Source organism: Typha angustifolia, chromosome 2, assembly GCF_048772165.1.
Source record: "Typha angustifolia cultivar Huaian chromosome 2, ASM4877216v1, whole genome shotgun sequence".
Taxonomy (NCBI): domain Eukaryota; kingdom Viridiplantae; phylum Streptophyta; class Magnoliopsida; order Poales; family Typhaceae; genus Typha; species Typha angustifolia.
Genome location: NC_133240.1, coordinates 7,430,128 through 7,858,269, shown reverse-complemented (window position 1 = coordinate 7,858,269; position 428,142 = coordinate 7,430,128). Strand labels below are relative to the sequence as shown.

Sequence of the window (428,142 nt, the reverse complement as noted above, 5' to 3'; positions counted from 1 at the left end):
GATTGATCTGAGCATAACAGAATACTTGACACTGTTGAAGTAATATATCAAAGCTTGGAGCTGTAATTGAAACTACAATTAGGTGAGTTGCTCTGCATGACAATAACCGATCTGTTAAACCGTTAAAACTGATGAAGGCCATGAATAACGATCAGCAATTAAAGTTTAAGTAAAGATGCAACTATTCAGACAAGTACACTAACAGTGGTGAGCAAGAAGCCTACTTCAATTATGCAGCTAGCAACAAATTAGGCATTTCCTACAACATCTCATAGAGATGTGATACATATCCATTTTCTTCTCAATGTCTAGGGATATCCAATAATTAATAAGATGCAGAGGTTTGAGGGAGAAAAAAACCAATTATTACGTATGAATATGCCAAGATGTCCATAGACATGTTTACCTCAAACTATAGAGAATCTGGCTATCCTTTCGCCAACTTTAATGATGCTTTAGCAGCGTCAACCTTAAGGTAGAGGTACAGGGATCATGAATATGTCTGTAGATATGTTACTATGAATTAATATAGCAAAAAGAAAATGTATGACTCTCCTGGTGAGCTCAAGTAATTTTATCTAGTAGCTAGGAGAGAGAGCAATATTAACACAGAAGACTTGCCATCACAAGAACACCAGGCTTTTGAAAGTGATGGTATTCTATTCTGATGTAATATTTACACTGGCATAGCCATGTTTTGAAGGTTTTGCATCATTAACAGACATGGTTCTTGTAGCAAATCCAATTTTTCTTTAGGCTTCTCCAAATCTATAGCATTGCGTCGAGTCAAAAGCAATCTCTTCTCTTTACTTTTGAACTCTGTTCACCACCAAATCTCCAAGCACTGCATGATAGGCACATCTGACACATTGGAGTTATCTTGTTGCATAACCGAAGTCTTCCTCCCTCTCAGAAAAGCCAGATTTGGCACACGCATGCACACGCACACGCACACACAACCATTTCCAGGTAGGATTTATCTCAGAAACATCCATTAGTTGACCATAGAACACCATTACCTCAGAGAACTCCTCTTTCTCCGCTAACAGGAAAAGTTAACTGGAAAATTGAATGGTAAAATCTTTGAGCAAGATCTTTGTTGATTTCGTGGCAACCACACATGTTGGGCAACAAGATTTTCGCCTCTCACTTCTTCATGGGCCGGTTGGTCTTATACAAGAGCTTGATTGGTACATGTTTCTTTCTGGATGTGGCTTTAATACGAGAAGAACCCTTTTGGGAAGCTTCATTCCTTGAAATAGAAATCAGTAACTCTAATGCACTCTTCGCAGCAACCCTCGCTTTTGCTGCTACAACTGCTTTCTCAGTTGCAGCTGCCCTAGCAGCAGTCGCAGCCTCTGCGGCCATTAAAGCTACCAACTTGGCCTCCTTAATGATCTCTTCTGGCGATGAAGCTGCAGAGCTAATAACATCACGGAGGCGGGCGTTGAGAGTACCAGAAGATATAGGAATTGGTAGAACAAAATCACAACTTGAATTCACAGTCTTCAATCCAGAAAGCAGACGTTTCCGGGGAGGCAAACTAGTATTGTGGCCAAAAGGTTCCATCAAATGCCCTTTAGCATCGGCAACTTGTGTACTTCAATTAACTTCTCAAGCACATGTCGAGTTCGGATTTCACCACACAAACCATGAACTAGTTCAAATTAACATTCCAGAGCAGCAATTAGGTCTTGGAAGCCATAAATTCGAACTCCGAGGAACAACCAGAGCACCAGCAAAAGATGTGATTTGTGCCACCATAATCTAGCAATAAGACGATAAATTCTTCGAAATTACATGTAGACACAGTGATTTGAACAGAAATGCATCGATTGAACCAAAACATTCGAGTCCTCAAAATTAACACAATTTACCATTGAGATATAGCAAACCAAGAGAAGCAAGATCAAAGGATTGAAATCTTTACCCGACTTCATGTATTAGATATTCGCCAGGTGGAAATTAGGGTTTTCTCCGGCCAAAGACGATGCTTCTTCGCTGGAAGAGGGGAGAGGAGAGCGTCACCAAAAACTCGGGAGAATCGCAACTCCACCTCTGACGAGCTTTCGACCAAACTAGCCCTCTTTTATATTTTATTACCTAAATAAACTAAATATCAAAATTCGTCTAATTTACCATTTTACCTTTATATAAAAATATCGAAAATAGTATTTTATCTTTCTTATTTAGTATTTTTAATAAAATACTTAATTTTTTTTATATTTTTTTTGAATGAAATAGAATTATTTTGGTATTAAATTGGGGTATATGTCATTTTGGTAAAAAAATAATTAAAAACCGGTCAAGTTTGGTCAATAATCCACCTATGACGCTCTACTGCAGCAAATGACGGAAATGCCACTCCAACAGTCCAACTATATCCCCGAGGTGAGGTTATTAACACTGTTACGCGCGCCTGCCACGTGTACGTGGGATACGGGCTCACAGTTATATTGGTCGTCCGATTAAAGACTCAATTAAAATCTCTCAGTTAAAAGTTTAGGGTGCTTAATGCTAAAACAAAATATTCAGGGGGCAATACTGCTTTTGCGGCAACTACGGGGATGTAAATGTAAAATGTATTTAGCCAAAGTTATTTATTAGATTTTTCGTTCTGATTAATTTTAACATCTATATATATGCTACAGTAATTATATTAATTTTATTTTAGAGATAAAAAAAATAGGAGTAAAATTATCATTTAACGTTTTCATAATTTAGAATGTGTACTAAAAAAATATCTAGGATTTCGGTGTAAGTATTTCAAAAGAAAAAAAAAGGGCTTACGGGCCTTTGGGAAATAATAATAATAATAATAATAATAATAATAATAATAATAATAATAATAATAATAATAATAATAAAGGAAAAACTAAAAATAAAAATTGCACTTTAACTTCCAAATTTGCATCAATTTTACAAAATACCTCGTGTATTTTTAACTTAAACAATTAAACCTGAGTGTTATCGATTAAAATACAGTTGTTATATTTTTTATTATATTTTGATCAAATCAAATGTCAAAATTAAAGATACTTATTAGAAATAAAATTATAGACAATTAAATAAGCTTCATAACATTTTTAAAATAATATTAATTAAATTTTAAATAATAAAAATAATAAAGAGAATTTGTATTTTTGTCTCGCTGTGGTTTTGCTTAATTTATAAAACTACTTTGTACTTTTAATTTAAACACTCAACCCACTTGACTTAAATTTGAAGATCTTTATTATAAATTAAGTTGTATAAAGTTAGGTAAAATTTTCAATACATCTAAAATAATTCCGATTAAATTTTAAATAATAAAAATATAATAAATATATTGAATATATATATATATATATATATATATAGCTTATTCAATTCTCTACAATTTTGTCTTTAATAAGCATTTTCAAATTCAATCTTTAGTGTGGTCAAATACGATGAAAAAATAAATATTAATTTTTAGTCGAGACTATATGAGGTAAGTGCTTATGTTAAAAATATATAAGAATTTTATGAAATTAAGCCAAACAATATGGGGTTAAAATGCTACTAACTATGTCTTTAAGAATTTTGTTTCTAATAAGGATCTTCATATTCTATCATTATTTAACTAAATATAATAAAAAAGACTATACGAGGTTTAAACACTTAAGTTGAAATTATACAATAATTTTTATGGAATTATGTCAAATTATAAAGGGGGTAAAGTGTACTAAACCTAAATAAAAATAAAAGAAACCCTATTTCTAGCATAATTTGGTTGAGCTATGGCGGATTGCCACAAGGGGACTGCACTGTCTGCTAAATTTAGTCTGTTGCTAAAATGAATGTTAATGAGAGCATTCTAAGAAGAGCAAGTTCTTTTAGGGTATTAGTTTTGTAATGGTTGGAGCCACAAACTCGGACTCAAGACAGACTTTTCGCTTCCAATTGGAATTACTAAACTCTTTTCTCCTATCAATATTTAAGAGTTTCATTCACTCTGACTTGCAAACGAAAATATTTTTTAATATTTTTTTATTTTTTAATCCTAATACCTATCTATATAAGTACTTAAGCTGAAATTAAATAAAAATTAAGCCAAATTATAAAGAGTAAAGTGTACTTAACTCAACCCTAAAATAAAATAAAATAAAAATAAAAATAAAAATAAAAATAAAAATCATGCACACTTTGGGTTGAGCCGGGACGGACCGCCAAAGCCCAAAAAGGGATCGCACCGTCTGCTAAGTTGCGCCTCTGGCGCTAAAGTGAAGGATAAATGAGCATTCGAAGAAGAGCGAGCTCTTCCCGGGAGCAGCTCCTGCCTTCCCCCTTCTCGCGATTCGGTGATCCAGCGACGAAATCCTAGAAGATTAAGCAGCTCCGACTCTCCATCATTCACCGCTGCGTCGAGGAGGTGAGTTCTTCTCTGGTTCCCGACTCCGCTTTCGCCTTCGGCTCTCTTCTTGATACGTATCTCTTCTTCTCCCAAGATCGCGAGTTCACTCCTGGACGTTTTCTTGTCTTCTTGTTGTGTTGGTGTTAGTGTTTAACCCTCGTTTACAACCCGATTGCTTGCTCACTTAATCAGGAAGGTGATGTTGTAGAAGCGCAGTTAAATGTACGAGAAAGACGAACTTGTATGATGCTGAGATCACGAATTCTCTTCTAGGGTTCGCCACCGCTATTCTTTAATGTTGCAAAGGATGTAGATGATTTTACGTTCATTTCAGGGTTTCGCCTTATTCGAGAACCAAGAGCATTTGAAAAAGATGCACTCGTATAACTTTTGGTTTTCTTGATTTTTGTTGCAAGATTGTGAGTTATGTTCTGGTGTTTTCCACACCATTTTTTTAATCCTTGTTCATCCTTGTCTATTAACCAACTGATTGCTTACCTTGACAGCCAATTTGGTTGAAGAGGTGCAGATTGCAGAACGGAGTTTGAATGTTTGAAAAGTGAACTTGTATAATTGGAGAATTTATTTATTTTGATCCCCCCCCCCCCCATCCAAGATAGCAAGTTAGTTCTCCTATAGGTTTCACTGGGGGTGGTGGTCTTTGATGTTTGCTTATCGTTACGTAAAGATTTCAGTTTTTTATGTTCATATCAGGGCCACGTCTTTCTTTATATGAGTCGGTTCTTTACTGCTTGCTTTTTTTATGTTCATATTAGGGCTTCCCTTTTCTCTGCAATCGACTGGATTGCTTACTTGATGACGCATTTTTTTTTTTTCAAAATTTATGCATATTGCGACAGCATATTGGTAAGATGTTTAGAAAAATGAAGTTGGATGATGGTAAATTTTCTGTTTTTCAACTTTAGCTGGTATTCTTGATTATATATATTCCACTTTTTAGCTCATTATCCTTGAATGTAGCTTTTCCATTTCATGAATTGTTACTATTGCATCTTAGGTTCGTACATCATTGGTTTATATTTTTGATGTGCCATCATTTGGGTAGTGCTGAACCCTGTTGCTTGATTGACTTGTTTTTGTTTTTTCTGTCAGCCTTTTTGTAAATGCAGAGCATAAAGCGCTTGCCGAGAAGCATACATAGTCCACTACGTTCAAGCGTTTTCTTATTTGACTTGCCAAGGGTTGTCGAAGAGCTGATATATAATAGTGTGGATGCAGGTGCTAACAAGGTTTTTGCGCATCCCCTTCCCTACCTTTTGTGATTTTATCTGAATTGTGGCATCCTTTTTCTGAAGTCTATATTTCGATTTTCTTTTCCACCTTCCAGGTTGATGTCTCCATCAAAGTCAAAGCATGTTATGTCAAAGTAGAAGATGATGGTAAGAATCTGCTGTTTTCATTTTATGCCATTTAAATTTGTGTATACTGCCTTTCCTTATTCTCCTTTTCTACATATTCAGGTGGTGGTATTACTCGAGATGGATTAGTCATGCTGGGAGAAAATTGCGGTAAAAAAGAGAAGATTTTATTTCTTTTGGGATGCTGTAAAAATTCAACCTTCAATTATTTTTATCCTTATCTACTATTTATTTTATCTTAAGGACGCACCTGCCTGATTTGTCGACACTAATGTTCAGGGCTCCTTAAGTTATTAATTTTGACCATGGATAAGATAGCTGCTTCCATGTAATAATTATCATCTTTCTCAGTTTTATCTGTGAAGTTATCAAAATAATTTATTGAAAGTAGAGATGGTAGGTTTATGTTTCCTTACTTCATCAGAGTTTATAAAATTTATAGAGGAAATATTTATCTATACAAAATAATTAGTCAAGCTTTCAATTTGTAAACTAATTGGTCACGTGGCTAATAAAATCAAATATGTTTATCAAACTAATTTTAAACTTGTTCCAAGATTTTGAGGCTTGGTGAGATGACAGTGCTCAACCTCCTTTCAATCAAATGGTTTTGGGTTCGAGATGCAAGCAAGCTGTCCAATTGTAAGGATAAGGTTGTGTACATCTTGTTTGCTTGGACCTTTTGTTGGTGGGAGGCTCATGCATTAAATCCTGTTTAAATTTTCCAACATTTTAGGTACATCTTGTCTAACTTAATGTCCTTTCCCAGTTCCTCTTCCATTCTATTCCTAGTGGAAAGTACATTGCTTGTGTAGATGTCCGCGTGCATGCCGAACATCCTTGCAAACATGTCCTTATTGTCTTTATCTATATTTTGATGATTTAATGTGTTAACCTGTCTTCTGTATATATGAACAGCAACATCCAAGTACCATCTTATGCATGGCGAGGAAAGTAGTACCGGAAACTTGGGTTTCAGAGGAGAGGCATTGAGTTCCCTTTCTGATATTTCTTTAGTGGAAATTAGGACAAAAGCTCGCGGGAGGCCAAATGCCTATTGCAAGATAATAAAGGCACGGTATCCTATGGTTCTAAATTGAATACAGTATTTTTAACTTTTATTATCTTGAATTTGTTGTTTAATGAACTATGCAGGGTTCGAAGTGTTTATTTCTTGGAATAGATGATCAGAGGGAAACTGTTGGAACAACTGGTAGGTTGTTGATTCATGAGGATCGTTGATTGCCACCTGGATTAAATAATTTCTTGCCTTTAGAAGCTTTTATCTGGAGGTAGTTGATTCATGAGGATCATTGATCGACACCTTTGCCATTTGAAGGACACTAATTTGGGCTCAAACTTCACTTTCTTTTTGTGATCACGTTGTTACCAAAAATTTTCAGTGTTTTATTTATGAGGGAAGAAAAGGTATAGCATCCAAAAGTAGCATCATTTCATGTATGTATTCACTTGAAGAGTTGAAGTAACAGCATGACTTTGATCAATGATCAGTAGTCCAATTCCAATTAACAGAATATTTTTTTACCTTAGAAAACTATAGTTCAGAGTCTTAATCCTACCATTTTGGCCAATATTCAGACCTTGTGTCTTTTATTCTGAACAACACTATTGGCTTCTCTCCCAAGTCCTTGAATATTTTTTGCTGCTTCTGCTCGTATCCTTCTGTTTGGTTGATCTGACCTGGCTGATGAGTCACATTTTGAAGTGCCTTTGTTTCTACTTTGTTCCAGATTGCTACACTTCCATGCTTCAGCTACTTAAATCTGTTGCATACATCGACCTCTCTATATAATTGAGATTCTATGTACTTATTTGATGATATCTTTCATATGTCTTTGATAAATAATCTTACGCATGTATTTTGATAAATTGGTGATGAGTGTGTTTTGCACATACATCCCTCAACTGTAGGAAATACTTATATGGAGGCTTTCACATATGCAGTTATTGTTCGAGATCTATTTTATAACCAACCAGTTCGACGAAAATGCATGCAGTCAAGGTTTCTGTTACCTTTTCAATACATGCACACATCTCTTATTAATTGGTTTGGTAACTTGGTATCGTTCATGATTTGTACTGATGTAATATTCTTTGATTGGTCGTATCATTATCTCTGAAGCCCCAAAAGAGTGCTCCATTCTGTGAAGAAATGTGTATTTCGAATTGCTCTTGTCCACCCACATGTTTCATTCAAAGTCACTGATATTGAGAGGTGGCTCTTGTTATAATGTTGACATTTAACTTGGTTCATGCAAATTCACACTAGTTATTGACATGATGCCACTCATGTCTGCAGTGAGGAAGAGTTGCTTTACACTATTCCTTCCTCATCTCCTCTGCCTCTAGTATCTGATGGTTTTGGGAATGAAGTTTCCAGTTGCCTACATGAAATAGTTTTTTCTGACCAAATATTGATTCTTTCTGGATACATCTCTGGATCTACTGATACACTCTCCACGAAGGTATGGACTAAGACACATAAGGTAGCAATTTGTATCATGTCCAAGATATTTGAGCAAATTAAATTTCTATTTTGCAGGCTTTCCAGTATCTATGTATCCTTTTTCCATCTATGGTTAGTTAATTGATTTATTACATATCAGTATGTGTGCATGACCTTAACATTTTTCAGATATTAACTCGAGATTTGTCAACAAGGGCCCGATACATAATTTGCTTAATAGTCTGGCAGCTAGTTCTCAGTTTTTTTTGGCCCAGCAGAGGGATGAGCCAGATTTCCACAGCAGGAAGAGGCACAAGACTCTTGGGTATCCAGCCTATCTGCTTAACCTACGCTGCCCGCTGTCTATCTATGACCTAAATTTTGAACCGTCAAAGACAGCTGTAGAATTCAAGGTGATGCCCTTCTGCGTAAGAGGCTTTCTTTCTTGTTTGCTTTGTTAGTGTTGCTATTCAGTGATTTACCACAGTGGATCAAACTACTTCTCCATTAATCCTGCAAAGTAATACAATTGCATATCTGCAATGCATCGGAGAGATGATTGTTCCTACAGTACAATCCTCACTGATGTCACTACTTCTAGTCTGTAAGTTGATGTAAATTTGATTGTCATAAAGTCTACATTTGAAACAACATCAGCATGGAAGTCCACTTCATTTTGGAATGTAATAGGAGCACAGGTTGTTAATATAACCTGTGTTTTAGCTTTTGTTGGATCATCAAGTAGTGTATGTAATAGGAGCACAAGTTGTTAACACAAGGTCATTATGGTCTTTTTGGGTTACAGTAAAGTCTCTGTGTCTTTGCTTGTATTTTTTGTGTCTTATTTAGCATTTTAATGGAGCATCAGAAATGGTATAAAAACTTGAGTCTGATGGGTAGTAAGTCTTTTGGCACTTTAGGAGATCAGAATTGAATATAATTTTCTTCTCTGTAACATTTCTTTCTTCCTCTTCACTACGCTATTTCAAAGACAAAGCTAACTGATGAGGAATTTTCATTTGTCTCCGTGATACTCTGTCTGATCTTGCAATTTGCATAACGCCTGACATTGATGTGTGTAACTCGAACGTTTTAAATATAGATGAAGTGGAGGTGCTTTAGCTTCTCTACCAATGATTATGCTCTTTCACTAGATCTTCATGCTGTTCTCTCTCTCTCTCTCTCTCTCTCTTGCAGGATTGGCGTACTGTTTTGTCCTTCTTTGAGCAGGCCATTACAAACTTCTGGAATAAACTATTGCAGCAGTCATCGCAAGGTCATCTCTCTTTGATATGATATTGCATCATATTTAATGTTCATCTGAAATTGAAATGCGTTTTTTTAGTGCAGGAAATAGTACTGCTGACAGAATCGACTTGTCTTTAAAAGATAAAGATCCGATAGAAGGTACTTATGTTATACTGAAGGTAGATATTAGAGAACATAAATATTTTTAATTATATATAACATTATCTTTTTTTTTATACATATGGATAGTACAGTTCATTCTTTATCTAGTTTTGCCATTATTTATACTGTTAACTTTTCCATACATGGATAATACAATCCATATTTTATCTATTTTGTTCTTCATGTAAATACTAAATACTAGATTTTATTCTTTAGATCCATTTCTGCTATTTAAAATATCCTTCAGTCTACCATGTGAAACTTCATATATTCTGGGATGAGGTTGTACATGCTTCGTCAGTGTTTATTGCCTGATTGCCAGGCACATCCAGTATGGACTTCCGAAGGAGCACTGCTACGAGAAAGAAGAAATCTGCTGTTGACTTATGCCAGAGCTCCCAATCTTCTAGCCTCATTGCTGATGCACTGGATATTTCAAAAGAAGATACCAATGCTGATTGGATTCATGAAATGCCATCTAAAGATCTGCCCAGTCTTTCCTCAGAGCTTAAACTTTGTGGAAGTAGTACTGGTTATTCTCATGGTGATGCTCATATTGACAGCGATTGCCATCAGTATATAGATGAAGGTTCTTTTATGATAAAAGATCATCTCCTTTCAGATCTTTCTCCCAAGGTCAGGCAAAAGTATGAACTACTTAATTTAATGCCAGGGAAAGAACCTCCTATTAGTGTTATTTTTAGAAACTCAAAAGAAGATCTAAGCAAGAGTATAATGACCGGTAATCAAAAGTTTGAAACAAATGCTCAAGAAATTCGATTTCCACTACAGTGCTCAAATATTCTCAGCAAACCAAGAATAGAGAGATGCTCTTTTATGGAGAACAAGCAGTATGTGAAGGCATACAACCTATTTGATAGTACTTTTGGTATTAAATTTGGTGATTCAAGAGGAGAATTTTTTCCTGATGATAATTTGTGCCGGATGGATATTGATCAATCTGAAAAGTTAAGCTTGAAGGACAAATTTCATCAGGAAAATGTTGACACCTCTAGAGGCTCTTTTGGTTTGATCAGAAAATGCCAGACAAGCTGTCCATCAGATCGATCTCAAAGTGTCCGAAGCAAAGCTCGTCTATCTATGAAGAACAACTCGCAGCAGGATATGCTAGAATTTCGAGAAAGTGACTACAAATTTGGACCTTGTGTGAGAGATTGGTGTCTTGATTCGCCACATTCATCTTATGCTAGATTGAATGAGATGATTTCTGACAGTAAAAGAGGTATCTCAGAATGGGATGTCAAGTCAGTAAAAATTGTTGATTCTTGGTACCATGAGACAACAAAAGACATGGATGGAGTTTCTGGATCTACCCAGGATGAATTCAATAAGGATCCACCAATAGATATCACATCCTTCATTAGACCTGAGATAAGTATGCACTATAATTTTGGTTCAGATGAGATTACATTTGAAAGTGTCTTTGCATCTGGTAAGTCAGATGGTGAGATGTGTTTGCCATATTTAGGCTTTCCTAACTTTAGAAATGCTGAATGTCTTTTGAAGTCATCTTGTCAAGTGCAAAAACACCACATGATGATGGGAAGTTTCTTAAACAATCTTGAATTTCGAAATTGTCATCTGTTCCCAGCCCACAATATCAGATCAAGGAGAGGCCATTCTGCTCCACCATTTTACAAAGGGAGGCATAAATTTTCGTTCTTAAATAATTGTCTGACCAGAATAGCAGGAAAAGGACATGATTTTCAGTTTCCCAAAGTTTTAGCAGGTAATTTTTATGAATATAAAAAAGTGTTATTTTTTCTAACTTGTTATTGGGTTCAAGACTTTCTCACTGTATTCATTAAATGATGATGTTGTAGACTCCCAGAATGATGTTTCACAAATCAATTCATCCCAGCCATGTCTTGAGATTTCTCGCAGTGAGTTTTCGGATATGAACTCCAGGTATTTCACTTATTGTCTGGCTGATGCAGAATATGGCATTCATTAAATTTTACTAACTTCATATGCTTCTTTGTGTTTATTAGAGAACACTACAATGAGAAGGTAAGCACACATGAAACAAAGTGGCGCTGTCCTGGTGAGTCTGAATATGCTACAACTGAACTGACTAAGTGGCAAGCTGGTGCAATGCAACCTACAGTTGAGCATGTCTTCATTATTAAAGTTTTTGTCAATCTTATAATAAATTAATTGTTTGTTCCAAGGGCTAAACATCTTTATGTGTTATGTTTGCTTTTCATAGGTTGGAGACTCGTCGCATAGCTTTCTTGAAAGCAATAATGAAATACTTGATATTCGTTCTGGAATTTTACATCTTTTTGGTAGCTCATTAGTTCCTGAGCGCATAGATAAGGATTGCCTCAAGGATGCACGGGTTCTTCTCCAGCTGGATAGGAAATTTATTCCTGTAATAGCAAGTGGAACACTTATCATTCTAGATCAGGTTTCCATTTTCTGACACTTGTCTAACTTGAAAGTATTACTTCATTCCACCCTTTTCTGTTACTCTTTCATTTTAGAATGTGGAAACAGTTTCGTGGTATGATAAAATTTTTAAATTCAAAATATTTGATAACACGAATCCTTAGTAAAAGAACAGAAATCTGGAGAACTTGGCTGTGAAATATTATCCGGCCGACAAATTATACATGTCTATTGTATTTTCCTGTGGTCACTGACGAGGACTTTGTATCCAAAATTACAGCATGCTGCTGATGAAAGGATTCGTTTGGAAGAACTTCGCAGAAAGGTTACCAATTTAAATGGCATAATTTTGAAATTTTTCATCCTTTTCGTTTATCAGTTTTCATGTGTCTTGCTGTTGGAAATCACAGGTCTTATCTGGTGAAGGCTGTGAAATTACTTATCTGGATTCTGAGGAGAAATTGGTTTGTCAGCGTTTTATTACCGGCATTTATTTCCTTTGATGTGATCTCTAAAGTTTTTTATCTTTGTTCACTATTTCACTATTAATCTGTTCCTTTTATTTTTTGCCTCTGTATCAATGTCAGGTTCTTCCAGAGATGAGCTTTCAGCTATTGCAGAAGTATGCTGAGCAAATTCAGAAATGGGGTTGGATCAGCAATAATTGTAGTCAATCCTCTGAGCAATTCACAAAGTAGGTATATATGTATGGAACTTTGCTTATGCACCAAAGCTGTACTTGTATTTCTGTATCTACTTGGGGTCTAGTGGTCGAAGGTTTTGCTGCATAGTAAAATGATGTTTTCTATTATTTACAGCAAGGATGGTCGTGTCGATAGTGGCATGGCACTTGGTGTGTGGTGTGTCAGTAGTACACCCTCGTGTTGAACTGTGCCAACTGGCCCATGCATGCCATCTGGCACGACATGTTAGAGTATTTTTTAAAATTTTTTTTCTATTTTCATCAATCATCATTAAATCAACTTTAGTTTTTGTGTATGTTCAATATTCATATCATATCATAGGAGAATTGTAAAATTTCTATTTGTATAAAAACTGTAAGATGCTATAATAAGTAATATTATCAGTGAAAGAGTTTTGAACATCATCGATAGTATTTATTATAACATTCTTATGTTATTCTTGTGCTGACAAATGAAGTCTTTGAACTTCCTCATCATACTACATTCAATTAAAAAATTTGTTATAGTTTTTTAACTATATCAATTAATATTATGTGTTAATACTATTATGTGTTTAATTATATTATGGAGTATTTAATCATATTATTAAGTGTTCAATCATTAATGTTAATTTTAATAAATGTATTCAACATTTATATTTAACTGTTGTCTTATCTTTAATAAAATAGGTCATTTATAAAATAATCTAAAAATAAAAACTATAATGTAGGTCAATACATATATTTAAATTAAAAAAAATCAAAGATTGACATGCTGAAGACCTATGACATATTTAAATTTTTTATTAAAAATATTATAAATACATGCCAGTGGTATGTAGGGGCAACGTGCCGCTCGTCACGCCCTATGCCGATTGGCACGGCCGTCATTGATTTACAATATACAAGTCCTTTCTATGTCAAGCCTACTTTTTTTCATTCTCATCCTGATGGCTTTATCCTTTATCTTTCAACTTATATAAATTACTGACAGTGATCTTACATTACATGAGTATACATCACTAACTAAAGTACTAAACATTTTTGAATTGAGAGCTTATAGACTATAGTATTCGATATTTGTTGATGTCATCTTACTGCAAGTGATGAGATGCAATAAAAACATAGGAATAACAGACAAAAACAAAGTTAAAGGCTTTAAGATGAATAAGTTAAGCTCAAATTCAATTATGTGTAATGCAAGTAAAGTTACTGTTAGGCAGTGAAATAAAAGGATGTGCTTGGTAGGTGAGAGATAGAAACCGGAGCATTTTTTTCATTACATTCTGTTGTCTATTTAACAGGAATGGATATTGAAAATACTATCATCATGCATAAAATTATATCATGATGGTTTTTGTAGACACATTCTTCTATTGTAGGAGAAATTATAGGATTGATTTTCTTTGTGGGTTGCAATGCTTGAAGAAACTATTATCACTGTAATCTTTTCTCAAAAAAATATTGGCTCATGGAAAAGTACCAACCAGATTTTACGACTCCATATTTAGCTTTGGTGCTTTAAAGCCAGCCTTAGATGGTGTTATAAAACAGTATGAGTTTGCAACACTACGTCAATGGTTTGAAATGCTTTTTAGCCATAGCAAAATCAGGCATGAGAGGTCTTGCAATTTGCAAAGAATTTGAAAGGCCAGTGGTCCTTAATGTGAAAATACTTTGAACCGGAGAAAGATGATCAAATATTTGAGATGTGAAATTGTTTAAGTCAAAAATAAGCTAAAGAACCAAATGAAACATATTATACAATATCTTCTAATGAACAGGGTCAGAAATTGACCTTAGCATAGATGAGGAGTTCAGATCAATGAGCGGCCAGGAAATGCAGAGCAAGAAATTACTTAATTTGCAAGTTTAAAGGTAGATAGGACTCAATGCCATAAGATTGCTCAGGATGGATATATCTATGATTCATCTCCCATTATTGAAGGAGGGGCTGTCCAAGCTTCGTGTTTGATTTATTCAAAGTTGGCTTGATTTGCCAAGTCGTAATATGTATGTGATGAAGTTTCAGCAGATCTTTTTTCCTTTTCCAGGAACATGAGGCTTCTGAAGAGACATGCATGCGTTGTCACTCTTGTTGCTGTAAGTACCCTTTTTGCCATTATGTTGTTCGTACTGCAGGTATAGTTTTCTAGTTCTGTTGGATGTCTAATCTTTCTGTCATTTTAATGTGTTAGTCTCACCTTTTCCATTTCGACCTTAATATATCTTTAGATATCATTCTGATTTCTTCCTTTCATGACTCATGATTTCGTAATATTACCAGAGGTATTTTGAATTCTAGTTTTCTTTGAGGGAACAAAGATTCTTGCTGCTATTAATTTCTGATTCTATGATTATTTATTGGCTTGTAATATGCTAAAATCTGATCCGTAGTAATGCAATGCTAATAATAAGTGTTATGTTGGATCTTCGTGGCAAGGCTAAAGCTTGGAGTTGTATCCTACATATTGTCTTAGCCCAGAAATTGGGGAGAGTGTTAAAATATAAATTAAAATAGAAAATTTGTCATCTAACAATTTAAGTTTTTCGAACAGCTGGTGAGTTAACATGCTCATATATTGGCTTTAATTGAAACATGCTACTCTTTTCATGCACTATGGAGCTCAATTTTTAATTCTTACCCTAGTTTAAATTTACTAAAGAACAGTTCTTGGGATAACAAAAATCGGATCACCTACTATATTGAAATGGTGGAATATATAGTTTATCTTTATGGGATAGTCCACTGACTCCACTTGGTTGGTAAGTATGGGCAATGATTGAAATTTTACTTAGAGTAGGTCTGTTCTTTGCTGGTTCTAAAATCAATGCTTAAGATGGTCATTTTTGTGGTGGAGATTCTTGCAGTGCCATCTTAGTGCTTGGATTGTGCAAATCTGTGATGAGTTTGATCTCTCTTTTTGCACATGGGCATGCTTTTGATTTTGGTCATTCAGTTTGTTGCATCAAATATACATGCAAGGATTACTGCAGAATTGTTTGCCTTTGCTACTATTATAGACAATTCTCATGGGCTTTTCTACTTGTTTTCGAAAATTTGCAATGCAGGTACCGTGTATTTTAGGTATCAACTTAACTAGCAAGGACCTTATAGAATTCATTGAGCAGGTAATAATTAACATGGATTTGACTATCCTTTTTTCAATATGCTCTGTGCAAATCTCTTCCATATGAGCTCCTTTCTTCTTTGCATGTTATTTGTCATTATGACAGCTCGTGGAGACAGATGGATCATCAACCCTCCCTCCTTCTGTGGTTCGTATTCTTAATTTTAAAGCTTGCAGAGGTGTGTTCTTTGTACTCGATGCATATTAAGATTGATTCCTTTCTGATTTTGCATTGTATGGCTAACTAAAGATCTTTTGCCATGAGAAAAGGTGCAATCATGTTTGGTGACACCTTATTACCTTCAGAATGTTCTCTGATTGTTGAAGAATTGAAGAAAACATCACTGTGTTTCCAGGTTAGTTTTTGGAACATAAATTTCACAACCATTGTTTTTATGTTTGATTCCATCTCGTGAAGGATGCAGCTTAAGATAAATGTTAGATTTTCTAGGATTGTTCTCTTCTTGAGCACTTTGCTGTGCCATTTGCAACTAAAGGTTTTTGTTTTTAGTGTGCTCATGGGCGACCAACCGCTGTACCTATTCTGGATATCAGATCGCTGCACGAGCAGTTGGCAAGGCTTGGAATGCAGAAAGAGGCTTTACGTGAAAAATGGCATGGACTGTCCAACCACAAACCCAGCTTTGGACGTGCTCAAATGCATCTAAATCGTGCCAAAAGTTCACACGATGGATAATGAGACAAATGGGATGCCTTGGTTGGTTGCACTGGGCGGCGGCATAGTGTTGTATATCCTGTATGTAAGAACCGTTGATTTGCAACAACGAATAAAGAGATGATCGTCTGGTTAACACATTAACTAATCATGTTGATATCACTGTTTAGCCAAGTGGAAATTGTACAGATATTACATGTTATGTGTAAATATTCTCTTTTACCTTGTTTCGTTTAAGGCTAAGCTTCGAGCTATCTAGATTAGCTAGTGGCATTTTTTAGTTTTGAACTAGTTTAAAAATATATATAGTGTTTGATTTTGAATAAGACTAAAACATAATTATTATTTTTGATGTGATTTAAAAAGGTAAAAATTATATTAGTTTTGGAGAAAAATAAATAATATATAAAATTAATAGACGAAAATGCTTTTTAACTTTTGATGATAGAGTTAAAAATATTATTATTTTTATAATAATAAAGCTAATTATTAATTTGTAGGCTTGTATGTCTTGTTTGCGAGCTTATGGATATAAACTCGCAAATGGGCTTATAATGCATGTAAGCCCGCAACGATTATTTTTATTATTTATTTTTCTAAATAATATAAAGTTAATATTTTATTTTAAATAATAATATAATCTTACCTTTTATTAATTTTTTTTCTTCTTTGAAGCCCACGTAATGCTATATTATTTTTTAGTAATTTTAATAATTTTTAAATATTAGTTAAATAATTTTTGAAAATATTTTATTTGCTATTTTCTCCCTCTTACCTCACCCTATCTTTTATCCTCGTTATTCCTCTCTTTTCTCCCTCCTATTCCCCCAACCTCTCTCCCCATTCCAGTTCCTCTCTCTCCTCTTTGGTCACCGTTTGCTCTTGCATAAGTTTCTTTCAGTAAAAGTAAAAATAAATTAAACTAGTTTTAAAAGTCTATGTAAGAGTATTTTAGGAACTTTTTATTTTTAAGAGTAAAAGTATATTTCTATTTTGATAACTTCTACTAGGGTAGAGGTTTCCAATGATAACTATTCATATAAATAGTATGTGAATTACAATAGAAACAAAATGCAAGGTGTATATATGATAATTTTTATGAGGTGTCAATGATAATAAAAATAAAATACAAGGTCTGGAGAGCATTCTAGCCCACCAGGCCCACGAAGTAGGACTGACCATGGAGCACATCTAACCATGGCGGTAAAATTGAAATCGAAACAGAACTACTTCAACAATTTTCCCGCCAACATCTACCATTTTCTAGTTCCTCTTCCTCCTCCGTTCCCACCGACATCGTCACCCTCACTCCACCCTCTCTTCCGCTCCAAACCATGGCCGCCCCAAACCCTAACCCTACTTCAAAACCGCCCAACGTCTACCAGATCGGCGGCGTTCCGGTGGAGTTCCCCTACAAGCCCTACGGCTCCCAGCTCGCCTTCATGGGCCGCGTCATCTCCACCCTCGATCGCGCACGCCGCAACGGCCACTGCCACGCCCTCCTCGAGTCTCCTACCGGCACCGGCAAATCTCTCTCCCTCCTTTGCTCCGCCCTCGCTTGGCAACAACACCAGCAACGCCGCCCCCAGACCTCTCCTTCCCCGAATCCCCTAATCCAGTCGGATCATGATCCTCTCCTCCACGGCGGTGGATTTGTCCCCGAACCCGAGCCATCTCGTAAGTAAAAATCTCGTATCTTGCCAAATTCATGGTTTCTTGGTCAAGATCGAAGGTTGGATCATGAACGCTGTGTTGAATGGTAGGGAATACGGAGCAGGCTCCACAGGCTACAAGTGCTAGGGCGCAGAGGAAGCTGACGATGCCTACTATTTATTATGCCTCGTGAGAGTGTTGCTATTTCCGTTAGGGTATTTGTTCTGTCTGTTGTTCTTTGAACGAGTTATTTAATTCTTAATCGGTGGATAATTTGGTGATAATAGGAGGACGCACTCTCAGATAAGCCAGGTGATTCGGGAGTACAGGAAGACATCGTATAGAGTACCAATGGCTATTCTTGTAAGTCCTATCATGCAGTTGTCTAAAGGTCCATGGAAGATATTAGAAATTGTCTTTCATTCTTATATCTGCATATGTAGTAATAGTTTTTGTAAATGTTGAGTAAATTTTTTCCTTAACTGTTTTACCTGATAATGGTGGTAAGAAATATATATTTCTCTGCACGTAGTACGGGTATCCTCATCACTTATCCACTTGTTATCTATATAACTAATGATTCCTTTGTCCGGTTAATATAGCTCAATGATGCCTTAACTCTGATTAGCATTACTAGATTTTTTTTCTCCTTCATCCAAGAAAGAAGCCACCTAGTCTTCACGCAATGATGCTTTATGGGGTGTTTAAACTTTGAAACTTCCTGTGACTAGGATTGACTTAATTTTCTTTTCAACTGTTCATAATAGGCCTCAAGAAAGCATTACTGCACCAATAAACATGTCTGTTCGAGTGAGAAAGTGGATGAACAATGGTAGTGGATCTAATCTGGGCTCTCCTTTTTCTTTGTCCATTACATTTTTTTTTTCACTGTAATGTGCTATTTTGTTTCCAGTAAATTGCTCCTAAAGGATGCCGGTCTAGGTTGTCTTGAATTCAAGTAAGTTTCCTCTTAAGAGCAAATGAGTGATTAATTAAATATGCCATTTTTTTATTCCAATGTGACAAACAACCCTGTGCTGGATGAAACAGGAATGCACATAAAGTTAAAGCTCATCCTTCACTTCAGAAAGGTGGATCCCATGAAGTTCATGATATCGAAGATCTTGTCAAAGTTGGTCGAACTGTAAAAGGTCTGCTTCTTGTTATTTGTTTTTTTTTTTGGTGAGGTATACAAAGTGAGATCTAATCTTATGACATCAGTGCTAAATCTTTATCTTCTTTTCTTTAATGTAGGGTGTGCCTATTTTGCTGCACAAACTATGGCAGCTGAGGCTCAAATAGTTTTCTCCCCATACAGCTACATTGTAAATCCAATTGTTCGGAGGGCTATGGATGTTGATATAAAGGGATCCATTGTTATTCTTGATGAGGCCCAGTATGTCATTATGTTTCTCTTTATGCAAGATTTGCTCCATAGCCTTCAAATAACTAGTCATAATATATTTGCAAGATAACACATGACCTGTAAAAGAACTTTCTAGTTCTTTATAAGTTCAAAATCTTTTAGTTTTCCTACTGCTTGGAGAAAACATCATGCAGTTGGACTATTGCCACAATTCTTGGCATTTTCTGAGAAGGTTAAATTGACCCCATACTATTTCCTTTTTGTTTTGGCAGCAACATAGAAGACATGGCACGTGATGCTGGCAGTCTAGATGTTGATGAAGAGGTTCTTTGCAGTAAGTTGTTTTACATGAACTTCTTATTTTTTAACCTCTTGCAGAACCTAATCTGATGCTTGCTGTCATTTTATCAAAGCACTGGAAACGGAACTAGGGCAATTATGCTCGGATGACAGTGTTGCAATGATATACCAACCCTTATATGACGTGATTCAGGTACTTATGAGGGAATCTGTTGGCTAGTTAACTGACTCTCTATTTCACACTAAATTATATGAATTATACAGGGACTTATAAGTTGGATAGCTGGCAGGAAAGACAACCTGCAGAAGACAGAGTTTGAGCATTACTCTTCATAGTAAGTGGAAACTGCTTCTTTTTGCTTGTCACTAATGCTTTAGCTTTTCTACTTCGAGACTTTTGATTGAATTGAGCATGGGCTGTAATACTGCCCTTTCAACTGGAGCCTTTATTGGTGTCTCAGATCATAATGCAAAATCCAAATAAAACTAAAAAGACACTTAGTGCTCATTATTTTAATCTCATAGTATGATCAACATAAAAAGCTGCTGATTATATAGTGAACTACATTTGGGCTGGAACAGTGGTATCATTTTCTTTGGCTTATGTTTTACTAGATTGCTATTGTTTGAATTGCTTTCCACAAATAATACTGTGGTTATCTCTTTATGCTTGCCTTGCTAAAATTATAAAGAAATAAGTCCTGGGGCGGGAACTAAATCAGCAGTGGAACATCTCTGTACTGTAAAACAAAACTATAGTCAGTCATTTTCTTCTATGTATACAGAAATTATCTACCGATCCTTCAAATGCTGGATGATAATAGAAAGATAACCATAATGACCTAGTAGACTATGCTTTCTTTGGTTGATTTGGTTATTTTTTATATTCATTTCTTAAATATTGACTTATTCTGAAAAATAATTTGGTTTGACATTAAGATGCAATCATCTATTTATTTTCGGATACTTTTGATCCCCCAGTTGGACTGGTGATAAAGCTATGAGAGAACTTCAACATGCCGGAATTACTCAACAGTTGTTTCCAATTTTGCAAGAATGTGCCACTAAGGTGCTTACTAAAAGTATCATTTTGCTTATAACATGTAGTCTATCCAATATCAGAATTGCCCTGAAAGCATTTAAGTTGTTGGTGTGCCCTTTTACTGTAAATTAAAGCAGAATATTTGTTCTTCAAGGCAGTTAAAGCTGCTTCAGATGCGGAGTCAGATGTAGCTCATTTAAGTGGCATCTCAGCTATCACACTGGAAGGTAGTTGCTATTTTAAGTTCTCAATATCTAACTTATATTATGATAACACTTCTCATCATAACGTGCAGAAATATTTTCCTCACTTAGCTACTTCTTCTCTGGGACTGGCTGCCATTCATCTGATTACCAACTTGCATTGCAGCGATATGTTAAAAGAGATGACAGTAAGTAACAGTTGGTCTGCCTTCTTATACATTTTGATTTGTTGAGCTATACTTTCAGGAAATTCTGATTGTTATCACTAGAATGATGGAAGTTCTTTGTGAATAAAATGATTTATACTTTTACATAATACCTTAAGTAGTCAGAATGGTGACACAAGCCACACATAAACAAATGTCCACTTGTAAAAAGGTGCTTATCTGTCAGCTTAGCAGATTTTTGCAGCTCGGGATGAGCTATTGAAATTTCTATCAGTTTCTTTCTTCTGCCATTTGATCATTTTATCCTATCATATATGTTGATGAATGGCCTGCATTACAAGAAGTCAGTAACTGATTAGTATAAAGAACATAATGAACCAAAAGAATTTTACTTGACTTCAAGGGCTACAAACAGGACGCAGTGATGGATAATAATTTATTAGGCTTAGCTTGGAATGTTTGGGCTTATTAAACTTAGAAAGGAGCTCGTACTTGACTCTGAAACTTGTGCTCGAGTTTGGCTTTTTACCCAGCACAACCTCCAAAACCAAGCTGAGCCTAATCAGAATTCTTGACCTTGTTTTTGTATTCCAGCTTAGTAGTGAGCTTATGGTAAGTCAAGTTTGAGCAGTTGATGAACCCCGTTCATTGCAACCCTAACCACTTTTCTATTTGATCACATCTTATGATTATGATGCACTTATCATAGTCTTAGTTATCTCTCATCTAAGCTCTTTATCCACAGACAAACTATATCAGCTTAGGGATTTGCCCAGCATAAGTTTGTTTATTGCATACATTTTCTTCCAACTCCTATATACGTCCAACTTCATCGATGTGAAATATTTAAATAATACCAAGAGAGTTTGTCCACCATTTAATTTACCATTTTACCTTTCGCATATTCTTCTGTTTAACATTTCCAATGTCACTCATTAGCACTTCTTATTCATAATATTTGAAAAAATGGCATTATCTGCAGGTAATACTGCAGCTGGCTGGAAATGCACTATGAGTTTGTGGTGTCTAAATCCTGCTGTTGTTTTCCGAGAGATTGCAAATCTTTCTCTTTCTGTAATCCTTACGTCTGGGTGAGTATCTTTTTTGTTTTGCTTGCCAAAAAAGAAGAGACTCTGGGGTAGCTGTTCTCCTAATTACGTTCTATTGTATCTACATAACACTAAAACAAGAGAAAAATATTGCCGTAATATGATGAAGATGTGCAGGGTCTTTTGGCTGGAAATGTCAATAATTCAGTATCAGAAGTAATATGTTTCTTGTACATCAAGCCAGTTTAACTCAAAGCTTTGCTCAGTTACTGCTAAATGTTTCATGGGCATTGAGGCAACCATTACATGCTTTAAATATTTCTCTTTATTTTTTTCCTCATGTTTTGATGGACTTCAACATCTGCAGTAGTGCAAACCAACAAATTATCAAACCTGCCAAAATGAACTGTCTCAGCTTAACACCATGTTTCAGCTGCTTTATAAACCATAAGTCAATGTTTGTTTACGAATGATGATATAGATCAATTAAGTGGGCTTTCTCTTTCAATGGTGTGACTTGTAGTTTGACGTAAAGATTTTCGATAACTCTTGCAAACCTACTGGTGTTACACATCTCTCTCCTGACGCAGGACGCTCTCTCCAATGGGCTCTTTTGCATCCGAGCTTGGAGTGCAGTTTGAATCTTGCTTCGAAGCTCCACACGTGATTGATGTTGAATCACAGGTAAATCCATTGTTTTCTGTAAGGCTTCTCTAGTTTCCTTCATCCCATGCTCGTACGATAGGATTAGGTTGGCAATCTCCGAAATTGATTGGCAAACCTATGAGATGATATAATGATACATGTGTTGGCTATTGCTGTGCTACCCTAAAACCCAGCAGGTCATTATAGATGTATCAATTAAATATAAATCAGAAGCATGCCTAAGTGTGCAATGTTACAATGGAGAGCTGGATGGAGGTAATAGTTGCCTTTCGTAATTCTTGGTCAATTTATTGGAATCTATTCCTAGCATTTTATTTTCTTTCCTAAATTGGATTCATTATAAATCAGTTAATACAAGCTCACAGGACTTTACCGAACTCAAAATTGACCTGCCCTGATCTGCCCGCCACCCCTATTAAGAGTAGAGATCAGGATTGAGACTTGAGAGGAGTTGCTTGGTTTGGCGGAGCTGATGATTAGAAAACAGCAGAACTAAAAAGATGGCTCGGCCCTATAGTAAAAATGACGTTTGTTTCATGCGACCTTCCCAATTTCCTCGTGAATGTTCATCCAACCCTAGCCAATGAGCCAATCCTTCCAGCAAAAAGGGCAAATCTTAACCTCCGTCGGCTTCTAGCCTTCTACCAAATTTTCATCAACTGTCTCCTGAAACCTAGTCCATGGATATGGTGGAGCATATCAATCTGGCAATTAAAATGTGTACAATGTTGTCCTTGATGAGGAAGTTATTAGAATTAGAGGGCATGCACGGTGCCAATACTTTGGTGTGTTCATCAAATGATGAAATATTAGTCAAGAAGCTAAAACTTTGTAAGTTTGTAAAGTAACATGCAACAGAATGTCAAATTTGAAGCAGTTGAGATTTCACTGGCATGGATGGCCTTTATAATTGTAGTCCATTTTGATGTCCTGTATCCATTCTTTTCTCTTTAAGCAATTATATTTTACAGCTTTGGGCTGCCGTGATCTCGTCTGGTCCTGCAAATAGTCAGTTAAATGCCAGCTACAGAACTGCGGATGGATATGCTTTCCAGGTATCGGTGGAGTGAATACATCTGCTTTCATTTTAGTTTTGAATTTTGATTAGGCTTAACTGATTGAGTGCTGATATTTCTGAAGGATGCACTTGGAACTACTTTAGAAGAAATATGTGGGATTGTTCCCGGTGGTGCTCTTGTATTCTTCCCAAGTTATAAGTTGTTGGACAAGCTGCGTGCACGTTGGTGTCAGACAGGTCAATGGTCACGATTGAATGCTGCAAAGCCTGTTTTTGTTGGTAAGAAGCTGCTAAAGATGGCAAATCCCATACTACATTATCCCACTCTAGACTCTTCTTTTTGTGGTTCAGATGATACCGAAAAAGATTTTAGCACAGTTCATTGATCTTTTCTGATCACTTAGATTTCTTGTTTGCAGAGCCGAGAGGAAATACTGAAGAATTTGAACCTGTTCTAAAAGGCTACTACAATGCAATTCTTGGGAAAAATAAAGCTGTCACTGGAAAAATGAGAGGTGGTTCAAAACGAATCTTCAAAAGTCCTAGTACCAAGGGTTCATCACAAAATCATGTTAAGAGAGGAGCTACTTTACTTGCAGTTTGTCGAGGAAAGGTGGTGAAAAATTTAGATGTTACTTTACTGTTCTTTTGCATTCATTGGCTTTTGGAAGCATTCGATGATTATTATTTAATTTTTTCAGTTAAGCAAGGCTGTTTGGCATGCTAGTCTGCTTTTACTCTAAGTACTTTAGATAGTAAAACAAATTTAGCTCCTATTTTGGTTGTTCTTTTTTTTCTTTCTGAGGCCTATTTATTTTCACATATATGATTACTTCTTGATTTCGTAGTTTTACTTCACAGGTATCAGAAGGGATTGACTTCTCTGATGAAAATGCCAGAGTGGTTGTATCCTTCATATGCTTAATAACTTTCGATGTTCTTTTCTTGCCCCTTATATTAAATTTTATTCCACGTAATGCCAACTACAAACCTCTGGTAGTTGATCTTTTACTAAATATTCTATCTGGTAATCAGTTTTATAATAATAATAATTTGATGTATTATTTTGCCTTCATAGTTCATTAGCAAATATCTGTTTGTAGTGTCTAGCGTGAATTCCTTGACTGAGCTAAGGTGATTGTTGGTATTCCATTTCCAAACAAGTAAGCTCTCCCTTTGGGTAATTTCTTCAAAAAAATATAGAGTTTTATGTATTCATCCCTTATGTATTTGGGTTGAATCAGAAATGACATTCAAGTCACACTGAAGAAGAGATATAATGACACTCACAAATCATCTAAAGGTCTTTTAAGCGGGAGCGAATGGTACTGCCATCAAGCATTTCGTACTCTGAACCAAGCTGCTGGCAAGTGACACTCTAATCTCATTTTTTAGTTGGGTTTCTACTCATGTTGTTATCCTCTGCTATGAATTTCATGAAACTATAGAATAGTAGGCAGACAGTGAATAATGGCTTTTTGCCCATACCATAGAGATGAACCAAATGAGGTTCCTACTTCCTAGTTTGCTTGTTCTTATTTACTTTGGAGCATGGACATGGAGTCATGGACATAGGATATGGAAACAGCACATGTTGATATGGCTTCTTAAAAAACAAGGAAACGTTACATTGAATTCTGCATCTTCTCTAAAAATATATTGCTAATGTTCCTTTATTTTGTAGGTCGCTGCATTCGACATAGGTTTGACTATGGAGCAATAATATTAATTGGTATGAATCTTAATGTGAGATCAATTTTTCTACAGTACCAAAGATTTTTAGGCAATTATTCCCCTCAAAAGAATCTAGATATACTTAAATTCAAGCATTGGAAGTTATGTAATATTGTGTTAAGTATTAACCATAAAGCTTTCAATTGACACTGTTACCTCTGATCATTAATATCATGTAAGTAGACTGTAAAATAAATTGTGTATCTCCTATAACACTTCTATGACAGTGGCATGCGGTAGATTTTATATCTTCGTAGTAATAACTTTAAGTGCAGACCTATCATGCTTTAGTCTTGTTGAACTTTGTCATCATCTTTGTGTTTGTGATTATCATAATATGAATGCAGATGAGCGGTACAAGGAGGAGAGGAATCTCACATATATTTCAAAGTGGCTTAGGAACTCAATCAGGCACTATGGAAGCTTTGAGGAAACAATAGATGGGTTGCAAACCTTCTTCCAAAATGTTGAGGTCTGATAGTCAATACTATCAATGTTTCTTGCAATTTTAAATGCTGGTAAGATTGTGCTAGAAATTGATACGTCCACAGACACAGGCTAATGCAGAAAGCAAGGGTGCTAGTGCAACTAAGGACGAACTGCCAATAGATGTACTCCCATGTGATAGTAACAAGAGAACATTACCATGGTCAGAGCCAAGTTTCTCAATTGAGGGAATCCCACAGAAGAAGAATCAGAAAGTAAAGAAGCTCGATCATCAGAATAGGAAGAAGATGATCCCTGATAATGAATCAGCTACAAAGCCTAAACAGTCGAAGTCAACTACAGTAGCTAAGGAAGCCCCACTCTCTCTAAAATCTCAGTGCCAGCTAGACGTTAAAACATTTCTCAAGACAAATGATGAAGTCTTGAGAAACTACAGAGATTATATCAATTTGGAGAATGATACCCACCGGCATTCAAGGTAATCTCATCTAGTTGTGTAATTCGTTATTCCTTTCACTTTATTTCTCCTTTACGTTATTTTAAACGAGCTCTATAGCTAATGCAGATATCTGGAGGCAACCTATGCAGCAACTTCTGAAAACAGCTTGCATCCATCTCTGATAGTTGAACACACTACAGTAACAGATCAAGTCACTATACCGAGGGAAATTCCTGAGGCTGAAAACTTATTTGCTGAAGTGGCAAATTCCTGCAATCAGTGCTTGGACAGACCGGCCTTTTCACTCTCGGCTACCTCTTCTAATGGAAATCTTTCTGATGAAGCATGTATCTCAGCAGTCACTCCTGAAAGAGTTGCTTCCGTGGATTTCTGCAATTCTGGACAGGAATCATCTTTAAATAAGAGCGTAGATTCTCACTTCCAGAAAAGAAGAAAGTCGATAGGTTCACAGCTGACTCGTTGTACATATATGAATCACTTCAATTCACCTGGTGTAGATTCTTTATGTGGTGTTGATCGTGTCAACAGCAGTATATCTCGAGATACTGGTAGAGAATCTGAATTACCTTCTCTAACCAATTGTTCAGGACGGAAGAATCGAAAACTAATTCAAATGTTCCTCGATGGAAGTTCTGGTACATTACCTTTCTTTGAGCAGTTTATGCTAAAGAACCTCCATATTTGTTGCTTGCGCTGCAAAATCCCGCTAGGGTTACCTAAACATAATTTTATCGTTCCATGTAGTCTGACTTCATTGTCGAAAGCTTATTTGACATATGTTTTGAAAAGTGGAACCCCAAGTATCTGTTTGTCAGATGATCTTTCCAGGATGCCACGGGAAAGTGTTTATACTGTAGTCTGTGATACATCATCTGTTGACCAGCGCATCTTTAACAGATGCAGCAATGAAGGTGTTGCACTGCATGACGTCTGGTGTGAGGAGGATGGATGTGTGTTCCGGATAGTGACCTGTCCATTCTGTACCACCTGCGACACTTCCCTTGGGGTGCAAATTATGGCAGCTGATGCATCAAATGTCCATTTATTAAACAAGGTAGTCTAGTAGATTACTACTTAGTAGTTGCTTAAATCTAAACTAATTTGCTTCTGTTTCTTATGAAGGTGCTCTTTTATGCTGATTATTTGGATATAATTGATCAACAATCAAGCAGAAAGGTATGTTTTGCCCATGGTAATTGATACTTGGCGTATTGGTTGTTTTATTTAGTATTTAAGTTATGAGTTTGCAGATTGAGATGATGTAACATAGACAATGTAATTGTAGCTGGAGTTATATTGCAAGATAATCTTATCTCTAAAGAAAAAGATTTCTGAGATGACTTTTAAGTGTCCATTGTTTATCTCTGTAGGATAAACAGCCCAATTTCATAGATATGACTTCGCAAGGTAAACGTGATTGAGATCGAGAAATATGCATCCAATGCAGAGCTTCAGGATTCTGGGTTCTTGATCACAAGAAAAGCAAAGGTTAGTTTGTTATCCTTCTGTACTAGTATACCTATTCATCCAACCACTTGCTCACTAAACATATTATTTCTTTTATCAGCAGCCCAAACTACCAAAAAAAGGATGAAAGCGGTCTTTATTATCAAAGCAGATAAGCAATGTGATCTTCCAGAGCTTCTTCCTTCGGTGTAATTAAGGTTATTTACAGCCAAACATGAACTATGACTAGTAGGAAGAATTTCACCACTATCATACAGGTAATTAGTGAGGTATCATTCCGGTTGCAATTTGGCATGAGATATATTGTACATGAACCTGAACGCTGTCAAGTATTCGACTCATAATTACTGTACATATTACAACAGGAACATCACAATTGTGCCCACTTAAATTTAGGAGATATGGGTTAAAAAGAAGCCGAGTTATTTTGGACATTCTGGGTTATTGTCAATTTATTCAAGTTTTAGGATACGACCCAGAATAATAGCAGGGCCAGTCATCTGCGCATGAGATGCAGTATTGCCTTTATTTTTCATCTGAGCCTGTAAGATGGTGTGAAGCCAAATTTGTTCAGTCTTATCCCAGTCAATGCCCTCACAGTTAACATTCTGCTCCTCTGCCTTACCACTGGATTGCTGGAAGCAACAGTGGAACCAAGAGTCTAAATCTTTTGCAAAAGCTTGTTCGTATGGTAAATCTTTAGGCTCTTTACTATGAAATAACTTGCTGACATGTTGTCAAGTATAATTCTCAAATATTCTGAGTTATTTTTGCTTAAAAGAAGCTTTTGTTTGGTTGTAAAATTCTTGTTTTGCTTGAATTCCCTGATAGTATTCAGAAAGGCATAGGGGTGGTGGCGGTGGTAATGGACACGCATAATTAAGTAATAGCCTGCCAAACTGTCCCACATGTCACTCCACATCAGTAGCTAATAGAACATTTAAATATTGCCATCCTCATTTTCCAGGCTATGTTCTCAGTACTTATTTAGGAACATTGATCATCCTTGCCATCATTCGGGCATGTGGGATAGAGTGAAGACCACTAGCTTGTTTTTATTATACTATGCTCAATCTTCATCCAGAGAGCATAAGCCAAAATAAAACCAGTGTAGAAGAAGAATAACTTCAGTGGCAAGAATGAAGTTCTCAATCTGATGATCTATCTCGGTGAGAGAGATGTAAGGAACGAAATTAAAAAGCTCATGAACAATGCATTGCATTAGGACGTAATAGACCTAACTTTGAAGATGCCCCACAATTTCTCACACACTTGTACAGCAGAAAAATCCACTAAGATGAACCAAGCATTTACTGTTCTCTGAAAGAAAACTCTTTTAGTTCTTGCTAATTTTTCAGCGCTTTGATCAGGCCCAAGTAGAATTCTCATCCAAACATGTCATAGCTTTCTCCGGGCCGAAAATGGCAAAAGCTTCCAGAAAATTCCATCTTTCCCATTATGTGATCCATTCCTGCATTAATCACCTCAAAACTGAAAAAATCATCTTCCAAACGCATTATCTAGTGGATATTTAATTCAATCAAAAAGACAAAAGAGAGGACATTTGAGTTTAGCAAACGTACTCGGGGTTGACAGCATATTCTCATAGAAAGGCATTTGACCTGGACTGCCTGAAGACTTTGAACTATTATCAGATGCATAGATGCCTTGAATTCTATTAGTCTCTGGTTCAAGATGACGCCCTTCCGAGTTCATTTCGGCACAAGGAATTGAAAGATCATCCATCCTGAGAGGCATGCTTTCATAAGGAGCGTTCGTCGCTTTTGGTTTCTTTTCAGTTGGGGATTCGTCATCCGCCTCAATTTCAGACTCGGTGTTATTTGGTAATACAGCAGTCTGCTTCCGCTTCGATCGAGCTCTTCTATTCTGGAACCAGTTATACACATTTGTTTCGGAGATCTGGCCATGCTGCGAGAGTTCGAGTGTTATCTCCTTTATCTTTTGCTTGCTCGGTGTTCCATTCCCTTGATCAAATATACTCTCAAGAATTTGCAGTTGCATCGGCGTGGGTGTCCATCGCTGTCTTGCAGTAATCTTATGGCCCCCAGGCGTCATTAGAGGATCACAGTAGAGGTTCCCAAGCCTCATTCCTAGAATAGCAAGCGAATAAGCACAGAGGATACTAACAAACCACATCTAGAGTCAAGATCATGAGGATATACATAATTAGCATACACATAGAGGAGAACAGGACTTAGATTGTTCACTTCTTCATCCAAACACTGGAGAGACATGAATTTAAGGTAAAGTAGCATGCCAAGTGTTCCGGAGGTGAACTCGAGATTGAAACAGACGATATATGTCTCCATATGCATAAGATTCAGATAAAGTCATAGCTTAAGACAATCTATAGTTTGCAACAAAATTATAGCTAGAATATCTTGCCTCATCTATCAAACTTGCATAAGATTCAGATGTCTAGAAGAGAGAACCATATTGAAATAGGAGCTCATCAAAGAGCAACAATGATAGAAAGGGTAGAAGATCAGAATAATATTCATAAAATCCTAATATAATTTCATGGAGGTCTACGTATATAAAAGGTGATTTTCCAAACAAGGGAATTGAACTGACGAAGATACGAATCTAAATTCTATCAGATTCAATGCGTTAGGGTTTCTAACAGGGTGTGAGTAAATGCCCCCCGAGGAGAATCTTGAGTCATTTAATGATCATAACTTCCACCGGGGCAGTTACAAACTTAAATTTAATGAGGCCTCAATCACCAACTCTCCACATTGAACAGTATCCTATTGATCTGCCCTGTTTTGCTTTTCCTCTTTTTCTTCTTGCATGATCCAACTAAATCCAGTCATTAACTCGTCAAAGAAGAGTATAAATCACGATCGAAATCCACAAACAAAAAGGAATTCGAGCAGGGGAAATTGTCAAAAATAGCATATCTAAGGGATAGTAACACACCGAATTCCAGGAGTAAATGTGGGAGGAGGAGGTGTCTCACCTGCGATCGAATCCCTCTGGGCCATGACGGCCTTGTGCATCTCGACGAGCTGCTCGCAGATGGTGGCGTAGATGGAGATCTGCTTGCGAAGCACCTCCATTTGCTCGTCGGTCATCACCTTGACGTAAAGAACCCCCCCTTCCCCCATGGCTTCCCCTTCTCCTCCACCGCCTCCTTCGCCTCTCTCCTCGCCCAACTCCATCTCTATTCTCTACTACCTTACCTTCCTCTCTTCCTCAAAACCCCACCTTTCGCGGACCCATCTCGTCCCGGGCTCTCTTCCTACGCTGCTCGCGCGAGAGACGCATCAAAATCGCAACTTTTTGAGAACCATCCTGTACTTGGCTCTGTTCCTATCGGTTTTCGACTCAGAGAGGCAAGCAGCAGCAATGGCAGGGTTGCGAACTGAGAAAGGGAACGGAGGAAAAAAAGAGAGGGAAGAGAGACCCAAGTACAAAAGGAAAGAAGCGAAACAGCACGCGTGGCCTTTACTCTCTCTCTCTCTCTCTCTCTCTCTCTCTCTCTCTCTCTCTCTCTCTCTCTCTGCTCCTTTGGTAACTTAATCTTTACTATATTAGTTACCGAGAGGATTGGTCGTATCGTAGTCTATGCCGATGCCACGACGAGGAAAGACGAAAGGGAAGGAGATGAGAGAGAGACTGAGAGAGAAAGAGGTGGTGGGATATTGGGGTCGTTGGCTGGCGATTTTTTGGGTTCAAATCAATCTAATCTCATGATTATTGAGTGAAGAGTGTGTTGGATTTTATGTCGATGTGATGGGATTCCAACTGCTTGGTGTTGGTGCGTGACGTTGGGGTCAAGCCTTCGATTTCTCTCGCCATGGAAAGAAAGTCCATATCATAGCATTTCTTTTGCTTTCTTTCCTTACAAACTTAGGCCAGCCCCCACCCCCCCCCCTACCCCCTGTCCCCTGCTCCCCAATTAGAGCTTAATTAGAGATAACCAGCCCCACTAATTCAAGGGATTTTCTAGATCATTAACAAAATAACCCGTATCTTGTAAATTCTATATCCGAACTTATTTTGTTTCAAATTAATATTATGTGCATACCAACCAGAGTTCATTATTATAAATTAAAAAAAGTTAAATTTAGAAAAACAACTAGTGAACGAGTCATAAAGAATATTTGATGTTCATATTACACTCCCTTATAATTACTACCTCTCTTATGACTCTAATTTTCTTTTTGTTGAAAAGGGAGCTGCGAACAGACATGTTGCACGTGCCATTGGGGAAGAGGAGCGATGCATGTACATAGAGAATACTGGCCGGTCGAATCCCACAAAATACAATGAGCCTCGGTCTTACCTGTTTACTTGCTCAATTCTCATCCCATAGGACATGATATATTGATATATGAACAAAAGAGCCAACCAAGGAACAACACTCAGTAACTAAACCCCCTGACCTCCAAAGGCAACTAACTTAGCTCTTTTTTCATGATCTAGACCAACTCTGGGGAATTCGACTCAATTACCAACCGGTTATGCTCTTTAATCAGCCACAATCCCAGCCTAAGGGCCTAAACTTCAACATGCAATGTAAACTCTCCCGGGATTATTTTCCAAACCACGGCTGAAAGAAAACCTATTCGTCGCCCTAAGAATTGCACTGACGCCGCTTTGGTAGTCTATTTTTGGGTAAGCTCCATCCACATCGACCTTAGGCCATCTTGATTGGCTTCTATCTAATCCCCCATAATTCTTGACATCTTAGACATCCTACCTTCCGACTTGGCATAGTCATGCATTAGTCGACCACGGTTCTTGGTTGTTTTCTTAATGTTTCTTTGCTTCCATATCATCCAAAGATTTGAGACCTAAAATTTTAGTAGAAGATGGAATAGATCCAACAAAGTTCCTCCAAACTCAGTCCTCTCTTAAGTACATTCATTCATTCATGCTAAAAAAAAAACCTATCAAGAAGTATGATAAGAAGAAAAAAAAGATATTCTTTGTCCTTTATCAATAAAACTTTCCTCCTTTGAAAAGATCTTAAACTTTGGAAGTTTTCCATGACTCCAAAATCTAGACACAGCCAGGGTCCTCTTCTTTAAGCTGAGGGCTCTGCAGGAGATGGTGAAGCATTTGGTAATTATTCAAAGCACTGCAAAAGGGTGTGTGTTTGTGTCCTTCCTTAGCTTTTTGACTAGGTATGAGTTGATATGATGTCTTCTATGACTCTATGCACTTGCCACCAAAAAGCCCAAATGGGCAATGCATGTGCATGCCTTCCAAATTGATATCAAGATGAATTGATACCCTAATGGACAATTGAGTAGGTGGTGAACCAAAGTCATAATGAGATACACTACAAGGGCACTGTACCAAATTAATCTATTACATTTATTTGTGTTTTATCTAAGATCATTTTTGCATATTTTTCATAATTTCAACCAAATAAAAGAAAACGCTGATAACCACCGGGATAATACCGGCCAATAGGATTGTGCTCAAATAGTTAAAGATGCTCATACTATACGAGTATTCTCAAATATAAATTTCAATGATATCGATTGAACTAAGATACTATTCTTCGAGACTTAGATTATTACTCATTGGGCATTGTAATTAGGATAGATGCGCATATTATTCGGTTCACGAGCTATTATCAATAAAAAAAATAATAACACATATAAAATCTTCTTATGTAAGAAGAATAAATCTCTTTATTCTTTTACTATGAATGTAGCATGTGGTGCCCAAATTTAAAAATATGTCATCAACCAACCTAAAGATGACTCTAGGCAGGAGACAAGCTTAATATTACATAATATTCAGGTTTGAAGATGACAATCATATTTTCTTATAAATTTGTAATGGAAAGGCATATGACTATAGAGAAGAACAAGACAATGTTCCTTTTAGTTTATAGAGTGAGAAGATTCAATGCCTCCACCATTAGTTTCCCTCCTAACTTTGTCCTTACCTAAAATTTTATTTCTCCTCTCTATAGCAAGTGAACTATCCATATTCTACAATCCAATCAAATACTAGATAAATTTCAAATATCACAATCACTCATAGTTTTGTCATGAGTACCAAAACTTATTTATAAGATGAATCACCAACCAACTTTGGACTATACACACCACTAACCTAGCTTTGGTGCATTATATAATTAGAGTGAAGTCCAAATAATATACCCTAATGTCTAGTTTTCTATTGACCTAGGTCTTAAGTATTCTTATGTTTTAGGCTTGTATAATTCCAAAGTAGCCATTAGGGCTTGCATGTGGATTGGTGCCTTATTTCTGTTAGGCATTATAAAAGTTATAATGTTAAGTTGTTTATATATATATATATATATATATCCTTGTATATCTTCAAGGTAGACATGCATGCATCTAAAATTTTCTCTAAGGTTCCAACTGACCTAGAATTCCTAGGGTCAGCCATACTTATCTTTGCCAACATCCACATGGTTCATTTCTTTGTTATCTCCATAGATAACCATATGCTTACTTACAATATATATATATATATATATATATATATATATATATATATATATATATATTAAAAATATAGGATTTTTTTTTTTCATTTCATACTCTCATTTATATGAGATTTTTCAATTTAACATATAAAATTAAGTATATATAGTTTGTATAGTTGCGATGTTATAATAAAACGCATACAACTTATATATACGTGGTGGTGTACGCCAGAGTCCATTATTATAAATCAAAATATTAAATATAATTTATGTGTCTATTATATTATACACTCTATCCTTTTACATTTATATTTTAAATAAAATCCTAAAAGCATCTTAAACCATCCCAAGTTGCCTTTTTTTTTAAAAACATATATAATTTATATTTAAAAAAGTAATAATTAAAAATAATAGAAAGATATAGACTGAAATAAAAACTTATAAGGTAGGGTATGGAATGGGGAAAAAAATAATTAAATTAAAGAAATAGAAGAAGACTTTGGCTAAGATGATAAATTTAGGCTCAAGTCCCTTCCATAGAAGAAAAAGAGTTTAGGGATTTATCTAAGAACTTAATAGGTATAAACTATAAAGGCCATCATGAGTCGTTTGACTTTGTATGTGGCATTAGGTATGCCGTTGAATTTAAACTCTACTATCCATTTTCCTGCTCACACTTGTTTTGTTGCTCTTCTACCTACCATCTTCTTTCTTTGCTTGAGATCTTAAATCACCCAACCATGGTTGAAGTACCTCTCACAATCTTAGCATTACTATCACAAATAATAATAATAATAATAATGCATCGTAATTTATTCGAACTTGTTTTAAGTCTAGATTCATTATACTCTTCCAAATGTCTTTATTATTGAATATTGTCGTGCGAAGACTAAATTTTTTAAGAGAAAAGAAAGAGAAAAATTAAGATTAAGATAGTTATTTAATGTTTTCGGAATAGAATCCATCGAGTATAAATGAAAATAATCAATAAATTTAAAGGATCCAGATGTAATTAAAATCATTTTCTAAAAAAGAGGCGATAAAAACCCTGACACGTGTTGCATGTGGATATGTTTACCTGCGGCTGAATTTATTCAGCGAATTATATTAAAAAATAAGGAGAAGAATTATATTATCTCTAAGATTATTATAAAATAGAATGAAATGAAATTAAAAAAATAGTGGATAATGAGAACAAGAAAGTAGCTTTTGATCAAATTAAGGATGGTGTGCTTAAAAGTACTCCAACATGCCATGTGCCGCCGCGTAGTCACCACCATTGGCCAATTTTTAAGTTAGGTGCGGTCTATATCGCAAAAAGGGATTAGCTTAGGAGACAAATTAGTTGGCTAATGACCTAATTATTCCCCTTAAATCCTCTCTTTATTATTATTGTAATCTGCCTACTTGCTCAGTGCAATTAAGCTGTGGGGGCCATCGGTTTAAGAATATAATTAGAATATTGGGGAAAGGAGGAATAGAAGAGTGGCTGCTACAAGTGTCATTAGATTGGATCTTATTGGGCCTTGGGCCAAATTTAGAAAATTAAACATAGCCTAGTTTTGAGTTACTTGGGCCTTGCAACAATTATTATTAAAAAGAAAAGAAAGGAAGGAAAGCTCCCGGCGAGGATCGAACTCGCGACCTTTCGCTTACGAAGCGAACGCACTACCACTATGCTACGGAAGCTGTTATTAACATTTGGTTAACAAATTATATTTTAATATTATATAAGAATAGAATATTTATGATCACTTAAGTAAGGTTAAGTTTAGAATCTTTTATATTTTATCTAAGTTGGCTAATTATATTTAGTTTTATTTGATTGCCTCTGAGCTACTAGGGTGTTGCACAAACATGTGATTTAAGATCACTTCCCTTTTTAGTGTAAAGTTTGCAATATAAAAGTTGTTAATGTAACTCATCCTACTAGAAAATGTCTTTTAACATCTATTTCTTTGGGACACGAAGGCAAGGGAAATTATCTAGGCATTGTGCAGATGCCTCAGTTCGGTAATTGAGACAAGTCCCAGTTTTAACTTTCCAGATCACTTACCTCACTGTCATATATTTAAGTAACAACTAATCAAGAACATCAACTATTTGCCTAACTCTCTCACTTATAGGATGTGGAGCAAATCTCCCTTTTTCCAGTCTGATGAGGGTCTGCTAATTAATAAACATAAGATAGTTAAAGGATCATCATATTGCCCCTGTGCTTTTCAATCTCAAAACAGTCACTGAAGGGCTCACTTACCTTATGAAAGTTCTTGGTCAAAATACAAACCAGGCCATGTTAATAAACTGCAGTGCATCAGCCCACAACAATATAGTCAAAAGCAGAGGCCTTTGTGGTTACATACCCACTTTATTCCAACACCAAACTAACCCCATAGATAATATGCAGCAGACTCTATTCCCTCCAAAACTTATGCTGCATGCTCTTAAGGACACTATAATATTGCATCAGGGATAAATAGATCAAGCAGCATATTCCTTGTATGCACACAAGACAACAGTTTATCCTTGAATTCCACAATCCACAAGAAAAGATATTCACATGAATAGCTTGAGCACAATCAATCACATTTCACAATCCCAACCAAAAGCACCAAAAATAAGCCAGAAAAATAATACAGCAAGGCCAGACAACATTCTAATATTTCAAACTCTTTCCCCTTCAGATGGACATCACAGCAATAAGTTCTATAAAATATTATAGGATAGATTTTGCAATCAAACTAATCAAATCATATCACCTAAACGTATTGAATCATTTTTTAGAACAAGAGCCTATGAAAATAAAAGATCAAAACAGAAACAAGTAATTAGAGACAGATATATGCCTTTTTAAATCAGATCAGCACTTACAAAAGAAAATTAAGTACATGTGGAGGTGGATGGCAGAGACAAAGCCACTCTCTGTCCAGCCACATGGCTGACAAAATGGTCTCCGATTTCTACAGTAATTAAGTAAGCTAATCCCACTTTTAAGGCTTTTCATTTCCAGCAAAAGTTATAAGCTAAAGGGGGGAAAAAATGAAATGTAAGATGACTTCATTCACTGTCTTTTTCTTCTTCCATGTCCATGTTAGACTTAGTCATCCTCCTCCTCTTCCTAAGGAATAGGACAACCAAAAACAAACATTTAGAACAGCAATATACTGGATGTTTCTTTTATAAATAAAAGACAGAAATGGGGAGATTAAAAGTTTAACACCTCCTCGCTTCCTTCTTCATCATCATCATCATTAATCTCAGACTTGGACTTGTCAGATTCCTCTTCATCATCAGCATTACTGTTCCCACCCTCAGACTGTTTCATCAAGCAAGATAAATATGATCATTTTAGTAATTCATGTTACCAAATAGCTATGATATCTAAGATTCTTTTCAGATCAAAAGATGGATGTAGTTCACTCAAATCAACCTGCTTGTTGTAGTATGCTGTAAGGATTTTGGTGTATTCGGACTTGAGTTTATTGGCCTTAGCAACAAAAGGAGCCTTCTCCTGTATTCAATAATTCCCCAAAAAGGCTGCCTTTAAAACGAAATTAGAGGGGAAAAGAGAAAAGAATGCCTGAATCATGAGAGCATAGTGACTAATACTATCTGAAAGAGGAAGAAAAAAGAAAGGGAAAAAGAAAAAAAGAGATACTCACGGCCTCAGACAAGGATTTCCATTTATCACCTCCAGCTTTCCCAACCTAATATTGTTGATATGTAGGAAAAATACATATTAATTGTAAAAAAAATGGAATATTTAGCAAACAAAATTAACGGTAAGATAGATAGAAAGAGCTCTTACAACTGAGACAAGTTTATTGTTAGGGTTCTTCTCCTTAAATTGCTTCCTGAAATCTTCCCTATTTATCGTTGACAAAAAAACAAAAGAGAGAATAAAGTTTATAATACATCCAGATTAAAAATACCACAATATTAAAAGAGGAGATCACAAACTCACATAAAGACAAAGAAGGCACTCGGAGGCCTCTTAGGCTTGTTCGGATCCTTCCCGGCCTTTCCCTTCTTCACCGGCTTCTTGCTCGGCTTCTCGGCCGCCTTCCTCTTGACGGAAAGCCTTCAAACAGATCAAGCCACAAAATAACAAAAATTAAGACACGAAAACATCTCCAAACACCAGATCCGATCACGCACCGGTCAAAGCAGTAGCAAATCTAAAAAATTAGAAAGAAAATAGCAAAAGATCGGAGACAAACTTGTTATCAGCCTTGTTCGCCTTGTCGGACTTCGATTTCCCTCCCTTCATCGCGAGAACTGCGAAGAATCGACCGGATCCGTGAGAAAACCGCCAGAAATCGAGCGGGATCACGCAGATTACGGGGTCTTACCTGCGAATTAGCGTTCGGGTTGGCCTCCAGGGTAGAAAGGGAAAGGGGGGACAAGAGAGAGAGAAAGAGAGACAGCTAATAGTCGTCGCGAATAAGAGAGTGGAACAGACAGAGAGAGAGGGATAAGAAAGGAGAGAATAGAGGGGTGAGGGGTGGGAATGGGAATTGAATCAAATATCCAACGGTCGGCGATAGACGAAAGGGAAGTTTGGGCGGGATTTGAAATTGTGACGCCACGTCAGCGATCCGTGTGATGGCGTGCCATTCGACAATAGTAATACCTCTCACTCTCTCCTCTCTATGTGTTTCCTTTGTGTGCTTTCTCGCTCTCGTAGTTTTGAGGATAGAGGATAGAGAAGCCTGGGAAAGGGTGGGGCCGCATCTCAAGCAGCTGGGAAGGGTGGGTAGGGGTATAATTTTATTATGCACCTATATTTGATGGAATTACGAATCCGTCCCTCGTGATAATGTTCCATTGGCCACCCCACGTTTCTTATTGCGGTGTTAAAATAGAATGCTTTGGTTTTGCATTTATACCCTTCTGAAATCTCTCATTTATATTTATACCCGTTAAAAGTTTATACTTACATATATACCCTTCAGAATCGACTTTGGAATCCAAAGTATAAATACAAATAAAATATTTTAGCAGGGTCTACATGCAAGAAAACCTTATTTTTCTGGGAGAGAATTATTGTTGGATTAATTATTTACTAAGCCTTAAATTATCGTACTAAGCCCAATTAAATTCTAACAGTTAAGCCCAATGTGAATTTGTGATTTGGGCCAGAATCAAATCTAATTTGGGATTACGAGGGAAGGTAGCCCATGGAATCCTCAGCTAAGAACTAGACGGCCCCGTAGGAAATCCCAGCTCTGCAACCATGGGCGGTGGATTCCTTTCGCCTCTCTCCATCTTCCTCCTCGTCGCCGCTCTACATCTCCTCGATCGACTCCTCGAGTTCGTCAAAAAGGTGATCGCTTTTTGTTTCTTTGGCACAAATTAACTTTACTCTTTTCTTCTATCTTCAAAGTGATTAGTGTGAATTTATCATCTGCAAGGCTGATTTGTGTAAGGTATGTTTGGATTAGTATCATTTGCAAGGCATATATCCATGCAGAAATTTCAGCGCCTGTAAACATTAATTTCCTGATGGTTTAGGAATTTTGGTGTAGCGGGACGTGATGAATCTCGTGATATCGTAGATGATTTCATGATGAAAGAAGTGATTAGAAGATGCTACAATCTTTCCTTCTATTAGCATTATTGATTGTTCTCTTACTAAGAGTCGTATACATTATATATTTCAGAGGGGATCAAGAAGTGGCGAACAACGTCGACTGCGGGAAGAAATCAACAAACTTTTGAAAGAGGCTAGCTCCTTGTCGACGTGAGCAATTCAATCGAATTTGATAAAGTTGATGTGATTATTACCTTTTCTTTATCCATCTGTGACCTAGGAATGTTTTAATTACATCTTTATGACGCGGTAGGTTCTCTCTTTCTGGTTGCAGGCCCTCAACATTTGCTCAGGCTGCAAAACTTAGACGGTTGGCTGCTGCTAAAGAGAAAGAATTAGTAAGAAGTATGCCTAAATCTCAAATGTTAATTCTGCCCTCTTTTTATTATTTGTTTCTTGTCAGATTTTTCTTTTATTCACTTGCTACTTGTTCTACAGATCAGGAGGAGGAAAAGAAGGAGAAGAAGTGGTCATATGATTCGTATGCGAGAGTTCTAATGATATCTAAGGTATATCTTCGTGTATGTGATGTTTTTTGTGCTCTTTCATCTGACAATATCAAAGAACATTTCACTGGATGGCTACAATAGGTACTAATTTATGCGGGACTCATTTGGTTGTTCTGGAGTATTCCTGTCGCGGCAGTTCCTCAACATCTCTTGCAGCCTTTTGGTATATACCAACAAGCCTTCCATTTTATCACCACATAGAAACTATTTTACACTGCTTGTGCTTACTTATTGAATATCTCATTTAATATATACTTGCTTTAATATGACTAGGCTACACTATGGTGTAGTGTGAATTAGATAGTCTCTGGATAAGCTTGGACCCTACTTCCAAAGCATTTACGACATGGCTCTTGCCTCGTAGCAATCGCCTCTAGCAAATTTCTGCAGAAATCTGAGTGTATAACTGTTTGATTGAATGGTTATTACTAATTATTGTATTCCAATATAATTTTGAAATAGAGACTTTGAAAATAAAGTTTTGCAAAACAATCAATTAAACAATTGTAACAATTCGATAACTCAATCAATTAGTAGTATCCCTAAAATGGTGCTGTTAGTATCAATTGAGAAAGAAAATGACAAACTGTTGCTCTTGATTTCCAGTGTCTTGATATTGTACAAAGTTTCTTACTGAACATGAGAGCAATGAGAAGTACATAATAATTGGTATTACGAGGTATTATTTGTTGAGGATTCTAGGGACTTTGCATAAGCATTGCACTTGCTATGACATTGTCTCTTTAGTCATAGTCAGGTTAGTTTCCTAGATGGTTTAGCAGGACATCCTTCAACTGAGCTGGCTTACTGTGATTTGTAGGCACAGTAGGACCTTTATGTTCCTTGCATCTACTGCTAACACTTGTTTACACAGGAATTCTACTTTGCCATTTTGCGCATTCAGCATTGTTGTTTATTGATATAGATAACACTTAAATCTTCCTACTTTTGTTGTATCTACACTTTGCTTTGTATTATTCTAGAGGAAGTTCTCTTCTTAAGGTCACTTTCTTAAAGTTATCTGCCATGTCGTTTCCATACTTACATTTGCTTCAAGAATTAACTCTTAGTTAATGTTTTCTGTCAGGGAAGATATTTTCTTGGAGAGCTGGAGATGCTACCAGTGGCCAAGTCATGGTAAGATATAACTCATCTCAATTACAATTTGTCATGAACGTTATAAATCATTTATTGTTTATTGAGCAATGATATGAACCAATTATTTATTAAAAGAAATTTCAATCCATTGATAAATCAAGGGTATAACAGATAATCTGGTTACGAGATAGGATTGTTAGGATTTTGAAAATTATCAATAAATGGGGTGTGGATTCACCTTTCTATACATCTATAATAAATTTAAGAGAAAATTATAAATAGCACCCTACATTTTGACTCTCTTACAAATAAATTCTTATATTTTATTATTTATAAGTAGAGCTCTTCATTTCCTACCAATTTGGACTCCGTTCAAGCTGACTCGTATGACGGTTAGTCCAAACACACAGTGCACCATATTTTTTTAGCAAATAGAGGGTCCTATTTGTAAATACTAATACTAATACTAATACTACTACTACTACTACTAATAATAATAATAATAATAAAAGAAGTTTTATTTGTAATATTGTCAAAATATAGAGTGCCATTTATGAGGAATTTCCTTTTAATTTGATTTGTTTTAATATATTTACAAATTGAGCCCTATGTTTAATTAAATATTTGTAAAACATGGGGCTAATTATATATATTACAAACATAACGTGTAAATTGGAATAAAATAAAATAAAATTATTTTGCCACTTTGGAGGTAGAGACCGGTATTTCAGGTCATACTAACGGTACTTCTGGTTAATTTTTTTAAAGTATTATACTTTGTGAACCGTTAGATTAGGAGAGAAATTAATGGAATATTAAACCTTTTGTCTTATTTATTACACCTTATTGTCTCACTGATGTTTATGCAGGTTGGAATAATACCATGGCTAGTTTTGACTTCTCGAGCCAGCAAGTTCTTGTGTGAAAAGCTCTCGAAAAGCTTCTTTCATGTGTAGATCCGCAAACTCTCCAATGAGGAACATGTAGTTGTAACTTTTGACTCCAATTTTGGTTTACTGTTGCTATGCAACGCTAAAAGTTTTGTGTTTATCACTTATTGTGCCATCATCTCCATGCATCTATCATAGAATAGATTTATTGTGCTTCAGTCAACTAATGATCTGTTACTCCAAAGGAATTGAATTGGTTGTGCGTTGTCGTCAGGAATTTATAGAGGATGCAATCTTGCAGAACCTCATAAAATGAGAAAAGAGAGCTTGTTTTCTTGTCTGCCTAATTGATCATCCATTAGTTTTTCTTTACTTCATTTTCAGTGATTGGCACCATCGACATATACTTGGTACTTCTTGTTCTATTATGAAATGCAATTTTGTTGAAAAGTTACTATTGCCATTATTTGAAGATGAGTGATTTGGAGTTACCTCAATCAGAAAGATGAATTGCATTTACTCTGCTTAGCTTTACTAGCTCCAGTTATGAATTAGTTTCCAATTATATATGTATACAATCCATTTCGGCCCACTGCAACGCAATGCAACTTTTAATGATGTACTACGAAGAACATAACAAGAGAAAAAAGAAGAGCAAAATATACTAATTGGAAGAAGAAAGCAAAACTAAGCTACAAATAGTCGTATGATTATAATGTTGAAAATATTAAAGTAATTAAATACTATACACTTCTTACTTCTTTTAGTTTAGGCGGGTTAACGGGTGAGGTGGCTGAGTTTATCGATCCGCTAGCATTCGGATCGGGCCTGGTAGGTCGGTTAGCTTGAGGAGGTCCGAGAGAGAGTAATGGTTAATCCGACCCGATCATGAGCTCTCCCTGTTTCGATTTATAAACTAGACGAACTCGTTCTGTTAAACGCGAAACTAGGGTTTCGATCTCGGTCGCGTGTTCCTCCATTTCCCCTATTCTATTGATCAATTTGATCTCCTTCCGAGAAAGGAATTCAACGCTAGGGCTTCGGCGACGACGGCTTCTGGTTTTCCGAGCAGAAGCGAATAGGGCAACGATCATGTACGGGTCGAGGGGGTAAGTCGAGAAAACCCTAATCTTTACTTTTCTTGTTCTTGGCTATGGAAATATAATATCTGTTGATTAATTTTTCTTGGTCGTGTTCTTTGGAGAATATTTGCTGTATTAATCTAGAATTTAGGTTCTTTGATTTCTTTGACCTTCCTCGCTGCTACTATTCGTGGGCTAAGGGTAGGGTCGGAGGGATGTTGATCATGATTGTTCTTCTCGTTATTTTGCTGAGGCCTTGGTTTATAGGGTTATTGGACCAGAAAATTTTTAGGTACGAATTGTAGCTTCTCAATAAAAAGTATGTTTTGAATGGGCAGCCAATTTTAGATAAAAGGATAGATTGTTGTTTTTCAGGATTCCAGTTTCTCTGTTGAATATTGCAGCTTATGGAGGATCTTTTAAACTTAATCGGCATTGAAATTATGTTCGTTGGAGGGAAACATAGTGAAGTCTCAAATTTCTCATTTTTCACCCTTTATTTCCAAGAGATGGTAGAATCTAAATTTTAGTTAGGAGATGTTGTCCTCTCTAGATGCAAGTAACTACAATAGATTGGCTTCTTAGTAGGACATTTGATATGTAAGGCCTTGTTCGGTTTGAGACTGAGCTCCGAATTTGATTAGTTAGTTTTATTTTTTAGTCTTGATTTTTTTTAAGAGTGAACTTGGTTAGATATAAAAAAGATAAAAAGATGTTTAGTTACTAAACCAAGTTAGAGGTCTCTAAACTAGTTCAAGGGATGGTCCATGAATTCAAAGCAAATAAGGCCAAATATTTTATTGTATGGTGATTTTCAATACCATGATGGTAATTGATGTTAATGCCGTACTTGAGCATCCACTTTTAGTACCATGAAATTGCTTAACACAGTCAATTTTATGGAACGTACTATAATCCTATAAAAGCTTGAAGTCATATTAAGTTGTTCAAAACTAAAATTTAGATATTATAAAAGCTTGAATGTTGACACAAAAGGCCCATCTGAAATTTGCAATGGAACTAATACCTCAAATTTGGGTATGGTTGCTTTGACATCTTAGAGTTGAATATTTGTTGGATTTTCATAGAGCTGGACCCGGTCTCATCCTCAAGCACTTTCTATAAAAGGAATAAAAGGTTGCAGTTGCATCAGTTGAACACAAGAACATAAGACAATATTAAAGGAAAGGGAATCTTTATCTTGCTTTGATGTGCCAAATAGTACCTTAGGTTTTTTCTAGTAGACCAAAAAAATGTTGTGATTATTCGCATGATGATAAGCATGTGGAGGCATAGAATCAATTACTTGAAGTCCTCTAATATGTCAATACTTAATAAGAGCTTACCTTGATAATTAAAATATCCCTAAGAAAGTTTCTCAATGGAGATGCTTGAAGTCTAAAATATTAACAATTCTTTGAATTGGCAAAAGAATTATTGATGCAAAAACAGTTATAGAATAGCTTATGTTGATATACTAATTCAAGTGCATAGGAGTTTTACTGCTTGTAAGAAAGTGCTTCAACTTGTATACATAGTTGTCTTCAAAAGGTAACATTTGACTACTTCCAAGGCAACTAATACCAAACAAAGGCAAAGAAAAGAGATTGGTATCTTTGCATGGTTTTTGGATGACCAACTAATTTTTCCTATCTGATTATTTTGTCATAAGGAATGGGTAGAACATAAAATTAAGAGGAATGTTTTGCTGACAAATAGGAGAGTGAGAAAGTGAAAGATCTTCAATGCCTCAAGGTTCCTGGCGTATATGCAATCTGGATGTCCATTAGAAACTGTGACAGTGTGAAACTGAACTTCTGTCATGGGTCAATTGGAAAAAGGAAGATACTGTACAATGCAGGTCTCAAGTAGGATCTCTCTTTAGATGTCGTTATCCCTTCTCATGCCACGCAAACTGTGGACTCACTTATTTGTTTCAGATAATTATTGTGACCTCAGTTGCCTTAATTGCAGCAACCTGGTTATGCCTGTCCCATTGCTTCTTTATTATCTTCTGCATTTGTTAGAGTACTTTTTTGGTGTCACTGCATGCAGTAACTTTAGATATCTGATGGCATGTTGTTGGAACCAGGCATATTTTGACTGTAGATAGTTGGAAAACGTGTTTGTTTTGGTGCTTGTGTGGTTTTTCTCTCACATCATCTGCTATGGGTACTTCTTGGTTAGCACGTTTTTGCTAGTTTTAGATGTTCCTGATATAAGGGGGCCTGTTATTTCTGTATCACCAAAAACAATTTTAGGGTCTACTGCTAATTTATCGATAGTACAATTGAGTTTACTTGGGTTGGGTCAATTTATTAAATGGGAATTGAGTGTGGGGGGTACTCTCCTTTTCTTGGGATGTCTTGAATAATGTGAAGGGCAATGATGGGAAGCGGGGGGGTTTCGGACGGGTACGAGGGAACAAAGAGGCCACGAATGATGGAATCAAATCCCTACTTCGCAGTGACTGGTGCGAGTGCTTCAGATGGCTACGATGTTGGCTCGAAGAGGCCAAGGATGATGGAATCAAACCCCTATTTCGGTGGGATAGGCACCAGTAGCTTCTATCAGCCTTACAGCGGCAGCTACAGCGGAGCTAGCGGCAGCTTATACAACTTTCCTGTGGTTCGTCTCAGAGGACTGCCTTTCAACTGTGATGACCTTGATATCTACAAGTTCTTTGCAGGACTGGACATTGTGGATTGTTTACTGGTTCACAAAAATGGGCGTTTCTCTGGTGAGGCTTTTGTTGTTTTTCCCTCACAAATGCAAACAGAATTTGCTCTCCAGAGGGACAGGCAGAATATGGGGCGGAGGTATGTCGAGGTCTTTCGGTGCAAGAAGCATGAGTACTACAGTGCAATTGCCGCGGAGGTGAATCATGGGGGTGCCTTTGATAGTGAATACCGTCAAAGCTCACCTCCTGCCCGACCTAAGAAATCCTACGAGGACAAAGACCAGATGGAGTACACCGAGGTCCTTAAGCTTCGTGGGCTTCCATACTCCGCGACCCAGTCTGACATCATAGAGTTCTTTGGGGACTTTGAGCTGAGTGAGGACAATGTGCACATTGCTTGCCGCCCAGATGGGAAAGCTACTGGCGAAGCGTATGTCGAGTTTCCATCTGCAGAAATAGCAAAGAAGGCGATGTGTAAGGACAAGATGACAATCGGGGCAAGGTACGTAGAGTTGTTTCCATCAACACCGGAGGAGGTGAGGAGAGCCAAATCTAGATCCAGACAATGAAGCTTCTTCCAGGAGATAATTTTTCTGTCCCTAAGTTGAACTTTCTGCTTACCTTGTAGTTTTCCTTAACCTTGGTTGTAGGTTGTTGTTACGTTTCATGGTTCTTTCTTATCTTCAAAGAGGTTATAATGTGAGGAATTTTGTGGAATCTTGGGAATCTCTATTCAGTGGCGTATTTTGACATTAGAAGTTCCTGTACCCTTATCAGATAAAAGATATTGTGTTTCAAATGGAGAGATTCTGTGAAGTAGAATCTATCTAAACAGACTATAATTCTTTACCTCCTACTATTCATATTATGTATCGTATCACTTGTCTTGCATGACAATTTATTGTTAAACATTGATTCTATTGCCTGGGTGGGATAGTAAATTATCTTAACAATTGCTAGTGGTTGCAATTTAGAATCTATGCTACTTCATGCTTATTGGTGTTTTATGGAAGTGGCAAAATGTGTCACAGACAGGGGAATAAGAAATTTTGGGGTGATCATCCTCGCAAAAGTAAACGAATGAAGAGGATTAAATATAGCTAATAACATTTTTGAGCAGTAGTAGACTATCACCTATAATAATTCTGAAGTAAATAAGATTAAAAATCCAATTTAAATAGAAAATTAGTAATTAGTAGAAAATTAAATAGTTTGACATCTGAGCCTAAGTTCATGCAAAAATTTGATGCTTTTTTGCCAACAAATTTTGCAAACCATTTATAAAAAAAAACTGCCTCCATAAAACGCCTTTGTTTTCAATGGTCTTGAAGCTGGAAAGTGATAGAATAACAGATGAACAAATTGAAACAGTTGGATTTGCTTCTGGATGAATACAAAACAAGAGGAGAAAAGGAGGAACCTCTAAAGTAAACCTCTAGTTATTACAACTGGCTACAGAACAAGTACTTTGTGACATCTTGTACCAATTCATCAAAAAAATTAGTGTAACAAACCTTTTAGCATAGGAATACTTTGACTACTTCTTGATTACTTTTATACAAGTATTTAGTCACACCTCCACTGTATTTTAATAATTTCCTCTTATAATTCTTTCTCCTTTTCTTTTTCTCCTAATTCAGGTCCATCACCAGCAGCATCAACAGGGACTACAGGGTTGAAGAGCCCCAAAATTATTTTCCTAAACAAGCTTCTGGACAGGTGATGATTGTCTAAATAATTATTTTGGATAATCACACCTAGACCCATGAATTGACTCCTTACCTTATAGCTAATATATGCCTCGTAAAGTCTTCCCTTTTATTTAAGCAGTGTTTCATTCAATAATCTACTTTCAACATCGACTTAAAAATAAGATTAGATATTTGATATTTTCTTTTAACATTGTGAAGAGAGCAAGAGAAGTTAGATAGTTGAGAGAATTAAAGTGTCACGGAGAATCTATATGAATTGTAATTGATCCTAATTATTTATATATTTTAAAAAAAAATCTAACACTATAGTATATTAAGTTAGTTCTTAGATCAGTTGATGATGGAGTGCTAATATGAACCTACTCATTTTATATTATATTTTTATCAATAAAACGAGTGAGGAAACTGGATGGAACCTTGTTCCAACCTATAGATTTGATTAATACTCTATTGCTATACCTAATAATTATTAATTTTTTTTGGCGTGTGGGTCTTTAATTTTTGACCATTGGACTAGTCAACACGTTCATTATGAAACTGTGCCCTAATTTTGACCCTATTCTTTTTTGTTCTTTTCATTTCGCCATTGTTAATCGAGGGTATAATTTCATTAATTAAGCTCTAAATCAAAATTAAGCCGTAAGACAGCATATCTAAGATAGAAAAAAGACATGCATAATTCTAGAGAGCACTAATTAACTAAAGTCCATGTTTGTGATTTATGATCCACATTGTGTAAGATTATAAAAGAAGATAAAAAAAAAATTTAAAATTCTCAGAATTGAATTTTGATTTAAATACGAAAGTCTTGTATTTTGAATGATAGTTTATATCCCAGAGAGACCCAACAAGAGAATTAAATGGTATAACAAGTACACTACCCATCAGAGACTACTTGGGTTAATGAACTAAGTCATGATACAAAATTAGATGCATTGTAATACTATGGCTTCCTTTGGTGCATAAGACTCTCTTATTTGCAAATTAATTCTCTCTTATTTAGATATACCATTTCAATATTATATTTTCTCTAAAATATATATAAATATGATCGACATGTATAACTTTAAGTTATGTATGTTATTTTATCTCAGCAGAGGGAGTGTGCTAAAATTATCACACATTTTTTTATTATTAAAATATGTAAAATCTCAGATTTATTCATGATTAAGACTTAGACTAAATGAGATCTATATCTATTTTGAGTTAATAGGTAATAAATATAAGTGATCATGTATGTATTAATGATATCTTAATAGCAAGATACAATGAATCATAATATTTATGGAGGAAAGGTTGGATATAAGACAAAAGCAAGTAGGATGGGTGAAAGTTGACTAGAATTGATAATTCAATATAATAATTTAATTTTTAAATCTGTTTAATTTTAATTTAATTAAATTTGGATATAAACGGGTTAATTCGTCTAGCCCAATTATTAAATAGATCATCTTCAAATTTATTACCTTTGAGCTATTTAACATGTTTAAGATTTGACACATTAATTTATTTATGATACGCTAAACTAATTTTGTTTGAAATAACTCGAAAACCTATTTATAATATGAAAAAATTAACTTATAACCTGAATAATTTATATTAATTATAATAACTTATACTACTTGATAATCTATTTATAATCCCTATGAAGCTATAATTTATTTAATAAAAAAAAATCATGTTCATATTTAAAATTTTTAACCCGCTTAATAAATGAGTGATGTTTATGTTCGTATTATTATTTATGTTATAATAATTTGGTCCAAACTTAACCTAACCCGACCCGCTAACCACCGACTATATTAACACCCCTACAACTAAGTACAAGCAACAATAAGGATGGGCCATCACTGTTCACTAAGTTAACTGCAAATTATATTCCCCTCTCCTCTCTCTCGTATTATACGTGCGTCACAGATATAGACATGCATGCATATGCCTTTCCAGTTTCCACATGCATACATACATACATACATACATATATATGTATATATATGGCAACGTCAAGCAATATTGATAGCAACTCAACACATCATATATAGTCATTGAATACATCACAAAATTGACAATTCTACGATCATATATTAAAAATACCATATTTAATTCGTATTCTATCATTCTCCATTATTTTTCGTAGAATATTAACAGTAGCTTAATGCCATTTCCTATCCACAACTCCCCCTTTAGTTGATTTAAAATATTATGGACAGGTAGCCGTCTTAGTTTGTTTCGATTGGGCTCTCTTGTCTGCTTCCAGTGGTTATGACAAGGGCCACCTCATCTATGACTTGGACTCATGGATATCCTGTTACAGTGACAGCTAGATCTCGCCAACATGCGTATCTTTTCGATTATACTCAGGTAGCAGCAACGATTACATGAATCGAATTCGTAATGTTATATACAAAAAAATTGTCACAAAAATAATGAGTTGGATAAAAGAAGGGGGAAAAAAAGGAAAGAGAGAAAGAAAGAATCTTTACATCACCTATTCTTTTTTTCTTTTCTTTTTTAATGTGTTGGTAAAGTGGTATTAGCTATCATAATTCCCAAGCCATTCGACGGCGTCCGTCGGAATCCGGCACCGCCGCGGCGAACCACTTTTGGGTTGTGTTCTTGAGGCGAGTATCTTCCACATCGCAGAACATGTTACTCCATTTGGTCGGCTCGACCGCGCTGAACCCTAATCCGGGCGTTCGATCTTTAGATTGGGGGTTCACTGGGTCCGTCCAATCTGCCACGTAGGTCGATACCCGGCGCCGGAACTTCACCTTGAACTCTGCCCATGCCTGGTACTTGTAGTGGTTGACCCGAGCCGACGCGATTGGGACCCGCTTGGTCTCGAACCCGTCCGTTAACCCGAAGTGATGGACCGAGTTAACCAAGGACCGGTCCAATGCGTCGAGCTGGACAAAGGACTTGTGCCTCTGCTCCTCCCGCCTTCGACACGTGTACCCTTGTGTGACCCCACCTTTCGGGTGGACACGGTTTCCGGAGGGCCCGAACTCATAGCAGCCGATAGAAACCTGCCCAATGTCCGGCTCACTGGGTAAGAGAGAAGTTAGCATGGACCGGTTGGGTTCGGCCGAACCGGACCAGGCCGGGGAGAAGACGAACTCGTCCACGTCGAGGAAGCCCATCCATTGACACGTGTCGCGGTTTACAGCAGCGCAGTGGGAGAAGCCGGCCTCCTGGGTCTTCGGCCAGGGCCAATGGCGGGTCGACACGTTGAAGCCCTCCGAGTTGAGTCGGGCGACCACCGATTCCAAGTCGTCCTCGCTCCCGTTGTCGTAGAAGATGAACCGCTCGACGCCGACTCCAGCGTGGTAGACGACCCACTCGGGGAGGAACTTGGCGGCGTTGTACACCATCGTGCAGGCGCACATTAGTGCGCGGCTGTCGCGCGGCGTGGCACGTGGCGGGCGGTAAGTGGCCAGCGAGGGGATCGGGTCGGGATCCGAGGTGATCGAGAGCGAGACCCGAAGAGTCTCGGATGTTCCAGAAGCCGCCTCCTTGGGCGGGTGGGGGCAGCGGAAGACCTCCTGGGCGGAGCTCGTGGCGGTGGCGATGGCTACGGCGGAGCCGTCTCCGGAGAGATAGACGCAGCTGACGTCGGCGGCTGGGCGGCTCACTCCGCGGCGGTTGTTAATGCCCTTGGCAAAGACGATGACGTCATCGGGGGTGGAAACCGCCTCGTAGACGAGTCTCGTCCACCGGATCATCTCCGGGGGGCGATTCCAGACGTCGGATTTGAGGATCGGAGAGCCAGGCCAGATCAACCGGGGGGAGTGGAACGGCCTGATTCCGCGCACGCTCCGAGGCAGGGGGCATCGGAAGGCGGCTAGGTCGGAGCCTGGGATGACGCCCGCGGAGCTCGCGGGAGAGGCGGAGCCGTCCTTAAAGAGGCAGCGAAGCTTGCCGCCGCCGCCGCCAACGGCGCCGCGGGGGTAGAGGAGGAGCGCCTCCCAATCCGGCAAAAGTACGGCCTGAGCCGGATACGGCAGCCTGCTCTGGCTCACTCGGGGGCTCGGCTCTTGGTGGAGCAGCTCACGGACGGCGCTGCTGGAGGACATATACACGGACTCACTTACGATTGAGTTGAGAGTAGAGGATGACAGCAGGTCGCGGCTGACGTGGAGGGACATGGAGGCGACGAAGAGGACGACGGAGAGAATAAGGAGTGAGAATAGTGACGTCGTCCGCAGCCTTAGTCGCATGGTTCCCAAAAACAAAGTGAGAAAGCGAGGAAGACAACGAAATAACAAGAAGAAGAACGAAGAACGAAGAAGGAAGAACGAAGAAGGAAGAACGAAGAGGAATCTTGGTCTATAGTTGAAGGGATTTGATTTGGTGGCTAAGGAAATAAAGTAGGATGTTTCCGTTTACGTGATTAATGTATCTCGAGGATTTCTTGATTAGGTAGGTATTTATAAAAACCAAAGTAGTACAATTCCCATTCGGAGAGGGAGGGAGGGGGGGAAATAGACGAGAAGCCGAGTCGGACTCGGGCCGACGTCAAGCCTGACTGCTATTAGGAGTAGTGTCCGATTGCCGTATGATTTGCGAGGGAGCAGAGCAGTCAACGCTGCCGAAGAATATGCATCTGTTGGTCAACTTAATTCTGATACACGAGGAAATAATTATTACTTAAGAAAAAATAATTTATCTTCCGTTACACGAGGATTTTGATTAAATTCCAAGTGTAATGAGATTTAACATTTTAAACCTTGAGAAAACAAAAAAATCATATTTTCGTCATTTAGGTATATCTATTGATCTTTGAAGTAACCTACGGAAATATTTTGTAAGTATCTCTATAATAAATTCAGTAATAAATTTGTGTTTGAAAGTGGGGCATTCTAAGAATTCTAATCATAATTATGACACTTTGAAAAAAAAATTCAGACAATGGAATTCCCTTAAATTTAGGGTGTTGTGTGTTACTTTCCTGGGATTAATTAGCAAGCATCATACTACTCTTCGAACCCAAGTCTAAGCTTCATCATGTGGCGCAAACTAACCAAAATTGACCAAATAACGACAAGCAGATGGGATATAGAACGATCCATCCTCGCCGTCCATCCGCATCACATCATTGGAATATCTTATCCCGAGCAGGCTGCTATCCGAGTCGTTATCGAGCTATATATACTGTGTTCCGAAAGCTTTCCCGGATATCTGAACTTATCCTTACAGCATCGACCGTCCATCCGCCATCCGACGGCGGTGATATCAACAAACGCAAGAGGCACGACATCGTTATCGGGCAGTAGAAAGAAGCAAGTTGGAGTACGCAAAGCAGCCAGGAATAAAGGTGGAGAATAGAAAGGGATAGTTACACGAAACGAAGGTTATTCCAAACGTGGATATGTGGAAAGCCAAAGGCGAATATCTTGTTGTTGTCCAAGTGGGTCCCAGGAGAAGGATAGATTGTGATTGGGCAAAAAGGGGTATAACACACCTGTACAAACCCAGCATAAAGATTCTTTCCAGAATTTATAAAGGAAAAAAAGATCTCATTCTGTTGTGCTCGGTGCCTTCCGTGTGTAATTCTTAATGATAATTTAACTATATTCTTAATGATAAAGTTTAGGGTAAATTATGCTTTACCCCATAAAAGATAATATAACTATATTCTGGTTTGATGGTGACATGAATAATTTAGTTAGCAAGTTGTTTATGGTGAAAAAATATCAACACCAATAATTGATAGCGATATTTTTGGATCGAAATCTTAATGAGTTTATCTGAATGCTTACTAATTGTGATTTGACCAAGTATCATTTTGTCAATATGGATTCACAGTTTGTAACCTATAAACCTCACTAGATCACTAATGCTTTCAAGTCAAAATGAATGTTTTATTTACATTTGCTCTCAGTACAATTTCAGTCAGTATTAACAGAATAGAGAGCACTGCACTAAGAGCTACATCCTGAGTGAACCATCTAGAAATCTACAGTAGAAATTCACAGAACTATAGCTTGTTCTCCTGTTGTCACTTATTAGTATCTAGGCTGAAGACTTTGCTTTCTAGCATTCTAACAGATGCATTGAGTTACTGGATTCCTTGATGCTAAGGTTTGGAACAAGGTGAACTGAAATTTTGATTGTTGGAGCATTAGCTGATCTTGACACATGAATGCACTCCTGTAAATCTGCATCGCATGTAAGTAAAATCCACTCTGAGTCATCGTCCAAATACTTGAGATTCAGAGAACTAGAATTGGGTATACTAAAGCGCCTGGCGATCTCTTCTTTCATATTTTTGAAGCTCCAAGTAGGCTCCAATCTGAGCCTTACTTTATCAGCCCCATACATGGCTTTAACTCTCATGCATTTGTCTTCATTATGCTGTGAAGAGAGTGGACTTACAGAAGAACGACGCTTGCCAATGGACTTATGGTTTTCAGATCCTGTCAGACATATTGGTGCCTCTGGTACTGGGAGATGCACATCTACGTCACTATTTTCTATTCGGGGATCTGCAGTCTGTGATGACTGCTTAGCCCCAGAACAACAAGAGCGACTGGAAGCAGAATTTTGGCTGCCTGACGTCGGGGAGGGAGAAGTTGATGAGGTATGATGACTAGACTTAGGATGTTGCTGTTTGGTGGCATCTGGATGATCTTTTTCACTTACAGGGGGAGAAGTTCTGTTTCCTGAGACATTATTAGCTGATTTAGAGGCCTTTGCTACATTCTTGCGAAGGGAAGTAAGAAGTTCTATGTCAGCACCATGAACCGAGTCAATCACGAGCTGCAACTTCTTTAATGAGTGATCTACTTTCTTTATCTTCCGTGATGGCCAGCGTGCTATTCCATGCCGCCTGCATATTCTCTTCAGAGTTGTAGGACACACTGGAAAAGAGAACAAGGTTTAGAGAGAAAAAAGAAAGTCAAAATTCGAGGACATGAGATTGTTGTTTAATAAATTAATGCACTAAGAATTTGGCCATTCACATATCTGAAAATTTTCATAGTGGCATGAAACAATTAGAGATAATGATATAAATTATCACAAAAAAATGCATTCATCACTTCAAAATCTTCTACAATCAGAGGGAAAGTATACACTGAGTGCTTCAAGAACATCTGAACCATTTCCAAGAAGAAAAAGAGATTCAACAGTGTGAAAAAAATATTCTACATGAAATGAATACTGATACACATGGTTATATTAACTAAAAGTTCATGTATGAGATCCTTATAGTCCATCTGTTGCACTAGACCAAACAGCATCTATATAATTAATGTTCTAACAGCATCCTATATTTTTATGTATCCTTCCAACATGTTCTAGGTTTATGTTTTGATATTCATCCATACTGAAGTAAGTATCGCCCCTATGACTATGACCAATTGTCTTTATTTATACAGTGATATCACTCGAGGAAATGATACTGAAATATATTATAACAAGATATGACTGTCGGATTGAAGTTTAATTTTATCAAGCAGACGATAAGTCCCATTTGTTATTCACCGTCATACAGACCATATAACATATAATGCTGCTACATGCCTACATTTTGTTTAATATTTACGGAAATAAAAATACATAAAAATACAGTTGTATCTAGGATCTATTTGGTATTGAACACCACTAACCTCCAAGGCTCTTAGCAGCGTCCTTCAGGCTACCGGCAAAGTATTGTCGAAGAACTTGAAAACTGACAGTCTTCTCTGTCTTCATTTGTCTTTTCTCTTTTGTTTTCCTAGAATTTTGAAAGCTGTGAATACCATTTATGGATTCTTTGTTACTTTTAACCAAATCCTGGTGAAGCTGACTAAACTCTGTGAATACCTTTTCTGAAGGTAGTAGCCCCTCTAACTTACTAGTATGAGTTGAGACAGTGAATCCTCCAATTTCATTCTTACCAAATTCCAAAAGACTTGGTTCTTTTTGCTTGGACTGCAGTAAACTCGTGATCCAAGATGATCCCTCCACGAATGGCTCTGCCATATAATTTCTAACTGAAAAGTGGTCAATAATTTCTTGTCCTTGAACTTCATTAGAAACATGCATATCAAAAGGAGCATTGGATGAATTCAATTCGCTTATTTCTAAGTTAGCCTCATCCTCCAGTTCTTTGGATGTAACAACACGTAAAGTCTGGCAAAAACTTTGTAGCGTGCTAGACAATGAATCAAGCATCAGCTTCTGTTCCTCAAATTCTATGCAGTTAGTGGGTAGAAAGAACTCCAATACAAAGTCAGCTGTCCCAGTAAGAGTACTTCGCAGGCGGATTGCAACTGCACCCTTTAGATTGAACATCCTAGCATGATGAGACAGGGGATATTCTGACTTACTGGAAGAAGCTATATCCGACGAAAAACATGGTTCATTTGTCATGAAAGCTCTGCCTGCCACACCTTGTCCTCTTAACAAGTGATGTTCAGAGCATGCCTCGTGAAAATTTAAAACTGAAGGGTCATTCACATAAGATGCAGCATCAACAGTAGAGAAGCAGTACTTGTAGTTCTCATCGGAATGTCGGCTGCCTCTTTTACCTTGTTGAGCACATGAAATCCAAGTTTGAGCTAATGGCAGTTTGTGCGTCTTACAAACGGCAGTTAAGACTTCTAGTATCTCAGGTAGAATAGCTTGGTAGGACGCACTATTTATCTGAAAAAGGAATAATTACTCTCATTACTTGAGTAAACATAAAGGATTTCCTATCTCAATTTGTGGCATGTCAGCTCACCTTTACATGAGGAATACTTGAAACTCCAGAACTTCTGAGATCAACTGCCTGAAATAATAGCTTCATTTAGCAAAAATCTAGAAAAAGAAAAAAATTGCCACCATTTGACCATGTCTTGCATTTTCTATTACCATCCAAATATTACATTCTTCACAGAAGAAGTTATAATCATGCATACACTATATTGGCAGTTATCTGGGATCAACAATGCAAAACTTTAAAAGTATGAAAAGTATCTTAAATATAAATGAAGCATGGCTACCTAAGTCCTATATCCTAAGATTTTGGCCAAAGGTTTCCTCTTTGAAACTAGCATAAGAAAATAATTCTGCTCAATAGAAGATAAAAGTACTTTCAGGAATTATAAAGGGGAAGAGTCAGGCATAGGAAAGTAGAAAGGAAAACAGCAGCAATTTACAGCATTAGAGTCAACATATATATTGCATGCATGGTACAAATAACATGAGACATAGTATGGCGGAATTATATATGAGAGTACAGTACATAGAATCAGAAGGACAAGATGTATCTGAACCTGGAGAGCACTGCAGATGCTATTTAATTCAGAAGTGTAATTGGTCTTCTGCATGGTCATGATAACTTCCACAACACCCAGGCAAGAGCAATTGCCTTGTTCAAACACAGGAAGCGCTACCGATCCACGAACATTAAAATGTTGAGCATAACTAAGACGCGGATACTCATAGCTGCTAAAGAATTGAACATCTGGTGTCCATTCAGGCAACTTTGCCAAAAAGACTCTTCCAGGCAAGCCCAGTTTCCCACCTGAGCTCCATTCGACTGAGAACTGGTAATTTGTGGATACCTCCCTATAATGCACAAGCTTCTCACAGTTGGGATCAAGCGAGAATGGTTGGCCACAAGTCGTCAGAACGAGTTGGTTTCCGCTCTTTATAGGCACCCATAGCTGAACAAGAATATTAGCAGCTATTTGGGTCTCCTTAATATAACTTAGAGCGTTCATGAATCTCTCCTTTACAGTAGTAGTGGAGCAGCTCGGCTGGATCCACCAACTAGTTCCAAGATCAGTCCTTGAGCTGGTGTTTTCCAATTCGCATGGCTGATCCGAGTACATTACTTGCTTGATGGTATTCGAATCAAGTACTTGTGTTCTATCAAAGTCCTCCATTTTTGTTTCGCCTATTAGTGGATTTGCAGGCATAGCTGACCTTTGTGTATCAACTTGGCTATTACTTTCCAGGAGCACAGGATCCGCACTATCGCTGACTTCAAAAAGAGGTGAAAAGTTCAGCAATGAATCCAAGGAATTTATCGACCGAGGGGTATCGATTTGCAAGGCATCAGAAGAATTCGGGAACTCCAACCAGCCATCTCCCAATAGAAAACTATCTAGCATGTTTAAATCCACTGAGCCATTCGAGAGAGCCAGTCCTGATGAGCTACCAGCCTGAGGACCCTCCTCCATGACTAAACTTCTTTAGAATGTCATCAAACAGTTTCGACCATATCAATACCTATAAAAGAACCATCATATAAGATCCACCCCCAACCCCAAAATAAAAAAAGAACAGATAGAAGGAAGACAGAAAGAAGCTAAAATGGTACTAAGAATCCGATGGTAGAAATGAAATGCAACACCAATACTGGCTTGATTTCCCCCATCCACAAACCATGATCTAAGGAAGCCAGAACTACAGATAAAAACCTATCATCTCAGCAAAGAGCAGTAGAAAAGGAAGCACAAAGCTAGTTTCCGAAATCTCTCTTATTTTTTCACTCTGAAACCAAGGCCAAAAGGGCTTTTGCTGGCCAAAACTCCATCAGGGTAATCTTGCAGTAGAAACCCAGAGCAAGTGTAAGAAAGGAATCAACCAACTTACTATTTTTCCTCCTCTCTGGACTCTACTTATGAGATGGATCTTCTCCTCTTGTTCATTCCCAAAAGCATCTCTGCTGAATCCTGGAATCAAATAGGCGGTCTCTCTCTGATGCACCTCAGATAAAATAATACTTCTTCCAACCAATCCCAGTTCTTACTAAAGTCAAACTAATATTAGAATTGAGTTGTGTGGAAGAGGTGGATTCTCAAGTATCAGAAAAACTTCTCTTCCCAATTTCAAATACAATGAATGAATGGCAGGGTCAAGAAGGAGAGGCTAGAGCAATCGAACAGGCGGTTTCTTAGAAGAGGACAATGATTGGGTCCCTACTTTGCTGACCTATCGTGTCCCGTGGTGGGGCAGGTTAGATTCTGTCTACGTTTGGATCGAAGAAGGGGCCAATAGATTTCCAAGAGTTTTTTTTTTTTTTTTAATACCAATTAGACCTATTTTTAATTTTATTTATTGAAATAGTTTACCCCCTAAATTTAATAGCAAGGGTTTCAATTTCACTGTACCTCAAATAAAATGCTAAATTATTAAATATTTTATCCAATTAGAAAATAAAATATTAATCAGATCAATATTTTTTAAAATAAACGTATTTATAATTAATTTTTTATTAAAAAAATAAATACTAAATAATTCGGGGATTTACTAGAAAAAGTATATGCATATAAAACGTTGGAAAGCAAGTGTTTTATTATTGAAAATACTAAATAAGAAAGATATGAATAAAAGTATAAAAAAAAGTTTATAATTGTGGTACATTTATATTTGATTATCTATTTTTAGTTATAAAATATATATCATCGTAAAAATATTGAATAGATTTATAAATCAAAATAACATAGTTATTTCTCGAAGATGCTCAAAATCACACACACACAAAATAAAAATTACTGGAGCTCCTCCAAATTATATTTTTAAATTTATTTTTTTAGTTTTTTTTTAAGAAAACGCTCAACTTTTCAGCATTTTTTCATATAAAACTTAATATGATTAGTCTTTTACTTTGGCCAAATAAAATGCTAAATTTATCGGTGTTTTACACGTAGAATTTACTCATTTTGGTATTAAGTTGACGTAGGTTCTATTTGAGAAAATAAATTTTAAAGAGGGTTAGTTTGGTCAAAAACTCATATTTTTTTAATGAGAATCACTTTATTATTATTATATATGATCCCCTAAAATCAAACCATGGTTCACACTAATGTGATGCTTGGAATAAGGGCAATTATGTAATATATATTTTTATTTGTTTGTCTCAAATAAGAATTTTATTTTATGACTAATCATTTTATATTCAGGAATAAAAGTATAGTAATTATCTAAAGGAAGAGATAGAAAAAATATATTTTTATTTTTTATAAATTTAGAATAAATATTTTTTTATTTGATATATAGTAGGGTGATATGATAAATATATATATATCATGGAGTAAATTAGTAATTGAGTTAGTATATAATATAAGATATAATTTGATAAATAGTATTTATATTTTGTAATAGCCGTTATTTTGGAATAAAGGATTGTATTATAAAATTTAAGAAAAAAGGTTATTCCTAAACAAATGAAAGGAGACTATTACCTGCCATCCAATTTTTCACATTAGTATAAACCACAAGGAATGCAAAATAATACAAATAAAATTTAAATTTAAATTTAAATGATTGGTTATTATCTTTTTGAACTTACGGTTCTATATTTTAAAATTAAGCAGTCAAATTAAAAAATAGTTAAGAGTCTTTAACAATTTGCTTAAGGCAAAAAAAAGTATTAGCACCAGTAATAAATTAATTGATTCTAATATTTACATCGTTAATTTTTAATTAAAAAAGACTTACAGCATTCTTCATCTTTTTAGTTATGTTGGTCGCCTTTACTTTTTCTATTTAAGAAAACTAATGAAATTATGTCCTGGTGCAACTCAGTAACACGATAATATAGAGTGTTATCTTAGTGCCATTTAATTTGATGTAATAATATATAATTTGATAGAACCTAAGTATATATATATTTAGGGAGAGTTAATCACTTGTCTAATATATATCTAGTCTTCGAACTTAAGAAAAGAAAAATTATTGCTCATTTTCATATAGACCCATTTATTTATTTATTTATTGTGACATATTAACCTTTTAACTATTTTAAATTCTGAAAGATCCCTTCTATTAAGTATTTATTATATTTTTCCAATAAAAAAATATATATTATATGAGTAGTATGGTCATTGCCTAAGTATAATTAACCCAAATATAAAAGGATTATTTTAATTACTTCTACTTATTCTTCCAGACCTTTTAACAATTTTAGTTGTCTATAGGGGGCAACCTACAAAATTGTTGCAAACCTTCGCATTTATAAAGAGGAAGGAAACTGGATTAATTATAATCTGAGTGTGACAACTTCTATAAATAGTTCTACTAACATTACAGAGCAAGAAAAAAGACAGAGAAAACATCATGAATCAAGATGCCCAATCAGAATACCACAAACACATGAAGCATAATGTCATGAGGGAGGCAAGCAAAGGAGATTGCACTTATAATACAACAGTACAGAACAACTGTGTGTTGAGAATAGGGAAGTAAACACATTGGACTAGATATTCATGTTTGATAGTGTGAGGTGGAAACACACATCAACATGAAAAAGTTCGACTAGATTTTCATGTTGGATAGCGCTATTAAAATAGCACACTTTGACTCTGGACTGGTATGCCCCTGTAAACATCATTGTGGCATTTTTTCATGCATTTGAGATTGACATGGAAATCCATTGGTTTCTCACATGCTTGGTTTGATGCTGAGTCGAGTTGCCAATTTTTGACCCAGAGACTTGTCGCACTGTGTCAACGGTAGAATAGAGGTCAAGAAACCAAACCTTTAATGTTAATTGTATAAAAGTTCTGATTACCACAATCTTGCAATTGGAGCTTAACTCGATCTGATACAGACTTAGATATCTTCAAAGAGATACAGAAATTTACCTTAGACCAGTATGAGATCCAGATACTGCAGAGTTCGTGGGTGACACGAGGATCGGATAACGCCTCAATCCAACGCTGGATGAAACGCTCTTGCCTATTAGAAAATAGAAGGAAAAAAGAAGTGATCCAAAGTTCAGGAAATTTGCTATGAAGGAAAAAAAAATCATGAAAATAAGAGTGAAAGAAGTCAAAAACCTGGCTGGATCAAAGGAACGATATCTTTCCCCAGGCTGTTTGAAATTATCCTCCTTCTCAATCACACACTGCATTCACCACAAAAGAAAAATATAAAGTCTCTCCCTAAATAAGCAAGCATAACCATATCCAATTTGGTTGTTCACTCTGAAAACTTCAGGCAGGGGGGCGACCAACAAAATAATAAATAATCCTTCAAGTAATTTGCACCTACTAAGTGGGTTCAATAACAAGAAGCTAGTTTAACATGAATTGTCATACTAATAAATGTACTATCTTGGTGAGCAACATGCATAACAATTGTACTGACAGATAGAACATAATAATAGCAACAGCTTAGTAATTCAAAAAATCATCATATGAGTGCATTTTAAGATGGGATGGGATACCATCCACTTTACAGAATTCACATTGGAAAGAATGGAGAAGGCACCTAGCAGGCTGTGGCAATCACAACCATGTAGACAACATAGAATCAAGTAACAACATAAGACAAGGAAAAAAATTTATTGAGCATTGGCGGCATATGAATTTTTCCGATTCTCAAGACTTAACATGAAAGAGATTTTCTCCAGTAAAAATCATTTAGTATTTACAGATTCTATGCAAGTATTTTAGAAGAAGTCATACTAGTGCAAACAGATGGGTGCAGAAGAATTTTAGAATAAGAATGTGCACGAGGACTAGCAATTCCTTCAACAAAGAACTATTTCAATGCAGAAAAATATCCTAAGAAACTTACTTTCTCACGCTTCCCAGTGAGAACACGGGGAGGAATCGGGAACATCTCAGCATGTCCAACAGGATCATATCTTGAAGGGAAATAATTGACCTACAAACCACATTAGATGAGTGCAAAAGGATTCTCATATTTGAACTAGACAACTACATTAAGTTCGCCATCCCTTTCCAACTATCCTGAAAGCAACGAAATAGAAAGAAATTGGAAGGACAAATACCTCCTCATCCCTGTGCATAAAATTCATAAAGCCGTCATGGTGATTATTGTGATGAGCACATTTTGGTGCATTCACTGGAAGCATCAAATAGTTTGGCCCCAGTCGGTACCTCTGAGTATCAGCATAAGAGAAAATTCTCGTCTGAAGTAATTTATCATCCGAGTAATAAATTCCAGGCACTATAATTGCTGGACAGAAAGCAAGTTGTTCATTTTCTGCAAAGAAGTTATCAATGTTCTTATTTAAAACCATTCGCCCAACTGGCTGGAGAGGAATGATATGTTCTGGCCAGATCTTGGTGACATCAAGCAGGTCAAAGTCAAATTTATCTTCATGTTCTGGATCAATGGTCTGGATGAAAAGCTTCCACTCTGGATAGTTTCCAGCTGCAATAGAATCATACAAATCCTTGGTAGCATGACTGTGATTACTGCCTCCAACAGTCACAGCCTCGTCCTCCAACAAGGACCTCACACCACACGTTGGTTTCCAGTGGAACTTCACATAATGAGCTTTTCCGTCCTTATTGATTAAAGTGTAAGTGTTCACACCAAAACCTTCCATGTGCCTATAGTTTGCAGGAACACCAACATCATCAAATAGGAAGGTGAACATGTGCAAACTCTCAGGGTGGTGTGAGAAGAAGTCAACAATTCTCCAATTTTCTTGGATGTGGGACTTTGGGTTTGGCTTAAGAGAATGGACCATGTCAGGAAATTTCATTCCATCACGGACAAAAAACACTGGGAAATTGTTTCCAACAAGATCAAAGTTACCCTGGAACAATAGGACATAACACATGAGACAGAAACGAAATTTAACACTTGAAAAATATTGTAGCCTTTTGGTTCAAATTGCTCCAATGAAACAAGCAATCTACTTTCAGATCAGATCTATAGCTTGATATAAGTAAGTTCTAGAAACATAAGAAACCATATAAATATGAAAGAAGCAGAAAAGGTGACTTAGTGCATGATAGAAGAAATCAATTCCTAAATCGATAGTGCAACCTACTGTAATGGAGCATATGCATATGATGATCCAAACTTTACCTCTCTGGTGTAGAATTTCACTGCAAAACCACGTGGATCTCTCAAGGTTTCAGGACTCCCACGCTCGTGAATAACAGTAGAGAATCGAACAATTAGTGGAGTCTGGACTCCTGGTGCTCGAAGGAAATCAGCACAGGTAAGGTGAGAAATATCATGAGTCACCTCAAAAAAGCCCTTGGCACTAGCTCCCCTAGCATGAACAACACGCTCAGGGATGCGTTCCCTATCAAACTGAGCAAGTTTTTCAATCACATGATAATCCTCAAGGAGTATAGGTCCTGTTCAATGGAAGCACACACAAATACATAAATAAATAAAATCAGACCATGATAATTTCATACACAGATTGTTTCTTCATAATTTTAATATAGCCATCTCCATAAAATTGTACAGAAACCCACTAAACATTATGTAAATTACCTCATTATAATTTTAATCTATGAGAAAGCAAACAAAATTGACCCCCCCACCCACCCACCCCACCCACCGCAACAACCGGAAAAAAGGGGTTTTCATTTGTAACAATCAATTAAATTCGTGAATCTGTCGCTAAAATCCGATTTCTTTACCTCTAGATCCGACCGTGAGGGAAGAATTGTTGTTCCAAATGGGCGCGCCGGAATTAGTAGTCCAGAAATTGGAGTTGTTCACACTCGATGGGCGATGCTGCGATAAAAATAAAAAATCGAAAGAAAAAAGAGCACAGCGATTCAGTTAAAAACATCAAACCAACTCGATCATAAAACTCCACCGGAAACAAAATAATTAGATCATCTGAAACTCAAAACACAAACGCGTAGTAGCCCAAAGAAAACCTTCGAGGGCCTAAAAGTATCTAGTTGTTTTAGAGGGGAGGAACGAGGAAAAGATGGTACCTTGTAAGGATCCATGGCCGATCTCTATTCCTCCTGTTCCTATCTTGGGGCTCTCTCTTAGAACGATGACTCTTTAGCTTAAATCTCAAGATAGAGTAAGGACAAATTTGCGCCGTTTTCTGTGACATCTCTGGGTCCCGCAAAGAGATCGGCACGACTGCGATCGAGGGATGATACCGAGAAGTTTTGCATATACACCCCTTCGAGTTCTTTTATTTGCAATTAGCTCTATAATAGAATTCGTTTCGTATATATTCGGAAAAACTAATCCGAAATTGCAAACATGCTCTTCTGAACGGCTTTTACAATTTAATTATATTAAATTTTGTAATATACCATATAAAATTGAGTATATATATATTTTCTATCGGCAGTATATTTTATTATAATCAAACACACATATATTATATTATTTTAAATTAAAAAATAAATATAATTGAATTGCAAAAGCCTCTCTAATATAATTTTATTAAAATTTTACGTGTACCGTATATATAATTATATTTATTTTTATTATAAAAAATATAATATAATTAAATTGTAAAAGCTCCCAGTAAAACAAGAGCTATTTTACTTTTACAGTGCAGATAAAGTTAAGAAAGAGAGCAGGTTTTGTTTAAGTGGAATGTATACATCTTTATAAGCAATGTGCATTTTTTTTAAATATATAATGCATACCTAAAATCTAGTCAATATTTGCTAATGTAATTATAAAGTGGAATTAACTTGCAAATTATGGAGTGCATTTTTTATAGGGTTAAGGTACTGGAACTACTATTGGAGACATAATCTATATAATATCATGAATTGGATTCAAAAATCTTCTCTACCAGTGGAAATAGCCCACAGAATAATTTCAGCATCTTGTTTTCTATTTTCTTTATGGTGCCAGTGGAATGTATGTGAGGGTACCACTACAAAGTTTTCAGTATTGTTCCTTTGTTTCTTCTTTTAAACAATGAACGATAAAATACATGGCATTCAACCTTAAACCACTTGGATTATATTTGATATAAGAAACAAGCTAAGTAGATTAATTTATGACATCTTTGATTCTCTGTGTAACCCTGTCATATTGACTACCAACCAATTTCATTCTTTCAGTGGAGTATTCATGTATGAGTGGAGGTTCTTCCGTCGAAAAGAACGTTAGAAAACTTTGAACAACTTTCCTCTTGAAATTTTATTGCTTTGCACTATGAAATCTTACATATAACTTGATTACATTTAAATTTAAACTTCTGAAGTGTTACAGATTAAATCCCTGTGCTGAAAGAATAATTAGTTTCTGCTATCTGCATTGGATTATGATTTATGACGGTCCTTCCATGCGTATATAGTCGTACATAATTCCTTGAAAAGGGCTTGAACACCTTGGTTGAGTGAGAAAGATTGTATTTTCACCTTCAACAAGCCAAGTACTTCGCACATCAACAGTGTACAGCCAATACAGCCCATGAATTCCATGTCTTGCAATCGAATTGTCCCTACCGATAAGCCCTGTCGTAAAGTGAGCAGGATTTGCTGCTGAATCATTGAAGCGGACCTTATTCAAAGAGAGGGATTAGATTAGTCTATACAATAAGAAACCATGGAATAAAAGTGATGATGAAAGAAAGATTGCTGAAATCTGAACATACTTGTAATTCAGAAAGTGCAGCAGATGCAAGTGCCACTCGAAGCTTATAACTTCCACTCTGGTTAACACTGTCAAGTTGGAATTTGATTTGCCAAGTGGTTGGTTGATACGAGTTCTGATCAGTCTTCCTGTAATGCAAAAATAGTAAGAAGCTAGTTTTCATAATTGTTTAGCTGAAATCTTTTATTAGCACACCTTGTTACATGAGCAAAGAACCAATCTGTCCTATAGTCACTGACGCCTACTGTGTAAATCAGATCAGCACTAGGATATAATTCTGCATATCTCTCCCATAGGCCATACTGTCGAAATCTGCAAGAACAGTATTTTAATTGAACACAATATTAGAAGTGGCAATCTGAACTTTTCAAACTTTATAAAGCATCAAGATTTTAATTGGCTCTCATCATCTTTGAATACAATTATAACAGTCAATTCATATGACCTATCTGGATGATTGACATATAGTCTGTTGGCGTATCTAGGATCAGGATCTGGGACATAAAATTCTGCAGCAGAGCGATCAGGGATGCCTATCTCCCATAATGTAGGACCATCTCTAGGTGGTTCATATACAAGGTCCCCCAGATAAATATCATCTCCTGCTTAACAATATGAAATAAGGTTATGGCATTGTCACAATATGGCCCAATATTTTTTCACCAACAGAAAACAGCCTATAGTGGCAGGATAGATAGTTCGACACTAACCTGAGGAGATAGTTATTGTTAGATCATATTTGTAATCCCCAATATAACCTGGAACCCATGCATAAAGATTATATTCACCAGTTCGTATATTGCTGATAGAGAAATTCCCATTCGTATCAGCTCTACTCCAGAATTGGTATCCCTGGAGAATGTTGAAGTGAAAGATAGAGACTACATACTTTGGCCTAGATGTGTATCTCATGAGCACACCCATATGATAAGAGTACCATAATTAGATACAGATAGTTTGTAATGTACACTTCTTTACCTTGCATTCTCTTTGCCACGATCCAGCTTCTCCAGGTAAAGCTAAGCCTACGTAAGCAGTGGTTGCAGGTGCATTTTCACCATCATTGTAATACCTGATTTGCATTTTTCCAAGTAAATCAGATGACATTAATTTCACACCAAGTAGATAAGCCAGTTTGATAATATGTAGATCCAGAGAACTGCACATACTATGAGAAGGATCTCTAAGAGGCTATATGAATTTTAGATCACATTATCAGGTATGGAGATTCCAACATCAGTTAATGACAATATCTAAATAAATCAAAATATAAATATTGACTGGATCATAAATCTGTTCTATTTAAGGAAAATAATGACTGTACATATGTCATCAAATTTCAACTTCTAGGTTTCTGACAGTGGCCGTAAAATGAAAAGAGAATAAATTATAATTCACTGTGCAGAACTCTACTCAATCATAATAAATTGCCAATATTAACTAATTTGTAAGCAAAAACTGTTTAAAAAAAGGAGCTACCTATCTCGAACGAACAGTCTACCACTTATGGAACCTCTTTCCTCAGACTTTTGGAAGTCCTCTGAAAGCGGAAAACTGTATGGCCAACTTTCTGCTTCAACCAGCATCTGAATTCATAGACAAGAAGAAGGAACTGGATAAGTATCATTACGTTCAAAATGTCACTCTGCCAGTGGTCATGCCAAACCTTTGTGCAACATTAAAGTATGCCTTACAAAATTCCAGTGTCTAATTAGTTCTCAAATTCCAAAAAAATGATTTCTACTGGTGTCAGAAATTAAAAGGAGCAATACAGACAATGTAGAGCTCGTAATCTTCATATAAGTTGTCAACGAATAATAGTTGAGAAAAGTTTTAGGAAGTGAGAATGCCCTAGTTGCAATAAAAGAGTTGATGTGAATGTACAACTATACTACTGTGGATGTTAATAATTGACAAACTAATTAAGTTAGTACATGCAAAATAGTAATTTGGTAGAAGATGACCTTTATCTCATTAATGAGCCATTCTGTGACATAGGAATCATAAGTTATTTTAAAAAATATACTCCTGGTTTAATCACTTCACAAACGCAACACCAACAATTTTGGCATTCAACAAAATAGTATTTTTCTTTCCTCTGTAAATAGCTCCACCTATACCAAGATGAGACATTTAATAAAATGAACAAGAAAGGCTGAATTACAACCTGAACTTTTGCATCCTCCCAGAGTAGAGTTGGATCTGTTCCATCCCAAGAGGAGTTGAAATAAATAAAGACAGGCCCAAATACTTTCTTCCAATATTCTCCATTCGTGAACTTTGGCACAAGATCATCCCCAGCATAGTGAGCACTTAAAAACATCTGAAATGAAGAAAATGGACCAGTTTGATCAACATTGTGAACTCAGACTAGCATCTCAAATAAATTGGTTAATGTACAACCAAAAAGCAGACGGCCAAATTATTTCACTATTCATACAAAATGACTGCAATGGATAGAAAGTCTTCTATTGTGACTAATTGGGTCAGCCGCATGATCCTTGTTCTCTAATGGTTTGAGAAATGGACATAAAGGAATTCCACGAATGGCAGCATATTGATGTTGCATAACTTCAATGTCTAGTTGGAGAAGAGAGCCTGAAAATAAGAACAATAAATTCGGGAACTTACAGCTAGGGTGGTAGGGCCAACATGAGAAGTTAGATTCTGCTTGAGGGGCCCTCCTGTTCGGAATTCGTCACTGGGTGTTATCTGCCAAAATCCCGTAGGAGGATCGAAACATATCCATCCATGGACATTGATGTCCTTATCGTCAAACGAGTATTGATATTTGTCATCCACCTTACCAAACATGGAAACTGTGATTTTAAATTCACTACTTGGGAGGGAATTCTTACATTACTAATCAGATTAATTACCTCTCCTGCGAGGTTCGGATTGAGGGGATTTGTGAGGAGAACAGCCTCAGGGTATGCTAACTGTTGACACCTTCCAGGCATGCGATCATCAGGCATGGGCATTATCCTCTGCCTGTTGTCAGCTATTGCCATGTAGTGGAACCTACAATTGCGTGGAAAGCACCGCATTCAACTGATATGTAAGTATGAAGACAGAGGAAATTAAAGAGCATGGTGCTGTCAATGTAAGATGTAAAAGGAAAAAAGTGGAACCCAAATACAGATGACTGTGACATTTGAGGCAACTTGGATCAACACCATACTTCTTAGTTTTAACAATCAACTTAGTATAATGTAACACAGGTAGATCAATTGTTGCAATTCACACAGTTGTAAACTAACTACAAAATTCACAAATGTAAAAACTCAAAAGGAGGAGGTGAAACTTGATTTACTTGTCTTTCCTCAGCTTGAAAGCAACCCTGGTTTCACCCATACTAAAGTCTGGCCAGCCTTCCTGGTGTTCATAGATCCCATAAGTGTAGAATCCCGAAGAGCCACGAAGCACAATGAACCTACAGAACTCTGAGGAATCAAATATCTTGTGACTAACTCAACTGCATGAAGAAAGGAAGATTTTGATTCTGGCTCACCTTTTGTCAATGTTCAAAGGCACAAGTTTGCCTTTGAAGGAGGGATCCCATGTTCTTGTGAAAGAAACTTCAACCTGGTCGTCAGTTTGAATTATTACTCTAAAATCTGTACCTTTAATCCTGTAAGACAATGACAAAAATCATCCATACGGAAACTTGTAACCACGTTAGCAGAGGAGGAGCTTACACTTACACATCAAATACACCGGTGCTTCCAGGGTCATTCCAAACAAGATCCCAGTACCTACCATAACCAGGAAAACCCAGGTCAGTTACACCTTCAATTTGCAATTTGGCATGACCCATTTACATAATTGTTATTTGTGATGCTAATTAGGAGACAACCTATAGAAAACTTCATGACTATGATCAAAATATGCCATACCCTCTGTTGTCTTCTTTGTTAAGAGTCTCCAAAAGATTATCAACACCATTGTATCCAACTCCTGTTACGATTCCCTCAGGTTTCGACAATGTCAACTGGAAAATTCCGTTATCTATCACAACCTGCACGCCAAAATCTTATTGCACATCAACAACCGACTACTTGAAACAAAGAAACAAACAAAAGAACATCGAACAGCACATACATATCGATCTTGCACGTATAACCTCACGCCAATCGGCGACATTGGACAGGGAGGGGGTTTAAAACAACAAGGAAGCAAGTTCCTGCAACTATATCACTCACAGAGGTGTACACAATTAGATGTCAGATACTTATAACATAGACTACGAAGCTACCATGCGGCTTGGTATATATATTTATGTGTACCACTGAAGCTTGCGACGAGCTGCCATGGAGCCGCCCCACTCTCCTTCTTGATCTTATCCCTTGTTTTCGAAACTACGCATGCATATCTTGAAAGCCAAGACTCCAAGGAACAGAGACTTGGGGAATTAGCGCACTTGCTGCGCGTTGCATGGCCGATCACCAACTCCTATTCTGCAGGAGAGAGCAAAACGGGTCAAGATCCGAGAAGCTGATTCGGAGTCGGTTTCGGATCTATTTAGTTGTAACTGCATCCAGATTCGATCCACGAAAACTAACTAATTTTACTATTTCAGCATGCATCAGATTCTGGGAAAGGTAAGAGAGACGAATAGAAGAGCATTAAAATAGGGCAGAAGAAGAATACGGTAATTCGCACCTTGGATTCTCGAGCGAGCGAATTAAGAACGTCGCCATGCTGTCTTCTTTAATAAGGAAACCTCTTCATGGAGATTATATATTCGGAAGAGGGGTGAATTGGATAGCAAAAGAGGAGAGAGAGAGAGAGAGAGAGAGAGAGAGAGAGAGAGAGAGAGAGAGAGAGAGAGAGAGATTTGAAGGCGATCTTCTTTTTTTCTTCGTTGTAGATTTCAAGTCTTTATTTCGCTTTTTTTCTTCTTTCCAATAGGAATCGTTCACACCAACTAATAAGATGAGATGTCAGCTTTCAAGGGTTCATTTCCCTAAAGTCATCCAAATCTTTCTTGTTCTTCAAACAGAAAAGAAAAGAGAATTACTAATTTTAGTTGAGATTTTTACGTATTTGCCGCTAAATTCTTTTGATATTATGGTTAATTTTTAACAAAATATTTGTAAGGGATAATTATTAAAGTTAACGAGCACATACAAATAAGTAAATACTTCTCTTTTTAAGTTTAGGATATAAAATATTACTCAATAATTATCTTACATAAAATGTTGGATAAAACATTAGATAGCTTTTTAAACTATATTTTTAATAATTTATATAAGGATAACATAATCTAAGTTGTGTTTTAATTATCACTAGTTGGATTTAACTAACAGATATCTTTAAAAGAGTATACTAATTTCAATAGCAACCATAATGTTTTGAGGAATGTAGTGGTAATTATAATATTTTGAAAGTTTTAATGGCAATTATATAAAAATCTCTCTTTTTGTGACACATTTATATATCTACTCCATGGTAAGTACATTTCAACAATATTATATATTTTGCGTTAACCCAAGTCTAAACTAATTTTAAGCTACATATAAACAATATACTGAGGAATAACCACGTAGCACGTAATATGAGATGACTACTATCTTACAGTTAACAGTTACATGAAAAATCCCCCAGCATCCCTGGGATTGAAAAAAAATTAGTGCCGCATAGGCTGGCATGGCACAAGGAGTTTAAAACTCTCTGAGCAGAGCACTGGCAAAACAAATTTGATCTACGCCATTAAAAATGTTGAACTTGGAGCAGTCTCATACACTAAAAAAAAGCAACCAAATCTCCTTGCTCAGCAGCAATGGACTTGCATATAGCATTCTTCTCCGGGTGGTGTCTTCATCTCTGGAGCTGAGTCTGTAGAGAGAGGGCCTGAGTGGATACCAATGTGTGATCCTTTGGCGAAGCTCTCCCCAAGACATTCAAAACTTTCATACGATGCAACTCTTTCCCTGCCGACAAGAAAAGCATCAGCCTGTTGTGTGATGACTAACTCCCACAGCATGATATATGGATGAACAGTTAAAGAGTGGGTAATAAATAAATAAACTCTTAAAAGTAGGATACGGATGCAGATACGGGATACGGGATATAGGAATACAAAGATACGCATATGGAAATACGACAAATTCTTAAAAGTATGATAAGGATGTGGCATGAATACGCTAATAAATAAACAAATAATATATATTCAATCTATTGTCAATCAATATAATATATAGTAAAAAATGAGTATCTTAGAAATGATAAAATTAAAAAAAAAATCACTACATATTTAATATCTATATGCCTAAATCTTTAAAATAATATTGTTATAGAAACTTATATGAAACTCAAAATGTTAGTGAAATATTGAGACTTAATTCAACTATTAATCTATAACTAATTTAGATTTTTAAATGGCCTTCACGTTATATGTTTAATTCACTATAAAATAAGCAAAGCTTTAAAATATAAAGGATTGGATAATCGTATATATATATAAAGTATATGCTTTATATCATCTTTTAGCAAAAAAAAATGGAAAAGAAAAATAATTGGATGATCAAGAAATATATTAGATATCCGAACTGTATCAATGCGGTACTGAAAAATTAATATTTTTTTCAATTAAAATACTCCTCCAGCCATATCGATACCGTACCGATATCCAATATATCTGTGCTTCATAGTAGATTAGCATAGAATCACATGGAGGAAGGATTTTAAAGTTTGGATTACCTTCCTCCATTAATAGATGTATTGCCCTTTTCTCCAATTCCACGGCATGCTCGTTTCTTCCAACTGCTGATAAAGATCGAAGCACTAATACATTCAAAGGATTTCAGTCAGTGGCAATGGCATAAATCTTGATCCATCAATGATACGACTTCGGCAAAGTTGCTTACTTCGAATATAGTCCTCCTGGCTTGACTGGTCACAGTTCTTCAAGAACATCTGCAGCCGAAGAAACCTTTCTTTCCCATCTTGATTCCTTGGACTCTGTTGATCAGCTGAAAGGGGATTCCTGCTAGTAAAAGTAGACTCATGTGGCACAGACACTGCCAACCCAGTGACTGGCTTTCCAAGAAAGTGGGGATGCGACAGACCACCAGACGAGGCGGCAGTAGAAGCAGAAGACACATCTAGAGGTAAAAAAGGCATATTAGGATCATTGGCCTGCTCCTGATGTGCATTTTGATCTTCTCTCCCAGTTTTGCTAATTTTCCTCGGTTCCATAGGATCCATACTTTCCTCACTGATGGAAGTGCTTATCTTACCTTGCTCATTTTCAAGTTTTCTACGCACATAAACAAGATGGCCATTTATACCAGAATTGTCTGGGACCTGGTAGTTCAAAGGACTTGACGGATTATCAGGTTGCTGCCTCTTGGTACCCAGTAAATTCATGGAATCAAAACTGGCTCCTTTGTCTTTAGGAAGTGGAGAGGTACCTGGTGTCTTAGTAATGATGTTTTTAGATTCATATGGCAACTCCCTTAGAGCCATTTTCTTCCCTGAGAATGTATTTTGCTTGTCCCCAGCCAGCATGGCACTCCCACCACTTTCTAGTCCGTACTGACTGAAGTTATCTACCATCTGAAGAATCATATTACAATACAAACAGAACAAGCTGAAGAGTCCAAGGAACAGAAAGGATGGAATATGAATTGAAAGATTCAAAAACATATGCAGGAAATTGGACTTCCTAGCAAAGATCACTAGACTTATCAATAGTCAAACTTTAAGGGAATGCAAAAACTCTCATTGAAGAAATCAACCGATATGAAATACACACACACACACAAAAAAAAAAGGAGTAAAACAAAAATATGATATCATATTACTGCAAGAGAAAATTTGTAAGACTGCCAAATTGGAAAATCAGACGGGATTGAAAAATGAAATCGTGATCTCTTAGAGAAAAATTATGATAGTTAAAAGTCCTTTTTCTCCATTTCTGTTAAGCGGCTGGAATGAAGATGCGGGAAGGGAGATTGCTTACAAAAGATTGTTTCAAACAGATATCATAACATTAATTAGAAATGTACAAACAGGCACTCTGACAAAGGGAAGGCTAGAAATCCGGCAATGCTAAATATTAGGGTCAAAACCAACCTAGCCAATGTTGAATATCAGAGTATGTATCAAAGTTCAGTCATTCCTTTGAACATGATTGTTAGGAGTTCCTGAGAATAAGATAGGAATGTAGGAAATCATGTATTGGGAAAATTCGAACTCCATCGAACACTACTTTTGGTGTGGCATATCAAATTGATAGAACTCATTATTAGGAAGGACCAATAAATATATTGAGGTAAGGTGATCTAGCAATACTGGTCATGGTCAACCACTCTCAAAACATTAAGCTAAATATGGTTACTTCTCATAGCAGCTGTGTGATTGGTTGTCAAATAACCTTTTTAAATGATTGGCCTTGTTAGAAACCTATGAAAAGGGCTTTCATCTTCCTTTGTGTGAGTTAAAATTTTTATGAACGAAAAGGAGACAAGCCTTTGTTGTTCCCCTGGTTCTAGCATCTTGTCACAAAGGAGATGAAAGAACTGCAAACTTCACTCACAGGGGAGTGAGACCTTTCTGAAGTGGCGCCAATCTAATTTTTCAACTGCACCTTGTTGATAAGCTATTGTTGAATTGCCTTAAAGCTTATACTATCCTGCATTATATATGTGCCTGCTTCTATTTATCATCATTAGTATTGTGGCTTTTGCACATCTTCATTGTGCCAGTCCACCGCTAGCATTGAAACAATAAGTAGTTCATATTCAATTATAAAGTTTACAGCACTTTTCTAACAGAAAACAAATCATGCTGAACCTTAAATTTTAGTCGAAAAACTGCACACCAGAGTACTTAGGACCTAGCTAATTCTGCTATAATTACAAAAGAAGCAGACTTCAGAATAAGATTTCTATAGATCTGCTGCTCCTTATACCTTAATCCAGTTCATTTTGGAAAAGCCTATACCTATACCTCAACTCGATTGTGGTAGATCAAACGTAGATTGAGACTCAATACCTATGATAGTGCAGATTTACTTTTTATGGGATAGGGCATCTCGAACAGCCACTTATAGGGCGTGTCAGTTGGCTGCCAATGCAGTTCATGCATGCCAAAAACCCAGTACAGTTGCATGCCCCATTATAGGCCCCTTTCATGTGCAGAAAAAGAACATACACAAGAACAATTTGCAGGAACCTATTGAGCTAACTAGAATGGAATTCTTGATGGATAGTGTAAACAGGTCATCCAACTGAACTGCGCTCGCATGTTCTCTAATTGGACAAAACCCCGAGTAATAAAGTGAGCATGCATTTAGCATATATTATTGCATAACTTGAATGAAATGTACAAATAAATAGCAAATCCACGTACAGATATAAATCCAACTAACTATAAGTAATGCTCGGCACTCCTGAAAATTCACGAAACACAGTCAAGGCAGTCAATCGGTTCAAGTAAATAACACAATTCTGCACCTTGGATTTCGACCACAGGATGATTTACAACAACTTGGAGAGAGCTAATAGGATCACTCACCATAATTTAAATCTTATACTGGGCTTCTTGTATCGGGGAAAAAAGATGTCGTCTTGGATACCCAATTCTTCTTATTCGATCACTAGACTAAACGAAACCTAAATTGGAAGCATCCGACGCCCAATTTAACAGGCAGGAAGCATCAACTAGACCACTCTCACTCGTAGCTGACAACAAGAAGAAAAAAATTGAGGAGGAAAAGATAGGCAGAAGGTCACACTACCTCCAGTAGCAATGCCGGTCAACGCAGGTCCGAAATTGTCTTCTCCATTCCTCCTTTAGAGAGAGATTTCTTTATTTGTTACTCTGTTAGGGTTTACATAGCTTATTCGGGCGGGATACCGAAATATTTCTACGAGGGGGCTAAATCTACGGTCCACGAGGAGAGAATATCCAAGGAACGGTGGATGCAGCATGAGATGCATTTCTATATAACAATGGGGATATTATGCTACAGCTTACAATGACCGTGAACAGCAGCTATATAGTAGGGAACACACACACAAAGCCAGGAGCTATGATTACCGAGTGGTCAGTGAAAGATAAGACTTTTTCCCAGCGATCTTTGTCAAGGTCATAATTTCCTCCATATATTTTATTTGTTTTTTTAAACTTTAAACTTTAATTTTCTTAGTAGTGTTGTCTACTATAACTAAATATAAAACTTATGTCAAATGATTGTTGCCCTATTAATTACAATTAATGTATCGACTGTTTAGATTAATAAAACTGTTTGCCTACAGGCTTTCTCAAAAGAAAGAAAAACAGAAAAGGGGTTATGATCACTGACAAATTCAGAAGAAAAGGAACCCTTTTAAGTGTATGGTCTCAAGAAACAGAGACCAAGAAACCCCCCAAAAAAGAAGGAAAAAAGAACAGAGACCTCCAAAGCTCATGAAGCTCAATGCTCCATAGTTATACCTGTAGGACAATATTTCAATGGCAATTTCACTGTGAAGTTGACGCTATGCACATCTATGTAAGCTATGGCAATATTGCTGAGAACATCCTAACGTTATAGAATCTATTGACCCAGCTTCATTAAAAGCCTCTCAACTGCAGCGTGGACATCGCCACCGGAGGCAGTTAGCGCGAGGATGTTCTCTTGCCTGTCCAGGAAGCCCATCTGTTGAAGCTGAGATTAGCTGCGCTCCATAAAGCTGCCGTAAGGGAAACGCCTGCATTAGAGGTGTTGGGAGCATGAAGACCACCAGCCTCTCTCCATGTCCACTGAACACGTTCATCAAACGTGATAGTCTGTAGCCACCTGGGACGCCTGCAGCAATGCAGCATGAAGAACTAGTATGCTGTCAAAGAACTAGCTATATAGTGGCTAAATAAAGTCTTTTATACTGTTTTAATAGATGCACTTGCAGGACTTGAATTTTCATGTAACCTTCATTATTATCATTATGATATTTATAAGACTGAAAATAGAAGCAAGACGGCTGTTAAAAACTTCCCCATTTTAAAAGTATTATCACTCAATGATTTTGACGTAAATAACTAGGAAATTCATGCTAATGTTATATATCATTCGTTCTTTTGGATGTAAATACCCCTTCTTTAAAATCGAATGAAATGAAGTAATCAACTCTGCACAATCTTATTACCTGAGTCACCACCTGTCTGACACTGTCCCCTACAGTAAGGAGATTGAGGTCAGTTATTGAAACAGGTACCAAAATAAGAGAAACATGAAATATCTGTAATAAAATGATGAGAGGTTAAACAAAATTAATTGAACAGTCCAAAATCATAAATCTATCAGCTAAACAGGAAATCATTTTATCTATAAAATTGTTGCTATTCAAGCATAGAAAACAAAATGTTATAATGAAAAGCATCTCTCCAGAAAACTATTTAGTTTATAACGAAAAGAGACAACTATAACCAATCAGCTAATAAATATGTTGTCACTCAAAAGCTCATAGTTGTACCAATAAATTGTTCAAAATTGTGTATGTACCATTACAATGTTATACATTTAAGACATATCTCACTCTATTAGAAGCAGTATATCCTCAAGATCCACCTTCCGATTGCCACAGCCACTCATGCCATCTTCCTTGGCACATAAACTGACTTCTTCCTCTCCAATTGTCCCTTCTTCCCTCGCCTTCTGTTGCCGTCCTTCTAGTAAATCTCATCCATTTCTGGCTTCTCATCCTATGCCAGCATGCTCAGCTCATGACAGTTTCAACAACCTTGATACAAATTTGACAGCCATAGTTTAACACTAATCTTATAACTCGCTAAGCTAAGGTAAGCAAAGAAAAATATTAGGATGGTAGATTGCAAATGTGCTCTACTAAATGCAAACTTGAATATTAAATAACAAAGAATTTTGTCTATTAGTTGATTGGGATAGAGAGCTAAGAGGAAAAAAAGTTCTTTGTTTCCTTAAAATGAGAAGCGCTGTATAAAGCATAGCATGGAGCATCTCGCCTTGGAGGTCGACGAGGACCGAGGATATTAGATGAAGCTAGGACAATATCGTGGGGCCATCAGTCATAAATAGATTCTTTCTGCCACCGTTGCTCCCTGCAATGGGGCCACTGGTCCCTTCCACGGTCGATAGGGGTTGGTAGACCGGCCGGTAATGTACTAAGGCTGCCGCTGCATCAGCTCGAGCTTGAGCTCAAGTTCGGCCTTCCTCCGCTGCGAGGACTAGCCAGAGGCCAATTGCCGGCGACCCCCAACCGAACCCAGCTACTGTCGCCCCCAATGCACCCTGTGGCGGAGCCCCTAGGCCGATCCTACTTCAGTCTTAGGGTTAGGGTTAGGGTTATTGGAATAAAGGAGATGAAGCGCACGATTTTTGAGGCAAGCTAAATTTTTGTGAATTAGTTCGATCACCTCATGTGAGCCAGTTTGGAACCCATGAACAAGATCCCGAGCATGAGTACAAGCCCAAGGAAGAATGGTGGAATGAATCGATAGGCCCGCGTCGCCATATTAAGCCAAACCCGCGTGCAGCCCAAGTGCGACATGAGTCGAACCCGTGGGCCTATAACCCACGAGACCAACCTCAACCCCGAGATTACCTCGCCCGTGATAACATACCACATTTTGGGATCCAAGTTTGTATTGTCAAACTTGATTTTCAAAAATTCTCTGAAGGAAACCCGCTAGACTGGACCTATCTAGCGGAGCAGTTTTTATGTACGGTGCATGGTCATATGTTTGCACTAGGACATAAGTTATTATATGCTTGTAAATTTTTATTTTGCAGTGTAAAAACTAATTTATTATAGGTATTCAAAAATAAGAGTAAGTGCACAATTAAGCAAAGGAAGTTTTTGTTAAATACAACGTAGTGTGGATATATAAAATATTTTAAATTCATATTTATAATAATATTATTATCATTTCATATATATATATATATATATTACTACTATTTATCTCCAATCAATGTTATTGTTATCCTTTGGTATAGAATTAAACTAATTTTTAATACAAACTCACTATTTTTCAATGCTCTAACATTAAATTTATATCACCAAATATAATTATTAATTTTTATGCTAGTTTTAACTAAAAAATTGAAATAGATTATACTAGTATTAGCTCTCTCTTTCGTCGTTAAAAATTAGAATACTTCTATGGCTTATTCCACAAAAAGAATATTATATATAATGTTTCCAAACTTTTTTCTTTCTGAAAAAATAAACTTCATTAATAAATGTTCATATTCTTTATCCGTTTATCGACGAAGAGGGAAAAATAAAAGAAGTAAAGTGAAAAGAAAAGAACGGATTAGACGATTAGAACTCAAACCCTCTCCTCTAATACACCCGATCACTTGTTCTCAGTGGACGACGAAAGCAAACCCTTCATCATCTCCGTAACCCTTCGGTACTCCTCGTCTCCCTCCTCCTCCTCTGCTCTCCTCTCGAACGCTTCGATCTCCTTTCTCATCGATCTGAAGTTCTCTAACGCCGCCATTGCTCTCTCCCTTCTCTTGAACGGCTTAGCCATGGCCCGATGTATGCCCCGCTCCTTCCTCCTCCGTCTCCGCATAGAGTTCAGTAACTCGAACCTCCGTCGCCGCTCTTCCAGACGCTGCGTCCTCAGGATAACTGGAGGCGGCGGATAGTACACCGCGCCGCAGCACTCGTTTATCTCGGGCTTGTTCAAGTCGAGGTCGAAGTCGAACCGCGGGTACCTGTTCCCCGATTCGGATTGGGAAGCGACCGCTCTCTCCCAGGGTTCCATGTCGATCGATCGGGGGTTTCGGGAACTCCGAGTGGTTATGGTTTATAATGATTCGATATTGACAAATTAGTTATTAAAGATAATTTTTATCTGCTGATAGTATATAAGATATTTTACGTATCTGATTAGATTAATTGGTAAAAAAAAAAATTAGAATTTAAGTATTTTTTTATTGTTTATTCTCGTAATCGTCTCCATAACAGGAGCGCCAATTTCTACAATTTCGTATTTTTTTTAAATTTTTTATTAAAAAATAAATAGCTGAGAAAAATAAAATAAAATATGACTAATTTATCTTTATAATTTTAATATGTAAAAGATGAATTTCTATTTAGCTAATATTAGAGTTGAAACAAGCCGAATTAACAATAAGACGGCTTATAGTACTTTTATAGTTTCGACTGATCCATCGATATGTTTAGATGTAATAAGTATTTGGAATCCAAATTAGAAGTCTAAGAATAGTTGAAAAAAAGACAAAAAAGATCTACCTTTGAAAGCCATATGTAATCTTTGGACAACCTTAGAAAAAAAAAAGAGGCTTTGTTTTCAGCTAGGATTGTAATCTAGCCAAGCTTAAAAGCATCAGCATTAGATTCAATTTGAATGTATTTAGAGCCTATTATGACGTCAAGCTTTTATTACCCCTTGATAAAACCTATTTTAAATATGAGCAATGATTCCATAATAACCAATTAGTTATTAAAAATAATTTTTATCCTTTCTAAATTAAAGGGTATATATATGATATTTTACATATGTGATCAGATTAATTGATAAAAAAAAAATAGAATTTAACTATTTTTTTTATTACTTATTCTTATAACTGTCAGTAGGGCTGTCAAGACTATCAATTTATTATTATTTTTTATCTTTTATAAAAAGTAAATAGCTAAGAAAGAAATAAAATATGAATAATTTATTTTATAATTTAGAAAAATAATTAGTACTTTCAGTTGATTTTATTTGATATTATTTAATTTCAACCGTTCGAGAGAAATTGATAATTTTTATTAAATTATTTAAGAAAAAAATTAATAATTTTTATTGAATCATGTTGCTTTAAATATATGTAAGAGTATAAACAAAAGGTCAGTAGTAAAGAGTACGTGATTTGAACTGCGACCATTGATGCAGGCGATCCGCTACGCCGTGAGAAACTCCAAAGAAAGCTGACGTGGATCCAGATCCTCTGTAGCCGTTCTCATCTTCTTCTCTCGGGAAAAGTAAGAGATCCTCTGTCCCATGCGGAATCATACGCCTGTTGATCCACGTGTCGACTCCAGATCCATCGCTCCAAATTGCCTCTCCGTCCGTCGGAAGATCTAATAAGAAAATAGGATAAGGTGTAAAAAAGAAACGAAAAAGACCACGATAGCGTTGAAGTCCGTACGAAGCAAAGAGAGAGACGGAGAAAATAGAAGGGATATTGAGCCGACCGGATCTCTGATCAGTAAGTTGATTGAGTACCGTTAGCTTTCCGTTCTTCCGGCGATCCTAGCGTCATCCATGTTCGATTTTCTCTTTCCTCTCTTTTCTCCGCAGAGATTTTCATGGAAGTTCGACAGGAATTTGAGGTCAGTTTTCCTTGTGTGGGGAGGATTTTGGGTAAAAGATCACGATAACAAGTGATCAATATTTTTTCTTTATTGCAGAAATGAAGCCCTAGATTTGAGGCTTGAACTTTTTTTTAAATTATATAAAAAGTTATATGTGTGGAATTAACTCTAATACTATCTCGTGGTGGGGCATGGTTTCTTAGTCATATCGGAAGGAAAAGAATAGCTGATGTGGAGAATATTCTACTCGAGATGCTTCTAATTCAGTGATGTTTGTGACTAAGCTCAAATCTTTCCAGTTCTTATTTCTCTTTGATCTATTACAAGGTTCAGGGAAAATAATTCCTCAAATTATATATAATTTTTTTTTCTGGTGGGAGTTTTCTTCCATTTTCTCTTCTTTTTAAGGAATTTCATATCTCTTCGTTCATAGCCGAAAAAAAATTGAGAGCAAACAATGTTAAAAAAAGAAAAGAATAAAAAATCTGAGTGTCTTTTTCTGGGGAATCTGGTATCCTTATCTTCTGGTGGAAAAAAGGAAATTTTGTGGGTCCTTTGTTTTGACAGGAAACATAGACTAGTTGTAGTGCTACTATTTTGCAGCATTATTTTATTCTTTTAGTTTGCCCACTTGCTATAGATATTATTGTTGCTGGATAAGATGTAGGTTATAATTGAGATTATATAAATGTATGATACCTTCCTTCTCCTCATCTTGATTCATTTCAGAGATCGACCTAAGAAAAGCCCTTGTTTTTATATCTTCACTGGTGTTAATTCTTCCTTTTTTCGGTTTGATCAGGAGATATGGGTGTCGAGAAACAGAAGTTCCTTACTGTTGCTCCTTTCGAGTGTGCCTGGCGTGAGGAGCTGAGATTTAGGGAGGCCGGTCGTGGATGCATCGCCTTCGATGCTTTTGCTCAGAACGATGTTACTTTGGTTTTCAGGGAGCAAGTAGGAAGCCAGCACTACCATTACAAGATGGACAACAGTCCCCACTATACTATAATTTTGGGTAGTCATAGGAATCGAAGATTGAAGATTGAAGTAGATGGGAAGACTGTAGTGGATGTTGCTGGTATTGGGCTCTGTTGTTCTTCGGCATTCCAGAGCTATTGGGTCAGCATATATGATGGGCTAATAAGTATTGGCAAAGGAAGGCATCCTTTCCAGAACCTTGTTTTCGAATGGCGGGACACAGCGCCCAATTTCAACGTTCAGTATATCGGGCTAAGCAGCTGGGACAAACATGTAGGTTATAGAAATATCAATGTGTTGCCGTTGACACCACATCACAATAATCTCTGGAGCCATATTGACTACAGAGAGTATGAAGCAGATGCTAGTGGAGATGAAGGGCCTGAAGAAGCAACTGATGGCTTTGAAAAGTGGGGTCTTGCAAACTTTCTGGAGAATTGGGATCTTTCAGATGCAATATTTGTGGTTAGTGCTGAAAGAAAAGCTGTTCCTGCCCATAAAATTATTTTGAGTGCTTCTGGAGATTTTTCTTTTAATTTAGCTGATGGAAATGTCATTCACCTTCTTTCAACTTCATATCCTGTTCTTCATGCTTTTCTGGAGTATATCTATACTGGTCGGACTCAGGTAAATCAGTCATTCTTCTTGCTCACTCCATCTACCTGTATGCTTCTACTTTCAAGTGGTGTTGCTACTGTCTCTAATACTGCTTCCTTAATTTCTTTCTGGGACCTAGATAGTAGAAAAGCAGCTAAACTCTCTGCGGGACTTGAGCATACAGTTTAAAGTTTCTCCATTGATTAAGCATTGCGAAGAAATTATAGAACGTTTTAAGACGAGCAAGAAATTATTTGACTCTGGTAAGAAAGTGGAAATAACAAATAGCGGTTACCAAATTCGCCAATTCAATATGTTTCCATTTGAAGTACCAGTTGATGTGCAAAAGCTTAAGTATTGCCTTGAAACTGGTGAACATAGTGATGTAAACATATATGTAGATGGGTATGGTCTTGTGGCACGGTCACACAAAGTCATTCTAAGCCTGTGGAGTGCACCGTTTGCTAAGGTATGTCCATCTTTCTTGTCATCTTATTTTGTTTTGTTTGTACGCCTCTTCTTTTGTGACTTTGATTTAAATGCTTGTTTGTATAATTAGGATCCACTAACAATCATCTTTCCTTTTATAATTCTTGGGAATTTGATACAAGCAGATGTTCACGAATGGAATGATTGAAAGCAGTTCTTCAGACATATCTTTCAGGGATATGTCGTCTGAAGCTTTTTATCTTATGCTTCAGTTTATGTACAGCGGCCAACTTGACCTTGATACTGCAGAAATCAGTCCCTTATTAATTGAACTGCTCTTGTTGGCGGACCAGTTTGGTGTCACTATCCTTCATCGTGAATGCTGTAAACGAATATTTGAATATCTGACCGAGGTAATGAATGATTGATAAGTTGCCACCTATCCAGTTTGTTCGATTATTTCATTGGTAATGTAATATTCATATCTTTCCCTTCAATTATCTTATGCTCTGCTCATATTATATATAATGCCAATAGAAGAATGGTGAGGTAACTTGCTTGTGCATGTAATTCATATGCTCCAGTGAACAAGGTAAGTTTTCTAATGTTTAACTCAAGACATACTAATAAGTGGAAAAAAGAACTCAAAAAAGACTAAGACGATATTGTCTCCTTTAAAAAAAATGATAAAAATAACCATGTTTGATTTTCACTTTTTCAGCAATAGCGATGAGGTTTCACTTATCAAGGGACTAAGGCGAGATTATTTAAATATCCTTCTTTTGATTAAAACTTCTAATCTTTTTCTCCTGGAACTTATAATTCAAGAACTTTTGTTCTACCTATATGATTTACTGGAAAATATTTTATTTATATGCAAAGATATGGCAACTTACGTGGTGGTGATGAGCGTTTGTACATCAGGCCATTAGAATAACTGCCTCAGGGGTGACCTATACAAGATATTGATTCATTTTTTCATGTACATATATATGCAGGATTGGTGTTGTCCTACCGGAAGAAGCTCATCCATCAAGACTTATTTCTATTTTTCCAATTTAATGGACAAGGCTTCCTCAGATTTTGGAGAAGTTGCTAGGTGCTTGATTTGAGACTAACTTCTCAAAATTTGGTGCAGGATACAGTGTGTCCAATTTTACAATCAGTTTCATCAATCCCGTCTTGTAAACTGCTCGAGGAAACATGCAAGAGTAACTTCTCAATGCACTTTGATTATTGCACTACTGCCAGCACCGAATTTGTGCTGTTAGACGAGGCAACATTTAAGAGCATCCTTGAGGCAAGTTCTGTTTCCATGTTACAATAACTGGTTGGCTTGTTGCATAAATGGTTATAGTCACCTTCCCTTTCCCAGACCGCACACTAGCGGGAGCTTTGTGCAATGGGACACCTTAAAGGTTTCTCCAATTCTGTTGGCACCGACAAGAATGACATTGTTTCATGTTTAGTTTTAAAGGTGGTTCACGGGATGTAAAACATAGTGGAGTTTAAATCTGACTCCCAGACATTGTTGCATCTACATATTTTATGATTGCATATCTACTATATGTAAAGTAAGCTTATTCATTCACTCCCAATTAGTTTGATAAAAAGGGGGGAGTTCTTATAGATACAAGATCCTTGTATCAGGAACCTTGGGCACATGTGGTCATAATAAGGAACAAGATTCTGAAATGATCAATTATGAGATGGCATTTCTGATAATCATTATAGAAACTGTAGGTTTCATAAGTGGTAAATTGTTCATTTCTGTAATTCATCATGAGTTGTATCTAAGATATAATTCGAAGTAATCCAGGTAAACTCATTGATTAGATGTGTAGAACCCTGTTGCATTGTCCTTCTGTGAAAGGTAATATATATGTTGGTTAAGACAGACGTTAAAAAAGGCAATGCCATTAGTGTGTGATATTGATGAAATCCATATCCAGGTGAAAGCTGAAAGAGTTTAGTGTGGTAGAACAGAAGTTTGTACTATTACTCCACTGCATGCAAATTTACAGATACTTAATGATAGTACCAGTGCATATATCAACTACTAGTGCATCGTTCCTCTGAATCTAGATAACCCTGATTCCTTTTTTGGTTGTAAAGACTAAAGACCCATAATGATTGTGCAGTATCAGTTAATAGGATAAAATGTTGGAAATTTAGAACATAATGTGATAAAGAAAGTTTTATGAATTTAGGCATGGTTGTTTCTGTGAATTATTAGTCATGCTAAAAATGGATTTTGCAGCATGCTGATATGACTGTAACATCAGAAGAAAAAGTACTGGATGCAATTTTATTGTGGTGCATGCAAGCCCGTGAAATCTATGGCTGGGCCACAGTAGATGAGCTTTTAAGTTCTTCAACACCTGACCATATTTTTGGAGAGAGGCTTTCTTCAGTTGATATTCTGTTGCCTTTTGTGCGGTTTCCTTTAATGCCGTCTCTTCTACTTCAGAGGGTATGTTTTGCAGGCTATGAGCTTAGGGTTGGACCTTTCTTGATTAACATTTTCCGAATGTTAATGATTTGCATTGCCTTTCTGCAGCTAGAGAATAGCAGGCTTAGCAGCCAGATCCCTGTATTCGGGCAGTTGGTCAGTTATTGGCGTCATGAGCATATCATTTTGATAATGTCACTCTTCCTTGACGTTTAATTCAAGTACCATCTTTTTCTATGACAGGTGAAGGAGGCTATTCAATATTCTTGCACAGGATTGCCAATGCCAGCAATTGGTCAGAGGTGATTTTATACTTAAATTTCAACTAGGTGATTATTTTATACTAAATTGCAAGTTGAGTTAGTTATTTGAGCTGTATTCTTTTCTTTCATTAGTGTGAGGTTTCAACATAGACCGTCGAGCTATAAAGAGCTCCAATATATATGTGATGGTGATAACAATGGAGTTATTTATTATGCTGGAACATCGTATGGAGAACATCAGTGGGTGAATCCTGTTTTAGCTAAGGTAAATTTGAATGCACTTTCTTTGCTTGAATTCAAGATAAAATTTTCTTTCTGTAATTTTGACTTGACTTATCTTTGTATATTCCAGAAAATTGCTGTGACAGCTAGTAGTCCCTCTTCTAGGTACACTGACCCAAAAGTTTTGGTGTCAAGGGCATATCAGGTATGGATATTGATATCCTTTGATGACTAGTATTTCCTGTATTATCTTGGACGATAACTATGATCTAGCTTTCTAGGGGACCTCCTTTGCTGGACCACGTTTTCAAGATGGCCACAATTGCTCATGGTGGATGGTAGACATTGGTCAAGATCACCAGGTCAATTTCAGCAACCCATCTGAAATATTGAAATTGAGAATTCTTAATCTCTGATCAGGATGATCTTCTTTAAAGCACAACTTATGCATCAATTTTTTCTTTGAAGGAATTTCAGGATATTCTTCTTTCACATACACATTAAATCCTTAGTAGAACTGTTAGATTGTTCTGTGTTTCATCATTCATGCTTTTCAACTCAGTTTAATATAGTCAAACAAGTTGATAGATTTGATATAGTAACAGAAGCAAAATTCATTTCTATGCCTTTGGGACATGTAAATCTGTATGCTGGCTTGAAGTTTGAACCAAAACTGAGATGTTTCGCCTAAACTTCTCTTAGTGTTGCTCCCACCCGACCTGAAACCGGCAAAACAGCTCTAATAACAATTTCTTAAAGTATGTTTCAGATTCTGAACTGGAATTGGCTTGAATCTAGCTTATGTTTCTTCATGTATTTAGATCGCTATTCATTCCTCCCAGTGGTCTCAATATCTTGGTCATGTTTCATATTCTCATTCCTTCCAATTCTTGGTGTCTCTTATTTTGTTCTCAAGTACATATTCCTGAATGCTGTTTTCATGACTAGCTTAAGACATTATTTTTGTGCTCCTGCTCCATGATAACAGCTTATCTGCAACTACTACACCTTGAGACAGGATGGCTCCACAACTTTCATGAGATCGTGGGCTTTCCAGGTGAGTCATTTTGTTCTATAGCATTTCTATAAAGCAAGAAAGAAATAAATAAAAAACATCTTGAGATTCAGAAACTTTTGCAATCTTTATCAGGGATCTATGGATGGAGAAAACTGGACTAATTTGAGAGTTCACGACAACGACCAGACTATCTGTAGGCCTGGTCAGTTTGCATCATGGTCGATAAATGGACCTACCGCCTTGCTTCCATTCCGGTTCTTCCGTGTTGTTTTGACAGGCCCTGCTTCCGGTGATTCTAATGTGTGGAACCTTTGCATTTGTTTCATCGAACTATACGGTTATTTTCACTGAAAGAACCTGTGTTTTTCACTGTAATTAATCCCTAATTTTTAAAAAAAAAACAGAGAGTTCTTTTCTAATGTCTTGACTTTTGCCTGTGTACTTGTGTTTGGGAAGTTCTTTCGCACCCTGTCCCTGTGGGTTTTAAGCATGTGGGTTTGTGAGTTCTTGATTGGCTGTCTGTATATTGAAATGAATGTTTATGGGCTCCATATTAGCCGAAAATTTTGTACTCGACTCTATCCTTGTGGCAATTTTTTGGAGCCCCTTATTATGATCTTCCTGGACCGCAAAGTTGCAACTTCCGGAAGTCTTACTCCTTTCGGCTTGAAACATAGTCACATAGAGCAATGATTTGGAATATCGCAAAGAACAGGGACTTGCTCAAAAAAATTCTTTAAAAAGAAAAAGAAAAAGTCAACACAGTTGCAAACTGGAAGGACTAAAATAATATCTTTCATTACTCATGCACGTAATCTTTCTACAATTTATATTTATCTCTTCCATTCTCACCGCTGATTAACTTAACTTAGATTTACAAAAGGTTTAAACTGTAAATTATAAAACGTATTCTATTATTATTTTTCTCTCGTATAACTGAACTTATGCTCTAACTGTAACATTGGGGAATCCTACCGTAAACGAGAACACGACAAAGAGTCAAAGAGGAGATGACATCTATCCATCTGGCTCAGCGAGATGGCAGTCCTCGACCGTGAATTCCTCACACGTGTTACTTTCTGCTTTGCTCCGCGACCTTTCTCTTTTTTCTTTTCACTTTGGCCCCATATAAGATTCGTAAATATCACACCCACCCTGCTTGTTTCTAGCGGAAGCCTGAGCGCGATGGCGAATGGGTCCAAACTCCAAACTAGGAAACAAAAGGCTGAGTGAAACGCATTAAATATCCCTCTTGCGCTCCGAATGCCACAGCGAGAAGGTTGTGAAAGACTGCGAGAGTGTGGAGAAGAGTGATAGGAAGCGAAGAAATGCTCTGCTATTCGTCTCCTCTGTTCCTGCATCAAACACCTGGTCGGCATAGCAGGAAGACTTACCGAGAGGTATGATTTTGTCATCTTATCTTTCTTTTCTTTTACTCTTTTTTTTTTCAGGCATTTGGAGTGGATCACTTCGGGATTCTGTTGGTTTCTTTTGGTTTTAATGATTGATGAGTGCAGTCATGCTTAGATGATGGCATTTACGGAGTGCGGTAGTACGATCTTACTGCAATTGGGATTTGGCAATTGGCTAATTGTTTTTGGCTTTTTTATTGTTGTTTTTTGTTGTTGCAGTACGATCTTCCATTTGATCATAACTGATTAACTGGATCGTGCCTTAGAACAACAATAATAAAGAAGAATGTGTTATTTATTTTAATTTAATAGCTTCTTGAGCTGTGTTTTATTAAAGTACAACGATCTTAACTGAGTTTTGACATTTCTTCAATATGATGGCTATTTTTGTTGCTGTAATGTGCGTTATTGCTTAGTAATGTTTCGTTTGATCATTTATGGGTCGACTGAGTAACTTGATCATGCCTTATCTAGTAAAGAGTATATATTTGATTTTATACAGGTATAATTACACTAAGACACCATGAACTATCGCCCACTTTCATATGTACCGATATCTTCTTTTTGGTACACATTGATCCCCTGAATATGAAAAATATCTAACCTCTCTAACGGTGCTAACGAAAAACATTAAATAACTATTTTACCCTCAACTTTCGTCTCTTTTCTTTCCTTCAAATGAGGGTAAAAATGATTCCTAGAGAGCTTAAAGTTGATTACGTGACATTTGTATGCCATTTTTTAACAGAAATTCTGGCAAATAACTTGCGGAAGGAGTATTGTAGAGTTTTTCCATAGTTGAGGGAGCCAATATGTCATGAAAATCAAATGAAGGGGTCTATATTGAAATGGACAATAATTAAGGGGATTGTAGATGTAATTATCTCTTCTGTACATTGATTATATCGTGGCGATTGCGATAGGGACATGCTACATAAATATAAGTTGTAGAACGAGTGCCATATGCTAACTTGAGGAAAAATTTGCAACTAAAATTTTGTTACAAACCTCAGTACCTATATAAATCTGACTGTCGCTATAGTACCAATTTGATAACTTGCTTTAAGCAACAATTTTGATCTTTTAGATTATTTAAATTAGCACATGCATTATGCAAATGTCCTTAAGATGTTTCTTTCTTCTTTTTTTCATGGTGTCACCCATTCTCTTTCCACCACTTGCAGGGTTTAACTCCTCAACTGCAGTTAAGTGCCAATATATCATCCATAAGATTTCCTACAAAATATCCCTTTTGGTGTCCACATGGACTTTTAGTAAGTCGGAAGGTAAGCTGCTTGAGAATCTTGTCACTACAGATAACGATCTTCTAGACAATCATAGACCTGAACTTTCCTTTATATGGTTATGCTAATTGCTATTGAACTTTAATATGATTGCTAGGTTGAGCAGGATTTTTCTACTGCGACTATGTTGAAGGACAGGTCATCTATGACACCTGTAGAGGAAGATGCTGAACATCTTGGAATATTTGATGTGGATCCATCTTTGAGACAATTTGAAGACCATATGATAGATAGATCAAATAGATACACTGAGCAAAAATCATTGCTTGAAAAGTATGAAGTCAGTCTTCAGGATTTTGCCCAAGGTTAGATTATACTAGTAAGCACTGGACATACTTATTGCTAGATTAATCTGTTTTTAGAAATTAGAAGTGCCTCACAGGAGAATCATAGTCTTTACCATAAAACTGTCTCTGGTAATGTGGTCCTGTTTTCCTGTACCTTTTGTAGGCTACCTGAAATTTGGCTTTAACAGAGAACAGGATGGAATTGTCTACCGTGAATGGGCTCCTGCTGCACAGTGAGTTTTCAGGCCACATGCACTATTATCTTTTAAATCTGGTTAATTACCTTCTTTCCTACCATTAGCAACCACACTAAATTCACATATATCAAGCCTAGTAATTTGTGTGATGTTCAATATTCCACAACTCGGGGTTTTCACTTGGGCCAAGACATCTTGGTTGAAGCCAATGAAATTGGTGTTTTTTGGCTAGTGATGAACATGGTTAGCTTGTTTCTTACTGAACAAATAAGCCTTCTGAATAAATCGGTGGCCAATCTACAATCTACAAGTACATATTAACACTCAAAAGTATCTTAAGTTTACAATCTGGAGAGCAGAGACACTTTATGAAGTCTATGGATGACTTCATCTGTGTTGGTCGACCAACTCATGCACATCTTGATGGAAGACAACGAGATCAAATTTATTTCTTCATCTCACTGCCTTGACTTCGATGATTCTGTTCATGTACTTTCAGATTCTGAAGCATACATAACATTGTTGAGTGTTTCATGTTGTTAACATAGGGAAGCACAACTTATTGGGGATTTCAATGGCTGGGATGGCTCTAACCACAAGATGGAAAGAAATGAGTTTGGTGTTTGGACAATCAGAATTCCAGACAATGAGGGCAAACCTTCCATCCCTCACAATTCCAAAGTTAAATTTCGCTTTAAGCATGGTAATGGAATATGGGTTGACAGGATTCCAGCTTGGATTAGATATGCCACTGTTGATGCTACTCGATTTGCAGCACCATATGATGGAGTTTACTGGAATCCACCGCCTTCAGAAAGGTCTGAAGCCTTGTCCTCATGTTATATGAAAGCTGCATTGAAAAACACATTGTGTATAACTAGATTACACAAATAATTCATCAAGAAGCTGAAACATTATCATAATACATTCTCTTGCTGCTCTCTCATGCAGGTACATATTTAAATATCCCCGCCCTCCAAAACCTGCAGCTCCACGTATATATGAAGCTCATGTAGGGATGAGTAGCTCAGAACCACGTGTAAGCTCATACAGAGAATTTGCTGATGATGTGCTGCCTCGCATACGAGAAAATAACTACAATACTGTTCAACTAATGGCTATTATGGAACATTCCTACTACGCTTCTTTTGGGTATCATGTCACAAACTTTTTTGCTGTTAGTAGTAGATCAGGAACACCAGAGGATCTCAAGTATCTGATAGACAAAGCACACAGTTTAGGATTGTCTGTTCTGATGGATGTTGTCCATAGCCATGCAAGCAACAATGCTACAGATGGACTAAATGGGTTTGATGTTGGACAAAGCACTCAGGATTCCTACTTCCATGCCGGGGAAAGGGGTTACCACAAGCTTTGGGATAGTCGATTATTCAATTATGCTAACTGGGAAGTTCTGCGATTTCTTTTATCTAATTTGAGATGGTGGTTGGACGAATTCATGTTTGATGGTTTCCGATTTGATGGGGTGACGTCAATGCTGTATCATCATCATGGTATCAACATTGCATTTTCTGGAAACTATGGCGAGTATTTTAGTGAGGCAACAGATGTGGATGCCATTGTTTATCTGATGCTGGCAAATCAGTTGATTCATGACCTTTTGCCAGATGCAACTGTCATTGCTGAGGATGTTTCAGGTATGCCGGCTCTGTGTAGACCTGTTTATGAAGGTGGAGTGGGTTTCAACTACCGTTTGGCCATGGCTATTCCTGATAAATGGATTGACTTCTTGAAGAACAAAATTGATACTGAGTGGTCGATGCAAGATATTGTTTCGAGTCTAACAAACAGGAGATATAGTGAAAAGTGTATTGCATATGCAGAGTCTCATGACCAGGTACATCAATGTAGTCCATTTGAATTATCCCAGAAAAAATTGTGTAATAGATTTAGTACTCAGAACTGTTTATAGGGCAAGTTAAAACTGAAAACTTGAAAAGTGGCATGCAATAGATTCTTTAAGATTTAAATAATTAAATCCTTTCAAAAGGAGTTCTGATGTGCTAACACCTGATATAACTTGATCTCCAAATTTACAACCTGGAGAATGTTAAGGATTTCACTTTTATCTCTATGAATAATTTTCAAGAAGTCCCATCTCTTTTTGCAGTCTATTGTAGGAGACAAAACAGTTGCTTTTCTGTTGATGGATAAGGAAATGTATTCTGGCATGTCGGATTTACAACCTGCTTCACCCACAGTTGAACGAGGGATTGCACTCCATAAGGTTTGCATCTGGGCTTTTATGAGTTTATCTAAGGAATTCATTTAAAGTTAATAAATGTGCTGGTCATAACTCGTAAATAATTAGTTCTAAGTGCTTTATCTATGTTAGATCAATAAGTAATTTCACAGCCTTACTATTACTGTGCCATTATTCAGATTATGAAATCCACCTATCTTTTTTTATTCTACATGTCCTAAGTCATTAAGAATTCTTTGCAGATGATTCACTTTATAACCATGGCTTTGGGAGGTGAAGGCTATCTTAATTTTATGGGAAATGAGGTAATATTTAGGATTTCAATATCTTTTGTTAGATTATCTTGCTAGTTGCTCGTAACTTACTGAATGTGAAAGTTTTCTTCTTTTACCTTGTTTGTATAGATTATTAGTAGGTGCTTTATCTGGTAGATGTTTATTGATACCTGTAAGGAAGGTGACATAAATAGGAACTGGAAGAAAGTAATCATAATTCTTATTATGTGAAGATTTCTGATAGGTAAAATTCACTATTTAATCATGATTATCTGCATTTAAGAAAATCTTTACTTCATAATTAGGGAAGAACTCAAGAAAGCCTCCTACGTATCTGCAATTTGAATAAATCTACATCACAACTTACTATGAAGTTTTTTCAACCTAGTTTTTCTAAGAGATAGAGTCTATATGACTGTTCGGAGCAAGTATTACTGGATGGGAAAACAAGAAATTTTCAGAAACAGATCTAAACCCTCACATGTTTCCTCATGAATAAACAAATTTTGCATAGAGCCATAAACTGCACAAAGTTTGTGGGTTATATTAACTTGAGATTTGTACTCACTTGTCTTGGCAGGTTGCCCGATATTTAAAGGGGAAGTTTGACAACCTTTTTTGTGCTACTTCTGCTTGAGAATTCGTTACGTTTCATGTATTATGTGTTTTTCTTTTGAAAGTACACATCATGATTCAGTCTGATTATATCTAAAAGATGGTTGGGCTGCTTTCCTTGTTTGCAACCGTAATCCTCTTCAAAAATTTAAGTTCTAAACAAGGAATAGAGGTACAAGAGTATTAGCATTTTCTCCTTTGTTCTAACTGTTGAAGTGGTGTATCTGATAGTTTTTCAGAATTCTTCTGGTAATAGTACATAAGAGAATGAGACTGGAAATGTGGAATTTGTGATGTTTACTGAAATACTGGAACTTTAATCAACATTGGTTGGTTTTTTTCTACTTGTAATCTATTTACTCCATATGTCTAACATGCGCTTGCTATAGTTTGGCCATCCAGAATGGATTGACTTCCCAAGAGAAGGCAACAGTTGGACCTATGATAAATGCAGACGCCAGTGGAACCTTGTTGACACTGATCACCTCAGATACAAGGTCTATATATGTCTTCAGACTCTTCACATCAGTCATGAATTCCTTGTACTGGGTATATGGTGCATCTTTGCTTTATGTGTTAATTCATGCTCATTGACGAAATCAATTTTTCTATTGATTTTTTGAAGGCCTTATATTCGTATTTATTGGTCTAGATTTGCCTTTACATATCTTTATAATTCTTGGTGGCTTGTGTTTAGCTGTTGCAACGAGGATAGCACCACTGTTTGTCTTGAGATTTTTAAACCTATTGATTAACTCTATCAATCTTTTCGTTACTTGTGCTGGATTGTTTCTGTCATGCAATGTGAAATACAATGTGGCTTGTCCTGGATCATTATGTTCATACAGATGCAAATGGCAGTGGTATCTTTATCCAAAATGCACCACTATAATAGACTTGAGACACCCTTTTTCACAGAACATTTTAATGTTTGTTCTGCTTATTCTATCACACTGTTTTATTTTCTAGGCATGCTTTTTCCCATGTAGAGTATATGTCTGATAAAGCATCTTTCTTTTGTTTGGAGTGGAGACAGTACATGAATGCATTTGATACGGCGATGAATTTGCTTGATGAGAGGTTTTCATTCCTGTCATCAACAAAGCAGATAGTGAGCAGCATAAATGAGGAGGACAAGGTAAAATGTTGCATTTATATTTTCGTACATCTTTCTTTGTGTGCTTTTTTTTATTATCACATTTCTTTAGTACTTTATTCTTTTTGACTGTACCTCACAATGACATTATCTCAATGGGTTGGTTCTATTCTATTTTTTGAGAGATAGGAGGTTCTATTTTATATTTTTATTACAATTGATAAAACGCTATTGATTCTTTTCTCATTGTAGCTATATGAAATACTTGTTTATGAATTCACGATCTAGAATATTTGCCTTGCTCTTTTTTCAATTATTAAATTACATACTGATTGGGCCTAAGATATGAAATGATACGAAATAAGAAAGTACCAACTATCAAGATTTCCCCTTCCCCTCCCCCACCCTGCATCCCCCTCTCCCCTTTCCAGCCCTGAATCATGGTAAACAATTAATTAGGAGCTGACACGTCTAATACATAGTGTCTATCTTGTTTCTATGCTTTTTTTCTAATCTGAGGTGTTTATGTTAGTGCGTATCTATGCAAGATTACATACTTACTATAGTATTTGCTAAAAACTCTATAGAATGAGACTTTACTTCCTTATTTTCACTTCATTTACTATTAAAGATTGTTTTATCGACCATATTTCATCTTCAGGTAATTGTTTTTGAACGTGGAGACTTAGTTTTTGTGTTCAATTTTCATCCTGAAAACACCTATGAGGGGTATGTCTCTATATTTGTACTATGGCCTTAGGTTTCTTGCTCACTGTTGATTAACTTGAACAACATATCTGCCTCTTTTACAACACATACAGGTACAAAGTTGGGTGTGACTTGGCTGGAAAGTATAGAGTTGCATTGGATAGTGATGCTTTTGAGTTTGGTGGATTTGGAAGAGTAAGTTGTTATTTTGTTTTACAACATAGTTTGCTACAAACAGCTTGAATTCAATTTCTCTGTTGTCGAGATCGATGTTAGGCCATAAATCATGCAGCCATCAAATTGGATTTGATTCTCAATAGGATTGAGAGAGTAGTGTTCTTTATGATTTTTTCACAACATTAAGAGAAAGAGTGTGAAGAATATAGATTTTAAGCCAGATGACTAAATCATCTGATAAACTAATACACAGAGAAATACATATATCAACATAACTATCCATTGTCTAATAAAACTAAATTTAAAGGTAAATTATAAATTAATCTTTGTTTTAAAATCAAACTACTCCTAAACTTTCATTCGTATTACTTTGCTTCCTTGTGATCTACACTTTATGTTTTCTATCCAAATTAAAGTGAAAAGACACCATAATATTTCGAAATACTCTTGAGGGATTGTCAAAATTGTCCGTCTCCTATTAAAGTTACTCATCATATCCTATCCTTCAAACTTAAACCCAAATATATTTTCACTCTCTTCTATCCTCTATCACCCAAGATTGCAACTCAACTTTTAGTTATTGTTTCTCTATCACTATGTAATACATGATTATAAAATGAAATATTACAATCATCTTAAAAATATGGGTAAAGAATTTATTGCCGCTCAAATAGTGGGATAATTAATATCACATGGATATTACAATAATTTAATTACTCTATTAACTGACGCTTAGTTTTTTCAGACTAGTCTAGGCTACTGGGGGCAAAATGATATGAATAAAAGTTTAGGGGCTATTTTGATTTTAGGCATAACCACTAAGTTGTAATTTGTAATTTATCCTAAATTTAAATTAGTATCTTACTTTAACCAAGATAGATCATGTAGGAAAAAGTCCACAAAATTATCAAATAGAATGTTGTTCCATCGATGCTTCTAAGCAATGCTCTTTTGCTCATCTTGTAGTCTTCTTTTAGACTTCATCACCCTATAGTTGTAGTGAACTCCATTAGCTTTATCTTGCATTTCCAACTTTTTCGTTTTCATTCTTAATAGTTTGAAGCCTTAAACAGTTTTGTGCACAACCATTCATAATTTGCTCTTCGAATCTTAAAAAGAAAAGAAAAGAAAAGAAAAGAAAACGAGACACTTGATTTAACATGTACACAGAAGATTCACCTTAAATCAAGTTGGATTTTCTGATTTCAATACTCTATGGACAGAAAGTGCATTCTTATTTTGTATGTTTGCAGGTTGGTCATGATGCAGACCATTTTACAACTCCTGAAGGTATACCAGGAGTGCCTGAAACAAATTTCAACAACCGACCCAACTCGTTTAAAGTTCTATCGCCACCGCGCACCTGTGTGGTATCGTCAACATATTATCATCTTTATTTCAATTTAGTTGTCAAATAATAGACGAACTCATTTCATGAGTATCTATTTTCTGCATTATCAGGTATATTACAAGGTTGAAGAAGAGCCTGAAACCTTTGGAAGGACAAGTAAGACCGAGCAGACGGCTATAACAATGGTGACACAAGCGGCTCCTCCGGAAGAAACTAAGATTCTGGTTCCAGGTGACAGTGGCGAAAAGAGTGTTGCAGAGGAGACTGGAGCCAGTACTCTACTAAAGTGAGCTTTATCATATAATGGAACTGGGATATTAATAAGCTTATCATATTAGCTGTTCATATGTATTACAATAAGGTCGTCAACATTTTAACCTTAGTATATGTTGACTTGTGAATATGTAATCAGTTATCTAAATATATGCTAAACTATCCCTTTTTAGCTGTCATGCTTCAAATTGACATTCTGAGTCTGAGATATAATTAACGTTCTTATCATTAAAGCAAGAAAATAATCTTAGGACTGTCAGTAAAAGACTAAATGAGACATGTTTGGAATCGTCCCTGATCGTGATGAGGGCTTCCATGGCGTCCTCTCGCATCTCCTCCAGCAACTCGATATGCCTCTTCATATCCCTCATCTTGTAGATCGCCACCTTTCCCCCCAATGTCAACCCGACGGTGACCAGATCATCTCTTCCGACTTCTCCTGTGCCAGTCCGCCGTCGATATCCCGCAAACACGATTGGTCGAAGAAGCTGACCAGCGCATGGATGTGGGCCATCAAGTAGCGGCTCCAACTCCCGGCAGCTGGGCCCCTCGCTGGTTCCGGAGGCGATAGATGAAGGCGGGGGGAAGTGGAAGGAAGCTCTTAAAAGCTTAGCAGTGATTTAACAAAATCTCAATAAGCTACCTCATACAACACAATCTGATAATTTCGTAATTTTGATTGAAGACTTATGTTGCAATATAGAATGCCCAGATGTTATCTGTCTAGTAAGCAGTTGCATTCAAATACATGCTTTTGCAAATGATTTCGAAAAGCAAAATGATATCAAAGAAATAATTCCACTCTTCATATGATAGATAAGAAATGCACATAATTCCGTTTCATATGACTTGGCGCAGTTCTCCGGTGAACAGGGCAAAATTTCGGTGTTTAGATAAGATGGAAGATACCGTCACTTCCTTTATTTTTGAGACAATATCCTCCTTACTGGAAGACGGGTTTTCCTTCACTGCATTGAGTACTGCTTGCAATATTTGAAGAGGATCACCATGACTGACAATAAGAACTGTACATCTGCAGAGATTAATGTGATACCTCTTCAAATTTAGATTGAATGTTAGTAATAGATCAAACTAAGGTGCAGCAAAGAATTTGAGAACTTGAATAGTGCATACACAACTTGGGAAGCGGTGAGCTAAGATATTTCAAGATGAAGCTCATGCTTGTATCAAGAAAACAGAGAAATGATATCTGAAGAACACTTGATCTTTGTTTAGCTTGAGAATGAAACTAATGGAGAATAGATTTCAAGGAAAAAGTTGCATACCCTTGAAACTCTGCCTCAATAGCTGACAGAGCAGTAGCAAGCCGAGAAGCAACATCAGCAACACTTTCGCCACCTTCAGGTGACCTGAAAGGATCTTTCTCATCGAGTGCCCATATCTCAGCATACTGACAATGAATGTACAAGTTTATTACTAACTGAACAAAGATACATACATATATATACAAAGTTAAACTTCAAATGAATTTATTTATCATTCTATGATTCTGCTCTGATTCATTGTCTTTACTTTTGAGGTTTATATACGCCCACCGGAATGGGTTTGATTAGGTAAGCATGTTTGATTTACTTGAGTTTATCCACAAACCCTACACAGGAAATAGTTCAAGCCATCAACATGATTATTTTATTATATAATAAAATTTAAATTAAGCTCACCTTATCATGTGAAAGTAGCTCAAATGATGGTCCAAAATACCTTTCACGGATTTCTATCATTTCCTACAGAAAATATATGCAACAGAACAAATAAGTTCCAAAAACAAGAATAATGACAGTATTAAGGTAATCAGGTTAAAGTGAAACCATGAATCATGACTTCTAGGAGATTTCAAGATGAAGATAGCATTAGCTTAAAGATGAAAAGCCTTCTCTCTTAGGCAAATCAGTAACCAAGATTTCCATGAATTATACTTCCAACTTTCATGGTTTGTCAGGCTTTGTCAAAATAATAAGCATTTCAAGAATCTTCAAATCAAGTATTGAAGGAACAATCAAGTAGATGCAAATGCATTCTGGTCCATGCACAGAGTGTTTAAGAAGCAATAGGAACTCTTTCCAGCTGTGAAAAGTGGAGCTTACTTGAAAATGGATGGTTCAAGACAGTAGAAGAGATGATAATGCATAAACATATGGTACTGCAAAAAAATGGTGTACATAAAGGACTTACAGGAATATTTCAAATACAGAATAACAGAAATAAAACTAGGTAGATCTATCATAGAAATGATATTTTATCTTACTCCATATTATGCAGGCATGATGTCAATTCAATAAGCTCAAGGATCTCTAAGAGACTATTCCTTTGTCATTGAATTAGTGTAAGATGTCCTCTCACTTGTCACACTATAATAGCCTTCTCACGACATGACATATATAGGCTGCGAATAAAACCAACAAGATGAAATCTCATTGCTTATAATTATATTCTGTGACACATAAACCAAGATGTAAAAAGGTTATTATAAGCCATTTATATTCATGCTCAAAATTGCCTCTGCCTCTCTTGATTCCAAAAGTAATAACCAGCCCTAAGGAAACAAAGTACTCTATTGTCATGAATTAAATCTATGAATGTTAAGATAAGGAGTTCCAATGGAAATCACAGCCAATCTAAGATGTGTGGATGTAAGTTACTTACTTTGCACCTAGAACTTTCAAATGAGATGCCCAATACACTAGCGACTACTTTAGCAGTATCAACAGTTCTTGCGAATGGAGAATAACAAATTCGGACATCATCTGACAGAATATTCCTTTCCTTCAGGACCTGCATACATACAATCTTCTTGAGTTCTAAGATAATAAGTATTAAGGCAACTAAAAGCACATTCAGACACTGTCCCACCGTTTTCTATAACTCGGCCCAATAATATACAACATAACCATGAACAAGTATGGTTCAACTCAGTAATCATTATCAATGCAAGAAACTCAATGATATCTTATAAAAATCACTACCTTTTGAAGTAATTCTCCAGCCAATCGTGCTTGGTCAATACCTTCAGAAGCCAATCCAAATTCTGGGTTTGTACCATTTTCCTGCAAAGGATCGTACTGAGTATGCAGGGCCAACAATGATAAAAGGGCATTCCAAGGACACAATGTAATATATCACGTAAATACAGAATGAAAATTTTCAATCTCATGCATGTGAAAGAGGGAGTAATATAGGAAATATTCTTTTTTTTTTTCATGATTTGGCAGCGTGATCAATTTACTGGAAACAAGTAAGGTGAATCCACATGATTTGAAATAATCTCTATCAGATACATTAAGCTTGCATAGTCGATTCCAAGAATTTGGGATGCCAATAATGGCCAGATTAACAATTCTGCCTTGCTGCTGTTATTATCCTCTTCCCTGTCCCATGAGTGAAACAAAAATAAGGCAAGCAATAGGAAAAATTATCATCTTTTGTGTGGATTCCATAGGAAAAATCGAGCTTCTACATATAAAATAATAACAAAATGGTACTTAGATATTTCTTAAAAAAACTAAAAATAACAGAAAGAGAGCTCCTGGAATTAGATTAAAGAAAGAAGCAACTACAGATGTATACACTGCCTTCTAATCCAAATCAATTCAAGGGAAAGAAAAAGGAGAGAAGGCGAAGAGATTTCTTGGAGAAACGAACCAAGGAAGAGACGATGAGGCCTCGTTCGTTGGGAATGCTCTTCCCATGCCTCAGAATCCAATAGTTATTGCGAAGAAAGCTGGGCCTCTCCGCCATTTCCACAAGCCAAGCTTCGGAGGAGAGAAGAAGAGAGACGAGAGAAGAGGAGAGGAGACGAAAAGATTGGGGGGGGGGGGGGGGGGGGGGGGGCTTGTTGCAGTACAAGCTCACTTAGAAGGACACGGATGTCATTGTGAGAATAAATACGTAAGAGAAGCATCTGAAGTCGGTGGTGCTTTAGATAAGTTGACGACTTTAGAGTAAACTCCTGTGCGTTTATGTTGTTGAAATTCCCAAAATAACCGCGGGTTCGCTCCATTCCATCCCCTTCCTCTTCCTCTTCGTCTCCACTCTTCTTCCCCGTTCCCAAATCTCCAAGATCTAGATCTAATCCTCTTCTGCCTTCCCCAAAACCCTAATCTGATTTGATTCGGGAACCCTAGCTTCTCCTTCCGGTCATGGCGCTCAATCTCCGGCAGAAGCAAACGAGTAAGTACCCGATCTCCTCTACTCTCTCCTTTCCTCTTCCCCCAAACCCTAACTCCTTTCTCCTCATTTTTCCCAGGTCTCATCATTCGTATGCTACACCTAAATCAATCCCCAAACTCTAGCGGGATCTCTTCACAATCCACAAATGAATCCGAGGAAGTTTACAAGATCTTGATCATGGATTCATTCTGTCGATCCATCCTCTCCCCCTTGATCCGTGTCAACGACCTCCGCAAGCACGGGATCACACTTTTCTTCTCCATCGACAAGGAACGGCAGCAGATCCCCGACGTCCCCGCCATCTACTTCGTCCGCCCGACCCCCGACAACGTCGAACGCATAGCAGCCGACGCCGCCCGATCCCTCTACGACTCCTTCCACCTCAACTTCTCCTCTTCGCTCCCCCGCTCCCTCCTCGAGCGCCTGGCCTCCCGCGCCGTCGAGACCGATTCCGTCGCCCGCATCTCGAAGCTCTTCGACCAGTACATGGAGTTCATCTCTTTGGAAGATACCCTCTTCTCGCTTGCCCAACCGCAAACGTACCTCCAGATCAACGATCCGGCTGCCGGTGACCGTGAAATCGAGGAGATCATCGAAAAGATTGTGAATGGGCTTTTTGGCGTTCTTGCAACGCTTGGCATTGTGCCGGTGATCCGGTGTGCACGAGGTGGGCCAGCGGAGATGGTCGCAGCAGCGCTGGATAACCGGCTACGTGATCACTTGCTCTCAAAGCAGAATCTTTTTACAGAGGGTGGTGGGATGGCCTCCGCCTTCCAGCGCCCTGTTCTTTGCTTATTCGATCGTAATTTCGAGCTCGCTGTTGGGATCCAGCATGATTGGAGCTACTGCCCGCTGGTGCATGATGTGCTAGGTTTGAAGCTGAACAGAGTTACTTTGCCCGGTGAGAGAGCCGCCGTTAAATCTTATGAATTGGATGACTCGGATCCCTTCTGGGTTTCGAACAGTTGGTCTCCATTCCCAAAAGTTGCCGAGGAGATTGAGATCCAGCTGAGTAAATATAAGCAAGACGTTGATGATGTGAACCGGAGGACTGGCGGGAAGGATGGCATCGAGTTTGACGGCACAGATCTGATTGGTAATACAAAGCATTTAATGAATGCAGTGAACTCGCTTCCAGAACTCACAGAGCGCAAGAAGATGATTGACAAGCATACCAACATTGCAACCGTGCTATTGGGTCATATCAAGGAGAGGTCTTTGGATGGCTACTATGACTGCGAGAATGACATGCTGACCAAAGGCAGTGTGGATCGGAATATGTTGTTGGGATTTCTCAAAGGGAAAGGAACTAAGGAGGACAAGCTTCGGCTTGCTATTATTTACCTTCTTTCTTTTGAGGCACCGCCATCAACTGAATTGGAACAGATAGAAGCTGCACTAAGGGAGTCTGAGGTGGACATGTATGCATTTCAGTATGTGAAGAGGATTAAGTCTTTGAATACATCATTGGCTGCTTCTTCGAGCTCAGCCAGCAGGAGCAATATTGTTGATTGGGCTGAGAAACTTTATGGACAATCCATTAGTGCTGTGACTGCAGGTGTGAAGAATCTCTTATCTGCTGGGAGACAACTGGCACTGACGAGGACGGTGGAAGCCTTAATGGAAGGGAAACCAAACCCTGAGGTGGATTCTTACCTTCTATTTGATCCTCGAGCCCCAAGATCAGGATCTGGAGCACAATTCAAGGGACCATTCAGAGAAGCTATTGTCTTCATGATAGGTGGTGGTAACTATGTTGAGTACAGGAGCTTGATGGAGCTAGCGCAGCGTTCACAACCGGCCAAACATGTGATATATGGGACAACAGAAATTCTCAATGGGGTGGAATTTATTCAGCAGCTTGCGGATTTGGGGCAGAAGATGGGATTGGGAGGTGGTGGAAACAATCCACCCAAGTAAATAGCATGTTTTGGATATGATATTATCTTGTAGGTGGTGTGAAGGAAAATTTGTTCAGATTTACAGACCACCGGAGGGTATTTTTATCTGAAAACTCATATTCCCTTTAAATACTGTGACCTGTTATTTTTGTTTCTTTTATCTTTCCTCAGTTGGAAGAGTTTTTTTTGTTACCTGCTATTGATTTTTTTTTTTTTTAAAGTTTAGATTCAGAATCAGTAGATTGCAATAATTAAGAAGTTACCCTGTTTCTAATTTAGAGTTACTGATTTCGAATTGTTATTGTGAAATATAGAAGAAAACAGTTTACTACTGTCATGCTTCTTTATATTGAGTACACTATTTCATTTTGGGCAGCATGCAATAAGTTTTGAAACTCTGGAATAATGCTTATTTTACTTATTTTAACATTGTGTCTCTTAAGTTTCCTGCAGAATTATATGATTTAGGCAGGTATTCAGTTTCTTGCAGAATAATATGATTAGCCATGTTATCTCTTTTGTAGTTAATACCAAGAGTTTTCTAAGAGCAAACAGATTCTTTTGTTGTTGTACTTCTGGATTTAATATTGCACTTGGTGATACAAAACCTGTGCATGGCACTTGGCTTCATGAAATTTCATGTAACATCTTTCAATGGTTTACTTATATAGCAAAATTACCTTTATTCTCCTGCTTAGTTATTGTTAAATTGACCCAGTCAGCTATCATCTTCCCCCATCATTGCATTGTGCATGCAGATATATGCATGACCTGCTTTTAGCCGATTATTTATGAAAAAAGGAACTTCCATTCATGAAATGGAATGATTGGTATCCATAGGTAATAATTTTCAGTAAATCCTATCAGCAGTGAGGCTAAATAGGAAAAGCATATGCAATTCTTCCTTTTAGATGGTGTAAACAGTGCAGCAATTATCTAGAGATCAAAGATATGAGGAGAAGATTAATTGACATAAGTGTTTATGTATATGAATTGCTCCCTAGATATATAGTCCATTATAGGTAATAATGCTTTTCCTAGGATACATATTAGAGAGGGACAGGATAGAGTTGCATCCTTTTATAGTTACTTGTCGAAGTCTTAAATGTTCCAAGTCTTGGAATATCTGCTTAATGTTTTCAGAGGTTTTCTCTTTTGCTGGGCTGCTACTTTTCACTTTGATCGAGATTTTTTCTCAGTTTTCATAATATGGATGGGCCAGATTGCACAAATTTCTAGCAGTATTTCCAAATTTTCTCCGCTTAAGGTTTGAAACCTCAGAACCCTTTGTCTCTGGATAAATGAGTCCATTACAATTTGGAGAAGTAGGAGAATAGCTGCTATTGCAATGGTAGTCTGAAAGCATTGTAATTATTTGGAGGGAGCAAGTGCACTACTAGGTCAAACAGGATTTAGACAGAAGAACCAAATGTCGATGTTGAAGAGTAAGTATATGGTGAAATTCATTATCTTCACATATAGTGCTTAGGAAGTCGAGATCTTTTATCTTCACTTATAGTTGACGAAAAGAAAAATGTGAATCTAATTTCATTTGGGGTTTGTTTGTTTGTTTGTTTTGATGTTGATGTAAATTTCTGGAGATGGAGCACGGCTGTGTTCCTTTCATTGTAGATATGCACCTTACAAAGAAACGTCCTTTAGCAGCATATCTGCAGTACAATTTGAGTTGAACTACTCTGGGATGAAAGCTTGTCTATTTTCGTCAATGTGCATTACTTGATTTAAGTCATACATTTTCTCATATAACGTTTTCTCTCTCCTGTAAAGTTGTTAATTCCTTTGCATAGGTGCCTGCATCTCCCAATGATAAACTCCGTCGATGGCCTACCAGGTGGCTGGGATCCAATCTTGCTATTGCCAGTGTACCAGCGCTTGATGGGGATGAAAGGTTTTTGGCGATGGGATTTTACCTAGCCAGCAAAGTTGTGATAAAAGGAGAGATAAAGGGAAAAGAACCAAAGAATGGCATTTCAATTCGTTCTTCTCAAAATTTTCTTGTGTTGTGATTTGTATCGGACTTGGCTTCAGATTTCATACTTCACTCCCATTTTTTCATATTTAAAGTAGTTCTCTTCTCCATACAGAGCAAGGAGTGACTTTTTTTATTCCGTTCTCTTGAATTTGATCGTCTTTCTAGACTGTAGCGTTAATGTGCAGGTTGTTAATTGCTGAGTCCATGTCCATTTTTGTGCAGATTCCTTTTTTTCCTTTTGATTTTAAGAAAAACCATCTTTGTGCACAAATGTTGATACACAATTGGGCCCTAGTTTCTCTTACAATGTGAAACAAAGTGGCCAGAAGCTATTCATAGAGTTTATATGTGATCAAGTTGTTGGCTCCTAGAAAGAGTTTTTTCTTTTTTTGTTGTTAGACTTGGATGCATTTAAGTGGATGCGTAAGCAGGGGTGTAGACAAGCCAGACCCTGCTCCAAATTAATTTCGAGCCTAACTTAGGATTCTCGATACAAGCATATGTTAAGTTGAATTCAAGTTGGACCAGACCTAGCTCTTGCCGAGCGCAACCAAGTTTGAACTACACTATTTTTAAGTAAGGCTGAATCAAATCTATTATTCAAGCTAAATGGTCGAGCTCAAACAATTAAACCTTAAAACGAGTCAAAAACTTTTGATATATTTTTAATATATATATATAATAATAATTATATTTGAATCGATTCTGGTTCAGGCTCGGCTCACCTAAGGTTTACAACAAGCTCACAAAAATTGGCAAGCCCATAAAAATTTACAACCCTTTAGGAGCAAGGAAAAGCACTGAGCTAAGACGTCCACACGCAAAAAAGCTCACATTAACTCTCTCTCTCACACAAACTTGATTTATTGAAATAGACTATAAAGTGCATTTTTTAATCACATAAAATATTAATATATTTAGCATTTTCTTTTTCAAGAGACACTAAACATAATAGCATTTCAATTCATACTTAAATTGGGTATACTAAATTTATGTCTTAGTCATTTTTTGAGATGTATTGCCCATTTGCCTTGCCACTATAGAAACATTGATAAGATAGTCGACAGCGATTCATCTTCCAAGTAAAAAGTACTGATTAATTCAGTGATTTATTCCCGATCTAGGTCGTAATTAAAGTTTAGAGGAGTACTAATTTAGTCGAGAAACTAAACTCATCAAACATAAAACCACGAAAAGAATCGAAATGAAATAATAAACACTGCTAAAATTACCCTCTTATTGAGGCATATCCCTCACTTTCTCTCCAATGAGACAAATCGTAATAAACAACTGAAATTATTATTATTATTATTATTATTTTAACAGATGAAATTATAATTCAAATTTGATCCGATCTATGTCGCCATTGGAACAAAAGAGGGTAGGGTGCGATTTGTGGATTAGTTAAATGCCAAGGTTCGAAATGCAAAATAAAAGGAGTCTGAAAGATTAGAACGAGGAATAGCTGGCATGGAAAAAGGAAATGAAAGCGATCCGAAGCGGAAGAAAAAGAAAGGAGAAGAATAGACGAACGAGCGAGGGAAGAGCCCTCTCGTCGCCGATGGCCTCTTTCCTCTCTCCTCCTCCCCCCTCCTTCTTCTTCTTCTTCTTCTTCTTCGTCGTCGTCGCCCTTCTTCTTCGGCTCCCCACCTCCATTAATGGCGCCAATTCTTCCGACCATTCTCTCACTCAGATCCCTCGCGATCTCTACCATTCGAGGTAAGCCGGCTTATTTACCCTTCCAAGTACGCTTCGCCCTTTCTTTTATTGGATTGGTCTCTCCTTTTTTTTTTAAGGTCTCTTCTTGATTCCAAGTGGATGCGTGTTTATCTTGAACAATTTTCTGAGAATTTAAAGATTCTTACAACCAGAAAATCATTTCTTTTATTGGATCCTTTTTAGATCGATATCTTTGACTCAAAATGGATGCGTGCAATACTTGCAAGTTTTTATTGCTATTGGTTTCTTTGGATTGATTGCTTCGTTCTTCTAACGTTGGGCGTGCGTGTAGATTTGAGCCAATTCATGTCATTAAGCTCGTGCAAGTTTCTTGCCGTATAGGATGGATTAGTAATTCTTTGATGGACATAGCGTTAACAGTGTTTCGGTTTATCTAGCCTTTTCTTCTTATGCTGAATTCTTTAGATTGATATAACATTTTAGGCTATCGTTTCTGACCTCCTCTTGATTTAAAGCGGGTATTTAAGATGTTCGATTTTTCATAATCTACTAGTAGAACACATTATTCTTGCAAGATGTTATCCCTATAGGCTTGTGGATTGGATGGTTCTTTGATTGAATTTGGATCGTTTCAATTTCTCTTGCCTTTTCTTCCTATCAAAAGGCTTCTCTGGAGTGATTGTGCTCATTTAGGGTATCATTTACATTCTCCTCTTGATTATAGGAGGATGCTTGTAAAGTTGACCGAATCCCTTTCATAAAACAATTCTTGAAAGTTGCTCTCTTATATGTGATAATGGACAGATCCGCTCTTCGATTGGCCTTGATTTGTTTTTGTTGAACATAATGTTAACAGACAGCTCTGCTCTTTTTTTTTTTTTAATCAAAATGTGTAAGCCTGTAGATTTCTTCCTGGCAGTGATGCTTTGTTGAGCGAGGTTAGCTCCTTGGTGAAACGGCATCCCGATAGGTTGAGCGTGAGTAGTTTTTAAGCCATTTCCCATTGGTGTTTGTTGGCTAACTTTCTGGGGACTAATTTGTCATTTGTGCTTTTGGATGATGTTTCATAGATGGAGACCATGCGAGCAAGCAACAAGGCCTATCTAGCTGAGATAGTGGTTATTACATACAATCATGTGGTGAAGCAGATAGATGAGAAGTCCAAGTATCGGATCCTTTTGGTGAGTTATCATTTTATTTTTGCTTTGCATCCCGCCATACAGTTTGAATGGACAACATCTTTTTTTGTTTTAGTATTTTGTATTATCCTGCAAAAGTTATTGGTGATGTTCATAATAAAGAGTGAAACAGATCGAAAAGTTCACGCTCAGAGTTTTTGAATCCAAATAATACAAATACAGTTTTCAGTTTTACAATCAATAATTGTTTGATGTTGCTTTGGATTTTTAATTGCTTGCAGTTTTGACAAAAGATTCCTTGTCTTCCAGAGCTTTGGTCAGCATGGAAGGGAACTTATTACTTCTGAGGTTGCATTCCATCTGCTTTCTTTTTTGACAGAAGAGCATGTTATTCCTGGCATCAATCTAACATCCTTTGAGAAAATGCTGGATAAACTTGTGATAAAGGTACAAGAGAGTAGTTTCTAACTTTGAATTTGTATATAATAGCTATGGTATTGTGTAGAATTGATAGAAATAAATTGTGAATTTTGGCATTGAAAACGGCAAATCATGTGTAATGTAATACTATTGAAATTCTTATCAAGCTAGCTTTCCATTCATGCAAGTTGTTTACTGGAATAATGAGATACGATTGGTTGCTAAAGCATAGTCAAAACTGTCAAAAATTATGATCTTCCATTTTTTTTTGGGATTGAAAGATTATCTTTTCTTTATTTTTCTACTTATTCTTAGTCATATGAATCATACTATGACCCAAACATTAGTTCAAACCCTTTAAATTGCTTCTTCCTTCTATCTATTCTCTTTCTTCCTCCAATATACTGCTCTCTCTCTCTCTCTCACACACACACACATACACCCTTTCCCATATTTCATTTTTGTGTATTGGCTCTCTTCATCTCTCTCATGGGTTTGTTATTTCTCTAAGAAATGACTCCCTTGGCACCACATTCTTTTCTCCCCATCAGATGTATATGGAGTTGAAGAATCCAATGCATCAGTTAGATTGATCTCTTAGGCATCTATTGATCCATATTTTGACTCTATTTGTAGCTTTCGTCCTTCTCTGATTGTTACTCCTGGGGCAAGAGTTCTAAGTTGTTAATTGAACAATTCAATATATAGGCCTATCAAAAAGAATTGAGCAACTTGTGGAGGCCAATCATTCTATACTCTTTTTATAGCTTGTCATCATCATAGATTATACGAGGACATTAGCTTTTTATTCTACAGTATAAGGAAAGTAACTAATTAATATAATATGTTTGACAGTTCTGTTTATGTAGAACAATGTCATGTTATTATATGTCTATTGTTTAGCAGTTCCATAGAATACTGCTGTTTAGATTGTCTTTTATATGAAATGAACAAATGGTTGTCAAAGCAAAATATAGATTTAGTATAACATGGAGTTTGATCTGTAGGTGGTGCCAATGGAAAATTTAAATGGTCGCAAACGTGTTGAAGCAGGAGATCTTTGTGAGAGGAGAAATGGTGCTGCATATGCTTTCAAATTATGCAGTTCATGAGCATGCATCATTTTGCTTAAATTTTCTCGTTTCCTGCAGGAAGAGGAGTTGATCTAAACAGAAATTGGAGTGTTGACTGGGGAAAAAAGGAGAAGGTTGGTCTATTACGTGTTGCTCTCTAATGCAGAAGCCTAATATTTCTGAACTTGGCCTTGTATATCAGTCAATTTTTATTTTGTGTTGTGACCTCTTTAAAAACTTGTCCTTTTATTGATCTCATGTCTCATTCAGATTTGTGAAAGAATCAGATAATTGAAAATAAGAAGACTTTTGCATAGCTAGGTCCCTTTTTTAATCTAAAGTAACACATTCTGCTTATTGTAAATGGCCACATGTTGCAGAACTTTACAGCTGTACTTTCTGGCTTTCTGCTATCTTGATCTGCCATAAGTTATTCGAGAACTATGTATAGACATCTAAGAAACAATATTCTTATTTAAGAATGATATTCTGTTTATGGTTTTACAGGACTATGATCCATATGAGGAAAATCCCGGTACTGCTCCTTTCAGTGAACCTGAGGTTCAAATAATGCGAATGCTCTCCAGGTCATTTGATCCACATATTTGGGTGAATGTACACTCTGGAATGGAGGTAATAATATCTTTCTCTTGCAAACCTTTATTTTGTTGGTCTGTGACAACTGATAAATTGACCCAGAGGTTGGTCAAGGTTTAGATGAGCTTTTGTCTCAGAACAGTTAGGCTGTTGGCCATGCTGGGCTTGGACTTTTGTATTTGAAATAGATGGAGTATAGAACTAGTTACTTTCCTGCCATTCCTTATTCCATGGGAGATGCATAGCTGCAATATCACGTGATGAGCTAATCACATAAAATATTGGTGCAAGTCAGCAAAAGCTAAGCTTATGCTCCACTGGTAAGAATTAAAATAAAAAAAAAAGGCTTGCCTAGACAAAGGCAAAATTTAGTTATTTTGTGTAATATATATGGAGGCAGTAAAAACCTTCTTTGCCTTTAGTCAGTTAGCCCTTCTCTTTGCATTGATCTATTCCAGATGTGTGTTCTATCGATATCCTGCTTCTTTGCATTAATCTTCTTTTCATTTTTACACATAATAAAAAATCCAGATGTCCATGAAGAGTATAAAATAGACATCCCTCTGAAAAGCATACTCTGAAGTCTGAACCAAAAATGGGACATAAGTTGCATATCTTGTGTTTGATTGAGCACCAGAACAATGTTCACAACTCAATCTATTATACTTCTTCCCAACAGTACAGAATAATTAATTTGGAATTTTACATATTTATGCTCTTCTTTATATTTATAAGTAGATTGGAATCTTACCATGCTATAAAGGGGGATAGTGCATAGTCACTAATGAAGGTGGAATGTTGCTATTATTATCCTTCATGTCATTCTTATATGAATGTTACAGGCTTTGTTTATGCCATATGATCACAAGAATACCACACCAGACGGAATGGCATCGCATTTGATGAGGTCGGTCTTAAAGGTCTTGAACCATCGGCACTTTCAGGACAAGTGTTTAGTTGGGTCGGGTGGGGGCTCAGTTGGGTAAACACTATAACAGAGCAACTTTAATTTTGGGCATCCAATCTATTGTCAAATTACAAGCAACAATGCAAATTTCCAGGTATCTTGCACATGGAACGACAACTGATTACATGCATGATGTTGCCAAGGTGCCGATGGCGTTCACCTTTGAGGTTCGCTAACACATGAATTCTGGATTGACCAGTTATTGCTACTAAATATTCGTCTTTAATTCACTTCATGATGCGCAGATATATGGGGATATGTTAGCTTCGTCAAATGACTGCTTCAAGATGTTCAATCCAGTTGACAAAATCATCTTTGATGTAGGCAGATCCTGTTAAAGTAGAACTATCTTATGTAAGTTGGATAAATGTCTAACCAGAATTTGTTTTGGTTTTCAGAGGGTTGTCAACAAATGGTGCATGGCATTTCTGATGCTTTTTGAGGAGGGGCCGAGCAGGCTAGATAATATCCAAGTGGCGCCCTCTACTGCAGCAGAGAAATGGGTTCCTATTGGTGACCATTCATTAGATGGAAGTAAGACAGGAAGTAGCAGAGAAAGCAGCAGGACGGAGGGCCTTGATTTTGGTATCCAAGAATTAAGAACTTATTTTAGGTTATTTATGCTATCTTCAGTATTATTAGTGTTCATGTTTTGTTCAAGAATATCAAAGAACAAAAGCAGACAGGGAAACTCCACTATCTCATCTGTTACAGTTATGACAGACTAGTTAATTTATTGAATGTGACTTTCAAACACCTTTGCAATTCAGAAGAAGCTCATTAACTTTAACTACACGATAAACAGCAAACATGTTTGCGGTTTGACAATGTCCAGTAGTTATATGAGTAGTACCAAATATTCTACTATCCTTCCGTATCTTTTTGTTCACGCGCGCCAAATAAGAACAAGAGAATGATATTGAAACTAAAAATCAGGAGCTAAACGAACGAATATTGTCCCTGTACAGAAAGCACCCCGATCCGACCAAGATTGACAATGTAAGACAGCTTACAGACAAAGAAATCATGATTTCTATATCCCAATGTTCCCCAAAAATGTAAGAGCTCCTGGAAAAGAATGTTAGCTCTTGCTCGCAGATCACTCTGAAATAGCTTGTTTTATTCAGTAGTGACTGCATAATCGTACACTACTGTGTCAGATCCCCATTCAACTTTCGACTCTGACTCTAGCTTGTCAGCTGCAATTGGCAGCACTGAAATCGAAGGTTGTAAAAGCTGCATAAAGAAGGTCCAGAAAATACCAACAATATTAGTACATCGGTATCAGATTGCAGTTCATATGACTCAATTAAAAAAAGTGGTCATAATATTACCCACTGTGAAGCAACATTGAAGTGTATATGATGTTTGCGATACGAAAAGAAGTATCTATGATGTTTGCGATGTGAAAAGAAGTGTCCATGATGTTTATGATATGAAAAGAAACTAACGTCAACGTTTATTTTATTCAAACCATCATTTTTGTTGTTCTTTCTGGCAAATGCTCTAGCACAAAATGTTCACAGATTGAAATTGTTCTCTGGAGTCCTGGAACCTGCTAAAGGATTTAACAGCAATAGCGATAACATGATTTTTTTAAAGAGCTCAAGGAACTATACAGTTTTTTTTGATTGACCTTCCGATCATCTATCTTCCCTACTTCCACATTATAACCCAAATTTTAGGAACAAATTTTGATCACCACTTAATACTCCCTTTACTCTCCACCAGATTCTGGAACAATTTGTACTCTGTTCAGAAGGTCCAGACGACCTAAAAGATTTTTCTCATCTCATAATCAGTTGGTGATAATACCAACTTGTTGTGAGTTAAAGTGGTTGTTGATTACCTCCCTCCAAAATTCCTCTATTAAGTAGCTATCTGCTTGTTATTGTACCCACCAAACACTTCTATAGACATCATTTGCTACAGAAGATATCTTTCTACAAGCATGAGAATGATCAATTTTTGAGGCAACAATTCACACAAAAGATCCACCCGATAGATGATAAATGTCAAGCAAAAGTGTAATGTTTCACGAACCTCATACTTAGGTTCCTCTTGGTGCAAAAACCACCACGGGCCTGCTTTCCACCATAATCTGTAAATAGAAACAAGCTCCATATCAGCTGACTGAAATATCATATACCATGATAATAGCATCAGAAAATTCTCTTAAAAGAACAAAAAAATTCTCTACCACCATGTGCTTTAAAAGAAGTAGGATGGAATATCTAACATGATAAATTGAAAAAAAAATATATGTTAACTACTAGACGACATAGGTTCAAAAATCTCCTGCTTGAAATGTTGAAACTCCTGGTCAAGCACAAGTATAAACTTCAACAATAAGTAATATCCAAGCATATGATACAACATGAAGATGAACATAGTTGAAGAAATGAAAGCATAGAGAACTTTCTTTTTTGCTGATAAACGGCATAACTAATGCCCTGTTTCATTGAAACAAAATGTAGCCCCAAGCCTACACCAAGTGCAGTCACAGGATAGCATAGAGAACTTATGACACACGAAACACAAGGATTGGTTACCTCAAAAATCCTGCCGCCATCCGCAAGCTCATGAAAAGGGTCAAACCAGCCCAAACTCCAGCAAGGCCAAACACTGACGGAGCATATAACAGAAACAGGGAAGATGTCGCCCCAACGATCATCTATAAAGCCAATAAAACATGTGATCATCAATGAAAACATGGAAGCCAAACTTGTACAACTAAGAAGCATGGGCCATTTTCTATTTTTCTAGTTTCCAGAAAGTGAAGCATACCATAGAGGAAGCTGCATATGAGAAATCAGAGACGCCATAGTGAAGACCATCAAAGATAAAAGCAAGAGCATTAATTGGTTGACTTGCACTGACAAACTGAAACCAAAATAAAACTCAAAAGAAGATCCAAACAATGTCCAAATTTGGCCAAACAAGATTAATGCACTTACCAACACTCCACTCTTCACAATCTGTAATACTCCAGGGTCTTTAGTGAAAAGTTCTGCAAGATTACCAAAAGAGGCACATAGGCCAATGGCTAAAGCTATACCAACAAGAACGCCAGTCTGTAAAAGAAAAATGTGGTTAAAACATTCTTTGAACAAAAGGAAGTGAGAATACCCCTTATTCATCAACACAAGCGGGGCAAGGAATTCTGATTTACCCAAAATAGAAAAAAAAATCATTACCTTAAGGACACAGGATGTAACTTCCTTCACTTTTTTGTAGTCACATTTAGCAAAGGAACTTGCAATCAATGCCTGAGACAACACACAAAAGATGGTTAAAATGAAGAAATCAAAGGCATGGCTGACAAAATTGAAACTACTTGCCAGAACATCCATCAGATTAAAGGGATTACAGATAGTCTAGATAGATGCACTAAGTCAACATAGTTGCTTGTCAAACTACATGTAACGTACGATGCAGACTAAAGTCACATTTATATTAATCTTTCAAAGAGATTGTATGCTGATGGTTACACATTGAACATGTTACATCAAAACTTAAATCACATTTGTTATCTATGAATGAAGGGCAGCACACTGCTTCCAGTTTCTTCTCCTCCTCTTCCCCTCCTCTTCCCCTCCTCTCCCTTTTGAAATCTCTCTCACACCACATTTACGAGCTCTTCACTGCACAATCCATGTATTTGTATTTAAAATATTTACTATGATAAGCATGGGATTTTGTGGAGAAGTCACAATTTAGATACTTATTCATCCGACATGATTGATTGCGTATCAAATTTTTAGATTAACAGGTATGACGGTAACTAATTATCCATTACCTACATCACAGGGTAAATCACATATCATCTAACTTCATGCCTCACAGGATACTGCATTAATAGAGATTCAGTATCTGTCACAAATACTGGTATAGTATAAATTCATCTGACAACAACATTTGGATGAGTATGACAAATGCTAATACTGAGTTTGATGAATGTGGAAAGAATGAAAAGTATAGGTAGTAAGTAGCAAATAAAGAGAAAGATATCCCAATGCACGGGTTCCTCTTACACAGGATACAAGGAGAGAAAATGTATGCAGTCTTAGGTAGTTTGTAGCTAATGAGGCATGATAATTCATTTGTATGGCAAGCAAGCACAAACAATGTCATAATGCATTCAAAGAAATCCTACAGATTTGGCTGCATACATCCCAAAATGATCAACGGTTTGATGATTAAAATAAGATTAAGTTTAATGTCAAAAGTTCAGAAACAATGATCTAAGTTTAATAAGCAGCATACCTGCGCAGACACAGCTAATGCATCCGAAAGCATAGATACTGCTAACCATACTTGCAGACATATCTGATGAGCAGCCATAGCCAACGGACCTTGTCGAGCAGCCATGGATGTGCCAAGAGTCATTGTTATGAGGACAGAAAGAGTCCTCCCCAGCAGCATGCCCCCTAAGAATTTCAAAATTAGTTAGAACCTTATATCAGCCAAAACATTTGTCAATTAGAGGAAGAAAAGGAACTACACAAGGAATACTATTTATGGAATTCTAAGACTTAATCTCAGGTGGGTCATAAGAATATTATCAAAGATTCAAAACTAAGTAATACAAGAAAAAGATCAATGCATACTGACGCAGAAATTGCAGATCTATGAAGTCATCGAAACGATCTTTTCAACAATGTAAGGTTGCATAAACCTGATGTTAGTGGGAGCCTCATGCATTTGGACGCCCATAGAGTGCTATTACACATGGAAACTTTTGACACAAGGTAATAGAAGACTGAAAAAGAAAGCAAGCAACTCTCATGTTGTACAGTATAATTTCTAGGGGAATATGAACTATATAGATGGTTCTGCATGCCGTTTAGGAGAATCTGTGAAGTGCTTTGGAAACTTAAATTCTCACATACAACATTTGATCTTTATTTTTTTTTATTTGCGGTATACAAACATGAACAGGTTAACCATCTTGTAGAGGAAAAGAAAATTAGGCTCACAACTTCACCAATAAAATGGATTTGTATAAGTAACTCAAATTAACTTTAGATTTATGGTGTATCAAGATTCCTACCTCAATCTTAAAGATAAAGGACAGCAGTGTTATTTGAATTTACATTCTCTAAAGAAGTAAAAATATGTCGATGCCACTGCATATGCACTTGGGAGTCCCTTGGTCACCCTACAAAGGGCTAACCCCTGCAGACCTGCATATGCACCAGCCTATTTTATATGCCCTTTTGCCCTAAGCAGTTCCTTGACAACATGTATCACCGCAGAAAACAATGTCAAGCTGAATAATAGTAACTAAAACAAGTAAATATCTCCACTGACCATTAAAGTAAGTTCTTAATATGCAATAAATTGTTCATATTTTAGAAAATTAGTATGGCTATAAGTACCACTAGAATGATAGAAACTTGAAAATATTATCAGCAGCCAGCTTCAACATGTAACATCTATTCAGAAATGAGAACATTACAAACCATTAATGACAGTTTCAACCCAGCTCTCCCTTGTATTCAGCACTCACCAGATTTTATATACCCGCCAAATTGCAGATCTCCAATCTTTGGAGGCAATATAACAGCTTTCTTACTCAGAGACCAAATAAGTAAAATGGTAGTGATATACCTGGACATCCACGGAAAAGGTTACATCAATCAAATGGTGATAAAAGTACTTCAGAGAACAACTGAAAGTCTGAAACAAATATCATGGAAGAGCTAAAGGAAGTGAAAATTTCTTTATAGATGAGTAACTAAATGACGGTTTCATGATCAATGATCAACATAAGCAGCAACTGAAAAGCCATTTGATAGTCTCTTCAACAAATTAGATTTCATATGCACTTGTATTCAACACAAACAAGATTTTCTATGCAGTCATATTTAACACAAGTAACTCAAAGGTGAAAGACCGTATTAGTAGTAGTTGTTGATACAAATGCTAGATCAAAAGACGATAAATTAAATAAGGTCCAGGACCCGTACTTTCTTTGAGCAAAATCAACTTAATTGAGGCATGTAGGACTGTCTAAGAATCTCTTGGTGCACCTAGTGGGGCACCATTCAAGAAGACAACCTCTCTCATGAAGGCTTATATGTTGCATAACACATACATCGTTGAAGTTAACACATGATCAACAATAGCCTCCTGTACTAGGAGGCTATTCGTGGTCATAACAAAAAAGAAATGGCAGAAATTCAATCATTTAGCCTGCAATATTTACTGATAGAGCCCTTGCACTGATTTAATTTGTGTACACATCTTGAGAAAAAGTAGAAAATTGAGATCTCATTCTTAAAATCCAGAAGAAAATCGATCTAATGCAGCCCAAAAAAAAAAGGAAGAAGAACACATGCATCAAAAGGAATTGCATAAACAAGTGTCAACATATGTTTAAGCATACTAAGACAATCAACGGATTACTATACATACACAGTCAAGCGTATGCACACAGACACATGTTGAATCAGAATTCAGAAGCATAATCAGATCAGAAAAATCAACTAAAGCGCATTGATAAACTAAAATTTTCTATTTATTTCTTTCCTTACATACTAATAGAATAATTTGGAAAACAATGTAGGACATACTGAGATGCAACTGTGGCAAGAGCAGCTCCAGTTACGCCAAGATGTAAAGAATATGCAAGTACTGGAAGTAAAACCAGAGATGAAAGATTGCCCAAACCTGCAAACATGTATCAAATGACTGAGTTACAGTGAAGATGCATGTTACACACTTACACATCGCAACTGACCAATTCACAAAACAGTTTCAGAATTGCCTGAAAATTGATAAGGAAATTCCAAAGATGAAAGGGGTAACACAAGTTAATATTAAACCAAAATGTCCTACTTTCAAGGAAAAAGAAAATATTTCTCCAATTTGATGTTAAGAATAGTAAATAAGCATATTCGACTAAATTATGAATTTTAAACAACTAACACTTCTTATCTGCAGCATAGAGAAATAAGATTCATGATAACTGAGCCAAACAATCATAACCATCATCATCCTCTCTTTCTCCAACAACTTAAAGCGAATGATGTATTTTATATATCTAAACACATGTGAATGGCATGCATCAGTATTGCAAATATTACACATAACTAAGCCTTTAAGGATAGTAACAACTAACAATAACTACTCTACTTAGAAGTCATGCAAAATAATGATTGCAATAGTTGTTGCAACTTGCCTACATAAAGTAGAGGAGTCTTTGTATCCTTAAAACCACGGAAGACACCTTGGATTGCCAAAGAAACTACAACTGCAGGAGCACCCAAGGCTCTTAATGAAAGAAATAGTTGTGATGGATACCGCATAGGTGAAGCCTGTTCAGGAAAAAAAAAGTAAAAAATTACAGAATGCTGAGAGTTCATTTTAAATAAGACACCATGCATGTGAAAGCTGAAATTACTGTTGTAATAAAAGCCTAAATGTCATGCATGGAAGAGAAGCAAAAAGAGGAATTATCAAGTACCAATAGTGTAACAATTTATCCTTTTAAAAAAATAATAATAAATTTGCATGGCACAACGTGGCCGACCTCATGCCATGTTGCAATGGCACGTGCTGGGGGTGCCACGCACTCCCAACCGCCGGCCTGGCCAGCCGGGCCGGGCTATCTGGATCTGGTGGGCCCGTCGCCGCCTCAGCATCAACGTCCTAACCACCTCTCTTTTTCTTTGCTCTCTCTCTCTCTCTCTCTCTCTCTCTCTCTCTCTCTCTCTCTTCGACGTTGACCTACCACCCCATAGCAGCCACCGTCCTTGGAACCCACTGCTTCCACCTCTACCGAGCACCGACTCCAAACCTCTTTATTTGAGACCCTGGGGACATTACTAAAGGATGAGTGACGGTTAATTGATGGACGTGAGGAATACGTGTGTTGAGTCTTCTGATCAGATGGTGTAGTTTTATTTCATAAACGTCTTTCTCAAATTATAGTATATTATATATTATGCACACGTATGTTTTAGCCTCCAACATGATTATATGATCCTATTTAGAGATGATTTCAATTGAGCATGTTTTATCATTCATATGATTAGACTGATCTTGGATATGAGTATACTAATTTCTGAGTTGCATGATTTATTATAGTACTGGATAAAATGCATATGATCTATCATTTAGAAGGAAAGCATAAAATCTGATTGATAGGATAGTTGATAGAAAGCGTAAGGATACCCGAGTGGGCGCGAGAGTTAGGACGTGCTTGGCGAATGATTGATCGCTCGACATAGTCGCGATCCCGTGGCGTTACATCCAAGGTTGTTAGTCTGTGTGTGTAGCAGATATTTAGACACATACTGTTCGTTAGGACATATGTGGCGAGTTATCCTCACGTAATTTCTATCAGCTAGAAGGGTACCCGATTTGGATAGATTTTAATACCCTTAGCGGATAGCAGGGTATGATTATGATTAAGATACCCTTTACAGATGGCAAGGTATGCTCTAAGCCTTCCGGCATATTGATGAGACTGAGTATTGAGTGTCGACTGTGTATAATAGTCTAATATGATGATGACATTCAAAGATGACATTGATGACTGAGATGTCGAAAATATATATAGTTTTATTATCATCAGATATACCTAATTTTTGAGTGATGAATATCCATTATATGTAGTTGCATTTGATATCATAGCATGGTTATGGTCGGCATGCATCATATATGTCATATTTAAAAGAGAGTTATGATAATGATATGAAGATTGTTTATATATTGTTGAGAATTATATACTTTGATCAGTTATAACATGATATCTACATTTCATCTATACATTATTGAGGATACATTTATATACTCATTCATGACATGATACTCCTATATGATTTATATTATTTAGTACATTATTTACTTTCTGTTTTGGCATCACTGATTCGGAATAAGGTCTATTCACCGAATCTTTAGCTCATAACTATCTTTATTTCTTTTCTAAACCCTCAGATATGTGGTACGTGATAACGATTTGAGATATCTTAAAAAATATTTTAGAGTAAACATGCGATGAGCTAGATGCGAAACGATATAGAAGATAGTTTATATAGATATTGAGTTGTACCATTTGTACTCCATTGCATTAGACAATAAATTATATAATATAGGTCGGATTATAATGTACTCGTGTATCAGTGATTTTATCTTCATGATTTGTCGTAGCCTGAGTGGGCCCTGCCAGATTGTGTAGCTGTCTAATATAGTTATTGTAAATTTAGATATAGATATATTAATAGGTTTAACTTGGATATTTATATATTAATGGGTCTATTTGGTTAATAATACGATTTCTTTGGTGATGGATTATGTGAGTACAAGTATGTATTTGTGCGTGGCGGACCCCACTTGTCCTGTCGCATGCGACGCGCATGTCATGTGGGTGTGTGGAAGTGCACGTGCTCGTGCCATTACATATAGAAAGTTAGGAACAAACTGTGCAGAAATAATGGTCAAAAACTAAAAAATAAGAGACATTTCATTGTAACTTCAACAACAATGTAAAATAATACCAATATACAAAGAAAGATGAGAACTTACAGGTGACACACCCATGATGTTGAGAAATAATCCAGACCCAAAGAACAAAGCAAAGGCTTCAATTATTCCAATACCAGCAGCTAAGAGTAAGGAAGAGGAAATAGAAGGTAGTCTCATTCTTTCTGCAATCTTAGTAGAAACTTTGGCATCCTGAAATGTCTCTTTCTGAGATGCCCTATCTGGGATTCAATCAAAGAGGAGTCAAAAAAAAAATATATATATTTAACAAACAATTTTCATTTCATCATGGGGTACCTGATATAAATTGGCCGCTGGAATTTTTTGAAATATCTTCTGCCACAAATGAGGTTGTGATGCTCAAAAGAGGAATATTGAATAGCTTTGATATGATATTAAAAATTGACACAGCAACACCCGCTGAAGCCAATTCCAAAGGACCTTCAGAGTTCAGACAGCACAGTCCACAATGAATAGAAAGACTATCACCACATTTCATCCACAAATAATAGAAAAATCAAAGACTAATAGTTCACATAATAAGCATAAGGAAACTCTTAAGCATCACCCAAATTAATCCCTGCTGTACAGTGGAAAAAGGTGACACAAACAACAGATAAAAATCAAGGCAAGCTAGCTTTGGAAGAGTAAGGAGACAGAAAAGTCTCTTTAATCAGATTGATACATCAGATTAAGGCATGCCTCTTTAAAAATTGCATGTCCAGAAAGTCATCTAGATCTACTCCTGTCAACCCTCTACCATCATAGAAACGGCAGATAGAACTGTTTCTTCATAGAAAAACTAACTGAAAGGAATCATATTATTTGAAATGTTTTCAATGTTATCTCAAATAAAAATGACTTTTGAAATTCTGCAGTAAAGGAGACAAATGATCCATCAAAACAAATATTAGTATATACACTATACAATAGTAATACATATGTTTATATCGATGTATGTTTTATCCACAATATATAAGAAAAATGGATAAATAGATCTTCAAATTGATAAAGAAAAATAATTAGATAAAAAAATTATGAAATTAGAGTAACCAACACCACAACAAATCATTAGCATGGATAAAAGTTAACTTTGTTAGCTGAATATATTATCCCTTCTGTGAAACACAAACAGGATATAAAAACATGGAAAACATACCTAATCTACCAATATATGCCGTCTCCATCAGTTGTGCCAAAGGATCAATAGCCTGCCCAACAATAGCTGGTAAAGCAAGAAGTAGAAGCTCATTTCCAACACTTCCAAGATGCAGTCCACCAAAAGGATCCCGAACTAACTTACTGAAAAGAAACATAAGTTAAGAAAAAACTTCATACATATAGATACACACACCCCTAGAGGGACAGCCAGTGATGGTTAAACTGGAAACCAGAAAACCTCATAAGAATTTGAAGAAGTTATAAAACAAGACAGGTAGATAATTTAATGGTAAATAGAGGTCAAGTTAATACGTCATATATCAATGCCTTATGCTACAACTGTTCGGTAGAAAAGCTTCTCCATTACTGAGGTCATATATCATTCTAGAAGTCAATTATGTGTGTCTCGACACAAGCGAAAGAAGAAAAAAAAAGATAAAAGATAAAGGTGAACAAGAAGAAAAAGGAAAGAAGAGTATGACAAAAAAATACAACTCCAAAATGAACAGAAAGGAACAAGAGAAGGAAGAGGATAAAGCACAGTACAAATAAAGAAAATGCATGTTTGGTCATGCTTATTTAATCACTACCTATTGGAGCACTAATGAAATTATTTCCTCTTCCTTCTGCGCCAAGACTGCATATTGATATGCATTACCAAAATTGCAATCATAATATCAAGCTTCACTGAGTTAATCTTTCCAATTTGAAAGAGATATCTGGTTTCCCTTAAATAAAACCTTAATAATTTGTTCACTTAGAATTCTATGAGGATATCATACACTACTTCCCTTATTACGGTAAAAAAGAAAGAAGGAAAGATGACAATTTTAATGACATCTCCACTCAAATTAGGAATATTTCAACTAAAAAAGACTAAGAAAGATGAACCACTAGAACAGAAAGGATAGTCATTATCGATATAATTGCATAAATGAGATACATGGTTAAGCAATTAAACTTGTATATCACCTGGCCATGCTGACACTTATTAATTAGAAGGACCAATAAGGTACTGTGCTGATATACTCCTTTGAGAGATTAATGTTTCACCAATAATTAACTTATTTTAAAACATACACAAAAGTATTCTCTCTTTAACTCAGCCAAATACTAATCATTCTGGATTATTATAAACTTGAGATTAAGAAGACTCACACGATAGCCTCCTTAATGCTCTCTGAAGAATGATCATCCTTCTGATTGAACTTTTCATCAGCATTATCTGGATCCGCACCACACTCTGAAAGTGACCGATCGTTGGCTACTAAGATGGAACGCTTTCTACATAAAGTTAGAGAGGAAAACTTTGCATGGTTTACAAGCAGAGAAGAACTTCTATTAATTCTATGGCTTCCAACTATGCAGTTCTGCATAGAGGAACAGTTAATTCTTTTATTTGTTGTTCGCTCATAATGGCTTGCAGTCAATCCACATAGAAGTCCATGTTTCTGTATTGTCTTCATTGAGGTAAATTTCTAGTTTCTGCCACAGTATTGAATGATATTGTATATTAGATCATTCACTATCTGCAAGGAAACAAAACAAAACAAAACAAAACTAAATTTGTTCAAATAGATCCTTCAAAAACTGCAACAACAGAAACTGCAAAATAAGCATAAAAGCCACAAACCCAAACCCATAGGTTTTAAGTTCATTAAATGGTTTAGTTAAGTTATTATTTGTCTGGCAAAGCATTTGAGAAAGTAAAGCAGCAGAATGATCATGTCTCACTGCCTCATCCAAGCCACTTTGGCGTCCTCCACAAATTGACTATAATCAAAATCAAGATCTCTTACAGGCTTCTGCTACAGATGACCCTCCCATTCCAGATATTCAGTATATTCTAAGTTTCTAACCATATACTTCACATAATTTTTGTTCCATTGCCACAGTATTTACTAGGCATACTATGATACTACCCAAATCCAAGCGCACTCTCTCCAACTCTCATCCCATGTTCATCAATTATGTAACATATAACTTCTACAAAATCAGAAAAAGGTTTAGAACAAGATGAAATACACAAACCACAAATCAGAAAACTGATGCTTCCCATGACATCCTCATTTGCCCGTCAATGCATAAACCTAACCAATACTACGAGAGGTTTTAAAAAACAACACAACATAGATAAGCAACATTGAAAAAAAAGAAGAAAAAAGATCCGACTCTCATCTCATGACAATCTGCCATCCCACACCTACACCAAATTCAGTAAAGAACTAAACCAAAATAGTAAGAAGTTCCGGAACAAGGTCGCATAGACAACCCCACATTGAAAAGAAAAGGTAAAAGGAAAATAAAAGGAGCTATATCATGATAACAGCATTTGCTGTGTACCTGCTTGTTTCCTATAATTAAAATAGCCATCATTATGATCAGAAATGCTAAACAAAGTAAATCACAATACAAGCATATTAACACATAATTGGAACTGTTCTTGGTAATGTCAACCACTCTCTGATTAGAGGTTTCCCGTTTCAAAACAACAACGAAAAAAGAATACAACATCTGTCTCCTAATTCGAGCAAAAGAGAAGGAAAAAAAAATTCAAACCATACGATCATATTACCAAACAAATTCTATATATAAAAAAAATTACAGCCAAGAATGTCAACATAGAAAATTCAGCAGAGAATCGCGAACAAGATACAAAATTCTAGCACGAGATAGGAGGATTAGAGCAGAGAAATTCTCGGTAGGTTACCGACACTAAGGCCTTCACTTCGCACTCGTCTCTCCCCTCCGCTTCTCTCCGCTTGGATGAAGTGAAGAATAAAGAACGGACCGGAAATAGGTTATGGGGAAGAACGGTGCGGTGGTTTCGGGAGAAGTGACGAATTTAGCAGTTAGGAGATGGCAAAAGCTCCGACTTGGGATGCTACTTCTCATTTCCCACCAAGGGTTTGCGGCTCGGACCGGCTCTTTCTTAGCAATTGAACCGGTCGAACCGGTATCCAACCGCCTCGTACTCGTAATGGCTTGCGGTACAAGTAATAGAGTAATTTTGGGAGAGGATTTGCCGCTTGGGAAAAAAAAAAATCTAACAAAAAAATAATAATTATATTTAAGAAATGATATTTAAATATTTTAATATATTTGCTTTTGCTCACGCAGATAATGGAGTATTTTTACTTTTCTATAACAAATTAATTAAATTTTAAGTACTTACTGGCTTTGTGATTTATCCATGAAAAAAAAAAAAAAAATCTATGTGAAGTGTTTTGCTGGATACACTCGAAAGTATCGACGTCATCGGGTATACACATTAATAAGATATTTGGAAGGGTAGAAGGTATCGACCAAGTCAGCACCAGCTCCGAATACGTCGCCGAATTTGCCTATTCGTCATAGGATTCGGCGCTTCTTGAGGAGTCTTCGGACTGTGTCAGTGACGACTTCTGGAAAGAGAGCCCATCTTGACACGTACAAAGGCCACCGAATTCGTCTCATATGAAAATAGTTGAGAGTCATGACAGCAATCTCCGCCGCAACTCGTCGGATCTCGTCGAAAGTCGAACAAATTTCCAGCTATTATTCCAATTCAACCCGTTTCCTACCAAGGTATCCTCTTTTTCCCAAATATTTGATCTATCGTTGTAGCTGCTGAGTTCTTTGTAATGCCGAAGGAAGTCACTTTGGGGAGAAGTAAAGTCTCGTTTTCCTATTTGAATTATTTGTTAATGACGTTCTGAATGGAAAAAGTAATAGTGCTTACCGAGATAGGAAATGGGTATTTGCCAAATATTCTATAGGACTAAGTTTCCAGGTACTGTATTAGATGCTTGGTTCAAACGAGAACATCTATTTGGCTGAAATCCTATGAGGACATAGAATTGAGTTAAGTATTCAAATGTTAAGCTCACAATAGGATGTTGAAGTTGTGGATTTTCTTACATTTCTTTTCCTTTTTTAAGCTCAATGTATTGATTTTAAGAAATAATAAATAAGATATGGCTCGTTGGATTCAAGGTTTGAGAAAGAAGAACGTGTAACAGGAAGTTTGTCTGTCTCCTGCAAGCTTGCTAAATTGGGTTTCCTCTTCTCATTGAGCAGCACTAAACTTGTTATTTAGCCAGATAAACACAAGAAGTGTATCGTCTTAATTATTTTTCACAATTATTTTATGCCACCATTTCTGTTCATCCAACTTAGTGTAAATGACATTTCCTTCGAAGGGATTAGTGGCTTGCATACCTCCTCATATTTGCGATTTGTAGAAATAGTGAAATACAGTTCTTGTTTTGCTGTTTTATCTTCCAAGTGTGTAATTAAGCTCTTATGCTTCCTTCTCTGCTAGATATAGTATAAAAAGGAACTTGTTGTCTATGTAAAGATGCTTAGGGAACAACTCTAACTACTAGCTTGTATAATCTTTGGCTGCCTCTTGCATCTGTCTTACAAGACTTGAGTTGGTATACTTTTTTATACAGCTTGAATCTTCTTTTCTCTTGCTGTGACTTTTCTAGTTGAAGACTGTTGCAGTCCGTGAAACTGATGTTTCCTGTTTCCATCTTTAAGAAAGTCAGAAACTTTAGCCAGCAAGGAGTTGGATCCATTCTCATTATTGTCTTTTATGTTTGCTCTCAATTCTTTTGCTTTTCTTTTCTTTAGTTTCTCTTTTTTCTTGTTTTTGTTTTTGTTTTTGTCTTTTGGTATCTGTTGGAACTGATGCATTTGTGACTAACAACAATTATAATATTGCTGAATGCCTGAATCTTTAGCTGGTTGAAGGAATGTCTTCTGTTTCACCGTGAGTACGATGACTGCACTTTACTCATGACGACTGCACTTCCTCAGTAGATGTTTTAGGTACAATAGGACAGTAGTACCAAGAGCTCAAAATGAATTGATGGGAGGAATTTGACTTACCACAGAGAATTTATTGGGGGAGTTCAATGGAAAACCCTCAATGAAGGTGGAAAAGGACCAAAGACAATCTAGGTAATAGTATTCCTGTATAACAACTACACTCATGACTGTTTGAGCTCCGCAACTTGTATTATGCCGAGGATGGGACTCTATAGGAAGTCAACAGAAATGGATCAGAGTATTAGACTTGGATTGTGGTCTATTTGTGAGACCTGAGGATCTTGAGTTGGAAAAGATTCTCTCAGATTAAAGGTTTTGTATATCATTCACTCCTGTTTATAGATAAAATCTTTCGTCACATTCTTTTTTGCGAACTGGAAGGATGTTTAAATCATCAAAGAGCATCTGTTGGTGCTTCTACTCTAAAACATAGAAGCTCAGTTTCAAAGGCAATTCAGCAAATTGCAGGAGTAGTTTGAGTTCCAGAAATCTCATTCTCCTTGTAGAGTGCTGTATTTTGGATTATAATAGTCCACCAGCATGTCCATCGCGTGTTGTAATATCTTTTCTTTTACTTATGTTTTTGCAAAGTCCTGGTATTTTGATTCAGATCTGATGTTGGAAAGTCAAGTCAGTAGTTTAAAAAATGCTTGTGTAGGAATTGGTCAGTTGAAAGTTGAAACACACAAATCAGCATATCATAGATTAGCCTTGAAATTAGATGTCCTGAAGAATCAGCAACCACAAAATAATACAGACTATTATGAAACTTCAACCTCAGATGTTGATTGAAACATCACGAAAGAGAACACAATTTTTTCGTACATTTCTTGGGAGCAAGAAGTCGATTCATCTGCATGTGGTTAGAAATGAGAATGATATCGTTTTCTTGTCTTTTGGAGCTTTTCTGGGATTTTCTTTTTCTTGTCTCAGGCGATTACCTTGTCCAGACAGGAAGAGTAAGATGCAAATGGAATCACGGTTCCTGTTCCGGTCCTGATATCCACTTTGCTAGATTGTTATTTCCTTACGTAATCATCTACAACTTCCTCTGGATTTATTTGTTTGACATTAAACTGATACTCTTGTCTTATTTCTCATGACAGATAGACACAATCCTGGGGTGTATCAGAAAGACAATTTTATCTACAGACCATAGATAAGCATTTTCTATGACTGTTTCACCAACCTCTTGATGAAACTGAAACATCTCATTGGGCCAAAAGAGAAGCAGAAAGTATATAAGAAGGCATGTTTGATCACAAAGGTTGGTGGTTGTAGGGAAAGGATTTCAACAATTGTTAGGTGCTTGACAAGCTGTTTGCTTACTCCTCCTGCATTTCATAGTATATATGATATTGAAGACTACGATCGTACTAGATTTTTTTACTTGTCTAAATACAAGAAGGATGTTCAACCACGGAAAGACTCGTTTGTCCTTTTACTTGTTACTTATATTAAGAAAATCCAATTTGATTTGGAGAAACTACTTGTCTACTTCTCACTAGATCCAGAAGAACTCAAAACGATATGAAATCTATGGCCAATGTGCTACAACTGTCTCTGTGATCAAGTTGCATTTTATGCCCAAAAGACAACTCATTCTTATCTGCTACAAGGCCGATAATAATACACACAGGCCCCATTGAATCAGCTTTGTTTTGTCATCACATGGAGCCGTTTCTGCTATGAGTACTATATGTTATCCTCCGTCTAAATAAATAAATAAAAACATTTCATAAGAATTTGAATGCAACTCCTAAAATTTATTTGTTTAGAAAACCTCAAAAATATCTCACATTTTGCTTTTATTATTATTTAAACTCTATCATATAAATATTTATTACATTTTATCTTGTATTTACTTGTAATGCCTCAAAATATCCTCCACAGAAGGTTATCAGCTAAACAACAATTCTTGTGAGCCACTGAGCAATTTACTTTATTGATGTTTAAGAAAAAGAGTTACTTTATATATAAACCTTTGTTTGAGAGAACTTAGAGTGATTTATATATATAAAAAAAATAGTTAAGAAAATTAAATCATGTAATAGTTTGATAATTTTCTATAATAATAGTCTGGTCAAAAACTCCTCGTACAATTATATTTACATATATTTAAGACTGTACCATGAAACTTTGAAGAAAAAGAAAAGTGATTAGTTTAAAGAGATAATGGCAAGTGGGACTCCTGCTGGGGAAACAAAGATAATAGGCAATAACAAGTGGGAAAAGAAAGATAATCGGGAAGCTGAATGTCATTGTTGTATTGCCTGTCGCGTATAGCCATTGATAGGTAGCCACTAGCCAACCAATAAATAGCCAGCTCTTTAACTGCTCATCTACAACCCAAACTGTAGGAATTCCTACTTGATCATCTGTTTGACGTTGCTCCACTGTGTGGGTCCCAGTTAGGTCCAAACCTAATGAATCCTATATGGGTTTTCCATACACCATTAATTAGTTAAAGATATTTTTATCCTTGGATTTGTTGATGGTTTGACGTGTGTAGTTTGTATTCCTGGAAAAATAATAGATCTTTTGAAGTGTAGGTACGGAGATAGTAGGAACGGCAGAAGGGCATGCAAAGTAAATAGAGAGTTTTCTTGCAAAAAGGAGAAAGTTATATAAATACGTTAATAGTTTGATAACCCAGTATGGAGATAATCTCGTCATTAATATTCCGGGTAAAAACGAGTCGGTTCAAGTTCGTCCAACCCACGTTTTATTCATTTCGGTCCGCACCCAATTTAAAAATTCGCAGGTGAGCTAACACGTGTCACGCAGCCGCACTCTGAGACGCGATTCTCCAACACACGGAAACCATGCAGTCTCGAACCCGCACTCCACTAAAAGACCATTTACCGTTATACTCCCTAGAAATCCCCAATTCCCACCTCCCCCGAGGAGAAAACCGTCCTTTAATTCCGCACCGCCAGTTTCCTCAGCGCCTGGACGTACTTATTAAAAGTTAAATACAGCGATATACATTATTTATAGCGTTCGCATCTGAAATCCCCATCGTTCTTCTTCGCCTCGATCCATCTCCTTCAAAACCCTAATAATCTCCTCGGCTCAACTCTAAATCTTCCATCCATGGCGGAATCCAGAACGAGATGACACGATGAGCTTCTCGACACGTAACGGCGTCTCGAAGAAGTGGATGGGATGGCGGTATTACGCTATCGTCCTATTCCCGCTCCTATTCTTCCTCTTATTCGCGTTATCTTATTCGAGCGCGAATTCGAGATTCGCCCTCTCGCCTATTCGATCTCTCCTATCCGGTAGGCTCCGCTCGGCCAGCTCCTCTCCGGAGTCGGAAGCGGATAAGAGACGGATAGGGAAGCGGGATCTGGATAAGGCCCGGATAGCGATCTGCCTCGTGGGAGGTGCGAGGAGGTTCGAGCTCACGGGCTCATCCATCGTGCGGTACTTACTAAAGCAGTATCCGAACGCCGATTTGTTTCTCCATAGTCCTCTGGATGAGGACTCGTACAAGTTTGGGATCCTCAAGGACGCTCCCCGGATCGCCGCGGTTCGGATCTTTGCTCCGGATCCTATACCGCAGACGGAGTCGCAAGTCCGTGTTCTAACTCCCAGCAACTCCCCCAATGGCATCCAGGTATGCTAAAACTCTCTCTCTCTCTGTCTCTCTCTCTCTAGCTCTATCTAGCTCTATCTCTCTATTTTTTTTTTCTCCGTCTCTCTCTCTAGCTCTATCCCTCTATTTTTTTCTCCCTCTCTCCCTCTCTAGAAGTTGTTGAGTTTGCTAATTTCGGTAGGGATTGCTACAATACTTCAATTTGGTGGAGGGGTGCATCGACATGATCAGATCGCACGAATCTCGAAACAGCGCGTCGTACGACTGGATCGTGCGGACACGGGTGGACGGTTACTGGTCCGGCCCGCTCATGCCGGAGGCGTTCCGACCGGGCGCTTACGTGGTCCCCGGAGGCTCGAAGTTCGGCGGCCTCAACGACCGGCTCGGGATCGGGGACCGCGCCACGTCGGTGGTGGCCCTCGCCAGGCTATCGCTGATACCGCGGCTGGCGTTGGCGGGGTACAACAACCTCAACTCGGAGGCAGCCTTCCAGGCCCAGCTGATCTCGGCTAACGTCACCGCCTACGAGCACCCGTTCCCCTTCTGCGTGGTGAGTAACCGCCAGTACAGTTACCCCCCCGGTCTGTACGGCGTGCCCGTGGCGTCCATGGGAAGCCGGGGCCCACTCAGCGGGGCCAAGTGCCGGCCTTGCCTGGCCGTGTGCAAGGGCTCATGCGCGGCGCAGGTGGGGAGTCAGATGGATGACGGGTGGGGATGGATCGAGTCGCGGAACGGGACGGCGGATCTCTGCGACGGGAGCGGGGAGTGGGCGGAAGGGTGGGAGAAGGTGTTCGATAAAATCGCGGGGCAGAAGGCGGCTAAGGTAAGGCGAAAGGTGGCCGAGATGAGAGAGCCGGAGTGCGTTAAGGACTTGGAGTACCTGCGGCATAGAACGGCCAAGTGGGACAGCCCAACCCCGGAGACCATTTGCGGTTTAAGCTTTGGTCACTCTAATTCCACGTCAGACAAAGTAGTCTCAGTTTAAACAGTGATAATAATTTTTTTTTTCCTTTTTCCTTTCCCTTGAGTTCATTCTTTTTAAATCTTAGAAAAAAAAAGAGGATACTTTTGGTGGTGATAAACATGAATGACATCTTTAGAGATCTGATAGGTGAACAAAGGTCAGACGTCGTTGTCGAGACACAGCTTTTAGAAATTTCCTATAGAAGAACTGCATGTGGAATTGTGGGCTCACTGTTCTCTCTTTCGTCCATCCCTTATTTTTTTATTTCCTTTTATACGAATAATGGGACCATTAAATTTGGATGCTGAGCACATGCATGATCCAATGGCAGGAGTTTCAAAGTTAAATTCCTATTTTGGGAAGGCGTCGGCTGGTGCTGAAGACGTGCATAGTGCACTCCAATTGTATGATTTAATAATCAATGTATAGAATTGTAAACTATAGAGATCATCTGTAGAGTTGAAGGGAAGCATTATTAAAGCATTATTAATGTACACACTTTGGCTTTTGTGACAGTGGTCTTACTTCCGCCCATAATGTGTCATTTGAGAACCTTTCTGTTGAGATTGTGTTGGTCTTAAATGATGGAAAGGTAAAACGCCAGTCTTTTTTTATTATTATTAGCGGTTGGTGGTCCGCATAGGTTAGGGATATACTAACCAATAATTGATATTTGGAATCTTTGCTTAAGCTGAACGGAAACATTTAAAAAAGTAAACTTTTACCATTTTATGCAGATTTCTGACAAAGTGATCAGATAAAAGGGTGCTTAAATAGTTTCAAAATACCATAATTATCAAACTATTCTTCAAAATAGCATAATTACCACTGAGATAGTAGTACTCTTTCAAAATATATATATATATATATATGGTAGTTAAATTTAACTAATCTTAAGTAAAATTAAACTTAAATTAAAATAAAAAAAATAACGATAGTCGTGCTATAAGCATGGCATGTGTCATGGTGACTCGTCGGTCATGCCATAAGAAAATGAGAGAAAAAGGTAACACTTGCGCAGTCGTCGCTCGCTCAAGCTCGCATCGAGTGACCGATAACCTCCCCTCCCCTCTCTCTCCGTGGCTAGGGCGTTTGACACAAGCAAATGGCGACGACGACAGTGAAGGCAAGCGATGACGATGAGCAACGACAACGAAGGCTAAAAGCGACGGCGAGCTCGACAACAAAGTCGATGGCGAAGTTACTAGGAGGGGTGATGTGTGGCATGTGTCGACACGGTAAGTGCCGTTGGTACGGCCATCCATGATAAAAAGATTATCTTTCTTTTGTACTAATTATTTTAAATAGTTTTAACCCCGGACAAAATTTGTTGATAAATATTCTATATTCTAGATTTCACAAAAATTAATTTTGTCATTTGTATGTGTTTGTTCACTTTAACAATAAATTGTTAGGAATATTTCTTTAAAAAGCTTACTGCAATGACAATTCTAAAGTTGTCAAAACGATTTTAGTGACAATTAATTTTTTTTAAAACATAATAATAATTATGATATATTGAAAGTTTCTACTGGCAAATATATGTAAAGCTCTCTAATATAAAATCAACGTAGACATATAACATATAGAACAAGTAATGAATTCAATAATGAAATTCATAGGATATCTTCTTGTGCTGCGTTGTCGTTCAACATGTAATTCACATTATAAACGAGTTCATTTTCCCAGAGTATATAGAGCATTTCTCACCAAGAAAAATGCTTGAGTGATGGCTATCTAGATCTAAAGATTTTTTTCATCCTTTTTAATAATCTCGAGCGCTAATTATAGGCTGAACAAAGCAATTAGTACTCATGATATGTAAATTACATATCTAGGTCAATCTTCCTAAGAAACGAACTACAATATATTTAAATTATATGAATTAATGTTTCGGTAAAAAAATTATTAAACATCAATCTCAATATATAGGAAAATCAAACACACTATTCTCAGGTTAGGTTAGGTCATGACTCATGACTAATTCTAAGTTCGATTATACTGAAAAGGTCTAAACCTAACCCAATTCGATGTAATTTTAATTACTTCAGGCCCAAACCCAATCCTTAGATCAAATAAGCTTTATAAAACTCTCTCTCTCTATATATATAATAGTAGGTTAGGTCGAGTGAGGTCTATGAGTTCTACTCATGATCTGTGTTCTGGGCTGAAGATTATTAAGAACAGAGAAGCAGTAATTGGAGCTTTAATACAGCCCGTTGGGCTTTTCCCACTATCAGGCCCAGGCTTAACTTACTAGATACACTGGCAATTGGGCAGCGATTAAGATTTTCTTCTACCAATCTTAGATCAGCATGCATGTGAAGGAATGCCAGATTAGATATTGATATCAGCCTCTTGTTGAGATCTTTTATGGTTTTAATCTCGCTTATGTATAAGATAGATTCATTGGAAGCATTCACATATTTTCTTATATGTTGCACCTGCGCCTAAGACTGGAAAAATATCTATCTAATTTGAATCACCTTCTTTGCTGTGAATTATCTACTTTTAATCTATTTTTTGGAACATAGGATAATTAACCTTAATACGAGTTACTGCACCGATAATTGGACATTTAGAGCAGCTTTGAAGAGTGAGTCTCCTGATAATTAACTGAGTTTTCAAGCAGCTAAAAATCATTAATATTGTTTTATTATCTACTTGCCTTAGTTAGAGTATGTCTGACTCTATTTCTACTTGCTCTGCTACAATACAAGTGAGGAATTCTGTAGGCAATAAATAGCGAGAATTTATCTAAATAATGATTTCAACTGAGGTGTTTCAGAGCGAAGGGTCAGTAACATTCTTACACTGAAGTCATTTCTTTCAATCAAGAAAAGAAGCAAATGGGAGTTTGATCTTTAAACAAACTAAAATTTATGTAAAAACTCTTCAAAACTGAGTATTTGATTCTTCTTCTTCTTCAATAATAGATATACATTTGGACACATGTACAAAATAATGGTAAAAGAGCCATTAGCAAATCCATAAAAATGTGGATGCTAATGATGGAGTTTAAATGGGTAGAGAGGCTCATGGAATCTTTATAAACTTTGGATGTTAAGAAGAGAGACCCTGCTTTGAATCAGTCTCCTGAACAAGCATTCTAATCCCATCTCGAGATTGTTTAGCATACTCTCCAGTGTCTTCAATTGGTTTTCGACCTTCAGGACCCTTCCATCATCAGTATCTTTGCAAGAACAAAATGCTAAATCTATGCTGCGCATGTAATTAGTATCCATGTCCTCCCCCTCGCAGGCAACCTTCCTCTTGTTCGTCACCTTTGAGACGAAAGACCATCTAGTAGCCTTGGAACTTTTCGAAGCAGAGAAGGAGGCGATAACTGATTGAAGTGTGTAGATGGTAACTTCCTTTGCTTCTTTCAGAATTCTAGTAAGATCATCATCAGAAGTAGAACAAGAAACTGATGTGCCATTCATTTGCTTCAGTAATCTGTAGCAATTCTTGACATCCTTCTGGGCCTTCTTTCCAAAACGAATGTAAGAATTCACCTTAATTTTGATATCTGTCTCTCGTCGTCGAAGGGCCAACTGAAGGTCTTGAACCTGCTCTTTTATTCTGGCAAAGCTATCTCGCATGATGCCACAAAGATCCAAGACCTTCACAGACACCTCAAGCTCCTCTTCCAACCATTTTCTTTGATGTGGATGGCAGAGAGCTTCTCGGTTGTGAGGCAAGCGAAGAAGCTCATCTATGCAGTTGTATAGTTCTCCTAGCCCTCTCAGCCCATCGCATGTTGTTAGCGCTGACGGAGCGGACAAAGCCATATAATTCTTCATCTTCTGTAGCTCTTCTTTGATGGTGTGAGCAAGGGGATGAGATCCTAAAGGTGCACTGAATGATCGAACATGGCGAGGTTGAACTGGAAATTCGGCAAAAGATGCCATCTTTGATATGAAGACACTAGCTTGAATGGCAATCGAAAGGCAAGAAAGAGAAGGATGATGATCTTGGATTGATCCTTGATTTTCAGAACCCCTTACTTATATACCAGATACCTAAAACAGCCTGGAGAGACAAGTAGAATCTGGCCAACTAAGCTTCACTTTTGTTGTCATCAGCCTGCAGGGGGGAATTTGCTATGTTTCTTCCAGGCAGGTAGCAACTTGTCTGGTGCCAGATCCATATTACAGGGGTTGGTTCTGTCATCAGACCTGCAGTTTTAATGTATTGATGTCAATTGCACGAGGGTCATATACCTGCTAGTGTTGACAAAACCCTGTAAGGTTTCCAACAAATTCAGTTAGATGCCTTATCATATATTGAAATATGAACTGTAATCCGATAGCTATTAGGCATGACTGCAAAGGAAAAAAAAATTGCAGCAAAAAACATATGACAAGCAAGGTCAATTCACAATGTCAACAGTCTGTTTTCCTTCTTTGTTCATTTATCAGAATTACATCCGGGGATCAAATCAGAAGCCCTCAAGTAGACCATGGTATGAAAACTCTACTACGAAAAAAGAGTGAACAGAGAGATATTCCAACAAAGAATTAATAATTTTCAGGAATAAGTTAGTTGGAAGTATATATATGTGAGAAAATTGTAAGTTTAACATGTCAATAATTCCATCATTCAATATTATAAGTTCAGCACACTGATTTTGCAATGGGCCACTTATCCCCATTACCTGAAACAAATTGCGATCATTGCTTTTCCTTTAGTTCAAGAATTGAATTGATTCCTGACTCTTCTTCGTCGTAGGTGATCATACATGTTTCAATTATTAGCAGCAAAGATCCCCCACATAAGACCCATATGTTGCTCCACAGCCTCTTAGGATGAATCACAAGCAACATAAAGATGCTGCTGCTTCTTTGGTCCTATGCACATAGGGAGCGTGAAGTTTCTCTAGCAATGCTTCAAACTGTCCCTACATCTATAATAAGGATCACTCCATGCAAAGTAAAATAAAATCAGGTCTGTACTCTGTAGACAGCTTTTCTTCAAGTCATCAAATGAGTAAACTCATACATGTATGATGAATGTAAGATGACATCAGTGGAAAAACAGAAGTCTGCATGCATCAATACCTTTGAATCGCCTCATGCCACCTTAGGTCGCAACCCATGCTTTTAGGGAAATCTCTGTCAATATCAATGACATTTTAGATCTATAAAACCTTAATCCAAAAGTTATTATATCTAATGCCTCATTTAAGGTCCGTAATTGTCTCTTTGTCAGCATGTAATAAAGGAGACCCTCTAGTGTCATAAAAAGTAATCAATGTTCTTCAGACCAAGGAACAGAGTGCAATAAGAAAATAAGAATACCAATTTTCAGAGAAATCAAAGACTAGAGCAGCTAAAAAGATCTATGAACATATATTTCTAAACAAATAACTAATATTAAGCACTTCCAGAAAATAAAAAACGAAGTATATAACTATCAGTAAGGAGACGTTGAGGATAAGAGAATAAGGAATTACAAGGGTTATAGATACAAAATGAGACTACTCAAGAATACATGTATATTTTTTTGAGAAACTACTTAACCAAATCATACGGTTGAGAGAACCCTCGAAGAGGATAAATCGTTAAGCTAAAATATGCTTCGGATAGATCTCAGTTCTGTCCTTTATTAACATAACTAATGATATGCCCCTACCTATACAGATCATTGGGGAAAAATAAAGTGAGGCGGTTCTAAGAGTTAACTATGTAGTTTTCAACAAAAACATTATCAAGTATTATTTCGCAAGCTTAACGGCAATGATTAAGCCATTCTCTGTACTATTAATTACAATGCATATAGTCATGGTAAATTATCATCCAAGTTGAGAGTGACACGAAACTTTGCATTGATGCAAGCTTAAGTATATATCATTTGAGGAAGAACAACAAAGTATACAATATCAAACTTATGCACATGGGAAAATTTCGAAGGTGATGAACCAATCCTTCAAAAAATTGGATGGCTATCACTGGATATTGGAGATCTAAAGGAATTTTATGAGCTAAGGATGTTTAGAAGAGAAACTCGACTTTGGATCATTCGTCTGAACAAACATTCCAATCCCCTTTCTAGACCTTCAATGCTGACCTCCAATGTCTGCAATTCCTTTTGCACCTTCACTATCTTCCCCTCATCATCCTTGAAGGAATAAGGAAAGAACAAGGCATCATCCTCATCCTCTCCTTCCTCGCATGTCACTTTCCTCTTGTGCAATGTCCTTGAGATAAGAGACCACTTGCTAGTCTTCGGTTTCACCATTCTTGTGGACAAGAATGTCAAAATGGTCTGGAGGAATGAGATAGTGATCTCTCTTGCTTCTGTCAATAGGCAAATTGCATTTGATAGACCTTGGTCTTCTTTGATGGTAGAATTTGCTCCAGACTTGCTACATATCTGCTTCTTGATATCCTTGTTTGCCTTCTTCCCTGATCGAATATAAGCTTGTACTTTGCTTTCAATAGCTGCATCTCCTCGTCGCAAGGCTGATCTAATATCTTGAACATGCTCTTTCATGGCAGCCAAGTTATCCTTCATTCCACCACAAAGGTCCAACAATCTGATAGAGCCTTCCAGCTCCACTTCTACCAATTCCTTTTTCTGGGATTGATTGCTTGGTAAGCGAAGAAACTCCTCGATGCATCTGTACAAATCTCCGAGCCCCATGAGCCCATCGCACATCATCTGGGCTGTTAAGGGGGATGAATTCATGCAAGCCCTCAACTTGTGGAGCTCTTCTTCAACCTTGAGATAGGCGGAGTGAGATCTTGACGGCAAGCTGACGGATCGGATATGGCAAGCCATCTTTTGGTCTAGGTAACAGAGACTGTTTTAGTCTGAAACAATTGAAGGGCAAGAGAAGGAAGTGGTTGTTCCATTTGATCCATGAGCTCCTCTCTATTTATAAACCATCAAGAAACCTTTGAGATGAGGAGACACCGAGAATCTTGTGAAAAGTGGGTCTTGTAGTCACTACCACAAACATCTCGTGTGCATTTATTCATTGTTAACGTTGTCATGCTTCAACTACTAGCTGCAATGATCCACCAAACGAGATCATATTATGGACTGGTGGTAGACCCAACTAAGCCTTCATTGACGAGGAGACACCAAGAATCTCTCTCTCTCTCTCTCTCTCTCTCTCTCTCTCTCTCTCTCTCTCTCATGTCTATGTGGGCGTTGGTGCTCAACGTGATTCTTGTAGCCATTACCACGAACAGAGTGTCACCTTCATGTTTCAGCTGCAACAAGCTTATGATGCGGCGGCTTTAATCAAAGCATTTTGGAAATATAGTAAAGCATATGTATATTATATTTTCTTGCATGTATACTCCTCAAAAGCTCCTTATGTTCTTATATATCCCTCCAAATTTCGTATTTGCATGAGTACTCTTAAAAATCTATTGTTTTTGCATGAATGCCCTCTTAATTACTTTCCAATAATTATATGTTAAAATTTGAAGCATTTAATAGGTGATATAAAAAAAGATGCTCTTATTTGAGAGTAATGTATCCAAAAAAGAATAAGAGATCAAATTTTAATTTAACTTTCATGGGTATGCCAATATATAATATATATATAAAACGTAATTTTCCATATCAATTTACTAAAGCAGATAAACGAATATGAAACAATACTGGCAGGCAAAGAGCTATAAAGATCAATTGAGGCCTCAAAATTTTAAAACCTATGAATTGTGAATTTAAACAAAATAATATCTATTATTATGAGAAGTTGCTCAATAAAGAATAACACATTGCCCGGAAATCATTCATGTAACTGCGAAAAGGAAGTAAACCACAAGGCTAAAATAAACATATAGTGTCAAAATTGAGCAGTCTTATGAGGAATGTAATCATCACCGGGAATATCATCCAGAACATAATTGTGAATCTGTCACAGGATTTGGAGCTGGAATATCTCTACAAGCAATAATCGATATCTAATCATAACTTCATAAGCTATTCCCCGAGTCATTAGGAACTGACGAGCAAAAGACAACGCATAAGAGTATTAGTAGGAAACCAAGTCAACAATGGGAAGGACCCTTGTATATAATCAAATGTTTGACATTAATTACAACGGTATATGGTACATCAAATTTGCGTACAAAATTGGAAGAACTCATAACGATTGATGAATCCTATAAAAGATGGATTCCAATCATCGGATATTGGATGAATAAGGCGTAATGAGATCTTTTTATGAGCTAAGGATATTCAGAAGAGCAACTCTGGTTTGGATCAGCCTCCTGAATAAGGATTCTACTCCACTCTCTAGACCTCCAATGCTGACCTCTAATGACATCAATTGCTTTTGGCCTTTGGTAGGCTTCCATCATCCAAATCCTTGCAGAAGTAAGAAGACAACGCAAAGATCTCATCCTCTTGCTCCTCATTGCGTGCCACTTTCTGCTTGTGAAACATCTTTGAGACAGGAGACCACTTGCTAGTCTTCGGCTCGACAATTCGTGTCGACAAGAAGGACAGAGCAGATTGGAGGATAGAGACGATGAGCTCCCTTGCTTCTATCAACAATCTAACGACTGTTGAAAGATCATTGTCGTCTTTGATGAGCGAAATAGGTCCACACTTATTACGCGTCTGCTTCTTAATATCCTTGTTTCCCTTCTTTGTGAGACGAATGAAAGCTCGAAGTTTGCTTTCAATTGCAGAAGCTGCTTCTCTTCGAAGAGCACATTGGAGGTCTTGGATGCATATCCTCATTGCACCGAAGTTATCCTGCAGTGCCCCGCAGAGGTCCAGGAATCTGACAGACACTTCAAGTTCCTCCTCCAGCCATTTCTTACACTGTGGATGGGAGACAATATTTTGGTTGCTTGGCAAGCAGAAAAGCTCCTCAATGCGCACATACAAATCTCTGACCCCTTTCAACGCATCACACATCATCTGCGGTGCTGAGGAGGAAGCTGCACAAGCCTTTAGCTTCTGCAGCTCTTTGAGTACAAGGGGATTAGGACTTGAGGGAAGGCTGGCAGATCGGAGGTGGCAACCCATCTTTGCGCCGTAATGTTGCAAGGACTCTTTTCTATCAAGGTAACTCAAGGAGTGAAACAGAGATGGAATGGTGAGATTCGAAGCTTGGCTCCCTCTACTTATAAACCGAAATCAGAACCGCAAGACACCAAGAATCTCAGCAACCAAGCTTCCATGTGCTGTCGATGCAGGTCTTTGTCTGCAGCGTGATTCTTGTAGCCAATTTTGCAAACAATTTGTATTCTTTAATTTTTCTTGAGTACAAGAGATGGTTGGGCATCTTCATAATTCAAGGCCATAATGTTCCAAAAAAAAAAACCTTTAATGATTTCATAAGAAAACCTTATATAATGCAAAAATCGGGATTCTTCAGTACCAGCAACATCTCAATTAGCAAGACTGCATGAGCTGTCCATGTGGGTCTGGGTCTGCAATGGGCTTCTTGTAGCCATTACCATGAACAGCTCGTGTTCATTTCTTTCTTCTCAGGATCGCTGTGAATTAGATGCCCTACACTTCTTCATTTTCCGAGCTGTCATGCTCCAATTGTTAGCAGCAAGATCTTGTAGCCATCACTGCACGAGCATCATATGTTAGGTGGTGGATCCAAGAGATGATATAAATATTAGCAATTTAGCAGCAGACTACCCACCAGAACGTATTTCCTGTCGGTGTTCTGTTGATTAAAAGAAGCAGTGACAACTTTCATGGCGATTATAGCATCAGAAATTGGTCTTCTTGCAAATCAGTAATGCATCTACCAGCTCTCCCTCACCTTCAGATGATTTACGTGCATCTCATCAAACAATAAGACTAAGACTACGTAAGCGATGGTCCAAAGAGAGCCCAAGTAGGCATAATAAAATGTCCAATTTACATGCAATCATCTTATTCATTCTTCGAGTACCAGGCTTCCCCTTTTTTTTCTCCCCTCTTCTTATGAATCAAGGAATAGTATCATGTTGCACGAAGACTTAGAATGTCTTCTGCTATAAGAACTGTGATCTAACATGATAAAAGAAAAAAAATTCAGTTTTCTGATATGGACTTAAAATATGCATAATCAGAAAGAATAGCTGTTAAAGGAACAAACAACAACAAGAATGTAATTCCCAGGCAGGCAAACACTAGATATCACTAAAATTAGGGAGCACACATCAATACTGAAGTTGTAAGAAGATAGGCAGTGTAACATAAACAGGATAATAAATACACTTGTGGAGGAAAAATAATGTTAACGATGCATATAGAATTGCTTTAGAAGCATCATTCCGGAAGATGCAAAATAATTAAATTGAAGGATCAAGTATGCTAATTATCTGTAATCTTCTTGATGAGTACCTTTATCAGTGCTTAAATGATAGGTTTCTATCCATATAAGGGTTTTTAACACAATTTTGTGCTAGAACAGCATCCAACAATTTTGTCAAATCTTTAAAGAACACAGGTTAGGAAAAATACCTATACACCATAAAATTTCTACATGAAAATGAAAAGTATTTCATAAGCTAGTACAAGCAAAAGATGAAGCATGAAAATGTTACAAGTATCAACTAACAGAAAAATCCCTGTATTTTTATAAGATAAAGTATCTGATTTCAACTGTGACAATTTTCAATTGTAGACAGAGGCAGAATTGACACTGATCAGAATCCTTTAAAAGGCAGATTCTGATCATTGATCACAAGAAGTACAAGGTCTGAGACTCTGAGCACACTTTTACAAGCTAAGCGTATTTAGTAGAGAAACTCTACTTCGGATTAGTTGCCTGAATAGACATTCTAATCCATTCTCAAGACCTCCAATGCTGAGCTTGAATATCTGCAATTGCTTTTGAGCCCTCACAACCTTCTCGTCATTCAAATCCTTGCATGAAAAAGAAGCAAAGATGAAGATATCATCATCTTCTTGCTCTTCCTCGCATGCCACTTTCCTCTTACTTAATGCCTTTGAGACAAGAGACCACTTGCTAGTCTTTGGTTTGACCATTTTCTTCGACAAGAATGACAGAACAGATTGGAGGAGAGAGATGGTGATTTCCCTTGCTTCAGTCAACAGTCTAACTACAATAAAAAGATCATTATCCGATTTGTTCTGAGAAATATATCCACACTTGTCACCCATCTGCTTCTTGACATCCTTGTTTGCCTTCTTCGTGAACCGGATGTAGGCTTGAAATTTGCGCTCAATAGCTGAAGCTCCTTCTCTGCGTAGAGCAGATTGCAAGTCTTGAATGTGCATTTTCATTGCACCCAAGTTATCCCGCATTGTCCCGCAGAGGTCTAGCAATTTAACTGATCCTTCAAGTTCTTCCTCCACCCATTTATTTTGTTGTGGGTGGGAGAGACCATTTTGATTGCTTGGCAAGCAGAAAAGCTCTTCGATGCATTCATACAAATATATGATCCCTTTCAATGCATCACACATCATCTGAGCTGTTAAGGAGGAGGAAGCTGCACAAGCCTTTAGCTTCTGCAGCTCTTCTTCAACCTTGAGCACAAGGGAATTGGGTCTCGTGGGCAAGCTGATGGATCGCAGGTGGCAAGCCATTTTTTCGCTGTAAGCGTGTAAGAACTCTTTTCCTGTATGGCTATTGAAGAAGAGAGAAAGGAGAGATTGTTCAAGTGATTGGCTTGATCCATGGACTTCCCCCTACTTATAAACAAAACTAAGAACCAATAATGTATACATGTAGTTAGATGAGGAGACACAGAGAACTTAATAAGAACCCAAACTCCCATGTGCTATCAATGTAGGTCCTGCTCTTGTACGTGGTTCTTTCAGACATGATTGCAAACAGGTTGTCTTCTTTAATATTTGCTTAATGCAACAGATTGCATGGAAGCCTGACATTTCCCCGCTGTCCAGGGCAATCATGTTTCAATTATAAGCAGCAAGATCGGCAGAACGAGTGCCATAATTTGGTGTTGAATTGAATCCAAAAGGAAAAAGGAAATTCGCCAATAGTTTTAAAGAAACAACCATTTAATGATAGAATCAGTATTCATTACCAGGAACGTTTCAGTAGGTGAGCTCGCATGTGGTGTCAATATGGGTCCCGCTCTGCAGCATAGTTCTTGTAGCCATTTCCACAAACAGGTCGTATTCACTTCTTTGTTCTTTACTAATCCATGTGAATTGGGTGCCCTGCACTTGTTCAAGACTTCGTCGTTCCGGGCTGTCATGTTTCGATTATTAGCAGCGAAAAAGTCTTGTAGCCATTACCGCACGAGCATCATATGTTTGGTGGCGGATCGAAGAAATTACTCAATTATTAGCAGCAAACAACTCCCAAAGCCTATTCCCTCGTGCTCTTATATTGGTCGAAACAAGCGGCGACAACATCTGCATAGCCAATTAGCCATTATAGCTGCATCGGTATTGTTTTCTTCCTTTTTCCTTTTTCTATAATACAATTTGAGCCTGAACCATTTCATAAGTTGGAAAATTCCAAATAACGCCCTATGTTTCATCATTTTCCAATTAACAACCCGTCATTTTATCACCCAACCCTCCTTTTTTTCAATATATTTTTCTTCCGACATGTGAGTTAACGTCTTAACCCAACCATTTTTAAACAGATGGGTATCAAACAAGAATTACCCTCCATTTTGTTTTAAGGGCTTATAACCAATATTTATGGTTAGGCCCTCTTTTCATTTCTTATGGGTTTGGCTTGAAGAAAGAGACTAGATTATGATTAAAATGGAGAGTTTTGATTTGGTGTGGTAGGATAAGGTGATTAGATTTTAAAAGAAGTTTTAATTTGGCGAAGCGGGGTTTGTTAAGATATGACTTGAAAAGGGTTTAGTTAGTGTCTTATCCCTCTCATTAGTTCGGCTAGAGTTGCGTTAGGGAAGGGGAGAGAAGGAGGTCATCGGCGACGGAGAAGAAAGGCGGCAGCCAAACCCTAGTAAAGCTAGGCTCGATTTTTTTTCCTTGGAGTGAGGTAGAACATAGGAAATGGTTCATTTGAGGTAAATATAAAGAACCTTATAAAATGTCTAGTCATGTGGAAGTGAAGAATGAATTTGTTAGACAAGTGATTATAGAAAAGTATTTAAACAAGAAAAAAGAGATTACTTTTCTCTCGCCATTATAAGAATTACATGGAGTCGTTCTCCTTTAGCTTTCTCTCCTTTTGCCATTGCAGGAATATCACACCCCCTGCGTAATTGAATTCATGGTTAAGGAACAATTCGAAGTGATAATACCTTTGGATACAAAATTAGAGCTGTTGCTAATAAACATACGAACATTTCCATGAAGATAGAGCTTCAGCATGTAGGAAATGTAAGAAAACTTAAGAACTGTGACTAACAGTCTAACATGATATAACAGAACTTTCAGCTTTCTTATATGGACTTAAACTTAAAAAAGATAATGATGGAAGACTAGAGCAGAAAACATCAATTTAACATATACAGAATATCAATAAGAGTAAGTAGCCCACATCAAAACTCAGGTTAAAGATACATATACAGGATAATTGTAAACTTGTGAAGGAAAAAGTTAATGATACATATACAACTGTACAGTCTTCTCAGTTACTACCTTTATTAGCATTTAGATGATATGTTTCCAACCAAGGGTTGAAAACATAATTTAGGACATCAACCAAAAATTCTGTAATATATTTAGAGGACTCGAGTTAGAATATATCTTCAAGTTAATATATCTAAAAGAAAAGTATTTCACGAGCCAATACAAGCGAAAGATGAAGCAATAAATCATTTCATGAATTGATCAATTGCAAAATCTTGTTTTTTTCATAAGATAAGCTATCCAATTTCAACTGGAACAGTATGCTATACATTTTCAGTTGTAGACAAAAGAGGAAAAATTGATGCTGATCAGAATCCTTTAAAAGGCAGATTCTGATCATTGATCGCAAGAGGTACAAGTCTGAGCAGACTTCTATGCGCTAAGCGTATTTAATAGAGAAACTCTACTTTGGATTAGTCGTTTGAACAAGCATTCTAATCCATTCTCAAGAGCTCCAATGCTGACCTCAAAAATCTGCAATTGCTTTTGAGCCCTCAAAACCATCTCGCCATCCATATCCTTGCATGAATAAGAAGCAAAGATGAAGATATCATCGTCATCCTCTTGCTCCTCACACGCCACTTTCCTCTTATGTAATGTCGTCGAGACAAGAGACCACTTGCTGGTCTTTGGTTTGACCAGTTGCTTCGACAAGAATGACAGAACAGATTGAAGGAGAGAGATGGTGATCTCCCTTGCTTCAGTCAGCATTTTAACCACAACAAAAAGATCATTGTCCTCTTTGTTCTGAGAAATAGATCCACACTTGCCACCCATCTGCTTCTTGACATCCTTGTTTGCCTTCTTCACGAAACGGATATAGGCTTGAAGTTTGCTCTCAACAGCTGAAGCTCCTTCTCTGCGTAGAGCAGATTGCAAGTCTTGAATGTGCATTTTCATTGCACCCAGGTTATCCTGCACTGTCCTGCAGAGGTCTAGCAATCTGACTGATCCTTCAAGTTCTTCTTCCACCCATTTCTTTTGTTGCGGGTTGGAGAGACCATTTTGATTGCTCGGCAAGCAGAAAAGCTCTTCAATGCATTCATGCAAATATCTGATCCCTTTCAATGCATCGGACATCGTCTGGGCTGTTAAGCCGGAGGAAGCTGCATAAGCCTTTAGCTTCTGCAGCTCTTCTTCAACCTTAAGCACAAGGGTATTGGGTCTTGTGGGCAAGCTGATTGATCGCAGATGGCAAGCCATTTTTTCACCGTAAGCTTGTGAGAACTCTTTTCCTTGTATGGCTACTGAAGAAGAGAGAAGGAGAGATTGTTCAAGTGATTGGCTTGATCCATGGACTTCCCCCTACTTATAAACCAAACTAAGAACCAATAATGTAGACATGTAGTTAGATGGAGAGACACCGAGAACCTAACAAGAACCAAACTGCCATGTGCTATCAATGTAGGTCCTGCTTTTGTACATAATTTTTTCAGACATTATTGCAAACAAGTTGTCTTCTTTAATATTTGCTTAATGCAACAGATGAAGTGGAAGCCTGACTGCCTGACTTTTCCTCGCTGTCCAGGGCAATCATGCTTCAATTATAAGCAGCAAGATTGGCAGCACGAATGCCATAACTTGGTTTATTGAACCCAGAAAACAAAAATATTCGCCGACACTTTTAAAGAAAAAACCATTTAATGCTGGAATCAGTATTCATTACCAGGGACATATCAGTAGGCGAGCTCGCAGTGGGGTCAGTGTGGGTCTTGGTCTGCAACATAGTTCTTGTAGCCATTTCCGCAAACAGGTCGCATTCATTTCTTTCTTCTTTGCGATTCCATGTAAATCGAGTGCCTTGCATAGTTGCACTTCTTCAAGGCTTCATTATTCCGGGCCGACAACTCACCGAAAGCCTTTCCCCTCTCGATCTTATCTTGGTCGACACAAGCAGCGTCAACACCTGCACGGCTGCACGGCATTGTCTTCATTTTTTTATGTCTACTTTTTTTCTTATTACACTTTGAGCCTGCCTGAACCATTCGTAAGCTGCAAACTGAGCCTCGTATTTAGAAATAAAAAATAAAAAATTCAAATGACACCCTACATTATCAGTTTTTTTATTAACGCCCTGTTTTCTGAGCTTATAGCCTCGCCCTTTCTTCTCATCAACGGTAGTTTATCGTAGTAATAGTAAAGATGATGAAATTATAGGGTGTTATTTGAAAATTTTCCTTACGAAAAAAGAAAGGCTATTAAAAGCGCGAATGACTCCAATCATCCATCGGCATTCTAACGACGAAATAGAGATAAAACTCTCCTATTTCTCTCAAAATAAGCACCACACAAAGGCTTGGATAGAAGTACTCCAAATTTTAGTTTAGAATTTAGATCACTAATTGTTAAAGTTAGTGAACAGTTTGGCAAGGCGTCATGAAGGTAAGACTTGCACATTGTATCAAGAGGATATGATTCCAAATATTCAGAACATCCTCTTCAATATTAAGGTAAAACTATGTAGTAATGTAGTATGTACATATAAAAAACCTTATAACATGTCTACTCAAGTGGAAGTGAAGATTGAATTTGGTCAGACAATTGATTCTGAAAAAAAAAAACAAAAAAAAAAGATATTACTTTTGCTCTCGTGGTTAAAGAATTACATTTAGTTGTTCTCCTTTAGCTTTATCTCCTTTTGGCATTCCAGGAGTATCACATCCCCAGTGTAATTAAATTCATGGTTAAGGAACAATTCAAAGTGATAATACTTTTCGGCGGTTTCGAATAAACATATGAACATTCACATGAAGATAGAACCTAAAAAACGTATGCAGGTCAACATGGAAAGAAATGTAAGAAAACTATAAGAACTGTGACTAACATGATATAATAAAACTTTCAGCTTTCTGATATGGACTTAAAATAGCATAATCAGTGAAGTTTTTCTGTTAAAGGAACAAAAAAAGAACTTTAAAAGATAGTGATTGAATTTTGTCAAAGAAAGAGAGATAATGATTGAAGACTAGAGTAGAAATACATTAATTTACATATACAGAACATCAATAAGAGTAAGTAGCGCACATCAAACTCAGGTCGTAAGAAGACTGCAAATATAATTGCAACACATACAGGATAATTGTAGACTTGCGAAGGAAAAGGTCTTCTAAACGAATGCCTTTACCAGTGTTCAGATGACACAAGCATTGATAATATAATTTAGAACATCATCCAACAACTGTAATATCTTTACAAGACTCAAGTTAGAATATGTTTTCAAGTGAATAAAAGTATTTCGCGATCCAGTATGAGCAAAAGATGAAGCATGAAATCATTTCATGAATCGACTAAAAGCAAAATCTTGTTTTTTCATAAGATAAACTATACAGTTTCAACTGGAACAGTTATGCTATACATTTTCAGTTGTAGACAAAAGAGGAAAATTTGATGCTGATCAGAATCCTTTAAAAGGCAGATCCTGGTCATTGATCACAAGAGGTACAAGGCCTGAGCAGACTTTTACAAGCTAAGAGTATTTAGTAGAGAAACTCTACTTCGGATTAGTTGCCTGAACAAGCATTCTAATCCGGTCTCGAGACCTCCAATGCGGAGCTCGATTCTCTGCAATTGCTGTTGAGCCCTCAAAACCTTCTCGCCATCCAAATCCTTGCATAAATAAGAAGAAAAGATGAAGATATCATCATTCTCTTGCTCGCCCTCGCATGCCACTTTCCTCTTACGTAATGTCTTTGAGAGAAGTGGCCACTTGCTAGTCTTTGGTTTGATCATTTGCTTCAACGGAAATGAGACAACAGCTTGAAGGAGAGAGATGGTGATCTCCCTTGCTTCAATCAGCATCTTAACCACAACAAAAAGATCATTATCCTCTTTGTTCTGAGAAATAGATACACACTTGCCACCCATCTGCTTCTTGACATCCTTGTGTGCCTTTTTCATGAAACGGATGTAGGCTTGAAGTTTGCTCTCAATAGCAGAAGCTCCTTCTCTGCGTAGAGCAGACTGCAAGTCTTGAATGTGCATTTTCGTTGCACCCAAATTATCCCGCATTTTCCCGCAGAGGTCTAGCAACCTGATGGACCCTTCAAGTTCCTCCTCCACACATTTCTTTTGTTGTGGGTGAGAGAGACCATTTTGAATGCTTGGCAAGCAGAAAAGCACTTCAATGCATTCGTACAAATCTCTGATCCCTTTCAATGCATCGCACATCATATGGGGTGTTAAGGAGGTGGAAGCTGCACAAACCCTTAGCTTCTGCAGCTGTTCTTCAACCTTAAGCAGAAGTGAATTGGGTCTTGTGGGCAAGCTGATGGATCGCAGATGGCAAGCCATTTTTTCGCCGTTATGCTTGTAAGAGCTCTTTTCCTGTATGGCTGTTGAAGAAGAGAGAAAGGAGAGATTGTTCAAGTGATTGGCTTGATCCGTGGACTTCCCCCTACTTATAAACAAAACTAAGAGCCAATAATGTAGATATGTAGTTAGATGGGGAGACACAGAGAACTTAATAAGAACCCAAACTCCGATGTGCCATGAATGTAGGTCCTGCTCTTGTACATGGTTCTTTCAGACATTATTGCAAACAAGTTGTGTTCTTTAATATTTGCTTAGTGCAACAGATTGAATGGAAGCCTGACATTTCCTCGCTGTCCAGGGCAACCATGCTTCAATTATAAGCAGCAAGATCGGCAGAACGAGCGCCATAATTTGGTGTTGAATTGAATCCAAAAAGAAAAAGGAAATTCGCTAATAGTTTTAAAGAAACAACCATCTATTGATAGAAACAGTATTCATTACCAGGAACAGTTCAGTAGGCGAGTTCTCATGTGGTGTCAATGTGGGCCTTGGTCTGCAACATACTTCTTGTAGCCATTTCCACAAACAGGTCGTACTCATTTCTTTCTTCTTTACTAATCCATGTGAATTGGGTGCCCGCACTTCTTTGTCGATCCGGGTTGTCATGTTCCAATTATTAGTGACAAGATCTTGTGGTTATCACCGCACGAGCATCATACTTTTGGTGTTGGATAGAGGAAATGATTCGACTTATTAGCAGCAGACAACTAACCTATCTCGGTCTAATCATCTTATGTTAATTTCAGCAAGCAGCGTAGTTTACACCCTACTATATAATAAATATTTATCATTAAACTTTTATATTTTGCTTAAAATACCTCAGAAATAGTTTGTTGTTAGTTTTATTAATTGTCAGTCATAAATGTCCGCAATACTATTAAATAAATTTCTTAGATTAAGATATAAAAAATAAATAGAGAACTTGATTTAAAAGTCGAATAAAGGGCATTTTAAATATTTTAATTTTTTTTATTATCATAAGTAATGGGATATTCTCAGTTCCACCGTTGTTTAGGTAAAACTAATTCAGAGTGTTTTTGTGACATTAAAAATAAAATGCATGGGTCGAGTAATAATGGCATCTAGCAGCAAGAACAGAGGTAGTCAAGGAGGATAAGAACAATATAAAGCCACAAATGGCAAGTGAACAGGCTAACAGTAATAAGCAAACCAGATAGCTATTCTTGTGAAGAGGATTAATGCCTTCTTCAGCTTGCTGGCCATAGAGAAGTTATAAGGATGCTCCGAGGATATGTTAGCATCATCCATTGCTATTCTGGAAAACTTTCATAGGATTCATTATCCATTATATATCCAATTGCGAAATGCTTGCGGTTGCATAAAATCAAATATCCAATTTCAGTTGGAACAGAATGCTGTGCATTTAAGTTGTAGACAAAATGTGAAGGACGAAAGGTGATCAGCAAATACTTTAAAAGGTGGACTCTGATCATTGGAATGACAAGCTAAGGATGTTCTTGTGAAGAAGAAGTTAGCTAGTGATGAATAGGGTTTGCTTTGGAAGTATGTTTCCAGCAGCAGTGCTAGATAAGTAAATTAAAGGGCTGGTATGCTACCATATGAAATATTCTAAATAAATGATTTAGCAGCAATATTGAAGATATGGTTCTACCCCCAATTTGATCGTGGAGAAGTATTTATTGCTGTTCGACGGATTGATAACTTAATTTTTAATAACATATCCAATGAAAGTTTGCAAGATCTACACAGGATTAGGCTTAGGGTATATCCTCACACCTTAATGTGTCAGAATGAAAATTATCACCCAAGCCAGTACAAACAAAAAGACTGAGCATGAAATCTTAGAACAGTCATGTAACAGCAAAGTGATTGTGCTTGTATAAAATCAACTATCCATTTTCAAATTGAAAAGTATGTTATACATAATTCATTTTAAGTTGTATACAGAAGGGGAAGTTTTGATGCTGATCTGAATCCTCTAAAAGGTGGATTCAGAACGCTGCATACAAGGCACAAGGTCTGAGCATACATTTATAAACTGAGGATATTTAGAAGAGAAACTCTACTTCGGATTAATTGCCTGAACAAGCATTCCAATCCGTTCTCTAGGCCTTCAATGCTGAGCTCTAATGTCAGCAATTGTTTTTGAGCTTCAAGTGCCTTCCTGTCATTATCCTCTTGCACCACACATGCCACTTTCCTCTTGTGAAGTGTCTTGGAGACAAGAGACCACTTGCTAGTCTTTGGTTTGATGATCTGGTTTGACACAAGTGAGAAAACAGACTGGAGGAGTGACATAGTGAACTCCCTCGCCTCTATCAATAGCCTAACTGCTAGTAAGAGATCACAATCCTCTTTGATGGAAGAAGTAAACTTGTTACCAATCTGCCTCTTGACATCCTTGTTTGCCTTCTTTGCAAAGCGAATGTAAGTTTGAACTTTGTTTGCAATAGCCGCAGCACCTTCTCTGCGAAGGGCAGATTGGAAATCTTGAATGTGTATTCTCATTGCACCCATGTTATCCCGCATTGTACTGCAGAGATCTAGCAACCTGACAGATCCTTCAAGTTCCTCCTCCATCAACTTCCTTTGTTGTGGGTGAGACAGACAGTTTTGGTTGCTCGGCAAGCAGAAAACCTCCTCGATGCATTCATGCAAATGCCCGATATCTTTCAATGCATCGCACATCATTTGCGTTGTTAAGGAGGAGGAATCAACACGAGCCTTTAGCGTCTGCAGCTCTTCTTCAACTCCGAGCACACAGGAATGAGGTGCTGAGGGAAGACTGGTGGATCGATTATGGCAAGGCATCTTTGATCTGTATGTTGTATCGGCACTCTTCTGTAAAGCAATTGATGAAGAAAGGAGTTGAGATGGGATCAATTCTTTGGCTTCCCTTACTTATAAACCAAACTCAGACCATAAATATAGTTAGATGGGAGACACCAAGAATCTAATCAACCAACTCACATGTGCTGCCAATGTACGTCTTTGTTTGCAGCGTGGTTCATGTAGACATTGCTGCAAACAAGTTAACTTCTTTAGTCTATCTTTGGTACAACAGATGAAACAGAAGTAGACACTTCAATACTCAAGGCTGTCATGCTTCAATATCAGAAGCAAGATCCGCTGCATGAGCGCATCAAGTTGGTATTCGATCCGAAATGAAAGAAAAAGTCATTCAGTGGTTTCATTAAAAGAAATATTTATGGACGATTTAACAATCATTACAAGGAGCATCTGAGTAAGCCGGGTCTGGATCTGCGGCCGGATTCTTGTAGCCATTTCCACAAACATGTCGTACTCGCTCCTTTCTTCTTTAATCATCAATAAATTGAGGCCAACACTTCTTCACCGTTCAAGGCTGTCATGTTTCAATTACTAGCAGAGCAATGGTTTGTAGCCATCACCACGGGCGCCATAAATTAGGTGATGCCCACTAATAAATCTTAGCACACGGGTGTCTAAGTTGGTGATGGGTTCATCAATATGATAGAAATAAATCAAGAGCCATTACTACGAAGATCTGATTTTTTAAGCTCCCATGTGCTCTCGGCGTGGATCTACACAGACTACACTTGCAACTTGGTTTTTGTCGGCATTACAACAAACAGGTCGGCTTCGTTCCCATATTGTTTAATGCTCCGTACTAATTAGATGCCCAGGACTTCTCTCCATCCTCCGAGCTGTCATCTTTCAATAATTCTCAACGAAAAATATCTATTGCACGGGTGCCATACTGTCATATGTTGTTGGTGATCCAACTAATGTTTGTCTATGATTTCAATCGTGAGATGTATACCCCTTCGACATTTCCTGAGTCAGTTGCGCGTCATGCCTCGTTTGAGGAGTGAAGAAGTATCAACCTCGTACAAGAATTCGGCAGGAAGACTTCTCTCGGCGACGACTTTGTTAACCCGGGCAAACTCTGTTGACTGCACTGTAGTACACCGACTTACGTATTAATAATGGCTAGTTACACTTAGTGTTTGTACTGTTCTCAAGCTTGTTTGGAGGTACTGCATTACTCTTTTGTTAGTTGTGGTTCTGACTTCTGAGATGCAAAAAGGGTTACAGTTTTGTAATGAAACAGGGCCATAATTTTGGTTAGTTATACTTAAGACTCTGACTATTGCTAATTTTCACATTGATTTTTTCCTCTGTGTGTCACTTTGATCCCCTTCAGTTACTTTTAAGCCGAACAGATAGAAAGATTTCACTTCTGTGATATAAACTTCAGATGAAAAATTAGCAAGAACTTCCGAGTTAAGGAAGAAATGATGCCAAGTGACTGTTTTCCATGATACTAGTTGAAGCTTGCATAATTTTTACAGCCATAATTGTAAGACAAATGAATCAGCACATTAACTATGATTCATATGATATTATTTTGGTGGATTTTTATCAGCAGCAGTGCAAGAAGTAAATTGAAGGGGAAAGATATGCTTCTGCTGTTGATCTTCTAGACTGATCCAATTCTCATCATGCTTAAAATCGTTCCAAGTGTTAAGGACATTGTCAACTAGGACTCCTCTGACAGATTTTGTAAGTTGTTCACAAAATTTGGAGCTGAAACATATCAAACAAAACTAGAACCAATAGAAGCAAACACCAATGCAGAAGATAAGGATAAGAAATTGGGAAATAGCAAAGCTTTTTATAATCATGTGAAATCAAATATCTGATTTCAATTGGAACAGCTAAACGTTTCAACAGACAAGACTGGAGGAGAAAGATAGTGATCTCTCTAGCTTCTATCAACAGCCTAACCACGACAAATAGATCACCATCCTCTTTTAGTGCGTCGCACATCATTTAGAATGTTAAGGAGGAGGCCGCCATGCAGGCATTTAGCTTCTGTAGCTCTTCTTCAGCCTTTTGCACAAGGGAATGAGGTCTTGAGGGGAGGCTAATGGATTGAAGATGGCAACATTCTCTTTGGTGCAATGATAGTTCTCTGTTGGGAAATTAAGTTGTGACAGGCTTGATCCTTCAGCAGCCCCTACTTATAAGCCAAATAAGAAAACGTGAACATAGTTGAATGGATAGCCATCAAGAATCTCCATAAACCAAGGTCCCATGTGCTATCATGGTTCTTGCAGCCATATAACAAGCAAATTCTGTGTATTCCACTTTCTTTACTCCTACAGGTGAACTCGACGTCTGAACATTTCAATGTCCAAGGCTGTCATGTTCCAATTATCAACAGCAAGATCCACACACCCACACACACAAAAAGAACTTCCTTTTTGGAAGAATCAATAGCCATCGTCATGAGCAAATCGATCCTCAAGTCCCCATGTGCTGTTGATCTGGGCCGTCTAGGCTCGCAACGTGGTTCTTGTTGGCATTACAACAAATGGGTCGTCTTCGTTCCTTTCTTGTTTAATGCTCCGTACTAATGGCACCCCGGCACTTTCCCATCCTTCAATCTGTCATGTTTCAATTGTCGTCACGGGCGTTATATGTTGTTAGATCAATAGAATCTTTGCTTAGTCCTAGAAGCCTATTCACATTTCTTAGTAGGTTCCACCGCAAGCTGAGTTGTGTAAGTTGGTAGTTGATGTAAAAATAAGTCTTCAATTATATGATGAGAAAGATGGTTATTTGAGAAATGAACACGAGGTTAAGGTTATAAAAATTCTTCAACTGCTTCATGTTATCGTGTAGTAAGGAATCATACAGCTAGCTCACTGCAAGAGATTCCCCTACTTGCTACTTAATTATTATGGCTTTAATTACACTCGATGTAGCTTCGTGCGTTGATTCTTTTAATATTAAACTACTAAATCCCCAGTTTGTAATTTCCTGGAATATTTCCATTCATTCATCCATGTTTTCCCTTTGCATTTGACAGAGCACAAATCAAAGAGGAAATCAGAACTAAGGAGCAAATTAGGCTCAGAATTTATATTCCAAGATAATGGTTAAAGACTGCAGAAGTTCTACACAAACAGAATGAATAGATTAACCTTTTATTCCTGGAGAACAAAATTACAGATGCATGCAACATTGTTTCAGAAGAGTTCTTTCAGCAGTATGACAAATTAATTTACGGGTTAAGATCTGCATGTTAACTATGCATCTTAATTGGTGCTCTGTTTGTCGAAATATAAGAAGATCGAAAGGTTAACGACATAACAGTGAATTAGTACATTGTTCAGTGTCATCCACAAGCCTAAAGAACCAAACAAAGGCATAACAGAGGAGTTTATGTGATAGTAATAATATAAAATATCGATTTTCAATTGGAATATCTATACATTTGAGTTGTATACAGAAGAGCAAAATTTATGCTGATCAGCAAACTCTTAAAAGGTGGATGCTGATCAGCATACAGGAGGTATAAGGTCTGAAGAGAAGTTTTATGAGCTACAGATGTTTAGAAGAGAGACTCTGCATTGGATCATCTGCCTGAACAAGCATTCTAATCCATTCTCCAGACCCTCTATGCTGGCCTCCAATGTCTGCAATTGCATTTGAGCTCTCAATGCCTTCTCATCTTCCAAATCCTTGCAAGAATAAGAAGAGAAGATGGAGGAATCATCATCCTCTTTCTCCTCGCCGCATGCCACTTTCTTCTTGTTAAATGTTCTTGAGACAAGAGACCACTTGCTAGTCTTTGGCTTGATCATTTGTTTCGCCAAATATGACAAAACTGATTGGAAGAAAGACATAGTGATCTCTCTAGCCTCTACCAACAATCTAACGACCTTTAAGGAATCACAATCTTCATGGAGAGGAGAACTAGATCCACACTTGGTAGTCTGTTTCTTGATATCCTTGTTTGCCTTCTTCGCCAAGCGAGCGAAAGCTTGCACTTTGCTTCCCATAGCGGCTTCTCCTCCTCTTCGAAGAGCAACTTGTAGGTCTTGAACATTAATTTTCATTGAGGACAAGTTATCCCTCATTGCACCACAGATGTCCAGCAATCTGATGGACTCTTCCATTTCTTCCTCTACCCATTTCTTTTGGTTGGAGTGGGAGACACCGTTTTGGTTGCTTGGCAAGGAAAGAAGTTCCTTGATGTATTCATACACATCTCCCAGACCATTCAATCCATCGAACACCATTTGTGCCGTTGAAGAGGATGAAGCCACACAAGCTCTTAGCTTCTGCAGCTCTTCTTCAACCTTGAGGACAAGTGAATTGGGTCTTGTGGGCAAGCTGATGGATCGCAGATGGCAAGCCATTTTTTTTGTAGAAAGCTTGAAAGCTAGTGAACAAGAGAGAACGGAAAGATGATTGTGATGGGATTGAACCTTTGGCTCCCTCTAGTCCCCTATTTATAGAGCAAGATCAGAACCGATGACATAGAAATTTGGGGAGACACCAAGAATCTCGTTGAACCAACTCCCATGTGCCGTCAATGTAGGTCTTCATTTGCAACGTGGTTCTTGCAGACATTGTTTCAAACAGGTTGTCTGCTTCATCACCGCATGGCTGTCATGCCTCAATTGCTAGCGACAAGTTCCACCACACGGGTGCTGCAACTGGTGATAGCAACGGGAGAAGAGCCAATAATGACCCGATAAGAAAAATATATTGCCATGACTCAATCACGAAGTGTAGACCTCAATTTAAAATTTCATCAAGCGCTTGGTGTTTTGAAGAACCACGCAGATCTCGATCTGGCATCTTCTTGAGCGGATCCTTTTGGTCCCCTACTTGTGAATTAGCAACAATAGATTAATCCCACTAACCCACCTCTCATATGCTGTCGGTGTTAGGTGTCGACTTGCAACGTGGTTCTTGTAGTCATCACCACAAACAGGTTGTGTACGGGATTTATTTTTCTTGTAATACACCTCGTGCATACCTGGCCTCTTTCTTACTCATGTTTCAATCATTGCCAACAAGATCCACCACACAAGCTTCATATATTTAGGAGTTCTAGGTATTTTAGTTACCAATTTACCATGGATTCGCCAAGTTCCTACGTGCTTACTTGGAGGGGGGCCACACGTGCATTAGAAGCAATTCCGAAGCATCCTTAGTTTGATGACTTGGAAGCCAAACCGTAATCAGAAGAACTACTAATGTCAATTAAATTCTATTGCCAAGCTCAATTAACTGCAACGATCTGGTAGGGATATAATTTCTGATAACTACTTATATCAACACATTATAAATCACAATTCTGAAAACTAGAATCACCGAGACGACAGCGATCTAACAGAGAATTACGTGAGCATATCTCCTCTAGTTGCATTTCAGACCATCTCAGCGTTAAAATAGAAGTTCAGCGAGACGATGCAAGCAAAACAATTCACAGAATCAGATTGAAGAACTTCTCATGATCAAAGTTTTTTTTTTGATTGTGGAGAACTTTTAATTGGAACAGGAACTATACACATGATCTGTATACAGGAGGGCTAGGAGTATAATAAGTGATCAATGCATCCTTTCAAAATGCGGATACTGATCACTTTGTACAAGAAAACTGAGTTCCAAGAGACTCTTCATGAACAACAGATATTCAGAAGAGAAACTCTGCATTGGATCATTTGCCTGAACAAGACTTCTAATCTATTCTCTAGGCCTTCTATGCTGATCTCCAATGTCTGCAATTGTGTTGGAGCTCTCAATCTCGTCTCATCATCCTCTTTCTCCTCGCCGCATGCCGCTTTCCTCTTGTGCAATGTCCTTGAGACAAGAGACCACTTGCTAGTCTTTGGCTTGATCATTTGTTTCGCCAAAAATGACAAAACTAGTTGGAAGAAAGATATAGTGATCTCTCTGGCCTCTACCAACAACCTAACGACCTTTAAGGAATCACAATCTTCGCTGAGAGGAGAACTAGATCCACACTTGGTAGTCTGTTTCTTGATATCCTTGTTTGCCTTCTTCGTCAGGCGAGCGAAAGCTTGCACTTTGCTTCCCACAGTGGCTTCTCCTCCTCTTCGAAGAGCAGCTTGTAGGTCCTGAACGTTAATCTTCATCCCAGACAAGCAATCCCTCACTGCACCACAGATGTCCAGCAACTTGATGGACTCTTCCATCTCTTCGTCTACCCATTTCTTTTGGTTGGAGTGGGAGAGACCACATTGGTTGCAAAGAAGCTGCTTGATGTATTCGTACACATCTCCCAGACTATTCAATCCATCGAACACCATCTGTGCCGTTGAAGAGGATGAAGCCACACAAGCTCTTAGCTTCTGCAGCTCTTCTTCAACCTTGAGGACAAGTGAATTGGGTCTCGTGGGCAAGCTGATGGATCGCAGATGGCAAGCCATCTTTGTTCTAAGCTTATGGAGAAGAGAGAAAGGCAAGACGAAGTGTGATGAGATTGAAGCTTTGGCTCCTCTTAGGCCCCTATTTATAAAAGCAAGATCAGAAACTATGACATAGATAGTTGGGGAGACACCAAGAATCTCATTGAACCAACTCCCATGTGCCGTCAATGTAGGTCTTCGTTTGCGACGTGGTTCTTGCAGACATTGTTTCAAACATGTTGCCTTCATCATCTCAAGGTTGTCATGCCTCAATTATTAGCGACAAATTTCCACCGCACGGGTGCTACAGGTGGTGACCGTATTGAGAGAAGAGCCAAATGATCTGATGAGAGAAAAAAAAGAAAACATATTGCCGATGACTCAATTACGCGGTGTCGACCTCGTTTAAAAATTCTTCAAGTGTTTGGTGTTTTGAAGAACCACGCAGATCTCGATCTGGCATCTTCTTGAGCAGCAATAGATTAATCGCAGTAGCCCACCTCTCATATGCTGTCGTTGTTAGTTGTGTACTCGCAACGTGGTTCTTGTAGTCATTACGGCAAACAGGTTATGTACGGAGTGCATTTTTCTAGTAGGACTCCTCATGAGGGTCGATTCATGAACTCTTACACATGTTTCAATGATTGCCAACGAGATCCACCACACAAGCTGCATAGACTAATAAAGGACCCTAATCAGAACAACTTAATGTCAATTATATTCCATCGGACACATTTAAGCACGAAAAACTGCAGTTGTATGATAGGGATAAAATTTTCCAACTATGTATATGAACACCTTACTAATGCTTCTGACAACTAGCACCAAGAATTAGTCCCAAAAATAGTTGGAGTAAAATAATTAATCCTTATCACTTGTAAAGACTTAATGAACAAAGCTCAAATTTTAAGATGGCATAATTGCTGGCTCAGATGCTCATCTTAGAAGAAATCAAGTGAAAAGAACATCAGTTGCTGCTATAAATGGATTCAAAAAGAAAAATCCACTTTCTGATTTGGAGTTGTATAACTACATGTCTCTGAGAAGAATATCTCTGCATTAGAATGGAAAAGGTTCACTACGACAATGCAAGAGAAAGAATTCATGGAATCATGTACAAAACTTCGCATGACCATGAAGTTTTTGGGATTGTACAAAATTTTAATTGAAACAGAAACTATCCACTTGAGATGTATACAGAAGGGCTAGGAGATCAGTGAATCCTTTAAAATTTGGATACTGGTCACTTTGTACAAGAAGTCCAAGGTCTGAAGAGACCCTTCATGAACAACATATATTCAGAAGAGAAACTCTGCATTGGATCATCTGCCGGAACAGGCATTCTAATACATTCTCCAGACCTTCTATAACGACTTCCAATCTCTGCAATTGCATTTGAGCTCTCAATGCCGTCTCATCATTCAAATCCTTGCAAGAATAAGAAGAGAAGATTGAGGCATCATCATCCTCTTTCTCCTCGCCGCATGCCACTCTCCTCTTGTTAAATGTCCTTGAGACGAGAGACAATTTGCTAGTCTTTGGCTTGATCATTTGTTTTGCCAAGACTGATGAAACAGATTGGAGGAGAGAGATGGTGATCTCTCTAGCCTCTGTCAACAATCTAACCACCTTTAAGGAACCACACTCCGCTTCAACAGGAGAACCAGATCCACATTTGTTGCTACTGTGCTTTTTGATGTCCTTGTTTGCCTTCTTCGCCAAGCGAACGAAAGCTCGCACTTTGCTTTCCATGGCGGCTTCTCCTCCTCTTCGAAGAGCAACTTGTAGCTCTTGAACATTAATTTTCATTGCGGAAAAGTTATCCCTCATTGCATCACAGATGTCCAGCAACCTGATGGACTCTTCCATTTCTTCCTCTACCAATTTCTTTTGGTTGGAGTGGAAGAGACCATTCTGGTTGCTTGACAAGCAAAGTAGCTCCTTGATGCATTCATACAAATCTCCAAGACCTTTCAATCTGTCGAACACCGTGTGCGCGGTTGCAGAGGGTGAAGCCACACAAGCTCTTAGCTTCTGCAGCTCTTCTTCAACCTTGAGCACAAGGGAACTGGGCCTTGTGGGCAAGCTGATAGATCGCAGATGACAAGCCATCTTTGTCGCCTTAAGCTGATGAGGAAGAGGGAGGAGAAAGATGCTGTGATGAGATTGAACCTTTGGCTCCCTCTAGTCCCTTTTATAAAGCAAGATCGGAAATTATGACATAGATAGGTGGGGAAACATCAAGAATCTTATTATTAAACCAACTTCTATCTGCTGTCATATGTAGGGCCTTTGTTTGCAACGTGGTTCTTGCAGACGTTGTTTCAAACAGGTGGTCTTCTTCATCATCACAAGGCTGCCATGCCTCAATTATTAACGACAAGGTCCACCGCACGGATGCTACAAGTCGCGAGCGGATTGGTGGATGAGCCAATGATGATCTAATGACAAATATATATTGCCCACGATTCAATGAGGAGGCGTGGAGCTCGTTTTAAAAATTCTTCAAGCGCTTGGATTTTTACAACCACGCAGATCTCGATCCGGCATCTTCTTGAGCTGATCCGTTTGTTCCCCCTACTTGTGAATTAGCAACAATAGAAAAATAGATCAATCGCAGCATCCCACCTCTCTCATATGCTGTCGATGTTAGGTGTCGACTTGCAACATGGTTCTTGTAGTCATTACAACAAACAGGTTGTGTACGAGCTTTATCTTTCTTGTAATACTCCTCGTGGATACCTGATCTCTTTCTTACTCATGCTTCAATCATTGCCAACAAGATCCACCACACAAGCTTCCCAGATTTAGGAGGACTAGGTATTTTAATTACTAATTTACCATGGCTTCGCCGACTTCCTTCGTGCTTACTCTCAGGACCACACGTGCATTAAAAGCAATGCCAAGGCATCCTTGTTTTGATGACTTGGAAGCCAAACCCTAATCAGAAGAACTAATCTCAATTATATTCTATTGCCCACATATAATATAACCAAAAATAATTGCGACAATCTGATAGGGATATAATTTCTGATAACCACTTACATCAAGACATTATAAATTACAATTCATAATATCTTTGTCATCTTTTAGACCCAATAAAATTATGAAACCTTTGCAGCTTGTTGTACATATGTGCCTCTGCAACATAGAACTAGTCTTAAAATTTTTGGAGAACAATGACTTGGGCTTGTCACTGCAAAGAATTGTTAACATGCATTACTCAACAAATCTGAAAGTTGAAGATGCTTAGCTTATGCATGATAAGTACATCAGTGCTGCTATATGTGGATTCAGCTTCCTAGACTCTTCAAGTATTTCAAGCCAAAAGAAATACAAAAGAAAATTCACTTTCTGATATGTAGTAATAGGAATTCAGAGTTAAGAAACAAAGAATGCTATCAATTTCCTCTCTAAGATAACAGTTGAAGAATGCAGTAGTACTATGCAAACAAAGCATGTCAATAGAAGTAAAGAGGCAAGAGTAAAAAATATATAATTATATTAATCATAAATATGAAGTTCGGCTCAGAACAACTGGCTCTACATGAGCATATCTCCTTATATAAGAATTTGGAGCTGGGTATCTACATGCCTTTGAGACTATCCCCGCATCAAAATAGAAGTTCAGCAAGACAATCCAATCAAAACAATTCACAGAATCAGGTAGAAGAACTTCACATGATCAAAGTTTTTGTGATTGTGTACAACTTTTAATTGAAACAGGAACTAGATGAATTGTATACAGGAGTGCTAGGAGTAGATGTGATCAATGCACCCTTTAAAATGCAGATACTGATCACTTTGTATAAGAAAACTAAGTTCCAAGAGACTCTTCATGAACAACAGATATTCAGAAGAGAAACTCTGCATTGGATCATCCGCCGGAACAAGCATTCTAATCCATTCTCCAGACCTTCTATGTTGAACTCCAATGTCTGCAATTGCATTTGAGCTCTCAGTGCCCTCTCATCATCCAAATCCTTGCATGAATAAGAAGAGAAGATTGAACCATGATCATCCTCTTTCTCCTCGCCGCATGCCACTCTCCTATTCTGAAATGTCCTTGAGACAAGAGACCACTTGCTACTCTTTGGTCTGACCATTTGTTTCTCCAATACTGACAGAACAGATTGGATGAGAGTGATAGTGATGTCTCTAGCCTCTGTCAACAATCTAACAATCTTTAAGGAATGACAATCTTCATTGGAAGGAGAACTAGATCCACATTTGTTCCTTGTCTGCTTCTTGATATTCTTGTTTGCCTTCTTTACCAAGCGACCGAAAGCTTGCACTTTGCTTTCCATGGCAGCTTCTCCTCCTCTTCGGAGAGCAGCTTGTAGGTCTTGAACATTAATTTTCATCATGGACAAGTTATCCCTCATTGCACCACAGATGTCCAGCAACTTAATGGACTCTTCCATTTCTTCCTCAATCCATTTCTTTTGGTTGGAGTGGAAAAGACCATTTTGGTTGCAAAGAAGCTCCTTGATGCATTCATACAGATCTCCCAGACTATTGAATCCATCGAACACCATCTGCGGCATTGACGAGGATGAAGCTACACAAGCTATTAGCTTCCGCAGCTCTTCTTCAACCTTGAGGACAAGCGAATTGGGTATTGTGGGCAAGCTGATGGATCGCAAATGGCAAGCCATCTTTGCCGTAAAAGCTAATGAACGAGAGAGAGAGAGAGAGAGAGAGAGAGAGAGAGAGAGAGAGAGAGAGAGAGAGAGAGATGATGCGATGGGATTGAATATTAGGCTTCCTCTAGTCCCTATTTATAAAGCAAGATCAGAAACTAAGTCATAGATAGTTGGAAAGACACCAAGAATCTCATTGAACCAACCCCCATGTGCTGCCAATGTAGGTCTGTGTTTGCAACATGGTTCTTGCAGACATTGTTTCAAACAAGTTGTCTTCTTCATCATCTCAAGGCTGTCATGACACAATTATTAGCGACAAGATCCACCGCACGGATGCTACAGGTGGTGAGCATATTCATAGAAGAGACAATAATAGGTATGATGAGAAAATTATATTGCCCATGACTTGATGACAAGGTGTAGAACTCGTTTAAAAATTCTTCATGTCCTTGGTGTTTGAAGAACCACGAATATCTCGATCCGGCATCTTCTTGAGCTGATCCGTTTTCTCCCCCTACTTGTCACTTAGCAACATTAGATTAATTGCAGCAACCCACCTCTTATATGCTGTCGCCATTAGTTGTCGACTTCCAATGTGGTTCATGTAGTCATTGCCGCAAACAGGTTGTGTACGAAACTCTTTTTCTAGTAATAGTCCACTCTCATGACCACCCATGCTTCAATCTAGGTATTTAATTACCATGGCTTCGGTGAGTTTGTATATGTTTACTTCAGGGCCACTCGTGCATCAAAAACAATCCTTGTATAGACTGCATCTTGATTTGATGAATCATGACTGACTAATAGATGACCTCATTGAACACATACAAACACACATAAATGCAGCAACCTGAAAGGGACACAATTTCTAACCATTTATATAAATTATATCACCGCATAACTTAAGCTTCTGACAAATAGCCCCAAGAGTTATTATCTCATAAATATTTGGAGTAAAAGAAATCATCCTTACCACTTGCAAAGAATTAAGAACATGAATTAATCAACAAAGCTCAAACTTTAAGATTCTTACCTTGAGCATGGCATGAATCGCTGGCTCAGATGCTCATCTTTGACACATTTAAATGGATGCAGCTGCCTAGTTTCTTCAAGTGCTTCAAACCAAAACAGATGCAAAAGACAATTCACTTTCTGAGATGACCTAATACAGGAGCGAGAAGCAAAGAATTCAAGGTTAAGTAACTAAATCAATCAATTTCTTCTCTAAAATAAGAGTTGAAGACTGCAGCAGAACCATGCAAACAAAGCCTGCCAATAGAAATAACCAGAGAAGAGTAAGAAAAATTACAAAAAGTCATAAACATTAAGTCTAGAGATTAAACATTTTCCCTTTTGTTTTAGATAATGTACAATATACTATCTCTGAGTACCTCTGCATGAGAAAATCTCCATATAAAAAACCTTGGAGATTAATTTGAATTTATAAGGATAGAAACAGGATATTTGACAAATAAAAGCAGTAATATTGTTTGCAATAACTGTGTAGAAAGTACACTAATTTGAAATGTTTTGTGACTTACACCTTGTTATTTGCATCACATATAAGAGAGGAAAAAAATGGTCTTTGCAAGACAATACAGGAATTATAATCTTAACCACCATTATGCTGGTCAGTATAATGGATCACACTTAAGCTTTTTCTCATCATTATCAAGGTTAGGATAAGTAAAATACCCTGTTTATGGTGACAGTTTTCACAGTTGTGCAGGGCATGATATATTGAGACTAGTACTTGAATATATTCTGCTCAAAGATAAAAGAACTTGATAAGATCAACGATTTTGTTATCGTATAAAAAATTTCATTTGAAACAGGAACTATACACTCGATTTGTATACATAAGAGCAAGAAGTAAAGGTGATCAGCGAACCCTTTAAAATGTGGATACTGATCACTTTTGTGCAAGGAGTCTAAGTTCTGAAGAGACTCTTCATAAGCTGAAGATATTCAGAATAGAAACTCTGCACTGGATCAGCTGCCTGAACAAGCAATCTATTCCACTTTCTAGCCCTTCAATGTTTATTTCCAATGCCTGCAATTGCTTCTGAGCCTTCAACAACATCTCACCATCCAAATCCTTGCAAGAACAGGAAGAGAAGATTGAGGCATCATCATCCTCTTTCTCCTCGCTGCATGCCACTCTCCTCTTGTTAAATGTCCTTGAGACAAGAGACAACTTGCTAGCCTTTGGCTTGATCATTTGTTTTGCCAAAACTGACGAAACAGATTGGAGGAGAGAGATGGTGATCTCTCTAGCCTCTGTCAACAATCTAACCACCTTTAAGGAACCACACTCTGCTTTAACAGGAGAACCGGATCCACATTTGTTGCTACTGTGCTTCTTGATATCCTTGTTTGCCTTCTTCGCCAAGCGAACGAAAGCTTGCACTTTGCTTTCTATGGAGGCTTCTCCTCCTCTTCGAAGAGCAACTTGTAGATCTTGAACATTATTTTTCATCGCGGACAAGTTATCCCTCATTGCACCGCAGATGTCCAGCAACCTGATGGACTCTTCCATTTCTTCCTCTACCAATTTCTTTTGGTTGGAGTGGGAGAGACCGTTTTGGTTGCTTGACAAGCAAAGAAGCTCCTTGATGCATTCATACAAATCTCCAAGACCTTTCAATCCGTCGAACACCATGTGTGCGGTTAAAGAGGGTGAAGCCACACAAGCTCTTAGCTTCTGCAGCTCTTCTTCAACTTTGAGCACAAGGGAATTGGGTCTTGTGGGCAAGCTGATAGATCGCAGATGGCAAGCCATCTTTGTCGCCGTAAGCTAGTGAGGAAGAGGGAGGAGAAAGATGCTGTGATGAGATTAAACCTTTGGCTCCCTCTAGTCCCCTATTTATGAGATAGATAGGTGGGGAGACACCAAGAATCTCATTAAACTAACTTCCATCTGCCGTCAATGTAGGCCTTCGTTTGCAACGTGGTTCTTGCAGACATTGTTTCAAACAGGTGGTCTTCTTCATCATCTCAAGGCTGTCATGCCTCAATTATTAGTGACAAGTCGTGAGCGGATTGGTAGAAGATCCAATAATGATCCACTGCGATAACTTTATTGCCCACGATTCAATGAGGAGGCGTGCACCTCGTTTAAAATATTCTTCAAGTGCTTGGTGTTTTGAAGAACCACGCAGATCTCGATCTGGCGTCGTCTTGAGCTGATCCTTTTGCTCCCTCTACTGGTGAAATGATTGGAGACAAGAATCTTAATGATCCACCTCCCATGTGCGCTCCATGTAGCTCTGGGCTTGCAACGTGGTTCTTGTAGTCATTATCACAAACCGATGGCGTACCGTCCCTTTTGAACTTTTTCTAATTCGCCACATGAATGAACTGTTCCTCGTGTTTCGAATAAGCTTCATGCGCTTTCGAAGCCTAGCCGTTTTAATTACCATTTCACCCTTCTATCAGTTTGCACGTGTATCTTGTACTACCACACGCGCATAAAAAATGACTCCCTAGCGTCCCCGCACATCCATCTGTATTAAGGAAAAATTTTATTTGAACTCCTTGGCAGATTACAAGTATCATTCGCGAGTGTAAAACCCAAATGGAAAGAATTGTGGAGTGTACTGTAGGGCACGTAGGAAGGAGGTGTAACAGGCTGGCCGATTGGGCGGCGATGAGGGGATTGGGTGCAACCCGGGTCGGAACGATCCGAGAGGGGGACCCAATCCCTCAAGAATTGTATGTTTTGGGCGAAGTGGGCCTAAACCCACGGGAGCCGATCATCAATAGCTAAATACAGCTCATTCAATCAAAAAAAAAAAAAATTTATTTGAACCCCTCTCTTTTTTTTTTCTTTTTTTTAATGGACTCCAAAACTTCAAATTTAGAGTCCCATCTAAAAATTTAGAACCCAGCTCCAATACTATTCAATTTTTAGAAATACTAATTTTGCCCTACAAAAGTTTCATTTAAAATTTTAAATTCCGTCCGTATCCTTTATTAAATAATCTAATTAATTAAACTGAATATATAATTAATTTTGCTAATCAATTTTTAATAAAAATAGTGTCATTAGAATGCTCTCATCGAGATCTTTAAAATGAGTCTAATATTAAATTATTTAAGTTGTTTTAAATATTTTATTTTTATTTTATGTATATGAATTAAATAAAAAGCTAATTCTCATTAAACTTTAGTTAATATATTAAGCCGTATATTTTAAATTTCAAATTTTATATTTTGTTGAGACATATCTTTAATCAAACCTCCTTTAAATCACACTATCGAGTTATCAACTAACCTAACTAAGCAGTTGAACTAAGCAATCAAATCATAAAGTTCTTCACAATAATTGTCTAGGATCAGTAAAAAACTTAATTGTTTTAAAGGATTTAGACAAGCATATGGCATTGTTTAGACTTATACACTCTCCTGTTCATCTTATGATCAATCACGAAAACTTTAAAGTTTAACAGTTTAATTGCCAACAATGATGCCTTCCAATACCATAGAGTAGTTCACAGGATTATTGAGTAGCAAATGGCAATTAACAAGATCATGAGAAGAACCTGAGAATAACAAAGATTCTCGTGATTGTATAAAATCAGATATAAATTCGAGTTGTATACAAAAGGATCAGTGAATCCAATAAAACGCGGATGCTGATCTGTGTACAAGAAGTATGAGGTCTCAAGAGAGATCTTATGAGCTGCAGATATTTAGAAGAGAAACTCTGCATTGGATCATACGCCTGAACAAGCATTCAAATCCATTGCCTAGACCTTCTATGCTGATCTCCAATGACTGCAATTGCTTTTGAGCTCTCAATACACTCTCGTCGTCCAAATCCTTGCAAGAATAAGAGAAGATTGAGGCATCATCCTCCACTTTTGCCTCGCCGCATGCCGGTTTCCTCTTGTGGAATGTCATTGAGACAAACGACCATTTGCTAGTCCTTTCTTTAACCATTTGTTTTGTGAAAAATGATAGAATAGATTGAAAAAGAGAGATAGCGATCTCTCTAGCATCTATCAAGAGTCTAACCATCTTTAAGGAATCACACTCCTCTTTAACAGGAGTAGTAGATCCACACTTGTTACTTGTCTGCTTCTTGAAATCCTTGTTTGCCTTCTTCGCCAAGCGAACAAAAGCTTGCAGTTTGCTTTGAATAGCAGCTTCTCCTCCTCTTCGGAAAGCAATTTGCAGGTCTTGAATGTGAACTTTCATGGCAGACAAGTTATTCCGGGTTGCACCGCAAATGTCCAGCAACCTGACAGACTCTTCCAGTTCTTCCTCCACCCAGTTCTGTTGGTTGGAATGGGAGAGACCACTTTGATTGCTTGGCAAGCAAAGAAGCTCCTCGATGTATTTATACAAATCTCCGAGCTTTTTCAGTCCATCAAACAACATTGGTCCTGTTGAGGAGAACGAATTTATACAAGTTCTTAGCATCTGCAGCTCCTCTTCAACCTTGAGCACAAGCGAATTTGGTCTTGTGGGCAAACTGGTTGATCGCAGATGGCAAGACATCTTTTCGCCTTAAGCTTGCAAGGACTATCTTTTGTTGTATGGCTATTGAAGAAGAGAGGAAGAGATGATTGCTGAATTGATGCTTTGGCTGCCCCTACTTATAAACAAAGATGACAAATTGTGATATAGTTAGATGGGGAGACAACAAGAATCCCATTAAACCGACTCCCATGATCTGTCCATGTAGGTCTTGCTTTCCAACACGGTTCTTGCAGACATTGTTGTAAACACCTTGTCTTCTTAATTTATATTCTACTGGAAAATGTTTGCAACAAGGCTGTCATGCTTCAATTATCAGCAGCAAGATCCACCACATGGGTACTACAAATGCTCCATTTATGATCTGATAAGGGAAAACCTATACCCCCTTGTGTTTCTTATAAAATTCTTCAATTGCTTGGTTGCTGAAGAACATGTAGGTCTCAGAATCTGGCATCTTCTTGATCTGACCCTTTGCCCCCATGCTTATGTATTAGCAACGATAGATTAAAACAAACTGTGCTGTCTATGTATGTTGAGGCTTGCAACGTGGTTCTTGTAGACAATTCACCAAGCAGGTCGTGTACTTTCGGTCTCCTGTTCTTGCAATTTTTCTCATGAAGTGGGTGACCGAACTCTTTCTACAGGTTTCAATCATTGGCAGCCATCCACTGCACAAGCTTCATATGTTAAATTGCAATTGCAAACGTGCAAATGAGCATTAACCTAAGTGCACAACTAAAAATAACTCTTCCAAGATTACATGACTTTGAAAGGACTTGAAGATAAGTCTCTGATGTGGCCAATGTCCATTATATTTGTACTTTTAAGAAATGAACACACAAAGGCAGCAATTCGATGTAGCTCAAACTCTGATAGTAATAATACATACTAAGAACATTGTAATCATAAATCAGAATTAAGATCTTGCAATTTGCTTGGATCAGAATGTCAACTACTTTTAGAAATAGGAAACAGATACCTTTCTTGTCTTACAGACCCAATAGAAAACTCGTGCTGTACATATGTCCATCACTAGTTTCCTTTGTTACATATGACATTTTTAACACTTCACGCACATGTAAGATTAAATCAAAATGGAACACAAATAGTAGCTTTATGCTTTGATATAAATAGCACCAAAAGTTACTCTGACAAAGGTGGGAGTAAAGTAGCTCATTGCATCAGTTACACATACAGGAATTATGAAAAATCTCTAATAAGAGAGATGGTAAACTTCACCATGACACCTGCTGGCCCAAATGTTCATCTTAGATCTCAAGTGCCATGAACATATAGCTGCTCCAAATGACTTCAGCCATCTTACTGCTTTTATGAATGCCACAGCTCATGGTGCATGGAGAATGCCTCCTAAGAAGAGTTTCTGATAATGGTTTGATGGACAGATATAATTGTTTTGCCAGGAATAAATCAGCACTGTATCACCTTTTGTCGTATGATGCTGTAAATAGGGGCTGGATTGTAGCCAATATCAATCATTCCATGCAAACAAGAATCTGAAATGCAAAATTTTGCCTCGGTTGACGTTGCAGTATACGTCTTCTAAATTGACATGGTAAAGGAATACCAGATTATGCTTCTATTTCACCAAGAATAATACCTTCAAAAATGGCTTGAATCTGAGTTTGACTGCATTTCTTCAACCTTGAAAAATGATTCAGTGAACCACCACATAAGCTTTGCCTATTTATTCCTCGCTTATTCAGCTGCCAAAGAAACAAAAAAGGAACAAGACTAAGAGCCCATCTTTCACAAATGAAATATATACCAAACAAAATAAAAGCACAACCAAATTGCTGAAAGACAGCAAGTTCCTGCCTTTGAGCCTTTCATCTTACACAACACCTATAGCCCATATGTCTCAAACATCTTACACAACACCTATAGCCTATATGTCTCAAATATTTGGGCATAATTGGGTCATGGAAGCGCCATTTTTCTACAATCAGCCATATATAATGTTGCACTATCCAATAATATAATGAAATGATATTCTTTCACATGTTACAGAAATGAATAAATGGAAGGATAGAAAAATATCATCGAAAAAAATTGGCATATCTGGATCAACTACATGGTCCAAAAGAGAAAAAAATAGTACCCGCTAACTAACATATCAAACAGTGAAACATATAAACAGCTCAGGTTAATGTATGTGAAAACTCATTAAAATTAAAGTGTCCAAATGAGACATTTTCAGCGTAGTTTCCAGTATAACCATGCCATACACCAAATGTTGCTCATCTTTCCACAAGAAATTTAGATTTTTATAAGAATTGAAAACTAAGAGCCTAACGAGCCTGAGGCCTTAGCACATATCTGGGCTTAATTGCCTGATTCTAACAAACACAAACTTCAGCATAATCAGTTAGCAACTAAGAAAAACAACATAAAACAAGGTGGTCCATGGATCAAAACTAACCAATGATAAGCTATGCTTTTGCCTTTCTCAGCCACTTGAGAGAGCTCTCCAACGCCGTGTAAGCAGTCACATCCGTTAAGCTCTTGCTACCAAGCACATAATCAAACACCTCATACGCCTCGGAGACCCTATTTGCCCGACACAACGCCCTCACAAACGTCGCATAAGCTGGTGAATCCAGCTTCATGCCCTTCGCTGTCATCACCTTATACAGTTCCACCCCCTTCTCCAAGCACTTGGCCTTGCACAATCCCATAAGAAGGGTGTTATAAGTGCACTCATTTGGGCTGCAACCCTTCTCCTCCATCTCACCCAGCAGTGCAACTGCCCCCAAGGCGTCACCTTTCCTACACATCCCACTCATCAGCGCTGTATACGTGACCGTGTCCGGGAAATGCCCCATCTCGGCCATCACATTCAAGAATTTCCTCGCCTGGCTGACCATCCCGGCCTTCGAGAGCCCGTAAACAAGCGTATTGTACGTCACTAAGTCGGGTTCCACACCCTCGTCCTTCATCCGATTGTATACCTCCATGACCCCGCCGCACTCATCCAGCATACAGTACCCCTTCATAATCGTATTATAAACATAGCAATCAGGCTTGAACCCGGCATCCGCAAGAACGCCAAGAAGCCGCATTGCCTCACGGAGATTCCTCCCGTGGCAAACAGCGTCAATTAGGATGGTGAACGTGACAAGGTCGGGTTTAAGGCCGGCGTCACGACAGAGCTCATCGATGAATGAGTATACGGAGGAGACGGGGCGGGCACGAGCGAGGCGGCGGATGAGGAAATTATACGAATACACGTCGGGCATGACGGGTTTGGGCTCCAGGCGGATCACTCGGCGGATGAATTCACAGGCGTCGTCGAGGCGGGAGGCGGAGATCAATGCGCGGACGGCGAGGTCGATGGAGGAGGCTTCGGGAGGAAGGCCGGCGGAGGACATGAGATTAAGAACTTGGAAGGTTGATGAAGGGGAGGAAGAAGAAAGGCAGGAGTGGGCGAGGAGGAGGTGGAAAGTGGAACGGTCGGGGAGGAAAAAGGAAGGTGAGAGGTGGAGGAAGAGGGAGATGGCGTCGGCGGGGGAGGCGCCGGCGTCGCAGAACGATTGGAGGAGGGAGTTGGGGGAGATGGAAGGGGAGGAGGAGGAGAGGAGGGAGGTGGATAGGGAGATGGCATCGGCGAGGAGAGGGGAGTGGAAGAGGGGAACCGGCGCGGCTTGGGTTTGCGCTTGAACTTGGGGTTTCTTCTTCGTTTTGGTCTTGAGAGAGGATCTGGGGACTGGGAAATAGGGTTTAGGAGGAGGAGGAGGGGAAGAAGACGAAGCAGAAGATTTGAGGAGCGAGAGGGGAAGCTTCGCGGATCGCATGGAAGGAGGAAGCTTACCCATTTCGTTTTGCTTTCCTTCTTCTTCGTCTTCTAGGTTTTGGGTTTTAGATTTCCGGCGAGGAAGGAGAAGGGGTTTAACTCCTTGAGACGAGGTTTATAGTGGATCCGAATCCGATACCCGGCCCAATCGAATTTGGATCCAAGTAATATTATGCCCTTCTTTTACCGGGAACATTATTGCAAATAACCACCTATACTTTAACATTATTGCAAATAGCCACCTTTGGTTAGCTCGCACGGCATACTGTAATGAACACAGTCCTCTTCTTTTTCTCACCTTGTAGTAAACCTCTTGAAGGGCGTTATTGTAATAATTGAATATTCTAAGTATAGCATAATAATAATAATAAAAAGTGGAATTTGATTAACAAATATCTAAAGGGGAGGAGGTATTAATAAATAAATCCAAAACATGGGTGGTTATCTATAAAAAGATTATCCAAAATTTTAGAATAAACATTATATTATCTTAAATAACGCTTGGCCCTTGTGATGCTCATAGCTCATATGCATAAAAACATTTACGTCAATGAATAAACTTTATACAAATACATATATTCCTAGAATAAAAACATGAAGTTAAAAAACACGAGAGTGAAAATATAAATAAACCAACCATCACTCAAATCATTACATGCATATTATTATCATTAACATTTTTTGAAAAAAGCTCTTCTCCTTTGCGGCTTCTTTATTTTCGATCTCGTTAATTTTCTCCTCCTCTTCTCCTATCTTTTCAATGGGATCTAAGAGATTCTTCTCCTCTGCATCTTCATCCTTTTTCTTTTCTTGATTTATTTTTTGTTCTCTCGATTCTTTCAGTATCTTATTGTCCATCTCCTTGAGCTTATCGCTAGATTTGTCATCGTCGCTCGACTATTGTAGAAAAATAGGAAACAAAAAAAGGTAAAAGAATAAGCCATATTTTTATTTCATATAAGTTTAACATAAAACTTTAAATTCTAATTAACTTAATTTTACCGAGTTAGATTTAGAGTCGGAATCGCTGTCTGAGCTGGCACTTTTACATTCGAGCTTGTCAAGACCACCCCGATCAACATTTGCTATGATTTCCCCTCTTTTCTTAACGAATTTGCTGTTCTTGCTCTTCGCATTAAGGAGCTGCTTTTTCTTCTTCTTTTCATTCTGATTTTCTCCTTGAGTTTTTGAGCTCTTTTTCTGTTTTCAAATAATAAAATGATAAGAACATGAAGTACATAATATTTTGATTTCTCAAAACTTCTAATTTATTTGAATTTAAATTTACCTTATCAGAATCAGAATTCGAGCCAGAATTAGAATCAGAATTCGAGCCAGAATTAGAATCAGAATCGGAGCTTGAATCCGAGTCAGAGGAGTGGCAAGCAAGCTTAGTAGGAACAATCTCGCCTTTTGTTACACCTTCTCCTGCTTGAGCCTTATCGACGGCAACAACAGTGGCGGCCATGAAATGCAAGTAGAAAAGTTTATAATATTTTTAGATATTTTTCGGAGTACTAAGTTTTTGGCATATGAGAGACTATTTATAAGGATGCAAGTGAAGTAAATGCCATCTTTTGATCATTGAGAGGCTATTATGAAGGCATCCAAAATAATTAACAAACCAATTGGATAAAAATAAGACAAAATTCACAAATAATTAAGGGAGAAAAAGGTTATAGGAGAGAGGGCGAATAGGTTATTTGATGGGGCATTGGATACTAGGGCTCCAAGGTTGGATGGAAAAGATTCTCACATAATTACTTCGTGGGAAAATAATTAATACTTTGCGGTAGCATTGGATGCTAGGATTTGGAGGATGACAGGCAAAGGAAGACACAAGGCCACATATGTAATATTTCATTTGATTGGCATTGGAATATGATTACATTATTTTGTGAAACCTAGGGCATGGACTCGGTGCGAGCTAACATGCTCGAGTCAGTCTGGGTGTACTATCGGATGCACGCTATTGCATCGATTGCATGTAGGGGTTTAACCAGAGCTAAATTATTCGATACTAAATTCGATCGGAGTTCTACTAATAAATTTTGTTATAATAAATTATTTGAATTCAGTATAAGTTAGTTTTGAGTTCAACCAGATTCGGATTAGAGTTCATATCGATAAATAATTTTCGGAGAAATTTGTATAAAATACCCTATTTTTTAATAAAATTGTGGTTTACACCTTATATTTTCACTATTTACAAATCGAGCCATATAATTTAACGAATATGTGTAAAAAAAACACCATGATGTTAGATTAGTTAGTTAAATTTAACCAAATATCCGAGTTAAGTTAACTAAACTAAAAAAATTACGAAAAATATCCTCAACCAAGTCATACTAAGAGCATTTTAGTTATTTTAAAAATAAAATATCTCTATTTAACGGAATATGTTAGCTCAAATCTAACATATGGTATTTTCTATAAATATTCATTAAATCATAACACTTAATTTATAAATAGTGAAAATATAGAGTGTAAGTCATAATTATGTTATAAAGCATGGTGCTATATACAAAATTTTCCTTTTTTATAATCTAATACATAAATTATATAATTAGAAGTCTTAGATTACTCTAATTCTGATAAGAGTATGAATGATCTCAAAGTCTCTCGGGAACATAATCTTTCTAGTATTATTATATTTACTTAACATGTTAAGCTCGTATTATTTTATGTGAGATAATTAAAGTATTATGCTCTAATTTTTTACTTTGGAATAAGATTATTATATTATTTAAAATTTCATAGTATATTGATTACTCATAAGGAATCCGAAATTGAATATGAATTTGAATGCGACAATATAGGATGATAAATGGGTGGAAAATATAATAATAAATTTAATTTAAAAATAGATCTGAGTTCGAATTCAACAAAATTAAATCGACACGGGTCTGTGCAAAGACCGAACCCATTTTTTATAACGAAATTTGGAAAATAAATTTCTTTATAATAAATGGGTTGCAGTTGTTTTGCAAATAACCACCCACATTTTAACCTTATTACAAATCTACGAATCTACTCCCAGACTCCCAGTTAGTATATTTGCAAATAACCGCTCATTTTTTTTATCATTAAAAGAAAAGAATATTCTGCAAATATACACATAGAAAATATTTTTTGCAAATACAACCATAAAAGTAAGGTTATTTTTTATTTATACCATTAAATTTTCACTTTGCTCTGAAGAAAAAAAAAGAAATAAAAATAAATTATTTCTACTACTTATTTATGGAGATATATAATAAAAAACCATGACCAATTATAAACTTTGTATAGTACTTATTCATATAATGAAAACTTGCAAACCACACACAAGAGAAATAAAACAACAGCCATCACTCAAATGCTGCTCCTTATTCTGGCAATTTCCTCCATGCAAATAGCTTCTTCATTTTGCTTTGCAAATATAATTCTTTATTTTGTAGCTTCTTCTTTCTTCTCAGTTTCACTTGATGGAGTTGCTTCCACATTAACTTTATTCTCCTCCTTCCCTTCTTCTTCAATTGGTTTCTTCTCCTTTGTAGCTTCATCGGTTTTCTTCTCTTCTTCTATTTTTCCTCCGGTAGGTTCTTCCTTTAACGCCTCATTTTTCCCTTTCTTTTTCTTGCTGGATTTATCATCACCGCTCGACTGTCGCAGGAAAGTAAGAAATAAAAATAAGAAAAGATTAGAATAATTTATAAAAAAAAATCTAAGAAATTGCGTTAGCATTTTGATCGTCGTAATTATATTTAATATTACCGAGCCGGATTTGGAGTCAGAGCCACTGTCCGAATCAGAGCTTTTACATTCGAGCTTGTCAGGATTTTCTTCGTTAACATTTGCAGTGACTCCCTCTATTTTCTTGCTCGACTTGCTATTCTTGCTCTGCGCCTTCAGGCTCTTCTTTTTCTTTTTCTTCTTGTCATTTTTGTCTTTCTTGTCTGACTTCTTCTAAAGATGAGAACAATAAGCAAACAAAAAAAAAAAGATTGGATTAGTTGAGTTTTCGAAACTTCAATTTAATTTTTTATAGATTTAATTATGCTCAAATTTACCTTGTCAGAATCAGAACCAGAATTAGAACCAGAGCCGGATTTGGAGCTCGAATCCGAGTGACACTCAATGTCAGCAGGAACACCATCATCTTTCACTTCAACTTCTTCTGTTTGAGCTTTGCCGACGACAACATTGGTGGCAGCCATTTGAGACGAATGAGAATATAATGCAAGCTAACGAAAATATCTATGTATATATATATATATCTTATAATGTTTTATGAATACTTCTTGTAGTGCTAAGTTTTAGATATGGGGGCTATTTATAGGGAAGTAATTGAACGAAATGCCACCTTTTGATCATTGAGAGGGGGAATTATGAACACAAATAATTTGAGGGAGAGAAGGTCTCATTCTAAATAATTGGAGCAATGGCGAATCGGCGTTCGACACTTGGCATCGGATACCAGGGCTCAAGGGCTGGATTGCAAATATTCTGGAGGAAAACATAATTTTGCCAGAGAATAATTTAACACCTACAGTAGCATTGATGGAAGCCAGGACTGAAGGGTGGCAGGAAAGGAAGACTGTGGGGCTTAAAATGTGCATTTCATGCAATAGGATATGTTGAATATATGAGTGGTATTAGATTTAATAAAGAATAACTTAATTAGTTGATCAAGTATTATGAATATACATTGGAGAGAATTATTATTATTAATGTCTCTAATGGTAGAAGATGTTGGCATAATATTGCATGGCATGAGGATGGATTTCTAAATAGGAAATAAATTTAGGATGGCATTAAAATCCTTTGACTGTTTGGAAATTGCCATAATGTTTTATTTTCTTAATAAAATATTAGTAATAGATTATTATTAAGGTTTGTAAATATATGTAAATAACTAAACTATCCTCCTTCTCGAGTTTGGAATTTTTTTATTATCTATGTTGTATTTTAAATATTTGGTTAGAAACTCAAGGATTTATGTTATTAAGAGATCACAATTATTTCAGTGCAATTGAAATATTTTGAAAAATATAGTGGCAATTTTATGATGTTTTAGAAATTTTCACAAATGCCTATTTGTAGCAATGCTGATTTTATCTGATAAAGAATTATAAGCTGCAACTCTAGCATTTCATTATTTAATACATAGAATTAATCATTTATTCATATGTATAAAGTACATAATTTCTCATGAGATAAACCTTGTACAATACTTTATTTGAAGAATAAAAGCATCCAAACCACACACAAGAAAATAAAAGATATAGATACATAAAAATATATAAACACAGCAATCATACACACACTATGATCATGGGAGGCTGCTTCTTATTAAGATCCTGACATCTCTTTTTTTTTCTTGTATTTTTATTTTGATATCTTAATTCTTTTTGTCGACGAAATCCTCTTTCTTATTATCGTCATCAATTTTTGTGACTTCAGTGACCGCTAGTGCTTAGTCTATCTTCTTCTCTTCTTCATGTTTTTCTTCTTTCGGAAAATCCTTTTCTTCTTCGATAGCTTTATCATTTTTCTCCTCGACTTCATTTTTATCTTCTAGTGACTTTTCCTTTACCACGTCTGTTTTATTCTTGTTGATCTTTTTCTTGGACTTGTCATCATCGCTCGACTATTTAAAAAAAAGGAAAAAATTAGTAAATAAGTGAATAAGAGGTACATAAGCACTTATAAAATTCACTTCACACTGACATCTCTAAAATAAGTATACTAAAAATTAAGCGAGAGATAATATAAATGTATGCTTACCGAGTTAGAATCGTCACTAGACTTAGATCCGGAGTCACTTGACTTAGATCCAGACTTGCTCGATTTTGAGTCAGAATCACCACTTGATTTCGAGTCAGAATCACTGTTCGAATCGGAGCTTTTACATTCGAGCTTGTCAAGACCCTCTATAGTAACATTTTCTGTGACTCCCTCAATTTTTTTGCTTGATTTGTTATTCTTGCTTTTCCCCTTGAGCTTGAGCTTCGTCTTCTTCTTCTCCTTCTCTCCTGAAGTTTTGGAGATCTTCTTACTGCTTGACTGCTTCCAAGATATAGATGTCAAAAAATCTAAAGCATAACTTGTATTGATTTAGGTTTTTTCTACACGTAAAATAAGCATCTAAATCTTAACCTTTATGACTAAAATCCACCTCCCTTTTTCTAAATTTATGAATCGATTCCTTGTTCTTAAGTCATATTTGTAAATAACCATCTCTCCCGCATAGCTAGTATTCTAACAATTTTTTTCCTCTGCAACATACTTCTTTTTCCTTGCAAACAAACCTACTCGAACGCATTTTTGGTAAAAGAAAGAAAAGAATAATCTAATTGTATACCTTCGAAAGAAATTTTTCCGCAAATACTCATAAAAAGGAATTGATTTACCAATATCTAAAAGCGACAAAAGATTTCATAATAAATCTAAAATATAAGCAATTACTTATGAAAAAAAGATTTATCATATCAAGCTTACGCTTACTTTACTCGAATTAGAACCAGAACCTGAACCAGTATTTAAGCCCGAGTCTGAGCCGGAGGAGTGGCAGCCAAGCTTAGCAGGAGATATCTCTTCTTCCTCAATATTCACAATGCTTATGGGCACTTGGTTCACCTCAGCCATGAGACTACTAAATATAATATGCCAATCCAACACTTAAAATATATAAATAAAATTGATATTATATGCTGCTCTTTGTAGCTCTTAATATCTTGTGGGTGTTCAAGTAGTTTGTAAGGCTATTTATAAGGATACAATTGCATGCAATGCCAAGTTGTTTTGATGGAGAAACTAAAGACGTGAGTTGGAAGCATGAACACGTCCAAAATAATTAACAAGCTAATTAGTAGCACTAACAAGACAAACGATGAACAAATAATTGAAGAAAAAGGGGAAGTCTCATGGAAAAGGACGAATAGTTGATTGAGGGATTAGCATCGGATGCTAATTAAACTTTTGTCTCAAGATGATAGATATAGATAAATACCAAAAAGAAGTGCATGGCATGAGGATGGATTTCTAAATAGTAATTAAGTTAAGGATGGCACTAAAATCTTTTGAATGTTTGGAAATTGCCATCATGTTTAATTCTTCAATAGAGTATTTCTGCTAATAGATTGTTATTAAGGCTAATAAATACACATAAAATATTTACCAATTAGATATATTATTGCACTATAGTATTGAGCATAGTATCTGATAACTTTCAAATTATTTTTAATAATTTATGCAATATAAAATATTTTATCTAAGTTGTGTTTTAAGTATGTTTTTAAAATATCACAATATGTCGGTGCAATTATAATATTTTGAAAAATATAGTGATAATATATGATATTTCGAAAGTTCCCAATGGCAAATATATCAAAAAAAAACCCTAAAATGTTTCCTTGGGGATAAAAATTGATAACACCTTGGGTGACTTTGTGACTGACTTCGCCATTCTAGATTTATAATTTATATTGTTGAATCAAATACTCTAAAATCTTAAGTCGATAAAAAATAATTATTATTATATTTTATATTAAAATTTTAAGTAACAACTTTTTATAGAAAAAATTGTAATGATAATATTAAAATTTATTGTAACGAAGATTGCATCACATAACACTTTATATACTTCAAGAATAAAGTTAATTCTAAAATCTTTTATTATTTTTAAAATGAGTTTTTTTTAAGAATAATTATTTTTATGTTTACTTGTATTTTAAATAAGAGTGTAATAATTACCGTTCATGTGATATAAGTGAAGAAATTAATAAAAAAATATTTTTTTATTAAATTATTATAGATACCTTTTGATTTGATATAAAATAAGTTTGTGAAATAGATATTAAGAGTAAATTAGTATATAGTATAAGATGTAATTTTAATAAATAGTATTTGTATTCTAAAATAGGGTTATTATAATATCTAACTGTTATTATGAAATAAGAATATATTTCAGAATTTAAAAAAAAAAATCATTCCTAAAATAAAGAATAACAAGCTGCAACACTCGAATTTGATTATTTTATACATGGAACTAATTATTTATTCATATGGAAAACATACATATTTCCTTATGAAATAAACTCTGTACAGTACTTTACTGGTTGAAAAGCATCCAAACCACACACAAGAAAATAAAAGATAAAAAAATGAATAAAAATAAACAAACACACCAATCACACATACACACTATGTTCACAGACATCTTTTTTTTTTCCCTTTTCCCTAATATCTCAATTCTTTTTGTCGAAGAAATCCTCCTCCTTTTTATCGCTACTAATTTTTGTAATTTTAGTGACCGCTGATGCTTCCATATGATGCTTAATCTCATCTGTCTTCTTCTCTTCTCTGTCTTTTTCTTTCTTTGAAGAATCCTTTTCTTCCATAGCTTTATCGTTTTTCTCCTCTACTTTATCGTTACCTCCTAGCAACTTTTTCTTTACCACATTTGCTCTGTGCTTGTTGATCTTCTTCGTGGACTTATCATCATCACTTGACTATTTCAAAAATAAGGAAAAAGAAGAGATAAAAATAGCGAATAAGAGACACTTAGCACTTACAATATCCACTTGGCACTGAGACTCATATTTTAAATAATTATACTAAAAGTTTAGTGAGAGATGATATAAATTGATACTTACTGTGTTGGAATCGTCGCTAGAATTAGATCCAGAGTCACTTGATTTCGAGTCAGAATCATCACTCGACTTTGAATCAGAATCATCACTCGACTTCGAGACAGAATCACTAGTTGAGTCAGAATCATCACTCGACTTCGAGTCAGAATCACTGTCCGAGTCAGAGCTCTTAAGTTTGAGCTTCTCAAGACCCTCTATAGTAACTTTTGTTGTGACTCCCTCATTTTTCTTGCTTGATTTGTTATTCTTGCTCTTCTTCTTAAGCTGCTTCTTTTTCTTCTTCTCCTTCTCTTTCTCTCCTTGAGTTTTGGAGATCTTCTTGTCGCTTGACTGCTTCTAAGAGACACTTAGCACTTACAATATCCACTTGACATAGGGACTCATATTTTAAATAATTATACTAAAAATTTAGTACGAGATGATATAAATTTATACTTACCGAGTTAGAATCGTCGCTAGAATTAGATCCAGAGTCACTTGATTTCGAGTCAGAATCATCACTTGACTTCGAATCAGAATCATCACTCGACTTCGAGTCAGAATCACTAGTTGAGTTAGAATCACCACTTGACGTTGAGTCAGAATCATCGCTCGACTTCGAGTCAGAATCACTTGACTTTGAATCAGAATCATCACTCGACTTCGAGTCAGAATCACTGTCCGAGTCAGAGCTCTTAAGTTTGAGCTTCTCAAGACCCTCTATAGTAACTTTTGTTGTGACTCCCTCATTTTTCTTGCTTGATTTGTTATTCTTGCTCTTCTTCTTAAGCTGCTTCTTTTTCTTCTTCTCCTTCTCTTTCTCTCCTTGAGTTTTGGAGATCTTCTTGTCGCTTGACTGCTTCTAAGAGACACTTAGCACTTACAATATCCACTTGGCATAGGGACTCATATTTTAAATAATTATACTAAAAATTTAGTACGAGATGATATAAATTTATACTTACCGAGTTAGAATCGTCGCTAGAATTAGATCCAGAGTCACTTGATTTCGAGTCAGAATCATCACTTGACTTCGAATCAGAATCATCACTCGACTTCGAGTCAGAATCACTAGTTGAGTTAGAATCACCACTTGACGTTGAGTCAGAATCATCGCTCGACTTCGAGTCAGAATCACTTGACTTTGAATCAGAATCATCACTCGACTTCGAGTCAGAATCACTGTCCGAGTCAGAGCTCTTAAGTTTGAGCTTCTCAAGACCCTCTATAGTAACTTTTGTTGTGACTCCCTCATTTTTCTTGCTTGATTTGTTATTCTTGCTCTTCTTCTTAAGCTGCTTCTTTTTCTTCTTCTCCTTCTCTTTCTCTCCTTGAGTTTTGGAGATCTTCTTGTCGCTTGACTGCTTCTAAGAGACACTTAGCATTTACAATATCCACTTGGCATAGGGACTCATATTTTAAATAATTATACTAAAAATTTAGTGAGAGATGATATAAATTTATACTTACCGAGTTAGAATCGTCGCTAGAATTAGATCCAGAGTCACTTGATTTCGAGTCAGAATCATCACTTGACTTCGAATCAGAATCATCACTCGACTTCGAGTCAGAATCACTAGTTGAGTTAGAATCACCACTTGACGTTGAGTCAGAATCATCGCTCGACTTCGAGTCAGAATCACTTGACTTTGAATCAGAATCATCACTCGACTTTGAGTCAGAATCACTGTCTGAGTCAGAACTCTTAAGTTTGAGCTTCTCAAGACCCTCTATAATAACTTTTGTTGTGACTCCCTCATTTTTCTTGCTTGATTTGTTATTCTTGCTCTTCTTCTTAAGCTGCTTCTTTTTCTTCTCCTCCTCTTTCTCTCCTTGAGTTTGGGAGATCTTCTTGCCTCTTGACAGCTTCTAAGACATGGATGTTAAGAAATTTGAAGCATAATTTCTATTTATTAGGGGCTTTTTACCGGTAAAAATAAGCATATGTACATTCTTTGTTACTATAAACCACCTCCCTTTATATAAATGTATGAATCAATCCCTTATTCTTAAGATATATTTATAAATAACCATCTCTAGCTTATAAACAATATCATAACAATATTATATTTTTCTATGACATACCTTTTCGTTCCCTTGCAAATAAACTAATGAAATTTTTGTTGAAAAAGAGAAGAATCCGATTATATACCTAAGAAGGTTTTTTTTTTTTTGTTGGCAAATACTCATAAAAAGGAGTTGATTTACCAATATCTAAAGCAATGAAGTTTTTTCATAATCAATCTTACATATAATCAATTATTTATGAAAAAATAAATCAAGTTTATTCAATCAAGCTCATGCTTACCTTCCCTGATTCAGAACCAGAGTCAGAATCCGAGCCCGAGTCCGAGTCCGAGTGGCAACCAAGTTTAGGATGAGAAGTCTCTTTCTCTTCTTGTGCTTGGCCTTCAGTATTCACAATGCTTACGGTCACTTGGTTTTCCTCAGCCATGAGACTAATTAATGCAATATGCAAATGCAACACTTAAAAAATAAAAAATTGATGTTATATACTGCTCTTTGTAGCTCTTAATATGTTGTGGGTGTTCAAGCTGTTTGTAAGGCTATTTTATAAGGATGCAATTGCATGCAATGCCAAGTTGTTTTGCTTGAGAAACTAAAGATGTGAGTTAGAATTATGAGCACGTCCAAAATAATTAACGAGCTAATTAATAGCACTAACAAGACAAAGGATGAGCAAATAAGTGAGGCAAGAGGGGAAGTCCTATGGGGGGAAATGGAGGAGAAAAGGCGAGTAGTTGCTTGAGGGATTACAAATTAGCATCCGATGCTAATTAAACTTTTGTCTCTCAAGATGATAGATATAGATGATACCAAAAAGAGGTTCATATTATTGGAGGAGAGAGAGGAAATGGTTTGAATGAGAGAGAAGGAAACGTAGTAGGCGTTGTGAATCTTGTGATGAACTTATTAGCTTTGGATGCTTGGCCTGATATTGATTGGCAGGATGATTGGATTGCCCATCCATTGCATCTATGCAACGATATATTAGTAGAGACACTTAAGGGTGATCATTGAGCCGGCCAGGTTTTCTCGGCTTATCAAGTTTAAATATTTATTCACGAACTGACTCACCAATTATTCGGATCGGATCAGATTCAAGCCCGAGCTAAAAAATTATAGCATGTTACTGTTCTATCAAATATCATGCTTGGGTTAGGCATCATGGGCCTAATATAACGGGTCAAATTTAAAAGATATTATATCTTATTGGGCCAAACATAATGGGTCTCTATTTTAGTTATTTATCATAGAAATATATTTATATATTAATATCTAGTTTACTAAATATCTAATGTGAGACTAAGTAATTATAGGAATATGCATGCATAATAAGACAGGCAATGAAGGAAAACAAAGAGAGTTTGACTTAACCCCATGACGCCACTTACTATCTTAGGCTCTAATTGGGCAAGCAAGCTTAACCCATGGGCTATGATACCTACTATCATCTCGGGCTCGGACTGGCTAGTTAAAAACGACAGATTCAAGCCAGTCTTGTGCAGGTCGAGCCCAATAATCATATCTAGATATGTGATGACTCTTGTTTCTATTTAATAATGTCCTGCAACTTTATATGCCAATCAACGTTCTCCTGTCATTCAAAGAAAGTTTATAGTTCAACTAACGGAGAAAAATGGCCCAAGCTAAGGGCTAAGCTGAATATAATTGGCCTACAAGGAACCTCAATCTAAGGAGCAAGTGATAAATCTTGTCTACTTTTAACCAGTCAAATTGCTTGAAACTAATTTCAAACTTAGAGTTGGTCGAGCTCGGTTTGTTTGGATTTATTTCTCTAGAGAATTATGTGATGCAAGGCCTTATAGAGATTAGATGATAAATAGAAAAAAATTCTCGGGCGTTTGAAGTCGTTTGAAGTTGTTTGAAGTTTGTTCGAAGATCCTAAGGAAAAATAGGCTAATTTTTTATAAGAAAAAAAGAAAAGACTATATTAAAAATTAAACTTGGCGAATACAATAGTCTCCTCTAAAGTCAGAGATCAAAATTTGCACCAAAGAAGAAGGATAATCATCATCCCAAGTACACCGGAAACTTAAGCTTCTACCCTTACAAGCAAGCTAATCTACAATTTGATTACCTTGCCTAAAAATATGAGTAACTTTACAATTGATAAAATTGCTAGTTAGATATCATCAATGACAATGGAGATGGACCAAGGAGATGTCGGACCCTTAGCCAATATATTAACTAATACTGTTGAATCTGTCTCGAGCCAGACATTTGTGAAGTTTCTTTATGCAGTGCTCCTTAGTGCTTCCCTAATAACTATGGCTCCAGCAATTAACGCAGATTTATACGGCTCAATCGAGCACCTGCAATAATTGGGCTAGTGGATGGTAACATGCTATAAAATTCTAGCTCGGATCAGCTGATATCCAAGCATGATATCTAATGTGTTAGTGGACGGATCAACCAACAGATGGCCCAAGACTTGTAAAATTCTTTATTCATTAATATCCAACCCATGCCAGATACAACTTGGAGAATTATATATATATTAGAGAATTTTATAAAAAAACACCCTGTATTTTACTAATTTTGTGATTCATACCCGTCTTTAATGATTTTATAATTCGACCCCTAATTGTTCCCTATAATTCTTATCTAACACACTCTAACACACTGGCGTTATTTTAACTAACTAACTAACGTCGACCAAGTTATTAAAATACTCTATAATTCTTATAACATGTTATAAATTCTTAAGAGGCGGAGCGTAAAATATAAGGTGTGATTTATAAAAAATCCCTATTTATATTCTACCGCTTAAAAAGATTCCTTTCATAAGTTGAACTAATTGTCCCCTTGAATCAATGCAAGAGAATGGAAACCCTAGAGTAATCGGTTGAGAGCCAAAGTCAGTGGTCTCTTTGTCCTCCACCAGGAAGACTTCACTTTCCGCCGAAGACTCCTCCTCCACTGGTGCAGTCACCAGGACAACGTAATCCCACTGGAAAAAACAAACCTAAGTATTGACCAAAAACCATGAACTTCTTTGTAGAAAACAGTAGATCATGGCTCTTCCGCTAGCTTTGGCCTTCACTTTGATGATGGAAAGAAACTTACAACAAGACGACTTGGCCGGAGCGACGACGACTCATCCACTAAAGGAAAGTTCCTTTCTAGTGGACGTTGAATCATTCTAAGATTAGAGATAATAAAAAAAAAGCTGTACGATTTTCATACGATAGTTTCTCCGAATAACCTATAATCAGAATAGAGATAAAGTTGGACAATATTTTATATAGGATAGTTTCTCGGTATAAAGCCTTAAGCGTTAAAAAGGTGCACTTTTCGATACTATTATTTATTTATATGTTCTTTTAAAGTTGTTATATAAAAAAGGAATAAAAGAAAGATATAGGGATTAGTGTTCCTGGAGCAATATATATATATATATATATATATTGTATTAAATTAAAAAGTAGCCAGGAAGGTATCTATAATAAATAACCCTAAAAATACAAATTTTAAAAAGAAAAACCCTAAAATTAATAATAATAATAATAAAATTGTCCCTTTCTATCTTAATCTTAGCTCCCCTCTTGTCCACAAAGTTCCCACATTCCAAGAGCTGAAGACTTGACTCTTGACTCCTGTGAGAGAGAGAGGGGGTATAGTAGTAAACTATCTAGATGTAAAACCCTAGAAAAAAGAAAGAAAAAAAGAAGAAAGCATAAGCTTTGAACGATTCCAAATATTCACATCGTTAGTGGAAGAATAGGATAAGCGGCTATCCCAAGAAAATTTAATTCAGGGCCAACAGAACAACACCTTATCTTGGAGTTATCCGGAAGATCCCGTGAACTATGACCAAGTCCGTGGAAGATATTCCGGACGACTCAGTAAATGAAGAGAATAAATGCCAATCAGATTGTCCCTTATGCGGACAATCAATGTTTATTCTCAATCTTATCGGCTCTTTTAATTCCTTCAACCTTTTCCGGTCAAAGGAAGCGTCCCGGTTGAATAAACTTATTCCCTAAACGGTTATTATAGCAACTTATTCATGCGATCCTAGGAGGATTAGTATCAAATGATGATAAAATTATAGTTATCCTGGACTGCTAGATTATTAAGAGGATAAAAGGTTTTATTATAAATATAATTCGTTAGCTTTATTATAAATATAATTAAGATCGTTAAATATGTCTAATTAATTATAACTATTAGAATTTTGTACGACTTTTACTGATAGCTGTATAATAAGAATGTCAAATCTGAAGAGTAGCCATAGCCTTTTTCCCTTTTCTTTTCAACTTTTAGCCTAACCTTTAGAAACCATAAGATTAATTAATAATTAAACAGAGTTAGGTTAAAAGCGAATTGGTTTATTGATTTCAGATGATTCCAAAGGAGTTATTTCAAACAACAGCTGTAAACTTATCCAATCTAACGATGCCTAAATTATAACCACAATTTATTATTAAGTTTCCACAAGAAGAACAACCCAGGTCCATATATTTGAGCATTTTAGAGTCTAGTCGTGCAGGAATCATGACTCATGAAGGCGTAAAACCTTGGACCACTTGAACGATGGATAATAAATTATATTTTATATTTTAATTATTTATATTTTATTTTTAGTATTTTATAATGTGATCTTTTAATTTTTTTTATAATTATCATATTGACTAATTAACATCAATCAGGTTACTAAAATATCTCTATCATTTTCTTTTATTTTCTATATCAATCTATTAACTTCCCTACTTATCTCTTCCACCTTCGCCACCATCTTAGCCGTCTGTCTTTTCTCATCTTCCCTGCTCCCCTCTTCCTTCTCCCCTTTCTCTCATCTTCTTCCTTTGAGAAAAAAAATAATAATTTAAATATTTATAAATTATTTTATATATTATAATAAAATATATTTTTTAGTACCGTCTAAGTTAACCTACTGTGTTAAATAAAAATTATGAAAAACATAAGGTGTCAAATTATAAAATATTTCAAGGAAAGCTACATTTGAAATTCTAAATGAATTTCTTATTCGCACCTTGAAAGTCTTTCAGTGTTTATATCCTGCGGATTCAAAGAAAACATAATATATGAACCATTAAATAAATGCAATTTCTCAAAAATAAAAATAAAAATTAAATAAAGGAAGCCGCTTTACCTAACCCCGTGATTAAATTATCACTAATAAATCCAAGAAAGTCGTTCTCCACGTCGGTAAAAGTCATCGTAAATCGAAATTAGGGGATCGAGAAGGTCTCGTGGGCCCCACCCAACACAAGCTAATGGCACTCGCTGCCTATTTATTCCTCCCAGGGAACCCATCCAAGATCAAAAACCAAAGATTTTTTTCGAAGAATAACTAGTCTTCCCACTCCGATAACTATTCCTGTCCGCCATGGACTCAAGTGGCTCACAGGTCGATCTCCCCGGGTTCCGGTTCCATCCGACGGAGGAGGAGCTGCTCGACTTTTACCTCAGCACCGTCGTGAACGGCAAGAGGCTCCAGTTCGACGTGATCACCACCGTCAATATCTACCGCTACGACCCATGGGAGCTCCCCGGTGCGTATATATATATATATATATATATATAAAATAGATAACTTCCCTTTATCCCGATCAGATGAGAACTTATTCTCGAATAGCGTTACTTACCGGTGGATGAATAGGTTTGGCGAGGATAGGGGAGAGGGAGTGGTACTTCTACGTGCCGAGGGATCGGAAGCAATCGAACGGGGGGCGGCCGAATCGGACTACGGGGAAGGGGTTTTGGAAGGCGACCGGGTCGGATCGCCCAATCCGGTCCGCGGCGGACCCGAAACGGCTGATTGGGCTGAAGAAGACGTTGGTTTATTACGAGGGTCGAGCGCCGAGAGGGACGAGGACGGATTGGGTCATGAACGAGTACAGGCTCCCCGATGGAACAACCCCTCCCAAGGTACGATAATAACTTTATCGAGTGCATTGCTGCCATCTTTGCGGTTTAAACCCTGCGCTTTTCACTATTCACAAATCACTTCAAGGAATTAATATAATTATTTTCTCTTTTGGAAGCTAAAAGAATCTATTGGAACATGCAGGAGGACATAGTGTTGTGCAAGATATATCGGAAGGCGACGTCGTTGAAAGAGCTCGAGCATAGGGCGGCCATGCTCGAGGAGGCTCGATCATCGCAAACTTCTGGGTCTCCAGTGGATTCTCTTTCATGCTCCGATCAAGAGAGCTTTCAGAAGTTGACGGCATTAGAGAAGACTGGTAGTCGCGTGAATGCTGTGTTAGCTAAAGGGGAGGAGGAGCAGGAGCAGGACGTCGTGAAAATAGAGGTGGAGGCCATGACGACGACCACCGTCAATGTACAAAGCCGGCCGATGAGCCTAACTGAGCTAGAAGTTCCAATTTATAGTGGACTCGAGTGGATGCAGGATCCATTCCTAACTCAGCTACGTAGCCCTTGGATGGAACAGTGGTCTCCTTATTATACCAGCGTGCTTAATATCTAGAGTTGTAATTAAACTTTGGCAAATTAAGAGTGACGTTAATTGGCTTCGGCCTAGAAATTTGCATGCGTTCATGCAGCAAAGATGGAATTTTTGGAGAAGGGAGATGTGGCCATCTGTGCTTCTCGGTGATTACGAAAGAGAACAATTATCTTATCTCAACTCTAATCCTGCTTCATTCAAAAAGACTACTGGGAGGATTGGAGGAAAAATTATGTCAATTCTAGTTATATATATATATATATATAATTGTTTCTTTATTTCTTTATTTTGGTGGCTGATTTAGACTGAGAGAAACAGAAGAAACTTTAGATGAAGACTGCTGCTCTCAATCGAGATTAATTTTTTAGGGCAGATGGAGTGCAGTCTACCCATCAAGATGCAAAACTGATTTTATCACTTCTAATTCTCATATTAATTTTATAAAAAAACTTTGTAGTTTGTTCATTTTATTAATAAAAGTCTACGGTTTAATCCCCAATCTTTTCTCAAAAAAGAAAGTCGATTTAAAATTTGGTCCGGGGATTAATTTGGTTCAGCTCAACTAGGTTTAATCTGATTTAGGATCAACTAGATCCAATTTATCTCAATTGGGAAGATTAGACTTTGAGAAATTAATTGTTTTAAAAAAAATATTCTATATTTGGTTTTAATTATTATCAACACCCTATACTGTGGGCTTTACATTGGCTTTATTTTTCATATATATATATATATATATATGCATAATATCTCATCTTAAGTTAACTCTGCACTTAGACCTGGTCATCAAGCGGGTCGAGCCGAGTTCGGATTGGGCCAATCGAGCTGGCCATCGTGTTCGCCAACTCGCCCGTGAGTGGGTCGAGCCAGGCCAGGCCAGAATAGTTTAATCCGTTACTGTCTATTGACCCGAGTGAGAGCAAGTTGGTCAGGCTCGACTGGCGCAAATTTTTAGAATTTTTTTTACCGTTAGCTTAATTTTTTTTTAATTATTTTTGTTCAAGAAAAACATAATATGTTAAAAATATTTAAACAATAGAGAGCAATGAGGGCGGGCTTTCGTGTGAGCCGAACCGGTGGGCTTTTGTGCAAGCTGATGAGCAAGCTTTCATATTGAACTTTCAAGCCGGGTTGATGGACCGACTTTAGGGCCGAGCCGAGTGAGCAAAGGGCTCGCCCATGCCGCTCATTGATAGTTCGGGCTCGGGTTAGGCCAGACCCAAATCGGACCGCGTTGGGCTAGGCACTTGCGAGTTGGGCCATTTGATCAGGTCTATGTGCAGTACTATTATTTTTATCTTGGGCAGACAATTTTATGTATGGATAATTTAAACTATTTATTTTTTAATTTATAACTTAATAGAATATTTTGTATTATGTTAAATTTAACTCATACTGTTTTCTTCAACCAATAAATATAAAATGTGGGAGCCAACTAATACATACATACATATATAAAGCAAGGTGTTAACAATATCACTATATAACAAGAAGCCCCTTTTCAGTCCAGCTAAACATTATAATATTTTCGTTCTAGAATACAAATATTATTTATTAAAATTATATTTTATATAACAAGTTAACTCAATTATAATTTACTTTTTGATATCAAATCAAAGAGTATACATGTTAATTTTATAATAAAAAATAAAACATATTTTTTCTATCTCTTATTTATTACGCTTTTATTCTATAATATAAGTGAACATAAGAATAATTATTTCTAAAATAAAAATATCATTTTAATAATTACAAATAGAAATAACTATTCTAAAATCGACTTTATTTCTAAAATAAATAATACCTAAAAATTTTAAATAATTTTAAATTTAATATAATCAGATTCAGATCATAAATTACTTATTTAACTCGATTATTAAATGAGTTGTGTTTATATTTATTACCTCTAACTTGATAAATTTGTTTCTCACCAAATTTATCGAGCCGTTTATAACTCCATAATAATTTATTTATAACATGATAATCTAATTATGGGTTTATAATCCTAATAATTAGTTTATCATCTAAATGATATAGTTATAACCAAACTAATTTATATAAATTTAAATATATATACATTTTAGAACCGTTTTTGACATATATAATATATTTAATAAATGAACGGAGTTCATGTTGGCATTGTCTAACTAACTCAAACTCGATTAATCCGAAATAATAATAATAATAATAATTTGTTTATCTTTTAAGGACCGCAAGCAAAGTAGGCTCGAAAGTCTAAGTCCTCAAAGTTATATTTCCCACTTGTAGACTAAGAAATAATTTCGTACGTGGATTTTATAACTTGTGGATCCATAGTATAGCTTGGAGTGTCACTAATTAATTTTAGCGTTATTTAGACTATAGCACCTCCAGAAGACTCTCTATTTTAAAAGAATAAGATAATAATGTTATAATTAATATTAAATCCTACTAATCCATCATCGACATCAATGGTGTTTTTTTTAGAGAGAGAGAGGTCAACAGTTTTATTTCATATAATTGTCGTTACTTTTTTTTTAATTTTTTATTATTTTATAACTGTCATTATAATTATTTTATAATCAAATATTTATAATATATTTTATAATAAATAATTTACTAAAATATCCTTCTTTCTTAAGTTTAGAATGTTAAATATCTATTGATGAAAGAAGAGATTTTTTTAATATACTGTAATACTAGGTAAAAAATTAAACCATTTTAGACGATTTATTTAAGGGAAAATAGTCTTTCTTAAGCCTAATTTAGATTTTAATCCCTATTAGTTTGATTTAATTAATTAAATGGTGTTTCTAAAAGAGCACAATAAGTTTAGTGGCAATTATAATATTTTAAATTATATAGTGGTAATTATAATATCTCGAAAGATTTATGTGATAATTATTAATTAAAAAAATTTAAATTTTAAATATCGAATTATTATTTTATTCTCAACTTTATCTTTACTTTTTTCTTCTAAAATAAGAGTAAATAATCCTCATCACATTAAAATTAATCTGTGAAATTAGCTCGCGAAGAAAGGAACAGACACATATTATTGTTTATTACTTAATTCATGCCCACCTTCCATTGTTAATGGGCATATACGTGTGTGTATTTACACACATATATTCGATACATCAAAGACATAAATTTTAAAGTAGTAGCTTCCTGGCTTTATTTCACAAGTACAACATCTACTACAGAATTAGGTAAAGGGTTGCTGGCTGTAACAATCCAAATTATCCCCATAGCTAACACCCAGAATGTCACAATATCTCTTGTAGAACCCAATCCGATCTTCGACCCTACTATCTTGTCCATGCCCACACTCGAGTCCTCCATTGATGATATTGGTGATCACGCCGTAGCCCGGAAGCCTGTTGGCCGATACGTCCGCGGCCGACGGCGTCCACTGCCCGGTGATCACGTCATGAGACGAGGGCTTAGGGGATTGAGGAGTCATCCAGAACCAGAATGCAGTCTTGAACGAGATGGTTGGGTCCGTGGCAACCAAGTCTGGGTTATTCAGTAGGTCTGATCCAATAGCTTTCCCGGCCGGCCCATAATTGTAGTTGCTACAATAATTTTACATAAATTTATTAGAGGTAATGGACAAATATATGTATATGTTTAATTGAGTATTAATTTAGGTAGGTATTTACTAGGAGATTTGAATTGGTCCTCTGCCATAATACTTCTTTCCTGAAGCACAAGGCCATTGGGTGCTTTGAACGCAGTAGTCAGAGGTAGCACCTTGCTCTTGGAGATAACAGTAGCCCCAAGCATATGGGCCATCCGGTGCACTTGCCCATCCACCTACAAGTGTAACGCTCAGTCTCTAATTGAAACATAGTTACAAACACTTCAAATGCACTAATTCTTAATAACGCTTAGTCCCTCTTTTAACTGAAGTACTAGGCCAAGGTAGACTACTTCTATGAGCTACTAAGTACAACTAACTCACCAGTGGTCTCATGAGACGTCTGTGCTAAGAAAGCAGCGATCTCCCTCTTCTTAGTCGTCGTATCGCCGGTCGTCGCAAACGCCCCAAAAGAATTGGCGGCGGCGACGAAGGCGTCGTAGGTGTAAAACCCGTGCGCGGGGCAAGCAGCGTCGTTGCGGTGCAGAAGCATTTGGTCGAACACTGACTGGCTAATGAGCGAAGCGACGCCGCCGCTGCCTCCGCCACCTCCGCCACCTCCGCCGCCGCATTGGCTTTGGCAGCCAGTGCCGCAGTAGTCTGAAGTGGTTCCACACCAGCCGTATTGGCTGCAACATTGTCCATTAGGACATAGGGCACCACCAGCTTGGCTTCCGCATTGCTCGGCTAAGCAGCCCAGCGATGAGTATAAGGCTAAGATGGCTGCTACGAACCAAAACTTCATTTCTCTAAACTAATGAGGTTGTAGTAGTGATCATATTGGTGAGAAAGAGGGTGAGATTATATAGAGGAAGAGATGCGAATTATTCGTCGGCTTAGCGTGTGAGATCTAATTACTTAATTGGGCTACGTAGACTCTGACAAAAGACGAGCTAGGTTGATTAGGTGGCAAGACTTAATTATGGGCGAATTAATTAGGTTGAAGCTTACGTTTTACTCTGTTTTTGGGTAATAATCTTGAAAATATCGGGTACTAACCTGCTAACTCATAGCATAACTTCAAGCTTAAGTTATAACATGCATGCTAGTTAAGGATTAACACCTTGCTAACTACTCGTCAACTTAGTTAGGATTCTCCAAGAATTAATTCATTAATTCTAGAAGGCGGTGCAAGGATAAGAGAAGACTTGAGTGGAGACGAAGAAAGAAGCACATGCGGATGTGATGCCTGCTACTCCATCTTTCTCCATCTTTGTGGGAAATTTCTCGCCATTATCCTCTGCCCATATATTCCACGGATCGTCGCATTATTTTCATATTATCTCTCTTCCCTTAGTGCTGGTCAACAGCGAAGAAGGATATATGGTACAAAAAGTCCAAGAGATTGCACTATCTTTGATTCTTTTCGAGAGCTTTAAAAATTAAAGCCATGCACGTTTTAGGATATAAAAAACTACATTTTCTCTAGGATAATATAGCTCTCTTCTTTTTTAATCAAAACTTTATTTATTTAACACAGTAATGTCGTGAATCCTAGCGATGCACCCTCATCTCACAGAGGACCTTCTTTCCCCTTGTCTTCTCTCTATTGTGAGTAGCTCCTCAATAATGCAACGACAGACCCTCTGAGGATAGACTGTGAGGCAACGATGAGAGTTTTTCTAGTCAAACACAATCCCTTTCCCTGACCTCCTCCCCCCTGGCCTCCACCTTTGCGAAAAGAAGCTAATCTTCGAGCTCCGTATCCCCAAGTCGATCTTGGATTTCTGTGTGAACGCCTTGAAATTAATGTTGGAGGGCATTAAAGAACTTATCAAGGTGGGGGGCAATAAGAATGCTTGGCACTACTCGGACTGCCAGGGGCTGGTGATGGCCATCCATGGAAGAGACCTTTAGTGCCAGTATATTTATGGTATTTGTCTTTGTATCCTCGTATTATTATTAGGTTCATGAGCAGGGCTAATAATGTCGACGCTCACTCCCGTGCCAAGTTGGTGGTTTCAACCAAATACGGGGAAGACCGAAGACCTGTACCTGGATGGCCCTCGCTTTTTAGAATCTGAATGAATTATCCATGTCTACAGATAATTAAATTAGAAGAAGAAGAAGAAGAAGAAGTAAGTACAATAAATAAATAAATAACGGTGCAATATATTTTATTATTTTGTATTTATACTAAAATATTAGTTTATCTTCTGTACTTTCGGTCCTTTTGACAAAATTAAGTCTATTAATCTTCATATCAAACTTAATTGAGCACCGTCAAGTAACTAAAATATATATTTTTTTTCTAGGCAAAATAGGCATGGTTTTTCTTATTATCTATCAAACTTTATAATACTTAAATTTAATTATACTTACCATATAATTAACAAAATCTAAAAACCTTGTCCCATGTTATCATATACTTACTTATATCTAAAATGCTTAACAATTAATCATTTTAGTTTGGACAGTAAAATAGACTCTCTCTTTTTTTTGTATTATTTATTTTGATAAATAAATATAAAAATGCATTCGGTCAACAACTCGGATTACATATGACAGTATCATTTTGTGAAAACTAGGGCGTTGGATACTACGGCTACATTTTTCTGATTAGTATTATTTTGAGAAACCAAGCACTTGTCAGGATATATATAGATAGAGATCTATGAACTTGTTAGCACCTATCAAACAGGCTTTAATTATAAAATATGCTTCACAAAAACATGCAATAGCAACCTAACAATCCAACTTAGGACTTAAGGCTCGATTCATTTTGATATAAATTTGTATAGTAAGTAAGCAATAACTTATTTTAATATTAATTTACTAATACTTACTTTTTTTATTTTATACCACTAAATTAATAACAATAAAATTATATATTTACCCTCGAGAAGATAACACTCAAATCAATTGTGGTATTATAATTTTTTTTTATGTCTATAGAGATAGGGAACTAAAGTTAATCTAATTATTTTTATCTCTTATTCCAACTATTAAATATGGATGCAAAGTAGTACTCTTAATACCCCGAATAAAGAATTTCTAAGATAAAGAGAAAGTAGAAGGGAAATCGCTCCACTGAAACACATCGGGATAATAAGTTTCCAGAGATAAAGGAGTGACATTAAACATCACACTATCTCATCAATTCACGAAGAATTGAAGGACAGATACTTTTTATTGAGGACGCCATAACTGAAGCCCATGGCCTTTATTTCATGACATCTACCAAAGTGCCAAAAGAGCCCTGATTGTAGCAGTCCAAGTTATCACCAAGGCCAACTCCCAGAATGTCACAGTACCTCTGGTAGTACCCAATCCGGTCTTTAACCCTTTCATCTGGCCCATGGCCACACTCAGCTCCTCCGGTGATGATATTGGTGATCACGCCGTAGCCCGGAAGCCGGTTGGCCGCTACGTCGGCGGCCATCGGCTTCCACTGGCCGGTGATGACTTCATGGCATGAGGGCTTATTGTATCGTTCAGTCATCCAGAACCAGAGTGCAGTCTTGAATGAGATGACTGGATCCGTGGCAACCAAGTCTGGGTCATTGAGTAGGCCAACGTCAATGGCTTCCCCAGCGGGGCCGTAGTTGTAGTTGCTGATGATGAGATAATTTTTGTATCAAATTACGTCTTGGTCTTGATTAAGATATAAAGTGACTGCTAACTAGTACTTACTAGGAGATTTGAATAGGCCCTCGGCCAAAATATTTCTTGCCCGGAACGCATGGCCACTTTGTGCTGTAAGTGCAGTAGGCAGTACCGTCCGTCACTTGCTGTTCTACAAAACAGTAGCCCCAAGCATATTTGCCGTCTGGTGCAGTTGCCCATCCACCTACATAAATTCATATGTCGCTCATAAAATGCTGTTTAATTTGCCTAACTTCCTCTCTCTCTCTCTCTCTCTCTCTCTCTCTCTCTCTCTCTCTATATATATATATATATATATATATGAAAATTTGCATATGACACCTTATTCTTTTAGCAAAATTATACTTTACGTCATATATTTTTACTATTTATAAATCAAGCCTTATTATTCAATAAATATATGCAGAAAAAACTCTAAGTTATATTTAAACTAATATTGTGAGAATATTCTATTAAATAGAGATATTTTATTTTTAAAATAACTAAAATATTCTTATTTCTAGTATAACTTGGTTGGGGGTATTTTTATAATTTTCTTATTATAGTTAGCTTAACCTGGATATTTGGTTAACTTTAACTAACAGATCTAACAGTATAGTATTTTCTGTGTATATTCGTTAAATTATATGACTCAATTTGTAAATAGTAAAAATATAGGAGGTAAACCACAATTTTGTTAAAAGACATAGTGTTAAATACATTTTTTACTAGTATTAAAAACAATTTAAACCCAATTAATTAATTAAGGCGCATACACTATACAGAAATAGGGTTTACTAGTATTTTAAAAGATAACAATACTTGGGGGTGTGAGTTGACCTCTCTCATGCATTATTATTATTTATAAATGGAGTCCTTCATTTTTCTGAATAAAAATGGAGTCTTTCATTTTTTTTTTTTTTTTTGATATAAAAGGAATTGCAACTGGTTATAGATTAATCAACTTACACCCGCTACGGGTTGGTCCAAACCCAAAAGCCCACAGAGCTCCATACCCAGCCTCAGCACCACCTGCTTAGATGACGTTTTACCTTGGTTTGCTGCCCAATCAGCAACTATGTTTCTCTCTCTCCTTGTGTGGGAGATTTTACACCTCTCAAGATGGTCAAGGGTGGCCCAGTACTCTTCTACCAAGGACCTGATTCTCCACGGGCAGCCAGTTTTTTTTCGGAGTATCCTAGCCAATTCGAGGGAGTCGATGGACACCTTCTTCCCGCACTAGCCTGAGGCCTAGTCGAAGTCCCGAAGCCCATTTGCTATTAGAAAAATAGTAAGCTATACACTATTAGGTCTAGATTCCGTTCGAGCCGACTTGCATGAGGGTCAGTTCAAATGAACCGTCGATAGCGCACCAATGGTAGGATGATACTTAGATACGTTTTTTAGCAAATAGAGGACCCTATTTGTAAATAATAATAAAGAGGCTTTATTGACTATATATAAGATGTTACTCTTTTTAATTACGTTCCTTTTGATTTGTTTTAAAATTTAAAAATGAGCCTAATGTTTAATATAAAAAAATACAGGGTTCATATTATAAATATTATAACTATAAGGTGTAAATAAAAAATAAATGAAAAGGGGTTTAAATAAAAATCTTCCTCTAGACTTGTCAATTGGCCGTACTTCAAGTCATATTAACCCGTAATTTCCATTAAATTTTTCAGAGAATTCTACAATCTGAACTAGTAGATTAGAATAAAAAAAATTAATTATTAGTCTTAAATTATTTGTCTATATTTTTTTTTTAAAAAGAGAGTTAATTATACCAGTGGTTGCCTGAGAGGTTTGTCCCAAGAAAGCGGCGAGCTCCCTCTTTCTAGTGTCGTTATCTCCCGTACGTACGAAGGCCGGAAACGAGTCGGCGGCTTCGACGAAAGCCTCGTAAGTGTAGAAGCTGCCGGCGCAACGATGGTCAGTCCGTCGCTTCAACAATATCTCGAAATCTTCTCTGCTGATTAGGGAGGCGAGGCCGCCGCCGCGGCCGCTGTCGCGGCATAGCTGCTCATTAGGACGTAACTTGCCATCAGCTTGCCGTCCACATTGCTCGGCGAGGGTGCCGAATGGTAACAATGAGGAGAAGGTTAAGATGGCAAAGATGAAGGCCGCCATTGCTGTGGTGAGTTGGGAGGAGGGAGGAGGGTGGGCTAATATAAACTTGGGAGAGAGATCTACTGCGAGTATATACTGGGAGATCAAGATTAAATAATATATATATATCTAAAAGGACAAAGTAAAATAGGTGTAAATAGAGGACCACCATTTTTGCATAGGAAATCGTCAAAATGGTGCCCATGAAAACGTTAGTTGTCTCACAAAGAGGTGGAGATCGCCACAGAAACGAGCCGAGTGATATGAGAGATGAGGACAAGAAGGCTATATTTTTCTTCTGTGGATAGTATTTAGAAAGTCAATTTGAAAATGATTTCTTTGGATCAATTGTTACGTAAATTTGGCACCAAGGACAGACATGATATGTATGTTTCATGTGCTTACTTTAATATCAAAATATATAAGAAAGACTACACTTTTTTTCTTTTGACACATAAATGCTTTTACCTATGTAAAACGTCTGAAATGTTATTTCCGATAGTTATTCATTAGAATATTTTTTTCTATTATAACATGTCACGGGATCAATTTTTTAAGCTTTCTAGAAAACTATTTACCCTTAATATTTGAGAGTAAGATAATTGTTTAATATTTTTTGTTAACATTGTTGAGACAACGAAAGATATTCAGAGTGTCACAAATAAAATATAGGATTTATGTGAAAATAATTTATAATTTGGAAGGTCTGGGTGTAATTAATCTTTTATGTTTTCTTGGGGATAATGATGGTACAATCAAATTAAATTGAAATTATAACGCTATAGATAGATATATTCTTGAACTTAAAAGTTGTGGTGGAAAAAGCACAGTGAAAAAGTAGGAATATGAATGTCTTACAAAATGACAACATGCTGCCTATGTTGATAAAAGAAATAGAAATATGCTGCCTTTATTATTATTCACATATTTTTTTAATATCTCAGATACTACCTCACATTACTTCTCTTAAAAGAATAGTTACCATATAGGTTATCTAAATTAAGTATAGATGCAAAATAACCTTAATACTGTAATTAAATATTTTTAACATTAAGATAAAATAGAATGGGTGTGAACAATGGGTCGAATGGTAAATAACTGGATATCTATATGGTTGGGTGTGAATCATAATAAAGTCAAGTAGTAGGGTGTTTTGAATAAATTCTCCAAAATTATTTGTTATAAGTCTCCAGAAATATAGGATTACATATATAAACCTATAGAGCAAGTAAAAGGCCGGTGTGTGTACATATGAAGCCCAGTTTGCTATTATCCAGTCGGCCCAAGAAGGCCCAACTAATATCGTCCTATAAATCAATTTATATCTCAGAGATGAAAACATTTTTAGCAGTAAATTCCTAACGAGCATTTGAACTTGCAAAAGAAATGATCATATATGTTGATTTAACGGGCTTAGATGGATTTGAATGGATTTGAACAGGGCCTTAGGAGTGACATTAAACATCACACTATCTCGTCAGTTCAGGAAGAATTGAAGGACAGATACTTTTATTGAATACGACATAACTTAGCCTAAGGCCTTTATTTCATGACTTCTACGAAGAATGCCAAAAGAGCTCTGATTGTAGCAGTCCAAGTTATCACCATAATCGACACCCAGAATGTCACAGTACCTCTGGTAGTACCCAATCCGATTTTCAACCCTATCATCTGGTCCATGGCCACACTCAATTCCTCCATTGATGATATTGGTGATCACGCCGTAACCGGGAAGCCATCCGGCTGATACATTGCCGGCCGCCGGCGTCCATTGCTCAGTGATCACAGAATGGCATGAGGGTTTAGGGGGTTGTTGTGTCATCCAGAACCAGAGTGCAGTCTTAAATGAGATGATTGGGTCCGTGGCAACCAAGTCTGGGTCATTCAGTAGATCAACGCCAATAGCTTCCCCAGCGGGGCCATAGTTGTAGTTGCTGATAATTTAATTTTGCATCAAATTTGACTTGACTAAGATATAGATTTACTAATTTTACGTCATTATGAGGTACTTACTAGGAGATTTGAATAGGCCCTCGGCCATAATACTTCTTGCCTGGAGCACAAGGCCATTGAGTACTGCTTTGAACGCAGTAGTCAGAAGTAGCACCTTGCTCTTGGAGATAACAGTAGCCCCAAGCATATGGGCCATCTGGTGCAGTTGCCCATCCACCTACAGGTTTAAATGTGAATTAACTCGGTGAAGCATAGTTACAAACAGGTCAAAGGCATTTACTGATTTACCTCTTTAGCTAAACTACTAGGCCAAATTTTGACAAATACTATGACAACGAACTACAAGCTCACCAGTGGTCTCATGAGATGTTTGTGCCAAGAAAGCAGCGATCTCCCTCTTCCTAGTATCCGTATCACCAGTCGTCGCAAAGCCGCCGAAAGAATTGGCGGCGGCGACGAAGGAGTCGTACGTGTAAAACCCGTGCGCAGGGCAATTGGGGTCATTCCGGTGCTTAAGCATGTCCTCGAACAATGCCTCGCTGAGTAGCGACCCGACGCCGGCGCCCTGCGGCGTTGGCGGCAGTGAAGGAGGGGTGGGGGTCGGGCCGCCGCCACACTGGCTCTGGCAGCCATGGCCGCAGTAAGGATCAGTGTTTCCGCAGAAGCCGAATTGGCTGCAACATCGCCCATGAGGACACAAGGCGCCCCCTGCTTGCCATCCACATTGCTCCGCTAAAATGCCCAGCAGTGGCGAGCACAAGCAAAAGATTGCCAAGATCCACACCTTCATTCTTGTAGCATATCTTCTTCTAATTTTGGAGTCCAAGAAAGCTTGCAGTTGTAGTGAATTAGGAGGGTGAATGCGTGCTTATATAGACGGAGACCGGACGTTGTATGAACCGTATGAGTTATGAATTATGAGCTCTTGATCTTTTGCAAATAACACCCTAGTTTTTTAACCTTAACCCCTTGTACTTTATACTAACATCATTTTACCCCATAAATTTTATTTTGTGTCACTACGTTAAAGGAGATGACAAAATAATTTAAATAATCTATATTCTGTTAACTAAATACGCATTGTGAGAGAAAATTTAGAATGGCCTGGTAGTATAAAAGAGTGAAATTATTTTTATTCGAACAGGTAATAATTTTTAATTACTACGACAAGTTGAAAGTATTAATAGCATGATCTCAATTAATAGGACACATCTTTTTATTTATTTATTTAATCTTGTTCCAATCTCCAAGAGCCAGAGTACTATTTCATACTACAAAATAATAAAAGAGTCCTCCTTTGTACCAATATACAGAGACAAGGGTAACAATACCCAAAGGGGATTAGGAATGAACTGCTTCGCGATTCGTGAGAACATCTTGCAGTAGATTTCTCTGTCACATATTAGGGAATAATTGGAGAAAGAAACGGAGTAAAATTTTAAGTATGAGATGACAGCTCGCTTTGAATCCTTTGATGTGAGAAGGTTCATTAACCTAAATTAGAGGGCCTTATAGATTTCTTTCAGTATTTAGTTTGGAGTATAATTTATTTTAGTAAATATGTGAAAATGGCGCACAGTTTATCAAAAGTGTAATTATCTTGTCTCGATTTAAGGCCCATTTATTAATCTGCAGTTTTTTAGGGCAGATTTTTTTAGAAGGTCTAAGTTCCGAACTTAATTAATTAATCTTATTTTTTAGTCTTAATACAAGTTTGACGATTTAACTTAGGCTCTAAGTTAATTTCAAGTCCAACTTAAGTGTAGCTTTTGATTACACTCCCTAGTTAAGTGCCCAGATGAAAGTCCCGGGCCTAAAAAAAAACATAATGTAATTTTCACATTATTGGGAAATTTCATAAATCACAACCCTACCTTTCATGATTTTATATATCACTCAATTACTCTAATCTGTTCATTTCGAGCAATTACTTTATGTCTATACCTCATTGGAGAAATAGCTATTTAACAGTAACTTGGCCCAGGTCATAGTGAGCTTGAGCTGCATTTAACGGGCTTAAATGGATTCGAACCAAGCCTAGAGAAGAAAACATTATACAACATCGATAGAAACTTTATAGAACATCACACTATCTCATCAAATCATGAAGAATATAAGAAATATTTTATTTAATACAACTTACGTAGCGTAGCAATATGGCCCTTATTTCATGACATCTACGAAAGTGGCAAAAGACCTCTGATTGAAGCAGTCCAAGTTATTTCCATAGCCAACGCCCAGAATGTCGCAGTACCTCTTGTAGAACCCAATCCGATCTTTAACCTTACTATCTTCGCCACGCCCACACTCAACTCCTCCGTTGATTATATTGGTGATCACGCCGAAGCCCGGAAGCCGATTGGCCGCTACATCGGCGGCCGACGGCGTCCATTGCCCGGTGATCACGGCATGGCACGAGGGTTTAGGGGATTGAGGTGTCATCCAGAACCAGAGTGCAGTCTTGAACGAGATGGTTGGGTCCGTGGCAACCAAATCTGGGTTACTGAGTAGATTCGATCCGATAGCTTTCCCAGCTGGCCCATAGTTGTAGTTGCTGAAATAATTTTGTGCCAAATTAGACTTGATTAGGACATAAAATTGGGTACTAATTAGGTGATTATGAGGTACTTACTAGGAGATTTGGATAGGTCCCCGGCCATAATATTTCTTGCCTGGAGCACAAGGCCATTGAGCGCTCGGAGCGCAGTGGGCTCCTCTATCAGCTTGCTCTTCGAGATGCCAGTAGCCCCAAGCATAAGGGCCATCCGGTGCAGCTGGCCACCCCCCTACAAGTATAGGTGTGAATTAAATACGCCAACTCGAACTATTTCTATGACTACTAAATACAAACTCACCAGTGGTCTCAGCGAAGCATAGTTACAAACATCTCAAAGGCACTTACCTCATTAAGCTCAACTACTAGGTCAACTTAGACTAATTCTATAGCTACTAACTACAAACTCACCAGTGGTCTCATGAGACGTCTGTGCTAAGAACGCAGCGATCTCCCTCTTCCTAGTAGTCGTATCGCCCGTCGTCGCAAAGCCGCCGAAAGAGTTGGCGGCGGCGACGAAGGCGTTGTAAGTGTAAAACCCGCGCGCAGGGGAACCAGCGTCGTTGCGATGCTTGAGCATTTGGTCGAACAATGCCTGGCTAATTAGCGACGCTACGCCGCCGCCCGGTGTCGGCGGCGTTGGTGTCGGGACGCCGCCGCCGCACTGGCTCTGGCAACCTTTGCCGCAGTAAGGATCCGTGTCTCCGCAGAAGCCGAATTGGCTGCAACATAGCCCATTAGGACACAAGGCACCTCCAGCTTGCCTTCCACATTGCTCGGCTAAAGTGCCCACCAGTGACGAGCACAAGCATAAGATTGCCAAGATCCACGTCTTCATTTTTGTAGCATATATCTAGAGATTCTTCGTCTAATTTAGGAGTCTAAGAAAGAGATTGATTGGAGTTGTGAGCTTGGAGGAAGAAGTAATGCGTGCTTATATAGGCAAGAGCGTGGAACTGGTCGCAAATCTTAGTTACCTCTCGAAATATGTAAATTAAAGAAACAGATATTTGCAAATAACCCCCTATAATTTAGATATTTTCCGAAACGACTCTATCTATCACCGTCTATTTAGTAATCGACTGAGAATATTTCTCAGAATGCTACAAATAATATCTCTCTGTATCTACGAGAATATTTGGTATAACTGAAATCTATAAGAAAAGTAGCTAGATTAGTGATCAGTTTAAAGTACAAATATAGTCTTTTATATCCTTACTTAATTTATATGTCATACTGATATTGATTTGGATATTACTTTCAACTCAATTGCAGTCGTATTCATAATTCTGATAGCAAATACGAATTTGAATATCAAAATGAGTAGGAAAAATTAACTCATATCAGACAAAAATTGACGATATGAACTGTAATAAATAGCAGAAAAATAAAGTGGCTGTCCATAATATCCTTATAATATAGGTAGTTATTTGTGAAAACTCGAAAAAAAAAAGGAATAATTGAGGTTGCCAAGATGACGTGTACTATAATATTATCACTATAGAAAGGATAAGAGTCTTCGTTTGTAGCAATTAACAGCGACAGAGGAACTAAGAGAAGGTTATGGTGTTCTTTGTCACATAAGTAGTTGTTGAACAAAAAGGATTAAGAAGATATTAGGGCACGTATGAGATGACATCATGTTGGTTAATTTATGGGTAACTTTCTAATTAACCCTCATCAAACTACTCATGTGGTTTATATTAATATAAAACTCTTTAACTTTTCTAAATCAAACTTAACATAGAAAATACAAATTAACAGTTTTATATTATTCTAAATCATAAAAGGATAAAATAATATAAGTAGAAGTGTATGAGTGGTTTGATTTTAGGCAAAATCATAGGGGTAATTTATAATTTACCCTTAATTTATATGCCTGCTTGCTGTGATGTGGATTATGAACTATAGAGAAAAAGAAAATTAGCTCAAGCATTTATAATAATAATAATAATTCAACTAAGCTAGTCTATTTGAATGGATCTATTTAATCATTAAAACAACAATGGCTCACTGTTATCTATCTAATTATAATTACAAGTGTACTATTTCTTAGTATAAAAATGGTAAGAGTCTTCCTTTGTACAAATTAACACCGACAACAGAGAGGAAGTTTGAATGCAAAAATTAATAATTTTATATTATTTTAAACCATAAGATACTAAAATAATACAAATGGAAGTTTGATTTTAGACAGAATCATATGAGACAATTTTATAATTTATCCTTAATTTATATATTTGCTAGCTTTCTTTATCATCTAAAAGCCAAATATGGATCAAGTCGAATCTTTTTAAATACAAAGGCATAGTAACACCAAACTATCAATCAATTCTGTCAAGACATTACTTTAGACTATCGCACAACTGAACTATCAATCAAATCGAATTAAAGCTTTGAGCCAAAATATTAAATTATTAAATAATTTTCTCCTTAATAAATTGCTTGAGAATAGAGTCAACTTAGCGACCACCTTAGTTATACGAATTTTTGGGAAGGTGCTTACAATTTGACTGAAGTTAGTTGGTTATATCTGTAATCTATTAGATTTGATGTCCACTGTGGACTACAGATTGATATGGATTGTGGACAATAGAGAAACATAAAGTTAGGTCAAGCATTTATAATAAGAATTCAAGGCAACCAAGCTACTCTAATTGAACAACAATGGCGTCTTGGAGAGTCCTGTCAAAAATGGAGTGTGGCGGTGTAAGATACGAAAGATTAGTTCCTTTATAAATAGCTGGTGATAGTAGTTTTGGTCCAAAGAACATTTTTCTTTTTTCTTTTCTTGGGGCTTTGGACTTTAGGATTTCCAATTGAATGAAGTCTTTGACTATAAGCCCTGCTATAATGACCGATTAATATTCACTAGTTATTTGTTTTTGTTTTTTAATCATCCCACAAGGGCTATTTCGAACTAAACGTGAAGGGAAGTGTTATATTATAAGCGATTTAGTTCATCGATTTTTATCAGCTTAAATTTTTGTTGTCAATTTTGCATTTTAGAGTTAATATTTTACTAATTAGAGCCAATTGCAAGAATTTTATTTTTTATTTTTTAAGCATGGCTCACTGTTATGTATCTATTAGAATTACAAGTATACTAATTATTGTGAACTATTGGCTTCGAAGTATCTTACAGTTATGATGTTCTTCGTCACACAAATAGTTGTTGAACGAAATAAAAAAGGATTAAGAAAAGATTAAGAGATGTATGAGATGACACCACGACAATTTATTTATCTGCTTTGAAGGAGAAATTAATCGAGCATTTATAATAATAAAAGTGAGTCTTAATTTGATGGCATTTTCTATCATTAGATGAATAGTGGCGTGTTGGATTGATATCGTGTAGTATAATGCAAGAGAAGAAATGGAAGTGGAAAGCTTATTTATCTTATAATTAACTAGAAATTTTCTTAATTATAAGCCGTGCTATTATGACTAATTCATGTTCATTAGTGCTTTTTTTCAATTTTAAATTGATAAACTAACATGGAGTTTGCTGAGTTTTTCTTTTCTTTTTAAGTCCTACCGCAAAATCTATTCAGAAATTTACACTTTTATTTTATCTATATATATTATTTATTTTCAGAGAGAGAATATGGTTAGATTTTGAGGCCACTCTTAATCACACCTCTTTTATGAGGTTTGAAGTTAAGTTAGCCTTATCAAACTCTAACTAATATACTGAGTCGTTTAGTTTAAACTTCAAATCATGTTTGTCTGTCGTTGAGTTATTATTTCAAACTAAATATCGACAAACTACTCCACTAAACTACCGTACCAACTGTTCAGTCGTAGGAGGAGTAATTACCAACTTTATAAGAGTTTTATTGCTTTAGGAAGTGGTAAGTGCCACCCAGGTTCCTTGCTGATAAAGTGCTGGGGTTGGCTCGTGTGTTCTGTCCGACTGACCGCTCTGGGACTTTCTCTAACTCTTTGCAAGCTCAGTTTTCTTAGCTAGAAGCCCCCTCGACGTAGCTGGAGTTAATATGGACGAATCTTTTGATCCCTTGGTTCAACTAGGTGGATTGGGATTTGTTTTTGAGGGATTCTGACAACGAGTCTCTATGTGCAAGTGGGAACCTGTAAGCAAGGTTGTAGACCTCTCCGGGAAAAAGCTATGGCAACTGCAGCAGGCCTTTGTGTTGTGCAACTCAAAAGTGGGGTGCAAAGGAGGTGACTTTGGATGAGCTCGACTGCTTACAGCCAGTGGAGCTCATACATGGTAGCGAGGGAACTACTGTATAGGAATGCATCAATATTTTACACTATTTGTAAATGTTAACATTGTATATACTTGGCAACATGGCAGCTAAGTTAGGCCGTCTTAGTAGAGAATATTGGCTTTGGGAGAGTAGTTTTGGGATATGCCCCAACCTCTTAGAGGCTTCGTTCTCTTTGATCAATTCGGTGCTGAATTAGTTCGGATCTTGTAAGTAATTAAATGCTTCTTTTCATAAATAAAAAAGAGAGATAATTTAATTAGAAAAATTTCACTCATATTCCATGCACAATATTATTGTGGAAAACCTGTTCATCACACTGCACGCTAATTACATAAATATCAAAATAAGCATATTTATTCCAAACAACTTTATTTCACAGACGCCATAGAATTAGCTAAAAGGCTTCTGATTGTAGCAGTCTAAGTTTGTTCCATAGCTAACACCCAGAATGTCACAGTACCTCTTGTAGAACCCAATCCGATCTTTAACCCTATCATCTTGCCCATGCCCACACTCAACTCCTCCATTGATAATGTTGGTGATCACGCCGTAGCCTGGAAGCCGCCCAGCCGATCGGTCGGTAGCCGACGGCGTCCACTGCCCGGTGATCACAGCATGAGATGAGGGCTTAGGGGATTGTGGAGTCATCCAGAACCAGAGTGCAGTCTTGAATGAGATGATTGGGTCCGTGGCAACTAAGTCTGGGTTACTCAGTAGGTTAGACCCAATAGCTTTCCCAGCCGGCCCATAGTTGTAGTTGCTGAAATAATACAATCAAACAGATGTCGAGCTTAATTAATTAGCTAAAATTTCCTCACAAGGAGCGTGTCAAAAGACAAGTCGCCAATTACTGATAGTTTATAGATAGTTTTTAGGACAACTAACTCATTATTAAACACTTACTAGGATATCTGAATAGGCCCTCGGCCGTAGTACTTCTTGCCCGGAGCACACGGCCATTGCGTGCTCTTAACACAATAGGTCGACGTAGCACCCTTCTCTTTAAGAAAACAGTAGCCCCATGCATATGGGCCATCTGGTGCAGTTGCCCACCCACCTACAATTAAATCTAAATCTTAGACTAATTCTATGACAACTTATTATAAACTAATTCTACGACTACTAACGACAAACTCACCATGGTCTCATGAGACGTCTGTGCCTAGAAAGCGGCGACCTCCCTCTTCCTAGTAGCCGTATCGCCGGTCGTCGCAAAGCCGCCGAAAGAATTGGCGGCGGCGACGAAGGCACTGTAGGTGTAAAACCCGTGAGCAGGGCAAGCAGCGTCGTTGCGATGCTTAAGCATTTTGTCGAACGCCGCCTGGCTGACAAGCGCGGCGACTCCACCGCCGCCGCATTGGCTCTGGCAACCGGCGCCGCAGTAGGCTGAGGTGGTTCCGCAGTAGCCGTATCGGCTGCAACATAGCCCGTTGGGGCATTTGGCACCCTTTGCTTGAGTTCCGCATTGCTGGGCGAGGGTGGTTGCCAGGAACAATGAGGCAAAGGTTGTGATGGCCATGATCCTGGCATTCATTGCGATTGAATCCTTGATCATTTTAATGCAGGAGTTTGAGGAAAGGAGATAACATAGAGACATAGACAAACAGATTGGGAACGGTATATATATCTTATAAGTTCGTGTCTTGCACTCACGTCTCCAAAGTAGAAATTTGGTAGACCCAAAGTCACAACGCAAGTTGAATAGTGGGTGGCATGTCATGTTCTTGATATTTTCACAGGATGACATGCCACAATACAAGCAAAAGGATGTCTAGATATAAATTAAACCTAAATATAAATTTTCAATTTTTTTTCATATATATACTCTTTAAAAATCTTTTATTTGGCTTGTATGCACTGTAAAATTGATATCTACATTTATACTCTAAGAATATTTAAAATTCTTATTTTTGCATAAATACCTCTCGAAGTTAATTAATCATTAAAAAATAAAAATAACTTAAATGTAGAAAGATTTAAAAAATATCTTTATTCTAGTTTGTAAGAATTTTTTATATTTAAAATATTTTTCTTCTTTTCTGTTAGATTATTCAGACTTAGCTTAAAATTTAAGCAGGAAGATATCTACACAAATATATATATATATATATATATATATATATATATATGTTTGGAGAAAAGTATACATGAAAATATTAATTTTAGAATACATAAATATCAAAAGTCAATTTCACAGGATGATTTTTGTCAATTTTGTCAACGTAGGACAAAATAGAATTTGATGCAATAATTCGATCTCCAGGTACGAGAATATATATAGCTTTAAATGAGGTTAACTAATTTCACAGCAACCAAGAAGAGAGAATAACTAAAACGTGTCAAATGAGTTAGGCTCCTTTTAGTTGTCCAATGAAAGATACAGGACCCTCATCCTTATCATCTATTCGGGCTGTCAAAATAAATTACACGTTAGATTTTTAATCTATGTATATGTATATATTAATTAACTGTATACTGTTTATAATTTATAAATAATTAGATAAGAGGATTTGAATTTAAGACCGTGGAGGCGTGGATGGATGGGGTTTAATTGTATTTATGTTTTCCAATAGGACCCACGGAATTGAATGCAAACTTAGCTTTCCTCTATGTTTTGGACACATATCCCAGTGGGACCCATCTCATGGAGAAGAGAGAAGAAAAAAAACGCCGATTTACTTACCTCCCTTCCTCTATTCTCGACATATGTCCTAATATGACCCACCTCATTAAGTGCAAACAAACATGAAATATTAATCGTTCTTCTTACTTCTTTGAGCATTTAAACGTGAAAATAGATGGTGGTAGCACGCTGAAATAATGATCTCATTTGGGGAATAACGTCTTATCTGAATATAGCGAGAGAGAGAGAGAGAGAGAGAGAGAGAGAGAATTCAGAAAATAGAGATACTTGATTAACATCACACACTCTCATCAATTCATGCATGAAGAATTGAAGGAGCGACAGTTTTATTTAGTACAACTTAGGTAGCCCCAAGGCCTTTATTTCATGACATCTACTAGAATGCCAAAAGACCTCTGATTGAAGCAGTCCAAGTTATCCCCGTAGCTAATACCCAGAATGTCGCAGTACCTCTTGTAGAACCCAATCCGGCTAATAACCCTAGCATCTGTCCCACGGCCACACTCAAGTCCTCCATTGATGATGTTGGTGATCACACCGTAGCCCGGAAGCCGTCCGGCCGCTATGTCGACGGCCGACGGCGTCCACTGCCCGGTGATGACGGCATGGCATGAGGGCTTATCGTATTGTGGTGTCATCCAGAACCAGAGTGCCGACCTGAATGAGATGAATGGGTCCGTGGCAACCAAGTCTGGGTTACCCAGTAGGTCATACCCGATTGCGTCCCCAGCAGGCCCATAGTTGTAGTTGCTGATTGAGATAGTTTTATATATTAGACTTGATTAACACGTAAAAGTTACCATTTTTTTTAATCAGGAACTTACTAGGAGATTTGAATAGGTCCTCGGCCAAAATATTTCTGGCCTGGAGCACAAGGCCATTGGTCGCTCGGAACGCAGTAGTCAAGTGCATCACCACCTACCTCTCGGACGAAACAGTAGCCCCAAGCATAAGGCCCATCCGGTGCAGTTGGCCATCCACCTACAAATATAACGCTCAGTCTCTCAGTGACGCATAGTTACAAACACTTCAAAGGCACTTATCCTTAGCTAAACTTCTTGGCCAACTAACTACAAACTCACCAGTGGTCTCGTGAGATGTTTGCGCCAAGAAAGCGGCGATCTCCCTCTTCCTAGTTTCCGTATCACCAGTCGTCGCAAAGCCGCTAACAGAATTAGCGGCCGCCACGAAGGCGTCGTACGTGTAAAACCCGCGCGCAGGGCAAGCAGCGTCGTTGCGGTGCTTAAGGAACTCTTCGAACAGTGCCTCGCTAATTAGCGAGGCGACGCCACCGCCAGGCGCCGGAGGCGGCGGCGGAGTCGGTGGCGTTGGAGGAGGAGGCGGAGGCGGCGGCGGGCTTCCGCCGCACTGGCTCTGGCAACCTGGGCCGCAGTAGGGGGGAGTGTTTCCACAATAGCCGTATTGGCTGCAACATAGCCCATCATGACACAAGGCACCCCCTGCTTCCCATCCACATTGCACGGCTAAAGTGCCCACCAGCGACGAGCACAAGCATAAAACGGCCAAGATCCACGCCTTCATTCTTATAGCATATATGTATAGATTCTTCTAATTTAGGAGTCTTAAGAAGAGATTGTAGCTGTAGTGAGTTAGGAGGATGAACCAATGGATTCTTATAGAGAGAGAGAGCTCTGGGGTCGGCTTTGTAAATTGGTGAAAAAGGATTTTTTTTACAATTAACCCCGTACAATTATATAATTAGCACGAGGAGAAGAGATGTGGATAACTCTTGAGTTGGTAGCATCTACCCAGTGTGGTCCTATATTTGTGGATTTGGTTGCCTAAATGTTGCAGAGCACGTTTACAACGATTATAATCACACTGCCACGCATCTCAATATCACTTACAGAGATGTCATTGTATATTATTTGAAGCATAGCCAAAGTAGAGATTAAAAAAAAAAAGTGGGTTACGTTTCCTCGCCAAATATCTTTCATATAAGGGAATTTATAATAAACACCCAATAGTTTGCTTTTATTTGTTAAAACAATATTATATAGTAATTATTGTTCTGCTCTGTCATTTGCTTTTTTGCTGTCTCAAGTTAAATTTAAATTTAATTTAATAACAGAGTAGAGGATATTTTTACCTCTTCATTAGCCATTAAAATCTGATTTTTGTTTTACTTTTATTCAACTTAAAACTTAGTGAAAAGTATTAAGAACATTTTGCGTCTATAACTAATTTAACTCATCTATGTGATAGCTATCCATTAATAAAATTAACAAAAAATGTTTTATAAATGTTAAAATTAAAATGTGGGTTTCGAATAGTAAATACCCACATGGGATGGTATAAAATAATAATAAAGGCGTAAGGAACTATACAGATGATAATTTTAAAAAGTACTTAAAAATCCCATTGGTAAAAATTATATTTTTAATTTTAGGAATCATGGATTTGGTGTATTTGGAGGGTGTTTCCCTTTTCTTTTTTAGTTTTAGTTATTGGACTCGGATCTTAATCTAGCCAGCTGATTAATTAAGTTTTTTTCCCCTAAAATAATAAAAGAATATGTAAAAGCCTCGTGACGTTCTTATAGGTAGCCGTCCAGACCTTAAAGAGCCAAAGGCCAGACTTGTGACTGACATTGTACAACATTACAAGAGAACAAAATGGAAGTGGCAAGCAAAGATAATTTCCTTTTCCTTTTGAGAGCAAAAGATATGTTATTCAACATCACTATCTCATCAATTCATGTAGAATATAAGAGATGCTTTATTTAATACAACTTACGTAGCATGTAGTATAAGGTCTTTATTTCATGACATCTACGAAAGTGCCAAAAGACCTCTGATTGCCGCAGTCCAAGTTATTTCCATAGCTAACGCCCAGAATGTCACAGTACCTCTTGTAGAACCCAATCCGATCTTTAACCCTATCATCTTGTCCATGCCCACACTCGAGTCCTCCATTGATGATATTGGTGATCACGCCGTAGCCCGGAAGCCGGTTGGCTGATACATCGGCGGCCGACGGCGTCCATTGGTTTGTGATCACGGCATGGCACGAGGGCTTAGGGGATTGTGGTGTCATCCAGAACCAGAGTGCAGTCTTAAATGAGATAGTTGGGTTCGTGGCAACCAAATCTGGGTCACTGAGTAGGTTTGATCCAATAGCTTTCCCAGCCGGTCCATAGTTGTAGTTGCTGAAATAATTTTGTCCCAAATTAGACTTGATTAGGACATAAGTATTTGGTTACTAGTTAGGTAATTATGTGGTACTTACTAGGAGATTTGAATAGGTCCTCGGCCATAATACTTCTTTCCTGGAGCACAAGGCCATTGGGTGCTTTGAACGCAGTAGTCAGAAGTAGCACCTTGCTCTTGGAGGAAACAGTAGCCCCAAGCATAAGGGCCATCCGGTGCAGTTGGCCATCCACCTACAAATAAAATTATGAATTAATTAGGACTCAAAGACCCTGACTGGAGCATAGTTACAAACATCTCAAATCCACTTATCCTTAGCTGTTAGACTAATTCTATGGCTACTAACGACAAACTCACCAGTGGTCTCATGAGACGTCTGTGCTAAGAAAGCAGCGATCTCCCTCTTCCTAGTAGTCGTATCGCCGGTCGTCGCAAAGCCGCCGAAAGAATTGGCGGCGGCGATGAAGGCGTTGTAAGTGTAAAACCCGCGCGCAGGGCAAGCACCGTCGTTGCGATGCTTGAGCATTTGGTCGAACAATGACTGGCTAATTAGCGACGCGACGCCGCCGCCCGGCGTCGGCGGCGTTGGTGTCGGGCCGCTGCCGCCGCACTGGCTCTGGCAACCTTTGCCGCAGTAAGGATCCGTGTTTCCGCAGAAACCGAATTGGCTGCAACATAGCTGATTAGGACACAAGGCACCTCCAGCTTGCCTTCCACATTGCTCGGCTAAGGTGCCCACCAACGATGAGGACAAGCATAAGATCACCAAGATCCACGCCTTCATTTTTGTAGCATATATCTATAGATTCTTCTTCTAATTTAGGAGTCTAAGAAGAGATTGTAGCTGGGAGCTTGGAGGAAGAACTAACGCGTGCTTATATAGACAAGAGCTTGGAGCTGGTCCCAAAGTCTTGCCTTCCAAAATATGAGCCTTGACTATTCTTTCAGAAATTAAATAAACACATATTTGCAAATAACACCCTAATCATGTACATAATTTCGGAAACGACTCTATTACCGTCTAATTAGTACTCGGGCTTTGAGAAGATAATCGAAAATGGACTAGAGCCGAGAGGGATTGTACATAGCGGAAAATACAGCAAGTATAATATCATGACAAGATGGGTCGTTATTTGTTAAATCCCATGATTACTCTGTACCAATCTTATCGGATGCAGTAATCGGACCCAAATCCAATACCCGACTTGAGTTCTCATTTTTCATATCTTAAGAGTCATTAAGTACTGCCCACTGAGTCAAGTGCAAGGATAAGTACAGTTATAAGATATTAGTTGCGTGATTCCAATAACAAGACTTTTCCTCTTCTTTCTAGATGTGGCTCTCTTTGCTGTCTTTCTATCATAATTACTAGTGTACTATTTAACTCTATAGAAAGGATAAGAGTCTCCGTTTGTACCAATTAAAAGCGACAGAGGAACTAATAGAAGGATAAGCTAAATTTTGTGAACTGCTTCGGCGTAGCTTCCGGTTATGATGCTTTTTCTTTGTCAGAATTGGTTGTTGAACAAAAGAATAAGGATTATGAAGAGATTAAAGTATGTATGAGATGGCATCATGATAGTTAATATATGTATATAATATATACGATTTGATGTGGATTGTGGACTATAGGGAATGAGAAAATTAATCTCAAAGCATTTGTAATACTAATTCAAAGCAGTATATATAAGCCACTCTATTTGAATGGCAGTAATCCAATCAGACAATCACTAGATGGCGGAAGTTTTATCTCCTTTAGACTTTTTCTTTGCAATCGTGTAGCAAAATCCAATTATGTTTTTTTTTTCCTCTCTGGGGCTTTGACTTTATGGTTTCTTCGAATGAAGTCTTGACATCATTGTCACTCACGATCGGCAACAGAGCCAACACCAATAAATTAGTTTATAACCCAACCGATCATCTGTATACCAATCCATATACTCGGCTCAATAAAATAACATAATACTTCAATATACAAAGCCAGAGAAATGAATCGAATGAAATGATAAAAAGCACGTAATAAAAGAAAACTTTGAAAAAAGAAGAAGAAAAAAGCTGCAAAAGGAGGCCCAGGATTTTTACTTTCCTGCACTCATTAAACCAACAAAACATTCGCTGTCTTCACTCTTTTAAGGTTTGCATTGATTCAACGAACTCCTCCCAGGATTCACATAAGCATTTAAAGAGATCCTAATCATATTAATAAGCACTCGCTACTCTAGACAACTAATAATAACTCATGACTCATTAAACACGATAAATATTCGATCGCATGGTGGCCAAAACACTGACTATACAGAAACGCAGAGTCCTCGGACTGCGATATTATCCCCAATGCTAACAGATGTGAAAGACTTTGAGAATGCTGATCCCTGCAGTATTGATCCAATCTAGTTGCCCAGACAACAATAACTGTGATCAAGTTCAATGTGTGGAGTAGCTGATTAACTGCAGGCACTTACAGAGCTGATTTGGTCACTCGCCGGTAAGGGCAGCTGATATATTTATATATACGCACTGTTACTTGGCTTTCCACAATTCCTTCATCTTCTTACACCAATAGGCACAGAAATTGATGCTTCAATTTCTCTGCAATTCTCCACCAAAGTAGCAAAAAGAGCCTGAGTTACCCTCTTGGTGCCAATCTGTTCCACTAGGATGTAATCCAATTACAAATGCCGCGGGGTAAGTTGAGTAGCAATATCGTACATTACTGTACACCAGATGGCCCTGAGGATTAGCTGTAATGGGGCCCTGATGAACAAAAATATCTGAATAAAGCTTTTCCTAAAGTATCAGGAAAGAATCCCTTTTTAGCATCCAAATGAATGATCCAACAACTAGCTCCTCAAACTGGACAGGACACACTGCCCAAAAGCAACGTCCCCATGCAGCCATAATCTCCGGACATCTGTCGCTACTCATTCAAATGACAAGTATGAGTTCTTAACCATGGGCTGAGTGGCTGGTGAATCTTAATGTGTGACATTAAGCCTTGAATGAAACTATGGAACTTTAGCATTTTTTCTTGCAAACCTCTCTTTCTCTTCTTCACATCGCAAGTAGAGTCCCTCGTATGTTTTAGCAAAACCAGCAGTGAAATTTTCCATGGCTCCAAAAATTTGTCGCAAACTTAATTGCAAACTGCTAATTTCAACAGTAGGCCCCTGATTTACCACCTCTGCGGATAATGTGACACCACTCTGACTGGAGCTTAGTACAAGTTTCTTGTTTTGTGCTTCCAATGCCTTGCGCATCAGTTGTTCCTCCCTCTCCATTAATTTAAGTGTCCTGTCCATATCTCTATTTGCCATCAACCTCTGCCGCTGCTCAAACTTGTGCTGCTCCCACAGATGCAAAACCATGGTGGCAAAAGACTGCATATTATTCACCACTTCCATCTCGGAAATCCTATCCATACTCTCTGACCAATAATTGCAGATAACAAAAACAGGTGGCGCCCCTAATCTTCCTGGAGAAAAGGGAGGAACCCCGTCATCAGTTACTTCCTGTACATAATTAAGCCCTTTAACAAGCCAACCATTCAATGCTTTAACATAGCTCCTCTGAGCATTTATCCAAGCAGAGAAACTTGCAACCCAGTCCAGTAGCTCCAGCTCGAGCTGTTTTGTTATTTCCATATTAGCATCATTAAGCTTCACGGCGGATACAATAGAATCAAGGTTCTTAGCTTCTAATATGGCTTGGCATTGAGTTCGATGACATTCTAACATGTTACCCCACATTCTCATTAACCTGCAAGATTGTTGTCATCAATGTAGGTACTCAAATATACAAAATGAAATCAATTTTCTAATCCAGTACGGCACACTTCTTAGTTAGAAGCAAAGGTAATTTATGTGAAAACCATCATTCACTAGGATATGCTAGGTAAGACGTAGTATTATAAAATTAAAACAGCATTTGACATGAAATTTCTGGCAATATCCAGGTGTCGTGTTAAAGAAACAAGCTAACTCCAGCCTGATATATCGGGCGATTTGACAAAATGTCAAGTAATTTATTATTTAACAATGAAAAGTGGAGACTGTTCTCTCATATCAGTGCTAATGATTGGTTAAGCAGCATAATACTAGACCAATTTCTTTTTTAACATAAAGACCATGGCACCAGCAAACATACAGATGTTCGGACGTTTGCCAATGCCATAAGGAGGTGAAGAAAAGAAAAAATTGAAGGAGTGATATGTTGTGATGCATCATGTGATGATAAAATGACATAGGACCTTAGTTAAGAGAATCACTGCACAAAATTTTCTTCCAGGATATGATGTGCACCCAAAGATAAAACCTATAAAAAAAGAGCATACCCTTGGACCAGCTCACATATCTGCGGCCATAACTCTTCATCTCTCAGTTTACTGATCTTGTTAGAGATAGTGTTAACAACCTGGATTGCTATTTTTATCCTTGTGGATAGCTTCCTGATGAAAGTTTGAGCTGCTTCAACCTTATAAGCCTCAGCACCTCTCTCATCAAGGCGCTTCAGTTCCGCACGTTTCCTATCATAGAGCACCCGCATCTTCTCCTCAGCCTGTGTAGAGTGAAAAAAGGCAGTTAAAACTAGACAAAAGCCCAAGAGGGTCAAGCAACTGAAAACTGGAAAACACAGGGTATCATACTACCACTTTTGCAGGACTACTACTATCATCAGAGAATCATGAGATCAGGCAAGCTTTTGTTGAGCTAACTGACCAAAGGAATCTTAAGATCAAGAAAAAGAATTTCACAGTCCAAAAAGGTTCATAATAACATGTGGACGTAGCATTGCACACATATGACAAAACTGATAATTGGAATTAATGGAAGATGATGAACTTTTGGTAACTTGACAACAGACTCCTGCATCTAGATAGCAATGTAGATCAGTAAGGCGGACAGTTGGTCCATTGTCTTGCTGAAATAATCAATAAACGAGCAACAGAAAAGAGGGCATGGATAGAACCGAAAGTGCCATCCTTTAGATCTCGATCATAAATAGGAGGTCCAAGTCATCAAATAGTCTCAACTCACCTATTAATTTACCATCAAATGCCTCTTCTCAAAGAAGATTCTGACCGTGGCTTAATAAATCAATAGGCAGCAGTATCATGCATTGAACTTTAAAAGAAAGAGAGGAAAAATGCCACACCTTGACTTCCTCAAGGAGCTTCATTTCCCACATATACAGTTTCTGCAATGTCGAAGAAAGATTGCCACATCCCATCGCCATCTCTTCTTCAAATTGCAACAAGTTCTCATCCACAGAATTAGAGGCAGGAGGCAGTCCACAAATCATCCTCACAGACACTGTTCGTGAGACCAACAAAAGTTTCAAGTTTTTTGCAACAAACACAGAGATGAACAAAAGAGTTCAACTGCATATAGTTTAACAATTCAACAAAAGGAATTCACCTTTATATGCAGAATTCTTCTGGTAGTAGGGTTTCTTTCCAACCTCAAGCATCTTCGACACCTGGTCCGCCGCCTCTGACGCCCTTGCAAACTGGGTACTGATCTCCTGCACCACCTCCGAGTCATCATGGTAAGTTTTAGTCACCGCGACCGGAGCCACATTGCGCTGCTCGGCCTTCCCATGCACCTCATCACCCACCACATCCTTCTCCACCAAATGCACATCATGCTCCAAGCTACTACTAGTACTAATAGTACTACTACCACTACTAATATCCTCCCCCGCATTACTCATCCTCTCTTCTTTCACAGCTTCCACCGAGGTGGAAGGCGAGAACTTTTCGTCATTATAAACTTTCTTGACAACCGCGTGTTCCTCCTCTAAATCAGGGATGTCTTCCTCTTCCCTGACCTCCTTCGAGCTCCGGCTTGGCGTGTAGTCTGCGTAATAGCTATCATACGACTCGAATGGATTAAGAAAGTCCCAAGCGGAGGTCCGAGGCGGCGACGGAGGCGGCGGCGGCGGCGCCTCCTCAGCAGCGGGGGGAGGGATGTCAGATTGTGGCGAGGAGCGCCCGTAGTAGCCGTCGTTGCCACCGTAGCTCAAATAAGGATATGGGTAGTCGTTAAAATTCGATCTTGGGGCCGGATACGGGTAGCCGTAGTCGTGCTGGTAGATAGGTTCGGAGCTTTTGGGCTTCTCCTCGTAGGATGCAGAGGAAAAGTTCGACCTTTGGGCCGGATTCGAGTAGCCATACTCATAATGGTAGATGGGCTGGGGGCTTTTGGGTTTCTCTTCGTAGGAAACAGAGGAAGCAGTTGGTTGGTTGCGCGCATAGCTGACATTGACTTCCCCTTCGGAGTGGAGATGGAAGTGGGAATCGCCGCCGCCTCCCCTGTCGCCGTCGTCGTCGTCGGAGTCCAAATCGGAGGAGCGGAACTGGATGTGGGAGTGGGAGTGCTCCGAGGAAGGAGAAGGCGAGAGAGGAGGAAGCGGGTCGCCTTTCCTATGGACCGGAAGCGGAAGGTGAGGAGAAGAAGGAGAAGGAACGGCATGGAGGAAGGCGTCGAGGGAAGAGCCCATCGATCTCAGAGAGCGCACGTAGGAAGCATGGGCGTCGGCGAAGGCGTAGCGGTACATTATGGCGTCGGCGAGAAGGCGAGACCTCTCGCGGCAATGGGCCACCGCCTCCAACTCCTCCAGCTTCGAGCCGCCGCAACCCATCGGAGGCAGAGACCAAGAAGAGTGAGGAGAGAGGGTAGAGGTCAGATTCGATGGGACGATGCGGCCTTGGAAGGGGAATGCGGCGTCTTCCAAGCTCACTCTAATGGCGGAAGGAAGAGGAAAGGGGAAAAGTAGATGGGAATTATGGAGCACGAGACATGGAATTATCTTTTTCCGTTCTCGGGAGGAGGGAGACAAGGTTGGAGATGGGAGAAAGATAGAGACATCCGTACTTTGATGCCTGCTACCGACGTGGGATGCTCGGATTATTTTATTCTTGTTCTGAGGGAGGGATAGTACTCGAGATTTATCGGTGTGCGAGAGGAAAGAGGTGGTAGAAATCGCCACAAATTTGCAAATAACACCTTGGACTTCACCAATTTTGCGGTTCAAATCTGAATTTTACTGTGCTGTAAAAATAAGGATAAAAATTAAATTACACCCCTCTCTTTACTAGCCTCTTGAGATTTAGAATAATATGATATTATTATTTTGCATCTAAACTTAACTTAACGAAGAAAGTATAAATTACTGCAATATCTCTATAATATTAATAATTTAATTATTTGAGTAGATATGAATTTTCTATCAATATTTTTAATATATATTATATTCTTTATTCCATAATCATATATTTGAATAGAGGTAACAATTAAAATTTGAGTTTTATAATCTTATTAATTATGATAATTCTGAACTTAGGTTAAAATAAAATTATTTTGCTAACGTATAATTATTTAAATCATTCTTAAAATATATAAATGCCATTATTAAAAGAGAGTTTTATTTTTTTCATCAAAAAAGTTAATAATAAAATTTTATACTCCATACATCAAGAAAGAAAATATATTTCAATCTATTTAAAATATTCTAAGAATATTTCGTCAAAACTAACCGTACTAACCCGTTTTGCAAAATCCAGTGGTAATTATGATATTTCTAAAGGTTTTTCACTAATATATATTAAAAAAACCCCAAATAAATTAGGGTTCTATTTGACTACATTTCTCAAAGTCAAAACTATATTATTAGCTACCATTTAGGTAACTTCTTAAATCATTAACAATTGACATTTTAATAACTTCACAGACAAAAGTCAAGGATATCTTTTGACTTTTATAAAAAAAATTATAAAAAGGATATTTTTATAAATATTGTAATTTTTATAAAAAAACATAACATAATTTTTTTTAAAACTTTATAGCAAATCAAAATCAATTAGCATACTCTCATATAAGTGAACATAAAGAATATCTATTCCTGAAAGAAATAATTTATTTAAAAAATAACAAAGATGAAACAAAGTAAATGGGGCCTTATAAAATAGTGACGAGATAGGATTAGAACATAAAACTCCACAATATAGGGGCTTTCTTGCGAATTTCCCTAATTTTTGTTTCTTTTTAACCCCCTGTGACGGAGCGGCGTAACATCAGTCATCTCTAACCAAGTGGAAAGGGTAGTATATACGAAATTACAAAAATCAGTAGATTATAGGGCGTTATCTGCACATTTCGGCATAGAGTCATTTGTCCCTCAGACAAGTTAACCAGGTAGGACGGGGGGCAAATAGGAAAATAGCGTGGGCTGTCTCTTGGCATCAGCTCAGCTGTTTGGCAATAAATATTAGTACCAGTTTACCACCAAGTGGCACCAAAACCTCGAATCCAGCTCACTCGCATGTGACAAAATAGTCGCCTAATTGCATAATAAGTCCACTATTTTGGAATGCTCATTTTTAACTGGCACATAGTTTATGGAGGTGTTTCCAATTTTCTAACAAGGTTTCAGCATCAGTATGTCATTGTAAACTTAGTTATAGAAGGGCCTTTCTTGCACATAATATATATATATATATATATATGAGCTAAGGTTTCTCTTTTGTAATAATGGACTCTAAGTCAAAAATGGAAATTCTTAGAATTTATATTCTAACATCCAAAACTTTTCACTGAAATAATCTCACTGACACTGCTGCATCATACTCTTATCTCATTTAGATCTTCTAAAGATATCAGAATTAGTGATTTAGTTAACTTAAATCCTAATTATATTTTAGTTATCCTTATTTTAGAGAATAGATGATAATAGTACAATTAGGAGGGGGGTTTATATGAAAATAGATGATTGTTAACTTTAAATATAATTAGATTAAACTACTTAGAATGACACTTTTTAAAAAGAAACCACTCCACTGATATCAGTAACTAACTATTGGGAGTCAAGTATCAGTCAACTTAGGAGTTATCGATATATATATTATATATTATATATGAAGGGAATTAGGAATAGCTATAAAGGATTCCGTACGAAGCATTTTAAAAGCACTGGAGTGATAATTAATTTTTCTCACCAACTTGGGTACCCAAAGACAATGGTCATATTATTCTCAAATAGACGCCCCTCCCTCCTATTCTAAGTTAGTTAAATAATATAGGGAAAGTTTCAAATAACACCCTACATTTTTATCATTTTGTGGAGTAAACATTTTTATCTCTAATTTTTTTTTTCAATCTAACCCCTCTTTTTTCCCCTAAAAGTGAATTTAAGGCATAAACACATAGCATAAGGTATAATTTTCTATATAAAAATATATTTCTCTATTTTAAGTTGTCAAATTCTTTCATTCTCAAACGACCCAATCTAAAGTTTTCTCCACAGTTGCGTATCTTTTCCCATATAATCTTGTGGATTTGGTGGGACTTCTCAGTGTCCACAAAAGAGCTCAACTGGAGGTCCTACTTAGCTTGCAATACTTACCTTTTTCTTTTGTTGGTTAGAGTGGGTGGATGGATATTTATCCAAATATAATCTCATTAAGCATCAAAATGCAATACTAATTCAAGATAAAGTTGGTGGGTAGGAGGATGTAGGTTTCAATGGCTTCCTTAATATGGACTTGTGGATTAGTGATCTCAGTCTTTAAGTTTAGAAGAATTAAAGGCAAAAAAAGAAAGGATTAGATATGGTGGTTAAGCTACTATTCTCAAATCCCTTTTGAAAACCCTCACCCTGACTACATTCTAGATGGATAATATTTTCAAAATATTAGTAGTAATTATAAAAATCTTTTTATATTTTTTAATTTTTCTTTTAAAAAATAATATAATATTCTCTATTTCATCAACTGTGGTTAGAATAAAATGATAAAATTACCTTACAAACATATAAGATTTATCTGAATTATCTAGAAGGCATTGGCTAAACTATTAGCAAATAATTAGAGGGCCAAAATGGACAAATTAAAAAGAAAAATCACGTTAAGGATCTGAATGATATTGACAAGAAGTTTTTGTCACTTCTTGCTGCTGAATCCTGGAAACCTTTCCCCCTCCCTTTAAACTCAGATTTCTGCAGCAAAGCTGAGCAAATTTAACCCCTGAAAAGAATTACTCGCAGGTATTTGTGAGCACTAGTGATGAAATTGGATGCAGGATTGAGGAAGAAGCCAACAACATCTTCCTATCCCTCTGCCAAAATTTCTAACGAGAAATTTTACATTTAACACCACCTTTTTTATTATTATTATTTTTGGGCGAAAAAGTCCGTAAAAAAAAATATTCATTAGGATAAGGGTGGTTTATTAATTTTATTATGTTTGAAATTTTATTGCTCTTTAAACGTATTACCATGACTATTTTACTGTAGACGTATGAAAAACGTCTAGAGAACTTATAAGCATTTCACTTCTAGATAATAATACTATCAAGATAAATATTTTTATATAAAAATAAAAAATTTAACTTAAATTACTGAAACACTAACTTAAACGAAATCCTAAATATTTATGAGTCTAGAGCTTTAGTTATATCTACAGTAAAATATACTAATTTTAATAATAAATTTAAGAGCATTCTATTTTAGTACAGAAAAAACAAAATGAAAGATGACTAGTTTTGTCAATCACTCATCCAAAGTGAAGCATTTTGGGATTGCAGTGAGTTGAAAGAGAGAGAGAGAGAGAGAGAGATAGGAAGGGTGGCCCACTTAGTTCATGAGCACATAGTGGTGTGGAGTCGCAATAACTTTGTGTACTGCCCTTCCATTCTCTTCTCTTTCGTTATCTTTACACTGCTCTCTTCCCTTTTAGCATCAAATCCCACCATCCATAATTGGTGGGAGGAGTAGATGTTCTGGTAATGCCGGCAGGCAGCCGAGAAATCCACCACCTCTCCTCTCCTCTCCTCTCCTCTCCACTCCTCTCCTCTCCTCTCCTCTAGGCCACAAAAAGCACCATTAGTGGATTGTAGTGGAGTCCTACTATTTTATGAGAAAATAAATCAGAGAAGGTTATATTCTATCTTCGTCCCATTTAGACTAAAGTAAAATTATTATTATTTTTCTTTAAATTATGGGTTAAATTTAAAAACTTCATTCTAAAGAGAATTAAATAAAATTTACAGCATATCTAAACTAATATAAATTAGATTTTATTCTTTAAATTCTATTCATGATATAGTCAAATATAATAAGAGACATAAATATAATTACAAGAAGTAAAATTTGAATTCACCTCACCTGCCAGCATTAGGATTAATATTTTAGTGAATTGAAAATAATAATAATAGGGGTAAAACATAGGGTGTTTTCAGTAAATTTCCTTATACATATATATAGAACTAAGTAACTATATGAGTGCGCGATGGGACGTGATAAGGAACGTGGCTCACGTGCATTGGGAGCTCGCACGTGAGGCGGTGGACAGGAGGCAGCGTTACGTTGGAGTATCTTCCTTGCCATGTGGCTCATTAATTGAGACAAACACATACAGTCAAGAAAAGAAACCGCCTATCACATGATTGGCTTCTGACATCGCTTTTCCTATTCCATGGTTTTTTATTTTTATTTTTTATTTTATACAATTAGCACCTAAGTTAAATTATATGCATCATAAACTCCACCAACTTAGGCCATTAGGTCTTCAATATAAATATTAAAATATTATTAAATATGTGTGACGGATACATAAATTTAACAAAGACGATGAATAAAAAAATAAAATAAAATATTTTTTTTATCGGAATAAATTATCCTTAAATTTATTTACCAAATGTGATCTGATTCACTGTAGTTATAATAAAAACGCTGAACTGATTAGTATTTTAAAAAATGCTTATCAATTCAGAGTTTATCACCGGATAATTTTTTTTTCCTAAATTACTAAAAAATTAAGTTAAAAAAATTTACATACATAAAATATTGAACTGATTAGCGTTTTTGTCTAAGAAAAAATGCTCATCAATTCATCGTTTTTATTACGACTACAGTCAATTAGATCCTATTCGGTAAATAAGTTTAAGGATACTCTAGTTCTAGTTTAGTCAAAAACTCAAATAAAACTGGAAATATTAATTTAGAAATTAATCAACTTAGATTAATTTTGCATAAAAGAATAGGTGCAGAAGGGATAAAGGTTGGATTATTTTGCTACATATGATGGTACAAAATGGAGGTATTGGAAATGGTGCATTGATGTATGATTAATTGGCTATAAATTCTTGACGTTTTCTTTGAAGTCATTTGACTCATTTCTCTTATGTTGGCCTTTGAATAATATTATTTATGCTTTACTGGGAGTCAATAGTCAATAGTCACTGTTATAATTAAGAGAAACTCATTAAAAACATCCTAATATTTTATTTTTATTATTATTCACACTCTACCATATAAATATTTATCATATGACTTCCATATATTAATTTTAATATCTCAAAAGTATTTTAATAGTCGATTTAATACGATTGTGATGTGTTATAAAGATTAAAAATATAAAAAGAGAATTAAATTTTTATTTTTAAAACTGATAGATAATTTTTACTTGTTAGATATTGTTAGGTTAAAATTAACTCATAAAATTTTTGAGATGAGAAAAATATATATATATAATTAAATAATAAATATCTATAGGATAAAGTGTGAATATTAGTAAAGAGAAAACATTGGACGATTTTAATTAACACTGAATTGCTTTTGAATGCCTTTGATTAAATTCCTTATAATTAAAGCACAATTATCTTTTAAAAGCTATAAAAGAACACTCTTTTTTCTCTTTTTTTTTTTCTTTTGGAAATAGAAGACTGAATTGCTTTCGGATGTTATTAAGTGATTTTCCTACAATTAAAACATAGTATATATTTTAAAAGCTGTAGAATAATACTAAATTGCTTTTGGATCTTTATGAGTGATTTTCCTATAATTAAAGCACAATATATCTTTTAAAAGCTATGGAATAACAGTAAATTGCTTTCGAAGTTTTTGAGTAATTTTCGTATGATTAAAGCATAATAGATCTTTTAAAAGCTATAAAATAACACTGAATTGCTTTTGATTACCAAACAGTTAGAAAGCATCCCATTTATCATGATACATTTATTCGGAGAAATTATTTTTTCTCTTTCCAATCAAATCGATCGTATAAACTCACCCACGAACTTGATTAGGTATAAAAAAGATAAAAATATGTTTGATTATTCAACCAGGTTAGAAGTCCCCGAACGTGTTTAGAGACACTCCTCGAACTCAAACCAAACGGGGTTCCTAAATATTCCACCAAAAGTTTACCCTAGCTCCTAATAAGTAATCTTATTCTTTCATAGGAAAACATCTAAAAACACTTATTTTATTGGATGTTATTAACATAATGATATCTCATGAGAAGATGCTTCACAAGCAAGACTTCCACTCTTACCCCCTCATACTCAGATTATCCTTGGTAAGGATTTTGTTGTTATAGATCAGCCATAAAAGAGCTTTCACCTTGATAGGTATTTTTAGTCTTTCAAATGCTTGGAAGAACATTTGACGACTGCACAGCATTGTTCAAAAATATGCTAAGAGATCTAACCTAATAAATCCCCCTTAGAGTTGATCTCTATTCACCAAGTCTGCATAATATCCGAGGAGAAGTTAATCAACTACTCCTCCAACAATAACTAATCGACGCCTTAGTCGCTAGATTCTATTATTGTTGATATTATTAACTTAACTAGTAATTATTAAAATTGTATAGTTAAGTAGGATACATGTGTGTATCTTGTAACCGTGGTGGTTAATCTGTAAGGTCTCGTTTGCTTTGAGTTTAGGCACCTTCTCTGAACGAGTTCAGGAACCTTTAAACTAGTTCAGTAAGTAAGTATCCTTTTATCTTTTTTATATTTATTCAAATTTATTCTTAAAAAAATTAAGAATAAAATATGAGACTAAATTTTTTAGTCCCGTTCTTAAAAAAAAGAAGGCCCATAAATTTAATCGCCATTTTGATTATTTATTGAAATACTACAGGATAAATGTACGTCAGTGACAAATTGAAGCAAATTTGGGCTTGAGTCCAATGAGGCCCACAAAGAGGAATATATCTCGACGGCCCATCTCGAGATGGCACCTCGTATTCTCCTCTTTGGGGGGATTATTCTGAATATTTTGATTACCTAATACTTATTTCAAAATTGTCTTTAAAAAACAAAGGATTTGTTGGTTTCTATTACCTCGTACTAAAAGGTCGTGAATTTAAATCCACATGAATGTTTGAATTGGTATTTGATGGATTTTTATCACCATAGTATTATTATATGCCAAGTTGTCTAATATGTGTATTCAAGAGAGTATTATAACTCTTTTGGCTTAGTCTATATTTAGTCTTTAAGCTTATAATCTCAATAAAAGAAAGAGCTATCACTTTGTAATAGAAGGTTTTGCGAGGTCATCCTCGCTTATCATAGATTATTTTTCATAAAATTTGCCAATTTTTTTGATGAAAATCTCTTCGAGTCTTCGTCTAATTTATGATCGGTATAGAGGATTAAATTACTCGGTTATAGTTATGTCTAACTTAAATTACCCGCATCATTTTGCTTCTTATGATCTACACTAATATGAAAACCATTAAATGAGATTCCTCACAAAAATATATATTAAAATATCAAAATTATCCCAAATCTCTTTCTTTTAATGTACAACATGTATAAAATTACATACTTCAAATCTTAGTTATCATCTTTCTATCATTATATTAATTTCACCAAATGCATAATTGTAGAATAAAATATCCATATCATTTTAGACTTATGTAGTTGTAATTTGACAACCCCATCAACTACTATCCAGTATTTTTCACATTACTTTAAATCACAATTTGATTTATAATTTGTATATATATATTCGAAAAATGAAATACTCGTACACACGTAGGAAAATCTCGTTGGGCCCCACATGTCGTCATGAGTCAATACCCAGTGTCCGTACAGAATTATGGGTTCGAATCCCGATTCAAATGGAAAGAACGGACTCGCCCGTTTCTAGAGACGGAAAGCTTCCAAACTCCACCTGTCATACATTATAATAATTAAAAGGAGAGAAAATTAAAAAGAATTAGAAGAAGAAAAACTCCGACTTTACCGTTGCAAACTCCCCACGCCGCTCCCCACTCCTCGAAACTCCTCGCTCCTTCAAATGGCTCCCGATTCCAAATCCCCCATCCCCACCCTCCGCAAGCTCATGGGCTCGGCCATCTCTCTCTTCCGCCGCCGCTTCAACTCCTCGAAATGGTAGGTCTCCTCCCTCTCCCTCTCTTCGTCCTCTTCTTCTTCTTCTTCTTTTCGGAGATTGATCTAATCCTCCCGTTTCCCCCTCTCTTGGATCGAACCAATGGCAGCAAGGCAGAGGCCAAGATGGCGACGGCGCGGATGAAGTTGCTGCGGAACAAGCGGGAGGTGACGGTCCGGCAGATGCGGCGCGACATCGCCATGCTCCTCGAGTCCGGTCGGGACGACACGGCGCGGATCCGGGTGCGTGCTCTCCTACTGTCGATTCTAAGTTCTTCTCCTTTTTGTTCTTTGTCGCAGTTCGTGGTTGTTCGGTTTCTGTTCTCTAATGGCTAATGAATTGCTAGGGTTTTAGACTCAGAGGATTGCGAAGAGTGATTGATAATATTTGATTCTTTGTAGGTTGAGCATGTGATTAGAGAACAGAATGTGATGGCGGCTAATGAGATCATTGAGCTTTTCTGTGAGCTAATTGTGGTCCGTCTTCCTATCATTGCGAAACAGAGGTCTGTTTAAATGTCACCTGATTCTTTGTGAACTATCTTTGTTATGCAAGTAGATCCTGAATTGTGACCTACCTCTCTTCAGGGAATGTCCGGCGGATCTGAGAGAAGGTATTTCTAGTTTGATATTTGCAGCTCCAAGGTGCTCGGAAATCCCTGAACTTAGCCGAATTCGTGATATATTTGAAAAGAAGTATGGAAAAGATTTTGTGTCCGCCGCAGCAGATCTACGTCCGGACTCGGGTGTAAATCGATTGGTAATAATTTGTTATTGAGTTGCCAGGAGTCATTTTCTGACAATGTATTCTGAAGGTTAATTTGTATTGTTGATGCATTCTTTCGCAGACCTAGATTGAATCTTGAAGCTATGAGATGCCTAAGTATCAGACCTTCAATGCTTAATATTTCTTAGTTATCACTTGAAAAATAAAAGGAAAACCATGATCTTGTTGCATGTTTATTCATATCTCTACTTGCTTCTATCTGTTTGACTAGTTCAGCTCTCAACTTTGATTTCTTTTGTGTAAAGCTGATCGAGAAGTTATCAGTTAGGAAGCCTACTGGTGAAGTAAAGTTAAAGGTCTTGAAGGAGATTGCAAAGGAATATCAGGTTGAATGGGATACAAAGGAAACTGAGCAGGAGCTTCTCAAGCCTCCAGAAGAACTTTTGGTCTGTATAAAATTTTCTACTTCTCTCTTCTATGTTTATCTTCTTAGCTAAATTGTTTTGCAAATCAGTGGCTTTAGAGTTATGTTGGCTATGTTTAACAGGGAGGACCATGCTCATTTGTCAGTGCTAGCAGCATTCCTGTGAAGACAACTCTACCACCAAATAGTTTAGAAACAAATAAGACTAGCCGCAGGTTTTCTATTGCCTTTCATCTTTCCTTGACTGTTATTGCAGATAATCAATCATTTGATGTTTCATGATTTTTACTCTTCTTATTTTTGTATATATAATCATAGATATTGCGATGATCAAGATGCCACTTTGCAATTCAAAGATGCCGCTTCAGCTGCTCAAGCAGCAGCAGAGTCTGCAGATGAAGCAGTTTATGCTGCACGGGCTGCAGTTTATCTTGCCAAAAGGAACTCTTATCCATTTGATCAAACAGGTCGTTTTGATACACAAGTGGATGATTTCATTAAACCTGACCTGCAATCATCATGTTCTTCTGCTCAGTTCACCATAAAAAATGAGAATTCGGTAAACGAGTTAAAGCACCCAGGGAGGATTTTTGACTCACAGAGCTTTAACAGATCAAACTACATAGAAAACAATGACATTGATACTGCCAATTTGAGGAGTAGAGAGATATTGAGAAGGAACAGTTATGCTGGGCAAACAGCGCAAACATTGAATTCATTGACTGAGAATGAGTTCCCAAGAGATGAGGTGAAGCGCACACAGAAGACTTTCAATTCACAGGACTATGTCGAAAGTGATGGCGTGGATAACTTGGATTTGGATAGTAGAAAGATACTGAGAAGAAAGAGTTGTAGGGGGCGAAAAAAGCACTCCGATATTAAGTTCGATGACTCAGATGGGCTGGAGTCAGAAGGTGATGAATCATCTGAAATGGAGACACATTCAGTCGGAGTCCATGGCCCTCTTAAAAGGTTTCCTCGTGTAGTACCTCCTCCTCCAAGAGATCACTTTGAAGAAAAGTCAAGTTCTTGTAGTAACTCCGAGACACTCAAGGGAAACGTAGGTTCTCGTGTTCACCCAAAGTTGCCAGATTACGAAGAGCTTGCCGCCCGGTTTGAAGCACTCAAGTGTCGCAGGTCGTAAGTTCTTCTATCTAGAGAAGAGACTCCAAGTAGTTTCTTATTTTCTTCTCCTCTCAGGTCATTGGATTGTTTCACATAGATAGGTCGTAACTACATTTCATCACAATTAAACTCAAGAAAATTGTCTCATTTGTATCTCCATTTATATTTGTGGCATTATTCCAGCTTCTGTAAGGCATTATATAGTGAGAACTTAAGAATTCATTTCATACTACATATTGTATTTCTACTGCCATACGTTCTTAATTTCCTTACTATTGGCAACTACATCTTCTTGTTGGATCTTAGCTGTGGTTAATTCGATCGTTCAAAAGAATTCATGCTTGGATTGTAACAGGGAAATGCAGTTTGGGGGTAATAACAGACTTAGAAGAAATGCTTTAAACTTAGTTACTTGGGCAGGGGCTTAGCCCAAACTTTTCTGGGCAGACAAAATAATTGACTATAATTATTAGAAATTTACTGACATCTAATATAATATATGGTAAGATATTCTATAAATTATACTTTATATTTTATTTATTTTATGATTCACTTTATTTCGGAAGATAGAAATTATAATGGTTGAGATTCTCTGAGCCCTCTAACTAACTCAGCTTAGAAACGGATCCCTTCGAGCCAAACACTCTTACACGGCGACTATCAACAACTTTACCGGACGAGGCGAAAGATAGAAAACGAAGCAGTTCGTTCGCCCAGACGCCCAACCGAGAGAGACAAACGTATCTATAGATAAGAAAGAAGACGACGAGTTCCATACCTTGGGAGCTTTGGATACGTGCTCGCGTCACCGATATCCCGAAGGAAACAAAATGGATGGCGGATGTAAGTCCGACAGCGGCGATATCCTCTTCTCCGTCTGCCTCGAGATCGTCGTCCTCATCACCCTCTCCAATGTCTTCCACCTCGTCCTCAAACGCCTCGGCCAGCCCAGCATCATCTCCCAGCTACTTGTACGCATTTTATCCTTGAATCTTATCATTATACTAGAACATAGGGACTTATGCGCAAAACTTAAAAAGAAAAAAGAGGCGAATGGAGATCTTTGGTCGTGCTAATATGTAGAAAAGACCTTTAATATTACTTATTTACATAAACATCGAAGGCAGGAGTTGTGGCGGCGAAGATAGCGTTGGGTCGTTTGGAGTTCACAGAAAACGACAACGAGGAGAACCTAGACAGCCTTGTCATGATGAGCCGCATGCTCTTCATGTTCCTCCTGGGCCTCGAGATGGACCTCGACTACATCTGGCGCACGGGCCACCGCTCCGTCATCCTCGCCTCCGGCGGCGCTGCCGCCTGCGTCGCCCTCGGCGCCATCTTTGCCCACTCCGTGCACAGCATCCTCAACAACAGCCACGGCTGTGGGTTTATCTTCTTCTTAGACTTCGTCCTCCTCCTTTCCAGCACCTCCTCCCCCGTCGTCGTCCGCATCGTCACCGAGCTCAAGCTCACCAACTCCGAGATCGGCCGCCTCGCGATCGCTGCAGCGCTCATCGTAGACTTGGCGTGCTTTCTGATCCTCGCGGTGGCGGTCACCTTGCCGGATGGCGACGACTTGCGGGGCTCCGGGAGCCTGGCCGTGCTCAGCCTTCTCATGATCGTCATCACGGCGGCGGCGGTCGGGACCGTGCGCTGGATCGTCAAGTGTGTCAGATATCGAATTTGAGCCAAAAGCTTATTAATCTCGAATATAGATACTATTTTATTTTTCCAACATCACAAAATTTTATTTGCAAACGATGAATTGAATCCAATCAAATTTTAACCAGGAGGATGAACGCGTGCTGCAAGAGCCGCCGCAACGTCAGACTCTCCGCTGTGGTGGCTCTTCTCTTCCTGGTAATCGTGATCGCCATCGGGACAGAGGCGTTGGGGTACAACTGCATGATGTCGTGCTTCCTGATGGGATTGGTGGTTCCGCGCGAGGGCCCTACAGCGAGGACGCTCATAAAAAAGCTTAGCTACCCGGTGCATGCCTTCGTCGTGCCGGTCTACTTCGGGTCTACCGGGATGAGGATGGACATGGCAATGTTCTCCGGGGACAGGTGGGAGACGGCGGCGTCATGGGTCGTTCTCATGGTTGGGTTGAGTACGCTGGGCAAGGTGGCCGGGACGGTGGCGGCGTCGAGCTTTCTTGGGATTCCGGTCAAGGAGGGAGTGGTGTTGGGGTTCCTATTGAACGTTAAAGGGCAGGTGGATGTCATCACCATCTCCCTGGCTATCAACCAAGGAGTAAGTCATTTTCTTTATTATTATTATTATTATTATTATGTATATTTGACCAAAATGTGCATAAAAACTTGAAGTTTAAGACTTTATACAAAGATACACAAAGCAGTTATTCATAAATAGTATCGCTATGCACCGACTAAATGAGAAAGCACCGACTAAATAGTATCGCTATGCACCGACTTTGAGGAGCGAGCTTTGATTTGCAGGTATGGGATCCTCGAATCGTGGCCCCCGTTCTCGTTACCGTCTTCCTCAACACCCTCTTCGCCAGCCCGCTGGCCGCCATCCTCGTAAGAAAGCAGAGGCACGCCTTCCGGTACCGCTCCTACGGCCTCCAATGGTTGCAACCACAACAAGAGCTCCGCCTCCTCGTCTGCGTCCACGACCCCGACAAGGCCCGTAGCATCCTCTCCCTTGCCGAGATGTCCGCATGCTTCACTGGTTCGCCGCTCACCGTTTACCTTCTACACCTCGTCGAGCTCACACAGAAGTACGCCATCACCCGCCTCTACCACCAGCGCACCGAAGACGACGACGACGAGGAGGAGGAAGAGGAGGAGGAGGTGGAGGAGGAGGAGGAGGAGGACAGCAACTACAACGGCGAGGAAACACGAAGAGTTAACATCGTCGTCGACGCCTTCACCAAGGAGACCGGCATCTCTGTCCGGCAGATCACCGCAGCGTCGTCGTACGACACCATGTACGAGGACGTGTGCAACGGCGCGGAGGACGTCAAGGCGTCACTCGTTCTCTTACCCTTCCACAAGGAGCAGAGGTACGACGGAAAGATGATCTGCCGCAAAGAGGGGCGGCAAAACATTAATTTAAAGGTCCTCCGGCACGCGCCGTGCACGGTCGGGATATTCGTGAACCGGCGCCTCGAGAGGTTCGCCCGGGAAAAGGAGTCGGAGTCGGATTCAGAGTCAACGAGGCCACCACCGTCGTCGACAACGAGCACGTTAGAGCATTCCGCGCGCTACGTGGTTTGTTTATTCTTCGGCGGGCCGGACGATCGGGAGGCGCTGGCGTACGCGAGCCGGCTCGCGATGCACCCTGGGGTCGGCGCGACGGTCGTCAGGTTCAAGCCGGCGGCGACGTCGAGAGATGCATCCGCGAGTGATACCGTCGGGATGGGGTCGTCGTCCTGGACCTCCAGCGGAGTCACCACGTCCATCCCCGACGAAGATGAGGAGGGTGATGACCGTGTTGAAGACGATAAGTTCCTGTCAAACTTCTATTACAGGTATTTATTCACACTCTATCGCAAGGCTATTTATCAATTCGACCGCCCTAATTTTAGTTTTAATCATCTTGAAAAAAGATGTTTATTCGTGATATTTATTCAATTATCCCAGGAATTATTTGGGATTAAAAAAAGAAGTTATCCCACTCTCTTCTAATCCCAAACAGAAAATAATTATTTTGCTCTTGGTAATGAATTAGGACGACCAATCTCTATTCCAATTTAGATTCAAATGCTGACATAACAACAATGTGGCTGTTATGTATTTGATAATATATTAAAATATGTTTATAGATATTATTTGATATCTATATATTGTATAAATTATAGTGAATTAAGTTAAACAATTTTTTGGTAAATTAATCATGAGAAGTACATATAATAGTTGTAAAAATAAAATTATAATTTATATTTAGTTTTAAATTTATTTCTCATCTTTCTAGAAAAAGACATAAATTAGGAAGATGGCAATAAAATTAATTTGATCTTGAGTTTACTAAATAATTAATATATAAAAATTAAATTAACAATAAATAGAAAATATCCATAATACTCTTAAGTTATTTTTTTAAGACATTGAGATAAAAGTAAGAGGGGACTCGAGGATAAAATATATTTAATTCTTATTTTTTTTATATCAAATTTCACTAACTATATGTTGAATTTTAAAATACTAATTAGAGATAAAATTAAAAATAATTGGATAAACTTTCTAACATATCAAAAATAGTATAAAGTGAATTTCAGATAATAAATATATGATAATATATTTTAAACATATCTATGTATTTATTATATTTTAACGTTGAAAATTTCATCCTATATAAAGCTAATAATTTCAGTTTGAGAAATGACATAAATAAAACGCAGATTTAGGCTTAACTTAGTTTAAGAAATTATATCAAAGATTTTGAGGGGTTTATATGCAAATATTAAAGTTTGGATTAACTCGTAGGTTCGTCGCGACGGGGATCGTCTCTTACGAGGAGAAGCTCGTGAGGAACGGGCCGGAGACGGTGGCGGTGCTGAGGTCGATGGTGGGGATGTACTCGTTATTTATAGTGGGGAGAGTGGGTCAAACGCATATGACGTCGGGTCTCGGCGAATGGAACGAGTGCCCGGAGCTGGGGCCCATTGGGGATCTCTTGGCTTCCCATGACTTCATGGATACTGGCTCGGTTGTTATCCTCCAACACCATGACCGATCGAAGGATTTAGAAGATATAAGCCGAGCGGACGACATGAGAAGACGACGACGTTCAGTTTGATGCCATTCTTAATTTCTTTCCTTGTTTCTTTTTTGCCCCTCACTTAGAAAACGAAGATAGGTAGACACTTTTTATTTATTTCTTTTTAATTAGAGATAGGTCCCTCGGCTATATGCTAAGGGTATTTTGCGTGTATAGTGTATACCCTTATATTATAAGGCTTCTTATTTATGTATATATTTTTATTAATTTTTTAATTTTATTTTATTTGTATTAAAAAACCTCTCATCCTAAGTACACCTGTCTATAATTCTTTTTTTCTCAATTTGTGATCAATCTAGAGATAAATTAGATTAACACAAACAATATCAATCCCGGCCAGATACCCCAAACGAAGTATTAAGGAATAAATCCGTATAAAGAAAATTTATATGATAATACCGGATAAGGCCAAGTGGCGAACTACTTCTATTATGGGAGTCAAAGATATTGCATTCCCGTTTTGTTAGTCATCTCGGCGCTCCTTCCTTCTTCACTCCCTTTTCCCACGTCTCTCCTTAGAGGAGGAGGTGCAAACCCTCACCAAATATCGGGATCTCCAGAAGCCCCACGTCCTCCATGGATCCGGATCTCGTGATTTCTCACAAGTTCCCCGAGGTCATCCCTCTTCCTTCTCTCCGTTCTTCTCAATCTCTTTCCTACTGTCCCTTTTGTTTTCCTGATCTAATCAACATCTTTCTTCTTCTTTATTCGCTCGCCCGCAGACGTCGTTCTCGTACACCGAAAGGTTAGTTTTGCCACGCCCCCTCCCTCCCCCCACGGCGATCTCAAGGTGTTCGATGAAAAGGTTATGCGATTTTGTTTTCTTCGTCTAATTTGAGCTTCTAATTTTGTGGAAATTGAATGAAGAGATGTGGCGCTGTATGCCCTCGGAGTTGGAGCTTGCGGTGGCGATGCGGTGGACGAGAAGGAGCTCAAGTATGCTTACCACAGGGATGGGCAGGAGTATATCCAGGTCAACTTCGTGGTGTCTAATTTCTTATTTTTAGTTTTGCTCTGTTTCTTTGATCGAAGTTTAGTTCTTTGTTTTAAATCAAATAGAAAATTAAGCGATTGACTCGAGTATTTCTGTGAATAATTTACTATCTTGTTTCTATTTAGTCAAATAATTTTGTGACTAAAATTCTGCGTGCTGTTTTATCAGAATAAGTTATAATAAATGCCAAATATCTTGTTGATTCTGATGACTCCTCCGGATAATACGTCGCTGTGTGAGTGTGATATTACTGAGGATTAATTATCACATAAGTCTGTAGAAGAAAGAATATTAGCGGAAGTTCGTATTCTGGGATTAATTTCTTTAAGATTGTGATGATTGATCTTGAAATGGGAGTGAATTTAAGAGTTGGGACTAGATTTATTGACAGAGATTCGAGGATGTTGAGGGAGAGATCTTACAGGAGGCCGAAAAACTCAAGTTATATTTGAAGAAAATTTTAGTACATCATTGTTCTAACTTATATTTAGTACTGGAAGACTATTTATATGTTAACCTTAGTTAGACCTGATGGTTTAGAGACTTGATTTTCTTAACCTTTAAAATAGTATGCATTTAGAATATGACCAACCCGCAGCATGATGAATGATATACTGTAAGTCTGTCACTAATCTGAATCCCACAACATATTTTTCTTGGCTCTTTCAGTGGTCCTATAAAATTTATGGTGTCAGAAATTATTTTTATTCTGTTTATAGCATTGCTGTACACTAAACGCTTTGCTTTGTTGGTGACTTCATGCAGTGAAGTTTTGTTATCTATGTCCGCGGGTAATTGTTTTATTAGATACAATCTGTCTCACTAGTATAGATTTGTTTTATTTTCATTATTGTAAAGCAACTATTACATTATTGATGTGTTTGATGTTTTAACAAATTTCGTAGTATTCTTCACGGTGATGTTCGGATTGGAGAGTTAGATTACGTGTTCTTAATTGATTTGCAGGTTTTGCCAACTTTTGCTTCTCTATTTCCTTTCAAAAATGGCAACGGTCTTGGACTTGTAGATGTGCCCGGTCTACAGTAAGTACATTTCATGTTGCTGTTGCTTCCGGATCATGATTGTTTTCATGATGACTCATTGATAATCTTAGTTATTGTTGGGGTTGCATCTTGCATATATATATATATATATATATATATATATATATATTATATATATATTTCTATCTTCTTATGCCATAAAGTTAACTGGAATTGGGCCTTTTGATTTTGTCCAGATATGACCCAAGCCTGTTATTGCATGGTCAACAATACATGGAAATCTATAGGCCTTTTCCTTCAAATAGCAGTGTAAGCCATTTGCCAGCAAGCATTATTGTTGTGACTAATATGTTCGCTAAGTTTATTGATCTATATACATGGTTCATGGTTTGGAATTTTAGTTATCAAGATGACAAATCTTTGCACGCACTCGTGAAACAAATTGTACAAAATGGAAGAACCATTTTTTTCATGCACTGTAAAAAGTTTTCATGATTTTGATCCTCTTAGTGGGGTCACAACTACTATCCAATAATTTAGTGGAGCAAGGCAGTCTCGTCTATCACTTCTGACTTTCAGATGCTCTTTTTTTTCATCCTTTTTTACACAGATTAAACCACATCTTATTTTCTGAGAGGGAAAGTTATTTTAAGTAAAATTCTGAGATGCTAAAATATTGTCAAAGGGATACTATTCTCCCCAACTGAACTACCCAAATAGGGTAGCTATTGCTGTGTTCTTTGTTTAAAGCCAGCATCTAAGAAGTTCAATGACTAGTGTAATTTTATTTTCAGTTAGTGACAAAGAATTTGTTTGATTTTTGTTCAGATTCTGAACAAGGTAGCTATTGCTGGTTTGCACGACAAAGGTGTGTTTCTGGTATTAGTTACGTCTACATAATTTGGGCATTTGGTTCTATGTTTCACTTTCCTTTGTATTTATGGTTAAAAGGCAGAATGTGCCTTTTTCATTATATGTAGTAGCATCAACCACACAAATTCATTCCAATACTTTAACTTCAATTCACTCAATCTGGCTGCTGTTTCGTTCTTGGGGACCTACTGGAATGGATCTATATACATGCCTACAGGAACAACTTTATTGGCAGAATGAATTTTTTTTTAATACATTATCTGAGTAATATCATATGCTGCAGGGAAAGCCACTATTCTTGAGCTTGAAACTACTAGCTATCTAAAAGACTCTGGTGAAATCTTGTGCATGAACAGGTAAGTAACATGTCAGCAGAATTGCTAAATAAGGGTCACTGTGGAGTTACGTAATACTGACTTTTGCAGGAGTACTGTGTACTTACGTGGTGCTGGCGGCTTTTCAGATTCCTCACGACCATATTCGTATGCATCTTATCCAGCTAATCAGGTTGATCGTGTTTCAGTTCCAAAATCCAAACCATCCATTGTCTATGAAGACCACACTCAAGTATCCCAGGCATGCTACTTTTCTGCCTATCCTGTTGCATGTTTATTTTCTTGTAATGAAATTTATCTCTTTTCATGTCACTTTTATGCAATACATAGCCTTGAAGAAGCAAAGGGATATTATTGACTATCTTTGATATTACATTTGTTCAAATATATGGATCACTAAGGGATGCAATAGACATTTTGACACCTAGCCCTTCCTCCCTTATCTTTAATATCTGTTTTGAGTGAAAAGGTCAAAGTGAAACACATTAGTGACAAGGTCATAAAAAGTACCTTGCCAAGATTAAAAGCAAGATTAGTTGTACTTCAATTGACATGATTAGCAATATTCTCCATTTGGTGATCAACAATATCTTGCATTAAGATCTTTCTTTTATATATTAAGTTTAGCTCCTCTTCTGTTTTGACATGTGTTTGTCAACTATTTGTGTGATGTTTCACTTATTTATGTGTAAGGCTCACCTTTTTCATCGTGGCTAAATATTCGGATTTTTACTTAATTGCCACTAAATAATTTCAAAATATTATAATTGCCATTATATTATTTAAAATATCATAATTGCCACTAAAATCTTTTGACCTTTTCAGAATTACGATTATGGTTAATTTTTTAACATAATATTCCTAGTAGATTATTGTTAAAATTAACAAACACATATAAGTAACTAGAAAATACCCGCCTTTCTTGTAGTTTAAAGCGTAAAATATTTATTAGCATTTTTTGTCCTACTTAATAGAAGATATTTTTCTTTGTACTATGATAATAATAAAGTATTGGATAGCTTTTCGAATTGGAACTATTTGAAATAATTTATACGAGGGTAAAATGGTCTTAATCTAAGTTCGGTTTAATAGTGATTTGTTAAATTTAATTAAATGGAATTATATTTTTGAAAGAGTACAATGATTTCAGTTGAAATTATGATATTATGAAGAATGTAACGGTAATTATAATATTTTAAAAGTTTTTAGTGGCAATTATATAAAAATCCCTAAATATTTACACCTCTATCCTTTTACTTGTTTGGCATGATTATTCTCTTTAGAAATAGATTGTGTCTAGCTTATGCATTAAAGATCTCTATACATAGAAAAACTTCTGTCACACTGTTGCGACTGTTCTCTTGCTCCCAATCTTCAGTTAAATCTTGGACTGAATATATTACAAATTCGTACAATATACTATCAAAATTTCCTTGGGTCTTACACACTTGTATTGATATTTTGTTTTGATCAATAAATTAGTTAGACCTCTATATTTCCTGATGCTTTACTGCAGTGTGATGCAGGCTCTCCTGTACAGGTTATCAGGTGATTACAATCCTTTGCATTCAGATCCTATGGTTGCGCGGGTTGCAGGGTATGTAATTTGCATTTCTGATCTTTCTTGTGAGATCTTTTTGAGTAGCATGATTTTCCATTTCCTTTCTTTATATACTTTCATGCTTTGTGCATTGTTGTCAGTTTCATCTAGGACTTGCCCAATATCTTTGACTTTTGGGTGTTAAACTCTTACACTAGATGAACTTCTGCTTCTACCATTATAGTGGAGAGTCAATTTTGTGTTGCTGGCATTGTTAGATCTGGAAAGCTAACGGGCATATGTGAAATGAAGGTCCTAATGCATCAAAGCTTTTGCATGCGAGAAAGAGAATCTTCAGACATAGGAGAGAGCTCTGCCTTTCATTTAAATGAATTTTCTGATATTAATGTAGGAACCTTTATGTGTAGTTCTGGGGATGGTATATCATGATTGCCTCTTCTCCAATTACATTCTCAGTGAGGACATATGCGAATTTATGGATCATGCTGGGATGCTTTGTTATTCTCAAGCTCCCCTTTATGTCTTAGTTTTATTCTCGAGCATTATAAGAGAATAGAGATTTTGTCATTGGTTTGGTCTCTACCAATCAGATTTATTGGCTTTTGTTTTGAAGGTTCACTCGCCCAATACTGCATGGCTTGTGTACCCTTGGGTTTGCAGTCAGATCTATCATCAAATCTTTTTGCAATGGGGATCCGACAGCAGTCAAAAGCATCTTTGGCCGTTTTCTTTTACATGTATATCCAGGAGAAACTTTAGTCACAGAAATGTGGCCTGAAGGCCCAAGGTAATATTCCTCCTTGAGCTACATTGTAAGTTCTATTTCCTTATTTCAATAATCAAATCTAAAAGTTTCCTTTGCAGAGTCATATATCAAACTAAGGTGAAGGAACGAAATCGTGCTGTGCTCTCCGGATACGTATTACTCAAGCACATCCCTTCGTCACTTTGAAATCGAGGCTAGTTGCTTGTGTCCAAGAACATGAAACCTATGATGTATTCACCACTTTTATTGCTATTGCTTACCATCAGAATTTCAAAAGAATGAATAAGAGAACAGTTGAAATAAGCAACTAGTTGTCTACAGCTGCTGTAATCTAATAACTATGTTATACAGATCTTCAATGTTATACGGTGTCATTCTTCACATGGTGTATCATTTTTTTTTCCCTCTTAGAACTTGTTATATGGTACAATTGGATGTACATATGTTGAAACACAAAAGGTATCAAGGTTTGCCAAGAATAAAAATATGGAAGGCCATCTCTCAGTTTGGTGGAATCCTTAGGTGTGGGTTGTTGGAAATAAGGCCTTGTTTGGTTTGAGGTTAGGCCTTGTTTGGTTTTAAGGTTAAACTCCAAATTCGATTAGTTAATCTTATTTTTTAGTCTTAATTTTTTCAAAAATAATTTTAATTAGATATGAAAAAGATAAAAAAAATATTTAGTTGTTGAATCAGTTTAGAGGTCTCTGATCGGAATTACTTAAACTCAAAGCAAAAGTATTATTGCTGCTTTTTGTATGGGAAGATGAACAGGAAGCTCATAAATGATTACTATTCCGTGTTTGTCTTGCTTGGTGAATCAGTATTTACTTCTATATTTTTTTCTCCTGAAAGCTTACTACCTTATACAGTATTCTCCCAATTACTATTAATTGCTGCACCTTCTTTGTCTCACCAAATTGTGGGGTTAGTTTCCTTCCCAACATTTGGTAGCCCTTTAACTATACGAATTAAGTCCCTAACAATGAGCAATTACTCCTCAAAAGTATAAACCCCATTAATACCCGACCGATTGGTGTCTCCATGGAAATTTAATAACTTCATATATTTGCCAAATTTAATAAAGTCAAAAGGATTGGTTGATGGCCTCTAATATAGTTCCCATAAAATATGATCATCCACCATATCTTTTAAGCATGGCATCTGTACTTAATGTGATTTTTTGTGCATTAAACCTTCGGAACTCTAATAAGAATCTTGGACTTGAGTTAATCCCAAGCCCCACAAGTATGTTAATCTTTAATGACATATTACGCCCCTTAAAGTTTGCAACTTGAGGCATTCATTATGATCAAGATAACACCCAATAGTAAGAAGGAATCTACATATAGTTGACAAGAAAGTGACATTTGATTCCTTTTTCCCCCACCAATCTATATACTTGCCACAAGCTTAATCTTCCAAGCAAGGTGAGCACCAAATATTGGGATGCATTCAGAATGACACTCTGTACAATGGTCCTAGGATCTCCACCCCTGTACCTTATTTTATGCTACAAAACTAGAATTCTTTTAGGTCGGTTTCAAGATACAAAATACAGTTGGATGTATGTTGGCTTATCAATTATGCACATCCGACAATTCTGATAACATCCACACACATATATATATATATAACATCGTAAGATTTAAACAATAAGAATAATTATGGCATTACAATATCTGAATAACAGTTATTTAACTAGAATATTATTAAATCTTCAAACCTATTTTCTTATGAAAAAGAAGAAGAAGAAGAAGATAAACACTACTGTCTGCCCTTTGGCTTCATGCCACATAAAGAGCTCGTCACGCCGACGATTTGATCACCATTGGTTGGTCCCAAGAAAAAGAATGGCAAAGGTTCCAAAATCTCCATCATTCCCCACCCCGCCTTCCAACCCTCAGAGAAAGAAGAAATTATTATCTCCTGTAAGCAAAAGGGCATCTAAGGTCGATGGCTAAGTACGTTGTCATCTTTGCATTCACGTGAAGGCCGGTGGCCCTTCCCTTCTCTTGCAATTATACTCTTATTAAGTATATATAGTGATTCCTTTTTATTAAGTATATATTGTGTATACTAAATATTATGAAGATTTTTTATTTTCGAATATTTTTTTTAAAAAATAAGATAAAAATTAAAATGAGAGATATTTTTAGCCTTTTTTTTAATTTTTAAAAGTAATAAGATATCCCCTAATTCCATTGACTGTTGTTAGAATAAAATTAATGTATACTTTTTTTTGGTGAAGGAATTGGATGATAAATATTTTTACTAAGGCAAGATGTGTTTGAAGGATTCCTTTAATTTTTATGGCAGTGTGTGTACATAAAACAAACTATTTGTCAGTACTCAGGACGCATAATATGCGAAAACCTCTTCCCAAAATATCCCCTTGCTCTGATTCCGGTGGGTTTTTTAGTTTTCGATCCCAAAATACCCTTACTCCTCGGCCACGAGGAGCCTAACCACGCGAGGTATGTCAGAGGGGTAAAATGGGCATTTACCTATTTATGTTAGAGATGACTATGCTAACAATATTGCCAAGTATTATCGATTTTTGACCGAAGTAGGTCTCCTTGGAAATTTCTTATGCCCGAATCATTTTACCAAGACCGTCAATTTTTAGGTTTTTTTTACAAATTACACCGTATATTTTATCTATTTATAATTCATATTTTATTTTTGAAAATTTTATAGTTTGATTTTTTTTAATAATTTTTATTTAACATTATGATTAACTTAAACGATAGGAGGAGGAGGAGGGGGAAGATGAGAAAAGGCTGGTGGAGGAGGTAGATATGGAAGATGGTGGAGGAATATAGAAAATAAGAGAAAATAGTGAGTTGATATTAGTTAGTCAAAATAACATCAGAGTATTAAATAAGAAATATAAGAAGAAAAAATAAAAGACCGAGTTACAAAATTCTCAAAGACGAAGTGTGAATCACAAAATAGGTAAAATATAGGGTGTGATTTGTAAAAATTTCTTAATTTTGTTGTTAAATTTAATAGAGTACCTTAACAATTTTAATAATTTTGTTATATTATATCAAAATCTGTAAGTCTTCTCTCACAAATACGATAGATATTTTAGTCATTTTGATATCATTATGTTAAGTTTAATAAAAAAAACTCACAGTTTTACTTTAATTATAGGGACTGATTTAAGATTTTTAAAATACAAGGTAAAGTAATTATATATATAAGTACAAAGGATGAAATACATTTAATACTTTCATCCAAATGTTATTCTTGCTGAACGACGGGGGAATCGAACGTAACGGTCACGTTCTGCGGCATCCCTCGTGGCCGGGCGATTATTACAAACCCTTCTCACGTGACCGTACCCCTCGGCTCCTATCATCCTTTTCCTATTCAGTTTTTTTATTCTCTTCCGATCGAAAGCTATGGACACCAAACAGTGCACACGAGGATATATATATATACACACTTTTTCTTTTTAACCCCTAAAAAAGACAAAATTATATAACAGCGCAATAGCGCTTCACGTCCACGTCAGATATCGTCACTGCCTCTTTGTTGTCTACGTGGCACACGGTGTCAAGTGACTGTAGACAGTGATATCTTTGTCCCCCCAACACATCAAGGTAAAAAAGGTTAATAAAATTTGAATCATTCGCATAGAAAATTACAATAGGTTCTAATTTTTTATGACATCACTTCATTTTTAGATTTAAAATGGTTAGGAAAATTTAAAAATTACCGTCCTTTTTAATACTAAAATTTTAAAGTAGCTATTTAGATGATTGGAACAGGGAGTTATACGATATAAATCTACTTTTATTTTAAAGAACTCATGAAAGATAAAGGGATAAAAATAAGTAGAATAAAAAAATAAAATAAAGTACATATATCGGAGTATTTTTATCTTATGGATAATTTATATATAAATCCTACCTTTATTTACAGTAAAAATGCTTTAAATGTTATTTGTTACGGTGTAAATTATCTAAATTATGATGAATTAAATTAAATTATTAGTTTTTGCTAGGAAATCTAAAAATAAGTATGATAGGATATGTAGGATAAAATTATAACTTATATTAATGAAAAACGACGTGTCCATAATAAGAATCTATACGGCGACGACCAAATAAAATAAGAAAAATGGGTTGAGATCTCATCATAAACTTGCGTAACGTACACTAACGTGGCAACATTAGTATGCCAAGATGATGCCACATCATCACCATCGTCAAATTAGTATCAAGGGTTTGCAAGCATCAAGTAGAGCATCAATCTTGCCATAACGATGACAATAAAAGCAAGCCGGTGGCTCCCACAGGGCGGAATACGGTAAAGAAGCAGTCGCCTGCAAGAGGCTTCTCTTTTGCTTTTTGCTCCCTGCACCAAAGACTAGACTTGTAGAGAGAGAGAGAGAGAGAGAGAGAGAGAGAGAGAGAGAGAGAGGAAGAGAGGGAAGAGAGTGTTGTCGGCTCGCGCCTTCTTTTTTTTTCCCCCACTCCTACTCCAACTACAGTACTGTTCTTTTTTTCTCTCTATCTCTACCTCCTCCTTCTCTTGACAGTTTTAGGACTCTTTTCTCACTTGCTTCAAGAATCACGGAAGCGAACTCGAAGTTGATCCAAATCGAGTGGGTTCCATGGAGGAGATCATCGAAGGGAGCACCTGATCTGTGTGGCATTCTTGGTTTCTCGAGCTAGGGCTAGGGTTCGGGGGTTTGGAGAGCGGTCGGAAGCCGGCGATGGGGAGCGTCTCGTCGGAGGACGCCTCCGACGACCGCTGCGGGAGCTACAGCCCTTCCGCTGACGTCAGCGAGTCGGAGACCTCGAGTGAGTGCTCCGCCCGGAGGTACGGCGGCGGTGCCGCCGGCGGATCCGCCGCCGGAGCGTCGAGCTCGTTCGCGTCGTCGCCTCTGACGGTTAAGCCGCGGCCCGTGGCGGCGGAGGCGGGGAAGAGGGGGATTTTGCCTGGGGACGGGGTGGTGTTCTGGAAAGGGAAACTGGAGAAGAGGGAGACTGAGTTATCTGGTTCGTAGTGCTTCGTCGCGTATCTTTTGGTTTCAGATCTAGTAGAAGATCTACTTTATTTCGCGGTTTACTCTTCTTATTTCCTTTTCTAATCGAACTTTTCTTTCAGAGGTGGAGATGATGAAGGAGCGATTTGCAAAGCTTCTTCTCGGTGAAGACATGTCGGGCGGCGGCAAAGGAGTCTGCACTGCCCTGGCCGTCTCAAATGCTATCACAAATCTCTCTGGTGAGAGTAATCTCTTTAACCGGTCCCTTTTCTCGTGGATTTTACTACATTTTGTTGAGGTTTTTGGCTGGAAAATTTGATACAGCTACGGTGTTCGGGGAATTGTGGAGGCTGGAACCCCTGGCTCCGCAGAAGAAGGCAATGTGGCGGAGAGAGATGGAGTGGCTCCTGTGCGTGAGTGATTCCATTGTGGAACTCATCCCTTCGCTTCAAGAATTCCCCGGTGGAGGGACCTTTGAGGTGATGGTGCCTCGGCCGCGCACTGATCTGTACATGAATCTCCCGGCACTCAAGAAGCTCGATGCGATGCTTCTCGGGATGCTTGATGGGTTCCTTGAGACGGAGTTTTGGTATGTCGATCGGGGGATTTTGGTTGCCGATGCAGATGAGGATGCTGGCGGGGCCTATGCCTCTTCTTCTTTCGGGAGGCCTTCTTTGAGGCAGGAAGAGAAGTGGTGGCTCCCGTGTCCAAGAGTGCCACCTAATGGTCTGTCTGAAGGTTCGAGGAAGAAGCTGCAGCAGTGTAGAGATTGCACGAATCAGATATTGAAGGCTGCCATGGCTATCAACAGCGGGGTGCTGGCCGAGATGGAAATCCCTGATGCCTACTTGGAAACATTGCCCAAGGTATAGACTCGGACAATATGATTTATTATCTAATCTTAAGTTTGCTTTATTTAGAGGTATATATGATGCTTAAACGACTTAGTAGATATCCAATATTGTCATTTTTCTTTCTACTTAAAAGTTTTGTTGGCTAAAAGAACTAAATATACGACTTTTCTGCTTGTGGATGTCCAAACCTGTTTTGTCTTGTGGATGTCTTTGAACCTTGGTGAGATGGTTGCTGGTGCTTCTCATTGAAATCAGGGATTTAATATATGATACGTCTAATCATAATACTAACAGTTGTTATCTTCTATTTAAGTGTCATATTTATTCTGCTTATTTTGAACATAAGATATTTCTTCAATTACTGTTTCCTTTTCTGATTTTACCTAGCTTCTTATGATTCTTATCATCACTGGCAGTGACCCTATTATTGCCTGCATATTAGCAAATTGATCATCTCTCTCTCTCTCTCTCTCTCTCTCTCTCTCTCTCTCTCTCTCTCTCTATATATATATATATATATATATATATATAATGGTTGAGCTAGCATGTATAGAATTCAATAGATTATATTCATTTTATGGTATTTTACTATTACCACCTTTTCTTTTTCTTTGTTTGAAGAAAAGCTTTCTTCTATTAAGATTTGGCCATGAAAGTGTTATTATTTCTTAAAATTGATGCCTTTTTCAATTCCAATGTTCAGAACTATTACTTACCAAGACACGGGACACCGAACATGATTGCCTCTTTGTTCTTTTCATTCTCGTTTATCAAATCAACTGCAGCCATTTATAAGTGTTTGCAGCTATCTCGTTTTCATACTTTTATGTGAGGTCGTTCTGGATCTCAGTTTCATTATTGCTTATGGGATATGACATTGTTATTACATAGCACTGCCAATGCCATCCTTGCTTTCACATGCACCTTGCCTTTATGTTATTTGTGTTCTTTTAGTTTGCTCACTCATGTTGGAGTACAGATTTCATCATGTTGTTTTAAATGGATTACATTATTGGAAGGCTGTAGAATGGAAAGCATTGAGGGAAAATAGTGTATCAAATAATTTTTCTACTGTTCCTGGAACTTATGGAAAGCTATCTTTATTACTTGTTAACAAACTGCTGGGGCTTCTTCCCTAGTTTTGTCCATGATCTTATTTCTTGAGAAAAGGATCATGTTTTTTAAATGCATATATTGGCAAAGTTCGTGTTATGACTTTGAGGAGCTTTGGTGGTGGCACCAAGTCCAAAAATATGTCTCATGTTATTATTCTCTTCTGTCATTCCTTCTACTTAATGATGCAATATTTGAAGGTGCTTCTGATGTTTGTTCTCCAGATCTGGGGCATTAGTTATGGCTTTCTATGTAAACCTCTTATCTGTTAATAGTCAGATCTGAGTTTCTAGGAAACTACCATCCCTTAATTGATGTTGTCGTGTACTCATAGAATTTGTAATGTCTGATGTGAACTGCCAACTTGCAAGTAGAAATGATAATTCCGAGCTCAGGCTTAAAAATTCTGATCCAATAATGGAAAGCACCCAATGAGGATAAAAAAGAGTTTAGAAAATTTTAACAGCAGAGATAAAGCTGAAGTTAAACATGTGTGTTGGCTTTAAACACATCTAAATGCTGGAGGCATACGAGGAGATTTTTGATGGGTTATCAGATTTTTTTGAGAACCAATATGGTGATCCAGGTAGATATACCACAGTTACAATGTTTGCAGCATTATAATTCTATCGGAATAATACATTTAAGGGACATGCTTACTATTTAAGAACAAAATCTAATCAAAAGGACTTTGAAGAAAATCTATCAAGAGTCCAAGATAAATTACTTTTCTATGCTGTCCTTAATCACCTTTTTCCTACAGTTCCATTTGAGTGCAACTTGGTTGCATTGTGTTTGTCTTGGAGCATATTGGTGTGTGCTTGATCTTTACATGCCTGTTTATCTTGGAACCAGTAAAGCTAGAATGATGCAATATTCTTTTGGAAGGCACCTGTCTATTATCATTGAACTACGATTTTTCATGTGACATGGTGTGATTGTTAAGGCTTTCCCGATGCCCTGGTAAGCATTGGGTTTAATGATGAGAATGCCTGTTTGAATAATGGGGTTAAGCTATGCACATCTTATTGTGCTAGATGATTGATCGTTTGGAGTCTCTTGCAACTGGACACCCTTTTAGCTTTGATCGTTAGCATAAACTGTTTGAGATTTATTATGCACCAGCAGCTACTGGAAACACCTTTTCTACATTTCTCATGAAGCAACATGTCACAATGGCTGTTTCCAACGACCACTTCTAGAGCTGCCATTCATATCCATTGACATTATTTGCAATGTGTCGTTCTTAAGCTTTAACAAGTACAGTAATCGACAACTTGAAATAGGAGAAAATATTTTCTTATTACTTGATTATCCCTGATTCATGTTGATCACTGATGTTATTATGTTTGATCATACATGCAGAGTGGGAAATCATGCTTAGGGGAGATCATCTACCGCTATATAACAGCTGATCAATTTTCTCCGGAATGTCTCCTTGATTGCTTGGACCTATCATCTGAGCATCATACATTGGAAATAGCAAACAGGATTGAAGCAGCGGTTCATGTTTGGAGGCTGAAAGGCCAAAAAGGACAGGCTCAATCAAAAGCAAAGAAGTCATCTTGGGGTGGAAAGGTGAAGGGTCTTGTTTCTGACACTGAAAGAAGTCAACTTCTGGCCCAACGGGCTGAGGGTCTTCTGCAGAGCTTAAGACTACGGTACCCTGGTCTTCCACAGACTGTTCTTGATATGAACAAGATTCAATATAATAAGGTCATCCTTCACATTCTCTCACAATTGATGTGGTATTCTTCCTTTGGATAGTCTTATAACATTGCTCAGCTTTCCTGCTAGTAAAAAGGGAATAGTTTGTGAACCTTTTGTTGACAAATGCAAATTGCTGTCCATCCCTGCAGATCTTCTATTTAGCCAAACAGTTAAAACTAATCAGAAGCTCTTTATGCTTGTCGATTGTAGCTAGACGAGGATTGACACTAGTAATTAGACTTATTATTCTGCCACTGTAGCCTGTGCATATATAATCGGATCTGATGTGTCTTTGCCCTTTGTCCTTTGTTTGGAATTGCAGGATGTAGGACAGTCTATTCTTGAAAGTTACTCGAGGGTCATGGAGAGTTTGGCTTTTAACATAATGGCAAGGATTGATGATCTGATCTTTGTAGATGATGCAACAAAGAAGTCCGCAGCTGCTGAAGCCGTTACTATATTTAATCGAGGACTGGGTGGACTTCCGGTTCAAAAAAGGATGTCTCCCAGCCCCTTCTCAATTCAGAGCACCCCATATGCATCGCCGTTCGCAACACCCACATTTTGTTCCTCGACACCGGTTATTGGAAGCCCTAGAAGAGTGCAGCCTTCAATAAGTAAAAGCAGTTACCAAGGGCAAGACATGAAGGGGGCAAAACTCATTGCTAGTGAACTCGAGAAGGTGTGGTCATACACTGGAAACCTGAGTGCTAGGAAAGATGCAGGAGATGCCCCTGAAAGGGACTGATTGCTATGCACTAGCAATTTACGCCCTTTGTCACGTACAAAGGATAGTGGGGTGGCGTCAACTGGTGGCGAACTAAGTTTTCGTGGTTGATCTTGTACAGAAATAACACAATTCAAGTTTTCTTATTTATTCAGGTGCACTGAGAATCTTTTTGTCTACTTCTATATTAGAGGAACAACATTTCTGGTCTCCAGTTTGCTGCTTTCTGGATCTTTTAAGTATACTTCTTCCTCATGTTCATATTAGCTTATTATACCTGGGAGAAATTTTTTTGTTGTGGCAGGACAGAATACATGCTATTTGATTAAGGTGATGAGTAATAGCATTAGTTATTTGGTAAAAGTATCCTCAAAATCTAGCAGGATCTCTATTGCTAAACTTTCTTGCGCTTCAACCGCGCAAGGGTTCAATTCCAGTTATCATTGCAGGTCCTACCTCTATTCTTTGACGAGTCATTCTACTTTGAAGATTCCGAGTTTCTTCTTAATCCAACCTAGTGGCCCACCACTACCCCGTCTTTTTAACAACAGGAGACTCCTCTTCTCGTTCTTTGAAACAGAGAGAGAGAGAGAGAGAGAGAGATTTCTTCTTCTCTCACTCCTTTTTCTTAAATATCTTTCCCCTAGAGTCTTTCACGTTTCTCCAGAAGATTCCTTGGTCGACTGCTTTTCCCCACGTCAGGAGTACTTGGGATGCGCAATACAGCGATAAAGCCATACAGATCATTTCATCCCTTACGTGATGAAATAATCTTGTACTCTCCTCTGTAAGTTTTCGGTTGATGTGAAATGTGATGTTCACACCAAAAGTATGGTCGAGAATCGTGATCTAATCTCAATACCTCCTTTTTATCTTCATCTTCCAGGCTTTTTTATTTCCCCCTGCATATCTCATGGATGGACTTGCTATTCCTTTTTAATCAACAGTAAACTCGTAACCCCCGCCGAGATATAGACCGGCAATCTAAATCTTACACCCTTTGATTAATCCAATTTCTATAGCGAAATCGAATGCATGAGTTAGTAAGCTTCAACTAACTACTGAGTTACAATTATGATTTATATTTATTCAAAAGGTTATATTTTCTTCGATGAATTATATTTATTTGTTTTCTTTCTTTTTGAGAATATTTCAATAACAAAATATCACTGGGCTTGGGCCCATTCCCAGCATGGATATGAGCTAGCTCAAGGGATACCTTAGGCCCGGTTTCGGAGTTTTCCCTTCTAGCCCCAAACCCGGTTACCAGATGATTGGGATCAATAGGGTGCACCATATTGCATTCACTCAAATCCTGTACTTAATTTCCAAAACAGAGTCTTTTTTAAAAAAAAATATATCTTTAGAGATAATAAATTTAAGATACAAAATAGACAAATTTAAGGGAGGAAAAGAAGAAGAAGAAGAAGAAGTAAACCACATTTTCACCTCAAACTATGACCCTCACATATCACACCAACACCTCATATTTAAAAAATTACAAGTTTTGCCTCCTAAACTATTTGAAACCGACCAAATGCATGCCACCCCTTTAGGGCACCTACCTATTGTAAGTGTGAAGCTTGTTAGTTCATAAAGAGTTCAAAGAAGTAAATCATACACCTGTGTTGCTTACTACTTCACAGACATCATGTGATAATATTTCAGGGTTGGAAATGAAAAATTTATGCCCCAGGAGAAGGAAACAAAAGTTCTATGGGAAGGCGTTACATGAAACGATAAAGCAAATTGGTAGCAGAAGGAATGGGAAGCATCTCACATGTCTGTACTCCACCCCCCACCCCCCACCCCCCACAGGTGAAGCATCATGACCCATCTTATGTTCGGTCATCCAAGGACACAAACTATCTCAGATTTTGCAGTTACCACCCTCCAACCCTAGATAAGACAACACGCCCCACCAATCACCACCTCTAAATCCCAATAACATATTTGCATATAACACCCTCTCTTTTAACTGTTTTTTTTCAAAGGCATGATAAGAATTATTGGTAAATTTTATATATAAAATGGGTATATATATGCAAAAAAAAGTAAAAGTTATATATAATATACAATATAAATATGAGAATTTCGAAAGGAACCCTAAAAATTCTTTTGCAGTCCAACCAAAGATCTTAACCGTGGCAGAGAAGGGCACAAGAGCAAAGATTGAAAGGGCGCACCAAGGCGAGGGAATTCGGCAAAAGATATGGCAGCGATTCGGTTTCGTCTGCGACTACCGGTACGGCGCAGATACAACTCGCTGCCCATTTCGTACGGCCGCCATAAACCCCCAGCGAAGTTATTTTATTAGTATCGAGAGTAACGAGACACCGAAAGTGTTAATTGGAAACTCTCTCTCTCTCTCTCTTTTTTATTCTTTATTTTTATCATCATGTCTTAGGACTTGATAACTATATATAGTAATGTATAATAGGGTGCAGGTAGATCATATCATCATATAGATGTAGGGGGGGTTTAATAGATAAGATAGATAGATAGATAGATAGATAGATAGATAAGATAGATAGGTAGGGGAGCCAGGTAATGGCAGGAGACCCTCATAAATCATAATTACCTCCTGGGAAAAAATGAGACACTATAGCTTTAGTAGTTTTGTTCTGAGCTGTATGTAAGTTATTAACTCTTAGTTGCTGTGTCTAACTTTTGTTTGACACCCCTATTGTTGCTGTAAGGAGTTTGGGTTTTGAGGTAACCAGGCAGGGGTGTAATTTGACTTTTAGATAAGTCTAAGTTCAGTTTAATGAAATTTGGATCATAGTAAATGAGTCAATTCGTCTCTGTCTAATTATCAAATGTATCATATTTATATTTATAATCTAAAAGAATCTGTTTATAATCTGATTAACTTATATAAATTTTAATAAATTGTGCCAATCTGATAGCCTGTTGAACAAACCCGTTATGATTGTGTTTAAACATTATAATCCGTTTAATAGATGAGTTATAATCATGTTAGCGAAATTATGACCCTATCTGATTTAGACTAATCCAAACCTGACTGCCACCCAATAGTTAGGGTGTTATATAAAGCTATATTAGCGATAATTATACTTAGATTCTTCAAATTATTACTAAATTTTTATTTATTTATTTTGACAGATTGACCATCTTAATTGTATAAATTCTTTTGACTTTAAATTTTGTGGCAAAAGAATATTAGATGAGTATCGTGAGATCAATTTTAGTAAGACCTCTTCCTTCGCTCTCGCCTTCTTGTAGCCATTTAAGATAGGAGAGGAGAAGGAAAGAGTTTGCTAAAGATGAAGGGGGAGAAAAGATGGCAAAATACTAGCAGAGCTAGAGCCAACTCGCAAGGAAAAAGTGAATAAAACCATCCAAGCATACTTAAAAAAAAAAAAAATCGAAATTTCTCAAATTATAAATAAGAAAGTCGAGAGGTCTAGATCCAATTAACCCTCTAAGCCAAAGGGATCAAATTATAAATACCTTAAATAAAAGGTGTAAATAAAAGTTACTATAATATAGGTGCTATTGGAAAATTCCCCTTGATGATTAAACTGCTCGATTTCTACTGGCTGCTACGATTTAATGACATTTCATGTCCATCTACTCATTAATCGCTCGTATTTAATTTACAATGTACGCATGCTCTACTATAATATCCTATTTCTCTTACCAATAGTAGCCGTTACAAATCCACGCGTCCATTAGTGTTATTGTTAATAAAGTTGGCTGCGCAGCTCCCTTAGCTTGGTTTTGGCGAGTACCTACTCACCCCCATAAAGGTACATGCTAATTTGGGTTTCATTTGCTTAGCCAGCTGCTGCTCATCCCTGGAGTTAACTCTCCATCTGGCTTCCCCTTTTGTCCATTTTCTACTTCATTAATTAGTGGTGATAGGGGACGAGGAGGAAGTAGTAGAGAAGATGGAGTTGGAGAAGTTGGCCATGGCTGCAGAGGTAGAGGTGAAGGAGAAGGAGAAGCTCTACCCTTCACCACTTCACACCCATGATGGGATTGTAGGTGACAAAGAAGCCTTCATGGATACACTTCGTCGCTTCCACTCCTCCATGGGCACCAAGTTCATGTATGTTGTTGTTATACTTATATATGACCATCTCAAAGTTGTTAACTATGATCTAATTTATATATATGTATATTCTTGTGATGAGAAGGATTCCTGTGATTGGAGGGAAGGATCTGGACTTGCATCTCTTGTATGTGGAAGTGACCAAGAGGGGTGGACTTGAAAAGGTAACCAATACTTTTGAGTTTGTAGCAGCATCATGGAATGAGCTAGCTCTAACGGTGTTTAGTTTAGGTTATTGAAGAGAAGAAATGGAGGGAAGTCATTGCCGAGTTCAAGTTTCCACCAACTACAACCAGTGCTTCCTTTGTGCTAAGGAGGTACTATTTGAGCTTGTTACACCACTATGAACAGGTGTACTTCTTCAGGGCCCAGGGCCCACTCATCCCTCCTTCAGGTATATCAATCAATACTTCTCCTCCTCCTCAAAGATTGTCGTTAATTTTGGGTTTTTTGAGTGCAGCTTCTTCACAAACCAAGACTCCATTGAGCAAGCTTGATCATGGCCTCATCGTCTCAGACTCCACAATGCAGAAGCCTAGAAATAGGAAACGAAGCCTGAATCCTGAGCCACAAAGTAAAGGTGTGACTTTTACTTGATCTTACTAATGTTTTTATTTGTTCCTTTATGTGTGTTAGTCTCGCTGAAAATATTAATTAATCTAGTTGAATTTAACTTATAACCTGGTTACTTTTTTGTTTTCTTTGTGTGCTCTGCAAGTCATTAATTTCTAGCCCAAGGTTCTGGTTCCTACCTCATTATGTGTGCCGAATTTAAGGCAATCTTAATTAGACTTGTTGTAATTTGGTGGAAGTTAAAATCTCATGTCTAGAGTAGTTGCCAACCCATATGCAACGGCAGGCATATCAGGCATGCAATATTCCAGCCCAGAGTCATGGACTATGGCATATTTGATTGTAAAAGTTTCAGATATATTAGCTCTTGAACTAAGAGCTATTCATTGTTGATTCATGTAGGATCTTACAACTTCACTGTGAGTGGATCCATTGATGGCAAGTTTGAACATGGGTATTTAGTCACAGTAAAGATTGGCTCAGAGACGCTTCGTGGAGTGCTCTACCATGTACACCAGCCTATAGGAGTTGGTTCTGCATCAGTGGCAGTCGCTTCCGGCGGCACAACCGGCCCTTCCAACGGCGGGACGAACCACCTGAGACGGCGGCGGAAGAGGGGCTGGCGACACCGAGATCCAGCGCACCCGAAACCGAACAGGAGTGCGTACAACTTCTTCTTTGCTGAGAAGCATTCCAAGCTTAAAGCTCTCTATCCACACAGGGAGAGAGAGTTCAGCAAGATGATAGGAGAATCCTGGAATAAACTCTCTGAAGAGGAAAGAATGGTATATGAATGGATATTGATGACTATTCAATCTTTCTTTTCTCATATTTAGCTGAGCTGAATGCATCTTTGTTATGTTTTCTTGTAGGTTTATCAGAATTATGGGATTAAGGACAAGGAGAGATACAAGAGAGAGATGCAGGAATATAGAGAAAGTTTGAAGCTGGTGCAGCCCAAGGAAGTTGGACAGGCTCAGCTACCTGAAATGAAGGCTGATGAAGCTTAATGTTAATGATATATATATTAACTCTTGTCATACTACATAAATATTACAGACTTAGAATTTAGCATGCAACTGGTAGTACTATTCTTCAGAGATTAGCTGTTGCACTGTGGTTTAAAATTAGTGTTAGCTAATTAAGATGTGATGACCAAGATAAGATATCCCTGCTACCTCTACTGAACCCTCTTTTCTTTCCTGTAGTTTTAGTATGAAAACAAAGATACCAAGATGCTTTGATGATGATCTAATTCTAACTCTACGTTAATCGAACTTAAAATTCTCCTCTGAAAAGATGTTTCAGAAAAAAGCTAAGGGAGAAGGACAACTAAGTTAATACAAAAACTATAATAAGATAAACAAGAAATCTAGCACTTTCATAAATTTTAGTGCACAAATCTCCAATTGCCTCTTCAGAGTAGCAATGTAAAAGGACAAATAAAAGATATAGACGCAAAAAATATTAATAGCTCAAATTAATCTTATATTCTATTATAATATATAAACTAATTTTTAATATCTGAATTATTCTTTTTTTTTTTAGGAGGTCTGGGTGGTGAAGATTACAAAATTCTTAAAAACGAATATGAATAATAAAATGGATAGAATATAAGATATAATTTACAATTATTTTTTAAAATTTATATATTGAGGCTCGCTGGTAAGATATATTTATTTGCTTTCTTTGGTGACAAAGTGGTGTCAAACATGTGTGTGTGGGTTGGATCAAGATAATGTTTCTATTTATTAAACGAATTAAAATGTTTAGATACAAATGAGTTAATACTCTTAAAATAGCTTAGCTCAATGAGATCAGATTTAGGTATCTTTATCCAAGAAAAGTTGATTTCCAGTCCAGTCTATTTAATTAAGTATCTAATAACAGACGGATTCTTGAATGATAATTGATAATAAATGTAAACATACAGTTAATATAAGTTTTGTTCATGCATGCATACAGAACTTGCTGTAGACAAAATCAATTTAAGCAACCATGTGAATAGAAAGATTATGCACTCTCTTTTTGTAGATGTTTCCTTCTCCCGCGAGGAAGGAGAGAAATAAAAAGAAAACCAAAAATTGAGGCTGAGGATATGGTGGTGGACTGCGCCGAGATCTGCACGCCGCACGGACTCGGACGTAGTCGGGAAGTAAGGTAAAGATTGTCCGAGATGAACTGCAATAGCTCCGGGGGCAAGTCGTCGGCCATGATCTGGTCTCTCCCTCCATCGTGGCATCAGCTTGCTCTGTCGTGCGGTTATAGGTTAAAGCAGCCCGCAAAGTCTCGTAGTGTAATTTTTGTAGTTTTAATCTAATTTTGTATGCTTTCTCTCGTATTTGTTGATTTGGGTAATATTTCAATTGAATTGGAGATGGGATGTGATGATGAACTAGACGGTGGTGGGTTGTTTATTGACTTCAATATGTGCAGGAGACGTTAGCGAAGCAACTCATGTCCTTAATTTACTCAAAAAAAAAAAGAAGTGTCCTTAGCAAGGTTGTTTTGGTACTATTCTACTTTTACATGTTTTGCCTTCCAGGTTTATGTTAAAATGCCTCTGAAGAATAACGGTGTTCTTATTTACTTGATATGAAGGAAAAAGGCTTGCAAAAGAGCAAATGAAGGCACTGAAAATAAAGGTTTGGTTTCGTTCAAATACATAGACTATTACTATATCAAACTTTATATTTTTTAAACAACTATATGCTGTTTAGCACACAAGATTTTGAATTTGATATGGACATTTGAAGACGCATGTGATTTACCTCATTGATTTGACTTATGTCAAATAAAATTTCAGGATGACAATCTGGAAATTTCATCACACATTTGGGTATCTTGTTTAGATGCATAACTAGTAATTAGTTTGAGAAATACACAGATGATATCACATCAGAAAAAAAATTATGCAACTTATTTCGGGTAATGTGTGATTTATACTCTTTCCAGTAAGCCACATTTTTTTTTCTATCAGGAAAATATAAAGCAATAAAAGATAAATTCTGAAAACAAACACCATTGTGAAACAAAGAGGAAAACTCTCATTGAGTTAGACAGAACACTAGAATGGACCATTCAAAATAGGCAGGAGTGATTGGGAATTAAATGACCTGATATAGCAATGCATGGAAGTAGAATTCTTGGCTTAGGTGGATCTGCTTGAGGCTGGATATCATTTAGGGACAATGAGCCGGATATCACTTGATGGATATGAAGTGCTTAGCTGCCAGATGAGGTGGGAGATTTTGGTTTCCTAGTTGGATCAATTGAAGAGTCCAATTAGGTTGTTGGATTTCTGTTGTTAGGTGGTTGAGTAGACCCGGAAGTTGTGGAATCTTGAGCTGATCCAGTGTTTGGCTGATCACTAGGTTGTGACCTTATGGCTGTTCTAAAATTTGAAGATACTTGATTGCTCTGTTGAGCTTTTTCTAATTCTGTTTTTGTTGCTTCAGAGGTTGTCTGATCAGTGGTCATTGATTGTGTGCTGGCGAGCGAAGCAGTGGACGACTCGTCAGTTGATTGAGTAGCTGAATAAGTTGGCCCTGTTGTGATCTTCGAATTTGAAGCTGGTTGATTGTCTTGTTGAGCAGAAGTCGTTACCTTTCCTGCTTGAAAGGTAGTGGTTTGACCAGCAGGCAATAGTGATAAATCTGGTCTTGTGGTGTCCAAAGAAGTGGTGGATGAAATTGTGGTCGACTCAGAAGCTGAAGAACTCGGTTCTGTTGTAGTTTGAGAATTTAACACTTTTTGATTGCCCTCCAAAGTTTCTCCTAGTTTTGTTGGTTGAGTCGGAGCCACTATTTTTGCTTCTTGAGAGGTGATTTGATCTGTTGGCATTAACATATTTCTTTCCATATAAGCGGTGGATGATTGAGTCGGTGATTGAGTAAGTGAAGAAGTTGATTTTGTTGACTGACGAGAAATAATATTTTGGGCTGGTTCGATGGTGGTCATGTCAATAGAAGATGATGGTGTGCTGGACATTGAAGTGGTAGATGCTTTGACTATTGACTGATTAGTTTTGGAAGCTGGTTGTTCTGGCTGGGCGGAAGGCAATATATGATCAATTTGAGAGGTGGTCTCATCAATTGGTAATGATGGATTGCTGTATAGAGAAGCATTGATTTGACTTGAAGACAATGGTGCTGAATCTGGTTTTGTGGTGTCCAAAGAAGTGGTTGATGACATGGTAGTTGACTCAGTAGCCGAAGAACTTGCTTTTGTTGTAGTTTGAGAATCTAAAACTTTTTGATTGCCTTCCAAAGTTTCTCCTAGTTTCGTTGGTTGAGTTGGAGCCACTATTTTTGCTTCTTGAGAGGTGATTTGATCTGTTGGCATGGACATAATTTTTTCAATATAAATGGTGGACAATTGAGTCAGTGATTGAGTAAGTGAAGAAATTGATTTTGTTGACTGACCAGAAATAATATTTTGGGCTGGTTCAACGGTGGTCATGTCAATAGAGGATGATGCTGCATTGTGCACTGAAGCAGTAGATGCTTCGACTACTGACTGGGTAAGTTGTGGTTGTTCTGGCTGAGCGGAAGGCATTGTTTGACCAATTTGAGAGGTGGTCTCATCAATTGGTAATGATGGAGTGCTGTATAGAGAAGCATCGATTTGACTTGAAGACAGTGGTGCTGAATGTGGTTTTGTGGTGTCCAAAGAAGTGGTTGATGACATGGTGGTCGACTCAGTAGCCGAAGAAATTGCTTTTGTTGTAGTTAGAGAATTTAAAACTTCTTGATTGCCTTCCAAAGTTTCTCCTAGTTTCGTTGGTTGAGTCGGAGCCACTATTTTTGCTTCTTGAGAGGTGATTTGATCTGTTGGCATGGACATATTTCTTTCCATATAAGTGGTGGACGATTGAGTCGGTGATTGAGTAAGTGAAGAAGTTGATTTTGTTGATTGATCAGAAATAATATTTTGGGCTGATTCGGTGGTGGTCATGTCAATAGAGGATGATGCTACGTTACGCACTAAAGCAGTAGATGCTTCGACTGCTGACTGGGTAGTTGCTGGTTGTTTTGGCTGAGCAGAAGGTATTGTTTGACCAATTTGAGAGGTGGTCTCATCAATTGGTAATAATGGAGTGCTGTATAGAGAAGCATCGATCTGACTTGAAGACAATGGTGCTGAATATGGTTTTGTGGTGTCCAAAGAAGTGGTTGATGGCATAGTGGTTGACTCTGTAGCCGAAGAACTTGCTTTTGTTGTAGTTTGAGAATTTAAAACTTCTTGATTGCCTTCCAAAGTTTCTGCTAGTTTTGTTGGTTGAGTCGGAGCCACTATTTTTGCTTCTTGAGAGGTGATTTGATCTGTTGGCATGGGCATAATTTTTTCAATATAAGCGGTGAACAATTGAGTCGGTGATTGAGTAAGTGAAGAAATTGATTTTATTGACTGACCAGAAATAATACTTTGGACTGGTTCGACGATGGTCATGTCAATAGAGGATGATGTTGCGTTGCGCGTAGATGCTTCGACTGCTGACTGGGTAGTTGCTGGTTGTTTTGGCTGAGCGGAGGGCATTGTTTGAGCAATTTGAGAGGTAGTCTCATCAATTGGTAATGATGGAGTGCCGTATAGAGAAGCATCGATCTGACTTGAAGACAGTGGTGCTGAATGTGGTTTTGTGGTGTCCAAAGAAGTGGTTGATGACATAGTGGTTGACTCAGTAGCCGAAGAACTTGCTTTTGTTGTAGTTTGAGAATTTAAAACTTCTTGATTGCCTTCCAAAGTTTCTGCTAGTTTTGTTGGTTGAGTCGGAGCCACTATTTTTGCTTCTTGAGAGGTGATTTGATCTGTTGGCATGGGCATAATTTTTTCAATATAAGCGGTGAACAATTGAGTCGGTGATTGAGTAAGTGAAGAAATTGATTTTATTGACTGACCAGAAATAATACTTTGGACTGGTTCGACGATGGTCATGTCAATAGAGGATGATGTTGCGTTGCGCGTAGATGCTTCGACTGCTGACTGGGTAGTTGCTGGTTGTTTTGGCTGAGCGGAGGGCATTGTTTGAGCAATTTGAGAGGTAGTCTCATCAATTGGTAATGATGGAGTGCTGTATAGAGAAGCATCGATCTGACTTGAAGACAGTGGTGCTGAATGTGGTTTTGTGGTGTCCAAAGAAGTGGTTGATGACATAGTGGTTGACTCAGTAGCCGAAGAACTTGCTTTTGTTGTAGTTTGAGAATTTAAAACTTCTTGATTGCCTTCCAAAGTTTCTGCTAGTTTTGTTGGTTGAGTCGGAGCTACTATTTTTGCTTCTTGAGAGGTGATTTGATCTGTTGGCATGGACATAATTTTTTCAATAAAAGCGGTGGACAATTGAGTCATTGATTGAGTAAGTGAAGAAGTTGATTTTGTTGACTGACCAGAAATAATACTTTGGACTGGTTCGACGGTGGTCATGTCAATAGAGGATGATGTTGCGTTGCGCGTAGATGCTTCGACTGCTGACTGGGTAGTTGCTGGTTGTTTTGGCTGAGCGGAAGGCATTGTTTGAGCAAGTTGAGAGGTAGTCTCATCAATTGGTAATGATGGAGTGCTGTATAGAGAAGCATCGATCTGACTTGAAGACAGTGGTGCTGAATGTGGTTTTGTGGTGTCCAAAGAAGTGGTTGATGACATAGTGGTTGACTCAGTAGCCGAAAAACTTGCTTTTGTTGTAGTTTGAGAATTTAAAACTTCTTGATTGCCTTCCAAAGTTTCTGCTAGTTTTGTTGGTTGAGTCGGAGCTACTATTTTTGCTTCTTGAGAGGTGATTTGATCTGTTGGCATGGACATAATTTTTTCAATAAAAGCGGTGGACAATTGAGTCATTGATTGAGTAAGTGAAGAAGTTGATTTTGTTGACTGACCAGAAATAATATTTTGGGCTGGTTCGACGGTGGTCATGTCAATAGAGGATGATGCTGCGTTGCGCTTTAAAGCAGTAGATGCTTTGACTGCTGACTGGGTAGTTGCTGGTTGTTCTGGCTGAGCGGAAGGCATTGTTTGAGCAATTTGAGAGGTGGTCTCATCAATTGGTAATGATGGAATGCTGTATAGAGAAGCATCGATCTGATTCGAAGACAATGGTGCTGAATCTAGTCTTGTGGTGTCCAAAGAAGTGGTTGATGACATGGTGGTCGACTCAGTAGCTGAAGAAATTGCTTTTGTTGTAGTTTGAGAATTTAAAACTTCTTGATTGCCCCCCAATGTTTCTCCTAGTTTCGTTGGTTGAATCGGAACCACTATTTTTGCTTCTTGAGGGGGGATTTGATCTGTTGGCATTGACATATTTCTTTTCATATAAGCGGAGGATGATTGTATCGGTGATTGAGTAAGTGAAGAAGCTGATTTTGTTGACTGACTAGAAATAATATTTTTGGCTGGTTGGGGAGTGGTCTTGTCAATAGTGGATGATGCTGTGTTGCGCATTGATGTAGTAGATGCTTCGATTGCTGACTGAGTAGTTTGGTAAGCTGGTTGTTCTGGCTGAGTAGAAGGCATTGTTTGACCAATTTGAGAGGTGGTCTCATCAATTGATAATGATGGAGTGCTGTCTAGAGAAGCATCGATCTGATTAGAAGACAATGGTGATGAATCTGGTCTTGTGGTGTCCAAAGAAATGGTGGTTGACTCAGTAGCTGAAGAACTCGGTTTCGTTGTAGTTTGAGAATTTGAAACTGCTTGATTGCTCTCTTGAGTTTCTCCTAATTTTATTGGCTTAGTAGGAGGTGCTTTGTTTTCTTCTTGAGGGGTGGTCTGATCAGTTGGCATTGACGGATTTGTTTCTTGATAAGGGGTGAACGATTGGGTTATCGACTGAGTAAATGAGGAAGCTGGCTCTGTTGACTGAACATATCTTTTATTTTGGGCTGTCTGGGCGAAAATTTGGTCAGTTGAAGATGATGTCGTGCTGCGCAGTAAAGTGGTAGACGCTTTGCTTGTTGACTGAGTAACTGGGAAAGCTGGTTGTTTTGGCTGAGCAGAAGACATATTTTGACCAATTTGAGAGGTGGTCTCATCATCTGGTTTTATCGACCGAGCAGAAATAACTGTTTGTGCTGGTCTAGTGGTAGTCTGATCAGCACGCAATGGTGTTGAAGCTGGTTCTCTGGACTGAGCAATATCTCTTGAAGCTTGTTTTGTTGGGGTCTGAGTAGCTGCAGCTGTTCCAGTGGTTTGCTCAGAAGTAGATGTGGTTTCTTGTATTTGTTGACTTGCATCTTTTTGAACTTGCTGAGCAGGAAGTGGTTGTTTGGAAGCTTGAGAGGCAGATTGTTCTTCACTGTGAAGCTTAGAATTCAAGGATTCTGGTATTGTGGACTGAACAGTGGGCAGTTCTTGACCTCCTTGACTGGTGGTTTCTCCTGTAGCTAGTGGTGCAGCTGAGGAGGCTAATTCTGCTGGTTGAGTGGTGGTCTCTTCTGTTGGACTTTTCTGCAAGATAGTTTGGGAAGAAGTGACTTTTCCGGTGTCTAATTGAGCAGGAGAGTCTGGTTTTATATAGTGAACTGGAGTTTGAGCTGGTTGAATGAGGGTCTGATCTGTGGAGGGCATTCTTGTGGCGGTCTGAGAAGCAGTGGATGTTTCAGTAATAGGCTTAGTAGTTGATGAGTCTGCTTCTAAATACTGAACAGTAGCCTCTCGACCTTTTTGAGTGGGCTTTTCAGTAGGCGGGTACTCTTTTAAAGTTTGAGAATTGGGGGCTGGTTGAGTGCTCGGATTATCATTCAAAGATGCTACTTCTGTAGAATGAGCTCCGGAAACTGATTGTCGCACTTGCTCTGTGGACAGTTCACTAGTGGATGATGTTGTTCTGTGTTCTGAATCACTGACTTCTTTATTGGGCCACTGAGCAGCTGGGGAGGCTTCATATGTAGATTGAGCAGGAATTCTTTGAGCTTGTTTTTTGGTGGTCTGTGTTGTTTCTCTTGTGGTTTGAGAAGTTGATTGAGTAGTTGATGAAAGTTCTCTCATCTGAAAAGGAGCCTTTTGTGGCGGTTGATTGGTGAGCTGATCAGTAGAGGGTGTCTGCTCAGTGGCCTGAGAAGTAATTGCTGACTGAGAAGGCAAGGTTGTTTGTTGTTGAGATGAAGTAGGAGCATCTTGTTGTGTGCTTGTTGGAGTAGCAGCTGGAGGATCATGAGGAGCTGTATGAATGACTTGGTCCGGCTCTGCTGGTTTACTGGTTATCAACTTTTTGGTAGCATCTTGTTGTGTGCTTATTGGAGTGGCAGCTGGAGGCTCACGAGGAGTTGTATGAGTGACTTGGTCCTCCAATTGAGGTTTTGATGATGTTTGAGCAGCCTTATTAAGAGGTTCTTGTAAGGAAGACTCAGCAGAATTGGGATTTTGATTGGGTTGAGCAGTAGATGAAGATTGCTTATAAGACTTTGCAATAACAGATTGAGGACCAGCATGCTGAGAAGGACCTGATGGAGGATTCATTTGAACTGAAGAACTCATTGCAGTTGGAATTGTTTGGCGGATCATTAGAGGTTTTGTTGCAGAAGACATAGATCTCATTACTTGTGGCAAAGACTGCTGAGATGTGGGAGAGTCTTCAGCATGAATGGGCCCCTTCAATATCTCTACTTCATTTAATATTTCCACCACCTTAGTCCATGAAGGCCGACGAGATACCAATTCCCACCACCTCTGGACATTCTTCCTTTTTTCGAAAAGGTAAGCCCACTCACTGGAGTCTGCCAGGTAGTGAGAGTTTGGGAGGTGCGAAAGATCTGCTAGAGTGAATTCATGACCAGCCAAGTATGTGCTTTTGCTTAACCTTTGCTCGTAAACATCCAGGACCTTGGCTAGCCTCTGCTCATTCTGTGTAATTAGAACTCGATCCGGTTCAGTGAGACTTGTAGGCGTAGCAAAGGCCAGATGGAAGACCATGGCCCTGCTTGGGGGATCAAAGCTCTGTTCCTCTGACTTGAGCCATTGTTCGATGGAAGCCCTCTCAAGCATATCCCTTCCCAGGAGGTATTTATTCCCACGATCCACATACTTTCCTGAAACATATCTGCATATTGCTCTGGATTCTGAATTCACAAACCAGAACAGTTATATCCTTAGTTGTAATGTTTGAATTCTAGGAGAGGTTTGTGATGAATGCAGATCAAATATCATATCTACTTGAGATGCACATAAGAAATTATTCCTGGAGATGGTAAGCCTAGAAGAGAAGGTTTGAGAGGTAGATTCTCAACACTTTATTCATATATGATCCTGTTCTTGTTTTTAAAGCTTAGTTCATATCTTTAAACAGAACTTTCTCATAGAATCATCAGTAATGTAACTTAACATAAAGTGATCTTCTAAACATAGTATCTACCTGAAAATACAACAAAAACCATGCCTCAGTAAATTTTGTAGCTGTTAAATAGATATTTATATTTTCTCTATGTAGGTGCTTCTCCTGTTTCTCATAAGTTCTTATAAGCTTTCTATTTCTCCCATCCTATTGTTGTCTATTCTCCCAAAATTCCAATGCTTGCTAGTTAAAAACTAATTTGCAGGAGAGTGAATGATACGGGTCACAATCAAATTTCGACTCTTGAGATATAGTTGAGCTTTTGCTGAGATTAAGTTCGAGGCTTCGAGCTTATACTTCCTGACAGCTTTTGTTCTTGAGATATAGTTTGAGATCTTGACAGATATAGTCAAGATCTCAGATCAGGATGCTTTCTCCGTGTAACATTAATCTCCATAATTATGAACCATTTATCACACTCAGACAAACTGATGCAGGACAAACATGTAAATGACTACACTGCTACACTAAGAGAATCAGTAAATAAATAGTTTAAATCAAGGCAAACTAGTTAAATCAAGTGGATTTAGACTAAGATGGAACGGGATTAAATTGCATTTCGTCCTATAACTGGTTGTTTGTTTGTAGATGTTTTTGTAGTTGTGCTAGTGTTAATATTTTGCTGGTGCTGTATGTTGTTTGGCTAAGTAGGATTCTTGACACTGGTGGGTAGATGGTTTGGTTGTTGGAATTCCTATGCTATAATTGGGGTTTGATAGACTTGTGGATTAATATTTTTTTAGACTAATTTTGTTTTAAGTTTCAATAAAACGAGGGCTAGCGCATGTTTGTCAAAAAAATAAAAAAAAAATAAAGGCAAACTAGTTAAATAGGAGTCCTCTAAATAAACATACGAAATTCTGTTATAGTATATGGTCACAAGCAAGATACCTTGCTTTCAAGTTTCAACAGAATGACTTAGATTATTAGCAGCATGGATAGTTCCTCTGACAAGGGCCCTTCACTCAAAATCAAGATCAAATAACTAATAAGGAAGGTGCTAGATTAAGGATAACAAAATAGACAATTTTATGGGTTCCAGTAAAAAAAATTAATAGGTTTTAGAAAATTCCAGCACAAGGCTATTGTAAGAAAAAGCTAATGTGAAAACATATATTTTGGTGTAAGGGATAAGATTACCAGCAACATTTGATCTAAGGACAACAAATTAGATGTGAGGTCTAAAAAGATGTTATCAGATATTATACTCGTCAGTTGATTATGTCCGAAACAATGAGAAAGTGAAATCCGATCCACAATTGGAACCTCTTGTTGAAACTGAATCTAAAGAGGAAATCTGAAATTTAATACTAAGGATCAGATCTGGAAGCCAATGACGTCCAGGTGAAAATGTCTGTACGGTTGGGTTCTCAATGAAATCATAGAAGTCTTGTGGTGTCTTGGAAACGTTGAAGAATGCAAGAGAAACGAAAGAGGATATCAAATCCGTAGTCCAAGACCTTAGGCTTTGCGCTTCAAGGTTTCAATTTCTCATCAGACGAGATCTTTATAGAACCCATGGAGAAAGCTTCAAAATGTCTTTATTTCACCAAAAACTATCTTAGCGCTATGTATTTAACTACTTATAGTGCCAATAGAAAACCCTAAAATCTCGTTCACATCTAAAATAGGGTTGAAATATGAATAACAATTCCTATTTATTATTACCAAAATGAGAGATTTATTTTAGGAATAACTATTCCTTTGTTCACTTTTATTTTAAAATAAGGGTGTAATAATTATTTGTGATGTGATATAAAGTGATGGTAGAGAAGAAAAAATTACGAAAATATCTTTCAATTTGATATAAAGTAGATTGATAGGATAATGAAAATTAAAGCACTGTACTCTATGTATGCAATGCTAGAGTGTGAACCTAGCTATGCAATACAAGAGCGGGATGCTAGATATGCAATGTAAGAGTGGCGTGCTAGATATGCAATGTTATTATGTGTGCAATGTTAGGGTGCTTGATGCAAAGTTACGGCGCGGGCGTTACACATACAATGCTAAGGTGCGGGCATTAAGTATGCCTTACTTTATATTTTATATATACAATGACTATATAAAAAATATTATATAATATTATAATATTTTATAGTCGATAATAATAAAATTTTATTCTACATGGAAATATATTTTTCTTTTATCTTAAAACATAAGATTATTAATAATAAATATTAAGCTTTCATATATTATTTTTTTGCAAAATTTTTATTTTATTATTTAAAGAAAGAAAGATTTGATTAGGTTAGTACATAGTTTAAATAGCAAATATATTATTTTATCTTCGAATAAATATTTAACTGGAAAACATATTGGTTTGTTAATATTATATTTTTAATGCTATTAGTAGATATAAAAAATATTTTAATAATAAGATAATTTATATTTATATTTTGATTATATCAAATTAAGTATTATATTATCAATAATTTTAATAAATATTTATATTTGAATATATAGATTCGAAAATAATATCTAATAATAATAATACTATGTTTTAAAATATACTTATTTTCATGGAATATTAAATTATTGATATTTAAACTTTTTAAGTTGAATTTTACTTATTTAATGTAAAAGAAAAAAATATTATAAACATTAGATTATGTTTTTTTATATCCAACTAAATATCATATTAAGTAATTTTGTAACATATACTTAATTTCAAGAATTTATTTTTAAAATAATATTTAATAATAATATATTATTAATATATGAGGTAGTATTATGTATTATAGGTCAACAATGGCCATGCCAGTGGCACGGGCTATGTTGAGTGGCACATCTTATTGTGCTAGTGGCACGCCTTTACGTGCCATTGGCACATATTTATAATATTTTTAATAAATCTTTTAGGTTATTTAAAAATATTTTTGGGTTTTTGATATATCAATCTTTGGTTTTTGGTTTAAATATATGTATTAAAAATTTTAAGCCTACATTATAATGCTTTACTTTTAGATGATTTTTCTAAATGATATATTTTATTAAAGATAAATCAACAATTAAATATAAATATTATTCAATACATACTATGATTGAAGTCATTCATTAGAACTAATATTAATGATTGAACACTTTATTATATAATTGAACACGATATTAATTGATAATAGTTTAATAATTAAAATTAATATTTAGTTGAACATAAAATGACGAGGAGGATCAAATACTTTATTTGTCGTGAATAATACGAGAATATTACATTAAATACTATTGATATTTTTAAAATTTATTTACTGATAGTATTACTTGTTGGAATATCTCAAATAGTCTTCATACAAATAGAAATTTTATAATTCTCTTATGATATGATATAGATATTGAACATGCACGAAAATGAACGGTACAAATAAAGACACCATAAGTATATGCAGATTGTGGATATAGAGTATAATAAATATATTTTAGCTCTGGTGGGTGTGATTGGTATGATGGTAATAATGATGAACTCATATCATTCTGTAGGTGCATATCTCGTTCTGCTATCTACAGACTCAAATCCTCTGAAAAAATAATTCTTTTTGAGAAGGTTGTGTAATAGGGATGCATGTCCCATCATTATCATAACTGCTACCAGACTTAGTGTTGTTATTATCACCATCACTATCATCATCACCATTATCAATTTATCATATTTGCTCTCATTATCATCAATTTTATTTAAGCTTTTTAAATGATCAATTGATCAGTTAATTTGATAATGATTGATGAAAATAAAAAAATTTAAAAAAGGGCTTCGCATGGTACAATGACCAGCACGCGCCCGTGCCGCATGTTGGTCAGCACGTACCTGTGCCAAGTGTCGCGCCATTACTTGTACGGCAAGTGTTGGTTGGCACGAGGAGTGCCGACCGACATGTTCATCCATGTTATAAATGTTAGAAAGAGAGGAATAATGAATTACGATAAGACATTGATAAAATGTTTAAGAAGAGAAGAAAGTAGTAATGAATTATTATAAGACATTTGAGAGAACTTATAATCAAATCAGGAATAAATTAGTAATTAGATTAGTATGTGGTTTAAGATGTAAGTTTGATTAATAATATTTGTATTATGAAATATGACTATTATGATATTTAACTGTTATTCTAAAATAAGAAGTTGTATTATAGAATTAGGAAAAAGATATTCTGGAAGCGAACTTATCATAAGTGAACCATCACCTGACTAGACAAAAACAAATCAAAAGAGATGATTAATGTGCTAATAATTAGTCTGAAAATATTCTGAAGATATCAGAAAATGGGAAGAGATAGAGCAACTAATTAAAGTCTAACTAAGACTAAATGACACATTAATAACCATCCCAAAGTGAAACCAGTCGAGCGGTTCATCTCTGTCTACATGTGTTGGCCCGTATGTGTGATATTGTTTGGTTCGATGTCCTTATCACTTACCTTACCTACCGTGTGGTTCATTTAAAAGAGGTGATAGTTGCATTTGGGGTAAATTAGTCTGCATATCTTGAAGCTTTTGAGCTAGACTTCTCCCATTTCTTACTATAATGTGCTTTATCCATAATCATCATAGGCTCCGTTTGATTAAAGAATAATGGACCCGTATATGAATTAGGATCCGTTATTCATAGTTTGTAGCATAACATTACGAAATCTAGTATTACTAATACCATGGTTAGTATTTTATGATTTCACTAATACCATAGATACTGGACTCCTTATCTTTGTTTTCTTATTCAAACTCAGAATTAGGGAGAGAACCTCTATCCTAGTATTACACAAAACACAAAAAATATAGCTCTCTTCTAAACTACAAATAAAAAATAAGTAAAACACTATCTATGAATATTTTTATTTTTAATCAAATGAAGCCATAATGTCTCATGTAGGATGACCGGAGAGATTAAAGGTGCACACTAGTGGCATTTGAGATGGCGGAGATTCATCCTACTTATATATTAGAAGATTGCTTGAATTTGATTTAGAACTTATCTCAGCTGCATCCATTTAGCAAACACAGTTGGAAACAATGAATAGAAGATATTTTCTTTTCTTCATAGAAGAAGGTATGAGCAAAACAAATCAATCCTATCAGTATGAATTAAAAATTTTCAGTATGCTAGGATTCAATTTGTAGGCATTAAAAAACAATTGATAGCTTGAGAATTGACATGTGTTACCGGATAGGAATGTAGGTCCATCTTCAAAGCTGGGGACTGGAACTCTTGTTGATGCCTGCAAAGAAGGAAAAGAAGCATGATATTAGGGAGAAAACATTCATGGATCAACTATACTCAATCATGGAACTTAACTTACATGACATCATACATACTGATGAAATGTGGAGAGAATGACCACATTGGAAGAGACTAAGGTAATTTACCTGGAGCTTAAGCAAATCAGCAGGCATGCACTTGCCCTCATACATGTCAACAAGCTTGAACTCGACATCCTTCTCGTAGAGGCAAGCCAGTACCCTTGACACGTCAGGCAGCATTGGTCTGCCATAGTATACATTCACGATAGGCGCCCCTGGAGTCGCCATGAGCTCCCTCAGTCAGGTATGCATGAAAAGATGCAATAGCTCCCTCTCTTTATCTAACATTTTGCAGGTTCCTAGACTCAGCCAAGAAGCAAAGGAGATGCTATGAGTGAGGAATAAGAAAGTCATCAAAGAAGGAAAGAATTAGAAAAAGAAAAAGAGAAAGGGAAAGAGTAAAAATAGAAGAAGAGGAAAAAGGTTTGATGCAACCAAAGCTGAGTGGATTAGCATGTGGTAGTCGCAAAATTACATGGTCGATGGCATCGCGATTACTGCATGCATCTTGTCATTTCATGCATCTGAGCTTGCAGCCATTGTATTTTTCAGTTGTAGGTGCAGAGATTATTCTTAAAGGGAAAAGGGGAAAAGAAAATCGACATTGTCCAAAGGAAAGAGTAAGAAAGAAAAAGGCTGCAGAGATCCTTCCTTAGAGTTTGGACCCAACCTTCTGGATAGAGAGTTTTATACTTGGCTGATAAGCTTAATATATTCTTGAAAAGTACAAGTCATCTGCATGACTGAGGTACGTCAAGAATAAGTTGTATATTGGGGGTAAATAGTAGGCATATGTTAGCTTGGATTAATGCAACCAACGTTGACTGGATTAGCTTATGGTAGTTGCTAATCCGCGAGGTTATTCTTAAAGGGAAAGAATTAGAAAGCACAAGCTGAGCCTACGGGCTTCCTATCTATCAAAAAAAAAAAAAAAAAACCACTAGGGCTACTCACTTGGTCTTTCCTTTTCAAATTCAGTCAAAAGAACAAATCTGCATGTACTGTGCCTGTGTGAAACACCACTATGATCTAACCAGCTTGCTTAGTACCACGATGTTAGGAAAAATAAAAAGAAAAGAAAGTAAACTTAGAAACTCTATTATTTTGTTGTCTCTAGATAATGGGATTTTGCAAAACTAATTAGTGGTTAGTGATAATCTTACAAGTTTGAATACTATCATTAACATAAGCTAATAGACCTCTTGTCGGCTTAGAATACTGTCATCTAATAAATGCATTTAGATTATTAGCAACTATTTAGGTCTTGTACGAACCAAATTTAGAAAAATTAGTATCTCCTTTACAGTCAAGGTTGTCATAGAGCTGACTCTAACCCTAAGTAATTATTATAGAAAAAATTATTTGGTAGTTTGGTATAATGACTTAGCTCAATGGCTCAACTCAGCTTAGCGGTGCAGTGATTTGGAGTAGCTCGGCAACGTGGCAGCTTAGAGCTATGACTCACCGACGCAATGATTTGAAGTCTAAAGGTGACTTAGTATGTTGGTTAAAGTTTAGTAAGACCTAATCTTTGTATCAAGAGAGTATCGATCATTTGTTCAACCCACGTCTAGTATTCAGACTCTTAAGTTTTGTTTCAGTGTTTGTTTTCTAATTGCGTGGCATAATAATAAAGATGCCACAACTCTTAACACAAAAGGAAAGTTTCGATGAAAGCGCAAAGATATAAACTAGACAACTACGAAAGTAATCATGTTATATATAGCATGAGGGACAAAACATATTTGATGTAAACTATTGAGATGGATTGGATCCGAACCAAGATCTGCTCACGAATGTAAACAGAATCCCGATATATTGGCCATGATGACTCTGGATTTGTTATGGTGACTCGCCGTTGGTTGAGATAAGTTATTACATTTGAGAGAAATGTGGTTAGTCCCCTCATGATAAGGAGTTAGATCTCTCTCGGGATTACAGACGAGACGAAATTAGATGTGAATAAGGAAGCAAGATCAAATATTCGTGTTTGGTGGCAAGGCTTGTAATAAGTGAAAGATCCAAACTTAGGATTGCGATTGAGGTAATTCTGAACTCATTATCTGCATGTAACTTCATCAACATTGGCATTAGAGTTATCTTCTTGTTGATTTGTCAATCGTCATTAATATCATGCAAGAACCTTTTTCTGTGCTCATCTCTTTTTGGTGAAAACCACTATAATTTTCTGCCAAGGTGACCCTTGTGGACGGGTGAATTTTTGGAATTTCTTTTTATCAATTTGGAGTTTAGATGGAGAGGAAATCACAACATCATCATTGTATTAGGAAAAACTTTTCCGTTTCAGTTTTGTCTTGATACTGACTTTTAATCCATGAAAATTACATTCTTAGATTCCTCTTTTCAATAGCTTTCTATTATATGTTTTATTCGGATTCTCCATTTGAAAGTTATGCGGATTTGAAATTTGAGATTAAAAGAGACTCTTTTCATGTATGTAGGTTGAAGATGAACAGTATCGAGCTGAACAGGCTCAATGCAAAGTAGCTGAGGAAGCTGGTTCTTTTGATTGAGCAAAAGTCACTATTTGAGCTGGTATAGTGGTGGTCTGAGAAATAGACAATAGTGATGGAGCTGATTTGTGGTGTCTAGAGAAGTGGTGAACGAAATGGTGATCAACTCAGTATCTAAAGAAGGTAGTTCTATTGTCGTATAGAATTTGAAACTGCTTAATTGCCTTGTAGAGTTTTTTTTTTCTACTTTTATTGGCTGAGTAGGAATCATTGCCAATGAAGCAAACATACAACTTAGTGGACAATTAAGTAAGTTAAGGTGCTGATTTTATTGATCGAATGTAACTAATATTTTGGACTACTTTGGTAGTGGTTTGGTTGGTCTAAGGTGACATGTTGTGCATTAAAGCAGTGATTGTTCCGGCTGCCGATTGAGTAATTAATGAAGCTGATTGTTTTGACTTAGCAGAAGTCAATGTTTGACCTAGTTAGGAGGTGGTCTCATCAATAAGTAACGATGTTGTGCTGCTCAGAGAAGCAGTGGATTTTTCAACAACCAATTGAGAAAGCAAGAAAGTTTATGCAGAAATCACTGTTTGAGCTGGTATAGTTGTGGTCTGACCAGTAAGCAATAGTGATAAAATTGGTCAAGTGGACTGAGCATTATCTCTAGGAGCTTCTTTTGTTGGGTTCTGAGTAGCTGTGTCCGTTCCAGTGGTTTGCTCACTAGTAGAATTCTCTGGTTGTATTTGTTGACTTGCATCCTTTTGAACTTGAGCAGGAAGTGGTTTTTCCGAAGCTTGTAGGGCAGATTTTTTGTCAATTTGCTGCTTAGCATTCAAGTATTCTGGTTCTGTAGACTGAATGGAAGCTTTTTGTGCTGGTTGAGTGGTTGTTCCAGTGTCTGATTGAGCACGAGAGCCTGGTTTTATAGACTGCACTGGAGCTTGAGCTGATTGAATGAGGTTCTCATTAGAAGCAGTGGATGTTTCAGTAATAGGCTTGGCAGTTAATGAGGCTGCCTCTAAATGCTGAACAGTAGCTTCTCGATCTTTTTGAGTGCCCTTCTCTTTTGAAGATTGAGAAGTGGAGACTGGTTGAGTGCTCGGATTAGCATTCAAGGATGCTACTTCTGTAGACTGCGCACCAGCAACTGACTGTTCATTACTGGATGATGCTGCCCTCTGTTCTGAGCTATTGGCTTTTTTGTCAATACGAGTTGTTGCAGTGGTGATTCGAGGAGTAGATTGAGTATTCGATGAAAGTTCTCTTGTCTGAGAAGAAGGCTTTTGTGGGGTTTGCTTGGTGAAATCAGTAGAGGGTGTCTTCTCAGTGGTCTGAGATGAAGCAGGATCTGTCTTAGTACCAGATGCTCTTTCACTAGTAGGTTCAATTGCAGGAGCAACTTGAGTCACTGGCTGAGTTGTAGGAGTATTTGGAGCTGTCTCTGCTGATTTACTGTTTAACTTCTTTTCGGTAGCATCTTGTTGTGTGCTTGTTGGAGTGGGAGCTGGAGGCTCACGAGGAGTTGTAGGAGTGACTTGGTCCCCCAATTGAGCTTTTGATGATGTTTGAGTAGCCTTATCAAGAGGTTCTTGTAAGGAAGACTGAGCAGAAGTGAGATTTTGAGTGGGTTGAGCAGTAGATGAAGATTGCTTATCAGACTTGGCAATAGAATCTTGAGGACTAACAGATGGAGGACCATCATGCTGAGAGGAAGGACCTGATGGAGGACTCATTTGAACTGAAGCATTCAGTGCAGTTGGAATAGGTTGGTGGATTATTTGAGGCTTTGTTGCAGGAGACATAGATCTCATTACTTGTGATGAAGACTGCTGAGATGCGGGAGAGTCTTCAGCATTAATGAGCACCTTCGGTACCCATACTTCGTTCAATTTGTCCACTACCTTAGTCCACGAAGGCCGATGAGAGATCAATTCCCACCACCTCTGGACATTCTTCCTTTTCTGAAAAAGGTAAGCCCACTCGCTGGATTCTGCAAGGTAGTGAGAGTTTGGGAGGTGTGAAAGATCTGCCAGAGTGAACTCATTACCAGCCAAGTATCTGCTCTCGCTTAACCTTTGCTCATAAACATCCAGGACCTTGGCTAGCCTCTGCTCACTCTGGTCAATTAGAGCTCGATCCGGTTCAATGAGCCTCGTATGCATAGCAAAGGCCAGATGGAAGACCAGTGCCCAACTTGGGGGATCAAAGCTCTGCTCCTCTGACTTGAGCCATTGTTCGATGGAAGCCCTCTCGAGCATATCCCGTCCCAGGAGGTATTTATTCCCACGATCCACATACTTTCCTGAAACATACCTGCATATTGCTCTGGATTCTGAATTCACAAACCAGAACATTTAAATTCTTAGTTGTAATGTTTGAATTCCAGGAGAGGTTTATGATGAAAAAAGATCAAATATCGTATCTAATTGAGGCGCATCAGAAATTATTCCTGGAGATGGTAAGTCCAGAAGAGAAGGTTCGAGAGGCAGACTCTCAACACTTATATTCAGATGACCCTGTTCTTGTTCTTTATTCACTTGAAAGCTTGGTTTCTTATCTTTCAACAGCACCTTTTCATTGTATCATCAGTAATATAACTGAAACATAATTTGATTTTCTAAACATAGTCCCGCTGAATTTTGTAGCTGTTAAATATATATATTTATATTTTTTGTGTGAAGGTGCTTCACCTGTTTCTCATAAGCTCTTATAGGCTTTCTACTTTGCCCGTCCTAGTTGTTGTCTATTCTCCAAAAAATTTCAATGTGTGCTAGTTAAAAATCTAATTGCAGGAGAGTGAATGACTTGGGTCACAACCAAGTTATGAGACTCTTGGGATACTAGTTGATGTTTTGCTGAGATTAATGTAGAGTCTTTCCTATTCTTCCTGACAAAGCTTTTGTTCTTATTTCATGGTCTATCTCAGAGCAGGATGCATTCTCTGTATAACGTTAATCTACATAATCATGAACCATCTATCATACTCCAGACTTACCTTACCTACCATGTGGCTCAATAAAAAGCTTTTGGAAACAGATTGTCTCAAGAAACAGGATACAATGAATGGATGATGTGATCTTTTCTTCATAGAAGAAGGTATGAGCAAACTGAATCAATCCTTTCAGTATGCTAAGATTCGAGTTCGAGAATAGAAATGTGTTACCGGATAGGAATGTAGATCCATCTTCAATGCCAGGGACTGGAACTCTTGTTGATGCCTGCAAAGAAGGAAAAGAAGCACAATGTCAGGGAGAAAGCATTCATGGATCAACTATACTCATCATGGAGCTTAATTTACATGACATCTTACGTGCTGATGAAATGTGGAGAGAATGACCACATTAAAAGAGACTTAAGGTAAGTTTACCTGGAGCTTAAGCAAATCAGCGGGCATGTGCTTGCCCTCATACATGTCAACAAGCTTGAACTCGACATCCTTCTCATAGAGGCAAGCCAGTACCCTCGACACGTCAGGCAGCATCGGCCTGCCATAGTATACCTTCACGATAGGCGCCCCTGGAGTCGCCATGAGCTCCATCACTCAGGTGTGCTTGAACAGATGCAATACCTCCCTCTCTTTATCTAACATGTTGCAGGTTCATAGACTCGGCCAAGAAGCAAAGGAGATGCTATGAGTGAGGAACAAGAAAGCCTTCAAAGAAGGAAAGAATTAGAAAAAAGAAAAAGAAAAGGAAAAGAGTCAAAAAAAAAAAAAAAAAAAAAGAAAAAGAGAAAAAAAAGGTAAAGAGTGCAACCTGGAGGCCTGCAGCAGTTCTTGAACCCGGCCTCATGTTAGCTTGGTTTGATGCAGCCAAAGCTGAGTGTATTAGCCTGTGATAGTCGCCAAATTACATGGTCGATGGCAACGAGATTATTGCATGCATCTCGTCATCTCGTGCATCCGAGCTTGCAGCCATAGTATTTTTTAGTTGCAGATGCAGAGATTATTCTTAAAAGGAAAAGGGGAAAAGAAAATCGACGTCGTCCAAAGGAAAAGAGTAAGAAAGCAAAAGGCTGCAGAGATCCTTCATTAGAGTTTGGACCCAACCTTCTGGTTAGAGAGTTTTATACTTGGCTAATAAGCTTTAATATATTGTAGAAAAGTACAAAGTCATCTGCATGGCTGAGCTGCTTCAAGAATAGGTTTTATATTGGGGGTGAATAGTAGGCATATGTTAGCTTGGTTTCATGCGACCAATGCTGACTGGATTAGCTTACGGTAGTTGCTAATCATCGAGATTATTCTTAAAGGAAAAGAGTAAGAAAGCAAAAGCTGAGCCTGCGGTTCTTCTATATATATAAATTAAAAAAAAAAAAGTAAATCTAAATCTGGGGCTACTCGCTTGGTCTTAGCTCCACTTTACCCTTTCTTTTTTAAATTCAGTCAACAGAACAAATTTGCATGTACTCTGTGAAACACCATTATGTTCTAGCCAGCTTGCTTAGTACCACAATGTTTGGAAAAAGAAAGAGAACGAAAAAAAAAATGTAAATTGAGAATTTATTATGTCGTTGTATCTAGATAATGGGATTTTGCAACAGTAATTAGTGGTCAGTGACAATCCTTTCGTTCATAAGCTAAAGGGTTAATAACTTGTAGGCTTTGGATAGGCTGAAATTATGGGAATAAGCTCAATAGAAGTGGAGTTCATCACGAAATATTCGGGGGACACAAATTTAGTACAACCCCACTCTTGCTCTGTTTTACTTCTCTCTCTCTCTCTCTCTCTCTCTCTCTGTTCTTTTTTTCTCTCCATTTCCATCCCATATTTTTACGACACCTGCAGACAGGTGAACGCCATGAATTACTGATGTAGCATTCTTGTCTCGATTTGTCATTTTCTTTTTTCTTTTTTACATGGCAACTCTCTTAAATTCTTTTATTTATATTTGTACCTTTTTAAAGTTTATATTTATTTATGTAGTCCTCAAAATATTAGGTTTTATATGAATATCCCCTTAAACCTTTATTGCATTGATACTCATAAAAATTAACCGATAGTTAAATTTCAATTCATTTAATAATAAAATGATAAAAATACCCTTGCGTTAAATAATGTATATTTATTATTGCTCTCGCGTAAGGCGTCGTCTTTTTCTATTAAATGGTTCAGCTTTTGAACGTAGAGTAAACAAAAAGCAACTAGAAGGATATTGATGCAAAAAAAAAGGCTCTGAAGTGTATATATATACAGACAAAATAATGTTTTTGAAGGTTATTACAAAAAAAAAACCCCAAAAATACACCAGATAGAATATTGAGCATAAAGAACTGATAGAAGATTTGTTCTGAAAGGAAAAATAACTAGTAAAATGAGGAACACCTCAGGAATTGATTTCTAGCACAATAGCCATTTGATCAATCTGCAAACAGTGTGCATAAAATAACTTTTTCCCTTTTTTAATGGTAATCAAATATGGGGACTTTGAGGTTCAACGCAGATGAAAGATGCTCCAGATTGATTATATTACGCTACCAACTTAGGAGGAATCAGAAAAGGAAGACATCACCTGCCACAGTTTAAGGCAATGCCAAAAGCATCCTAAAAACGAATGACCGAGTTAATGATCACAGAAGTTTCATATCCACCAAAACGAAATCAAGCCAACAGAAGTTCTCTTAGAGAGCCCAAAGGCTAAGAGACATTAATACAACAAACTTGTTAGGAGAAAATTGATCAGTAATACTATCTATACAACATCTTTCCTAGTTATGGACGATGTAATGAGATAGTACAACAAATCAAAAGCATTAACATGATGAGAAGGCAATGAAAGAAAAAAGAAAGAATAATGGAACTGAATCATTTGGATCTTGGTCTGCGAACGAGGCCATTAAATAGAACACTGTACATATATTTAACGTACTACCTCTACCAAGGGACTGGATATTGCCTGTTATGAGATTATTCAGCACAGATTGAATTATGGACAGCATTTCGCTCTAGTGGACCCGTTTGAGAACCGAAAAAAACCCTCCTGACGTTTTCTCCTTGCGGCGATCTTCAGAGTCATCACCAACCTGTTTGATACAACAGTGAGTCTAATTTTCTTCTATAAAAAACTTATGAGGATAAGAGACAATAGGCCAAATAAGGAAGTGAAGAAACAAGTAGACAACAATTGAACACTGGATGCTGAACCTCTTTGGCAATTCGCTGAAGAGTCTCTAGTATTTCAGAAAAGTCTGGCCTTTCATTTGGGTCCTGCTGCCAGCATTTTTCAAGCAGATTAGCGATCTTTGGTCGAGTATTATTTGGAATTGTAGGTCTCAGGCCCTGTAGACAAGGAAGAAAGATCGTTGTAATAATTAAGTATGTAAAAAAAGTAGATAAAAAAAGAATATGCCAGGTTATGATGTAAATATGTAAGCAAGCCTATGGAAATGTCAATGAATAATATGGACAAGGATGTACAGTCTCGAAGATCTGATAATGTATAATCCCAAGAGCATAGCATATTTAGACATGGAATATGGATAGGTGCTCAAGTCTTTAGTTCATCTACAAAGTAATTAAAGGTTGCTGCATGTTATTTTTTGGAAAATCCAATAGAAAATTAACTTTACTGTATCAGCATCCTCAAGTGCAACATTGTAGTTAGTTTCTAATATTGAATAGCTCCAAAACTAAGAACAGAAAAGTAGAAAGGGAAAAAGTTACTATATTGATTAAAATCTTAAAGAAGCATGATCACTCAACTAGTAAAACTTTGACTGACTGATCATTAGTCTGAAACTCCTCCATTCAGTCAGCAAAAGCTGATCTGTTACTCATATTTAACCTCAAGTCAAATGAGCATGCCTTATCACTCTTTTCCTTAACCCCATCCATCCTTATAGGAACTAATCGATTTGCACACAAGGAATATTTAACACATTAAGCAGAGACAAGAAGAGATACTTGGATGTTTAACTTGCTCAAACCAGCATCACAGATATTATTCCTGGAATATGTACTATAAAGTTTATGTTGAAATTTGCTAGATGACGATTACAAATTTTTTGAGGGAAGTTTGCACCAGATTGACCACTTTATTTCTTAATTAACATTTAGCTAGTTGTTGTGACAGATGTATATACTAAACAAAGACAGTCCAACAAAGGACATGTAAAGACTTATGAAAGCCAACTATCACAGAATTGTAAACATCCTTTTGGAAGGGGAACCAAATATAGCTTCTGTCAAGTTAAAACTTTTTTCCTGAACTTGCACAACACTTCCTATAGACAACAAAGAAATGGATGTTTTCATACTACTGATTCAAACACAACCAGTTCCAGGAAGAGATTGGAACATGAGGCATACCTTTTGAACTACTCCTACAGCTGCTTGTAGTGGTGTCAGGTACTCGTATGGAATCTAGTACAGTAAAACATAAACACAATATCAAATAATTGAAAATGCACGTCAACCTTAATGACTGATACAGTATTGGGAAAATGCTAGAATTACCTTTCCTGTAATGAGCTCCCATAGCACAATTCCAAAGCTAAAAACATCAGCTTTGTGATCATAGGGCTTGTGTTCTATGACCTACAGTGAGACCATGAATAAGCAATATGTCTATGGGCAATACAGAATCTATACTGGGAAAATATGAAGCAAATGAATGCCAAAATCACCAACTGGAATACATAGAGCACAAAGTATTTTTAGCCGATAGAGTATAATATAATGGTAAATTCAAATTGCGTAATGCAAAAGATCATTTAGTCTTACCAAGTGATTGCAAAATTTCTATTTCTGATGTTGCAATTAAGAAGGGTATATAAGAGAAAAAGAGCCCAGCAAACTCAGTCAGTTTGCTTGCATTTAAGCATTTATTAAGTATTTAAAGCTGATGAAATTGAAGAGGTTGCAGTGATCTTTTTTCTTCAAGACTATTTAATGCTCTAGTCATCACATTGCAATAGGCAGAGTATTACCACGTACTTAGATGGCATCACCTAGTGTGATGGTAAGGTTTACCACCGTGCAGATGTAGTCATGGCTTTGAGTCACAACAACCTCTTCAGAAATGAAGGCTGAGCATATCGAATTGGTGCCTTCGAATTGGTGCCTTCTTTTAGTGTAAACACTCGCTTTCAGTCTAATAGGTACAGTCTCTACATAATGATAGGGCACTAACAAGTATTGGTTTTTATTGTAGGCCAACTCGTAAAATTGTCTCACTGTTTGCCTTATTCTTGCTTGCTGTACTGTAATCCAATGTAGGACATATATTTCAACAAACAAGATCATAATACTGAAGCATATAACTGAAACTTAAAAACATTAGCCTTTTGTTGCCTTATTCTTTGTTTACTCACACAATTTGAAAGATTAAACTTAAAAGACTTTTCTACATCAATTTGGTATAAGATTTCCAAATGAACTTCTTTAACAGCATGTAAGCAGTTGCTAAACCGACCACACAATCAGAATTCTCCCTACTTCAAGTTTGAACTTTATAGCAACAATTCTTCATAATAATGTGGACTAATAGACATATTACCTCTGTTAGTTCTCACCTCAAGACATTGCTTTCGTTACTATAGCGTTCAGTTGCATTTGATAAGTGATAAGTGATAACCTCTTTTCTTTTTTAAAGAATAAAGAGATAACTTAACCTCTTATTGAAACCTTTCTTAAAGTTGAGATATCTTTCATGAAACCTTTTAAGTGAACCCCTCTTAGGAGTCCAGAAGTATGTATTGGTTCCATCTTAGATGCAGGGGGAAAAAAGAAGAGAAAATACTGGCTTTCTTGAGCACTACATATGAGCAGCAGCAAAATTTTCAGAGAACAATCTCCCATGCTCTTCATTTAGACTGAGAATGAACCTGCTCCAATATTTACAAATGCTAAATAGGTGCATAAGTCCCATCTCATCTATTTAGGAAATCAAATGTATATGACCAAACTTAAATAAATATACCATCCTAGACAAAATAGAAAAGACCATATGATGGCAATTGTTCCACATCAATAAATATTGCAACTTAATTGATAAGTACAGAATATCTCAAAGATATTACCTCAGGAGCCATCCAACGGTATGTCCCAGTTTCTGCAGTCATGACTCCAGATTGAGCTTTGACACGTGCAACACCAAAATCAGCAACCTTCACAACCTGTATGATAAATGATTTATTTAGAGTCAAACTATACTAAGGGCGATGGTGGATTGCAAAATAGATGATGCAGCCACTAGACAAGATTGATATGGAAGAAGAAAAGTCATGTACATAAGTAATTAAACAAAAGAAAAAGACAAGACACATTGATTCATTTATTTTAATCAATTGAATCAGTGAACATGATACCAAGGCAAACCCATGGAAATACGAGCAGCCCAGCACCCCTGTTGATATTTGTTTTAATGCAGATTTGTTAACAAAATAGATACATACAAGAGGCAACGAATATAAATAGGTGAGTACAGAGTCTCTCCACATACAATGGATACACATGGCGAGTGCTAATGAAGGAAAATTATGATGTCGTCTGAGGATGGAAGAAGAAATGCAGCATGATTTAAACTCTCAAGTTGTTTAAAGATTAACATTGGGAAGATCTCACAAATGATCTGAAAAATATCAACAATTGTACGTTCATCCAGCTAAAGGTGACGAGCTAACAAAGTATGATGACAAGCTGAAGGAAAAGGATTAACAAAAAGGCATTTTCTCTTGTCTGGATATTTGGAAGCAATTGCATTCTACAGAAGAATCGATGGTATAAGAATTCCCAAAAGAGATTCAGAATATATGCTCCGTACAAGCAAGTCAATTTATTGAAACAATGATTAAGCTTGATGTGTCTTGACAAGAGTAGCAGGCTGCTAGAGAAAACATTAAAATGTCCATCAATGTGTTGAAACTACAAAGAAGCTAAAATATAATGCAAATAGAAAATAACTGCAGAGGATAGTGGTTGAAACTTGAAATGTTCAAAATAGATAATGATATCAAACATTTAAGGGACAGCAGCTAAAGCTACATGTGTCACCATAAAATATCTAAGCCATGACAAATGTCATGACTGATCCATCAGTTTATCCTGATCTTAGATTATTCTAGGTAAGTACTAATTACAGCATGTTCTTAAGTTACCTCATTTTCATCCATAAGAAGATTGGCAGCCTTTAAATCTCGGTGGATAATATTATTTTGGTGCAAGTAACTCATTCCCTTTGATACATCAATTGCAACTCTGAGTAAAGCTGGAAGCTTGAATACACCTTTTTGTTTGTGGAGAAAATCGTATACACTTCCCCCTGACATAAACTCTGAGGATAATACAAAGATTAAGAAGAAGATCCTCAGACTCAAAATTATACATGAGGCGACTATCACCTTTGCATTATATGCTCAGTGAGATGAAATCAAGTAACAATCTCAATTTCTAAGCTCCTACCTGTAACAATACATAAGGATGGAGCCTTGGTACATGCACCAATAAACTGCACAACATTCTTGTGACGAACCTTCCTGCAAGCATAGAAGTAAGGGAAAAAGGAAATTAGACAAAAGAGATATTTGACATAAATAACAAATAATTTCCAAGAGAGGTAAGGATTTTGTTCCTCTCTGTGGCTTAATAAACTTAAAATGCACTTAAAGTTCTAAAGAATAAGATCCTATTGACATCTTCCATGTCACTTGTATAAAAGTACATGCATTCAGATTTTTTTACAGAAAATCAGATCATATACTGTTCAAAAAGATACCAGAGCTCTGACTACGAAATAAAAGTAAATGACAATGAAAGGCGCATAGATATAGACTTATAGACAACTATGAAAGAAAGCATGCCACATATAGCATGAGTGTCAGAACATATTCTTTTATGACTGTAATGCATGTTTAGAACAAATAAAACATTGACAAGAAAATCACAAGTGCAAAACAAAGTAGGCATGCTGCAAAATCATCAACAACCATGTAAATCATATGACGTATTAAAAGTTGCATATGATTCTACAGCAATTGCCAAAACCATACGATGAAAGGAAAGACCAGCACAGTAAAACACAAAAGTTTGTCGGCACACAGTAGAAAATCAGAAACATCAAAACTAATGGCTCACCAGGTACACCAAAAAAAAATTGTATGATAAGAACATCATGATCTTAACTGCTGTTAAGCCAACCAAATGTGGAGCAAACAGATGTCATTTGTCAACCACAAAATAAAGGGAAAGCAGTGCTTCAACAACCTCATAATAAAGACTTCCTGAGCAAATTCTCGCTGCATATCCAGATTAATACGTTCAGGCTTGAGTACTTTAATAGCAACATCTTGACTACAGTATGTACCACGATAGCTGGGAATTGAAAAAAAAAACAGAAAATAAGAGAAAGTGACTATACAATGTTAAAGGAGATTCTATGATGGTCAGCAAGTGAAACTTACAGATCACCATAAGATCCAGATGCAACTTTATTTCCAAATTTCAAATGGTTGACATCAATTTCCCATACATCAGTCCCATCTGTAGGTATCGCTACATGGTCAGATGATAATTTCTCTGCAGCTTGTGTGTTCTCCATTAGAGGAGGCCATGAATTAGATGCTGACAACGTTTGCATCTGTACAGAATTCCAACAGAGTCAGAAACCTAAGAGAGCTAATGTATAAATAACTAATAACAGTTCAAGAAATGAACCAAGAAACTTGTGATGATTTCCAAACAGAATCACAAACCTAAGGATTGCTGATGCATAAATTTTTAACAGAAGTACAAGAGATGAAGACAACAAACTTCAAAGAATGCAAGTAAAAGATTAAAAGCGAGTGAGGGTGTACATGAAGCCAGTCACGTTTGTATGTAAGGCTATATTTTTGCGGAGTACACATGAGCATTAATGGGGAATGGGTCATCTAAAAAAATGAGAAGAGTTTTAAAATGGTTTTTGTGAAACAGACACAATATTGTCGTTAAAAAAGATTTAACACATACCATGATTTAGACAAGCAAATAATAAAAATAAGTGATGGAAAACCAATGCTGTTAGCATCAAAAGCCAATTCTCAGGAAAAGGATACCCTTTAACAGTCCAATAAATTACCCTGCACATAGGTGAACTGAAGAAAGACCAGAAGAGAGAGAGAGAGAGAGAGAGAGAGAGAGAGAGAGAGAGAGAGAGAGAGAGAGGATTACCTCAATCTTGTGAATTTCCTTCGCCAGTTCCCCTTTTAGCTGCTCAGTTTCCTAAATATAGTCAAAAACACTAAGCATGTTGCTTGATGAATTAATGCAAGTATACATATATATACTGAAGTAGGAGAAAAGTTGATTCTTTTAACAAATACAAATGTTTGCTTCATCAAAGACCACCAACTCTTTGATACTCATTGTAGTATTGAGCAAGTATATCAGAAATGTCAATATATAGCTTGCTCTGGATGTGTATAAATCAAATGCAGAACACATTTTGCAGATAAAACTATCCATAAAATGCAAATGAAGAAGAAATAATATATACATAGGCATGTTGAACATGTGGGTTATTTTTTTTCACAGACAATTAAACAGGGACCACAGAATAGAGATTCAGAATTTGAGACATGAAGAATACCTCATAGTGCCAGCCAACAACAACAAAGACATCTAATGAGTAACCATCAGTTGTTGAAAATGCGTGTGCTTCTTGGATGTTAAGACTGAGCTCACCAAGCAGAGAAGTAAGCTGCAAATATCAGAGTAATATATATTATTGCAGAATAAATTTGTGAAACAAGTCATCAACGAGAGAAAAGGTACAAAATGGTTACCATAATTTCATTCGCGATTCTTTAGCAGAAAAAGACTAAACTTACTTATTATAAAGATGAGGATCATGAAATGTGTCTCAGATATTTTTTATAAAGTGACATTGCAATACTAGTCATCTAAATGCTAAAGAACTTGTAAGCTCCACTTAAAAGTGGTTTTGGTAAAACACATGGAATTGGGTACCAAAATTATCAATGGACAGATATCTCTCCCTGTATACCTTTATTCATATAGGTAGATATTTACCACATGTTGGGGAAGAGAGATATTATGCATGAGTCTTTTTGTGTTTTATGAGAAGATAATGCATATTCATCCAAAGAAATATTATTATCTTGATTTACATTTTTAATCACTTAAAATTTTACTGCTATAGTGATATAACAAGTATACTTTACTAGAGCTTCTTTTTTGAATTCTCAACTTATTTGTTCTATCTATTCCTCCAATATGGTAAAATAATTAGGAAGTTTTCTCAATGAATAGATAATCAAAATACAAAATAAATTCTTCCTTTGAGAAGATGACATGAAGCTTGAGTTCTAAATGGAATACAATACCTGACTAAGAAGCTTTGGTTTGTCGTCTGTCGAAAATGTGATTTCATGCATGGGCCTGAAAGGCTGAAATTATATCAGAATATATTTGAATTCAGTGTGTTCTGCAGAGCAGACACAATTTTAAGAATGAGCATTCTATGATGTTGACAAGCACAGTTGCCAGAATGAAAAGATAAATACTTCCTAAAAAATTCTATGGCTATATGAATATCGCAAGTTTATTGACGCAGAAAAACAACATTGGGAATATTCAATGACATGCTCACTAGAAGTGATGTTTGCATTTTAAGCAATCAGCATACATCTTTAAAATCATAATGTTTTTAAAATACTGAATGCCATCTAATAATTCTTGTGTACAATGGTTCAACAATAAAAGCAATTAAAACAAATAATCACCTGGAAAAGTGTTGAACAGGATCTGCAACACTATCATCATCTTGAGCCTGAGACTTGCTGGTTTCAAGGGCAAGTGCCTCAAGATTTGCAGATGAACCAAAGGCAGGAGGAGGGTGAATGCTGAGGATTGTACAACATAAATAAAGAAAAGAGAAATAGAATAAGAAAATTGGAATGAATCTTCCATAGACTACAGTCTACAAGGCATCTTATAACAAGCAGATAAGATATTATCTTCACATTTGAGACAATTTGAACAGTAAAGAGAGAAACAACATACCTCTGACTACACAACAATCTAGAAGAAACTGCCTCCGTGGAATCGCTGGAACCAACAGAATCACCCTGATTACAATCGAGAACTGGAGATACCTACAGGACAAATACTTTTCCATGAAGCAGTGGATCAGATACATAGTTATTATCTATAGCACTAGTAGCCCATGGTTGAGTTTACTTTCAAAATGGAAAGTAATAAAAGAACTTGAAAGAACAGAAAGCAGGGCAAGAAGGAGCATGGAGCTTCAAGAGAAAACGGATAAAATCTAAAATGATAGCACAAGATCTTTTAATTATCTCGAAAGAAAAATTGAGATTCCATTAAGTCACATAACAAGGTAGGCTTACCCTATATTTATGTTCTCTGTAAAATTACTAATCCAATTACTCAAGCCCTTGATAAATGGAAAGACATTCAGGAATCACAATAACTCTATCATGGGAAAAAAATAGTTAACTAAAACTTAACTCTTTAAGTATCGCATACATGCTCCAATAACTTAACAATAACACAGAATCATTGAACTGCGATCAGAATAAGAAATGCATGATCATAATGGAGGCTAAAGGAGCTCTTGCAGAATGTACATGCTACTAAACAAAATTTGGAAGCATGCATATCAAGACAGTAAAGAATTTAAGTAAAAATATCTGTGAAAAAATTTAGCATCAGTATATGATATGACATTCAGTAAATTGTAGAGCCTGACAACTTCAATGCCATTTTGCGACACTTAAATATCAGAAACTTCAACTTTACATTCTTCTAAATAAAAGAGACTAGAAGACAAATTATCAAATAATCAATATCAAAATATTAATAGATTAAGAAATTTTCAGTAAAATAGTTCATCTAAATGAATGCTGTTGACCTACATCAACGTTTAGGTCTATAGGGGGGAGTGAGCATATAAGCTAATACAGCTCCTAATTAAGTATAAAATTACTGGTTACAGTCACCGTAAAATAAAGGTAAGGTGCATAAAGAAAAGAACTATTCTTTATCGAGCACGCACAGGAAGGAATTATTCTTCATCAGAAGAGTTTGGTTACTTAAGGAAAATAACTGTCCTTTTTTCGTTACTTAGAATCAGATCTTATCTTAACCAAATGAGTTTTAATGAAATTGTCTACCTAAATAGCAATATATATATACTGCAATTACCAATCAAGTCTTTGACTACTCAGATCAATCTACCAAAATCTAATCCACTATCTGATATTTAGAACATAAAGCAATTAAAAGACCTTTACCTGAACAACTCGCACAGAAAATGCAGGCCGGTTTGCAGGATCTCGGGCCTGCTCGAGCAATTTCTTATGCGTCAAAACATCTTCTGCCCTCTCGACATTCACATCCATCGCATATCTATAAAACCAAAATATGACAAACAAGGTGGGCAAATCAGAAAGAAACAAAATTAGCCATCAAAGTAAACAGATATCTTGCAACAAGAACTTGAATAGGAAATCAAAAAAGCAGAAGCACATCAAATATCTTCCACCAAATTATACCATCAAACGGATTACAAAACAATAACCGTCTCGTCATCAGTCACGCTTACCCTGATTTAGAAACCCAGATCGTCGATTTGCAAAAGAAAGATGAAAATCTTGCCGTGATATACGACAAAAGATTGAGGAGATAAACCCTACCGTGACCCTGGGCTAATGACGTGAGCTCAGAGCCATCATCCTAAACCGATATGCTACAATAAGAATCTCGATAAGAAATCAAAAGACTAGACAGTAGACCCAGACCAAGCATTCACCAAAACGCCAAATTATATCACTACACGGTTTACGAAAAAGCGAGACCATCTCCAGGATCCAATTATGCTCAACCTAGTCCACAAAACTCAGATCCCCGACAAGAAAGGCGGGATCTCTTCGCAAGAAACCCTACCGTGCTGGAAGTCGATTGAAGTGAGCCCAGAGCTCGTCGTCGAATCTCGGATTCAGCGTCTCCGGCAGCTCCGCCTCCTTAAGACGGCGGAGGACTTCGTTATAGACCTCCAACTTCCTATGGTGGTGCTGCTGCTGCTGCTTCCGCGAGCTCCCATGCGAGACGTCCGTCCCCTTGCTACTGCAGCTCTCAGGCGCGTCCTCCATTGCCATTAGCGTGGCCAAGACCCCAAGATCGTTCTCAAATTTCACGTGACGAGAAGTGAAAGAAGAGCTCTAATTACAGTTTTGGAGAGGAGAGGAAAGAGAAAATGGGAGGCATGAGGAAGTGGGGGAGGGGGATTTGTTTTCTTATATAGTTGCTAAGAATATCCGATAATTGTTCTCCGAGCCCACTAGCTTTTCGTTGGTCAAAACGTGATTAATTATCGTGGCCTTATCTTGATTTCCACGTCTTTCTACGACTTTTTTCGATTTCAACCCTCTGCTTACCACTCTATGTAGGCTTTAGATATCATTAGAAAAAAATTAGAGGCTCAAATTGACCGATAGAGAGTTAAAATGCTACGTTGCATAGTACGGATGATTCTTAGTTGTCCGAGGATATTACTAAGTACTTATAATTACTCTTGACATAGATGTATACGATTTAAAAAATGAAGAAGTTGATGAGCAAATACCGTTCAGAAAATTATAAATAACACCCTACCTTTAACTATATTACAAATAAGACCTTCTTTTCCCACTTTATAAAAAAATGTCGAGCCACGTCTTGGGTTAAGTTTTAAGTTAACAAACAAATGATGGAAGGACTAAAAAATATATATATAATTCTTCAATTTCAATTTTTTTTTCTAAATTATCGTTATCTTTAATATTAAATAATAATAGTTTTAAATTTGTTGATCTTATGGATTCGGTGACAATTTTTTATTATTATGGAGAATTTACTTACCAAGGAATATTTTATTAGAATACTAAATATAATTTTTAGATACTTAAATTACCTTATAGATTGGTAGGGTAAGGTGATTAGATTAGGAAGAGGGTATTAGTACGATATTATATAAAAATTATAGGAAAGAAAAAGGAGAGTAAGTTACAAAATAATGTGATCCGGCCGATAGGATCACCTTAGAGGAGACATGGTGTTTGCTAGGCCAAATCATATTATCATTAGAACTTTATTTTCAACGGTAGCAGTTTCAGGCTACGACGTTCTAACAGTCGCAACATAATGTTTAAATGTCATAGGCTTGTCGAAGAATGAGTGATCTTAGATTTTGACATTCGAATAACTATTGTTGGAGTTTGAAAGCCACAGCCCCATTGAAGAATAAATGATCTCGAGTTTTAGCATTCAAATAATGGCAGCCTAGTATTCGAACGCCAAAATATGTTGACTGCTCTTGGATTTTGGTGTTTGAATGGATGTCGTCGTAGTTTGAATGTCTAAATCTAAGACTGTAGTCCATCCAACGGTGTTCGAATGCCAGTTTAACGACATTCAAATATCTGACGCCGAGATCATTGTGTTAAAGTTAATTTAAATTATTTTAAATTTTGATTAGCTCCTAAATATATGAAAAACAGACATTTTGGGATTATGGAAGAATAATGACATTTCTGATGCTATTTTCTTCCTTCTTGACTATCGATCCCCTTAGTATAATAGGGCTAACTTTCTTCTCCCTCCTCTCATAAACCCTAATCGTCGGCTAGCTTTTTCCTCCTCATCCGTTAATTCCCCTTCTCTTTAAGGCTGTCCATATCTTCTCTCCCTTTTTCATTTCTAAATCACAGATAAACTCCACGCCATCATCATCTAGCATTATCCCTTCTGCTCTCATCCTATATATCTCACCATTTTTATTAACATCACTACTATTATCTCTACAAATAAATTGACCTCAACTCGGTTCACAATATAAAATTCTCGGAGAAGACAATGTCAAAAAGAAATCTTGAAACTATAGGGTGTTATTTGAAAACTTCCCTAATAATTAGAAGAGAAAGCAATTCATATGGCATATATATATATATATATATCTACCTATAAGGACATACACTATTTACGAGATGTCTCTAATCAATTAATCAATTCACCCAAAATCTTAAATAGTAGAAATAATAATACTTATAGCAAATAGTTGCCCAAGTTGTCCTTCTTTTAACTCTTCCAAATTCTTATCCAATTGACTGCATTCATATACACAGTCAGATCCAAATCAGCCAACACTTCCCTCTGCTTTCATACTTATCATTTAAAGATACTCCTTTTCATGTCATCCTAAATTCAGGTACTGAAAGCGACGACTCCTTCTCTTCCAACATTATGGCAAGTCTCTTTGTTCATTCAAATAGATTATAAATCTATTTGAATCTTAGTTTCACTGAAGAAAAAAGGGGGTACAAAATATATCCACGACTTTGTTTCGCAGATATAACACCAAATCCAAGGGTTGAAATGCAAAAAATATAATGAAAGTGGCAATGAAGTAAAAAATAAATAAATAAATAAAGTTGGAGGGGCAGGTATGCAAGTGGCAAGTGGTAAACGTGCTAAAGACTTGGAAGAAGAGCAAAAACACGTGGACTGGAAAATTACAGTCAGAGGAGGGAGGAACGGAATTTTGAGTTGGAGTGCATGACTTTAGAATGGCGACGTTTTGGTAGCCGTTAAGGGGATAAGGAGTACAACACAACGCTAATTGGCAATTAATATTTTATTCGGGTTGGTGATGCAAAACTAGATCTCGCATCGAGTTTTATAATTTTGCAGCTTTGGATCACAGCTTACTCGGTTTATTATTATTATTATTATTTCTGTGAATGGAAGTTCGGAAGATTGCACTGCTATGACGATGGGAATATATGGAATATGCCCTTTGATTGGACTTAGTGTTGTATGACCTTAGAATGGAGACATGACTAACCTACTTTCCATGAGGCCTGGTTAGATATATTTCTGCATCAAATATTTGCCGTTGGAAAGCTACCTACAATAGTTAGATTTTTCCTCCAAAAATTCAGCTTTTATTTTTAACAACATTATGATTTGCGTCTTATATTTTTACTATTTATAAATTGAGTCTTATAATTTAATAAACATATATAGAAAATACCCTACCAATTAGATTTATTAGTTAAATTTAACCAAATATTTGGATTAAGTTAATTATATCAAAAATATTATGAAATTACTCTCGACTAAGTTATACTACAGTTATTTTAATTATTTTAGGAATAAAATATATCTATTTAATAGAATATTCTTACGGTGTTAATTTATATTTAACATATGATGTTTTATCTATATACTCGCTAAATTATAAGGTTCGATTTGTAAGCAATGAAAATATATTATATAAACCATAATTTTGTTTATTAAAAGAAATAAGGTGTTATATATAAATTTCCTTAAAATATAAAGATGAGAAAGAGTAAGATGAAATAAGCATAAGATAGAAGATCCGCAGCTTAAAAGAAATTATAATTAGCTGTTGCAAATTAAAAAAGAGATATTTAATTATTTTATGTTAAAATTATTGTCTCTCAAGACAGTTGCATATACGTTAGAATTAGCATTAATCGTAAACTCGAAGAGGCAATCTGAATTTTAGCCTAAGCACATAGATTTAGATTGTATGTTTCCCAGTATAGTAAGAATTTATGGTACTATCTCAATTAAACTATATAAATCGCTATCGAGATGAGTAGAACTGCCAACATTTTAGTAGGAAATCAAATATCTCGACCATCGGAATACCGATCCATATCAAATTAACTCTCAGCTAGTACTAATATATGAGATTAATTAGTCTAAGAGCAGATAATGAAAGAAAATTGCAAAGAAAAGTTAGTAGGATTTAGTATTAATTTTTTGTTCAATGCCATTTTTACAAGTCAAAAGGTAGCATATTTATTGATTTTAAGAGTTTGTATTCTTTTTTGGATTTTTTTCACTTGTACCCTTCAAAAGTTGATATTTATATAAATACCTCTTAAAGCTCTTATATTTTTCACATAGATATTTCTCCAATGTTAACCACTGAATAAAATTTCATTAAAAATATTTTTATTCTTGTTTGCAATATTTGTGTCCCTTTTTTTGTCTGATCCGTACTGCAGGATAAGTTTATTTTTTATTTTTTATTTTGAAAGAAAAAGACCGCAGGATAAGTCGTTCGAAGTCAGTGTAAGCGAATAAGAAGTAGTAATAATTCAGGTCGTACACATCAATTTAAAGTTATTACTAAATAGTTCTATCCACGAGGATAAACGTGCACGTGGAATAAAGACCCGAATAAATAAATGTGATGATTGATGCACTTCCGTCATCTTCATATTATTCTAGGGATAGATATTGCTATCCAAGTTGGACGTGGCTTTTTAATTCTGCTACGAATCTTATCCGAGCTGCTTATCCGCCACGTGGCCAGGACGTATAGGTCCAGAATGGCCCTTCTAGGCCGCGAAGAGTCGACAAGGCTACGAGACGCGACGCGGCGTGGCGTGGCGTGCCAACCTGGATCATTAACGCGGGTAACTCGCCGCAGTTTCACCCAGTGGAGGACTTATTCGCGGTACGAATACGATGACTTATTCCGCCACCGACATTATCTTATTCTATCCCAGCTCCGGACTCTTACCAAATTAGAGAAAAATATCGTTTTCTTTCTTATTTTGGAGTTTATTTTTTAACGTACATTACTAATTAAAATATCATTTTATTGTTGAGTTTTGAACGAGTCGTATAGGATTTGAGAGATATTCTCAGTATATCTGATCTGATTTAAAAAATATATTTGAAGATCATGGAGATCCAACTTTGGTCGACGTGGCAATCGGAGTGGATGATAGGTTGAAAAAATCCGGACCGTTGACGGTCGGCCGCCGGTCAATCTTGCGTGCCAACTACTTTTATTCTCATATTTAAACAATATGAAGAAAAAAAATAAGGATATTTTGAGAATACTCTTTACTAGTTAACAATGCTAATTCTTTATGAAATATTTAAAAGTCAACAGAGAGAGGAGATAAGAATATTTTGAGAATACTCTTTACTAGTTAACTATTCTTTAATGAACTATTTAAAAGTCAATTCGTACATATATATAGAGAGAGAGAAGCATGCAGATGTCGGCATCACCAGCTCAGGGATAAATTATAGTTTACGTTTGATATTAATTTATGGGTATTATAAATGTAAGATTGGTGAATTATAAAATGATTAGATTATCCTCACTTTCATATCAAACTATACATCTATGCTAAGTGGATTAGAATAAGTCTAATCTTGCTTAGAGACCTTTGTCACGGGAAACTTTAATCCCTAGTATAACTCTCTCTCTCTCTCTCTACATAAATATGATTCAGAGATATATTAATCTATAGATTATGTTTTATATAGGGTGAATTAGTATGCCATTTCTAGTTCTATATGGAGTAAATTATCTACACATCTATTAATTGTTACCCTTGCTGCATTAATATCATTAAAAACTTTCAACATTGGATCATTCCGATGTTAAATAGTGATTAAATCATAGAAAGATAGTTAGTATCTGTATATAAATTAAAGAATATCTTGCTCACACTAATGATATATTTTATCTCCTGGATAATATGTGAAAATGAAATCTTCTACTTAGTTTTTTTTTTTCTTTAAAGAATATATCTCATTTGTAGGAAAATTTTAATAATTTTTATTTTACTTTGTGAGATAATATATAACCAGATCGCTATTATTTTATGTACATTTTTTTCTCTTTTACTATATAAAAAATAATAGAAGTACTATTAGAATAATTAAAGAATCTTATCCAAAGCATTTTTAAAAAATGAAGGACAGCAATAGTGAGACAATAATAAAAGAGAGATCTATTTATTTAGATTTTGTGTGCAAATATGCGGACGCTTTCGATGAACTACGTTGAGAAGTTGATTCATTGAATGTGGACATACTAGTAGTACTAGAACTTGAATATTTAAAGGAAAAGGTGCAAGATGATATGTAGTGCATGGTTTAGTAGTTCTTATATTAAAAATATCACAAATGTGGCATGGTGTTGAGGGCACAAATTCATATCCTTTAAATTATAAAATCTTTGGAATCTAAGTTGTTTATGTCTTCTCCAATGCAAAGGAAACAATGGAGATTAAAATTGAAGCATCTTTTGCAAGATTTTTCAAAACCAAGGTTATGTAACAGCTCTAGATTTGTTGTCAAATTGCTTTAAATTTGTCTAACATGACATCTAACGGTCAATTGCAAGCTGATCAACGCTAGGGTTTAAAAGTTCTCACCACCTTAACCACGTCCTTACAACATAAAACGCAAGAAGGTTAAAAATATTGTAGGTTAGAAAGTGTATGTATGGTTCATGTAATGTAGACACGAGTATGCGGATTAATTAGAGCATGCTATGTTTGGAGTATCTAATGCATTATTAGTAAAGGGGGTTGTTTTTATTCAAGTTCTTTGCATGATACGTAGAATGCATTGAAATGTATCTAACAGTCTGTTTGGACCAACTTGATTAGGTGCGGCTAGATGAAAGTTTCACTTTACTGGTGGTTCATTGAACTTGGACACTAACGAGAGTAGTTGTTCTATCATGGCCAGATACATGTTAACATATGTATTTTTTTTAAAAATATCTAAGTTGTTTGCATGATATGAAGAATGCATTGACACATATGTGACAGTCTATCTAGACCAATTTGATTGGATGAAGTCTGAACACATATTGTATTTTACTATTGGTTCATTGAATGTAGACATCATCATATGCGTGTTAACGTATCTATTTTTCTGACTTAAATTATTTGCATGAAATATAATGCGTTGACATGTATTCGATTGTATGTCTAATAAACTTAATTGGATAAAGTGGAATAAAAATTGCACTCTACTAATTGTTCATTGAATGTGGACACTACGAGCTAATCTACTCATTGTTGGATGCATGCTAATATATTGCACAAGGGTCTTGCCCATTGCAAATCACACACTTAAGACTATTATTTAGTTTAGTATATCAAATTAAAAAGAAATTGTATTTTAAACAACTGGTTTGACTCATATGCAGTTTTTTTGCACTCATTTGATGGATCAAATGGATGCCAAAAAGCCTGCATCTAGCCTAATTCGACATATCCATCTTCTCTCATTTTAACTAAAATTTAATTTTCTTTTAGTTGAGAATATAATTACAGTTTTTTTGTTCTAAGAAATATAATCAAATACTTATAATTATAATATCAAAATAATATTATAAAATACAACAATCAAATAGTTTTTTACCAAATACATTATTATAAAATACAACAAACCAAACATGTGGGGTAATTTGCAGCAAAAAGCCTTTTAGTTTTCTAATTGGCAGAAAGAGCCCCCCTATTTATTGAATTACAAGTTCAAGCTTTTTTTTTTTTTTTACTGATTTAGACTAATTTACCCTTTTAATCTCGATATTCACATTATTAAAAATTAGAGCATACATTTTGCATATTAATGTGTATATAATTACATAGGTGATGCGTAACATTTTTTTGAAATCTCGATACGCATATCGTTGAAAATTACAGCGTATATTTTGCATAGACGATGCATATATATTACATAGGTGATGCATGATATTTTTTTAAATTAAAATATACCTTTTGTATATATAATGCATATAAATTACATAAGTGATGCGTGATTTTTTTTTTTTTTTGAATCTTGATACACTTTTTTAAAAAAAATTAGACTGTATATTTTGCATAGTCGATGCATATGTATTACATAGGTGTCGTGTAACGTTATTAGAATATGACAATCTTTTTGAGATTTATTAAGACTAAATCAATAAAAGAAATACTCGAAACTATAATTTGATGGGCTTACCAATTAGAAAAATTAAAGGGCTTTTTACTGTAAATATTCAAAACATGTGCTTAACAAATACAGCATTATAAAATATAATCAACCAAATAATTAATTTATTTTTTTGGATCCCCTTGGAACCCCTTAATGGGCCGACCCGGCCTGTTACTGGACCAAGACTACCAGTTGGATTTCAGTGAGGTTGGGCTCTTCCCGAATGCCACCTACGGGATTTTCCAGTTCATGTTCGCCGCCATCACGGTGATACTGCTGGCCGGCTCGGTGCTGGGCCGGATGAACTTCTACGCGTGGATGCTGTTCGTCCCCTTGTGGCTGACGTGCTCGTACACGATTGGCGCGTTCACGATTTGGGGCGGCGGGTTCTTGTACCGGTGCGGGTTGTTGGATTTCGCCGGGGGTTATGTGATCCACTTGTCGTCCGGGATGGCTGGGTTTACCGCCGCTTATTGGGTATGACCCCTTTCCAAGAAGTGCAGAAATTTAGCAAAAGCACTCCCATCTTTGTCTTTATTATTATTATTTACATCCTTAAAACCCTTGAGTACGTACGCAGGGCTTAAATCGTAATATAAACACATAATGTAAGGTGTGAAATGAAAATTTCTCTAATATATTTGCCATATTGGATGATCATCGGTTAGGTCGGTCCTCGGATAGCCCATGATAGGCAGCACTTCCCTCCGAACAACATCATCCACATGCTCGGCGGCGCCGGGCTCCTCTGGCTCGGGTAGAGCGGGTTCAACGGCGGCGCTCCCGACTCCGCCGACGGCATCGCCTCCCTGGCCGTGCTCAACACCCACCTCTGCACCGCCACGAGCCTCTTCGTCTGGCTCTCCCTCGACATGCTCGTCCACCGCAAGAGCTCCGTCACCGGGGCCGTCCAGGGCATGATCACCGGCCTCGTCTGCATCACCCCCGCCGCAGGTCTGCATGCCGCATTGCACTCTTTTCAACTCCCAAGTGGTAATCAAATGGCTAATAATAGTAGGGTTCTTTCTGCAAATGGCATGCTGGCGTTTTAGATCTTGACCTATAAAATATAAATGGTACATTTTTACTTTGAGTCTTATCCAACCAGAACTGAATGAGAACGTTTATTTGAAATTAAATTTGAGCCCAAACACAATCGGTCATGGAGCAGGGCTCAAGCTAACTGGATTATTTCATCTCTCCCTCAAAAAGAAATTTTCGTTGATTAATACATATATGCGCAGGGATCGTGGAATCCTGGGCTGCAATGCTAATGGGAGTCATGTCCGGCTCCCTGCCATGGTACACGATGATGGTCCTCCACAAGCGCCTGCCCTTCTTCCAAACCGTCGACGACACCTTAGGCGTCTTCCACACGCACGCGGTGGCCGGAACCCTCGGGGGCCTCCTCGTCGGCCTCCTCGCGCACCCCCGCCTCGTCTATCGCTTCTACGGCAAGGACCAGTTCGCCCACGGCTTGCTCTATGGCTCGCACAGAGATTACCTCATGAGAGGCCTGAAGCAATTCGGAGTTCAACTACTCGGAGCTGCGTTCATAGCTGCATGGAACGCAGTGGTGACGAGTGCCATATGCGTCGCTGTGAGACGACTTGTTCCTCTCAGGATGGGAGAGGAGGATCTCAAGGTGGGAGACGATGCGGCGCATGGGGAGGAGGCGTATGCTCTGTGGGGCGATGGGGAGGGGACGAGTCGTGTGAGTTGGAGTAAAGTGCCGAGGTTTCCTAATGTTTGTTTCGATGGCAGTGCCGGTGGAGAAAGCCCGGTGGATGAGTTGATCGTTGAGCAAGTCTGAAGGGCGGCATTTGCACTCCTTTTTAAGTCTTAAATAATAGTAAGACTTGGAATCTTGCTGTTACTATAACTTAAGGAATTTTTAGTGCAAACAGCCCCAAACATGATGAAATTTTACAGTTTATGGATGGATCTGTGTAAAGGATGTATTTTTTACTAGTCACACTATTGTTTGCTTAACCTCAAAGATCATATTAGAAGAGTGAAAATAAGAGTAATTTAAGAAAATATAAAAATATCATTTGAAATGAAGGAAATATCCCAGTTCTATTATTTGAGGTGTTTGTTAAATTAAACTTAGCTCGAGGTATAGCAAATATGAGGGTTTAACTCTACATATTATTCCAACAATATAATTTTTTTTGTAGCTTCATTTCTTATGACAAGGCCAGGATTAGGGTTTTTATCAAAATTCAAATTGGAAGCCTTTCGGCCCGGCCCGGCCCATGTTGTAGATTCTAACAATGTTACATGAGCTTTAGTACACAAGCTATCCTTCTTCTCCTTCATTCCAAACAAATGATGATCATTTGTGATCAATTTTGGTGGCTTAATTATGCAAAAGGACTTGGTAATGACAATTTTCTATGTTAAACATATGATATATATTGCTCACCCGTTACCTAATAATTCAAGATTGTAGATCAACAAATTATATTACAATATGTAGTTTTCGAGAGGTCATCGGTTTAAACCTCATCTAACCCTAATTTAGTTTTATTATAGAAATAATTTTTATCTATCCATATTAACTAAGAAATATTTTAAAAGATATGATATACATTACCTGGCGATGATATATGAGGGCAATATTAATCTTAAAGTAGAGTGCCGACATTAGGGCTTAGGATCAATGTAGAAAATTTCAGATAATAAACGAATGTTCTAACACATGATAGTCGCTAATAACACAAGCTACCATCACACTAAGAGATGCCATTTTTAATATAATAAGGAACAATACAAATGGCCAACTCTACTTTGCCGGCTTAATTAGGATAAATAAATAAAGATTAAAGGGTCAAAGATAGCCTGGATCATCCTCTAATGAGTGAAATATGGATTTAGGGCTGGTCCCCTACAAGCTTTTACCAAAGGGCCAATGAATAAGACAATACTTCCCAGATCCTTGATGGCCTGAATCTTGAATTAAGCTTAGAAAATTTAGGCAAGAAAGTAGAGGGAAGCTTCAAAGTCTTGGTTAGTCCCCACTTAGGCAAGTGTAAGTGTTGCAAGACATTAGACATCTCCATCAATATAATTGATAGAAATATGAGCTAGTCTCCACTTGAGAATGAGAATTAATAGTCAAATCAAACACTCTAACATAAGGAGTACTTGTTAGTTACATTCATTTTTTTTTTTTTTGCCCCCACAATAGTTATAGAGATTACAACCCAATATTGGAGAAAGGAAGCTGCAAGCAAATCTTACAACTTATTCATCTATAAACTCTAAGCTTCTGAAGCTTGCTTCTACCCCAGTTGGATTCATCTCTACAAACACCTCCCTCCATAGCCTGCATTCCTGAAGAGTGCTTGCTTTATCTCCTCAGAGCTCATCACTGCACTGTGCTCCATGTCCTAAATCAAGAAAGGAATAGACCAAAATGATAGATATGAATTGATTCGAGAGCATCTATACTTTTGAAATGAACAAAGATTTATCTATCTTTTATTTTTTATTTAGTTTTTATTTTATTTTATTTTTTTTACCTCAGAGCAAGAAGCTTGCATCCCAAAGTCATTGAAACAACTCACAACACACTGCTGGATCTCAAGTCCCAGAGCTTCCAGAGTACTAACTGTTGATAGAAGCAATCCTGGCTTTGCGGCGCAGCAAATCTCTATCCTAGTGTCTCTATCTCTTCTCTCGACATCAAACTAGCAAATTTGAATCCATGGATTAATTGGGTTTTCTAGGAGATCCAAGGATGAGACTAGCTGTTTACCTTAGGAGAGTTCCTGACCAGCATCTCACTCGAATTCAACTCCTTAAAGATGCTCAATAGATTGGCTTGCTCTGACCCTTCATCAATCTCTTCTTGCAAGCTTTTAATCCTCTCCAAGAGCTCCTTCATGTAATCGATGGTGTCCCCGAGAATCGAAGTCCTGTCCATCTGCCCATCTACGTTACTATTAGCACATAAAGTTGCAATCTTTGCGCAGAAATGAGAGATGGGTCATGCCACATTACCTTGCTAATCTTAGGAACAACAGATCTCAGCATCGATAGCCGATCGTTGAGCCTCTTCCTCCTCCTCCTCTCCGCCATTAGATTCTTGGACGGCATCCCTTCGATTTTCTTCTTCTTCCTCTCCGCACAAACACCCACCCTGAAGTCCATGGAAGCATCCACGGATTGACCCATCTCCATCTTGCACAGCGCCTTTTCCTCCCCTGTCACGCTCCTATTGTCGCCGTGAGCCAAACCGAGCTCGCCGTACGAAGACCCATCTCCCAACGGGCAGTAGACCTCGCTCAAGCAATCGAAATTCGGCTCCCCGTGCACGGGGATGCCGTCTTGCGGCCCAAAACTCGGGAAAGCCGCACTTGGGTTCTCTTGGAAGCAGCAATCCAAGGCCGCCTCGTTGGAGAACAACTCCCCCATGGCGGTGGGGAATGCCTCAAAAGTCTCCCTCCGGAGCGCAAGAAGCTCCTCCAAGAAGCCATGCTCGTCAAGGTCCATCTCGGGGGTTCTTGACACCCAACTTCCTACTCAGAGAGAGAGAGAGAGAGAGAGAGAGAGAGAGAGAGAGAGAGAGAGAGAGAGAGGGCGGGGGGGCTTGTGAAGTAGAAGAGGCTTCACCAACCTTGGGAATTATATATATGCAAACCTTTAGAGGAACAATTATTCTCTCTAATAAATGCTATATGTTTTATATTGAGCAAAGTTGTACTCATCCCAACATGGAGCATAAAGTTGGAATGGAATCTCTCTCTCCTCTCTCTCCTCTCTCTCCTCTCTCTCTCTCTCTCTCTCTCTCTCTCCTCTCTCCTCTCTCCTCTCTCCTCTCTCTCACTCTCTTGGGTCGACTCTTCCTCACGAAAAAAACTGTCGATTCTACAGTTTAAAGAAGGGATGCCGTGAAAGGTTTGACCTACAAGTGTGGTGGGTTGGGAGAGAGGGTGGATAGGAACCGACTCGGATTCCATGAGGACTGACCCGGACGGGTCGGCATGAGCTCACCTCGGGATGCCCATCCAACATAAACGACGATTTTGATCGTGACCGCCCTATTTTTACAGACGCAATGTCGTTGAATGTGTTAACGTATATTTGACGATGTGCATGAACTAACTTAAATTGGCGGGCCTACATAGAACCCTCACCTGAGTAGCAAGCGCCTAATTCAGTGTGGACGAAAAAATCTGAATTTGGTTGGGAGGGTAGAAAGGGATTGGGTCGATCGATTGCGATTGGTTTAGATATATTTTCAGAAGCATCGAGAAATCTGCGATGCAGTACATTTAAGGATTCTGATCACACCCACTTACATCATACAAGACCAAACAAATACAATTATAGACGTCAAGTATACGTTATCAATATGCTGGATTGCATTCAAACAATGTATCTAGACAAATCTAAATCGATTAGTCGAGACTAACATTCACCTAAGTAACAAAAGCTAGATTTAGAATAGACAAAAGGGCTTGATTAGTTTGGGCACCTTTCATTGGATTAAGCCCCATGCATGATTATGAATATCAAATGCGCCCAAACAAGACCAAATTTTGCTCGAATTGACTTGATCTATTCTACTAACACTAAAATCTTAGAGAGACCACTTAAAATTCTTTCGACGTATAAATTCTCATATATCATAGATATTACTGATTCATTACTTAACGACTTAATTTCTTTAAAATGATTAATTATCTAATATGATGTCAGAGTAATTACTTTTACATATCCTTATAAGTTGTGGTGCATCAAACTGAATTCAATTCGATCCATCACTCATGCAAATGAACTTATCTAGATAGTTATTATATATTATGCTCACCTAGCTACTTGAAAGTGATGACTTAGCTAACTAGTATGTTCATAGTATCCAAATTCCTCCAGATATCAATTTGAACTACATCCCCCTTCTTTTGATACGATCGGTTATATCTTTTATATATATGTATATATATATGCTTGAAGCTAGCTTGTGGCCATAATTAATTATTTTACCATATCTATGGAAATTTCCTGAATAGTGATTTAATTTGTTGCATTCAAACTTTAGAATACAAAAGGAGACTTCTAAAGACGACTAATTTGAGGACAAATCGCTCTCAGATAAATTGCCCACTTTAGACTATGTTGTTACATCTACATCACCAATAGTTCTTACTATTTACTAACAACTAATTGCAGAGAATGATAATGTATATTATTTGCACATTAAAATATATGGGTATTAAATGCAAATCTCTCTCATACAATGTGTTGTTGATTATTATTCTTGTCAATCCACAGTACATTATGAATTTGAATAACATTGCAACATAGATAATAAGGAAAATGAAACTTACAAGCAATACAAAAAATTAAAGAAAGATTTTTCTCTTGATTAGAATTAGCTGTAGACTGTATAACAGCCATTATTTTATTAAAAAAAGACTAAAATACCCCCAAAAAGATTTATCGTAGAGAAGATGAAAAGCAAAATACATCAAAAAATTTGATAGTCTTAGCAGAAAATCAACAGCGTTGATATATTTTTTTTTCTCAATCCAAAAGATATTTATTTTTAGGCGGGCGTCACCGTATCATTGCTCACAACTTTGCCAGTCCAGTGATTTATTAAGATGCCTTCTAATGAACCCTTTATTTGAACAAGAAAAAGGCAACTTGATTAGGAGGTAGCACTGCTATTAGCTGTCCCCCTAATTGCTAATGGCTTAATTAATTAATAAGTCATGGAATCTAAACCAAGTTGCTCATCTACATCTCAATAAATCCAATCTGATAATGATGTGGTTTCCTAAGATCGATCCATTGCCTTCTTTGCTCAAGCAACAAAGTGGGGGAAGTGACACTGCATTAATTTGGGATTACCTGGCTAGGTTTTCTCTTTAGGTAATCACCATCACCATCTTGGCAATCTTGTCATTGTTGTGGAGTGTCATTGTGGGGTTTGTAATATCTCAACGGCAATGGCAAATGGAATGGCATGGGGGGGCCCTAAAAATTGAGAACAAAATAATGCTTTATATGGACCTCTATATATAAAGGCCTACCAAAATATTATTATTGAAGACTTAAATCTTTCTTTTCCTAGGTTCAACATGATAAAATTTGTCTAAATGCAAAATAACTAGTATATCAATACTCTCTCTCTCTCTCTCTCTCTCTCTCTCTCTCTCTCTCTCTCTCTCTCTCTCTCTCTTCATAAACACACATAAAATCATAGTCAGCATTATGATTAGTATGTGCAATGTTATATATTTAGAAGTTAAAGCTATAATTCATGGGACCATATTTATAGTTTATCTCTAAATGTATAAGGAATCTAGTCATCAAGTATATATTAAAGTACATCTTAATGTACCATGATAATAATCTATAGCAATTAGCAAAAATATATAAGCATGCCATAATTAGATGAGAGTACTAATCTGCTAGTTATTAATGGAGAAAAATTTGGATCTTCTGTACAGTATTGTTTGGAATTAGATCTATCTAACTGTGTTGTTTGGAATGAGATATTAATTTATTTCAATATGTTTTTTTTTTTGTAATTTATCATAAACTTTAGTAAGAATACAAATAAGTGCTAGTTCTGAGATTTCAAAAGGCTAATTTAAGTGGAAAATAAATTTCATCCAAATCCATTTCACTGCACAAACAAAAATCCATTCAAATCCACTTAAATTAATTTGGAGATTCCAAACATGGTGTTAGGTTTCCATTCTTTGTTTCCAATGCCAGTCTTTACAAAAACAAGTCATTTTCTTATTTTTATTTTTTTAAGTACTAATGAAACATGTAAGTATACCAAATCTCTATAGTCAAATATTTCTTTTGGTTGAGCATTCATAAAAACCCTAAAAAAATGTTTGTGACCACATTGGATTATAATATTTCCAAAATTACTTGTCAAGTGATATCATGACATGACCCTAATTATCAAGCTTTGTGATTTGCTTAGCAACTTGGGCAGTCGTTAGGATGTCATGTTATCATGTCATTCCATCCCTTCATCCATTATTAGGCAATAATTCTTAAAACCCTAAATGAACTTTTTTCACTATTTTGTTTGAGCAAAAACAAAGCAATCTAGTAATCTAAATCTCTTAGATGTAACATGCATAGCCTACTAATAATCTCCAAAAATTCCTTGTCATGATCAAGTGAAGTTGAGATCATTTGTGTTCACAAAAAGCTACCATGGATTGATTCCTTTTGGTCACAAAAAACCACAAGATTGATTGATGATTGATTCAAAGGGAGTGGTGGGCTATAAATGCTAATGAAGCTTCTATAACTACTATATAGAAATTAATAATAATTATAATTTAATCTTCTAAACTATGTATATTTTGTATATATTTTTACTAACACTTTTTTTTTACTGTGTGACATATAGACTCTTTAAATTATTAAACATATGTTACTTTCTGACACAGTAAATAAGAAGCCGAGAAGATCAACTGAAATTTATTTTTTTCTTTTCACATGTTATAGAATTAGAAATTTAATGAAAAAAATATTTAAGATATTTTTAATAGTTCAAAAAATCTACGTCATAAAATAGTTTACGTGGCGATCTAAATATAATTATTTATAATAATTAATTACACATAAGTTTCGAAAGTAATAAATAAAATTTTATATATATATATATATACTGGTATAGAGTCAACCACAAAGTTTAATGGCCACAGGGCATCTGGAGTTTAGTCATATCTAGTAGTACACCTTGCTGATGCATTAGATCACATCATGTTCCTTATTCGCCCTTGGGCTATGATCATTTATATTTTTTTATTGGAGAAATTATAGTCTACCTTTTGTTTTTTGGTATAATTTAAACTTAAGCATTTAGCTTCTTTATAATCCGGATCAAATTGTAGTTATTATTTAGCTGTTAATTAGGGTGTAAAAAGACTTAATTATCTCTATAAAAATTATAGTACTTTTTAAGAATGATAGAAATAATTTGATCAGAGCTTACGGTGCTGATGATTGATCATTTGTCTTGAATGAAAAATCTGATATTACAATTTGATCGGGACCAAAAATCTAATATTACAATTTGGTCGGGACCAGAAATGTTTAAATTTAAATCACATAGAAATACATTGCACATAGTCTTCTTCTTCTTTTTCTTCTTCTTATAGTAAACTAGAAAGTTAAATCCTTGCATATAGTAATATTCTTATAATTATCATAAATTCTCATGTATATTATTAGCTAATCATGTATTAAGTAGAGAGATTAACTATATACTCACGACACAAAAATAAATCTCATTAGGGTTATACGGCATGTTGTCATATAATGAAAATTTTACGATAAAGTTTCTATCACAGGGAATAGTAAGATCCACCCACTGAGCTACGGTAATCCACGTTTCTTTTTAAGTACGGAGGATCTAGCTGATGACCTTGGAGTGGTGACAAGACTACGAGGACAGCCACGGAATTCCCTGCCTCCAAAATAATTAAACCACTCTTTTCGCCAAACCCGCACACACGGCGCACATTACCAATATCCACACTCTACCCAGCTTAAGCTCACCAAGGAACTCCCCCCCACCTTGCACTTATACGTGCAAAACAACCTATCCGCGAATAATGCGAAGTTATCCGGGATAAGTTATCGGGTAGGCACAGCAAGCGAAGAAAACCGCGGCGGTTTCTAGGCGTACTTGCCTTTAATTTGTCATCTACTTTTGTCACGCCCACAATATTACCCTCACCACCCATCCAAAAACCGCTCTTCTCTTCTTCCTTCTTCTTCTCTCTTTCTCCTCTGTTCTCTTTCTCTCTCTCTCTCTCTCTCTCTCTCTCTCTCTCTCTACGCTAAGAAAATGCCAGAGCTTGGAAAGGGTAGTAGCAGGCTTTTTAGGATTTTTATCTTGCTCTTTGGTTTCTGTGTTTATAGTATAAAGTAGGAGGGGCGGAGGAGGGAGAAGGGGCATAGTAATGCCGTACCCTCCCTAGTAGTCTAATTAAAGGTCTATTAGGATTTTTTTTCACAATTTCCTTTTATATAGTAAAAGTTAGTAGTTCAAATCCCCCATGAAATTTACTACAAAATTTAACCTATTGCAGACCTTGTGGGTCTAATTGTCAACCTATGCATCTCACGGACTGGTGTCTAAAAGGTAGTAGAACTTTTATGATGAACAATTGATCTAATTGTCAACCTACATACATACACGCGTGTGTGTGTGTATATATATATATATCTATCTCACGGACTGGTGTCTAAAAGTTAGGACTTTTGTTCATCAGAAATCCAAGATAGAGCTGGTTCTTTGCAAATAAATAACAACAAAGAAAACACTGCCCCATTGCTATCGCCTGCTAGATTGCCTCTCTGTTACGCCGTGCAATAGAAAAAAGAAACAGAGGAAATGGCCACGACCTCCGTAAACTACGGCTATCACTTTTTGTAGCTCCGAAGTCTAAACCCCTTTTTACCAAACTTTTTCTCGGTCTCAGTGAAGCAGTGTGTGATGGGGGGAGAGAGAGAGAGAGAGAGAGAGAGAGAGAGAGAGAGAGAGAGATAGAGAAGAAACCCAGGTGAAAGGACAAGTAGAAGAAGCCATACCTTACCTTCTTGGAGTACGTGATCGAATGGATTGGTGGCACGAGGTAGAGTTAGATTGCATGGAGATTAGCGGTTTCAAACCCTGCCTATTTCACGGCTCTTTTGGGTTGAATGATTACTATAAGTTATCGACCTCTGTTTGCTTAAAAGATTTTAAAGAAAATTCCAGTCCTATCGATCTAAACTTTCTTTTATAACATAGAGTTACAAGACAAAGATGCTTTAAAAAGTTCTCTTAGGCCTGACTCAATTAAGTTCTAGTTTAAGATTTAGTATGGATATTGTCTTACATACTGTTGAGTTAGGTTTGAAATTGAAGGGCACTTTAACTAATTTTGTCTGGGATTATTCATGTCTCATTCGTTCTAAGACAAACAGAGCCTAAGCTTTAGGAACCCCCAGAAAATAGGCATAGCATATTACCACATTACATCAACAGGTACTATTATTCTACATTATCTATCCTTAGTACTAAGAAGACATCATTAAATTCTTCTCTAATGTTCCGAAACCCTTCAACATAAAATCACAATAAAACTTTTCGATATATAAATGAAAATTAATACATATTAATCAAATTAGTAATCTCTGGGGTCGTGACCTAAAAACTTAGTAGTTGAAATTTCTCACAACTTGGCATCGTACTTATATAATCGTACATAATTACTGTGAATTAATTGCTCCCATGCAAACCCGTGAGAGATGTCACATGGAAACACAACCGTGGGTGTACTAACAGTCACATGTCACTTGGCCAAGGAGATTGAGATTGAGATTGAGATTTAGATTTATTCTAGGTTTTATTATCCTTACAATTTGAAGGCCAAATTCTTTTTTTTTTTTCTCTTAAAAATAAATAAATATATATATATATATAGTTGTCTAACTCGGACTTTAAACGTGACAAAAATAAACAGTCCACGTGACCAAAGATCAGAAAGAAAAAAGAAAATAAAACTATATATATATATATATATATGAATTTTTATTATTATTAAAATTAGCTGAAGATGTTAAATAGATTTTTATTATTAAAAACATAGAGCATTTTCTTTTCTTTATTATTTTTTTTCTTTTTTTTTTTAAAAAAGTGATTTTGGTAAAATTCTAACAGAAATAAATCTATAAGGTAAGGGGTTTTCTTTTCCAGGAGCTTTTGTGATTCAATTATTTATTTTTTTAATTTAGCATATATAATTTATAATTAATACACATTTTATTGTAGGTGCACTAAATAATATTATATATTAAAAAAATCAAATAAAATCAAATTGCAAAGCCACTTATTTTTCACATTATTTTTTATTTATTTTTCACATTGTTGTTGTTGTTGTTGTTGTTGTTGTTGTTAATGTTTTGCATACATATCCTTAAGTATATTCCTTTCAGTTTCTAAATTACTAAGCTGTGAACTAAAAGATGTCCAAATGTAACCTCAAGGGCTTCCATGAAATTTAGAAGAGTAGACAAGCAAATGAGAAAGTTTGGAGGGATATACATTCAACAAACCATAGAAAAAATCGACCAATTGACATGAACTTTTAGGAGTAAGATTTTATTAGACATAATTAATACACACTGTGCTTTTAGTTCATAAAAGTCAAAGTAATCATTTAATCTAAAAACATGCAAATACTAAGATAGCACATTATTGAACAAATGTATTAGCAGAATCATCAAAGAATAAAAAAATACTAACTCTATGATAGATTAGAAAGAAAAAGATACATATACATTATTAGCATGGGGGGGCCTAAAAATTGAGATATATGGAATTATTGTGTTCAATCATAAATTATGTCAACATTTTGGCTCATTTCTAGATATATGAAATGCATCTCGCAAGAATATTTTGATACAGGAAATCTGGCATGACAGCATTGGATGGATAAATCTGAGGTTTAAATCAGTTGTATAACTTCACCACCAGCCAATGACATACTGCTGCTGATAGCTGAATCAACCAAAACAATACCTAAGAGATTATTATATGAAAAAAAATTCAAGCTACTTAAGAAATATCTGTCCACAAGTGACTACAGATATTAATCCCAAGTAGCATCATATCAAGTCATCTTTCTTTCAATCCAAATGAAATAATTTTGAAAAGCTTTGGGTAAATCATTCCTTCAATCCAAATACTTGTGCTAAAAAGTCTATATGCTACATCAAAGCACAAGTTCAACCAAATAAAAGAGAGAATACAAGAAAAGAAAGGAACATGTGACTTTTGTCTTACATCCTGAGAAGCTAACTTTTTACACAGACTCGTAGGAAACATCCAACACCAAGCAGTTGATTTTTAACAACAGCCATGCACAACACAAGGAGGAATGTGATGCGTACAAGGAGGACAAACCTACATCAGTGAGCAGCTTTGGTAAATTTATGAGCATCAACTGCAGCAGGAATATAGCTGCAGTTCAGAAGCCTTTTAAGAATCCTGTTGATGCTCCAACAGACCAATCAAGACATTGGCGCATCAAACTCCTGTCTTACAATCTCACCCATCAGCGTCAGCTTTTTATTCCATGCTGACACGCCTTTATTCATTGAAAAAAAAAAAAGCACATGACTAACGCGAGATACAAACATTATAAACAGCTTCAACACAGGAAGGCAATATCATTCATTTAGTAAAACTGATGTCATGACAAACTCCTCAACATTCAACAATATAGCATACAGAATAAAGTTTAAACTGTAAAATGAAAAAAACTTAAGAAGAAATTGACAGAAAGCAACCAAAGGAATATAGGACACTCAATTGGCAGTCTTACGGTGGAATGCAAGCCATATGCAAGGGTCATATTATCATCTTACCTCCCATTAAACTTGGAGGACAAACATACCTGGCGTACCCACTTACGCAACAGCCATAGCCTCAAATATCTGGGCTTCAATTGTTCTGTACCTTGCATAATTTGTGAGAGCTTACTGGGCATGCCCATTTGTTCAAAACATCTTTGACAAATTTCAAAGAAAAAAATTTGGAAGTTGCTTCCTGCTTCACACTGAGGAGTGCCCACAAGGAATCTCTTCTCTTATATCATATCAAGCAACATGTAGAATGCTGTAGTTGACATATTTAACATGAATGGCCAAAGAAATGTCTAGTATGGCAAAAGCCTATAGGAAGGCAGCAGGTAGCCAATGAAAATAGAAGTTCATCTACTTGTAAAGTCTGATAAACTCCATCTTCTGATGATTTTGATGAGAAACCAGATCTCCAGTTAGGAATTTCAGCAATCAGCATTATTGTTCAAAATAATTTTGCAAGCAAGTGTTTGAAATATGGTAAAACAATAATCTAAAGTATTTCCCTGCATAAACAAAGTAAACATAACTCAATGTACAACAAATTAATGGATATGAGAAATACATCTGCACATGTCCAAAATACTAACAATGACGTGCAACACATATTACGTAAGTATGTATAACATAGTATAATGAAAACTTAGAGGTCGGCCTATACTGCCGACATAGAACCCACTACAGAAGATGCAGCTTGTGAGAGCTATTATTTTCAGCCTAAAGGATGTGCTATGCGCACCAAATGAGAAAATCTAAACAGGTGAACAAAAATCTAGCTGAGAGTGCATGCACCTTGAGCAGCAGTCAGCAGTAGGGGCACTCTTGGGGTCCATATGTTGAAATGACATATCGCCAGTCTTTTCATAAATCCATCTCATCTGACGCACTTGTTACCTAGTGTCATGAAAATATCTCTTCTATCCTGATCTCTGAATTCTTTGGCCGCCATGAAAATCTTTCCACCTGTCATATTTGGAAGCTCATTTGCTAATTCCATGCATTTGAGACTGAGTAATGCCCGTCCTCAATCTGGTGCATGAATATCTTATGCTGAACTGACATCTTGCTGACATCCTGGTCGACCTGCATCAGCTCCTCGTTACCGAGTAACATGGAAATATCTCATGAGTAATTATCTCTAAACATTTCGACCTAATTGCCATTTCCAAGCATCCCCCTACACCCTTTTTCTCTACACCTTCTCAACAAATGGTGTTTTTCACAACGTCTTTTGTTTTTTCCTAGATGATGTAATCCCATTCATTGCTACTGTAGGCAGTGCTGTTGCCATTACTGTGGGGAATGAGAATAGATACTAAATCTTAATACCAATATTAAATTGGCATATGCAGACGGTAAGATTGTAACATGTACATTGCTGTCACTGTAGAGAACTTCTCACTCTTATTTAAAGGTGAAACCAAATAATAAATTATGATGTAGCAGAAAATTGTCAAGCAAGTCCATCCATGTTTAAATTGCAGAACAAGAAAATTCGAATATCTTATGCTATATCAGAATGGTCGAGTTGTATCTCACCTAATTCGATATCCAGACTGAATTCGACTTGATTCAAATCTGAAATTATCTGACAATAAATTGATCATATATGGATCCTATTGGCAACCGACTGTCAAGTGCCTGACTGCAGGAATGTCTGATAACCAAACTGAATTTTACTCAGTTTGAATCCAAAATTATCAGACAAAAACTATATCAGATATGCACCTGATTGGCAGCCAACCATGGACTCAAATAGCTTGCTTCATTATTTCTTACCTAGAAAAGTATAATGACTATGCAACCGCTGCCGCTAAGTACACTAAATCCATATAAACTTTTTTTTTTCTTATTATCATTCTTTCTGCATAAAAAGCCATTACAATTCAAAAATTTTTGACTAAATTCTTTTCTGTAAGTCCTGCATAGGGTGTTGAGAAAGAAACATATTCTCTTATGCTGCTCTACCAATAGATTTATTTAGCAGAAGCACTGGGAAAAAGGCATGCGGACTTCCTTATCATATTCACACAAAGCCCCTTAGTTTAGTTTAGGAATCAAGAGGGTGAGAGAGAAGTTGCGGTGTCACAGGATAACAAGGATGGCGAGAGGGATGACGAATTGAAGATTATATAGGTAGGTGCACTCGAGAGGGAAAAAGGCACTATACTATTATGGGGTCAAAGAAAGGGTACATACAATAAGGGGTCAACAATATCTCTTATCAGCTGCTGTAGGAAGTACATACAATAAGAAAGCAAGTACAAGTAAGCTGCCCTTCAATTGGGCGTTAATGGCGCTCAAGAAAGAGAAAGTCTTTGAGATTGTTTGCTTGCTAGTTGCCACAGTAGGACATGAAGGCGAAAACAACTGAAGTAAAACATATTTCCTACCTCCAGATGTAAGTTCGAAGTTGATGAGGAGAAACAAAATATATTTTTCGCACATACCAGCAAATCCCAATGCTGCGAAAGGCATTAATAGACATAATATGGCAGGAACTTTCAAAGAACATGAGAGTTTGCTCAAGAGCTAATTACAGATATATAGTGAGCGGAAAAGGTTAGCTAAAATAGAATCGAAGTCAAATACTAATAGTGAAATTGTAACTTGTAACGAAAAGGTAGCACTCCTAGTTGATGAGAACATAACAGTAAATTGCATAACTAATAAATCAACCCAAATACCTGGATTGTCGTAAAAAGAAAGTGGATCAAATCAAAATAGCAATTAGAAGATATGAATCTAATACAGCGTGTATAAAGGTGCATATAATGAAAAGAAGTCACCAATCTTACCTACTGCTTGGAGAATCCACTTGCGATGACAAGGGGACAAGAAAAAATCGAAGCATTAGGAGAATGTATCAGATAATAATACAAAGAGAAAGATTTCATTTGGGATAAAAACGAAGAACCCTAGAGTAGAAACCTCGGGTTTCGATTTTCTCGATCGGAGGACGATTGATCAATCAAATGGAATCGCCGAGATCATAGCGGGTTACTGGTAGTGCTTCCCCATCCGAATAGTTAGTCCGAATCTGGATCCGGGTATTTAAGAAGAAGGATTTATCATAGCGGGTTACGGGTAGCGCTATTTGCTATTAGAGCCAGATGCGTGGTTGCTATTCTAACCTCCATATCCTTAAGAGATGCTTCAGAGATGTATCAATGCCAAGGCCTCAAAGAGACTCCTACGACTACTCTCGCCTGCTTCAATTCCACTCCGGACACAAATCCCTCGCCCAAATCCACGCCCAAGTCATCACGTCCGGGCTCGATCACAACCCATTCTTAGCATCCAAGCTCGTGAGCCTCTATGCAGACCTGGGCCGCGGGGGCATGGAAGATGCCCGCAAGGTGTTCGATCGGGCACCCCAAAGAGACGTCCTCCTGTGGAACGTCATGATTCGTAGCTACGCCAATGCTGGCCCGCAAGTTGAAGCTATTGTCATTTTTGTGCGCATGCTTCGGGGCTCTGTTCCAATGAATTGTTACACCTACCCATTTGTCATCAAGGCTTGTGCAGCTCTAGGTGACGAGCAAATTGGGAGATCGGTTCATGGACATGTTGTGAGAGTTGGGCTGGATTTGGATTTGTTTGTTGGTAATGCGCTTGTAACCTTCTATGCTAAATATCATGAAGTTGCTACAGGGAGGAAGGTCTTCGATTGTATTCGTGTTAAAGATATTGTTAGTTGGAATTCAATGATCGCTGGTTATGCTCAGAATGATGATGCTAGTGAAGCCCTTGTGCTTCTCCATCAGATGTTGAAAAATGGAGAAGGTTGCAAACCTGACCGTGTCACACTTGTTGCTGTTCTTCCTGCTTGCACTGAAATGGCGGCTGCACAAGAAGGTATGTGGGCTCACTCATATGCAGTGAAGACTGGTATGGGAATGGATGATGCATTAGCCAGTGGGTTCATTGGCATGTATGCAAATTGTGGTCGCTTGGACACTTCTCGGGAACTCTTTGACCGTGTATGCAATCCGAATCTCGTCGTGTATAACTCAATGATTCAAGCTTATGGAAATCATGGTCATGCTTCGGAAGCATTGGAGGTGTTCAATAAGATGCTGGAATTGGGTGTTGCACCGGATAGTATTTGCTTCATCTGTGTGCTCTCAGCTTGCAGTCATGCTGGGTTGGTTGATAAGGGGTTTGAGATTTTCGAAATGATGGACAACTATGGAGTAGATAAGGGACAGGTTCACTATGCCTGCATGGTGGACCTACTAGGTCGTGCTGGGCAACTAAGTCGGGCACTGGAGTTCATCATGGCCATGCCGATTGAGCCAGAGAAGGATGTCTGGGGTGCATTGCTAGGGGCTTGCAGGATATACAAGAATATAGAGCTTGCAGAGGAGGCTGCCAAGAGGTTGTTTCTTCTCGATGCAGAGAATGCAGGGCGGTACTCAGCATTGGCTAGTATGTATGAGGAGGCAGAGCGGTGGGAGGACGCAGCTAGGGTGAGGAAGGCAATGAGGGATAGAGGAGTTAGAAAGCCGCTTGGATGTAGCATGGTGGAGGTGGATACCGAAATCCATGCATTCGGCGTGGAAGATGAGTCTCATCCAATGGCCGGTGACATATTCAATGTTTTAGAGCAGCTACAGAAAGTGGTAGCAGAAGAAGAGGTGGCATCATTGGGTTAATGGGTCAGTCATTCAAATGATTCAATAGAAAGTTATGCTATCTCAACAAGTGAACACAATGGTTATCAGCTGCAATGGCTGAACTGTAATGCATCTTGGAAGTTCACCAAGTTGCTTGTGGATGATTAAATGTCAGCTGCCTAGGAAGCAAATTGTAGACTACAGTCTGGCTCGTTATTATGTCTGAACTTGTAAGTGTCCAAAGCTGCACCTTTTCTGGGAGATTAGCTATTCGGACAGGACTAGAAAGGCAAAGGAACAAAAGGGTTTGATGTCAGTACTGTGAGACAATCCCATTGGAGCGTATGCAGCTTCCTAGTGACCATCTGGGACATGGGGAAGGAAACTATCATTATTAACATTGCAGGGAGAATTTTATCATTTCAATTACTGGAACTCTGTGATCCTGTTGTGGAGTCATGGAGATTGATGTGGAATGATAGATCAGTTAGATTACAGAAGATGTTTGATTATCCTAAGTTAGTCACGAACTAAGAACACAGATGAAAGGAAGCTACATTGTTTAGATTAATGAAAGACATTATTTACTGTCCAACGTGTACTTCTGAAGATCATTATTAGAAGCAAATTTATAAGAATAATTATATTTAGATTTTTAACTATTGTCCATTTTCTTCATAGGCAGTGAAACATCGAACTCCGTAGTGCTATTTTGGTTAGTTATGTGATTAAATTTTAAGAAAAAGAAATACACAGATCAAGTTAAAAATATTGGAAAGACGGGGTGTAAAAAGGCAATGAACATTAGGCAGGGTGTGAAATGGGGGAAAAAGAAAATTCTATTTTGGAACTTCTCCATTTATAGCTTGTAACTCCCCTCCCCTACTTGCAAGCCAATTTCTGGCGCACCGCAGAACCGGACAAAGTGGCCACAAAAATCTCCATTTCCCATCTAATTTTGGCAACCATCGGACCGTGGAGTTCGATTGATTCCCACACGTTCTTCCCCTCGTCTCCTCTATTCCCGAGCATTCACCTCCTCCTCTCCTCTTCAGCCCGTTCGCTGTCATGGAGTCCATCGCCGCCTCCGCCTCCGCCCCGATCGCCTCGTCACCTTCTCCCTTCTCCGTTTTCTCTCCCAAGCGAAGCTTCCTCAAACGCCCTCTCCTCCTCCCGATCGCTTCCAAGAGTATTCTCTCTCTCTCTCTCTCTCTCTCTCTCTCTCTCTCTCTCTCTCTCTCTCTCTCTCTCTCTCGCCTCTATATCTTGATATTTTCGCTTTGAATCGATAACCGTGACTCTAATATCTCTTCTATCTTTTTACTTGTTATTTAGGTCGAGAAGGCGAATCCGATCTCCACTCCGATCCGGAAAACCCTAACGCTCTCGTCCCTTTTTCCCCTCTTTCCAAGGTAAGTAGTAATCAAAATTATCCGATCCCCCAATCTAATCTCTCTGATGTTGGATCCCGGTATCAAGTCGCTTTCTATGGATTTGCGAGGGATTAGGATGCTGCGATGGGTCTGGTTCTGAGCGCTGCAGCTGGAAGAGGCTGGACCACCGGATCGGGGATGGAAGGCCCTTCGATCCCCACCGACTCCGATCTTGCCACCAATCGACCGGTCTCGACCTTCCCCTGGTCGCTCTTCACCAAATCCCCCCGCCGCCGGATGCGCGTAGCCTTTACCTGCAACGTTTGCGGGCAGCGAACCACTCGCGCTATCAACCCTCACGCGTATACCGATGGCACCGTCTTTGTCCAGGTGAAAATTTTATCTTTTGGAGCTTAATTATATTATCTTTAGTGTTCTTTTGATTGTTTTCTGAGAAAGATTTGATTTTGGCGGGTGGCCAGTGTTGTGGATGCAATGTGTTCCATAAACTCGTGGACAATCTGAATCTGTTCCATGAGATGAAGTGTTACGTGAATCCGAGTTTTCGCTATAGAGGAGATGTGCCATTCAATTTCCTTGACGACGGCGATGAGGATGATGAGAATATTTTCCCGGTGTTTTGAGAAGTTGATTCTGGTCATATATGGCTATGTTAATAATAAGAAAAAGGATAGGAGTGTATATATTGAAGTTAATGATACTAACTTGCTGACAGTTGTATATATATATTTGTTCACTTTTTAGTGCAAAATATCTTATGAAACAATTTATTTAGCTGTTACTATTATATCGTGTTGATTCACTGCTTCTATGAAGTGTTAGAAGTTATCTTTTAAGCTTGTCTAAAAATGAGGTTGTTGAGTTTCTTTATTGATGGTTGTGTGATGTTTCCATTTAAGTTTATTTTCTGTGGATGATTTTGAGATTATCTCATTTTGAAGAGTTCAAATGCACTTTGTTCTTAGAAATACTTCTTTGGTGATAGGAGCATGATTTGGGGTTTCTCTATGACTGCATGCTGGAATCATTAAACTAGTCGCTTGCTTGTTTCAGCTTGAAATTGAATAGTTATGCACTCTCAGTAATGTTTTTTCTGTCATTTGTCTTATCATCAATACTGAGAATGATCACTCATCCGACACAAGGTATAGAGCACAGGGAGAAACAATAGCTTGAGAAAAAACAGTCTAGGAGGCCATAAAAGCATCTGATTCTTTGTGAATAACTTTTTTTCATCGATCTGATCCTCCATTCCTTTTCGCCATAGGGTTTACCAATGAAATTTGTTGGAAGACAAATATTTGAAAGAACCTCTCAAATCGCAACTAACACGTTTCTATGGTACGTGAGATTTTATGTTACATTATTTATTGATAACTGCATACATTTCTATGAAAGGTCCACCTGATATGAAACTATATGAAGTTTTAGATGAACTAGTCTCACATTTAACTTTTGCTAAATCACTGATCTTTCCATAGTGCACTTCATATATTTGACTCGATCATAACTTCTGCCACTCCACATATTATTATTGTCCTTGTCCATCGGTATAAGCTACTCATCATCCATTGATCCAGTACTTCTTTCTCCTCAGAATTTTGTTAAATCTGTCGGCCATGTACCTTTACCTTTAAACAGCACTTTAAGTTTATAGGAGTTAAACCATAAGTTCAAATTTTGGTTCCCTAAATATGTTTTGTATACAAGGGAGGAAGAGGGAGCCTAAGACAACTCAAATTAAAGTTTTGGTATGATATGAAGAAGCTTGAATATGCATAGTTCAAAACTATTGATTCTAGTTATGATATTACTTCAAAGTTCAAACAATGGCCTGACCTCCTGAGAACCCATGTCCAAGTAGTTTGGATGAGTTTCTTTTAGGATGAGAAAAAAAGGTTTAACAGTATTGTTGCTGCATCAAACTCTGGGAGGTTATGTCTTGAGTAGAGATTCTTAATGCTAAACCTTTTGTAAAGATATTAATTACCAAATTGTTCTTGCAAAAGAAATCACCTTTGACTGCAATATAGTGGAAATATTCTTTCAGTTGATATCATTGTCCAAGTTGTCGTTGTTTCAATTGCATCTTTTAGATCTTTGATGGGCTTGAAGCAAAAGAAGCAGAAGAAACTGCCTTGAGATAATCAGGGATCTGAGGATACTTTTCTTGTAAATTTGTATTGCATTCTTCATATCATGGATTTTTGTTATAAATTTGTATTGCATTTCTTCATCAATTTTTTTTTCTTCTGAGTCTATTGGAAATTTCATGAGTTTTTGTGAGACCATAGGTTATAGCAATCTAAATGTGCTGTTGTCAGCATATTTTGTATTCTTTCTGGCATCTGCAATGGTGTCCAGGGGAGCCCATCTGCTGGAGTTCAGAAATTCTGCATCTGATCATATAAGTATAATCTCCTATGGTGATTGACCTATCTATTCTTCATAAATACGAGAGTCGTCCGTCATTTGGAGTAGAATTGCTGCAGGTAGTTTATCAATGGTGATTCTTTCATATTTTATGATGGAATTATCACGCTTCTGTGTTCTCAAATTCTTCTTGTCTATTTCAGCTATTTAAGAATCATTATCAGTGTCTTCTCAAAAACGAATCATAATGGCAGCGGCCTCCAGAAGGATGCACTGCCTAAGTATGTTCTCGTCAACATTCTCAATCAACCAGTAAGAAATATTCCTTTTCTGCAGTTTTATATCTTCTGTAATCTTCTACCTGTTTGTTTATGTTGTCTATCATTTCCCTTTGATCTTTATTCTCACTAGTAATTTGGAGAAAGCTTCTACTGCATTCCAATATGAGTTGATTTGGGTTTTCTTCTGGACTGCTGATGACGATGTTACCTTAGGTTGATGAGATAGAACTGCCTTTTAACTGTCAAAACTACTTATTTCAAGTTTTACACCCGTTCTGCCAAATTTATTCGGGCGTGCATCAAACGAAACGATGTGTCACTGAATGGACCTGGACGTGTCTGCCCACACAAATAGTTCTCACCTCTCTCTGACAGTAAAATAAATAATAAAAGAAACGTAGGGCTACTCTTCTTTTTTTCTTTTTTTTCTTGTAAGACATTGAATTATAGTTTTTGGAGTGAAGGAGAACTTAATGATATTCTACTAGATACTGATGTCATTAGGATTCAAACCAGAGTACTTTCATGAGCCCCTAATATATTGTTGTATAATAGTTGTATTATTACCCAATAGAACATTTTATTTCGACAGGTTTGTCCTAATAAATTGTAGTATATAGTAGTATACAAGCTTTTCTAGGTGATCTTTGTAACTGATAATATGCTAGCACTATTGTTGGGGCAATCTACAAGAAGAATAGTTATAGTATTAATAGTTTTGAGATTTTAGTTCTATAATATAAGGACCTCTTTTACTTATTTAGTCTTAATAAAATAAAATAAAGACTATCATATTTTTAAACTATATGCAAAAATTATATAAAATATTTTGTTTTTAATTTTGCCAAGATATGCGCTCAAATCTAATAAAAGTTGCACATGTTATCTATATAAATTATTCAGAGAGTATGCAAAATTTATTACATGCCTTTAATTTTGTCGAGGTACACATCTAAATGTACAAGTAAAAGAGTTCAGATTTATTATTCTAAAATTTAAAAATCTAAAATTATCGATAGAAGACTTTCTCATGCAAATCCCTATTTGTTGAAGTATTTTCCCAATCAAAGAACCTTGCACTAAGCTGTTTCTATGATTAGCCACAAGCTACAAATGATTTGTGCACCACTAGGACAAATCCGGAACAGGATTTGTGCCATTGCGAGAGGTGGCAATTCTGCCACGTAGGTTGTTCATCTCTCTTCCCCCATCCACTCCCTCATTCGTCTAACCACATATCATCCCCACTATGCCATGTCAGACAATATCTAATCCAGTCCGACCAATAGGAGAACACCACAGAGATAACACCCTCTCTCTCTGCCACCCATTTTATCCAATCACCTCCTCTTCGCCGGTACTACAAAGCCAGCCAACTATCCATCTACAAAGCAATCGATTTATATATACTCCAACACTACTCCCTTCCTCCCTTGTAAAGTAGAATTTAGAAACTAAACTAGCTAGAAAAGCCACAGGCAATGGCCAGCCTCACCTCTGCAGCCGTTACAATCCCTTCCTTCACCGGCCTCAAGGCTGGCGGCGCCGCCGCCACCAGAGCCGCCACCATCTCGGCCCCGAGGACTTCGCCTCCTCCGATGGCCATGTCGGCTCGCGCCTCGCTCAAAGAGGTTGGCGTGGCCGTCGCCGCCACCGCCGCGAGCGCCATGCTGGCGAGCAACGCCCTCGCGATCGACATCCTGCTCGGCGGCGGCGACGGGTCCCTCGCGTTCGTGCCGAACGACTTCTCGGTCGCCGCGGGCGAGAAGATCGTGTTCAAGAACAACGCCGGGTTCCCGCACAACGTGGTCTTCGACGAGGACGAGATCCCGTCCGGCGTCGACGTCAACGCCATATCCATGAAGGAGGAGGAGTACCTGAATGGGCCGGGGGAGACGTACGAGGTGACTCTGAAGGAGAAGGGATCGTACACCTTCTACTGTGCTCCTCACCAGGGAGCTGGGATGGTCGGAAAGGTGACCGTTAACTAGAGGGTTTTGTTCCTGATTGTGGTTAATATGCATGCCTTGATTATGAGTACACCTCCTGAGATGCGAAGCTTATGTATCTTAATTGAATTCTTCTTTATAAACAGTGGCCTGGCGTTTCAATCGTTGTATACTTATCTATATTTGTTTCTTTTGTATCTCTTTAACCATTGCCATATATAATTGCAACTCTAAACACACAAAACCCTCAGAGCAGAGAGAGAGACAACTAAAGATGAGAAAATTGGAGTGGGAAAGAAGGGCATTCAAGTTCAGAAAATGGAATATAATGATAGTATTCCTTATGAACTCATCAAAGTTGCAAATTTACTTGGAAATCGAGGAGTCGTATATACTCGTATGCCAAAGAAAACCATTCCAATTTCCTAAAAACAGCTAGCTCTGGCTTGATTCACATTAAGCACAGATGGCGGGATTCACTTCATTAAAGAAGGGCAAATTTTAATGTATGAAAGTTAAGCTGCAATACATGCGAATCACTGAATAACTACAAGTACCCATCCATCCATCCATCCATCCACCAGAAACGAAAGGAAAATATTAGCATAAAAATAAAGGAAAACGGGCAAAACTTGAAAGCTTAAGAACGAAAGCAGCAGATAAACCACACCTAATATTATTCTGTTCTATAAAAACAATATCAGATTAATTAAGGAATACAAGAAAATAAGAAAATCAATAAATACATCAGCTCCCAACTTCCATGACTCAACTTTAGAGAACATGTTCTTTTACATCTTTCTCCTTCTGTTGGGATGAGATTGACACTGAAGGAGAAAGAGGAAATCTTTGTGGAATCATATAAGTTTTCAAACATTGAAAGGTTTTAAGGACGCTACATGGTTAGTGTATCAGGAAGCGAAGTGGGCGCCCCAAGAACCTTGCCACCAACATCAGGGAAGCACTCATGGTTCGGCAGCGGACCCACCTTGCCATTAGCTTCTACTTTGATTGGATACTTGAGGAGGTGCCCTTGTAATGGTATTACTTCCTCTGCAGTGAATCTTGTCCAGTTGTCATCAGCTATCTGATTCACATATTTCACACAGTCCAAACTGTTGGGCTCCGTAAAACAGTCGTCTACAGTGCCTAAATGCTCAGCCCACAGAGACATCCTGTACCCATATACCTGTGGCATAAACGATAGTTATCCATTTTTTCAAGATACATCCAAATAAGTAATAGAAAGCACAAAGCAAATGTTAAACTGATTGCACATTAATTTTAGGGGTTCCAGGAAAAGAACAGGTGAAATAATCATCGTCCAAATTTACATCTCATATATATATGGCTTTGATGGTTACTGTCAGAAGTTGCAGTTAGTTATTTATGAATTCTAATTCAGAGTTTGCTCAGTTGCTCTTGGGGTTGCGATTTTTGTTAAAGATGCCCTGTTATTTTCTCTTGTTAAAGAGATTATTTAATCAGTAATAAATAGTGAACAAGGATGAGGAATTTTAGAATAAAAAATTCCAAGGCTATGATCCAAAAAGGACAGTCCTAGGCTTCTAGCAGTGTTATATAAAAGGAGCATACTATGCTTATCTCAGCTTTATATAAGATATTACAAAATAATTTGGAACGAATAGGAAAACAAAGAAAACCATCACATCCTTTTCTAGCAAGGCTTATTCTGCTACAGGCTCTTATTCCAGATGAATGATTTACTTGTTCAAATGAACAATTGCAGAGAAGACATTTAATGATGTGATAGCAGTTCAATCGACATGAGGAAATATTAAGAAGGTAGCGACCAACCTGGCCATGTGGATGTCTCTTTTTCTCAGCCCATATATGATGGGGTTGGTATGCGCCCATAGCAATTTCAGTATCTCTTGACCCAGCTAGAGATCTTTGATTAATATTAGCTGATCCCAAGATAACGTACTCATCATCCACTATCATTCCCTTAGCATGAACATAAATCATGAAACGCCGGAACTTTTGGGCCAATGCCTGAGTATATTTGAGATAAGGAAATCTGTGAATACCACTGAACCATATAACAAAAGACAGCCAAAGAATTGGGGCCCAATAGCAACTTTCATCGAAGTCAAAATATAGTATTGAGATGCATAATAATTATCTTTCCAGTACTTATTTTCAATGTAAAGAAATTACAGTAAAGGGTAGAAAACAACACATGCATTTCACAACAATCTAAAATCTTCATAGAACATCATATGTGTAGGCTAATTACATAAGTGAAATAAAAACATGAAAAAACAACGTGGACATAAAAAACTTCTCCTGCTTAAGAAGGATGAATAAATGCCTGAGCAGTACATGAACCAGAGGAACAGATGATGGACTAGATAGTTTAATCAGGCTGAGCAATAGGCAAATCAGACTTGACAAAGTAAAGGATAAGAATCAATCGAGATAAATAATCTGTAGTTTAAACTCTAAATATAGATTACCGCTGCACTTTTTTCTGTAGACTGATTATCTTCCTGACAGTTACCATTGGGCAGTTCTTCCCGGTTGCCAAGACAGTAGAAATTCAGGTAGTCCTGTGGATGTGCATTCTCAAGCTCCATAGATTTGAGCTCGTTTGCAATGATTTCGTACATCATCTGGATAGTCTGGCCCTGCAAGGTTGGCATAATAGTAACCTATATAATGTATCTCGAAGAAAACAAAACCAGAACAGCCGATCAAATGATAATTGATAGGTAAGAACTAAGAACAGCATAAGGCAGCTGAAAAATTCATTCACTTATCAATATGATCTAACAGTCCCCAATCCTGACAGCCACCAGTTACATGAAGAGGATACTTTATGCATCTTTTGCAAAACATAAATTATGTACATTAGTGGGTCTCCCTGTAATTTAAGACAATAAAACTAATCGATAAGAGTCATAAGTAAGACAATGCTTTTTCATAAAGTGCAGCCGATGAAAGTGCAAAATGCTCAACTATTCCAGACAGTGAAAGTGCAGTCTAAAATTAGAAGCTTCCTTAAAATTGACGAAAGTGTGAAATAACCTCTATAAACTTAGCATCTTAGCAAGATAGTATTCCCTCAGTAAGTCAGAATACATACAAGAAAATATTTTCAGACTTTTATCTAACAAATAATGATGACAATTTTATTAGATTTTAGGTCTCAACTCTCAAGAAGTAAAGATTGCGAAGTGCATAGGGACATAAAACTACCTGCCAAAAGAGAATTTCTTGAACAGAGGCAGAAGTTGGGACCCCTTCCGGCCACATTGGTATGACTATATATGCAGCAAATCGCTCCCCAGCTCTAATCTTGCTTGCAACTTTTAATGCTATTTCCATTGGTATTAGGTTATCAGCACCTGCCAATGGCAATAAAAGTATGAATACAGAAGCCTTAAGCTACTACAAGCAGGACGTATTATAATCATCACAAGGACAAAAATGAAAGCATGTCCAACCATGTATTTCTGGATAGCTAATAATAATTCCATCAAATACAAAATGGATTGTTTTGCTAAGACCTGTTTAACATCCACCGAGTAGCTAAAATCACCAGCTTCATTTTTGTTTAGGCAGAAACTGATGGGACTGGTGGAATAAAATCCATAATTTAAAAAATCTAATCTTTTGGATCAGATTTTGCTTTCTCCCAACCAAATCCAACTCGAACCTAGCCCAAAACAACACTCTCCCTGACCTGCCCACCCCCTCCTCCGATCTCGACTTTACTAGTTGCCTCCTTCCTCTTGTAACTTTTTTAGTCTTCTTTAGGCCTTGTCTAGGCATTGTTGCCAGAATTTGGATGGGAGACAGTAAGAATAAAGAGGGAAATGAAATCTGGTGCCCAGAGGTGTGTAGCTTGTTTTCCTCTGATTCTTTCCATATTTTCCCTTTGATTTTCTTGTCCTTCTTTGGGCTAAGGTAGCTAGATCCCAGTATTGGTCCTTGGTAGAGGTAGTGATTGTTGTCATCAGCATTGAAATTTTCAACAGGAGTATAAAAAGTTCCTACTTGATGACTATCAGGGAGTAACATGAAGTAATATATGAACTATAAAGGATCAAGAGCTAAGGATTCAATCAAGTGAGTTTAACATTATTTGTGAAGACATTGGGCTATTCTAGATGGGGGATCAACTGGTTATGAGGAGAAAAATCGAATTCATAGTTTGCCACTGTCCTAGATGGATGTGCTGAGCTGAAATTTTAATTAACACTAGGTGGAACCATTAAAGGCAAATATTTAACTGTCGGTTACAGCACAGAAGTACCAACACCTCATTTCATAAAGCTTCAGATTAGTATAGCATTTATGCTTTAGGTAGAAATAGCTTCTAGATACTAAATTTTGGATATGGTAAAAAGAAGAATATTCCAGACCTGCATTCGTGTAGGATGGCCAACCATATGAAGAACCGAGAAAATACTGATTTTCAATATATATGAAGTGCTGCGCAGATCTGATTGCCCTGACATATGCTGTGTGGATGCTCATATCTATTACTATATTCTTTCGACAGATAAGGTGCTGCAGTAAGTTTGTTGAAGAATAAGTCAGTAAAAGCTGTACAGTATGTGCCAAAGGATGTAGTTTTCTCACAATCGTTCTACGCAAAAGAAGTACTAATGTATATAGAAAAATGTTCTAAAACCCACCTCACGCACGGCTCTTTGACAGTCTTTGGGAAAACCTTTTACTGATCCAGAATCTATAGAGCGGAAAACCTGAGAAACTAAAAGTGATCAGGTTTACAAGTCAACAATGAAATTCAAAGTAAACATAATTCTAGAAAATATCATGCTCTACAACCTGAACATGCCAATTTTCAGAATCTTCTTCCCTGGAAACCCATAAACTGGGATCATCATTTGGAACAGTATCTGAAGGACTTTGTATCCATGAAATACGATCTAGTTTTATTAGAGAATCATCTTTCCAGTGAGATTTACTTCTAAGAAAGTTACGCCATTTTGTTGCCTTCCGCCAACGCTGCTCAAAATTTTTAAGGACATCATATGCAGCAGGACCATCAATTCTGCAGTGCAAATCATGCCATGGTTGTCTAGGACCTTGAGTGTCTGCCTGCAGATCATAAAAGAGGAGAGAATATGGATGCTGCCACGAATAAATAAAGAAGGGACGAGAAGGAAAAATATACTCACAGCAAATGTGGGGTTATGGAAATCATTTTGAAATACAGTGTCAAGATCATGGAAAAGCCTATGTTTTGGTGTATCATAGCGGCCATCACAGAGGTCAAGACCTCCTATGAAAGCTGTAATTTTGCGGTTATTTCCAGAAGCATGTGTATCAACCAGCAAACATTTCTGATGATGTGTAAAGAGAGTCCCCACAACCTGCATGCTAGAGATAAAGGTTATTTGAGAGAAAGAGAAATAATTTAGATTAACAGAATCAAATAGACCAAAAGAGAAAAAGATTTCACCATAGTATCAAAAGTGATCTCAGATATACGATATTACAAAATAGGACAGGAGAAATGAGTTTTATGCCATGACATGATAATGGTAAGGACAGATGTATAATTCTAACAATAAAAAATACCTTGTATTTCGGTCACCTAGATGCATTTAAAAAATAAAATATGTTTGAAGCACTTGAAAATGAGCCAACAGCTTGCTTATCTGCATAATTCCTTTTGGTTTTGTTTGCTTTGAGTTTAGGAACCCCTTCGGAACTGGTTCAGGAATCCCTAAACTGATTTAGTAACTAAATATTTTTTTATCTTTTTTATATCTAATTAAGTTTAGTCTTCAAAAAATCAAGACTAAGAAATAAGACTAACTAATCGAATTTGAAACTTAACTTCAAACCAGATAAGTTCTTGGGGAACATAATAGTACTTATTTAAGTAATTAACACTTGCTTAACCATATCACAGAAATAGTTGTCCTGCAAGTAATATTCGTCTTCACGGTAGCTAAAACAAGCATGCCTTTGAAGTACAGAAAAAGATAAATTCATGGTAGGAGGCCTGCCTGCTGTTTGAAGATGCTCAGCTTGCTGCTGGCGTAACGAGGTGACAGCACACAAATGACTGAAGAATGCTTGAAGAACTTTCGAGTTTCTTCATCATGTGTTTGCATCACTCCCCCCTACAAAATCCCATTAAGAACATCAATTAGTGACACTCATTGCCATAAACAATAAAGAAATCACAAGGACATTACAGGTAACAAGCAACAAAAACAACAACAATGAAGCCTTTCAGTCCCAACTATTTGTGATCCACGGTTTGAAGTTTTGTCTGAGACCAAGACGTTTTGCTGAAATGTTTCACGTTACAATTCTACTCGATCCAAAACTGCCCCCTAAAACAACCCTGATAATATTTTTTTAATATATATTTTAAATTCTAAGCTAGATTTGACTTGAATCTAACTTGTACCTAACTTAATATCAACTTTATTGCTCAAAGGTTATTAGATTTTGTGTGGTACATTAAAAAACAATCTAAAAAATATTATTTATCAAAAGAAGTCTTGATTTTATCTATCGATACAACAAAATTAGAAGAGAAACCGACCAAAAAATTTTATTTTTTAACCAATCTGAAACCAAAACCAAAACCGAAATTTCGAACTATGTTGTGATCCGCTGTAGTTTTAGGGTAAAGATCCTCCCTGGGTACTAAATTATTTTGATCAAAAATTTTATCATGGGAAGCTATACAAGCACTTCAATATCAAAACTAGTATAGCCCTTCAGATCAAAGGAACACAGAGCGATGCCTAGAGAACAAAATTCTAAGTTAACCAAATCATGAATTCAGCGAGAGAAAAGGAGGTCAAACTGCCTCACCGTCTTGATAAATAATTTATCATGTGAAGTCTTATCATCCCACACCAGCAAGCAAACTCTAAGCCCCTCCTGCGACTTATACTTGAGCAAGTCCCCGAGTGTCAAATCCCCGCCTTTCGGCAATGGCCGCGTCGGCTCCCTAATGAGCTTCACCTTGTCGTACACCGACCATCCAACCATATAAATCAAATGATGCGCTTCAAGAATCGCATGGCACATATCCTCCCAGCAAGTGCCCTGCTTGAACGTTTTCCCATTCTCCAATTCAATCTCCGGGAGATCCCCCTCTTTTCCATGGGCATCCTGGTAAAGCGTCACCTGCCCGCCTTTCCTGACCGGGAAGTACGCCTCCCCAACCCCGCGCTTCTGGGGATCACCGGCGATGCCATGGCGGTACTCCGGATCAGCTTCCAAAGGCCGGAACTTGACCGCGATGAGGAGAGCGGTGCCGGGCTTTGGGGCCTTGCCGTTTGATGAAATCACTGGGAACCATTGGCGGATTTCTTGGCCGGAGGTGAGGAGTTGGGCGGGGACGGTGGCGATGCCGATGAGCTGGGCGCCGAAGACGTCGTTATCCTTGACGTTGAACTCGAGGACAGCGGTGCGGTGCGCGAGGGGGATTACGAAGTGCTCGTTCCAATTCGGTTCCTGCGAGTTAGGGATGACACGTGTGCGCGCAACGACGGCGCCGGCGACCGAGACGGTCACGTAGGGGTCGCTGGTGATGATCTTGCGGTGGTGGAGTTCGGGTCGAGACTGAGAGGAGTCAGTATCGGGAGGGGATTTGGTGGCTCTAGGGCATCCGCAAGGGGCGAAGCAGCGGCGAAGGTGCTCGGAAAGCATGTCCATGTTTGGGAGGTAGCGAGCCTCCAAGATCCAGAGGTCGAGGTCGCCGTGAAGCAGCACCTCCTTGACCGGCGACCCTGAGGAGGACGAAGCCATGGTTGCTTCTCTTCGGGTAGCAGTTAGCTAAAGGTTCTGACTTCTGGGGAAGAAGAATAAGAAGAAGAAGAAGAAGAAGAAGAGAGAGAGGTAGATGCGAGGAGAGAGCCGGAACTTTAAACGCGACAGCTGGCGTAACGGTCTCTCGTACGGTGTGGAACCGACGGGATAAGTGGGGAACCGGCTTTTGCTCCGTCTGGATAGTAGTAGGAGGGACGAGGTAGTCCCGCTAAGATGCTTTGGTTTGGAGTACTCTCTCTCTCTCTCTCTCTCTCTCTCTCTCTCTCTCTCTCTCTCTCTCTCTCTCTCACTACCACAATGTCTGTCCATTTGGGCTTAATCTATTACAATTTACACCCTGTTTTAAAGTATTTTTAATTCCACTCCTATTTTTAATTAAATACAAATAAAAAACGCACAGAACCATCTTAATTGTACTCGTTATTAATTGATTTCTTTTACAAACACCCTAATAGTTATATGCCAAACATTGCATTCGATTTTTATTTCACCTCTGTACTTTTTAAAATTGCAAAAATTAGACAACAATGGAGTTAGTTAATTCTTTTTGATGATTAGGTCAGATGATAACGAGCTAACTTATTAGGTCAAATTAAATGAGAAATCTCATTAGACTCTTGTTTTCTAAGAGCGTGGCCAACTTTAGCATATCAATTCAGATATTTCGTCATCAGTGGGACATATATACCAACTCCCACCATACTAAAAGAGAGAATAAATTCAAAGACAATAAAGTATACATGATTTATTTTTTCTAATAATTCAAGAGCTCAAGAGACTAGATATGAGTTAGATAACTCACTAGATATAAATATATTTATGTCCTACTAAATTCTAGCCTATATACTAAATAGTCTAGTATAGATTTCAAGTTGTATGCATCGCCAACCTATCCATTCTAAATTAAACGTTGTTAAGACATAAGCCAAGCTATTAAATTATTAAATAATTATATAAAGTTGGAGTTAAACTTACGATCTCTGGGGTATACTGGCACACGAGTTCATCGCACACTGCGGGCGATGCATGAGAGAGAGAGAGAGAGAGACTGATAATAATATTATAGAATATCCGTTGCGGGGAGAGAGAGAGAGAGAGAGAGATCATGTGCGACCTGCGGGCGCTGCATGAGAGAGACCGTGTAAAAGCGGAGGTTGGTGGACCATTGCGTGGCCTCAAGGCCATGCAAGGTCATCTCTTTACCATCAATCTAAGAATCAATACGATCGAGCGGCTCACGGCTCACCAAACTGACGTAGTTGGATTTCCTCCCAATCCGATCAGATTCCAAATTCTTTTCTTTTTTTTTTGTTGAAAGATGGCAAGAATAATCCCAAGTGTCGTTGTGACCGTAACTTCCTAAAGCAAGAAAATATTATATTGCTTTATTTGAAAGACCACATCAGGTACGATTGCATCGCTTGCCGACAACCAACTGGATCTAGATAAGAGACCACATTGACAAATGTCAATAATCACATATCAAAAGCAAGATATTTGCTTTTGGGTGATTGCGACGGACTCCTTTTAACTATAAACAAATTCCAAAAAATATTTTTTATTAATTATTTATTAAAGATTTTATATTAAAAAATAATATGCGGAGTGTTACATACTAAAATAAGATGAGATTGCAAGCTAGCTGAGAAATATTAATATAATTCTTGACAACCCAAAACCGAAAGTCGTATATCAAGGCTTAATCGTGTTATTCGTGTAGGGTTTTTTTTCCCTTGCTGGTGGTAGGTACAGGGAACACAACTGTACGAACGCCGGCCCGCATGAGAGAGAGTTTGGGTTAATAGATAAATTAATGCATAAAAGGAAATATAATTATGATGTCAAGCACTGCACTAAAGATCTCGACTTGTTGCCAGCTCATCACGGAGAGCATTAAACAAACGGATATTATTTTTGAATCTTAATTAAGAGTCCAGATTCACTGGAAAGATAGAATTTTTCATCTTTTATGGGTAAATTGATAACGTTATTATGGAAATCAATTAATATTTTTTTAATAGAAATATATTTATTCTAAATAAGCCTCATTATTCTAGTGAAATAACTAAATAATATTTTACCTTATACTAATTCAACATTCTTTCTTATCTGATTTCATGTAACTTTCTATAAACTATTTATTAATAATCTAAGATTATCATTTTATCCTTTGAAATAATAACATATAATTACTGGTCATGTCAACTACAGTTGCTATCTCGTTTCTTTCTCCTCTCCAAAGGCAACCATGCATATCAGGACAGCACGAGGTTGTAACTCTGTATACTTGTGCAATGCGGGATATTACCTTGTATACCTGAGTACAGAGTTATAAACCTCGCATATCCGCATCATGCAGAGTTATAACCGCACACAGATTTTGCATCTTTTCACATACCCACAGTGCATTTTATAATCCCGCATACCCGCATAATGCAGGAAAATTCATAGAAAAATATCATTTCAAAAAAATATTACTTTAACATATACTTGAGGTATTTTAGTTATTTCATTTAAAACATCACCGATTCTTAATACAATTATATTATTTTTTAATACTTTAATATCAATACTATGTCATATCAAATATGAGTATTACTCTTTATATTAATATTAAAATAAATATTAGAATAGCTTATAGTAGCATTAGCTAACTTCTTATATTAAAAATTGAAAGGACAATGCTTATTCCTTTTTATTCCCCAGGGGATTGGTGTCTGTATTTTTATATGTCTTTGAGGTCATTTTCATTACAAACCAAATTTCTTTGCTTAATTGGTAAGAGTTATTAAGCTAAGTGGGCTCAAGTACTCAACCATATGAGTCAACAACGTGACGGCGTAGCTTGATAGAACAGATCATAAACTTAAGTTAGCCTGAAAATCAATTTATTTTGATCAATTGAATTTTTGTATTTTTAATTTCTATTTTCATATTAAGAATAAGTAAATTAAATGAACTGGGCAACATAAGCTAACAAAGCCTAGTAAATCAGGACATTTGTACCAATTAAGCTATAAAGTTTGGTAAAGATAAGATTAGACTCTTGTAAATTGAATATGTGCATATATATTTTCTATAATAGAGTGCATATAATTTACATAGAAGCAGCCCAATAGTTTAATCTTACTATTTTAAAATTTTAAAGCTTTTTGGTGTAAATGCTCACTCTAATTATTCTTTTGCTTCTGAACAAGACATGTTTGGATAAGTACTGTAGAAAATTTCATATATAGGAGTTGAAAAATGCAATTAAAATGCTGCCTTTTGTCCAAAAAAAAAATGCAATTAAAAGACCCTATGTGAAAGGATTTCTTTGGATTGATTTAATTTATCTTGTTCAGGAAGTTCAAAAAATTTTGGAGGAAAAATTAATAAAAATAGTGAGATGGGCATAGGAGGAGGTGGTGGTGGTAATGGTGGTAGGAAGAGGAGGAGGTGGTGGTGTGGATGGAGGAGGGGGAGAGAGAGAGAGCATTCGAAAAAAAATGAGGTGGGAATTAATTATTTTATTTTCATTCAAAAATTTTCAACCAAAGACATGCTTAGAGCATCTCCAACCGGGCTCCAAAACTCCAAATTTGGAGTCCGATGGAGCTCCAACCGGGCTTTATATGGGGCTCCAAATTTGGAGCCATGAATAGTGGGGCTCCAAATTTGGAGCCCCACCATGAAAATGGAGCCGGGCTCCATTTGTCACATTAACTTTTTGAAAATGCCAAAATTGCCAAATAAGTATTATATTTAATAATTTTAATTTTATTTGTATTCTTTGTTAAATAATTTAGTTAGTTAAACTAAGTATATAATTAGTTTTACTAATCGGTTTTTAACAAAAATAATACCATTAGAAAGGTCTCATCGAGACCTTTAAAATGAGTCTAATATTAAATTACTTTTGAGTTAATTTTAATTTTAATTTTTCTATTATTTATAAAAATGAGTCTAATATTAAATTATTTTTGAGTTAATTTAAATTTAATTTTTTTTATTATTTATAAAAATAAGTCTAATAAATTATGTATCCTAAAATATAATTACTCAAAATTATCCCCAATGTAAATATTAAAAATTAAAATACATTAGATATGAAATACATCAAATATGAAATACATTAAAAATGAAATACATCAAATAAAAATTATATTAAAATTTATATTCCTTCATTCCCGTGCCTCTTCCATAAGTGTTCAATTAGTGCATTTCGAATGTTTATTTCGATGCGTTTAATTAAAAAATTAGTAATTTAAAATTACTTCTAAAACTATTGAATATTAATCTTATTTTAAAGATCTCGATGAGAGTTTTCTAACAATATATTTTTTAATAAAAAATAATAATGTTAAGATGATCTATTAAGCAATTAAAAATAGCTAATATAGCACCGGGCTCTTGCTCCATATTTGGAGCCAAGCATTGGAGATGCTCTTAGGAAACAATTTCTATCCTTCTAAAATTTCCTATGAAAAGCCAAATTTGGTATTAGAGATTCGAACCAAAGAACCGGCGCATCAAAACTCTCAACTTTTTGTCACTAGACTTGACTACTATCAACCTGGACTTTACTAGATAAACCAACTACAAGCACATTCGTTAATAAACAGAATTGGCCCTTATTTTTCCTTGAAAATTGTGAATCATCTATTCATCTTGCAGTAAAATTCTTTATCATTTGACGAGTACTGTTATACACTATTACCTCCGTCAACAAACAGACAATCAACTTAGAATCCACAAAAATGAGATGCTTTGAAGCTTAGCATATTCATAGGCATGCAATGCGAAAGAAAGAAAGCAAAAGTCAGTACCAGATTGCGTCGTTAGCAGCACGGCTGGCGAATCCTCGCTCCGCCATCTTCTCCACGAGCTCCTCGTGCTTCTTCAACTGCCCCGCCCTCCTCAACAATCCCAACACCATCTCATAAACCGCACCCGACGGCTTGAGGCTCTTCTCCTCCACCATCTCCACCATCGTGGCGTATGCCCGCCGCCAATTCCCCCTCCCGCAGAACGCAGCGATCAGCGCGGCGTAAGTATTCACGTTCGGCTCCACCCCCTCCGCGTCCATCTCCTTCTTCATCCTCAGCACCATGTCCATCGACTTCTCCTTGTTGAACAGCTGCATCAGCAAGTTATACGTCACGGTGTTGGGCCGAACGCCGAGCTCTCGCATTTTGTCGTACAACTTGTGGGCGGCGTTCACGTTTCCGATGCCAAGCACGCAGCGGAAGATGGGGTTGAACGAGTGGCAATCCGGGGTGATCCCCTTCGCCGTCATCTGGTTGAGAACCTTGAGAGCGGCGTCGAGGTTCTTCTGGCTCTTCCGGCAGTGAGTCTCGATGAGGAAGTTGTAGGTGATGGCGTCAGGCTCGCAGCTGAGCTGCTTCATCTGGTTGTGGACCTGCAGCACCTGCTCCGTGCGGCCGGCCTTGACGTGCACCCGCATTAAGCTATTGAACGTCGCGGTATTCGGCGGGCAACCGGCGTCGATCATTTGGCAGAGCAGCTCCTGGGCTCGGGGCAATTGCCCGGCTCTACACATTGCATCGATCACCGTGGTATATGTATACACATTTGGAGTAATACCTAGTTGGCGCATTTCTGCAAACATCTGCTCGGCCTTGTCGAGGCGGCCAGCACGGCACCAGGCGTGGATGAGTGCGGAATATAGAACAACATCAGGGGGGAATTGGGATTTATAGGAGTCGAAAAGGGACTGCGCCTCCTGGGCTAGGCGCTTCTTTGATAGCGCAGCGAGGACGGAGGCGAGGGAAGTGGGATCGGGCTCGAGGCCGTACTTAGACATACTGCCAAACGCATCGACAGCATCGTTGGCAAGGCCCGCGCGGACGTAGCGACGGATGAGAATGGCGAATGTCTGCGGAGGAATGGGGATGCCAAGATCGCGCATTTTGTCGAGCAGGTGGCGGGCGATGTCGAAATGTTGGAGTTTTCCCGAGAAATCGATCATGGCGGTGAATGGGTCGGCAGTGGTAGGGGAAGGGTGAACGGAGAGCCACCAGTTGAAAAATGAGAGAGCTTGGGGGAAGGGATGGCCATGGCGGAGAGCAGAGAGGCGGCGGATGAGCAAGTGGGCGAGAGAAGGGGAGGGAGGAGAAGGGGAGAGGAAAGCGAAGGAGGAGGAGAGAGAAGGGATCGTGTGATCTGGGGAAGGAGGGGAGGAGGAAGAGGAAGGTGAGGGGTTAGAGCGGTGGTGGTCGCGGATTAGGGCGTGGAGGTTGTCGACGAGTTTGGACTCTGAGGGGGTGAGAGCAGCGGGAGGAAAGGGGGAGGTGGAGAGGAGTTTAGAAAGGAAGAGAGGGAGAACGGAGGAAGGAGGAGGATGAGGAGAAGGTCTTGGTTTGAGGAAGAAAGCCATGGAAGCGTACACGAGAGAGAGAGAGAGAGAGAGAGAGTAGTGGAAGGGGTTTTGGGTTCTGGAGTTGTAGCTGTTGCAGTGGCCGTTGGACGCCGTGGCCTTTTTGTTCATGATCGGGCCCAAATAGGTCCATGGGATGATGGAATATACGTAGCCCATTTGAGTAGTTAATCAGATTAATTAGCTAATACAGAATTTAAGACTAATTAATTTAGTTTGGTAAAAAAGAGTGCAGGTAGTATAATTAGAGTCAAATATTGTAAAAAATTTAAGAGGCCTATGGCATTGGACATCTGTATACTTCATCTCTCTCTTTTTCTATCTCTAATTGAAATAGATGACAATACATTATCATTATCAATTTCTTAGCCTTTTAAATCAAAATCATTGATTTAACCTCTTCTACAACTTAAGATATCATTCTCTATCTTCCTTTAGAATTGTTTGTCAGTGAAACTTGAGATTGAAAAACTTACTTTAAGAGAGAAGAATTGAGTTAGTTTATACGGTGATTACGAGATTATGGTGATCCCAGTAAACTTTCAACAAAGAAGATAAATAAAATTTTAAATTCTTCAATAGAAATAATACTATGCTCATACTTTCTATTTTAAGATTTTAAGATTTTTTTTCCAAGTACTATTTTGATTTGAAATATTTTCACAATAAATTTTAAATTGGCCGATGATAAAGATTATTCAAGAAAAGTAGTCTTCAAATACTTTGAATGCGATATACTTTGAGTATACCACATGCTTCTTTTATCTCATCTCAACATGGTCGATAATTTATTCAAAGTTTTGTTTCATTCATCGCTTGATAAATAAAAAGCAATATATTATTGTTCTTCTTCAGGTCTCTTTTAACTCACTGAGATATTGTGGTGTAAATATTATTATGTTTTCCAGCTCAACATAGTCGTTCTTTATAATATCTTGAGATCCATAGATGATCTTTATTTAGATATTCCATTAGTTTTCATTCTTCCTAACAATTTAGGTTCCAATAAATATGGGCTACATAAAAATATATGCATAAAAAGAATTATAGATAAAAAATTAAAGATGCAAACTATAATAAAAAATAAGGGTGGTTTTTTCTTTCTTTCTTTGTAATTTATAAGAATATGTTATTAATAATATTAGATATGTTAACAATAGTTTATAATAAAAAATAAAAATGTTTTCGTCCCTTTAGATACATCTATTCAAAGTGATGTTCACATCAATTAAGAAAAATAATGATAATAAAAAGAATTACTATATTTCTCTTCAAATGGAAGACACAAGAGTAATATTCTTATAACTAAAGTAAACATGACACTAAATAAGATCTTTTTTTAAAGCACAAAGTAAAATTCTTTCATACTTGAACACCACATAAAGCGTTTTGTTAGAAAATTCACTAAATATCAATCATAATGTCTATTATACGGTCAGTAAAACTCAACCATTGAGCAACTAGTTTATAAAATAGATAGTTCTAAAGCTACTATTTTTTGTCTAATTTTTCTAATAAATAAATGATTAAGATAATGACAAATTAGCTAAGATATATTTTTTCCTTGATTCTTTTTTAGCAAAAGGTTGAGTTAGAAGAAAACATATTTTACCTTCCGGTTATCTCTAACTTATAATGTGTTCGCTCACTAATTTTTTTTAATGGTCTAAGAGTAGACTTAATTTAAATATATAGAGATTTTATATTTTAAATGATAAATGAGTACGATAAAATTAATTGAGTATGACCGAATGCCAAAATACTCCTCGTCCTCGTGTTTGTTAAGCAAAAGGAGAGGTTCTTTTATATCACACTACCAAATGACTGAAATAGCCACAATATATATATATATATATATATATATATATATATATATATTGTTGTCCTATGAAATGCACCATTATATATAGTATAAACACTAAACTTTATAAAAGTTTGGATTTAATCAGACTTATCATATAATTGTCACAACATGTAAACTTTCTCGCCATCTTATCATAGATCTAATTGTCTAAGCTGTCTGTCTTCATTTGAGCACTTTGTCTATAATAGTATGACTTTAAAGAACTACCCATAGCATTAAAAAAAGATGACTTACATAAGATGGAGAGGGTATTTTTGTTCAAAAACATAAGAAAGAAGGACTACAATCATTAATAAATTTCAAGCTTCATCAAAAGCTTTTTTTTCTTTAACTAAAAAACTAGCAATTGCCCGTATTCAATTATTGTAAGAGATTTATTAAGTGCCAGCTTAATTTGTAAAGATACTATGAATTTTGGCCAATCTTTAAAAGAAAATTCCAAAGTATTATTTTTTAGTAATAGTAAAATTAAAATTTTAAATTTAAATGTATTTATTTTTTATACTAGATGCACGTCTCATTGTAATAAAATATATATAATATATATAAGAGATGCGCACAAAGATTTATTCTACTAGTATAAAAAATAATTTAAATCCCCCGTAACTGTAAATAAATTGAAAAGGATAACCTAAAAGTTTTGGTTCATATTAGAGTTCAACTATTAAACGCTACTCGCTACACCCCAGGCGCACGGTAGCACCCAACCCTAGGTTGGCACCTCTCGTTGTCTATAAATACAACCCCAGCCCCTGTCCAGGCTCTCTTTTCTTTGAGGACTCCGTTGGCGATTCTCCTCCTTCTCTAGAGGAGAGTGGTCGCCCCCAATTCCCTAATACCTACTCTCTCTCTCCTTCACTTCACAACTCTTGAACCGCCAAATAACGAATCAAATCTCAATCCAAGACTTCTAGCCAATCTTTTTCTCTCTTCCCCTAATCCCTAATTTATCGTGAAATCCAAAACCCTAGCTTCTCGATCGAGAAACCCCTCTCCGTTTGCCAGCCATGGATATGCGGTTCCCCTACTCCCCGGCCGAGGTGGCCAAGGTCCGCACCGTTCAGTTCGGCATCCTCAGCCCCGACGAGATCGTAATACTTTTCTCCCCCAATTCATAGGGTTTCTTTATTGTTCTCTCGAATTAGCTCAATTCAGCTGTAAAAATCTGATCTTTGGGTTTCTTTGGCAGAGGCAAATGTCGGTTGTGCAGATCGAGCACAGCGAGACGATGGAGCGGGGTAAGCCGAAGATTGCGGGCCTCAGTGACCCGCGGCTCGGTACCATAGATAGGAAGATGAAGTGCGAGACTTGCATGGCCAACATGGCGGAGTGCCCGGGCCACTTCGGCCATCTAGAGCTTGCTAAGCCGATGTATCATATCGGGTTTATGAAGACCGTGCTCGCTATAATGCGGTGTGTGTGTTTCAATTGCTCCAAGATCCTTGCTGATGAGGTACTTCTGGGAAAGAGAACAAAAAATCGTCCTCGTTCCCTCGTTTAAGCTGGTTTGTTCCAAGCTAGAGTTAGGAAGTGGCATGAATTTGGGAATTAACTCCAGTGCGTGGTACAAGAACTTAAGATGTCTGATGAATTTTATCTTGTTGGTATTTGCTAAACAAAAGGGGAAGTAGCCTTGGACTATTGTGTCGATGACTGAAAGTTGTAGTGTAACTTGGAAACATACTTATGCTTCCCAAGTTCATCAACAAGCAGATTTTCTCCTGATTTTCTGTAGAGATCACAGAATTCCTTTTACTGTACTTTGTAAGGTGACACAATTTTTATCATCTTTCAGGAAGATTCTCGATTCAAGCAAGCACTGAAAGTTAGAAACCCAAAGAATAGGTTAAAAAGAATATATGATGCCTGCAAAAGCAAAAAGAAATGTGCTGGTGGTGATGATATTGATGTCCAGAGTCAACAAGATTCAGAAGAACCGATAAAGAAAAGCCGAGGTGGTTGTGGGGCTCAGCAGCCAAACATTACCATAGATGGCATGAAAATGGTTGCAGAATACAAAGCTCCAAAGAAAAGATCTGATGACCCAGAACAGCTTCCTGAACCTGTAGAAAGAAAACAAATTCTTTCTGCAGAGAGGGTATCTCTTTCCTGTTCGCTTATTAATATGCATCTTATTGTTGAGGCATGCCTATTGACCTTTGATACATATTCAGGTTCTTAGTGTTCTAAAAAGGATAAGCGATGAGGATTGTATGTTATTAGGGCTGAATCCTAAGTTTGCTCGTCCAGATTGGATGATATTACAAGTTCTTCCTATTCCCCCTCCTCCTGTAAGACCTTCTGTAATGATGGATACTTCCTCCAGGAGTGAGGTAAGCTCATGCTGAGTTTTAATTTTGGACAATCAATTATTAGCCAAGAGTCTGGTTATGGTTTTACAAAATAAAGCAATGCATCTTTATGTTGGACAGGATGATTTGACACATCAATTGGCAATGATTATTAGACATAATGAGAATTTGAGACGACAGGAGAGGAATGGAGCTCCAGCACATATCATCACAGAGTTTGCCCAACTATTGCAATTTCATATTGCAACATATTTTGATAATGAGCTTCCTGGTCAGCCAAGAGTATGTACTGACTCAGGTGATTTTTAATTCTTGTTTGACAGAGTAATAATTATTAATGCATATCTTCCAATATTCAGGCTACACAACGATCAGGACGACCAATCAAATCTATATGTAGTAGGCTCAAGGCCAAAGAAGGTCGAATTAGAGGTAACTTGATGGGGAAACGTGTTGACTTTTCGGCCCGAACAGTTATCACTCCTGATCCGACGATTAACATTGATGAACTTGGAGTTCCTTGGAGTATAGCTTTGAATTTAACTTACCCAGAAACTGTGACTCCATATAACATTGAGAGGTGATAATTTTCTTCTATAGGTGTTGTAGACAAATCATCAATTTCCTTTCGACTTGTATAGTTGGTTATCTTTTAATATATGTTGCTCTCTTTAGATTGAAAGAGCTTGTCGAATATGGGCCTCATCCTCCCCCTGGTAAGACTGGTGCAAAGTACATCATAAGGGAAGACGGTCAGAGGCTTGATCTACGGTACCTCAAGAAAAGTAGCGATCAGCATTTGGAGCTCGGTTATAAGGTTAGTTTGTAGTTCATCATGCTCCTTTCTTTCACCTTTTAGTTCTCCTTATACTTTGCCTTAATTTTTTTTATTCTTGGTGTTATAGGTGGAGCGACACTTAAATGATGGGGACTTTGTCCTTTTCAATCGGCAGCCTAGTCTTCATAAAATGTCTATCATGGGGCACCGCATCAAAATTATGCCATATTCGACTTTTCGTTTGAATCTGTCAGTGACTTCTCCATATAATGCTGATTTTGATGGAGATGAAATGAACATGCATGTCCCTCAATCATTTGAAACTAGAGCAGAAGTGTTGGAATTAATGATGGTGCCCAAATGTATCGTCTCACCGCAATCAAATAGGCCTGTAATGGGCATTGTCCAGGATACACTGCTTGGGTGTCGCAAGATCACTAAAAGAGATACATTTATAGAAAAGGTAATGTAAACATATCCATTTCAGAATTGGCCCATATTTATTTTTTTATTTTCATTGCTTCTACATTGCAAACCTATTCTGTGGACTCTTGCAGGATGTCTTTTTTAATATTTTGATGTGGTGGGAAGATTTTGACGGGAAGATACCTGCTCCAGCCATTTTGAAACCTAGGCCTCTTTGGACAGGAAAGCAAGTATTTAATCTTATAATACCGAAGCAGATAAACCTTATTAGAAATTCAGCTTGGCATTCGGAATCAGAAACAGGATTTATCACTCCAGGGGATACTCTTGTTAGAATAGAGAGAGGGGAGGTTCTGTCGGGAACTTTGTGCAAAAGAACCCTCGGAACATCGACTGGAAGTCTTATACATGTCATCTGGTAAGTGCAGAAATTGCAACTTAACTAACAATAAATAAAGTTCATTCCCTTATTTCACATCCGCAACCTTGTATGTACAATTTCAGGGAAGAGGTTGGTCCGGATGCAGCTCGGAAGTTTTTGGGGCACACCCAGTGGCTTGTTAATTACTGGCTTTTGCAGAATGCCTTTAGTATTGGAATTGGTGATACAATTGCTGACGCAGCCACAATGGAAAAAATCAATGAAACTATCTCGAAAGCTAAAAATGATGTGAAAGATCTCATCAAGCTTGCACAGGATAAGCAGTTGGAAGCTGAGCCAGGGCGGACTATGATGGAATCATTTGAGAACAGAGTGAACCAGGTGCTGCATGCTTTTGTTTTGTATTCTATATTTTAGATTTTATTGCTCTTTCTTAGGCATATATTTACATAGGTGTTTAATCTCTTAGGTCCTGAATAAAGCTCGTGATGATGCTGGAAGCAGTGCTCAAAAGAGCTTGTCTGAGAGTAACAATCTGAAGGCAATGGTCACTGCAGGGTCAAAGGGTACTTTCATTAACATCTCACAGATGACTGCTTGTGTGGGGCAGCAGAATGTTGAGGGTAAACGAATCCCTTTCGGGTTCATTGATCGAACATTACCTCATTTTACCAAAGATGACTATGGACCTGAAAGTCGTGGTTTTGTGGAAAATTCTTACCTGCGTGGCTTAACACCTCAGGAGTTCTTTTTTCATGCTATGGGTGGTAGAGAAGGTCTGATTGATACTGCAGTCAAAACTTCTGAGACTGGATATATTCAACGGCGTCTTGTAAAGGCTATGGAGGACATTATGGTCAAATATGATGGTACTGTTAGAAATTCTTTGGGAGATGTTATCCAGTTCCTCTATGGAGAAGATGGCATGGATGCTGTTTGGATTGAAATGCAAAAGTTGGATTCATTAAAGATGAAAAAGTCAGAGTTTGATAATGTCTTCAGATATGAGATTGATGATGAAAGTTGGAATCCTGGCTACATGCTACCTGAGCATGTTGAAGATTTGAAAACCATTCGTGAGTTCAGAAATGTCTTCGATGCAGAGGTTCAAAAATTAGAAGCAGACCGTTACCAGCTTGGGACAGAGATTACTACTACTGGTGATAATTCATGGCCTATGCCTGTTAATTTGAAGAGACTTATCTGGAATGCACAGAAGACATTTAAAATTGATTTGAGAAGACCATCTGATATGCACCCTATGGAAATTGTTGAAGCTATTGATAAGCTGCAGGAAAGGCTTAAAGTTGTTCCTGGTGACGACTTAATGAGCATCGAGGCTCAGAAAAATGCCACTTTGTTTTTCAATATTCTACTCCGTAGCACATTTGCCAGCAAACGGGTTTTGAAGGAATATAGGCTTACTCGTGAAGCATTTGAATGGGTTATTGGTGAAATAGAATCCCGTTTCTTACAGTCGCTAGTAGCTCCTGGTGAAATGATTGGCTGTGTTGCTGCCCAGTCTATTGGGGAACCAGCAACTCAGATGACCCTAAATACTTTCCATTTTGCTGGTGTCAGTGCCAAGAATGTTACTCTTGGTGTTCCCAGGTTGAGAGAAATTATCAATGTTGCAAAGAAAATCAAAACACCATCACTTTCTGTTTATTTAAGACCTGAGGTGAATAAAAAGAAAGAAATGGCTAAGAATGTCCAGTGTGCCTTGGAATACACTACACTTCGCAGTGTCACACATGCTACCGAGATATGGTATGATCCCGATCCACTGGGTACTATTATTGAGGAAGATGTTGAATTTGTCAAATCTTATTATGAAATGCCAGACGAAGATATTGCCCCTGAAAAAATATCTCCATGGCTACTCCGTATCGAGCTAAATCGTGAGATGATGGTTGATAAGAAGTTGAGCATGGCAGATATTGCAGAAAAGATCAATCATGAGTTTGATGATGATTTGACATGCATATTTAATGATGATAATGCAGACAAGCTCATCCTTCGTATCCGCATCATGAATGATGATGCACCGAAAGGAGAATTGCAAGATGAATCTGCTGAGGATGATGTCTTCCTCAAAAAGATTGAGAGCAACATGTTGACAGAAATGGCTCTTCGAGGCATTCCTGATATAAATAAAGTTTTCATCAAGTCAGGAAAGATTAACAGGTTTGATGAGAATGAAGGATTTAAACCTGATGTAGAGTGGATGCTTGACACAGAAGGAGTCAATCTCTTAGCTGTTATGTGTCATGAAGATGTTGATGCTACCAGAACAACAAGTAATCACTTGATTGAGGTAATTGAAGTTCTTGGAATTGAGGCTGTTCGGCGATCTCTGTTGGATGAGTTGCGTGTTGTCATATCTTTTGATGGATCTTACGTCAATTACCGGCATTTGGCTATTCTCTGTGATACAATGACCTACAGAGGTCACTTGATGGCCATCACTCGTCACGGTATCAATCGCAACGATACTGGGCCAATGATGAGATGTTCATTTGAGGAAACTGTTGACATCCTACTAGATGCTGCTGTCTATGCTGAAGCAGATCACCTTAGAGGTGTCACTGAGAATATCATGCTCGGTCAGCTTGCACCAATTGGCACGGGTGACTGTGCTTTGTATTTGAATGATCAGATGTTGCAGCAGGCAATTGAACTCCAGCTTCCTAGTTACATGGAAGGTCTGGATTTCGGAATGACGCCTTCTCGTTCACCCATTTCAGGGACACCTTATCATGAAGGAATGATGTCGCCGAGTTATCTGTTGAGTCCAAATGTCAGGTCTTCACCAATTACTGATGCTCAATTTTCTCCATATGTTGGTGGAATGGCCTTCTCTCCAAGTTCTTCACCAGGCTACAGTCCATCGTCTCCTGGCTACAGTCCATCATCTCCAGGCTACAGTCCAACGTCTCCTGGCTACAGTCCCACTTCTCCAGGATATAGTCCAACATCACCTGGTTATAGTCCTACTTCGCCAACATATAGCCCCAGCTCTCCTGGCTATAGTCCTACAAGTCCTGCTTATTCACCAACAAGCCCGTCATATTCTCCCACTTCTCCCAGTTACAGCCCTACTTCTCCCAGCTACAGCCCAACATCACCTACATACAGTCCTACTTCCCCCACTTATAGCCCTACATCTCCCACTTATAGCCCTACATCTCCCAGCTACAGCCCTACTTCTCCAGTTTATAGTCCCACTTCTCCGGCCTATAGCCCAACTTCGCCTGCATATAGTCCAACCTCACCATCATATAGCCCAACCTCACCTTCATATAGCCCAACTTCACCTTCATATAGCCCAACCTCACCTTCATATAGCCCAACCTCACCATCTTACAGCCCTACATCACCTGCTTATAGTCCAACTTCTCCAGGTTACAGCCCAACATCTCCTAGTTACAGCCCCACTTCCCCCACTTATAGTCCTACATCTCCAAGTTATAATCCTCCCTCAGCAAAATACAGTCCTTCACTTGCTTATTCACCAAGTAGTCCAAGACTGTCACCGACGAGTCCTTATAGTCAAACTTCTCCAAATTACAGGTATAATACATCTTTTTGTTGCCAAATTAAAAAATTACTATCTGCTTCTTAATGACCTCACCATTTATTTTCTTGTTAGAAAGTCTTTATCTTACTGTCTGTGGTTAAAAATATTCTCATTATCTGACTACAATATTTTGTTTTTGTTTGCAGTCCAACCTCGCCATCTTATTCTCCTACATCTCCATCATATTCTCCACCAAGTCCTACATACAGCCCCAGCAGGTAAAACCTCAATTCTTCTGTCACATCAATATTTATTTTGGATACTACCAATTTTATGCAAGTTAGGCAGTTATGCTCATTAATTGGCAATCCATGTATTTTTCTTTTTGGATAAGTTTTATGGTAATGGCATTTGTTTAATATTCAGCAATAACAACTTCCGGAGTCCCATCATTACTTTCTTCACATTTAAGCAATATTTATTTTGCAAGCCTTTTGCAAACATTATGAAAAATGATGCTTTGTAATTCAACTAACCACTTCAATTACTGTATATCCATTGATAATTAGGTGTATTTTATAACAATGCCGATGAATATTCCAAACAATTCATCCTTCCTTAATTCACTTATTAGCAGTTCTTCTGCAATCTTGAAACTAAGACGTGCATATAAAGATTTCGTAAATTTTCCATGTAAAATACATATTGAAAATGCCAGTAAATATACCAGTAAAAGATACTTCCTATTGCACTTCTGAAGGCTTCTTGTTCTTCTGGCACGTTGTACTCTATCACTCAAGTGCTTACGGCATTTTCAATTGGCAAGCAGTCTTGTAGCAAAGGGATTAGTTATTAGTTATGACTTGCTCAGTTATTCAGCTTGTACCTTTTATTAGCATCTATTTATTCAAGCTAGAAAATTGTTTATCCTGAATGTTATTCTGGATTTATGTTTTTATTGCAATAACCATGGTATGAATTTGTTGCATTTTGTTTCACTTTGCCTTTCCCCTGTAAATTTTATTACCAAGTTTTTGATGAAATTTGTCTTGCAGCCAATACAACTCCGGTCCAAGTCCAGATTACAGTCCAAGTTCTCCACAGTACAGGTTTGCCCTCTTTTTGGTTCATTTATAGTTTACCAATCATCCTACTAAAATACTAACCCTAATTGCTTATATTTTATTGATCATGCAGTCCAAGTGGGAGCTACTCACCAACTGCGCCGGGCTACTCACCATCATCCACCAGTCAGTATACTCCACAAATGAGCAACAAGGATGATGGAAGCACTCGGTGATGTGAAAGTGCATGTAATATATGGAGCAAGAGCAACAATTTCCATGCTGTCAGAGACTCATTTGGCTCCGCGATTATGATACACTAGATAAAGTTATGAAAAGCCTTTAATCCTTGATGGAAGGCCATATAAAATCCTCGTGGCAAATGATAGCCCCTTGCAATCCAACTTATTCATGTTCACTTCTGGATAGACACTAGAGACTTCTGTTCCAGTTTGTAGCAGTAAGTGTTGTTGAAATATGTCTGCTTGTGTATCCATGATGAACTTTTTAAAACATAGCGATCCCTTTGATGTATTTGGAGTAATCCTGGGATTGAGAGTAATCAACGGCCATTCAGTTATATAAAAGCATGCAGAGTGATATATCACGGAAGCAGACGCGTGTAATTCTAATACGTTTAATTGTTAAAAGTTTTGTTTCACTTGCAAATAGATCGTAATTATGTGAATTCGAGTTGTTTTATGATCCATGTGCTGCTCTTTGAAGACTCGTCTTTTGTTTAGTATTTTAGAATTTTCACTCTGTTATTTAATGGGTATCATAAGCTTGTCCAGCCTTGGAGTTAGCTGTATATGTTCTTCTTCTATCTTCATGGAGAACACGAAGCAATGGAGATTTATATGTGTACTACTTTTCCTTTTCTTAAAAGAAAGTCCATGTGAATCAGCAAATCGACTGGCGTTTAATTCATTAAATTTCTAAGTCGATCAAACATGAACTTCATAGGCTTTTAAATCTAATAGAGAAAAAATATATATTTAATGCATGCTCATGATTTGGATTTAACTATGTCCGGGTCTTGTTCATAAAATCCAGACATAATATCCTCTGCAGCTAAGATTAGTAATTGCCTAAGGCCTTACAGGTAACTTCGCCACTCCCTAAGGCCTAGTTGTCGTAAGCTCCAAAAATCAGGTTTGGATGCAGGGAATCCACGCTCAAAATGTTGGCTAAATCCAAAACCCAACCACCCCCGTCGGTCAGCAAGTCAACCCACGGCAATAAAAGCGTTTTGGACGAGGCCTAGGCATTGTTATATGTACTCAGCCTTAAACTTGGGTCGGCAGAAGAAACTTTCCTCCTCCTTCCGTTTGACCGAATCCATTAGAATATCTCCCTCTCCTTCAAGAGCCGGCCATCTCTCTCTCTCTCTCTCTCTCTCTCTCTCTCTCTCTCTCCCTCCATTGTTGCTTGCATGGTAATGGAGAAACCACCAAGATCATCGAAAAGCAGCAGCCTCTTTAATTTCCTCTCAAAGCCTTCATCCTTCTCCATCCCGTATCCCAAGTACAACCCCAAACGCGAGAACAATCCTCACAAGCACAAGTCCTTCAACAGCAGAAGCACCTTCTCCGGGCCTATCGTGTCGTTAGTCCCCGTCGAAGCCCGGCGAAAGGAGAAGAAAGGCGACGTCTGCTTCGACGTGGAAGAACCCACCTCACCTAAGGTGTCATGCATGGGACAGGTCAAGCTCAAGAAAAAGGCATGCAGAGATAAGAGTAAGAGGAAGCCTCAAGAGCAAAAAGAGAAGAAGAAGAAGAAGAAACCAAGTTTGTTTGGCAGTAATACTTTCCACGTGAAGGAAAGGCCACAGATGCCCGCCGGCGCTCCGGCGGTGGGGGAGATGAGGCGGTTCGCGAGCGGCCGCGAGAGATTGGGGGATTTCGATTGGAAGATGGTGGAGAGGAAGGTTAAGGTGGCTCCTGGGTATTGTAATGGATTTGAAGACGATGATGATGATTATGATGATGATGAGGTGATCATTGCCCATTCTGCACCAATGGTGCTTGGTGGTGGTGGTACGAGTTTGGAGAAGGAGAAGGAGGTATGTCTTTGGAAGAGGAGGACCATGGCTCGACCTCCTCCCCTTCAGATCAAATGAGGAGTGGATTTTAGCATTATTACGTTTATTTCAACAACAACAAAAAAAGAAGAAATTGTGTTAGTTTTTAGCCTTGTGATTGAGATCATACGAGTATAAAGATTTGTGAAACATATACGAGTTGTACAAAAGGATTACGGAATTAGTAGTTTGCCAATTGCCATGATCTCTCCTATTTGGATCTTCAAGGTCTTCCTTTCTTGGTACCTTAAGAATGCTGGATGTGGATAAGGTGTGGATCACGGGAATTACTGGATGTGCGTTCATAAGCAGCCAAAGAAGGGATAAGAACACCGTCGGATGTGTTTCATTAACATCTTGATGTGCATCTAATCCCCACCCCCACGTGAAAAATAAGAGTTTTTATTATTTTTTATTATTTTTTAAGACACAACTAGAGAAAGGTGAGTGTTTACTCTTAGAGAGAAGAAACTTTGTTTCGTAGCTCCGGCACTAACTCTGCTAGGGTTTGTCACCATCTCTCTAATGCTACTATTGCTGTGGTGCTAACCCATAGGTATTACTGGCGGTGTGTTTCAATGATGCGTTGGTGGTGAAAGAGCCATTTGAACCTCATTGTCCCAATGTTACAGCGTCGTTGTCACCACGTCTCTAATGCCCACTGTTGCAGCAGCATCAACCCATATGTTTTTTGTGGCAGTGTGCTTTAGCGATGATGTGGATTTGCGTAGGTCTTATGTTGTGGAGTGTTTATATTTGCTATATTTTTGTACACCCTTTGAGCTTAAGACAATAGGTTATAAGGTTTCTCCGATAATTAGCGGTAACAATCTGATTCCAAAAGTCACAAAAAAAAAATATTAAAAAAATAATTAAATAAACTTATAGATTACAGAATATAAAATTCTATATAGTCGAGTTTAGTATTAAGCACTATTTTCTTAAGACCAATTCGACATCCACCAATTGCTTCTAGAACCGTGGATGTCAGTCTCCTAAGATAAAAACCGTCTTACATTCGAAAGGAAGTAGCTATTCGAATGCCTCGTCGAACTTAAGATATATTGTTTAATATATGTCATGATACCTATTTTACAGCCAATTTTTATTCACTTTTCTTTATTAATTTGATAAGTGAATATATAACAATAGAGTACTCTTTGAGCTAAATTAATTCCATCATTGTTCCATCATTAATAATGTGTTGTCCTCACTTAAAACTTAACTCAAAGATAATATAAATTCATATCAAATTTCAGCATCAAGTCTAGTTGAAAAAAAAAAAAAAACATTCCCTAAATAAAATAAAGAAAATTCAATTCAAACATGAGAAAAATTCCTGCTGTCCTCCTTTACTTCTCTCATCTCCTCCTAAATATTTTCTTCTCCCTCATCATCTTATCGTCTTATTAGGCGCCGTTTGGTGGTTGCATGAGAAATAATAACCACGAACGGGTCAGACTTGCAAACGTGTACGAAATCTGTGAGCGAAGATTGATTGCAACGCGTGCTGAAATAGGATCTCACCTGTTGATCGACAAGGAGCCACGTAAGCAGTTGGACGGGGACGATGGAGATCTCACCGACAATTAGTGTTCCAAACTATGGGCTCGTGTTTAAATCCGTAGGAAAATATTGAAACAGATCTTTAAAAGATCCACACGGAAATTAATTCGAATGGATGGTTCAGATTATTCGTTGGAAGATCGTGTTACATTCCTTTAGTGATTTTGTTACTAACACTCAACTTAATCTTTGAATTATCGGTAGATTGACCTTTTCTTTTGTATAATATTCATATCATAACTATATCGTTTGATTTATTTAACTCTACAATGAAATTATTTTCTTCTATTTTTTATATGGTTTAGAAATTTAAATTAACTTTTAATTCTATTAGTATCTTAGAGAGATAAGATAGGAAGGCAAATACTGATTGAGAATCAATTCTTCTTCTTTTTTTATTGAGCAATTTTAGTTTAAGTAGGAGAATAGATTTTAGTAATTTTTGTTCTCCTTGATGGACAAGATTATCATCAGGTTTAATTTAATCAGGATAGACTGCTTACCATACTTAAACTAAAAATTATTCGATCGATGTAGTTTTATTTAGATTTTAAATCAAATTTCAACTACTAATTTGATATGTGTCCAATAAATATCTCAATCAAATATTGATAGTTGATTTTTCTATCCATCAACAACTTCTACTACTTTTAAGAGCAATTTCACTGTCTTCTAAATGTCTCAGAAGCATGGGTTTTTTTTTTCAACGCAAGAATAATTCACTAAAATTCAGATATTATAATAAAATATCTTGATACACAGAAGCATCAAGCCTAATTAAGATTGCTAGGAAAAAAAACTTAAGCATACACGACATTGGATAAGGGTGTAAACTAGCCGAGCTTAATTTGAGTCTGGCTCTAATCAAGTTTGAATTGAAATAATCTCAACTCGAGTCAATTTTAAGCTTATTTGAAATTCGAGCTGAGCTCGAGCTTAAATGAGCTGTTCAATTAGTAATTTTGAGCCTTATCAATTTAAGCCATTTTTTTGCGTGAGATAACTTGAATTGATTTAGACTTGAATCAAGTTTAAAATAAAATCTAATGCAACTACAAAGATATAAATATCACTAAAACAATAAATATAATTATGTTAGAAAACTTCGAGCGACAATATATATATATATATATATATATATATATATTTCGATCCTAATTGAGCCAACTCAATCGAGTCAGCTTATGATAAACTTGTCTCGAATTTAATTTTGAGCCGAGCTTGATTGAGCCGAACTTAAGCCAAGCCTGAGAATGGTGAAGAGAGAGAGAGAGAGAGAGGAGGATAAACAAGGAGAAAAGAAAGGAAAGAGAAGAGGAAAGCTGGAGAAGGGAAAAATAATAGAAAATGAGACGGCGAAATAAGCTTATGAGAGTGGCCAAGAGTATGGTGATTTGAAGCACCACGTCCTTGATAAACACTCCATCGAACACTTGGATGGCAGAACCCGGTTGCATTAACTGTACAAGACATATACCACTAGTATAGTAGTAAGCAGCACATGGATTTATACGTATTAATGGGAAGCATGCCTTGAATTTCAAAGTTGTATTAATTGTAAGCATGTTCTCTTTCTTTTTTTCTTTTTTTTTTCTTTTTTCAAGAATGAGAGGAGAAAATGGATTCGGCTTAGATTAATGCAACCTAACTAGCTGTGGTCGTTGAGTTGACAAAAAGGAGTAGATTATATAGATCCCTGAGAAGCTTCTCCGCAAACCCTATTTCACACATAGATGATGCTAACCTTCTCCGACTAATTTCCCAATCAGCTGCCTTATTCCCTTCCTTTTCGGTAAACATGCATCAACTCACTCAAAAGCTTATGACAGTCATCAACAATCTCCCGAATACTCTATGGGCACTCGGATTTCTTACAATAGATTCGAATAAGACAGAGTCAAACTCAAAAGACTTGATGTGCCATTGCATAGGAAACGGAATTTCTTCATAGAAAGAATTTGATACAATCTTTAAATTTAACAAAAAAAGGCAACCAATTAAATATTTGTTGTAGAAAATTTGTATAACGAGCGGGTCTTAGAAGATTTTAAAGGGCTGATTAGGGTTTACTATAACAATCTTAGTAGAGTGTTGTTTAATCTCTTGATCTCTTCTACCTTAAATATTTGCATGTAAGCCATAAAAAATATAGTTTTTTTTATATGTATATCTTTTTTATAATTTTTTTTTTGTATATATACGGTAATACAATTGGAGTTGCTAACGGCTAAAATTCAACTAATTTAGAAATGCAAAGAAAAAAATTATGCCATTTCTAGTTTTCATTTTCTCTTTTTTAGTTAATATATTTTAGTCTTTTTTTTTGTTAAATTCCTGAGAGTTAGCCTTTTATTTATTGAAAAAGTAATCTGGAGAGTATAATGAAACTGTTACTACAACATAGATTAGAAGTTTGAATTAGTTTAGAGGATATATTACTTAGTCATTGATTAAAATAATTTGATCATGTCCAAATTAAGGCAATATAATGCACTAGTATTAATGAGTGAAATTATTGAATTAGCAATGAGGAAACACTTGATAGTATGATACCCCTAAAATTATTTAAGAATATTACACTTAAACCTTATTTTTTTTGCATATATACCTTTTAAATCAAGTGTATAACTTTTAAAAATTGGTATATATATACTAAAAATACTGACTTCTCTGGAAAAAAAATATGTATTTTTTCCCTTCGAAAAATGATAAGCATATCTTTGACTCCAACTCAAAAATAAAGCAAGGCAATTTTGTTCTAAAAACATTATGATGGTTGATTCTGCAATAAAAAAGAATAAAGATGCGGTGAATTTGCAAAGTATAAAACAAGCTAGAATTTTCAAACTATCAAATATTAACTAATATTATAATACAAGAAAAAAAAATCTTTTTCATGCAAGATAAAAAAATTTACACTCTAAAGTTTAAGAATAAAGAGTAATTTAGTTATTTAAATATATTTGTTAACCGTAAGAATATTACGGTAAGATTTTATTAAAAACCAAACATAATAAGAATTATGAAAGAGTTGAAAGAGATTTCAATGACAATTATGTTAGAAAAAAATTAAAAACAAACCAATGGAGAGTCAATGATAAAGAAGACAAAACAGAAGGTATTATCTTAATAAATTGCCCTTATACTTTTATTTCAATGTTTAGCAATGGAGATGCTGATAGGCTACCAAACTCAGCTATCAACCATCCCTTGTAGTTAATTCACCTGGCTAATGATGTTATCCTCTTATCTCAGTAATATATCATCTGGGCCTAAACATTTTCTTCAAAATAATAACACTAATAATAATAAGATGAAGAAGAAGAAGAAGAAGAAGAAGAAGAATGGGAAAAAAGTCATGAGCATAATAAGAACAGGGTTAATAGAACTCAACTTGTGATACCAAAACTTGGAAGTTTCCTCTCTCTCTTTTTGGGGGCAGATGGGTGGTTGGGTTTGTGTGGTTCTTAAAAGCTTTCAATCAAAGTAGAAAAAAAGAAATGTATTGGGTCCAAATTACAGTTTGACGCCTTAATTATAGGTGATTTTCAATTTCACATCCTCTTCTTTTTTTCCTCTCTAGAACTTGACCATCCTAATTATTTAAAATCATTAGCTAACAGGGTAACAAAAGTGATAAAATAACTATTGTGCCCCTAAAAATATCTTCTTCATTTTGATTCTAAGGACACAGGATGAAGAATTATTGAAGGGTTGCTGCTAAGAAGATTAGTGATAGTGGTGGTGATGGAATCTATATATTTGGATGAGGTTTGGCGAAATTTATTATGGATTTGAAGTTTGAGAGAAATAACGGTGATGGTTCAGGTTGTGAGATCAATGTGCGAGTAATAATTTGGATAAAAAAATTATGAAAGAAAAGGAGGTAGAAGAGGACACGAGGTTGAAAAGGATTTTTTTAGTTAATAGTGAGGTTATGTATTAAATATGTAAAATAATTCTGTTAGAAAACCTAACATTAAATTGATGGAAGGACTTATTTGACAAATTTAGATAGTTAAGATCAAATTATAAAGAAAAAAAAGAAGATGAGGGCTAAAAGTAAAAAAAAAAAAAATCACTTGTATATATAATTAATTGTTAAGATTTATATTTACTTTTAAAAAAAAATTAAAATGAAAGGAAAATTTTTAGAAGTTTTACACTAGTCGTCGATATGTCACAAAAAGTAAGCAATTTCTTTTTAGTAACGTAACGATAGACTAGATATAAGTTGAAACCATAATACAATTACACTTATGTCTTAAAAGTATATTAAATAATGGCCTGGATAACTAAGCCAATTCTCTTATTAATCAAATCATAGACGGATTCATCATCACTATGAGTAAATACTGTAAGTCAACCTTCTAGATCAAGACAACATTAAGCGGTCCGTATCAAATTCATTTTGTATACATAGTATTATATCAAAATCGATCTCATCCAGGGGTGTAAAAGAGCAGAGTCTGACCAAGCCGTTTCTACGAGTAAATATGTAAATCAATCGTCTAAATCAGCACATATCAAATTCATTTTGTATGCATAGTATTCTCTCAGAATCGATCTCATCTAGGGGTGTAAAACAGCGGTGTCTGATCAAGCCATCTTCTTTCATGTCATGTCATGTCATGTCATGGCACCTACGATTTCCTTTATTTTTATCCGGCTCCGAACTAGTCCCCATCTTTGATGGAAAATTGACCTCTGATGCAAAATATACTTTCTCGGGTGGTTCCTTGTAATTATCATTACCCGTGCGTTTCTTAACTCCTCCCCTTCACCTTCACCTTCCCCTTCCCCTCTCTGCAATTGGGCGGTTCATCGTAATTATCATTAACTTCTCTTCTTCTTCCTTTTAATTTTTTTTTTAAAAAAAATAATTAATTAATAAGATATAGCTTGAACGAGTCAAAATAAATAATTAAATAAAATAATAAAGAATAGAAGCTTAGCCCTTAAGAAGAGATAGACGAGTGAAATAATATCCCCAGGGAGAAGACAAAGAAACCAACCGACCACGCTATTAATTGCAGCACTCTATTGTTATTTTAACTAATTAGCCATATAAATAAATCTATTAATTTAATTATTATAATATCGTTGGAAAACTTCTGACCTAGGTTTAAACCCTTTCGAAACCATACTTCACCCTAACCCACCCCACATTCTTCTAGAATTTTGTTATAAGCCCTTGAGAAAAAAATAATCTAGGTACTTTTAGAAAATTTTAATAAAGTATTCTTTTGTTGATATGGTTTTGTTTGAAAGTAGTTGGGTTAAATCCTCAACGACCGAGTGTCAACTAAAACATAGTGAAATTTACAGGGTGTCATTTGAAACTTTTCAACTAAAAAAAAAAGTCAAGATTTTTTTGCATTTGTACCCTTCAAGAAAATTTATTTGATTATTTGCCCCTCTAAAATTTCGAGGGGAGAACCAGCAGACGGGGAGAGGCTTCGTCTACAAGTAGGAGATATTTTGAGGGTGTAGACTAAAAATACTGCCTTGAAAAGATCTTCAAATGCTTCTTCTCTCTCTCGGTGTGTCTCCTCTTTATTGTAACTCCACCCTCCCACCCAACAAACCTCTCCTTCTATTATAAAGTCCACATATTTCCATTTGCACATCTCTGAGACACCCAAAAAAGTCATGGAAGTGATCGCTTCTTTCCCACTTTCTTCCTCTCCGAATTCCTTCTCTTCCCTTTCTGGTATCCGATCAGGAAGGGCCAGGAGTAGCTCCACCCTCACCCGGATGGTGGGCCGGTTCGTTCGTGGCCTTCTGACCTGCATCTTTGCAATAGGTTTGTTGCTCTTTAACCTCCTATTTGAGATATTAGGGATCTTTAATCGATTGTTGATGTGGGTTTTTGTTAATTTGTGGTGGGTTTCTGTTTTATTTGAGAAAGTTGGAATCTTGTGGTGCTCATGGGTCTTTATTGCTTTATTGAATTCATGGTTTGGAACTTTAGCGAATTTTAACCCACCTTTTTAATGATAAAAACGGGGAAAGAGAGAAAGCTTCCACATTAGGGAACATAGATATACTGAATTGGATTGTGTTCATGAATCCATTGGATTCCTGAGAGAAAATTTAGTTTTCATGGTGTAGAGGGGGAAAAGGGGATAGGGGATTTGGGATTGTCTTTAGAGAAGTTAGAAAAGCAGAACGCAAAAAAGAAGAAGAAGAAGAAGAAGAAGAAGAATCAAAGAACTTATCACCCTCTTCTTCCTTGATTGCAGTGGGCTCAGTCCTAGGAGCAGTGACTGGTGGTTTGATCGGCCTGGCGACCGAGAGCGGTGTGTTTCGAGGGAGTGGAATTGGGGCAATCTCAGGAGCTCTGGTCTCCATGGAGGTTGTGGATTCATCTGTTGCTCTTTGGCGCTCAAATCAATCAGGGATTTGGAGCATCTTATATGTGGTAAGTGAACAACTCTAATCGTGCTGGACAATAATATATATGCTGATGAATTCTGGATTGCAAGATTACTAATTCAAAAGTGACAACAACTTGCGTTGTCTAGCTTGATACACTCTGCAGTCTTTTGAGTGGTAGACTAGTTCGTGAGGACGTCGATCCTGCAGTGCAGAATGCAGTTCAGAGTCAGGTATTATTCCCCTTCGAAGTTTAGATTTGCAGAAACTAGAAAGCAAATCAATAAGCTATCACAAGTTCCATTGACAATTAACTTCATGTTCTTTAGATGAATGCTGTGAACTCACCTTTTAGAGAGGCTCTTGATATCTTTGAAACTGGTGGAACGAAAGGTATGTCGAAGGCTTCTGTTGATAGACTTCCTGAGATCAGAATCTCTAAGAACAACAATGCGGATGCTTCAGGGGAGAAAATTTGTTGCTCGGTTTGCCTGCAGGTTGAACCTTATATTCGTAGATCTCTTAAATTATCGCAATTATATGGTTATTCCTGTTTTGTTGTTGATACTTTGTTATTGCGTATCTTTCAGGACTTCCAAATCGGGGAAACTGCAAGATGTTTACCTCATTGTTCACATACGTTCCATTTGCCGTGCATTGATGGCTGGCTTCTCAGGCATGGCTCTTGTCCATTGTGCAGGCGCGACTTCTAGACCCTCTGTTTTTTGTAGATACTAGGATGCTGATGATTATTGTTTTTTGTTCCTCTTGCGTTCTTTTGATTCATTATATATGTTCTACTAAATTGAGCACTCTCTACTGAATTGTTGCTCTGCTAATCTGATATGGATTCTAGATGTTAGAACTTTTAATTTGTGATGTTCTTAAGATCAAGTATTGTTGGTCTCCTATGTGTTTTGACATTTCTTATCGGCAGAATTGTCCATTTTAGCCATTGACTTAGTTGAGGTGATGATTTGGTGACCTAATTCTCACCAACAACATTCCAAAACTTTTTTTTTTTTTTTAATGTAACACTATAATCCACCATGAATTTTTTCTCAATGATAGCAAGTAGGTAACGATAAGACTATCTGGCCAAGGTAAAGCAAGTCAACCTAAATAACTTTTCAGACAAAGAACAAGCGTGGTAAGAAGCCCACTGAAATTGGAATCAAATTCTGAAATGGTGGATTCTGGTAATTGTTGGTGAGTTCTTGTTGGTAAGTTAGACCTAATTATCATACGATTCATATCAATGCATAAGATGAACTAAACAGAAATTACCACAGAAGTAAAAGGCTGAGATCAAACAGCCCAAAAACTAGATAAATGCATATATAAATACACACTGAATGAGAGAGACAAATTGTACCTTAATTTGCAACTCCTGGAAAGGTTGTCAGAAGAATGTTAATGAATATAACATCACACTGAGCTTCTAGTTATTGCCATGGCAATGATGAATTCTTCTTTTCCACCATGAAAGCAATTAGAAAGCACTTCATGTCTTGTAGTCTTCTGGCACACAACTTTGTTGTTGAAGTCCCATTGATTGAAATCCTCCTAAGAATTCATTGGTTTCCTAACTATCTTGGTGGGGAACAAAGGATCTTTACATAAGAACTTTTCATATCTTAATAGATTTTTATTCTTTGGAAAATATCTTTGTTCTGAAAAAAAAAAGGTCTCCTGGAACAATAGAGTATTACTTGATGGGCAGATAGATAAAGTAGGTATGGGTTTCCATCTGGGAAGCAGAGATATAGATCTCTGACATGAATAAATGCCATTTGCAAGGTATGAGTCTTCTACCTTGGCTGGCATTCATAGCTCTCTTAGACTTAATATTTGTTAGAAATCTTGGTGATTATAAAAGTTAAGCTCTTCAGAAATTGAATGAAAAAGATAGGCATGTCAATAAGAGCTTAGAAGATAAGAGTAAGACTGAGTACATTGCTAGTCTCGTGCATTTGACCGTAGGTAGGAGTCTCGTGCATTGGAAAGTCACTTTTGGTAGAGAAGACAAATTCTAATAAGGAAGAACTATTCTTCTCTATCAAATATCATATTTTGCAGGCTTTCTATCCTAAAGCCACTTCACGCGTTTCACTGGATATATGATCACTATGTTTCTTGGAAAGTCGTAACGCTGCTATCCTTTTCTCTCTATCATTCCTTTTTCTTTTAAGAAATTAAAAAATAAAAATCCTGCATTATGGGCTTTTTATAGTTTGACCATATCTTATCGTTTCTCCCAAAAAGAATTAATTTTTTTACAAAAAAAATTAATTAATACTCTATTATTACCGTCATGGTCTCCTAATTTCACCATCATCAAATCATAATTTTGAAATTACCAATAAATATCTATTCTGAGATGATAATTTGAATATAAATAGATATACGAATTAATTTTAAATTGAAAATATGAAAATTAAAATAAAAGGTTTATGACTAGAAAGACCATTACATTTGAGCTTGCTATGGACATTGAGGATGGGTGTCAAAATAAACTAGCCTGTTGGACTCAGCTCGGCTCAGTTAATTCAAGTCAAGCCTAAATAAATTTATAGGCTGAGTCAGAATTAGCTTGCTCAAGCTTAGCTTAAATTGATTATATATATATATTATAAGTATATCGATAACTATTAGATCTTTGGTCTAAAGATATATTCGGTTTAAAAGTAGTCTAGTTTTAAGTTTTGCTCAGGTCGGTCTGACTCGGTTTGAGTTCATCTTAAAAATATGCTCTATTTTAGGCTCGGGCTTCGCTCAAACTCAGCCGAGCCTAAATAAAATAACTAGGCTTAGAATTAACATCAAGCTAAGCCCAAGCTAAAGCTGGCTCGGTTTATAAATTTTAAAAATATCACTTTAAATATGACTGAATATTACTTTCTAGATTCTGATGCTCTAAGGAGGGATGAATTGAAATTATGGGAAATTTATCAAAAACATCTAGCATTTTATTTTTATTATCATTTGCATTCTACTTATTTATCATTCCATTTTAGCATTTTGCTTTAAATATCTTAAAAAATTATATTTACGTGGTGGCATTTCTGAAGCATTTTAAGCTAAATACTATAGTCCAATAATATATATCTATATGATAGAGTGTAAATAATAATAAAATCAAAAGGTATGCTCGTTTTGATAGGTTTCTTTTAAATAAGTCATCGGGTTTGAGCCAAAATAAACTTAATTGGAGAATTCTTTGCAAATTTGGCTCTGTTTTGTTTCTCCATCTCTAGCTTTCAAAGTAAAAGCAATCTCCAACTCCATTTTACTAACGAGTTTGGAAATATATTCATTTTCATTTCCCTCTCCTATATGATCTCTCATCACGTCGTCACCATTGGCCAGCCTAATAGCTGAATCCTATCACCTCATAATAGAGATCATAAATTTAATATTTTTCCGTAAGTACTAAGAGTAATATATGGTATTTTTTTGTCTGTGAAACACTATGTGCATATAGTTTGAAATGATCTCTCATCAATGACACCTCTTTTATTCCTCATTTCTTCTACTACAATGTGGTATTTATAACTCATCCACCAGAGAAGTCGGAACTCTGGTGATATTTTTCCTGTCATGGTCCATTGTGGCAGGCTCGCTTTTAAAGGTTGTCCTGTTCACAAGCAGTGGTGCCTATCAAAGCAATTATTGAATAGTTAACTGGTAGATGTTCATAGTACTACACATGCAATTGTTTGTTTGTGATGAATCCAAGGTGTTGAAACTTGTTTTTAGGGCACACTGTTTAATGGCCATATATAATCTGCCAGTTTTTTTTTTTACTAAACTAGCCTTGTTTTAATTTATTTTTACTGAAATAGACTATACTTTAAACTTAATACTAAACGAGGTTTAATTTATTTTAGCCCTAATAAAAATGCTAAACTTATCGTTGTTTTATTTCTAAGAAAAAAACGTTAACTAATTCAGTGTTTTTGTCTGGTCCTAAAACGCTGATCAATTCAGCGTTTTTGTCTGATCCTAAAATGTTGATCAATTCAGCGTTTTATGTATATAAATTTTTTTAACTTAATCTTTCAACTATTAAGCAAAAATAATAATAAAAACACTGAACTGATTAGCGTTTTTAAAAATACTGATTAATTCAGCGTTTTTATTAGCCTACAGTAATTTAGACTCTATTTGATAATATATTTGAGATATAGCCTATTTCGATAAAAATAAATAAAAAAGAGTTTTAGTTTGGTCAAAAACTGTATAACTTGCTGTTGATAGAAGAAGCTTTCTACAGGCATCTCTTAATAATGCTTGTGAGTTACGAAACCTCAAAAGGATAGACAAAGATTGATTACAGACTCCACTGCATGAAATTCCATCTTGGATTCACTGTTTAATGGCTAAAATCTAGTATCCATCTTACATTTACCTTATCTTAAAAGGGCTCACTTAAATGAGTAATTAGGTCATTATATATTTATAATTAGTTTAACTCATCTATACGATAATTATTTGCTAATAAACTAACAGGTATAATATGGTGTTATTCTAGAATAAACTCTTTTTATTCAAATAAATTTATGTCAAACGTAGAATAAGATCTTTTAGAGAGACATGATTTTAGTATTGAAGAGGGCAAATTAGTTATTTACGTTTTGGAATAAATGTGCATGGTAGTTATAATTTATAAATTGTGATGAATTAAGTTAAATATTTTTTTGACCAATAATTATAAAACAACCACAAAAAGATAATATAATAGTATTAGAATAAAATTATGATGTATATTTAGTTTTAAATTTAAGAATGAAATCATATCTCTCTAAAAGAAGTAACAAATATCTATTTACACTAAACTAAGAGAAGAGTAATAAGATCAATTTCATATTTTCATTTAATACTTATTTTTTTACAACCAAACACTAAATTAAAATTAGAATAATTTTTTTTTCAAAATAAGTTCTTAATTTATTCCAATTCTAATTTTAATTTTTTCTCAGTCGGCAACCCAACCGAGGTAAAAGAAAAATGCAGGTAGAATGATAAATATTGGTACTGTCCCATGTTGAAATGGCATTCAATTAGGGTTGGTACTTAGTACCATCTTATTATTGCAGCATTTCTTGCATATTAAAGATTGTCACTGTTCTCAGGACCCCAATTTTTTTTCAGTTTTGTCCCTTCAATAGGACTACTTTATTACATACAGAATCTCAAGGTAAACCCTTCTTCACTCTGCACTTTGGGATGATAAACCCAAAGAACTAATTAGGGAATTAAACATTATAGCTGCATCTTTTAGTGTTGGAATCAATTGGTCAAAGGAATCTCTTCAGCCACAGTAAATTACATATAGGATTAATTATATGTACACCCGCTTAATTATATCCGGTTTTCCTGGAGACCTGAAACTACTATTTTTTGATACAATTTCCTATACTAATCTTGGATCTAAAAGTTTCATGCCTTCAATCGCATGTGGAGCCACCAAGGGGGCGGAGGTCGCTTGAGGTGGAGGTTGGCAGGAAAGGAGAGCGAGCTTCGGGGATCAAAGATAGGAGTATGTGAGGATGTCAGGGAGGTACACATGGTAGCGGCAGAGGGAGAGGAGGCAAAAGGTGAGAGCAAGCGTCGAGCTTGAGGCGAAGGTTGATGAGGAGGCAAGAAAGGAGAGCGAGGCAAGGGGCTCGAGGGAGCAAAAGTGGGATAGGTGGGGATGTCGAGGAGGTAACCGTGATAGAGGAGGTAGAAGGCAAGAGCAAGATAGAGTAGAAGGCGGTAGCGAATAAAAAGTGGTGAAGTTGCGCGTGGGAAAGGGAGTGGAGGAGGGCGAGGGGCGGTGATGTAGAAGGATGAGAGGAAAAGAGAGGATGAAAGATGAGGGCATCCAATTTAGCAGAAGGTAGACTAACAAAAGAATGACATTGTAATTATTTCAAAATTTACGAGACATTATAACAAAAAATAGTCATAAGGCCTTCATAAATATTGGATATAATTCAAAGGGTGTAAGTATAATTAACTCTTGTATATAATACTAAAAAGCTAACCAACAAATCAAGCATAAAAAATTTCTGAAAAAAATATATGATCCTCACCACCTATTCAATAACTAAGAGGGTCTAAGATTTTATTAAGTTAAGCAAATCTTTTTCGAAATTCATCCTAACTTGCCTTTGTCATAGCATTTCCTAGAAGTCAGTAAGTCCTGGCTCATTGCTCTCCATATTAAGTTAAAGCAAATCTTTTCCCATCCAGTATTGAAACAATACTTACAGCAACTGTTGCCCACCAAAATGACCCTTTAACCAATGCCTATCTAACTACTACTTACAGAAGAACTGAAGTTAGAAACAAGGTTCAAAGGGATCCAAAACTGGGGGCAACCCAGAGACCTGCCAATAATAAAACAATAACCTGTCCCTGATCTTCTAAAGGGTTGGCGAAATGCTAACCAGGCAAACACACCTTTGGCACTAGACAACAATATAACATGCTCAACGGCGGAGAATAATATATATCATCTGCTATCAACAGCCATATATGAGTCTGAGCCCCCTATGCGTGAAGGTTTGTCATTGTTGCCATCTGAAGCCTTTGATTTCTCATTGTGCTTTAGGAGTTCATCGTAAAGTTTTTGAGAATCTGTGGAAAATGCTGTAAGTGATTCAAAGATGCTAGCCAATCCTATCTTAAATCCATTGAGGGTGACCTCATGAGTATCCTGCATGCAATCATGATGCTTAGCTTTCTCTGCTTCCAGTTTCTTCCTGTAATTGATCAGCATCTCTTTCTTCTCTGATAAATATTCAACCTGATGCCTCACATCTGCTTCAGCTTTATGCTCCAGAAGTTTGGATTCTAGAACCTTATTCTCTGTTCTTTGGAATGCAAAAGACCTTTTGTCAATATCTTTTGCAAGGCTATCCACTTTTCTCTTCTGTTGTTGCTCCTCCCCTTGCTTAACCCATAGAACCCTCACACTCCTAATGAAGCTTCGCATGGAACACGATACCGGCTTGTCTGGCAACTTCCCTAATGTGATTAACCACTCATGACAAATCACAACTAAAGGGGGTGCCTCAGTTTCATATGGAAGTGAGGATCTACTTCGAGAATAATAAACCATATCAGATTGAATGAACTTCGATAACCAGCCATCAAGAGCTTCCACATATGCTTTTTGAGCTGCAACATAACTAATAAAACACGTCCTCCAGTTGCGGAGTTCAGCCTCCAGCTTAAGTGTTGCATGACGCTGCGAGTCATTAGAGAATTTCCCATAGGATGGGCATGTAAAGGAATTTACTTCAAACATTATTTGTTTCTGGCTTTCATGCGACTCTAGCATTATCCTCCATGTTCTCATTAGGCTGCAAAGAAAAAGAACCTGAATCCATGAATATCAATACAAATAAAAGATTTAATGACCCCCCTACATGCACTAATTGGCTTACCCTTGAAGCAGCTCGATAAGCTGTGGTTGCAATTCCTCATCTCTCAGTTTCTGTATTCTTTCTGATATTGATTCTGCTGCACGTAGTGCCACCCAGATTCTTGTGTACAAATCTCTTACTACAGTTCTAGTTTTGTCCACGGAGCGTGCATCGGATCCTTTGGCATCTTTATTCCTGAGCTGCAAGCATTTCTTCTGATAAGCCTGCCATGTGTGATCACCAGCCTACAAAAGAACTAAAAGCATTTTAGCAGGAAATTAATAGTTAATATGCTTGAGTAGAGAGAAACTAAACTATTTAAAATTTTAAATCAGCTTTAACATGCACTTGAGCAACAGCAGGAGACACATCAAGTTTGAGTTGCCTTGCTGCAATTGCCAGCTTAAACTTGGGAGACCGAGGGGACCATGAACTTAAAAATCCTTATTAAACTGAGATGGGGCATAACTGGAATCAAAGTGGTGACAATATATTGTAGAATCTAGAAGTGGACGTACTAAGCAAACAAAAAGTGCGGGACATGGATGATTTGTTATCTGATCAAAAGCATGAAATGACATGGAACAAAGCCATCATAACCTCTTTTGATACTTCAATACAATTTTTGTCGTGTGATCAAGCATTAAATAGATTACAAGAGAGTATCAGTTTCATGAACATTCCTAGGACATTGGAGGAAAATGTACCTTAACTTCTTCGTAGAGCTTCTTCTCCCAAGCATATAACCTTCCTAGTGTCTGCGAGTGACTTCCTGCTTCCATCCCACCATAGTCATCAAATAGATCACTCTTACTTTCTGTCCATGTCATACTGTTGGAGCTTGCTCCAGTATGACTCCTATAAGATGAGGAAAGTGATGAAGGAGATCGATGCCAAGTGATAGCATGGATTATTTTAGACGAATTTTCTGCACCAAAGATAAACCCATCACAATTTTGACAAATGTACACCAAAGACCAGAAGCAAATATATTATGCGAATATATGCACTAGAATCCGGCACCATACAAGAGATAGATTTAAATTACATTTACTTGTGACCATCTGTTGGCTTAACATGAATGAAAACAAAATTTCATTGCATGGACCACATGCTGAAAATGACTGCAAATCACATGTAACAGTGGCATTGGCTGCTTTTATCTCAGCAGAGAGCAGTCAAAAGCACTGCTTTCAGAAATGTTCTCCCTAACCTCCAGAAGAACAAAATTGTATACCTTTCAGACCCTTTCTTAACCTGGTTAGCAGTATTTAGAGAAAAACATGGACTAATTCATCAACCAAGAAAACACAGACAATGGCACTTTCAAGCATAATCTCCTTATCCAGAGAAAAAAATAAGCTTATTTAAAAGCACCAGTATAATCAAGAAAGCCTTATCCAATAAATAGAAGTAACAAGAAAATTCCAATTTGATAGAATTATGTAGCAGTAAAAATGAACAATCTTGTTGTCTCCCCTTTTACTGTCCTTGCAACTAGATACACAAAAAGGAGGAATCAAAAGGTAAGATCAAGCTAACTTTCTAACAAAGAGGGAGACAAAACCCAAAGAAGTGTGACTAACAAGATTCCTTAAAAACTATCTTTGAGTGAGGAAAGGAAACATTAGGGCCAACTAAAAAGGGCAGCAAAAGATACAACAACAACCTAAAAGGAGACAAATGAAGGGTAGAAAGAATGTCAATGAGGTTTCAAAGGAGAAAAAAGCAAGTTGACATTACAATCAAGCGAACCCACAAAGAGGGTAGAGCAAAAAAAGTTCCCACCTTTGATCTCTTCCAGCCCAGTTTGGAGATGCATCCTGTTTGCCTCCAGCATCCGTGACACATCCTTCCCGGAATCATAAGCCCTGATGAAATGATCCTCCACAATCCTCAATGCTTCTAGAAGCTCTCTTCCTCTCCCCGGAGTCTCCGTCACAGTAATCCCCTTCTCCTCCAGACCGCCATTTGCCCTCTCTTCCTCCCCTTCCGCTTCCAAAGCCACCATCTTTTTCTCCTGCACCTCCTCCTCCGCTTCTTCCAGCTCAGGAATCCCTTCTTCTTCTCGCACCACTCTCAAGTCCTCATCGGAGCTAACTCCCAGCCCATCCCCCGCCGTTTGAACTCCGTAGAACGGGTTAAAGAAATCCCACCCCCCAAACTGCTCCGGCGCAGGCGCAGGCACAGGCGCTTCGCCGGAGTAGAAATACCCACAGCCCATTTCGTCTTTCCTCTCCTCCTCCTCATCCTCCCGCTCCTCTTTGGCCTCCCCATCCTCCCTTTCGCCGCTGGAATCGCGAGTCGAGGACGAACCCGGCGAGGAGAAGGGTAAAGCCGCCGCCTTCGGGGAAGGAGGGGGGAGGGTGATAAGGATCGGTGCAGGCGAGGAGTGGCGAGTGACAAAGAGATCGATTCCGGCGGCGACAGCACGGAGGGACTCGACGTAGCCTCTGTGCGCCTCGGCGAGGGCGAAGCGGCGGTCCACCGCCGCCTTGAGGAGACGCTTCCTCTCGCGGCAAAGGGAGACCGGGTCGTCGTCGTCGTCAGCGCCGCTGAAGCCTAGGCCTCCGGCGGCGAGCTTGGAGGCGGCGCAGTTGCCCATTGAGAGATGGTTGGGGTGATAGAGAAAGGAGAAGGGTTTTAGAGAGAGTAGTGGGTTTTTAGGAGAGTGGGAAGAGGGAAGTGAGAAGAGAGAGTGAGTGAGAGGGGAAGGACTCAGGAGGGAAGTGGTGGGGAGTCAAAGTCAAAGCTGAAAAGGGTGAGAGGATGTGGATGTTGTCATGTAGTTTTGGGAAGTTTTGGTTGGTTGTGGGGCTGGACACTGGACTACTCTGGACTCTGGACTCTGGACTCTGGACTCTGGAGGGAAAGTAAAGTGCTAAATTCTGCTGATGGGAATCTTCACTAATCCATTTTTATAATCTAAACATTGTTAATAGGTTTTATTAAAGAACGAGAATAGGGGATTAGAGTATGATTACAGCTTCAGATATCTCACTATATTTACGTGGAGATTCAGTGCGGGCCCACCCCCTCGAATCGGAAAGGGTGCCAATTTTCATCCGTGTCGAGCCACTTTAAACTGGATTTAGATTTAATATTAACCCATTTATGATCCACCCCGTCAACTAATTTATAACACAATAATCTCATTATTATTTATATAATTTATTTAATATACCCAACGTCTATAATTTAAGTAAATCATATTATAACTCTTAGCATTCTACTCATATTCACCATTACTGCAACTAAATAATCACATATCATATACATAACATGTATGGCAGAATGTACTGGAGTATATATATATATATATATATATACACTCTTATTACTTGGATGTCAAGTCTACGGACATTTCATTAACAAAAAATAAATGTAGTTGGATCTTATTTTTGTTTTACTGGGATGTGATTGGGGAATGATTGACTAAAACCAGTGCTCTCGTGTAATTGAATTTTCTTTTTTATTTTAAAAAATAAACTACGTTAAAAGAGATCGGAAATCTCATAAATGTCCTCTGGATATACCTCGTTGAGACTACATTAAAATAAGCAATAAATTAGGAGGCTTAAATATAATAATAATATTATTATTATTATTATAAGGCAAACGATGATAGAGATGGTAAAAATTAATTTGACACATAATAACTTGTATTTTAAACAGATTTGAATCGTAAACGAATTAATTCGTCTCATGAATACATTCCTAATAATCTATTAACTCCGATTAAAAATTGGGACAGATTCGAATTTTATCGGATCTAATATTTATATTTGTATTACGATGATCCGACCCAGTCTACAGTAAGTAGACAGATGGTAGGCAGTAGGCATTGTTTCGCAGCAGCAATGGTTTTGGGACAGAGCTGAGTTGATTGATAAGGCCCAGGTTTTGTTACTTTCTGGGAAGTGGAGAGGGGAGACTGGAGAGAGATAGATAGATAGATAGATAGATAGACAGATAGATAGTCTTTTGGGCTTCTCCTCCTCCTCCTCCTCTCTAGTCTCTAGTGCCAGTAGTGCTCCATTCATCAGTCATTATCCACTAGTTTGATTAATGTTTTCATCTTATTTATTTCCTCTCTTTTTCCTAGCATCGGAACTCGCGCAGCACGCAGTGAGTGGTTGGAGGCGTAAGTGGGCTTCTGGAGAAGAGCAACCACCCTTGGTCCCTGTGAAGCCTTTTCTTTTCTTAAACAAAAACAATTAAGAGCGAGTGAGTGCTAAGGGCTTGCTTTGGGAAACCTTTTATAACAACTATTGTATTAGAAATATATGTTTATCTCTCTATTGTATCTAAGAAGCAAAGAGCTTGTTTATTATATTGTTAAATATATATATTTTTAATTAGTTATATTTCATATAATAAGATATTTAGTAAATAAGTATTTAATTAGATGAGAGGAAAGATGAGTTATGGTTAATGAACCAGTGGAGTGAAGAGAGATAGATAAGCTGGGATTAGATTGTATCAAAATGAGAAGAGAAATATGGGTCAAATTGAGATAAATCTAATTACTTAATTCAATTATTATTTTTTAGATTTGTGTATTAAACTAAATAATATTTTTTTTAATTAGATATCATATCTATTAATAAGGCATTTAAGAAAAGGCTATCAACCAAACATTCACTTAATTTTATTATTTTATGACCATATATCTCTTTTATCTTATTTTTGAGTGAGAAAAATAATACTTTTTTATTTAATATTATTAATCTTTCTCTTACTAATTCTTTTATTTAAATAAATTTATCATTATTGTCCTCACAAATCAATTACAAACTCATAATAAACCTGCTAGACTACTAGTCAACATGTTTTTAACTTAAAATAATATATTACTATTTTACTTATATTTATCTCATATAAATTTTGATCAATATTATTATTTAGTTATAGCAATTCTTATCAACCAATAACTTGTTTTAAAAAAAGAATCATCTAATAATTTTCATGATCTCTGTGCTCTATGCTGACTGTACGGGCCTATATAGAAAGGATAAATGCAGTGTCATACTTTTCCATTACCATCAGGTGATGTATCATCGAACTAGGGGGTATAATCGAGCCCAGCTCTGATATTGGAATAATTTGATGACCAAATTTCAATTAAAACTATTTTAATTTGAATTAATTTTAAACTAATTTCAAGCTCGAGTCTAAAATAATTTTAAGTTTTACTTAATTTAAGTTGAATTTTGAGTCTAATTAAATTTAATTTAGACTTGGATTAAACTTAAAATAAGAATGATTTTAAAAATATTAAGTAATAGAAATATTTATGTATTTAGAAGAGATATGCTAGTATCAAAATTTAGATTTAAACTTTATAAAGTATTTAATCATATATATATTATAATAATCCACTTAATTAAAATTTGGAATTTAAGAACAATTATAATATAATATAGAAAGTATTTAATCATATATATATTATAATTATTTGGAGTCGTTCGAGATCTATTTGACTGAGTCCGTTTATATTTCGGAGGACCGAGCCGAGCTCGCATCGGCTTCACTACTTTGACAGCTCCAATTCAATAATATTGCACAAATACGGGGTACTAAATGCATATTTCTCTAATTTTGGTAAAGTTTTCATTTGATACCCTGAATATTTAATTCTTATTTTAGTAATATTAAATAAATATAGGGTTGTAAATGCAATGTCTTTTTAAATTTTCATTTCACCGATTATATATTGTATTTTACCTTCAGATAATATAAAATAGATACAGGGTTGTAAATGCAACTTCTTTAATTTTTGGTGAAGTTTTCATTTAACACCCTATATGTGAAATCTGTACTCTATCAATATTGCCTGAAATAGGGTGCTAAATGCAAATTTGTTTAATTTCGGTGAATTTTTCATTTGAATCCCTGAATATATTTAATTTTTAGCCAAATAATATTAAATATATATAGGGTTGTAAATACAAATTTAATTAATTTTTGGTGAAGTTTTTATTTAACGCCATGTATATATGTGAATTTTCGGTACAGTAACATTGCACAAATATGCGGATTTGGTTGAAGTTCTCATTCAACACACTGTGTATTTATATTTTATCTCTAAATAACATTAAATAAATACAGGGTTAAAATGCCAATTTCTTTAATTTCGGTGATGTTTTTCATTTAACAGTGTGAATTTTCTAGTCGAATAATATTTCATCAATACATGGTGTTGTAGAAATTTATATTTAAAACTCTATATATAAGTGAATTTTGGTTCAGCAATACTGCATAAATATGGGGTCGTAAATGCACATTTGTCTAACTTTTTGGTGAAGTTTTCATTTAAAATCCCTAATACATTTGAATTTCATTCAAATAATATTAAATAGAGTCTTAAATGCAAAATTTGTTAATTTGGGTGAAGTTTTCTTTTGACGCCCTGTATATATGTGAATTTTTGGTTCAGTAATATTGCACAAATAAGTGGCGCTGTATGCAAATTTCTAATTAAGTTGAAGTTTCTATTTAACACCTTGTCTACTATTCAAATAATATTAACTAATACAGGGTTATAAATGCAAATTTTTTTTTTTTTTTTTGCGATGCTTTCATTTCACATCCTGCATTACTTTTCTGGTCTAATAATTTTCAGTTAACACCCTATATACACGAATTTTCGGTTCAGCAATATTGAATAAGCACGGGGTCCTGTATGCAAAGTTTTCTTATTTGGTTAAGCTTTTAATTTAAAACCCCGTATATATTTATATTTCACCTTCAAATAATATTAAAATACAGGGTTATGAATGCAAATTTCTTAAGGATTGGTGAAGTTTTCATTTAACACCCTATGTATGTGAATTTTCTACTCCGAAACGGTGACGGCTGCCATTGACGCTCCCGCGGCGGGAATCTGGAAGAGGACCTAGGGTTTCGCGTGAAAAAAGAAAGAAACCCCCATCCATAAAATTATAAGGATACTTTTCCCTCTCCCTCTATCCCTCTATCTTCTCTCAATTAGGGTTTCTAATCCTAGGGTTAGTGCTAATGGGAGGAGAGAGTCCTCGAGATGCGTAATTTTTCTTTAATAAGTTTTCTTCGGAGAAGAGGTAACCCTCTCTCCCTCTCTCTATACATATATATATACACGTATGTATATGTATATATTGATTCACTTTATATCTTAATTCATGATACATTTTGCCGTGTCTCTATTTTAATTTGCTAGTTTTCTTAATATTTTCAAAGAGGGTTTTTCTTATTTCAGACCCTACACTACGTATTTACTACATTATACGCCCTATCTTTTCACTATTTTTAATTTGACCCTCATTCTTCTACTAAATTGTAGGGAGCACCATTTTTCGCGTAGTTTGTGAAAAATATTGTTAACCGAGGAGTCGCATTAAAATCAGTGAAAAGACCCGGCGTAAAAAGAAGAGCATAAAATGAGAAAATTTATTTTTAAAAAAAAAGAAAAAGAAATAATTACGTGGACTCTTTTCCAAGCACACAAGAGTTTGGTGAGATATAAAAGCATCCAATTGAAGTGGTAGCCTCCCCTGGCTCCTATTAATTGCACTAGATTTAGGAGATCAATTCGTTCACTGTAGAGATTAGACTGAATGCCAATGATTTGACTACGGATTCGAGCCTTAGCACATGGTTCAACATGTTGTATTTAATGCTGGTCGGAGGAGAACTCGATTGAGTTATTTTACAAAGATTTATCACGGTAAGAGAGAAAGGGGAACAAGCAAAGCATTAGATACATTAAAAATCCTATCTATTTTTATACAACTTTGATTATAATACGAAACCTCTAGTGTGATTAAATACGATAAACAAATGGTAATTATATTTTAGTTAAGATGATATGAATATTAAGTAATTAAAGTTAAAAATAGATAAAGAGATTATTAATGAAAGTAGTTGTCCTTGCTATCTGGCGGTCACGTCATTTATATTACTGAGATGCCTTTTCTTTATAAATCCAGTCATATATGGCCATTGATAACTATGAAAAGGATATTTAAAGCTGTGCGAGCTGGATTCACTCATGAAGGTTGAAGGTATGGGTCCTATAATAATAATAAAATACTCTAAAATCTGACTTAAATTAGATTCAAAGATTCTAATTAGTAAAATGTCTCTATGATCGCTTGGCTCTATCACTTATGACATTAAAATTTTAACTCATAATTTTAAAAATTATAAAACTACTTACATATCTACTAAACCGATCCGGTGGAGATTTTTATAGCCAGTTGCCAACTTAATACAGAACTACAGTGAAATTATACTTCACTCCAACGTGGATAAGTAAAAATTTATTTCACCTCCGATCGTTTTATATGTCTTATTTTATTCTCTTATTCTCTCCAACTATATTCAATCTAAAACAGTTAATTTTTTATTAATTTTTTGTATATATCAAATAACGACTTTTATTCATTCGTTTGATTTATAGATTAAATTTTAGATGATAAAAATATAACACGCATATTAAAAAATTTAACTAATATTATATAACTTTATATCTATTAAATATCTTTAAATTTGACATATATATATTAATTAAATATAATAAAAAAATATATAATTATGAGATAAAGTGATAGAAATAAAAATAAATGGCGACCTGAACTTAGTCGTAACCAAGGGGGTAAAATGTAGCTTAAAATTTAATTAATTAGAACCAACGGATTATAAAATGAAATAAAACGTAAAAAAGTGAAGGGGAAAAAAACACGTGTTAATATAACGGCCGTGATTCGGCTATTACGCCGTAATTAATGTCCAAACGAATTTTATCAGGATTTGGTCGCATCCTTGTCTCCGTTCTAATCAATCGAGAAAGAGATTTCTCTTTTCTTTGACATGGTGGACGAAGAGAATCCAATAATTCAGACAAAATAATTTAAAAGTATTATACTCTTTGACAAAAAATATCTTCAGAATTTTGTTGAAAGGTACTCACATAATAATTAGAGGTAATTTCTTCTTCTTCTTCTTCTTCGTCGTCGTTTTCTGTGCAAATATGCTTTATTAACATAGAAAAATATGTCTAGATAAGAAAGGGCTAATGAACGTAGAAATGACAGTAGTCAATTCATAACTATTTTTTAATATAAATACATTTTAAGGACCTATCTGTAAGTATTTATTAGTTGCCAAACAACTTCCTTCCGTTCCACTGCCTTGTTCTACTCTCTTACTTCAAGAAGAGGGTCCAGATCAGCCGACGGAGAGAGAGAGAGAGATGGCAGGAGACGATGAGCTAACTGAGCGTCTTGTAGTCGGAAGCGGTGGAGGAGGAGAGGGAGACTTGGAGGAGATCAAAACGTTGGGCCAGTTTGCAAAATACGCGGCGGAGGAGAACAAGAAGCTCTGGTATCTCGCCGGTCCGGTCATCTTCACATCGATCGCCCAATACTCTCTCGGCGCCGCCACCCAAATCTTCGCCGGCCATCTCAGCACTCTCGAGCTCGACGCTGTCTCCACCGAGAACTCGGTCATCGCCGGCCTCGCTTTTGGCATCATGGTACGCGGTGATCGTAGTACAAATTTGTTCTCTTTTTCGCGTTTGCTTTTCTTCTTTTTCAGGTTAAATTTATCAAAAGCACCCAAACTTTTGTTTTTATTCTAAATTTAATAACTCGAAAATACTAAAAATTTCCCATTACTTTTGAAAATAAAGAATAAAAATGTTTTAAAATATCTCGCATTTGATTTTAAAGCCTAGTTCTTCTAATTAAATGCCCAAGTTTTATGATAACTAGGTACAGTTTATTAATATATTACCATCGGCTACAATAATCGAATCTAACCTACTCTGAGCGGTAGTATTCTTTATGCTATTTGTAATTTGACCCTCTTTTTTTTTTGGTCGGTATCTAAAGAGGAATATTAGTTTAGAAATGCCAAGTTTATCTTTTAAATATTTTTTCTGCTAATTAATTTAGGTATTTCAAGGTTAGGTTGGAAAAAGGAGGGCCGGCTTATAAATGGTCCAAAAGTCGTTTAGGTGCATGAGGAATACTTTAAAATATAGGGTGTTAAATGTAAATGGTCACGGAAATATAAAGTTTTTGACTTGGTCTACTTGACTGTAATCCTAACTTAAAATACTAAACTAAGTCTTATATTTATTTAATAGTAAAATATTAATATGATCAGTATTTCTTTAAGTGAAACGCTAATCATATCAATATTTTTATGGGGTCATTTTATTAAAAAAAATATAAAACTATTTAATTTTTTATTAAGACGATGAACTACCACTCAATTTCACAGATCACAACTTTCTAACAAATAATCTTTTTTGGACATATAATATATTATTATGATGATGAATGAAAACGAAATTAATGATTTTGATTGAGACTTAACTCAGAAGAGGTTTAATGAGAAATATAAAGATAAAAAATATATCTCCTTCAAGTTTTACTTTTAAAGTTTTCTTTATTTTTTTTTTCTAAAGCTGAATTATTAAGTAAAATGCTGAATTATCTCTTAATAAGTCTCATATTTGTCTTTATACTATTCTAAATCTTGTTGGGATTTTTATATATTTGTCACTAAAACTTTCAAAATATCTTAATTGCCATCAAAATGTTTGTACTGTTTTAAAAAACTGTCATTCAGTTAGTTGTATTTAACTAATCACAAGTAAGACTAAACTTAGATTAAGAACCATTTCATATTTGTATAAATAAAATGGTTCAATAGCAAATCAATATTTTATCTAATATTATACTGCAGAGAAAATATCTTCTTCCATACAAGATAAAAATCAATGATAAATATTTTACACTCAACTTTAAAATGAGAGAGTCTTTGAGTCATTTAATGTGTTTGTTAAATTTTAATAACAATATAGTAGGAATATTTCATTAAAAACTAACTATAATAAAAATTCTAAAGGAATAAAACAAATTTAGTAGCAATTATGATAATTTAAGAAAAATATAATGGCAATTCAATTATGTAAACAAGCTTTAAAATCCGTAAATTTGTTTTTACTTTTAATTTCTTATCTAATACTATAAATGTTGTATCTTAAACTACATAAAAACTAAATTCTCCGAAGTTTTTCGAAGGGGCATGTTTATTTTATTAGAAATATATTCATACATGCAAAGAAAAAACCAATTATTTCTTTATTTTTATTAAATGCAAGGGTCAAAATAGAATAGTAAAAAAGGACTAAAAACCACAAAATTAAAAGGACTATGTTGGATGTTAAAAGAAGACGGCATCCTATAGTTATGTCTAAACTTATTTTACCTCTTATATATATATAGGGGCTAGCTATTTTAAATATATAGGTTAGTTAATTAGGCCAGCGTTACTAATTAGACGAGTCACAACGAGTTTAAACTATAGTTATATAATGCCTCAGAGAAAATTCATCAGATATGATACTTACAATGGTGACCCGGATAACAACACAATATTGCTGGATCATAAACTAAAAGACTACCTGACAGATCGTTGTACCTTAATCACATTTACATCCCTACAACTTTAAGCAAATTAATTTCTCATACACAATATATATATATATAGATGGGCATGGGAAGCGCTTTGGAAACACTCTGCGGCCAAGCCTTCGGCGCCAAGCAGGTCCCCATGCTAGGCGTCTACATGCAACGTTCATGGATCATCCTCTCCGTTGCGTGCCTCGCCCTTCTGCCGATCTACGTGTTCGCCACTCCGATCCTCCGGTTCTTCAAGCAGGACGACGAGATCGCCGTCCTCGCCGGGACGTTCGCGCGCTACATGATCCCGCAGCTCTTCGCCTACGGCGTCAACTTCCCCATTCAGAAGTTCCTGCAGGCGCAGAGCAAGGTGATGGCCATGGCGGGCGTCGCTGCACTCGGCCTAGTGCTGCACATCGCCCTCAGTTGGCTTCTTATAGTGCAGCTCAAGCTGGGCCTCGTCGGTGCGGCGATCTCACTCAACGTTGCATGGTGGTTTGTGGTACTTGGGAAGCTTGGTTACATTGTTATGGGATACTGCCCTGGTGCTTGGAATGGCTTCAGTTGGATGGCTTTTAAGGACTTGGGTGCATTTGCTAGGCTCTCCGTTGGTTCTGCTATCATGCTGTGGTAAGTAGATGTTTTTCTCGATCCTCTATTTTTCTAGTGCAACAGTTACTTGAAGATATTCATTAGTTATAAAATTATAAGATCAGATTAGTTTTCTAACACATCTAAAATAAATAGCAATATAATTTCATATGATAAAGATAATACATATGTATCAAGTAGATGTATGTTTTTATTATCTAAAATTGGATAGGTATAATTTTAGATGTATTGAAAAGTTTACTAATTATTTATAATTTTATCTCTAATGAGTATTTTTAAATTTAACATATAGTTTGATCAAATATTATAAAAAAGATACCAGTTTTTGTTTGGATATAATAATAAGAGCATAAATTGATATAAATAAAATTATAGAGAGGCGCAACAAATTTAGAGCTAACTATAGGAGGATAAAATGCAATTCTTGGATATGTTAAAAGACTTCATATCTTTCCATAATATAACATAATTTGATGATGGTAGGAGCAATTTGATCATTTGTACTACTAGTTATTAATGGAAGATCTAACTGCTTTAATTTGGTTTTGTCTATAGAGAAATTAAGAGCTTAAATTTAAAATATAAAAATGTAAATTAAATCGAACCAAACCATTGAGGGTAAACTGTAATTTATCATATAATCTTTTGTAGTATACTAACCGTGCATGTTAATTACTTACAATTTTCCAGCCTTGAATTCTGGTTCTATATGTTCCTCATTGTGTTGGTGGGTCACCTGGAGAATGCTCAACTTGCAGTTGCTGCTGTGTCGATATGGTTAGTTTTTTCTGGTATATTATTCATTTAGACATTCAAGGATTCCAGATTTTTCTTGTGTGGGATTATAATTTATCTCAAAGTTTGACTGTGGCAGCATTAATTTGTTTGGGTGGCAGATCATGATTTTCTTTGGTTTCAATGCAGCTATCAGGTAATTTATTCTTCAGTGATTGTTTCTTTATCATGCCCTAATAATGTAATTTTCAAATGCCTTTTTGAATTTTTACTTGTGTGATCACTTAATTCTCTTGTGATTTTGACTTATTTGTAGTTACCAAACAGCTGTTAGTTTTAATATGGTTTTGTTTCAAATCTCTCCCATAGAAAGTTTGAAAATTGCTAAATGTCAAAATTTACCTCACTATTATTCTGAATGAAAAATCTAATAACTGCACATTAAGTTAAAATTACAAGGAGATCATATTTCACAAAGAAAATTTATAAGAGGCAATTGACACTATTTAAAGTGCCTAACACTTCCTTTGGTGATCACTGATCAGTGTGAGGATATCAAATGAGCTTGGGGCCGGGAGGCCAAGAGCTGCTAAGTTTGCAATACTGGTGGTGCTCATGTCCTCAGTAACAATAGGTCTCATCTTCTTCATCCTTGTCTTGGTTCTGAGAGATGTCTATGGAATGCCCTTCACAAATAGCCCTGACGTCGTCCGTGCCGTCGCCAGCCTCGCCGTTGTCTTTGCCTTCACTCTCTTCCTTAACAGCATCCAGCCAGTTCTATCAGGTTCAATGCTTCATAGGAGCTACCAGTGCTTGTTACACCTTTTACTTTGTGTATATATATAATATATATATACTTGAGGTGTTAATATTTATGTCCTTTAAAATTCACTTACGTTTGTGGTTAAGTGCAGGCGTTGCAGTAGGAGCTGGATGGCAATGGCTGGTGGCTTACATCAACATGGGATGTTACTACGGTGTGGGGATTCCAGTAGGCTATGTTCTGGCATTCCCTTTCAACTTTGGGGTGCAGGTTTGCTCATCAAGCTTTCCTCATTCTTCTCTCTTGATATGAGTTCGAAATTTATTAGAAACACCCTATCATTTTGTCATTAGTTTTTCTGAAAATTAAATTTAACTTGACAGCAGCTAATAGGACAGAGAACCTTTACAAACTTACTTAAAAGTATTAAGATTATTTTGCATCTATATTTAACTTAAGTCAGCTATATATTAGAGATAGGTGATAGAATGGTTGTTGGAATATTTCTGAGATACTAAAAGTTTTTGTTTCTCTGAGTTATAATTAAGCATGTTAAAGGTTTTGTTTTAAACTAAGTGAGATTGTTATCCTTGATAATTCTAGGGAATGTGGGGTGGGATGCTGAGTGGAGTTGGATTGCAAACTTTGATTCTCATTACCATTACCCTGCGCACAAATTGGAGCAATGAGGTTCATCTCTCTCTATAGATGGTCTTCTTCTTCTTCTTCTTCTAACTACGTTCCAAATTTTATGCAGGCAATGCTAGCAAATACTCGGATAAAGAAGTGGGGAGGGACAGCGAAGGACCCAAAAGATCACTCTAAGGTAGCCAAATATTGTTATCATTAATTAAATGAGAAGTGTGACGCTTAATCTTTGCTTTGCAGGATGACGGCTCTTCAAAGCAGGAGTTAGTGGCTTAAGAAGTTTAGTAATTACTTATACTTTTGTAGTTTATGAACCTGAGAGCAATGTATTTGGTGGCAGAAGAGGATTAGATTATCCTCTTGATCTTGGAAAGATTGATAAGCAAACTACTGTTTGATAATTGGATTCGAGACAGCATTTTTTTAACGTGACAGTATATCTACGGATTTCTGAAGAGAATGGCAGATCTCCTTCCCTTGCAGGTCAAAGATCAGTTACGCTCTTTAGGAAGTTTATTTGTAAGGTAGAAAAAGAGGGAAAAAGTAATATTTATCAATAATTAGATATATGCTTAAGATATTTCTTATTAGCTAACTAGACCTTATTTTTTTTTAACAAATCACATCCTATATTTACCTATTTTATAATCACATCCCTTGCAGGTCTTTGAGATATTTGTAATTCAACTCTTACTCTCTATAGTTTTCATTTAATACCTTCTATTAACTTAAATATTTATGACAATTTTTTTAATTATAATATATAAAATAATTTTAAATACTTAAATTATTCATGACTTCTTCAGAGAACATGTAAAAGATAAAATATAGTGACGACGGTATTTAGTGATTTGGTGGAGTGAGTTAAAAGTAGCATCAAGATAATAAATCCGTAAAACGGAGTGAATCACAAAATAAATATAATAAGAATGTAATTTATAAAATACCTGAGAAAATAAAATAGAAAAAATTACCATATGTCCTCGGAAGGGATGCCAAAGGACAATTAATTTCACACCCTATATTTTTACAAATCTATAATTAACACCTTAACTTTTTCGGTATTTACATTTTGAGCCAAAGAATATTCCACTAAATTTTCTGAAAATATTATCTACAGTAAGTAATAATTTCTGAAAAAATTAAGCATAACTCGGAAGAAATTCTAATTTTGATAGCTTTTTTTTTTTTTGAAGGGTATCAGCCTTTCTGAAACAGGGTTTTCTACCAAAAAAATATCAATAGGGTCTGAGGCGTAACTTTGTGAAAATAAAGGGCGTGAAATGAAAATTTCCCTTTTGTTCTTTTACCTCCGACCCTTCCCTTTCGCCTCCTCTCCTCTCTCGACCCAAGGAAACCATGGCTGCGAGAGCTCCAACTCTTCTCCTTCTCATCTTCTTTGCCTATTCCTTTAGGCCCTCTACCTCAATCCCTGCCAAATACGACGGTTTCGTCTACAAAGAAGCAGAGTCTTTGAAGGATTCTATCTTAATTGAGGCCTTCTTCGATCCGCTTTGTCCCGATAGCAGAGACTCTTGGCCGCCATTGAAGAAGCTCGTAGAGCAATTCTCCCCTCGCGTGTCCCTCATCGTCCACCCCTTCCCTCTCCCGTGAGCTTTCCCTCTTGGAATCTCTTTCGTTACCAATTTGGTGCTTTTGGGTTGTTCGTGGAACTCTTTTTAGTAAGGAATCGCTTGTTGAGTTATCATAGTTTTGGTTTCATTTCTCATTAATGCCCAGAAGGTGTTTGCTTTAACACCCAAGTGTGTTGATTGCTTTGATTGTGACTTTTCCAGTTTGGACTTTGAAGTCATATAAGCGATTATATTACCTATGACTCCGATGATAATTGCGTTATTAAGAGTGTTAGATGAATTCGTTTCTAAGGTCTGCATGCACGAATGAGTATCCTTGTGGGTAGACCCGATCAAAACATGTTGGCAATGATGTAATATGCTGTTTATTTATCTTTTCTTGTTCGAAAGAGGAATATGGTGGGAGTTTGTGAAAGAAAAATCTACAATCTTATAACTGGAAATGGCGGATCTTTCTCCCTTTTAAAAGCACTGTTTTGATCTGTTCAGATTCGCTAGATTTATGCATGGTTGCACTGATCTCGCTTTTGATTGTTTATTTATTCACATGTTTTAATATACCTGTGTACCTAGTAATTGGAAATAATAGAGAAAATGAGGCGTTGCATGGACAAGTGATCGATCTCTAATGTTATCATCACCATTTGGATTGGTTTTCTAGAGAAAGAAGGAAAAGTATACAATAGAATTATAGGCTAGTAGTTATAATAAAAAGGGTGCTTGTCAGCCTGTTGATTGTTACATGATTGCTAATTTTTTAACCTAACAATTTAGTAAGAGTAGTTTGACTTACTCTTTGCCTCTTTTTATAGGCTAGATAAACACATATGTGCTCTATTTTTTTGATTAAGAAATAAGAATAAAAGAATATTACCTATACATGAGAGATCTGAATAGTCGCTACTCGCTACATGCTAGAAGAGAAATTATATTTGCTGTGGAACAGATTGGAAGCAGGAAGGAGAATTTTAAGGTTGTGACCGGAAGTTGTGGAAATTTGGAAAATGTCTGCAACTGCTACAGCTCTATCCTTTATTGAATTTTTGGCAAAGCAAGTCATAAAATCAATTTCAAATGGCGGAACAAGAACATTTTATGTTTAGGAAGTGTTTATGTTATTCTTGTGGCTCCTTAACAAAGAAGTGACTTAGACAATAGTAGCAGTCCACACATTCAGAACCTGTAATTATCCCCCAGATAATAGGGAGGATGAAGGGCTTTGGAGCACTTCATTTCATTTGGATGATTGGCGACACAGCCCACAAAAATAACCCAGTAAATGAACACAAGTAGAAGTTGCTTAAGGAAACGGAGGTGATTCAAAGAAGCTATACCTCTATCCTCTACAGCCTCTGGCGCCTGTGCAGATTAGTCAGTGTCTGCTTGACTTAAGAAAGGGGTGGGAACTGCTGGAATAATGTAGTTTGGATCACGGAAATATTGGTTTCATGAATGGCTTTTTTTTTTTCATGAACAAAAGTATTATCTAGAAAATAAAACATCTAAACAGGTGCAACTTTATTTGCTAAGGTAAAACAGAAAAGGATGTTATGTTTGAATTATATTGTATGCTTTATCAAATGGAACAACCTCAGCTTGTTATCCTCTTTTTCACCCATTAGGTTGTCTGAACTTTAATTCATGCAAACTCTAATCATGTTTCATATCTGTGGGACATGATGAGGTTTCTTCTGCACTATTTCTGAAAGATACAAGTGCCTAATAAATCATGTGACATGTAATTGAGAGTTTGATCTACTTCCCTCAATCTATTCCTATCAAATATACCTTATTTCATCTAATTTTAACCAGGAAGGCAAAATTTATTAATTTTTTAGTAGTATGCATTGAGATATCTAATATGATAAGCTATTCCTTCAAATTGCAGTTATCACAACAATGCATTTCTTTCCTGTCGTGCGCTTCATATTGCAAACATGTTGAATGCATCCTCAACGTATCCCTTGCTGGAGCTGTTCTTCAAGTATCAGGTCTGAAGCATTTCATTACATGTAACTACTCTTCCAACTATAATAACTCTCTTTTCTTTAAACCTTGCATTATGTTTTTGTCTTTTTGGTTGTGTTGAAATCAGTTAATTCGTATTTAGATCCCAACTTTATATGCTTGAATGTATGAGGTCAAATCCTTTTCTCTAAGTTCAATGTTATAATGGATAATTAGAGCTATAGGATAATACTTGGTTAAGTATGTATAGAGGTTTGGTAGAACTAAATGGTCTTTTCAAGATCCTTTTGAGAGTAGTGACCCTCTGGACTTGGCCTATCAATATTAATTGGATATTTTATTCACCTCAATGTTTGCTCAACTCCCAACATTGTATCTTTTGTGTTTATTGTGATGTTGCACTTGATGAAATATAATATATCTGCCATATATTTTCATTGAGAATAAAATCTGAAACCTTTTAAAAAGGTAAAAAAATGAACCTGAGAATTATTCCAATCTATCAAATGCCAAAGAAGTTGGAGAAAGATCAAATCATAATTGCCCTTAGTATTAATTTTCTAGAGTCAGTTGAAGATTGCAATAAAATAATTGCAAATTCTGAGAGTTTTCATTAGAAAAGTATTTTATTCTAAAGGAATTTTTACAAATCACATCCTATATTTTACCTATTTTGTTATTTATATCTTCGTCTTTAAAGATTTTGTAACTCGATCTCTATTTTTTCTTTATAATTTTCATTTAACACTCTAACATTATTTTGATTAACTAACGTCGACCAAGTACTAAAATACCTCTACAATTCCCTCTCATTTTCTATATCCCTTTATCTTCTTTACCTACCTCTTTCACTATCGTTGGAGGGTATGATTTGTAAAATTTCCTATATTAAAATTGGGAAGAAATAAAAAGGCATAGGTGTATGTAAACAAAAATGTTGGTTTTCTTACTTCTTTGCTTTGACTTACAATGTAATCACCAATTTAAAAAGCTTATACAGTAAGAAGAAGTCGCAAACATTTAGTGGCAACTATTTAAGGGGAGTTGTAAAAAGGACTTATGAATACCTAAATTATCCTATCAACAAACACTTTTGTGAAAACAAATCTTTTTTAATAAGATGGTTTGATAATTATTTTGTGCAACTTTAACAGCTTTTGACTTCTGGCTTTGGAGACTTTGGCTAATGCTAATTGGCTGTTATCTAGAAAGATGTGTTGATTCTGATTTTTTTTCCCTATTTTACATATATCAACTTGAAAATACTTTTGTTGGTGTTCAATTGCATGAGCATTTACATCAGAGAACTTTTTATCAAAGTTAACTCTGTGTCCTTGATGGAGTTAAAATTATATTCTCCTTGTCTTTGCACGTAGCGGTATGGTGCTCTTTTGATTGGAAACTGCAAATTTCAAGCGAAGACTTGTTCAAATGGTAGCACGAGCATCTGAGAGTCTAATTGCAAGATTGTAACAAAAAAGTTCCTTCAGTTATCTTGTATAATTTCCAGCTCTGTGAATAGATTCTTTGATGGCATCTTAAAGCACATATTTAAGGTAGTTTATGAAGCAGGAAAAATTTTACAATGCGCCCACAATAAATATGTCGAGAAGTGCCATAACTGAGAAGATGACAAAGCTTGCCGTGATGGCTGTTGGGAATTCATTATTGACAGAGTTCCAGTCAGGCTTTCAAGATTCAAAGACTGATTTGGCTGCAAGGGTTTCCTTCAAGGTGTGCATTAGTTATTGCAATATTCCATGAGTTGGTTTAAAGTAGTAATCTTCTGATAGTAAATATGGGTACTCTTATGTAGTATGGGTGCTCAAGAGGGGTAGGCGGTGCACCATTCTTCTTTGTGAATGGGTTCTTACTGCCTGGTGGTGGATCGCCTCTCGACTACAGTACATGGACTGACATCATCAAACCCCTGCTAGAGAAGAATGAGGAAAGAATGGAAGAAATGTTCCTCTCTCTCTAGGTATAGATGCGTTACAAAGGGTTGCAACATTTACTTGATGATAACTCACCATGTGTATGACTTTTACTACTAGATCTTGTTGAAACCTAAATCAGTAAGAGACAATTGCTTAATTACTATACAATGACAATGCACTGTTATATACAGTTTGATAGGCCAACCTTTAGGCCAAATATACGAAGAAAAAAAACAGCAATATTAGGACAAGTCCTTGCACTCTTTCCCTGAGATAGTGCAATTCTCTACTTTAATTTACTATTTGAAAGATGCTTTGTGTGTCAAGCTAGTTGTTTCAAGTTATCTTATACATTTATTGGAAACTTTTGTCTATCTCTTCACCGCTTCACGAGTATTTATTTCTTGCCTACGATAACCCTGTTGGCAGCTCCTCGTATTTGCTTTAATTTACAGAAAAAAAAAACAAATTTATTTACTATTAGCACAGTAACTACTTTGTTAGCTTATTTCAGGTTATTTTCCAAGGTTTGTTCCGACTTGTAGCCAACCTTGACGGGAAGTATTTTCTTTTATTACTAGTATATGAACAGAAATTATGTGTTACGTTTATAGTTCTCCAAGATGTTTATTTTCTGCTTCTATTACGTCTCATACAGAGTTGATGAAAATCTTTTATTCTTTCCTCATATTAGTGGTTATCATAAAGTGTAGATCTAAAAAGGCTCAGATCATGCACGACTGTTTACATTGTGATATGGAACCTCTTCTATGTGAATGTGTTCTTCGTAACAATTACTTCACTTCTGATGTGATATGATAATGGAGTTGGTTCGTGTTGGACTAAATGCTCTCAAGTATATCCTTCTTGAGAACTACTTTGCTCGGGTAGCTTGTGCAACCCTTTCTTTTTAACTTCCTTTTCAGGGCAGACTCGTTCAGTGGAGAAACCCAGGTCGAGTCTTCCTTCGATTATTTCCTTAGATTCCTTATGGAAAAGAATTAATATTCCAGTGACTTTGCCATGCGAAGTACGTCAGAACTCAAGAAGAGGTCAAAATTATACCATTTAATATTGTAACTCCCGTTTTTCTCTCCCTTTTTTTTCGTATAAATCGGTGGTCAACAAATTAGCTTCTCCTTTTCTTCTACCTTACTGTTTTATTTTTTCTAAAAGATATTCTCACGTTGTATAAGAAATATTTATTAAAGATATTGAGTGAACTTTAAGATATAAGGATTTATAAGTAAATATTATGTCTTATTTAATTTGATAGGTATTAAGAAATTTAAGTTTACCCGTATTAATGATTTTACTTCTATGCTCATATAATTTCTCTTAAACAGAATCTTACTATACTCTCAATAACTTAGAAAGTATGATTATCTAGTTTTATGATGGTAATAGTAGGGAAGTTTATAATGAAAGGGTTTATTTAATATAATATAATATAATATATTCATTTCTTTGATTTATTCGCTGTTAGAAGCGTGCACTTCATGTTAAACCAAACCTCTACTTTCCTAACATTCTTTTTTAAGTCCACACGCTCTTTTGAAAGCCTCTAGTCCACCAACTCTTATCTTCTATCTAATGATTTGTCCTATTTCCTCCCAATTTATAAGGAAAATAAAGGAGAGAGTCAAATTGAGGCAGTTTACTGGTGCCAGTAGTATCCTTATCAGACTCACTTTCAGAGAAATTTCCAAGAAGTCGCTGTTCTTTCAAATTAACCTACTTGCAATTGACTTATTTGCTTGAAGGCACCTTCCTTTATTTAGGTTTAAGTTAATTTAATCCAAGTTAAATTAATTTTTCCTAGATATTATGATGGTTTAAGGATATGAATAATACTGGATTATAGTTAATACAAATAGGAAATTAAATTTTCCAAGTTAATATTTTTTATGCATGTGGGTTTAAGTCAACTTCCAAGGTCCATGTGCCGCTGTGTTAATTTCTCTAGCACCTGGACCTACTATTGAACGAGTTAGAGAAGGAGCGAATGACCTACGGACACGTCGGTTGGTGGGTCCACCTCTTCCAACTACCGTATAAAAAAAAGTCACCCACTCATAGCTACTCCCGCATTTAACAGTTGAAAACGAACTCTTCCCTTAAAAAAAGAAGAAGAGAAAAGGAAAACGAACTCATCTTCCTTCTCACTTCTTATCTCTTACTGCGCGTTGACTAAAACGCCTTAACTACTATGACTCCTCCTCTTTATACCAAATCCTGAAGCCATTCTCCTCTTCCCATGGCTTCCTTCTCCTCTCCCCTTTCTGTTCTCCTCCTCTTCGTCGTAGCCGCCGCTTCAGTCGCGGAGCCCAGCGGCGCCGCCACCCTCGGCCTCGACTTCTACCATCGCTTCTCCGAACCGGTTCGGCGCTGGGCCGAATCCAGCGGCCACCGAGGCGCGGCGTGGCCGCGGCACGGCACGGCCGAGTACTACGCCGCCCTCGCCCACCACGACCGCGCCCTCCACCGCCGCTCCCTCGCCGACGCGTCTGGCCAGCTCACCTTCGCCGACGGGAACTCCACCTTCCGCATCAGCTCCCTTGGATAGTATGACCTCTTAATCGAATTCGAGTTTCTGGGGAGTTGGTTTTGAAATCATTGAGGTGTTTGATCTAATGCCCGTTTGATTTTTTTTTTTTTTGGCTTATGATTTTGTGTAGTTTGCATTATGCGCTGGTGGCGTTGGGTACGCCGAACGTGACGTTTCTTGTGGCGTTGGACACGGGGAGTGATTTGTTTTGGGTTCCCTGCGATTGCAAGCAGTGCGCCCCGACCACTTCGCCAAGATTTGGAGTATGGCTTTTCGAATTTATTTGATTATATATATATTTGAATTAAGGTTTTAATTTGCTATCGAATGATTGGTTTGCTAATTTTGATGATTTGGATCAACGGGAATTGACTTTGTTCTCAGATTTACCTTATTCGGTCTTAGAAATTAAGCAAGAACTATGACACGAAGAGAAAAACTATGTTAGATCATTCTGCAGTCTATCTTTATTTAGATTACCTAACTAGCTCAGTTAGGCTCTTTATGCTAAAGCCGTACTGTACTGTATCAATCTGAAAGGGCTTTTAATGTTCTTACTTATCAATATTGACAAAATCCTGGTTAGACTCATAAAATCACTAGTTTATGTGCTAATATGGTCGTCGTTGACTTAAGTAGTTGAAATTCAAGAAAAATGATATGGAAGGAAAGCTTTCTTTCTCTGTTTTTATAAGAGAGAGATTGAGAAGAGATTCATAAACTATAGAAGTGTCCCTGATGCACTGAAAACCCTTCGAAAAGAGAACAAGAAAGAATTAGAAATTCATAAACTTGTGCATGCTTTGCTTGTTAGCTTTCAGAAGTTTTTTTACTGATAGTCTAGTTTTCCTCTTCCAAACAGAAAAACTTATATTTGTTATTTCTGACAAGGGGACTCAAAGTTGGCCGTTAAATTTTACTGAGACTTTTATTACCTATGAAAAATATCTACCTTCTTGAAGGCTCTGTTATTCCAGATTATTAGACGACAGTTCCATGACACTGTTTCACTTTCCCATAAAGCTTGTCTGCAATGTATCCTAGTGGGGCTGGGGGGCAATTAGCTTACATATCAAAGAGTTATGTGATGCCAGGCAACCTTTCTCTCCACTAAGTGGTGATATGTTAATTATTCTAATAAAAGTAGCATGTGAAACTTTATTCTATATTGTTCTTTCTTGAAGACGTTCTCTATGCTTTTCGTTATTTGCATTTATTCTTTACCTTTGTAATGTGGCACATCCTTTGGCCATTTGCTTTGTATTTACTTGCAAATCTTTCCTGCTGAACTCATATGAAAACAAGCTAAGCTTGGTTCAAGAAACTTGGATTTTATTATAAAGTGCAATAAAGTGCCGTATGATTCTATTGGTTCTCACATCTCACTATGTAAACAGCACTCCACTTTGAAATTAGGGTGTAAAAACGTGATCTGATAACTCGTGATCACATGTGACCAATGAGATATGCAATTTATCTTAGAACTTGAGCAATGTTATAGTTAAGAGAAAGAACAGCAACTATATGCAGTTTGTAGAATGAATTCTGATCATCTGGTTTTGGTGATTGCCTGAAGATTATATTTGTTTTTCATCTCTTCATGTGAATCTGAATGTACGTCCATAGCCTCAAATCTGCCAGCATATTATCTTGATTTGTGCAGTGTTATTTTTCCCATATAAGTAAATACTTTCCTTTCTTTCTCGAAAAAAAAAGTAATACTTTCCTTTTGCTTTTCTATTAACTGGAACAGGATCTTGAGTTCAGCATCTATAGTCCTAAACTGTCATCAACAAGTCAGAATATTCCTTGCAATAGTAGCTTATGTGGTGTTCAAAATGCATGCTCTGGAGCTACCAGCAGTTGCCCCTACCTTGTTCAATACTTATCTGATAACACTTCATCTTCTGGAATATTAGTAGAAGATGTTATGTACTTGACGACTGAGGCTTCTCGTTCTAAAGTTGTTCAAGCTCCCATAATATTTGGGTACGTTGTTTTTTGATATCTCATCCTACTAATGTTTGTTAGTTTCAATGGTCTTCTTCCCTTCCTGTAGGTGTATTTCCAGTTTGTCTCTTTTGAACTTTTTGTAATCTTATTGTGAATTCTTCAGTTGCGGACAGGTTCAAACGGGTTCATTTTTAGATGGTGCAGCTCCCAACGGTCTGTTTGGGCTTGGTTTGGAGAATATATCTGTTCCTAGCATTTTATCAAGCAAAGGATTTGCCTCAGATTCCTTTTCCATGTGCTTTGGAAATGATGGTATTGGTAGAATCAATTTTGGGGACAAAGGAAGCTCAGACCAAGAAGAAACTCCATTAAATATTTATTCTAGACAGTAAGAACTTGTTACCTGTACTTTTTTTTTTCCATTGGATTCAGGAAGACTAGTATTCATTTTTCTGATGAATATGTTTCATGTATGTCTTTTCTGCAATATTCTTCTACAGTCCAACATACAACATAAGCTTAACAGGAGTGGAAATAGGGAATACTTCCACCAGCACTGACTTTAGTGCTATTGTCGACTCTGGTACCTCCTTCACATATTTGGCCGATCCAATTTACTCACAAATTACTCGTAGGGTAAGTAGCTTAATTGATCATGAAATTAATACCATATGTGATCACAATTCTTATACTTGCTTTGTTTGTATAGTTTAATGCCCAGATTAAAGAGAGCCGGCACCAATTGGACCCCTCTTTACCTTTTGAATATTGTTATGATTTAAGGTAAATTTCAGTACATGTTTGACATATTTCAAGTCCACAAGTCCTAATACTTTATATTTGCTCCCTGCAGTCCCAGTCAAACTACAATTCAATTACCTGTGATAAATTTTATAACAAAAGGTGGAAGCGTGTTTCCTGTTAATGATTCAATAATTGTCATCTCCAGCACGGTAAATCATGCGTACTACTATGAGCTTCTGGCTTCTTAATGAGTTTGAAATAATTTCAATCGTGTTTCTTTGTTGTGCAGAAAAATCAATATGGATATTGCCTCGCTATCGTGAAGAGCAACAATGTGAATATAATTGGACGTAAGCTCTACGATTTTGCATTAGACTGTATATTTTGCATTGCATCAAGAAAGATTTTTTTCCTCAGATGCTTTTACTTCTTAGGGGATTAACTCTAATTCATTACTTATGTAATATGTAATTTCTAGCTTATGATTCATCTGACTTCTCCACATGATCCAAACCAAACCCTTGAAGTTACCCCTTTGTCTAGTTTCACCCAAGTCCCAGGCAAGTTTGGATGCTGTAACATCTTGATCAGTGTACCAATACAGGTTTTCATGCTACTAACTATCCTAAATTTTATAAGAACTTCTGCTTAATGTTGCCTTCATCAGGGTAGTGACAAACTTTTCTGAGGATAGTAATCAAGTTGACAACTTGCTATCATAAAATTTCTTAGCTCCCTGATTATGTATTTACTCCTTTGCCAATGTAGCATATTACTGCTATTTTTTATGCTGATGATATGCTCTGCATCTGATGCATCATGTTCACATCCAATTTTTTATGCAGAAAATTTCATGAATGGTCTTCGCATTGTCTTTGACCGAGAGAGGTTAATCCTGGGCTGGAAAAATTTCAACTGTAAGTACTCACCACTTAATTTGCAAGAACCTCTCAACACAGCAGGGTGTGTTCTTTGCTGTCATTGCAAATTAAAATGACATAAAAGATAATATGTTTCAGGTTACAGCGTTGAGGATTCCAGCACTCTTCCTGTAAACAGGAATTCTTCCGCATCCCCTCCTACAGAAGCATTTGCTCCAAGCAGTTATACTCCAGAAGCCACGAAGGGATCACGGAACACTACCCAAGTGACAGTGTTGACACCGAGAGCAAACAATTCATCGCATTTGAATGCCATGACAAGCATCTTGTTATTGTTGTTACTGCTAGTTCCGGCATTTTTTTGATCAATTCTTTACAGGCATACCTTCGTTTATACACCATCATATGTTTTAGCCTTACTTTTACTATAGAAATCACCAGGTAACATATAGGAAGAGTTTGCCATTTGTTATAATTAATTCTCTCTTATTCCTTTGTAATTTCTCTCTTTAGTGTCTTTATTACTGTGATAAGGGATGTATATAACCTAATGATTTTATGGCATAATAAGTGTTGCATTTATGTACACTTTAATATCTTACTTACATCCAGGACATCAACGCATAATCATTCATTGAGTTAACACTCTGTTGTGTTGGTTTGAATTTTACAACATTCTCTGATATTAGTTTGGTGGGGCTGAGCTGACCATCGGCCCGTGACAGCGAATCGAATATGCACATCTAATAATTTTGATTGTGCTTGAAAATGAATACAAAAGATTATAAGTCAATGCATCTTGCACTCACACGAAGATCTTCTTGCATCTCTATTAGTTGATTCAAATATAACATAAAATAAAAGTCATAAAAATAGGTGTATTTGTGAAATTTATACATGGAAATATAGGAATAAAAACTAATGGTTATTGTCAAGAAGTCAGTACTCATTGGAGACATGGAAATATAGGAATCTAAACTAATTTAAATGCACTTTTATTTATCAAAATTTATTTTTCTTTCTTTTTAAGATTTATCTTTATTTTTTTTTCTAAGAGTGCTAAAAAAGTCAAGTCGGCATGATCCTAAAATTAGCTCTGAGTTGGCCCGACCTGACTAGCAAGTCCATGGACTGACTTGGGTTAAGGGGTATAAAGTCTAACCCGACTCCTCTATTAAAACCCGTAGATAATGACTCATCTATTAGACTTAGCCTTGAGTGCTAAAAGATAAAAAGTTTAGTCTAGAATGGATTTGGCTTATCTTAGGTAAGAACATAGATCAAAATGATTTCTGTGCTTAAAAATGTCAATATTATCTTAAAGCCGTCCTATTTGGATGTGGTTTAGGTGCATAACTTTAAACACACTGGACTATTTTGGTATTTAAACAATAGTCTATTCCAATACTAGTTTAGAACAATCTATTATTCTCTCTCTCTCTCTCTCTCTCATCTCTTTCTTCATCTAATATTTTATATTTGCAAACAAGATCTAAGTACCATTTTTTTTTCTTGAAAATTAATTTGCTCATACTTTTTAAAATTAGATTATAGTATTATGAGAAATAAAGAAATTTTGGGGGTTTAGAGAAGAGAGTAGGAGATTTGCAAATAGTTTTTATTTAGGGTTCGAACGGTACGGCGTTAAATGCAGGGATTTATTTGCAAATACCATATACCGTGTTTGTCAAGCTAGCCCCGCTAGTTCGTTCCAAAAAAAGAAACGTCTCCTTTTAGCCTCCCTCTTCCGCCAATTTCTAGGGTTTTGGAAAGAAACCCCTCTTTCCTCCGTTACTAGGGTTTCCAACCAAATACCAACGAATTCCATCCGCGCGACAATGGATTTCGACGAGTACGAGTACCTGGAGAAGGCGGTGGAGAACCCAGAGCCGATGAAGGGGAAGGGGTCGGCCAATGGCGTGACTTCGGAGGAGAAGAAGCCTAACCGGAGCTCCAGGAAGCGCTCCGACGAGGCTGGGCGCGATACCGATCGACAACTCAAGCGGTCGAGATCGGAGGATGGTAGCGGCCGGGACCGTGACAGGCATCGGGAGAGAGGTAAAGAACGGGAAAGGGATCGCGATAAAAGCAGTAGGGAGCATAAGGAAAGGGAGGAGAGGAATGGGAAGGAAAGAGAAAGAGAGGTGGACAGGGATGCGAATCGAGAGCGTGAGCGTGAGCGAGATAGGGACAAGGGGAGAAAAAACCAGTTGGAGAGGCACCAGGAAGTGGAGCGAGAGAGGTACAATGATAGGAGCAAAGAGAGGGAGTTCAAAGAAAGAGATTTTAGAGAGAGAGATCGAGGTCCCAGGTAATTGTTTCGTATTGTAGATTATTCTCCTTGTTTTCCTGCGTCGTTGCCCTTCAGTTTACAAATTTGTTGTATGTTTAAGTAGCAGATTTTTTGTTCTTGTAATGCTCTTTTAATGGAAGATTTTGCATCGAGCAATTTTATGTTTTAGATATTGAAAGCTATGGGCAGGATATTTTCTTGTATTGATACTATATTACTTTATTTAATACGTGTGCATATGAAATACACAAAAAACATAATAGGACAATTTTGCAGCTTGAGTATGATATCCCCCCTCTTATAAGTATGTTCCACTTAATTACTACACTATTGGCACTTTGGTTAAAGCTTGAGTCTTTTGGAATATCATGTAGACGTCCTAAAGATAGAAAGGAGGATGGAACAGAACTTGAGGCTGATCCAGAGAGGGATCAAAGAACTGTATTTGCCTTTCAGGTTTGCCATTATATTTTATTTTCTTCCCTTTTCTTCTTCTGTTTTGCAGTTCTTTAGTTGTACTGATCTATTTTTGTTCTTTCCACAGATCTGTTTGAAGGCAGATGAAAGAGATGTGTATGAGTTCTTTTCCCGAGCTGGAAAGGTCAGTATTATCTTGAGTTGGTCTAGTCAAGTAACTGTTTATAGTATTAGATGTACTGCTAGGTGTATGCACTATGAAGGTTCTTTCTCATAAGCCAAGAAGCAGCTTAGTAGAGCATGAGTCAGCTCTTGTTCTATTTTTAGAGCATTATCCGTTGCCTCAAACACTCAAATAAGAGTAAGATCGGTTTATCCTATACTTTTGGGTATCTACCAGGCATTTAGAGCTTAAGGCCTATGTTTGATGATAACTAATTCATGTTATGTGTTTCTATGTAGAATTTTAATAAATTGAGAGCAATGAAAACTAAATGATGAACTTTTCCTGTTTGGCCTTGAAAAAAATATGGGATTTTGTGATCCAAGGGAAAAGAAGCTGTTGTTTGAAAAGGGAACATCAAACTTTCCATTTTTTGATTTGTAGAAATGCAAATTGAGCGAAAGAGTGAAATGGTGCTCAATTCTGTAATCTCATGCAATGAATAACAAACTACTGACTTATGTATCAAGTAACTCCTTTCTTGGTAGTGCATAAATTTCCTTGTAGGACTTTCATATATTGTTCCATTCCACAATTTTCTGTAACCTAAAATAGCATCTACTACAAGATATCAACAACCAAATCTTTACTCTCAATTCACAACTATTTGGGGTTGGTCATATAAATCCATATCCTCCGTTCATCTCTATTTAATCAATTGCTAGCTAAATATTTGTAGAATTTGTCCTTACTGAGCGCTTCTGTTGTCGACTTCAGTGTAAATGCATTCTATTGATATTCTAGAAACAAAACATCACTCATTATACTTTGTAATTTATACTTTATAGTCATAGCACTTTGTTGCCCAGCCAATCCCAGATATGTAAGTGGTATAACCTAAGTGCCTAGGTAGTTTGAGATGGGATTGCAGCAATCTTCTATCTCCATTTCAGGTTTTTGGTTTAGGTCATTTTCTAGTGATCAAAGACACTTTTCTTGTGTATTTACTGTTGCAATGAAATGTGACAGGCATCATATAGGTCATGGTGCAATTATTTATGCTGTAGAGTGCCTGTGCCAGTGGAACCTTATAATTTAATGAGTTGACCTTTAAAAACTTTAACACCATCGTTTATGTTTTACATCTATCGTAAAGTTAGGGTATGCCATTAGAATATTAGAAGAATTAATATTTGCTATTACAGGTGAGGGATGTCCGCCTCATAACAGATCGCAATTCAAGACGTTCTAAGGGATTTGGGTATGTACTTCTGAAGAATGGTAATATTTTATGTCATACATGGATCGAGGAGTCATGCTTCCAAGACATACATTTCATTTTCATGCCAAATAATTCTGGAGTGAAACTAGCTATGCTCGACTTGTTTGAAACTTTGATCAGCACCAACACTTGATTTTGTTATTTCTATCACACATACTTGAAAGTTGAAACTAGCTGTACTTTATTAGATATTTTTGTGATGAAATGTAGAATTATGATTAAAATCCATCCTGGGGAATAGATTGTTACTTGGTAATTTATGCAGTTTTGGAGATAGGTAGTCTATCTTGAAAACTTTACGATCAGCATCTTTCATTTGTTTGACTGGGAGAATGGGTCTTTCAAGGCTGAACCAATTTCTTAGTTGAACTTAAAATGATGGTCATAGATGAGGCATAAGCTTGATTGCGTCCATATTCACTTAAGTAGGCACTTGTCTTGCAGGCACTCTGACATGGTCTATTTATGATCTTATTAAACAGTGCTCTTTGCCTAGATTACACAGCTATTGGAAATTTTCAATTTGTACCTTGCAATGATTTCTTTTCTTTCTGATTGCTTGATCTAGCATGGTTGCTTTGCAAAACAAGTATAAATGCAACACTACATATTAATGCTAAAGAAATTAGACATGTAGATTAGCTATTAAACTTATCTAGAAGATCAGATTGGCTCAGCTAATAGCAGAGGTACACTTGGTCAGTTTACTTGCAAGTATTGCATTTGTAGTATCCATCTAAAACATTTCCTACCAATGTTGATATCTCGGTGTATGAATTTACAAGGTAATATGTCTGATTACCTACCAATGGAGACACTCAAACAGTTCTCATTAGAAAAAGAAGTTAAAGTTAGATTGAGTAGATCCATTATGGCACTATTTATGAGGTCTTTATTGGACAACTCTAATGATTTGAATGGTGATCGACTCTTTAGCCACAAGACTAAGCTCCAGGGGAGGTAAAGAAGGAAGTCAGAAAGTTTGACAATCATCTTCATTTATGTGTTGGTTTTCTTATATAGTAATTTATTATAATCATCTTCTTTTGTGATAGTCTTTCTTATTTAGTAATCCAATTGATTGTGCGTATTTATATGAAATGCAAGCTATCACTGGAGTTCTTTTGCTGCTGGACAACATAAGACTAATCAACAAGCAATCCATAATGAAGTGCAATATGGAGCTATAAACTAATCTTCAATGCTAAGATGCTGATGACAATTAAGCTCTCATTATGCATTTTCCTACTTGAATTGTTTGATTATCAGGTTATTGTAAATGCACAACTCCTTTCTTCTTAAGTTTCTTATTGGAGCCTTAACATTTTATGCTTACTTTTAGTTTGGGCAGCATATTGGAAATCAATGACCTATCATTAGAAAAAAAAATGATTTGTTAAAGTACAAACTACAAAGTGAACTTCATTTGGTACAACTTATGAATATGTTTCATCATTCTCGATTTATTAAAATATGATCACATAAATTAATATTGTTCAGCTTGTGGTCCAGGTCCATGGGTCATCAAGTTCTATTACGTGCTTGTAGTATTTCTGAATTACGTGAAGGTACAACAAGCTTAATGATGCAATATATGTCCTAATGACCTGTGCAATGACTTTTGTAATTAATATGCGCAGTTATGTTGAGTTTTATGACTCCATGTCAGTCCCAATGGCGATAGCTCTATCAGGCCAGCTGCTTCTAGGCCAACCAGTAATGGTTAAGCCCTCAGAGGCTGAGAAGAACTTAGCGCAGTCAACTACAACTGCTGGAGCTGGTGGGTCCACTGGGACTGGTGGAGCTAGAAAGCTCTACGTAGGCAATCTTCACTTAAACATTACTGAAGTTCAACTACGTCAGGTATACAAGAAAATATCTTCTTGACTTTGATTACCGACTTATATTCAGTTTATTGATACATTAATATACATTGGGAGAGTCTCATCACGACACATTTATATCGTGTTTGCAGTAAAGGACTTGTCGTATGGAATTAATGTGAGTTTGGCTTTCTTTTGTTTGCCAAATGCATCAAATATAAAGTCCTGGTAGATTAAGAGGTTGCATGATTGCTAATGTGGCTACATATTGCTCATGAATGAACACACTGTTGACACTGAAATTGGTTTGGAAGAAACTATTTAGAAAAAATAGAAGTTCCCTATTCATCTTCACAGCATGTAGGCAGCTGCATCATTTCTGAATAATTTTTAGTTGTCAGCTTTTTTGGTATCTGTTTTCATATCAAACTCAGTTATTTATGCTCTGACTGCCAGTGTAACTTACCCATATATGTACATATAGCTGCAGTTATCTTACTTTATCTTATTCGTACCTGGATTTGGCTTTTTATTATTTTTTGTTGATATGTTGAAAGGTGTAACTTTGGTTCTTGGATAGTATTATATGAGGTTGTGAAGGGCCTCTTTATGCTCTATAATCCATCTTTATCTGTCCTTTATACACTTTCTTGAGTGCATATTTGTGCTCTTTTATCCATGTTACATGTGTTCTTAGCTTATGTGATGCGAGAACATGTGTTAAAAAGATTCTAGGATACTAATCAACTCTTGATCTGAATCATATCAGAAAATGCATCGTTCTTTGTCCATGCATGTGCACGTTTTGTGTATATGTTACATACATGTGTTCATGAGTTGACCAACTTACTACTGTAATGTGAATAGTGACTGAATTACGAGAAGTTAAGTAGGACTTTGCTGGGGTTTCTTAGTTTAGCCTAATTAGGTTAACCTTTCCTACTTATGGGAAATTTTAGTCGTATAGTTGGGATGTTTTGCATGTTACTACAAGGATAGTCAGATGAAACATCAGGTTCTGCCAGATCCCTTCTCATATATGTTTCCTTATCTACGTGTCTTACATGTAAGAGTGTATTTTTCAGGTTTTTGAATCATTTGGCATAGTAGAGCTTGTTCAGTTGCCCCTTGATCCGCAGACTGGACTCTGCAAAGGTTTCGGGTTTGTTCAAGTAAGTAGCGCCTTTAAATTACTGCTTTTGGCCTCATGAAACAGTCTTATGGTTTCTGTCTGTTGTACTAGTTTGCGCGCCTTGAAGATGCAGTAGCTGCTCAAAGTATAAATGGGCAACTCGACATTGCCGGCAGGACAATCAAGGTAGGTTCCTTATTTAATTATTACTTTTATTGTTGTTGGTTAGTGGCTGATGATAGAAATTATTTGTTCTTCAATTTGACTTGCATATACTTCTAGGTTTCTGCAGTCACAGATCAAGTTGGAATGCAAGATGCTGGTGGAAATGCTGGTGATTTGGATGATGATGAGGGTGGAGGCTTGGTATGTATCAACCTTTTTCTTGGTCAATCTGTTTCTCTTCTTGTAATTAATTAGCTGATTATATATATTGGTTTTTTCCTTAGATTTATGATATTTTGGATTTTGTATCTCTATGCTCAATCTTGTTTATGCTTATTTTTTCTAGCTAACAGTGCCCGGTAGGTATTTGATAATGCCCCATGCCATGCATTTATTAATCCCGTGGCTCTTGTGCTGACCTTGTGTCACTTCATGCCAAACCAGGACAGGTTATTCAACAGGAGAATGTGTCTCCTCATGCCAACTAGCAGGGTCAGCATCTACCATGATGATGGTTAATTGACATGGTGATCCGTTGATGTATATATTGTCATCGTTTAATCACAAAGTGGATTCTGAACTATATGCAAAAGTTTGTCACTTATTCGCAAAAATTGCCAAGAAGTCATGTTGATGATTATTCTCTAGAAACATAGATGTGAGAGAATGTGTTTTCTGGTTGCCAATTGTATCAACATTCTGTTTGGCAAAAACTTGAGAAATAAACTTTTTAAAGGTAGTAAAATTTTATGTTAGAAGATTATAACATATTGGTAACAACAGTTTTAGTAGGACAGATAATAGAGGTCTCAACTCTCATAAAGAGTACTTCTGTCACCATGAGAGTTCTCGGTTTTAGGAGCTTCTTTTGTTTTCCTGCTATTTTAGAATTTTGATAGCAATTATAGCATAGAAACTGAAGAGCGGGTAACTGGAATATCTAGTCCTGGTACCGAACAGCTGAATTATGTCTTCATCTGACTGATGCTTGTTCCTTGTAATGTCAATATGCAATTTTTAGCAATTTATGTATTCATCTATCTTGTTGCATTTTGAGCTTTGGGATTGTGATGTGACTTTGGTGGATTTCTACCTTGGTTTGGTAGCTAAACTAGTTGCGTAACGTTGTAAATATCTTGCACTTTAATGCTATGCTATGGTCTTAATATAGTTAGAATAACTTCTTTTACATTCCTTACCTAATTTCACTCTGCACTTATCCCATACAAAGTTGTGATCAGTATTACCTGGGTGCTCTACTGGACTACTAATGGTCTGTGGCTATTTTTATAAGGCTTACTAATGTGCAGAAAATGAGAACAATTCCACAAATATCTTTTTTGACCGAATTTGTGGACTTTGTATTTTCTTGCCCATTGGAAATGCTTGTGACGAATGCGTGTTTCGAGTTTCGCTGTGATCTACTGAGCTCATGCTACTATTGTTATCTTGCAGTCATTAAATGCTCGTTCTAGAGCTCTTCTCATGCAGAAACTGGACCGCAGTGGCACCAGGTTTGATGGCACTCATTCTCTTTTGCTTTACCCTTGGATATGCTAATACAGAGTTTTAAGAATTAATAGTGACCTGTCCAAACTTAAAGATTCTTATCTGGATGCCTTTGCATCGCAGGGTGCCTTCTTTTTCCATTCAATCAAGTCTTTACAGACAAACAGATGGGCTCTCTCCAAATTTATATCTTGGACAAGTCTTATTTGACACTTTTAACTTTAATATGCAGTATTGCTGGTGCAATAGTCACACATGCAGCCAGCGATGCAGGCACTGCACCAACTGCATCAGTTTTTGGTCATCCTGCGGTGGCTAATCCTGTTGTACAGCCCACTCTACCTGCGCTTGTTGGCTTTCCAGGTCTTACTCATCCAGTCACTCCAGCAGCACAACCAGTCTTAGAAGCTGTTGGTATTCCCAGTGAATGTTTGCTGCTTAAGAATATGTTTGATCCGAGTGCGGAGGTCTGTTTATATGTCTTTTTCTGATGTCATGATTCTAGTTTCCCTTTTTTCTTATAAGAATCATAGCTGCTAACTTACTACAATTTGCTCCAGACTGAACCAGCTTTTGAGTTGGATATTGAGGAAGATGTTCAAGAGGAGTGTTCAAAATTTGGCACTGTAAAGCATATCTATGTGGACAAGTGAGATGCTGTACTTTTTATTTGTGTTAATACTTAGTGCAAACAGTGAAATTTACTACACTGTTGAAGTATTCATAATTTGGAACTGAGATTCAATGTTAAGCTACACCTATCAGGGCATTAAAATGGCCGAGATCCATCATTCTAAGAATGCATAATCTTTTTGACGGATAATATGATGGATTAAGATAGTCTAGTTTGCTGTAATTTGTAAATATGCCTGCTCTTCTCAGAATTTATGTAATGTAAGTTGTGTTACTGACTTACTGCTAAACTATATTGAGTTGGTTGTCTCACATTAATGTGATTTTGCAACAGAAATAGTGCTGGCCATGTGTACTTGAGGTTCGACAGTATAAATTCATCTACTAATGCTCAGCAAGCACTCCATGGAAGGTGGTTTGCTGGAAAGATGATCACAGCAACGTACATGGTAATGCACTCTTTAATTGTCAGTGTTGTGTCTTCATTTGATTCCATCCCGGGCTGAGTTTTATCTGTTATTTTCCAGCTTCCCCAGAACTATGAAGCAAAGTTCCCAGATAGCAGCTGAAGTAGTCCCAGAAGGTGAACACATAGTTCTGGATCTACCATCGGTGATGGTTGACCTGACTCAGACAAGGATCATGCCTATGCCCCTTTTACTTACTCTTTAATCCCTACACCTGCTCAAATGAAATATGGAAATCCTTCTATTGTTTGTGCAATCTTTGGGTTTTCAGGGCTTAATCTTCGTATGATCTGTCTTATTATGTATTGTAAGCTCATGACTAGTAGTCATTTCGAGTAAACATTCTCCTGGTGGGATTGAGCTTAGTACTTGATAAGTTTATGCTTTAAAATTCTCTTAAGAGTTGGGTTACTATCTCTATTGTACCTGTATCTTTCCTGGCATTTCAACACTTTCACCTCTCGAGATTCTTGATCTAATGTTAATTGCTGAGGTGGCCAAATTTTTGGTTACATTTGCCTAGAAGTAGATCTTTTTAGGCTACCATTGTGCCTCACTTATTGGCCATATCAGTCCATAGATGTGTCATGGGTTCAATTTATATCGGTATTGTGATTTAGTAGATTTTTATATTAGAGAGTTATATGTGCATAAGAGAATTGATATAGTTGTCAATATATAAATGACTAGTCTTTTTACTCTTAGCTTATAATTAGTATATGTGTAACAAGCTTGTGACCTTTTTGGATGAGAGAACAAAAGGTAATGGGAGCTGAGATTTATTTGATTTATTTTCATTCATTTTAAGCCACTTTATATTAGTATATTAACTAAATAATAATTTATCTCAATACTAGTTTATTGATAATTTCTTTTTCGTCACTTTTCTCATGCAATATTTTATATTTTCTAATTGCTATTTTACCCTTGCAAAAATGTTATTTCAATCATTCTCTCTCTTCTCTGTTCATCCATCTACTATAAAATATATTTCAATTATTCATATGTAATTATTATAATTTATGACTAAATATCATAATAGCTTAAACGATATAATCTCTTTTATGCAAGTTTAAAATGAGCACAAGTAAACCCGTATGAAAGTATTTATTTTTAAAAGGGAAAAAGTGATGTTAATTAGCAGCTTCGGTTACAGTAGTAGACGCCACTGACAACAGTAGCCCAAGAGCGTGATAGTAGGTTGAGGCCGGGTGAGACTGACCAAATCGACAGCCAGATGTGCCGAAGAGCATTGCTGAGAATGGACGTTGACCTCTTCACACAACCATCATTCTTCGATCCAAGAGGGATCAGGGAGCCCGATGGGCGATGGGGTCATAAAGAGTTGATAACAACTCATATAGCCGAGGCAAAATTGCAGGCAAAGAACATATAGTCAATCATCTCCTCAAAGAGCCCACATATTGGGACTGAGATCCATCCTAACTACGACTGTGCCAGTAGCGAAATTTTAATATATTAATTTGTTTACCATCTATTCTATTAATCTAATTTAAATCAATGGAAGGGCATCTTAGTAAAAATTTTTTTTACCTTTATTTTATATCATATTAAATATATATTACACTCTTATTTCAGAATATAATTAAACATAACTATTATTATTTTAAAAATAATGAATTAAATTTTGCTATTCTTATTCCTATCAATTCTATATATAAACAGGGCCTTAAATTGCCGTTTAGCCTTCCAACCATTCCAAAGGGTATGAGCATAAATAAGTAGGAACTGAATTCTTTTTTAAAATTCGCCTTATCGGATCCGCATGTTGCAATCTCGTACCCGCTAGTAGAAGGCCCACAGAGATCTGTCATCCGGTGCACCTCACCTCGCGTAGACCAATCTAAAACCCATGGACTGGCCTTCTCATCGGACGGCTCACCTCTATCCAAATGCCAAGTACGTGCTAACCCTAACCGAGAGGGGCGACCTGTTCGCTGTTCCTGGTGTGAGATTGATATGCTATAAAAAGCAGTGGCGGTTGCCGAGGGAGCTTTCGGGCGGAATAGAAGAAAACGAGCCGTTGAAGAGGGCGACCGAGCAATAGGTGGTAAGAAACATCATGTCTTTCGCCCCACGCAAGCCCTAACCTCTCTCTCTCTCTCTCTCTCTCTCTCTCTCTCTCTCTCTCTCTCTCTCTCTCTCTCTCTCTCTCTCTCTCTCTCTTCTGCCTCTCTCTCTCTCTGTTCGTAGTGTTCTTCGCTCTCCGTTACGTTTTAGAATAAGTACTTGCTGTTCAGAACGAGATAACTTTGAGTCATTTTGGGTTTTCTTGTCTTCGTTGGACCAAATGATGCCCGACGTGATTTTTTTTTTCCTTTTTGGTTTGAAAAATCTTCTTTTGGATGTGATAAAACTGTCGCTTTTCTTTTGTTTTTGGTTTGTGAGGAGTCATGATGTTTTAGGGTTTGTTGGTCGTCGAAAGATTCGATTTTGATGCTGATTTTGTTTTTTTTTCTTCTTTTGTTATCTTTTCGGGGGGTGAGGAAGATGGATCGGTACCAGAGGGTGGAGAAACCAAGGGAGGATACCCCGATTAAGGAGAATGAAATTCGTATCACCACTCAGGGGAGAATGCGCAGCTACATAACGTATGCTACCAGTCTGTTGCAGGTATGCGATGTGTTTTGAGAAATGTAGCGTTGTATCCATTTTTTTTTTGTTAAAAAATGTTATTGTGGACAGTGATAATAAAAATGTATACTTAAAAATATGCAATTTGAATAATTCTACGGATCTCTCTATTATCTTATGGATTTAAGTACAGTAAATTATATAGTTGACCACATCTGATTTCTCATGAATAAGTAAGGGTGAGGTAAAATTACGGCAAGTAATTCAAAATTTGTATGATTGCATTCGATACTTTTCTGTTTGAGATGTATCCATTTAGTCTGTAGAAATAGACAAGCCATTCTTATTAGCTTAATAGGTATTAATATTGTTAATTGGCTTGATGCAATAGTATACTGTAGGTAAAGGTATTTAGAGCACCACTAACTGAAACATATTCCGAATTTCTACATTTGAATCTCCTGTAAATATTTTTGAGACTTTGAACGTGTCAAAACTGCTGGAACTGTTTACACTGAAACTCATAGCCTTATAAAGACAGAAACCGATTACCATGAACCCTGATAATTATTGCAATGCTCTATCTTTAGTTCCTTTACTATCTAAGAGCTGATAACTTTTGATGGTTTAGTTTTGTATTCTGAGAACTTTCAGCAGTTCAACAAGAGTTTCATTTTCCACAAGTCACCTTGTTAAGCAGATAGATATCTTCATTTCGTTAACAATATATGTATTAACTTTTCAGGAAAAAGGTTCAGATGAGATTGTATTCAAGGCAATGGGAAGAGCTATCAACAAAACTGTCATGATTGTTGAACTCGTCAAGGTACCATATGTACCTTCTTAGAGCTTGTATACTCCTATGCCTCTCTTTATCTCCTCCCTCTCTCCCTCGTTGACAAGCATTTGCCTATTCTCACTTAACTGTCATCATATGCAGAGAAGGATTGTTGGTCTTCATCAGAATACTGCCATTTCTTCTACTGATATCACTGATACATGGGAACCATTGGAAGAAGGCCTGCTACCGTAAGCAATCGAATTGTTCTATTTCAGAATGAAACATTTCTTGCTCAATGGCATTATTGAACATAATGTGTTAATTTCAATTTGATGTTGGCTATATGGAGTTCCTCTTGGCCTTATTGTAATTGTGGTCTTTGTTTTGCAGCCTTGAGACCACTAGGCATGTGTCTATGATAACAATAACTTTGTCCAAGAAGGAACTTGACAAGACCTCTGTTGGGTGAGTGTACAAGATTTATCTAATTCCACTTCATTTTAGGCAGCATATTACCACTGAAAAAATGGATTATTGAAGTAGTCACAACTTTGTAGCTTTCTTATTTGAAACAAATGTGACAACCTTGTAGTTATAGCAATTACTTGCTTTTGCTAATTGCTACTTGTGATTTGAACTTATTCTCAATTGTTAGTTATCCATATGTGTAGTTCTTCTATTTTTGAGTTATTGAATTTGCTTAGAAAGTTCACATTCTTGTAGTATGCATGTTATTATGCACAACCATTTCTTAAAGTAGGGGAAGTCAATTTAATTAAAGTATATTGAAGTAACATAAACAATCTGGTCCAATTTTTTGTTCTTTTTGGAGGCTTCATTATTCTTGGATCAGATTTAGCAGTTATAGTTGGAACTTAGTTTTTGTTGCTTAGATTTTATCTCAGAATTGGAAGATTCTAGATTTACCACAAGAAATTATGTTTTTAAGCTTTAAGAAATGAAGTCTATATCCATGTTTTAAACTAATATGGTTTATGGTTTTGTCTCAGTTGAAAATTGCAATGTAGAACTTAATTTTCATGTCGGGCTGGTAATGATTGGAATGCAGAAGATAGCTTAAGCTTGTATATCCTTTCCTTATCGCAATATTTCATATCCAACTTTGGATTCTGATAAATTCAACAGAAAATAAACTTGCTAGAAGTAAAGCAAGCAGCATTTTTACCCAACTTCTAAACAATTGGAGCTTTGCTTTTAATTATGAGAACAAGTATGTGCAAGACAAAGATCACAAAAGGTCAGGACCACCAAGAGACAAATAATAATTCAAATTTTAATTTATTTTAGTGAATTGCTGTTTTCGAGGGCTTATGCCTTAATGAAAAATTGTGCTCTTTTAGCTGATGAAGACAACAGTTTTTACATGCCTGTGGGATACCTAACCTTCTAATTTCCATTATTTAAATACTCATAGACTGTGAAATACAAGAATAAGGTTTAACTTATTTATAATCATTCAATGTTTGTTGTTTTATCATTTATGTGGTAAAATTATTGAATATTGCATGTTCTGCTTTTTAATTTCTAGGATACATCTATCTTCTCTTAATTGATGCTAAATTTTCTGAATCAATACTATCATATTCCTAGCAAAGCTTCTTGCTTGTGACTCTCTGTGTTTCATTATCAACCTATTATGTTACTTTCAGTAGAAACCTTTTTCATTTTATTAGTACAGTGGCACTTCAAGTGCTCTTAACAGATTTATTATTTATCCATTAATCCATTAGTGACTGGTTGGTTAGAAAATTGAAGATCAGAGATTGCTTGAGATGGACTAGAGCATCATATAAAGTTATCTAATACGAGCTGTTTGTAAGATGTTAGCTTTTTTAACAAATAAGTGCAAGATTGTTGGTTATATATCTTGCATCATTCTTATAGAGTGTATGGTGTCAGCTGTCCAAGTACATAACTTTGCATTGCTCCTTGGTAATGTAGAAGGTGATGTTTAGTTTGTTTCCAGCTTATCCAGCAAAGAGTTTCTTATGCAACTTTGCTTTTCGCAGGTATCAATCTCCTTTACCAGAGGATCAGGTGAAACCATTAGTACAATTTGACTACGAAGGAGGTATGCATGTGATCCATCTTTTTCTTTTTAATTTTGTTGATATATCTCTAAGCTCATGTTTTTTGACTTTATTTTGATTATGTAGAGGAATTGCCAGCTGGTCGGGGGAGAGGCCATGGTGGTCGTGGCCGGGGAAGGGCTCGTGGTAATTTGACCATCCTGAAATGAATAGTTGTTTGATTCTACTTCTACATATGGATTATCTACTTTCCAAGAATTTGTAATGTGGTGCCGATTCGGGACAATTAATTTTAGGAAATGGTGTTACTGACTTTGGTGATGGAGGCTGGGACAACCGTGCACATGAATATGGTACCAATGGCTATGCTCGTGGTAGAGGTCGTAATTTCAGAGGCCGTGGTAGAAGAGGATATAATGGCCACCCTGATTATCAACAAGAAGCTGGTGGCTACAATGATGAGGCTCCTGCTCCCACCCAATGGAGAGGTGGGCAATTATTCTTCCAAATCCGATAAACTATCTAACTTATATGAGATGTTCTTAAACCAACATTTAGTTTATGTAAGGCCATCTGGATGCAGGTCGTGGTCGTGGAAGGGGACCGACCCGAGGTAGGGGCCGCGATGGTAGATCAAATGGGATGATCAATGCAGTTTCCGTCGGGGCGTAACCTGTTATATCCATAGATGCAAATTTCCGATTTATGGCTTTGTTGGATGCCTGCTCTCGGTGTGAAGATGTATCCCTTGTTCTGTTATCCATTAACTGTAGTCTGTTTAAGCTGCCACTCTGTTAGATGATGGCAGGATCATAGGCGTAGGTTAACTCTTTTATTTGTTTTACAAGGTCAAACTAATTGTAGGATTCAGTTGATAGAGCAGTACATTCTTTATTTTTTCTTTTTTTTTCTCTTTTGGTCAGAAATGCTATTGGTGTATCCTGAGAGACTTAATGTTCGTTCTGATGTTTTCGTTCTGTTTTATGTACAACATTCCTCTGTTTTAGATCAATTTACTCTTACTTGAGGTCTCCTTAATTCTTTACAAGACACGAACTAGTTGACACTTGAGAATCTAATAGATATGAGCAAAGTAAAGGTGAAACGAGTTGAGTTATGATGAAAGGTTGATGAATGGGGTATGTTGGTGGACTAGTTACCTTAAAATTAGTTTCGAGAAGTAATCTGTGCACTCTTTTGCTTCTCGGGAAATTTACCAGAAAAATATATAACTTTGCTGTTGTTATCATTCACACTCATATCAACTTTAGTTTTCTAATTTATCAATTTATATAATAAACTATCACTTTAAAATGATCTTATTGAGTAAGTTTATAAAGTTCAAAAAAGAAAACCAAATTTGGAGATCAAATAAGAAGTAATTTATTTTTAAAGTAAATAGGAATATTCTCATTTTTTTAAAGAATGGTTAGGTTGAAATTAACCTACGGTGTTTTTGAGATATTAAAAATAAAATATAGGGATTTAAATAAATATTATAGGAGGCTTTTAAAAATATTTTCTGTTGTTTTATTGTCTTTTATTAATTCCGTTATTTAAAATATTAATTGTTAGGTACTGCTTTTTTTTAATATTACTTTTTGGTCCAAATATTATGCTAAATTAATTAATTGCACAAAAAAAATAAGCAAAAGAGGAAATGTTAGGGGCATTCTAGTCCATGAGAAAAGTTTAGCCCAACTCCAAAGTGAGATAGATGCCATGTCTTGCCCATCACGCCATATATAAGCGAACACCCAAAACTCTCTCACCTCCCTCTTCCTCTCTCTCCTCTCCTCCCCCTCTCCCCCAAATTCTCTCGCATCTCCCAAACAGCAAGCAGCAAACAGCAAGAATGACAGCAGATGTAGAGATGAAAGATCCGCATGCGGCCCCCTCCGCCTCCATCTCCTCCGCCGCCTCCTCTTCTACCCTTCAACGTGAGCTCCGAACCCTAAAAACCCTAGCTTTCCTCCTCCACCTCCTTCTCCGATTTGTGAATCGATTCTTGAACGTTTGTGTAGATCTGAAGGAGATCGCGTCGTTGATCGAGACTGGCGCCTATGCCAAGGAGGTGCGGCGGATCGTGCGGGCGGTGCGCCTCACGATCGTGATACGCCGCAAGCTAAAAGCTTCCGTTGTTGCTGCCTTCCTCGCCTTTGCACTTCCTCCTGGATCCGAGGCCCTTTCGCGTCTCTCGTCATATCTTCCCAAGGTACTGTCTGGTTTTAGGGTTGATTGTTGTTGATTCCTTTTGCGGGTACTGATGTGTTTTTATTTGTATATGCAATCGAAAGGTGTGAACTTGCGTGACTTTTGTTCAAATGCTTTCTTGGGTTACTTTGAAATTTGGTTCCAGTTATCCAGGACTTCTGTATTTAGTTCGTTTATTCAGTTATGCTGTTTGTAATTTCTTGCCCACTTGTCAGTTCTTGATTATGACAGACTACGGTATATATATAAACCATTGTCATATTCAAGAAGGGCATTTAGATTCTAATATTGATGTTGCTATCGAAAGATATGATTCTGTAGGAATCCTAAGACTGACTTTGTGTGAAGAATGGAAAATTTTGCATCAGAACAGATCTGCTTTTCACTAACGCATAGGTGGCTGATGGAGGTAAAAACAGAAAAACCTATAGATAACGAGATAGTTATTAGGATAGGCAGCAGGGTTGATTGAAGTAAAGAGTCATTTTTGGGCTTTGGATTGGTAAAGTTGAGGTTTATCTTTGGATTGCTAAAGTTGAGGTTTTAGAAGAGCCTGAAAACTTTCACCACAATTTTCTCTTTGCACTAGATCTTGTTTCTGAGTTCCCATAAAAAAATTGTCTGACAGGGGCAAAGTTGGGCATATTTGGTGGCTGTTTCTTTATGTTATATCCCTCTGGAATTCAATCAGGGTTTGGATGTGTTTTGCAGATAGATTAATTTTGTGGACTTGTCTATTTGACCAATTTATAAGTACATCATGACGGAAGTATGTGTTTGCAATCATATTCAGTACAAGGTGAGATGAGGACTATACACCTTGGTGGTAAATAATTTTTTGCATGTTATATCCTCTACTTCTGGAAATCTGAATGAGCATGTTAGGTTGGAAGTAGGTTGATAGTATACGACAGTCATAGTTACGTTGGTCATTTCTACTGCCTTAAGTTGTGTATTATATATTCTTTTGGATCACTTATACCTTTGCAGCAGTCAAGAATTTGTGACGAATTATTGGATGCTGCGTAATTTTTTTATTTAATATTTATTATCTAGATTATTCAAGTTACTTGCATCATGGGTTATATCTATTTTTTATTCGCTAAATAGATTGAAATCAATGCTTATGCAACTTGATATTGTGCTTCATTTTTCTTGATCTATTTCTTTCTTATAGACAAGATGATCTACATGAAGGTTGCCATCTTTCTCTTTTCCTTTTTCCTTGGTAGTTGGTCGGATGAATTCTGGTGGTTTATCATAGAGAGCCTAAACAGCAATAAATTTGCTGAATAACTTTGCCTACTAACAATCAAAGATTGTCGTGTCAAATGGATAGGCAGCACAGGGTATGCCAGTCGCACACTTTTAATATATATTTTTAGGGTATTTTATTCCTATAGAGGTCTTTTAGTATATACTTTTGGTTTGAATATACATATATATAAATTAAAGCCTACATTAGAGTCTTTTTTCCCCTAATTTTTTGAAGTAAATGATTTTCATATTTTGTTAGTGATTTTTTTTAAAAAAAACAAATAATTTTAATTGTGTTGAAATTTTAGTTAAAAATTATAAAATTTGGGTTCAAATCAACTCATGTGGAGTTAATATAACATATTCCTATATCAATTTTGACCTAGTTTGAATGAACGACACATTAATTTTGGAATTTTTAGAATTTGGAGAAACTTTGGGGGAAATCAAAATTTCTTATTGATTCCTACATTTTAAAAAGTATTTTTCATACGTCTAGTACCAAATTGCTAGATTCATATAGAAATGCCGTTACAAATGGTAGATTTAGGCATAGCTCCAATTTGAAGAACAAAAGAAAATTTTACCTTCTAATGAGATTTGAATAAGCAATCTTGAATTCCTACTTAGTCTCCTTTCTTTTATCTCTCTCCTCTCATTTCAACCAATTTTTTTTTTGGTAAAATGGTTGCCAAAGGCCCAAGAAACCCTTAATGGGTCAGTAGGTTTCATATCGAGCGGCATAGGTCAGCACAGTCTAGCAAGGGGAGTGCTGATTGGCACGACTATCCTTGCTAACATCCCTTACAAATTTCTTAGGAAGTCCTTGTGCTTTTATCCCTTGTGCAGAATTTAGGCAGAACAATGAAAATGTTTGTTGGTGCCTTTGTTCTAAAATTTTTCATGAGTTTTTTCAATTTCTAGTTGTGCTCTAGTGAAGCAAGCCCTCTTATTGGATATGTTGTTTGGCCAAGCATTGCACAAACTACATGATGTTAGTAGCACTTAGTGAAATTAACATGTCTTCTCATTTTTGAGTTATGCTGTTGCCTGTAGATGACCCAAGTTGTTGAGAAAAAACTCCCATTGATAAAGGTAAGTAGTAACTAATAATTGCCTAATTGACATCATGCCACCATGTAAGAGAGGGAGGCTGAGAGAAGGGTTCCTTAATGTGCATTAATGTATTGAAAAGCGGAAAAGACAGCCTCCTTGGGCGAACGATGCATCGGCTGCCTCACAAATAGTAAATGCAGTGAGGAATATGTTTTTCTCGGGCATATTTCATGTTAGGCCTATCCATAGCCTATTGTATAGTCCTCATCTTATAGTCTCATTATTAGTGTATGCAAAAGCGGCTCTGGTAGCCTTGATAGGGACGGCACACTGATCACCCTTCCAATGTATTATGCGCGCCAATTTGGCATTCGAATGGTTTACAAACTTTGGTTGGTTGATTTGATGTTTGGAGCCAGATGAAATTTTTGTTGAAAGACCGAAAACTTCTCATCGTGCTTTAGATCCTCTCCTCTCTCTTGAACACTTTCTCTTGATCCCTATCTCTCGAACCCTCTCCTCTCTCAACAATGGTTGGCGAATGGTGCGTGACAACCAATAGAGCTTGGTGGCGGATGATGCACATCGGTGAGTCTCTCATCTCTTCTTTGTATGCCCTCTCTCACATGTGGCCACCCCTATCGGGGGCCACTCCCAGCTCTTTCTCTTTCTCTCTCTCCCACTCTCACATTCTCATCCACTCTTATTACTATTGAGATGATCTTTAGTGTAATTTTTTATTTTTTGCCCTTACTACTAGAAGATGTATGCTGTTTATCTATTTGCAGGTTTAGCTATCACTTGATTCACCTCAATCTGACGGTTTTGATCATGTTGTTTATCTATTCAAAAATAGTTGTGAACTTCTTGTCTTTGTTGTGAATTGTGATTATGTTATATTGTATTTTGGTGTAGTAGACTATGAAGAAGTTACATATTGTATTAGTATATAAATGTCATGTTTTTGAAAAGCGATTTTAGCGGCCGCCCCGCTAACCTAGTATGTGCCTATACTAGGCATTTGGAGTTTTTGGCTTCCTGATTTATTATTTGCCTAGTCGATTTGTCACGTGTCGGGCTTTGTAGGTTGGGTGGAGGGAACGAGTTAAACAAGAGTAGTAGAAGTTAAGTTAACAAGAGAAAATAAACCTTCTCCATTTGATCTTCAGAACAAGTCCTAAATCTCTAATATCTCTTGATCCCTCTTCTCTCAATGGTGGATGGTGAGCGGCGCACGACAATGATGGTCAAGAGGAGGCACACAGTGTTGCGACCCACTAAGCCAGAAGACATTATTAGGGTGAGATTGGAGAGGGTCAAGAGGAGGTCGCCAATAAGGAAGAATGTGGTGATGCTGATAGCTTGGGATGTGGTGGGGCCCTTGTGGGGGACCATGGATTTGAAATCCTCCGTCATCAAATGCCATTGTTGTTGCTTGTAGTGTTGCTCCCTTTCTCAATCACCTATTGTTACTCCTTTTGTTTTCGAAGAGAATTAAAAAAGTAGGGAAGAAGAAGAGGGAGGAGAGAGGTCTATAAAGAGGGGGAAAGGTCTGACATGTGTGGGAAAAGGTGCATGCGGTGGGTGGGAGTGAGTTATCTTCTTCACTTAGTTGTTTTCAACTAGGCCAAGTCCAAGAACATGGGGTTGGTGGGCCAAAATCCCTAGTACCCTTCGGTCTTTAGTAAGCCCAATTCTACCTTCTGTAACTATAGATGTTTAAAGTTATTGTTATTATGGTTGGGAATTGTGATAATGTTATTTAGTATTTTGGTGCAGTGCACTCTTAAATTTTTATATAAACTATACTAGCATATGTTATATATGATATACGGTTATTCTTAATTTTTTATATATTAAAAATGCTAGATCGTCTTGACTTCCACCTTTTGTGTAGGCACTATGTAGTGAGGTGAATGCTTGCTGTTTGTGGTCGTCTTAAAAGACACTATATAATATATGTCTATATACCATTACTTTTAATTTTTTATATATTAAAAGGGATAATTATACGAAAACTTCATGAACTATTGTTTTTTTTTCTTTTTAAGTACACATTTACCTCCTAAACTATAGAAAATCTCTTAGCCCTCACCTCTTATACCTTGACGGTGTTAATGGAAGACGTCAAATGAATATTTACTTTTATTATTTTGATTTTCCTAAAATAAGGGTAAAATGATCTTTATAGGGTCTAAAATTGATTACGTGAAGCTCACATGTCATTTTTACCAAAAAAAATTTAACGGAGAACTAACAAAAGGGGCATTTGAGAGGTTTCTATAGTTAAGGAAGTCAATATGTTTGAGGGTTGATGTGAAAATGGACAATAGTTTAGGGGGTTTTAGTGAAATTATTTCCATGAAAGAGGCTAGACTGCATAGGCGCCCATATATTGCTTAAGCGTTAAGCCGAGGGATGACTGCTCGTCTTTCAAAACATTGATTGTTATCATGTTATTTTGTATTTTGGTGTAGTGGACTTTTAAAATATTTATATATACTATCTTAATATATATTATATATCACATTTTTTTTATATATATGAAAAATGCTAGACTGCATGGGCACATATCTACTGCCTAGGCGATATGCAGTGCGGTGACTGTCCGTATACGCCAATGTCTTTCAAAACATGATTATTTGTGCTACTCCCTGAAGAAAATTTCTTACTGTCCTTGAATAATATTTCTATATTCTTTCAGTTGATGATTTCTGTGTGGTGAGGTTAAACTTGTTGCTGCTTCCTTTTGTTGAACGTTTGTTGTTTTTCTATGTCAGTTTCCTTCTTTCTTCTTTATTCCACGAAGCGTAGATGGAAAGATGATATTAGTTTATTGAGATCGGCAAGGATTCATCTTGTGACATTGGAAATATGAATACCTAGTACATGTCTGTTATATGATGATTTCTTGTTTCTGCACTGCATTGATGTTTAGGAAGATGAGCATGACATGGATGTTGATACAGCGAGTTCGGCAAGTCAAGTTCCTGCTAAACATTCTCTACCTGAGCTTGAGATATACTGTTACTTGCTTGTGCTGATATTTCTGATTGATCAGAAGAGATACAATGAGGTAACTTCTTCTAGCTCATGGCTTTGTGCTTCTGTAGTGAACATAAAGTTTATTTATTTTGCTCCTTCTCAGGCTAAAGTATGCGCCTCTGCAAGCATTGCTCGTCTCAGGAATATTAACAGGAGAACAGTTGATGTTTTAGCATCTAGACTCTACTTCTATTATTCATACATTTATGAACTGACTGATAGTCTTGCTGAAATTCGTGGGTGAGTTCAATTTTGATTTTTCAATGCACCAAATTCACCGTTATCCACGAAATTCCAATGTGGTCTGACATCTTATTTCTTTTGGTTAGATTGTTTCATCTTCCTTTTGTTGTGATTTTCTTCCATTTGTAGGACTCTCCTTGCATTGCACAGGATGGCCACTTTAAGGCACGACGAGCTCGGTCAGGTTTGTTTCTTATTAGATTTGTACTTGAGTATTATATGCAAAAGTATGGTTTATGCTAAAACTTGTTGGTTGTGTTGGTGGGATGCAGGAGACCCTTCTGAATCTGCTACTTCGCAATTACCTCCATTATAACTTATATGATCAGGCAGAGAAACTTAGATCGAAGGCACCACGTTTTGAGGCTCACTCCAATCAACAGGCAAAAATCTTTCCTTGCATTTTTTGCTCATATGTCCCACTCTTAAAAAAAAAGATTTGTATATGGAAGCTATCAGTTTCTTTCTAATCGCAAATCCTAAGCAGTATGGATAATACTATTTAATGTGCATATGCTGATTTGGAAAATCCTCCAGTTCTGCCGGTACTTGTTTTACTTGGGAAAGATCAGGACTATTCAGTTAGAGTACACTGATGCTAAAGAAAGCCTCTTGCAAGCTGCTAGAAAGGCACCAGCTACAGCACGCGGATTCCGGATTCAATGCAACAAATGGGCTATCATAGTCCGATTACTTCTGGGAGAAATCCCTGAAAGAACTGTCTTCATGCAGAAAGGAATGAAGAAGGCCTTGACACCCTATTTTGAGCTTACTAATGTAAGATTCATTTTCCACTAAAGAGACAAGCTTAAGATAATTCAGTCTAACATTTTGGTCTATGATCCTTAGGCTGTCCGGGTAGGGGATTTGGAACTGTTTAGAACTGTTGCAGACAAATTTGCCAGCACTTTCAGTTCGGACGGGACACGCAATTTGATCGTGAGGTTGCGCCATAATGTTATTCGTACTGGACTCCGCAACATTAGCATTTCGTACTCGCGCATCTCCCTGGCTGATGTCGCCAAAAAGCTGAGATTGGACTCTGATAATCCTGTGGCAGATGCCGAAAGCATTGTATCCAAGGCCATTCGAGATGGAGCAATTGATGCTACGATCGATCACGCCAATGGATGGATGGTATCAAAGGAGACTGGTGATGTCTACTCGACAAATGAGCCCCAGATTGCTTTCAATTCTAGAATTGCATTTTGCCTGAACATGCACAATGAAGCAGTGAAAGCACTGAGATTCCCTCCAAATTCGCACAAAGAAAAAGAAAGTGCAGAGAAGAGGCGCGAGAGGCAACAGCAGGAGCAGGAGCTGGCCAAACACATAGAAGAGGAAGATGATGACGAGTTTTAGATCGATCTGTCATGACTATTATTTGCCTAAGATGTTTCCACTGGAGTCGGCTGTTTCTATTTTGATCTTTTAATCTAAATTTTTTATTTTGAAAAAAAAAAACTTTGTTTACATTATGTCTGCAGATACTGCAGCAGTATCTTGATTGCGGATGCTAGGAACAGTATTTAATTGTACTCTTTTATTTAGAGAATTCTAGTTGTGATGCTCATGTTGGTCAGAGGTGATGGGTACTTAATATAATCAACCAGCTTCCAAGTTGAGAATGAGCTAATCCTAAAGAATGGCCAAAGAATAGCTTAGTTGAAAAGGAAGTGAATACATTGGACTCCGAGAATGAGAAATTGGTGCTACTAAAGCACATGCATGCAGTTTGCATCTCTACAACTGAAGCCCAACTGGTAGTTGATTGCTTCTTCTTCTTCTCAGTTTACAGTTTTGATCTCCATGATTAGGTTGAGGGTTGCCGTCAAAGCAAACTTATCTTGGAAACCTTTTATTGTCAGCTGTGAATTCTTCTTTGTAAAGTTTCATTGCCTCAAGGCAATTCCTCGTCATAGCAGTTAATTCCTACTATGTTTCTTAAAGTCTACAGAACTAAAACCAAGTCCACCACATGGTTGTACATGATTGCAAATTGATACATTATTAACAGGAGCTAGTTGCAATTCTAAAAGGACTACTCCAGTTGTTTACTTAGCATTGTTATTCTGATTTAACTTCTTGAGGTCGTCAAGAACACAAGGTCTCTTCTCCCAATTAGAAGCCGTGGAGTGCCGTAGTTCACCTTGTACAATTTTTTAGATTTAATGAAAAATGTGAAACACACTCAAACCGAAAGCACTGCGGAATAAGTAGCCAAAACTTTCAATCCAATTCATCAATTGACTTTGACCTAATGTGGAGATTTATAGCACAATTTAAGTTCGCTTTGAGTGTGTTTCACATTGAATCTTTCGTTGTTCCATGAAGTCGCTGAAGAAATGATAGATAAAACTAGGAATGCTGACTTACCTACAATTAATTTGAGGAGCATTCAAATTAAGTTTTAGTTTTAGTTTTTGGCTTGTATTTCCTTCTTAAATCTCTTATTTATATGTATACCTTTCAAAAATTGTACCCCTTAAAACTCTTATATTTTGCATGGACACCCTTCAAGCCTAAATGATTAAGATTTTGACCTATAACTATCAAAAAAGTAATCTGAAAGGTATCCATGTAAAAGAAAAAAGAAAAAAAAAACACCCAAATATTAACTCTTGAGGATCACACATCCACAACAAAAGAACTCACTTTTCCTAGTTTAAGTTCTATTCTAAATAGAAATCCAACTCCATTTACCATTGCTGGGATTCGCATTGTGGGGTTTAGTTCATAAATGAGGACTAGAAAGAGATATTAAAATCCATGTGCTTGTTGCATTCTTCATGGCTATAATAAACTTCTCTGGATCTGGTCAGCAGATGCCTTTCCCAAATAGATTCCAGTAGCAGCAGATCTATCAAGTTAAAAAAAAATCACTAGGAAGGGATTAAATAATAAACTTATATATTGCTGCATTGTTAGATTTGAATCAGGAAAAAAAAAAGAGATATTAAAACTCTTGACCCATCTGGCAGTATGCATTCTGGAGTACTTTTTCCTGATCTTCTGTTCAACATGATTCATTGTTACCTAAAAAGCCAAAAATTGCACCAGATGATAACTTTGGGCTTTTTGATGAACTTTGTAGGCCATCTTTTGTCTTTTGTTTTGGTGCGGAGGAGGTTAATTACATTTAGATTCATATCTTATTGCTCATTTTTCATATAAACTCTCTCTTTTTTTAATGATATTTTGTTACCATCAATTATCTAATATCTCATACCACTTAGATGAAATCATCAAATGACCATTCACTCTCACTTGAATTTCTTTCAATAGAAAATTAAACTTACAACCAAAAGAAGATGCATTTGAAATGTTTTATTTGCAGAGATTTACTTATCCCAGATAGAAAGCCTTTGGTTCAAGAAATCAAGATGTAATTATCCCTCCAATTTCTTTTTCTTTGGCTCTAGTTAAAATTGGCTCTATGTGAAACAAACCTTTTTGGTAGACTAATGAGCTCCAAAATCATTGTCAGAGCAGTCATTCGGTGTTATTTGTAATCTAAACTAGACAAACGATAAACAAATAATTCTTCATTGCACATTCATCGACTAATATACCAGATTTATTTCACGCGGTCTTTTGATGGCCCTCAGACTGCTTTCATCGAGTTTCATTGTTCTTGACTATATAAACTACACTGTTTCAAGATTCGTGTTAATTGTGATGAAGCTATAGTTAGCACGCTAATATTTATGCATGGTTAAGTCTTATTCCCGCTTTCCGTTTGATATTTACATTTTGGTCTTATTATCTCGTCAAGCTTATAACATGTTAAAAGTAATAAAATTATCAGCTTAAATAGACTCTTTTTGCAAGTTATATTTGTAAAAACCCCCCCCCCCTCTCCTATATTTCTACTTTTGAACACAAAACCTACCATAATGGCACTTGCACAGTAAAAAAGACTTCCAATTTTATCGTACATTCACGAGAATCCTAACATATTCCAAATATATGAATATTTATTTCTGCACCAAAAACGAATCCCTAGTCCAAGTTTCTTTAACCTAACCTCCCATTTAGTACTTTAGTAATCCTTTTCTCCGATACAGCCCGGGTTAATTTATAGGAAAATTTTCAATTCACACCCTGTCTTTTCGCTGGTTATAATTTGACTCCTGCCTTTTTCATTAATCATATAAACAAGTAAACAACACCACCCCTACGTACTTACGGTGTTTATTGGAAGAGCACTCCTATCCATATAGTAGTACTTCACCATCCAATTAATTTAGCCTCCAGACTTGTGTGCTAGTTTTATTTTATGAACCACGTATAAAGAGAATAAAAAAATATAGTTTGTATTTCTAGCGATTTTATAGAATATCATACACTTTCAGCCCTTTGACGGGAGGAGAGAAATATAATAATATAAGGTGTAAGTTGTTAAATGAGATAAAAAAAGAAAAAAATTATATATAACACCCTGCTTTATAATATAATTATGGTTTATTCCGTATATTTTCACTATTTGTAAATCAAACCCTTTGATTTAGTGAATATATGTAGAAAACACCCTATGTTAGATTTGAACTAATAATATTCTTTTAAGTAGAAATATTTTATTTTTAAAATGACTAAAATACTCCTCGTATGACTTGGTTGAGGGTATTTTTGTAATTTACTTAGTTTAATTAACTTAACTTGGAGATTTAGTATTTTTTTCATATATTTATTAAATTATAGGGCTCGATTTATAAATAGTAAAAATATAGTACGTAAATTATAATTTTATTAAAAAACAAGGTGTTATATGTATTTTTTTTATAAAAAAAATTGACGCAAAGCGACCTAATCACCGACCAATGTCTTGGCTGGCAGTGCTACGAATTGAGTTCAGGAGCCATGTGCTACTGAGCCCATGGCACGTGACCATGTGATGCCTCTCACTTAATAATCCATCCATACATAACATAATGCCATGCAATCCAGATAGACAAAGAGAGGAAGAACATGGGATTGATAAAATAAATCCTAACCATACCATCCATGACAAGAGCTGTTGTCTATCCATCTATGCATGCATGCATAATAATAACAAATCTGAGACCCGCAAGATATGGGTGATGGTTGCAGGCAATCACATGTGCATGCCGCATCATAGATGGGCCATCATCATCATGCATCCATCCTATTTAAGGCACCACCAATCTATATTGCTCCCATTCCATATCACACAAACACCACACAAACACCTAGTACTACTGCATTTATATACATGGAGATGTGTCTCTTCTCTCATCCTCTGATCATTGTGACGATGATCTCGATGTCGATCGCCGCCGCCGTCGTCGAAGGGTTCGCCCCGAGCGGGTGGACGAAGGCCTCCGCGACGTTCTACGGCGGGAGCGACGCCTCCGGCACCATGGGTATGATAACATTCTCTTTACAAACGTTCTCTTTCTCAGTCGTTGGAAATATACCAAGGTCTGGATCTCAACCTCAGTGGATCGTTTTTGATGAACAGGCGGCGCCTGTGGTTACGGTAACCTGTACTCGACCGGGTACGGGACGCGGACCGCCGCCCTAAGCACGGCGTTGTTCAACGACGGAGCTGCGTGCGGGCAATGCTATAAGATCATGTGCGACTACAAATCGGACTCCAAGTGGTGTCACAAAGGGGTGTCGGTGACCATCACTGCTACCAACTTCTGCCCTCCAAACTATGCACTTCCCAATGACAATGGTGGGTGGTGTAATCCTCCTCGTCAGCATTTTGACATGGCCCAACCTGCGTGGGAAAAGATTGGGATCTACAGAGGAGGGATTGTGCCAGTCATCTATCAAAGGTTTGGCATCCTTATCAATATATCACATATATAGAGTGACAATCAAACTGTTTTTCTTTTTATAAAGTTAATGGACTAATTTATATGGATACAATAGAGTTTCGTGCAAGAAGCACGGTGGGGTGAGGTTCACGATCAACGGGCGGGACTACTTTGAGCTGGTACTGGTGACGAACGTCGGCGCGGCGGGGTCGATCCAAGCCATGGATGTCAAGGGATCAAACACAGGGTGGATGGCGATGTCAAGGAACTGGGGAGCAAATTGGCAGTCCAATGGGTACCTCAACGGGCAGGCACTCTCGTTTAGGGTTACCACCTCTGATGGCCAGACGTTGGTGTTCCCTGACATTGCTCCGGCTAACTGGGGCTTTGGACAGACTTACTCAAGCCGTTTGCAATTCACCTGAGAAGGACTGAGATGTTTGGGGCTACAAAATTGGCAGAGGCGTGCCTAAAATTTGGCTAGTTGCCCGCCATCCTTATATAATTATTACTATAAAAAGCTCTGTGGTTTTTCTTTCTTTTTTTTTCTTTTGGGTGAGGAGGTCTCAGCTTTCAATCTTGGCTGCTCCAACTCAGAGTGAGCTAAGAGAGAAAAAAAAAATGTCGGTAATATTTCCGGTGAAGAAATAAAGTTGAATTTAGATATTAGAAGACCAATATTGGGCTGGATATTTATGCAACTAATATTGTGTATTTATCCAAATGTTAAACTGATTATTAAAAAAGAAAGGATTTTATTTATTGCAATTAGCCATCTGAAGGATTTTTATTCCTTAGGATCAGTCGACTTGCAAATATAACAAAAAGGAGGCTTTTTCCCAATAAATTTGTAAAATAAATGGTTATTTGCATTAAAAAAAAACCCTAAAATGATGATTGTGTATTTTGTTCTTTTTTGTGTGTTAATCCTTCTAAAAATCCTTTATTTACGTGTAAGACCCCTCTATACACCTCAAAAAACTTAAATTTTATACTAATACTCCAGAAATCATAAAAGTTAACTAACAGTTGCCAATGGGACTTGACTTGGATGATCACTAGTATTCTTTCTTAGTGCTAATAATTCTTTAATTGTTACCCAGAGGTGAGCTTACAAACTCTGACATGCATCCTGATATTTTCTAAACCAAAAGAGCTCTGACAGTTTATGTGAAACCTCTTCTGATAACAGAGCCAAATAGCATAACGAAAAAAAAGGTGACAATAAATATATTTTATCCTCTCATATTATTATTTTAATTAAAGTAAAATTATAAGAATTAAACTTAATAAAATAATAATTCAATAGCACATCATGGGGATGTAGCTCAGATGGTAGAGCGCTCGCTTAGCATGCGAGAGGTACGGGGATCGATACCCCGCATCTCCATCAATTTCAAATTTTTTTTTTCTTTTCTTATTTCATTTTGCTCGCTATTGTTAAGACAACTACGTTCGAGAAATGTTAGTTGAAAATGAAAACTACCCACTCACCCCTCCTCCTAAATAGTTTCAAATCTCAAAAATGCAAATTAACTTTCAAAACTAGATTTATTTCATGAAAGTAAAATAATAGGGATATTTCTATCTCAACACGACAACACCTCATCTTTTGACATTCTACCTCCATGGCCTCATTAGTGAGACCATCCATGTCCACCATCAGCTTTACCTTCTTTATCCCCTTCACTTCATTGCTCGTTGTTGATACTAGTGTTAACTCTATCTCTTCATCTCTGGGTGTCTCTACCACAGCCTTGTGCTTCAGTGTTGAGGTTGGATTTTTATTTTGTCTCATCATTATATCTTGTTTAGGGATTTGTTAAGCCAAGAGAATTCATCTTTATTCTGAAGTTATTTTTTGGTTCGTCGCAATCTCCCTCTCTTAGCTTTTGCTTTTGTTTATGGTCTGCTTAGGTCTACTATGATATTGACGGGACCCACTTATGCATGTGTATGCACATTTAGAGATAATAATTGGACCTGACCTGTCTATGCCCGTCTGAACCCACTCGATTTTAACTAGGTATAGGTTAAGCATTTGCTTGTCTAGCACAATCTATCATGCATACCTATTTCTATATTTTATTAATACAAACAACAGATATTTAGTAAACTAGATATTAATATATAATTACATATATCTAAAAGATAACTTAAATATCTTTATAGAGGCTCGCTCGACTCGATAAAATATATTATTTTTTAAATTCGACCAATTATGCTAGATTTATTATGCCCGATTTAAGCCTAATATTTCATAAGCCAGTGGACACTAAAGGACTATAGTATTATAGCTTAATCCGATCTGAGTAATTAATGGATTGAGCCGTGAATAAATACTTTTTAAGTCTGGACAACTTGAAAAGTTTGGTCTGGCCCACTTGATAATTAGGTTCTATGCACATTGAAGCTTTTTACTACACATTTTTTTGTGTGGGGTTGCCAATGTTGGCTAAGAAGAAATGTTATTTCTAAAAACATTTACAATACCTCCTATAATAATTGCTTGTGAGATTGTGTTTCAACTAAGTGCGCGGCTTGTTCAAAGTTCGTAGCCCTTCCTCTCCTTTGCTTCTAATGTATCAAATTATAATCATTTGCTAAGCTTAATGAATTGTCCACGAACATTCTATTAAAAAGATATCTAAATCATCCTTATTATTTTTTACTTATTATCTAAATCACTCCCATTCGTTAGTTTTCTTTACCGACATTAACCATGATGTTGAGTTAAAGGAATGACCAAATACTTTTTATTGGATATCATGTTAAATATGACCTAATTTTATTTATACAATAACTGATAAAAGTAGGGTCGAATTGGATGGAGTCGGGTTCACCATTTGATAAATAACATACCCCTATATTAATTAGCACGATCTTTCTTTCCAAATTTTATATTATTGCATCACCTTACCTTAATCTAGACGATCGATTTTATCGATGGTTCAGATCCTAACTGTAAAGGGCATAGTTAAAAAATAAATTTTGTGATAAATATACTATGACCTCTTAAACTTTGCATATTTTAATATACACTTAGGGCTGTTAAGCTTGATGAGCGGCTCGAGCTTGACTCAGATTCGATTTGGCTGAAACTCGAGTCAAAGCTGAGCTGAGCCCGAGTCACTGAAACCGGTTCAAAATTAATATCAAGCCGAGCCAAGCCTAAACTAGAGCCAACTCGCTCAGGCTCGGCTCGATAGGCTCGATAAGCAATATTGTCTGACTTATCATCCTCACCCTCACCTACCCAATTCTCACCTATCATCATCATCACCCACCCCACGCAACCAGCTTACCCTCACCCATCCGGCCTCCTCTTCGTCAACCTCCATTAGCAAGCCCTTGCCACCTCCTTCTCTCCGTCGACCTATATTAGCAAGCCACCACCATCTCCTCCCTTGTCGGCCTCTATAAGCAAGTCGCCACCACGACACCACTTCCTCCTCTCTGTCGGCCTCCTCCTCCTTCACTCTCTTTTGACAACCTCCTCCTCCATCGGCGTTGGGCTTGGCATTGGCCTCCTCCATCGACGTTGGGGTCAGCATTGACCTCCTCTTCTTCCTCCACTCCGTCGGAATCCTCCTCCTCCTCCTCTATTGACCATCTCCTCCGGCCTCCTCTATCGGCATGTTGTCACCTTCTCTCCGTCGACTTCCTCCTCCATCGATATCCTACTTCTCCTTCGACAAGCCGTCACCCATGCCGCCATCGCCTCCTCATCCTCTAATCAAGCTCGGGCTCAGCTCGAGCTCGGCTCGAGTTGAGCTAAATCGAGACTGAGCAGAATTATAAAACTTGAAAGTAATTTCGAGTCGAGCCTAAGCTAGAACCGGCTCACTCAGGCTCGGTTCTTTTACACCCGTATATATACACCATTTCATTTTTTTTACACAATATTTTCGATAAACTATAAAAATCTCTCGCAAATAATTTATCTTGGTCTCCCCAACTCTCTCGAAAAGGCATAACCCTCTATCTCTCTTGATTGTTCTCGCCCTCAGGATAAGAACTTTATAGGGCGGTCGGATGCTACATGGCGCAGCTCCAACACGAGTGGAGCTAGCGTTGTGTTGTTTGTGCACCCATCTTCTATTTGTAAGGGGTTCGCCTCCTTTCTGTTGCACTATTCTAATGTGTTGCATGGAGAAGCTCAAGCTCTCCTTCTAGCCATTAAGGAAGCTTTGAAGTTAGCCTCCGGTGAAAAAATTTAGATCTCCGGTGACTACCGGAAGCTAGTCTCATCAATCAATAGCCCACAATTGGACAAGGTGGATTGGATCATTCTTCACTTGTCTCAGAATGTCGAAAATGGATCTCAAAAACCCCTTTCTTAATGGTTTTGTTACACCAGTAAGAGTAACAATGCTATCGCAAACTGCCTTGCTAGGTTTGCAGTATCAAATCAAGCTTGTAAGGAATTGATTAACCCTCCGATCAACTTCCATTGTAAGCTTACTTTGAATAAATGATATAGTCTCTTGGACTAGTTTCTTTTAAAAAAAAATAAAAGATTTTTAAAGGGTTTATATCCACAAAAAAAACCCTATAAATGTTCCCTAAAAAAAAACGTCTTATAAACACCTCATCTCTCGTTCTGTGTCACGTACCTACAACCTACAATACCTAAACTTATACTTAGACACCCCTACTCTTCTTTAACTCAAATTAACGTCTCTCTCTCCCCCCTCTTCTTCTCTCTTATAGGTTCCAGTTCCCCTGCATCCCTCCATGGCTCCATTACTCCACTCCCAAGTTGAAGTACGTACCACCGCATTCAAGTACCCAATAACGCTACTCTCTCATGATCTCTTCCCTAGATTATCGCGTACCTTTCCAAACTCCATTTTCAGATATCTACGCGCCGACCTTTCCCTGCTAACCATGTACTCCATCTCTCTATCAGGAAAAAAAATTAAGCCCAGCCCAAGTAACAGCATGCTTATCTTCCTTCTTACAGCTCTAGCTTCTTCAGGTAAATCTAATGGGCCCAAACAGTGACATTCTTACATAGCCCACATAAGGTATAGTCTTCTTCTTCTCCTCCTCCTTTATATCATGCAAGCTTTTGTGCTTGGGTTGAGAGATAAGAAGGTTATGGAAGCAGAGGTGAGCTCAGGGGAGAGAGCTCTCTCCTCATATGAGGAGGTGGGAGTTTGTTCACTTGAATGCTATCAAGGGGAATAGTTTGTATTGCAAGTCGTAAGGGCTCCCTTCCTGTCTTTCCAAAGTTTAGTGCTTCTCTGATGGCTTTGAGAAGTAATAATTTGTACTTGAATTGCTAATGCATTTGCTATCTATCACTCCTCTCTTAGATCTCTGGATTTGTATTAGTTAATGTACGCATAAAAATGTAACTGCTGTGTATTTTGTGGAATTTAAGGAATATTTTTCTTCCTTTTTGTTTTCCGTTATTTTCTTCCATTATTTAAAACGAAATTGGATGGATTTTGAGAAGTACCTGGAGGATCCGTCGATCAGAACATTAACGGTGTTGATTAATCGTTTGTGCGAGTCTTATACTTCGCCGCGGTGTAACCTAAAGCTGAAGTCGCCCGTGTGGAACTTTCTGGAATTTGACCTATCTTCCGTCTCAAGCCATCCTCAAAAGCCCTAGCAAAACCCCACCTTTCTCCTTCCTTTGAAAGCCCTAACCCTAGCACTAATCTCGTCGTCGGGAATGGCGTTTTCCGGGCGGATGAAGGAGCTCATGAAGAAGTACGGCAAGGTGGCCCTGGGCGTCCACCTTTCCGTCTCCGCCGCCTCCATCAGTGGACTCTACGTCGCCATCAACAACAACGTCGACGTTGAGTCCATTTTCCACAAGGTCGGCCTCTCCTCCGGCGTCCAAGAGAAGGAGCCGGCCGCCGGCGCTGGAGAAGGTGGCGGAGACCCTGCCGTGGTCTTGGACGGCTACGATGCGCCGTCCCCCGAGAAGAGACCGAGGAACAGGACGGCGGAGCTCGCCGCATCCAGCGGTGGCGCGCTTGCCCTCGCGATCTTGTGCAACAAAGCGCTGTTCCCGGTTAGAGTTCCGGTCACGATCGCTCTCACGCCACCCATAGCTAGATTTCTTGCGAGAAGAAAACTCCTCAAGACTCAAGTATGAATCGGTATCGCTTCTTAGTGTCTTTTTTTATCCTTTTGTCCGTTTGTTGAATAACTGGGCATGGCGAAAGGAGAAGACTGCTTCCCATCTAAGGAATTAATATCTTATTTGATTTAGGCAGTTTCGAATAGAAAGTTCACATCTTAGTATGATTCCTTGCTAAAACACGAGTCCTTTTGCTGCAATTGTTAATTCAAGTCTATTTGGATGCAAAATATTTGCCTTGTTATATATTTGTGATGTTTAAGTAATTTCATTGGAATTTTCTCAGGTTTAAGGAAGCTATAATAGTATACGATGCTCGAAATATATCTAATCTACATGCTTCACTTAGTGGTATGGATGTTTCGTAGATGGCCTTGATTTGATGGATGCGAATGCAACTGCATAGGTGTAGTATCTTATTTGTCTGAACATTTTTTCTTGATGAAGTTTAATCCTCCAATTTGTTGCATATGCTGGGATTCTTAGGCAGTCTTTTCCTTCCTATTTTACTCTTTAGGTTTGCTCTTGCGTTCGTTTTTCTGAATTTTGAGCTAATCTTCTGGATATTTCGATGAAACCTTTGAATCTTTTCTTGGAAGAAAGACCATAATATCTAAAGGAAGATTAAGACTTTGTAGACTTTAAGAAAATAATTCAAATAAAATTGAATAAAAGAATTTGATGAAGTATGTTAATGGAAGGGCTATTGGGACTGGAAAGTTGAATGTATGCTTGACTTTCTTGGAGAAATGGTTGCATATCTTTCCCCGAGTCCTCAATGTGAAGGTTTGGAATAAGATTTATCCAAGTAGTAGATGATGACCCCTAATTAGTTATGAAAGTGTACTGCTGGCTTGGATATGTTGATCATTTTATCACCATTATATTCTGTTATTTGGGTTCAAACCCTTTTCCAATTCAAGAAAGTCATCTAATTGATCCCTGGTATACAGGATCATTAAAGTAGTGGCTTCCCTGGTATGAGTTGAGAAGACTTAGTTTGTTTAGTGCTTCTTTTATAACCAGTGGATGAAATATAATCAAGTTTCCCCTTTGCCACTGAGGTGCCACAGGAAGCATTTTAACACCATGACTGGGGGGTATCACACTATCAACTATAGTTTATCTAAATTGTGTAGGAAATATTTATCAGCCAAGTCTTAATACCACAATTTTTATAATTTGCATCCTTTGTGGGAATGGAAAGCTCAACCTGTTGCTTGGTTTATTTATTCAGGGATAGGAACATACGCAATCGGAGATTTCCAAAAGACATTTGCCAATTCAAACTGTCTTGATGTTGGAGAATCATTAAATTCTCCCCTAAGACATCTATTAGACCATAATGAGGTGCAAGTTTTGAGTTAGGTGTGGGCAGCCTATGTATGGATATAATAGGAGCAGGAAATGCAGGTGACTTTTCAATCTCATGCTGATAAACAATTGTAGTTAGGTCTTGTGTGTCTAGTTGTCAATATCATTCTGAAAACTATATCTGTGCTTTTGATGTGTTTTTTCTGCCAATTAATTAGGGTTATACTGAGTAAGATTTTCTTTTCCCCCTCAAAGGAAGGATCTTAATATTATTAATTTTGATCTATGTGCTCTTTTGTGTTGAATGGAGATAGCTATCTTTTGGAGTTGAATTTGGAGAATCTAAATCTAAGATGTTGTTTCATATGTATGCTTGGTTGCTTGTTTGTATTGTTTTTTGCATGATCTAATGGTAACACTTCAAGTTCAGATTCCTCGACTCTTTTCCGAAATCTTTTGAATAATTGAGAACTTGTTAACAAAGAAACCCTTTGCTTTATTGTTCTCTCAAATGACAAGCCAGAAGTTCTAAAAGATGAAACAACAAATTTCATCTTATTCTACGTCCACACAAACACACGAGTCATGCAACACAACGTTAAAGCTGATTGGCTTCAGCAAATCCAAACATTGAGTAAGCTTATTCTTGGCCCTTCATCTAACCATTCTGCAGTTCAACCTTACTTCTTGTCCACCAGGCAAGCTGCCCATCTTGATGATGGACTTGACAAATGCTTCATTGAAAGCTTCTTGTGAGTTAGCATATAGGGAAGCCAGCTCTTTTGTTCTGCGATGTGTTAGAAGAGCTTCATCTGAGGTGAACAAGCTCTTTCCTTCCAGGAGCATCTTGTAGTAGACATTGTCAAACTTGGTCCCCGTTGAGTCCATGGTCGAACCTGCATTCCTCGCCTTGTTATGTTTTGGACATACCTTTTGCAGTCTCGCGGCGAAGGTTGGATTCATTGAAGGATCGATGTCATGGGTGGCGTCAAAGTTGTGTATTCTGTTCTGGAATGAGGAGCAATGAGCAAACCCTATGGTGTGTGCTCCTGCAATAACAGAACGGTGCAAATAGTATCTTGATTGATCATGGGAAACTATTCAGGGAACTCCAAGAAACAGGGTACCTGCTTTTTTCTTAACTTTCTTTTGTTCCGTTTTGAAATAAATCCCTTTTATATTTTCCATGGAAGCTTACAAAGGTTAGTATCAACAATTACCTGAGAGTGTCACTAGATCTTTTGTAGACAAGCCCCTCTGTGAAAAGCTCTGCTTCAGTTGAGAGAAGTTGAAGGTAGGAGGTGGTAATAGTTGTGTGTCACTGGCCTTAGAAATCCTCCCATCTTTCCTTCCCTTTGGAACCTCCCAAGTTGGACCACCAGACTAAATAACAAATAGTAACAATCTCTTAATTACAAGTGTCATTAAGTTCTTGAAATCTGATGCAATTTTTACCTAATTTATCATGTCGAAAGGAATTATGAGGAGCATCAAGCTTAATTTCACTCACTCAAGAATCTTACAAGGAAGGTGAAGCAAAGTATTCGATCAGCACAATTAGATAGCATTATGAGGAAACCACAAGAATAGCATCAAAAATATTGACCTCCATTCAAATTGTTAGGTGATTGCTTGCAGCTTACAAGTAATAGACAATCCATTAATTTTCATGGCCTAATTATTCTTGACCTGTCATTAAGATATTGATTAAAGTTAATGATTTTAACATACCAGAGCTACTGCATCCCTTGCAGCCAAAGCAACTATATCTGCACATGAGACCACACCTGGGCACATTTCCTCCACTGCCTTCTTAGCATTATCTATCACATAGAATGCATGCAGTGACATGTTTGGGGGTCCATCCTTCTCTGCTTTGTTATTCTTCGTTGAGTCAAGTAGCACTGAGCCATCACAACCCTTCAACAAAACAACCAACTCTATTAAATTTACAAGTTAAAATACAATTTGAACACTACAAAGTTTTTTTTTTTTTTTTTTTTTGTGCATATTTCCATGAAGACGTAATCTTATTATCGAATACCAAAATCTACCCTTTGTTTTCTTGTTAGTTTATTAGCATTAATATCAAAGTATTCCATTTTCTTGATCAAAATTCCCAGACTAACGGTAATGAGATAATGACAATAAGAACAAAAATGTAAGCTGAAAATTAGGAAATTCCCTAATATAAATGACATATATATAAATACAGAGAGAGGGCTTAGAGAGACCCTGATGAAACAATCATGAAAATGCATGCGGAGCAACGCCGCAGGAACCGTCTTATCGTTCATGGCCGCTTGCCGAACGGCCTCCGTCACGGCCTTCTCTGCATGGGGGCAAGTCTCGGCATAGTAATCTACACTCAATCGATTACCACTAACATGAAGAAGGGATGAAATGAGAAGAGAAGCAAAAAGTAGTAGCAGTGCAGCCATTGTTGAACGTCTAGCTCTCTGATGATGTGTTTATGGTGATGAGATACTGCACTTGTATATATATATAAGTGCAGACTAATGGAGTTGTTATAGTTTGATAAATTTCGGCATAGATAAAGCGTTTGGTGAGCAAGAATCATGATAATGGAGTAGTGTTTCTTGAAGCCTTTCCTCATGAACTGTAGTTGTTTTTCTCATTGAAGCATATGAGTTAAGCTAGTGCTGTAGTTTCTTCTCCATTTTATTTTAAACTATGCATGGTTGATAAAAGAACCATGTGATGAGAGAATCTAAACTTCTTTGTGGGCAACCAAGTGGATATAATATTACTTGGGCTACTTAATATTTTTGTCGGTACCAAGATCAAATAGAAGATGAAGAATTAGATGGAATT

General features: G+C 37.0%; 70 protein-coding genes, 2 long non-coding RNA genes, 2 other non-coding genes and 2 pseudogenes across 121 annotated transcripts; 33 read left to right on the top strand and 43 right to left on the bottom strand.

Annotated features, from left to right (window-relative positions):
- The first annotated feature begins 4,233 nt into the window (after positions 1-4,233).
- On the top strand, positions 4,234-16,775 carry LOC140774174 (DNA mismatch repair protein MLH3). Of its 3 annotated transcripts, none has more exons than XM_073117073.1 (25): positions 4,235-4,393; positions 5,489-5,625; positions 5,724-5,775; positions 5,857-5,904; positions 6,673-6,827; positions 6,910-6,967; positions 7,720-7,777; positions 7,898-7,990; positions 8,075-8,240; positions 8,318-8,333; positions 8,411-8,634; positions 9,419-9,497; positions 9,572-9,628; positions 9,954-11,381; positions 11,476-11,560; positions 11,644-11,758; positions 11,862-12,062; positions 12,324-12,368; positions 12,454-12,507; positions 12,631-12,737; positions 14,780-14,828; positions 15,798-15,857; positions 15,963-16,035; positions 16,127-16,212; positions 16,368-16,775. In XM_073117073.1, the coding sequence occupies exons 2-25, from the start codon at positions 5,500-5,502 to the stop codon at positions 16,551-16,553; spliced, it is 3,621 nt and encodes a 1,206-aa protein (XP_072973174.1). In that variant the 5' UTR covers positions 4,235-4,393; positions 5,489-5,499; the 3' UTR covers positions 16,554-16,775. The 3 variants fall into 3 exon arrangements, 2 of the variants coding, with proteins under 2 accessions (XP_072973174.1, XP_072973162.1); XM_073117061.1 differs by having other exon boundaries at positions 7,687-7,777; XR_012106566.1 differs by lacking the exons at positions 16,127-16,212; positions 16,368-16,775 and having other exon boundaries at positions 4,234-4,393; positions 7,687-7,777; positions 12,631-12,741; positions 15,963-15,993.
- Positions 16,776-17,775: 1,000 nt separating this feature from the next.
- Positions 17,776-29,016, top strand: LOC140777082 (uncharacterized). Of its 4 annotated transcripts, XM_073120992.1 has the most exons (29): positions 17,776-18,209; positions 18,296-18,374; positions 18,473-18,548; positions 18,953-19,017; positions 19,099-19,143; positions 19,236-19,336; positions 19,440-19,581; positions 19,824-19,885; positions 19,965-20,044; positions 20,116-20,186; positions 20,833-20,920; positions 21,048-21,120; positions 21,189-21,284; positions 22,246-22,354; positions 22,903-22,996; positions 23,950-24,033; positions 24,119-24,275; positions 24,416-24,609; positions 24,858-24,902; positions 25,131-25,159; positions 25,241-25,362; positions 25,681-25,728; positions 26,078-26,202; positions 26,282-26,655; positions 26,743-27,691; positions 27,760-27,813; positions 28,008-28,125; positions 28,205-28,361; positions 28,470-29,016. In XM_073120992.1, the coding sequence occupies exons 1-27, from the start codon at positions 17,867-17,869 to the stop codon at positions 28,056-28,058; spliced, it is 3,756 nt and encodes a 1,251-aa protein (XP_072977093.1). In that variant the 5' UTR covers positions 17,776-17,866; the 3' UTR covers positions 28,059-28,125; positions 28,205-28,361; positions 28,470-29,016. The 4 variants fall into 4 exon arrangements, with proteins under 4 accessions (XP_072977093.1, XP_072977108.1, XP_072977101.1 ...); XM_073121007.1 differs by having other exon boundaries at positions 26,288-26,655; positions 28,205-29,016; XM_073121000.1 differs by having other exon boundaries at positions 28,208-29,016.
- Positions 29,017-29,139: 123 nt separating this feature from the next.
- LOC140777110 (WUSCHEL-related homeobox 8-like) lies at positions 29,140-31,817 on the bottom strand. The gene is made up of 3 exons (XM_073121019.1): positions 31,088-31,817; positions 29,688-30,215; positions 29,140-29,575 (listed from the first exon to the last, which is right to left on the bottom strand). Exons 1-3 carry the CDS (start codon positions 31,287-31,289, stop codon positions 29,490-29,492), a joined length of 816 nt encoding a protein of 271 aa, XP_072977120.1. The 5' UTR covers positions 31,290-31,817; the 3' UTR covers positions 29,140-29,489.
- Positions 31,818-36,163: 4,346 nt separating this feature from the next.
- TRNAT-CGU (transfer RNA threonine (anticodon CGU)) lies at positions 36,164-36,235 on the bottom strand. Its single transcript has one exon. It is a non-coding gene; the product is annotated as a tRNA-Thr (tRNA).
- A 1,136-nt stretch (positions 36,236-37,371) lies between these two features.
- On the bottom strand, positions 37,372-39,050 carry LOC140771133 (HMG1/2-like protein). Its single transcript, XM_073112549.1, has 8 exons — positions 38,899-39,050; positions 38,767-38,824; positions 38,511-38,627; positions 38,355-38,412; positions 38,209-38,253; positions 37,977-38,057; positions 37,767-37,862; positions 37,372-37,664 (listed from the first exon to the last, which is right to left on the bottom strand). Exons 2-8 carry the CDS (start codon positions 38,814-38,816, stop codon positions 37,644-37,646), a joined length of 468 nt encoding a protein of 155 aa, XP_072968650.1. The 5' UTR covers positions 38,817-38,824; positions 38,899-39,050; the 3' UTR covers positions 37,372-37,643.
- A 630-nt stretch (positions 39,051-39,680) lies between these two features.
- On the top strand, positions 39,681-42,818 carry LOC140771930 (protein GET1). Of its 2 annotated transcripts, none has more exons than XM_073113780.1 (7): positions 39,681-39,872; positions 40,210-40,289; positions 40,414-40,484; positions 40,578-40,648; positions 40,730-40,811; positions 41,741-41,785; positions 42,616-42,818. In XM_073113780.1, exons 1-7 carry the CDS (start codon positions 39,783-39,785, stop codon positions 42,669-42,671), a joined length of 495 nt encoding a protein of 164 aa, XP_072969881.1. In that variant the 5' UTR covers positions 39,681-39,782; the 3' UTR covers positions 42,672-42,818. The 2 variants fall into 2 exon arrangements, with proteins under 2 accessions (XP_072969881.1, XP_072969873.1); XM_073113772.1 differs by having other exon boundaries at positions 39,684-39,872; positions 41,736-41,785.
- A 750-nt stretch (positions 42,819-43,568) lies between these two features.
- On the top strand, positions 43,569-47,224 carry LOC140768251 (uncharacterized). 3 transcript variants are annotated; one of them, XM_073108467.1, is made up of 2 exons: positions 43,569-43,745; positions 46,100-47,224. In XM_073108467.1, exons 1-2 carry the CDS (start codon positions 43,729-43,731, stop codon positions 46,965-46,967), a joined length of 885 nt encoding a protein of 294 aa, XP_072964568.1. In that variant the 5' UTR covers positions 43,569-43,728; the 3' UTR covers positions 46,968-47,224. The 3 variants fall into 3 exon arrangements, with proteins under 3 accessions (XP_072964568.1, XP_072964583.1, XP_072964575.1); XM_073108482.1 differs by having other exon boundaries at positions 43,570-43,745; positions 46,408-47,224; XM_073108474.1 differs by having other exon boundaries at positions 43,570-43,745; positions 46,186-47,224.
- A 3,194-nt stretch (positions 47,225-50,418) lies between these two features.
- On the bottom strand, positions 50,419-52,557 carry LOC140768243 (glycosyltransferase family 92 protein RCOM_0530710). The gene has a single exon (XM_073108453.1). It carries the CDS (start codon positions 52,325-52,327, stop codon positions 50,651-50,653), a length of 1,677 nt encoding a protein of 558 aa, XP_072964554.1. The 5' UTR covers positions 52,328-52,557; the 3' UTR covers positions 50,419-50,650.
- A 1,376-nt stretch (positions 52,558-53,933) lies between these two features.
- On the bottom strand, positions 53,934-58,942 carry LOC140775601 (protein NLP5). The gene is made up of 5 exons (XM_073118986.1): positions 58,680-58,942; positions 57,353-58,313; positions 56,818-56,865; positions 55,721-56,738; positions 53,934-54,970 (listed from the first exon to the last, which is right to left on the bottom strand). The coding sequence occupies exons 2-5, from the start codon at positions 58,262-58,264 to the stop codon at positions 54,144-54,146; spliced, it is 2,805 nt and encodes a 934-aa protein (XP_072975087.1). The 5' UTR covers positions 58,265-58,313; positions 58,680-58,942; the 3' UTR covers positions 53,934-54,143.
- Positions 58,943-61,197: 2,255 nt separating this feature from the next.
- LOC140776776 (catalase isozyme 1-like) lies at positions 61,198-64,894 on the bottom strand. The gene is made up of 8 exons (XM_073120634.1): positions 64,754-64,894; positions 64,448-64,544; positions 63,879-64,156; positions 62,827-63,603; positions 62,610-62,699; positions 61,868-61,935; positions 61,673-61,766; positions 61,198-61,529 (listed from the first exon to the last, which is right to left on the bottom strand). The coding sequence occupies exons 1-8, from the start codon at positions 64,766-64,768 to the stop codon at positions 61,470-61,472; spliced, it is 1,479 nt and encodes a 492-aa protein (XP_072976735.1). The 5' UTR covers positions 64,769-64,894; the 3' UTR covers positions 61,198-61,469.
- A 1,023-nt stretch (positions 64,895-65,917) lies between these two features.
- LOC140770930 (uncharacterized) lies at positions 65,918-71,204 on the bottom strand. The gene is made up of 17 exons (XM_073112266.1): positions 71,055-71,204; positions 70,679-70,849; positions 70,494-70,581; positions 70,289-70,410; positions 70,097-70,147; positions 69,904-70,023; positions 69,706-69,825; positions 69,272-69,413; positions 69,024-69,194; positions 68,560-68,715; positions 67,872-67,978; positions 67,371-67,464; positions 67,103-67,244; positions 66,838-66,994; positions 66,588-66,704; positions 66,394-66,520; positions 65,918-66,299 (listed from the first exon to the last, which is right to left on the bottom strand). The coding sequence occupies exons 2-17, from the start codon at positions 70,702-70,704 to the stop codon at positions 66,066-66,068; spliced, it is 1,974 nt and encodes a 657-aa protein (XP_072968367.1). The 5' UTR covers positions 70,705-70,849; positions 71,055-71,204; the 3' UTR covers positions 65,918-66,065.
- Positions 71,205-71,905: 701 nt separating this feature from the next.
- On the bottom strand, positions 71,906-76,323 carry LOC140777460 (uncharacterized). Of its 6 annotated transcripts, none has more exons than XM_073121621.1 (5): positions 76,138-76,323; positions 73,808-73,952; positions 73,262-73,700; positions 73,095-73,178; positions 71,906-72,325 (listed from the first exon to the last, which is right to left on the bottom strand). In XM_073121621.1, the coding sequence occupies exons 2-5, from the start codon at positions 73,838-73,840 to the stop codon at positions 72,213-72,215; spliced, it is 669 nt and encodes a 222-aa protein (XP_072977722.1). In that variant the 5' UTR covers positions 73,841-73,952; positions 76,138-76,323; the 3' UTR covers positions 71,906-72,212. The 6 variants fall into 6 exon arrangements, with proteins under 6 accessions (XP_072977722.1, XP_072977739.1, XP_072977707.1 ...); XM_073121638.1 differs by lacking the exon at positions 76,138-76,323 and adding an exon at positions 75,915-76,131; XM_073121606.1 differs by lacking the exon at positions 76,138-76,323 and adding an exon at positions 75,915-76,131 and having other exon boundaries at positions 73,262-73,952.
- Positions 76,324-76,768: 445 nt separating this feature from the next.
- LOC140776904 (uncharacterized) lies at positions 76,769-81,716 on the bottom strand. 2 transcript variants are annotated; one of them, XM_073120736.1, is made up of 5 exons: positions 81,575-81,716; positions 81,245-81,460; positions 77,918-78,121; positions 77,528-77,556; positions 76,769-77,190 (listed from the first exon to the last, which is right to left on the bottom strand). In XM_073120736.1, the coding sequence occupies exons 3-5, from the start codon at positions 77,971-77,973 to the stop codon at positions 76,967-76,969; spliced, it is 309 nt and encodes a 102-aa protein (XP_072976837.1). In that variant the 5' UTR covers positions 77,974-78,121; positions 81,245-81,460; positions 81,575-81,716; the 3' UTR covers positions 76,769-76,966. The 2 variants fall into 2 exon arrangements, with proteins under 2 accessions (XP_072976837.1, XP_072976846.1); XM_073120745.1 differs by lacking the exon at positions 77,918-78,121.
- Positions 81,454-88,143, top strand: LOC140776855 (BTB/POZ domain-containing protein At2g30600). Of its 5 annotated transcripts, none has more exons than XM_073120727.1 (13): positions 81,454-81,588; positions 82,497-83,299; positions 83,409-83,738; positions 83,884-84,111; positions 84,837-84,998; positions 85,959-86,171; positions 86,259-86,306; positions 86,394-86,452; positions 86,546-86,678; positions 86,766-86,840; positions 86,917-86,997; positions 87,624-87,692; positions 87,786-88,143. In XM_073120727.1, exons 2-13 carry the CDS (start codon positions 82,502-82,504, stop codon positions 88,002-88,004), a joined length of 2,415 nt encoding a protein of 804 aa, XP_072976828.1. In that variant the 5' UTR covers positions 81,454-81,588; positions 82,497-82,501; the 3' UTR covers positions 88,005-88,143. The 5 variants fall into 5 exon arrangements, 4 of the variants coding, with proteins under 4 accessions (XP_072976828.1, XP_072976826.1, XP_072976827.1 ...); XM_073120725.1 differs by having other exon boundaries at positions 81,567-81,712; XM_073120726.1 differs by lacking the exon at positions 81,454-81,588 and adding an exon at positions 82,265-82,384.
- A 705-nt stretch (positions 88,144-88,848) lies between these two features.
- Positions 88,849-97,766, top strand: LOC140769615 (1,4-alpha-glucan-branching enzyme, chloroplastic/amyloplastic-like). Its single transcript, XM_073110386.1, has 14 exons — positions 88,849-89,053; positions 90,250-90,351; positions 90,467-90,674; positions 90,820-90,889; positions 91,402-91,671; positions 91,805-92,711; positions 92,985-93,101; positions 93,320-93,382; positions 94,357-94,464; positions 95,004-95,105; positions 95,725-95,792; positions 95,885-95,966; positions 97,202-97,318; positions 97,410-97,766. Exons 1-14 carry the CDS (start codon positions 88,982-88,984, stop codon positions 97,587-97,589), a joined length of 2,466 nt encoding a protein of 821 aa, XP_072966487.1. The 5' UTR covers positions 88,849-88,981; the 3' UTR covers positions 97,590-97,766.
- Positions 97,767-97,896: 130 nt separating this feature from the next.
- LOC140769620 (metal-independent phosphoserine phosphatase) lies at positions 97,897-101,391 on the bottom strand. Its single transcript, XM_073110401.1, has 6 exons — positions 101,233-101,391; positions 100,557-100,637; positions 100,237-100,365; positions 99,255-99,317; positions 98,859-98,983; positions 97,897-98,605 (listed from the first exon to the last, which is right to left on the bottom strand). Exons 1-6 carry the CDS (start codon positions 101,326-101,328, stop codon positions 98,413-98,415), a joined length of 687 nt encoding a protein of 228 aa, XP_072966502.1. The 5' UTR covers positions 101,329-101,391; the 3' UTR covers positions 97,897-98,412.
- Positions 101,392-101,562: 171 nt separating this feature from the next.
- LOC140769671 (SEC1 family transport protein SLY1) lies at positions 101,563-105,928 on the top strand. Of its 3 annotated transcripts, none has more exons than XR_012105945.1 (3): positions 101,563-101,760; positions 101,837-103,757; positions 105,514-105,928. XR_012105945.1 is itself a non-coding variant. In XM_073110480.1 (2 exons), exons 1-2 carry the CDS (start codon positions 101,730-101,732, stop codon positions 103,678-103,680), a joined length of 1,875 nt encoding a protein of 624 aa, XP_072966581.1. In that variant the 5' UTR covers positions 101,563-101,729; the 3' UTR covers positions 103,681-103,791. The 3 variants fall into 3 exon arrangements, 1 of the variants encoding a protein (XP_072966581.1); XR_012105943.1 differs by having other exon boundaries at positions 105,470-105,928; XM_073110480.1 differs by lacking the exon at positions 105,514-105,928 and having other exon boundaries at positions 101,837-103,791.
- A 1,187-nt stretch (positions 105,929-107,115) lies between these two features.
- On the top strand, positions 107,116-112,339 carry LOC140769662 (uncharacterized). Its single transcript, XM_073110468.1, has 11 exons — positions 107,116-107,373; positions 108,254-108,311; positions 108,405-108,515; positions 108,783-108,920; positions 109,901-109,970; positions 110,045-110,100; positions 110,474-110,599; positions 111,406-111,545; positions 111,625-111,697; positions 111,776-111,850; positions 111,929-112,339. Exons 1-11 carry the CDS (start codon positions 107,138-107,140, stop codon positions 112,256-112,258), a joined length of 1,413 nt encoding a protein of 470 aa, XP_072966569.1. The 5' UTR covers positions 107,116-107,137; the 3' UTR covers positions 112,259-112,339.
- Positions 112,201-125,065, bottom strand: LOC140769640 (protein DETOXIFICATION 45, chloroplastic). Of its 4 annotated transcripts, none has more exons than XM_073110449.1 (15): positions 124,894-125,065; positions 123,342-123,668; positions 122,182-122,324; positions 121,320-121,463; positions 121,065-121,243; positions 118,717-118,852; positions 118,109-118,205; positions 117,043-117,143; positions 115,797-115,960; positions 114,728-114,799; positions 114,488-114,604; positions 114,318-114,413; positions 114,083-114,204; positions 113,574-113,631; positions 112,201-112,766 (listed from the first exon to the last, which is right to left on the bottom strand). In XM_073110449.1, the coding sequence occupies exons 2-15, from the start codon at positions 123,647-123,649 to the stop codon at positions 112,650-112,652; spliced, it is 1,854 nt and encodes a 617-aa protein (XP_072966550.1). In that variant the 5' UTR covers positions 123,650-123,668; positions 124,894-125,065; the 3' UTR covers positions 112,201-112,649. The 4 variants fall into 4 exon arrangements, with proteins under 4 accessions (XP_072966550.1, XP_072966542.1, XP_072966533.1 ...); XM_073110441.1 differs by having other exon boundaries at positions 123,342-123,712; positions 124,898-125,065; XM_073110432.1 differs by having other exon boundaries at positions 123,342-123,712; positions 124,894-125,064.
- Positions 125,066-129,971: 4,906 nt separating this feature from the next.
- Positions 129,972-132,078, top strand: LOC140774940 (uncharacterized). The gene is made up of 2 exons (XM_073118137.1): positions 129,972-130,620; positions 130,781-132,078. The coding sequence occupies exons 1-2, from the start codon at positions 130,123-130,125 to the stop codon at positions 131,582-131,584; spliced, it is 1,302 nt and encodes a 433-aa protein (XP_072974238.1). The 5' UTR covers positions 129,972-130,122; the 3' UTR covers positions 131,585-132,078.
- A 2,392-nt stretch (positions 132,079-134,470) lies between these two features.
- Positions 134,471-135,805, bottom strand: LOC140775497 (uncharacterized). The gene has a single exon (XM_073118843.1). It carries the CDS (start codon positions 135,472-135,474, stop codon positions 134,611-134,613), a length of 864 nt encoding a protein of 287 aa, XP_072974944.1. The 5' UTR covers positions 135,475-135,805; the 3' UTR covers positions 134,471-134,610.
- A 1,591-nt stretch (positions 135,806-137,396) lies between these two features.
- Positions 137,397-138,591, bottom strand: LOC140775555 (uncharacterized). The gene has a single exon (XM_073118933.1). The coding sequence runs from the start codon at positions 138,344-138,346 to the stop codon at positions 137,540-137,542; it is 807 nt and encodes a 268-aa protein (XP_072975034.1). The 5' UTR covers positions 138,347-138,591; the 3' UTR covers positions 137,397-137,539.
- A 3,465-nt stretch (positions 138,592-142,056) lies between these two features.
- On the bottom strand, positions 142,057-144,660 carry LOC140768673 (uncharacterized). 2 transcript variants are annotated; one of them, XM_073109034.1, is made up of 3 exons: positions 144,623-144,660; positions 143,551-143,884; positions 142,057-143,129 (listed from the first exon to the last, which is right to left on the bottom strand). In XM_073109034.1, the coding sequence occupies exons 2-3, from the start codon at positions 143,577-143,579 to the stop codon at positions 142,259-142,261; spliced, it is 900 nt and encodes a 299-aa protein (XP_072965135.1). In that variant the 5' UTR covers positions 143,580-143,884; positions 144,623-144,660; the 3' UTR covers positions 142,057-142,258. The 2 variants fall into 2 exon arrangements, with proteins under 2 accessions (XP_072965135.1, XP_072965144.1); XM_073109043.1 differs by lacking the exon at positions 144,623-144,660 and having other exon boundaries at positions 142,057-143,399; positions 143,551-144,042.
- Positions 144,661-145,299: 639 nt separating this feature from the next.
- On the bottom strand, positions 145,300-147,098 carry LOC140768657 (uncharacterized). 2 transcript variants are annotated; one of them, XM_073109023.1, is made up of 2 exons: positions 146,751-147,098; positions 145,300-146,331 (listed from the first exon to the last, which is right to left on the bottom strand). In XM_073109023.1, the coding sequence occupies exon 2, from the start codon at positions 146,285-146,287 to the stop codon at positions 145,457-145,459; it is 831 nt and encodes a 276-aa protein (XP_072965124.1). In that variant the 5' UTR covers positions 146,288-146,331; positions 146,751-147,098; the 3' UTR covers positions 145,300-145,456. The 2 variants fall into 2 exon arrangements, with proteins under 2 accessions (XP_072965124.1, XP_072965116.1); XM_073109015.1 differs by having other exon boundaries at positions 145,300-146,405; positions 146,751-147,097.
- Positions 147,099-148,370: 1,272 nt separating this feature from the next.
- Positions 148,371-150,115, bottom strand: LOC140774676 (uncharacterized). The gene is made up of 2 exons (XM_073117766.1): positions 149,837-150,115; positions 148,371-149,415 (listed from the first exon to the last, which is right to left on the bottom strand). Exon 2 carries the CDS (start codon positions 149,372-149,374, stop codon positions 148,544-148,546), a length of 831 nt encoding a protein of 276 aa, XP_072973867.1. The 5' UTR covers positions 149,375-149,415; positions 149,837-150,115; the 3' UTR covers positions 148,371-148,543.
- Positions 150,116-151,266: 1,151 nt separating this feature from the next.
- Positions 151,267-153,350, bottom strand: LOC140775046 (uncharacterized). Its single transcript, XM_073118287.1, has one exon. The coding sequence runs from the start codon at positions 152,186-152,188 to the stop codon at positions 151,409-151,411; it is 780 nt and encodes a 259-aa protein (XP_072974388.1). The 5' UTR covers positions 152,189-153,350; the 3' UTR covers positions 151,267-151,408.
- Positions 153,351-155,742: 2,392 nt separating this feature from the next.
- Positions 155,743-156,570, bottom strand: LOC140773603 (uncharacterized). Its single transcript, XM_073116245.1, has one exon. It carries the CDS (start codon positions 156,568-156,570, stop codon positions 155,743-155,745), a length of 828 nt encoding a protein of 275 aa, XP_072972346.1.
- A 1,118-nt stretch (positions 156,571-157,688) lies between these two features.
- Positions 157,689-159,304, bottom strand: LOC140774909 (uncharacterized). Its single transcript, XM_073118098.1, has one exon. The coding sequence runs from the start codon at positions 158,842-158,844 to the stop codon at positions 157,840-157,842; it is 1,005 nt and encodes a 334-aa protein (XP_072974199.1). The 5' UTR covers positions 158,845-159,304; the 3' UTR covers positions 157,689-157,839.
- A 493-nt stretch (positions 159,305-159,797) lies between these two features.
- On the bottom strand, positions 159,798-160,704 carry LOC140773595 (uncharacterized). The gene is made up of 2 exons (XM_073116233.1): positions 159,954-160,704; positions 159,798-159,871 (listed from the first exon to the last, which is right to left on the bottom strand). Exons 1-2 carry the CDS (start codon positions 160,702-160,704, stop codon positions 159,798-159,800), a joined length of 825 nt encoding a protein of 274 aa, XP_072972334.1.
- Positions 160,705-162,136: 1,432 nt separating this feature from the next.
- Positions 162,137-164,738, bottom strand: LOC140768221 (uncharacterized). Its single transcript, XM_073108410.1, has 2 exons — positions 164,272-164,738; positions 162,137-164,088 (listed from the first exon to the last, which is right to left on the bottom strand). Exon 2 carries the CDS (start codon positions 163,248-163,250, stop codon positions 162,429-162,431), a length of 822 nt encoding a protein of 273 aa, XP_072964511.1. The 5' UTR covers positions 163,251-164,088; positions 164,272-164,738; the 3' UTR covers positions 162,137-162,428.
- A 303-nt stretch (positions 164,739-165,041) lies between these two features.
- Positions 165,042-166,530, bottom strand: LOC140768213 (uncharacterized). The gene has a single exon (XM_073108398.1). It carries the CDS (start codon positions 166,018-166,020, stop codon positions 165,190-165,192), a length of 831 nt encoding a protein of 276 aa, XP_072964499.1. The 5' UTR covers positions 166,021-166,530; the 3' UTR covers positions 165,042-165,189.
- Positions 166,531-167,817: 1,287 nt separating this feature from the next.
- On the bottom strand, positions 167,818-170,093 carry LOC140775885 (uncharacterized). The gene is made up of 2 exons (XM_073119370.1): positions 169,965-170,093; positions 167,818-169,393 (listed from the first exon to the last, which is right to left on the bottom strand). Exon 2 carries the CDS (start codon positions 168,741-168,743, stop codon positions 167,916-167,918), a length of 828 nt encoding a protein of 275 aa, XP_072975471.1. The 5' UTR covers positions 168,744-169,393; positions 169,965-170,093; the 3' UTR covers positions 167,818-167,915.
- LOC140775874 (uncharacterized) lies at positions 169,419-172,606 on the bottom strand. 2 transcript variants are annotated; one of them, XR_012106819.1, is made up of 3 exons: positions 171,166-172,606; positions 170,344-170,449; positions 169,420-170,239 (listed from the first exon to the last, which is right to left on the bottom strand). XR_012106819.1 is itself a non-coding variant. In XM_073119354.1 (2 exons), the coding sequence occupies exon 1, from the start codon at positions 172,556-172,558 to the stop codon at positions 171,176-171,178; it is 1,383 nt and encodes a 460-aa protein (XP_072975455.1). In that variant the 5' UTR covers positions 172,559-172,606; the 3' UTR covers positions 169,419-170,449; positions 171,166-171,175. The 2 variants fall into 2 exon arrangements, 1 of the variants encoding a protein (XP_072975455.1); XM_073119354.1 differs by having other exon boundaries at positions 169,419-170,449.
- Positions 172,607-173,045: 439 nt separating this feature from the next.
- LOC140774996 (uncharacterized) lies at positions 173,046-174,004 on the bottom strand. The gene is made up of 3 exons (XM_073118208.1): positions 173,825-174,004; positions 173,539-173,736; positions 173,046-173,433 (listed from the first exon to the last, which is right to left on the bottom strand). Exons 1-3 carry the CDS (start codon positions 174,002-174,004, stop codon positions 173,188-173,190), a joined length of 624 nt encoding a protein of 207 aa, XP_072974309.1. The 3' UTR covers positions 173,046-173,187.
- A 1,806-nt stretch (positions 174,005-175,810) lies between these two features.
- On the bottom strand, positions 175,811-179,246 carry LOC140768390 (uncharacterized). Of its 5 annotated transcripts, none has more exons than XR_012105761.1 (5): positions 179,020-179,246; positions 178,306-178,584; positions 176,589-178,168; positions 176,293-176,484; positions 175,811-176,181 (listed from the first exon to the last, which is right to left on the bottom strand). XR_012105761.1 is itself a non-coding variant. In XM_073108664.1 (3 exons), the coding sequence occupies exons 1-3, from the start codon at positions 176,733-176,735 to the stop codon at positions 175,966-175,968; spliced, it is 552 nt and encodes a 183-aa protein (XP_072964765.1). In that variant the 5' UTR covers positions 176,736-176,824; the 3' UTR covers positions 175,811-175,965. The 5 variants fall into 5 exon arrangements, 2 of the variants coding, with proteins under 2 accessions (XP_072964765.1, XP_072964760.1); XR_012105762.1 differs by having other exon boundaries at positions 176,293-176,481; XR_012105763.1 differs by having other exon boundaries at positions 179,026-179,246.
- Positions 179,247-180,585: 1,339 nt separating this feature from the next.
- On the bottom strand, positions 180,586-183,673 carry LOC140773631 (uncharacterized). Of its 8 annotated transcripts, none has more exons than XM_073116342.1 (6): positions 183,460-183,673; positions 182,622-183,020; positions 182,117-182,518; positions 181,612-182,013; positions 181,176-181,502; positions 180,586-181,031 (listed from the first exon to the last, which is right to left on the bottom strand). In XM_073116342.1, the coding sequence occupies exons 1-6, from the start codon at positions 183,604-183,606 to the stop codon at positions 180,768-180,770; spliced, it is 1,941 nt and encodes a 646-aa protein (XP_072972443.1). In that variant the 5' UTR covers positions 183,607-183,673; the 3' UTR covers positions 180,586-180,767. The 8 variants fall into 8 exon arrangements, with proteins under 8 accessions (XP_072972443.1, XP_072972451.1, XP_072972436.1 ...); XM_073116350.1 differs by having other exon boundaries at positions 181,176-181,508; positions 181,612-182,007; XM_073116335.1 differs by having other exon boundaries at positions 181,176-181,508; positions 182,117-182,512.
- A 4,818-nt stretch (positions 183,674-188,491) lies between these two features.
- On the top strand, positions 188,492-189,911 carry LOC140772366 (NAC domain-containing protein 6-like). Its single transcript, XM_073114406.1, has 3 exons — positions 188,492-188,716; positions 188,824-189,092; positions 189,235-189,911. The coding sequence occupies exons 1-3, from the start codon at positions 188,551-188,553 to the stop codon at positions 189,652-189,654; spliced, it is 855 nt and encodes a 284-aa protein (XP_072970507.1). The 5' UTR covers positions 188,492-188,550; the 3' UTR covers positions 189,655-189,911.
- Positions 189,912-192,651: 2,740 nt separating this feature from the next.
- On the bottom strand, positions 192,652-194,038 carry LOC140771684 (chitinase 1-like). Its single transcript, XM_073113293.1, has 3 exons — positions 193,580-194,038; positions 193,278-193,431; positions 192,652-193,190 (listed from the first exon to the last, which is right to left on the bottom strand). The coding sequence occupies exons 1-3, from the start codon at positions 193,998-194,000 to the stop codon at positions 192,821-192,823; spliced, it is 945 nt and encodes a 314-aa protein (XP_072969394.1). The 5' UTR covers positions 194,001-194,038; the 3' UTR covers positions 192,652-192,820.
- Positions 194,039-196,286: 2,248 nt separating this feature from the next.
- LOC140774366 (basic endochitinase C-like) lies at positions 196,287-199,027 on the bottom strand. 2 transcript variants are annotated; one of them, XM_073117339.1, is made up of 3 exons: positions 198,631-199,027; positions 196,889-197,045; positions 196,287-196,809 (listed from the first exon to the last, which is right to left on the bottom strand). In XM_073117339.1, exons 1-3 carry the CDS (start codon positions 198,971-198,973, stop codon positions 196,419-196,421), a joined length of 891 nt encoding a protein of 296 aa, XP_072973440.1. In that variant the 5' UTR covers positions 198,974-199,027; the 3' UTR covers positions 196,287-196,418. The 2 variants fall into 2 exon arrangements, with proteins under 2 accessions (XP_072973440.1, XP_072973447.1); XM_073117346.1 differs by having other exon boundaries at positions 196,889-197,024.
- Positions 199,028-200,351: 1,324 nt separating this feature from the next.
- On the bottom strand, positions 200,352-201,754 carry LOC140773336 (endochitinase-like). The gene is made up of 3 exons (XM_073115836.1): positions 201,257-201,754; positions 200,966-201,122; positions 200,352-200,886 (listed from the first exon to the last, which is right to left on the bottom strand). The coding sequence occupies exons 1-3, from the start codon at positions 201,693-201,695 to the stop codon at positions 200,481-200,483; spliced, it is 1,002 nt and encodes a 333-aa protein (XP_072971937.1). The 5' UTR covers positions 201,696-201,754; the 3' UTR covers positions 200,352-200,480.
- A 1,143-nt stretch (positions 201,755-202,897) lies between these two features.
- LOC140772669 (endochitinase-like) lies at positions 202,898-204,370 on the bottom strand. Its single transcript, XM_073114847.1, has 3 exons — positions 203,871-204,370; positions 203,538-203,691; positions 202,898-203,459 (listed from the first exon to the last, which is right to left on the bottom strand). The coding sequence occupies exons 1-3, from the start codon at positions 204,295-204,297 to the stop codon at positions 203,069-203,071; spliced, it is 972 nt and encodes a 323-aa protein (XP_072970948.1). The 5' UTR covers positions 204,298-204,370; the 3' UTR covers positions 202,898-203,068.
- A 3,714-nt stretch (positions 204,371-208,084) lies between these two features.
- Positions 208,085-209,228, bottom strand: LOC140773587 (endochitinase-like; annotated as a pseudogene).
- A 1,359-nt stretch (positions 209,229-210,587) lies between these two features.
- On the bottom strand, positions 210,588-211,956 carry LOC140776823 (endochitinase-like). The gene is made up of 3 exons (XM_073120704.1): positions 211,421-211,956; positions 211,163-211,319; positions 210,588-211,088 (listed from the first exon to the last, which is right to left on the bottom strand). The coding sequence occupies exons 1-3, from the start codon at positions 211,878-211,880 to the stop codon at positions 210,698-210,700; spliced, it is 1,008 nt and encodes a 335-aa protein (XP_072976805.1). The 5' UTR covers positions 211,881-211,956; the 3' UTR covers positions 210,588-210,697.
- Positions 211,957-212,981: 1,025 nt separating this feature from the next.
- Positions 212,982-214,361, bottom strand: LOC140776956 (endochitinase-like). Its single transcript, XM_073120831.1, has 3 exons — positions 213,866-214,361; positions 213,588-213,741; positions 212,982-213,507 (listed from the first exon to the last, which is right to left on the bottom strand). Exons 1-3 carry the CDS (start codon positions 214,290-214,292, stop codon positions 213,117-213,119), a joined length of 972 nt encoding a protein of 323 aa, XP_072976932.1. The 5' UTR covers positions 214,293-214,361; the 3' UTR covers positions 212,982-213,116.
- Positions 214,362-215,564: 1,203 nt separating this feature from the next.
- On the bottom strand, positions 215,565-220,406 carry LOC140768154 (protein ALTERED PHOSPHATE STARVATION RESPONSE 1-like). The gene is made up of 4 exons (XM_073108311.1): positions 218,923-220,406; positions 218,660-218,817; positions 217,839-218,062; positions 215,565-217,264 (listed from the first exon to the last, which is right to left on the bottom strand). The coding sequence occupies exons 1-4, from the start codon at positions 220,145-220,147 to the stop codon at positions 216,514-216,516; spliced, it is 2,358 nt and encodes a 785-aa protein (XP_072964412.1). The 5' UTR covers positions 220,148-220,406; the 3' UTR covers positions 215,565-216,513.
- An 8,123-nt stretch (positions 220,407-228,529) lies between these two features.
- Positions 228,530-231,217, top strand: LOC140772853 (uncharacterized). Its single transcript, XM_073115077.1, has 7 exons — positions 228,530-228,690; positions 228,798-228,930; positions 229,090-229,193; positions 229,276-229,447; positions 229,720-229,860; positions 229,962-230,053; positions 230,157-231,217. The coding sequence occupies exons 1-7, from the start codon at positions 228,596-228,598 to the stop codon at positions 230,980-230,982; spliced, it is 1,563 nt and encodes a 520-aa protein (XP_072971178.1). The 5' UTR covers positions 228,530-228,595; the 3' UTR covers positions 230,983-231,217.
- Positions 231,218-231,738: 521 nt separating this feature from the next.
- On the top strand, positions 231,739-235,770 carry LOC140773577 (cation/H(+) antiporter 1-like). Its single transcript, XM_073116210.1, has 6 exons — positions 231,739-231,934; positions 232,087-232,628; positions 232,754-233,216; positions 233,423-233,763; positions 233,806-234,459; positions 235,415-235,770. Exons 1-6 carry the CDS (start codon positions 231,794-231,796, stop codon positions 235,725-235,727), a joined length of 2,454 nt encoding a protein of 817 aa, XP_072972311.1. The 5' UTR covers positions 231,739-231,793; the 3' UTR covers positions 235,728-235,770.
- Positions 235,771-236,159: 389 nt separating this feature from the next.
- On the top strand, positions 236,160-241,623 carry LOC140771707 (enoyl-CoA hydratase 2, peroxisomal). Of its 2 annotated transcripts, none has more exons than XM_073113331.1 (11): positions 236,160-236,324; positions 236,432-236,499; positions 236,577-236,682; positions 237,670-237,746; positions 237,944-238,016; positions 238,536-238,575; positions 238,864-238,936; positions 239,006-239,156; positions 240,442-240,512; positions 241,090-241,263; positions 241,341-241,623. In XM_073113331.1, the coding sequence occupies exons 1-11, from the start codon at positions 236,286-236,288 to the stop codon at positions 241,426-241,428; spliced, it is 960 nt and encodes a 319-aa protein (XP_072969432.1). In that variant the 5' UTR covers positions 236,160-236,285; the 3' UTR covers positions 241,429-241,623. The 2 variants fall into 2 exon arrangements, with proteins under 2 accessions (XP_072969432.1, XP_072969441.1); XM_073113340.1 differs by having other exon boundaries at positions 236,161-236,324; positions 236,432-236,454.
- A 3,992-nt stretch (positions 241,624-245,615) lies between these two features.
- On the top strand, positions 245,616-250,855 carry LOC140776645 (rop guanine nucleotide exchange factor 1). Its single transcript, XM_073120419.1, has 5 exons — positions 245,616-246,254; positions 246,364-246,480; positions 246,566-247,107; positions 249,574-249,924; positions 250,241-250,855. Exons 1-5 carry the CDS (start codon positions 245,969-245,971, stop codon positions 250,664-250,666), a joined length of 1,722 nt encoding a protein of 573 aa, XP_072976520.1. The 5' UTR covers positions 245,616-245,968; the 3' UTR covers positions 250,667-250,855.
- A 1,922-nt stretch (positions 250,856-252,777) lies between these two features.
- Positions 252,778-256,415, top strand: LOC140776651 (high mobility group B protein 9). 3 transcript variants are annotated; one of them, XM_073120441.1, is made up of 7 exons: positions 252,778-252,890; positions 254,450-254,720; positions 254,809-254,887; positions 254,955-255,117; positions 255,184-255,303; positions 255,699-256,081; positions 256,169-256,415. In XM_073120441.1, the coding sequence occupies exons 2-7, from the start codon at positions 254,560-254,562 to the stop codon at positions 256,304-256,306; spliced, it is 1,044 nt and encodes a 347-aa protein (XP_072976542.1). In that variant the 5' UTR covers positions 252,778-252,890; positions 254,450-254,559; the 3' UTR covers positions 256,307-256,415. The 3 variants fall into 3 exon arrangements, with proteins under 3 accessions (XP_072976542.1, XP_072976550.1, XP_072976532.1); XM_073120449.1 differs by having other exon boundaries at positions 252,793-254,418; positions 254,525-254,720; XM_073120431.1 differs by having other exon boundaries at positions 252,793-254,720.
- A 654-nt stretch (positions 256,416-257,069) lies between these two features.
- On the top strand, positions 257,070-257,942 carry LOC140771215 (uncharacterized). Its single transcript, XR_012106125.1, has 2 exons — positions 257,070-257,807; positions 257,898-257,942. It is a non-coding gene; the product is annotated as an uncharacterized lncRNA (long non-coding RNA).
- Positions 257,943-258,276: 334 nt separating this feature from the next.
- On the bottom strand, positions 258,277-271,647 carry LOC140773570 (uncharacterized). The gene is made up of 4 exons (XM_073116198.1): positions 270,970-271,647; positions 270,767-270,821; positions 260,711-265,345; positions 258,277-260,620 (listed from the first exon to the last, which is right to left on the bottom strand). Exons 1-4 carry the CDS (start codon positions 271,129-271,131, stop codon positions 258,582-258,584), a joined length of 6,891 nt encoding a protein of 2,296 aa, XP_072972299.1. The 5' UTR covers positions 271,132-271,647; the 3' UTR covers positions 258,277-258,581.
- A 1,732-nt stretch (positions 271,648-273,379) lies between these two features.
- On the bottom strand, positions 273,380-277,432 carry LOC140771198 (uncharacterized). Its single transcript, XM_073112647.1, has 4 exons — positions 277,139-277,432; positions 276,751-277,035; positions 276,547-276,601; positions 273,380-275,715 (listed from the first exon to the last, which is right to left on the bottom strand). The coding sequence occupies exons 2-4, from the start codon at positions 276,919-276,921 to the stop codon at positions 274,025-274,027; spliced, it is 1,917 nt and encodes a 638-aa protein (XP_072968748.1). The 5' UTR covers positions 276,922-277,035; positions 277,139-277,432; the 3' UTR covers positions 273,380-274,024.
- LOC140771208 (uncharacterized) lies at positions 275,213-276,540 on the top strand. The gene is made up of 3 exons (XR_012106123.1): positions 275,213-275,353; positions 275,477-275,656; positions 275,770-276,540. It is a non-coding gene; the product is annotated as an uncharacterized lncRNA (long non-coding RNA).
- A 1,492-nt stretch (positions 277,433-278,924) lies between the features above and the next one.
- On the bottom strand, positions 278,925-289,616 carry LOC140770495 (serine/threonine-protein kinase STY46-like). Its single transcript, XM_073111715.1, has 16 exons — positions 289,289-289,616; positions 288,637-288,751; positions 287,384-287,475; positions 287,104-287,223; positions 286,705-286,759; positions 285,948-286,058; positions 285,530-285,580; positions 284,782-284,957; positions 284,585-284,692; positions 283,784-283,857; positions 283,480-283,655; positions 282,403-282,498; positions 280,838-280,918; positions 280,691-280,744; positions 279,527-279,661; positions 278,925-279,405 (listed from the first exon to the last, which is right to left on the bottom strand). Exons 1-16 carry the CDS (start codon positions 289,498-289,500, stop codon positions 279,328-279,330), a joined length of 1,734 nt encoding a protein of 577 aa, XP_072967816.1. The 5' UTR covers positions 289,501-289,616; the 3' UTR covers positions 278,925-279,327.
- A 7,667-nt stretch (positions 289,617-297,283) lies between these two features.
- LOC140773562 (ammonium transporter 2 member 3-like) lies at positions 297,284-298,967 on the top strand (annotated as a pseudogene).
- Positions 298,968-300,267: 1,300 nt separating this feature from the next.
- On the bottom strand, positions 300,268-301,972 carry LOC140772266 (transcription factor bHLH93-like). 2 transcript variants are annotated; one of them, XM_073114254.1, is made up of 4 exons: positions 301,163-301,957; positions 300,918-301,085; positions 300,682-300,849; positions 300,268-300,549 (listed from the first exon to the last, which is right to left on the bottom strand). In XM_073114254.1, the coding sequence occupies exons 1-4, from the start codon at positions 301,652-301,654 to the stop codon at positions 300,463-300,465; spliced, it is 915 nt and encodes a 304-aa protein (XP_072970355.1). In that variant the 5' UTR covers positions 301,655-301,957; the 3' UTR covers positions 300,268-300,462. The 2 variants fall into 2 exon arrangements, with proteins under 2 accessions (XP_072970355.1, XP_072970363.1); XM_073114262.1 differs by lacking the exon at positions 300,682-300,849 and having other exon boundaries at positions 301,163-301,972.
- Positions 301,973-313,617: 11,645 nt separating this feature from the next.
- Positions 313,618-315,795, top strand: LOC140769966 (pentatricopeptide repeat-containing protein At3g24000, mitochondrial-like). Its single transcript, XM_073110892.1, has one exon. The coding sequence runs from the start codon at positions 313,672-313,674 to the stop codon at positions 315,214-315,216; it is 1,545 nt and encodes a 514-aa protein (XP_072966993.1). The 5' UTR covers positions 313,618-313,671; the 3' UTR covers positions 315,217-315,795.
- A 268-nt stretch (positions 315,796-316,063) lies between these two features.
- Positions 316,064-317,420, top strand: LOC140770610 (uncharacterized). Its single transcript, XM_073111866.1, has 4 exons — positions 316,064-316,366; positions 316,513-316,589; positions 316,686-316,940; positions 317,033-317,420. Exons 1-4 carry the CDS (start codon positions 316,246-316,248, stop codon positions 317,192-317,194), a joined length of 615 nt encoding a protein of 204 aa, XP_072967967.1. The 5' UTR covers positions 316,064-316,245; the 3' UTR covers positions 317,195-317,420.
- A 3,195-nt stretch (positions 317,421-320,615) lies between these two features.
- LOC140770617 (plastocyanin A'/A''-like) lies at positions 320,616-321,344 on the top strand. Its single transcript, XM_073111873.1, has one exon. It carries the CDS (start codon positions 320,707-320,709, stop codon positions 321,214-321,216), a length of 510 nt encoding a protein of 169 aa, XP_072967974.1. The 5' UTR covers positions 320,616-320,706; the 3' UTR covers positions 321,217-321,344.
- Positions 321,345-321,823: 479 nt separating this feature from the next.
- Positions 321,824-329,224, bottom strand: LOC140770593 (phospholipase D delta). The gene is made up of 10 exons (XM_073111851.1): positions 328,009-329,224; positions 327,186-327,302; positions 326,349-326,543; positions 325,996-326,268; positions 325,842-325,910; positions 325,566-325,713; positions 324,397-324,545; positions 323,655-323,825; positions 322,993-323,190; positions 321,824-322,363 (listed from the first exon to the last, which is right to left on the bottom strand). Exons 1-10 carry the CDS (start codon positions 328,948-328,950, stop codon positions 322,070-322,072), a joined length of 2,556 nt encoding a protein of 851 aa, XP_072967952.1. The 5' UTR covers positions 328,951-329,224; the 3' UTR covers positions 321,824-322,069.
- A 4,375-nt stretch (positions 329,225-333,599) lies between these two features.
- LOC140770604 (uncharacterized) lies at positions 333,600-335,435 on the bottom strand. Its single transcript, XM_073111860.1, has one exon. The coding sequence runs from the start codon at positions 335,348-335,350 to the stop codon at positions 333,773-333,775; it is 1,578 nt and encodes a 525-aa protein (XP_072967961.1). The 5' UTR covers positions 335,351-335,435; the 3' UTR covers positions 333,600-333,772.
- Positions 335,436-337,974: 2,539 nt separating this feature from the next.
- Positions 337,975-346,365, top strand: LOC140768856 (DNA-directed RNA polymerase II subunit RPB1). Its single transcript, XM_073109307.1, has 14 exons — positions 337,975-338,305; positions 338,404-338,667; positions 339,010-339,312; positions 339,389-339,547; positions 339,647-339,808; positions 339,886-340,106; positions 340,202-340,343; positions 340,432-340,767; positions 340,862-341,148; positions 341,235-341,493; positions 341,582-344,685; positions 344,839-344,910; positions 345,688-345,741; positions 345,830-346,365. The coding sequence occupies exons 1-14, from the start codon at positions 338,222-338,224 to the stop codon at positions 345,930-345,932; spliced, it is 5,550 nt and encodes a 1,849-aa protein (XP_072965408.1). The 5' UTR covers positions 337,975-338,221; the 3' UTR covers positions 345,933-346,365.
- Positions 346,366-346,874: 509 nt separating this feature from the next.
- On the top strand, positions 346,875-347,995 carry LOC140768876 (uncharacterized protein At1g76070-like). The gene has a single exon (XM_073109328.1). The coding sequence runs from the start codon at positions 347,132-347,134 to the stop codon at positions 347,816-347,818; it is 687 nt and encodes a 228-aa protein (XP_072965429.1). The 5' UTR covers positions 346,875-347,131; the 3' UTR covers positions 347,819-347,995.
- Positions 347,996-354,855: 6,860 nt separating this feature from the next.
- Positions 354,856-356,634, top strand: LOC140768866 (NEP1-interacting protein 1-like). The gene is made up of 5 exons (XM_073109318.1): positions 354,856-355,151; positions 355,591-355,769; positions 355,873-355,956; positions 356,053-356,220; positions 356,314-356,634. Exons 1-5 carry the CDS (start codon positions 354,998-355,000, stop codon positions 356,434-356,436), a joined length of 708 nt encoding a protein of 235 aa, XP_072965419.1. The 5' UTR covers positions 354,856-354,997; the 3' UTR covers positions 356,437-356,634.
- Positions 356,635-361,881: 5,247 nt separating this feature from the next.
- On the bottom strand, positions 361,882-365,863 carry LOC140773150 (protein ALTERED PHOSPHATE STARVATION RESPONSE 1-like). The gene is made up of 4 exons (XM_073115554.1): positions 364,930-365,863; positions 363,849-364,069; positions 363,163-363,386; positions 361,882-363,078 (listed from the first exon to the last, which is right to left on the bottom strand). The coding sequence occupies exons 1-4, from the start codon at positions 365,744-365,746 to the stop codon at positions 362,226-362,228; spliced, it is 2,115 nt and encodes a 704-aa protein (XP_072971655.1). The 5' UTR covers positions 365,747-365,863; the 3' UTR covers positions 361,882-362,225.
- A 6,415-nt stretch (positions 365,864-372,278) lies between these two features.
- On the top strand, positions 372,279-377,815 carry LOC140776270 (protein DETOXIFICATION 33-like). Its single transcript, XM_073119923.1, has 9 exons — positions 372,279-372,658; positions 374,686-375,227; positions 375,900-375,986; positions 376,084-376,140; positions 376,490-376,728; positions 376,859-376,977; positions 377,311-377,397; positions 377,465-377,533; positions 377,596-377,815. Exons 1-9 carry the CDS (start codon positions 372,377-372,379, stop codon positions 377,629-377,631), a joined length of 1,518 nt encoding a protein of 505 aa, XP_072976024.1. The 5' UTR covers positions 372,279-372,376; the 3' UTR covers positions 377,632-377,815.
- An 839-nt stretch (positions 377,816-378,654) lies between these two features.
- On the top strand, positions 378,655-383,045 carry LOC140769458 (uncharacterized). Its single transcript, XM_073110144.1, has 4 exons — positions 378,655-378,965; positions 380,839-380,941; positions 382,491-382,652; positions 382,735-383,045. The coding sequence occupies exons 1-4, from the start codon at positions 378,715-378,717 to the stop codon at positions 382,897-382,899; spliced, it is 681 nt and encodes a 226-aa protein (XP_072966245.1). The 5' UTR covers positions 378,655-378,714; the 3' UTR covers positions 382,900-383,045.
- A 1,960-nt stretch (positions 383,046-385,005) lies between these two features.
- LOC140769450 (aspartyl protease family protein 1-like) lies at positions 385,006-389,569 on the top strand. Its single transcript, XM_073110133.1, has 10 exons — positions 385,006-385,420; positions 385,534-385,666; positions 387,157-387,392; positions 387,520-387,744; positions 387,857-387,992; positions 388,066-388,139; positions 388,210-388,309; positions 388,390-388,450; positions 388,946-389,017; positions 389,120-389,569. Exons 1-10 carry the CDS (start codon positions 385,113-385,115, stop codon positions 389,344-389,346), a joined length of 1,572 nt encoding a protein of 523 aa, XP_072966234.1. The 5' UTR covers positions 385,006-385,112; the 3' UTR covers positions 389,347-389,569.
- A 1,092-nt stretch (positions 389,570-390,661) lies between these two features.
- LOC140769425 (uncharacterized) lies at positions 390,662-399,285 on the top strand. 2 transcript variants are annotated; one of them, XM_073110125.1, is made up of 13 exons: positions 390,666-391,292; positions 391,649-391,730; positions 391,819-391,875; positions 393,060-393,115; positions 394,777-394,999; positions 396,045-396,131; positions 396,203-396,277; positions 396,374-396,457; positions 397,712-397,770; positions 397,998-398,232; positions 398,326-398,414; positions 398,733-398,847; positions 398,926-399,285. In XM_073110125.1, the coding sequence occupies exons 1-13, from the start codon at positions 390,820-390,822 to the stop codon at positions 398,965-398,967; spliced, it is 1,677 nt and encodes a 558-aa protein (XP_072966226.1). In that variant the 5' UTR covers positions 390,666-390,819; the 3' UTR covers positions 398,968-399,285. The 2 variants fall into 2 exon arrangements, with proteins under 2 accessions (XP_072966227.1, XP_072966226.1); XM_073110126.1 differs by lacking the exons at positions 398,326-398,414; positions 398,733-398,847; positions 398,926-399,285 and having other exon boundaries at positions 390,662-391,292; positions 397,889-398,222.
- A 1,492-nt stretch (positions 399,286-400,777) lies between these two features.
- LOC140777644 (uncharacterized) lies at positions 400,778-405,340 on the top strand. Of its 4 annotated transcripts, none has more exons than XM_073121927.1 (9): positions 400,778-400,936; positions 401,377-401,499; positions 402,206-402,286; positions 402,401-402,489; positions 402,632-402,706; positions 404,272-404,333; positions 404,419-404,478; positions 404,589-404,780; positions 404,876-405,340. In XM_073121927.1, exons 2-9 carry the CDS (start codon positions 401,377-401,379, stop codon positions 404,962-404,964), a joined length of 771 nt encoding a protein of 256 aa, XP_072978028.1. In that variant the 5' UTR covers positions 400,778-400,936; the 3' UTR covers positions 404,965-405,340. The 4 variants fall into 4 exon arrangements, with proteins under 4 accessions (XP_072978028.1, XP_072978000.1, XP_072978010.1 ...); XM_073121899.1 differs by having other exon boundaries at positions 404,861-405,340; XM_073121909.1 differs by having other exon boundaries at positions 400,786-400,936; positions 401,373-401,499; positions 404,861-405,340.
- Positions 405,341-406,049: 709 nt separating this feature from the next.
- LOC140770162 (probable 26S proteasome non-ATPase regulatory subunit 3) lies at positions 406,050-413,680 on the top strand. Its single transcript, XM_073111198.1, has 8 exons — positions 406,050-406,232; positions 406,317-406,507; positions 411,758-411,895; positions 411,968-412,104; positions 412,237-412,291; positions 412,380-412,490; positions 412,645-412,884; positions 412,957-413,680. Exons 1-8 carry the CDS (start codon positions 406,148-406,150, stop codon positions 413,467-413,469), a joined length of 1,470 nt encoding a protein of 489 aa, XP_072967299.1. The 5' UTR covers positions 406,050-406,147; the 3' UTR covers positions 413,470-413,680.
- A 3,623-nt stretch (positions 413,681-417,303) lies between these two features.
- LOC140770167 (expansin-A11-like) lies at positions 417,304-418,565 on the top strand. Its single transcript, XM_073111212.1, has 3 exons — positions 417,304-417,491; positions 417,590-417,911; positions 418,009-418,565. Exons 1-3 carry the CDS (start codon positions 417,341-417,343, stop codon positions 418,316-418,318), a joined length of 783 nt encoding a protein of 260 aa, XP_072967313.1. The 5' UTR covers positions 417,304-417,340; the 3' UTR covers positions 418,319-418,565.
- Positions 418,566-419,210: 645 nt separating this feature from the next.
- TRNAA-AGC (transfer RNA alanine (anticodon AGC)) lies at positions 419,211-419,283 on the top strand. Its single transcript has one exon. It is a non-coding gene; the product is annotated as a tRNA-Ala (tRNA).
- Positions 419,284-423,477: 4,194 nt separating this feature from the next.
- On the top strand, positions 423,478-425,654 carry LOC140776579 (uncharacterized). Of its 2 annotated transcripts, none has more exons than XM_073120331.1 (2): positions 423,478-424,012; positions 425,231-425,654. In XM_073120331.1, exon 1 carries the CDS (start codon positions 423,580-423,582, stop codon positions 424,006-424,008), a length of 429 nt encoding a protein of 142 aa, XP_072976432.1. In that variant the 5' UTR covers positions 423,478-423,579; the 3' UTR covers positions 424,009-424,012; positions 425,231-425,654. The 2 variants fall into 2 exon arrangements, with proteins under 2 accessions (XP_072976432.1, XP_072976424.1); XM_073120323.1 differs by having other exon boundaries at positions 423,480-424,002.
- A 130-nt stretch (positions 425,655-425,784) lies between these two features.
- On the bottom strand, positions 425,785-427,783 carry LOC140776570 (peroxidase 64-like). Its single transcript, XM_073120313.1, has 4 exons — positions 427,542-427,783; positions 427,039-427,227; positions 426,528-426,690; positions 425,785-426,356 (listed from the first exon to the last, which is right to left on the bottom strand). The coding sequence occupies exons 1-4, from the start codon at positions 427,746-427,748 to the stop codon at positions 425,962-425,964; spliced, it is 954 nt and encodes a 317-aa protein (XP_072976414.1). The 5' UTR covers positions 427,749-427,783; the 3' UTR covers positions 425,785-425,961.
- Between the last annotated feature and the right edge of the window lie 359 nt (positions 427,784-428,142).

Excerpts from the sequence above, each read along its gene's own strand:
- LOC140769425 (XM_073110125.1), top strand. The coding sequence starts at position 390,820 with ATGGATTTCGACGAGTACGAGTACCTGGAGAAGGCGGTGGAGAACCCA. Across the intron at positions 393,116-394,776 it reads AGACGTTCTAAGGGATTTGG|TTATGTTGAGTTTTATGACT; the intron begins GTATGTACTTCT and ends TAATATGCGCAG. Across the intron at positions 396,278-396,373 it reads TTGCCGGCAGGACAATCAAG|GTTTCTGCAGTCACAGATCA; the intron begins GTAGGTTCCTTA and ends ATATACTTCTAG.
- LOC140770930 (XM_073112266.1), bottom strand. The coding sequence starts at position 70,704 with ATGGCAGCTCGTCGCAAGCTTCAGTG. Across the intron at positions 68,716-69,023 it reads TTGGCCCTACCACCCTAGCT|ATGTTTTTAAGTGCTCACTA; the intron begins GTAAGTTCCCGA and ends TCTTCATTTCAG. Across the intron at positions 67,465-67,871 it reads AGACTGTTCGTTCGAGATAG|GTATTACAATGATGGTGAAA; the intron begins GTAGCTCCTTTT and ends AATGCAAATCAG.
- LOC140768657 (XM_073109023.1), bottom strand. The coding sequence starts at position 146,287 with ATGGCTTGCCATCTGCGATCAATCAGCTTGCCCACAAGACCCAATACC.
- LOC140773603 (XM_073116245.1), bottom strand. The coding sequence starts at position 156,570 with ATGGCTTGCCATCTGCGATCCATCAGCTTGCCCACAAGACCCAATTCA.
- LOC140775497 (XM_073118843.1), bottom strand. The coding sequence starts at position 135,474 with ATGGCATCTTTTGCCGAATTTCCAGTTCAACCTCGCCATGTTCGATCA.
- LOC140768243 (XM_073108453.1), bottom strand. The coding sequence starts at position 52,327 with ATGCGACTAAGGCTGCGGACGACGTCACTATTCTCACTCCTTATTCTC.
- LOC140775046 (XM_073118287.1), bottom strand. The coding sequence starts at position 152,188 with ATGCCTTGCCATAATCGATCCACCAGTCTTCCCTCAGCACCTCATTCC.
- LOC140773336 (XM_073115836.1), bottom strand. The coding sequence starts at position 201,695 with ATGAAGGTGTGGATCTTGGCAATCTTTTGCTTGTGCTCGCCACTGCTG. Across the intron at positions 201,123-201,256 it reads AACATCTCATGAGACCACTG|GTGGATGGGCAACTGCACCA; the intron begins GTGAGCTTGTAG and ends TTAAACCTGTAG. Across the intron at positions 200,887-200,965 it reads GGGCCTATTCAAATCTCCTA|CAACTACAACTATGGCCCCG; the intron begins GTAAGTACCTCA and ends TTAAATTATCAG.
- LOC140771707 (XM_073113331.1), top strand. The coding sequence starts at position 236,286 with ATGGATCCGGATCTCGTGATTTCTCACAAGTTCCCCGAG. Across the intron at positions 236,500-236,576 it reads CCCCCCACGGCGATCTCAAG|AGATGTGGCGCTGTATGCCC; the intron begins GTGTTCGATGAA and ends AATTGAATGAAG. Across the intron at positions 238,576-238,863 it reads TGCTGGTTTGCACGACAAAG|GGAAAGCCACTATTCTTGAG; the intron begins GTGTGTTTCTGG and ends CATATGCTGCAG.
- LOC140770167 (XM_073111212.1), top strand. The coding sequence starts at position 417,341 with ATGGAGATGTGTCTCTTCTCTCATCCTCTGATCATTGTGACGATGATC. Across the intron at positions 417,492-417,589 it reads CGACGCCTCCGGCACCATGG|GCGGCGCCTGTGGTTACGGT; the intron begins GTATGATAACAT and ends TTTGATGAACAG. Across the intron at positions 417,912-418,008 it reads GTGCCAGTCATCTATCAAAG|AGTTTCGTGCAAGAAGCACG; the intron begins GTTTGGCATCCT and ends TGGATACAATAG.
- LOC140777110 (XM_073121019.1), bottom strand. The coding sequence starts at position 31,289 with ATGGAGTTGGGCGAGGAGAGAGGCGAAGGAGGCGGTGGAGGAGAAGGG. Across the intron at positions 30,216-31,087 it reads CCAGAGGGATTCGATCGCAG|GAATGAGGCTTGGGAACCTC; the intron begins GTGAGACACCTC and ends TTGCTATTCTAG. Across the intron at positions 29,576-29,687 it reads GAATATGCTGTCAACCCCGA|GAATGGATCACATAATGGGA; the intron begins GTACGTTTGCTA and ends TGATTAATGCAG.
- LOC140768221 (XM_073108410.1), bottom strand. The coding sequence starts at position 163,250 with ATGGCTTGCCATTTGCGATCCATCAGCTTGCCCACAATACCCAATTCG.
- LOC140769966 (XM_073110892.1), top strand. The coding sequence starts at position 313,672 with ATGCGTGGTTGCTATTCTAACCTCCATATCCTTAAGAGATGCTTCAGA.
- LOC140770495 (XM_073111715.1), bottom strand. The coding sequence starts at position 289,500 with ATGGCAATGGAGGACGCGCCTGAGAGCTGCAGTAGCAAGGGGACGGAC. Across the intron at positions 287,476-288,636 it reads TTTCTGTGCGAGTTGTTCAG|GTATCTCCAGTTCTCGATTG; the intron begins GTAAAGGTCTTT and ends TTTGTCCTGTAG. Across the intron at positions 283,656-283,783 it reads ATCCTTATGTATTGTTACAG|AGTTTATGTCAGGGGGAAGT; the intron begins GTAGGAGCTTAG and ends TATTATCCTCAG.
- LOC140768856 (XM_073109307.1), top strand. The coding sequence starts at position 338,222 with ATGGATATGCGGTTCCCCTACTCCCCGGCCGAGGTGGCCAAGGTCCGC. Across the intron at positions 338,306-338,403 it reads TCCTCAGCCCCGACGAGATC|AGGCAAATGTCGGTTGTGCA; the intron begins GTAATACTTTTC and ends TTTCTTTGGCAG. Across the intron at positions 339,313-339,388 it reads AAATTCTTTCTGCAGAGAGG|GTTCTTAGTGTTCTAAAAAG; the intron begins GTATCTCTTTCC and ends ATACATATTCAG.
- LOC140775555 (XM_073118933.1), bottom strand. The coding sequence starts at position 138,346 with ATGGCTTGCCATATCCGATCCGTCAGCTTGCCGTCAAGATCTCACTCC.
- LOC140776823 (XM_073120704.1), bottom strand. The coding sequence starts at position 211,880 with ATGAAGGCGTGGATCTTGGCCGTTTTATGCTTGTGCTCGTCGCTGGTG. Across the intron at positions 211,320-211,420 it reads AACATCTCACGAGACCACTG|GTGGATGGCCAACTGCACCG; the intron begins GTGAGTTTGTAG and ends TTATATTTGTAG. Across the intron at positions 211,089-211,162 it reads GGACCTATTCAAATCTCCTA|CAACTACAACTATGGGCCTG; the intron begins GTAAGTTCCTGA and ends TATCTCAATCAG.
- LOC140768154 (XM_073108311.1), bottom strand. The coding sequence starts at position 220,147 with ATGGGTTGCGGCGGCTCGAAGCTGGAGGAGTTGGAGGCGGTGGCCCAT. Across the intron at positions 218,063-218,659 it reads AGCTCCTTGAGGAAGTCAAG|GCTGAGGAGAAGATGCGGGT; the intron begins GTGTGGCATTTT and ends CACTCTACACAG. Across the intron at positions 217,265-217,838 it reads ATATGTGAGCTGGTCCAAGG|GTTAATGAGAATGTGGGGTA; the intron begins GTATGCTCTTTT and ends ACAATCTTGCAG.
- LOC140776904 (XM_073120736.1), bottom strand. The coding sequence starts at position 77,973 with ATGAGTGGCTGTGGCAATCGGAAGGTGGATCTTGAGGATATACTGCTT. Across the intron at positions 77,557-77,917 it reads GATATACTGCTTCTAATAGA|GGGACAGTGTCAGACAGGTG; the intron begins GTGAGATATGTC and ends TCCTTACTGTAG. Across the intron at positions 77,191-77,527 it reads TCAGACAGGTGGTGACTCAG|GCGTCCCAGGTGGCTACAGA; the intron begins GTAATAAGATTG and ends GCATTGCTGCAG.
- LOC140771198 (XM_073112647.1), bottom strand. The coding sequence starts at position 276,921 with ATGGAGCTCATGGCGACTCCAGGGGCGCCTATCGTGAAGGTATACTAT. Across the intron at positions 276,602-276,750 it reads CTGATTTGCTTAAGCTCCAG|GCATCAACAAGAGTTCCAGT; the intron begins GTAAACTTACCT and ends CCTTCTTTGCAG. Across the intron at positions 275,716-276,546 it reads TGGATCTACATTCCTATCCG|AATCCAGAGCAATATGCAGG; the intron begins GTAACACATTTC and ends TTGTGAATTCAG.
- LOC140777460 (XM_073121598.1), bottom strand. The coding sequence starts at position 74,042 with ATGTTTTTGAATCTTTCAATTCATATTCCATCCTTTCTGTTCCTTGGA. Across the intron at positions 73,179-73,261 it reads CCAGGAGGACTATATTCGAA|TGCTTCGATCTTTATCAGCA; the intron begins GTAAGCAACTTT and ends TGAATGTATTAG. Across the intron at positions 72,326-73,094 it reads ACATCTATTAATGGAGGAAG|GGAAAGAGTTGCATCGTATG; the intron begins GTAATCCAAACT and ends TCTTGTCGGCAG.
- LOC140776956 (XM_073120831.1), bottom strand. The coding sequence starts at position 214,292 with ATGAAGGCGTGGATCTTGGTGATCTTATGCTTGTCCTCATCGTTGGTG. Across the intron at positions 213,742-213,865 it reads GACGTCTCATGAGACCACTG|GTGGATGGCCAACTGCACCG; the intron begins GTGAGTTTGTCG and ends TTTTATTTGTAG. Across the intron at positions 213,508-213,587 it reads GGACCTATTCAAATCTCCTA|CAACTACAACTATGGACCGG; the intron begins GTAAGTACCACA and ends AAATTATTTCAG.
- LOC140775885 (XM_073119370.1), bottom strand. The coding sequence starts at position 168,743 with ATGTCTTGCCATCTGCGATCAACCAGTTTGCCCACAAGACCAAATTCG.
- LOC140768390 (XM_073108659.1), bottom strand. The coding sequence starts at position 176,735 with ATGGCTGCCACCAATGTTGTCGTCGGCAAAGCTCAAACAGAAGAAGTT. Across the intron at positions 176,485-176,588 it reads CTGGTTCTGATTCTGACAAG|AAGAAGTCAGACAAGAAAGA; the intron begins GTAAATTTGAGC and ends TCTCATCTTTAG. Across the intron at positions 176,182-176,292 it reads CTGACTCCAAATCCGGCTCG|TCGAGCGGTGATGATAAATC; the intron begins GTAATATTAAAT and ends TTCCTGCGACAG.
- LOC140773631 (XM_073116289.1), bottom strand. The coding sequence starts at position 183,606 with ATGGCTGAGGAAAACCAAGTGACCGTAAGCATTGTGAATACTGAAGGC. Across the intron at positions 182,519-182,621 it reads CTAGCGACGATTCTAACTCG|AAGCAGTCAAGCGACAAGAA; the intron begins GTAAGTATAAAT and ends AGTGTCTCTTAG. Across the intron at positions 181,032-181,175 it reads CTAGCGACGATTCCAACACA|TCAAGTGATGATGATAAGTC; the intron begins GTAAGTATCAAT and ends TTTTTGAAATAG.
- LOC140776645 (XM_073120419.1), top strand. The coding sequence starts at position 245,969 with ATGGGGAGCGTCTCGTCGGAGGACGCCTCCGACGACCGCTGCGGGAGC. Across the intron at positions 246,481-246,565 it reads TGCTATCACAAATCTCTCTG|CTACGGTGTTCGGGGAATTG; the intron begins GTGAGAGTAATC and ends AATTTGATACAG. Across the intron at positions 249,925-250,240 it reads ACAAGATTCAATATAATAAG|GATGTAGGACAGTCTATTCT; the intron begins GTCATCCTTCAC and ends TTGGAATTGCAG.
- LOC140768673 (XM_073109034.1), bottom strand. The coding sequence starts at position 143,579 with ATGCGAGCTCACCTACTGAAACGTTCCTG. Across the intron at positions 143,130-143,550 it reads CACCTACTGAAACGTTCCTG|CCATACAGGAAAAGAGTTCT; the intron begins GTAATGAATACT and ends CTTCTTCAATAG.
- LOC140769450 (XM_073110133.1), top strand. The coding sequence starts at position 385,113 with ATGGCTTCCTTCTCCTCTCCCCTTTCTGTTCTCCTCCTCTTCGTCGTA. Across the intron at positions 388,140-388,209 it reads GAATATTGTTATGATTTAAG|TCCCAGTCAAACTACAATTC; the intron begins GTAAATTTCAGT and ends TGCTCCCTGCAG. Across the intron at positions 389,018-389,119 it reads GGGCTGGAAAAATTTCAACT|GTTACAGCGTTGAGGATTCC; the intron begins GTAAGTACTCAC and ends AATATGTTTCAG.
- LOC140770604 (XM_073111860.1), bottom strand. The coding sequence starts at position 335,350 with ATGGCTTTCTTCCTCAAACCAAGACCTTCTCCTCATCCTCCTCCTTCC.
- LOC140771684 (XM_073113293.1), bottom strand. The coding sequence starts at position 194,000 with ATGAAGTTTTGGTTCGTAGCAGCCATCTTAGCCTTATACTCATCGCTG. Across the intron at positions 193,432-193,579 it reads GACGTCTCATGAGACCACTG|GTGGATGGGCAAGTGCACCG; the intron begins GTGAGTTAGTTG and ends TTACACTTGTAG. Across the intron at positions 193,191-193,277 it reads GGACCAATTCAAATCTCCTA|CAACTACAATTATGGGCCGG; the intron begins GTAAATACCTAC and ends AAATTATTGTAG.
- LOC140772266 (XM_073114254.1), bottom strand. The coding sequence starts at position 301,654 with ATGGACCTTGACGAGCATGGCTTCTTGGAGGAGCTTCTTGCGCTCCGG. Across the intron at positions 301,086-301,162 it reads TTGTTCCTAAGATTAGCAAG|ATGGACAGGACTTCGATTCT; the intron begins GTAATGTGGCAT and ends GTAGATGGGCAG. Across the intron at positions 300,550-300,681 it reads TGCAAGCTTCTTGCTCTGAG|GACATGGAGCACAGTGCAGT; the intron begins GTAAAAAAAATA and ends TTCTTGATTTAG.
- LOC140771930 (XM_073113772.1), top strand. The coding sequence starts at position 39,783 with ATGGGCGGTGGATTCCTTTCGCCTCTCTCCATCTTCCTCCTCGTCGCC. Across the intron at positions 40,649-40,729 it reads GAGTTCTAATGATATCTAAG|GTACTAATTTATGCGGGACT; the intron begins GTATATCTTCGT and ends TGGCTACAATAG. Across the intron at positions 41,786-42,615 it reads CTACCAGTGGCCAAGTCATG|GTTGGAATAATACCATGGCT; the intron begins GTAAGATATAAC and ends ATGTTTATGCAG.
- LOC140774366 (XM_073117339.1), bottom strand. The coding sequence starts at position 198,973 with ATGGCGGCCTTCATCTTTGCCATCTTAACCTTCTCCTCATTGTTACCA. Across the intron at positions 197,046-198,630 it reads AACCTCTCAGGCAACCACTG|GTGGATGGGCAACTGCACCA; the intron begins GTATAATTAACT and ends GAATTTATGTAG. Across the intron at positions 196,810-196,888 it reads GGGCCTATTCAAATCTCCTA|CAACTACAACTACGGCCCCG; the intron begins GTAAGTACTAGT and ends TCTCATCATCAG.
- LOC140769640 (XM_073110449.1), bottom strand. The coding sequence starts at position 123,649 with ATGAAGACAATACAGAAACATGGACTTCTATGTGGATTGACTGCAAGC. Across the intron at positions 114,414-114,487 it reads TTGTGAAGAGTGGAGTGTTG|TTTGTCAGTGCAAGTCAACC; the intron begins GTAAGTGCATTA and ends TTTTGGTTTCAG. Across the intron at positions 113,632-114,082 it reads ATGGCGGCAGGATTTTTGAG|ATTATGGTGGAAAGCAGGCC; the intron begins GTAACCAATCCT and ends TTCTATTTACAG.
- LOC140770593 (XM_073111851.1), bottom strand. The coding sequence starts at position 328,950 with ATGGCTTCGTCCTCCTCAGGGTCGCCGGTCAAGGAGGTGCTGCTTCAC. Across the intron at positions 325,911-325,995 it reads CTGAAAATTGGCATGTTCAG|GTTTTCCGCTCTATAGATTC; the intron begins GTTGTAGAGCAT and ends TTAGTTTCTCAG. Across the intron at positions 324,546-325,565 it reads GCCATCCTACACGAATGCAG|GTGCTGATAACCTAATACCA; the intron begins GTCTGGAATATT and ends TGCCATTGGCAG.
- LOC140772669 (XM_073114847.1), bottom strand. The coding sequence starts at position 204,297 with ATGAAGACGTGGATCTTGGCAATCTTATGCTTGTGCTCGTCACTGGTG. Across the intron at positions 203,692-203,870 it reads GACGTCTCATGAGACCACTG|GGGGGTGGCCAGCTGCACCG; the intron begins GTGAGTTTGTAG and ends CTATACTTGTAG. Across the intron at positions 203,460-203,537 it reads GGACCTATCCAAATCTCCTA|CAACTACAACTATGGGCCAG; the intron begins GTAAGTACCTCA and ends AAATTATTTCAG.
- LOC140768866 (XM_073109318.1), top strand. The coding sequence starts at position 354,998 with ATGGAAGTGATCGCTTCTTTCCCACTTTCTTCCTCTCCGAATTCCTTC. Across the intron at positions 355,957-356,052 it reads AGAATGCAGTTCAGAGTCAG|ATGAATGCTGTGAACTCACC; the intron begins GTATTATTCCCC and ends CATGTTCTTTAG. Across the intron at positions 356,221-356,313 it reads GTTGCTCGGTTTGCCTGCAG|GACTTCCAAATCGGGGAAAC; the intron begins GTTGAACCTTAT and ends CGTATCTTTCAG.
- LOC140771133 (XM_073112549.1), bottom strand. The coding sequence starts at position 38,816 with ATGAAGGGAGGGAAATCGAAGTCCGACAAGGCGAACAAGGCTGATAAC. Across the intron at positions 38,628-38,766 it reads GCGAACAAGGCTGATAACAA|GCTTTCCGTCAAGAGGAAGG; the intron begins GTTTGTCTCCGA and ends ATCTGTTTGAAG. Across the intron at positions 38,254-38,354 it reads ACAATAAACTTGTCTCAGTT|GTTGGGAAAGCTGGAGGTGA; the intron begins GTAAGAGCTCTT and ends CAACAATATTAG.
- LOC140772853 (XM_073115077.1), top strand. The coding sequence starts at position 228,596 with ATGGCTCCCGATTCCAAATCCCCCATCCCCACCCTCCGCAAGCTCATG. Across the intron at positions 229,448-229,719 it reads ACTCGGGTGTAAATCGATTG|CTGATCGAGAAGTTATCAGT; the intron begins GTAATAATTTGT and ends TTTTGTGTAAAG. Across the intron at positions 230,054-230,156 it reads ACAAATAAGACTAGCCGCAG|ATATTGCGATGATCAAGATG; the intron begins GTTTTCTATTGC and ends ATATAATCATAG.
- LOC140774996 (XM_073118208.1), bottom strand. The coding sequence starts at position 174,004 with ATGGCCGCCACTGTTGTTGCCGTCGATAAGGCTCAAGCAGGAGAAGGT. Across the intron at positions 173,737-173,824 it reads CGAATTCTGATTCTGATAAG|AAAAAGAGCTCAAAAACTCA; the intron begins GTAAATTTAAAT and ends ATTTGAAAACAG. Across the intron at positions 173,434-173,538 it reads CCGACTCTAAATCTAACTCG|TCGAGCGACGATGACAAATC; the intron begins GTAAAATTAAGT and ends TTTCTACAATAG.
- LOC140774174 (XM_073117061.1), top strand. The coding sequence starts at position 5,500 with ATGCAGAGCATAAAGCGCTTGCCGAGAAGCATACATAGTCCACTACGT. Across the intron at positions 6,968-7,686 it reads GGAAACTGTTGGAACAACTG|GAAATACTTATATGGAGGCT; the intron begins GTAGGTTGTTGA and ends CCTCAACTGTAG. Across the intron at positions 12,063-12,323 it reads CACTTATCATTCTAGATCAG|CATGCTGCTGATGAAAGGAT; the intron begins GTTTCCATTTTC and ends CCAAAATTACAG.
- LOC140768876 (XM_073109328.1), top strand. The coding sequence starts at position 347,132 with ATGGTAATGGAGAAACCACCAAGATCATCGAAAAGCAGCAGCCTCTTT.
- LOC140776855 (XM_073120727.1), top strand. The coding sequence starts at position 82,502 with ATGGGTGTCGAGAAACAGAAGTTCCTTACTGTTGCTCCTTTCGAGTGT. Across the intron at positions 84,112-84,836 it reads TATTTGAATATCTGACCGAG|GATACAGTGTGTCCAATTTT; the intron begins GTAATGAATGAT and ends AATTTGGTGCAG. Across the intron at positions 86,679-86,765 it reads TGAATCCTGTTTTAGCTAAG|AAAATTGCTGTGACAGCTAG; the intron begins GTAAATTTGAAT and ends TGTATATTCCAG.
- LOC140773595 (XM_073116233.1), bottom strand. The coding sequence starts at position 160,704 with ATGGCTTGTCATCTGCGATCTATCAGCTTGCCCACAAGGCCCAGTTCC. Across the intron at positions 159,872-159,953 it reads ATTGGAAGTCGTTATAGAAG|GGTCTCTTCAGACCTTGGAC; the intron begins GTCTGGAGAATG and ends TTGTTCATGAAG.
- LOC140776270 (XM_073119923.1), top strand. The coding sequence starts at position 372,377 with ATGGCAGGAGACGATGAGCTAACTGAGCGTCTTGTAGTCGGAAGCGGT. Across the intron at positions 376,141-376,489 it reads GGTTTCAATGCAGCTATCAG|TGTGAGGATATCAAATGAGC; the intron begins GTAATTTATTCT and ends ATCACTGATCAG. Across the intron at positions 377,534-377,595 it reads ACCCAAAAGATCACTCTAAG|GATGACGGCTCTTCAAAGCA; the intron begins GTAGCCAAATAT and ends TTTGCTTTGCAG.
- LOC140776776 (XM_073120634.1), bottom strand. Across the intron at positions 64,157-64,447 it reads CCTCACGGTCGGATCTAGAG|GACCTATACTCCTTGAGGAT; the intron begins GTAAAGAAATCG and ends TCCATTGAACAG. Across the intron at positions 61,936-62,609 it reads TCACTGGGAAGCGTGAGAAA|TGTGTGATTGAGAAGGAGGA; the intron begins GTAAGTTTCTTA and ends TGGTGAATGCAG.
- LOC140772366 (XM_073114406.1), top strand. The coding sequence starts at position 188,551 with ATGGACTCAAGTGGCTCACAGGTCGATCTCCCCGGGTTCCGGTTCCAT. Across the intron at positions 188,717-188,823 it reads CGACCCATGGGAGCTCCCCG|GTTTGGCGAGGATAGGGGAG; the intron begins GTGCGTATATAT and ends GTGGATGAATAG. Across the intron at positions 189,093-189,234 it reads ATGGAACAACCCCTCCCAAG|GAGGACATAGTGTTGTGCAA; the intron begins GTACGATAATAA and ends TGGAACATGCAG.
- LOC140769662 (XM_073110468.1), top strand. The coding sequence starts at position 107,138 with ATGAAAGCGATCCGAAGCGGAAGAAAAAGAAAGGAGAAGAATAGACGA. Across the intron at positions 110,101-110,473 it reads ACTGGGGAAAAAAGGAGAAG|GACTATGATCCATATGAGGA; the intron begins GTTGGTCTATTA and ends ATGGTTTTACAG. Across the intron at positions 111,546-111,624 it reads TCGGGTGGGGGCTCAGTTGG|GTATCTTGCACATGGAACGA; the intron begins GTAAACACTATA and ends GCAAATTTCCAG.
- LOC140774676 (XM_073117766.1), bottom strand. The coding sequence starts at position 149,374 with ATGGCTTGCCATCTGCGATCCATCAGCTTGCCCACAAGACCCAATTCA.
- LOC140774940 (XM_073118137.1), top strand. The coding sequence starts at position 130,123 with ATGAGCTTCTCGACACGTAACGGCGTCTCGAAGAAGTGGATGGGATGG. Across the intron at positions 130,621-130,780 it reads ACTCCCCCAATGGCATCCAG|GGATTGCTACAATACTTCAA; the intron begins GTATGCTAAAAC and ends TAATTTCGGTAG.
- LOC140777082 (XM_073121000.1), top strand. The coding sequence starts at position 17,867 with ATGGCCGCCCCAAACCCTAACCCTACTTCAAAACCGCCCAACGTCTAC. Across the intron at positions 18,549-18,952 it reads GAGTACCAATGGCTATTCTT|GCCTCAAGAAAGCATTACTG; the intron begins GTAAGTCCTATC and ends TGTTCATAATAG. Across the intron at positions 19,886-19,964 it reads TGATGAAGAGGTTCTTTGCA|CACTGGAAACGGAACTAGGG; the intron begins GTAAGTTGTTTT and ends ATTTTATCAAAG.
- LOC140775601 (XM_073118986.1), bottom strand. The coding sequence starts at position 58,264 with ATGGAGGAGGGTCCTCAGGCTGGTAGCTCATCAGGACTGGCTCTCTCG. Across the intron at positions 56,739-56,817 it reads CAAGTATTCCTCATGTAAAG|ATAAATAGTGCGTCCTACCA; the intron begins GTGAGCTGACAT and ends TTCCTTTTTCAG. Across the intron at positions 54,971-55,720 it reads CGCTGCTAAGAGCCTTGGAG|TGTGTCCTACAACTCTGAAG; the intron begins GTTAGTGGTGTT and ends TCTCTTTTCCAG.
- LOC140769615 (XM_073110386.1), top strand. The coding sequence starts at position 88,982 with ATGCTCTGCTATTCGTCTCCTCTGTTCCTGCATCAAACACCTGGTCGG. Across the intron at positions 90,675-90,819 it reads TCTTCAGGATTTTGCCCAAG|GCTACCTGAAATTTGGCTTT; the intron begins GTTAGATTATAC and ends TACCTTTTGTAG. Across the intron at positions 93,102-93,319 it reads GAGGGATTGCACTCCATAAG|ATGATTCACTTTATAACCAT; the intron begins GTTTGCATCTGG and ends AATTCTTTGCAG.
- LOC140768213 (XM_073108398.1), bottom strand. The coding sequence starts at position 166,020 with ATGGCTTGCCATCTGCGATCTATCAGCTTGCCCACAAGACCCAATTCC.
- LOC140776651 (XM_073120441.1), top strand. The coding sequence starts at position 254,560 with ATGGAGTTGGAGAAGTTGGCCATGGCTGCAGAGGTAGAGGTGAAGGAG. Across the intron at positions 255,118-255,183 it reads CCCACTCATCCCTCCTTCAG|CTTCTTCACAAACCAAGACT; the intron begins GTATATCAATCA and ends TTTTGAGTGCAG. Across the intron at positions 255,304-255,698 it reads TCCTGAGCCACAAAGTAAAG|GATCTTACAACTTCACTGTG; the intron begins GTGTGACTTTTA and ends TGATTCATGTAG.
- LOC140769458 (XM_073110144.1), top strand. The coding sequence starts at position 378,715 with ATGGCTGCGAGAGCTCCAACTCTTCTCCTTCTCATCTTCTTTGCCTAT. Across the intron at positions 378,966-380,838 it reads GTCCACCCCTTCCCTCTCCC|TTATCACAACAATGCATTTC; the intron begins GTGAGCTTTCCC and ends TTCAAATTGCAG. Across the intron at positions 380,942-382,490 it reads AGCTGTTCTTCAAGTATCAG|GAAAAATTTTACAATGCGCC; the intron begins GTCTGAAGCATT and ends TTTATGAAGCAG.
- LOC140776570 (XM_073120313.1), bottom strand. The coding sequence starts at position 427,748 with ATGGCTGCACTGCTACTACTTTTTGCTTCTCTTCTCATTTCATCCCTT. Across the intron at positions 426,691-427,038 it reads CAAGGGATGCAGTAGCTCTG|TCTGGTGGTCCAACTTGGGA; the intron begins GTATGTTAAAAT and ends TTTGTTATTTAG. Across the intron at positions 426,357-426,527 it reads AGATCTAGTGACACTCTCAG|GAGCACACACCATAGGGTTT; the intron begins GTAATTGTTGAT and ends CTGTTATTGCAG.
- LOC140773150 (XM_073115554.1), bottom strand. The coding sequence starts at position 365,746 with ATGGGCAACTGCGCCGCCTCCAAGCTCGCCGCCGGAGGCCTAGGCTTC. Across the intron at positions 364,070-364,929 it reads TGGGCTGGAAGAGATCAAAG|AAAATTCGTCTAAAATAATC; the intron begins GTGGGAACTTTT and ends TCTTTGGTGCAG. Across the intron at positions 363,079-363,162 it reads CTTATCGAGCTGCTTCAAGG|CCTAATGAGAACATGGAGGA; the intron begins GTAAGCCAATTA and ends TTTTCTTTGCAG.
- LOC140777644 (XM_073121899.1), top strand. The coding sequence starts at position 401,377 with ATGGATCGGTACCAGAGGGTGGAGAAACCAAGGGAGGATACCCCGATT. Across the intron at positions 404,334-404,418 it reads ACAATTTGACTACGAAGGAG|AGGAATTGCCAGCTGGTCGG; the intron begins GTATGCATGTGA and ends TTGATTATGTAG. Across the intron at positions 404,479-404,588 it reads TGGCCGGGGAAGGGCTCGTG|GAAATGGTGTTACTGACTTT; the intron begins GTAATTTGACCA and ends AATTAATTTTAG.
- LOC140773577 (XM_073116210.1), top strand. The coding sequence starts at position 231,794 with ATGGATGGCGGATGTAAGTCCGACAGCGGCGATATCCTCTTCTCCGTC. Across the intron at positions 231,935-232,086 it reads GCATCATCTCCCAGCTACTT|GCAGGAGTTGTGGCGGCGAA; the intron begins GTACGCATTTTA and ends TAAACATCGAAG. Across the intron at positions 232,629-232,753 it reads ACCGTGCGCTGGATCGTCAA|GAGGATGAACGCGTGCTGCA; the intron begins GTGTGTCAGATA and ends AATTTTAACCAG.
- LOC140770162 (XM_073111198.1), top strand. The coding sequence starts at position 406,148 with ATGACAGCAGATGTAGAGATGAAAGATCCGCATGCGGCCCCCTCCGCC. Across the intron at positions 406,233-406,316 it reads CTCCTCTTCTACCCTTCAAC|ATCTGAAGGAGATCGCGTCG; the intron begins GTGAGCTCCGAA and ends ACGTTTGTGTAG. Across the intron at positions 411,896-411,967 it reads ATCAGAAGAGATACAATGAG|GCTAAAGTATGCGCCTCTGC; the intron begins GTAACTTCTTCT and ends GCTCCTTCTCAG.
- LOC140769671 (XM_073110480.1), top strand. The coding sequence starts at position 101,730 with ATGGCGCTCAATCTCCGGCAGAAGCAAACGA. Across the intron at positions 101,761-101,836 it reads TCTCCGGCAGAAGCAAACGA|GTCTCATCATTCGTATGCTA; the intron begins GTAAGTACCCGA and ends CATTTTTCCCAG.
- LOC140770617 (XM_073111873.1), top strand. The coding sequence starts at position 320,707 with ATGGCCAGCCTCACCTCTGCAGCCGTTACAATCCCTTCCTTCACCGGC.
- LOC140775874 (XM_073119354.1), bottom strand. The coding sequence starts at position 172,558 with ATGGGTAAGCTTCCTCCTTCCATGCGATCCGCGAAGCTTCCCCTCTCG.
- LOC140769620 (XM_073110401.1), bottom strand. The coding sequence starts at position 101,328 with ATGGCGGAGAGGCCCAGCTTTCTTCGCAATAACTATTGGATTCTGAGG. Across the intron at positions 99,318-100,236 it reads TTGAAAGTTCTAGGTGCAAA|GAAATGATAGAAATCCGTGA; the intron begins GTAAGTAACTTA and ends TATTTTCTGTAG. Across the intron at positions 98,984-99,254 it reads AGCTACTTTCACATGATAAG|TATGCTGAGATATGGGCACT; the intron begins GTGAGCTTAATT and ends ATTCATTGTCAG.
- LOC140774909 (XM_073118098.1), bottom strand. The coding sequence starts at position 158,844 with ATGATGAAGGCAACATGTTTGAAACAATGTCTGCAAGAACCACGTCGC.
- LOC140773570 (XM_073116198.1), bottom strand. The coding sequence starts at position 271,131 with ATGGCGACTCCAGGGGCGCCTATCGTGAATGTATACTATGGCAGACCA. Across the intron at positions 270,822-270,969 it reads CTGATTTGCTTAAGCTCCAG|GCATCAACAAGAGTTCCAGT; the intron begins GTAAATTACCTT and ends CCTTCTTTGCAG. Across the intron at positions 265,346-270,766 it reads TGGACCTACATTCCTATCCG|AATCCAGAGCAATATGCAGA; the intron begins GTAACACATGTC and ends TTGTGAATTCAG.
- LOC140770610 (XM_073111866.1), top strand. The coding sequence starts at position 316,246 with ATGGAGTCCATCGCCGCCTCCGCCTCCGCCCCGATCGCCTCGTCACCT. Across the intron at positions 316,590-316,685 it reads CTTTTTCCCCTCTTTCCAAG|GATGCTGCGATGGGTCTGGT; the intron begins GTAAGTAGTAAT and ends GCGAGGGATTAG. Across the intron at positions 316,941-317,032 it reads ATGGCACCGTCTTTGTCCAG|TGTTGTGGATGCAATGTGTT; the intron begins GTGAAAATTTTA and ends GCGGGTGGCCAG.
- LOC140776579 (XM_073120331.1), top strand. The coding sequence starts at position 423,580 with ATGGCGTTTTCCGGGCGGATGAAGGAGCTCATGAAGAAGTACGGCAAG.